Source organism: Nyctibius grandis, chromosome 3, assembly GCF_013368605.1.
Source record: "Nyctibius grandis isolate bNycGra1 chromosome 3, bNycGra1.pri, whole genome shotgun sequence".
NCBI lineage: Eukaryota > Metazoa > Chordata > Aves > Nyctibiiformes > Nyctibiidae > Nyctibius > Nyctibius grandis.
In genome coordinates this window covers 77,424,584-78,001,299 of record NC_090660.1, presented here as the reverse complement: position 1 = coordinate 78,001,299, position 576,716 = coordinate 77,424,584, and the positions used below count along the sequence as shown (strand labels likewise).

At 40.4% G+C, this 576,716-nt stretch overlaps 9 protein-coding genes and 1 long non-coding RNA gene across 24 annotated transcripts; 5 read left to right on the top strand and 5 right to left on the bottom strand.

Annotated features, from left to right (window-relative positions):
• Nucleotides 1-19,627: 19,627 nt before the first annotated feature.
• On the bottom strand, nt 19,628-29,639 carry GDAP1 (ganglioside induced differentiation associated protein 1). The gene is made up of 6 exons (XM_068396792.1): nt 29,566-29,639; nt 29,126-29,318; nt 26,897-27,070; nt 23,247-23,341; nt 22,669-22,783; nt 19,628-20,346 (listed from the first exon to the last, which is right to left on the bottom strand). The coding sequence occupies exons 1-6, from the start codon at nt 29,614-29,616 to the stop codon at nt 19,964-19,966; spliced, it is 1,011 nt and encodes a 336-aa protein (XP_068252893.1). The 5' UTR covers nt 29,617-29,639; the 3' UTR covers nt 19,628-19,963.
• Nucleotides 29,640-37,710: 8,071 nt separating this feature from the next.
• On the bottom strand, nt 37,711-49,243 carry LOC137660890 (uncharacterized). Of its 4 annotated transcripts, none has more exons than XR_011047799.1 (4): nt 48,584-49,243; nt 42,103-47,879; nt 40,793-40,901; nt 37,711-38,793 (listed from the first exon to the last, which is right to left on the bottom strand). It is a non-coding gene; the product is annotated as an uncharacterized lncRNA (long non-coding RNA). The 4 variants fall into 4 exon arrangements; XR_011047800.1 differs by having other exon boundaries at nt 37,711-38,788; XR_011047798.1 differs by having other exon boundaries at nt 37,711-38,608.
• Nucleotides 49,244-49,365: 122 nt separating this feature from the next.
• On the top strand, nt 49,366-143,355 carry JPH1 (junctophilin 1). Of its 5 annotated transcripts, none has more exons than XM_068397054.1 (6): nt 49,367-49,871; nt 56,376-57,132; nt 107,290-107,408; nt 127,430-128,091; nt 136,106-136,201; nt 138,087-138,763. In XM_068397054.1, the coding sequence occupies exons 1-5, from the start codon at nt 49,493-49,495 to the stop codon at nt 136,184-136,186; spliced, it is 1,998 nt and encodes a 665-aa protein (XP_068253155.1). In that variant the 5' UTR covers nt 49,367-49,492; the 3' UTR covers nt 136,187-136,201; nt 138,087-138,763. The 5 variants fall into 5 exon arrangements, with proteins under 5 accessions (XP_068253157.1, XP_068253155.1, XP_068253156.1 ...); XM_068397055.1 differs by having other exon boundaries at nt 136,453-138,763; XM_068397052.1 differs by having other exon boundaries at nt 136,369-138,763.
• Nucleotides 143,356-212,398: 69,043 nt separating this feature from the next.
• On the bottom strand, nt 212,399-219,026 carry LY96 (lymphocyte antigen 96). Its single transcript, XM_068397235.1, is given in 7 exon segments — nt 212,399-212,572; nt 214,785-214,837; nt 215,801-215,929; nt 216,875-216,964; nt 218,855-218,956; nt 218,959-219,010; nt 219,012-219,026. Coding segments are annotated over 7 exon segments (543 nt in total). The 3' UTR covers nt 212,399-212,470.
• Nucleotides 219,027-227,484: 8,458 nt separating this feature from the next.
• On the bottom strand, nt 227,485-231,420 carry TMEM70 (transmembrane protein 70). Its single transcript, XM_068397102.1, has 3 exons — nt 231,271-231,420; nt 230,682-230,793; nt 227,485-229,573 (listed from the first exon to the last, which is right to left on the bottom strand). Exons 1-3 carry the CDS (start codon nt 231,418-231,420, stop codon nt 229,125-229,127), a joined length of 711 nt encoding a protein of 236 aa, XP_068253203.1. The 3' UTR covers nt 227,485-229,124.
• Nucleotides 231,421-232,013: 593 nt separating this feature from the next.
• Nucleotides 232,014-245,707, top strand: ELOC (elongin C). 2 transcript variants are annotated; one of them, XM_068396358.1, is made up of 5 exons: nt 232,015-232,089; nt 232,530-232,599; nt 240,410-240,471; nt 242,433-242,576; nt 245,275-245,707. In XM_068396358.1, the coding sequence occupies exons 3-5, from the start codon at nt 240,468-240,470 to the stop codon at nt 245,463-245,465; spliced, it is 339 nt and encodes a 112-aa protein (XP_068252459.1). In that variant the 5' UTR covers nt 232,015-232,089; nt 232,530-232,599; nt 240,410-240,467; the 3' UTR covers nt 245,466-245,707. The 2 variants fall into 2 exon arrangements, with proteins under 2 accessions (XP_068252458.1, XP_068252459.1); XM_068396357.1 differs by lacking the exon at nt 232,530-232,599 and having other exon boundaries at nt 232,014-232,089.
• A 10,671-nt stretch (nt 245,708-256,378) lies between these two features.
• Nucleotides 256,379-300,872, top strand: UBE2W (ubiquitin conjugating enzyme E2 W). 3 transcript variants are annotated; one of them, XM_068397062.1, is made up of 6 exons: nt 256,379-256,459; nt 274,827-274,918; nt 277,086-277,188; nt 279,634-279,789; nt 280,890-280,965; nt 298,762-300,872. In XM_068397062.1, the coding sequence occupies exons 1-6, from the start codon at nt 256,445-256,447 to the stop codon at nt 299,145-299,147; spliced, it is 828 nt and encodes a 275-aa protein (XP_068253163.1). In that variant the 5' UTR covers nt 256,379-256,444; the 3' UTR covers nt 299,148-300,872. The 3 variants fall into 3 exon arrangements, with proteins under 3 accessions (XP_068253163.1, XP_068253165.1, XP_068253164.1); XM_068397064.1 differs by lacking the exon at nt 298,762-300,872 and adding an exon at nt 298,322-298,360; XM_068397063.1 differs by lacking the exon at nt 298,762-300,872 and adding an exon at nt 285,276-286,869.
• A 2,550-nt stretch (nt 300,873-303,422) lies between these two features.
• On the top strand, nt 303,423-494,596 carry STAU2 (staufen double-stranded RNA binding protein 2). Of its 5 annotated transcripts, none has more exons than XM_068395676.1 (15): nt 303,423-303,516; nt 325,753-325,960; nt 327,590-327,720; nt 333,126-333,285; nt 334,233-334,368; nt 362,809-362,968; nt 370,924-371,031; nt 376,938-377,150; nt 380,659-380,796; nt 384,051-384,182; nt 388,192-388,252; nt 406,512-406,819; nt 426,218-426,331; nt 492,554-492,642; nt 493,491-494,596. In XM_068395676.1, exons 2-15 carry the CDS (start codon nt 325,762-325,764, stop codon nt 493,582-493,584), a joined length of 2,043 nt encoding a protein of 680 aa, XP_068251777.1. In that variant the 5' UTR covers nt 303,423-303,516; nt 325,753-325,761; the 3' UTR covers nt 493,585-494,596. The 5 variants fall into 5 exon arrangements, with proteins under 5 accessions (XP_068251777.1, XP_068251780.1, XP_068251779.1 ...); XM_068395678.1 differs by lacking the exon at nt 303,423-303,516 and adding an exon at nt 304,908-304,930; XM_068395679.1 differs by lacking the exon at nt 426,218-426,331.
• A 39,794-nt stretch (nt 494,597-534,390) lies between these two features.
• Nucleotides 534,391-561,893, bottom strand: RDH10 (retinol dehydrogenase 10). The gene is made up of 6 exons (XM_068396359.1): nt 561,126-561,893; nt 560,400-560,635; nt 539,670-539,768; nt 538,127-538,272; nt 537,648-537,779; nt 534,391-535,736 (listed from the first exon to the last, which is right to left on the bottom strand). Exons 1-6 carry the CDS (start codon nt 561,412-561,414, stop codon nt 535,613-535,615), a joined length of 1,026 nt encoding a protein of 341 aa, XP_068252460.1. The 5' UTR covers nt 561,415-561,893; the 3' UTR covers nt 534,391-535,612.
• Nucleotides 561,894-564,722: 2,829 nt separating this feature from the next.
• Nucleotides 564,723-572,485, top strand: RPL7 (ribosomal protein L7). The gene is made up of 7 exons (XM_068396360.1): nt 564,723-564,797; nt 565,728-565,830; nt 566,330-566,496; nt 567,153-567,290; nt 567,655-567,764; nt 568,915-569,125; nt 572,423-572,485. The coding sequence occupies exons 1-6, from the start codon at nt 564,784-564,786 to the stop codon at nt 569,121-569,123; spliced, it is 741 nt and encodes a 246-aa protein (XP_068252461.1). The 5' UTR covers nt 564,723-564,783; the 3' UTR covers nt 569,124-569,125; nt 572,423-572,485.
• The last annotated feature ends 4,231 nt before the right edge of the window (nt 572,486-576,716 follow it).

Sequence of the window (576,716 nt, the reverse complement as noted above, 5' to 3'; positions counted from 1 at the left end):
TGTCTAATTTGCTATTCATCCATACACTTCACAGTGGTTAACAGTTTTCTGACCACCAGCTCCTTTCCAGCCATCTCTCTTCCTGTGTGTCTAACCTATATTTTTTAACCCACTGCAATAAATTCAGTCCTGACCAAAGCTTGCAGGCACATACATCGACGTGTTATGGTTTGATTTGTTTGCTCGAAAAGCAGCATTTCTGATCCGTTGGCCTAAACAGTGTTCTCTATCGAAGTGAGCAACTCAACCTCTTGCGCCAGGGCTACTTCTCCTGTCAGCACACACAACACTGGGCCAGTGGAGACTAGGATGAGGCGATCCTCAACTGGTGCGTCACCAGAGCTGCAGTACTGCCAGCTGCGGGGCACACACACACCACATTCACCGGGCACAGAGTCTGCAGGGCTGTGGAAACAGAAAGGCCCCTCGCCAGAGAGAAACGCAGCCATGGCTGCCTCTTGTAGAGCTCTGTTGTGCTGACGGCAATCTCTCAGGGTGTCCCTGCCCTGGCATAAGTCACTCACAGCCGCAGTCCCTCAGGGGTGTCCCTGCCCTGGTGCTGGTCACCCTTAGCCACAGTCCCTCAGAGGTGTAGGTATGTCCCCCTCAGCAGCACCAACCCTGTTTCCTAAATACATCTGCTGAGGGAGCCCATGGGCTCCTCCAACTGCCCAAAGTTCTGGTGCACACTGGGGTGCTCATGCTGGTGTCAGACCTGTTGGGAACCAGTTGTGGCTGGGACAGAGCAGCCCATGGCCTCCTCCTGCACCCATCACCCCCACAGCTTCCTCCTGCCCACACCCAGCTACTCATGGCCAGCACAACCCCATCAAATGGCCAAACTGAAGAGCAAAAGAAAAATCACACTTTTCTCAAGGGAGGGACGAAGCAAAGGGACACGAGTTGCGGAGGACTCGCAAGCCAGCGCTCCTGGCTCTCCCACGGTCGCCCAGCTCCTGCTGTGTTTTTGGGGGGGACTCTCCATAGCCTGTGCTTCAAGTCCCCTGAGCAGCTCAGGCTTATTCAGTGGTCCCAGCTGATGCCTCATGGCCTCAGGAGAGGTTGCTATGAAGACTTGTTAATGTTTTTGATAATCTGGAAACCTAGAAATTAATTACATATTATTAGTATTTATTCTTAAACTCAGATGGAAACTATTTTGTCATGGCTGATGTGCCATACTCCAAAGCTGCCAGTGTCACATATGATGTCAACTTCTTGGCAAGAGGGAAGCGTTTTGAAATAGACTCTGAAATGACAATTTTTATTTTAATAATTCATCACAGTTTTTTTCATGGTCAAGAATCCTTTTTTTGAATGATCACATTGTTGGGATAATTAAAACAACATAAAATAAGTGGGATAAATAAATGTGTTTTTCTAACAAAAATAGGCATTGAACAAGGAGTATTCATTTGTGATCGGGTTTCTGCATACAGCAAGGATGTTTATAGCAGTACAGATGGCTTGTGATTTCACCTTAATTTAAGTTTCTGGCTGAACTGTACTCTGTATCAACGGGAATTATAATTTTAATACCAGTTCTGTATTTAATTCCAAAACTGTTGGAGTTGTGTATTTGTTTACATATTTTGCTCCAAGATAAAATCTCAATGACAGTAAATAAACAGAGTCATGAAATCACTATTTATTTATCAGTACTAACAGAATTCACTTGGACTGAACTGGTTTTCAAAAAGGGTTTTTAAGGGTTTTGTGGGTTGGTTTTATTTTGGTTTTTGTTGCGTTTTTTTTACAAGCATTTTAACTTTATTACCACGTTGCTGAAAATGCTGGCTTTGCACTGAATACTGCTCTTACTCGTTGTGTCCTTCTGTGTAATAGACTTTTAGTTAGCAAATACACTTTGAAAGTAAGGGTTCCAAATACTGATATTTGTTTATAATCTTACCTTTTGGGGAAATATCTATGAGGTAGGGCATCCTGTGGAAATTTTCTTTTCTCCTTCTGTAAAATACACCAGTTTAATAGTTTTACACTACTATTTTGTTCTGCTATTTTTATAGACTGATTATTGTGCATAGATACATTATGGGGATATCTACCAGGAAGAAAGAAAAACTGCTTAAGCTGTGACAACATTACTGGTACAAGGACAACTGGGTATGACTGAGATATGAAAGCTGGAAATAAGCTTAGGTTAGAAATTTTAACCATCAGAGAAGGTTAAAGGTTCTGCTCTAACTTTGCAATAGATGATGGGGGGGCAAAAAGCCAAACTTATTTGAAGACACAAACTGACAGAAAAGTTTGACAAAAACAGAAGAGGTGCCTTGGAGGAGGCAGAGGCATGATTTTATGTGATGAATGAAATGGGGGTTTTCCATGCTAGTAGTTTACAATTTAAAGCACAACATGCTGTGAAAAGGGCCAGGACTGTTTTGGGTATGAACTAGGAGGTTCTATCTTCAAGCCCTATGATCTTTGATCTCTGCACCCAAATGAGGACTTGGGAGATGACCTTGAAACAAACATTTTAAAAGCATTGGTTCAAAGACTTGTGAAAAGGAGGAGGAAATAGAGAAGTTTCAGGGCAGACATGAAATGTAAGTTAAAAAAATGAAAAAGCAGCAAAAAGTAATTTATAAAATGGTGCCTTGTTAGTGATAAACCTGGTGTTAATTGTGTCCACTTTGCACTTTACCTTAGGTGAGGAAGGGAAATAGACTTGTTGAAATTCTTGTAGTAATGATAAGCAGGGGAAACAGTGCTCTGAAATCGACGGTCTCTTTATAGATCTCCAAAGCCAGAATACCAAAAAGACTAGGCTTTTTGCAAATCAGCTGTTGCACAAAGCTTAGAGGAAGCTTCTCAGATACCTCTGAAAGCAGGACAAATTTAGGCAAGTTCTTAGGATGTATTTTTTATTCCAGAAAGTGAAGTACGCAACTAATAGGATGCTCTCATACACTTGGTTATAACCAACCATTAAATGGTGAGCATGAATTAGCAACTTCAGTAAGACTAAACAATAACAATGAAGGTTCAAGTTTCTTAGGAAAAGAGGAAAGGAAAAGACAAAGATGGGAATTTAAGGAAGCACATTTCAGTACCTTCATCATGTATGTTATATTTTCCCTGGAAATTAATGTAGGAAGGGGTTCAAAAGAGCTGACAATTTCTTAAACACTCTATGCTAGGGATATCAACTATTGCAATGAGGAAGAAGAAAGAAAATGTTTCAAGATATCTCTAGGCAGATTAAAAGCTCTCTAGTATCCTCAAAATACAAGGAAGCATCTGAATAAGCCCAGATTAGTACCAGTACTAATTAATAGCTGAAGGATATAGGCCCAATTCACAGAATAAAATGTCTCTTGCTCTTGTTAGTTATGTCAAAGGTTATCAGAAGATATTGTTAGCTGAAATATGAAGCAGAGACTATCCATTCATCATTCTGTTGCGCTGCTTCTGTTATAGGTCTGGAGAAGTGTTTTTCAGAAATCATACCTCCTCATCCTCCTTACACACACTGTATCAGTTGGACTCCAGAGACCAAATGAAAAATAATTTATCACGTATAAAAACTCCCTGTTTTAAACACGGCCATCAAGGTTCATATTCAAACAGAGGTACTACCGTTTGGAAAACTACCTACTGTTTTCTTAAAGCTGCTTGAGGAGACAGTGTGGAATCATTGCCACTTGAGAAAATTATGCAAATGTCTTACCCAAACACTGCTGACCATAAACCATGTACTTGTAACGAGCTCCTTTTGATGAAGCACAGTGACCACACTCCATCAGCAAAACTTCAAGTGTAGGTGTGTAAACCCCGTAAGCATTTGGCAAGGCTGGGCTAGAAAGGAAAATTCCACCATTTGCACTCATCTGAAATTTAGCTCTCTCCCTTGTAGTACAAAGAAGAGCAAGACGGCAGCTTAAATAATACATGTAGGTACTTACTGGCCTTTTCTCCAGCTTGAGGAATCAGTCAATTCATGTTCCCAAACAGCTAACTAGCTCTTTCTTCTTTTTTTTTTTTTTAAATCTATCCTGTGTTCAATATGTCTTTGCAAACACAGAAGTGAAAAGTATTAATGTACAAACTACAGAAATAAGCATTTGCACTTCAGTTGAGCATTCCACCTGGTGATGTTCTGGAACAGCAGCAGTCTGATTGAAAAACTAACTATTTTAAAATACTTCTTCAGAAGTCTCATTGAACCTAATCAGACCACTTCCATGAGGCTCAATGAATAAGAGATTTACAATCATCGGTACCCAGTGAATTACCCGGCAAAGGTTCAATCTCATTTTTAGATTGTCTGATTATGAGTCTCAAAAGATAAAACACAGAAAATGTTAGTGCAACTATAAAAGAAAGAAAAGTTTCCACAAATTTTTGTGAAGTGAAACTTCTGCTTTTGGATAAATTGCCAATCCACCAGACCGATCACTGTCACACCGTGCTCTCTCAGATATGCCCATTATATGCAATCGGTTTAAGGAATTTTACATGTGAAAATGACCTCTTTCTCAATCCTACCCGTGTACGTTTCTCCCACATGAACTGCATTATATGTAACAACATGGACATCAACTGTGGGCCTGATTTAGAGGTTCTAACTGCCCACAGTCTTACTGAGTTAGGTAGGAGCTACAAGTTGTCAGTAGCCTTGAGAATTAGACTGATATAGTCTCACAGGCAGTCACGAAAAGACCATTGTGTTACAGATGAAGTATGCATTATATTAAATGTATTTCTGTCATTTAAGGTCTGGAGAATTGGCATTCTCTTTTGCAGATTACTGCACGGAACTTTCAGTTATATTTATAAGTGATGGAATTGGAGCACAAAGTGTTGAAGATGATAGGTAAAGTTAGAAATATGCATGTGTTTTCCTCATGGAAAGCTAGGAAATACCAAAAGTATCTGTCATATCAATTACAGCTAATGCCAAGCAGCTATTGTTACTAAGAACCATGCTTCAGAGCATATAAAGCCTGATAAATTCCTTGCTTTCTTAAGCTCAGCAAGCAATTCCTTTAAATTAAACCATTTGGCAGGCAGAGTCAGTATCTGCAACTCCAAACATCCTCGCACAAAGCACTATAAATATAATTTGTGGCAGCGCTAATAAAGTAAGCAACATTAAAATAGATAATTATTTCATGAAAAAAATAGAAGTCTGCCTAAGGTTTTGCCCCTTATTCTTTTCTTAAAGGGACACCAACCCCTTCCCAGTGTCCCTATTCCCATAGTCAAAGCTGGGACTCTACCAGCTCTGGTAAAATTGTTAAAATAAGAAAGCATTCTGGGTATGTTTTTCCCATTTGTGACACTAGTTATTAACGCAATGCTATTGTAATATTACAGTACTACTGTGTTAGTGAATATATTTCATTTACTTTTGTTAAGCACCTTCAGACTGCCAAATACCCAGCACTATAGAAGTACAACATATAATCATGACACAGTAACATTAGACAATGTCAGCCTCCTGCTCCAAAATCCAGTTCTGTGGTTGAATGTCAACAAGATGCAACATTACACAAAGTGCCCACAGCCAGCAGGAGCCTGGGGAACTGCAGGTTATAGGGCAAACAGCCCAGATTAGAACCCGTCCTGTACAAACAAACACAAGATGAAGGACTGCAGTGTAGCAGAACAAAACGACTTTTGAGGCAAGGTCCTGTGGTGAGATTAATTGTAATACATGCCAAAACATAGAATTTGTTAATACCTAATAAATCATTAATGGAGGTAAGCAGGGAAATTACTTTCTTCTATCTTAAATTAGTGTTTTAAACTGTGGCTGAAATAGAGTATCTCATTAAACAGAATAATTACTGAATGAGTCAATGAACCATGTAACAATAATGCTTGTTTTCTTGCATGTTGAACCCCCAACAAAGAGGTGTTCAGATAAGCCCTCATACACAGTAAGCAAAGTCTCTACCATTCATCAACAGACTACGTCCTGTGATTGCGTCTCCCTCATGACAGTATTGCAGACATTACAGTGTAGCACTCTATCAGGTGTGGATCTATTCTTCATTACAAAATAAAAAAAAAAAAACAAAACCCAAAACCAAACAAAGCATAAACCTTAGGGTTATCAGCCCGCTAATGTAACTTACCATTTCAGGTCCTCTTTCTGAGTCTCCATTACTATCTTCCCCATCCCTTTTCTCTCCTATAACATAATGGTGCTGAAGCGTGTCAGTGTGAAGTGTTAAGCTAAAGCCTGCATTTCAGAACGAATTCTTGCTAATGTAAGAGTTTTGCCTCTCATTTACTGCCCGTTCTCCAGAGAAAGATCTCTTGGTGTTTCTTTTATGCAACGTAATCTTCTGTAAGAACCAAAAGACCTTGTATAGTTTGGAAGACCAAGGGAGGGTCTCCAGTCTTTCTTCCAGGCCATTAGTCTGAGGAGAAGAGAGATCTCCAGTCTTTAAATAATAATACCTCCCTCTTTACTTAAAGATGCATGAAAGAAACTTCATGGTGGATCTGACCAGCATCTTGTCTCTATTGCCCTGGCTCTGCAGAGGCTGTCTTTGGGCTGCCTTGAGAATTTCAAACGTAAACTTACAACACTGGCTCTAAAATTGTGCGCATCCTTTTTTTTTCCTGTCTCTTTAAAAGCAAGATATCAATATTCTTTTCTTCATAAATACATCTTCAAGCCATTCTCTATACATATATAAGCTCAAGATAGAAAATTTTTCCTGATTCCAGGTCTCCATATGTAGGCCTTCACCAAAGCTTCCCTGGACTGACAACTGATACAGCCATTGGCAATACAGCCTGTGTAAACACCCAGGTATCCTCTCATTCCAAAGTACATAGAGATGTAGGGACTCGTTGGGCATCTAGCGGTACAACCAGCTTGAGGGATTTCTGACTTTAAGTACTGCCACTTCTTGTGTTGGTTTTGAAGCTTGGTTTGCTTCTCCTCCCATGTCATACAAGGCTGGTGGATTGCAATGAACTTCTTTCCAGCTGCCGCTGGACTTCCACCTCCGTGTGCTGCTACAGATGTGGAACCCCAGTCTCAGCACATGATGCTGGTGTTGCTGTTCTGCTAGCCATTTTGGGAATATTTGCACCCTTCCCTTTGCACAAAAAGATCCTGATAATTCCTTATAAAACGCAAGAATGGGCAGAACTCTTATCCAGTATGATATTCCTAAGAAAAAACCTAAGCATGGTTGTATTTACTTTTTTTTTTAATGTATATACACATAAAAGAGAAATCTGTTATCTTTATATTTGCTGAAGCTTCCTTGTGTCGCGGTCACAATTTGCTGTTAACAACAGAAAAATGAAGTCAGCTATAGCTTTTTGGTTCTCTTTCAAATCCAAAGAATAAAAAATTTACGACACTGTTCTGGAATCAGCCCTAAACATACATTCTTGGACTTGTTTTAAAAGAATTCTTTATTCCAAAAATAACTCCATATTCCAAAATTTTTGATTCAGTACGTGCTGCTCATATTAAAAGCTTAAACAGCTTTTAAAAGCTTAAGCTCTGCATATATCCTTTGTTTCAGAAAGGTATTGTGCTGCTTTCATTGTCTCTGTAACAAATAGGCTGATTAAAACAAAACTTTCCAAGGCAAAGTCTTATATGATTCATGGCATAATGACTTTAAAATCAAATTCAGATCCGATGTAAGTAGATGCACCACTAAGTTTTTTGTAACAATGACTCATACCAGATCTGAATCTGGCTCTTTTTGTTAGAAACTGAAATCTTGATACCGCCATTACTGCAACATCAGCCAATTTTGTTTCCTCTGTAACTTTTAGTGGCTTCTGCCTCTGTGTTTTAGAACTGTCTAAAATTCAGCACAATGGACGGGGTGCACAACTTCTTAAGGCACCAGATACAGACAAAGAGCACCTGGCCTCATCTGGTACAGACTTCCTGTGATACCGTTGTCTCTGGAGCTATTTCTATTAAAAGATCTGAAAATCTAAGCAATAGGTCCTTCTACTTTTACTGCCTTTGGCTCTGGAGCGCAATCCAGGCCTCTGGAGTCTAGGCTTGTGACAAGGTGTCTGGGGAGAGTTACACTGTTCAAAGCATATGCTTTAACAGTGCCTTTCTGAACAGCAGTCCAACTTAAACAGCTGGCTGTTTAATGGCTTCACCATTGTCACGGTTTAAAGCTGGGCCGGCTATTAAACCTGCGGCAGATGCTCTTTGTTATCCCCCCCCTCCCCCCAGAGGGAAAGGGAAAGGGAAAAGGGAGAGAGACTTACGGGTTGGAAAATTAAAACAGTTTTAATAAACTATAATAATGAAAAAGAGTATAATAACAATAATAGAAATAATAAAATATATACAAATATATATACAAAACCAAGATTGAGCTCCCCTGAAGTCAGCCACGTCACCACCGGCACTGCAGGGCAGGCTCCGGGAAGGCCCAGGCTGGGCCTAGCAACGGTCAAGAGCTGGATTCAGGAATGCACGGATCGGGATCGGGGGCAGCAGGAAAACAGACGGAGTCCTCCTTGGACACCGGCCATAGCAGAAAGAGAGCGAGACCCTCGTGATCCCCCCGCTTTATACTGAGAATGACATGTATGGGATGGAATACCCTCGTTGGTCAATTTTGGGTCACCTGCCCTGTCCACTCTCCCCTGCAGCTGTGACCCCCCTTCGGCTCTTCACTCATAAGCAGTGAGGAATTCAGCAGTGACCTTGGTTTCTCTCAAGAACAAGTACAGCAAGAGCCTTTCTGCATAACATCCCTACCGGTGCCTCAGCGATAACTACAAACTTCGAGCGTTATCAGTCCTGGAAGCAGACACTGTCCGCAAAAACATGCAGTTAGTTTCAGAAAGTGCAGTTACTTAGAGGAGACTTAGCTGAAAGTAAAAATCACTGAAAGGAAAATCGGCCTGGTTTAGGCCAAACCAGGACATTCCACCCCTTATTCCATACCATTCACGTCATACTCAGATCACCACTGACTTTTCATTTTAAAATATATACAGATAACATTAGTTTATGATTCATCTCTATATAGAAAAAAAAAGTTCATCAAGTTCATTTAGTTCAGGATTGTGGGTTTCCATCTGGCTAGGAGTCTCCCAGAGTAGGAGAGATGGTATGAGCTTTGTCACAGTTTGTGTCCACGGGTTGCAGGTTAAAGATGTCAGTCTCGAGGAGGTTACTGGACGCCACTTGCAGCTAGCTCCGGTCTCATCACCACTGCTTCAACCTGAAAGACACTTATGAACCCTGTTAGTATTATGCAGCAATTAACATCATGCAGTTCAGAATTAAGTATTCTCACCCAAGATCAAATCACCTTCAGGGACACATCGGACTCCACCATCCTGCAGCATCACCCACCAAGTACATCCAGGTCCTTGAGCAAAAGCAATCCCATGAATGGGTTTACCTTTGCCTGTAGCAGGAAGAACCCAAACAGTTTTTCCCAACAGATTCCTTTCATGCACCACAGGGACTTTATCCCCTTCTACTGTATGTAAAAGGTCTGACTGAGCAGGGCCAGCTCGGCTGATAGATCCTCTGGTGTTAACTAGACAGGTAGCTTGTGCCAAATGCTTATCCCAGTTTTTAAAGGTTCCACCCCCCATTGCCTTTAGGGTAGTTTTTAACAGCCCATTATACCGTTCAACTTTCCCAGATGCTGGTGCATGATAGGGGATGTGATATAGCCATTCAATGCCATGCTCTTTGGCCCAGTTATCTATGAGACTGTTTTTGAAATGAGTCCCATTGTCCAACTCAATTCTCTCTGGCGTGCCATGTCGCCACAATATTTGCTTTTCGAGGGCCAGGATAGTGTTCCGGGCAGTGGCATGGGGCACAGAGTATGTTTCCAACCATCCAGTGGTCGCCTCCACCATGGTAAGCACATAGCATTTACCCTGGCGGGTTTGAGGGAGTGTGATGTAGTCAATTTGCCAGGCCTCCCCATATTTATATTTCAACCACTGTCCCCCATACCACAAAGGTTTTAACCGTTTGGCTTGCTTAATTGCGGCGCATGTTTCACAATCATGGATAACCTGTGCAATAGAGTCCATAGTTAAGTCCACCCCTCAGTCACGAGCCCATCTGTATGTTGCATCTCTCCCTCAATGACCTGAAGTGTCATGAGCCCACCGAGCTAAAAATAGTTCACCTTTATGTTTCCAGTCCAAATCTATTTGGAACACTTTAGCAGCCTGATCTGCTTGTTGGTTGTTTCGATGTTCCTCAGTTGCCCGTCTTTTAGGTACGTAAGCATCTACATGACGTACCTTCACGACTAGTTTCTCTAGCCGAGCAGCAATATCTTGCCACAGTTCAGCAGCCCAAATAGGTTTACCTTTACGCTGCCAGTTGCTTCGCTTCCACTGCTTTAACCACCCCCACAAGGCATTTGCCACCATCCATGAGTCAGTATAAAGATACAGCCTTGGCCACTTTTCTCGTTCAGCAATGTCTAAAGCCAGCTGGATGGCTTTTACCTCTGCAAATTGACTTGATTCACCTTGTCCTTCTGTGGCTTCCGTGACTCGTCGTATGGGACTCCATACAGCAGCTTTCCACTTCCGATGCTTTCCTACAAGACAGCAGGATCCATCGGTGAACAGGACATATTGCTTTTCATCCTCTGGTAGTTCATTATACGGTGGGGCTTCTTCAGCACGTGTCACCTCCTTTTCTGGTGGCATTCCGAAATCTTTGCCTTCTGGCCAGTCCATGATCACTTCTAAGATTCCTGGGCGATTAGGGTTTCCTATTCGAGCCCTCTGTGTAATTAATGCAATCCATTTACTCCATGTAGCATCAGTTGCATGATGGGTAGTGGGAACCTTACCCTTGAACATCCAGCCTAGTACTGGTAATCGGGGTGCCAGGAGAAGCTGTGCTGCAGTACCAATTACCTCTGAGGCAGCTCTAACTCCTTCATATGCTGCCAGTATCTCTTTTTCAGTTGGGGTGTAATTGGCCTCAGAGCCCTTGTATCCTCGACTCCAAAATCCTAGGGGTCGACCTCGAGTCTCCCCTGGCACTTTCTGCCAGAGGCTCCAGGTAGGACCATTGTCCCCAGCTGCGGTGTAGAGCACATTTTTAACATCGTGTCCCATACGGACTGGTCCAAGGGCTACTGCATGCACAATCTCTTGTTTAATCTGTTCAAAAGCCTGTTGTTGTTCAGGGCCCCACTGAAAATCATTCTTCTTTCTGGTCACTTGATAAAGAGGGCGTACAATCTGGCTGTAATCTGGAATATGCATTCTCCAGAAACCCACAACGCCTAAGAAGGCCTGTGTTTCCTTTTGTTAGTTGGTGCGGACATAGCTGTTATTTTGTTGATCACCTCTATCGGGATCTGGCGACGCCCATCTTGCCATTTAATCCCTAAAAACTGGATCTCCCGGGCAGGACCCTTGACCTTGCCTCTTTTTATGGCAAAACCAGCTTGCAGAAGAATTTGGATTATTTTCTTCCCTTTGTCAAAAACTTCTGCTGCTGTATCACCCCATACAATGATGTCATCAATATATTGCAAATGTTCTGGAGCTCCACCCTCTTCTAGTGCAGTCTGGATCAGTCCGTGGCAAATAGTAGGACTGTGTTTCCACCTCTGGGGCAGTCGATTCCAGGTGTACTGGATACCTCTCCAGGTAAAAGCAAACTGTGGCCTGCACTTTGGTGCCAAGGGAATAGAGAAAAATGCATTAGCAATGTCTATAGTGGCGTACCACTTGGCTGCCTTTGACTCCAGTTCGTATTGAAGTTCTAGCATGTCTGGCACAGCAGCACTCAGCGGTGGCGTAACTTCATTTAGGCCACGATAGTCCACAGTTAATCTCCATTCTCCATCAGACTTTTGCACTGGCCATATAGGACTATTAAAGGGTGAGCGAGTCTTGCCAATCACTCCTTGATTTTCTAATTGTCTAATCAGTTTATGAATGGGGATCAGGCAGTCTCGATTGGTGCGATATTGTCGTCGGTGCACCGTGGCAGTAGCAATTGGCACCTGTTGTTCTTCAACCTTCAGCAACCCCACAACAGAAGGATCCTCTGAGAGGCCAGGCAAGGTAGACAGCTCTTTAATGTCTTCAGTCTCTACAGCTGCTACACCAAAGGCCTATCTATACCCTTTTGGGTCCTTAAAATACCCTTTCTTAAGGTAGTCTATGCCAAGGATGCATGGAGCATCTGGACCAGTCACAATGGGGTGCTTTTTCCATTCATTTTTAGTTAGGCTCACTTCGGCCTCCAATACAGATAATTCTTGAGATCCCCCTGTTATTCCCGAAATACTGACAGATTCTGTCCCTTTATGATTCGATGGCATGAGGGTGCACTGTGCACCAGTGTCTACCAGGGCTCGATACTTTTGTGGTTCTAATGTGCCAGGCCATCGAATCCACACAGACCAATAAATCCAGTTATCCCTCTCCTCCTCCTGGCTGGAGGCAGGGCCCCTCTAATTAAAGATTGGATTCGTGCAGCTCACGGGGATTGGACCTTCATTTCCCCTATTCACTCTTGGAAAAAAGGGATTTGAGGCCCATCTACCCTGACTGGGGTCCTGCTCATTGGTAACTGGAGCAGCCATCCTCCTAGGAAAATTCTCTCTGGTATTTCTGTTAGCTTGCAACTCACGTACTCGTGCCTGTAGGGTACTGGTAGATTGTCCATGCCATCTGTTCATGTCCTCCCCATAACCACGCAGGGCAAACCACAGGATACCTCGTGACGTGTTCCCTTTCCTTTGAGCCGGTCCAGTAGGAGGGCGTTTCCTCCTAAAGGCTGCAACGTGGGCCTGTGTAGGTAGAGATTCAAGTTTATTCTCGATCCTGGACAGTTTGTCTGACAGTTGTTTAAATGAGTCCTTGTTCTCCTTAGTCAGTTTTTCCACAGCCGAGACACGGGCCTGCAGTGGGGAAGAAATACTATCTTCATACTGTCGCATATAGTTAGCCATTTCGCCCACACTAGGTCGTGCCATAGCATCTTCTCCCCAGACTAATATTGACAATGTATGGGTATGTGTTGGTGGGGCACTCTTCACAACCTTCCGGAACATGGATCGGTTGCATTCCGCTTCATCAGGATTTACAGGATCTACAATGTCCTGAGGGTGTCTATAAATGATCTCTTGCACAGCTAGTTCTCTAAGGTAGTTAATACCTTTTTATATAGTGGTCCATTTGCTTAGGTGGCTCATAACATCATCTTTATAGGGATACCTGCTCTTTACAGCTGACAAGAGTCGCCTCCAGAGACTGATAGTGTTCGACCTTCTTGGAAGCATCTTATCAATACCACCATCTCTGGACAGGGATCCCAACTGTCTGGCTTCTCTACCATCCAGTTCTATGCTATCTGCCCCATTATCCCAGCATCGGAGCAACCAGGTAATAATTGGCTCACCGTCATAACGACTAAAATCTTTTCTTATATTTCGCAGTTTTTTCAGGGATAAGGAGTGGTAGGTTATCTCTACTTCCGAGTCCGAGTCCTCCTGTGATTGTTCTGCTTTAGAAGGACCTTTCTTATCCTTCTTGTGTAATGGGCCTTCTTTAAAAAGACGATCAAGGAAACCCCCCTCTGTGTCAGGCCCTGACTCTGACTGAGAAGGGCCCTCACCTGGGTCCTGTGCTGGCTCTGCCTTAGAAGCCTCTGAATCATCATCCTTCACTTTACTATCTGATTTCTTTCGGTGTTTTCTCCTGGTTACAGGGGCAGCATGATACCTCCCGCTGTTGCTGCACTGACATCTAATCACATACCACACCAGAAACACATTCAGGACACACGAAAATAACGACATGCCCTGTTCGAATTTTGCAGGAATCAGCTTGGCAAAAAAGGAGCAGATACTATCAAAATCAGTTAAAAGACGCCCGGTGTGCGCAGCTACGGATTCGCGATTAAAGCTGCCCATCATTGTATCATAGAGATAAGAGATCGGAATAATAACTGCCCAGTTTATCACGACATAAATCAGTATCACAACCCATACCGAAACAACACATTTCGACCAGCACGCCCTGTTAAACCACATGAAAACACTAACACACAGCGCATATGGCAAGTAAGGTATTATTACACTTAACTCTAAAACAAGCTTTATAAAGAGAAGAGGTAACACAAGGCTCACAAATAACATTACCATCTTAGCTATCTGTTTTAATTTCCAACCCCTCGTAAATCTCAAAGGAAGAAATCTGATACTCTCTTGGCTGAGCTCTCCGGATCTCCTCCCACTGGAGCTGGGATTCGACTTATCAGAGCAACCTGTCGGAGCTTCTCAGAAGCCCCACGTTGGGCGCCAATAAATCTGTCACGGTTTAAACCTGCGGCAGATGCTCTCTGTTATCCCCTCCTCCTCCCCCCAGAGGGAAAGGGAAAGGGAAAAGGGAGAGAGACTTACGGGTTGGAAAATTAAAACAGTTTTAATAAACTATAATAATGAAAAAGAGTATAATAACAATAATAGAAATAATAAAATATATACAAATATATATACAAAACCAAGATTGAGCTCCCCTGAAGTCAGCCACGTCACCACCGGCACTGCAGGGCAGGCTCCGGGAAGGCCCAGGCTGGGCCTAGCGACGGTCGAGAGCTGGATTCAGGAATGCACGGATTGGGATCGGGGGCAGCAGGAAAACAGATGGAGTCCTCCTTGGACACCGGCCATAGCAGAAAGAGAGCGAGACCCTCGTGATCCCCCCGCTTTATACTGAGAATGACATGTATGGGATGGAATACCCTCGTTGGTCAATTTTGGGTCACCTGCCCTGTCCACTCTCCCCTGCAGCTGCGACCCCCCTTCGGCTCTTCACTCGTAAGCAGTGAGGAATTCAGCAGTGACCTTGGTTTCTCTCAAGAACAAGTACAGCAAGAGCCTTTCTGCATAACATCCCTACCGGTGCCTCAGCGATAACTACAAACTTCGAGCGTTATCAGTCCTGGAAGCAGACACTGTCCGCAAAAACATGCAGTTAGTTTCAGAAAGTGCAGTTACTTAGAGGAGACTTAGCTGAAAGTAAAAATCACTGAAAGGAAAATCGGCCTGGTTTAGGCCAAACGAGGACACTAGGAGATATGTCTGAGCAAAGATTCAGGGGAATCTTTTGAACCATAAAGGATGAGTCTCATTGTGTTAATTTCAAATAAATCAACTAAATTTTCATCATTTTAGCTTTACAGCTGGATTTTATAAATATAAATAATATAGTAATATACATAATTGTCAATTAGCCATTTTTAGCAGAAGAAACATGGAAGGGATAAATAGGGATATTTTATAGACTGTATATAAAGGAGATTAATATATATTAATATATATAAAGTAGATTAATATTGATCTATGCTATTATGTATTAGTTTACAGAATACGCTTTTATACAACTATTTATGAGTATTTTAAACTGTAGTAAAAATAAATGCTGATGTAAAGCTAAGACAGAAATAGCTAGAACTTCAACTCTGCAAATTCCAACAGATTTTTCCCACAACACTAAGCTCATCCACAGCTTAACTGTTTTATGGTGCAACATTTTTAACTTCACATTAAATAAATCACCATGATTGTAATTTAGAAAGAAAAACAGAAATAAAAATGCTACTGAAGTACTGTATGAGTGAGTTAATGGTATTGTAAGAACTCTGGCTTCTGGAATTTCCTGAGTTTTGAGTGCCTGACTTTTTGACTTGGTACTGCACCAAAACTAAAAATTTCTTTCTAAAGAAAGGAAGGAAAAAAAACATCTTTTGTTTGGGATTTTTCTACATGCTTTTGACTTCCTTAGCACATCTTACAAATTGCCTAAGCACAACCTTACATCTCCTTGTCTAAGATCAGCTAAACAGAGAGATAAACTTAATAAGGAGGCCTCCGTAAAGAAGAATCTGTCAAATGCCTTATTGCAGAGCAGTGTGCTCCAGTTAGCTAGATCTACTGCTTGTCACCTACTTTCTGCCTACTGCTATCTCTAATCCTCATGAATTAGGCCATGCCAATCTGCTCTCTAAACCTTAGTAGCTCCTTGCTCTTGTAAAATTAAGACTTAATTTAAAAATGCCTTTAAAAATGTGATATACAAAAGTGGACGTATGGGTATGGGAATCTGGACAAGGTATTTATACTTGCTGTACTTACCTTCCCATTCACTCTTGCTCCTCTTGTCTGTTTAGACACAAGTTTTTCACAGCAAGATCTCTGTGTATGCTTGATTAATGCTAACAACAAGGCCACCTCAAAGTTGGTCCACAGACCATAGGCATCATGATCTCCTGAAACTCAAGCCCTACCAGCTGTCTATCTGATCCTAGCAGCTCTGCTGACTTTAGAAATACTGAAACACATGCAAGCCTCAAGCAGTGTTGCCTCTTCCTCTGCTTAAAAGAAGGTTCAATGCAGACTGTTACAATGCAAGACGAAAAAAAAAAAAAAAAAAGCTTATGGCCAGACACACTGTTTGGTCTCATTAATGACAGTATCAGTGCGGACACAGCTTACGTGCTTGTCATCCACCTTACAGAAAGGAGTCACAGCTTCTGCAGCTCAACAATGTAAACGAAGAAACAGGGTCACACTCAGAAGGGAAAGGTTTTTTTTGGTATGGCTTAATTGAAAACACAAAACCTGCTTCCCCTCTTTTTTTAAATGGGTTTTTAACATTATTAAATGGCTTCTGTAGCCTCATACACATACAGCTCACAGATAACCAAAGAAAACTATCATTGTAACTGTTGTTTCCATATAGATGGAAGACAATCTGTTGAACACCTTCTAAACCGAAATACCAGAGGCTTCTCTCCTTGAACAGCATCAGACTCCTTATAGCAATACTGTGATCCTCAAATGTGCTTTGTTCTACTGACACAGAAGACATAAACCAGTCTAGAAAGTGGTCTTCGAATCAATGTTTATTGTGCAGGTCCCACATACAAAGATATGATATGAAATATATCCAATGCATGATATGAGAGCAAATAGTAAACGAAAACCAGAAGATTGCTTGTGTTTCCAATCTAAATAGTGTTCAGAAGTACCAGAGCAAAGAAAGTAAGCCAGGTTGAAAAGAAACTTTACAAGCACCACACAAAAGCTATCCTGCAGAAAGAGCCATATACAGCATATGTGCTTCTAAATCTCATCCTATTTTGAGGAATTTAATCATGGATAAGCCTTTTGCTGCCACCTGTACAGAAATCTATGCTGCACAAAGTACTTCAGGGCAGTTAAAATAAACAGGCTACCAAATAGTTGAACTAAAACAGACATGAATTAAACTAGGGATCAAAACTTTTCCACAGTAAAGGTTTTATCCATGTTCATTCCTGCAGATGACAAGTTTAACTGCTGTTCAGTGACATTCATTTTAATGTCAAATATTATTTCACCTTTGCCCTCTTATTTATTCAGTGTAGAAACTACACACAAGCATAAATGATAGGTACCAGAGAACCAACCTGTAGCAGACCAAAGCACTTGTTTCAAGTGCTCTTGAGAGACTGCTAGTCTGATGAGGATGCTCACATCCATCTTACGCTGAGGTCACAAACATTTTGCTTGTGAAAAGGAGTGTTTTCCTGCACACCCCAAGGCACACCGAAGTGTAGCCCTGGAGGACCACTGACATCTGGTGGTCACTTCAGTCCTTCCCCACAGCACCTGCAGCTCCTGGCAGGCAATGTGCTCGCTGAAGTGCAGAGATCGCTGAGGTTTGGGGGAAGTAAAGCTGCTTCATCAATAATTACCCTGTATCACAGCCCACGGGGCTGCCAATGTGAACTAAACCTCTGGGAATAGAAGTGTTCTTATCTAGAACTAACACATTAAAAAAAAAAAAGAGGAAGGAAAAAGTAAAACATAAATTAATTCTAAAGAAAGCTAAGTCACATATATTGCATTTTACCGTGACTTGATCAGATTATATTTTACACATGGCCTGACAGAAATACATGCCAGGGAAGCATTAAGGTACAGGCCTTATTCTGTGTTTATGAACTTAGTGGAATTTGTTGGTTACAAGTAAATGCAGATGAACTGCAATATACAAACAACAAACTCAGTTAAAACTGCCAGCACATTAATAGTACTGTTGGATTAAACTTACTCTAGGGAGAATATTGCTTTTCTGAACAAAGTACCTTTAATTCAACCAGTTCTTGAGAACAACTGGGTCATGAAATTGAATTATATAAAACTGTCTTTCTGACAAATAAAAAAAGCATTGTTTCCTAGGTAAGATGTTTATTATTACTGAAAAGGAGCAATGAGATTTAGGTCTTCTTTTGCTAGACAACTAACACAATATTAAATGATAAGCAGGATTATTCAACAATTTTATCCATTTTGGTATCTGCTAGATGGTTAGATGGCCCAGATAGAAACTGCCTCAGCTCTCTCCAGCAAACCTGAGTGCGGATCTTCCTCGTGCTCAAAAGCAACTGTGGGAAGAGACCACAGCCACCAGCACTGGATCTAAAAATGTACCTAGGCGTGTTAGTGCTGGTTGTTGATAGGCAAACGTTTAAAGCTACGTTTTGCTTGTTGCAGTTACCTACAGCTTGTAAACAAAACTCTGAGGCTTTCAGACTTTCATCAAGAATAAAAAAGTCTTACTAAACTGTCATGAGAATTTTCAGCCCTTTCCAATTGCTTTCTTGCTGCAACGTGATTCAAAGTCTGCTTTCAGGTAAATGTGCATTTCTCATTGAAACAGGAGCTCAGTTCAAACATAATAAAGTTCTCAGCATCTGCTGGGTAGTGAGAAATAATCAGTGGTTTTCTACACCTTTCCTACATGCTACAAGACTCAAGCTTTGCAAAAAATCTGCAGTACAAATCATGTCTCCAAACTGACCTATATTTTTCACTTACCACTAATATGACACCTCTCCATAAATAAACAGATTGCTAAATTACAGTTTCACCTCCAATCTAGGCTACCTAACCAGACTGAAAGACAGTGAACTATTTTAAATTAGTTTTACAAAATGCATTGTTGTGCATACGTTTTCTAGTTGGCTGTGGCACGTTGTGGGCAAACATTTCATAGAGGCACGTGCAATTGCTAACATCACCAAGTAGTGTGCTAAAAATAGCCAGTGCTCAGAGTGGAAACAAGAAAGGGTACAGGGGACACTAATATGGAGACAACTGTATCAAGCCACCCCAATGAAACCAGGAAACGTGCACCAAGATAGTTTGGTTTGACTCAGACAGGGCTTGTGGCTGAGCTGGGTACTTGGCTGGGACAAAAGCTACGCAAAAGGCTTTCAAAAGACAAGTGTCAGGTTTTTCACTCTCATTTGTATTTCAGCAGAAGTCTAGCATCTGTTGACTGCTGATGCCTCCAGAATATTTCACTCGTGTGGCCCACAAATCACTGATGTTCCTATGTGTTTCAGGTCTCTTCCTATACTATCGCATGAACATATAGTGACAAAAGTGGCTCCACAAGGCTACTTTTTAACACATTCTCAAAGGTCTAACTGCAAATCAATAGACATTAATCATTACTGAGACATTCGCTACCGTACACGACAAGTAGAGAGCCTATGTCCCACTTAAATCCTACTCTGAGCATTTGAAGTGCTACTTTCAGTATTTCAACGATACTGGTTTCTGCACAGTGAAAAGCTGTCATGTTGCTGCATATCTATTAAATAAAAGCATTATAATTAGGTCAGCTACCGGGTAAAGGAGACAATAACCACTTTAACAAAGCACTGTCACAGCCTTTGTAGGTCCCCATCTGAAAAGAAAGTCTCTTCTTTCCTTTGTTGTCCCGCCAACATATATTTTTCCACAAATATCTCAGCATTGCCAACTCAATTATACAACAGCAGGATAATAACAGCAAGATTACTGCGTGACAACGTTCTAACTCACAGACATAATCTTTCTTCTACATTTATATTTTATTGGGGATATTTTCCTGGTGGGTAGAGATGCCCTCCACTCACCACCAGGGACAGACGGGTCTAAAAGAAATTTTGCCTGGTTCTAATTGATAACATCATGTTGGGAAACCTCTTCCGAAGACCCATGAAAGCAAGATAACCCATTCCTGCCAGCATGCTGACCAGCAGCGTGGTGCCAAGAACCCTGGGTGCCCTCTTCTTGGCCACACGGAATGCCGTTGGCAGAACAGCAGAGATTAATATATTGTTGACGTGTCCTAGAACTTTATAAAATGCTTTTCTCTTCAGGACACGCTCATAATAGGCTTCCAAGTTGGGCCGCTTTCCATTTCCCCAGTTTCTTCTTGCTAATCCCAGAAACTTCAGGCGATGTAATGTGACAGCAAGTGATATATCTGCCAGACTGAAGAAATCACCACAGAGCCAAGGCTGATTTTCATCTTCTAAGCAGAGATAAAATATAAAGAATTAGGAGCTAATGGAATACAAGTACATGTAGAAGCCTTCATGGGGCAATGCTTAGTTTAGTGTTATTTCAAAATGCTGTCTAATAAATACCACCAACACTTCAGCTAAAATATGACTTTAATCAATGAACATTTTACTAATCCCTGTCCATTCTTCACACAATATTGTAAAGTCTTAGGCTCAGCAGCCTGGCCTACATTTGTTAAGGAAAAAAGAGCCACATTTCAGGTTCATAAATTAAAATCCACAGTAAACACTTATTTTCCTCAACTACATTTCTCAAATCTGGATTAAATTAAGCAGGAGTGGAAAGGAGGACAGCAGTTTAGCTTTTACTGAAAAGCTATCACTTGCCTGAAGAATTTACCGTTTTGCCTGTGTCACTCAGCTCTATGGCATTCACTCAAGAACTGCTGATTTGCTGGAGACATTCAAGTCAGAAAGAAACAGATCAGATGACTGACCTGCACCAAGCACACCAGCTCAGCGAGAAGACAGTTTGTCTACTTGTCCCTCCTTTGTGCCTCCTAGATCCCAGACCATGGGGTTTTTACACTGAGAAGTTTGAGAAGCAATGGATATTCACACTGCCCACCACTAGTCAGGAGCACAGATGGCAACCCCAGGCTTTCTCTCCAGTCAAAGGAAAGAGATGAATCTTCCTAGAACGGCTCAGAGCAGGCACTGCCAGGCAGCATCACTCCTCGAACTTCAGTGATCTGAATGACCACCACCTGAAAGGGCTTACCTGTATTGACTACATCGAGAGCTTTTGAAACCCAAGATATGAAATTTGGTAGTTAGCATAGCTGCCAGCATGAGTCCTCTGCTCTAGCCTAGATCTCAAACAAGACTATGCCGTTTCCTCCTCATTTGCAACCCTTTGCAGTACTTTCCACACAACAGGCACACAAAATCACTGGCATGAATGTTCAGCACCGCCTCTGTGGAAACAGAGAGATCCTGCAATGTCCCTTTCAACTCATTTGCCACCAGAGGAAAGCAACAGTTTGTCACACTGCTGCTATCAGTCCATTTCAACCAGTTATGCAGGTCTGGAAGAAAGGCCTCTGCAGAGAACGAGCGTATCCTAAGTTGCTGAAAGAATACCTAAGGATCCATCCAGTGCACTAAGTACGATGATGGAGAGGAAGACCAAAGAAGCTAACCTGTGTGAAAGAAAGATGCCTGCAGGGGCAGCAGCAGTAAGTAAATGAGGGATTTGAGCAGTAACAAGAGAAGCAGAAGCTCAGAGGCTGACCAGGACCTGGCAGAAGCATTGTTCACAAACCCAAAAAATGTGAATAGCTCGAACAAAATTCCAAGAGGCATGTAATAGTCCTATGATTTACTAAATCCTGTGATCCTGTTGGCTTTCATAAGCTTATCAATATTGTATCAGTTGACTCCTTGGAAAGCCTCTTCAGCAGAGAAAGCAAAGGGGCTGCTGGAAATGGTGACAGACTTAGTTTGCTGATCGAAATCCTACCATCCTTTGTGAGCTAAAACATTTTCTGCAACTCTTTCGCTGTTGAGTCAGTAGAAAATTTAACTGAGGTTTTCAATTCCTGGTTCAAATCTACTGTCTTGACAGTAACAGATAATTATTACAACAGCTATTTATAGAGCCAAATGCAAAGAGTTATGGATCTGAGCAGATGCAGTTGACGTTGACTGATGCTTCATGCAGCTCCCATTGCAGCTTCTATTAGCACCACTGGGAGTTGGACCAGACTCTGAATAAGCAGAAGATTAATCCCATTTAAACAAAACTGAACTTTCATTTGGGTGGACAGCCTGTAAATACTACTGCTTTTCAAGAGGGTGGGGGAGGGAGGTTGCTTAATGATTAGAGCACTTATCCAGATTGCTAATTCCGCACATACCACAAATATCAGCACAGTATTTAAACAAAATCTTAGTAAACCTGTGTTAAACATTAAGGTCACGATCACTATAGTGAACTGAAGCCTACAACTACAACATCAAGAATAACATTCTGTAGTTAAGGTTTTTCTTATTTTGTTTATAAAATACTGCAAAATTGTGAGCTAATTATGCTCACTACGCTGAAAATGTGATCAAGCACTCTCATAAGACTTCTACTCACTGAGAGCAGCAGTAACTTAAACTAGTATTTAAAACAGTATTGATTCCTTCTGTAAAGTTTAGTCAGTATATGCTAGAAGATTCAAATTGGATACATTAAAACCAGTCCTGCAATGGTGCTACCGATCAGTTTACTCAGTCTCCCCAAATATAAGCATCAACAGGATTTGGCAAGAGTAATTCCTTACCTGGCGTTTCCTCATTTCGCCGCTGCAATTCAGTCTCAACTTGATCCAAAACTTTTTCCAGTTCATCCAGTATTTTCTTTAGATATTTTATATTATCATGATCCAGCAGTTTAGACTAAATATAGATACATGGTAGTGTTTTAATCATTGTACGCAGTTTATACTTTTATCAGAGAAACTTTTACTTAGATACTATAGTGCTTATTCATAAAATGGGATTATTTTCTCCACATAGTCAGCTGGATACCATTTGGATACTAGTGACAATTCAGATAACAGAAGAAAAACATTAGAGATGCTAGATATCGAGGTTTACCTCACCCTGCAGGGTGCTCAACAGCCCAACACCAGCACTGATGTGTACTTACCTTTGAAGTCAGTGGGACCAGTCCAATACTTCAGCACACACTTGAAGTGTGTAGCTGATCTGGGGGACAGACTGCTTCATGCCTTGTCGGGTTAAACCACTGCATTACATTACTGGTAATGACAGGTGAGACAAATGTTTACATCATGACAGAAAAAATCTGACACTAACAAGTTCATAATAAAGGGGGGAATACAAAGAGTTTTCTTACTTTAAGGCGCTTCTGTTTTGCTATATAGGCATCTTGAAGGTCTGGATTTTCTTCCGCAAGTTTCTTCAACTCTGATTCTGTGTTACTTATTTGGCCTGATACAAAAAAAACCCAAAGGAATGACATCAGATATCCAAATGTACCCATAATGCAATCCACAGGAACTGATCCATAGCTCTGTACAAATATCACATCAAAGAAATGGGAAGTGGTACTTCAATGAAACATCACCACCAAACACTGGAAAACTTAACTATGGCCTAAATTGACCCCACCACACCTTCTGCTCATCATTTTGGAATGAATTCAGTAAAGGGGTGATCTGCCAGGCAAGAATGAGGAACTCTTGTTAATATTTTTCTCTTATTCAAATAAAACCATTTTGCTGCCAAAAACTGTGCTAAATCCATGAAATTCTACTACAAATAACTTAGGTGTCTGATGTTTTTGTACCTCAGTTCCTGGGTTCCCAATATGCTTTTCATGCTGTGAAAGTGCAGATAGGCCCACACTGAGATTTTCTGTAGGTCACATGCATAATTCCACAGTAAAAGCCTAAATACCACTGAATATGGAACCGAGGTGTTCTCAGTTAGCTAAACTGTGACACCAAAATCTGTGATCCCTTTTGGAAACGTTCATTACAGAGTATATGGATGTTCTAGAAAACCATACATTCCATGACTTACAGAAGGAACGTTGTGAAAAATTTAAGATAACTTTACTGATTTCTACTACATGTGTATAGCCTTTTCTCTCCTTTGGGAGCTTTGCTGGAAAATGCCGTACTTACAGAGCTAGAATACCAAAAGATAGTGAATAATAAGTTCTCTTCTAAAACCAAATATTTCTAGTAATAAACTCAGAACAAAAGAATAATTATAGGGCATGAATCACCTCTCACTTGTACTTGATAATTATGATTAGCTCCAATTAAGTCTTATAAATTAAACTGATAAAAAATTCTTGCTAGAGAATAATGAACTTACTGTTTTATATATTCATTGTTTCAACCTGACATGACTGCGACAGCCATCTTTCAACATAGTATATGAAGAAATGGAAGGATGTAATCACACAACTAAAATCTTACATATGCAATTAATTACTTAATTGGATTTGGTATGCATAAACATAATATATAACTGGCTGGTGGCTTATTATATCTAGCACTCTGAAAAAGATCAGCTTTTCAAAGCTGAAAAGTAAACCATTCAAGAGAAGTCTGAACAAGCAAAGGAATTGTTCAGGAACATCCATGAGCTATTAAAAAAATGCCTCAAATGAAGAAAGCAGGCTCTGCTTTAAGTATAAAAAGATAAGAAAACATCCCCATTTGCAGAAGTAGTAATTTTAGCTCTACCAATATGAACATGTCTGTGTAAACCAATAACAGTTTATACCAACCAGAAGTTAGAGGGGAAGAATACATGCAGTCAGCAGAACACAAGACAATGTTGTAAAGTGAACCGTAATAAAAGCACTGACCATTACCATGTGAAAACAGAAAAACTATCAATGATGCCTACAAATAAAGTACAATTGTTCAATAAACAGCCAGCATCCACATTTGGGCGAAAAAAAAACAGTACACTGATATAAGAGAACAATTCATATTACTTCAAGTAAAAAAAAAATGCTAATTACCTTGCTGAAATTACGCATTCTAAATCTCTCCAGATTCTTTTTATAAAGAATTTATTTTTAAATAACCATCCATCATTGGACCAGCAACACTGACTTCTAAATACTTTGCAATGCTCAAGAAGTTTCCAGCAGACAGAAAGAAAACTAATTCTGCGCTAATGTTTTATAAAGGACAACTCATGCAACTATAAGTAAAACTACCTGCCTGACTTCACTTCTGACAACGTAACAGCGTGGCTAACAAGTGAACTGACTTGCCAAAAATTTTGAGGGGGGTAACACAGTTTGTTGGAAATAGAACTTCTCAAACTAACACAGTATCATCTTTTACGATATTATGAATTTGGCAATAGTATAGCTGTATTACATTTCAAAGTCTCTCCAGTACTGGACTTTGTTCTACGGAGCATTCTAAAATACCATACAAAAAAATCAACAAGATATAAAGCACTGACATTGAGAGAAGAAATCAGAGATCTCAAGACATAACTGTACAGAGAGAATCGTCATCCAGCCGTGTTCTTGGGATTTGATCCTTGTCCTATAACTATTTAGTTCTTTCGTAATACTTAGAAGGAAACATAAAAGCATTAGTTAAAAGTTTGTCATGGTACAAAGACTAGAAGGGACATAAATCAAGAAAAAGCATGGCACTGATACCCAGTGGTCTAGACTGGTTGATAAACTGGGCCTAAGCAACCAATCAATGTTTCAGCACAGTCCAATGTAAAATATGAATTGAAGCAAAAGATACAGGTCATGTTTCTTGGTGAGAGGGCTGTAAGTTTGCAAGCAGTTCTGAAAAGCTAGACTGAGGTTATGATCCACAACCAGCTGAACAAGGATTTCCAGTGCAGTTCTGTGGCTGAAAGTAATGCTGGAGTCCTTGTACATACGTAAGTGAAAAAAAACAACAATAAAGAATTAAATATTTATCTCCCTATCTGATACCAAAGTGAGCAGAATCTGCTGTCCAGTTCTGGTGTTCAAACCTGGGGCGGGGGCAGGGTGGGCGGAAGAGCTATGAGAACTGAAAGATTATTTGCTAAGGATTTTTTCTGAATATCACTGAACGTTTTTTAAACTAAGTATTTCTGCAAACTACTGGATTTGAAACAGGAGATCGCTTCAGGAGGTCCTCTGCTATAAAGGGGTCTGGGCAACACAATCTACAGTTATTTCCTCTGCCCTTAACATATTTTTTCATGGAAAACTGGTATGTATATAAAAGTCCATCAGGTAAAATACCAGTCCCAAGGAAGTCAAAGGACATTTTACCATTGGTTCTACCAGACCACCAGTTCATCCTTTATCCTGATTCTATATTGCTGCATTATTTGCACCCAGGACTTTGTTTTAAATTGTGCTTTAACAATTTCTATTGGTCTGATGAACCCAAGCTACTTAGTTCTTCACACTTTTTTTTTTCTCCCTACCCCCAGCACCAAGTTGACACTAGCACATTCCTTGGACAAAAAGGGTCTGATGATTCTCTTATAATACATTAGGTAAACAGATTTCATTTCATTTAGGCTAATCTGTATTTGCACCACTTTGAGAGGAAAGCAATAGCTTTAATTTAATAGGTAAACTTATTAGAAGTTTACAATCACAAAAAAATGGGTTTCCTTCAGTCTAGTGGTTTGATGTCAGCAGTAATACAGCTGTTCCCTAGAAATTGCTTTGTAAGCATAAACAGCAAGATCAGAAAATAAAATACGCACAGCTGTCACAGCTGCCAGTTTCTGTTATGCACAAGAACATTTTCAATCATTAGGAAAATTAATTCCACAGACACCTCAGAAATGACACTTCTTTCCCATTTTCAAATCATAACAGACTACAAAATCAATAAAAACTATATGCACAAATTATCAAGGATTGCAACTAAACTTGGAAATCTGTGCTCAGCATATTCTGCTTAAGGTGCACTGAAGACACAAGATGAATGTAATGCAACATCCTATTAACTGACAGGCATTCAGAGCTATACCAGTACATACTACGAATTCTGCTGGTAGCATAGGCTGGAATCATGGAGTCCACTGTTAACTCGGGGTGCAGGATGCAGCCATGCGTGTAGGCATCCATAGGCAAGGAGTCTAAAAGTTCTCTATAGTGTTGCACCCTTGGATAATACATACTCCCTTCTTCTGGCATTAATCTTGGTACTTCCTCTGCAACACAAAGTTAAAAATAAAGTTAAGAAAAGAAGAACCATATAATTGACCAAAGCAGTATTTCTAAAGTTACTTCGATTACATCCAGCTGGCACAGGTGACACAGCCAGAGTTAAGAAAGCTTCACTTGTTCCCCACCATAACTCAACAGTATTATCACAGCTCAGAGAAATGTATATACACATCCTTCATTTCAAAACATTTGAATAATTCCAATGCCTATGCAGCAACCTCCATAAACATGTCCTTAAGAGGCCGTCAAATCAGAAAACTGGATTCAGCATCTACTTCATTGTTCTAGGAATGGGCAACCATGGCACACAACCCTTTAGCCCTCTCACAGTAGGGCACAACTCAGGTTCTAGTAAGTTGTTACAGCTGAAACATTACAACAGCTGCAATGCTGTAAAAATTACAGTACAGGAATCCTACTCCAAGCATGATTAGAAGAATTCCTGCGTACTACTGAGTTTTACCTTGCCCTCGATCTACCTGGGCCCTTACTCCTCATTTGATGAAAACGTCAGCATTAAATACATATTATGTTCACCCAACAACGAAGTGTTCTTAGAAATTGCAGCGCTAAACCCCTGAAACACAAAATGCTGTCCCTTCAGTCCTAAAAAAATACAGCTCTGCAGTTCCTTCAAAAATTGAGGCAGTCCATTTTCTGGCAATACAGACACAAAGAATTACAAAAGCCTGCATGTGATCACTTCCAAGTTTTTTCTTACTACTTTTTTACCTGTTCACTCCATTTTGGCTCCAAAAATAACTTACTCATTCTACTTCCTTTTTTCTGCCTGTCCTGGTTTGGCCCAAACCAGGCCAATTAGTCTTAAAGAAACCAAGGTCACTGCTACATTCCTCACTGCTTACGAGTGAAGAGCCGAAGGGGGCTCGCACCTGCAGGGAGGAGCAGACAGGGCAGGTGGCCCAGAATTGACCAACGAGGTATTCCATCCCATACATGTCATTCTCACTTTCCTATTTATCACTAACCCACTGCCTCCTGGAGGTGGGGCCCAGGAGGGAGGGGCCCTCCTGTCTCCCACTGATTGGTACCAGCTTTGCCAATTCTCCAGTTAAAAGCATGCAGGTGTGATGGCAGGGGGAGCTACTGCATTTTCCCCTCTGCTTGTGCTGGGGGGAGCAACTCTGCCTGAGGAGGACTTCCAAGCTCTCAGTCTTGGTTTTGTATATATTTGTATATATTTGATTATTTCTATTATTATTGTTATTATACTCTTTTTCATTATTATAGTTTATTAAAACTGTTTTAACTTTCCAACCCATAAGTCTCTCTCCCTTTTCCCTTTCCCTTGGCGGGGGGAGAGGGTTAACAGAGAGCATCTGCCACCTGGTTAATAGCCAGCCCAGCTTTAAACCGTGACACTGCCCAAGATCTGTTCTGGAATTATCTTCTTTTTTCTGGCAGAGAAGCAGGACCTGCCCAACAACAGCAGTTGCGCAGCTCTCTGTTCAACACGTTATTTTTTGCGACAGCCTCACCACAGGGTTAGCACAGCGCAGTGCTGCCATTACCGACTCCTCCGTCCTGACAGGGTAAGGAAGACAGCTGTGGGTTTTTACTTACAGCTGCTTGTAAAGGTGTGGGAAGGCCTTCAGTTCATTTTAAAGGAATGTGTTTTTACCCCACACCACCGACTATTAGGAAAGCCCGTTTACTTAGAATCATAGAATGGGTTGGGTTGGAAGAGACCTTAAAGATCATCTAGTTCCAACACTCCTGCCACAGGCAGGGACACCTTCCTCTAGACCAGGTTGCTCAAAGCCTCATCCAACCTGGCCTTAAACACTGCCAGGGAGGGGGCATCCACAGCTTCTCTGGGCAACCTGTTCCAGTGTCTCACCGCCCTCACAGGAAAGAATTTCTTCCTAATAAACTTGTGAGACTAACACTTGTGAGGCTATAAGCTCATTTCTGGTCCTGAACAAACCAACGTGTAGCGATACGGAGCTGACCTCAACACCGCTGCACGCTATGGTTACGTGGGGAAGGATTTCACACCGAAACACCTATGGGATTACCATCTACAAACGTTGCTTCAAGGTAATCGATAATCTGCGTTGCCTCACAAATGATGTTCTCCCCATGGATCAGGACAGGTACTTCTCCAAAGGAATTTAAGCGCATGAACCACGGTTCGTTGTGCTCGCTCAGTGGCAGGTTCACATCGTGCTCTTCGCACTTCAGGGCTTTTTCGGCTATGGCCAAGCGCACCTGCAACCGCACATCGGGGTCACCCCAGGAAAAGCACTCCCCGGACAGCCCTCCCCGGTCTGTGCAGCCGGCACGGCCCGGCCCAGCCCCGGCGCCCCGGCCGGCCCAGCCGCGGTGGAGGCCGCCCTCCCTCCTGCCCGGCAACCGCCGCGGGCGGGCAGGGGCCGCCGGCACTGCCCGGTACCCGCCGCCACCCCGAGAGGAGGCAACCCGGGGCCTGCAGGCCGCCGCCCCGCGCCCCCCTCACCTTCTGCGAGGAGAAGGACTGCGTCCAGTGATACAGCACCAGCGGCGCCATGCCCAGTACCGGCGGAGCACGGCACGGCACCGGCGCGGCCCGGTACGGCGCTGCGGCGGGCGGGGCAGGCAGCCTGCGCGGGCGCGGAGAGGAGGACGTGCCCCCCCCGCCTCGGCCTGCTCTTGTAAATGAAAAGAAAGGGATGCCCGGAGGGGGGTGAGGGGGACGCCCCCTTCTTCCCTCCCTCCCTCGCCCTCAGCTTGCCCCCGCCCTGCTCAGAGAACGGCCCTTCCTAAGGGGAAACCGCCTGCAAAACCGTGCACAGCATCCCCTGGGGAAGCGCAGGGAGATGGATGCGCAGGTAAAAAGGTCACATGGCAGGATTTCCCCTATTTTTTTTTAAATCTTTTTTTTTTTTTTCTTGAACAAGGACTTCCACTATGAATTTCAGGAACATTGGCATCACGCTCTTGGGGAAAAAACGACAAATATTACCAGAAGACATCCTGAATTGGAACCTGATCGGTATAAACACTCTATTGCAAAATGCACTTAAGTTATAGCAAGAAAAAATAACGCTCTAGAATAATATACACTTCTTTTGCTTCCAGATGTGTTCTTTCAATCTCAAGAGACAACGCTTCTCCATTATTATTTTTTTTCTAGACAAAATTAGAAAAAATGAACAGTTTTGCAGGGTTTTTTTTCCTGTGTGAAACAGGGTACTGAAACTCATCTAATAACAAACACTAGCTTCCATCATCAGAAAATGCTTCCTTTGTCTCTCACGCTGGAGACAATAGTTTAGAAGATGAAATCACTGATGGTACGTCCATGAGACACTATCTGCTGCATGAGGGAGATGAGCAAGCTAAAAACCATGGTGACATTACAGAGTCCAGAATATTGTTCTCTTCATCCTGACTGCTCGATCCACAATAAAGGCGACTACTTCAGGTGATCCTGATAACCCACTCCCACATGCAATTTGTATATCCCAGATGAATCCTGCCATTAGTATCCTGAAGACCTGAACCTAGTATGTCAAAAGCTACATCCCAATAACAAGTACATTTGATTTTAAGGGAAATTTTGACGAATGTTAAGCAAGGGAATGGATTTAAGTCACTGAAAGAGGCAAGGTAATGGACAAATCTTATAAATCAAAAGGAAGAAACAAAAGAGCCAGCTTCCAGGCCTGCACTGTTCACGTGAGTGGTCTCAAGGGCAGCCCTGTGCCTTCCCCAGAGAATACTCCCAGCCAGTTACAGACCGAAATCATCTCTTCTAGAAGGGCAGACATGATGAAAGGCTTCTCACAAATCCCAGCTGATAGTTGTCAGTGTGTTACTGATGGTAAATCCTACATTTTGGGGGAATTTAATTTAATTGTAATTCTTTGAAAAGTTGGAGAACGTGCTTAGAATTGATAATAAGAATGCAGTCAAAGGAATGAAAGAAATGCATTAGGACTGGATTTATTTCTCTCCAAGACAGGTGTCTAAGGTAAGAGTGCTGGGATAGCCTCTTGTGTACTAGGGCTTTAACCTATGACTCGCTGACACACAGGTATTCTCACAAGTCTCTACCTGGGTTGCTGTACTGTTCCTCACAGCTAGATCTTACAGTATCTCAAGGCAAAGAACTGAGTATTGGCTACCTCAGACATTATTGTTTTGAAATTTACATGCACTAGACACTCTTTCAGGTTTTTTTTTTCCTTAATTTTGCCTTTGAATCAAAATGTTGTCGTTTTGTCAGTTGCCAGACAGACCACTGCTCCATTTCAATTCTCTTGTTCAACTAGTTAGTTTAATATCAAACACGGACTTCTGAGTTCGAGTTATGTTTTGTTACCTGTTTTAGATGCCTAGAAAGGCAAGGAAAGATATCAATCTTCTAACACAACAAGGGAAAAAGGACCAGTGAGAACAGTATTTCCTACTTCTGACCTACTCAATAACAGAGCAGCTGCAATCATACTCGGGTGTTTCTTCATCCTTTAGCCTAGTCATGGGTATTGCGATGAAATACCACCGGGATGGCCACGTTTACCGTCCTGGCTTGCCCGAACAGCAGCTCCGGCGAGGGCGGGCGCGCAGGCACCCTGCGGGGGGAGCGCTGGCGGCTGGGCTCCCCGGCTCCATCCCGGCAGCTGTTCTGAGACTGACCACACGAGGCCTCCCTTTCCCAAAAATACGATGCAAAGTGCCTTCTTCCTTCGGAGATGCTGGAGAAGAAACAGGGCTGATGCTTTTTTCTTCAGGACGAGCACCTACCCATCCTGATGGGCCGAGGCCAGCTGTATGTGGCTCAACAAGGCCAAGTGTCGGGTCCTGCACTTGGGGCGCAACAACCCCATGCAACACTACAGGCTTGGGGAAGAGTGGCTGGAAAGCTGCCTGGTGGAAAAGGACCTGGGGGTGTTGATCGATGGCCGGCTGAATGAGCCGGCAGTGTGCCCAGGTGGCCAAGAAGGCCAACAGCATCCTGGCTTGTATCAGAAATAGTGTGGCCAGCAGGACTAGGGAAGTGATCGTCCCCCTGTACTCAGCACTGGTGAGGCCGCACCTCAAATACTGTGTTCAGGTTTGGGCCCCTCACTACAAGAAAGACATTGAGGTGCTAGAGAGAGTCCAAAGAAGGGCAACGAAGCTGGTGAAGGGTCTAGAGCACAAGTCTTATGAGGAGCGGCTGAGGGAACTGGGTTTTTTTAGCCTGGAGAAAAGGAAGCTATGGGGAGACCTTATCGCTTTCTACAAGTACCTGAAAGGAGGTTGTAGCGAGGAGGGTGTTAAGTCTCTTCTCCCAAAAGTAACAAGCTATAGGACGAGAGGAAACAGCCTCAAGCTGCGCCAAGGGAGGTTTAGATTGGATATCAGGAAAAATTTCTTCACGGAAAGGGTTATTAAGCAGTGGAACAGGCTGCCCAGGGAAGTGGTAGAGTCACCATCCCTGGAGGTATTTAAAAGACGAGTAGATGTGGCACTTAGGGATATTGTTTAGGGATATTCTCTAGTGGTTGACTTGGTAGCGTTAGGTTAATGGTTGGACTCAATGACCTTAAAGGTCCTTTCCAACCAAGACAATTCTGTGATTCTGTGATCCACCTATGTCTGCTCCCAAGCCCCGCCACCTTCCCGTACAGGAAGAAAAGCAAGCAAAAGGGCCAGGTTATGAAGAAGCTCACAGCATCCTGGAAAACCTTGTTCCACACGCATTTACACAAAGCTTTAGACAACTGAAATGAAAAGTTAAGTCTCTGTAAAGGTGCTTTTTAATGTGTAAATGTCACGGATACAAAAGCAGTGCAAGGCACAAAGCCATGCAACTGCACATCTGACCTGCATCTTGGCGCGTTGCTTTTGCAAGCAGACCACTAGCGCTGTGTGATAGATCACTTTTCTTACCATACTGATATTATTGCTCTGTTTCTCCATGTGGCCTCTCTTGGGCATTTTTTAGCACCCTGTACATGCTTACAAAATATATATATATACCCCCCTCTACAAGGTTTTTTTATGCACATGTTTACATCATGGAAAGAAAATAACATCTACAGGTATTAATAACAGATAAGCTGTACCAAAATCAACTCAATAAGCTGATGTATAAATTCGGTCAAAGAGCTGGAAATCAGTATTCTGGTTGTTTTCTTCCTTACTTCACCACTCACACCATGATACTGTCAGGAAACATCTAGGCCAGATATGTCATAGAAGTTATTGCTGTCAGTAAAAAATGACAATTTATTTCTTATCAGATTTTTTTCTGTGCATATTGAAAACCAAATTTGATTAGATTACAGGGGGAAAAAAAATCTCTTGCTTTTTTCTGTGCAGCCAGAGCCATTATAGCTGAAAATTAGCTGGATTGTATGTATGCATCATTAACAGATGCATCGGTTCAGTTCCAAGTGCAGGACTGGCCTAACTGACAGTGGTGCAGGAGTTAATACTGGTTGGGAAAGTAAGATGGGTTCTATTCTGGACTTTCTGTCATCAATAGTTATTGGCTAAATTCCAGTTGCAGACGCTGCATTACTGGCGATGACATGAGTTAAAAAAACCACAGTATTGAATTCACATACACAGGTGAGGTTTAATATTGACACAAGAACTGTCTTTAATACAACTGATGAATTAGATATGTAACCCTTTAGAAACAACGAAAGCAAAGTTACATCTTGACAGTCACAGTTGAGACTATCTATGCCCTAATTTAACTGCGTCTAAAACCATGGAAGGATGCCAACCTAAGTAATCCTAGATAGCTGATGCGTATTTTCAAGAAATAGAATTACTGAGTTACCATTTTACATCCAAAAAAATCCACCTATTAATAGAACTTATTTAGTCACTTTCAAAGTTACTTAACATATCATACTACGTTTTCTTCAGGAATTTCACCACAAAATTCTGCCTAAGTTTTCCCTAAATACTGTAGTCCAACCTGTTCCATGCAGAAGTTTCATATGTCAGTACTTCGGAAATACTGCTTAATAATTAATTTTTTTATGTAAAATTATTCTTAGTAGTTTTATAGTAAGCCTATTTCAAAATAGTTAGTAGTGATTGCGTACATTTCTAGTTCTTGAGATATAACAAAAATATTAACTGTTCTAATGCTATAAAAACTTAAACAGTTTTGATGATTGGAATATCAGGCTTTTTAATCAATCAGAGAAATACATTTAATATATTTACATAAGGAACAAAAAGGGCAATTTCTTAGCTATAAACCTTAAAATCTAGGTATTATCATTACAGCTTTATCCAGTCTATCACTCCTCAAGCTTTTATACAAACAGCATCTTCGAATTATAAAATCTAACATATCAGCCAAATTAAAAAGATCTAAAACATTTTTTTATGTACTTGCCCATGTTTGTTGTCTCTGCATATGTGTAATATGCTGGCTAGGGAACTTGATCATTACTGAGCTATTAGGAACAATTCTGTATCATCACTTCACATGCTCATCTTCCCTCACATTAACTTAGATGTGTAACTCACATGAGTAAAAATTATAGTAAAAAATGCTCCTGTGCTCTGTACCTCTGTGCACAATATCCAGGTGTTGATTTTTATACTGGTTTTAATCTAACAGTGATGACATTTTGTTGAGCAAAGACTGCCATCACGTTACATGTTTGCACACCACTGTCTAGCACAATGAGTTTTGGCTGCCCATTAAAAAAATTCACATATTACCACAGCACAAACAATGAATGTGAAAAATAGTATCTTCCAGCTATTGCCTGTAGCCAAAAACAGAGCATGCAACTTTGAGCTAGTAAAATAGATTATTTAGATGCTGAAACAAAGTCCACCAAAGATAGTGTGGTGATTTGTACTGACTTCAATGGGTCATATATCAGGTCTTAGGCCTGTTCAAATTCTACTACAATGACACTGCAAAATACAAAGATCCAGTAACTGGGATCACAACCAAGCACAGAAAGCCTTAAGGCAATCTAAGGGGTTAAATCCAATTTTGTAAAATGTCCTTTGAACTCTCATGCAGTATTTTCTTTGACTGGAAAATAATTATTTTAAAAGATCTTTCCTGAAAACTTACAGAAATCAGATTATTTCCATCCCTGAAACAAGCCCTAAGTTTAACCATTTTCAAAAATTTCTAAAAATCTTCGTTACACTTTCTATTGAAAATGTTGTGAAAACTTTATAAGTTAATAATAGTTAAACTAAACATTTGATCTTTTTCAGCCAACTCCTCACAAAAATAGTTTTAAAATACTTCAAAGGATTATCATGTACTTCCAAACATTTTCACTGACAAGTAAAAAAATAGCTGCCACTGAGGAAGAACCATTAGTTTCAACAACATTAATCATTAAGACAACACAAAAATTCTTATTTCTTCAGCGTTAATTCTTGCTGTTTGCTCATTACCTTTGTGCAAGCCTGGACTAAAAACCAAACAGTAACAGGCAAAATATTTCAATTAGCCTCCTTGAAATCTCACTTCATGCAATAGTCAGACATCCGTGTTAGATGGAAGTACAAAAAAGCTTAGGTCACCCTCTGTTCCAGAGCATCCTGTGCCAGCACAGCAACAAGGATGGAGGCTGTTCTGCCCTGCGCCATCCGTGGGCTTCACACCACCCCAGGAAAGTCATCAGGGCCGACTGGGTAACCTGGCTCATGATTGCTCACACAGGGGTGAGGGCCATAAGCATGGGCAGAATACTTTCTCTTACTGAGAAACATTTTTTTCCCTCCAATCTAATGCACATAAATCACGTACCAGTATTGAAGTGTCTTTTCAAATTATAGTATGGCAGAAACAAAAAGGAAACTGTAGTGGTCAGTTATGATATATCAATTTACTGTATTTACTGAATTTTGAAAGCTGGAAAAATTTTCATTAAGTTCCACTTCTCACTACATTTGTATTAGTCAACTGGAATTTTTATTCCTGCTATGTCCCAGTGGAGGGCCCTCCATGTGCATGACTTCCAGTACCAGCTCTCATTTCTGCGCTTGACGAAGGGTGTCTCGGAGTTCCCACTACACATCTCCCACTCTCTCCGGACAGACATCAGGATGCTATTTTGTTAGGCCTCCAAAAATATTTTAATTTCTTCTCCTGTTTTTCTTTAACAAAACTGCTGCTCTATATTTGATTGATGATTGCTCTTTGAGTTTTTCAGCCCCTTGGCAAGTGTTGATGAAAAAGCACAAAAGAATTGGACTGTTAGTTGATACCAGTTAGTAAACCCTGAATTTGAGTCCTGATCCAAACTGATTCCACTTTAAATTATTCTTTTAGTCTGTAGATGAGTCTTATTTCTGAAACATCATTTAAGTGTTTAACAGTTTAGTAATCTTAAACATAGTTTAAGTGTTTAAGAGTTTAGTAATCAATATTTGTGGTTTAGGTGTACTGAATAGCAAGAAACGGTCAACTCTCTTGCTCTGTAGACAAAGGTATTTTTTTGGTACCCAAGTATTTCCAGTGAAGTTAACTCCAACCCGAGTAACGATAATTTAAGAAACTGGGATTCTTTGACTTGATAGTTACAAACTATCTATACCACTTAAAACTTTAGATTTTCAATGCTTGAAATAAAAGAACAGCAGAATGTAAAACAGCTGGACAAATTCATTAGCAAATAGCACACGAACACAGCATTCACCTAACTCCTCTTGTAAGCAAGACCCTCGTTTGTGAAAGTATAAATAGGACAAGATACAGTTTTGGGCAGCAATAGATCTGGGCACTGAATTGCTGTCTATGTTCTTTTGGCACTGACTGAAACACGCTGGCATGATTTTTTCTCAACTGCATAACGTCACTCACAAATAGAGAACAAATACCAGAGCTACTGCTCTGAAAACACACTTGCCTCGTCACACTTTGTTCAATAAGGTTTTCTTAAAAAAAATAGATGTAGTATATTAGTGCCAGCTGAAGGCAGTAATACTTACTATTTAGCATTTACGGAGTTACCTGACAAAAAAAAAAAAAAAAGTCTAAACAGAGAAAGGGATGAATTTAAATCCTGTGTGTGTAACTGATACAAATAAAAGTATGAAGCTGTCTCCGTGCCCTGTGCAAGCGCAGGGGAGAAGCGAGTGCAGCAGGCGATGGTATGTGTCTGAAATAACAAACCCTTTCCACTAACACCCTAGCTAATGCAGCGGGTGGGGAGGCAAAGCCAGAGGAGAGAAGCTGCAGAAGCTGAAGCGAGCTTTTCAAATTTTAGAGAGACGCATAAACTGGCAGGGGGGTAGAGGAAGACGCAATGCCTCTGTTTAATTCCTGTAGTGTCCTATCAAGTCCAGCGGCCAAAACACAAAGGCAGAATTTGACTTGTGTTACAGTCCTCAGAGCAAAATACAAACATTAAAAAAAATATAGAAGCTGTATTAATAGAAGAGTCAATATGAACAGAGCTTAGGGACAAGGAAGTGAGAATATCTTTTTGGCCCAGAGGGGATAATCTAACTTTTCAAGATGAAGAAATTAACACCTTTTCTTCTTGACCTTGAGTAATTAAAATTTTCCGTCTAACATGCTAGATAGGCCACTGCCGCAGACCTTCAGGGCTATCTTACTTTATTTCAATGTATTGCACAAAGTAAGAAATAACTGGAACTGGGAAAAACTTTAATCTCAGCCTCTAACTTCACTTTATAAGACATTTTAATTCCAGTTTTGACATTGTGTATAACATGAGACAGTTGAACAAAGAGCCATTTTTCAGTCTACTTTTCCTCCTCTACAAAAGCTTCCCACTTTAGTGGTTCAAAGTCACTGGAAAACATAATCAAGTTAACATGAAAAAGGAGTCTAACAAGAACACGGTTCATAACTTGGAGCAGTGTTTCAATACTGTGATTAAATTTGTATTCCCCCTAAATTGCATTTTGTTTGAACTCCCTGGCTTGTGATCGCGTTTCCTCCCCTTTTCTTGATGTCAGCTTCTTCACTGCCGGCAGAAGATCCCTCCGAACTGCAGCTGCATTTGTAAATGTTTCATCAAAGGCCCTGAATGTCTGGTAGCCAGCAGACCCGGTGGGTGCTATGAATGTGATCTGGGTCTATCTCGGGGAAGAACAGCATGACCATATTTATTGCCGATGCTATTCTGGGGGCTGTATGACGTGCTTCTCCCCTCTGGCTGAGCAACGCTTGCCCGTTCGTCTTTCAACACTCACTCCAAGCATGACAGGATGAAATAAAACAAAATTTACTGGTAGCAAGCTTACTTGCATATTGAAGATTTACATTTTAATAACTTCATCATACACACACACACATATGCTTATTTCAATAATCATGTTAAACATTTTGTAGTCTACATAGATTAGACAATTAGGTTACATTTTAAAAAAAAAAAATCAAACCGTAAGAAGATAAAGAAAATATAAAATAAAAGATATATAAAATAATTCAAATTAGTATGGAGGCACAAGCCTATCTGTCCCCATAAATTCAATCTTAACTCAGGTTGGCGGCAACACAGTAGCTCTAGCTCTGCACAACACCTCCAAACGTGGACAGCAGTTGTGTCTCCCAAAACCTGTGAAAACAGGGAAGAAAAAATACTACATTTCTGGAAGCAATCATGCACATAGGATCACCTCTTCCAAACTGAGGCAAGTAGCTTCTAGGTATACAAACCAAAGCTCACTCAGCAGACAGCAGAATGAGCCAGGCACTTCCAGTGATTGATGACACCCAACCTAGCAGAAGATCTGTGCTACGCTTTGTAAAAGAGAAGGGAAAAAAAAAAAAACAACAAGATTTCAGATTAAAATGACATGCACATTTTTGATACTTCAAATGTTATCATTTTGCTGATATTAAAAAAAACCAAACCTAGAAACATGACACTGACCATACGGCACAGAAAAGGTCACAATTTCTTTTTTCTCTTAAGCCTATTCAAAAAAATTTTCAGCACTAAAACTGGAGAATCACAAAGTTGCATAGTGCCCAATTCATTCACTTTCTGGATACTGACATTTTGGGTAGGAAAACCCTGATATAATGAATTTTCAAAAATGACTGACATTTTTTAAGTGTTTCATTAGGCTCAATTTTCCAAATATGCTGAGCACTCAGCTGTTAAAAATCAAATCTCATTAAAAGTTTCATTAGTTAGACAAAAACCACAGTCTCAAAATCACATAAAACCAAAACCATATCCCTTTATACATGAAAACAAAACTGCAACCCCCCTCTCTAACTTTAGCATGCCGTATCACAGAACCACAGTCCTCCAGCTCTATTACATTTTTTGTTTTCATGACAGAACCTCATCTAAGCAAAAATACCACATGGCTAAATGTGGGTGAATTAACAAAAATTTTGCAATGTTATCATATGAAACAAGTGAATTTCAAAATTAGTTTTAGTTCTCAAATAAACTGAAATAAACTTTGTATCTACCATACCCAAATATCATGCAGGTTAATGACATTGCCAAATTTTAAAATTAATAAACTAAAACATGAACTAAGGTGATCACTACCATGGACTTCATAGCACAGCTTGTTTTAGGCATACCTACAAGTGAAAGACTTAATGATATATACATGCCTAACTGAATACACTTGATTATTCTATAAGTCAATTACATTTATTATGTATTCAGACATAACAGAACATCATATAATTGTTTTTCAAACACACTGTATATTATTAGGATGATACACACTCCGTGATTAGAGCAGACATTGTCAGAGAAGGGGTATTTTTATATTCTACATGAAACTTAGATTAAATTTCACTGTTGCATGCTGAATACACAGCATTGGGTTACAAAAACTCAAAATAATGGCTACTTTTTCATAAAGGACCTACTGCAGCAAGATCATAAACTTTTACATAGAAGGATTTTGTTTACTATGACAACAGCAGTTACTAAAGGATGATGCTTTGATAAAGAATATTAGTAAGACTGTTTTAAACTCCACACCTAGCATGAGGTGTTTTCTATTAAAAAAAAGTAGGGCTCAAAACCTCCCAATCAATTTGTCCTTAGAAAAAAAATAATGCAAATACTGATTTGTCTAATGTCCATCTCATACTTGCAAGAAGCAGGGATAGACATAACGTATTCACATGTAGAGCTGCAAACACAAATTCATGGACTTCACCAAAAGAGCATAAAAACTGTACTGCACCTGCAGAATAGAGAGAAAGTCATCCAAAATTCTGCTTTGGTGGTTATGTCTTCCAAAGAGCAGAATCTAATCTTTAAGCTGAAATTTCAGTGCACAAATAGAAAACTATTTTGCAGCAATACAATATTACTTTAAGTGTATTTGCTAAGAAGGCCAGTTTTCAAGACGCAAAAGGGGCTAATAGTGTAATACACATGGTGAATAGGTTTCTGCATCATACAAAAACATCATGACATCATGTTTCCAGCATTTTAAAAAGCCAAAAGAATAGAGGCAAACCAAGAGTAAAAGAAATCTTATACCAGCTAGGAGTTTTAATTCATTGGTTAGGCTGATTATGATGCACTAACCCTTGCTGTATTTTTTCCTGTAAAATTAAACATCAAAATATGTTTAGGTGATTAACTTGCATGTTAGCTGTGGTGAGAACAATTTTTTCCCCCAGGACAAATATTCCTGGATAAGCACAAGAAACTTATCAATAGGATGCATTTATCAACTCAGGCATAACAAGCATCTGTTTGTCTTTTACTGTTTTATCAAAAATCAGTTAGAGCAAGCCGTATTATCCTCACCAAATTTTAAGCAGATTGAGGGAGTAGCTTTCTGTTAAAGGTCTTTGCAGCGCAGCCTGCTTAGCCTCATGGTAGTGTCCTATAAAGCTCAATTCCTTTATTGAGGACTCTGTTAATAGAAACAAATCTTGAAAGAGACTACACTGGGCAAAAAAAATATCCATATTATTTCATCATCAAAGAGCAAAGAGCTCAGCTTTTGAATGTCTGGTAGCATTTGCCTTGTTTTTTCCATCATCATCTAGAAAAACCCCAAACAAAACCCACCAAGGTTGTACCTGTAAGTTATGTTCAGAATGACAATGATTTTCAATTCATTTCACATATGCATTCATTCAGAAGAAAATAACAGATTCTTACGTGAAGTTAATCAACTATCCAAGGTATAATAAGCACCAACACCAGTTCATTGGTGAAATGCAACAGCTGTTCTGTTCTGCTCCAGCACGGCATAACCAAGAGTGTGTGCTAATAGCTGTGGCCATCAACACGGTTTTTAAAATTTGAAATATCGTGTCTAATTGCTATTTTAACATTAACTTATCACTTTTAAAGGAAAAAAAAAAGGCATTTCAATTTTTATAAGAAGAAAAAAACAATGAAATTCACAAGACAGACCCCATATTAAGACAGAATTAGATATGAATGCAGACAGACACAGGGCCTCATCCCTATGTCTGATAAAATCTGCCAGATAAAATCAAGGCAGATCATAAGGAACTGCAAGGTACAGGAAGCAGCTGAAGAACTGCAGCCCCCACAAAAGTTGGGATGGGTGCCTTCTCGAGGTGACCTCACCCTTGCAGAAGTGGCCTGGCATGACCCACAGAGCTCTGGTCTCCTCCACCAGCGTCATGCTGCAGAGACGGAAACTGCAGAGCTGGGACCATCTGTCTGCTGAAGAAATTCTCTTTACCACAACCTCTGTGAAGGTCTGTAATCACTGGTGATGAAATTGCTAACTAATGAAGGAGGATTTTCAATGCATAGGTGGCCTAAAGCATGGCAAAAGGCCTAGATCTCTGGGAAGATATAAGTGGCTCTCAATAGAGGTATTCAGAAAAATGGCAGTGTGGTGAGCAGTGAGGAAGGCTGCTGAACTTTATTTCCTCTGGTATTAAAGCAACATGTATGAAAATTATTTAACTCATTAGCTAATTTATGTAAAAATTACCAGAAGAATTAAGATCACAAAGGTATGACATTCCTACAATTTAGAACAAAGCAAAGCCGCAAAAATACACATCCAAGCAGGAGAGAGAGATGTTTTGCACACCACTAAGAAAATGTGAAACAATCCCAATTCTTACCTGACATGAGAGCTAATACAAATGCTCCAAACAACAGGAAAAGCTTCAATCAGACCATGGACCTCCTCAGGCATCTGGAATCTCTGTAGGACACAATGGTGCAGGACTCGAGAGCTTTGGGTGCTGCTGCTAGTTCTTCATAGCACAGACCAGGGTGAAGACGGAGGACTGCAACAACCGAGGGACCTGCTGGGAAGGTGCTACAGGGCAATTACAGTACCATGTTACAGGCAAAACTTTTTTTACTCAGCAGATGAGTGACTACGTCAAGTCTGGAATATCTTTTCCTTTTAACCAACAGGAGTAAACTGACTGAGAATGCAAGACTGAGGCAACTTGGGTGAAAGATTATGGGAAAATATTATTTATAATTCCTAGGAAAAGAGAATGGAATTAAAAACAAAAGAGGTGAACTGTAAAGCTGCCAGCTTTTCTGGATGCTTACAATTGCATTAGGGCAATTGTTTGTATAGACACGCTGCATACAGAGCAAATGATTCAGCTGTAAAAGGAAAATAAAAATAAATCTTTTTGCTGGATTATTTTTAAGCTGGATTGGTTCCCTGATCCAAATCACAGCTCACTGAAGGAACAGTTGTGCTGGCAGCATGGAGGGCTGGGGGCATGAGAATATCTCAAGCCAGTGTCGGCCAAGACTGTCTTGTAAAAACCACAAACTTAGATTCGCTCTCTACTAGGTTTTATTTTATTATAAATGCCAAAAACAGCAATCTGTTCTCTTAAAGAAATAATGTGAAGGGCATAAATACAATGTGAAGAGAAAATAAGATGAGTATCACGAGACAAACTTAAGGAAATTGAGAGCTCTTCAGCGATCCTGAAACACCATAAGGAAGTATATGCAAGTAGAAAGTAGGTCAAATTACTAAAGGAAGAATATTAGGGAAGAGTGCATGTATGTAGGGGCAAAATCAGAAAGGCCAAATCACAGAATGAGACCTGGTTAGGAAGGAACAGAAAAGGCAACAAGACAGCCCCATAGCAGGAGGAAGGCAAAGGGAAGGGCTGTGTCACTGCTCAGCACAGAGGGAAAGCTTTCAGATGCACCACTGAGATAAACTGAAATGTTAAATGCTTTTTTGTTTCAGCCTTCACTAAAAGAGATATTATGTATTTTGACTTCAGCAAAGCTGCTGACATTCATTAAAGGTGATCTAGGCAAAGCTATGGTAAGAGAGTATACTTTGTTTACAGTTACTAAGTAATGGTTATTAATTCTTAAGTCCCATGGCTGAAGGATGTATCAAATGCTAAATCTGTATCAAATCCTTTCACATTCAATACGTCCATTAATAACTTTGATCTTGGAAGAGTCCAGTTATTGCATGTGCAAATGTGCACACTTGGAAACCAGGGAGGAACTGCAATATGGTATTAAAATTCATAAAATTCTTAATCTGGGGAAGTAATCTTAAGCAGAAAAAAAAGCATGCAAGTGAATACCTGCTGAATGAAACAGCTTCACTAATACAATGTGGGAAGCAACTGGTTAAGCAATATTCTGTGGGAAAGGATTAGGACAACAGCAAATCACACACTGAAAACAAGTCAACATATCATTTTGTTGTTGGCAGGGGAAGGAATCATCATACCGCTGATTCTTGGCACCAGTGTAAAAGAATAGTGTCATTTGGGAGTCATACGGAATTATGCTACTTCTGTGTGGCACAATATTAGCCAAATAATGTGTTTTGTTTTCAAAATCAGACTTTAACAAATATGCAACATAACTGGAGAAAGTGCAGACAAAAGCAACAGTGTAAGTCAGAGGTCTAGGAGGAAATAATGAAAGATATAGCCTGCTTACTCTAAAGAAAAGGGCTAAAGCAAGACATGACAATCTGTCTTCAAACATTTATGAATTTGCTGCAAAGAGGAAAACAATAAACCGTTTCTATCGTCCCTGAGGAAGCAAGACTTGAGCTGCAGCAGGTACAGGATTCAGATCACCATTTAGGAAAAACTTGCTAGGGATAAATCTGATTTTGTAGATCTTTCCACCTGTAACTTGGGTGGTAATTTAGGGTAATCATTATGATGTTACACTTTTCTTCAAATCAAGCATTGTAAAATTGAACATATTTGGAGTTGGTTTTGTTTTTTATAAGTGGATTAAGGTATAGTAATGCACTTATTTTTGTTCTGCAGACATATAAAAAAAAAAAAAAACCACAACAAAATTACTAAATGTCGACAAGACCCAGAAACAACATTTCACATTTTTTCCATAATTTCGTAGGTACTCATAATCATAAAATTATTGCATACCATCATTACAAGATAACCTAATATCTTTATACATTTAAAAAAAAATCACTCCAATACACTGTATCTTACTTGTATGGAGAGTTCCGTCACTGTTAAAATCACTTCAGGAACAAAGAAGGTGAACATAAATACTGCATTTCTTTAAAAAGTTAAACCACATTTTTATTTAAAATCTAATTCAGTTGCTTAGAACAGCGCTGAAAATAGAAGTCCAGATACAGAACATATCTTGTTTTCAAGTTAGAAAAGGATCTGTATTTTTGTTTTTATAAGCTTTATCAGCACTTTTGCAAAAAAAAATAACTGTATTCACTGAGTAAGCATAATATCTCTGTAATTAAATATACTATCTTACTGGCTAGTTCCCAGCTTCAAGTGCAAGGTGGAACTGACACTTACCAATGCAGCTAGGAGAGTAGTTTCATAACACAACCTTTCCCAAGTATTATATGATTTTTTTTCAAAAAATCCTGTAGTATTACTGTTTCAGTATTCACAGTAACTTACGTGAATATACAGTATAGTAAGAAAAAGTGGTACGTTCCTGTCCTAGGAGTCAGACAACAACATATTTGTTTATAAATGTTAATTTAGACTCCAGACATAAAAATTGGCATAAAAGTTGTGGCTGTTCACGTGGAGCCAAGAAAGACCTACTTGCCTTTAAAATTTCTACACTGTGGCTTTCGTACTACCTTTACTTCTCTATTTCTGCCTCCCACACAGCAGTCCCATGTGTGAACTCATCCAATACAATGTGCGCAGTTCATGGAGCTCATCAGTTAAGCATCCTGCCTCTGTTCAGCAAAGTACTTGAGAACATTCTTTGGAGCTTTGCTTTATTTGAGCACAGAGATCTTGCAGATGTTTACTTTAAAGCTCATGTGTAGTCCCACTGAAGTAAATGGGATTACTAAATACTTAAAGTAATTCCCTGCTGAATCAGGCTTTTAAGCGTAAGAATAAATATGCCTAATTTTTTATTCATGCATCAGATATCTATAGACTAACAGTTTAAAGTCAGCAGCTTTGTATCTAGTTAATATTAAATCTCTGCATAATACCTTCATCTACTGCATCTACCATCCCTGCACCAAGGACTTTTTAAATATAACCCTGCAGCACTGTTTTTACATACATACAGTGTCATCAGACCTAGTGCTGTGATGACTTACACAGCAACAGAACTACTCAAGGCAAACTTTCTCTATTTGGCCAATACACAACAAAAATGGCACTTTTGTAAATGATAAATGAACTGCACCTGGACCTTGTATTTTCTGAACATTACATGTATCAAAGACTTCAGAAAAGAACTCTTGTAAGGCAGATTTAAAAAATAGTGATAGCAATTACATTTATTTTGGAAAAAACAGGTAAACTCATTCATCTACCTATAACTGCTTACTTCCTCCATCTTTGGAGCTTTAGAAAAAATTTTAACTTGATACTAGGTGGAAGTGTCCAAGGAAACAAAATCTATGGATCTAAGGTATTTAACACATACATGCTACACATCGCATAGGATCATCACCTACACCCTGGCCAGAAGCAAACACAAAGTGGCACGAACTAAAGTTGAGGCTCATCAATGAAAAATCTGTCAGCAAAAAAAAAAATATCTACAACCTCATCAGCAATGAGACACTTGTGACTTCTTACATCATCAAGACCTCGCTGAGTGATGCTAAAAGTTCTCTGCAAAGCACTTCTATCCTCACATCTGTCAAAATTTATTCCCTGCTGAAAATATAGTAAGAGAAGGCTGGCAGTGATGAATTCATCTTGTCATCAAGCATCAACTTCATTTAAATTGATTACTTCATTTAAATGAATACACCTGGAATATGAACCACATGCAAAATTACCATTAATTTTAGCATCATTTGCAAGTCACTAAAAAAAAGACACACTTGTGGTAACAGAAGAAAATTTATATGATTCCTTCCTAAAATTTTCATTGTTCACCTCTGTCCCATCCAATCTTGTTGGTTCATCTGATCTAATATTAAACCTGTAAAATCTAAATGAAGAGGGTAAAACAAAGGACTAACAGGCAGATACTTCTTTCATTAATGCAATGGTCCAATACCCTCCAGTGTACAGATGTAAGAACTTAAGGCAGCACCAGAAAGTTATAGGTTTGGGATACGATAACAGACATCAGACCAACAGCTTTAGGGATAAACAATTTATCTCTACATAACAGTACAGTAACTCATATACATCAGTAGTGCAATTACTCAAGCCATTACAACGGCAGATCCAGTTATTCAGTAGTACAACCATTCAGGTGGAAATGACAGCAAATCCAGTAATTCACCAATACTAAGCCAAACGTAATACCCGGGCACGCAAGGACTTGCACAACCTTGGTTATTAGCCAGGTCAGCAGGAAGCTGGTCATGGCTGCTTCTTCAGAAGAGCAGCTCGGACCCATGGAGGGGCTGGGGGAATCCCACAGTCCCTCATTGGACCCACCTCTTCCCTTGCTGAGTCATGGAAGCGCTGCCTGGACTTGCTAACCAGTCATCCCATCTCACCTCTGCTCCCCTCCATGCCGGTCCTGTTCCTGGTGTGCATGGGGTGCAGAAGTATTGTGTGAGGCAATACCAGCCTTACAGCTCCATTGTGTGCACAGCACCCGGAAACACCGGGTAAGGCAATACTAGCCCCACAACAGATAAAAACCAATGCTCAGCAGCTCCACTTCAACCACAACAACATGTGTGCTACATAAAAATCTGCTCAGAGAGTAACACGCAATTATAAACAGGGGACCTCAATTACTAGTTTAATTGTATACCAATTTCAGCTATAGGCATTCTGACTTCTAACAGGTAGTTCCCCATGCCTATATAAACCATTTCACTCTTCTGAAATTGTTAAAACATGACAGGGCTTTATCTTGTGTCAGAGGAAAGGAAACAGAAAAGAGATTGACAGAGTGAAAATAGTAAACTCCTCAAAGCACTCACGCCATCACCACTATTCTTTCCAATCTTTTTCTTGACTAAGAAATGCAAGATGTGGTGGCTGTAAAACCTGATGAGCTCAAGAAATACTCAGAGGATACCAAACCAAATATTCTTCATCAATCCCACCTACTGCAACCTTTTCAGACTTCTCCAGTCTTCTACACAAGCTCACATCACAATGAAGGTCTCGGTCCTTAACTTCAGCACAACATAGAGCCTTGTCCAAAGACACATGAAAGACTGCATAATGTCTGCGCAACAGAAATGACGTTCTTGTCTGGTTTTCCACATTCTAAAACTATGGAACAAAGTTCCCAGGGCACAAAGGGGCATCGAAAGCTTCCCCATCTTCTCTTGGACAAGGCACATGTCTTTGATCTTGTCTTTTTCTCTTTGCATGCGTGTCTGCAAACGCGTGTGCAGTCTTTTACCTATGCACTTTCAAGCAGAACAAGAAATCCCAAAGCCCCTTGTTGGAACAGAAGCAAGGCTTTATAGCACACACTTCCTCTGATGGGAGAAGAGACAAAAGATGCATCTATCAGTTATGGTGCTCAACTCACTCCCGGAAAGAGCAGAGATACTTCAGCACTGAGCTGTGCGAGTCTGGCATAAAAACATACACAGAACAGTGTCCTGCGAAGCACAAAGCTTGAAAATTTACCCAAGTTAAATGGGCATGTTTAATATGTGTAATATTTTAATTTAATTTAGGCTTAAGTCAAAACTGCTTATAACTGAAATGAATTTGGCGTAAATTTCTGAAGCTTAACTGTTTCAATTTCTGATGGTTTGTATTCAAATCTTTCATTTTCAATTAAGTTTCTGCTCTTACTCACTGCTACTAACATAACCATTGCTAATTCCCCACTTCTCCAAATCACTTGTCCAGATAGTACCATGCCCCACAATTTGTAAGTATGATTCATGCTTTTAACAAAATCCCCATTGAAGAGGAACATTTTCTTTCAGATTTTCTCCCAGTCCTGATCTATAACTGCGAAAGAACAAAAAGCGAAGATGTCCTATGACAACAGATTTCCATCCCCTCTCCACTATTTTCTCTGCTATTTCTACGCTTCTGCGTTTCTTCTGTCATCTGCCCTTACATTTTTATCTGATTATCAAGTATCTGGCAAAGGAGCACTTGGCAGGATTTAGAGCGATTCAGCCACCCAACGGCCACGGGGCTGAAAGCACGAGAGCTTCCTCACCAAGTTCCCAGCAGCGCTGTCCTTGAAAGGCCTCGGTACCACTCACGTCCCCGTGCTCCGTGTTTCCCGACCCGCGGTACTGCTGGTTTGCCCCTTGGGGAAGGTGGGCTCCGTGTGTGATTTGGAAAAGGGAAAAAGCACAACTTGGCTGCGGTCTTGCAGCAACAACTTCGGTTTAAAACTACTCTTAAAGCTCAAAGAAAGTAAAAATAAAATTAAAAGTCACAGGTACCACTTGGAAACGCTCTCCTTCTGCCTGCTTGTTGCAGGCGCTGGCAGGTGCGGCAGCAACCTGTCCGGGAGCCCAAGGGGCGAGCAGCGCGGGGGCAGGGCAAGGTGACGCAGCCCGAGCACAGAGCCACCAGGCCCGCCGGGCCGGTCCGGGCCCCACCACCCCCGGGCACCGGACGTCGCGGGGGCCCCGGCGCGGCTTGCGCGCACCCCGGCCTTCCCCCGCCCCGAGACACGCGCGTCCCCGAGCACGGGGGGGGCAGCTTTCCCCGGGAGGGGCGGGCACACGGACACCCTCCCCCAGTGGGTACCGCCTGCTCCCCGTCGCTCCCGGTCACCAAGCCCACCCACGGGCGGGAGCAGGGGCAGCCAGCCCTACCCCAGCCAGCCCTCGGGCCGCGCACCTGCCCCGCGGCGCCAGCGGCGGCCCCGGGCGGGGGCGGTCCCCGGCGGGGGGCGGAGGGGCGGGCAGGGAGGAGCGGGGGGCGGGCGCCGCTTGCCGCCGAGGGGCTGCGGCTGGGCTGGGCGCGGGCGGGCGGCCGGCGGAGCACTTGCAGTCGCGGGGAGCGCCGGGGCTGTCGGTCGGTCGGTCGGTCGGTCGGCGGGCGGGAAGGGAAGGCAGGGAAGGGAAGGCGGGCGGGAGGCGGTGGCGGCGCCGCGCTCGCCCCGCTGCCCTGGATGACGGGCGGCCGGTTCGACTTCGACGATGGCGGCACCTACTGCGGCGGCTGGGAGGACGGGAAAGCCCACGGGCACGGCATCTGCACCGGGCCCAAGGGGCAGGGCGAGTACGCGGGCTCCTGGTCCCACGGCTTCGAGGTGGCGGGCGGCTACACCTGGCCCAGCGGCAACACCTACCTGGGCTACTGGGCGCAGGGCAAGCGCCACGGGCTGGGCGTGGAGACGAAGGGCAGGTGGATGTACCGCGGCGAGTGGTCCCACGGCTTCAAGGGGCGCTACGGGGTGCGGCAGAGCCTCAGCACGCCGGCCCGCTACGAGGGCACCTGGAGCAACGGGCTGCAGGACGGATACGGCGTCGAGACCTATGGGGACGGAGGTGGGCGCCGGCGGGGGGCGCCCCGCGCGCGGCGGCGGCGGGGGGGCGGGGGGGGCGCGCCTGCGTGGGCGCGCGCGCCGCGGGCGGGGCCCCTCCCCCCACCCCCGTGTCCAGCCGCCGCCCCGGTCCCGGCGGCCGTTTGCCCGGCTGCCCGTCAGCGCGGCGGGGTCTCCCCTCCTTCCACTGCCCGGCTTCGTGCGCTGTCCCGGCGGGGAGCGCGCTGCTCAGCGCTCGGCCCCGCCGCCCCGGAGGCCCCGCTGGCGGCCGGGGAGCGCCACAGGTGCCCGGCGCCCGCCCCGCCCCGCTCCGTGAGGAGCCGCCCAGCCCTGGCCGAGCGGCACCGGACGCGCCGGGAGGCGGGCTGGGCTGCCGGGCTCGCCGCTTTCTCCCGGCCAGCTGGTAGAAATCCGCATTACGGCTGCCTGCAGACACCTTTCCTTTTGCTCTGCTGAGGCGGCTGCCGCGCTCCCCGCCCGCGATAACGATAACCGGGGCCGGCAGCGCCTGTCTCGGAGACAGAGCAGGCAGGCGAGCTCGGCGCCTCGCTCACTGGGCGCTGTTTTCGTGGTGAAACAGCAAGAACTGAATAAGCGAGCCCTTGTGCCTTGTTAACTTTGCTAGCAGGAATAGCTCTGTTCGCTCAATACGCTCGGCTTGTAAACAGGACGGTAAAGGTAATGAAGCGGGTACGCAGCTTGGGTCTACCCTCATGTCATAACTCGTATTTTAAAATACGGTATAGTTTTAAACACACTGCTCTAAGTACAAGCTGTGTTGTGAAATTGCACAGGCCTGCCTCACACCCTTCACCACGAAAAAGCAAATGTTTGTAGGACTGAGCTCCCTGTAAGTGTGCTGAGAGGACTGGGCACCCTGCCCTCCTGTTTAAGGTACGAGCGGTCAAGAAGTTAAGCTTCACTAAGGTCGCGGAGGACTGGAGCTTGTTTGAATGGTCAGTTACAGTTCCTGTACCTCTGTCGTTTCATGCGCTGCACAAGAAAAATACACCCAATATTTTTTTATTCATCTTTTGCTGCTGTAGTGTCATTGGCATCAGCGGAAGTGCCACCTGCAGCTTCTGCGGAGTTGCTCTTCAACTTGGTTTGTTCCATTGTAACGGGAAAAACTGCTCTCAGCTTTAGGTCTAGAGAGCTGTTGGGTTTTTTTTACAGAAATGCTGCCTGCTTCAGCTTTGAGCAACATGCTTAGGTAACGTGCAAGAAATAGAATTTACTAAAATCAGAGGTAGTGTTCACGTGATGTGACTGAAGACCTGATACCCAAGTATCAGATCCCTTGACTGATGCTGTTACTGTTTTCTTCAAGGAATTTTGCTAAGAGGTTTGTGGTCAAACTTTCGGAATCGTGTCAGAGAACAGCAGAAATATACATATACAGTTGGCGTCCTTTTTTTTTTTCCTTTCCAAAATACAAAATGTAGTGAGTTGTGTAAGATTCATTTCCTTCAGAAAATGAAATATACTGTGTTTTTTTGTACATTGAACTCTTTAGTCCCCTTATTCACACATATATGTAGCTGTCTGAAAAGTGTTTCCTGGTGTAGAAAGTTCTGATGCTCAAAGTCAGTCGAGATGTGTGTCTGGGAATTTAAAAAAAAACACAACATACTATGAAAGAGATCAGGATTTTAGTTTCACTTTCACAACACAATAAACTTTTCAGGTTTTATTGTATTTTGACTAGTAAATTAGAAGCTGACGAATAGCTGAATTTGCAGTGGCCATCTTTTTTTTTTTTTTTTTCTTTTCGGGAAAGTAAATTGCCATTCCAGTAAATTTTCTAGGAGTGATTGTCTCAAGCTGAAGTTCCTTTTATCTTTTTCTTCAGGCTTATTGTGGAATTTTAAAAATCTCAATATAGTATTTATAATTGGAGGTAAATTCTCTAAATTTTAGACTTAGACTCCCCAGAAATCCTTTGTCTGAAACAGCATATGGATGTGCATGTGCAGTTTACACTGTAAGATTTTTAGTCCTATTAACTGAAATCTGTTACCATGGCCCCAGTCTCTGACGTGTTTCAATTCATATGAACAGAGGGTGTGAAGTCCCATTGATTTTAATGAAAGTACTCATGAATGAAGTGCAAAGCAGTACTGTCATAGATGTTTGCAGATGTGTTTTTGTTTTCGTGCTCTGGAACAATAGCCGTATTTGTACACCAGAAGAATGTCTGAAATGTTTTTACAAGGAAACCAGATTTATATATGTGTCTCTAACTTACTGTGAAATATTTGCAGGAAAGCTCTTTCTTTATTATGACCTGAGAGTGCTGGCACAGGGAAATAACTATTTAGTCTATGCCAATTGCCAGTTTGTTTTCAAACTCACTAAAATCCAGGCCTTTCTGCTGCTATTCCCCCCCACTCCCCATGTTGTTTTAAACTGCATTGGTGGTATTAGGAGATGTAGTTGAGGGAGGGAAAAGGAACATAAGCATTGACAGTGTTCCTCAGTGTTTATGCACACAACACTTTTCACTACATGAGTAATACATGTCATGCTGTGTTTAAATGCTTAAAGTTGTCACTCAGTCAAATCTCCGAGGAAAATCACTGTGAATTATAAACCATGATCCTCCATTCATTGCATGTGCTTATGCTGGGCCTTCAAGTGGCCCGTCAGGTTGTTCCCTACAGCGATCTGTACTTCCGTGCCTCCTTTAAACTCCCTAGATTTTGTTGAAGCTGTGTGAATCTGCAAGCCTACCTGAGCATTTTTTATGGAGGGATTAAGGCTTAATTAGAAACCTCAGTATGTGTAAATTAGTTAGCAGTTTATGGTCCTGTCAACAATAGCAATAACGGGCATCTTGCCGTAAGGTTGTGCATTGTCATTCCACAGAGGTCAGTCAGTGGCAAATGCATCCTTAAGCAAAGGTTATCGATAGCACATATGTTCATTGATTTCTAAATATCTAAGTAGTCTTCTTTCTAGGTGTATGCTTATCTTTTGAGTCAGAAAAGCATGCAAAAATCTTGATGTAACAAGGAATTTGTTAAGCCACGGAAGATGTAAGTAAAGGATGAGAGCGAGTGGAGTAGTTACTAGGTCCTTGGCCTCTCAGCTTTTTCACACAGCATAGTTTTACATTTTTAGCCGCAAGTAGGCAATGACATTTACAGCTGTAAGATCTACTGAGAGTTTTTTGGCAAGGATGGCACAACGTAACTTTAAGGAAACAGGTTATGAAAGTTTACCTTACAGCAACTTGCCAAGAAAAACAAAAGAAAAAAAAATATACTTTCTAATAGTTCTCAGGCTCAAAATACGAACACCTTTTCAGGGAAACCAATTAAACACCATATGGATGGCCAGTAGAAGTCGTGGCTGAATGTTTCTTCAGTTACAGAGGATATCAAGCCTAGCTTTTGGAAAATTAATGCTGAACAATGTAGTTGTTTTATGGTCGAGTATGATTTTAAATTAGCTTGGTGATTATAGTGTGCATTAAAATTTTATCAGTTGACCCTTACTGGAACTGCTTTAAACAGTCACTTATAGTATAAAATGAAATGGGAAAAGGTGTGCTTGTTGATATTATTCATATCTATAGAGGTAGGTGGATAGTGCATATGTTTTTATCTTCATATATGGGAAAAGCTTTTTTATCATGTCTTATATGCTGTAGCGTTTAATTATATTGCGGTATTAGCATACTTTATCTTGCTCATTTCAAGTTTTCTAAAATTTCTTCGATAATACAGTCAGAGTCTGATATTGTCAACAAATTACTGTACAAGTATCTTATATCTGCATTTTGGACACTGGCCTCCATATGCCATTAAAATATTTTTCCTTTAAAATGTAAGTTGAAAAAATGAAGGAAAATGAGTCAGGTTTCTAGCACTAGTATCAGAAGCCTTTCCTTTGATGGATTTGTAATGATACAAGAGATGGTTGTTACCTGCAAGACTGCACAAAATTCCAACTAAGTATCTTTGGTACTTTCTAAGGACCAATTAAGTATGAATCTTCCATTTCCTCATTGACTGTTTTCTCATTAGAAGAAGCTGGGATTGATTTTATTTCCCTGGTAGAAATTAAAATCAGACAAGTAAATAGCAGCACATCAGTTGTTCTTGTTTTAATGCCCTTATGGGCAACAGCGACCACTTCCACTTCTTTCTACAGAGATGTGAAAAATACGGGTCCTGAATGAATTAAGTATTTTTGAGCTTTCCATGTTTATTGATTAAAACAAAATATTGGTAAGAAAAAAGGCAGACCTTTTGTACTTTTACAAAATTCCATGCTGAAATAAGTTGATTCTGCTTCGAGTGTGACACTCAAATAGCAACATGGAAAGCCATAATTATGAGGAGCTGCTCTAATGTGATACTGTGGTATAATCAAAATCAGAATTAGATTTATTATTTTTAAATGAAATTAACGGGTTTTATGTAGCAGTAAGTATACATAGCCAGATTCTCAGCTCCAGCATATCATTATGTTACTAGGGGGATCCCAGATTTAATTATGGACAAAATGTAGTCATTTATGCTTATAAAATATTAATATGTTTCTGGGAAATGTCTGTTTAATAAAGAAAAAAATTACAATGTGGCTGTATTTTTGCAGTATTTACAGAATACGTCACACCAGTGCTTTGTGCTCATGTTTCTATTTGTTCTTCTCCATATGCTGAGTTTTTTTTAAAATAATCATGTTTCTGGATTCAGCGCCCTTAAAACCAGTGCAGCAGTAGGTATCCAGGATACAGAGAATGAGAAAGAAACTAAGTTGTTTGTTTGTGTCAGCAGCCATCTGTTAAAACAAAAACCTTCCACTTGGTAGAATTTTCTACCAACACAAAATAGTTATGTTGTGGAACCTATCTAGTATTATATAATAAAGTGAGCACACTTGGCAAATATATTTCAATGTCAACATGCAATTAAAACTTAGCAGAAGAGGTAATACAGTAAAGCAGTAACGATAGATAGTTGACATGTACACGACCAAAGTAGTATGATTATACAAAGGAGATCGAATCTCAAAGCAGATGAAGCTTTGAGCTACATCTAATACTGCAGGTATTTCACAAATATTTTCACAAAAATTTAGTCAGTCACTGAATCTGACATTTGATATTTAGTTCTCTGACAAACAGTTTTAAATAGATGCTCCAATTACAGCAGATCAAAATCAAAGAAAGGTATTTTAAAGATTGCTTATTCATCCCTCTGTAAGAATATTCAGACTCAAAATAGCTTTTTTTAAAAAAAAAGTGCTAGGTGGGCAACTTCATTTTGAGGAGCTTATAGCAGTTTAATGGGAATTAGAGTGAAATGACCTTAGAAAGCAAATTATTTTGTATTTGCCAGTTGTGGGGTTTCTGGCACCTTCCTTTGGAACATCTGGTACAAATGGCTTTCAGAGACCAGATGCTGGAGTATGTATCTCATCAAAATGAAAATGCCTTTCGAGAATACAAGAAAAAAATTGTCTGCAGTAGTAATCTGATAATGCTGGGGTTTGGCTCAGATGCAGCTCTTTTTGCATGGATATCCATGACTTCTCATATGAAATACCATGTTGCTCTTCCTTATATTGCTGTTTAAAAAAAATTACAAAAATAGTTATGATTGCAACAATGAAATCTCTTTATGATAGAATGGTGTGCAATATTCTGTTTATTACTGCCTTGTCTTTCTTACATACTGCAAAACAAATGAAAAGCAAAAAAAGTGCTAAAGGATTCATGTTTCTGATCTTTCTGCCACAAGATAATGCACAATGCAGTGCCATGTTTACGATACTGGGGATACTAAAAAGTGTTGATACCAAGAGTTCATAAAGAGTGAGATACACCGAGGTTTTGTTCTTCCATTCAAGTACATGCAAAAACTTTAAAATATTTAATTTTACAGTAGAGGTTTATAACAGTGGATCCAAAGGCCCGTCTGAACAAGGCAATTTAGTGGATTGTCAAACACAAGAAAAGGAGAGGTCTGTAGTCACCTTAAACCCAGGATAACAGAACATTTACTACTCCCACTTGCTCAGTCTGTGAGCAGCTGGAGTCAAGAGACATGAGTGTCCTGCTCCCTCCCTTCCCTCCATCTCTGTCTCCCTCCCCAGTGGACCACATATAATGTGCATCTGCTTCTGCTGACCACCTCCACATCTGACCACCTTAAAAAAATGTTGAGGGAGTCCTGCTTTAGAAATTTCTGTTGACGTTTTTTCCCTGGACAGATCCATTCAAAAAATGCTTGTGATTAGAGATACTGTGTCTTAGTTGCCAAAATAAATTACTTCAGCTGGGAAAGTGAAAGATTAGTTAAGCAGAAGAATAATTTATAAGAAAAAGCAAGCAACAAAAGTAGTTTATCTACTGTGTGACATGCTGTGATTTTTTTCTGCATTTCTTCTTACCAAAACAGAGCTGACAACAAAGTATTGCCTGTAGCATACTGGATGTAGAGTGCTAGGTCTTCTGCATCTTCCTAAATTTTATTTCTCCTTATTACTTTAAAAGGTACATACCAGGGGCAATGGACAGGAGGGATGCGACATGGATATGGTGTACGTCAGAGTGTACCCTATGGCATGGCAACTGTGATCCGTTCACCTCTCCGAACATCTCTAGCCTCACTTCGAAGTGAGCAGAGCAACGGCACTGTTCTGCACGATGTCACTTCAGACAGTCCGGCTGGAACAAGAGGAGGTTTTGTGCTCAATTTTCACAGTGATCCAGAAGCCATGGGCATTAAGAAAAAAGGAGGCTTATTCAGAAGAGGATCCCTTCTTGGCAGTATAAAACTTAGAAAATCTGAATCTAGGTCATCAATATCTAGCAAACGGAGCTCTGTCAGGAGTGATGCTGCTATGAGCAGAATTAGTTCTAGCGATGCCAACTCTACAATTAGTTTTGGAGACGGTGACTGTGATTATTGCCCTATGGAAGACCATGTTGATGCCACCACTACAGAAACCTATATGGGTGAATGGAAGAATGACAAGCGCAGTGGTTTTGGTATTAGTGAGCGTTCAAATGGTATGAAGTACGAAGGGGAATGGCTAAATAACAGGAGGCATGGGTATGGATGTACCATGTTTCCAGATGGCACCAAAGAAGAGGGAAAATATAAAAATAACGTTTTGGTCCGTGGAATAAGAAAGCAACTTATACCAATACGAAACACAAAAACTAGAGAAAAGGTGGATAGAGCAATAGAGGGTGCACAGCGAGCAGCTGCTATGGCAAGAACCAAAGTGGAAATTGCAACTTCAAGGTACGTTATCACAAAATGTATTTGTTCATCACTGAATTTTCAGAAACAAAAATGTGTCACAATATGTGAGCTCTTATTGTTGATAAAAGACTCAAAAATGCAAGGGTGTAAATGTCTTTAGTTAGTGCTTGCTCACCTTTCAGTTTCACATGTGTAACTCCATTGACTTCAGTGGCATTCCACATATTAAACTTAGAACTTCAACTCAATTAAGTAAAGATGTTCCTATATGTTCCATAATATGCTGTGAAAGTAAATTTCCATTCTTACGTGTTTCTGCTTTCACTCAGGAGCTGCTGCATTATGCCTTTAAACCTCCTTGGAAAATAAAACTAGTGAGGAAACATAGAGAATGATTTGGGGGATGTGAGGTGAAGATTGAATATCTTCCTGTAAGCATGCTCCAGTTATGCTTATTGTGTTGATGATTTTTTGGGTAGCATCTGAGACTCACTGAAGTTACCCATTTGACATTGAGTATCTTAAGATGCATGTGTTTATCTGAGAGACTTTGGTATGAACAGTGGAAGAATAATGGTCGAGGCTCTTGTGCTTAGAGGCTGTTGATTCAGTTGCCAGGGCAGTATCTGCCAAAACAGTTTTGTATGAGGACTCTTTCATTTTGGAGTGTGCTTCACCTGCAGTCTGAATTCATCTGGATCTTATGACCACCACTCAAACAGTGGTGGTCATCTTCTCCTCACCCCCCTGCCAAGTTTTTGAGATAGGAGAAGTGTACGGGTATTAGTAGTGGGGAAAAAATGTCATTTTCACTTTGAACTCCTAACCAACAAATGAGCAAAGTTGTCTGAAATGGAATTGTTACAAATTAGATCAGTATAGACAATTTTAATAGGTTTTACTATAAAGTCTGAGAGCTCTTTAAAAAGCTCTTTAATTTTTAATACCTTCCAATAAGTTTCTGTGACAGCTTCTCTGTTGTTGGTTTTAGTTTGTTTCCTCAGGCAGGCTTTTCTTGAAATATGCTGTGGACCAAAAAAAGAGCCCAGAAATGTGCATGAATGAAAATCTTCATGCTATTTTAGAAAGAGGATGTCACATTACACTTAGAGCTGAACAACTGATTCCTGATTTAGTGTGGTCAGTAGTGTGTGCTCAGTGACTGTCCTTTTTCTGACAGTCATGAAGAATACAGAAAAGATGGAAAACTGCATAAGTGGGAAAGCTTGAATACACGGATGGCTCATAGCGAAAAGTAGTTGAGACACAAACATGAAGAATTTAGCAAACTGTTAAAGAACCTTTCTGAGCACTGGTCACCTAGGTAACTACAGGGTAGCTGTAGTTTATTACTTCTATAAATATATGTAAGGCATTATATGACAGCATACCATATTAGCAAAGCAGATCAGTAATAGCTAACTTTAAGAAATTACTGGATGCCATTCATGTTCTGTCAGTACATAATAAGCCCTAGTTCTGAAATAATTGAGGTGATGGAATGTGTGGATAGGGGGAGTCACCACTTTGAGTCCATATAAAGCTATTAAAAAGCTGTAGTCTGAGACCATTAGGTGACAAGGCACAGTGTATGCTCTTCCTCTTTAAGAAGGGATATGTCTCTGAAGTGTTTTGTTTGCTGTTCCTTCCCTTCAATTTTAGGTGAAGGACAGAGTTCAAATTGCTTCTTTTGGAACAGTCCATGAAAACAATGTTTATTTCTTGAAAAGATGTTTTTGAAAGTGCAACAACAGAAGGCATCTGTTGTACTGCAGCTGTGACCATGGGTTATTCCTTTGGTTTTTCAGCTGAGAATCTCTCTGAAACAGTCCCATGACTACCAGTATGGATAGCAAGATTGCAGACTCATGTTTTCTCTCTTTTAGTAGGCTTTGTAGCCAGACTGTACTGGCACTGAGTCAAAGGCAAAGAGACCTGACACCTACTCAGGCAACATCAGGCATACAGGTTACGTTAACTTCACTTGTGAGTGTGTATTGGACTCACCTAGTAAAGATGACATGACCCTTCCCATCTCTCACGTTTTGAAATTGCCTGTAGTATCAACCAGTGGGAGTAAGGCCATGGCGTTACGTGAACTAAGGGACTGTCATATGGGCAGAGTCAGCAGCGCCGACTAAGAGCCAGATCATCTATCTGGAAGAAATTCTGGAAGAGCATTGAGGAAGAAACTTCCACTTTGAACAGTTGCTAAATTCTAAGCTGACCAGATTGGTACGGTTTCAGGATGAAATAACTTGGTTCTGTCCCACTGAAACTTGAGGACCAGTGTTGGTTTGTGACTGCTTTTTTACTAAACTGATATATTAATAATACATTAATGCTTCAGACAGTAGCATTCCTGCAATGTCTTAGATGAATGTGAGGATGGTGGTCGTCTGTTTCCTAACGATCACTACTACACAAAAAGTCCAGGAGGAGTGCCTTTTTTCATTTCTCTAATGTGTAATGCAAAGGTGGTTCTGCCCATGTGGCATAACCTCACTGCACGCTGGCTTGTAAAACCTTCTGTGTTTCAGGTCTGGCAGATGTCACCAGCAATGCATGCTTGCTGTAGCTTTCCGTTCCATTAGAGGAAGATCTCTCTAGATAGACTTTTTCTCACCCCAAAAACTGATGGATGTCTAGGTTTCTGTGATTCTGTTTCCGTTCCAAAGAGCTAGAAACCCTGAGTCTCAGACAGATACCCTCCTTTTCAATGCAGCTTTGAGTTTTACGCTGTTCTTCCTGTGTTGTTTATTCCCAAAATGTTTGCTCAGCCAAATGAAACCAGACCATACTCCTCTTCATAGCACCCTGCTGGTCATGACAGGTTTGGCTGCTAGTTTGACCTGTGACAGATGTCCACACAGTCGTCAACAAGACCAACCACTGTTTTGGTTTATATTCCTGATGTCTTTTTATGTCTAAAAGTACTCCTTAATAATCTGTGTAGTCTTCCTTTATCTAAAATGACAGTTTGGTGTACAGAGAAAAATCTAAAAGTTGGGGTGAATGGTGCTTCTCCAAACCTGACTTTATATTGGCTCTCCTGACTCAGCCTTTGGGTTTTTGAGGCATTTGTACTGAGGTGTTTTAGATATAATAGCAGCATTTCTGAAAAGATATCAGATAACAAAATTGTGTGATGTATAGAAAGATGCTGTATCAGGGAAATAGTTACAAGCCTCTGCTACACAGATCTGTATCCAAAACAGATTATAAATTAGCAATGAATAAAAATGATTTTGAAATTATAGTGCAGCTTAAGAGTCTTGATTGTGTATTATAAGTTTACTAGTACATTTAAGACAAAGTATTAAGGCATAAATGTAAAAATCCCGAAGTTTGAGGAATTTCAGAAGTATGTGCAATATTTTTCCCTTTTAAAATATTAAAAGGCTTTTTTTTAATCATTATTATAGGCAGTAATTAGGTCAGACTCATCTTTAACCCATTTGTGCTAAAAGCAGTCAGGTTTACTCTATATGCCTTTTTTGGGGTCTTGGTGTCTGAAAGGAAAAGCTGCCTTCCAGAAATTTTTAATACTTTATTTTCTATGTTATTTCAAGCACATGTGAAATGCTTCAAATGCTGGAAGATGTGCATTTGTAAGAGCCCTTTGGAAGATGTTAAAAAGCCCCAAATGTCCATTCAACCAAGAGTCAAATAGAAACTTAATTTTGAGGATATCAAGTAATTCTCACTGTAGGGATTTTGAACTTCTTTTTCATCGCTGTCATGTGTCTTATTCAAAGGAGATATCCCTCTGCAGTTCAATATGAACTGGAATTATATTAGAACACTTCTTGCCTAGTATGAAAATTACTTAAGTTCTCATTAGAGGAGCTATTCAGTGTATCATATTAACTTTGCCTTCATTAATAGTTATGATGGTATAAGCCGTAACATTTTTGGAATTAATTTTCAGAGTTTGAACATAAACTTACTTTTCAAATACTTAGGATCACTGGGTGTTTTTCAATGTATCAGTCCTGTAAGTAAATACCTAGCACTGGAAGCAGAAGGAATGATGTTTGTTTACATACAACCCTTCATATACCAGATTCTTTCTAGGAAAGTCAGTATTATGGGTTTAGAATTGAGCTCTCGGAGCCAGGCCTTTTCCTGTTCTCCCTTCAGATTTTTTCTAGCTAATGCTCAACTAGAAATTCTCCTTTAGGTGTTGACTCTCCGAGGAAAAAAAACTTTGCAGGGACACAGAGGGACAAGATAAAAGTACAGTAAGAGTAAGAAATATGCATCAGAAGATAGTGTGTGGAGGAAAAGGGAGAAAGAAATCAAAAGAAAAAATGTTTCCATGTTGATATTTTCCTTATACTCCATTGGTCTTTCAGGTCATAAAACAAGCAGGTTAAAGAATTGTATCTTCTTTTTTATTCTCTTTTCCATAGAAGCTAAATACTTTTAATTACTCCGAAGCTGTGAGTGAGTTTTAAGTAAGGTGTACTGTCATAATATGCTGTGAGAACTTCTGACCACCTTAAAAGCAATATTGTAATGGATTTTCATTACACGAGCACCTGAGGTTTGCTGAAGGATAATGGTGCCTTTGTGTTAGGCACTGCACAAACAGATTACCCTGTCTAGACACCTGGCACTCTGGGAAAATGGCAGTGCCCAACAAATGGAAAGAAACTGGCAAAAGACTGTGAAAGGACCTGAGATCAAGATAACAGTAAAATTAATATCTTGCAAGTAATAACATAGAGCAGTTCCTCCTTGTTAATTAGCTGCCTGTGCTCAGCTAGCAGTGACTGGCAAGCCTCTAGTCAGGAAGACCTTTTAAGGGGAGCACTGAAGATGGATTAACTGGTGTCTTTTCTGCAGTGATTTCTTTTTCAGAGTAGCTTTTTTTAGACAGCTCAATTTTAGTTTTAGCATGGTTGTGTCCAAGTCCACAGATGCTGTGGCTTAGTTTCAGTCTTTATTTTTTAATAGAAAATACCGAAACCCTGGTTGTGATCCTGTGTTGTGAGCATCCTGCTTTGTTCTGCGCAGCTGCGAAGGAGCCTCGAGTTGGAGCCTCCCCCTCTACTCTGCCCTGGTGAGGCCGCATCTGGAATATTGTGTCCAGTTCTGGGCCCCTCAGTTCAAGAAGGACAGGGAACTGCTAGAGAGAGTCCAGCGCAGAGCCACGAAGATGATTAAGGGGATGGAACATCTCCCTTATGAGGAGAGGCTGAGGGAGCTGGGTCTCTTTAGCTTAGAGAAGAAGAGACTGAGGGGTGACCTCATTAATGTTTATAAATATGTAAAGGGCAAGTGTCATGAGGATGGAGCCAGGCTCTTCTCAGTGACATCCCTTGACAGGACAAGGGGCAATGGGTGCAAGTTGGAACACAGGAGGTTCCACATAAATATGAGGAAAAACTTCTTTATGGTGAGGGTGACTGAACACTGGAACGGGCTGCCCAGAGAGGTTGTGGAGTGTCCTTCTCTGGAGACATTCAAAATCCGCCTGGACGCGTTCCTGTGTGATATGGTCTAGGCAATCCTGCTCCGGCAGGGGGATTGGACTAGATGATCTTTCGAGGTCCCTTCCAATCCCTAACATTCTGTGATTCTGTGGTGGAGGGGCCGCAGGACGAGGGTGCAGGAGGGTTGACTTGGTAGCAGAGTTCCAGTATAATGATATTGATTTTGTTTGAGAGTGAGCCAGCTGCCACAGCCTGGACTCTCCTGGGTCCCTGCTCTCCCTCACTGCCATAGTGGCCCCCTGGAGCCAGTAGCTGGCTTGTGTCATGTTTGACGCTGAGGATGACTTAGAGAGCTCAGATTTACCGTGAGGCCTGGCATGGGCCTGGGCGCTCAGCGTTGGCTTCAGGCACTGGGCAGCACCTGCTTCTGGACGGTGTGGCTCAGTTATCTGCCCCAGAGCACTGATGTTCACAGTACAGCCATTACATAAGAAACCAGTGCTTATATTTTTCATGACCTTAATTCAGAGTAAGTTGCAGTATGCCCTGCTGCATGTGGTGGGTTTCTGTGAAGTGTGTGGAACCGTCAGGAAGGAGTACCGAATGGTTCAGTACCCAGTTCCTTTGTTGCGTTCATTGCCTTGTGTGGCCAGTGCTCTCGGCTTGACCCGAACAAACTGTGAGTTCTAGGGAGAGCTGGAATTATATGCATGTGGGAGTATAGTTGGTGTCCACACTAGATGGCAGCTGCCAATAATTCCAAATGGCACTGAATTATATGCACCACACACAGCTTTCCATGATGGATTTAGCTGACTCTGCCAGTCTCACCTTACTCAAGAAACTAAGCTGGACACTCGCAAGACTAGTGCCTCACACATCTTTGAGATGCTTTACTTATTATAGCTGAAATATGAACATTGTGTTTAGAAATAGGATCCAACAAATACCAAAGGTATTTATATAAGACTGCTTGCTTTAGTACAAAGAGCTGCCTTAGGTTCAAAACAAAATCAGTTTTAATCATTTTGCTACATAGTCTGTTTGAAGATAACAAATAAAATTCTGTGGTAAAACTTAAAATCAGTCTTCAGCTACTACGGATAGTAATTTTAATGTTAATTCTGCATTCTTTAGAGGAAACCATATGTTCCTTGCATCTTGTGGGAGTTATTCCACTGACTTCAGTGGGGCACATTTTCACTCAGATTTCACAAACAACTCATTGGTAAAAGAATATAGTCTTGGACTGTGCCTCTGTTATTTGCTGGGGAATGAATAATACATCTGTTTGAAATATACAAATTCTATAAACATTGCTACACAGATTTGATTTCTTTTCTTAGTATTTAATGCGGTAAGATTACATGGCTGAAAATACGCAAAATTACTCCTGTACTATCCCTTAGCTGGAAATTTAAGAAAGTCTCAAGTATTTAACTTTTTGATCAAATTACGTGTATCCAAATACACCTACCTACAGCCCTATGTCTGAATAGGGATATATTTAAAAGAAAAAAATAAAAAGGCAGTTCTGGAGTATAGCCAATCTTACTTTGTGTTTGCATTAGACATATAATTGTTACCCCAGAATTGCTTTTCTAACTTCCTTAAAATCAGGAGATTGCTAATATGAGATTGAAAATATTCTCTGCTTTTAAAACATAAATGAACCAACACTGTGCACCATTGCTTTTAAAATAACCGTCTAAGAAAGCCTTATTTTAATATACAAACGTTTTTGAAATGTTCCTTTGCTCACATGGGTAAGGCTTTTTTGCTCAGTTTCTGGAATACTTAATTTAGGAGGTGAAAGAATTTTTACAGTGGCAGCCCAGCAGATGTATGTGAAAACACTGATGGTTTTTTTGATGATACTCAGATACACTAGCAAAAGACTAATATTTTTTTTGTAGCCAAAGAAGATGAGCCGTTACGCAGATTCTTGCCTTAGTTTTTACACAGTATCTCAGTTTTGATCTATGTTACAACAATTGTTCCACAGCTAAGCCACAAACAGTATCTGTCTCTACTGACTTTCAGGAGAGTTTCTGTGATGGAAATCAGTCTCCATTTAAACAACAAAATCTAGATAATTTTTACTGGTTAGTCACAGGCTAGAAGGCTGGGCGGAGAGGAGCCTCATGAAGTTTAACAAAGGCAAGTGTAGAGTCCTGCACCTAGGGAGGAATAATCCCATGCACCAGTACAGGCTGGGGGCTGACCTGCTGGACAGCAGCTCTGTGGAGAAAGACCTGGGAGTTCTGGTGGACAAGTAGTTCACCATGAGCCAACAATGTGCCCTTGGAGCCAGGAAGGCCAATGGTACCCTTGGGTGCATCAGGAAGAGTGTGGCCAGCAGGTCAAGGGAGGTTATCCTCCCCTTCTACACTGCCCTAGTGAGGCCACACCTGGAGTACTGTGTGCAGTTCTGGGCCCCCAGTTCAAGAAAGACAAGGAACTACTGGAGAGAGTCCAGTGGAGGGCTACAAAGATGATCAGAGGACTGGAGCATCTCTCTTACGAGGAGAGGCTGAGGAAGCTGTGTCTGTTGAGTCTGGAGAAGAGAAGACTGAGGGGGATCTTATCAACACTTACAAATACCTTAGGGGCGGGTGTCAAGGGGATGGGGCCAGACTCTTCTCAGTGGTACCCAGTGACAGGACAAGGGGCAATGGGCACAAACTGAAACATGGGAAATTCCATCTGAATATGAGGAAAAACTTCTTTACTTTGAGGGTGACAGGGCACTGGAACAGGCTGCGCAGGGAGTTTGTGGAGTCTCCTTCTCTGGAGATATTCAAAACCCGCCTGGACATGACCCTGTGCAACTTGCTCTAGGTGAACCTGCTTTGGCAGGGGGTTGGACTAGGTGATCCCCAGAGGTGCCTTCCAACCCCACCCATTCTGTGATTCTGTGATATGAACCATAGTGTAAAGCCATTAGACTTACGTTATTGATTACTATAAAAATATTCTCAAAAAACAAAAAGATATTTTATATTTCTACTGTATGTAGTACAACTACACGCGTATGGCTAGTAGTACTAGTCAGAGCTTGAGTAATTTATTTGATGTTTTGCTCAAAGACTAAATTAATTAATACACAACCTTTCCAACTTCTTTCGTCAAAGAAATAACAAACGTGCTGTCATCTAACTCTGACGCTGTTGATCAGTATTCTACAGAGTAGGATGTTTTACCGTGAACAACTACAACAGAAAAATATTCATGTAAATGATTTAGCTAATGCCCCCTATGTTAATCTAATTGTATAGTTCGCAAATAAAAATTGATTAATTTTCTGAAAACTGGTGCAGTTCAATGAGTAATGCTCTTTGTTTGCATACTAGTTGATCAGTGATACATATTATGACTTCTGTTCTTTTTTTCTGGTGATTAATACATTTTTCTGGTTTATATATCTAATAGACATTGGTACATATTTTCATACACTGACTTGCTTTCTTTTGCCTACCTCACTATTATTTTCCTCTTTTATTACTGCTGTATTTGTACATTGTTATGTTTTCTGCTTCTTCATTCTTCTACAGTTCTCTGCTCTCATTGTCTGGGGAGGCAGAGGCACAGTCTCTTTGTAGCTACTGTCCAGGAGTAGATTTCTCCTTAGGAGCTTGTCTCCCCTCAAATCCATGTAAACATTTAACATCTGCAGCAACCTATTGATTATTATTGTTGTCCTCTTTAGATGTTTTCCCAGTTTTGCTGTATAGTTGTAGTCTCCCAAGAGCTCATTCCTCAAGTCACCTCAAAGCCTCTTACTTTATGTATGACGTTAGGGTTGTTCTGCCTTCCACATCACTCTTACACTTAAATTGAACTTCATTTGCTATTTAAGAGTGATCAGTGAGTTTTGTGCAGCCCTTCTTTGCAGTTGTCCATCAGACTTCTCTTCTGTAACACTGACATTCATAAAGTCTGCCATTTAGCTGTGCACACCTTTTCCCCAACACTTACGAACGTCATGGGTTCTCAGCCCTGAGCCTTGTGGATATCCAGTAGTGAACCTTCTTGGTTGGGAAACAATCATTTAATCCATCCCATTATATTCTGTTTCTGAACTAATTTTTTTATTCACGTAAGCATTTCTTCTCTTTTTTTTAATCTTAAGTTCCTTAACTTAGTTTCCAAAGAGTTTCTGGTGAAGAATGCTGCACTGTGGTCCTACTACATTAAAAGCAGGGATTGGTGGGAAAAGATGGTGTTACTGTTTTGTACTTGAAAGTGAGGAATTTCCTTATTAGCATCTGGCTACTATGAAATCAGTTAAATGTGAGTTCTCAGCTCTTTTGTTCTAGGCATTTAAGAAGAAAGTAATTATGCACATTACGGAATGTTCGTAAATGTATTACCTTTCATAGCATTGTTTTGTGCTTCAGAGAACAGCATGTTTCTGGAAATTACAGATTAGCAACAAGGATGGGAATGGCTTTTATCAGTTCTATAAATATCAACAGAGTAGATAAACTGGTGACCTTTTCTGATACTCAGAAATGTTTGATTTGTACAGATCTGTTGAAGTAATAGTTGATAGTTTCTGGTGAAGACGCTTTCCCTTTCTTCTCATGGTGGCTAGATTCCTTGTGCAAAAATAATTCACATTGGGAGGTCTAAAGTTGCCAGACATTCAGAGTTTCTTAACGGTGCAATGTACAAGTAGGAATATTGATTGTTTTATATTCTCAACTGAAAGAATTATCAGTCAAAACTCATGTTGGATGTTTTATAATCCCAAGCAATGTTTGTTAGGGTATGCCACATCAATGAAGAGTCTGGTTTTTTTCCCTAATGCAGAGTTTATACCTGTTCCAGAAACAGGTTTTGTTTAAAGACTGAAATGGGACAAATAAAAATTAGTGTATATTTTGTATGCTCAAAATTTAGATCACCTGCAAAAAATCTAGTCATATTACTTGCTCATAATTAAACTTTATAAAAAATATAATTTGATATATTATTACTTGTTATGAAGAAAAGACACTGAGCATTTTCACATCAAAGTCTGTATCTGTGCTATGCACAGATGTGATGCATTTCTCATGGAAAAAACTGCTTAGTGGAGCTCTTGGGATGAACCTTTGTTAGCAGAAGGATTAGAAAAGTGAATAGCATTTAGCTTTTAGCCCTGCTGGGTCTCTGGACAATGAATGCAGAGAGCAATTAGTCAAAATGATGGTTCTGAGTAAGTTCACCAAGGAGTTTGTCCTAAATTTGATTTGATGTTTCCTCAAATTTTAGTTCTTCAGAATATGCTCTAAATGTCTTTTAACAGTTCATTCATAAGTTCCAACTTTTAGATGTAGTGGATATTTGATTTGAATTCATCTGCTCCTTGCACTTGTAATGATTAAAAAGCTATAAAGGTGGTCCCGAGGTCTGTATAATAGATAAGGTGTCAGTTAACTGCTGACAGATATAGTGCCTGAATAACATGATGAACTTTGGCCATGGACCTTACTGGTGAGTGGACAGTATGAAAGAGCTGATGTATCTTTCAAGAAGCTCAGAATACGGTACAGATAGGTAAGCTATCAGAAACCTCTGACACTTTGTTGTACACCTAGATTTTTGCTGTTTCCATCAAGGATAAAGCCAGACTGGAATCCTTTTGATATAGAACACTTAAATTTTGGACAAGTATAAAAAAATTCCTCAGAAATGTTGAATTGTGCCCTGGTGTTTAAGTAGGGGTCGTACAAGCATTGGTCTGGCGAAACCTGTGAGCTGGCTTCCTCACAGCAAAAGTCCTTCTGTTTATTTGCTGTTTCACAATATATTTAATCAGGTGTTTGTAATAATGCAGGCATTTTTGGTTGACAGTTCAAAGAACATCCTGACTGACTCTTCGTAGGCCAGTCTGAGAAAAGTCAGCTTAAACTCTCTTCAGAAACCTTGCTTGCTTGTTCCGGGCCCCTGACAATTTAAGAAATTCTGTTCTGCTTTCAGTACATCTAATCTGATACTTAAAAAGATACTTTTCTCTAAAAAAGAGAATTAATTTGCCTTGACTTTGCCAGTACAGGAAAATGCATATTTGAGTGGATGTATAACCTAGCATTGCTTAATCCATTCAAGAAAATAGTTCTGGTTTTGCATAGAAATTCACCTTGCAGAATTATGGTGACAGTTTCCTCTTGGATTATCTGCTTTTGTACACTCACTGTTAAACTTAAAACCGTTTAATATCATCTGGCTGTCCCTGAAACCGTTTATTGTCTTTTCCTTAGTAAAACAAACTCACATGTTCGAGATGTTTTGATCTTTTCCTCTATTCTTTGACATTGAATTGTCGCATCTTGCAAGTAAATGTTTCAAGGGAGACAGAAATTGAACTTGCTTAGGTGCAAGTCAGCTGAGGAAACAAGGATTTTGTATGCAACTCTGACATTTCCATCTATTAATAAATGAAACTTTGGAGTAGATCAAAGAAAACTGTTTAATAGTTAAGTCTACTCTATTTTGTTTCGGGTTACAGTAAGGAGTGTTTTAACTCAGTTTTTTTTTTCCAAGAGTATTTACTGTTTAGAAGAATCTTGTTGGTGTTCTTTGCCCTTCCTATTCCCATGCTTTCAGTTTAAATATGTTTTGTTCCTTCCAAGATGAAGTAGAATATAAGAAGAAATGAATAACAAGATTCTGTTAATATCTCCAATAGTAAGCATTGTAAGCCCACCTTTTCTTAGTTTTCATAGTCATATTTTTCTGTGAAAGATTTTAAATATGATATCAAGAATTTATTACTTAATAAGATAAACATTTAATTAATGCAGTAACAGTGTATTAAAAAGGAGCCGAGAGGAAAAAATGGAAGTCTTGAATTTTAGAGCTATTATAAAATTATATTAGTATCTCTTTATGGTTGCTTTACTGTCTGTTCTCTAAAAAGTACTTTTTTTTCAGAAAAAGTAAAAGTTGCTTCAGGATTCCCACGTAGCATAAACTTCCTATGCCACTCAGAAATTGTCTACACAATTTTCTATTTGCTTGATTATCTTGAAGTGTCATCAGCTTGTTTTGCTTTATGAGATTGCTGTTTGAAGTGTTTTTGTGAAAGTTTTCCGTCTTTGTTTTAGCTCTTCTGTTCAATTATTTATGTCTTTAAGTGTCACCCATTCCCAGTCATCGATAAGCCTTGCTTAGGAATGGTTACTGTTAAGACTGATTTCAGATGCTTTTTTCTTTTCTAGAAAATGTAAATTCCTTGTCAAAATCCCCATGTTTTGACCGTGTTATTACTATCAGTGTAATGCATTTTCTTCTGTTGGAAAGAAATGCATTAGATGGATTAGCAAAGCACTAAAAATATCTTTGCTTAACCACCAGATTATATAACCATCTGATTTCTGTTGGCCGCTGGTCTCACATGCTGTGGTGCATTTTAGAAATGTGCATTTTACAGCACATTGAGTGAAAAAAGTTTTTGGTTTATATCAGATCTTCTTTCAGAGTTTCAAATATATCTTTTTTACATGTATATCATTTTTCATTCAACAGGTTAAAAGCAGGATTTACTGAAAGCTTCTGATAACTATTGTCACTTCAAAATTTGGGTGACTGAACACTGGAACAGGCTGCCCAGAGAGGTTGTGGAGTCTCCTTCTCTGGAGACATTCAAAACCCGCCTGGACGCGTTCCTGTGTGATATGGTCTAGGCAATCCTGCCCCGGCAGGGGGATTGGACTAGATGATCTTTCGAGGTCCCTTCCAATCCCTAACATTCTGTGATTCTGTGATTCTGTGAAAATTTTAAAATACTTCTGCTTTTATACGATATATTCTTCCTTTTTTTTGGTCACTCTGGGGTAGTATGTCTGATATTTTCTTTGAGTTTGTGGTTTGTTTTGGCAGGGGGTTATTTTTTAATGAATAGTAATTTAGAACAGATCCACTGGTGAGGGCCATGGTAGACTGAAATAATGTGAGTCATTTTTCTAGAAAGCTTTTTATATATGCAAGAGAAGATTGTCACAATGTCCAGCTGTAGAGCTAAGTGTCGTCTTTTTTTTCTGCACTTTCTCTATCATTTGAAATAAAGGATTGTCTCCAGTTAATCTATTCCGGAGACCTCTGTAAGGAGAGAACAAGAGGAAAATTGTTAATCTTTCTTAGATTAGTTAAATCTTTGTCATTTCAAGATTTGTCTCTAAATTTATCTTAAAGATCTAGAATTATTTCTCTCTCAGTACACTACTCTAGTACTTGACTGTATAAATAGGACTATTAGTAAGGTGGTGCTATAACTCTAATTCTTTTTGCATTGGTGAATGAAGAAGAAAGAGGCTCAATTTAAACATGTAGATAATCGACTGAAATGCTCACCAAAAATGTTAGTGATGAGGTAACTTCGTAGACTTCTGGCTTTTTTTTACTTCTTTATGGCAAAAAGCTCATGTTGTATTGCAATGGAACTGTTGCCTGTGTCTGGGTTCCCTGCGATAGGACTGCAAGGTTTTGTTCTTTGTGAATGTGACAAGACAAGTGCGCTTGTATCCTAAGGTCAACCAAGTGTCACCTTAAGTCTCTAGTTACATCCCTTCCTGCTGTTTGTTTTTCTATTGTGTAGCTGTAATGAAAAAGAAAAAAAACTGAATACATGAAAAAAGGAAATGATGCCATCAGAGCAATCCCTTTGCATGCAAGGGAAAAGACTCTATGTATAATCAGCTGGCTAAAGGGCATGAGAACATCCTGAAAGGTAATTGGGCACCTTCTGTTGAAGTACTCTGATATAGCCCATTAACTTGTTCAGTGTTGCTCAGAAACAATGCCCGTAGACAGAGGCACAATACTAGGCCTTTTTCCCTTTATTCAGTGCCAAAAAATGTGGTTATCACAGTATACAGTATCATCTTAAAGCTAGTATTGTTTATGTACTGTTTCTGGAGGAGTATGTGCACAAAGGGTTCAAACTTTCCTCGGCAAGCTTTTTTGTGCTTTCACCCATGATGTTCTTTACAAGCGAGTGGGAGAAGCCTATGTCTTTTTCAGACCCTTCTCAGAGTTCATCCTGCAGTCGTGTCTTGTAGAGTACAAGTAGAGAGATGAAGTTGCTACTATTTGTTTCTGATTGAACAACTTACTATTGCTCTTCTATTTGCTCTCACTCCATTCTGTCTGGAATATTTGTCTCCACATGTTCCATCTCATCTTTTAAGTTGTATGGACTTTGGGGCCTGTTCACCATATATGTTTTAAATGACTGAAATGGCGGAACCTAGCCTACTTGTCGTCGTGCACGTGTTAGCAAAATATATATAACAGGAACAATGAGAAGATGGTTTCCTGTGGGGGTTTTTTAGAAGTCTGTTGTTTTGTTTAAATCCCAGAATATCGTCTTCAAAAGCACTGTGCTGGTAAGAATAAACAGAGGGGTTTTTTTTTCTTCTCTCTTTTCCCTATGACTTACCAGGAAAGACATCACAGACTTCTAGTCTTCAAGTCTCTAGTTTCTTCTCAAAAGGAAATAACTAGTTTCTGCCCATGGATGTTGGGGTGTATGCAATCGTTGCTAGACACTAGAGAGAATGGTACAAAGGCATTATGACTGTCTCTTCTGCCTTTCTACTGCTGAAATATGGCTTAATATATGTGCCAAAGAAAACAGTCACAGAATTTTATAATCTAAAAATAAAAAACCAAACTTAGATAAGAGGATTATGTTGAACCTAGTGAATAAAGCAGCGAGTTCAAGCACAAGCATTATAAAGTGGAAGACCTGTGTTCTTCAATAGCAAGAAGAAGGAAATATTGGCATGATTCAGATTCTGGTATTTCTAAGTGAAAGCAGGAGTGTTTCAGTAGGGGGGATCCTTGTCATGCATAGGAGTGTATTAATGTTATTAATATGAGAAAATTCTTTTCTTACTAAATTGATCTAAAAATTACAGTCAGAATGGAAAGAATTTTGTGGAATTTTAATATGGAAAGACTCAAATGCTTCCGTATTATCATTTGAAATAACCTGCCCTTTCATGGCCCTGAGGGACACCTTAAAGTGTACTTTATTGATCCTAGAAGTCAATTATGCAAAAAATTATAATGAGACTATGGTAGTAATGTAAGGTGTTGTTTTGCTGCTTTTTATTGTACCTTTCATTCTGAAGGAATGAGCTGACTTTACATGCTCTGATCAACAACTCATCATTGCTATTACTCGGCTAATTCTGAGGTGAAGAGAAGCTGGAAAGGAGCATACAGCTAGCTGCTCAGCAGATGAAGAGGAAAAAAAATTGGTCAAGAGTTTTTAAAAAATTCATCTTAAAATACTTCCTGTGATGTTACTCTCTTTAGGAGCAGACAAAACACTTTGATTAAACTAAGGTTTTAATCAAAGAACAATTAAATGGCTTTTAGTCCATTTACCCTGTAGCTTTGGAGGATAAAAGTGTGAGCTGAACCTGACAGGTTTTTAATTTATTCTTCACATAATCCATTGGTGAAATATTGAATGTTGGCCCTGCTTACATCAACAGTAAAACTCCCACTAGTTCCAGTGATAGCAGGATATCACTGATGGAACAGTGTTCTTTGTGAGTCGCATGTTTTGTGAGAGTTACAGGCAGTTAAAAGGCCAAAGACAATATACTAGAAGTTCCCAGCCAGCCCATAAGGGATAACCAAGTATAGAGACAGTCCAGTCACCACTGAAGAAAACCTTTAGGTTCTCAGTATGCTGTCTTAGGTGTCAACTCTTCATAATTTCCAGACAAAATAAAATTCTGGGTTTATTTGATGAATTGCAAAGGAACTAATAGAACTGAGATTTAGTCCTTTCCCTTTGCAAACAATGAAGCTTCTGTAATGAATCCATATGTCACATTCTGTCTGCTGTTACACATGCTGAACGCTTTGCCATTCTACACCCTTTCCCAAAACACTCTGAGATTTGAGTATGGTACAGCTCAACATGAGTAAGGGTGACAGAATTTATTCTAGAGAGATAGGTTAGCTCAGTTGCTGAGGATATCTGTATTTCTGGAAATTGAGGTGGCGGGTTGCTTTGAAAATCTTAACTGAGGATACAGTTTTGTGTTTCATTGATCTACTGGAGAATCTGGTTTCTGGATTTACATATATGTGAGAAAAATTATTAACAGATTACATGGGTTTGCAATGGAAACAGCTGATTATACAGCTTGCTGCTTCTTCTTTTTGCAGTGCAGCTGCTTTTGTATTGCAAAGATCCTCAGTGTACTAGTTAACTAGATAAAAGCATCTTATCAAGCATGATTTGTTTTCCTCAGCTTTGCTTGTTTGGCACATGTTTCTGGAAGGTCATCTAGATCACGGTGCCAAACTTGCCTGGCTAGGTGCATGTACCACTTTTACCTAGTGGCAGGGAATGCTGGGTGGCTTATTGCGTGTGCAATACAACAGAGGCTTCCAAGGAAAAGAGGATGCTGGAGCCACTCAGACAGCTGCCTCCCAGCTGTGCTTTTTCCCAAAGGATCTTTAGGAGTGGGCATGGCGTGTGCTGTGAAGTTCAGGTAGTGGCAGCCAGACAGCCTTGCGATAAAGGCAGCAGCTCTGGGAAAGATGATGATCAGGAGTGGGCTACTATTACTTCCAGAATAATTCAGTCAGCAATCTGCCTGTGTACTGCCCTTCCCCAGGTATTCATCCAGCCAAGAGCCAGCCCTGCATTTGGTGAATTGGCCTAGTGAGTTGTGTGAGCTCTCAGGCTACAAGCTGGACATTAGTCCAATGGATCTGGTGCTCAGCAGAAGTTGGTTATGTGAGTTTACTTTCCAAGCATGTCACAAACTTCAGTGTCACCTTTCAGCAAATTAGTTATGGTGAGGCACCATGTTAGAGACGTGTGACCTGGCTACAAGTACTCTGTTAGGTTTGTATGAAAGAGAGCAGGGGTGTGCAGTGAGTGTACAAGCTCAAGTTCTGTCCAAGGCTGTGACCTTGTCGCACTTTCACTATATTGTGGAAAACCAGCCTTACTTCTCATGGCTCTTACCAGCTGAGCTAACTAGCTCAGGCCCAGGACTGTGCTGATACAACTACACAGCTTCCAGCTCTGGAGCAGACTTTTTCAGTGTTTCATAGAATCATAGAATGGTTTGGGTTGGAAGGGACCTTAAAGATCATCTAGTTCCCCCTGCCATGGGGCGGGGAGGATGTATTGTATGTTGTATATATTCTTCAGTCAAGCTTGTGCGCAGGCTCTCCACGTGTACAAAGGAAAGTACTGCCTAATCTAGCTGGTGTGCTCTAAGGACAAAATCTGATGAATACTGGTGTACATCTGCAGCAGTGAAGGCCATATATCATAGGATCATAGAACGTTAGGGGTTAGAAGGGACCTCTGGAGATCATCAAGTCCAACCTACCTGCCAGAGCAGGACCAATCTAGGGCAGGTTACACAGGAATACATCTAGACAGGTCTTGAAAGTCTCCAGAGAAGGAGACTCCACAACCTCTCTGGGGAGCTTGTTCCAGTGCTCTGTAACCCTTACGGTAAAGAAGTTCTTCCTCATGTTGATGTTGAACTTCCTGTGCTCTAGCTTGCATCCATTGCCCCTTGTCCTATCGCAGGGCACAAGTGAAAAGAGGTTGCACTTTTCCTCTTGACACCCAGCCCTCATCTATTTATACACATTAATCAGATCCCCTCTCAGTCTTCTCTTCTCCAGACTAAAAAGCCCCAGGTCTCTCAACCTTTCCTCATAAGGCAGGTGTTCCCGTCCCTTAATCATCCTCGTAGCCCTCCGTTGGACTCTCTCCAGTAGATCTCTGTCTCTCTTGAACTGGGGAGCCCAGAACTGAACACAATACTCCAGGTGAGGTCTCACCAGGGTAGAGTAGAGGGGGAGGAGGACCTCCCTCGATCTGCTGGACACAGTCTTCTTAATGCACCCCAGGATACCATTGGCCTTCTTGGCCACAAGGGCACATTGCTGTCCCATGGATAACTTGTTGTCCACCAGGACTCCAAGGTCCTTCTCCATGGAGCTGCTCTCTAGCAGATCGCCTCCTAACCTGTACTGGTGCATTTTATTAGTCCTTCCCACGTGCAGGACTCTGCACTTATTCTTGTTGAACCTCATTAGGTTCCTCTTTGCCCAGCTCTCCAGTCTGCCCAAATCACGCTGAATGGCCGCACAGCCTTCAAGTGTATCAGCCAAACCTCCCAGCTTCGTATCATCAGCAAACTTGCTCTGAAGACACTCTGTCCCTTCATCAAGGTCGTTGATGAAGCTGTTGAACAGGACTGGACCCAGCACTGATCCTTGGGGGACTCCACTAGTTACAGGTCTCCAGCTGGACTTGGCACCATTGATTACCACTCTTTGGGCTCTATTGTGTAGCCAGTTCTTAATCCATCTCATTGTCTGTTCTTCTACCTACACTTCCTGAGCTTGCTCACGAGGATGTCATGGGAAACTGTGTCAAACACCTTGCTAAGGACAAGGTAGACTACATCCACTGGTCTCCCTGCATCTACCCATTCAGTCACGGCATCATAGAATGTTATCAGGTTAGTCAAGCATGATTTCCCCTTGGTAAATCCATGCTGACTACTCCTGATAACCTTCTTCTCTTCCATGTGCTTAGGGATGACCTCCAGAATGAGCCGCTCCATCATTTTTCCAGGGATGGAGGTGAGGCTGACTGGTCTGTAGTTTGCTGGATCTTCCTTCTTGCCTTTTTTGAAGACTGGAGTGACATTGGCTTTCCTCCAGTCCTCAGGCACCTCTCCTGTTTGCCACGATCTTGCGAAAATGATGGAGAGCGGTAAAGCAACAACATCAGCCAGTTCTCTCAACACTATAGCCTCTACTAAAAAAAAGTAGGATACTAACTGAGTGCTTTAGCTAGCATGATTAATGGCATTGTGCAATACAGAGTGAGTTTTAATAGAATATATTATCATAGTTCCAAAGGAAGCTAAATATGTGACATTCAGTGGATCTCCTGTATTCAAGAGCTGACCTTTTTGCAGTAGCTGTGAAATAATATACAGCAGAACCTTGTTAATTCACACTAATGACTTAAGAGCCCCATCACGGATTACTTGATTTTACAACTTAGCGAGTAAGGGAAGCATTAATGACAGAACTTAAGAGATGCACACTTTAACAGTATATTCTCTGCTAGTTTATCTTGATAGTAGCAGTTTAGTTTTAAATATATTTGCAATATACGAGTTAATGGACAGTACTATCCTTAATGAAAGCGACGATGTTTTCCTGAAATGACACTTCAGTACAGCAGCCTATTATTAAATATCCTCAAAGAAACAGGACAAATGTACTAGTTATGAGAGTGTGAGACCAGTGAAGTGGTTCTGAAGGTAATAGATGTTGCTTTTTAGCAGTAGTAAAAGTGTTCTCTTCTCATATGTGTCATATCATAGAATAAATGTAGCTAAAGGTACTTGGGAAAAGTTATCCTGACTAGCATAGTAGTACGCAGGTATATATGTAGGTAAAAAGTGCATGAAAAGTTTTATCTTTAAGTTGAATTACTTCTAGAGAGCTAAACTGCTAACTTATCCTCATTCTTAAAATAGTAATTTGCAAACTACAGGCTCATTGAACATCTTCTTACATGTTCCAGTAAATTCTTTAGTCTTCAAAATAGAGAGTAAACATCTCCATTATGAAAAAATCTGCAATTTTTTAATGACCATTTTTTTTTTGGTCTACATTGTGTTTCCACGTTAAGTGCTGTTAAGAAGTCAGTTTCATTATCGGCAGTGTGTTCTTAAATGAGCAAATAAGACTTTTTCAGTAAGCCTTAGAAAATGACACTGAGCCATTTAGTATTTGTTATGCTTTTAGTAAAAGAAGGAGCTGAAGCCTCCCTGTATTGGAAATGTTATATGCACTTGTTACTGTGCATTGGTGTGTCAGCAGAGAAGTCTGACTAAATAAGGCAATGCATGAGTAGAGCTTATCAACGTTTGACAGGAATACAGTCCACTAGCAGCTGATACAGTAGCCCATCTTTTCTGTGCTATCGTTGGCTCTCTGTGCTGCACAGAGATGTACGTTTATTGTCTGCTCGGCTGCTGATTGTGCTGAAAACTTAGCCCTCCACCTTTTCTTTTCAGTTAATTTATGCTAGAAGTCATACAAATGAGCTGAAACCCTTAAAAAGCCAAATGTATTTATATTTGTATTTATGTAAAAATGTATGTGGAGTCATCAGCTTTCAAAGTTTAGGGAAGAAGTGTAGCATCCCTTCTGTTTCTCTCCCACCAAATAGTCTAGAATGAGTGAGTATTGTTTGATAATATAAATAAAAACCAGGAAGCTTCGTGTATATGGGTGTCCTTCTAGTACTGCTGTGCACTAAAAAAATGCTTGTAAGAAGTATCCGTAACATTATGAAAGCAAGTCCTGACTGATTTCACCTTCCTCGCTCTGAGGGACTGATACTGCTCAAATGGGTGGCTAAGCTCCCAGTGACCTTTCTGGGAATAGTATTACACCTTGCATGTTTGTAGGTGCTTTTAAAAAATTCCAGAGTAAAATACCCTTAGCATTGTTTCAGTATCAGTTTTCCTGTTAAACTGAGTTTTGTTGTCAGATTTTGTCCCTGTGTTGTGCAAGAGTTTGGGATTTGAAGATTTTATGAATAAAGTTATTAGGCCAATAAATAATCTTTAAGATCTGATGGTACCTGGCCTGATACAGAATGTCCCAGAACAGTCAAACTGGTGACCTGCAAATACTTTTTGATACTGGGAATGAATGTAAATGTTTGTTCATGTATGGCCTTTTTCAAGGGATTTCTGAAAAATATCAGACATTAAATTTCTATCATTCCTTCTTATGAAGACAAATCAATGATTTGGGAATCCCTCCTTTTCTTGCAAGTTCAAGTCATTAAACTGCAAGGCCAAGGATGTTGAATTATTGGCAGAAGTTTCTGTTACCCAAAGTGATAAATACCTTTTACACCGAGTGGGAATTTAAGACCGTAGCAAAAAATGCCCTTCACTTCCCTATAGCACACTTTGAATTTCTTGTTCCTCCTAATTGTCTTTTGCTACTATCTTCTTAAGTCAGGGAGGGAGGGAGGAAGGGATAGACAGACTGATGGATGAATGAATGAAGAATGGATGATGTACCTTTTTTCTTTTTTTATTTGTTGCACTGACTTTAGTCTTTTCATATTAATCCTTTTACATTTATCTTGAGCTCAGATGTGAACCCCAAATTGTTTTTTACACATGCAGCTAAAAGTAGTCTTGATAAATTTACAGTTATTCTGATTTTACTGTAAATGCAAAGCAGACATTATAAACAACTCCGTATAAAATCAGATCCAGTGTACTTCTGCCTTTCCATCATACATTGTATGTACTTTCTGCCACCCAATACTCGACTTCGGCAAGTCAGTATCTTGCTTATTTATTCTTCCATATCCCATCATTACTGTCTCCCTATTCTCACAACAGCATCATCAGTGTTCACCCCTGCTTGTCCTCTTCTGTATAGGAAGCTAGCTGAGAAATAGAGAGTGCTTGGCATCCCTCTGAGAGCGAAAGCATTCAGAATCTTCAAAGATTGTTATATGGGAACTGCACACTTTGTATGTTGTTCATTGTACTGTATGCAAAATGATACAGAGAAAGACTAAAACTCCTATAGCAGTTTAGAGAAGAGTCTTCTGACAACTTTGGATCAGTCATAGTCCTAGGAAAGCAGACCAGATAAATTTGAAAAAAAAACCACAAGAAAGCTTTTTGCTTTGGTTTGTTTTGTTTTTTTGTGGTTTTTTTTTTTTCTTTTTCTTCCTGTTATCTCTTCCCTAAGCTTGGAATGAAGAGTCAGGTTTCTTTCCTTGAAAAATGACTTTGCTGTCAGGACCAAGAAGGGACTTGCATCTCTGTCATGGGGAGGATGCTTACCTGTGTACACTCTAACTTGGTATTTGCTGGAGGTGTTAGTTTCTTGTGCACCACTTAGTGTCACAAAAGAATAAAATACACCAATTCCTGATAGGGAGTGATGCATGTAATCCTATTGGCTCTGCAAGCGCTATTTGCTTTTTCCAAAGTTGGTGGTTTTCAAAGTGCCTTTTCATCATATCCACTTTTAAGCAGTGCTTAAAAAAAACAAACCCTGCAATTTTAGTTAAGAGATCAATCTTCTTCAATTCAGAAGCCTGGCTTAAATGTCCTAATGTGAATTCTCAATTCAGTAGCACTGCTCTGTGCAATATATTTAACAGAGATGTCCTTCTGTCTTCTGAATCCATCTCTGATAATGGTACTGAAAGAATAAGCAGTTGATAGGGATGCTTGCCATTAGAGCACGTGTGAGGGGTTTGCAGTAGATGCAGGGTGTAATGGACTGTTAGCCACGTGTGTAATAGCTCTTGCACGTGGCTTTATATCTAACTCCCCTCCAAGATAAGAGCGCTTTTACAGAGCGAACAAGGACACTTTCAGGCTGCCTTTTTGACACTTTTCTGCTGTGCCCAAAATACTCTGTTAGTTTTCTAGAATGTGTCTGCAAACCCTCAGTATTGAGCTAGATGCACTATCCCAGATCTGCATGGAAAGCAATATGGTATGTCCATAGAGATACAGAAGCTGTGTAACCCTGAATTTAAGAATTTAAGTGCAGTGACTGCAGAAAAGCATGGTAAAGCCATTAAAATTCTTTAGTCATTCAAAGATGCTTTATCTTGAGAATTTTATTAATGAATTTTATCTTTTTAATTTCTGAAGATAGTTTTGAAAATATTTTAGTTGTTGTAACCATATTAATTATGCAGGCTTATAATTTCACATTTTCTGGTTACTTTAAAGATATTGTAGTCTTTATAAATATTTTCTCATGTTGTTTTCACGCTGCACAAATTTACTGGCTCTGTAATGAAGGCTGTCTCACTTTAAAAAAAAAAAAAAAAAGCAAGCTTGAAGCAGTTCAGGGCTCTGCAAAACATGCCTTGTAGCACCTGAATATCTGTTCATATATAATAGCAGGAGTTTGGCAAGCTATATTATTATGTTATACATTATTAATTATATATTATAATGGGAACTAAACCTTAATCAATAGTGCTTGAACTTTAAAGAATAACCCATTCAATAGCTGTCTTTTTAATTGCCAAATAAGACAACATGATTAGCTTTTGTAGAAGCTTGGTTAATAATGTCTACACTGAAGTTTAAGAAAAGCATTATCTTGGGTTAAGGGCTGTACTTAGTTACAAATTTTTATCCTGTGTCAACTCTCAATGCATTTTGTGGCAGGTGTGTTTGGCATACGTCAAGGACTGATAAAGAAACAGCTTAACTTCAGTACGTTTGAGGGATGTATCCACTCTAGTTTTGTATTGAACAGTAACTAAAAAATAAATGCTTCTGAGAAGGAAGTTTAGTCATCTGAGATGATCTACCTGACCCCACCCATGCTGTCATATTTTCTTTTTAATAATCCAGAATTAAATATAAATGTTTTGACTAAAAAGCCAAACAAGTATATTTGAAAATATCCAAGAATGATTTCACCTTTAAAAAAAACCCTCCAACTTTCAGTCCTTCTGCTGGGAAGATTAAAATTTGAATTATTGGCAGAGTATGATGCCCATAATAATAATAAATGACAAGTGTTAATCGTGGGAAGACTTTTTCCTGCTGTGATGAAACACTTAACTATGCTATGATGAGGCTATATTTTCAGCATCTCATTAAAGTTTATTCTATACTTTTATACAGTTCATGCTTCTAATGACTTCTAAATTCCAACTTTTCTTAGGTGATTTTAACATTACTGTTCATTAACTATGATTTATCTTTTGGATCATTTTATATGTTAACAAAGTGAAGTCCTGCATGTGTGATAGCTCATCCATTCAGAATTTGCTTCATTGGGTTCCAATGTTTACTGCTCATCCTGTAACTCCAGGAGAGAGTCTGTGATGTGCAGATGTGATTTCATCTTCTTAAAATGAGCAAATTTGAAATCTTTCATACTGAAATCTATTTTTAAAATAGATTTTTACTTCCAAAACTGTAGTTCACATTTCTTTATCCTTTTGTGTAGAACAAATAAAAAAAAAATTGACAGAAGAAAATCTCTTTCAATACATTTTACCACCTGCTCAGGTACATTATTGTCTCTGATGAAACTTTTAAGCTTTTGGTGGATGCAGTTTTCAGGTTGTAAACATAAATTGTGCTTTATGTAAACATAAATTGTGTTTAAAACAAAAAGGCACCAAAGCATTTCTTGTATGTGCCCAAGTGCTACTTTGTGTAACTAGGCCTGAGACCTGAAGTGGAATATGCTGCTGCATATACTGCAAACTACATCTCATAGTAAATGAGAGGGACAGGTCCTAAGTGCATAGGCTGTGTAATAAAAAGGCCATAGTCTGTTTTCTCTGAGTAAATCTGTACTTTTCTGAAGATGAAATTACTCCAGATTTATGGTGACTTGTCCTTATTTTCATATATAAACTGGCTTAATTTGAAATATTTCCTATGTTTCTGGTAATGCTGAACTTACCAGAAGAAATCCGATTGCTTTTGTGATAAAAAGCATAAACTTGTACAGATAATTGGCTTCCTTGCAGTAGTTTATGTTGTGAGGTGAACCTCCTGGTATTTTCCATAAGGGTTGTTAACAAACTTGGGTAGTTCTTTTAAATGTATACGGGAGAGGTGTTCTCTGTGAAGAACCTATTCCTCCTAAGAGAAAAAGCAATATTCTCTCCTGTGCTATGAAAAGTATGTGAGGTTTGTAAGGGTTGTCTCTAATGTGCTAATACGGAGGGATACTTTCTCTCTTCTATGCTCAAGTTACAATATACTAAGCAAATATTTATTAACAGACCCTTCGGAGGCAGTGCAGTGTCAGCAACTGCACCCAACACATCCTGGGTAACTAGGAAGCCTAGTTGCTTCCTGCTTCTCTCACAAATACCGCCTTAGTTGCCTCGTTGTATATGAACACCGTATATTCCCTCTTTGCTTCTATGCCCAACGAATAAGCCAAAATTAAAGATACTGATGGTTTTTTAGCACTTAAAGAGCTTCAGCACTATCTAGTAATTATGCTTGTAGCTGTGATTCTGTGTTACTTGCTACTGGGCTTTACTAAGTGTATGACAAATTATTGTAGGGGGTTTTGCTGCTCTGTCCTGGTATTTCACACAAACGCAACAGTTTCTAATTATTTATTCTCCGTGTTTAATCCAGTGCCTTTCTGTAAGATAACAGTTCCCAGGGTGACATTTCCTTTATGGAGCCCTATTTCCTCACCCGTCCGTTGTAGTCCCTTCCAGCCTTGGTGGGTGGTGGCTGGCGGCTGGCCATTTTGCAAGTTCTTTCCATTGTGGAGGTTTTAAATAACCAAGGCAACTGGGGAGACGCTTGCTTACGCTCTCCTGAATTTGTTCATTTTGAAAGATTGGTTGCATTGTCATTCTATGTTTCTGTCCCTATTTGTGTTAGCTTATTTGTAGACCCTGGTAAGATTGGTACTGCGATGTGCACCTGTTCCTCTAAATCTTTCTCCTCTTTTGCGTCTTGTCCTTTCATGAAAATGCAGGGTGAAAAGGGGTGAGGGAAAGAAGATCTGCCGCAGGAATTTCTCTTTCGGGGTTGTATTTCACTTTCAAGTTTTTACCTTTGTCGCTGTAAGATCATGTGCCAAAGTCTTGGCGATGCAAAAGCTAGAAGTTGTTAAGAATATACTCGGGAGTAGGGGTGACCATTCAGCCCATCTGCAGCTGGCTCCTCAGTGTCCTTGAACAAGAGGGCTTGGGAGCAGGCTGGATGGATTGTCTTACTGACAGCAGCCCACTCCTGACTCTCAAGTGTTCTCAAACACAGCTGAGAGTGGGAAGGGATTTACTGGATGGAAATAACGCAGACGGGAAACATCAGACTGGATGAGCATATGTGTCGTACACCGACTACCTCTGAGTAGTGGTAGTAGTGGAGTAGGGGAGTGAGGGGCCACTACTGCCAGGTGCCTTGGTGACACAGTCCTTGCCCTGCCATGGCAGGGCATTTAGACACCGTTACTCTATGGCAGAGACGGTCACTTAGCAGTAGGAGAGCAGGAAAAGCATTTTTCTCTGCCTTTCCGTTCTCCGTCTTCCCAAGTGCCGAGTGATGGGCAGCAGGTTGTTGCCAGGCAGGAAGGAAATATGTCTGCGTACATAGCTGAGGCCCCGCCATGTCCTTCGGCCAGGTGCAGAGCCGTGCTTCTGCGCCTGCACTGATCTGCCTGAAAAGAAAAACAGGCTTCAAGCATAGCTAATTTGGCTGTGTTTATTCTGGAAGATCTTAACTGCTATGCTGCAGCCGTATCTATATCTATAGTGTTCTGGATATCTGAGTGCCACGACAGATAATTACTTATTTGCATGCAGTTTTCATGTGACAGCGTGAGCACTGTTGATCCCTTTCCCCCTGGGGTGCTTTCATGCAGCCATGCTACTGACACTCGTGAGTGCTTTATGTTGTCTCTTTTCTGTAGTGTTTTTTGTAGTGTTTTGTTTAGTTTTTGAAGGTGATTAAACCCTTTGTACATGAAAATCCTCTTTATGTTTCTGTCATAGTACTGCTAGCTGGGTCTTTTAATTTCTTCTTTTTTTCTTAAGGCACTTTGATCAGCAGGACTAGTCTGGCACCTCCTTCTTGTGGGGAGATTACTTTAAGAACTCCCTTTACCATTTTTGCTATACTTCGATGCATCATTCCTGACTCTCTTGAGCTGTCTCCAGAGTAATTAACCAGCTCTGCACAGATTTGCATTCTCTTGTAACTGAATTTCGAGTTGTACTCCCTGTGTATCATAGGTAATGTTATAAGACTTTTTTGCTGGTTTTGGATCACTTTTAGGTATAACTATCATGGCTAACCTTCTGTCAAAAGCTCTACTGTTCTGCACACTTCCTCTGAAATTTCTGCTGGCGATTTACCTAAAGCCATTCATTCTATTGCGGCACCATATTTTAAGCACAGTGTTGGGAATGTTTCTTTCACTGCTCTTAGTTTAGTCATATGTCCTAGATGTAGTATGTGGTGCAGTAAAAATTTGCTGGGAAAATAAAGCTTAAGTGATCCTATATAGTTGTTAGGGCCCCACAGTGTTGCTTTGTGTAGATCCTGCATATTTCTGTTGCAGCATTGACTTTTTTTTTTTTTTACCTTTGTTTGTTTGTTTGCTTTTCCCCCAAATTACATATATTAATATAAACTCAAGTCACATTTCCCTCTTTCTTCCTTTCTTTTTGGACCAACTATTTCTGTAATCCTGGCAGCAGAGTGGCCCACCTTCAACCAAAAAGGCAGTATCTGATCTCCACAAAAGGAACTCTTCAGTTTGGCAGCTTAAGTTGTTCTCCTGGTATGTAGGTAGTACAGATTCAAAGTAGGAGCAGGCACCCACAATTCAGGTTTCACACTTCCCAATTCAGTGTCCTAATTACCAACAGAGACACAAAGGATGTGTGGTACTGCAAATTTTGCCTTTGGCAATGTTTTCTGAATACTGACCATAAACCACTCATCCGTATTTAAATGCATGAATTTAGAGCTTGAAAATTTTTATGACCTGAAACTCATTATCACAGAGTCACTTAAGTCCAGATGAGAGAATGTATTTTGAATATGTCTCTGAGCATTTCCTTTAGGCAAGTTTAAGCTTCCTAGTGTTTAACGTGCTGCTCAGTACCTAATCTGTGCATCAGATTCTCTCACATTCACTATGAGAGGATCTAAGCATTAGGATTTTTACTGCTCATATCTAAACACAGTATTGCTGAGCTTCATAATGCTTTGCTCCTGATTCCCATGTAGTGTAAAATGTGAGCAGTTTAAATTTCCCTATATTACCAAGGCACTTTGAGGATATAGTGTACATGCTGCAAAGATGGGGTGAAGGAACCCAGGTAAAATAATGGGTGGGCGGATGAACTTAGTGCCTGCCTCAAAGGCTGAGTACCCAAAACAGCTAATGAAGACTCCAGTGTCATTGAATTTACTTCAGTGGCTGCTGAACAGTTAGTTCCTCGCTGTGGTCTTTTCATCTTAATGTATGTGAACAGTATGGACAAGTTACACATGTTGTGGTGTTCTTGTGTGCGTGGGGAGGAGCGGACACAGGAAAAACAGTTAAAGTATTGTAATTATACACATCTTTTCTATGACACATGACAAATAACTCCAAAGAAGATTAGGAGAGCACACTTAAATCATATTTTTAAATTAGTCAGAGCAGTAATAAATAATGTTGTGTTGATATATATGTAATCTTTATTTCTTTTAACCAAAAGATTTATTTTAAAATAAGTTGATAGTATCATTTAGGTTTTCTTTTAATACATTAATTACATTGCTGAAAACAAGCAATTTATATTTTTGATTCATTACCACTTCACTGCAATATTTTATTCCTCAGCGAGATGAGCTTTTCCATGATAGCTTATGCTACTGAGGAGGATTTTTAATGAAAATCATCATTATTTTCTTTTACTGGTACTGAATTTCTTGTCATTGCCAATAGGACTAACATATGATGCTGAATGTAATGCTGTAGTACTAATACAATTTTTTCACTGCATATCTTGCAGAAAGAACAAAATACATAGCTGAACTTGAGAATTTTGAAGTAATACTGTTTACATGTGCAAGTAGGAAAGGATGATGCACCCTTCCCCCTTCATTGTTAAGTGGTAAATTGTTGCTATGGTGATCGTTCTTTCCATCTCATCAGCTATAACCTGGTTTTCCACATCAACTGAATAGCTGCAAGCAAAGCATGATCTTTATTAATTTTTTTATATCGGTTAATATTGTTTTGCTACATAGTTATTGTCTTGGGACTTAACATCAGCATCAAGATGCAGTGAATGTAAGCAAGATAGTTCTAATTTTGTAGTACGTAAATCTGTGCACTCATTAAAACAGTCCTCATGTAGCTGCCAAGAGCTTTAAGTGGATTTCTTAAAGGAAGCTTATTTTTGGTGTGTACAGTTGATTATTTTTTTTCATTATTTGAAAGACTTTAAGCTCTTGTAGTAAATATGTGAAAAACTTGGTAAATCTCTGAATAAGGTCTCAGTTAAGGAATTTGTTGTTTGTTAGCTAAGGTGATGAAAACAGGATAGTTGTAGTAAAATTTCACAGGACAGCTTTATTTTCTTGCAGTGTAAATTGGTATGCATGGTTCAAATGCAGAGAGACGCCTGCACTGTGGTGAGAGTAGGCTGGGTCACTGAAGGGCAAAAGAGATGAATGTGGTCTGGATGTGGTCCTATGCATATATGTAACAGATTTGTGTCAAGAAAAAGGGCAGAATGAGAGTGGGGGCCCTCAAAATATTGCCCTGAAGCCAGAGATACCCTCTCTCAGCACCACCAAGAGGTTTTTCAGGAAATGGGCCAGGTGTTATGACAAGCCTCAGAGCCATAGGTAGGACACTGTGGTATAGCATGATAAACATGATTTTTTTAAATACCCTCTTTGCTTTTAAAAGACAGTATTTGTCTAAACTCACCTATGTATTGTTCATTACAATCAGTCTTTCCTTTTCATGTAAGATTTGAAGCATTTAAAAATGTAACCATGTTGTGTCCTGCATTGCTAGACAGCATATGAGCAACTCTGTGTTTCTGATTTTACTCATGTGCTAGTATATTTAAAACATTTTTTTTTTTTTCTTGGTGGGGAACTTTTTCCCCTACATTTCTGTGTGTCATGATCAATAAAGGAGCAAGATCATAACTGTCTCAAATGAAGTTCTCTATTGATTACATATTTTATGGTCCACAAGAGGACCTACACAAGAGATGTGTTATCAGACTCTCCTCAAGTCTATCATTTCATGTAAAAGTATCCTAATTACCATATATGAGAATGTAAATAAGAATCTTGGTTTCTTTTTTAGTAGTCTTTTTGGGTTCTTTATATGAAACAGTATTTTTCATGTCTCAAAATATTGTGCCGACATAGGCAAATTTCCCATTATATGTTCCTGACCTATATTTGCAGTGAGGGATGTTTTGCTAAATAATGCCAAAGATCATCTCTCAGTAGAGCAGTCTCGTAAACGATGTGGTGAGGGTTATAGTACAAACGTAAGTGTGTTACCTATGGAGGCAAACTAGGAATTAGATTGATATTTCAAGTAAGAAGGATATCATGGCACAATTGAAGTCTAGAGGAAGGTATCTTGGATTACTGAATTGCTTAGGTCTTTTGGAAGTACTTACTGCATGACTCCCACAGGTTTAATCCTTTTGCCCAAAACACAGTTCAGTAAGCAGCCTGACAGAAAGTACTCCATGAAAGTAAGGAATGCCATATTTCCTTCCAGCTGCAGAGGATGAGAAGTAAGTTACTGAGGAAGCATGTTGTAAAGTTATCTGAGCCAAAACAGACGTTACAGTGTTCTTGTAGTATCTGTTTGCTTTCCTGACTTTATCAGGTATGGTATTTTAGTTTGTGAATCTGCTCATCGTAGTTTTATGAGCTATCACATTGCTTAATTTCCCATCACCAAATCTGTGTGATAGTACAAACTTGCAAAAGAACGTACCAAACTGTAGGAGGCATGAAGTCCTTGCTCGTATTTCAAAATCATGCAAATAGACCACAGAAAGACTTTGTTATCATGATCCCTTTTTGTTGGGGCAGGGATAGAAACAATCCCAGCATTTGGAGCAAAAACTGTTTGTGAAAGAGAAGCAGCTGCTCCATGTTTTGTTGTTGCGTTTTCCTGAGTCTAGCATTTCCTACATGACCAGAAATAATTCGTCACCGAACAGGAGCAGAGTGACCCAAGGCTCAGTAGCTTCCAGTGCCAAAAGAATAGTCTTTATACCAAGCTCTTTACTTACTCAACCTTCTCACTTCCTTATTCCTTTCCAGAAGCCTGTAGTTTCAAGTATGTTTTAGCCTGCAGTACCAGTACCAGTGAACCAGTACCAGGGATTGTCTGGGAACATGAGACAAGGACTGATCCAAGTACAGGGATGACTGGCTCAGAGTGGGGGAAGAGAAGATGGTTCCTTTCAGCTGTGCTCTTCCTCAGATTTAAACGTACGTGAAACTATAGCCTTGCTTTGCCTGGATTTTTTGTCCTACACAGTCACTTAAAGGGGACTAGTGTGTTCCTTTGTTGTATGAGTGTAATGGGGAATTTGATGACCTGGAAAAAATGTATTCAGGCAAGATGCCAGCCAGAGAAGAGAATCCTCTGAACAGTAGGACCATGCACATGGGATCTAGTACTTCTTTCTGTATTATTTCTCTTTATAATAATTGGGGGTTTTTTTAATGCTTCAATTGGTATTGTTTCTGAAACCATGAAATGCATTTATAGAGTACAAAAATCATTCAATAGAAGACAAACATAAAATCAAAACAAAACCACATTTGCTACATAAAAGGCCATGAGATAACTGTTCTTATTCCCCTTGAATGTGTGAAAGTGTGCACAGGTTGCCCTGTTTAACCCTGCTAAATTTTACTTGTTTTCTGTAGCAAGTATTCTGTTTATTTTACCAGCCATCATTTCAAACAGCTGGTTCTAAATTCTCTTGCATGTAGTGGTAAATAGACTTTGTGGCTATGACATGTAAACAATAATATTTCTAAACTATTTCTTAGTGGTTTGGAATGGATTAGAAAATACAGCTACAATGATAAACAAGTTCCATATTTGAATTTATTATTTGTACAAAAAAGTACAAATTCAAAAATAAAATTACAGTTTTGATTATCTTAAGTACAAATGTGCTGGCAAGGAGACAGTGGTCTCTCATTGCCACTCATATAAGGAAAGACAGACAAAGAAGCTGTTGGGGCCTGCCAGAGAATATCTGTTGCTATAGATTGAAACGTATGGTGTCAAAAACAGTTTAAGCTAGAAATGATAAATAGTGCTTTAAAAAAAAAAACAAAAAAACAAGAACAAAAAAACCCAAAAAGCCTCTTTCCCTCTGGATTCCTCTGGACCTGGTTGAGAATTGCAATTCTGTGTTCTACCCTAAGTGTCAAGGATACAGCGTTTTGTCTGAGTGAATGTACTTCTACCCCTGAATTCAGGGACTATCCTTAATGCTTTTCTTGCCTTCATAATTCACAAGGAAAAGACAAAAATAGCTCATATCAAAGATCATACAAGTACCAAGGAATTTTCTAAGCTGTATTGTTTGTTTTTTAGATTTATTGGTAAAATTTGTCTGAAGATACTTCTTCCTATTTGTAATTTTTATTTTCTTCATCTTGACTCAGTCCTCTACATATACTCTCAAATACTTGCATTTCTTCTGTCTTTCCAGTGTGTAGCAACTAGCTGCTTTCACAGCTTAATTGCTGCTGAGCATATTTTATTTCCTCACTAACCTGTTTGGCTTCTTGCCTTTTAACATTTCTGTTCTCTGACATAAGCCTGCCACTGTTAAGAGGCAACACCATTGTTCAGGGAACTTGCTTAAACAACATGTGCTTTGTTCCTCTTAAGCGCTCTGAAAAAATGTCATCTGAAGGATGACAGAGAAAAAAACTGTCACACCTTTCATAAATATTTTCATCTGAGGTTAGTGACACTGCTTCCGTGTCCCACAGCCTTTCATCCCCGCAAATGATGAGAGAAACATGATTTGCTCCATCCAAAAAGCATTATAATAAGGGAAGGAGAAGTAAGTGTTTTAATTTAAAAAAAACTTGATGCGTAGTAAGTAAATCAACAGACAACACCAACATAGCAATTGTTCTCCTTAGCTAAATTATGTTTTAGCTGTGTAACATTTTCTTTATATTAAATATTCTGTCTTAACTGTTCAAAATTCTCTCATGCACTTTCAGGATAACAGTGTATTTTCCTAGTGTGCTTTGAAAGTGGATTGAATTTTGCAAAATTCGGGAAGGTACTTGATGCAGAAGGCAAGTTGGCCTCATGGATTTACTCCAAACTAATTGTTATATTTTACATGTAAAACAAATCTTGTTCTGGAATCGTTTTCATGTGTAGGAAAAGAGATCACTGAAGACCATGGCACTTGGTCTAGTTGACTCAGTGGTGTTAGGTCAAAGGTTGGACTCGATGATCCCAGAGGTCTCTTCCAACTTAGCTGATTCTGTGAAGAGAATAGATGGATAGTAGTTACCACGAAGTGCATTGGACTGTAGAAGGGTTTAGAGATAATATGGTGAATACTTTAAAGGACATTAAGAGAAAGTAGGGATAACCTGCGAAGAATTCTGTTGAGTAATTTTAGTTGTGACGTTGCCAGTACTAACAGAAAAATAGTGAAGTTTGCATTGGTTATTAAACATCATACCATATTAATTGACTTTTTTCTTCAAGTTTACCTCAAGGGCAGATGGATACCAAACATCTTTCTTAAAAAAAATTTTAAAAAATTAAGGTTATTTTAAGTTTCTGAATTTCAAGCTTCACATTGTCAAAGTTTTTAAAGCTTGTGTTAGATGTAATTCATACGCTTTAATGCAGAGCTATTGTAGGAGGAAAAGTAATTAGCTGGAGGTGGGCTCTTTGCTTAATTATCCCATCTCCAACAGGGCTAAATTCAGCTCTGACATACACTGGCAAAAATCTCATTCACACAGAAGCAACATTCAACTGCAGCACATCATGCTCCAGTCTCACCAGATGGCATTTCTTCTTCAGGTGTGTGTCATGCTAGGTGTGTATGTGCTTCAGGCAGGTTAGACTAGGGGGCTGTTTTGTTTGTTTGTAATACCAGCATACTTTCTGGACTTAGACCTAGCTTAGCCTTTTCATGCTTCTGTATAGTGTCATAAGGATAGAATAGAAGGGGCTTCCTTATTTGCCTCACACTGTCAGTGAGAGAATGTGGTGTGTATTGAAAATACTTGTCCTCAGCTCAGACATTTCTGAAACCTTCCAGAATATCCAGAATTCTGTCTCTGTCCTGACCTAGTATTCTCTGGTTCAGATGCCCCTGCCCAGAGATTCCTAAACTGAGCAGATAAGAATCTGTATGCTTTACATTTAGTCCACCTTGCAACTAACACACTCTTTCCTGCACAAGATTAAAAAGTCAATTATTCTTTTGCTAGGGAAGCTGCATGTTCAGTTATTTCATATGCCTGCCCTTACCTGCTGGAATGCACAATATGTGAGATTCATGACTGAAACTCTATCTTCTGCAGCAGCTCATGGCCTCATCAAACCCTGAAGTAAGCTCCAGCATTTCTATTGTAAGCAATTAGTGTCCATTAAGTGCACCACTGAGCGGACTAATGCCCAACTGCCATAGCAAATGTCACAGAATAATAAAGAGTTAGCAACATACTGATGCTCTTGCACACCGCTGAGATAAAAATTTCAGAATGACAGCACCACTGGTGCTCCCAACATGGACGTCAGTAGCCATAGTTATTCCAGTACAGGTCTCAATATTGATCCCATTTACAGATAATGAGGTAGAGCCACTTAATCTGATCCGCCACTGGTTTTGAGATAGCAGTTAGCCTAAATACAAGTTGTAGTATCAAGTGCACTTTATATCTCTACAACATTTGTGTAAGAGATTTGGTTCACTGGTCTCTGCTCTCCTCCCTGAACAGGGGGCTGTTCCCTTGTGCTCAGTGTTCTACCCAGCACCAGCCTATTTGGCATCTTATGGGAGTGTCTTGTGATACTCAGGATTGACTGAGAGCTGGCAATTCAACTGTCCTTCAATCAACTGCTGTCTCACTTTTTTCAGGCACTGTCTTAGATACTGATCTGCACCAACGAGAGTCTTCCTGTCATGATCTGAGGGTTTACCATTGAGGAGTGTGTATATGGAAGAACTGGGTGGCATGGCACATTGTTAATGTATCTGGAGACTCAAAAGACTGAGGCACATGTGGCTGGTTAACATCTGGGAAGTCATGTCATGTCAACTTCTTATTTATGCAGGGTCATGTTCCACATTAATGAGTGACTGCTAAATTCAATGAAAACACTGTAATGGACACCAGCAAATGAAAGATGTGAGTAATTTATAGAGAGTGGCAAGGAAAAGAGCTTCAATATTTTTACAGTGACTCCAACTGAGCCTCCTAAGTGGCATTAGTTGTACAGAGGGATTCTGTCAAGCAGAAGCATACCTAAGGACCAAATGGTTTGACTTTACTGGGAGGAAACTATACCTCAGCTTTGCTACAGCTGTTTGGCTGACTGCCAGGCCTTGCTGGCAAGGAATCATCTTTTCATGTAGGGGGTTGACACCTTGTTCTTATGAAAACAGAGGAGAGCTCAATTTTAGTGAAACAGAAGGGTCCACTGTTAGCCAAGTAGCTTTGCAGGAAGAAATGAACACATTGGATATCCTGACCATTTAGGCCCTGGCATGTGTAGCTGTGTAGCTTCAGGTGCTCTGGAGGAAGTGGGACCTTTTTAGAGCTCATGGTTCTTTAGCATGTAGATTTGGTGCCATATACTCGCCAAAAGAACTGGGACCTCTTATTCTGGGCAGTGGGGGACTGACACATCTGCTCTCTAACGCAGACTGTACAATTGCGAAAAGAATTGTCCCAGCATCGCAAACAGTCTTATGCCAAACGCTTCTGAGATGCTGCCGTGGGAGTCAGCCTTCCTTTTTCTTTGACAATATTCTTGCTTCTGAGACAACCCAATAGATTTAAGAAGAAAGCAGAGATCTCTTTACTCACACTAGAAAATGTGAGCCTTCAGACTCTTATCTTGCCCTGTTCCCTCAAAAATAATTGTTAGTACCTAAGCTGGCTGGGTCCCTAAATATCATTTTTCCTGACCAGCCCATTCAGTTTCAATCTTTCATGCCAGAGACAGCTTTTATTTCCTTTCCTTCTCCAAAGATTTTTCCTCTATGGAGCCTTTTTCAAACAAAATTTACCTTCTTGCTTCATGTAAGTTCTATAGATGAGGTTCCTGCTTTGTTCACACTGGAAACTCCATGTATTATCTCAAGGTAGACAAGAAAGGTTGTTTCTTTCCTGTCCTAAAAAAAATCGGAAGTTGTGCCCATGCTATCTCACTTGTAGGCTGGTAATACTTCATTTTATCATGTCATGTTTAAAGTATAAGACTGATTAATTGTTTCTGGCATTTCTACTGAGATAAAGCATGATGTACCTGAAATTATCAATAAAGGATGCTGCATCTTGAACTTCTCCATGATGCTGTCACTCTTTATAAAAAATGTGTGATATGTTTAAGATCCACTTCTGTTTTTACGTACACAGCTAGGTGAAGAGACAGAACTATAGTGCAGTGATTCGTGTTGTGACCTGTGCTTTCTGTCCAGATATTATGGAATTGAACAGCCCTGCAGTTCCAATTGCTGTTCAAACCCATTAAACATGAGAAAAGGGTATCATTCTTCTCGCCAGTGATGGATCTTTTAACAAACTTACAGAGAGGTTGAATTTCTGCACATATGAACTCTGACTAAAGTACATGAAAATCCTAGATGTAAGAACTCCTAAAAGCTTTCTTTGTATTTCTGCCTCTTCTGTGGAATTCCACCTTGGTTATCTGGTAGAAATCTAGTTTCTATGTTGACCCTTCAAAAAGAGGTCATTTTGTATCCTATTTTCTCAGCAACAATTTGAATACTCAAAACAGTAGTTTACTACTAGACAGGTTAGCCATTCAAGAAAAAGAGTAAATTGTAAGACTTTATAGCTGGACTCACTTGCACAGGAGTTAGAAAAAGAAACTGCCAAAAGCACATTTCAAGTTACATTGAAGCAGCTCCACAGAATTCCTTGCAAACTAACCCAGTACAGTACTTCAGCAAGTCTTTTCAGCGCTGTGTTTTGTAGCAAAAGTGTTCTTTATCTCAGCAGGCCTTTCGCTGCACATCTGTCTCACAGAGAGTGAAAATGTTATTTATTTAATAGGATTGCAGAGTAAGTCTTTACTTGTTATCAAGGGACTTCTCATTTCAAATGAGAAATCATATTCTGTCTACATCCACTTGCTGCCAGAGCATGCTCATGCCAGAGCAGCAAGACTGCTGTATGGAATAGGACCTCACATTTTATTAAATATTGTCAGCTAAGTGTAATGTGAGGTCAAATTCCGTGTTCAGTAGACATACACTTCACGGATAGATATAGCTGAAATTCTGACAGTTGTTTGAGGGGGGAGAGATTTTTATTGTTGTTATTTTGCTAATTACGTAAAATGGGATAATCTTTGAATTACCTTGCACTGTTCATCTTGAATTATCAAATTCTTCAAGGAACCATGTGTTTACTTTCCCTGCTCTTCCAGTGGTTCTTCAAGAATGTCCTCCATTCCTCCTTTAAGCCCCCAACAATGTAGGCTTCAGCAGAACAACTCAGGCAAGACTGAGTCCTTCCCTGTTGCTGACCTCCTTGTTTCCCCATGGAATTCATAACATAAGGTACATATTCAGGTGAAGGTGGATCTGTACGGACTGTAGGAAGGATCACCTTGATATACAACCTGACAAGATAAGTTGTTCTTGGGGTTGTTTGGCCCAGAGAAGAGAAGGCTCTGGGGAGACTTATAGCAGCCTTCCGGTACCTGAAGGGGGCCCACAGGAAGGATGAGGAGGGACTCTTTATCAGGGACTGTTGTGGTAGGATGAGGGGTAACAGTTTTAAACAGAGAGAGAGTAGATTTAGATGAGATACTAAGCATAAATTCTTTACTGTGAGGATGGTGAGACACTGGAACAGGTTGCCCAGAGAAGTTGTGGATGCCCCCTCCCTGGCAGTGTTTAAGGCCAGGTTGGATGAGGCTCTGAGCAACCTGGTCTAGTGAAAAGTGTCCCTGCCCATGGTAGGGGGGTTGGAACTAGATGATCTTTAAGGTCCCTTCCAACACAAACCATTCTGTGATTCTATGATTCTAAGATAATTCATCCAGCCCACAGGCTTTTTCCAGGACACTGCCTTTCCCAGGATTTTCAACCCTTTCCCTGCTATGACGCATGCCCTTGACATGGTGAGGCTCCTTTAATGTCCTCAAGAAAAATAGCAGGCAAAAATATTTTCCTGTCACTCGCTGGTGTTCAGACCCATGCAGTTACCACTGGCTGCCAAATACATGAATTGCTGTCATAGCAGCAGTTACTCCTGTAGTGTTACACATTGAAGACATGAAGAGTGCAGAACTTAGGTATGTATGTAGTAGTGCCCAGCACTTCTGGAAGGCACTTTTGTGTGTGTGCAGCACCATCATTCAGCACAGGCAGAGCAGATGCAGTGCTTCTGGCAAGCTGTGGTAATCCTGCTTTGCGAAAGTGAGAGGATTCAGCCTGTGGCCCTTCTCTGATAATCGTAAAAGCTCAGAGATCTGCAATTTAGGAAGGTAACTTACTTAAGATACTTTACTGGGAGATAAAGTTTTGTGGGAGAGGGAGGGCACAGTATTGCCTAATGGAAGATTCTTGTTCTTTTGCTCCAGTGTAACGGTCATAAGGGTCAGTAAAACCCATCAACCTTTAGATAGATCTGGAAAGTCTGATAAATCTGTGTTTGTGTGAAGAGAGGACAATGAGACATTAGGATTGATTACTTTGGGACTGACTTCCTCCTTCATGGCATGCAGTAGTATTTACACTAAAATTCTGCTATTAGTGACTCAGAAAAGAGAATACTTGCTTTCTAGAAGAGGCTGGGGGAGAAGGTCAGAGCTCCAGACAAGGACTGTAGTAAGGAAAAGAAAGGAGCAAACAGACCATGACTAGCTCTGTTCAGAGGGTCTCAAAACAGTAGACTTCATGAGTCTGGAATAAGTTTTTACTCTCACGAGTGGTTACTGCTAAATATGCAAGAATATGACAATGAACCATCAACCTTACCATGCAGGTCTGCATGACTTCAGGTGAACAAAGCAGTCAAGGACCGCTCTAAGCAGGAATAAATAGGCTGGTGTGAACTCTCTTTCAACAGCCTCTGGATGCCACAAAAGCCTTTTGGGCATCTAGGCAAGATCATCAGCCCTATGGGAACCAGCAGAGAGCAACATTCCTGGTTTTTCGAATTTTCTGGTAGCTGACAGGACATGCTGGTTGTTTATTCAAATTGTGTGTTATTGGCAGCATTGTAGGTATCTGCAGAGGGTAAATATATACATATATGTTTATTTGGGGGGTACTATGTATATGAGAGATTATTTTGAAGCTGCTAACCGTGTTCGTCATAAACCCAGGTTTTGAATTTCCTTTGTGCTGCAGATAACAAAAACCTGTGAAATAGCTGTCACCTGCTCTATGTATGAAATGATCTGACATTATTTTCAATCTGCAGTGCTATTCAGTTAAGAGGAATTACATGTTTACAGACAGAAGGATCATCAAAGTCATCCCTTTGCTTGTTTGTACTTTTCAATCTCTTGATGTTTAATGTATGATACGAGCAGCTTGATTCATATCTGCCAGCCTGGAGAAAAGTCAAATCACATACAACCATCCCTGCACTTGAGCAGCTGTCTTTCATGGAGAGCTTAAGCCTTTTGCTAATTAAGCTGTTCAGACGTAACATATCAGTGTTTTCTGTTATTCAAGTATTTCTGTGACTTTTTTTAACAGTTATCTTCAAACATGTCAGAGAATTTGTAACAACTGAAAATGGAAGAACTAATCCCAGAATGGTTTGCTAGGCATTTTTCTGCCAATACTATTTTTCTAGACATCTGGCACCTGATCAGGGAATAGAAGTGAACCATGTAAAGAAAGATAAGCCCAATTCAGTTTTGGCTGTCAGAATGCTAAGGGCACAAAGATTTAAATTTAACACGTACAGTTAATGCCTTTAAAAGGATGAAAATACTGCAGTTTTTTTTCCCCACTAGATTTTAATACACAAAGATATTAAAAGGACTGTTAAAAAAAACTAACATTGCCACAGATTATTTGAATTCATGTCAATATGTTTGTTATTTTAAAAGCTTAATTATGCCACATTCTTTTTTAAGTTATAAATGCACAAATTGCACTATTATATCTTACAAAGAATTATTTTGTTTGCCATTATGTTCTAGGTATTTTTTCAAGCCTCCCCAAAACTATTTTAGATTAAAACTTTATTCCATGGTCAATGTATCCTTTCTGTTCTCATTTGTTATGAAGATTTCAATTCCATACTTTTATTATTATTATGAGAAAACGGCAGAAATAAATGTGTGTGCTACAGCTTTTGGAAAAGAGAAAGACAAATACGCACCAAGCTACTAAGCCTGTAGTTGTGACTTTTTTCTTAGTATGTTTTCCTTCATCAAGCACAGTAATGAAGTCTTTGGATTCAGATACTGGAACTATAATCTAATAAGTTACAGACTGCCAAAGGCACTTAGGAAATGTATGAAGTGTACTCCTAGAAGTACTTTATGATTGGGGAGTTTATCGTATATTTTTTGAAGCCAGCAAAACCCACAAAATTTTAAATAAATTTTCACATTTTTCCTGTAATTTTCCTGTAATGTAATTTTCATGCAACCAGTGTATTGCAATTATGATGTGAAGAGAGATCAGATACTGTTTTCATATTATGTATTTTGCTCTACAAATAGTTTGGTATTCTTTGCTAAAATATCTATATCACTGTAGGCTTTTTTTGCCCTAAAATTTTTTTTAAAATCTTATCCTTAAAAAAGCACATCAACTCTGTATAGAGGATAGATTAACAAATACAGACATTGTCAAGGATGATGTTTGACATAGTTTTTCTGAATAAGTTTACTGATTAATAGAGCTTTCAAAAGTTTCCTGACTTGAATTATTCTAACAAAAAATCATTTTAAATGTATTGTTTTCTAAAAATTGACATTTGATATAATATTTTCTGTTTTTTTTTTTTATTTTTTACAAGTAATTGTAAGTGGTAAAAATCAGTAGAACACTGAAAAATATAATGTTTAAAATTGAAAAAAACAGTTCATCTTGATGCAAAAATAATTCCTAGTCTCTTCCTGTAAGCTGTTCTTATTTTTCATCTAGCTGTATCCTTGGGATGATGATTTGTTGTTGCTTTCTTACACACAGAGTCTAGAATAGCTGCCAGATATTGGTGTTGATGATGATAGCAGTTGTCATACCTACTGTTTTATTTCATTTGTCCCAGGTAGAGAACAGTTAAAAAAACATGTGTGGCGGGGGGAAGTGCAATGCCCCTTAAGCAAATGATCACAATGGTCCATGTGTTCCCATTTCCTTGAGCAGACTTGCCTTCTCTGCGCAGAATCCTTATTACATCGGGTTCTTTTTCCTTGAAGCTCGTATTTTATGATGAAGGGAAGAGAAACATATTTATCTCCTTTTTTTTTTTTCTTCAGTTAACTGTGTCATCAAGAGCAGCTGAAGCTCAAGTGTGCATCTTTTTTTTATGCTTCCAGCTAGATTCAGAAGCTCTCTTCAGTCAACCAACGTAATTGGTTTTGGTGATTGGAAACAACAAATGGTTTGCAGATATTCCTTTACCCCTTTCCAAAAAACCTCCTGTCTGCAGGAATTAACATTTTGGGGCCAGGGAACTGGAAGAAAATAATGCTCACTGAGGAGACTTAGTGATAAAATAGGATAGGATGTAGTCTATCCTATAAAGCAGGATAGGATATAGTCTGTCCTGTAAAGTAGGATAGACCAATGCACATCAAGATTTATACTTTTCTCTAGATGTACTTGGCACTTAGTGACATGAAAAGATACTGGCAGTAAATCACCATTGGCAAAAATGGGGAAAAAACCCTATGAGCATAGTATGCAGAAGTGTATTTTGCCCAAAGTATAAGTTTCCCCACAGGAAAACTTGTTTTCTGCTTGAAATGGTGCGGCTCATCTTGCTGAAATTGAAGACTGCCATCTTCAAGATTTCTATGTCAGTGCTAGGGTGAAATCTGAAAGCAAAACTTCATTCGTTAAAGCTCTTGACAGAATGATGGATAAAATTGAATACGTCACATAAAGAGCCGGCTCCATTGTTCAGGGGCAGATTATCTGGTGTGCACATAAATAATGCCAGACTAGTGGGACACCTAAGGTTAGGGAGAGCACCATGTAAATGCACCTTCTCTAGTGATGTTTAACAGGAATTTAAAACCACTTTTTAAATTCAGACATCTTCATGTGAGTCTTTTTCCAAACAGGTGAGCAAGAGTGAGGGCCTGAAAAACAGACTAGGGAAATTGAACTAATTTATCTCAATTGTGAAAAGTGAATTTTCAGAAATACCTTCTCTTTTGGGATGCTATCCTGCATTCACCTAAAATATTTCTGAACTGCTGAGTAGATATGTGACTAGTATAAGTTACAGAAAGGTGTACCTTGGCACCCCTGATTTGCTGAGTGATTCTGGTTTTACTGATGTGGACCGTAGAGGTCTAAAGGAGAACGCAAACAGGTTCTGAATCTTGGCATAAGAAGGCGGCTGATTCCTCAACAAACACATAGACTGGTGTTTGCTGTAAGACTATTCGTAAGCACAGCAGAGCATGTTCATGGTGACTGCTGCAGGAGTTTAATGTCCACACAGTTCAGAGGACCAAGCTGTGAATAGTTCAAGTTTCTTATTTTTAATGAAGTAAGAGGGGTGCCTCCAATGAGATGATCAGAGCACTTATGTCAGATGTCTGAAATACCTAATGTAAACAGTCCCTAAATCATCTAATCTCACTTCCTGTAAACAAAAGGCCATGTCATTTTTTTCTCAGAAAATGGATTAGAGAGGACTTTTAGTACACTGCCTAGTATCATTTTAGACTTGGAAAGATCCATCTTTTTCCCTGTAAAATATACCCCAAACTATTCAAGGTTGACTATGCCCAAATTCAGTTTCTAATCGTTGGACTGGTTATGTCTTTATCTGAAACACGTCTTCCTCATTTTTTCTTCCCCATTTTCCTCTGTCAGATATCCGTGTGTACACCATGATAAGTGGCTTCTCAGTGTTTCTTAATAATGAGTAGATATGAGGCTCAAGAAGTTTAAGTTAAAAAGCTTGTCTTTTTAAAACTTAAAGTATTCTGTGGTCCTGACATTTCTTTTTCCTTCTTGAGACATAGATGAGCTGGACATTGTTCCATTAGTGGTTTTGTGGATTCTGGATTATGTAGTACAGCAAGAACAAATCCCTGTTTATACTTGATTTCATTTCTACGTGTATTAAGACCATATTAACCCTTCCTTTTGCTGCAGTGTGTGGGGTTAGACATCGTGTTCTCATACTCCTGTGCTGCTTTCCATGGCAGTTGCCCATACTGTCTAGATTTTTTGATTTCCCGGTGTTCTATCTCAGTACAGTTACATGCAATGGGTTTTGGAGGTGTTATCATTGAACTTCAGGTTATAGTGAAGTGTCCTCTTGGGGTTTTTTGGAATCCAGAAGTTGTGTGATCTGCCAACTCCACCATAGTATATTTTAGCTTGTATTGAGACATTATAAAAGTAAAATATTAAACAACTCTGGAGCAAAAACCAATTTCTAAGGTAAAATGCACGTATCAACCCTTTTCTTTGATGTCTTCTGCATTAAGCTTTGAGATATGTCAGAGAGTTAGCTTTTAATCCATTTTGATGTGCCTTATTAATTCCATGTAATTTATGCTGCTGTTTAATTATGTTGCCATAGGGTGCAAAATCAGAAACCTTGAAAACAATCCAAGTATGTTAAATCAAGGCAATCTTGATAAGGTATAGGACCCAGTATCTTTACATATGTATGAAGTGTTTGGCAAAATCGACTCTTTGTTAAAGCATGATGTCTGGCACAGTATACTATTAGCCTGTAAATCTTTACGGTTGTAGACCCAGTTTATTTATGCTGTTATTTATGCCCCAGACTGACAGCTGGCTAACCAGTCATTACCCCCAGGTTATTTTTTCAAGTACTGAAATCAGGTTGGCCATTTGCCATTTGTAAGGAATTTCCTCGTTTTTTTCAGGAGTTGTTAACTAAATGCTAGTATTTTTTAGTTCTTCTAATATGAGTTAGAACTGAAAAAAACTGAGAAATGGATTTAGGCTGGGAAGGAGGAGTTTTCAGAAAAAAAATCCAGTGGGGAAGATGATATACATCAATGTCCCAGCGGTGTGTACATAATAGATCTGCTTATGCTTCACTAAATGAGACTTTACTGGTAGTACTGAGGTAGTCCAGCTTCTGAGTGAAGTCAGTTCATAAAGAAGGAGCAGCTGGTTGAAACTAAAATCTAGCAAAGCACAAAAGAGATTGATCAAGTAAAGTACTTTGAAGAGTTTTTAAGTTCAGACTTCTGATTGAGAACATATATCTCATTTGGTCGATTCAGTCTAGTTTAGAAGCACTTCAATTTTCTCACTGACACGAAGCTCTCGTATTGCAGTATCTGTAAGTCAGTCTTTTTCCTCTCTCTGTTTCTCTCTGAGACTCATTTCTTGCTGGTATTCAGTGACCTACCCTCACTTCCGAGGTATATTATAGCAATGAGTTGCTGAGAGTGATGAAGCCGAGAGTTCTTAGGTAGCTCTATGTAGTTGTGCGCGTATGTATTTTTAATCCTATCATAGCAGAATATTGTTTTTCACCCAGTATTATCACTGAAAGAAGCTGAGGAAGATGACTAGTACACTTGATAAATGCCAGTCTCTCACTTGCAGTGTTGAAAAATGCATAGATGCTAGATAATTATCTGGCATTCATTACTGATATATAGTATTAGAAGAATATGGAAAGAAAATGGGGACAAGGAGAAAATGAAACTACCGAAGAATCATTCCTTAAAGTTTTCCTCTTCCTCTCCAGCTCCTCTTTTCCTGAAAATGCTATTATCTCTGTAGCAATTTTATCAGAGCTTGGTTTTACAGAATTGAGCCTCCAATAGATAGAAATAAATATAAAAATGCTGGAAAGTATCATACCTGGAAAAAAAAAAAACAACAGAATATTCTTTGCTTTCTAGAAAAATCACTGAATTTAAGAATTTAGCAAGATCGGATTGTTTTTTGGAGAATTCCAGTTTCAAAAAGGATGGTATGGGTAGTAACCCAAAATATGTAATGTTACTCAGACAAACCTGATAGCTGTCAGTAGTTAAATATGTTTCTGAGAACTTCATGTAGGTTTAGCCTTTATGGATTTTTTTTTGACAGTATGGAAATCTGTTAATAATTGTTGAGATTATTAATTTTTGATAATTTGATAGAAACATAATTGTATTTCATATATTTGGCAAATAGAAAACAGAAAAAATGAGTTGTATCATCTTCAGAAATAGAAAGCAAGCTCCTGGAAAGCTTTATGCTGGGATCACTGTGTTTAATAAAAGCTGAAAAATGAAACAAAGTAAACATAGATTGCTTACATTTTTAGCTGACTCTGAATGAGGCAGCATTACAAGTGCGTTGAAGGATACCGTGGAAATACAAAATAATCTGAAGGGTAATGGACAGTTCTAAATGGGGTTTAAATTTAGATAAACATTACATAATGCATTCCAGACACATGGCATTATATGTAAGCATTATTGCTGCAGAATGCTAGATAATGTTGTTTAAGCTCTTCAGCCCTCAATACTCCTCCTACAAGTCACTTTTCAGACATAAGTAGATAGAAATCTGATTGTATTGCTGGAAGGGGAGACTACTTGTAAGAAGCCCCTGACCCTGTGCTTATAATCTCAAGTGTAGCTAAGATGATGTTTATGTTTACCTACCCAACCAAACACAGAAAAGGTAGGTATCAGTAGTGGTATCAGCTGTTGCACAGTTTAGAAAGCTTAGGCTTCTTTCAAAATCAGACCCTAATATGAGTCCAAATAAACTTTCTAACAACAGCAAAGTTATTCAGTTAGCAATTGGTCCTCCACCCCTCGCTCACTGACAACAGAGACTGGTAGATACGGGGACTCCGCATGCTGTACTCTGTGTGAGCGATAGCTGTGGGTTGCTTTTTAATGTAAGTACAGTTTGATTCCTGCCACAGATACAACTCAATTTTGTCCCTGTCTTAATCACGTTTACCACCACTGTGGACTCATTAGCTAAATGGTAGATTGTCCATCTAAATATGATGGGTTTGTTTTAAATACTTTAATTTTATATTGGTTTGAAACCTTTCAAGCATATGTTTGAGACATCACGTGGAACATTAATGGTAGGATGATACTTTCAAGTAGATACACACGTAAAAACACATGGCAGTTCAAAAGTTAGTAATGTGTATTATGTGTTACAGTTGCCGAGAATGAATTTTTACAAAGGACTGCCTGTTCACCTAAAAGAAAAATCATTAAAGGTCCTCTGCTGTGGATTAGAACCTGAATGCAGCATTGCAAAGCAGGTCACTCGTTTTTTTCCCATACTGTTTTGCACTCTGTGAGTTGTTGCCTAACTTCCCTGCATAGTTTCTATTTTGCTGCTGAAACTTGAGATTGACCCTTCCTGGAGAGTGTATGGAGCAGCATGCAAAGCCTACTGCAGTCTTTTTCTTGGCTGGGGAAAGGAAAGAGAACACTTTTTTGAGTTTTCTTTTTCAAAAGTTCTCATAAAGATTTCTTGTCGCAGCAAAAGATGCTGCAACCCAAAATGTGGGTCATTTTGACTTTATATATCACAGGCTTAAATTTCCGTGGCTAATTATTGATAATAAATGAAACTTCAAGACTTTACAGTAACAAAATTACTCCAGGAGAAAAAGGTAAAGAAGGCTTTCATGAACTGTGTCAATGGAGCAAATGGATTCTGTTTCAGTGGGGTTACCCAGCTCTGATAGCTTGCCCTTATAAACGTCATTAAAAACCCAACATATTTCTCCATAGTCTCCAGTAATAACACTCTAATAGTGTGGGGGTCAGTGCAAGGCAGAATAAAACAAGTGCAAACAAAATGTAGCGCCAAGCAGCAGTAACTGTAAGCAGGTAATTTGGAAAACATACAGACAAATCAAGTGTGGAAGTGAGAATTAAAAAAAATGGAAATTAAATAGCAACAGAAAAATTATTTGAGTCTGACACTTGTAAGTAAGTGCGCAGGAAGTGAAAGAAATGTCTGAATATACAGTTGCAAACTGAGATAATAAAGTACACATTGCTGAAGTTAGCCAGTAAAGCATCCAAATGCCACGGTGATAAATAGCAAATAATGCAAATAATGAAGAGCCTGTGTTCACAGGTGAAGCGTGGTGTTTCCATTCTGTACAGAAGCACCGGCTCTGCCAGTTTCTCATGTTCTTTTCACATTTGCCACGTTGTCGATGATGCTTGCTGAAGAGACCGTCAGGGAAGCGTCTCAGCATGGCCACACGTACACACTTCTGTTCGGCTGGTCGAAGGCTGCTCAGGAGCATAAAAAATGTTCTTGTGCCTTACCCTCCTGTGCCTATTTAGTTCCTCTTGCTGCGTCGTCTCTCGGTGACAGTACAGCGCTGAGGCTCTGCTGAAGTGTGTCACTGAGACGTGCTTTGGCAGCGCTCCTGTCTGAGCATTCGCTCCTGTTCTGGTCTGCTGGAGCTCCTGACTGCGAGTACAAAAGGGGCAGAATAGCAGGAAGTGCGAGTTGGAAAAAAAAGGTGTGAGGTAAGGCAGCCAGGGAAAGCTGTGCCCGTTTACCTTCTGTTCCATTGGCTTCTTCCCACTGTGACTTGCTTTGCCCAGCTGTATGTGGCAAAGTTTCAGTAGCTTATTCCTCATGTTACCATTTAATTCCTTAACTAATTGATACTGTATGTTTGAACAGGATGTGTGATTTCCTTCTTGGATATAATAATACAGAAAATTCACAGGCATCAATAAATAAGTGTATTATCCTGGCAGTATGTTTTCCTGATGCTAGTAATTTAGTATATTAGCTTTTAAAATGTCTATTGTAGTGGTGGCAATAGCATTAGACTATTTTTATATGGGAATCATCTGGTTGTTTTATCATCACAAAAGGATGATCAGTGTCTAGTTTATCTATGTGCAGACTACATTATTGTCTCACAAAACAATGTCCCAGTGCTAGGATTGCTTCTTTAAGTTTATGCTACATAGACATAATTATGCAGGAGCTAAGAATAGCTCATCTAATTGAAAATAATGATTATAGAGAAAGAACGGGTTTGATTACTGTTACTAAGGAAGCACATACCGTACAACCATTCATGAACTGCACGGAACACATATGGGATTATATGGTGTATTTGTTTTGATTAACAGTTTCTTTCCCCCATCCTGAGCACAAGTTGAAGGTGTTACTGCTTGTTTGCTCGTTATCTTTTTTTCTCAGAGACCTAGAGGGACCTGCGAGAAGGCAGCATGAGCTGATATTTATCCAGTAAATTATGACAAGCTAAGCTTTGAAATAACATTCAACATTTATCTCCACACTTTTTAGGGAGGATGTAACTTAAATAAATCTTCTCCGGGCACCACAGATGAAACTGTCTATGTGGGTTTTTAATGTCTGTGTTTGTACTAGTACCCTACGGGATTAAACATCCTTTTAGAAATGCAAAGTCTGCCATACTGTTAATCTCTTGGTGCTCATTCTGGTTAATGCTAACATTTAATTCTTTCTTCGTCTAAAACACATAGAACTCTTCTTTATTCCTTGAAAATAAAACTGAATTTTTACAGCGAAGTTGTTGAAAGTTTTCATTTATTTCATTGCTGTTGGTTAGTATCACAAGGCACATGGGATAAAAGTTGCTGCTGCTGTTATCCTCTTAACTAAGTTTTTTCTTACTTAAGTGTCAGTTTTGTACTAGAATATTATAAGAAAATTCCTGAGAAATTCATGAAATTTAATGTATCTGGCTTAGAAATGTTATTAATATCTCTAGAGGCTCAAAAAACTGCCTGTTTGCCATGTTTAGCTTCCCCTCCATTCTAATGAACCATTTCATAGCTCTAGGCTATGTGCTAATGCTGTAGAGGCACAGAGAGATCACTGCCGTCAGGAGTTTTTAAACAGATGACTGCTTAAAAAATGAAGTGGGGAGGGAAGATGAGACAAACAGTGATGCAATCTTGCAGTAATATGAGTATCAATTTACGCAGTCTGGAATCAGAGGCACTTGCACAAGCTGTCCTTGAGGCTTTTTAAGAAATAGCAGAAGGAAAAAAGTGGAAGCAGAGGGCAGATTACTTTAGGAAAGTATTCCAAACTATTGTCTTGACTTCAGAAGAGTTACCTTGTTTTGGATTTGAAATCCAGTGAGTTACAAGAATTTAAAACTGTTAAGTCTCCGTTTATACAAATGCCTATTGAAGCACCAAACACATTTTCTGTCCCATCCCTTTCCAACATGGTCTGATTGTGGAAGATATTTCTCCATTTTTTGGGCCAACATACCTCAGTTTTGCCCTTCAGAAAATTTTACGTGGCACCCAGCTCTGAGCATTAACTCTGACATTTTTTAAAGGCAATAGCATTCCACAGTCCCCTTGAACACCACGTATCCTGATCTCACAGACCTCTGTTTTGGAGTCAGTGTGGTGGCCCAGTCTGACCTTCTGTACACATTCTGGTAACGTGTATTAAAATCATAATCTCAGATTTCGATCAGATACTATTTTTTTCTATTCTGAAATTTTGATTATAAGCTTAGGCTGTAAATTGTGTACCTACAAGTAAATGTGATACAAGGATGAGCAGGACTGAAGAACTGAGAAGAATAATGCGTTGATTCTTAAATACTTTGACTGATCTGCAGTTATTTACAGCAAGCGGGCATAAGCGCACACTATACGGTATAGTGTATGGTAGCTGAGGACAGTAGTCCTTTGCTCTCACATTACTGATGCAACTCATAAAAGACTTGATTTCATATAAACTGTTTTCTACTCTATACAGAACTGCACATGCAAGAGCTAAAGCTGATGCTGCGGATCAGGCTGCTCAGGCTGCTCGCCAGGAATGTGATATTGCAAGAGCAGTTGCCAGAGAACTTTCACCAAATTTCTACCAACCAGGTAATTATACATTGGGTTTTTTGTGGCTAGTTTTTTTTTCTTCCAGTGAAAGGAAAGGATTCTGTGTTAAAAAGATTATTTCGTTTTGAATGTTGTCATTTATACAGAAACAATAGTAATGTGTAGGTAATGAAGAGTGAACATTGCTCAAGGAGATTTTGTTTTCATTTTTTAATCATTTGGTGACTATTGCTTTGTACAAAAACAGTTGCGTATCAAAAAGTCAGTATCAAGCATACAACTTTGCCTCAAATTAATAGCTTCTTGAGGATGGTGTCAAAGACAAACTTCAGAGAACTTAGATCAACAGAAATTTGGGTTATTTCTATAGCGTGTTTATTAGGGGAAAGTTCCTTAGCTTTTTTACTGACCAAGGGAGTTCTTGACGGGTTGGTTAGCTAAGGCCTGAGTTCTGGAGAATGCTTTTCTATTACACATACATAACCTGTGAGGGAATCTTCCTCTGTTATGCCTGTGGTGCTCAGTGGAACATTAGTCCCATACTCAAGACATCATAGAATTAAGCCTGTGTCACCTATATCAACATTGCAACCCATTTTCACCTGTCACGTGATTTGGAAAGTTGCTATAAAAAGAAGCAAAGTGGTTATTGCTTTGTTTTTTTAATGTCTTTCCATGAGGTTAATATTTTTGTGTACTGCTCTTTAGCTTAAGATTGAATAGATAAAATGGAGCTCCACTTGCCAATTTAATGTATTTTCATAAGTCTGCCCTTTCTTTCACCTGTCAAATGAGTTGAGTCATATCTTGTTATTACTTTTCAAGGACTTGCCTGCACTCGTATGCTAATATAGATTATAGCTCTGAGATTCATTCATTACTGTCAGTTAGCTTAAAGAATGTGTTCTCTTCTTTATTCCAAAGTATTTGGTTGTAGGGAGCAATCTGTGTATTTTGGGGTTGGAAGGGTTGGGGTGCTCTTTTTTATTTGTTTAGTGCATAAGTCAAGGGCTTGTCAGCTCGTGCAGGGCAGAATCTCCATTCCCCTTAGCAGTCTTCCAACCTTTCTTTGTACCCATCCTGATTTAAATTCATCTTTCTTGAGCATGGCTGTCCAGAACTGTAGGTAAAGCTCAACAGAACTATTTCCAGTAGTAAGACTTTCCTAGCTTTAAAATGGTGTCAATATGTACCTTTCACTGTTGAGAATGACCTCAATACAACCTCTCCTGTGGACTTAAATTAGTGGCCCATACTTACTCCCACAATACCCAATTTTTTTTTCTTTTTTCATTATTTCATTCTTCCATCAACTGATGAACTCCCAATTTATAGCAGCAGTTAATCTTATCAGTCATAAGTTGAGAAGTCCTAAGCTTAGCCATGCAAAGAACTAATAACAAGGACTCTGTCAAAGGAAAGCTTGACAGAAAATAGAAGTAAGAGGGAATTAAAGCATTTGGAATTAAAGTGTTTAAGAGCTGCCAAACCCTTGAAATAAAGAAATGGCTAGAGTACTCGAGAGAAAATGGAAACATCTGATAGTGTGAAATTTGACACCAAGAAATCCTGCAGATCAAGAATTTCTTAGGTGTTTTTTTTTATTTGCTGCCACAGGATATGAAGATACGAAGCATTGCCGACAAATTGGCTGAGATATGGGGAGAGGAGGTGGAGGATTCTTGGTTTCCTTTCATTTAGAACTTTTATTCCAATTACAGAAGGGAAGAGTTTGTATCCCTTTCCCAAATCCAGTTGTATATGTGTACACTGATGTAACAAAACATTGCTCACAGTCTTCTTACTCTATTCTTCATGTGGAAATGTCTATCAGTTAGCTAGCTACCTATCAAAAGATAAATACCTCTTTTGGGGATTAATTTTTAATTCCCTCATTATTTTCAAGATGGCCAAATATAGCATATTTGTACACATTTGAAAAAAATTGCTGTTCCCATTGCTTAAGTAACTTTAAGAGCCCAAGATGTTAACTAAATTTCAATTAGCCCAAATAAGCTGCAGAAAAACACCAGATTCATCATTGTGATCCTTTCAAATACTGTCATGTCAGAGGTACTTTTCATCCTCAGTGTTCACGATGCCTTTTTCAAGTACATTCTTTCTGGTGCCAGTTAACCCTGAGACTCACCTGTACACATACTTGCTTATTTAAATATTTCCTAAGTGTCATACTATGAGTTACTGGATAACGTTAGCATTAGTTTTTGTTATTTATGATAATAAAATAGATAAATATTTTTAAATATTTACATTCACTCACACAAACAGCAGTAAATACCTGCTTTTCAAATAGCATTTTTTGTATGTTTGAATGAAAACAAGGTAATCATTATTGCTTCCTAATAGCAGCTTCTCAGTTTTCTTCTGTTGCTTGAGCTCTTTATTTTTATAGTACCTTTATATGTTTCTGTTAGTGCTTTTAAAAGGTAATGATAAGTATTGTATCTCAGTCTCTGAAACTATAGTTGAGAGAAAGCTTTCCATTGTACTAAATTGTCTTGAAAGTAAGTTATTGTGGGAAAGTGTAATTTTTCTCTCATTGCTTGAACTGCTTTGTACGGTAGGCAAGCATGCTGTCAGCAACGAATAAATGTGTGGAGTATATCAACAAGTCTCTTGAAAGAAAGAGAGAGGGGAAAAAAGGAAAATACAAATATCTCTCCATGAAGAAGTTAAGCAATTTTTTTCTGTCTTAATGAGTGATCTCTGCATTACCTGTGGCCTAAGTCCATTTAAATATTTGAAAATCTTTTGATAAAGCTCTTAGATTCTTAAAAAGCAACCTTCTGGGCCACATATCCTAGTATTAAGTATTACACACAGTGTATAATTACAGTGAATATTCATCACTCATTGTACCATAACAGTTTTTACTTCCCAATTAGTTTCTCTCATGTTTAAATTTTATGTTCATGAAGACATTCATCAGAAGCTGCCAAGAGGTTCTAGCTTTGTAATGTAGTTTAAAAGGAGATTGAAAGGAGAACAGAGCAGTAGCAAACAAAGTAGCATTCAGAGGGTAAGAATAGTAATGTCAATCTGAATCATCAGTATTGAAGTACCATAGAAATCTTGAGATTTGGCTTTCCCAGTAATTGATTACTTTAATACTTGCATATAGGGAAAGCAAGTATGATTGAAAAGGTCCGCACCATGGTGTAAGGACTTAAAAGGTTACAGGGACCTTTTTTCTCTACGCTTGTTCACACTCGTCTCAGACAAGACCCTGCATCTACTTTTGCTGTAGCAGAGATTTGGCTGGTGATTAATACCTATGAGGATGGTGTATCTTTGCAGAGCCCTACCCACAAGGCTATACATTTTGTAGTTTTAACAAATGTTGCAGCCTTTATAGAGGCCAGACTTTACAGGCCTTCTTATCACTAAATAAAATGCATTTTGAGAAATCCCAGCTCTGACCTGTCTGTTTCCTCCAGGCATCACTAAACTTGTAGGTGTGTCAAAAGAGAGCATACCAGGACACGAAACAAATGAAACCTGAGTCATATCCTCATTCAAGGGGGTCAGCCAGGGACAGTTTGAAATTGTCTTTGCTTAGAGAAAAACAATAAACACTGTTTTGTGTCTCTTGTTAAAACCTAGAGAAAGGCAAATGACTAATGGGAGTGCTGTATCAAAGGTGTAACAGAAAAGAAAAGCCTTTGACACTCAGTAAAAGGGAGGAATGTTGTTCTAGTCTTGCACAAGGTTAATGGATGCTTTGACTTACCTATTCATTCTAAATTCCACAGGCCATCTCTAGGATATAGTCTTGTAAACACACTATCAGGAGGTAAGCTAAAGTATGAACTTGCACAGACTGGACACCTAAGCCGTAATTGTATGCATATCTATCCTGCAGCAAATGGATAATGCTCTTTCATTCAGTTTGAATGAATAACATTTGATTAAATGAAAGAGGGGTAAAACTACTTTGCTGCAGGGTAAGAGCAGTCTGAGCACTTTACCATGGAGCAATTAAGGTCTGGAAATTCAGATCTGAATTGTTTTATGGCAGATTATTTGTCAGGCCAACCAGCCGCCAGGCGAACATACATGGCTCACCAGAACAATTCATGCAGCCTTTGACCTCCTAAACAAGGCATGGGAGAAATCAAGGAGCAGTTTATCAATTAATACTCTCTAAAGAGATGGACAGAATTTCTTTAGGTGAAATATATGAGCAGAGAACAAAGATTTTCCAATGAAAAGAATAAGAATTTGTCAGGTTTTACCAGTATTTTTTCCTGTAATGTTGGTTACCGTTACAGCATCAGTATTAACATGCTGAACATCACTAGTTTCAGAAATAAGCATTTTAAGCTTGTGATAAGGCAATTTCTAATGGCCTCTAATGCCTTAAAGAGCAACTGTGGTTTACATTCTCTTTCAACCAGTGGTAGATGTCTGTAGCCTCAGGAGAAAACACATCCTTCCCATCTTCCTCCTTTCTGCCATCTCCACGTCCTCCAGTTCACAAAATGCAAACTCCATATGGACAGGAAAGAGAGATTTCTGCCTGATGCTAATTAACTGGAATGTACTGGCTAAATGCATGTGAACCAGGACAGATATTTTTATTTAAAAAGCCAATTACAATGAGCATTTTGCCTGATTAGAGTTACCAGCCATGCCATCAGTTTGTGCCTTAAAGCATGCAGAAGCTCAGTAGTTATTCTTAGTCATACAAGAGCCTGTTCATTTTCTGAAATTATTCGACATACGGCTTCATCATCCTCACACAACTGTTGGGATTCTTGCTGTGGCATCTTTTCTCTACAATTTATTGCTTCCGTCCTCTTTCTACACAACTATGGAGAAGCCAGAGCCTATAGAAGTATCCTAAGGCACTTCTGTTGTATATAGTAATCAAAGAAAGAAGGTGCATTAAAAGAAAAAGTATCAGTTTCAAGCTTTATTCTTGTTCTCCCCTTTCTTTTTATAACTCTTGTCACACCAGTCTTCACAACTTGACTTCCAAGTTTATCACCACTCTCACCAAGCCCTAGGTACAGATGCCCCCACCCTTCCACGTCTTTCCTTTTGCCCAGCATGAGGCCCATCCAGCTTGCTGGCGGTCTGCACCCATCCTGCCCCACTGCCATACATGCATGCTGGCTCAACCCACTCCCCGGCGTTCCTGAATGCATCTGGGACAAGGGAGCATGCTTGGGAGAAGGCAAAGGGATGAGAGGTTGCAAAGGAGTAGCCTTAATTCTTCAGGATGCGTCCTTAATCTCTCCAAGATACTTTTGAGTCACATAATCAAATTATTTGCTTAGAAAAAAATGCGTATAATTATTTTTGAGCAAATTTACTTTTAAAACTAATAACAGAGAACCAGTTCCCTGTGGAGAGATAAAGCTGTTATAATCACTGTAATTTTCACAGGCTTCTATTAAGTACTGAGCTAGTTAATTTGCATCTAGATACAACTTGTGGTTGCCTAGTAAAGGCTACAGGATCTGACTACAAAGCTATCTAGACAGTCAGGCAACTAGCCTGGACCAGCTTCAGTGCTGTCTCGGCTATGCTGATATCTTGAAGTAGCTTCTTGAATACTAGCCTAGGTATACCTATCTGAGCTGCCACCATGGGATTGTTAATTACAGGTATAATCTGAGAGAAAGAGGTCAGTGCTACCTTCGAGTTTTAATTGCCTCCTTTCTCCTCTTCAAAATTATTCATTTGCTCCCAAAAAGAACAGTTCCTTCCAGGACACAGAACCTGCATACTGTTGGCCTGCTCCAGTAAATTTCTATGTTGGTCTGTCGCAGTGTCTGTCAGCCAAGGACAAGATGAATTAGGGTCTATCACATGGGAATATTATCACAGTGTCAACATTTCCATTTTAAATCATATTTATAGCTGCGTCATAAGTATTTGTTCCATGTTGAAATTCAGCTAACAAGGCCTGTACTGTGAGAACTTCCCTTACAGTGCTAATTTTCACTAGAGTATGGTGATTTACTTTGAGAGGATTTTATTATACTAGTGAAGGCTCAAAGTTTGTTGAAAAAGGTTAGGTTTCTCATGTTATTTTTTAACATGTAATATGGGTTACGTTAGTCCATCCCTACAGCTGTGCTGGTTAGAGTGCCTTGCACTACTTGACCATAAGCAGTTAACGCTTGCTGTGGGCTTTTTTGCTGTTGTTTTTATACGAAATTGGGAACAAGACATGTATTTCAGAGGGAAAGGTAGAACATTAGAGAAAAATAAGCAGCTTCTTTCTACGTTTGTCAAGGCCAGAGAAATAGATGGCTAATACACACAGCATTTTATTCAAAGAAAGTCTGCAAGACTTAAGACTTACTTAGAAGTAGAGAGAGTGTAGAGAGAGATCTGAAAAAGAAAGATGTTATCCAGATTATAGACCTGAGTAATGTAGAGGAGTATAGTGTTGTTCAGTATGATGCAGAAGATCATGCTGAGTATTTTGAGGAGATGAAGATTTCTACCTGTTAGTCTTGTAAGTTATTCACTCAGATCATAATCTGAACAGGAATCAAATCTGGAACTGAAACACAGCCAGCATGGGATTGGTAGTTGAAAATTTTTTATGGTGGGATTAAATATGATGATTCTAAAAAGAGAAGGTAGAGGGACCAAGAATAGAGTAATCTGAGATTATCTTCTTTGAAAGAGTAGTTAAAAAGTGAAAGAAAAAAATGAAGGGGAAATAAAAGGATGAATCACACAAGTTAACAAAGGAGAAGTGTTCCAGAAGAGGAGAATGGCCAGCTGTGTCAGAGGAGGGTGAGAATAGAGTACTGATGCTGAGATATGACTAAGAAATCAGCAGAGGCTCCTCAAAAAGCATCAGGTGAAGAGCAGAAGGTATTTTATCAGGGGCAATTGCCAAACTATGAAGAGTATGGGATAGATTTGGAGAAGGGGAGCAGTAAATGGATATTGCAAACTTAGAAATGAAAACTTAGAGCACAGAGGTGAAGAGGGAGGAATGACACTGTGTGAGGTCAGAATGGTTAGTGGCATGATGAGAGGTTTCTCTTAAAATACAAAAGATCAAGAATATCTTGAGAAAGGAGCTAGAATAGGATAGAAGACTAAGCAGATCACATGCCCTAGTTTTACTAGAATTAAATTGATTGTTGCATTTCTATAGTTCTGGCATTCCCAGTGGAGCAGTCATTTCTGTTAGCCCACGTCAGAGTCTTAAGCTTCTTAATTGATTCTATTGCTAGATATAAGAAATTAATTTTGCTAGAAGTGTGATGCAGCTTAATGAATACTGCCATGTTTTCATGGAATACTGTTTCTGAATATTGAAAAATACTGGATTAACCCTCTACCCTCTAAGAAAATTCATAAACCCGTATATTTTAAAAGCAGTAAATTTGGGGTTTCTTTATTTTACTCCTGCTTTTGCATCTTTCAAGTTCATTATTTCAAGTGGTTTTTCTATAAACACAGGGGGATAAACGCGTTCCTGTGTGATATGGTCTAGGCAATCCTGCTCCGGCAGGGGGATTGGACTAGATGATCTTTCGAGGTCCCTTCCAATCCCTAACATTGTGATTCTGTGTGATTCTGTGATAAAGGAAACTTCTAAAAAAAATGAAGTCTAATGTTATGATGTAATGATGAATCCCTTTGAAATATCTGGAGTTTAATAAAGCAGTAATGCATCTATAAATCTGTGACTAGAATCAGTAGAGTCTAAAACTGTCTGCTTATTTCCATGTTACTTTGCCCATCTAAATCGTTCAAATGTAATTTCAGTTGTTTGGTGACATACATATGTTTCATGTCTTCCCAGTATTGAGCCTTATTGGCACATATTCCACAGGCATAAGAAGTGCTGCTGTGTAGAACCCAAGCCCTGGGTGCATATCACAGGGTCTGCTTTTTTTTTTAGTGAAAGAGTGGAAAGATATTCAGAGAAAAACAGTGCAGACACTGTTTCTTTGACAAATAAGGATTTTAAAAGAGCCAAAAGTTAGAGGTCTTTGGCAAAAATTTCACTCGGTTATTAAATTTACTGAAGAGCAAGGCCATTGTACTGAAAAGTATCATGGTTTAAAGCTGGGCCAGCTATTAAACTGATGGCAGACGCTCTCTATTAACCCTTTCGCCCCTGCCAGAAGGGAAAGGAAAAGATAAAAGGGAGAGAGACTTACGGGTTGGAAAGTTAAAACAGTTTTAATAAACAATAATAATGAAAGAGAGTATAATAATAATAGTGGAAATAATTAAATATATACAAATATATACAAAATCAAGATGGAGTTCCCCGGATTGCCATCACGTCACTATCGGCAGGCTTTGGGAAGTTGTGGACTGGACTTGGTGACAGACGGGAACTGGATTCAGGAATGCAGGTATTGGGATTGAGAGCAGGAGAAAAACAGCAGAGTCTTCTTCGGACGCCGGCCATAGCAGAAGGGGAAGGGAAGGGGCGAGACCCTCGTGATCCCCCTGCTTTATACTGAGAATGACGTGTATGGGATGGAATACCTCGTTGGTCAATTTTGGGTCACCTGCCCTGTCCGCTCCCCCCTGCAGCTGCGACCCCCCTTCGGCTCTTCACTCTTAAGCAGTGAGGAATTTAGCAGTGACCTTGGTTTCTCTACGAATAAGTACAGCAGGAGCCTTTCTGCATAACATCCCTACCTGTGCCTCAGTGATAACTACAAACTTCGAGCGTTATCAGTCCTAGAAGCAGACACTGTCTGCAAAACATGCAGTTAGTTTCAGAAAGTGCAGTTACTTAGAAGAGACTTAGCTGAAAGGAAAAATCACGGAAAAGTAAATTGGTTCTGTTTTAGTCCAAACCAGGACAAAAGCGTCTGACAGCTATGAATGATATTTTTCTCCTCCTAAAATCTCTAAATCATGTCATTTTGTGGTTGGACTAGGGCCACAAGGGCATATTGCTGGCTCGTGGTGAACTTGTCCACCAGGACTCCCAGGTCCTTCTGTGCAGAGCTGCTTTCCAGCAGGTCAACCCCCAACCTGTACTGGTGCATATTACTTAAATCAGCATTGCAAACACAAGCCAGAACAGAGAAAAACAAAGTTCTCGGTAACATTCCACATATAGCTGAAAGTGAGTGTTACCATTTACAGCAGCGATCGCTCACCAAATGCAAGCTAGTTCGCAGAATTATCAGGCGTAGTATTTAAACTGAAGACAGAGGCTTGCTCCTCAGAAGTGCTATGAGAAGTCTTTAAGGGCTGATAGACTCAACCAGTTGGAGATGAGATGTGAACCTGCTCCTATTGAGGTCAGTTGCCAAGCTCCCATGGAGCAGGACGATAGCCATGCACTTGAAATGTGGTACAGTGGGAGAAGCAGCTAATACTCTTCCAGGCTGTATATACAGAAGAAGCACGTCATGGAGAAGAAGGGTAATAGTCTCTTCTCTGCATGATCCCAGTGACACTGAATCTGAAGTCTTGTGTATAGCTTTGGGCATCGTCATATCAGAAAGATGTGCACATGCTGGGAGAAATGTAAAGAAGTGTGGACTCTACTGGGTAAAGGCAGCTATTATGCCACATTAACAGTCTCTTTATATAGATACAATTCATCTTTTCAGAGAATATGCAGTTGTGATGAGAACAGAATTACAGCCTTTTGCTTCTGCCTATCCTTTATGATAGATACAAAGGAGCTTAAAGAACACTACTGCTGCAGTTAACATTTGCTGAATTCTCCAGTGGATTTTTTTCTAGTTTTCAGAAAAATGTTCCCATGATTAGAGGTTCATGTACTGTTCTTAATAATAGCAGTAAAACATACACTGACTCTAGGCTTCAGTCTCCCTCATGTCCCAGTGCAGCTCGGCTGAAGTAAAGTAGGCTCTAGATTTTCTGTGAAAAAGCTAAAAACTTACCTTCTCAGTTACCTCATATTAAGCAGCCTGCAGGCTCAGAAGCATTCAAGTAGATTATAGTACGTGTGTTACTTAGCCAGGAGCATTCACATTAAATACAATGCGTGTATATTATCTGACCTGGAAAAATGTAGCCTGTCCTATATACAGGAGCCATATGCAACACTGTATAATCTTGTCAAATATTTTTTAAAGTTCTCTCAGTATTCATCAACAGAAAGTTGGAGTAGGTAAAGCAAGCCATAATTGAGATTGCTGGTCATGAGCAATTTCTGTGTCCATAGGCTGATGTCCCAGTGAGGTGTTAGAGAGAGCTGCACAGCGTTCGTAGTGCTGTCTGTCACGCAGGATAAATCAGTTACATTTTTCTGATGGTAATGAATCCAAAGGTGTAAGGGCCTACACACTGTAATCTACTATGCAGATAAAATTATGAATTTTGTACCCTGTTTCGCAAATGTCATGGCTACTTTAGTCACCTACTAAAGCAGTCACAGAAATGGAGCAGAAATTGGATTTACAGTCAGAATAAATAACATTCTTCTTAGTGCTGCTTTCAGACCTGTCAATGTATGTATGTCTACTCTATAATGATGCATTTAGAAACCTTTTGAGGAAGAAAAATGTTACTTTCAGGGATTCTTTTATCCTTAATTATTTTTTAATTATTTACTGGAAAATACAAAAAATGGAAAAAACAAAAATAATGTTTTTCTATTATATTCAGGTATGTTAATGGTAGGGTGACTCTAATTAATTTCAGATTTGGAGGAACTGAGAAGAAGCAGTCTGGTTTTCGTACAGATAGGAATTGCATTGACATCCTTGTTTTGTCATCTTACGCTAGACTCACAAGTTTGTGATGTTGCATATGATTTGGATTGTTTGGTGGAAGTCCATTTCCTTTTCTGTCGTCATTGCTGTTGCTAGCGTCTCAAGTTCATGTGCTTGAGTAGACATTTTAATATTTTCAAGAGGTTTCTTGCAGCGCTGTGAGATAACATAATGCCATATACTTTTCAACAAATATCTGTGTGAAATGCAGAGAGACTAGCAGTAAAGTAGTCAGTTCACAGGCCACACCAATAGATCTCTTGTGCTGTGTAAACATCAGAGCAGAGTAAACACAGAGGCATAAGAACTAGCCTTGGGTTTGACCAAAGTATATGCGTGTCTCTATGTGTGGCTAGTAAATAAGTAACTCAGCACTCTTGATGTTTGTCTAGGCCATGACAGGAAGTGTTTCATCTGGGTTTTGAGAAGGCCCCGTCATTTTCATTGATGTCAAAACCAGGAAAGTAAAGTACTGGCAGTTATTTTAAAGATGGTAGATAGGTATTCTAGCAAAACTACTTGGAAGTTGTTTATGATCCTGCACAAAACTGCTTCCTGAGCAGAGATAAAGAAAGTAATTGTGAGGGCAGCCTTGAAACACAAGAATTTGTATGTTTGAGATTCTTCTGCACAAGGCACTTAATAAGCAATTTCTACCAGTGATTACCTATTGTGGGTGCTTATCTTTACTTAGCAAGAAGGGAAGTTTGCATTTAAGGCTGCATTAAAACCTGCTTATATTCAGTGATGCTATCTTTTAAAGTTAGTCCTAGGTGGAAGATGTGTGTATTCTAACTTTTATATCGCTGAATGAGATGTGGCTTTTCAGACTGTGGCAATAGTATAATATCACATTATGTGCTATCTTTGTGTTATATTTTTAGGTCATGTCAGTAGTACATGGTTTGGAGGACAGCAGGCTGCCAGATCAAATTACAATAGTTCCATAAAATAAATACACATAGGCATCATTCTCCATGACGTTCATGGATCTAGTGAGTGAGTAACTGTTGGCACATGCTAGTTTCAGTGTTGCCTCCAGTGCAGTAGGAGAAGAAAGGCTACCAGGAGTAGTGCTTAAGGATGCAGCAATGCTAACAACAGCTTGAGAACCCCTAGAAGTCTAAGCTGGAGAAAATTTCAGCGAAGGAAAGGAATTTTCAAAGGGGTATGAGGAGGAAATGAGGAGTTGGGAGTAAGAGTGAATTAAGAAAGTGTCCCAAAGGGTAAACGTTATATTTTAGAGTATTTTTGGATTATGCAAAACATGCAGTCTTCTCCCTCTTGTTTACCTTGTAGTTTGCTTTCCTAGGCAGCCATGGTATTTCCATGCTAGTGGTAGTAAGTCCAGAAAAAAAAAGAAAGTGTTGTAAGGCAGCCAAATGGAATTTAAAAATTAATCCAGGCAAGATTTTTGATTTGCCCCTTGCTAGGGAAGCTGCTTACTAGTGTTTAAAATGTTGATCATACCTCACCAAAATGCAGTTGCCATCAGAGACTAAAAGTTAAAGCAGGCGTCCAGACTTGGGTTTCTTTTAAATCTCACCAGCGAGTGTCAACAATCCCTTCCATTTCAATTCTTCTTTCTCTTTTGTGACATGCTTTATTTTTAAACTTTAAAAAATGTGTGATTTTTTTCTATAAAGCATTCTCAAGTACAGTTAAGGAGAGCCCTTATTCCAGCTGGCATAACCAACTTTAGATGCAGCCAAAACAGGCCAACAGGGCCTACATATGTAATTTTGAATTAAGGAATTATTAAATAACATATATATGCATCACTAGGAGTAGGGCAGTTCTTTCTAGGGAAATAACACCTCCAATTTGGCAATCAAGTTGGGTGCCCTCTTACTGTCTGGGGGCCAGAAATCTTACATACCTTGCTGCACATTGACCCAAACATGAAGCATCTGCACCATTCCACGTCCTCTTTCTGGGGCTCTGTATCCATCAGAAGGATACTGCAGACATCTGGGGTGATAACCTCTTAAACTACTATATCTAAGTGAGGCAGAAATAATCACTCAGAGCCCTATGCGTCTTTAAGCACCTTGCCTTATATCCATCAATTTCTCTATGGCTATAATCCTCACCCCTTCATTTCCAGCCCCATTCAGTCACAGTTCAGACTGCCAAGATGGCAGACAGGGCTGCCAAACATTAATAAAATCGTAACCATATCTCTGCTCCGCTGAGTTCATCAACACATTTTACACATGACATTGCACAGCCCTCCATTCATTTGGGGTGAATTCAAGCCAGCAGCCTAGCAGTTAAAAGCTTTTTTTTTCCTGTTACCAGTATAACCTTCAGAAAAATAAGAATAAAACAGAGGAAGTACTAATGACATTAATTATAGTTCTTCCCCCCACTACACATCTCCACAATGAAGCAATAATAAAAACCCCTGTCTTTCCAAAATTTACTTAATATAGTTATTTGCAGTTTCGTAATGACTTACTGAATCACTTCTTTTAGCAGACTGATAAATGATTATTTTTATTTCCTTCACCTACAGTTACCATCCTGAATCCTGATGAATTGTTATAACATAGTTGTCCTATCCTGAAAAATACTAACATAAGAGCATTTTGGATGCTTGCAGGAAACAAGATCCTGTATTAATTGATCCTCTAATGGGTCACCAGGCTTTCCAAGTTTTATTAATGTTCATCAGAGTAGCAAATAAATCTTATTATCAGAGCATAGATATTGTTGCCAACAGTGATGCTTTAGAAAACCATTGATCACATCAGAAGATAACAAACCAGATGGTTTTCACCAGCTTATTTCTTGAACAGTATATAACAACCTCTAATACCAACACCAAACTATATATTTTCCTTTTTTAATACAGTGCATTTAAACACAAAAGACTTCAGCTTTTGCTTCAACAATCTTGTGCCCTGGATTTGTCCTAGGATAATATAATGTGCAGTAAGAAACTTACTCATCATTTACTATTTCCTTCTCCCAGTCTTTGAATTCTATTCAGTAGACAGTTCTCAGCTTCTCCAGGAAGATGACATTTTTGAAGATACGTGACAAACCTATGGCCAAAGTGCTGTGTTGGCTTTTGATTACTCAGAAGACTTGCACTCCATTCCTAGTTTTGACAAAGTCTTCCTCTGCAACTTTAGGCTGTCACTTTACCAAAGATTTAGCAGAGCTTTGAGCATGACAGTGCTTTATTGAAAACCGACCGCTGAATCCAGGGAGATTATTCAGGTGAAGCATATGCTTTGGGTTATGATTTCCCTTTGTTTAACTCCCTCATCTGTAAAATGGCTATTGGTATAACCTTTTTGCTATATTTTGTATTGTACTTATAGATTGTGAACTTTTCAGTGCAGGAGTTCTCTCATTTTTATAGAAATGTTCAGGAGTTTAGTAAAAAGGGACCTCTAATCTTGGCAGGTTTGCGTATAGACTTCAGTGGCCGGCTTGAGCAAATAGCTTTGATGTCATCAACATCACCCTACAGACAACTAAACCTTGCAGTGAAGATTGAGAGTCTTTCTGCTAACAATGCATAGACGTGAACAAAATTAGGGAGTGAAGTATCTGCTTCGTGGGTGGAATTTATCTATAAGTGCAACATGAATTTTCTTGTAATCATGAAATTATAATGTCATTTGTTACCTGGATTACTCTTTATATAGCACTATACATTTGTTACCTCTTTATGTAGCACTAAAGATAGTTAGGTTACATCACATAATGTGTACTCTAGTTTAACAGACAGAAATAAGTGCATGCTCACCTAATAAATACTTACATATTATATTCCATAAATATTATATTCTAGAGGCTGCATTAGTGGCATTGCAATCTTTTTTTTTGCTTTCAAAACACTGGTAAAATTGTAATATGAAATGCTTGTTTTTCATTAATTATAAGAATGGTAAGGCTGTGGGGACAAAAGAGTGGAGGAAGTATCATGAGGAAATAAGATGTTTATAAAGTTATTGTTGAAGTTGGGGGGTTTTTCTTAAGGAGAAGCTGTCTCTTTTTTTTCTTTTTTACTGTAAAATTGCACAGTGTAAGAGCCTAAATGCTATTTCCATATATTAGGAAGGTGGTTTTGCCATGTTTTCATTTTCCTCTGAAAAAAAGAGAGGACATGTCTGAAGAACAAAATCAGTCTCTACAGTAAACACATTAACCTCTAGGTTTTAAATATAGCTTTGCAAGTTATGATGACCTAATTAAGCATAGTCTTATTGGTAATGCCAAGTAATTCCCAATTAGCATTTTTGCACAGAGTATAATTACAGCACCTTCCATCCAAATCACTTCTAACTGATTTAAAGGTTGTGGCTGGGCCTTCACAAATTGGAAGGGGAGAAGGGGAAGGAGGATCCTCACCTCTTGTGCAGCAGCCAACTAATTTACAACTGGGAGTACCAGTTCACCCCAGAGACCAGAGACACCCAGGTGACAAGGCTGCTAGAGTCCTATGGCCTGTGCTTACCTATAGGGTCTTACAAGAACCTGCTTCAGTCATATAGAGTCTAGGGCTGCAGGACAAGGCATCCTCTGTCTTTGTATGGTGAGAGGCTGTCATCTGTATTACGTAGTTTCTCAGGCTTAGCTCAGAGGAACCTACTCTCCCCAAATTTTTTGCTGCTCCCAGAGTGAGAGCTCTTGTCCTCGTGGAGTTTCTCACAACATTCCCTCTAAGACAGAATGCATCTGGCACTGTAAAAATGTTTCCTGTGGAAATTGTTTGCTGATATCAACAGAATTCCCTGTCTTAAATAATTTGGGTTCAGAGAAAAGCTTTTAAACCCAAGTGTCCACTGCATACTTCCTTTTTACATGTGGACTAAGTAAGATGTTATAACGTGCCCAAGGTCATACAGGAGTACATGGAAAGTTGCAAAAGAGTAAGATGCAGTGGATTAACTCTTAAAGAAAATAGTGCTATACAGAACTAAAATATACTAGAACATAGTATATTTTAGTTTTCATAGTACTATTTTTAATTCAGTATTCAGTTATATTTTATTTCTATAAATTGCTAACTATTCTGTTACTTTATAAGATAAGAACATCTCTTGAAAATGCATTGTCCTGCAGTTCTGCCACAAAACATCAGAATTTTTAATTTGGTTGATGTGTTACTACTGAAGTCCTTTTTGACATTAAAAGAAGTATTAACTTGATAATTTTGAGAATATAGAAATCATTATACTAAAATGAGGCAAAAGCTCATTAAATTGTGAAAATGAGATTATGGCAGGTTACTCAGTTATGCATATTGACTGGAATTCAGAATTGCTCCTTGAAGGATCACCCGACCTACTGTAAAGAATCCTAGTGCCTCTGGCAATTCCTGAGCTCATCCTTGTTCAGTCCCATCCTTTTTCCATATCCTCATCTTTTCACTTTCACAAAGAGGCCAAAATACATGAAACTGGCTGGATTGAATAGGCAGGAGTACAACCTGAAGCTCGTATATACAAATATATATGTGCGCCTTTTTCCTCGCTATCCTAGGTGCATTCTACAATCCCCCTCAAGCTTCAGATTTCATCTTGAGCTGATAAGACACAAGGTCTCTTCATAACCTTCTTGGGAAACACTGGCTACATTTACAGTGTCCTGCAAGATGACATTTTCAGACACTGCTTGAGCCACAACCCTGAAACAGCCCCATGCTGCCAATATGTATACCTCACTAGGCCATGGGGGAAAGCATGTGGCTGTCACCTCTCTAAAAATGCTGTGGCAGAACCAGCGTGCTCTTCTCTTCTCATTTAGAGGGCTGGCCACACTGTCACATCACTTACTGGAGCCCTTCCAGGAGGAAGGATGTGTTACACAAGAACTCCACAAGGAATTCTAGATTTAGAACAACTATAAGTGTGTCTGCAACCAAACCAAAGCTTTCCTCACCCCACAGCCATTAATGAAATGCTGTTCAAGCAGACCAGAAGACAGTATGAGACTCTGTGTGCGTACGTTGCACGCATCCACACAGTCCTTTGGCTTTCAGAGGCTGTTCCCCTCAGATGCTGACTAACTCACACTTTAATGGTGCCATCCAGCTGCTGGCATCACAACATCTGTGTGAGCCAAAACTACCCCGTGGCTGACCTTCAGCCAGCAAAGGTGCATCAATTTTGAACCGACAGTAGCAGGGCCAGCATGTCGCCATAAGAAAACACACAGGTTCATCCACAAAGAAAGCTTATCTTTACTTGGTTAGAAAACATTTATTGGTTCTGCTTCTCAGACCAGGTTCTCCTTAAGCACTCGTATATCATGTCTAGGACTGTATCTACTGGTTGCTTGAACTGCAAACTGAAGAACAGAACTCTGTGTTTATTTCCTAGACAGATAATCACACCTTACCTTCTTCCCACCCTCAAATCCTATTCTCGTTAAGATCAGGCAGATGAGAAATTTTGTAGGATCAGACATTAGTGATTGCCTTTCCAAATTCCCTTGGCCCTGTTTCCTTTAAACTTGTGCTGTAGAGGGCTTTTATGCTGAAGAAAAAGGATTCTGTTGCCCATGTCTGTAGTGTCAGATAATGCCTTTAACGAAGAGGACAAGGTAAGTCCTGACAAGTATTCATAGGCCTCAGAAGGGAGCGGGAACTGTGTTCTTGCTGCTTGGAGTCAGTGGTTCAGACAGGTGCATAATCTGATTGTACTGAATACAGTGAACAGATGTAAAAAAAGTCTTTGGGCAATCTCCAAAGCTAACTTCAGCATGGAGCCAAGAATTTGAGTGTTGGAAAGACCTGCTTGGCAAGATTGAAGGCAAGGGATGTATCTCTAATAGCCATATGTGATGTACTGAGGGGTGGGAGGGAGGGCTGCTGTGTTATGTTAAGGCAGTTGCTGAATGTCTGGTCAGACACCCTCAGACGTTACTTGGATGCAGATGGCTGCAGCTTTCTCTGGTGGGGATCAGTGTCACTTAGCATCAAATATTGCCACATACCCAATAAAACTATGCCATTGTTAGCCTGTTGACACTTAACTTCTTTGGGAAGCTCCAGTTAAAGGTGATATGGTTTGGTTTAAGTTTTTTGTTTTTCACTCTACCAGTCTCCTGTGGAGACATGGGCAGCTGAGACCTGGCTCCCTTCTTGTTTCAGAAATTCCATCACAGTTTGGAGGTCTCGGGAAGAGAGAGAGTCCCTCTGGCCAGCCTTGGGAGGCTTTTAATTAATCATAGGAAAGAGTGGAGAGGGGTAATATTTCCGAGGCCCAGATGTGTTCCTTATGAAAGTGCCTTCAGTCCATCAAGTGCTGTCAGATATTAGTAAAAGTCATATCTTTACATATGCTGGGCAGCAGAGAGCTGTCACAGGATGTGAATTTTCTAGATAGGTGAGGAACAGATCAGGTGTCATTTGAGCAGCATTGTAAGGCTGAAGAGATGGTATTGCAATTGGGATGCTTTCACCACAGCAGTCATAAGGAGCAAGCTAATGTGAATGTTGATGTGTCCATAATAAATAATTACTGCAATTTGACAGTTTCATAGCTTGTGCTTAAAGGTTAGGCAGAGCTTTTTTAGCTATCCTCTTCTTTTTACACCCCTAATTATATCCCATGTGAAAAGAGAAGAAAACCAAAGTTTATGCATGTTAAAACCCTCAGCATTACCTTATACATCTCAGCAAAGATGGAAGGAAATCCCCTACAAGATGGAGAATTTTGTGAATGGTGATCATAACTGTAACTTTATATATGGCAACTTTTAATTTGTGTTGTGCTGCCTTTGCCTTTTACCAGGAAGATTATAAAAAGCCATAAGAACAAAGCCTCTAGTCCTCTCCCTCTGTGCAGGCTTAACTCCTCAAAGCTTCCTCCTTAAATGTCATTTGAGAACAAATCCTGGCTTGTCTACGTCCAGCCTTCTTTCTCAACAGCTCCCTATTTCCACCCCTGGTTTTCAGAGATGCCAAAAACATTGTGATTTTCCTGCTCAAAAGGCATTGCATGACGAGTAATTCTTTTTCTCAGCAATGCTTACTTACCAGATGACTCAGTAACTTCCAAAAACTTCATGCTGCTCTTCCTTCCTCTCATCTTAACGCTGTGTAGTGATGCATATGCTTCTGGCATCTGTAAAAACACTGTATCTGCCTAACACAGCTAGAGCCTCCTTTAAACTCAAAAGCAGAAAAATGCATGCAGACGTTCTTCTCTGGGCACAGAATTTCTCTATGACATAAAACACAGATAAGCCTCACTTACAGAAGATAAAAAAATCAAAGGAAAGTAGTGGTGCTAGAAAAGATAGAAGTGGAGAAACAGTTGCAATGTATTTGGCAGAGACCATTGTTGAACATACAGAAAGATTGTTGCAGTTCTTTGTTCACTGAACTCCCCAGCTTCTGACTTCTTAGGGGATCTGGGATGTGGCCTCAGGGAAAAAAAGTAGAAAAAGCTGCCCACAATACAGACAGATTTACAGCAATTTTGTTTCTTCAACAGAGTGTTTGCTCAAGTCCTAGCATTGAACTGTTAAATCAGACAACCAAAACCTGGAGCAAAGCATCTCAGCCAGCTTGTCTTTATGTAAACAGCTGCACAGAAATGCACCTTGATAAGCAAGTCCTAGTGGTGAATGTGCTCACAGGTGTTTAGCTAGGATTTGGGAGGAGGGTATTCTTCATACTGGCTGCTCTGTAAGTATTCCCCTAGTTAATGTGAGAATATTTGTCTTCCTACCTTCTAAGCAGAATTGTGTTACTGACTAGAGTGGTTAGCCTGGGTCTTCATATGGTAAGTGGTTGAATTAGGAAGACAAAGCCAGTGTGTGAGGGTTCAAGGCACATATATATGTATATAAGGCAAGCTAACATGCACGCAAAGGGAAAAAAAGTGAGTCAAGCCCTATTTCCTGTAATTATAAGGGCAGAAGAGACGTTTCATTCTGATAGTTAACTACTTCCATGTCAAAGAGATACTATGATCATGAGGGTAGAAATTAAATAGATTAGAGTAATTAAGCAAAACATACCTCAAAACATGCCTCTCAGAAAAAGAAAGAATGATAGATATGTAAGGTAGATCAGTCTTCAGTCCCTCAGACTTCACTCAGAAACAACGTCCTATGACCCTTTGCAAAGGTGAAAACATAAAGTGACTGGACCAAATTAGTAAGTAGTCCCAACAATTACCAAAAAGTACGGTAAATTCAACTACTGCATGATTCAGAGTAAATCACTACACGTTTCAGTGAGTTTTTGGTAACACCTGCCCCTGCCAGCATTTTAGCAAGGCAGTTCAGTCTGACATCCCAATGCAATGGTTTTACTGTGAAGTCTTATTTTTGTTTTAATCATGATATTTCTATTACACTATTTTTCAGGCCCTGATTATATCAAACAAAAATTTCAAGAAGGAATGGAGGTGAAAGAAAGGTCTGAAGAAAAAGTTCAGGAAAAACCGCCTACCCCGAAAGAGTCACCTCACTTTTATCGAAAAGGTACTACACCCCCTCGAACACCAGAAGCAAGTCCAAGGCATAGTCCTCCACTTTCTTCTGAGTCTTCTCCCTCAAAACAACTGAAAAGGCAAAGCTCCACTTCTGGGGCAAGACTCAGTCAAGAAAAAAAGCTTTTAGCCACTGAGAATATAACACCCACAATTAACAAGCCTTTATATTCAAAAGCACCAATGGAGGAGGAAGTAGCTGTGAAACACCAGCCAAAGTTTTCAGCCCATCACAATCCCATCAGCACAGAGAATGGGGAGCTGCATGGTCACTACCATGGTTATTATGTAAAAGTGAATCCAACAGTGCTTCCACAGGAGCTCAGGGAAGAAGATGAATATGTCAACCCATCACCGTCAACGCTTGCACGGATACCCCACTCACAGAAGCCAAGTCCTGCTAGATCTTGGGGTAAGCCAGATGCCAAAGAAAACAAACCTGACACAAAAATTAAGAAACCAGAATTTGCTGCACCAAAGAACCCAGCTAATAATGAGTCACATTCATCAGTGGGAAAACAAGTAGAAAACAGCTCGGTGAGTACTGCAAGAAACCCTTTCACTTTCACTGCGCTTTTGCCTCCTAGGGCTGAGCTTTGCAACCTAAAGACAGGCAAAGTTCACTTCTGTCAAATCTTCATCTGGATACAGTCTGCTAGCTAGAACCCTCTACACCAAACTAGAGTGAGGAACAAATATTCCAGTCCTTATCCTTTTGGAAAACTGGCATAGTTGATAGCCAGATACTGACAGACTTTTTAAACATGAATCCCTATTGCATCCATAAATACAAAACTGTGTCAGTGTGCGTATTAGTGTGTGTGTGTGTCTGTGTGTATATATATATATGTGCATTTATGTGTGTGTGGATATATATTTGCAGATATAGAGATATATATTCTCTCTTCAAAACAATGTTCATTGTACGTCAGTGGGTAATTGGGCAGTACTGGGCGTTACACTCATGCTCCTCCCCAAAGGTCTAGTTTTGAGTACTGTTGGAGACAAGGAATGTCTACTTTTGAGCACTGTTGGAGACAAGGATGCTGGCATGTCATCTGACCCAGTCCAGACAATCTCCTATTTTCATTTTCTTCTCTGTGTTGATTGTAGGCTCTAAAAACAGGCAGTTTGCATCAAAATACAAACTGTTTTAAAATGCATACATCTAGCATTGCTTGCGTTTTACAGTGACATGAAAAATTTGACTTTCTTTTTCGTAGGAAATGGAGAAGGAGTTTTAAAACTATACATTCAGATCAGTGTGAATCTGAATCTCGTTATTATTTAGAAATAATAGAACTATCAATAGTTATGCAGAAAAGGAAAGATGACTAACAGCACTTCTATTCCATGTTAGAAGAAAAAGCCAGGTTATCAAATTCAGAATCTCTGATGATGATAAAATTATTTCTGGACCAAGAGAAACTCAGGAAAATGTTAGTTGTAGATCCTGAAGTTAACCTTTAGCAAATGAAGAGGTCTAGATAATTGTCATAATGTTTCTTTTCTATAAGCATTGTTTCTTTGAATCGTTTTTGGTACTCCAGACGAAAAAAAACAGTGTGTCATTATTGATGGGATAAACAGAATGACCCACTTAATGAGATCCAGATAGCCTAGCACTGATCTCAGGCAAAACAGTTGAATAATTGACACCAGACTTCATTAATAAAGAGGTGTAAGAATTTCCAGCCCACATGCATTGTAAAATGTCTTGTCAAACAATTTTGATATCTTCAAGTGTGACAGAGTAATCATATCCTCAGTCTAGAAGGTCACTTGATTTGCTTTTACACAGTTATGTATTCTGACAAGAAAGCCAGAGTAACGCAAAGGCTAAATGTCACATTAATTTTTTTTTTTTAAAAACTGACTGATGGTTCTCAAAAAGTAGTTGGAAAAACATCAGTAATTTGGTGTTAGTCTGGTGAAGTCATTCTTGGATTAATTCTGCTGCTCTATTTTATTAACATTCTTATTAATGACATGGAAGAGGACATAAAAGTGTTACCCATGAAGTTTACAGAAAACAGAGAGACCAGGTAACTCATAAATAATGAAGGCAATGGATCACCAATACAAGCTGATCCAAATCACCTGCTAAGAAAGATGCAAGTGTAATTATCCATATGCAGCACAGCAAAATATAAGATTGTATATTGAAAGACAGTTAATAGAGCCTGGCCGTGCAGGATCAGAACTGGAAAAGATTGGTGAATCAGGAGCAAGAGAGGTAACTGAGCATGACCTCCCAGTCTGCTGCTGTTGTTCAGAGATGTTAATATAATCCTTAGATTTATCAACAGGAAAGATTAAGCAAGAGTACATGGGGAGTCCATTTTATCTGGTTTTGGCACTGGTGCAACCACTTCTGGAATAAAATACAGTGTCCATAAATCAGGGATTTAAAATGAAAAAAACCTTAAGGGAAAGTCCCACGAAGAGCTGCAAGAATGATTAAAACTTATCTTACAATGAAAGATTCGAGGCAAAAAAAAAATCTGACACATTAAATCACTTTCTGTAAATACACTTTATAAAATAGTTTCCCAAGCTAACTGGCAAATGTGTAAGAAGATCCAACAGCTGGACAGATTTAGAGAAAAGTCTTGTTGCTTTTAATGATATTAATTAAATGTAGTTTTCAGATGCCGAGTTTTTGGAGCTGTCACTGAATAGTTCAATAATGAGCATTTTGCCAAGATGATATCCTCTAGTTCAGCAGGAAGCTTATATTCTGTTTTGTGCAGATCAAAGTAGATGTTCACAGTGGTTTTGTAATCTGCAAATCTGTATTACAGCTGGTGTCAGTCCTTTAACCTTTCAAATCTCACAGATATGACTCCTATATAGGGTAGCACAAAGTTGTCAGACTTGCAAATGTTGAGTGAGCATGCACAGAGTTTTAGCCTGAATTTAAATCTTTTGTTCAGCTCTGCTGAAAATAAGTGGCTAGAAATAGTCCTTATTTTTCCTACATTCCATCCAAATCAAATAATGGTTTGGAGCTGAGGGATTCTTCACCTTAAGAAACTAAGTAGGGCACCTAAACAGCAGTTTATTGACCTTCTGGAATGATCAGGATAAGGACCATGAACCTATAGCCTGTTATCAGGAAAGGTGGAAGAGTGGTGAGATATTGTACATTAGCAACTGTTTGTTTACTAATGCTACAGATCATCTGGGAACTGTCCCTCTGCTTCGTTTGGAGCACACTAATTGCATTATTCTTATTATCAGCATTTCAGTAAGGAAGGAAGGTAGAATTTAGGAACTCATTTTTAATATAACGGCGTTTTAAGATATATGTAGATGTAGGTGGTTTTTTCAAAGATGTCTTCCCTATGTGTCTATAAATTTGCCCTCGTAGAATAAATTTCCTACATGCTTACTTCTTTAAAATGCTGAAATGAGTAAAAATCCTAAAACAATTAAAGCAGAAATTGGCCTAGCGAACTGAGGGAGAGATGTAGTACAGACTGACTGTTAACACTGCCTGGAGACTTTTCTTTTTAATTTTCTGTATCACCTTTCAGCCTCAGAAAAACAGTAGGCTGTTCTGCAGCACTCCTGGACTGAGCTCAATAGCGTGCTGGAGTTACGCAGTGGCTAACCTAAGAGTGCGCAGTTACTGGGGAGAAGTTAGATCAGTGTACTTCTCTTTATCCCAAGCACTTGTGAATATTGAGAGACTTCAGAATTCTAGGGCTGCATTGGGGAATTTTTTTTTTTTTAATCAGTAATTTGCAATTGCAGTAGTCATCCTGACAAATTATATTGTTGTGGTTTTAAAGTAAGTCTGCCTTAGATCCTCCGTAAAAGTTTAAAAATGTATTTGTTAAGAAACTCTCAGTCTCATGAAAAGAGAACAAGAAAACTTGGATTTGGGATACAAAATGAGTCTATAACATTTATTGAGCACTTTCATTGGTTTATCCGAAAGTCCTGTATAAAATTGTGCTGTGCTTTTTCCAGGTTTTCAGTGAGAAAGCATTAAGAAGATAGATATAGGATGTATGATTTTCAGTTCTTCCTTTCATATATCTAAATCAAAGCCATTTCTTACATCTGAATGAAACATAAACTTTAATTTGGATTAAGAACTTTAAACAACTTCATTTACAGAGAAGTCTCCAGTAGCTGTTTTAGTAATAAAATTCACGTTTCATATTTTCTGTGAATCTGTTTCATCCTTAAGAATGTCACTGAATATCATCTGCGCGATAAGTTGGTTTCAGGAACAGTATTGATTCTCTAGATATCCCTGTTTCTGGCATTATACTTGAAAAATATCAGCACATAAAGTATATAAATGTGTTTGTATACTTATTTTCTGATGTTCAAAAACCAAAGTTTAGAATCATTTCAGAGCTCATGAGAAAGAGCCATAAGACTCTGTCATAGTTTTATCAAGGTGAAAATATGCATGAAACACTACGACAAAGTTACTGTCCATCAGCTGCTCCAGAATAGTTGCCTGTTTGCAGGCATTTACTGTAGTGAGAGGTAAACCATGCTTTTTTCACTGAGCATTAGGCACCTTCAAATTATCTTGTATTTACCACAGTGTGAAGTGTGCATAGAGACACTTGACCACAAACCAGTACTAACTGTTGTTTCTAATTGCTTGTTAGCAGCCTCTAGCCCCAGTATCCTCTTGAATGCTCCTGTCCCACCTTGAATGTGAGCTAATTTGAGATTGTCTTGGATTTGGGTAAAAAAGTGGGATTGAATTGCAAAAAAATAGCATTGCAGTGTAGTTCTTGAATTCACGTTTGATTTTCCTGACATGTGTTGCCCTAGCCCAGGTACAAGCCCAGGCACAAGTGTTCTACTATAATGTCATTTTTTGGTTTTCCTGGTAAGGATTTTTAAGCTACACAGAGTGTTTAGCCTGGTTTTTACCTGTATCTAATATCATGACATTTTGCTGAATGTTACCCAGTGTGCTTCTACTCTCATCTCTTTGTTCACTTAACATCCAGTTAGTAAGGGATATAACTACCATGATGTTAGAAAAAATAGATCAGTATTTGCCTGATCCTAAAAAAACTTCTGAGCAAGAACTTTATGCTAAATTTAATGGACATTCCTAATGCAATGGGATTACAAGACTAGTCTTAATACTTCCTGGCACTATGTTTTAGGAAAATAACTTTCTTCCCTCTCCAAATGAAAACTAATCGTATGGTTATATTTGTAACTACATAAGTGTCTGACTTACTAGAAGCTGAAAGGGCAGTTTTTAAGCAGGACTGGAGTTTTTCTACTACAGCTTCTTTAGTGCACCTGTTCTAGTCACTCTTGGACTGTTCAGACTAATTTTGGCTTTTGCTATTTTAAGCCCTTGCAGGACACTGCAGTCTTATTTATGGTATTTGTCTTAAAGCATTAAATGTGCATTTCATAGGTGTGTACAAAACAGGTAGTAGTTTATTGCATAATAACCATGTGCTCCATAAAAATTGTTTGATCATTTTTTTTGTGTATCAGGAAATTCTGCTTTGGGGTGAAAGTTGCGGTTATCAAAAGAGGAAACAAAATGCACGTAGCAGGCCAGAGGAGACGGGATTTACTTCTTTGTATAAAGCGTAGACTCATTATCATAAACAACACATTTTTCTTTGATCTTCATATAAAATCTGCAACCCAGTTCTTAAGGTGTCAGTTTCTTCTGTCTTTGTAGATGAGATCTCTTGATTCAGACTGTAGCCCCTAGGTTTTTTAGCCTAATTTATCTAATGTTATTGTGATGAGATTGTTACACCTAACCTGACTGACAGATGCATCAATAGAGAATCCCCTCCCCTCCACCAAGCTTAATTCTGTAAGACTATGCACTAATGATACAGAGTTGCTGTTTGACCTGCAACTTGCCATTCAGCCAAAAGCTGTCTTGCAGCTATCAGGATGCTGTTTCAGGATATATTTCAGGTAATGAATGAGTTCCTGGCTCCTGTGAAGTCCTCATAGGTCCAGATTTTTCTTCAATAGTAGTAAATCAACTTGATTTCCATGGATGTTATTTTCAAATATGCAAAGCATTAGACGGCCAAATCACAGTGAATTTTAACGGTATTAGGCAACCATCTCCTTCACAGTTCCTTGCAATTCCTGGTGCAGTATAACTGTAAAATCTTTAGGTGGGATCCCAAATGGGCAAGGACATCTGTCACTAGACCAGGTTACTCAAAGCCTTGTCCAACCTGACTTTGAACACTTCCAGTGATGGGGCATCCACAGCCCTGGAGAGAAAGATGCTGAATCCAAATCTTAGTGGAATTTAATAGTGTAATCACACTTGCTGTTGATAGATACGTAGCATTAGCGTGTATGTATTATTCTTGTTTGTTGTGAGATCCTGGGATTTTTTTTTGCAAAAGAAGAAGTCATTAAATGGAAGGTTCACTCTAAGGGTCTTGACACTGACATTCCGAGACAGGAAAACTGAGAGATTCTCAAAGTAGCTGTTGTTTCAAGTAAACATGTTTTATTGCCCAAAGTCTTCCAATATGGCTTTCATGCATAAATCTCACAATTGCCAAATGCATTTGGTGGAATCCTGGTGGGAACTTGGATTTCCTTCACAGTAGAAAAGCATAGAAGTACCCAAGCTAGCACAATTGCGACCGTACCAGAAAAAGAAGAAATTAACCTTGAGTTACACACTACTACAGTAAGGCTGCTTACAGTGCTGTGGTCAGAAACATAACCATACATGGAGTCATGCTTTCCTTTTATGCCTGTTCTCTGTCACCAAGTGTCTCATATTCTTTGGCACGTAGTGGCTCACTTCCAGTAAGAAGGAAGGAACATGGTTCCACTTCTGTTCTGTGACCCAATGGTTAAAACATACCACTGGTAAGTGGGAACTTGGTATTCAAAATCCTTTTGACTAAGATGACCTTAAACCTAGCATATTTTAGACATTCTGCCATTAAGCAAAATATGAATGTTGCTGCCAATACCATTACCCCTATGGCAGCATTTAACTAGCATCCTGATAGTCTCAATCATTGTTTGAACTTCAACACCTAGTTCCTCAGCATGTGAACAGATGCCTCTGAATAGGTCCAAAGGGAACTTTATGGCCTTTATGGACAGAGGTGCTGATTGGCTTTAGACTCCCTGGAGGTTTAAGGAGTACTTGACATATATATTTTGTGACTTACTCAAAAACTTAGCAGTCCACATCTGGCCTGCCATCTTAACTACTGTGTAAAGGTGTGTTCTGGTAGAAAGTGTTTAATGAGACTGTTTCAGCATGAGAAATATGTGAGCTTAATATGTAAGCATATACAAATCTCTGTGAAAATACATTGTAGTAAACCAAATATGACCTCATTAATGTTTATAAATATGGAAAGGGCAAGTGTCATGAGGATGGAGCCAGGCTCTTCTCAGTGACATCCCTTGACAGGACAAGGGGCAATGGGTGCAAGCTGGAACACAGGAGGTTCCACATAAATACGAGGAAAAACTTCTTTACGGTGAGGGTGACCGAACACTGGAACAGGCTGCCCAGAGAGGTTGTGGAGTCTCCTTCTCTGGAGACATTCAAAACCCGCCTGGACGCATTCCTGTGTGATATGGTCTAGGCAATCCTGCCCCGGCAGGGGGATTGGACTAGATGATCTTTCGAGGTCCCTTCCAATCGCTAACATTCTGTGATTCTGTGATTCTGTGAAGAGGAGAATGGAAGAATTGAGAATTTCCTTTCAGGACATTATTTCAAGTTGCTCAGCAAAAAGCATCCATGTTTGAAAATTTTTTTTTCCAAAACTGCTGAAAAGAATTAAAACTTTGTTCTCTGGCTTCACAAAAAGACTAAAATTACATAATGATTAAGTTTTCTAACCAAGTTTACCTCTAGTGAGGAAGGGAAGGAGTATTTTGACTTTTCATTTCTTCACTAAATAGGTCTATAAAATAAGGATTTATGACCACTAAGTGTCAGAGTAAATCAAAGCAAGTTTGTAATTTTGCTGGTGTAAAATTGTTTTTAATCTGTAATTGAAACGTTGCTAGGTATGCTAGGTAAGTAACATTTTTTTCTCTTTGGTTATCAAAAAAAGGGTATTCTTTTCATACAACACATTGTCATGCAAAACCCTTTTTCTGTTTTGAAACGGGTTGGAATAGGGGAAGAATCCTGCTGTAAGGCTGAGGAACAGTGCTCCAGCTTTCCTAAAGTAGTTAAAGTTCTTTGTTTTGCTTTATTTTAAGCTGATACTATTTTTATGTTGATAGGGTGTTTTTCATTTGTTTGTGAAGTCATATTTGGCAGATGGTTTAATCTCAGTGGGATTAAGAACAGTGTAGCAATATACTCTCACCTGTATTTATCCAGCTCATTTTCACACAGATGATATTTAGCTCACCTGAATACCAAGGGTAATGGCTACGTTTCGGGAGCAGAGTCTTTAATAGTTAGGTAATCTTTCAGAGCAAGGTCAAAACAGGTAGAAATTATAAAGTCGGGTCGTGTTCATTGCTGTGCACTGTGTGGAAAGCTGCATTAATTCTGATATCTTAATTTTATTTTCAGGGCCCTAACTCAGTCATGATCGCCCTGGTAATGCTGTTGAATATTGGTTTAGCCATTCTTTTTGTCCATTTTCTAACTTGATTGGAATTAGGAAAGGTAAGAAAAGTCTTGTTTTCATATAAAAATCACCATATCCACCCCACCTCAAACGATAAAATATTTAATTTCTTTGCGTACTTTTAATGTTTCCTACTTTAATTTTAGCTATGCCTGAATGTGATTCAACATAGTTATTTAATAATGTAACTGTTTTGACCCTTCAGTGAAGTCATGACAACTAGTGGTGTTAGCCCACAGTTCTCTGCAGTTGTGTCATCAGCCTTTTAAATGGCACCTGTCATACTCAGACACAGGGAAGGAGGCTTGGAATTAGGATGGGACGCAAGAGAGATGAAACTTGGAAAATTCAGCCAGGGACACAGATCAGTTTCTCTGCTGATGGCTCGTGGCTTTGGGGTCCTCTGAAAGCTGAAGCAAGCAGCCATGTTGGAAAGCAAACAAAATAATCTGCTGAAGCAGCCCCGCCAGTGAAGTGCGTTGGCTTCTCCATCTGTTCCAGCAGAGTGTGACTAAACTGGAAATGCACGGAGCTGCACTTTTTGTTGATAGAAGCTAACAGCTGCCTTACTATTTTACCGTCTGATGTTTTTAGTGGGGAGATGGGAAAACGACTGCCAGAGGAATGTGGTCAGAGGATTCTGTTGCTGTGGAAGTGATTCCAGCGTTCACTCCTATCTCATTAGAAGAAATAGTTAGCAGCATCAGTCACCAGTCTTATTCCATTACCTGCTGCTTTTAACATCTCCTGCAGTGTTCTGGGAGATCGAATTTCATTTGCCTGTGCATGATTCTGTTCATTCGTTGTTTATGAAATTTGATATATAGCCATAACATAGTGTCTAGTCCAACCTGGAGAAAGGTACCAGTTCTGCCTAGCAGCAGAAGCAGAATATGAAATCTCTTTTTCTAATCCGAAGATAAAATTCTTAAATTCCTTTTCCTAAACCTGAAGAGCTGTTTTGCTTTAAGGTTTAGTAATATACCATGATTGCAAAATTTAAAACTGTTGACATCTTCCTAAAAGTGCTCAAATTCTTATGCCAAGAGAATGCAAAATTTTACATAATAAAAGAATAAGAATCTTGAGTTGATATCAGCACATTCTAAACAGGAGGTGGAATATCACAATAAGCCAAGAAAGACGAGATACTGGGTTTGCATGTTGACTTTTTTTTTCCTTTTTCTTTTTCTTTTTTTTTTTTTTTTTTTTTTAATTCTGGTGCTGTGGTAATTGGTGATTTGAGTTATTATGTTTCAACACTGAGGTATTTTGCCAGCGGTTAAAATAAAGTCTTGTCTGAGTGCACATTAATGCCAATGACAGTTAAGCTAGCTAATGCTCATAATAAATTATCATAATTTTAAAATACTAGATTTGTGTTGAATACATTCAGGTAGAGCGTTTAGAAATGTTAAGTGATTGTTTATCGATTTGATGCCTTCAGTGTCTTTAAAGTCTATTTATAATTTTACCTCAGCATTAAAAAAAACTCAAAATTTTTCATTTGGAAAGTTTGTCTTAAGTAGTTTCACAGCCCTTTGTTCAAATGATGTGATAATGTTTCTTTTTATGTGCCATTATACTGTAATTATTGTAGCCTATATTAATCAAAAGCATGCTTATTTACTGAAAATATGTGGTGTGATCATTTGGCAAGTAAACATTTTAATTTAAAGCTACAAAAAGCAAAGGGCTTGTATTATGGTTTATTTTCTCTCTATTAGAAAATCTTTCATACAATATAGTTTTTCAACCTGTTTGTAAACTTTCTAAGTGTTTGCATGGTTTAATGGGCGACATTCTTACAAAGTACATTAGCTATCTTTCGATGCAGCATATTAAAGTAACATAGGTGTGGACTGAATGTTGTGCAACGAAGCAGCTCCAAGCAGGACAGTAACACCGTGGTGTTTTTTACAGAAGTATGTTGAGAATCCTGTGTTTTGACCAGTGTGGATAAAGAAGAAAGCAGAAAGAGAGCAAATGAAAATAAAACGTGTATATTTATTTTTTAAAAAAGTTTAAATTGTGTTTTAAATTTAGGAAAGTAATTTTTAAATAAGAACAAAATTTTAAAAGTTACTGTGTAAGCCTTGACGTAATGGACGAAATGTTCCACCCAACAGTGAATCACCCCCTGTCTCCTTACATGGAGAGGTAATTTTGTAACTGACATATTTAATTCTTATTAAATGTTTATTTAAAATACTTTATGCTCTGGAAATAATGGGTAACAAAGCTTATGAAAATGTTTATAAATTTAAGTAAGCATGTTAGTACCATTTATAAATATGTATGATTTATAAGCTTTTTTAAAACAAAGCTCAAACAAATTGTTAGTATTTTTCTAAAATGTGCACAGCTGTATTTTACATGAAAGGCTATTTATAATTGGTTGTTATATTGTACACTACATTTTGGACAGCACAATGAAGCCTGCCAATGTACTTAATAATGTCATTTTGTCTATTTAAAGTTTCTTGCTGTCAAAGAATGAACTCTTTATCAGTTTCTCTATTTATAATTCTTGACCCAAAATGTACAATGTACAGTTTTCACAACTGTATTTGCTCTAATAAAAATAAGTTGGTTATTAATAGAGTTTCAGACTAGTTTTTCCTGTGTATGAATTACTTTGTTCACTCTCTGGAAAAAAAATTTTAATAAATTCAAGAAATGAGGAGCTAAGCAGGAGAACGGGTGAAGTTCTGGCCCCTTTGAAATCATTGTGACCTATTGTTCTCAACAAAATGATTCTGGGACACAATTTAAAGTGAAAAAGAAAAATGCCAAGTTTCCTTATGTGTCTTATTTTACCTTCTGATACAGGATTTTTGTATCTTTATAAGTTTACTATCTTAAATTATAGTCCCTCTACAGGGATGGATCAATCAATCTTGTTTTAGTCAGTGAGTGACTGGTTCATTAACAGCTGTTCTTGTAAGTGAATCAACAACTTTTTTTGGACTTCACTCCTTCTCAGGGTCTTCATAGGTTCAAAATTAACATGAAGTTTGTGAGCCAATATTCTGCATAGAGAAAATTCACCGTTACAACTGGCTTAAAGCCACTGCATTTACAGAACTAGTAAATCAGCTGAGAATTTTATTTTCTGTGATTCCAGTTCACATTACTAGCCAACTGTACCAAAATCCTAATGTTTAGTTGAAAAGGAGAGCAAGTGTTCTTAGTAGCTCCTGTTAAATGGAAACATATTTTTAGAAATTGTTACTGTCTCATTCTGTAAAATAATTCTACCAGCATGAAGCTTAACTTTTAAGAATTTGTGTTTTCTATGCAATAACCCACTCCCTAAAGAAAATTTTTGCCTTTTCAAGTAGAGAAGAATACATTCTCGAGAAAAACAAACAGAAATAATTATAATGCCAGAAAATTTTAAAGTCAAGTTCACTGAGACAGCTTTTCTCTGGGATTTTGTGATCCACGTTGTATAACATGTTCAATAATGAAAGTAAAGTTGACATGAAATATTCTTAAGTTCTATGAATGCGGTAATATACTCAGGCATATATAAATCTTAACAGCAACAAGCAAAGGATTTGCTGAGAAATAGAAGAAAAAAAAGTTTTCTTAATCAACTGAGAAATATGCCAGCTTTCCCTGCCCATCAGTGTTCATAATTCTCAAAAATCAACATGTACATAGAAATGCAACAATTTTTCTATGGTGCCTGAAAGCAGATGGACATTTCTCCTCTGAGATGTTTTTACTAATGGTTTATATCAGCTGTAAACTTACAAGTGGGTTTACATGGGAATGCATCTGCTATGTCTAAAGGAAAAAAAAAAGCATAGACACACAATGCAGAATCACAGAATCATAGAATCGTCTTTCTTGGTTGGAAAGGACCTCTAAGATCATCAAGTCCAACCACCAACCCAACACTACCAAGTCAAGCACTTCCCTGGGCAGCCTCTTCCAATGCTTGATAACCCTTTCCGTGAAGAAATTTTTCCTGATATCCAATCTAAACCTCCCCTGGCACAATTTGAGGCTGTTTCCTCTCGTTCTATCGCTTGTTACCTGGGAGAAGAGACTAACACCCTCCTCGCTATAACCTCCTTTCAGATACTTATATACAGCAATAAGGTCTCTCCTCAGTCTCCTTTTCTCCAGACTAAACAACCCCAGTTCCCTCAGCCGTTCCTCATAAGACTTGTTCCCCAGACCCTTCATCAGCTTCATTGCCCTTCTTTGGACTTGCTCCAGCACCTCAATGTCTTTCTTGCAGTGAGGGGCCCAAACCTGAACACAGTATTCGAGGTGCGGCCTCACCAGTGCCAAGTACAGGGGGACGATCACTTCCCTTGCCCTGCTGGCCACACTATTTCTGATACAAGCCAGGATGCTGTTGGCCGCCTTGGCCACCTGGGCACACTGCTGGCTCATATTCAGCTGGCCATCAATCAACACCCCCAGGTCCTTTTCCACCAGGCATCTTTCCAGCCACTCTTTCCCAAGCCTGTAGTGTTGCATGGGGTTGTTGTGACCCAAGTGTAGGACCCGACACTTGGCCTTGTTCAACGTCATACGGTTGGCCTCAGCCCATTGATCCAACCTGTTGAGATCCTTCTGCAGACCCTTCCTACCCTCCAGGAGATCAACACTCCTGCCCAACTTAATGTCATCTGCAAACTTACTGAGGGTGCACTCGATCCCCTTGTCCAGATCATCGATAAAGATATTAAAGAGAACTGGCCCCAACACTGAGCCCTGGGGAACACCACTTGTGACCGGCCGCCAACTGGATTTAACTCCATTCACCACAACTCTTTGGACCCGGCCATCCAGCCAGTTTTTTAACCAGTGAAGTGTACACCCATCCAAGCCATGAGCAGCCTGTTTCTCCAGGAGAATTCTGTGGGAGACTGTGTCAAAGGCTTTACTAAGTCCAGGTACACAACATCCACAGCCTTTCCCCCATCCAGTAAGCAGGTCATCTTGTCATAGAAGGAGATCAGGTTAGTCAAGCAGGACTTGCCTTTCATAAACCCATGTTGACTGGGCCTGATGGCCTGGTTGTCCTGTACGTACCCCATGATAGCACTCAAGATGATCTGCTCCATAATCTTACCTGGCACTGACGTCAGACTGACATGCAACTCAATGCTCCAAGATTTGCTCTAGCATGGAAAATTTTACTCCACTTCGGTGCAGGGAATTCTTTTCCCAGGCAAAGTAGTTTCTTCTGGCACAGTTGTGTGTTTGCCCACAGATGCCAGTAGGCAGTGAGCTCTCACCTTTGAATCTGAGGTCTGGTTTCTTGGGTAACTCCATTATCTAATTAAATAATATATGTAGTGTACACAGAAAAACAGCAAATGAGTGATGTTGAGGTGCCAAAGGCTGAAGAAAAAATCATCTGTTGTCATTGTTTTTTAGTGTGTCTAGTCCTAGTTTTTTAGTGTGTATATATATATAGTCCTTACTTTACCTTCCGGTCAGAAAACCAGTAAGGAATGCAAAGAGTGTGGAATCTTTTCCGTTTGCATTCCAAAAGGAGGGATTCAGTTTGAAAGCAGAAGTTTCATTACGTATGACTACAACTTGCCTTTCAGATACAGACGTATGTTAAAAAAATCATTAATACAACTGAGTGCTGACTTTAAAAGGAGTAAACGCCTCTTTACGAGCATTTGATTACAAGTCTTGAAATAGTTATTTACATAACTTTTGATGACACATTACATATCTATTAAAAGCTCTGTTAAGATAGAGTTACACAATATTAAAAGATTTTGAGAATAACATGAATGCAATGATAAAAGCCTGCAGAAATTCACTACATATTGAGCTACAGTAACATCCTTAGTTGGTTGTTATTAATAAAACATGGTTGTGAATTACATCTAAATGGTTTTACTCATAGCTCATTTGAACTGTTTAGTCAGGGGAGATAGTTCTACCTACCCTTCTCCTATGGAAATGTAATTCAGTAAACAGAGCAAATGAAGAGAAGGGAAATTAAATAAGCCTTTCAAATGAAGTAGTCTTCTCATTCTCTCATTTAATATTCACAGAAACAGGAAAAATAATAGAAATTATGTTAAGTCTGAGCAAGGAGCAGTGTATGGTGACATGCTGTAGCTGAGCCATCTGTGTCTCTTTTTTTTTTTTTCCTACTGGATGTAGCAACTGCAAAATAAGAGACATTACAGCTCCTACCATTGTAGGAGATAAATATAATTTCCATACACATCATCTTTAAGAAAAACTGTGTATAATGTCAATGGCTTTTAGACTAGGAGGAAAAAATAAAAACTTCATCTATCTAAACAGTTTATTTTATGACCAACACTGTAACAGCTGAACAAATCTCTCACCCCCATAAAACCGATAGCAAAAATGAAACTGGTAACAGAATTTGTTAAAAATCTCTCATGTTTCTTCCCTCTGTTTGCTAGAAAGGAAATAAAAAAGAATCAGGGAACAGGCAGCTTTTTTTTAATCTGATAATCTAAATTTCATCATGTGAATACGTGTTGGTTTCAGCTAATGTTTTTCACAGTCACTTGAGACTGGTTATCTAGGAGATTTTAGGTGCAAACTGGCAGTGTATTGAGTGCCATTTCTCCAAGAGGAAGGCTTTGAATTTTTTTTCAGTGATGGAAAAGAACAGGATTTTCCTTATCACCCTTGAAATGTTTTGGGTTGTGTTTTTTCTGTGCCTTCCACTATTTTTTTAATTGTCTTTTATCCTCCACTACCCACCAACCCTCCCAACTCTAGCAAATTGAACTTACTCTCCTTTTCCCCGTGCACAGCCATTTGCTCCCACACTTCAGCCGCTTACTCCAGTAACTCATGCTTTTTCCATTGGGCACACTTGTTTAAGCAGCGACTTTCGCTCAGTATGGCTACGGACGCCAGCTCTCTTGCAGTTTGTCCTACACTGACTTGCATGTGACGTGTCGCAATTTTCATTTGGTCCAGTTTTCTGCTTACTATTGCAGCTGGTTTATGCGACTGTATTCTAATTTCAAAATCTGTACTCACTATCCCCAGTATCAGGACAGTCATTTAAACACCGTATGTGGGAATTGAAGAGAAAAGAAAATGACTGAAAATGCAATACACAGTGATTTCTAATGGCTCTTCATAATTCATAGAAACCAATGTAATGTTGTCATCATTGAGGAAAAAAATCTGGTATCAGCTGGGTTATGAACTTTCCTAGAAATGCCCACAGTAAGATTGTGAAAAAGACTGTCCGTACAGCTGAATCTGATTCTCAACTCAGAAGACCAAGAAGTCCTTTTGAGGGTTGTGATTTACAGTGACGGTGTGGTATGGTGATTTCTGGACTTGATATACAAACATGTGGATTGTTAGATGGAATAAAATACACCCTGTGTTGGAAATTTGGTTTTGCTCACTTGCCTGAGCTTTCATATGTCTTCTTCCATGTCTCACACTGATTAATCAGACAGCTCTATGGAAATTGGGGCACATACATTTAGACAAGGACTAGGTTTTACTTTCATAAGTGACTTCAATGTTAATCAAGTAAAGAGCAATAAATGACAGAGAGGTGAATTACAGCCTTTAAGCCATAGGTTTTGAACCCTGCTTTTTTTATACTGATTATCAAAATTGGAAGAAAATACAGAATATAGTCCGAGAGTAGAATTCCAGGTGTTATCTTTCACAATAATAATATATGTTAATCCATGACAATACTTGAATTCCTGTGAGATCAATACATGAATTTGAGAGAGGAGATGTGTCTTTTTCAGATTTCCTAATTGAGGTTCACTGAATAGCAACTTGGCGGAACCACTGTATTAGACCACAAAAGACAGATCTTGACCAAGGTTTTTGAGAATGGCTGCCTGTATTTAAAGTTCTTATTCTGCACTTTATGACCTAAGTTTAAAAATTTTCGAGCTCCTCAACACCTCACAGTTACTATTCAAAGACATCCGTGGGGAGGGGAAGGGGGGAAGCAGGAGGAAATCAGGTATTATGCCGAAAACTGCAACCTATGGAAATGTTGAATCTGGCCTACAAACATGACAAAGGTTGAAAGCATTTAGATCTGGATTTTGGATCAGCCATTGGAGCTACAGGCTCTAATTTGGGGATTTTGTCAGAATCCAAATCCGGGTCTGATTCCAAGGGCACACAGCTGAAATGCTTGAACTGGGAGTGCTTTTAAGGAAGGAGGGGGGGAAAAGTTAGTTAAAATCAGGCTGCAGTAACTCTGGGTTAATTAAACCATTGCGTTCTGTACTTCTGGAACAGTGTCATTAACTGTATTTAACATTGCAATTTTACTATATTCAGAACACGTTCCACAGAATACCTCTGAAAGTATCATAATTTAAGATAATGGTACTTAATTACTTATCCAATTTTAGCTGCAATGTACTTTTATCATGTAATACCACCCAGTCTTCAAAAATATTGTAAACTGCCTTCCATTTTAATTATGACAGTTCTAGATTTTGTTTAGGCCACTGATGAGAAAGTCACAAAAGGATGGGATCTGCTACCATGGAAACGATGAAGATAGAAGAGCAGCAGCAGCATTTCACAGGGGCTAGGACTAAAAAAGACATTCTGCAAAGAGAAGGTAATTGAAAGGCATTTACATCACAGCGGATGGCTTCCGCGCATTCCTGCCATACCAAGGCAACACATTCCTGGCATAGATTGCAACAAGCCTCCACATGCACCCATGATACACAGCAGAACAGGCGTTGTCAGAAGGATTGGAAACGAGTATTTAGGAACAAGGAGGTACAGACATGTTGAAATCAAAAACAGAAGAGAGGAGGAAGTACGGGGAAAGGGAAGAAAGTAAGGGGAAAGAAGCTGTGGAGGAACTAAATGTATTAAAGAGAGGGAAAAGGACTGTTCATGAAGAGAAAGAAATGGATGATATCGGACACAGTAGAAACTGAAGTTTGTTAGATAGGAACATGAAGAGGGCAGAAGCCTGAGAAGTAACCATCCTCAGTACACAAACAGCTGCTCTAGGGAGCTGCTTTCCGTGCCCATGGGGATTAAGACTAAAACAGATGGACTTAAATTGCATGAAAATTGAGATCCAAGTTAGGCATAAAGAAAAATTTTCTAATTGTAAGACTAATGTCTTTGAATTAGATTGCTACAGGAACAGTAGGATTTCATATTTTTACTCTGGACAAGATTACAGATTGAAAGATTGCAGTGTCCCTTATGGCCCATTTTCTGATTCTAGGCTAATTATTATGGAATCTGGGCATTAGGCAGAGGTGTGAGGGGAAGGAACTGGGGAACTGGAGAATGAGCCCTTCTTTACAGGAACACATAAATTACACAGGGAAGAGAAACTTAAAGGAGGTCGTACTGCAAAAGTAAGGTAGGAGGATGTTAGGACAAGACAGATGGCAGGAAGAAGAAAACGTGAGCAGTAGGGAGTCGAGAAGAATGTGAAGATTTTGACTGAATGCACACATGAGCAGAGGGGATAATTGGCGAAAACCCACAAATGCTGAACTGAAGAGAGTGTGTGGTGCAGGAAGGAGTATAAGCAAGAAGTGAGCTGGGAAGCTACAGGGAGTCCTGCAAGAATACCACACTGAAGCACAGCAAAGACAGCTTAGGAGCCCAAAGAAGACCCAAGAAGCAACACCAAGGAAGCATCAGGTCTTCAATGACAGCACAGGTGTCCATCTCCTCCATTGAAGATATTCAATGGACTTTCATAAAATTTTTAAATTGTGGGAATAATTCAAGTTATCAGGAGGCCTCCTTTTATTAAATGTTCAGGAAGTCATCTGTGTCCAAAACCTGCAGAAAACAACAGCTTGCTGTTACAGCAGGCTGGCTTGAGTTCCACTGAAAGAAGTCAATAATGCACACATGGCAGCAGTACATTTTATTGACTTTGTGGAAACCTACTCGAGGAAGAATACTTTATACAATGGGATTTTCCTGCTATTAATAAAGATGTGATAAACCAAGGAAAAAATTAAACCACTAAACCATTAAATCATACCAGCTCCCCATTTGAAAGAACGTTAATGCAAATTTGCAGCTTTACTTCTCTGTGAGCATCTCCTAAGACTACAAAAAAGTTGTTGGTATTTACATGGATTCGCTGCTGTATCAAATGTTGCATATGCTCTATAGGCTGTGTTGTTGTGAGTCACGCAAGAAATTACGTAACATTTGGAAATACATTCAGTCATCTGCTTGCTACAGGAATATTGCTTACAGATTCTTCACTCCCTTTTAACTCTACAGTCTTTATCAACCTTGTTAAGTGTTATTTTCATGCAACTTCCTCAGGGGGAGATGACTCAGCTGGAAAGTAAACTATAATGCTCCATTGGCACCAATGGCCATGTGTGCTGGTAATCAGGTACTGCCATCCCCTGGTCCTTGACAAAGCTATCATCTATTGCATGGATTTTTAATTGCATGCAGAGTACTACTCCGTACTACATACTAGTGCAAATGTTAACATGAACAGAGTGAAAAAAAACCTATGACCAGTAAAAGGCACGATAATAAATACAGCCCTTCTTCCAAACAAATGTCAGTTCTTCAAAGCATCAGCATTGCCTCTCTTACCATGCACCTTTCAGCCTGTCTCCTGCCTGACCACGCTGGGAGGAAAGATGAGCTTTTCCCTAAAGGTGAACAAATGAAGGTTCAAGCACAACTTTTAGCCAAGGACTCCTTCCAGTAAACCAGACTTCACTCAATCTCCTCTGATTTACCTGAGTGCTAATCAGTTTATGACAGGTCCCTAAAATGCTATGTGGCCACCTGCACACCGCTGAGGATTTAGGGCTTCATCCAAGCCCCACTTCATGGCAGGAGCCGGTGGGAGGGTTGGGGTTTGGGTTTTTTACACAAACACACACACACACACACACACACATGCACGCGCTGTTGTCCAGTGTCGTTTCTTCTCAGACAGAAAGAAACAGCAATCTCACTATTTCCTGCCAGTAACTGTGCCCGTTTCTCTCTATCAAGCAGCCTGAATGCAGCAAAGACATTCCAGAGACTCAGCTTGGACATATGAGCTTCATCCTTTACCTGGGAGACTGAGCACTTCTATAGTCCATTGCTGCCAGATAGGTAAAAATACTGGATGCAGAGGGCATATAGCAAGATGTAAAGTCTATCGTTAATGATTCTGGCCACTTTTACAAACATTTTTTAATCTTTTTTTTATTTTAAGCATCAGAGTGTTTTTAATAGTTGTTTAAATTGCAAATCTGTAATGACACAAAAAATAGGATGGCTTCAGCTGCCAGAGATATGGGCTGCTAAGTGTTGAGATATGTGAGATGCCCTCTCATGAAGAAAAAAAAAAAGAAGAAAAAACCATTTTCAATTTGCCCTATGACTACTAGCTAATTGTCTGACATTTCAAAACCCTGCGTTCACCCATCTCATTCTTCTCACTAAAATGAGACATATTGAAAACACTGAAGAAAATGTATTTCCAGGCATAGGAAGAAGCATTATTTGAGTTTATTTTGGATGGAAATGACAAGAGCTTTTAGATTGCATTTATGAGTCAGAGAACCTCGAAGACCATTTGTACACAGTTGTATTATGTCCACTGAAGGCAAGCCTGTGTCTCAAAGGCTGGCTAGACAGGCTGTACACAAATACCCTACTGAGGACACCCTCTGTGTGGTGACAACGCTTCTTTCAGTTCGCTATTCGGACGACACTACAGCTGCCAGCCAACGGTAGGTACGAGCTTTAGGGTGGAGGAGTTGCGATGTGACCTGGGCTCAGGTGGGCAGAGGCCTCCTGACACCTGTGCTCTCCCCACCAGCGCTGGGTCCGGAGCACCGTGTCCTGGAGAGGGCAGTGATGAATAATGGCGCACAGCTGACAGCGTGCCAGGAATATTTGGCATATTACAGCAGAAACCAGCTGTTGCGCCTAGGCACCTATGGAGTATTTTCAGTATTCCAAATATGCACCTATCAAAGCCCCGTTGAAATACCGGGAAATACTGGTGGTGGAGCAAAATAAACAGGAAGGATAGCAGAAAAAATTGCCACTTGCAAGACAAAAGCAGACACAAGAGGCGCTTCCGTCCTTACAGTCTGGGCACGTGACTCGGGAGCAAGGCTGGGGGCCAAGAGCCGCCTGATTGCACCTATCGAGTGTCCCTGTGTTGGGAGGGAATGTCCTGAGGAGCTGGCTGGCCACTGACATTTGGAAAATGAATGAATTGTGCTTGCCAGGTGCTTGAGAACAACATTTGGCATGAAAGAGCTGGCATGACACGAGCTTGCAGGCTGTGTTATTATTTCCTATTCTTCTAGACCTTCTCATTGTATCAGGGGACTAAACACAAGTCTGTTTCAGAGCACATCAGATATTCCAAGGGGGATAGATATAGACGTATTTACAGTATATTAATTTTATTAACATATTTAACTAGAGTAGAATTACATATGGGGTATTATCCCAAATGATAACAGCAGTGGAGACCTGAAATGCATCTGGAGTACATGCTGTGGAGACACTGGGGAAAACTGAGAAAAACTAAGGTAAGAAAATGTGAAAAGTGGCGTTCTGTTGTCCATAGTGGCTGTATGATTGCATCCTCCCACATTTCTGTTACTGCCCACAGGCTAACAAATAAAATGCCTTAGTTACTTTTCATAACAGGAATCCTTGAAGCTGTTTGATATAACTCTGTTATTTCCAGAATTTATGAAACAGATGAATGAATTTTGCAGACCTGAGCTACCACTGTTGTTTAGAGAACTGCTTTAACTAGGAACAGGATAAGCCCTGCTCTCCTCCACCCTTAACAGTTCCTTTTAGTTTTTTTAAAATACCACTCCAATATTTCTAACCTTAATACTCACCATAGCAGAAGTAATAGAAGTCAAGCATAAGATCAGATCTAATACGTCAGTCTGGCACATATTGCTCCAGAACAACCTTTAAATACTTATCAATCTGTGTCTCTTAAAGAAGGCACTGGGTCTTTCCTGAACAAGAGGCTTTGCTCCTGGAAGCCACAGGTGCTGCTCGTGGCACTTCCACATCAAAGAGCCCATTTTAACCTACCTTCGTTGCATTACTCAAATCGCATAAGATATAAAGTTAATATTCTAATGCAGTGGCAATGGTGATTAACCAATACCTTTTATAAATTGTAGAAAATGCAACTGCAGTCAAACAGAATGGCTTTATAGCTGGATAGGAGCTCTTACAAGCTGATTTGCTTTCTACAAGGAAAAATTACTTGATTTTGAAATAATGTTGGCTAGCAACTTTGGATGAATGACGCAAGTAGAAAAGGCAGACCAGAAACACAAGCTACCTATTTCCTCCTGACATGTTAAGGTCTACCTGTCTCACCTGAGTTTCCTGAGTTTTTCCATATTCTTCAGAGATTCACACAATTTGGCCTTTTAGTCTTTAAAATAAAGGTGAATCAGAAATGTAACATTTTATTACTGAATATGCAAGAGGTTCCACTCTACGCTGATTTTCCTTTTTGACTACTGAGAGACAAACTTCACTTAGGATATGGGTGCAAAATGTGCTGCACTGGCACAGCTCCAAAGAGAAGCAGCAGAAGGGGTCAATAGTAAACATTCACACCATTCAGCCTGGGAGACTCCAAAAGGCTAAATTTTCGTCCTGCTCGTAAGTGTATTGAAAGTTACAAATGGTAGTCTTAACCTTAGACTTTCCTTCATCTCCCTCTGGCTCACCAATAAATCTCTGATATTTACTGAAATGTACAGCTTGTTTAAGGACACCGAGATGCTAGACGTTGTTTCTCCTTGACTTCACAGAAACTATTCTTGTCAGGATCATGACTTCAAAATGAATACCCATCCACTTGAAAAGTTCATGTAAACCAAAACATCAGGTGACTTACCTTCTCCCACTGACAAATTTTCAGGTTTCACCAGAAGGAATAGGAAATTTAAGCTTTTATACCATGTAAACAAAACCAGAGTATGATAAGGGCGTAAATAATTACTTGGAATCTAATAAAAATATAGATGATCATTTATTACATTAATGCAATTGCATTAAGGATGTAATTAACAGCTGCTTAATCATAGCGTTACCACAACAAGTGAATAAACAAACATTCATCCAAATGCAGGAACGCTCTCTTTTGGGGAGGAAGGGACACATACAGGACGTTTCCAGCTTGTTTGCTTAAAGATTAGATCTCAATCAAGATTAAACAATGAAATCAAATTAATTCTCTCAAGTTTTAGTATTTCGCTACCTTTGGAAAATAAATCCTTAATAAATCTGCTCCTAAACATTCAGCAGAATTCAAGTAGGGCTTTGCAGAATCCGCAACTCTGGGCAGATGCCATGGTAAACATTGGGATGCTCATCCTTGAGGTAGAAACTGAAGCCTTTTGGCTAAAAAATTTGCAAGAGCATTTGCAAAAGGACCTATATTTCACTGAAAGGAGAGGGACAAGAGCTTTAACATGTTTCTGTCATTTAAAAATATGTGATACTGACAATATTTCAATTCTTGAGTAGGCACTTTTGCAGATTTTCATAGTAACAGGATCTGTGCCATCGTCAGTGTAGTCAAACATGAAACTTCAAAGTAATATCCTGATTTTCTAACACTATGCTGGCTGCTGCTTCTGCTTGGGAACCTTCATCAAGCCCAATGGTATCCTGGAGTGCATTATGAAGACTGTGGCCAGCAGGTCGAGAGAGGCTATCCTCCCCTCTACACTGCCCCTAGTGAGGCCACACCTGGAGTACTGTGTGCAGTTCTGGGCCCCCAACTCAAGAAAGACAAGGAACTACTGGAGAGAGTCCAGCGGAGGGCTACAAAGATGATCAGAGGAATGGAGCATCTCTCTTACGAGGAGAGGCTGAGGGAGCTGGGTCTGTTTAGTCTGGAGAAGAGAAGACTGAGGGGGAATCTTATCAATACTTACAAATACCTTAGGGGCGGGTGTCAAGAGGATGGGGCCAGACTCTTCCCAGTGTTGCCCAGCAACAGGACAAGGGGCAACAGGCACAAACTGAAACATGGGAAGTTCCATCTGAATGTGAGGAAAAACTTTATTTTGAGGGTGACAGAGCACTGGAACAGGCTGCGCAGGGAGTTTGTGGAGACTCCTTCTTTGGAGGTATTCAAAACCTGCCTGGAGGGTGGAGGTGCCTAACATCTCTGATAACTTATTTTATGTGTCAGAGATTTCCCTGATTCATCAGCAGAGTACAAAGTCAATAGACCTGTGACTTCAAATTACTGTCTTGCAGTGGCTGCATCCCCTTCTCTTTTTTTACTTAGCATGATCACTGCTGACCAGGTTGTATTAAACACCAGTATGTTCAAGACTATTCTCTATCCCTTTCCTGTTGTGATACAGCATTCTCCTTCGTGACTTGTGTTACACTTCCCAGGGATCTGATTTATTCTAATGTCACCCTCCAGCACTTAGCTTTCATTTCTCAGCAGAAACATGCCCTTCAAACGTGCTGCTCACTACACAGCCTGCTTAGCTCCCTGTGCCCCCGAAGCCTCCTCCAGTTACATCAATGCTGAGTTAGCTGCATCTTCTCACTCCTGTCTTTCCCCTTTTTAGCTGTTAATTGGCAGCATTTGGGGTCAATTAAACCATTGTGGGTCAAATAAATAATTCTGAACTGCAGGGCTCCACCTTCAAACCTCTGTGGGACCAGAGTCCAGCTACATGTCCTGGTGTTGGTCTTTGGCTGGTCTTGCAAGAATAGGGATCACAGGAAATGTTCATCAAAAGTCTGTGGAAAAAAACCAAGTAAAATAATGCGCTCTCTCACTTATCTTTACATCTGCATGTATACAGCACTAACATATATGAATAATTACCAACCCGAAGAAGGTAATACGCAATGTAGCTTACAAAATTGCCCATTTTTTAGTGAGGGAAAGGATGACAGGTTGATCCCCTGTTGCAAACCTTCAGCTATGCGCTGCTCAGGAACTGGTTTATTCAAGTCAAGCCTTGGATATGCCTAGTCCCCATCTTCTGTCAGAAACAACAATAGGTTTATGGTGGCAGCTGGAGAGTGAGGCAGCACGTAGTGTCATTACTCATTCGCATGAGATGAAAGAGCAACCAGGGGGGTTTCTTGTGAGATGCAGGAAATGGTGCTCGTCCTCAGGGCTCCAGAAAGTGTGTACTCACATGCTTGTGTTTCTGAAGTGCGAGCCACACAAGTCAGGAGGCACATCGGCATGGGCTTGTCAGACCTACGCAGGGCCTCCAGTAATTTGCGGTCAAGGCACGATACTACTACAACACCCCAAAGCACTGGAGTTTGCACAGCATCCCCCCCACGCTCAGGAGCACTCAGGAGCACTCTCTGCTTGCAGCTTTAATACTTGGCACTTAAAATCACTTTGTGAGTCCTGCCACCTCCCATGCAGCTGATCTAAGAGGCTGCTGCTTCCAGCACACAGAGCACATTGACAGAAGACCGTCAATGCAATGAAAGCAGTCAAAGGGGTTCATAACCTTCGCTGAGGGAAGGGGGCACGATGGGCAACTTTGGCCAGTAACCTCACAGGCCAGCTAAGATCAGCAGGGGTAAGAGCAACCAAAACTGTACAACACCCCTGCCTAGAAGGTCCCACGCTACCCCAACTACTCATCTCTATCTCCGTCCTACAAGGGGTTGTCTGTACCATCCATGTTAGTGGGGGAGAGACTCCGGCCCCCACACACTGTGCTTCAGCCTTTACATGGAGACTTCATGCTGAGACTCCCTCCAGCTGAGACAAGCTAAAGCTATTAAAAACAAACTTCAGACACTTCACTTTAGTCAGACATAGGATATACTGACCAATGCCCCCCACCGGCGTGACAGGAGGGTGCTGGGCAGGTCTGCTCAGTGGTTACTTTCACGGATAGCTGTGCTCTTCACTTGCTCATGTTTCTGAGACCTACAAGTTTATTTCACGTAGCAAGCACTCATCTATTTTCCATAGTATTTTGAAACTGCCTGGCATCAAAATTCTTACTATTTATAGTTTTACGTGCAACTTAATATTTATTTCAACCTCCAATAGGGATGCTTATTGTAAATGTCAGCGGATTATTTACTATGGCAAATTAATTAGCTACGTAATGATTCTCTTTTTAGGGAGGAGAGACTGTTAATACTTGTTGGATTACTTGAGCATTACGATCCTTTGAAGTTCTTCAACATTTTTGGATATTTAGTTCAGGACTGTGCAACTTTAAAGCAACCAGTGCAAATAATATCCCAGAGCTCAGGCATAAAGAGAATTATTATGTTTAACTCGGGTATTAGCAGTACTTTGCCTCAAATGAACATGTCAGTTGTGCTAAATTACAATGGAATTCCAGTTAGAGCATATAAGATGGGAACATTTCATGAATTTATTTTTATGAATGTAATTACGATGACTATCTGCTGTATTAGTAATTATAGGACAATTAAAATAAAGTATCACCAGCTGTTATTAAGCAGCTAAACAACAGTAAATTTTTCCCATTGTGCCCTAAAATAAATTTTAAAAAGAGAAGGATGAATTCTGAAAGACAGAAATTCACATAGTTTTGTACTTTAGCTCCCTTTGATGTTTTTGGAGTGTAACCACTTACATTTTATTTGCACAAGATGAATGCATATGCAAACTAATGATTGCATAGAAAATGCATAACTTGATATAAAAGAGTGCAGTTCCCTGTGAAATATGACATATGACAATTATCATGTTTGACTACATTGACAATTTAAAAAAAATAATTAAAAAACAGCAGCAAAACCCAGCTGCTTGCTAAGCTGGCAAAGTGCGCGCACAACGCAGATTTTCAGGTGCAAAGTGCTGGGGTTTTTATATAAGACAATGAGGAGACCATACTGACAAATTTATCATTATTGGAGGCCCTGCTAAGCAGCCAGATAAGCAGAACAGTAGTAGAGGTAAGTTCTCTGGGATGGGACTAGATGGGACTGACTTAATACTTTTATTTTGTACAGCATATACTTCACTTGTAGATCTTACAAATAATTTTTACTTCTTTGTTGTCATTATTTAGACTCTATTTGGAGATGCAATTTTTTCTTTCCAGTATAATTTTACTTTATTCCTTTCCAGATGAGAAACAAAGGATTCATGGTTTTGTTAACAGAGTTTGTCAGTCCACCCTACTTTTAGAAACCCCTCAAGAGCAAGGATGGGAAACTGTCAGGAAACAACTCCAAGACCTGCACTACTGCAAAGCAAAGCCAAGCTAGAGGAAACAGGTCTGAAGGAGCTCTCACGGTGGGGTTGGTTGGGGCAGTTCTAAGGATCAGCCCAGAAGAGCACGCAAGCAGGAAATTGGGGAAACAGATGGAGCCTTGAGACAGTGAAAGGGGAGAGCATAAAGCTGGTGAGCTAAGCAAATGGGCACCATTGTTTCCAAATCCAAGAAGCTCTTCTGCCAGAAAGATTACAGATTGCAATTAGCATCTGAGCTCTTTGGTGTCCTGAAATCTCTGCACTCAGGGGTCTCATTGAGGGATCTGGCAGCACAGCTTCTCATCTTTGAAATAATGGAGTCGGTAGGAGATTTCTGCCATAAGATTTATCTCTCTGAAAAAAATGTACTTAACGTAACCAAAACACCCTGTAGGAGCTCCCACCTGGGAGCAGACACCTGTCCCTTGCAGCTCCCCTGTTCACAGGTTCCCTGATGCACCCGTGAGGATGCTGGGCAGTGAGCATCCAGCTCAGAAACAGACTCTGGTCCCCTTTGAGGACCGGTTTGAATTGAGAACAATTCTAGTGCAGACATGGTGGGAACATGAAAAGTATCTTCCACCGAGTTTCTACAGGATATGCATACCAGAGTTGCATGTTCACTCTTTGTATGTTCTGACTGTTGTTTCTGCTTTTTCAGTTATCACTGCTTGGAGTTACCTTAGCATCAACACAGCTATGGTAGGAAGGGAAAAAATAATTGGCACTGTATAATTACATTCTGGTTCACATATATTCAGCAAAATAGTTATCTAGTGCTGGGAACAATTAGTGAATTTAAATCACTATTACAATTATCATTACTTTATTGACACTGCTTGTTAACTTCAAGCCATCCTGAGGGTCTGGCATAGCGTAGCACTGTTCAGGAAAACAAACAAACCATAGGCAGCTCTGTTAAGCCATTTTTTCATCTCAAGGCTATTAAGGACTTTAGAGAAGTTGCATCCCCATTACTGAGATGAGAAATTGGATCATCAGCTGATCTGGTTGATGTGATTGGACATGGTCTCTTCTTTTCATAGCAAGTCTCCATCTTGCTGTGGAAGAAGAGTGCATGTGAACTTGCATGTACAATGAACAGGAGTTTCTTGTCAAAAGGACACGTGTATTACCTCTTCTGTACCTTGTGACAGAACCTTGATAGAGACATTTGGAAAAATGTTGATCCAGATTTATTCTGGGCTTGTGCTTTGAGAAATTTACTTTCCCCTAAGGAGTTCAACTTCTTAACAATTTCTTTCTATATTCCTAGAGTTATCCTGTATAATCTAAAAAGCATTATAATAAACTATTTGAGATCTTCATGTCTTATTTTAAAAGAAAGTACTGTGTAGGAAGGGGAACAGATGCTGAAAATACAAAGTCGCAATCACTCCTAGCTGAAGTCTGACGGTTGTCATCAATACAGATCTCATGATGCTGCTTTCAAAATGGAGGATAAATGTGTTAGCCGAAATTTCTCTGTACGTAACATTAGTGATATTCTTGCAGTGGTTTCAACTTGATATAATATTCATTACTTTCTGACAGAGACTGTTACATAAGATGCTGCGAGCTTTCAATCTGTTGATGCATTTCCTTCTGGAAGTGGGTGTATTTAAGTGATAAGCGTAAGGGATAGACAAATAAAGACAGAAATCTGAATAAATCTGCCTCATAACTTGGCAGTGCTGCATGCCCAGTGTGAAGTCTTTTTGTACACCTAAATCACAGGCACGCGCTTCCCAAAAAGTGTGGCACGTTGTCACTCTCTTTACAACTGACCTGGATGAAAATGTGTGGTCCTTGTTCTGCAGGACACCTGGGGGCACAAGAAGTTGATCACCGAACCAAGAGGAATCAAAATCCCGATATTGCCAGGCTGGTGCTTTCGTGCTCAAAGTAGCACCAGAGAAATGAAGTCAACACCAGCGTGGCTAACGGGCATCAGCAAATTAGCCTCCTTGGCAGACTTGTGTTGAGCATTTATATTGAACCTTGGCCTGTCTTTGGTAGTACGATTTTTTTAGTAAGATGCAGTGCATCCTCAAAATAAAGCAGTTCCTCAAAGCTATATATTTTTAGTCTCCTTTGCAAATGCTATGTTTTAAAATAGAAATTTACCTCTATGTCTAGAATAGAAACCTCTACCAAAGTCACATCTACTGGCAGGCATCCTAGAGAAAACGCAGATGCACCCCAGGCATGTGAGTGTGCACACAACCATTAAACAACCCATTTTACCACAGCCCTTTCCATAGTCAATTTGAAAGCTGCATTGCTGAATTAAATTAACAATCTGAGTGGGACAGCATATAAGTATGCCCCCACTTACGAGCACTGTGATCAGACCTGCAGGTCACTTCAATGCTCTGGGACGTGATTGTTTGCTGATATGTGGGGTCTGGCAGGAAGATACAATGGGATTTTCATAACTCTCTTGAAATAACCCAAAAATAATGCCCACCAAGCAAAAAAGAATAGAGAGTGTATGTTGTTTGGCAACGTAAATCAATGTCAGATTGATTTATAGGTGCACACTGCCAGCTTTCTACAAAAGTCTTTACATTACTGGCTTTCTGGAAACTTAATAGGAACAATTCAACAGAAACGGGAGCTTTTTCTCAAGCTAATTCTAAGAGGAAGAATCTCCCAGTGACATCAAAATGTGTTCATCTTTGAATCCCAAATCTAGAGAATAGCAGGACCAGCTTTAGTTTAGGCTCGAGGAAAAGGAGGAGAATTTATGGGGACAAGCAGTTCCTCCCCTCTCCAGCCTCAGCAAGGTCCAGTCAGCTGTCCACGGCACCACAGCCCGAGCAATCGTGGCCAAGCAAGATCACAGAATCACAGAATCACAGAATGTTAGGGATTGGAAGGGACCTCGAAAGATCATCTAGTCCAATCCCCCTGCCGGGGCAGGATTGCCTAGACCATATCACACAGGAACGCGTCCAGGCGGGTTTTGAATGTCTCCAGAGAAGGAGACTCCACAACCTCTCTGGGCAGCCCGTTCCAGTGTTCGGTCACCCTCACCGTAAAGAAGTTTTTCCTCATATTTATGTGGAACCTCCTGTGTTCCAGCTTGCACCCATTGCCCCTTGTCCTGTCAAGGGATGTCACTGAGAAGAGCCTGGCTCCATCCTCATGACACTTGCCCTTTCCATATTTATAAACATTAATGAGGTCACCCCTCAGTCTCTTCTTCTCTAAGCTAAAGAGACCCAGCTCCCTCAGCCTCTCCTCATAAGGGAGATGTTCCACTCCCTTAATCATCTTCGTGGCTCTGCGCTGGACTCTCTCTAGCAGTTCCCTGTCCTTCTTGAACTGAGGGGCCCAGAACTGGACACAATATTCCAGATGCGGCCTCACCAGGGCAGAGTAGAGGGGGAGGAGAACCTCTCTTGACCTGCTAACCACACCCCTTCTAATACACCCCAGGATGCCATTGGCCTTCTTGGCCACAAGGGCACACTGCTGGCTCATGCTCATCCTGCTGTCCACTAGGACCCCCAGGTCCCTTTCCCCTACGCTGGTCTCCAACAGGTCTGCCCCCAACTTGTACTGGTACATGGGGTTGTTCTTGCCCAGATGCAGGACTCTACACTTGCCCTTGTTATATTTCATTAAATTTCTCCCCGCCCAACTCTCCAGCCTGTCCAGGTCCCTCTGAATGGCTGAGCAGCCTTCCGGCGCATCAGCCACTCCTCCCAGTTTTGTGTCATCAGCGAACTTGCTGACAGCGCACTCTAATCCCTCATCCAAGTCATTAATGAATATATTGAATAGAACTGGTCCCAGTACCGACCCTTGAGGGACTCCGCTAGACACAGACCTCCAACTGGACTCAGTCCCATTGACCACCACTCTCTGGCTTCTTCCCTTCAGCCAGTTCACAATCCACCTCACTACCCGATCATCCAGACCACACTTCCTCAGTTTAGCTGCGAGGATGCTGTGGGAGACCGTGTCAAACGCTTTACTGAAATCGAGATAGACCACATCCACAGCTTTACCATCATCTATCCACCGGGTTACATCCTCATAAAAGGCTATCAAGTTGGTTGAGCAAGACTTCCCCTTGGTGAAGCCATGCTGAGTGCCCCTAATGATCCCCCTATCCTTGATGTGCCTAGAGACAGCACCAAGAACAAGTTGTTCCATCACCTTTCTGGGGATGGAGGTGAGGCTGACCGGTCTATAGTTACCCGGGTCCTCCTTCTTGCCCTTTTGGAAGACTGGAGTGACATTCGCTTTCCTCCAGTCCTCAGGCACCTCTCCCATTCCCCACGACTTAGCAAAGATGATGGACAGTGGCCTAGCAATGACTTCCGCCAGCTCCCTCAGCACCCGCGGGTGCATCCCATCAGGGCCCATGGATTTATGGACATCCAGGTTGCTTAATTGGTCCCTGACCCAGCCCTCATCTACCAAGACAGATTCCTCCTCTATCCTGACTTCTTCTGAGGCCTCAGGGGTCCGGGGCTCCTCAGGACAGCCTCCAACAGTATAGACAGAGGCAAAGAAGGCATTCAGTAACTCCGCCTTCTTTTTATCCTCTGTCTCCAGGACCCCCACCTCATTCATCAGTGGGCCTACATTGCCTCTAGTGTTGGCTTTACCTGCAAGGTATTTGAAGAAGCCCTTTCTGTTGTCCTTGACCTCTCTTGCAAGGTTTAATTCCAAGGAGGCCTTAGCTTTCCTAGTTGCCTCCCTACATCCTCTGACAACAGACTTATATTCCTCCCAAGTGGCCAGCCCCTCCTTCCACGATCTGTACACTCTCTTCTTCCACTTGAGTTTGCCCAGCAGTTCCCTGTTTAACCATGCAGGTCTCCTGGTACCCTTCCTTGACTTCCTACCTGTTGGGATGCTCTGATCTTGAGCTCGGAAGAAGCAGTCCTTGAATGCTAACCAACTATCTTGGGCCCCCTTACCTTCTAGTACCCTGTCCCATGGGATTTCCCCTAGCAATTGCTTGAAAAGGCCAAAGTTGGCCCTCCTGAAGTCCAGGGTTGCGATTCTGCTAGCTATTCTGTTCCTGCCACATGAGGTCCTGAACTCTACCATCTCATGGTCACTACAACCAAGGCTGCCCTCAACCTTCATCTCTTCAAACAGACCCTCCTTGTTAGTGAGGATAAGATCCAGCAGCACTCCTCTCCTAGTTGGCTCATCCACCATTTGCATCAGAAAGTTATCATCAATGCACTGGAGGAACCTCCTGGACTGAGGATGGCTGACTGAGTAGGCCTCCCAGCAAATATCAGGGTAGTTGAAATCCCCCATGTCAACCAGGCCCTGTAATTGCGAGACTGCTCTCAGCTGCCTGTAGAAGGCCTCATCACCCTCCTCATCCTGATCCGGTGGCCTGTAATAGACACCCACAACAGTATCACCCCTGCCAGCCTGCCCCTTAATTCGCACCCACAAACTCTCAACTCGCTCCTGATCCGCCCCTGGACAGAACTCAATACATTCTAGTTGCTCACTCACATAAAGAGCAACTCCACCACCTCTCCTTAGCGGCCTGTCTTTCCTGAACAGGACATAGCCATCCATGACCACATTCCAGTCATGCGAGACATCCCACCAAGTCTCTGTAATTGCCACTAGATCATAGCCCCCTGACCGAACACGGATTTCTAACTCCTCCTGTTTATTCCCCATGCTGCGTGCATTGGTGTACAGGCATTTCAGGGAGCGAGCTGAGCACACCGATTTCACCCTAGGGGGATGGGGGGCCTCCTGGTCTACCTCAACACTAGAGCGTTGCCCCAGTGGTGCAAGCCCAGCTACTACCCCATCCCCCTTCGAATCTAGTTCAAAGCTCTCCGAATGAGCCCTGCTAATTCCTGTCCCAGAACCCTTTTGCCCCTACGAAATAAACCTTTCCCATGTATTACCGTCATGCCTGTTGTCTTATAAAACCAGCCATTATCAAAGAACCCAAAGCCCTGCCTGTAGCACCAGTCTCGTAGCCAGGCGTTAATAGAGAGAATCCTACTATTCCATCCCACGTCATCACCTGAAAATGGAAGGAGGGAGGAGAAAACAACTTGTGCCCCAGACTCTTTCACCAACCGTCCTAGGGCCTTGTAGTCTTTCTTCATCCCCCTCAGACTACGGGATGCAGCTTCTTCCCCACCTGTCTGGAAGATCAGCAGAGGGTAGTAGTCTGTGGCCTTCACCAGGCTGGGGAGTTGCCTGGTGATATCCCTGATTCGGGCTCCAGGCAGGCTGCAGACCTCCCTGTGATGGGGGTCAGCTCTGCATATTGGGCCCTCAGATCCCTTTAGGAAGGAGTCTCCAACCACTAAAACTCTTCTCTTCTTCCTTGTGGAGGAGGTAGCTATATGCCTGTCAGGTTTTTCTGACTGTTGTGGGACCTCTGATATAGGTTGCCTCTCCACCACATCCCCATTGGACCGGCTGTATTCCACTAGGGCTTCATATCTATTGCTCAGAGGCACCTGTGGAGGCAAGGTAGGCAAGGAGGGCACTCGCCTTTTGCCACGGCCATAGACTTGCCTCCACTCACTCCTCTCCTCTAGGTTATTGTTTTCCACCTGAGAGGGGCAGAGTACAGGGGTCCCTCGATCCTGGGAGCTCTCCGGCAGGTGCTCCCATTTTTGTTGCAGGGAGGGCAGAGCCTGGCTCCACCAGTCTATCTCCATTTCAGCCTCCCGAATGCTCCTAAGCCTTTCTACTTCGGCTTGAAGCCTTTCAACCTGGCTTTGCAGCTGTGCCGCTCGGCCGAGCAGATCATCTACCTGCTCACAGCGCACACAGCCCCCTGACACCACAGAGACGGTGTAGCATTCCCTGCAGCCTGCGACCTGCACCATCGCCTCCTTCCGTGGGAGCTCTGTCTGGGTTCCCACATCCATTTTGGTCTTCTTCCACCGGGTAGATACCATTGTTCATTCACTGAACTGGGAAATACCTGTTGGTGCCACCCCTGGTTCACAGCTCCTTGGCGCCTTCCTCGCCTTGTGCACTGGGAGGGAGTCAGCGCCCTCCCCAACGAGCTGCAAACGGCTGCGGCCTCTCCCGCCCTGGGACACACCCAGTCACAGCTAAGTCTCTCTCTCCCTTCCGGGCAGGGACTAGTCCCTGTCCTCCAGGAGACTTTTTATCACCCGATCACAGGGGGTGGTGCGTTTAAATCGCTTAAATCGCCCGCGGTGCCTCCGCGGTGCCTCCGGCTACGCCCCCTCCTCTCCTGATTCGTTGCCGGGAACCTCCGGGTCCGGGTCCGGGGTCGGGGGGAAGCAACTTGGGGCTGATGCTCGCGGGGCTGATGCTCGCAGCTCGGGGCTGATGCTCGCGGGAGGCTCAGGGGGGGCCCAGAGTACGAAAAACCGCCCGGTTAAGCCCGATGTCGCCCTCGCCCCCACACTAACCTCAAGTCGCTGCCGCCGCTTTCGCTGCTGCCGCCGCTGTCCAGACACAAAGGAGAAGAGAGAGGACTCTTCATCAGGCAACTCATTCTAAGAATTCAAACCACCTTTCTCACAATGGGGTGAAACACTCTCTGGATGCGTCTCTCCCATAAGTTTGCACTTAAACGCAGTTAATCTCTCTGGAAGTGTCCATCCACAGTGAAATGTAAACCATGGGTTTCTCCTGACCGCAAAGGCTGAAAAAAACCCAACATTCAGGATACAAATCCTCATCCTTGATTACTATTGTAGGCACAATTTTCTGGAGTTAAACACGAACTTTTAGGAGAAGCTTATAGGAGAATGGCCAGGCAGTGTACTGGGGTCATGGCCACCAATGGAGCAATCAGCACTGTGTCTTTGGGAGCTTGGCACCCTGAGCCTTGCCTGGAGATGGCTGGAGAAGTCCAGCCATCAAAACCCACACCAACCTCCCAGGCACAGCCCTGAGAGTAAAGCTTTGGACTCCAGCTTTCTTTTTACACTACCTATATACAAACCATCCAGCTGTCAGCTCTCATTTTCCTATTGCAAGTCTTGGGATATTTCATATTCACAGATATTTCATTCGTAACTGCAAGGACTAGACACTAGACAGTGAGACTTCAACTCCTAAAGCCGCTCAATTGCATTAAAAAATAAAAAAGTTGTTTGTCTCTTGTGGTTACAAATAAAAGACAGAAAACGTGGCATTTTCAAGCTCAAGAATATCCAGGAAGCAAAAAAAAACCCCAGGATTTTAGTGTATTTCAAAATGTCATGATTTTAATGTTCTGATTCATGCATTTTGAATGTTTAGGGATGGCAAGTCTATAGCGTAAATACAGACTTTTAGCTCACAGGCTGTACATCTGACAGGAAACCAATTTAATGAGCTAAAAAGAACCCTTAATATGTTTCTTAAAAAATATGGAAACAGTGTCTCAGTTCATGTTTTGCTGTCAGAGCAGTGCAACTCTGACATAAATAACGGGGAGTACATCCTGAATTCAGCTTTCACTTCTTAATGCATTATGTCCACGTCTTATAACTACCTACCAATAATAATGCCAAATACTGTATTTATTTCTTAATCCCACTGGTTTATTGTTTTTAAGGCTGAAGTAGAACTCCCACAGATGTCAGTAAGTCCAGTGAAAAACAAAGTGGTTTCACAACTGGGCTCAAGTGTTTAAATCTCCCCTTTTCCTTTTTTTTTTTTTTAAAGAGGACTGCAGTCTTCCTTGGGAAAGATTGTGATTCACTTCAAATACCAAAAGTCCTTACCTCTTTATTCCAAAAAAAGACTTTTTTTTTCTGTATTACAATTTCCCAAAACATTGACATAAATTGGTATTTAATCCAGAGATTTCAGAGTCAATATGTTAACAAAATCAGATTTCTAATAACTTTTCAAAGGACAAAGACAATACTGCTTTACTTTGGTCTTCTCATTTCAGAGCTCCTGAGCTCAGAATACACAAATGTCCTGCACTTTATTTGCATCCCCAGCATTACGAAACAGAGTCCTGCAACTTAATAATAATAATGGAAATGAGCCTGTCTCTCAATAGTGCTTCCAAGATTCCTGCTAATCTGTGTATCTATCTTTTGCAACACCACTGAGCCCTGAGCTGACATTTTGCAAGATCACAGCAGCTCCCCAAAAATCTCTTTCTAGTAGGCTGTGCAAGTTTGATGCATGGATATAGCTGAATTTCCTTTTCCCCGTGTGAATGTTTTGCCCTTGTCAGCACTGAATTTCATTTGCTTTTTTTGACTTGTTACTGTGAGATCTAGCTGCAACTCTTCATAATAAATTTTTTAGAATATTCTGGATAATTTTGTATCTTTTGCAACCATTACCATTGCTATTCTCTCAATTTTCTCATAAATTCAAGAATATTTTGAGGTCCTAGTGATGTCCCACCAGTGAGCTGCCTTCACTGTATAAACTGGTTGTATACATAGACTCTGCATCCCAAATTTAAAATGTTGGGGTTTTTTTACCAAAGATAGGATCAGAAGTTACTTGCTAGTAAACCAGAAGTTACTTGCTAGTAAACTGATAAAGTTGTTGTGCTCTTTTTGGTCCATTTGTGTATTCCCCAAATCCATGATAACGGGTGAAGTTTTGAAACCAAGAAGAATATAAGACCAGGAAGCAGATGGGGGGGTTGCTGTAAATTTCAAGATTTTTCCTGTTCACAAAAAAATGCTTTACTGCTATGTCTCATTTATGTTCACAAACTTGCAAATGCTTCAGTTTAGATATTATCACCAGAATATAGAGTACGCAGAGAGACGAGAAACAGCTCTCCCTGTATTTATGGCAAGATTTAAAGAGAAAAATGTTGGAATTTCCTTTACCATGGGGCTCATTGCATTAACAAGCCCAAGAGCTCACTGAACATAATTGTTTTTTTTAACTTGCTGTCTACTGACACCTGGGAACTCAAAGACTGCTGCCAAGGGGTCTGAAGGGATTATTTTCAGTAGAGTTTACTCTATGGAGTCTGACGCAACACTGGGAAATTTCAAGGGGATATAAATCTAAATACAATCTAAATATAATAGACCTATTTGGGGGCTGCTGTACAGCATAAATCAGAAGACAGTCAGACTAATGTGCTAGGATTTCTATTCACCCTTAGAAACAGCTAGTGGTAGCACTGAGTAGATAGAGAGTAGGTAAGTTTCGGTAGATAAGGAGAAACCTGTGGATTTGAAGAAAAGGTCTCATTCTGCTTAAGACTCAACTCTGGGGTTATGCTGCTTCAACTGTCAGAAGAAGCTCTAGGGACAAGTAAACAGAGGAGGGACAGAGCTTTGCCATCACTTGCAGAAGCTCAGAGGGTCGCTGGCAGAGGTGAGAGCAGATGTCACGCTTCCAGTCTCCCCCTCAGTACCTTCACAGTCCTTCATTTCATAGGTTTTCCTGCAAAGTCTGGGAGTCTTGTTTTTCAAGGCAGCACACAGGAAACCCAGGAGGCATCATTCTTGTAACAACCTGTTGCTGGGCTTCAGCTGCTGCCTGCTAGCTCTGCTGGAGACTTACCTGGGCTGTTCACCAGCAACCTTCCTATCAGCCACAGAGAAAACCAAGCAAAGAAGAAAAATAACTATAAGGAGGAAGGGGAGGGCGTGATGGAGGGGAGGACTAAGACATTTTTTCTGTCTGGTGTAAGACAGCTATTCTTTTGAAACTATTCTTTATAACCTATGAAAAATATAAAGTGACATGTAAGATGCAAATGATTTCTAAAGCTACATTATGAGAAGGTACAATTACTTTATGCTGTGTCAATTGGAATCAGAGTCTATAGTCCTTCTCTTGAGCTGCAAAAGCAAGACAACCCAACCCCTAATTACTACATGCTGTTTCTGCTGCAAGAAATGCTGTGTATTTTTTTAAAAATAATTGATAGTTTTGTCATTCATGTAACTTAAGATTTCATCCAGTCGATGAACTAATTGGTCAATTAAGTTGTCTCTTGACTTCCCAAGCTTGTCAGTTGAGCAAAAACATGCTTGGCTTCTTCCCCATTCACAACGGGGGCTTACACTTCTTTTTGTTTCAGTATCAGTGCATTTCTAATGCCTGGAGATATGTGTTGTAGGAAGAAGGCTATGCTTTGCAGTTCACTTACTCCAGTGGAATTTGCTGCCATCACATGAATCAAGAGAACTGGAAATCACTGATGAACTGAGTGTATTAAATTAGCATTCTAACAAGCATATTTCTGTGGGAAAAAATAAGCCAGTGTTCTCTACTTAGGCTTAAAATATAGGAAAAATTATCTTCCTGAGAATTTAACACTGTAAGTTAGAGAAAAGCAAACTAGATTGAACCAAAGAGCTGCACTGAGTATTTAGAACAGACAAAATGGCTTTTCAGTCACTCTTGATCATTACCACTATTTTCCAAAGTAAACACTGTAATTTAGCAGTTATTATATTATGTGGCTCATGCACCAGTGATCACAGCAGTCCACCCATAAGCCTGACCTGTGTGACACACATGACAAGGGCACGGTGGGGCAGAAAAGCTGAGACCTGCTAGTGAGGGGCCGGAGCTGGTTTTGGGCAGTTGTGTGCATCAGTCCTACCCCTGCCCTCCAACCCTGGCAGGACCAATGCCCGGCATACGTGTCCACCAGGACATTGGCTTGACTTTCTCACAAGAGCCAGGTGACAAGTGGGGATCCCCACGACACCAGTCCCCAAAGTTTGATGCCCCTTGTTCACACGGACTGACATCAGGATGAGCAGATGTGCAGATGACACCTCAGGGGTCAGAAGCCCTCTCTCCTTCACCCCAAGCACAACCTCTACCAATTGTCTCTTGGCAGAAGTGAGAAGGAACCAATCATTTTTATTTATGGTAGGATATTTCCATAAGAAGAGCTAATTGCTGAGGACAAGAAGAGCTCAGCTGATGTCTGTGTGCTGACTAATACCAGATCTGTCTCGGAGCATCTTGTCTAACATTTTCTATCAGTCAGGAAAGAAGGAGATTTTTGTACTCATCGCTTCATGGCACCAAGAGTAGAGACATTATTTAAACCAGTGCTGGTGTGCTGCTAGGTGCTGGAGGTGCCAATAAGAGGAGGTAAAGAGCACGCCTCAAATGGTACAGCTCAGAGAAAGTCCTGCTCGTGCTGCTGCCAGGTTGACAGAGATTCGTGATTATTTTGTGGAATTTCTTTTCTGTCCTGTGTTGAATAAGCAGTAGGCAGTCTGCAGATAGGACCATGACCTGGAGCTAAAATACAATCTCTATCACATCTGAAGGCAACCGTGTTGACATTTTGCAAATTAAATTTGAGGGACATATTAAACAATTTCACAAGGATAGAACAGAATTGAGTGCCTTATATAGCACAAACAAAGGCATTGCCCAGTTTCTGTCCTCCCTCTGCATGCACGGACCATACTCCATGCAAATTAGGAATAAAGGGAAAACAAAGAATTCATTCAAATTCAGGTTTTGTACATCAAAGTGACTCTCTTCTAAGTTTTTCCCAAATACCAAAAGATGCCCATATGGCACAAAAACAGCCTAAAAATGGTACAGGAAAATGAGAATCATATTCACTGCAGTAAAATAATGGTAACAGTTCAGAAACTAACAGATGTCTATGGCTCAGTATTTTAAAATTTGTTATTCTGTCACAGTGACATTTACAGTATGGTAACAATAATTCTACCATTCGATCAACTTGAATTACTTCCATTTTTAGCATTTGTAACATATACAGTCTTTCCAAAACACTTTGGATAAATAACTGGCAAGTACTTCTTCACTAAAATACCAAATTATATATATAAAAAATCAGTATATGTGATTCAAAACTAAGTGGCAAAACTTTTCTTGAAAGAAAATATAGGAAAACAGTGATCCATCACAAAGATGATGGGTCTGCCATGATAGTAGTATCATGGCAGTGTTGCCAGATCTTCTTTTTATCTGAAGATCTAAATTTTAGGTTCTCTCTCTTTTTTTTCTTTTTTTGGCCTAAGAAGCTAACTTTTCCACTGACGATTTCAGATACATCTTTCTGAAAAGCACTGATTTTCTCTGCAGTCATTTACCAAAGAAAGATTTTAAAGAGACTTACATAACATAGCTATCGCTATTCCTGTGGTTTAAACACTGAACTAATCAGTTTCATACCTTTCTCTAGCTCAAATCCTTTAACCTACAATCTTTTTTCCAGTCAGTTATAACATCCTGCTTTCAAACAATGTGGTCACTAATTTTGTAAATTAATTTAAAACAAAGCCAAGGTTTAGCTAGCCCTGCCCAGTAATTGTAATTGATGAATTCTTTTTCTAAGATCTCTAAAGAACGTGTCTTTTTAAATATGCAGATCATTCTAACTTAGGTTATTCCATCTGTACATTTATCTTCTAGACTAATTATCCCCTAATCACATATTATTATCCTATTATTCTATGATTTCAGGCTTTCCAAATCATCAACTCAACTTCTCTCACAGAGACGAAGGCCCGTGAGGCTTGGGGTTGCTCACTTCAAGCACAACAATGGAGACTTCTGAACAGCAAAGGTAGTCAGGAGGACAACAAAGGATGTAAAGCGTCAATAGTCACTGCACTTCTTTTTTTTTTATAGTTCTATAAATCTATTTCCAAAAGCACTGTGTACCTCTCTCTTCCACTGATTTTACCAAAACTCATGAGAAAACTTTTCAGAGCAGCATGGGCAACAAACAGGAGTTGGAAGCCACCATGCTGCTAGAAAGCTATGACCTAGTTACCACTACTGAAGCTTGGTGGGACGAATCCCATGACTGGAGTGCAGCTATCGATGGCTACAGGCTGTTCAGAAGGGACAGGTGAGGAAGGAGGGGCAGAGGTGTTGCCTTCTACATCAAGAAACGGATAGAGTGTGTCTCTGAAGAATAGTCACGAGCAGGCTGAAAGCTCATGGGTAAGAATTCAAGACTAAGACAACAAAGGAAACCTTGTGGTTAGTGTCTACTACAGGTTGCCCAGTCAAGGGGAGCCTATTGACGAAGCCTTCTTACTCCAAACACAGGAGGCATCGCACTCACAGGCTCTTGTCCTCCTGGGAGACTTCAACCACCCCGACATCTGCTGGAAAAGTAGCACAGCAAGCTGTAGGCAATCCAGGAGAATCCTGGAGTGCATTGAGGATAACTTCTTAAGCCAGGTAATAGACATCCCTACCAGAAGGGATGCAATACTGGACCTGGTGGTTACCAACGCAAGTGAGCTAATCAGTGACATCAAGATTGGAGGCAGCCTGGGCTGCGGTGATGATGCTCTGGTGGCGTTCGCAGTCCTGAGGGATGTAGGTCAGGCAAGGAGTAAAGTCAGGACCCTGCATTTTAGGAAAGAATATTTCCAGCTGTCCAAGGAGTCACTCAGTAGGACCTCCCGGGAAACTTCTCTCAGGGACAAGGGAGCAGAACAGAGCTGGTAGATCTTTAAGGACCCTTTCCATAGAGAACAAGGGCTCTCAATCCCCAGGTGTAAGAAATTAGGAAAGGAAGCCAAGATACCGGCATGGCTGAGTCGAGACCTGCTGGTCAAACTAAAGGGCAAGAAGGAAAAGCACAGGCAGTGGAAGCAGGGACAGGTGTCCTGGGAAGAGTATTGGGACATTGCCTGGTTTTGCAGGGATGGGGTCAGGAAGGCCAAGGCATGGCTGGAGTTGAATTTGGTAAGGAATGCAAAGGATAATAAGGGCTTCTATAGGTATGTCAGCCAGAAAATGAGGGCCAAAGAAAGCATACCCCCCTGATGAACATGACTGACAAACTCATAACAACAGACGAGGAGAAGGCTGAGGTATTCAGCTCAACATTTTTTTTGCCTCAGTCTTCACTGGCAGTCTCTCTTCCCACACCTCTTAAGCGGATGGACTGAAAGGCAGGGACAGGGGGACTAAAGTCCCTTCCACTGTAAGAGAAGATCAGGTTCGTGACCACCTGAGGAACCTGAACATACATAAGTCTATGGGACCTGATGAGATGCATCCCAGAGTCCTGAGGGAATTGGCTGATGTAGTTGCCAAGCCACTCTCCATGATATTTGAAAAGTCATGGCAGTCAGGTGAAGTCCCTGGTGACTGGAAACAGGGAAACATTGCACCTATTTTTAAAAAGGGTAGAAAAGAGGACCCTGGGAACTACTGACCCATCAGCCTCACCTCTGTACCTGGGAAGATCATGGAACAGATCCTTCTAGAAGTTATGCTAAGGCATATTTGAAGCACATTCGAGACAGCCAGCATGGCTTCAGCAAGGGCAACTCTTGCCTGACCAATGTAATGGCCTTCTATGATGGAGTGACTACATCAGTGGACAAGGGAAGAGCTACAGATGTCTATCTGGACTTCTGTAAGGCCTTTCACATGGTACCCCACAACATCCTTCTCTCTAAATTGGAGAGATATGGATTTGATGGGTAGACTGTTCAGCGGATGAGGAATTGTCTGGATGATCACATCCAGAGGGTAGTCGTCAATGGTTCAATGTCCAAATGGAGGTCAGTGACCAGCGGCGTTCCTCAGGGGACAAGTACTGTTTAATATCTTCCTCAATGACATAGACAGTAGGATCGAGTGCACCCTCAGCAAGTTTGCAGAGAATACCAAGCTGAGTGGTACAGTCAACACACCTCAGGGATGGGATGCCATCCAGAAGGACTTGGACAAGCTTGAGAAGTGGGCCCATGTGAACTTCATGAGGTGCATGGTCCTTCAGCGGGGTTGGGGCAACCCCTGGTATCAGTGCAGGCTGGGTGATGAGTGGATTAAGAGCAGCCCTGCGGAGAAGGACTTGGGCGTACTGGTGGATGAAAAACTGAATATGAGCCAGCAATGTGCACTCACAGCCCAGAAAGCCAAATGCATCCTGGGCTGCATCAAAAGAAGCATGGTCAGCAGGTCAAGGGAGGTGATTCTCCCCCTCTACTCTGCTCTGGTGAGACCCCACCTGGAGTACTGCATCCAGCTCTGGAGCCCTCAGCACAGGAAAGACATGGACCTATTGGAGCGAGTCCAGAGGAGGGCCACAAAAATGACCAGAGGGCTGGACCACCTCTCCTATAAGGAAAGGCTGAGAGAGTTGGAGTGGTTCAGTCTGGAGAAGAGAAGGCTCCAGGGAGACCTTATTGCGGCCTTCTAATATTTAAAGGGGGCTTATAAGAAAGATGGGGACAAACTTCTTAATAGGGCCTGTAGTGATAGACAAGGGGTAATGGTTTTAAAGTAAAAGACAGTAGATTTAGACGAGATATAAGGAAGAAATTTTTTACGATGAGGGTGGTGAGACACTGGAACAGGTTGCCCACAGAAGTGGCAGATGCCCCATCCCTGGAAACATTCAAGGTCAGGTTGGATGGGGCTCTGAGCAACCTGATCTCGTTGAAGATGACCCTGCTCACTGCAGCGGGTATTGGACTAGATGACCTTTAAACGTCCCTTCCAACCCAAACTATTCTATGATTTTATGATTCTATGAAAAGTAGACTATACTTTGAAGGAATCGAGGATATGAAAACATGCTTGTTTGATTTATTAGAGAGTTAATTTGTTGGTTTTACATAGTATTTTCCAAACAGCCACCATTTTGGCTGCAGATTTAGTTTGTATTTTCTTCTTATTTACATTTTTAAAAAAGCATTTGGATGACTAAATTCCAAAGCCTCCATTCAAGAGCCTGTTCAGCCATTTCAGCCATTTCAGCATGGCCATTTCATCACAGCCTGAATTTCCAGACCACTTTGTTCACAGGTACTTGTGTACTTGAACAGAAATAGCACTAACAAGTGCAAAGCAGCAGTGACACAAGTCCCTTTGAAGAACGGTGGTGGGAGGACACAGGCTCCTGTGTCTCCCACTTCTCCGGTGCTTCTTTTCACAGGCTGGTCCTAATTGTCACCAAGCAACGGGCAGTGCCAGCTGCCCCATCTGCTGCAAAGACACCGCATTTTCTGTCTGTCCATGGGGTCTGACCTGGCAATAACCAGCTGTACCCACTTACCTTTCCTCATCCAGCTGCTTTGCTGTACGATGGGAAAGCGTTTGAACCCCACAATTCTCCTTTTTGCACAAGGACTTGCTGTCCATCATGCTGAGGTTTTAATTGGAGATGAGTTTCCTGTTATGACTCCACAAAGGTTTTCTCTCAGTAACTGCAGGTTTATTACCACTTTGTTATAGAAACACAGCAGAAATATTTCAGTGCCCTATAGTTTCCCCACTCTGCTGAAAACCCGCGCTGTGTATCATGTTTTTATCAACCGTTCTTATTCATAATAATTCCTGCAAAGCCTCATTAAAAGGAGCCTAAAACGTTCTCTGCAGCTTCCTCCCCTCCCTCCTCAACCTCACACATCCACCTTTTCTCTAAATTGCGCTGGCAGGCTAATGAAGACTCGGCTTTGCATCGCCATCAAAGCACCTCTCCGCAGAAGGGCACCTGAGGTCACCCCGGCCCTCGAGGAGCGCTGCCGATTTCCTGGCGACAGGAACGGCATCACCCATGGTGACATCTTATTGTTCTTATTATTATCATCCTCTTATCATCATCATTTGCAGTTTAAACTGTGAGCCTGGCCAGAGCTCTGGGCATGTGAAACCAGGCGGATTATCTCTCGTGCCCAAGCCCGGCCAATCCTGCTTCCCACCACCCCCACGCAACTGCCAACTACGTGGTTTCTGGTGGTGCCAGAGCAAGGATCTCTCTCCTTAGGACAGCATAATCACATCTGACATTTGACAACAGGGGGAGGAGCAGGCTGAGGAGGAAGCAAAGGAAAAGCTCCATCTTCTCTTCCCAGCTGGGAATCTCAGAACGGGGTTCAAAACAAAGCAGGACAAAGGGCCCGAAAACTGTGGGCAGCATCTGATGAAAAGGTTGCTAATTCAGAAGAAGACAATATGTTTGGTAATGGTTTATTTGTGGCATTATACGTTATTTTTGAGAAACAATTTAAAGAGAGAAAAAAAATGTGTTAAAAGGGATATTAAGGGCCAGTCACAGGAAAAGCTAGGGAAATGAGGGAAGTGGTGATAAATAAATAGCTATTTTACAAAATAAGACACATGCACCAAAAGGGAAGTTTCCCTTATTTTAGCCCCTCCTAGCAAGCAGTGTCACCAAAAAACCCTAATGCAAAAACACTTATGTCTGCTTGTTTGTAATTTAGCTGCCTTAAATTCAAAAAGAAAAGAGAAAAAAAAAAGAAAAGATTGCTTTCAACCCTCATCTACACAGGGACACTCTCACAGAATTTTTCCACGCTTATTAACACCAGCACACGTTTGCTCTTCCACAGAGGGAATATCCACAGCTCCTCCTGACCCCAGCTGCTTTCCACAGACTCCCTTGAAACAAGGGGAGGCAAAGGGCCCCCAGACGCTGCCATCCCCTTGCAAGGACTATCAGTTTGCGTTAGTCACAACAAACCTCCTCCCATTGCCCAGCTTTTGCAGGGTCCTTTGCTTGGGAACAGTAGCTGGGCTGAGGCTGCTTCGCTCTTATCTCCTTAGGTTACCAACAAAAGAACTTATAGGTGACTGACAGGCAGGACTACACTCTGTAGAGGGTTTTTTTTTTGTTGTAAAAGAGACTTTGTTTGTCCTCTGGAACTGCAGCCATCAAGCTTTAGCCCGCAAATCCCAGACACATGCAGGGTGAGTTTCTAAATCTGAAAGGCAGGCATAAAAACTTGATTATGAGAAGTGGAGATTTTTTTATTAATGTCATGATTTTGAAAGGTATTTCTTAGGAGACTATAGGCAGTACAGTTTAAAACTTCATGCCTGATACTTTAAAATTGACATTTTGAAAAGTTGTGGTTTTTCTTTCTTTTTTTTTGGTCAAAAAAAGAGAAGGGGAGAGAATAGTGAGGACAAGATCTGTGCGTATTTTCTAAGAGGTGCCTTTCCCAAAAGTAAATTTTTCAGCTTTTATGTTTAAAAGCGCTCAGCTGGACCACTTTCAGAGCTTCCCAGAGCACAGAGCTTTTAAAGCCAGTTCCTGAGCTCATTGCTTTCCCCACCTTGCTCAGGCCTGTGCTTCTCATTTAGTACTCATTTCAAAGCCTGTTATTTCCAAGAGCACAATGTTTTCACTGGGGTGGATGTGGTCACACTGAGAAAGCTGGTCATGCTTTATGTTGTCTGTCTCCAGACAAGAAGGGTAGGATGGGCAGCTGAGACATCCATTAAGAAGTAGCAAAACCACATTAATTCACACATAATGATGCTAAATCACTCATCACTACCATGCAAATGCTTAGGCCATATTTCCTGCATTGATTTTAGTAGAAGAAGGTGGCAATTCCTCTAGCACTAACATTTCTAGACCACTGTGATTTTACCCAGTAATCATATATACACCTAAAACTCCTTGTCCAAACAAAGGGACTGCCGGGACAAGAATGTGCCTGTTGGCCATCTCCAGGCCACAGCCCCTCATACAGTTAATGAACCATTACTGTCTATCTGATGCAAAGCACAGAAGGATCACATGGGCTGAGATTAATATGATCTATTTTGCCTTATTTGCTACTTCTGTCATGTTATGTTGCGCTTGCTGTATTACCTTTATTCACATTTTAATGACGATAAATTAAATGAATTGGAGAACTACACTGACACCTCCTGTGGAAATAAAGGCTGTTTTTATGTGAGTGGATGGTTAAGCTGCTGGCTTAAATGTCATCCAAACCCTCAATTTTTCAATCACCAGATAGGGAGAGTAAGAGCATGATGTAAGGAAAATCACTGATACGCTCAGACCATGGCGTGTGAAGCTGTCCACCACTGACTCCAAGCTTCCTCGTCCTCCTCCACCTGCTTGAAGCTGCCCTCCCGTCGGTGTGCAGCTCCTCGCACAGCCCAGTCCTGCCCCAGAGCTGCATGCAGCTTCTGGTCGATAACAGAAACGTTTGCCCCCACAGCATGTCAGGAAGTACGGTCCTATTTACTTTGTATAAAAGTAACTTCTTTTTAATACCTGTAAGCAAACAAAACAGCTGCCTGCAGAGTGAGAGCCAGAAAGCCTTGACACACTCATCTGGCACCTCTCTCTTGCACGCAGGAGCCCTGGCACTCTCAGGACACTTGGCGATACCCAGCTTAGCTGTTGAAACTCCTCTCCCAAACCTCCATGTGCTTTGGGGAGTTGTAGTATCATAATTCTGACAGCATGAAAAACTGTGAGCTTGCAATTTGAAAGCTCATCTTACCGATACTTTATACCCTCTGTAAAGCTAAGGGGGATGAATTTGCAGCACTCCTCATGAATGCTGTCTTCCACCATCTCCTCCAGCTGCAGAGTCATTACCAGCAGCTCTGTTCCAAGAAAGCTGGACAAATAACCAAAAGCAGAATTTCTTTCCTTGCCTTGCTCAAGTCTATGAGCGTAGAAGTCTACGACCTCACTAAATCATATTATTCAGGCCTTCTACACAAAACTTTCTCTACCCATAGCTCAGTAGCAATGCTGAAAATGATCTGCTGCTGGTCTTACAAGTAAGTATTAAAAAAATTGGCTTCCTTCCCTGAAAAGCCATTTCTTTAACTAAGGTCCAGGTCTTTCAGGTGGTTATCAGGTCCATTTTTAACTCCTAAAAAAGGACACATTAAGATGACAGGTACCTAAACAGCTTATTTACCAAGAGTGGCAAATTTTCACTCAGCTAAGCAGGACAAAATCACAAGACGTACTGCAACAAAGAGGAATTTGGAGGAGAGTCTCTTGAGCGCTTTTACCAGCATTCCCTTCGGTGGGGGTGCCTGACTCCGAGACCCCCTGCAACAGAGCCCGCGCACCAGGCACCCATCTCCCTGTTGCAAAGACAGCCTGCAGGTCACCACAAAGCCCGGGGAGTTGCCGGGGCATGGGGAATCCTCTGTGCTGGCTCCTCCGCACATCCTCAGAAAGGGGCTCTGGCAGTCTGCTAGCAGTCACTCCTGCGCTGCGCTTCTGTTTCGTTCACAAAGAACCACTCATTGGAGTTTGGCTTGTCCCAGCTGGGTGGTAATGGTCATGGCAACAACTGGATTTAAAAAAAATCTATGTGCAAAATACTGAAAGATTGCAAAGGCTGTTTTCCACTGATTCTGCCCTCAACAGTCCAGATCAAATTTACCTTAAAGAGAAGGAGACTCAAATAATCCAGGTCTCTTACACAATGACCACTTCTGTATAGCTTCTCACATAAATCACATGTGACTCCCTGTGAGCCAGGTGACTCTGTGGATGTGTCCGTGTGGAAGGTGTGGACAGGAAGAGATGTCGGTGCTGGAGCAACGGATGGCTTGCTCAGCTGGAGAGGCCATCTTGGTAAGACCATCATTTATTTCAGAAAGTGAATGTTTCAGATAACTGAAGGATTACAGGGGATAACACCACAGAGAGTAATATCAAGTAGCAAAAAACTCATTTAAGTATGCCGACCTCTCTATCTCAGCCCATTTTGTCAGGGCTGGACAGTGTAATTTGCTATCCCATTGCGGTTCCCACACGACAAACCCTGCCCTTGAGATATCCTATCCCTGAATCAATAACCACTGGCACCGGCCCACTCTGGCTTCTCCAAAGCTGCTTTGCAGGAATCCATGCCTGATGCAGTAGCACATACTGCTGCCTTCATTACTTTCTTCCACCACATAAATCTGTGTTACTTTCATTACCCTCATCTGTGACCTGATATTAAGAGATGCACGGGGGGCCACCAAATTCCCTGGGTGAAGCAGCAGCAGAGGGAGCAGGACTTTCAGCCTCTCAAGGTATCAAGCTTTTCACACGTCTGACAAAGTTACAGAGAAAAATGGAAGAGTGCTTGCTTTCCAGGCAGGCTTTTAAAAGCTCTCCTTTCTCTGTTATGCATCATAATGTCTTTTTTCTTTTCTACTTTCTCTTTTCCCATCAAAGACAAACATCCCGTCTCCCTTGAGTCACTTTTTGTTACTGCACTGTTTGCCCACTTCTAGCTTATACTATTGATATTCTTCAGACAAATGGCATGCCAAGGCTTTCCTAATTCACTTGTCACTGAATTTAAGCCCTTTCTGTTCTATACATTTTGGAAACATTTTTCAAGCAAAAATTTATCACTAAGTACCTTAATTCTATGATGCAGCAGTTGGATAAATTTAATTTTTAAACAGTTTTATTTTTCCCCAGGATCAAGACAATAATTTATGAGGTTATTTTTAGCCTTTATTAAGTTAAATCTTTATTTCTTTGGATGTTTCCCTGCATGTTTAGACTACTATAGTTTTTATCCTTATTGAAATACCTTTTTCACTTTCAGATTTTTTCTAGTGTGTGAAGTCTATATTAATATATTTATACAAATATATTCATGCATTCTTTTTATACTCAGCTTAATATTTTTCATATATGTTTAAATTCTTTGTTAACTTGAGATCAAAAAGGAGGAGCTTTCTATGCCTTGTCTGGATTATGAAGACTAAGAACAATCTGTTCCTAAATTGTTGTATTATTCCACATCTTTCCAGGAATTTTGAGATACTTCAAAGATTTTGTTATCTGATTATCATTTTTTTTATGTATTTAAAAACTCTTAACACTATTTGGAATTTTAGAAATTACAAGACTAACTCTGAAATAGTGAAAAACATTGATAATTTAACTGCCAACTTAAATTACTTCCAATATATATCATCAAATGTAACATCTATTAATTAAAAATGCCCTTTTCAAAGTTAAAAGATATAGTGGTAATACCTTTTCTTGCTCCTGCAAATACATTGTTTTTTTCATACAACTAGAGGTCATCTATAAACCTATTGCTGGCAAAATATTAATATTGCCTCTGGTTTTTCTATTGGATTTACTGCAGTTCATCTACTGCAAGATGAATTTCGTGTGCCCAGACAGTATTGTTTTGAGTTATATGCAGACCAATTACTTTGTGCACTTAAATTCTCAGAGTCTTAGGTCAAATTCTGCTTTACCATTGGGTTTATTTCCCTGGTTGTACGTAAGAAAACCTGGAAATTTATCACAAGCCTTAACAGTTTCTCAGGTTTAATAATCCTATCAACAAAGGATTAAAGATCTGAAGTTTAAAGACACTAGGTGTGTTTAAAAACAGAAAAAAACCCAGACAAAACCGCAAGAAGTAAGAAAAAGAAAATAATTTCAAGGACCAAAAAACCTGATTTATTTCTCTAGAATTGGAGGCAATCACTGACTCCATATGGTATCAGAAGTTCTGAGACTTTTCAATACTGTCTAAAAATACACCATGCAAATGCTCTTTTGTACAATACTGATGCTAGGACAGATGGAAATTGCAGTCCTGGTGCTACCTCTCCTTCCATGGGTCTAGGAAAGTCTTATGTTTCACTCCTGAGGCTTCCTTGGATGTCAGCCAAAGGGTAAGGTGTGGTATGAAGATGAGGAAAATAGTTCTGTTCCAAAAAACCTATATCAGGAAAATCCCCCCTAGTCTGGGGGAGGGCGGTAGGCACGGAGGCCCCTGTGCTCGCCTGTTCTGCCCTCGGTCAGCCTTTTGGGGCTCTGCTGAAGCCTGAGCATCTTACACATGCTACCCACCTGTGCAGCCTCTCCCACTGCCCCCATGAAAAGCCCTCAGCTGAGGCACAGGGGGAAGGTCTGTGACTGCAGAACTGATTATTTTTGTCTACAGGCCCAAACAAAGAGACCCTCTGAGCTTTGCTCACCTGGATACCAAGAGGTTCCTCAAGCCAAACAAGTGCCCTCGTGTTTTGTTCACTTCTACAGGGGCAATTCCCCATTGACCTGACTGAGCTCTCATGCTTTGGTTGTGTTGTGTTATATGAAACTGTGACTTCTTGGACTGATGTTTCAAAATCTATCAATCACCACATCTTCCTGCATAAAATAAACTCCTGGCGGATGTGTCTAGATACAATGGTTAACTGCAACTAAAGATATTTTTCCTTTTCGTGTTTGCTAAGCATAAGGCTAGAAGGGATGTCTTCAGTCCCAGGATATCACAAGGAGCTACATCACATAATCGCTTTCATCAGCTGAAGAAACTCCATGCTAACATTCATATTTCTGTCCCCAAACTCTGATTGGAAGACTGTTCCAGAACCCCACTTATCCTACATATAGAAGTCATCTAGTTTCAAGTCTACAGTTTTAGCACACAGATTTTTTTTTTTTTAATTTATTAAAAAAAATAAGGAAGTTATCTTTAAATAATTCCAAAACAAAATAAGAGAATAACATTGTACCAGTAGCTGATGCAACGGCATCCACTAGATCCAGCCCCTGAGTTAATAAACAAGCCTGAATATTTAAGTCTGGTACCATGGGAACTGTTTGTGGGTAGGAAGTCAGACCTGTCATTAAGGAACTTTGCTGACCTGTATCACTTTGTTACAAAGGTGTTTGTCATTCATGAGTTAAGGATGACAAAAGAATGCTAGAGATATTTTGGCCTATATAATGCTGCATTATTGGCAGGTAGGGAAGTTTGGTCACTTACTCACATGACAAATTTTCATGGCTGTGAAGTTTCCCAGTTGGTTACTTTATAACAGCAAATGTGGAGATACCAAAGAACTGGAAAAGTCCAATATACATCAAATGTTTTGTACATGGGTTGTTGGAGATCCATAATGCTTCAGTACTAAGCACTGTTCACTGTGGAGGGCAATGACACACAGAAACATCGGTCAGTCTGATGCCAATGAAATGTTTTTCCTTCAGTACTCAGCATAACTGAGGTGGAAGCCATTGTCCCCTGTATCCCAGAGAAGAAGAAAATCCAGATAACCTGGGAAATGAGGAAGGGCTGATCACGGTGGAGCCAACCGGTGAGTCGGTCTTACTGGATGGATTATGAACTTCCACCAGAGAGGTGGAACAGAGGAGCAGAGATGACGCCTGAGAGATGCACTCAGAGATGACCAAAAGGGCTACAAAATGTAGTTCTCCCTGTAAAAGCAAGAATCTCTCTTACTTCCGACGGTGTGAATCAGTGTGTGCAGTCCAGATGGTGTGATGTGGAGGGCTGCAATGCCTGAGAACTAATGAGAAAGAGAAGGAGATATTTATCAGAAAGGAGGAAACCACAGCCTAGCAGATCCGAGGCTTGTTCTCAATAAAAGAGCCATTCAACTCACTGGCTAATGAGAACAGTCTTCCCCACATCCTGGGAAGGTGCAGTTATTTTTGATTCTTAGCAGAACAAAGTAAAACCACACAGCCGCAAAACATTGCAAACAGAAAAATCTCATCTGCGTCAGGGCTTACTGATTTTTTACATTCTCACTAACTTAGTAATTTATCAATCAAAAAAAATAGATGGGGTCAAAGCAAAGAAAATTCTTTCTTCCTTTCCCAATATAGGATCTTTGGCTGATGATGTAATAGCTCATCCGCAAGCGCTATTACTGCTAACAGCAAAATAGATGAGCAGATATGATGTACCAGGGACAAGCTGCGACAGCAGGATTCTTACTAAATGCAAGAATGTTCATTCTTCTTTACTCTGGTACTGAGAAACACGGATGATCCCTGGCAGAAAAAAAAAAATGGCAGAAAAGGAATGGGAAGAAAAGTGTTATTAAGGTTTTTTTTGGTTCTGCTCATTTTTTCAAGCTTGCCTGAAGTGAAAAGCATTTTTTTCAAAGTTTCATAAGACAAAAATACCACAAAGTGTGCCTGCTTTGCACTCTGTCGGCACGGCATGGTCCTAGCCTCTAGCAGACTAATACCCTCACAGCGTGCTATGGTGAACCAGTGCCTCAGCCACTCACCATTTAATGTACTGGTGTTTGAAAGACACATTATACTCAGGTTATCACAGAGCACATTTTACCATAGAGCTTTACCATCACTTGAAGGTCCTAGGAAAGAATAAAATAATAACATAAACCAGCTGTCCTGTTTCCGGGTAGCACATTCCTTGCTCCACCTTCACCTGAACATCCTGTGCCCCTTCTAGAAGTTCCTTAATTAACCCTTACTTTATCTTACAACTATCAAATGTAAATTAATAGTCATGTGGGGTCATCTTTCCAAGGTTACGCTGCATGGCATCCACCTGCTCCTGCCCATCAGAATTAAATCTGGAGAGTGCTGAGTTGCACCATAATCTACGTCATTTGAAGATACAGCTTTTCACCTATACAGCAAAGTTCAGTCTTAATTTGGGTTTGATGATGTGAGCAACAAAGTCCCAGGAAGGAAAAACCCTCTTTACAAAATGTTTTTTCCCTCTAGGGTGGAAAAAGAGGATGAATATCCATTCTGAGATTTTATAGCCTCGCTTAACTCTTTTTTACGCATGGTGGGTTTATTTTAAAACAGCTTTCATTAATAAGGAAGTGAATTCCCTTAGCTGACCTTAGGCATACGCAACCTCCCAGATGGGAAGGAAGGGTACTTTAGGCTAAATAAGCCAGTGATGTACAGGGTATAAAACGAGGAGAATTCTTCTCCTGTTCTCAGGCAGCACAGCTGCGAGCGGCAGCATATAGCGAGTGACCAGCACGCAGCACCGCAGCTCTGTGAAAGACGTTTTATTCCCCCTGAGTCACAGCAAATGGCAAACACAGCCATTCAGATGTAAAACATTTTCAAATAAGTTAGTATTAGGCTGTTGATTCCCTTAGAATAGATACGCCTTCTGTTTGCTTGGAAAAACTCTGAGGGCTAAATTTGCTATTTGAAAACAGTAAAATTTGAGGCAGCTGAATGTTTTTATTAGTGACTTCTTAGCGAGGAACTGTGAAACAGATCAAATGTTATTACACAGTGGTAGATGGAGTAACCTGTATTTACACAGTCATCCCTGCAGTAATCATGAGTTAACAACTAAGGCAAATAAATGCTTTAGAGCTAATAATGTTAGTAAATATGACATTTACCAGCACAAATTTTTACCCTTTGGTCCTACAAAAAAGTGTAATAATTGAAATGAAATTGCTATATATCTTCTCTTTCACCCTATTCAAATTTTTAAAATTCTTTTTTTACTATAAAATATAAAATAATGTACAAGGAAAAGACAACAAAAACCAATGAACAAGCCTTAAAAGAAATCCTGTATTTTCAAATAACTTATAATTGGATGTATTATTTTGCTTTTCACTTCCAGATCAACGTCTCTGCAAAAACAAAAAAACCACTCAATACCTTGTAAACATTGTCTTGCAGTATTTCCAGAAGACATATCTCCCTAAATATAACATTTTATAAGCTGAAACACTACTACAGAGTTCCTAAAAGACTTCAAGAATCATCCAGTAAATCTGTGCCAATGGACTACATAAATGAATCTTCCCCAAAGCCTTTGATCTAGTAATTAGTAATGTCATCTATCTTGTACAAGTTCATTTTAATATCTAAATTAATCAGAGTAATAATTATTCATCCTAAACTGTTAAATTATCTATGTACCTCTAAGTTCATCTAAGTTCAGAATAATATCCAAAATTAAAAGTATTTTCATTATTTCTCCCAGGCAGCATTCTTCATGAAGGTAAAGTTGCTTACACTTTTTCTATCAAAATAAAAATGTAGGAAAAATATATTGAGGAGACCGCTTGTAAGAAGTACCTCAATTCATAATTCATGCCAGTCAAACCTCAAAACACTCCAAAACAGAGCAATTTCTGCACCATAATAACTTCCCTTTTCCTTCCAACACACAACCACACAGCGTGCATGTACGCCTTCAGTCGCATTGGTAACCCTACGTCTGACCTCATGAAATCTGATCAATACTGAAACAGGTGTTTGTTTCTGCTGTTCCCTAACAGCAACTAGTTAGAAGTGAAGGCTATGTCTTTAGTGGGTACATCAATACACTTGTTGGTCAGAAAAGGGGATTTCAGTGAATCCATTGAGCCAAAAGACAACTGAGTGTATGGCCTTTCTACCTTTCCATCATTTTCTCAAGCTGCTTATTTAGCTGAATTCAGATACTGATATATCATTTATCTAATTAATTACTAGTAAATACTTTGTAAATTAGAAAAATTGTTGAAAAGGTGGGTATGCACACACACACACATTCACACTCTGGTGCGTACACAAAAATAAAAGATAATACACGTTTGTGCTTTGGGTTGTACCAGCACCATGTGTAACAGGATCTGGAGAAGATAAACTTCCTTAATCAGGGTACAACAGGAGTTATTTTAGGAAAGGCAGGATGTCTGGAGTGGTCTGGCCTTGGGCATGACAGAGAGATCCTTTCTGCTTGTTTTCTTAGTGAAGAGGAAACAAATTGACTAGATTAAAAAAACTATATTCTGTTGAAAACTTGAAGATGGCTAATAATTCATGCCTCAGTTTCCAACGAGATGCTACTGATAACACTTCCGTGAGGCCAGGTGTGCTCTGTATCTCCACCATTGCCCTTTACTGGGCAGAATCACATCCAGTATGCTCTGTGTGCTGGGCCTCGCACTACTAACAGCTAACAGAAATTCCCAGTTGGTTTAAGTGGGTGTAGCTCCACCAACTCAATGGAGATGTGTCCGGTTAAATCACTTTTTGATGTAATTGGGCACTGCATTCAGGTTTTTGGCACATGAACCTCACTCCTGTCCCCATTCTTGCCAAGGAACTCCAGTGGATTGTAGTGTTGGGAACAGCACCCTTCTTGGACCTCTCTGAGACATCCCGTCCGGGCAGTCTTTCAGTGGCAAAACCTGCTATGAGCCAGCAGGACAGCTATTGCAATAGAACCATAATGAAATTGTGTTTGATATTTCATGACTAAATATTTTTTCTGTGCAGCTTAGTCTACTTTATAATCATTGCAGTTTTTTGCCCATCTCTGTCAAACATGGCTATTGAGGAGGAAGGGGTAGGATTTTTGGCCCTACTATTCCGACTAGAAGATCTGAATCCTTATTCTTCTGCTAGGAACTTCTTTCTATTCTATATATGCATTTATTACAATGCCAGCATTGCTCTTTAGTTCCTTCTCTCCCTGGTCTTTGTACCCTTGAGGTATTCCTGGAAAGCAATTCATTTTGCTGGGCAAAGTAACGTGTTTTTAGTATGTTCTGAAACATTGATTTCATGGTAATATTGTTTTCTGCAAGTATTATAATGTGAGTTAATACTTCTTGATTATACTTGACCAGGACAACACCGAGTCTGCAGGAGAGGTCTCACCTTGTAGAGGGGTGTACATAGTGGAATTTATCCTTGTGGATATAGTGAAATTCATCCTTGTGGAGCTAATCCCTATGGAAACCTCAGCTGGAAGTGAAACATTTGATGTATTTCAGTATCCTAAGTGATTTTTTTCTCCATTACTACTATAGATGCTTCTGACTTTTTTTTTTCTCTGTAATTTTCAACAGATGAACTTGTGTCATATTGGAAGAAACTGCTGTTATTCTTCCCTAAACACACGAGCTTGCACTTTGTAGTGTTAAATCTAATCCTGTTTCTATTACCCCATTTTTTATCACAGTCATCCCCTTTTTTCTTATAGGGATCCTCTCTGTCCTAAAACCATGTTGTCAGCAAATTCCATTAGCAGACAAGCACTCTCTGTTACAAGGTCATTAATGAACACGTAAATCAGCATTGGAGCCAGAGCTACAATCATGACCTCTTCCCAATCCGACAGGGACCTTTCCAACACAACCTGCAGTTGTCTCCCTGTAGCTGGTCTTTCAGCCCTTTTCTCCAACTCAAATGACTTCTCCTGTGTTCTTGTACTAAAGGTATCAGTGCAGGCAATACGGGCAAGGTATTGCCTTATCTAGCAAAGGTTATCAAAGGCAGATATCTAGCCAGCTTTGTCCATGTCTCCCACACTGAATTTCATCCCTTTAGAATTTGCTTTCATCCTTTTGTTTAAATTCTTACTTCAAAATATCTTTTAAATCCCTGCAAACACTGAAGTCAGAGTAGCATACTCATAGTAATCTAGGTGAGATAAGGGTGAGGTTTAGGAAAGAAGAAGAGTAGATGTCCCACTGGAGTTGGGCTGTAGCCTCTTTGCAGCCCCATTTCTAACAGACCTCCAGTATCTTGTAAAAGGGCTTCAGCTGTTTTCCAGTGACTTGGTGGAAAAACTGCCTGGGCAGATTCATCAAACCAGCCTCATGGCTGCAACTACCATTTCTGCCACACTGTGCCTGGAAAAGTCATTTCTGCCTGCACCGAGGGCAGGGAGCTCATCAGGACTCCTTGTGACCTTTCTCCCTACCTTTCAGAAGGGTAAGCATGACACGGATCCTTGCAAAGATTTTATCGAGACAGTTGTTGATGTAATGAAATTCCAAGTCTCCTCCATTCTGAAGACTTTGAGTTCCTTTGCCCAGTGGATATCAAGGTTTGTTGGTTCAGCAAAAAGATCTTCTCTGTTGTGTCCTCACTGCTAACCAAAAGCAAACACAGGAATTGCATTCCCTTTTGTCAGATCAAAGTTATATTGGTGACTCTGTTATTCAGTAATAACTAAGGTGTATCATTTCTAGTAACATGTTCTCCAGTTCATACCTCCACAGTTTAAACTTTTAATCATAATTCCCAGAAAACTGTATCTGCCATCACATTACACAGCTCCTTGTATACTGTAAGGTCAGAGCAGCAGCTCTGGAGTTACCTATATACTTTTTCTGTGTGCCTCAACTGCTCCCAGGACTATAACTACTTCTCCTCTCCTTTCTCTAATCCTTCATCCCCCCTCACATGCAAACTGTCATTCCCAAAATCAAATCACCAAGTTTTACCAAATTGTGATTCATGTATATATAATGGTTGCCAGAGTACATCAAGCTGCTCTGCTATAGCATAAAGTAAAACTCTGGAGTTGTTGCTGTTGTCACCATTACTACTTCCAACAGCAGTAGTTAACCAAAGTAAGTTTAAGAGCAAACGATCTGCACAGTGTTGCTTGTGCTTGCCTGCATGCACAGTTTTCATCTTGTAACTCCTATCAGTAAGATAGCTTTCTTCAATGTGCCTTTGGTTGCTAGTTAGCAATGGCTTTGTCCTTTTTCATTCTGGTTTTATACCCCTTTTTATAATGGGCTCATATGTACTGTGGTTTTATTTTTATTTCCTACCTTAAAACCCACTTGTCTTTGAAGGGATACTTCAGTGAAACTACCTCATTGCTATCTTCTGTGTGAAAGGTTTTCACAAATGCTATCATAAACTGATTGAGGATAAAAGGTGGGTTTTTTTTTTAGAAAAGGCACATGAGCACACATTTCCGACCATGTCTTGCACGAGTATTATTGTTAGATACATCACTAAAATTTGCAATAACATCAGACCCGGACCAGGATCCAGCTGGTGCTATATAAATGCAAAAAATGATCCTTGAAACAAGGATTTTTAAAGATAAGAAACATCAAATATGTATAGAAAGATGGAGAATGCAAGGTGCTGTAAACTGCCTGCATTAACAGCATCTTAGATTAACGGTAATGGAACCTTTTTAAAAGCTAAGCTAGTTTTCACCATTTGTGTCATTTGCTTCCTTTTTATGTTTTGCTCAACTTGAATGGTGACAGTTGCATCTGTACTTCAGTCAGTTCTGTTGTCAGGCAGCAAATCTATGTTGCAGTTCTGTGTTGTAGATATTTAGAGGGAACATTTCGAAATAAATTATTTAAACAGAATTTGAAAGAAATCTTGAAAACCCCTTATCTTGAGGATTTTACAGGCTAAATATCTAAACTTTGGCTCAAAACTGACATGATGTAACTTCCCTTGGGTATTTAACAGATCTATAATGCATGGACACCATTCTGCCTTTGCACAAAATACAAACATGTGACTAAATTGACTCTTATTTTTGATTCATATTCCACCCTACACACAACTGAAGAGTATAAAAGTAAAAACTGGGAAAGGTTATTTATCTGGAGAACACCTAGATTTGATTTTCTTCTCAAATCTGGAAGACTGAATGCACAGAGAGTAGCACAAGCTGTTAACCCCCACATTTTTTGCTGTGCTGCTGCTCCACATTGAATACAACAGCCAGAAAATAAGCCTCATTGTTTTACAAAGTTCAGTGTAATCACAAGTTGACTTCAGTGATAAATTTGATTTTTCTGCTGCTCCAAGTATTAAGATCCCAAAAACCATCTTTGAAGAGAGCAAGCATTCCTACCAAATTTCCTGTTCTATACACTGAAACACACATGCAAATAGAAGTTTAGCTTATCACTGTAAGTCTTCTTATTCATGGTCCAAAACATAACATGGAGATGAACTCTCTCTGGACTATTGAAGTAACAACTTCTTGAAATACCTCAGGATTCAGAAATTTAGCTATAATAATCTCGAATTTCTGCTCTTGAAAAAAAAAAGAACTAGATATAATTTAACCCTAAGAGAGTAGCTCAGAAAAGACATAAGAAGCCTTACTGCCTCTGCAGCAGCATTAGTGTCTGCCCTGGAATTTGGAAAGAAAATAATGTTGGTGCAGCAAATATTTACCTCAGGATGTGAACGGACATCAGGACAGAGAGGAAAGGAGAAGTCTGACACACAGCTCTGCTCCTGGCCCACTGAAAGAGCAGAGCTGGTAGATTGTTTTCGGGAGATTGGGAAAGGGGGGAAATATTCTGGTCTCCAGAAAACCCACTCAAACTATTTCTTCTAGTTCAATAGAAAAGCCATATGAGAGTTTTTGCCTCTGCTAAATATCTCAGGTTTTTTTCTTGTATAAAGTTAGGAGAAGTAAAGACAAGGAAGCAGTCAGAGCTCCTGTAGCCTTTGCTCAGGAAAAGTGTACAGCTGCCGGGGAGCTGGTTCAGGACATCTCAACAAATAACATTACCAAAAGGCTGCCTACCAGGGAAGGGCACTCAGAATAGTTGCTTCTCAGTCACTTCTTCTTACATCCCCTGCACTGAGATTATGGAAAAGGTAATACAAGAGCCTGCTACACTGGCATTGTGCTCCCTGGGAATTAATCATGGTGTTAATTATGTAGAACAGAAATGGGTGCAAAGTATACAATTCAGATTCAAAATCTAAGTCTCTCACCATTTGGAGAAGTTTAAATTAATGAATCTGAACTTCTCCATCTATGTAGAATTACAGAAATAATTTCTGCGTAATGTCACCAAGGAAGTTAAAAAATATATTAGTATTGGATCAAAATATACATAGCTTAACTTTAATATAAATCTTTTTGCCATGCCATATAATTAGACTGTACAAACTGTGATAGAGCACATTTTCCCCTGAATCTGTCCCTACCTTCAGCCAAGTTTTAGTACAACTTCTTTCCAAAGGTGTAGCTTCAGAGAGAAGATATCTGGAGCAGCATGATTTGTATGGCTCAATACCAAGTTTCTGGTGCAAGTTCTTGTGATTATCAAATCCAGTCTCCCTACTGTAGGGTAGTCAACAAAATGAGTTTGAACTTTTTTCTGACAATTCAAAACTGCCTGATTAGGTGAATATTTCTGCTTTCAAATGTAAAGAATACAGATGAATATTACAACAATATTCAAAATGAGGGAGCACAAAAGGGAACCCAAACTGGACAATAGAAATACTTTTAAAAATTCCAACAAATCTTTGTGAATATTACTGATACTGCTCCCTTTAAACTTCATTTAAATTCCAGTTAAAAGAATGACAAAAAATCGTCGCAGTAATAAAACTGACTTCATCCTTGCAACAAAACCAGGAAGTTTTTTCCAAGGTTGGCTGTGATCTACCCTAAAGAGAGATTTTCACCATCAGCCTCAGAACAGACATTTGATTCCTGTGAAAAGCTGGGGAAGTATAATCACAGTAACTTTGCTAGGCATAAGTGCAGGATGCCACACATCAACTGTTTATGCTGTTAATCTGCAGCGCGAAACTAGAAAGAGGAGGAGGAAGAGAGAGGAGCCGTGACACCGTATTGTCAGCTCTCGTCTTTGCAATCTCTTCCCTCTTATGTTCCCTCAGAGCTTCAGGCCATGTCCACATGCAGAAGTCACATCAGCTTTACTGAAACTTGAGCCAACAACTTGCAAGTGTGCAAGCATGTTTCAAGTTAATTACTGACACAACCTGAAGTGATATAAATCAGACTTAAAACCCACAAAAAACTTCTAATTTGAATTGGCACCAGATTACAGCATTATTTAAACAACAAAAATATTGCAAGACCTCAGTCTTGCTATCTCTGAGACACAGGGCAGGTAAGTTTTGCTCTGGTCAGGCAGTGCAAATCCAAAGGCAAAAAGCATAGGTAGGCGGGTTCAGAGAATTTGCATGAACTTAGCCAGCAGACTGGTACAGCAGACGTTTATTTATAGCACAGTAGTAGTGCACACACATTCCCTGAAATACAAATTGAGATTGCATGAAGCAGGCGTATTTCCAAAGGTGTTTGGAAGGAAGACAGGACAAGAAACACAGTCACGCTACAGTTGGAGTTTAGCTGCTGATCATCTGTTTTTTCTTTTTACTTAACATATATCCTAGCTTTGTATTCATTTTTCTTAATAACTAGTTTCCTAGTTATCTGAGCTTGGAGAAGGAAAGGGCCTGGGGAAACAAGGGTTTTCCTGGGTGACTAAAAGTTGGTGCAGAAAAACACAACCATGGTCCTTAGCTGCTGAAAATCACTGTACAGCGTGAACTCTCATGGAGATACTAGCAAGGAAGCTGCTTTTGTTATTTAAGCATGCAGCAATGTAGATAAAATCTAGGTTGGGGTGGGGTGCCTTCAGACAGGCCAGCTCTGGGGTTACTGGCGGCAGCTGCTGTCCCCGGGCTGGGATCAGCCTGTGTATTGCCGGTGGCAGGAGGCTGCAGCCCCTGCTGCACCCCTAGCTGCTTTGCTATTTATCGTCTATTTATCTATCTTCTTCACAGGCCCTTTGTCTATGTGTTCAGACGTTTCTATACTTAATGGCACTGACTGTGTTAGAGATCAGACCGTGAGAAACAGTGTGAATGCTTTGCAAAACTGCAGGGTGTGTGCCAGCCAAGAGAGAGGATGAGGAGGGTACAAATTCCTGATGATTAGCTGTGTCGCTTGGCCACACAGAGAACTGGCTGCTAGTCCCACAGACAAAAGTTCATGTCCTAGTTTGCCACCTGCCTTTTGTCCTTCATCCGCACTATTTATGCACTCGGGGCAGCGGATGCTGTTACCCTGCGCTCCCAGCTCTCCCACACCATCCTGCAAACAAAGCTCGCAGAAAGACGTACGTGATCTTGCCAAAAGCCTTTAAGCAGACAACGGTGTAGGTCAACCCTGGAGATTTATACAGATCAGCGGGTGCCTAAAGAGAGCACAGCACTCGCTGCAATCAATAGTGATGAGGGTAGCATGTATTTCCCTGCCAATGGCTCCTGCCAACCACAGACAAGGGGGTCACAAGTAACTCACTTAAAATCTGTGCAACATCTCCTTCCCTCACCTTTTAGGAAGCAGATGGTGGTCTCACAGGACACTGTCTAACTAAATAATTTGCCAGTTACTTCTTAGACACCCTTCAGATGCAAAATAATGCATGTAAAAGATCAATGGGTGAATTATTGATCCTGTCAAATCTCTTTATAGCTAATTATAGCACTGAATGCTAACTGAAGTGGCAATTGGCTACCTAGCACTCATAATAAGGTCACTAGCATGTTTACAAAAAAAAACAGGTCTAAAACCTGCACTGTTACAGTATTTCAGCTCATCTATTCCAAAGGCAATGCACAGCACTTAGATTGTTTGAGGTGAGGCAGTGTTTTAAATACTAACTCAGTTATCCTCGTCATCTAAAGTTGGGCCCATTTCTAGCAATAGGAAACATCATCAGCATTTGTGTGCACCCTCCAGCTAAGTAGGAACTCGCTGCAAGGTTAAGTGTGTGTTTGTTAGATACAGTTCGTGTCCCCGCCTTGGAAAATAGAAAAGCTTTGAAATTGTTTCGGACTATCTATCATCTCCTTTACTTTTCCAGTATCATTTCTGTTTCATTCATGAAGGCTTTCAGAGAAATAATTGAGCAACCTCGGTTTGCCACAGCAAGGAACGTAACAGCACAAACTGTATTTAACCTAGAACTGAATCTCTCTGGATGCCATCATAATTTTTTATTAAAACAACTGGACTTTTTAAAGGTGATTGGTTCATATAAGTCAAAGTTAAAACTCCACTGCTCATTTCTCTTGTATTAATGAGTGTGAGGCGCTTTTAAATGTTAGCCTCTTTCCTGAGGTCTCAGGAACAGTTTTCTCTTTTACATTTTTAGAGGAAACATTTCTTCTCGTTTCAGATCTGAATGATCCTGACACCTCCCAGAGTATTATGCAAAAGTAAGACATTTCTCTTCCCTTTTCCACACTCACTAGAGTAGCTGATAGTGGATACTTCATGTGTGGGAGAGAGTAGTTCAACCTCCAAATCTAACTAGAGTACTCCCAGGACATGAACCGAGGTTATTCCTAGTAGTCAATAAAGCCCACTCTGTCTCTCAGAGGATCACAAAGCAAAAAGCTCCACTGGGAAAATTTGTTTGGAACCGGTTCTGTGAACTGTCATTTTCTAACAACAAATATTCGTCCAAAAATCCCAACCAGCTGCACTACCATCCCAATTTATCAACACCCAACACACTGAGACTTCACAGCAGAGCTCGCCTCGTGGTACGTAGGGCACCCATAGTTTAGGAGGCTGCTGTACTGCTGGGTACTATCAAGGGGTATTGTGCTGTCTGCAGCCTGTAGGTGGTGTGAGAGAAAGGTTTGAGAAAAGATGATGGTGCTTTAATGAGGAGGGACTTGAGTGAAAAACTGAAAATCTGCCACAATGTGAAGAGAAAAGCTGAGAAGGCAAGATTTGGGTGCCTTGTGGCCATCCAGACAACCTGAGCTAACCTTTTTAAAACGATGCATACTTTCATGTGGGGATTCATTTCCCCTAACTTTACAGTGGATATCTAAAGATGTCTCTACTGTCAGGGGAAAGAAGTAGGCACTCCTCAGGCACAAATCACCTTATATTACATTGACATCCAAAACACTTTAGAAGTAGCAGTCCCACGTAGCTACCTAATTTTCTCCATTGGTTGTTATAGGATGGGTTGATAGATTGCTCAGATGGAGACATTGCAGACATCTGCAGTTTGACAAGAGGAATCACATTCTGCTTCTGGAAGAATTCATGTATCCATGAATGAGTCTTTGTAATACAGGACAATCCAGAAATCTCTATTTCAGAGATACTTCATGGATGAGTATGATTTTTGCTTCCTACGCTATTTCTCCACTGAATCGGTCAGCAGTCTGAAAGAGGACAAAAAAGTACTTCTTCTGAAGAATCAGACCCTTGGTATGAAGAGAGAACATTCTGGCAGGACACAAAGTGCCTAATATTCATCAACTACTTTTTTTTCCTTTTTATTTAAATAGAGATTTCCTTGTAACTTGCTCAGATTGCATACTCAGTGCCTCAGGCAAGCCTATGCAGCTGGCTCTACAGCTTGCAAAGGACTTGGCTACATTACAAGTGTCATATTTTCTCACAGATAAATTGTTCTTGAATAACATTGCCTAAGTAATAGGGTTTCCATCAGTATCAGCTCTGCATACCTCCTTCCCCTTTTTCACCCCGCCTTTTATTGTACAGACGCATTAACTGTGACCACGGCAAAGAACCTTTATTTATGCTGTAGTTCCCCCGACTCCCTCTTGCCATCTCCAAGGGAATGGATGGCATACAGGATCATGTTCCATATTCCACCCTCATGTCTTTTTTTAGCACCTGCTTTAAAAAATCCACGGTCATGGTGAGATGGACAAGGTTTAGTGAGTGTCCACAGCAGTTGTTGTACAGTAGGCTAGTGGCTGAAAGGAGCTATCCTCACCCAGCATGCCCACTTCCAGGGTCCATTCTTGCAAGTCCCAGGACTTGTGAGGACTCACTGGAGGTAGGGGGGTGGGTTTTGTGCCTGCATGAGTGAAAGAGATGTGGGTTTGCAAATTCCCAGTAAGGAGTTGGCTTTGATGTACCTACAGAAATACATCTGGTTTTGTTTAGCTAAATAATCTCTCTTCACATTAAATGTTCAATCCACATCCCCTCCTTTGCAATGCTGAGAAGGGACAGTGTGACACTAATATATAGCCATTTTTATCCTGAAGGAATTCTGTCCTCCTAATTACAATCTCTTCCTCTGTCCAAATGATTCCCCTGATGACACAATTACACACGGCGTGAATGGCAGGACATCAGACTGTGTAATCTCCTGAAGACCATGAGAACAGCACAGAGCAGAAATGCGAGGTTATTATTACACTTTCAGACAGTGCACCCAAGTCCCTGTCCCTAAACCTGGCTGAACAAAATATTTCAAACTCGTGTTATGAAAATAAGACTTAAAATCAACTGCATCCTTGGCTGCAGGTAGGCAGCCCCTCTCTGTTCTCTGTAGCTGTTCCTCACCCCACGTGCCCCCCAGTCTGATCTGCCCCGCTCAGAGCTGTGCCAGCAAAAGTTGCAGCTACTATTGAAATGGTAATATGGCCGTCTTCCTCACCAGGTCCTGAAGCCCAACACTGAAAACCCCGAGGAATCCAGACACTGTGTTTGTTCTTTTTTTTAAGATAAATTTTGAATAAATGGCAGTCGTCTGCTACTGGATGGGAGTAGAAGGGTTTGTTGTCCTATCCACACTTTCAATAAAAATGAACCCAAGCTTTACCAGGAGAACTAGTAGGGAGAGTAACATGAGCACAGGCTGATATTTACAATATTTGCAGCACCATGTTAGCCAGCTGAAGACAGCAAGATGACACAGTGGATAAAATGGCAACAGCTTCTGCATATTTTTCTGTGTTACTGCTCCCAACACTGTTACCACTGATGGGGGCTAAAGTGAGGACAACAACCAGGGGAAATTTTAGCCAATGTTCCGAGACGTGGCTGCAGCCCAAGTTGCCATCCAGAATGTAATTCCACTCCTCTGAAGGCTCAGCTGGGTTCGTTGCAGCAGAAAAACAAGTTGCTCTGTTACCCTGAGGAGTGACAAATACCACTGCAAAGCTGCCTGGATGGAGAAGAAGGGATTGAGCGCAAGATCCAAGTCCACATTCCCACCTGGGAAGGCTGAAGAAAAAAAAAAATCTCAGCTTTCTACTAGGTGCTGTATTTTCACAAGCAGAGCACATATCCCATTTCTGACCCAGGGGCACCAAGGCAGGACTTGAAACTGAATGCAATGTCACCGCTGACATCTTTCTCTCTTCTTGCCTAGGCAGAAAATGTTGAGGGTGCAAGCAGGGCGATTTGGGTTCCCTCCACTGCAGTGCCATGGACATTAGACAAATCACTTTGGATATGTCTGTATTAAGAGGGTAAAGACACACAAACCCTCTCCACTTACTCTAGGGACCCTCTAGGCCTGGAAGGAGAAGCAACAGAGAAGCAAAGCAAATACTAGCTGCCCCGCGAGAGTCCAGAAGCAGATCTCCTTTTGACATAACAGCTCTGCACAGCTCTGCATCAGCACTTTTGTATTTTTCCAGCTCCAGCCTGTCATATCCCTCTAACACCATTCAAATTTGCCTGTTTGGAAAAAAAAAAAAAAACACACCACAAAACAAAAAACCCAAACCAAACCAACCAAACAAACAAACTTTTTCAGGTGCTTAGGTAGGAAGCACTATAAAAGCCCCAGAGAAATATCTTGTATGATGTGATAACCAGTGAACTCTGCCTGAGCCTGTGACATATACCTTCCATTAACGTTCTTGGAAAATCAATGAAACTTGTACTTCTAAGCAACTTAAGTACTTTTTTTTCCACAAAGTGGAGGGACAGAACGCCTCAAAATATCAACAGCATCCGAGCACAGAAGAAATGTTATTTGCCAGACAACAACATTGTGAAATATTTCACAGCTGAAACTGTATTGACTTGACAGAAACTGGAGCCAGTTAACATCTCTTATTAGAATTTTACTCAAGAATAATGCTCAGGCAAGGTGTCCTTAGCCCAAAAACGCCACGTTTAACATTTCCTGAACCACAATAAATTTTACTATTTGCCTGCTCTCCTTATGGTCCCTGCCTCTTGAGAAAATCAAAACTACAAGTGAATATTTAAGCCTCTCTCTGACTATCAGTTACACCGTGTACAAAAACACAATACACATGGACTACCTGCAGTCATACACTCAGTAGTTAATGCTTCTCTTGGACTATTTATAATTCCATCTCTTGAGAAGAGAAAACAACATAGACATTAATGCAGGGTCAGATTCTGCCACAGAAATTCATCGTTATGCCCTTAGTTTGTTCCTAAATTAAGGTCCTGTGTGACTGGGATTGAATAACAAATGACGTACAGAAAGTTGCACGTTACTTGTAAAAGGCTCATGAGCTGAAGAAGCAGCTAAATTCACAACAAATCTCTAGCACTGTGAATTATTCATTCAGTTTAGTTACTCTGTGTGGCAGTTACCAGAAGAGTTTTATTGGCAGTTAAATGTTCTCCTCAAACAGTTACTTGCTGAAAAATCAACACTGTATACTCAGTCAAGACGTAGGTGATACGTGTTCAGGGACTCCTGTCCGACTCAATCCTATGCAGACTTCGGTCGGCTAACTGGCCTCGGTGAGTGCTATGCAGAGGAGCTATTAAGCTCTAGTATTTACATCATCACTACCTGCACTTGATTGATTAACTCTTGCTTTTTGCTACATTTTTACTTAGATGAGAAGCCAAAAAATCAGAACTTTGCAGCTTGCTTAGTTCAGATTGAGGATGGTGTCTTCTGTTCCATTGGTGCAGTCTGCTTTTTCTCCAAGACACTACGAGGTCCTTTTTCTTGAACACAGCAGAAATCAAATGAGAGAGTGTCCAACTCCACTTCACACCCAGTCCCAAACTCATTGTCTCCTTACCCAGACCATCACATCTTCCCATGTGTCCAGAAGCCTGCTTCTGTGTGTGTGACCCCCAGAAGCACCAGACATACAGCTGCTATGTAGCATGTGCACAGTGAGTCCATCACATGTGAGATGAACAGGACCTGCTGCCCCACGGCTGCACAATCAGTCAGACACATCCGTGGTGCTATAGACATGAGGTGGGTATCTAGGATTTCTGTGCGTAAAGCAGCCTAGGTGGAGTTACTCTTGCAGGAGCTCTGGGCAGAACAAAGGCATTGAATCTGCTCCTCCTGAGCCCTGGGAAGGTGCCTCACACATTAGCCTATATTTGCTGAGGATAATGAATTGCACTTTTGTACTTTCCACTTGCTCACTGACAACCATTATGTAAATGATTCATGACACTAGCAACAGGACAGAAAACAAAACCTAAAAGAACTGTCGCTTAAAGCTGTGACAAACCACAGCCATGGCTCTGAATACCCTCAGGTCACCTCAGCTGGCAGGGAAGGATGTGCAGGGAGGGCTCACAGCAACACGAACCAGATGTCAGAGCAGATCCTCCCCACACTTTTTGTTACTGCTCACTGGAACCACAAAGACTACTTCCCCATTTCTTTTTTGAAAGCAGCTGAGAACTGTTGCCTCCACACATCACTTTTCCCTTGCCAGGCTGCTAACTGCAATTTAAAGACCTTCATTAGCCACTTCCCAAGTATCCACATGGTGGACAGAAAAGCAAGGGCATTGACAGATGAAACCTGGCAAGACTCGCTGAGCAGTCCCAGGATTTCTGACCTCAGAGGCTTGCTCTATCAGAGATAACCATCCCATGGCAGAATCAGCAAAAGAGATGTGCCCCAGCCTCAGCTTCTGCAGTCGGTGCCAACGCGGTGTTGCAGGTCTCAGGGGGCTGTCAGGCCTTGAACGGACAGACCTTAAAGGCCTCCACAAAGCAAGCTTTGCTCTTCCTTTCCCACCTCCCTGCAGAATTGATTTTACTTCATTGTCTACTTGTTTGCTATTAAAATTGCCATTTTGTCACCGGACTACACATTGCTGCTTCTTATATATGCTGTTTACTCATGTGCAGAGAAACTGAATATAGAGACCAACCTTCCAGTATACACTTTCTGTTCTTGCTACCAGGCTTTCTGCCAAATAATTACTGAATTTCTAAAGGAACAAGCAGTAAAACGCAAGAGGGAAACGCAGGTGAATTCCACATTCACTTACCCTCAATAGTGATGCTATTATGAGCGATACATCAGTGTCAGACATAAAAGAAGTGCTGGGCTCAACATGCCTTTAAATTAAACCTCCAGCCTTGTGTAACAAGGCTACTAATCCCTTTTGCAATTTAAGTTCCCTGAGTCTCCCCTCACACCCACACTTTACCCCGTTGCCGGTGTAGTCCTGTTACAAATACAGGAGCAAGAGTGGAACATGAGTTTCTGTACATCCCGATATATCAAAGCAAACCACTCTTAATCTCAGAGGGTGGCAACTCGCCTCACACAAAGAAGCCAAGAGGCTTAAACAGCAAGATGTAATGTTTTGGTAATTGCGAGTTTTCTCAGCCACATCAGGTGAAGGAAACATTTGTCGCTTGCCTTGAGAAATCCCCAGCAATCAAAGCCACTGACTGACAGTACTTGAGAGGCTGCAGTGGAGTCAGTGCTAGCAAATGACTCCTACTAATGAGCAAACGCTTGCTGTTAGAGAGCTGGGGAGCAGCTTTTCCAGAATGCTTTCAGTCAGCCTGCTTTCTTGCCAAACACCAAAGGTTTGTAAAGCTTCTTTTTTTAATGGAAAGAAAGTTTTCCACTGAACTCCACTGAGTGTATTTGGAATTAGCTTATTAGACTCAGTAACTAGCTAGTGGTGTAGTCTTTTCCTTTGAAAACCTTGCCCCTTCCATCTTCTTTTTTATTCATATGAAGGAAGCAAAGTCAGACGAGGCAGCCAGGACCTGTGTTGTGATTCGTAATTGTAGGACTGAGAATCTATTTTCATTGACTGGACAACAGACAGAAATGGTGACTCTGCAGCTGACTCCCAGGACAGTATGTAAGATATGCGTGGCATGCTGTAAGCTTTGTAGTCTCCTTTGGCAGAGAAAAATTCCCTAGATAAAGACAACGGTAGCGAAGGGAAGGAGGAATCGACTGAAAAATCTTACAGCAGCATTGTTCCTCAGAGAAAGCTAAGAGATTTGGATTAGGAACTTCTCTTTTATGGGTAAGAATAATTCTCTTAAACTATAACAAGAGAAAGAGTGAAAGTTTAAACATCTGAACGTGAATAATTGTGCCTAAAGTAAACTCTCACAAGCACAAATGCAAACAACCTTACTTATCCCTGTCTTTCTGGATCAAGGCATGTCTCGAGGCAAATCTTCTAACACCTACAGAAACAGTGACAGACAAAGAAAAGGGAGAAACTTTAACTGTTATCTGAAAGGCTTAGATGATTTGGCAAAGATTTTTCTCATCCTGAAAGGCCAGAACAGAGCTCACTCTCTTTTAAAAAAATAAATAGTATTATTGCTTAAGAAATGTCTAAATCCACAATGATTTACAGGTATCTTACGCTATGCATGGTGTATTCATCTCATGTCTAAACTGAATAAACTTTAGTAACCAGAGAGACACATCAATTGAAGGAAGGAATTTGCCAGTTTTCACGTTCTCTGCTAGTTTTTTACCTCCGCCACATGTCAAAATGTTGCTGTTCATTTGGATCTCTAAAATTTACAGGACAACATACTCAGAAAATTAAACTTTAATTCAGAAGTTCATTAAGTTAAAAAAAAATAAAATGTGTGCTCAATGCCCTTTGTGCAGACTAGTGTAACACATGAATTCTCTAATTCATCACTTCATTAATTCACAAATTCTCTAACTCATAAACTTTCTAACTCACACACCTACAGGCAAAGCAGCTACCTGCCGATGATGAGCATGCTCGCCCTTCCTCCTCCCTCATGGTGCAGGCATCCCTGTGCCACACCGGGGAGTGCAGGAGCCTCAGCAGTCCGGCTGCTGATGGAGCCGCCCCAGGGGCTTTTTGGGTGAGCTGGTGTATATCTACCTCCCAGCTTGGGAGGCTGGCCTATACATTTCCATAGGCTAGTGGATTCTGAAGAAACCGACAGACGGTTCATCTGCGGGAGACGGGAGCTGCAGGGGACAGCAGGCAGCAGGTGACAATGGCTGCAGAGTGGCCCTTATCTCTTCTTCCCACTGTGTCCTGCCTGCGCATTGCTCTTGCTGTGCCCCAATGTCTGCTCCAGCACACATCAGGCCGTGGCATGAGCTGTGTGTGGGGCCAAAACCAGAGCTGAGCGAACAGTCACACTCACCCCTCGGTATAGACCAAACACCCAGCAAACCCACTGCCACAGTGAGTGGAGGTACTGTTACTCCTCTTGCCTCACTGGGGGGGAGGGCAGGGGGAAGATCTGGGAACTCACTTAAGCCCAAATCAGGTAACAACTGGTGATGCATGCTTTTTTCAACACAGCGAGATACGTGATAAACATGGATATAAAAACATATTAATAGCAAAACTAATAAAATACAGCACAATAATACAATGATCATAGGATGTAACACAAGACGCGATATGCCATTTGCAGATGGCACATATCTCATAAAAACGACATACCAATGATGTCCAGCAGTTTGTTCTATTTCTGTCGCAAGTCTGACAGTCTGGCCAGTATCATGTTTGATAGCAATGGTCACCTGTTTTCAACAAACAATAGCCTTTTCATATTTGGTGATTAAAGCTTCCAGTTCCTCAATTTGAGAAAACAGTGCCCATACTGGTCCTAAGGGACTAGCTGGGTCCAGGTTGTGGGCCGATATTCCACCAGCATTGACATGAGGTTAGCTTCATGGTCTCTGTATAGTTGTCCACAGGTCTCTAGTGACATTACATTGCACCAACACTCTCGGGCAGGAGTGATGGTTTTATTCCAGTCATTCTGTAACAAAGTTCAGAACAGGCTGCACGTACTCTCTAGATGGACACTTTCTGTAGTATGCAGGTTGAATGATGGCTTTTGCTTATTCATCCAGGAGGTCAGCAGTTCCTAGGGAAGGAGAAAGAAGACTTGGGCCTTGGATCACATCCAACCCAAAGCAATGATTAATTTCACTCCCACAGTATCTACAGTTTCCCATATTCCTTTTCCTCAAAAGTGCTGTAAAGTACCCAGTGTCTTCCAAGTGATGAGTATTGAATTCTCACCTGATCTCCTGAATATCACACCGAGGTGTTCAAAGCATCCTGCTACTGTTGGTTCGGCACACGGGATTCTTCAAAATCTTCATATGGTGGACTATCAGTAGGAGCCTGCTGAGACTTCAGCACTTGCACATCCTGCCATAAGTTTCTTCCACATCAGTCAGCATCACTGTTTCTCCGTTTGAGTTGCTATTTAAGCAACACATTCCATTTTTCCACCATACCATTACTCTGAGGTCAATAGAATAAGTAGAAAGTCCGCTTAACTCCATGCTTGAGACACCATTCCTGTACTATTTTATTTTTTAAATGTCACCTATTATCTGATTGTATCTCTTGTGGCATTGGCTGCATAGAAAACTATTGGGTTTAATCCTGTCACAGGATTAAATCCAATATGGATGTGGTGTGTGTAGGGTAAATATCACCCAAAGTGCTCACTATTTCAACACCAATCATAATGAATTTCCACCCTTCAGAGGTATGTCATGGGTCTGATATAGTCTACTTGCCAAATACCCCAAAGGACTTTTCCTTTCCTAAGGTTTGCTTGCTGTTGATTTGGACAATTTAATCCTTTAGTTCGTTACAAAATCCACAGGTGATCACTAGCTGAACTGCTTCATGACAAGTAAAGTGCTTAGGAGTACCAATGACCCTTCCTACAGAAGTAGCTTAGTGTCTCCAGAGTGAACTGCAAAGCTACTCAAGCAGGTAATGTCTGGGCAGGGAAATCTGCACTCGAGTCCACCCTAAGGCTGTAGCTTTCACTACATTCTCCTTTTTCCTTAAGCTTTCATCAGTCATCAAAAACTCCACTCAAGTCAAAATGCTTTCCTTCTTTCATGTGTGTATAAACCTACATGAATCTTTCTATCCATAAGTGATGGCAGAATATTATTGTGTGGAACCTCTTTCTTCAGATTAAGCTTAAATTCACATTCCACAAAGTGGCCAGAAAAAGGCAAAACACATTAGTAAGATACGAAATCAAGAGTCTCATCACTGCTGGCTATTAAATAGATAGGGCAGTGTTCTGTAAATTAAGTGCTTCTCTCTTCATTATGTTTTGCTAGCATCAACACCTTCATCCTTAAACACTTTTTGTCACTAACACTGCTGCACAGTATTTTCTGAACCCAGTGAAAAGACTGCTTTGCATTTTGTAGAGTAAGGATTTCCTGTTTGCTGAAGAGTCTCCAAATTTGAAGCCACATGCAACCCACAGGCCTGTAATTCTTCGTTTCTTGGCACACAAGTCAGAAAAAATATTGCATTCAGTTTTAACACTGACCTGTGAAGATGTAAAACCTCAGTTATAAGCAAGCTGTTTGGGAATTCCTTTAGAAAAGGAATACATACAGAAGTCCAGGAGGATGACAAGGCACTGAAGTCTGTATAGTTAAATAAATATCCAGTCCTGTTGGGCTACCTGTCAGCCTGTTGTTATGAGGAGACTCCACCACATATGCTCTTGTCCATCTAGTCAGGGGCAGAGTTTAGTTTCTGTGCCTGGTCCAGTGTGGTCAGAGTGCTCTCCCAGGCACAGCTTTCTGGTCTGCCAAACATGCTGGAGATCAGTGACTCCCCAGTTCAGCCACCCGGGAAATGAAATTGGGATCTCCATTCTCCACAGCTCTCTTTGCACGGCCTTCATGTGTAGCCGGATTTCCAGTGAAATCCCTTTCAGGACAACATACTGGAGGCCTAGCAGAAGAATTTCTCATATATGGACACTTCAGCTCCAGCAAGACTGTTGCCCCTCCGTTCTCCTGCCATGTCCTGAAGGAAGTTTATGCTCGGCAGCCAAATTCCCACAGTAGCACAGGGTGCCTTTATCAGCAAATCTGAAGGCCCACTCTCAGTCACAACTGACAGCAGTGGCAGCAGAAAGTCATCATCCCAAGACTAAAGACATCAACTTCAGAAAAATGGCTGGTTGAGTTTTATGGATCTTCTTTTACTAGATTCTTTGAATAAACATTTAGCTCTTCTCAACACTTCAGTTAAAAATATAGGGATGTTTCCTTCTCTTTATATAAGACATACAGACACTTTACAGCTCTAACAGGAATATCTTAGAGGTCCCATACCTGCTCATTAGCAATGACATAGCCTATTAGCAAGCAGGTGACTGTCTTTTTTCAAAGCTAGGAAATTAAAAGTCCTATTGCTGTAGGACTGCTATTGGAATATTTTCTGCAGAAGCATAAGTTTAGATTAATTTTTAATACTTAAAAAAACCAAACTGTCCAAACTGTACTGTGTCAAATGGCCTCACCAGAACTGTTGGAAAGACTGTCTGGCTCTAAATGAAGTTAATGGGTTTATATCAACTCTAACTACGTGGAATTTGTCCAATAGTTGTAAAACAACAGAAGAAGGTGTGCTTTCTTCAGTTTTGAACAGAACATGACAAATAAAACCAGACTCAGGAAACAATTCTGAGAACCTCTAAATGCGCATGTTCAAACAAACTGGCTTCGTATGATCACCAGATTTTTCAGCACTCTGAATGTTGTCATACTCTAAGCTGTGGCTGCTTAACACTTCTTAACACAAGGTAGAGCCTGCAAGGAGAGATAACTTGTGCCAATTTTCCCCCGGTCAGAGGCATTTGGGATTTTTTTGTGTGTCTGCATTTTATAAAATTTAGACAATATTCAGGTGACCTTTTATCTTTATGGATGAGATCCATGTTTGTACATAAGGGAAATGTAAAGATCTAATGAGGGTCTTTTGTGCAGAAATGTCTTCCACCCTAATAAACTCAACACATTCATGCTGTAAGGGTAGTTGCAGCCCTGACCCGAATAGGGGAAGTGAAGGGAACACATGCAGCAAGGTGACTACATCAGGCTGCGTAGGAGCTTGAACTGTATCAGCTAGTGCTAAAAAGAAGCTCCAGCCCCTTTGCTATGCCTGCTGCTAAAGCTTTTATATATACATATATATACACTCATACACACACACATATTATTCCTTTAATCAGCTATTATCTTTATTTCTGTTTTTCATTATGACTAAACATTTCTAGCATCTGCTGTTTAAAAGAACAGTCATTTTTAGACATACATATCATATGCAAAAGCTGTATGCAGAACAAATTTAGTTTAGCAGTTTTAAATAAAATAAAATTTAAAGAAGAAGGCATTTAAATAGAATAGCTGGGGCTTGTCTTGAAAAGAAAAATTGAAAGAATGTGTAAGGGCATGTGGCTGTTATGAGGGTGGTAACTGAAGATAGCAGCAGAAATAAGAAAAAATGTTTAAAATTAATACTAAGCCTGTAAAAAAGAATGGCAAAGCTGCATCTAAAAATAATATTCTTGGACATGTCATTGCAGGATATATTCACGGTTGTGTTCCAGGCAGTAACAACAAAAAACCACAACACAAAAAATTAAAGAAAAAGTTCTTCCTGTTAAATTAAATTATTAATTTAAAATTAAAGAAGGTATGATTTCTGCTTTCACCAGAACAGTAGTTTTATGCCAAATGCCAACACAGGAGTCACTTTGCACTATAGAATACCTCTGTTGCAGCAGTCACTGTACAACTTAATGAACTTGTTCACTTTTGCAAGACAGGCTTTGGATAGTTTTCTATTATCTCTTGCTTTCTCACAGCATAAGCACACTAGGCTGGTACAAAATGTTAATCACTTTTTAATTTGAATCTCTATTAGTTTCTTTATTATTCAAAACAGTCCTGCTAGAGAGAAAAACAATAGCTCCAAGGCAACAGAAGCTGTTCTCTTCCCTTTCACTGAATAATAATACTTCCCAGCCTTACTTTCAGGCTGATGCTGAATTATGGGCAGAGGTGCTCACAGTTGTTGCTAGATCCAGATTACTCTCCATTTCCGTACCAACGGATGAGACAGCCTCCTCTTCCTCCTTCAGCACAAACAGGGAGCAGGGGAGAAGGAGAGAGGCGTTAATGAGCCCAGACCCAAGATGGTGCCTGCAGAAGCAGCTCAGGTGCACCTCCAGCGTGCCGGTGGGGCATGTGACACAGGAGATCAGTGGCAGGACACTCACCATTGCAGCCAAAGGCCACAGCATCAAGCCGTGGAGGTGCTTGAGCAATCACATGCAGTTTTTGCCACAATCAGCATACAGACCAAGTACCCTTCTGTGGACAAGGGAGCCTTGGCCGCACTCTGCTGCCTGCTTCCTCAGAGGCTCAGCATCACTGCTACTGCTTTTTCTTACAACTCTGCTTCTGTGATGTCAATCACTCTCCGAGTTAATTAGTCTGGCTTCATTTAGTAGGATAACACCTCACTTTAAGCAAGAAAATAATTATCTTAATTTCAGTACTGTATGACTAAATATCCAGCCCAACAAAAGGTCCCGAATAACTTGACCTGATAGTGAATCCATTGTAAGTGCTGACCAGGAATTAGCATCACAACAAATTGTAATGTTAGAGAGACTTTCCAGCTCTGTCTATTGCAAGTTTCACAGGATTTTTCAGGGCTCTCAACCCATCTTTTCCTCAAAGTGTACCTGTGGCATTACAGAGAGTTTCACTGTACCACCACGCAGAGAAAAACTCTGCCTGCAGCAGAAGAAACACACATGTGGGAATTACCATCTTCGTTTAGGTTTCTTCTCATAGGGACTGTAGAAAGGTGCTGTTTCAGCCAGTGAGCAATCCTGCAACAAAACCTTCTTCAAAACTTTAGCTTGTGCATGGAGTTGAGTGACCCTGAGTCACCTGACTAACAAAAACCCCTCCGTGTTGTGGGAGATTTTTACACAGTAGGTCTTGTAGTAAGGGGAAGTGGGGAAATTTGCTAATACGTGGAGAGATCTGCAGGAAAAAGGAGACCTTCAAAGGGGGAGTTTCCTGGAAAAATTAAGGTGACAGAACTTGTCTTTAGGAGAGGTTCTTGTTCAGGTGTTCATATTCTTGTTCATATTTTCCTATGAAAAGGCTAAAGGAGCGTTTAGGTCTCTTGCATTTCATTTGATGACAGAAAATGATATCCCAGGAGGCAAAAATCATTTAATCTATAACTAGAAATCACTAATATTCCTTATTATATAAGAGTCTGATTTATACATAGTTTAAACAGGTATTTCTCCTTTCAGCTTTGATATTTTAACTCAATCGATTTTCAAGAAAGAAATTTTCAGTACAACTAAACTGTGATCATGAGTGACTGTGATGTGCAGTGTCACTCAAATGTGCGCTTATTTTTGTGTTCCTTCACTTAGACGGTGATAAGCTTATGGAGTGCTCAGAAACTGAATAAAGATTTCTGTTCATCAAAGCAAAGATTTCTGCAGATTTGAGGAAAATGCCTGTGCCGCACTGCTCAAAATGTGATATGTGATTGGGTTATTAAAGACTGAATGGTAAAGCTGTAGCAGAAAGGGGCACATTAAAAATGAGTGACAACCCTTCCTGATTTGAGTATATAACTGTACATGCAGCATTAATATTCTCCTAGCACTGCTTGGAATTTTTGCATGAAATTTCTTGCAGCAGGGACTTTTGGTTGCTTGACAGATTCAAACTGACATTCTACAGGTGAAAGGCTTTCTGCCATGTTACTTGTCTTTTGAGTCATTCAGGAGCATAGTGACAAGTGCATATTATGTGTAGGCACTTATCAAGGGCCAAGCCGTAAAAATCCTTCTAAAAAATGGCTTCATTGACTTAAGCAAGTTTGTGTCACGCTTAAGGATGTGTAGAATTTGGTTCGAAGTACAGAGCTTCCTTTCATGTTTGATTGCTCATTTTTTATTCAGCAAGATAATAGCTTGTCAATCGTCAGTGAGGATAAGCTCTCCTAGCACTGTAATTCAGAGAGCAGTTGTTGATTTTACAAAGTGAGGCACTAACTTACAGCCAACCTCCTCCTATTTTGGTCTTGATAACAACTTTGGAAGAGTTATTAAGAATTTAAAGTCTAAACAGAGCATATTCCATTTCTTTCTTGAACACTTTAGTGTTTATCTTACCTGTTTAAATAGTCAAATATTACTTTTTTTTTCCCCCAACAAAAATGAATAGAGTAAAAACAATATAAAGCATGCAGGCAACATTGTGCAGTTTGCTTTCATGCACATCAAGATCTCCCGAAGGGAATAATGCTCTCTTGACGACTAAAAAAATGTACCCTGTAGGATATGATAAGTTTCATTATTTAGCACATATGCATTTATAAAGTAGCAATTCCTGGCTTTGTGTGAAAAACCCTGCTGTTCTGCAGTAACTAAAATGCACCCCCAGTAACAGGGCAAGCCCCTCACCCAATGGGGAAGCCTTCACTTCAACTCCAAGTGTGCAAATTGCTTCACAGTTTTAAAGGAAGGAGGGAAATGGGAATAGTCACAACTTCATGTAGGGGATTTAAGATCAAGAACTTGGAAAATGTGGTAGCCTCGCAAGAGGAGAGTCAGCTTGGGTTTTTAACCTTTTGATCTTTATTTCTTCTTCATAGAAAAACTTAGCATGTGTAGAAAGTTGAGACGACCATGCAACTGCTAGATTCTCTCTCTCTTACTATGCACATGACGAGACACTTACCATGGTGAGTGTAGGGATATCAGATTAATTTATAAGACTAGACTACTTCAAACCCATACTGTGGTGAAGGCTCATAACCCTGCAGAGAAGAAGGTGCTGGGTGTTGGTTGGCAGTAGCCACCCCAGTCCACTGAGGAGTGACACTGCTGTTCCTCAGGTCCACAAGCCTACAGTGGTTCCTGCGACTGACCTCCGGAAAACTGGAAAACCATCCAGTCCCACCAAGAGACAGCAGACTAAAAGATTTCCACCTAATTATAGTGAACATTAGGGCAATGAGCCTTAAAAATATATTGCTTTACTCTTAGATTAGCCTCTTAACCTCCAGATTGAGGCTAAAAATAAAGAAAACAGTCACTGCATGGGTCAGTGATTTGGTCTAGAGATTGCATCAATGTTCTTCTCGTGTTAGGATCTTTTTAATAACACAGCCACATACTATATTGTGGTGCAAAAAGGGTAGTTCAGTTTGCCTACCATCTTCTATTTCACAGAACTGTGGTCAATGTGAAATCCCTTGGAAAAGTGTCAGACCATTGCAAAAAACGGCTGAATTTGATGTCAAATCTATGTAACACCAATTTAAACATCCAAACAATGCATATGGTCAAGACCCATCACAGTTAGGCATCTGGCTCTATTTTCAGCTTGGTATTCCAGCAAAATCTCCGAATTGGGTATATATCTCACTGTGTCATGCTATATGCTTTTCAGGCTGTTAATGCTTTGAAATGTGAATTACAGTGCAAATTGTGGTGGAAAAATAAGAATTAATTCCATTTTTCTGCCATCCTCAGCAGAAAGCTATCTTGCATTGCACCAAACCAGTCCCCTCATTGTGTGGGATTTCCAGGTCGCTCTTTGAAGATGTCAAAGTCTCACTGCAGAATTGAGGGATTCTGGGTCACTCTCTTCGGGCTGATGCTTAGTAGGTGCTTTGGATCTGGCCATGATTCATATTTCAAAGAACCCTTAAAGTATTATTTTACTAATTTCATAAATATTTATACAGCAACAGCAGGGAAGCAACAGTCCTGATTATAAGCTACTTACAGAAGGCACCACTGCAATCCAAGTATTAAAAAAACAGATTGTTATAATTGTACTTGCTGAATACCTTGAGCTTATGGTGAATTTTAGTTCTTCTCACAGAATTATGGTGTCTTAGTCATCCTTGTTGTATTGACAGAGTGTTTGGAGAAAGTCTCATCTTTCAAATAAACCTAATATTAGTGCCTGACTCACTGATATTGCAATGTTTTGACTATAAATATTTCAAACATCTTGCGTTTGATTGTTTGATTTTATGTAACTGTTTACCCCACCTATACTTTCTTCCTTATTTTCTTCCACATTTTCAAAACTGAAGTGATATTAATCATTTTAATCCATATTTTCTCCTCCAGACCACTGTGATTTTTGGGTGAAGAAGTGGACTATCACAAGGGTTGGCTGTGCCTATCGATGGAGCAGCAGCGAAACAGGGAGCAGCCATTACCACTCCCATCATGGCAGTGACAATGACTGAGGACATTGCAGAGTGCTGCCCCTCCAGCAAGGCCAGAAGAAGTCATTCCCTTCTGTTGCTTTCCTGGCCCACTCATGGAAGTCCACGTTCAGCATTGTGAACCAAGTAACTTTTGTATAAAACATTTTCAGAAGAACCAATACTAGCCTGGAAGGAAATACCATCTCTTTATTTTATCACAGACTTCTCATCTATACTTAAATAAAATAATTTGCATTTTGAGTGTGCTAAGATTGACATATATGAAAATATATAATTCTGAGTCTGTCCAGTTCTCAGCTTCAGTAAGATTTGGCGATGCTCAACACCTGTTCAGCTGATATTCAGATGTGAAATAAAGTCAAGTCGTTCTAAAACAAGGTCAAATTAATTTAGGATAAAAGTGAACAACAACTCACTCTTGCATGCATTATGGTTTGTTTTATTATTTCCTCCTTTATGCATCTCATAAATGGAGGGCAGATTTTTCAACTCTATTGCTTTCAGAGGACTAACACTAAAATTTTGCTTTTCTGTATTACTTACTGCAGGGTTCTGATTTTTTTTTTAATTTGCATTACCTGAAATTGTTAAACAACACTACTATGTTAAAAATACTAAAAATATAGGTAATATAGTGAAATGTCTAAATCAAATCTGGCTGAACAGAATGTACATAAGAATTAATCCAACTTCATAATCGGTATGGAGGTACTTCTTCAGGAGAAATGCCAAATCTCTTGGAGAACAAAAACCACAACGAATGCCAGTTAGCAGAAGTTACATTTAAAAAAAAAAAAAAAATCATCCACTCCATAGTACTTGAAGGTTTTTTGCTGGGCAGGAAAACGGGCAGACAGGGACCTTAATACTCAAAATGAGTGACCATTCCCTCCTGTGAGAAAAGAGCCAGGTTTGCCATTAAAGCTTTTGCTTTCTTAGTTATGTCAGTAAGAAATTATGTTAGTAAGAAATTTGTATTTAAAAACACAACATGTGTAGCTAAGGCAGCTGTTTAGGGTAAAGCCCAAGAAAAAAAAAGGGTCTTTTTTTTTTTCAGACAGAAGCTTTGGGTAACTGTTATGAATTATCTGGCTAAATACATATATGTATATATATGTGTATATATATAAAAATATATATTTTATATACATACATATAAGGTCTCTCTTTGCCAGTAGCAAAATATATCTTGAAGAAAGGCTATGGACATATCCATCTACAGCAGCCACGCGCCATCCCCTGTGCCTGGGATCCACAAGACTCAGCGCACGTGCACAGAGACTATTTTCTGAGATTTCCAAAGTCCAGTCTTTTCTAAAGCCAGCAAGGAGAGTTTCCAAATTTCCTTTCTCCTGTCCTCTCTCCCCTGAGCTCCGCAGGCATGAGATGCTCTCCCTTCCCTCCCTCCCCATTAGAAATGTCACTATCCCCATCTGCTGCCCCTGAACTCCCTGTGCTGGCAGGAACACACGGGCAGAACGAAGCAGCTGAAGTCATTCAGCATAATGTGCTACATCGACACTTCAAAGGCAATTACTAGCATTTTCTGCCAAGAAAGGAAAATGTGCAGAAGGGATTAATGCTGCTATGATTCTCTTTTGATGCCTGTAACACAGATCAGGACGCATCTCCTGCATCATCAAGTCCAACTCCTTGCTGCAGGCACCATGTAGTTTATTTGTTCAGTATGAGTATGTGTGCTTTTACCAGCTAACCGGTGGCTGAGGGATTGCTTATGCCTTCCAGTACATCCCTGGAAACAAGATATGCTATCGTAATATCTGAATTACATGGAATTTGCTTTGTGTGTCTATCTATCTCTAATGATTTTACAATTTCAGCCAGCAAATGTGTATGTTATTGCGGTCAGCAGGACTTCTCTCATTTGAAATTATGCATGCTTTACTGTTTTTATCAAATGAAACTGTAATAACACAGCTCAAAAAGTGTGCGTTCTTATTGGAAAACACATTTTACAGGAACTGCATCTTCTGATAATTACATTTTTGGCAACAGAGGGTGAGGGGGTGAAGAAAAGCTATTTTGCCATCTGCAGCAAATCCTGACAGCTGCCTAAAAACACCAGTAATGAGGGAGAGAAAAAGAGATATTTGTGAGGGCTTCATATACTAGATTCAGATAAGTATGCCACAAGTGAGGCCTTCCTTGGTTTATTTCAGTTTGCAGGGGAGGGGGCTTTGCCCAGCTCACTGGAACTTCTGGCAAAATACAGGTATCTCAGGACATGTAGGTCTCACTGAATATTTTAAGCAAGAAGTACTTAGTGAATGGTTTACTTCACAGCATTCACACCATTCAAACTCTGGACAGAGCCAGGAAATGAAGAAGGAAAAAATGGATCAAAGTTTACTGACCCAATAAATTGAAGAAAAGGGAGACATTCAGATCAGCTTTTAACAAGTCCAAGTGATTCATCTCATCCTAACTAGACTCTTCTTTGCTGTAGAGCCCTGAGTATGGGCTCAGGAAAGTTTGGAAAGGAAAAAAGTTAAATGGTAACTGCTGTCAACTCTGGACAACAGCAGAAGAAAGGAAAGCCTTATAACAGCTCTGTCCCTTGTAACAGCTCTGTCCCAGGAACAAGACATGCAGAGCAAAGCTCTGCCTTCTGCTGTGCCCTTCACCGTATGGTACCGCAGCAATTTCGGGGTAAGCTGTTTGCGTGATCTCACACCTTACAAAAACCTGTCTCCTCTTGTCCATGGGGGGACATGGAAATATAAGTGGAAACCTTCAGTCATGCACAGAAGAGAACGTGAAGCCTTTGAAAGGTCTTTGCTTTATAAAGTTGTGGCTCCTGCGTTCTGCCTTGCAATCCTATCTGCTGGCATGTGTAATCATAACCCTCCAACCCTACACTATAAAAGTCTGCAATTCAAGCTACTGAATACATGTTTACCTGTAAATGTCCCTATTTAGATACAGAAATCCTATTTCTACTTATACCTGTACTGCAAATTTTCTGTAACATCTATAACGCATTAAAATGTGTGCTTATGAAAAACAGAGCACGTGAATGTCCTTGATTTCCAGGAGCTGTTAGTCTCTCTTACCTGTGGTACTTGCTGCTTAATAAACAAAACATTTCTTCTAACAGCCCGAATAATTCAGGGCAGCAAAAATCTCAGAACACTTTATCACTAAAATCTGTTCCGAGGCTTCACCTGGTGTGTGCTGAACACTGTGAAATGGGTACACAGGGACATCATAGAGTAAGACTGGTCCCTAAACCAGTAATACTATTTGAAATGAGCAAAACAGAAGAAGAAAAGTAGGTATTGGTTATCAGGCTCTCTGACTGCTTTTGATTGATATTTTAGATTAAGAGGAAATTGATCGCAACTCTAGTAACTTGGTTCAAACGCTGCTGTGATACTCCATGATGGATTGCTCCTGGAATGGTCTGTGGGCTGAATGCAAGCACAGATGCTTTGCTGTTGCCAATTGGATGTAATCGTGGCTTCTTGTCTCCAGCCATGAAGCGGTTCTACTTCCTATATTTTTATTGACTCTTGATGATTTTCTTTAGATGGCCAAACTAACTATACTGAAACCAAGTTTTAAATGGACTATCTACATACTTGGGTGTGGGTTTTTTTGTTAAGTTTTCTGATACCCAATTTGAAAAACATCTTTACACGTAAAGTGAGATTAAAAGCTTCACTTCTGCTAATTTTCATGCTTGGTATTTAGCAGCCTGAAAGAGAGTTGGTTTGTTTTGGTTTTTCTTTCTTTCAGGCATTTGGAAGCAATCTGCTAGACCCAGCATGACCTAGCAACCAGCGCAACGTGCAACTCCTACACCAGCCCGTGCATTAGGGAAAAGTGTCTGAACTCACTAAGCAACCGCTGGCTGGGGGCTGAGGATGAAAAGAGGACATGGCATCCTAACATCATAAGGAGGGTACCTGTCTGAAGGCAAGAAGCATTTGTACAGTGTACTGGTCAGCTGTCTTTCCCCAGACAGTGGCACCAAAGTACCATGAAGCCTGAAAGGATGCCAGCTCTCTTACTAAGGACCAAATCTTATACTCCATCAAAATCTTACCGAAGGTCTCAGGTGTGGAGGCGCAACAGAGAGTGAAGGTGGGTACTGAACCTGGGGCTGCGCAAGAGGCAGAAGCCACAGTAAAAGCTTTAGAGATGCTTTTGATAACCGAGAAGTAGATCAACCTGTTGGGCAACGAACATCCTCCTGCTTCTGAAGGAGGCAGCTTGTGTAGCTTCTGCCCCTCGGACTCCGAGCAAGAGCTAAAAACACGCTATGGGGTTGCAGTTACAGCTCTGAATGGCTAAATTCAGCCGTACTGTATCAGTGTAACTGTAAACATGTTCCACTTTGGATGTTACTCACATCAGCTAGCACCACATAACAAATTGTTACTCCTCTGGTTCAGCTCGGTGCAAACAGAGCAGGACATTAGGAAATGTGTAAAGATAATCAGAACACAACAGGAGAATAAAAAATGCTTCTCAAATTGACTGTACAAACAAGTTTTATTGTTAAAAGAAAAAAAAAACACAACAGGGTTCCCAGATTCAATTGCCGGTTTATTTTAAATTGAGTACTGGAGAACTTCTGATTCTTGCACTTTAAAACTTCAAAACTTCTTGTATTAGTTTAGCACAGTCTGAAGGACTCAGCTTTTTCGTAACTGAAGGCACAGTACCAAAATGTAGTCCTCAGCCTGACATCCAGTCAGGATTATTCTGTGGATTAATCAGGATGCCTGATTCCCAGAGATTTTGTGCATGTTGGCTGAGCATCTGATTACAGCAGTGTTATAAATGGATAAGACTATCCATCATGTAGCTTTCCAGACAGTACATGATGTATTCTACCTCAGGAAATTTAGTGTGCTTATTATTTCGCAGCTCAGATTCCAGTTGCTTGCAGAAGCGACCTCTGTGTTCTGGAATTATTTGAAACGTTTGTTGCATTCAGAAAGCATCTTGTTTTACTATCATGGTGAAATTCAAGCACATGACCATATTATTCTCAGAATTATCAGAGAATCCTTCTATAATAACTTTATAATTGCCCTAAAACAAGAAAGAAAAAAAAAATTAGTGCAGATTGCTGCCTGTTCTTGTCTAAGTAGATGAAATGGTTCTGGTGATTTCTGTTAGGTCTGAAAAAGAAAGATGCCCATCAGGGACTGTTATCATGAGTATATTCAGATATATGTGTACATAAAAAAATAGTGCTCAACTTTCTTCTCACGATCAGGGTACTAAGGAACAGCAGTAGGCTGTGGTCCAGCTTGTACTTGTCAGGGTCCTCTCTCAAACTGGAGTCCTGTGCTCCCAAAGGCACCTGCTCCCCCTTTCAGAGCCATTCTCTTGAGTAACATTTCTGACTCCACAAACAGGAGTTAACTGAGTGGATACACCAGGCTGCTTTCTGCCGCACTGGGCCTTTTTGTCCTTGCTGTGAGGCAGTAACCTTATTAGCCCGTATAGCTTACATCCAGCAAAGATTCAGTCCTGTCGACACTTCCATTTTCTGCTGACTTTCTGCCACCTTCTTGCCCCAAGAAGCAGACCGTAGATAGTTGCAATAACAGCCTTTCTATCTTACAGGCAGTTTTAGGGAAATCCTTCAGGCTACATACCATGCAGCTTCTGACCAGTCTTGTAATAGTTTGTTCTACTGGACAGTCCATCTTTTTGTTTTCAGCTATAATCACGTACTGGATATTTAACTGCTATTCAGCCTCAGTGGTGTTTACCGAAATCATCAACTTATCATGAATGTATGACATGAATACCTCAAACGTCTGCTTCATGAAAGCTAAAGCAATCTCATACTATTATTAGTGGCAAAAAGTTTGTCCTGAGTTTGGACATGATGTCAAGGTTAGGATGAAGTACACTAGAGAGAGGAGAGTGGGAGGAAGGACCCATGGGAGAAGAGTGCTGTAGTTATTCTTCAGTCCCTGATCAAAGTATAGCCAGCACTTCTCCTAGTGTGGGGTCCCAAGCTGCCTACTTAAATCATGCTGTCAGGGCCCAGCTCACCTCCCTGCATGGAGCATCTGCTCCCTGACTAGCAGGATGCTGCTTGCCTGAACCTTAGCCATAAGCCTAGCTCTAAGTCAGCCACGCTTTCTTGCAGTGCACACTGCTGTAAGCAAGACCAGTCCTTGTGTCAGCTCAGCATTCCTCCCAAACTCACCGCTTTGCTCATCCACATCCAGCAGTCTGATCCACAAAGCAGCATCACCCCAGGTTCAGCTGGGGTGCCATACCCATCTTCACACCCTCGCACAGACAGACTTTTGTAGCCACCACAGAAGATAGCTTGGTGGCCCCTGCTGAACCCAGGTCTTACCCCACCTTCTTTGACACCTTTCACCTTCCTCTTCAGGTATGGCAAACTGGGGCTGAGCATTTAGGAGCTGAAGGGCTCTTAGGACTAATATAAAGACTAGGAGGCTTGCAAGAGTTTCTAGTTTACAGCAAAGGCTATGATTAGGGTTAGTTCCTGGTCTAGCAGGGTCCCATCAGGAAGTGTCAGGTCTGCCATAAGCAACTCATCTATAGGAGGACTGCTTATGGCAGAGGACATTCCTCTCTACTACTGGCTCTGGGGCTAGAAGAGATGCTGGGCTGTATGGAGTTCAACACTGTCAGAGGCCCATGAGCTTTGAGTTAAGGGAAGGCTGGAGATTCTGTATCAGTGGGAACTCCTTAGTGACATTTGTGGGGATTAATAGGGACAGTAAGATCTTGGGAAGGCTCAGGCAGCTGATGAGTCAGGTGTTGGATGAGAGTGGGCTAACCTGAGGGCTGGTGCTGCTCCTGGTTTAATGCTGGAGCATTGCATTAACTTTTGGATATTGTTATCCCTCTTCAAATCTTTGAAAAGGATTTGAGGGAGGAACAGACCTGCATGTGAAGAGAAAGTAAAATAAAGAATGAAATGGGCAGAAAGAATATGGATAGATTTACTCAAACAGGTAAAGTGAAATACAATAATTTGCCAAACAAAATGGAATGATTAAGGTGACTAATTGATAACTTTGGTCTTTTTTTTTATAAAATAAAGGAGGAATAATAAAGGAATAATAACCTGAGGACATTCAGCATTTCAGAGGTGCTACCATTCTTCACTTCAAGCATGAGGAAGTTTTCTGACATTTCCTTTTTCTGTTTCCTACAGTTTGTCTGAACATGTCTCTTAAGAAAACCTATACATGTAAGTATGTGATTTTACTATTGTTATTTCTTTATATAAAATGCTGAAAAGTACCTTTGGAAACTTTGTTCTTGCACCTTTAATGTCAAATGTTGTTGCAATTGTTTCTGTAAAAGAGAGATAATTATAATATAAATGGTTACTTAATCATAAGGCCATCAGTCAAAATTCCTAAATAACTTCAAAGCAATATGGCATATCTCTCAGCAGCAGTGCCAATGCCGTTTACTCTTCCAGTGATAAGGCCCTTACCTGTTTCTTCTCCCAGAGCTCTGCCTATTTGTCTAAACCACGTTAGAAAATAGAAATTAACCACAATGCTCCTGCAACATCTCCTACTGGCCCATCCTACTGTGACAACTCCGATAATCTAACTTGTAATAATATTTCAGCCGAATGATAACTGAAGAGAGCTGATATTCATTTTTAAAGAAAGGAAAACACAGATTTCATATTTTGACCTCCTTACAGGTTTTTTTTTTGCCTTCAGTCTGACATTCTGGCATATTCTCTGGATCTGAGACTGTGTCATGTTAGTGTTGGTTAGCCCCTACAACAGGATTGACTCTTCTCTAATAAAAAAGCATTATACATGGGTGTAGAGAATCTCTTTTAAAACCCATCTACACACTTATCTAAATAACCTGTGTTCTAGATATTAGTAGTGCCCCTAGATACTCCCAAGTTTTCTGTACAGTCCAGTCAAACGTAGCTTTTCCATGTCATTTTAGAGATTTTAACAACATAAGTGTCACAATGAGATGAAGGATATTATTAATCCTAATTTATAGAGATGGAAAATGCAGTATAAGCATGTTAAAGCATAGAATTTGGAAATTCTCTGTTTTAGTGGGGTTCTGGCACTGGAGAACTGCCTGCTCTGAAGTCTGCTGCCTGCCAAGCGAGGTGAATCGGTCTAGATTGCAAAGAGGAACATCTGTCTGCATGGGTGGATCAATTAGTCTTTTAAGAAATCTGCTTAGTGGTGAAAAGGGGCTGGCAGGATATGGCCCTGCTGTGGAGGGAACCTGCCAGGCAAGGGAAATGCACCTTATATTTTCCACACTGACCTCCTTTCAGTGTTCCGCACACTGAGTATTTGTCGTCGGCTCCGCTGCAAATGAGTACTTTCCAGTGTAACGCTTTGGCACCGTCGTACCAGACTTTGAAGACGACCTTCAAAAACGTGATGTCACTTCCTAGTTAAGACATTGCAAGTAAGAAAATGGTAGCTGGTGGGGAGGAAAAGCATATATGCAGACACACTATTTAGGTAAAAACTAGTTTTCTCTGAAATACAATATTTTTTAAAGACTCCCCCCAAAACTAACAAAAATCCATGTCTTGAAAACTGTTACTTCCAGAAAAACAAAAAGCTAGTGTTCAACAAAAAACATCAACTTTAAAAAATATTTGAGTGAACAATTTCAAAACCTGTTTTAATTTCTCCAGCGAAGATAACAGAGTTCACTCAGCTCCACAGCTAACCCAAACAAATACTTGGATGAGGACTCTGTACTTTTAAGCAGGTGTTGCAAACAAACTGTCCTGAATGCTGGTAGCCATCATAAAGACATCTTTCTAGGGAAGCAAAGTCCAGCTCCAGAGTTTTTACTCATAAGGTGAAGTTTATGATACAGCCATTTCATAAATAATTCAGCTTGCCAGCTTAAAGCTGGGTTTAAGGATTAAAGTTGGGTTTGCACACACAATCCAGTACCATTTCCAGCTTTTGGAACATGCATATTTTTAGTAGAAGTCCTGCCATACTTGGATGGCCTAATCATATTCCCTGCCCTTAAAAAGACTCGGATCTTCCTCAGGCCAGAAGAGCTTGTGTGCTGCAAATCTTGTCTGCTTCTTCCAGACAAATGCACGTGCACCTCAACCTCTCAGATTTTCATGGACAGTGCCATTATTGTGCAGAGCTCTGGGAACTGCTCCAACAAGTAAAACTCAAACACACTTATTTCCACAAATCATCATTTCTGTCCATCACTATAGTTTATCATCTATTCCATTTTTAATCACAGAAACTGATCTCCTAAATCATTCATCGTTTAGGATGAAGTGTCAGCTTTTTGCTTGTATTCGTTTTTTTTTTGCATTTGCAGAATGTAATTGTCTAATCAAGAGGCACTCACTTGGAATCCAGGTAAGAGCTGCCTTCCAGACAGATTTGTTCATGATGCTGCAAGGTGTCAGATTAAACATGAAAGCATGAGCTGTAGAATCTACAGGGAAAAATTATTTCATATTGTTAGTGTGACTAGGCTTCTCCAGGAAAATAATAAAAATATACATATATACACACTCACAATAAACACATACGCATTTTAAAATGTATTTAATATAAAGTATGTACTATAAAATGGTCTAATATAAATACCTATAGTAAATATTAAATATGCATTTTAAATTATATTTTTAATTATTTATATGCTTAGAGGGCAAAAATAATATCATATTTCTTTAAGTAGCAAGAAAAGTCAATTATTTGGTTGATGATATTTTGCACACAGAACTCAGAGGCAAAAGTACTTTTACTTCTCTTTTGAAGTTACACAAACTTTTTATTAGCCTTAAGCCAGCATGGTCCTCTGCTGAAAATATCCCTACTTATGCTAACCATAGAATCCATATAAACTTGCTGACAACAGCTAAAAATATTTTTGATGTACCAGCATATTCTCTAGGATAATGTAAATGAGCCTTTGAGTAGCTTTGCTTTGTGAGTGACCCACCTAGCATTGTACAATGCACAGTGTCAGATGCAGTGTGATAAAGCGTCATACAACCTGTATCTAATCAAATTTAGGCCCATTAGCTGATATTATAATTTAAAAAAATGATTCAGTGACAGCCTTCGGAAGGATTTCCAGTCAGTATTTTTATATTTTTATTTTTATTTTAGGAAAGAAGTCTGTTCAATTCAGCTTGCTTCTGCGCTCCCTGGGGTGAAGAAGTGCCCTGCTTGCTGGGAGCCTGGAGGCAGGGTGAGGAAAGGGTACTCCCCGTGCTAACCCAGCCTGCAAGCAGGATGATTTACAGTGAAGGGTTCTTTCTGTTTTGTGTTTCGGAGATTGAATCAAGGGGTGTGCAAAGGGAAACTGTCTGGCTGTTGGTAACCATCTGTCAGCTTCTCATCTCAGATACAACTACGCACGGGAAATTACGACAGGAAAAAGGGCAAACAGAATTCACCGTGGTCTCAAGGGCTTGTTTTGCAAGCTTAGGTACTGCCACTTTTACCCTTGTTAAATTTTTAACATGAGTATTAATGTAAAGCAAAGTACCCAAATATACATCCCCCCTTGTGCCTCAGTTTATACAGCTGTTTTACAGGTGATATACACCAGTAATGCACCCAGATTTTCAAAAGATATGGGCCTTGCCTTGCGAAATATCTCCTCAAAAGCCCACCTTCTGGCTGCTGAGTCCGCACGGGCACACTGAGCCCGTTCAACATGGACATCAGGTGGGTGCCAAGTTATAGAATCATAGAATCATTTTGGTTGGAAAGGACCTTTAAGATCATCGAGTCCAACCATTAACCTAGCACTGCCAAGTCCACCACTAAACCATGTCCCTAAGCACCACATCTACAAGTTGTTGCAGAATCGACCAAAAAGCTCAGTGAACTACATAGATCCAGCGGCCCATGACACAGACACAGCAAGAAGGGACACGCTAATTTGTCCCAGAGCCTGACTGATCCTCCAGCCTGGCAGAATATCACATTCCCCCTTTTCTTCCATATACTTAAAGCTTTTAATTGTAATATGTTGGTTAAATCAATGTAGATAATTTATACAATACAGTACTTGCAAAAAAAGTTTAAATCCCTTATCTTTTAATTTTTCCTGAATCGAAACATGCCTGCTTTACTTGGGAGTAAACTTCTCTCTTAGTTGCTGTAACCAGTCTTGCGGTAATATTTACAACTATGCAGTATAATTCTTATAATAGGGTAATTAATAGCAGAAACATACTCCACTCGAACAACTTTTCATTTTTCTGTATTCATCAAAGAAACACATTTGAAAGAAAGCTCACATTTCCTCAGACTACAGTAACTATTGTGCAAACACTAGTAAGAAAAGAATAAGCTATTTTTTACTTACCACAAAAAGTATATGACAGTTCTAGGTCTGATGACGTACAAAGAAATTCACTGACTCCAGGGGTGAATAAAATGAAAAAAAGAAGTCCAAACATAGTTACTTATTTTGCTCAGTATTTGATGGAATAAAACTTTGTTTGGGGGAAAGAGGAACAAAAATTCAGTACAGTCATCCTCAGTCACATGTCTTCGGGGAATATTCTGTTATTTTATGAAGTTCTCTGCAATCTTAATTAATCCTACTGCAGCACAATCATTATCATAATCATAAATTTTGTGAAGAAAAATAATTTCTGCTTTTGTTGTTACCTTTTCCCCAGACAACGCAGCTCAAGCTACGAGCGAAAAGTGAAAGAGAAAATTGTGTGAAACAGGGAAGTGAGGAGAAGTAAAATCATGATCACCAGAAGCACGTAAAGGGCAAGTGCCGTTGACTCATCAGATGTAACATTTGTTAAGGCGTAATTTCAAACACTCACAGAGTTTCCTGTACACAATAAAGAAAAGAAAAATCCACAAATGATGAAAACCATGTCCACTCTTTTATTGATATGGCAGTCAATAAGTCTACTCTTTTATTGATATGGTACTCAATAACTCTCACAAGTTTTCAGAACTAGTTTCTTACAAAGCTCACTGTGCTTTCAGAACATGCCGGCATTCTGGAGGTGTGTAATTAGATGATGCATTTCCAAATGGGGGTAAAGATGGGAGCTGAATGCAACCATCTAATATGTTATTGAGTAGAACCACTGATACCCTGCACAATCTCAGCTACCATCTTCAAAGCTGTTTCTATCACAGTTATAATTCTTAGCGAAAACAATCTTAAAAATCCATAAAATTACAACTGTTGTGTCCCATGTTCACCTCCCAGCCTCCCTCTGTGACCTTGTCCTGTGCTTTTTCCCGCAGTCTCTCCTGGAGAAGATGCACTGCACCATTTGCCCAAGAGCACGGAGCCCAGCCGCTGACTATTGTGCCGGTGCAGTGCACAGGCACAGGTCCGGGCAGACACCGACCATGGGGCAATTAATAACAAAAGCTGTCAAATTTTGAGTGAGGTATTTCTGTAGGAACACACAATCAACCTGTCACAACTGGAGATAGGTTAGGAGCCCAGTTTCAACCTGGGATGTTAAAAACAGTCTAGGTTGCAGATTTGGGTACTCAAGTTTGGAACACTAAACCAAAAACTCTTAAAGCACTTTTGGTATTGCATACCCCCCTTATTTCTGTCTGTTAGTGCAATACACAAAGAATAACATATTTTTCCTGTGTCTACTATATTGGTTCTATATTGACTAAACTGGGTCAGCTTTTACTGCACAAAGCCAGCAATATTGCTAGTCCCAGCTACAAAAACAGATTAAAAAAAGTCTAACACCTGATACAAGAGAGAACAGTCACCATCTAACTAACAGGATATGCAGTTACTTTTTTTTTAATATAACAAAATATGGAAACTTATTGAAGTTATGGAATAATGACTTACACGATATAATTATTTTCTCATGAGTTACCTTCTTGATTTGTATGTATGTCTGCAGGCTCTTAGATCAGAAATTGTATTTGTGATGAAAAAGAAGCAGTACATACAATACAAAGGTATTTGGTTTTGTGCTGAGCAGGAAACTTGATTAAAAACAACAAATACAACTTAATCAATTGTTCTGACTCCCCACTCCCCATCACAGTGTCTAAAGCTTTTATGCTCACAAATTCTGTGCTCACCAGGGCAATATTTTACATATTTTAAAGATCAAGTAGCAAAAGATTAAGAAATTGGCTTTCAGAAGTCCAAACATGTAACACAGAAGATAACTTAGGAACAGCAACATGCACAAAAACTTGACTGATTATGCCCAGAAGAAGGGGAGGGAGTGAGAATTCTATTAAAACTACCTAAAAGTACCAACTAATGAGTTAATGCATGTAATAATTCACAAAATAAGATAAAAATTTGAAAATTTAATATGGCTAGAGAATTCTCTTCCGTAAGATTTCCAAATCTTTCTACAGACCACAAGAGGAGTCCCACTGGCCTGACAGAGTTCAAGACTGAAAGAAACTTCTAAAATTTGGCTTTTAACTGGGAATTCAGAATTATACAACTTTCCTGACAGATCTCCAGAGCATGTACATCGCACACAGGTTTTTACTGTTGTTTCATAGGAGGCTATAAAACATACAAACCCTTTGTGACCATAGCAATAACACAGTTCTGTTTCAAAATGGCCAAATTTTGCTTAAAAACAGTGAAATATGTAGTGAAATTGAAATAAATCAGGAAGGTTGTAATAGCTGGAAAAACTAAAGGAGTAATGAGACAGCCACTAAAGAGTAAGGAACCAGCCCTTAAAGAAGAGCTACCTTGTACCTGTACCGTCACCGTGTCAAAAAAAGGTTCCTTCCAATCCCAAAGCCATGGCCACTGATGTGGAGTGAGTCTAATCAGTGAGAAGCCAAAACAGGCTCCCTGCTGAGCCTTCTGTCAGTCCAATAGATTTAGTAAAAGTCACAGGTCAGTTTGAAGTAGGCGTGAGATGGCACTGACTGTACCCTATTGATGTGTATAGTGGCCCGGTTGAAAGCGTGTCCCTCTGCGGCCAGACTTGTGTTTTGCTGCACAGTGAGTTGGGTGACTGATGTTCTCATGGGCAGACCGGAAAGAGCGGCACAGATTTACAAGATTTTGTATAAAAGCACTTTTAACATACATGAAGACAAGCTCTCTGCTGAACTCCGGGACTTTCTAGACCTGGTTCAAGAATAGGCAGGTTTTTTCAGCTATTTGCTGCAGTAAATGATATAGATGAGGAATGAGTCCCCCCTGGTGGCTTAGACTGACAGACACATGGGGAAACCTCTGTATCCTCTCCTGTTCCTTATTGCACTTTTATTGCACAAGTCAAGACTATTCCAACGCTTTAAAAAATCAGCGTAACTAGGCTCCACTTTAAAAGGATCTGCCTGACTAAAGGGAAAACAGGAACAGTAAGTGCTACTGGTATCAGGGCTAAAATATCAACTATAACCACAATTATAAAGTCTAGAACTGTGACCATTGTGTCTGGCCAAACTGCCCTCAAATCAAAACAACTTCAATAATTTTTAAATCTTTTCAGCAAATTCAGTTTTACATGCTTGTGGCTTTTGATGCCCGTATCGATGCCGTTCATACAACTGACCTCTCGTGACACTCACTGAAGCCCTAAACTAGTGCACTACGGGTGTGAGGAGTCCACTCTGTCCCTTTCTAGTCAGTATGAAGGACACTGGAGAAGAAGGATATAAACTTCTATATATTTTATTTTTACGAAATACTCTTTCTTTACCATAATCTTTTTCTCTACTCTGATCCAGAAAGAAGGAAAAAAGCAGAGAAAGAGAAGTGGAAAGAGCTACACGATAATGTTACTTCACTAGAGTTTTGTGGCAATATTTACTTCATTTATTTTTAAATCCTTTGCAACTACATTTAGTAGGGACCAACTCTCGTACCCAGTTAACAGTACATAAAACAAATCCAAGTCTAGAGAATTTAGGACTTCATACCTATGACTTTTCATTTTGTCTACATCTGAGATGCTGAGAGTAGAAGTTTAACTCCCAGCCTCCTCACAGATTTGAGGTTAAAATCCTTAAACTAATATACGATATTTTTATCTTCTTTCTCAATATATCTAAAAAGTGCTTAACTTACTTGTGATTGCTTTCCAAAATAATCACTTTGTATTTTGATTGTTGGCTGCAGATGAGTACTTTGACCAGATAAGCACTTATAAGTCACTGAAATCTCCCTTAGGAAAGATTTACAATATACATTATCATAATATCCAATCACAGAAAAATAAATAACAGTATACCCGTACAGCATAGGAAAGTACTCCATTCCAAAGTGTTAGTCCGACAAAATTTAAAATTATGTCCTAATTCTTGGCATGTACCAAAACCTCATGTTAATGGAAAACTCTTTTAAGATGTTAAAGACATTTATTCAAAAAAGAAAGAGGCAATAATACTTTTATTTTCCTTGCAGGACCATTTGAGACATTTTTTTAATAGATCTTTTTGCAACTGGAAGCAGACATGTTTATTACTTCTGATCTCAGGTTTAGGGTTGCTGCTGAAGATGCTCCAGTAAAAAGGGGCTAAATATAAGGCATAAGGCATGTATTCACCAAACAAAAACACACTTGGTATCAACATAAGAAGTAGAAAATTGTAGAAATTAATGGGTAAATCTTTCTTCTCAAATCCTCTCATCCTATCTTTGACAATGTAGTGGAAGTAAAAAGTCAAGCCCAGGGATACTAGAAAGAGGTAGAAGATTCAGCTCCTCCACATGCAGCTGATGAAGTACTTGAGGGTACCAGGGGAGTCCAACCCAAGAGCAGTGCACCAGCACATATCCAGTGGTCAGTTGGTAGCATTTCAGTAAGAAAGCAAATAGCTGTAGAAAGAAAGAAAAATGGATGTGCATTTATTCTGAATATATTTTTTTAAATGCTGTATCCACTTTGGCTTAGTGGTTTGATTTGAATATAACACATTAAACCATTGGAGGCTATTAAAGTGAAGCAAATACACACCAGGTGGTATCCTGTGGGAACAATTATGTTGGAAATAACTCTCTGTCTGTTGCCAGTAGGCTTATGGTTTATTCTTTCCACGCCAAGTTTAGTATTAAAGCCTATAGTTATACTCTAAAGTATATATTAAACCATTAAAGTTGTCAAGAACGAGACAAAGCAGAGGGTGAAGGGAGAAGCAAAGGTTATGTCCTACCTGAGGCTGACAGAAAGCACACCACAGCAACACTGTCCACCCTGGTATTCCAGAAATGAAGACAGCTGGACATGTTTTGTGGCCGTTTGCTTGTTCTCTGCTCTTCCCTGCTTAAAATAGCTGCTCACTGAGGTCTATATAGCTGTGGGATAATCTTCTTATAGTGGATCCCACGCCTAGCCAGCCCACTTGTCCCATTTCTCAGGGGGGCTGCAGCAGGTTATGCTATACATTGGGGCATGAAGAAATTCATGGTATGACCACCGAACTCCAGGGCAAACAAATTAGAGCAGCTTACCAAGTTTCTACCTATTAAGTTATACTGAGCAATTGTAATAATTCACATGCGTGTTCTTAATTTTTACAGCACAAACAGAATTTCATGACATTTCCATCACCCAAATTAGGCTCTCACAGCACTGTGCAAAAATCGACACAGCTTTTCTTCACAGAATTGTAGAATAGAATCATAAAATCGTTTTGGTTGAAAAGGACCTTTAAGATCCTCGAGTCCAACCATTAACCTAAAATACCAAGTCCACTAAACCATGTCCCTAAGCACTGCATCGACTCGTCTTTTAAATACCTCCAGGAATGGTGACTCCACCACTTCCATGGGCAGCCTATTCCAATGCTTCATAACCCTTTCAGTGAAGAAATTTTTCCTGATATCCAATCTAAACCTCCCCTGGCACAACTTGAGGCCGTTTCCTCTCGTCCTATCACTTGTTACCTGGGAGAAGAGACTAACACCCCTCCGCTACAACCTCCTTTCAGGTACTTGTAGAAAGCGATAAGGTCTCCCCTCAGCCTCCTTTTCTCCAGACTGAACAACCCCAGTTCCCTCAGCCGCTCCTCATAAGACTTGTGCTCTAGACCCTTCACCAGCTTTGTTGCCCTTCTTTGGACTCGCTCCAGCACCTCAATGTCTTTCTTGCAGTGAGGGGCCCAAACCTGAACACAGTATTCGAGGTGTGGCCTCACCAGTGCCGAGTACAAGAGGACAATCACTTCCCTAGTTGTGCTGGCCACACTATTTCTGATACAAGCCAGGATGCTGTTGGCCTTCTTGGCCACCTGGGCACACTGCTGGCTCATATTCAGCTAGCCATCGACCAACACCCCCAGGTCCTTTTCCACCAGGCAGCTTTCCAGCCACTCTTTCCCAAGCCTGTAGTGGTGCATGGGGTTGTTGTGACCCAAGTACAGGACCTGACACTTGGCCTTGTTGAACCTCATTCAGTTGGCTTTGTCCCATCGATCCAACCTGTCGAGATCCCTCTGCAGATCCTTCCTACCCTGAAGCAGATCAACACTTCCTCCCAACTTGGTGTCGTCTGTGAACTTACTGAGGGTGCACTGGATCCCCTTGTCCAGATCATTGATAAAGATATTAAAGAGAACTTGCCCAAATACTGAGCCCTGGGGAACACCACTTGTGACCGGCTGCCAGCTGGATTTAATTCCATTCACCACAACTCTTTGAGCCCGGCCATCCAGCCAGTTTTTTACCCAGCAAAGAGTACGCCCATCGAAGCCATGAGCAGTCAGTTTCTCCAGGAGAATGCTGTGGGAGACTGTGTCAAAGGCTTTACGGAAGTTCAGGTACACAACATCCACAGCCTTTCCCTCATCCAGTAAGCGGGTCATCTTGTCATAGAAGGAGATCAGGTTAGTCAAGCAGGACCCGCCTTTCATAAACCCTTGCTGACTGGGCCTGATCGCCTCGTTGTCCTGTACGTGCCCAATGATGGCACTCAAGATGATCTGCTCCATAACCTTCCCTGGCACTGAGGGAGAGTCATCTTTGCCAAAGCGATGACTTTGGTTTGTAATAAAGCAAGCTCCAGTGAAACTAGTCACGTTTTGATTCAAGAAAGTGTGGTTAAGAGCATGAAGTACCTTAGAGCTTCGAAGATTTATCTTTAAAGTATCAAAAGGGGATAATTTTCTCATAAGAATTTTTTACATTTGCAAGAAAAGGCTGAGGGTTGTGGGATAATTTATTTTAAAAAATAAAATTAAACAATGACAAGAATCATTGTACTTTAAGAACAGATAGAGACTAATGAATAATATCGTGGACAAAGCCAAAAACTTGAGAAAAAGGGAGAGGGACACCAGCAAGAGAACATGTAGTCAAAGACTGGAAAGAAAAATCTGCGTGCCTCCTGTCTGTTTTGCTAGGAAAAACATCTGTGACCTTCTGTGGAAGCTCTTAAGGCTGGAAAGGGATAGGAAGCAAACATCTAGGAAAGAGGCTTGAGTTGTTTCATACGTTCCTGCTCTTCACACCAGATTGAGTGAAACTGGTACCAGAGTAAGATGCGAGACCCAGCTGCTAGGGACGAGTGATCGCTTGGTAATGGAAAGGCTGCAGGAGCAGCCAGCCTTCATAGCAGGTGAAGCCTTGCAAATAAGAAAGCTTGTAGATCATGTATTTTAGAAGAGTGGACTTCTACATCAGTATTGCCTTCAGAATCTCCACCCATGTGTATGAGCACATTCTCTAGGTCTTTTAAATTAATTGTTTCTTCCATGTCATACACAAATTACCTACATCTGAAGAAACATCAGCAACTACGGATGAAAATGTTAGCAGGTAGCAATACTTCTGCAATTAGAGCTGTTTTTCACCAAGTGTATAAAACTTAAGAAAAAATAAATGAGAGGAAAATAGCAGCTCACAAAATTGTGAGGATGCAGAGCTGATTTTTGAAAATCAAGCATAATCAAGCATTGGGAATGACTTCATAACAATCTTGGTTTACTGAAACACTCCCGCTACAGTCAAATCTCTCACAGGACTTGTTAGTAGCAAGAGGGCCTGTTTTGGCTTACGCACATTTCCTAGCGTAGAACACCAAGTATTTCAGTCTCCCATGTGGAAATGCACTCACTACACTATGAAATATCTGTATTAAAACAGACTGTTCAGAACCCAAAGTAAACCAGGAACACATCTAGAAGCCTTTTTGAATTACATTTCCATTCCTTTATTTTGTTTCTAATGTGAAGAACAAACTATAGTTGTTTGAATACTAGTCGTCACTGCTCTCAACAAGCTCCAGGGATCTAAACCAGTCACATATGCGCAAGGACACACTGTAAGTAAAGTCTGAGAATCCTGGGATTATACACAAGGACAGGCAGGTGCAAACACTAACAGGGATGGGGCCGAAGGCAGACTTCTTTGGCAACCATAACAAGTATTATGATTTTAAGATTTACAATTTGGTTGTTTCCCAAACTGAGTCTGCCAAGTTAGCAGCAAACAAGGTAGAAATAGGTAGAATATTGTGCATCTCTAGTAAATTTGGTCTTCCCTTTCTTTAATGTGAAAGCAAGCTATGGATTATCATTATTTTCAAGTTGCACATTGGAAGTATACTTTTCTGAGACTACATCACGGCCAGAATCTTCATTATCTTCTGGTAGAAATATGGATTTTTAAATTTTTTTTTAAAATCATCTGTGTGTCAGAAAGCCACCTACTAGCTTAACTTGCATTTCACTGCCAGAAGACAAACAGACAGAAGAAAAAATGTTTAACTTCCATATTTCTTCTAAGAAACTTAGCCACAGGGATGGAAATCTCTTACTATTGCTGCTTAAATCTGAATTGGCCCAATTTCAAATTTAACATTCAAAATTTTCTGCAGTCAGAAAAAAAAAGGCTGAGGATTTCGATATTGCTCAAGGGGTATGTAAATATAGCTTTAGGGCTTTTCATTTACCTTCTCTTGCAATCTCTATTTCGTGTTCTCCCTGTATTTGGCATTTAAAGATTGTTACCTTTATCCGCAAGCACAAGAAGAGAGTGAATGCATCAGACACGGAAAGAATGGAAAGATTTTTAATTAGGTGTAAAACATCACTTCAATAAGGACAAGTAGTACAACCAGGTGATCAGAATTGCTTGTTACTGGCCTCACACTTTCAACATAACTTATGGATTTTTTTTTTTATGTTATTGACTACCTGTGTAGTGAGGCTGGCTTAATGAAGCTAGATCTGGCTTTTAAAATTATAGCTGTGCCAACACAAAAGAATTGCCTCAGAAATATCTGGATGGGACTATTTGCTTTTTAATTACTCAGCAAGTACATAAAACCACTGATGTTTTAGTATGATCTACAGTGTCACCCTACAACAGGAAAATGAAATAATAGTCTTGAAAGACACTTAAAGAGTTTTAAATACATTTTTTCCTAGGCTAGGACTTAGGAAACATCTGTAAAGGTAGCTATAATTATTTTTTTTCTTTATTTGCAATATCAGGACGACTTAACTAGTAGCAAGCATCAGATTTCTTATTACAAAGCACTAATACAAAAGCATTAATTCGAATTTTGCTTTTTTTTTTTTTAAATTCCATTATTTTTAAGCCTCAAAATATTTAGGCCCTTCGTTATTTGCAAACAAGTATCTGTCAGTTTACGTGACAAACCTCTCCTTGGGCTAAAAACATTTAAATCCAATTTCCACCTACTCAGAGTGCAGAACTAACCAGCCTAGTCACACAAAAAGACCTAATCCTTTTTACTCAAGCTAACGGTGGCTTTCTTTGCAGTGCTAAAAATCCAGAAGTATTTTAAAGGCATAAGATCTAAACAGTACTCTACAGGAGATTCCCTTTTGCTTTCCCACCTTACATAAATGCTGACAGAGTCCATTTTAACCACTAGCTGCTAGTATTTTCTTTAAGTCAGCTCAAATACAGCACGTGTTTTCAACAGGATACTCTTATGCTAAGGTGCTTCCCCCTTCCCAGCAAGAGGCTTCTTGTTCTCCACCTCTGGGGACAGGGTTGCTCCGAGTGGGACTCCAGCTTAAGAAACCATTTAATAGCTGTGAGTAGCTAGAGATTATTGCAACGCAGCCACTCTCTCCATCTTCTCCAGAGGTCTGCAGGCCTCTAGAAGGCTGTAGCAGGAACTAGCAACAATACCCGTCTGCTTCCTGAAGACGGCTCCTGGGTACTGATGCTCTCACAAAGGGAAATCAAAGCCACCTCAACTCCCTTTATATCACCAGCAGCACTGACAAAAAAAACCCGATTTCTGATTACGTACAATTAATCTTTAAGGCTGAAAAGGTTAACTATGTACTTGACAGGTAATGAGTACTGATGTTTTTCTTCATATGAATGGTTCCTTTTGAAATAGAGATGGTGAGATTGCCGCACAGACCATGTAATTTACAGTTCTCCTGGATAATTAACAATAAAAATGAAGCCAAGAACAAACAAGCACAAGACAGATCTAAGCATGTATTTTTTTTACTATGTTTCGTGTCATTAACTCCGAAGAAACCCACACATAGTCTACAAGTTTTAAAAAATGGTGTTTTTTATACATTCTAAAATGCATTTGGGGAACTCTGGTTATCTGATACTTAAGAAAGCATAATAGAACTTTACATTCTTTCACATATATAGCACTGCACTACAAACGACAGTGACGTTCATTATCTTCAAATTATTTCCTTTCACCAGCTTCCTCTTCCTCCTCTAAGTTAAAATAAAAGGATTTGTCATAGCCCATGAGATGGTTATAATCCTGAGGATTCGGGAAAAGCGTTGGATTAACAAGCATTGATTTCGTTTTAGCGTAAAATGTTGTGAACATCTTGGTGATGTCTGGAATCTTTACATCTTTCTGATGGAAAACAGTTGCTTTTTCTGCCAAGATCGCATTGTACGTAATGGCTGTATATGTGTCCTTTTCATCTTTATAATAGAGACGAATCACATAGCCTTTTGTAAGGATATGCAAAGTAACCGGTGTCACAAATGTAAAAAACCCGATCAACCCATAAAAGGCAGCTTGTATAAGCAGACTTTCAAATCCAATACCTGTTTTGAGCATGATGTAGGGCACCATGAACAGGTTGAATATGCTGGTGGAATAAGAGAAAAACCTCACACCTACACAAAACAAAACAAAAAGAAAACAAAGGTTAATACTTATGAGTAAAATTTTCTCTATAATTATGTATGTTCTGCTACAATATATCAATGGCATTACTTGAGCAGCTGAAGTTACTGAAAATCCACTTCCCTTTTTTTAAGCTCACAAAGAAACCATTGAAAGTTCAACCCCATCTTCATGCCACTGTTCTGGTTTGTTTATATGTTCATGTTGGGTTTATCAAAGCTGGAAGCTGGCTCTGTTTCTGTGATGAAGTCAGCTACTAGCCGTTATGCACACCTGTGAAGTTTTCACTTTACAGATACAAAACTGATTTCAAAAGAAACTCAACTCCAGTCATAGGCACACGTAATCACCACAGATATGGCTAGGAATTTCTCTCTTCATCAACAACTAATATTGATATTCAGTGTGCATTACAAAGAAGCTTGCTTGGTCCCCCACCACACATAATCTGAAAAACATAGGTTATTCAATAGTAACAAGTACTCCACAGCCATCTTGCATGCAGCCTGAAAGACAATAGCAAGTTTTGTGGATCACTCACAGTCCTTAAGCCACTACGAGAACCAGTAGTCTAAGATGCTGTGATAATTAAGTATGTTAAGGCATACTTCCTCCTGCTTTAAAGACACATTTCAAAAACACGCGTCAGAAAACATCCAAGGGATTACTTTTCACTAGGTCTTTGTAACATTAACTGGTCAAAGAAAGATCTACAAAGTCTCATTACAGAGAGAGCATTTCATCCTAGCATCTGTACTTCAGAAACATTTCAGTAACATTTGAAAGTATACAGAAGGTACACAGCAGTTACAGCTAGTCTTTGTTTGCTACTGGGTTGGGTAATGCACTTCCAAAGGCTGTAAGAGAAACAGAAGGAGGCTGAGGGGTTACAGAGACGCACAGGACCCACAGAACTCCCAACAGACCTAAGTGCAGAAGCAGAAACCATGCGCCATCACCACATTTTTTTGCCATACAGAGGATCCAGGTTTTAGCAGCACTGGAAAGGAGAACATTCACTTTTATAATGTTGCGTTTTAAAGTTATTAATCACTGTTAAATTTTAAAAAGTAATACAAATCACTTCAAGTCACATACCTAACACTGCCTTTGCCAAATTTCCTTTATAAACTAATCTTCCGTGTTCTGGGTGTTCATGAGGGGAGGATTTGCAGAGGCTGCGAACAGCCACTCCTTGAAAAAATGTAACCTGAAAGATGAAAGCAGTACATGGCCAAGCAGCATCAGTACCAACATACACAGTTTTTATATACTTATATACACACACACGAAGTTTCTCCTTGCCCTGAACCTATTCCCAGCATCTTAAATTAGGGATATACTTAAGTTATACTACAAAGCACAACACAAAAAAACTTCAACTAACATACTGCTTGATTAATAGTCTTCTATTTAGATATCCCAAATTAGCATTAAATATTTGCAAACCCATTGACAAATATTAAGCTTGCCATCCTTTTCACACACGGCTTTGCAGGGAGACGTTCACAGCCCCCGCACTCGATCTCAGGTGTGCCCTGAGGAGAACCTCTGCGCCCTCCTTAGATCGGCATTGTTCGCAGAGGAAAAAGCCGCGCACCCGAGGACCGCCGCTCCCCCCGCCTCCCCCGGTCAGCTCCTCCCGGGGAGCAGGGCCGCCTCCCCTCACCGCTACCCTCCCCACAACCTGCTGGGCCCCCGCGGCGGCGGGCAGGGCCGCCCGGCGGCGGCAGGCGGCCGGGAGCCCGCGGTGCACGGCGCCCCGCAGCCAGGCGGTGGCGGCGGCGGAGGCCGGGGCGGCGGCGCTGCGGCAACCGGCAACCCGCAGCAGCAGCATGTCGGTCCGCGTCCCGCAGCGGCCGGCCAGGGTACAGCGCGGGCCAGTGCACCACCAGCAGCCCTCGCCCCCGCCCACAGCCCGGCGCTTTGGTTCCGCCGGCAGGAAGGGTCCGCCCGCCTCCACCGCGACCCCGCCTGGCTGCCGCCGGCGGCCTCCGCCCGGTGACACAGCACCCCGGTCCCGCGGGCGATGCGAGTTTCTTAGTCGGATCCCCAAGGACGCCACTGGCATCGCACACGCGGGCACAGCCGGGCGGGGGCAGACCCAACGCATACGCCCGTACAATTAGGACCTGCCGCCAGCAAGTTTCGGACCCAGCCCGCCCCGGGCGCCGCCCGGCAAGGCACGCCCTCGGGCATCTCGGCCCCCGCCAGCCCCGAGGCAGGAACCGCCGCCCGGGCAACCCCGTCCCAACATCTCCCCCGCGCCGCTACCAACATGGCGGACAGGCACCTGCCCCCCCGGAACTACGCGCCCCAGCATGCACCGCTCTCACCGCACAGCATGCCGGGAGCCGGGCGCCACACGCCTTCCAAGGGCAGGGCGCAGGGGAGGCGCTGGTTCTGGACCGGAAGTGACCTGTGACCTTGCCGGAAGTTCTTGGGAGGCAGCTGGCCCGACGCGGCAGGGGCCCTGCGAGCGGGGCGGAGGGAGCGGCGCTGACGGGTGAGTGGCCGCGGGGGCGGCGGGGCTGGCTCCGCTGGGGGCGGGAAGGCCCCGCCGCCGTCCAGGCGGGCAGAAAATGGGGAAGGGGGAGCCCCTGGGGCCTGCCCCTCAGAGGGGAGCGGGCCTCGTCCTCTGCGACGCGCTCGCCTCGGTCCCAGAGGCGAGGGGGGCTGGACGGGAGCCGGGCCGCGGAACGGAGAGGCATGGAGCGGCCCGGGGAGGGCGGGGAGTCGTCGGGGGGTGTGCGGAGGGTTGCGGTGCCAGGTCGGGGTTCCCCGCCGGGACGGTGGCGAAGGGCGCGTTCCTGTCCTCTGCGTGCGGGAGCGAAGCGGTCTCCTTGGAATCCCAGCGGAAAGGGGCTTCCCGGAACGATGCTTTAATTACATATCGCTCTTAAACTTTTTCCGCCACAAACGACGTCCACCCTCTTCCCACGCCAGGTCCTAGAAAGAAGGGAAAAACTAAGGCCGAAAGAATATAGGATGCAGCCCCAGGGGTTGTTGTCCCAAGGTGAGAAGTGCTGGTTGAAGTGCTTTAGCTGTAATGGTCGACGAATATAAGCAAAGCAAGTTTGGCAGAAGAGAGTGATACACTTACATGTAGTAAGGAAAATAAGTTTTTGCGTACCTTGTGCTCCTCAGAGGGAGATTATGTTTTAATACAAGGGAACCTGAGTATCGATGAGTTATTGATGGCTTCATATATGTGTGTAAAAGGAAAAGGGATATTAAGAAGTTAACTTCAAGGGCCAGTTTAAACTTACAACGTGTAGTACTATGTGCAGGAACTTTATTGAAGATGTTTAATGTTGTAGATTGTGAGTTAAGCCTTGTACTATAGGGAGACTTAGTCTTAGGCCATTTGTTTACTTGGGTTTGCTGACAATCACTTGCAAAAGTTCAATTTGGAAGCAAGCCAGAAAAACATAGATAAATAAGAGAAGTAAGAGACCTTTTGGCTAAGAACCACTTTGTGCCCTTTTTTATTAATGATCCCTTCTGTGCTCCAATTTCCTCCTTTTGCTATACAAAGGACAAAAAATATTGTTAGGAGAGAAATGTTTATTAACCGAAGAGTTACCTATCAAGGCAATATGTGTTAATTAGTTTTTCTGCAATACATTGGCTGCCATCTTTGCACATATAGCGCACACTTACACCTTGAGATCAGCCTTTTAATGTGCTTAAGTTACGTTAATAAAATTTTTGCTAACATTTCCCATTAACATTGGGTGGGAGTTTTAAGATAATCTTTAAAAACTTCCAGCACTTCAGCATTTAATTTTTTTCTTGCTGTGTCAGAGAAAAGTCATTTGAGATTTCTTTTGTTTTATACTAGAATGGGTGATAAACAGATTTAGGTAGTTTCATGTAGTCTTAATGTGAAGACTTAATATTGGTACAGTGGGGAGATTCAGTTGATTCTTTGAGGTACCTTCTTGTATCTCCCAACCTCATACTTCTTTTTTTTGATACATTTGTGTTGAGGCTTCTGTCCCTTGTGCTTTCTGTGGGGACAAATGAATATCTTTCAAAAGTATACTTAACTTCAGGTGTTTTACAGTGTTTTTACAATTCTTAGCGTATATTACAAGAAGCCCTAAAGTTTTGTTATGAAAGTATGGGTTTTGTCAGATGAAAATAAAAGAATTTTAATGTGTTTTGACAAGTTCTCTTGCACCTAGAAAGGTTCAGAATTTAATTATCTTCATTATGGGGTAGTTTGCATAACAGTAGTTTTTGATGAATGTTTATAGCAAGAGGGCAGAAATCCATGCCCTATAAGTTTGGAATATGCTAGCAGCTTTTTTTCCCCTAATGGCAAGAGGTCTACAGTACAGGGCTTTTATTGTATGTTAGGAAGAAAACAATAACACACATTTTTTTTTCTTTTTTGTTTTTTGTTTTTTTTTTAAACTTTCTTGAGAATTACTGAAAATGAAAGTTTTGCTAGGTAGAAAAAGAACATTGTATGTGAAGTCTTTGATACTCCATGCACGGTATCCTACCTTATCTCCTGTTTATCTTAACTAGCATTCACCTGTAGTATCCCTTCCTGTCACACTTCAGTTTGCCACCGAATGTTTGAATTTTAGTACCTGTGAGTATGGAATAGTGATTTAGCTGATTTGGAAATCCTGCTATACCAGTTTTGCCTCATGTTTTTTCTCAATATGCTTCAATCCTTTTGAAGGATTTTTACATTACATCAAATTTACATTAATTAGTTTTTGATGTGTACTGAACAATGAATGCTAAACTGAAGAGTGGTATTTTTAAACAAGATAATGTATCAGGTTAAGAATAGGACTAGAGTTTAGGATTAAACAGTAGGAGGCTAGTAACACACAACAGCCTTTGTTTACTGACAAACTCTTACTAGCATCCAAATGACACACAGAAAATATCACAGTTGGCTTCTAAACTAACCTAGGAATTGTGAAGGCATTTGTGTTATTTGCCCCACATTTTCCAAAAATTGATATTGTAGAATACAGAAACATTACCAGCCGAAGCATACAAAAGCCGTGTGTGTGTTGCGCAGCTAATAAGCTGGAAGCCATTTGAGTTTCCCTAGATCAGAATCTGAGTTTTTTAAAGGTTTTCTGTGGGATCAAAGAATCTGAATGCTTGGAATGTTTGCATAGATTTAATTTTCTTGTACTAACCAGAATAAAGCAATGGGGTTCTGGAACCTGTACAGTGGTTGCGTGTGTTCAGTTAAATTAGTGTATGTCCTTCAAATCTGTTCTGGTCTCATCGACATATAGGGTATGCAAGGAAATTATCTTCTGGAAACTCTGGGAAACTTGGGAGATGAGCCCGCAGCTTTGGGAGTGAGGTGAGAGGGTCATGGACATGCTTCAGTGTTTTTCTTGCACTTGATGCTCAAGAGAAGCAGGAGAGAGGTCAAACTAAACTCATTATACCATAGTATTTCTTCTTAGGGTTCTAAGGAGGAGAGTAAGATGTTTAAGTATGCTAAGAAGAACACTTGCCTTGTGTGAGTTAATTAACATGTTTTATGATATTTTGTTATATTCTACTTTGTAGGTGTAAATAGTCTAGCAACTTGTGAAATTCTTCAGTTCTCTAATATCTAACGAGAATTTTATCTTTTCTGCAGCAAGAGCTTCCTTTTGAGACTGGTTGGAAAGTTTCTGTGCCAAATATGCTGGTTTTAGTTGCGTTGTGTTCTCCCTCATTGATTAAAATGTGGCATATCCTTTTTATGTAATCTTTCTCTTAATGAATGCAGTTTTTGCTCATCTTTAATTTTAAGGAGGCAAGGCAGAAGAACAATAATACCTAATATAGGTGCTTTTTTGAGATTAAAGGCAGGGAGCTGAGCTACCTAATTGGTAATGTCACATAAGCTTCTTGAAGGGGAAATGAAATTGTGAATGTACTTCAACAAAAACTAGCGATTCTTTGCAGGAGTCTGAAATAGTTAGGTCAGAAATATACAATAAAAAAGGCAAATGTTTGAGTGTTCAGAAAACTTGGATTGTTCTCTTCCCTACTGTTGCATTGGTGTGGTCTTGGTGAAGTCAGACAGGGGCAGCTATAAAATGTGGAAAAGTAATTAAAATACAGGTAGTTACCAGGCATCTTCAGAAATCTCAGAGTCTCTCTCTTCATGTTGTCTTGGCGAATGTTGTCATTTATATCGTATTCATTATACAGAAGGAAAATACAGTGACATGTTTTGCAATAAATAGTGTATTGGAAAATACACTGTAAGAGAAGAATTTCTGGTAAGAGATCATACCATGTCACTTGACTTTCCTGTTTCTAACCTATTATTTAAGAGCATGCAATTATCAATTAAAAAAATTAGATCTATTTTTGTGCAGAAAATTTCCCTTTGCACTCCTTTTACTATATGCACAAGTGATAACTTGTGTGTGGCAGGGATTTCTACATCCTTCATCTGTCTAATTTCTTTTCTATGTGCATTTTTTTCCTGTTTTTGGGGGATGTTAAAATACAAATAACGATTTATATCAAAAATAAATAAATCAAATAGTGCATGTTTTCTGTGCCAATTTTTCAGTGTATTTCTTCTGCTGTTCCCACTTACTTTTCTGTCAACTTATGAACCAGTAAGATAGTTGACTGAAAAAACAGGCTTTGGCTTGTGCAAGTTCATGTTAATACCATCTCAGACAATTTGAGTGTAGTTGTTGGGAATAAGATGCTTTTCACAAAATAATAATTTTGAACTACAGTATGTTCTAATCCTCATAAAGTGTCATGACATATTGACCACTTCTTGATCCAGAAGAGGAACCAACAGATGCTAACAGGTTATTATTGCTTTTTTAGCTTTTTTTAGGTTTCCCAGCTTTCTTGTTTTCCTTTCCTTTTCTCCTCTTTTGTCACATTGACTCTGTGGTTTTTCTGTGCTCTCTGCTGTCCATATTTTGTCAGGAGTAAATCTGTACTCCTAATAGTATTCACGATTATCTTTTTAGATTTTTTTTTCAGAAATTACACGTTATATCAGAATAGAAACTGAGTGAAACCAAACTGTATCCCTTGCTTACATGTTGAATGCATCATATAATGGAATGTATGATGTCTTTTTCTTAAAAGCAGGTAGGCTTTCTGCATCTTTTGGCAATAGAATGATAGTTTTGTTCTACATTCAGAACCAAACTTGGATTTTGGAATATCAGTATAAATTTTATTCTTTTTTTAGTTTATATTCATTTGTTGGACTTGAACTGAGGAATAATGTTGGCATGCTTCTCCCTCTTTCATGTTTATCCTTTTAATGAATTGTTATATTTATCTTCGTTCCAGTTTTATTTTGGTAAGCTGAGTGAGCAAGACTAATTTTTCTTTTATACAACAACCTCTTTGGTCATATCAGTAGCTGCCTTCTGCAGTTCTTGTAATTAGCACTTTTTTCTTGGAAACAGGAATTCAGAATTGTGTATGGTATTCCAGACAAGTTGTTGCTCATGTGCAGCAATGTTCATATTTCCCTATCTCTTTTGCAAAGAAATCCTTGATGTGCATTTGCCTCTTCCCTTCCCCCTCCCCCTTTTTTTTCTTTTTTGCCCCTACAGAGCTGCGTCATTTCATAGTTGACCACAGAATGACTGTACTCCCAAATAACAAGCCCTGACTACATGAAAGAAGCTTGTATCAGTCCCTACGTGCAGGAATCGTGCATTTCATATGGTTGCATTTCATGTGGCTTCTAGTATGCCATTTTTCAAGACCAGTCACATGTGTGTGGTACTCTGTTCCCCTTTTGTTGCAGTGCTTTTCACTTCTGTCTCATCTAAATCTACCTATTCTTTTCTGGCAGCGTTGTTTAAAAAAAAAACAAAGCCCGATATAATTTTTGGAGGAACTAGTAGTTTTTTTCTCATCCAGTTGTTCCATGTTTGCAACATCATACTGTATTCTTGTAGAAAGTTTCTTTCTCATTTTAAGATTACCCTCTTACCACATTTATTTAACCTCAGATGATTTACTGAGTCCAGATTGCATCTTGGTTGAGTTTCCTTTTTTCAAGGAAATGACTGATTCATTTTTTAGGTATTGGATTAGTCCAGCACGTCCTACATCTGCTAACACTTACTGCATTTTCATCCTGTTTTCCTTTTTAATACAATTGAATTCAGACCACTGAGCTTGATAATATTTTTCTTCTTTAAGTGTTAACTACTGTATTTTTTTTTCCTCTCTAATCATATGATAGCACATGTCATTTGATTTTCTTAAAATGCTCATTGTAATTTTTTGGGACAGCTCTAATATTTTGGTGTAGACATTTTTTCAGTTCACCAGCTTCAATATATTAGCCTCCTAAAGTTATGCTTTTACCTTGGAAGGTGTTAATATTTTTGCATTCCCACTAACTAGCCTGCCTTTATTCCTGTATTTAGTGGCATTATTTGTGTTGGGTACCAAGGCACATTTTATTGTTGCCAGCACCTCCGCAAAACGGTATCACTTCTGTGTTTTTTTAAATTATTATTATTTATAAATCATAAGCGGTTTCACTACTGTTTTGGAATGTAGGGAAGGAATGTAGGAAGGAATGCAAAGTAGAAGTAATAATGGAAGGTATCCCTTCAACTCCTGAGCAACAGGTACTCTCCAACAAGATGCTTGATTTCCATTTACGAAAACTGTTGAAATAGGGTGAGAGATCCCATCAGTTTTGTGCCGCAACTGCTCCAGCACCCAAATGCAATTTCCTTGAATGAGTTCCTGGAATTATTGAAAATGGCGAAGGCATTTAACACTCAATATTAAGGTATCTCTATGACAGGGTGCACAACTTAACTCTGAAAGGGCATTCTTGAATGTGCCTTATATTCAGGAACTTTTCACCTGCAAGAGTACAGGTAAAGATCTTCCTTATACCAGTGGGAAGGAAAATATTTCTGTAAATTCAGGATAATTTTCAAAGATAATAACAATGTAAGTGGAGGATGCTTTTTGCTCAGTTCTCCACAGACAACTAAAAACTATTGGTTATGTATGTGTAGTTTGATTAGGTGTACATAACAGTGCCTTCTTGTGAAAGCTTGAGGAAACATTCAGACTATTTCATATTTGTAGTTATGAAAAAAGGGAGATGGAACAAATGAGCACCAAAGTGCTGTGGAGAAGTGAAGCTATCAGCAGTAGCCAAGAGCTGCATCTTCCAAAGAGATGCAGAGATCTCTGTAAAACTTCCTCCAAATCTTGCAGCTTCCTCCTTAACTTGCTTGCATTTTTTGCTAAGCTTTTACCAGAAACATAGGAGGGAGGGGAAGGGGAGAGTGGTCTCTCTTCTGTTTTTTCACACCTCCTGCTCTGGGGTCCTTTTCTAGTGAGTAACTGCTGTTCATGCCCCTGCTGTTGCTCATTGCTTTTCGAAGCAACAACATGGATTGTCAGAATTCTTAACAGTCTCTTTGCTGCCCCCAACCCTGGATATCGTCTGGGAAACCACCCAGAATCACTGGTGCTGTTTTCCTGAACCTGTGGCCACACAACAGTAGTTCATTGATTTATACTGGGTTAATGTTTGGAGAGTAGCTGTTGACGTGAAAGGATAGCAGGTGGGTGGGTGGAATTTCTCTTCCAAAGTTTTCTTTTCCACAGCAGAGATGCAGTGCAACGTAAAGAAATATATGTTGTATCTGAACATACCAGATTTGTTTTGCAAATAAGTGCTTCCATTTCTCCAACTCTTTGGATTCATTTACATGGTGAAATATGTATTCAACAAGCTGGATGTCAATTTATAAGCTATGGAAGCTCCTGGTTAACTTACCATGTGAATACCTACATTCAATGTCTGAAGTAGATTATCGAGGTGACGTTGGTAGCTCTATCAGGAACTGTCAATCTTCTGGGAAGGACAGGTTGGAGGCCAGGTATTTAGTGCACACTGATTAGACTGATCCCTGAGCCTTCTCCAGCCTAAACAACCCCAGTTCTGTCAGCCTCTCCTTGTATGACAGATGCTCCAATCCCTCAGTCACCTTTGTGGCCTTTTGCAGGACTCAGTTCAGTCTGGCATGTACTGGGGAGCCCACAGATAGACCCATCACTTCACATGTGTCCCAGCAGTGCTGAGTGGAGGGGCAGGATCACCTGCCTCAACCTGCTGGCAACACTCCTCCTAACACAGCCCAGGGTGCTGTTGGCCGCCTTTGCTGCAAGGGAGCGTTGCTGGCTTATGTTCAGCTTGGTGTCCACCAGCACCCCCAGGTCTTTTTGTGCAAAGCTGCTTTCCAGCTGGTTGGCCTCCAGCCGGTACTGGTGCCTGGGGTGATTCTTCGCAAGGTGCAGGAGTTTGCATTTCCCTTTGATGAAGTTTATAGGTTTCCTGTTGGCCCCCTTCTCCAGCTTGTCAACGTCCCTCTGAATGGACAACCACTCCTCTATTCACAGCATACTGAACTGTTCTTTTGACTTTTTTTTTCCTATAGACAAGCCATTCAGTCTCTTAAGTGCCTTTTGCAGTGTGGCAAAACTTGCTTTCTTTACCTCCCCAATACCATTGCATGGATGCTTTCTCTAGTGGTAAAAGTTGTAAGGCTCTTGAAATAACTCTGGCTTTATAGTCAAGGGTCTTTGAAAAGCTTAGGGGAATAACTTCGTTACAAAGTAAGCTAAAATTCAGAGGTTCTTGAATGTGGTAGGGATCTCTGGACACCAAAGATAATTTTCAAAATGTAATGCTCATCAACATTGCATGCTGTGTATCATCATATTCTTTTCTGAAGAGTGTTTATGATAACATAAAGGCTAATAAGAAATAGTACTACTGACTGAAAATATTGCCACTTCTGTTTTTTCAGACGCTCCTATTGCAAAAGCTGCTGTTGAAAAGAAACAATTTTTTTTTATAAGAAGAGAATGGGTAAGTTCATAATCTTAAAGGGTTTTTTTGTTTCCTATAATGTGAAGCATTTTCTTGTTGATCTTGTCACTGTTTTTCTTGTAGCCTCAAAAGTTAATGGAACTTCCTACAAATTTTTTAGGAGGATTTTCTCAAGTGACCATTTATCAAAAGACTTGTTCAGAGTGCATCTATCTAACAATAAATTTCACTTGCTTAATATGCGTAGTGCTGAAAATGTACATGCTGAAATAGGATGCCTTTAGGCTTTTATAGCACTGAACTTTTAGATAGCGGACAAGAAAATTTCCCTATGTACTGTTTTAAATATTTGTTTGTTAACTAAGGTCAGCCTGTTGAATTCTGGCTAGGAGATCATAATAAGGACTAATTTCTGATAGATTACACTGTGTGAGTGTGTCTGACTAAATGCCTGAAACTATCGTGTCTGCATCTACAAATGACTGGTTAATGAAACATGATTGGACAGATTCTGGTTTTATCTATACTTTTTATGAATGTATTTTTGCATGTTTGGCACTGGGCAGTACTATATTAAAATTGGCAATAACTACATGGTAATTCAATTTTAACTTCAAATTCACAAAGCAACTTACTTGATTGGGGGAATGTTATATTTGCTATAACATTAGATACAATGCAAGGTACTTATTCTAATATAATTAGTATAATTTCTATTCTTTGTTTTATCAGGAGAAACAACACTAACAATCAAATGTCAAGTTTGCAGTCTATATCTGTTTTATCTTCCATACTTCTGCATATGATCATGAAATACTGGCAGTATATTACTTTTCTAGAAGCATACAGATCTCTTCTGTTTTACTTTTCCAAGCTTGAAGAACTTCCAGGAATTTTTAACTTTCTGTCAAGATTAATACTGTTCTGAAAATCAAATTTTATGTGCAGTGTCAAATTCAAGTATTTTTTAATGGAATTCTAGCAATACTTGCTATATTAGTATGTTAGAAAATACAGTATTTGAAAGGTGTTAACTTTCCAGTTTGAATTTTATAGGAATTGTATATTTAGTGGGGTGGGGTTTTTTTTTTACACTAATTTTTTCAAAAATATTTTAATATTACTGCAGTCTTTACTACTTAAGACTTTACAGGAACATATAAAGACCAACTACAGAGACAGTGTCCTTAGTGTGATGGTGTCCTATAATGCTGAGCACTATACAGGCACAAAGTAGGCAGTGGTTCCTACTGCAGAGAGCGTGCTGCCTAAATAGAAAAGGCAGGTGCAAGATGGGGAAACTTAAGACTGCACAGAGTGAACAGTGGTGGCAACAGTAATATTGTTATTTCAGCTTTTAAAGATAGCACTGTCAGGAGAGAAAAAATGAATGAACAAAAAGGGAAGGGCGATAAGGGCTTGTAGAGAAACAAAGTAGAGAGCGGATATATAGTGAGACAGAAGGGAGAAGAGAAACAGAAAAAGCACACTCAAAAACTGATGGGGGGGTGGAATTTCCAAATTTCCTTGGTTTTAGTGCTTTTGCACTTTCCCTGTTTTCCACCAAAGGTCACAACATGGGTGTGCACTAACACTGTATGGTTCCAGGTCTGGCTGGGCAGTGGGGGCGGATGAATCTTATTTCACATCATTTCTTCAGTACAAGAATACTGACTGCTTTTATTCTTACCTTTGCTTCAAAAAGCGCTTTTTTCCCTGCAGTCTGTATTTTTAAATATTAGATATGTATTTAGGTAACTTTTATTAAGTACTACTATGAAAAACGTGGCAGTAGCATTTTGCAAAAATTCTTACTTTAAAATAGATTGAGTGCTTCAGAGAAGTTGTCTTCAAATATGCAAAATGCTTCTGTCTTATTTCTGGTTGTATTGAGTTCTTCAGTCTGCAAACATAGTCATATAAAAGACTGCAGCTTGCATTCTTAAGTGATACGAATCAGTCATTGTGTTCTGAAACTGTTAATCTGTTTTTCATTATAGATGGAGAAGAGAAAACATACGGTGGGTGTGAGGGCCCAGATGCTATGTATGTGAAGTTAATATCCTCCGATGGCCATGAGTTCATTGTAAAAAGAGAGCATGCATTAACATCAGGAACAATAAAAGCTATGTTGAGTGGACCGGGTAGGTACAAAAAATTTCATACCTTCACCTCCTTTGTTTTGACTTTTGGACAGTTTGAATTTATATCATGCAATGAGTGAAAGTTGGAATAAGTTATAACTTTTTCAGATCCTGTCTAGTTCCTGTTTCCAGTGGAACAGTCCACCTCTGTGGGATATTGCACTACCAGACATATAATTGGACTCTGTCTGCTTTTGGACAGTTAGTGATCTTACGGTGTCATTGCTACTAGTTTCCCATAGTATGAGAACTTGAGGGTATTACATGAAACGTGTAGCTGTCAATTCAAAACAAACAAGAGTTGGTAGTTCTTCATTGCCACCTCCATGGTGGAACTTTTAGTATTCTGTACTGGGTCTGGCTGGTATAGAGTTAATTTTCTTCATAGAAGGTCATATGGTTCTGCGTTTTTCATTTGTGACCAAAACAATGCCGATAACACACCAGTGTTTTAGCTGTTGCTGAACAGTATTTGCACAGTGTCTAGGCCTTCTCTGTTCTCACTCCTCCCCTGTGCCCCGCCCAATGAATAGACAGGGGGGTGTGCAAGAGGTTGGGAGGGAATGCAACCAGGCAGATAACCCAAACTAACCAAAGAGATACTGCATGCCTTATAATATCATGCTGAGAAGTAAAAAGGGAGAGGAGAGGGTTAGGGAGGTTAGCAATCTTTTGCTTGGGAACTGGCTGGGCATCAGTCTACCCATGGGAGGTGGTGAGTGATTACCTTTGCATCAGTTTTTTTGTTTCCTTTGTCTTCTGCTTGTCTTTCACTTATTAAACAATTTTTTTTCTCAACCCATGATTTTTATTGCTTTTACTCTTCCTTTCCTCTTCCCTTGTCCGCTGCAGGGGGAAGTGAGCAAGTGGCTGTGTGGTGCTTAGCTGCCTACGGGGGTTTAGGCCACAACATGTACACAAGATCCTGTGGCAAGGAGCTCCTGAGCTTAATGACAAAAGTTAGATTAAGTTTGAGAGGAGGGTAGATAAACTTACAGAAGGGAAGGGACCTCATGTGTTACTGAATATATGAGGCTACCTCTGGTTTAAGAAGTGTCTGAACTAATTCTCGAAGACCGAAAGGGTAGAAGAGAGAACAAGGAGAAGTTAACACGTGTGCTTTCCCTCTTCTGTACCCTCATCCTGTATGTTTACCTTTGGCCCCTTGAGTGATGGGCAGTAGGCTATGTGGAGCTCTGGTCGGAATACGGTCATTCTTATGTTCTCTTTTGGTTTCTGTCGAGGGGGATTACTGAAGAGATTTATTTGCTTAAATTTATTTTTTAAATTACTTAGTTGGGCAAGCTGAGCAATTAAAATTCTCAGCTTAACGTTCTGCTTAATGTCATTGTAATGGTTGCATTTGAAAATATGTAGCAGACCTGTTGTGTCTGATCTGCTCCATGTCAGCCTCCCAGACATGTAAGAGGAAGAGTAGTTACACAAGACCTGCTCTGAATTCATTTCCACAAATGATGTGAAGAAATAAAAGGTGAAGTAGCCTGCTTACAGGGCTAGAAAATGTGACTGTATAAAGGAATCAGCATTCAAGAATAGTTTGTATAAAAACTAGCAAGATAAATGGGTTCAAAAGGAAAAGTACTCTTGCTGTGTACTTCAGTAGGTCATAATTTCACTGATGTGTGCTCTATTTCAGTACTGTGACATTGCCAATATGCTAACATTTCTTCTGTTGCTTCCTACTGTTCCTGTGCTAGAATTCAAGCTGGAATGGCTTCAGTGCATGCAGATATTTCTACACAAATGTGTGTAGACATTAGTAAATAGCTCTGCTTTGCAGTTAGAAGGTGATTCCTGTAGGAATAGTGGGAACCAAACATTGCTAGGTCTCCCATAAATATGGAGTACGTTAGTGGTTTTTGTATTGTCTTTCAGCTTCATGAGTTGAAAGTCCAGAGAGATGAGGAAAAGAGGAAGGAAAAGAGGAACAAAGATAACAGTAAAGGCTGTGGGACAACCACAGGATGGCTTCATATCATCCAAGTTTCATGCTTGTAGGCACTAAAGAAAGCTAATTTCAAATGTACTTGTGTTTTGAAATGTGAGCTTTGGATAAACTCTTCAATATCTGATAGGGATAAACTCGTACTGTATGTAACCTTCTGTCCAGTATAACTAGGGTTTCCCTGTCCCTCCTGCCTGCCTGTTTTCACAGCTTATCAAGTTAATGCATCTTTGAGGTTTCACCCTCTGTCAAATCTGCCTGAAACTGACTGAGAAATTCAAAGCTAGTGGGATCGCAGAAGGGACTACTGAGAAGTGTGCATATGCAGATACGGAACATCTATAAACCATTTTTTTTTCTTGGATAAGGCAGCTAGAAATTTGGATTGATACTTTTTTGTTTGTTTGTTTTAATGTTGTTACTGTGGCCTTTAGAGCTGAGCACACTACAGTTTTAGAGAACCTATCAAGCAAGCATCAGAATTAAACCTAAAATTCTGGTATAGTTGTTCAGAATGTTGTTAATAGGCTGCAGCCCAAATAAACAGTTTGCAATGCAGGGGTTCTTAATATTCTTCAGGGTTGTGAATGTGGCACATCCCGCTTTACACTGAAGAATCTAATACCTGGGAATATGGGACTGTTGTGTTGTATTAGTATGGTAAAGCGTTTCATTTTGCAGTGAACTGAGATTCTGATTTTTCATTTGGTGTTTTGTTTTGTTTTTCCACAGGACAGTTTGCAGAAAATGAAACAAATGAGGTGAATTTTAGAGAGATCCCATCCCATGTCCTATCCAAAGTATGCATGTATTTCACCTACAAGGTCCGCTATACTAACAGCTCTACGGAGATTCCTGAATTCCCAATTGCACCTGAAATTGCACTGGAACTTCTGATGGCTGCAAACTTCTTAGATTGTTAAATAAAATAAATTATGATAAAAAATGTAAAACTTTTTTCAGTATTTAATACATGTAGTTCAGTTAGTAACTTTTTTCAGATAGCATGTTGCGTGTGTGCTGTTGAGAACTGTAAAGTTCACTGCAGAGGCAATTGCCTTCAGTCCTTTTGCATATAGCAATCATTCAGTTGAAGTTTGTTTTGCTGCTTACACAAATAAGGACCTTTTCACAAACTGAGACAAATAAACAAATATGCCAATTAGTAGATGGCTATGCCTTATCCTTTAGGTGTGGTAGAGCTTTCTTTTAATACGATGACCATAGAAAATACTGGAGTTTAGTCTAATGCTCTCTAAAAGGTAATTATAGTTAAATAAGAGTAGCTGTTTAGGGTTTATAACTTTCTCTTATTGTTAAAGTTTCTAAACATCTGAACTTAATCTCCTTTGTAAGATAGCTGTCCTTTTAGCATAGGTATACTAACTAGATCAGAAGTGCCCTCCCTAAGGTTTGTATACTGACAGCAGTATTCCATTTAGGTTGAAAGTGGAGTATGTAGGAGAATGCTTAAGGCTTTTAATTTAAATCATAGTATAGACATGCGTAAAGGTGTACTTGATACATTTTTCTTTTATAACCTAAGTTTTTCCCATTAGTAATTACAAATACTTAAGTCACTTGTCTGTACAGTAAGACTGTGATCCTACTGACAGTGGCTTTTAAGGGGGAAAAAACCTCTTATGATCTGTGTATATTATCTTCTGTATAACATATAAGGTTATTCTTAATGAACTGTCGCTTGACCTGATATGGATTTTATATGCTTTCAGTTATGGTTTATTTCCATTGTTGTGATTGGTTTTGTAAAGTCTGTATTTAATCTTTAGAGCAGTAGACATTTAAATTTTGTAACATAGCTACTGAAAAGATAGCAGTTATCCTATCTTTTACCTCTTCCTCGACCTCTCCCTTGTATCCACAGAAAAAGACCCTGAAATGTGGAGGTCTTTTATATTTGAAGGAAAGGGCATTAAGCAGATGTTTAAGGAGCTGTTTTATAAATTTCATAGGTATTTCCAATGTTTTTACAAATATTTTAGGGGAAAAGGATTGGCAAGCCACTGACATAATACTGAAGTGGAACACTTTGTCTCTTGCTAGTTCCTGCTGGTAGTTGCCTATGCTATCAGTTCTTTGTTCCAAACAAGTTTCCATACAAAAAAAAAAAAACCCAAACAAACAAAAAAAAACCAAACAAAATTAAACTTGAGACAAGAAGTTGCTTTTTGTTCAGCTGCAGCCTGAAGAACCCTTCTGCCAAAATCATCTGTAAATGAGAATAAATCTCATGCATCATAAAGAATGATGCAAGAACAATGTAGTTAGTATTTCCATCAGCTGCCACTGCTTCAGCTTTGTATTGGTCAAGAAGTGGTTATGGTCTTTCATGGAAAAATCCCACCGACAGATGGTGGGACCTCTTTATTGATGTATTAACTCATGGTGGATTTAGAGGGCTGAAACTCTCCTCTAAACCTGTTTGCCAACGTAAATACAACTCTGAAGAGATTTTTGTGGATGAAAACTAGTAACTTATATAGACTATGCAGTCTGCCCATGGAGGAGTTCAGTTCTGACAAATGAAATTTTACTCTGGGCTTGAACAACGCTTGATAGACAAGCTGACATTTGTCAATGTGTTGATAGATTAGTTTCATTTATTCACATCACATACTTTGGCACAATTTATTGTGTTTAATGTGAGGATGTTTATGACTAGATTGGTTTTGCACGATAAAGCTGAAGTGCATTGCAAAGCAATTGTCTGAAATCCTATGTTTAAGCACTCTGGTCAGTGCTGTTAGTAACTCATTTTCAAGAGCACTAAAAAGATAAAACAAACCAGAGATACCCTGTTATGCTGCTTGTGTTAGAGCCACTAGGAATACCCTAAAAGGTCAAGGAATACCTACATGGATATTTTAGTCCCAACTACATTTCCTTCTGAGCGGGTCTTCAGTTCTTCGGCCATTTTTAATAGTCTTGAGGTTAATGACATGAAGTTAAAAATTATTTAGTTTAAAATTGAAGTAAAAAGGATGTAATTTTTTAAAAAGGTGTTTTTTCCTTTTTTCCCCCCTTTTTAAGCATTCCAAAACAATCTCCTGTTAAAATACATTGCATTTTATGATTCTGTACTGCAGCAGTAAGGTAAAATAGCTGGTGTAGTTCTGAATAATAATTTTGTTGTTTTTCCTTCAGCTTAATGTATCATACAGTAGCTTTGAACACTCAGGAAATGCGGTAGTGTCCTGGAGCGCACTATTTGCAAAACCACCGGCTGTTAAAATGAACCTGCAGATTTCTAAGGGGGAGGGGGGCAGAGGGAATTAGTGCAATTTCCGTAATAGTGACATGGGTGTGCTATTATCAGACAATTGGAAACTTACCACGCTTAACCCCTGAGTTCTAAATAAATTTGAAAATTGAAAATTTTTAAACCTGTGTTTCTGTTGATTTATGACTTCTCAGAGCAAGTATGCATATGTAGCATCATAATTTTCATGGCTATGTGGTGAGAAAATTGCTAATACAATTAGTATTTGAGTATTAGGTTGTGAAAGAGCGTGGATGAAATTAAAGGGTTTTTTTCATAGTTCTGAACTTTCATAGACTTAAAGTGTTTAGATATCTTTGTGCTCCTCTGAATTACACATATGCACAATTTTCAGAAACAACCAAGTATGGAAAAAAGATGGTGTTCCTGAACAGCCTTGAAGAGGATATTTTGAAGACTTCAGGTGTCCCATAATAGCCCTTTTTACTTAGTAAGCTAGTCCTGTATCTTAAACTGAACCACTGTTTTAGCCATAAAAACTTCCAGATTCTTTACTAACTGTAAGGAATGAGAAAAGTCCTGCTGGGTTATGGTTTTCCATCATTTGAGTATGTATAAGCTGCTGAAGAAGTCTTTGATGGTCTCCAACATGAAACAGTCTGCGCATCTGGAACAATCAGAACTCTCTTCCACAAGACATGAAATTCCTTTTTCGTTTTGAGGTTGAAGAAAGGAGGATTCACCATCAAGATTCACCACGCCATTCTATTCAACAGCTGTGTTGAACGTGATGTCTAAAAAGGCATTTCTTAATTAATGACAGTAAGTGTGGAAAACTGGTTGCTTCTGTCTGTTTTATCGCTGGGTATCGTATTCCACAGGCATAAGTTGCAGCAGTGGCTTTGTTTATTTCACCCTTTCTTGTTTTTATTCTTCCCGTGGAATGGAGTTTCCCAACACCTGCCTAAATCTGTTGGTTTATGTGATAAAGTGGACAAGGAAATTAATGGGTCAGGAAAGTTAACTTTTAGTCCATGTTTCGTGTCCCTAGTTTTATTTATTTTGTGAAGTCTCAAATGTTGCAGTATAATTTAAGAGAGTAACAACTACTGCAGAGTCAACAAAAGCACAATGTTAATATGTAGGTACTAATGAGAAATAGCAGGTTTTTCTAGCTGAAAACTAAGGGTGGAGACTGTGGTGTAAACTTAATTTCAACAACTGAATAAAAGAAAAATAGCAGGAATTCATTATTTTAAGATTGAGTGGATTTGGAAATTAAGCTATTATGCAGGTTTTTAAAAAGAGACCAAAGCTTTGCAATTAGCAAAAAAAGGTAGGTAGTTTTTCCCATGAAAAAAGGTCAACCTTGAAGGATTTTTTGACAAATAATAAACTGAATTGGTGTTGGATTTCTTTTTAAATTTAACTTATTAGGTGGCAATTTTATGGGAAGATACCAATGTTGTGAACTCGATGTGTTGCCCAATGATTGGAAGAGCTAGAAAAGAGCATGTGGTAGATTCTGTGATTATTATCAGTCACCTATGAAGCTTATTTGAGTGTCATCACTAGGGCAGCACAGAGAAAAGAACAGTGAGTTTTTATCAGTCCAAGTTTTAACAAGTGCTACATGTCAGGAAATAAAGCTTTGAGTATGTTACATCTAAAACATAGGTTGTAGTGCAATCTCTTTTATGGGAGAAAGGTCACTGAGATTTAAAAAAAGGAAAAAAAAGATATTTTTCTCTGTCATTGCCATGTTACTGTGTTCTGTTTACAGAACACAGCATTTTCCTCCCACGCTATGCAGAAGGAGAATCAGAGATGCAAGGTCGTGATTGTTCTTTGACAAATGGAGTACTTCAATATTTTATCCTATTGAACTCACGTACTCAGACAGCTATCAAGATGTTAATCATGTAATGTTCTGTAGCCTCACTTGTTGAGGGTAGAATTGGAAAATTAAGTTAAAATTGCCCCTGAGATACCTACTGTGTTTTAGATTGGTGAAAGTAACAACTTCAGAGTTTTTAGATAATTAAAATCTTACTGTACAGTGCTGAAGTTACTGTTTTTCAGGATGGTTTTGTGAGATGAGTTTTTTGGGAATACAGGCATGGATTAATGCTACTCGTTATTTATTTGTTGCCAATTTATTTCCTCAACCAGAAGTTACTTTGCAGTTAAAAACAAATACTGTTAATTCATTTAATGTTAATTCAAATTTAAAACTGCCTTTTCAGGTTAGAATTCACAGCTAAGGCTTTTCTCTCTATGAAGAAAATACTGCTGGTATCCTATTTGCACTTAATAGTAGAAAACCTTTATCTCCAAAATCACCACTACACAAAACCATAAGTAATACATAGTTCATGTCTTATCATGTCTAGGTTGCTATAAATTCTTTTTACTCTGTCTCGTAAAACAATGGGATACTTGTTACGCAGGTTAATTCACTCTCACATAAATAGTTCTCAGTTTTGGTTGTTATCACCAAGCCTGAAAAATATCTAGAATCTAAATGCATTTAATTTCTCTTTTTATACTGGGAAAAACTTCCCGCATTACGATACTAAATTGTCATATGATGTTTTCCAGCAGTGACACTCCATTTGAGTCAGAATTATTTATAGCAAACTCTTTGAAAAGTGTAAATGATATATCAATATTGCATTAACATCTAAGCTGCTTTCAGATTTGTCATAGAGCACTTAAATAATGAAAAATACTTGACTTGTAACAAAGAACTATGACTTAACAGGAGAACTGTCTGAAAATACTTAGCTGAAATAGGCAACTAACTGCTCGTCCATTGTGTTTTCATAACATAGCTCCATTTCATGGTAGTCATATCCCATATGAAGTCTCTTCTTTCCCGAGGGACATTAAATAAGCAAACGCAAACCAACAGGCTGGACCGGTGTCATCTTGGTGTACAGGCCTGCACTGACATTCTGCAAGCTCTGTAAGTAGTATTCAGGGTCCGGTGATGGCAGTACGCAGTCTGATGTGTACATTTGGAGGATTTGCTTCTCATCCCTCAGGAACTGCTATCGCTTATAGCACAGCTGTATATTACCTGAAAAGCCTCTTCTCCAGCAATTTTATCTTGCTTCTAGACTAGCAAGGCCAAACAGCTACTTAATTTCGAAAATTCCTTATCAGTATCTTCTTCATTGGTTCTGAAGTCCGAGCCACTTCTGTGTGTTCCTAATAACAAAATCAACAAGGTATTCACAGAATCACAGAATCAATCAGGTTGGAAGAGACCTCTGGGATCATCGAGTCCAACCATTGCTCTGACACTACCATGTCAACTAGACCACAGCACTAAGTGCCATGTCCAGTCTTTTCTTAAACACATCCAGAGATGGTGACTCCACCATCTCCCTGGGCAGCCCATTCCAATGTCTAATGACCCTTTCTGAGAAGAAATGCTTCCTAATGTCTAACCTGAACCTCCCCTTCATATACCTCCTGGGCTTACCTGAGAAGCCTTCAGTTCACAGGTTTAAAAAAAATACTAAATTATGGTTATATTTCAATATTAAAGGTGTTTTGTTATCACTGAGCAGAGTCTGAACCCTTGTATTTGACCGACACAGTAATCCTCCTGGAAACGGATGCTTTTGATGTGAAAGAACTTTTAATAATTACATAACCTTGCACTTTTTAGTGTATTAATCTGTTTCATTGAGTATAGGTCCTACACAATCCCCATTATTTTAATTTTTTATAGCTTTTATCTTTATAGGTATTTATCTTTACAGCATTTATAAGAGTTAGAGGATTACTGGTGACAAAAAAACATGTCTTGACAATTATTACAAATTGGTAATTACAGCATATTACTAAAACAGGCAATTCCACCCCTTCCGCTGGCCACATGTCCTTCCCCTGCAGTAGTTAGAACTGTGTGTCCACAGAATAGGAGAGAGTCTTTTTCTGATCTGATGGAAAATTATTTTGGTAGTTCAATCTTGCTGTGGATAAGCTGAAAGCCACAGATCACACAGGGACTGTAAAACTGTCAAATCCTATACAAGAGAAGAAATGGAAGCATGTGACAGCCAAGAAAAGGATGACCCTCTTCTGCAGATGCTGCACTTGCAGCAGATCAGGAATAAGGTGAAACCTTTCCCTTTGCCTCCATTCATCCCTTTGAAAGTCCTGGGATGGAAGTGATAATGGGCCTGTTACTATCCAGAACTAAGTAAGATAAAAATGGAACAAGCCATTGATGAAACAGCTACATTATCACTATGGAATAAAACAACAGTAAAATCTCAATAGGTCAAAGACACCTTCCAAATTTAGGGTATTTTTCATTTTTAGCTATGTATGCATGTTCTTTTGTATTCTTGATATAATCTTGTCTTGGTTTGATTATACGTCTTTTACTTGCATGATGCAGACAGCATTTCCTGCAGGTGCATCAAGCTTTTGTTTATCAGATCTCTGTTGCACAGACTTTTTAAACTCAGTGCCCTTCCTGAAACTGGCAGGCAGGACTGGAAGGAGAAGTTGGCACAATTCCTCCGAGAGGTATGTCGTCCTCCACGCGTGTGAGATGTGGCCTCCTGGCACTGCAGATTATGGTTACTATGCCACTGGAGTAACAAGGGGAGGTTAACATGATGTACAGTTGATTTATGTGTGAGAAGGAGATAAGATGGACAGCTAAAAAAGTACAGTGGACACACACAAAAGAAATCAAGCTCCCGTGTTATTATAGTGGCAGAAATTGTAAAGAAGCAGGCAGTGATAGTTCAGTATGTAGAAGAATGCTATAGGGGAAAAAAAAAAAAAAGAGAGCAGAGGAAAAAAAATGTATGGTAATGTTTGAAAACATTATGGATAACAGAGGGAATGGAATATAAAATTATAGGGACCCTAATCAAGAAACATGTTTGACCTTTGTGAAACTGGCTAGATACATCAGAAAATTATCAAATAAATGCAGTTTGAACATTAGTTGCATTTTTCCTGTAAACAATGTAACGCAAACTTTGAAGAAAAGCAGACTTTTAGATCAAATTCATGAATATTTACAGAAAAAAATTTAATAGGAGGTACAATTGTTATTTGCTCTATATATTTTTGATATGTGAGTCATAATCATGTATTTGGTCAGATCAGTGCAAGATACCTTGGGAAATAATGAAGATAACAGATGAAATTCCTCTTACCCCTAAAGCTTTGAATATTTGGGACCTAGGACTCCAATTCTTGAAGTCTCTGGCAAAACTTAGGTTGACTGGTGCAGGACCAGGCTGCATTAGCCAAATACTAAAGCTTTCTTTTTTAAAAACCGAACAACTATTGCGTTGGCTCTCTTTACATGACTCATTAGGAAGGGTTAACTGCAAAAGTGTTTTCTTCTACATTTTGCATAGGTAAAGGTCAACACTGAAATGAAGAGCAAATTACAATATAACCAACTCCTTGTGAAATCTACCCACTCTGGGACTTTGGGCCTTTCATTGCTGAGATTACTGAGTAACTTAGAACAAAGAATACTATGAGCCATCACAAAATCAAGAATGGAACTGTATCTAAGGAAGAAAATACTGATATTCATAGAAATTCTTTCTGGGAGTCTGCTAATAGTGTTTGTTTTCTCATTATGCTTAAGGGATTGAATCCCTATAGCATTATGCACTGTACAAAAACACGTATTTAAAAGCACTCTCTGCAAGCCAGGTTACTGAGACATGGGGAAAAGAAAAAAAAACAATAAAACAGAGGATAATTCTCCAGCTGCCCCTATTCCCATGATGACAAGGAGCTAAAAATGTTGCACATATATATTAGGCAATTGCCTGGCACTTTATAAAACAAAGATGTGACAACAGTGATAAAGATACCTTTGGTAGTCCTGTAAGAATGAACTCTACTCAAGGTGAATTTAGGGATGGGGGGATTCTGGTCACGAGTTTCAGCTGCAGAGTAATGCTTTAGTTTCTTACATATCCATTTAAGTTAGGGTGGGTAGTAAGTCGTTTGTGCTTCATTGTTTATGTGAAGGTCAAACTGCCCCTTGCTTTTCATGCCTGGTATCCTCAGGAATGGGATTTGCAGCATAGATGAAGTTGTCTCAGTAAACAATATTATAGTCCAAAATGTGATAGGTGCTTTATTTTTAACATTGCAAACTGTGTGATAGCAAAAAAGACTTCTCGAACATAAGGATAGTTAAAAGCTATGATTTTTTGCTAAGGTGGCTTTTTGTCCAGAGATATTTTTTCTTTATTACAGAGTAGAAGTGCTATTTGTACTGATTACAGTTAGCTTAAGACTACAAAGCCGATCTTTCCATGCAGAACCAGCTTGCAGTCTATGAAGTGTGCTGGCATTCAGAAGCTTATGCCTTTTTGTATCTTCTGACCTTGAACAGGGTTTTCTGGAACAGGGTTAAGAAACTGAATACAATGGATTGAAATCAGTTCTATCTCACTGTGATTACATCAACACGGATGTCAATATGCCCATGTTTATAGACGAACACATGTCCATTGCTTAAACTTGATGTTCTTGCTGTCTTTGTGGCATATGGCATTAAGAAATGTATTTTAGGATAAACATATGTTTGGATCATGCAAAACAACAACATCTAGTAAAACAGAAATAGCGACGTTCCACTTAATGCTCTAACAGCCTAAATTTGTTCTGAAGAACTGCAGGAAAAAGAAACCTCTACCAGGTCTGAATGTCTACTTAATGCAATAAACCCTCTGCAACCTAAACAGTGTTGTGAAATCATATAGTACATAAATACTTCCAGAGAAAACGTACACAGCAAGACTCTTCTGACTTAAGTGTTATTTAAATGAAGTCAGCAGAGCAATGCCAACTTGCACAGCAACAGGAGCCCATAGTTTGTGACTGAGAACTGAGGTTCAATTTAGAGGACAAAAAGCATAGGATTTGGTTTACATCACAATACTTTTTCTATCCTTACTTTTGGTAGGTTAGTCTCCTTTCCTACTCAAAAACTGACACATACTCAATTTTATTATAAGCAAATTCCCACAAAGCCAAGACGCTTGTTCCCTTCTGCAGCTACCTCACAGGGCAACGATACTCCTGCTGCCTTCTGTTCTTCCCTTTAAGCAAACCCCAGAAGATTGTATGCTCACTTTATTATTGGCAACACTGCTGGTGCTGGATACAGGTTGGAAGATGATTCTGTGTTGTGCTGGGTTTTCATTTTCCTCCAGTTAGCTGTTTTCAAAGTTGAGCATGCATAAAAACATACTGGAAGGTAAAGCTTGTAGGTAGAAGTAGTATCTTGCATCACACTAAATAATATGGTTAAATAAAGTAGGCAGGCTTTCAGACGCACAACCCTTCTTTAGGTCTAAAATTGAAGAAGCAGATTTCAAAGGTAAATACAAACGGAGAACAGTTGTTCAATAAAATCAGGTGCTACTGATGGAGCAGAAGTGACCCAAGGGGATTCTTTAGCATCATCGGAAAGTGTGGGTGTGAAGGGACAGACGAATGTACTCCAATGTTTTTGGAATGTACAGCGAGATCAGCAGGGAGATAAGAGATTATAGTGAGCTGTAAAATCAGGATCTCTATTAAATCCTTGGTTTTACATATCCACTAGGATTATGAGTTTTATAGGTTTGTTTTTGGAAAAACATTTCGTAGGCTTATCATGAGGACCCGTTAGGTCTGAAATATAGCTAGAAAAACTGCTTTATGAAAAGTGTTTCTGTAATTGCTTAATTTATTGATTGCATGCACGTTGCTTCTAGTGAGTGGTGCTTGTTTATTTTCACCTACACAGTTATAACAAAATCATTCAGTGCAAAGGACAGAGGATGTTCCAGTCCAGGAAAGGAAAATGTAGAATCCAAAAATGCTCCCATTTAAAATATACTCATGCTAATTTGGACATGGATGCCACCACTGCAGAAGAATCATCATCTGAAGACCTTTGGCAGAGTACCGTGGGAACCACAGACAAACGTCTCCCCTCGCCAGGAGAACCGTTCATCGCCCCAGGTCCGAGGCAGGCCTTCTCCCAGAGTAAACTAGCCACTGCCCCACGGTCCTGAGCCCAGGGAGCAGAGCAGGGCCAGGCCGGGCCGGGCCTGCTGCCGATCCCTAATCCGACCTTCCTGCTGGAACACACCAGACGTGAGGGGAGCCCGCAGAAACCCGTAAAAGCACACAGCCGACATCAACTAAATCCCTTAAAGACTCTGGACGCGCAGATCTAAAAGCCTTTACAAACACAGAGGCCAGGCGGGGGGTCAGCCCACTCCCGCCCCGCACAGCGGCGGTCACGTCCGGCCCTGCGGCCCGCTCCCACCGTGGGAGACAACGGGGCTCCCTCCCCGGCCGCAGGGCAGCCCGGCGCAGACCCCTCCCCGCCGCCGTCGGGCGAGCAGGGGCAGAGCAGCATCGGGGCAGCCCCCCCGACGGTCGCAGGGAGCCGTCGAGGCACCTCCCCCGCGGCCGGCAGGGGCGGTACCGGCGGCAGCGAGAGCTCAATGCCACCGCCGCCCGCCCGCACCGCCCTCTCAGCGCGCATGCGCGGCCGCCCAGGCACGTGACCCGGGAGGGCGGGGAGGGGACGGGCGCGCGGCGCTGCGTCTCTGTGGGCCCGGGCCGGCGGCGCAGAGGGGAGGGGGAGGATCCGTCATGGCGTCTATGCAGGTGAGGAGCCAGCGGCGGAGCCGGGGCAGCACCGGGACGCGGGGGCGGGGGCCGAGCGGCGGTGGTGGCTGAGCGGCAGCCTGGAGCCGGGAGGAGCCGTTCCCCCGGGCGTGTGTGTGGTGGTGCGCTCCGGAGAGCGGTGCGGGCGGAGCGGCCGCTGGGGCAACGGCTGAGGGGGTCGGTTGCGGGGCGGCTCCGGCGCAGTCGCGGGGCTAGAGGGGCCGGTGGCCGCTCGGCGGAGCCGGGCAGGGCAGGGGGAGGCAGGGTAGGGCTGGCCCGGCATGGAGCTGAGACCCACGGGGACAGGCTGTGAGGGGTGAGGCCGGGCCCGGCTGCGGCGGAGGTGCGGGGGAGCCGCAAGTGAGGGCGGGCGGGGCAGGATGGCGGGCGGGGGAGGAGGCGGGAGGCGCCGGGCGCCGTGGGGAGGAGGGGGGCGTGTTGCCTCGGGGAGAGGTTTGGCAGTGATGCCCCCTCTCCTCGGGGAGGTGAGAGGAGGGCTAAGGGACCCCTCGGCAGGGCTTGGGGGGCGCAGGCCTTCGCTGTCCACCGTGGGAGGGGGCGGGCTCGTCCCCCTCCCCCGGCGGTGTGGCCGCAGTGTAGCGGGGGTACAGGGAGACCCCCCCGGTGACACCGTGAGGACGGCGTCGAAGGATGTGACCAACAACTCCATCTTCCCGGGTGTTTCTGGGGTTACGGCACTGTAATTCTCGGGCACAGCGGGGCTGGGACAGAGAAGTTTTGTCCCAGGCCGTGTGCCCGTGGGGTCCTCTTTCTGTAAAATGAGACTGCAGTGTGGTGTTAGTCCTGTGGACAGATAACGTCTGGTTTTACTTGGTTGGATGGGGTTGCTGTAGGTACAGTAGCACGAAACATCCTGTGGCTTGACAGGTATTCCCAGCTGAATTATTTATTCATATCTTCTCCGAAGCAGTTCTTAAATAGTAGCTGCAGAAATTGCTCTGGAAGAATGGATCACTTTCACTCTGTGCTGCTCCGGGTGGGTGGTGATTTATTGTGACTGGGGGAAGGAGAAAAGATCGCTGGGGTTTGTGTTAGTGGCCCCTGTCTTTCCTTACTTCACCTGTAACTGCTCTGCTTTTTCTTGAATTTTTACAGTGTTCCATATTGGTTTTAGATCTGGATGATCTAGCACCTCTGTTTTCTTTCTCAAACTGCTGCTTTCTCTTTCTTGTTTTCATTTTGGTCCAGTATAACTTACATTTTTTTGTAACTAGTAATGGAACAGCCCAGTAAGAGTGTACAAACTGAATGAAATTAGTTTAATTGTCCTGATAGCTTGGATTTAGCATAGCTAAAAAGAACTAAAATGTCAAAGCATTAAACTTTACAGGGTAAAAATTCTGATCATGAAGTTTAGAAGCGTAAAAAAAACATGGTGTGTCTTTCTGAGTTATTGAAACGAAGTGGGACCAAGAACTTGAACGTACTGTACAGAATGTTCTTCATTTAGCAGTACTTTAGACAGATAGTCTGATCTGCCTTCGTATTATCAGCTCTGTCTGGCAAATGCGTTTTTGTAATGCTCTTCTTTGAATGTTCAGAATGCTACAAGCATCACTGCAAAATAGAGGCAATAGTCTATTAAGTAGTATATTTTATAAAATTGTGTGAAAACTATAGGGAAACAACAGTTGTGAAACTTGAAGGAGACCCTCTGTGGGGCTTTGTAAACCTGTGCTGTGTTGCTGTCTCTGGCCTAGTAAGTGACCTTCTACAGCTTGCCTCTCTCTCATTCCTGTTGCTTCCCCTGTAAAGGGGAGATAATGATTACAAATTAAATGATGTTTTATAGGATACATGAATGACCAATGTTGCCTAAAAGTAAATTAAGTTCTGTGTGGAGGTAGTACTCACTTTCTGAAGATATGGCTGTGGTAAGTTTAATGTTGTAATTGCTTTCACTTTAAAAATACCAGCTGTAAGATTAGGTGTTTTTTTTTTTTAAAATGGTGTTCTCTTGTCTTTTGATGAGAGATTCAAGGAAGTTTACGGAGTTTTTTGTCTATATGTTGCTAGTTGTATAATGATCTGATGACTTTTTCCTGAGTTTAGTAAATTACTGAATTAGTAATATAGTTTAGCAAATTGGAAAAGGAATTGTCTGGGATTTTTTTTTAAATAGTCAGGAAGTATAAATGAAAAATCAGTAAGTGAATGGTGAACTGTAAAATTAGTAAGTTTCTCAATAGTAGACACCTTCCCAGGTGAGCAAGATTTCAAGGCTCTGAATTCTTCTATTAATTAACATCCAAATCTTCAGTTCAAAAAACATTTTACAAAGGAAGCTATTGTATATAATTTTAGGTGTTTTTTGGTTCAGGATAATTTAATTTATTATTATTATTAGTGCTAAAATTTAATATGTAAGTTGCCTAAATAAAAAGGAGACATCCTTTTTCTGGTTATGTACAGTGTTTTTAAATACCTGATGTTTAACTGAAATGTTTGTGCAACTCATTTCAGTCTCTATACCAGTAGTCTATCACCATACCATTATGGCAGAATTATTTATATTTCTGATAAGACTGATATATTGGTACGTTAAATAAGTTTTAGCTGCTTGTTAAACTACTGTAATTTTATACAGCAGTGTATGATGCCCTAGGTTAATTGCTGCTTATTTTTACAGATCCACTGAAATGTCTCTGATTAACTTAAAGCTAGAGTTATCTGATCAGCCTGTTCTAAGTTAGCCTACAAGGAAAGTTTTGAAACTGTAACAAATCACCTGTTTTTGCCAATGGCAATGAACATCAACCTGAAGAGCTGACGCATAGTCAGTTCAGTTGACGCAGAGTAGCTTGTAAAACTTGGGAGTTTGAGCCTTTACCTGTATAATTTAAATTTATAGTGATCTTCATCAGTGTGGACATTCTTTAATGGTAGCTATCTGTAATGGTTTTCTTCTAGAATAATAGAAGCCAATGTTGACGAGATCCTGTGTTTTGTTTTCTAACCAGTGTTGTCCAAAGTGGTGGCTAATTTGCCACTGCTGGAGTGGTTTAAACGTGGTTTGTGTAACTTTAGGCAAACGGTTATTTTTTTCTTAAAAAATCGAGCAAACAAAACCCCCAAACAAACCTTGAAGGAAAAGCATTTTTTTTTTCCACGATTTTTCCCAGAAAAAGCCTAAGTTTGTGCAACTTTTCCTGAAAAAAAAACCCCAGAAGTATTCTGAAAAGTTGTAAGTAGTGTAGAACAAGTGAATGGAATGGATTTGCTTTAGAAATTAGGTATAGCATCACTAGTAATCCGAAGTCTTAAAGCTACAGATTTAAGATACAGAACATAAAAATGTGGTAAATACTGAAGAAATAATAAGCAATAAACAGTTGTTCTCAGAACAGCTGGAAACACAGAACTTGCACTAAGAATAGAAGAGCAGGTGAAAAATAGAATCAAGGAAGTTCAGTTGAAAATGTATGGAAAATATATCATTGCTGTACAAAGTGTTAGATAATTAAGGCCTTTCCCTCAACTCACAGATAACAACTATTTGCATTTTAAACTCGAAAGCTTGGCTTTATCCATAATGCTGGCATTTTAATTACTGCCGTTTTACCTTTCCCCTCCTTTCGTTTTTAATACCAGGTTACTTCAAACCCTGAACTATGACTGGACATATTTAAACAGCTTTCACAAACACATCTATGGAAACAGTTTTAGGTTTACATTTTATCACCAAAATAACCTCTGGTCTTTCCTTTAAAGTTAGACACATGAGTTTTGTACATGTAGATATTTAAATCTGATTAAATACAGAGCTGATGTAATTAATGACACAGCTTTAGTAAAGAGTGTAGAATGTTAGCCTTCACCATGCGTTTGTGTTATCAGGATTTTTTTTTTTTTTTGCCCTTGAAAACTGCCTGTTGGTGGGCTGACGTCAAAATACAGGCACACATCAAAATAAAAAGTGCTGCTTGAAAAGTCTTGTTACAGCAATAGATTGTTTTCAAAATGTATGTCTAAACAGACATTTAATAAAATAATTGTGCTAGATGACAATGCAGAATTCCTGTTAGCTTGAGATCACCAGGAACTTTTTATCACAAAACACAAGCCAGTAGCAATACAAAAGCTTCCCACAAGTTTCACCACAGTGTTTTCAGCCAGTGGGGCAGGGGGTGGGAAAATGTATACAAGCCACTGAAATCTCAAGAAAAAATACATCGTAATTACATTATAAGAAAATAATATGCTCTGGATATGCCCACTTTTGGTTAAACTTTCTTGGTTCTATTCTTTACCTGCTCTTTAGTCTCAGTGGAAGTTCTGTGTTTCCAGCTTTTCTCAGAACGATTGCTTATTGCTTAATCTTTCTTCAGTATTGGCAGCATTTTTATTTAACAATTTGGAAAGAACTTTCTCTTTACTTATTTGACAGGAAAAAGTTTTAAACTATTTTTAATATATTTTCCAAAAAAACCCCGACAAACCCAACTTTAAGTGAGGAGAGCTTTCAGTTGACTGGAACTTCAATGATGATGCACATGTATTTTGTACTGTTAAGTGTCGCAGTAGAGGATGCTATTTGTGTTATTTCAAATAAAATATTAAAAAAAAAAAAAGAAAATATGTTTACTGTAATTATATAACCAATTCTGGGATATAAACACAATGGAATTATTGGTAGGTAGTAACAACTGGAAGTATTTAGTGATGCCATTGATGAAATACTGTTGAAGATAAAAACTTCAATCATTTTTTAAACTGAAAAAGGCAAATACCATAATTGAGACCAGAATGAGTGGAGAGTAAAGTATTTCTCCTGTCCACTAAGAGGTTGTTAGTCCTTTATGTAACCTTCAGTTATCAGTATGTACTGATATGTGGTATATTAGCTTTGGCATACAGCCATGCTACAGTAAAATAAGATAAATGCAAAATTTATAGTTATTTTACCAAGATGAGTTAGTTTAATATTGGGTTTTTTAATAAACTTTTAAGAGAGTTGAATATCAAGTGAAGTTTAAAATTTATAGTCTTTAAGTCAGTAAAGATAAATAAAATAAAAGTCATAGCTTTAGGCCCTAAGGAGTCTCACTTGCTTGTTTTTGTATCTTCCTGCATAAATAGAATTTTGGGAAACACTTTGCTCTGCAGCAACTGCACAATTTTTGAGCTAGAATGGAAGAATTCACTTCCAAAAAAGAAAGCAGTAGTAGATTAAGTTCACTGAAACTAGTGTCCCTGAGTGTTACCAGCAAATCTTTCTTCCAAATAGACCAGCTATATAGCTAAAATATAGAAAACCATAAATTCTTTCCACGAGTCACATTGAACGTTGATATCTCGTGAATATGTGTATCATTTAAATCGGGAAAATAAGAGCAGACATATATTTATTGTAAAGAATAATTATTACAGTTGATTGTAAATATTTTTCATAATAATGTCTTGTACTTGCTTGTAGGCCTAGCTATTCCAGCTCTGAGAAGGGAAAAAGAGAAAACAATAGATTTGCAAAAGCCAGGGAATGTTGTCTTGTTAAGCTGCTCCCTTGGAAAGCTCTCCGAGTTTGTAATTAATAAGCTAAAGCAGCTTAGGTCAAACAATGTACGAAACTCAGTGATCAAGCACTTTCTTTAATTGTTTGCTCAAATTCTACCAAGCTAAGACTTTCAGACTAAAGGATCTTCACTATGTAATATACAGGTGTAGCCTGTACTGGTGAATACTCCCGGAGATTGTGATTGAATTACCCCTGTTAATATGAGAGAGAGAACGCACAAATTCCACTGAACTTACACATAGTTATGGCTGCATTCAACAAATACAAATGTGTTTGATACAATGATCGTGTCTCTTACGTCCAGATGTAAACCAACATCTCCCTTGATTTACAAACGAGAGATGAGCTTTCAAAGAGTTTACAGGCTAAAGTTTCCACTGGGAAAGAGGACGGTGAAGGTCTTTTACTTGGTACTTGGAGCCAAAGATTTTGTGCATCTTGCATGGTTTTGAAGTAGGGAAGGACCATGACAGAACTGTCCACTGGGGGTTGGGTTTTTTGCCTTTTGATGGGAGGAAGAGACAATATTACATGCCCATTTAAGCCTGTTATAACATCATCAATTAAAAACAAATGAAAATAAAGTAAATGGGTTAAATGTTTTAAAATAAGAGGAGCCAGTAAGCAACCTTTAGTGATAGAATGAAGGTCAGGTAGCCTGTCTTCTGCCTGCTTTTGGTAGTTGAGGGCTTTCAAAAGGTATTCTGGAATCTGTGCCAGCCTTTGCAGGTTTTTTTTCTTTGTTTGTTTTTCCTATGAGGTGAACTTAATCACTGGAATGAAAAATGGGTATCAATCTGGGGTGGCAGGGGAAGAAGGGAGGGAACCCCATCATTTGCCTCCCTGGGAGCTGTATTAATGTGTTAGAAAATCAGGGACAGAAGTTAATGGTGGTAGAGCAGGAATTGCGAGACACCTTATTTTTGATAATTAATGATCTGATTGAGAATATTAGCAATTCATCCTTTCATACACAGTATTAAAAAATTCTGTTTCTCCTTGGGTGATACAAAGTTGTTGTCATCTTTTTTTATTCAACTTAAAAATACTGCTTGATCAGTCTCAAGAAAAAAAAATCCTGTAGACATGTCAATAAATGTTGACAATAGTTTACTAGAGTATATCAAGTATTGTCTCTAAAAGTTTACTGAAATAAAATGCTTCATAGAATTTCATGCTACTTGTTCACATAGATTTATTTATTTCTTCTTGATTAGACATTCGTGGGCAATAATGACAAAGAAACTGAATGGATTGAGGTTTTCTAAGTTAGAAATTCTCTCCCCGTCATATTTAGGGATATGGATTTGATGAGTATTTAAATCTTGTTACATGTTGCATTTTGCCCCTTTTCTTTCCAAAAGGCTTGTTGTCAGAATACAGCATTTTGCCTTGGTTATCAGCCTTCGGAATGGATGAGAAATTCCCTGGTAGACATATGGTTACCCTCATTGTGCCAGCCCTTGCTATTATTTTAAATTTATTTCTTTAACTGAAGCAGTTCAAATAATGCCAGACTCTTGTCATTAAAAGATAAAATAATTTGTGTTTGACTTCTTAGTACTGTGTGAGGCTTATGCTGAGCGTTGGTACGTTTGAAGACTCCATTTATAAAGCAGATGACTAGCTGTCAGTTTCATTTTATTCTTCATTAGTGGATTTCACTTAATTTGCTTTAAAATGACAGGTTCATTGTAAAAAAAATTATCTGGCAAAAAGCTTTTCAAACTGTGGAGTACAGAGTGTTTTGTGTGTGTGTAGTTATTGGTTTATTTTTAATTATACTGTAGTTCTGATTTCAGGTTGATCTCGTCTCGTAGTGAGTTTAAGTCAAGTATATTATTTCCTTTAGAAGAGTCTTGTGTTGCTTTGACCTTCCAGTCAAATATTTTAGAATATCTTGGAGCATGTGAAGATAATATTCTGTTATCAAACTGAGAAATCAACAGTCCTTCCTCCCACCCCCTGATCCATAACCTAATGAATTTTTTAAATGCTCAGAAGAACAAAAGATTAGTGGTGGAAACTTATTTGAAAGTAGCTCGTTAAAAGATTCATGCGTTGCCTTTTGGTTCCTTTAAAAAGAGAGAAATGTACAAAATGCCTCACATTTATGACTTGAAGTATGGATTGGTCTGGGAAAACAACATTAGAACTGGGTTGCCAGATGTTAACATGTTTTATTAGAAATGAGAAGGAGGAGACTAATCTGCTTCTGCATTCTCAATACAGATTGAAAACCTGATATTCAGCCAAAAATAGAACTGAAAAACAATTCTTGAAACTCAAATCCTGGCGTTACTCTTTATGGACAGAGTATTTTGTGAAGCTGTTTTGTTGTGTGTCCTGCTGAAGCTTTAATTGGGCACATCCAGTGAATTATCTTTCTTTCCCCCTCTGGTTCTTGATTAAATCTTACCATAAGAACTTTGATTAGGAAAAATTCACCCAGGATTGTGATAATCAAGTGTCTGGATGCCTTGTGAGTTTGGGAGTCTGGGCCAAATGATTTTACCTGAATAATGAGTTATACTCTGCAGGGGCTTTCTTGAATGACCTGATTGATTAGGAAACAAAGGATTTCTTTTACTTTGTAGGAATGGTCTCTTTCATCTTTTCTTTAGATTTCTTAAGTAGCAAGATGGGCTGTAGCAAGTAATTTTTTCTTGAATGTCACCATTTTTAATCTTTACGTTGTTTCTCCTCTGTTTGAGAGCTTTTTGGTATTTAAAGTTAGGTTCCTAATTAGAGAATAACATGCAATCAGTTCTAGCAATACTTACCCTGTTAAAAATGTTTTTTTTCTGTAGAGTTTTGTTTGAAAAGCAGGACTATCTACCCAGTGTTTAGAACTTCATATTCTGGATTTGAGATTCTTTTCAGTAAGAAGTGTGTGAATGGAAGAATCAAAATGCTGAAAATAGAGTTGTTGCTGGTCTTACTCTCTCAGGCTAGTAGGTTGTACTAGCAGACTAGTAACAGCTTTGCTTATGAAACAACATGGTGGTATGGTAGCAACACTGTTGTTTGCAGCCTGTTAACAACTCCTGATCTGGTATGAGGTTTCTGTTTGCCTCAGTTCAGTGAGGGAGTGCTTGATAAAAATCTGTCTCCTGCATGCAAAAACGTCTTCAAAACAGAAAGGGTATTTTTTTTGTGAAACATTTTGTAACTGGAGTGAGGGAGGAGGTGACTACCTGTAGCTCATAAGTGAAATGTAAATTCTTTGCCAGGACTTCATCATAGGACTGACAGTACTTTTGTGCTAACAGTGTTTGCTGGGTACATTTCATTTCAGTCTTTGGGTGCGTAAGAGAATCATTAGTAGTTACTGAAGAAATATTATTAGGTCTCCCTAGGGTGCAGCAGCTTTACCAGCATAAAATAGAAGAGTGGAACCCCTGTGGGATTAATTTTTAATTTAACTGTTTATGAGTTAATTTTTCTTCCTCTTTGATCTCCAAGCCAGATTAAGATTTGAGTTTACAGTGTCTAGGAAGGCTTGGCCTTGGAAGGCTACTTCTTTCTTACATCATCACAACCAAGAAAAGGGAATTTGAGTGTATGGAAATAGAATGTTTCTAACAAAATTCAGGTGCAGCTGTTTTGGACACCTGTGCTTCCTAGTCTGTGAAGTTACTGTTCCATCTTTTGGTTTCTTCTTATCCTCATGATACTGTCTAACTGAGCATGGCTAGTTGAGTCTCTGCCACTCCAGGTGAAAAGGCCACCACATTCCAGCTTAATCGCACATCACAGTTTGTGTTAGTGGTGAAAGAAGGTGTGGTGATGGAACACTTCCTCTAGCAGAAACAAAAAGAAGCTGTTTGCCCATTTTCCACTTTTTGCTCTACTGGTAGGCAAAAACTGCTTTTCCTCCAGCTGTCTTCTACCAAACTCTTACCACTGCCCTTAATATATCCTGTCTTGTACTGAATCTGCTTTTGGTTTAATCAGCTCAGCTTTTCTCTCTCTTCCTTTCCTTCTCAAAAAAAGTCTCTAAAATAGACTTTCAAATCTATATTGACGGTTGTTCATAGGTAAAGTATTTGACTAAGCTCATAATTTAGTTTACCCATTTAAGATATTACCCATTTAAGACATTGTACATCTCATGCAGCATTTCTTGAAACACCAAAAAGTGGAATATTCAAGAATAGCAAAAATAAGGCAGTTGAATATATGCATTTATCTATCTTCAATTTTACTTTCTTTGTATCATTTACCTTTATAAAGTTTGTATTTTCAGCTCTGAGGAGATAGATAATAAGCCAGGAGTATGGGCACACAATCAAACTTGATTGGATTATGGTGTTAGTATTTTACTGCTTATTGACAGAGCCAATGTAACAGTGTATGTATGCTTTGCCCACTCCAATTATGAAGTATTAATATGTTAACTGAAACAATATTCATTGGCTATCTTGGTTGCTCTCAGCTATATGTACATAATTCGTACTTGGTAGTGACCCCTATAACTAAGAGTGACTTACTTTTTCACTGTACACATGTTTTTGTTTGCATATAGCTTCGTTAAAGTTTAACTCTCTGGGCTCTGGTTTTCCCAGGGAGGGGCAAAGCTGTGCTAAGAGTTCTGACAGTTAGCTTAGAACTGGAAATAGACACCTGGTATTGTGATACTTCTTTTTAAAGACATTGAGAAAGGTAATTTTCACATACCTACAAGAGCTAGATAAGTTTTCATGGCAGGGAAGGACCTTTGACTGTGCTGTTGCTTTGTGGGGGATTGTGGTTAAGTCTGTCTACCTGTTGTCTGTCGATGGGTATGATCCTTGTTTGTGGTAGAATCAGAAAAAAGATCCCTGGTTTTGGGGAATGTGATGGTGATATTCTCATATATGCTTTAGGAATATAGGTTGTTGCCTTTTGAGGTAGCTGACAGGGACACAGAGACCAGTGAAATAAATTTGTATCTGTTAATAAAGATTTATGTGATATATGACATCTAGCTCAACGGTGCACAGTAACCAAACTGTCTCATTCTAGGAGATGCATTCTGAAATATTTATGTTGCCAACCTCCAAATCTCTTCCTGCCCTAAATTGCTACCCTCTCCTCCTTTTCACATATTGCATCTTTTTATATGCCTCTGCCTTGCCTTCTGCTTCTTTATATGGTTCACCAGGAATCAGTACAAGTGAGAATTCAGCTGTGGCATTTGACATGTGACCACACCAGTTCTAGAGGTGGCCAAGTAAGATGTGTGCCAGTTTGGAGAAAGAGGAGTGTGTATTTTTGCTTAGCAAGGTGCTAGAAGCTATTGGCTTTGGAGATATATTGAACTTGAACCATGGCAGACAGTGAGTGCTATCTGTAAGGACTGAATATATACAGGTGGTTGTGAGCTGTCTGGGGAGGTAGCAGGAATTTTACTCCACAGACACCCAGTTAATTTCGTGTTCTTTGCTCCGTGTGCTTTGAGAAAGTCTTATGAGCTTGACACTTAAGAAAATCTGTGGAGGATAACTGAAGGGGTTGCACAAATCCTATTTGACAGAATTAGCAACAGAATACAAGCCATTGGTATGTCAGTGTCTCAACTACCTGAATAAACTTTCTTTTGGAACTGATGTTTGGATCAGTGTTAAGCTGTGTTTGATTTCATCCTTGAATCATCCTTTCCTGTAGAAGCAGGTGAATTAAGTGATCTTGGTTTCAAAGACTTCCACCTTTTTGAAGATACTTGTGTAAACTACTGGTTATGTCACTACTCTTTGCCTTTTGCAGCTGGTTCTTCCTTTCCTTGAAGGACTGTGATGTTATGCAGTCTTGGGTTTCTGATCTTCCTACTCTGCTATTTTGTTTCCCTCTATATGGTGAATGTTTTTACCAATTTGATACTTTTTAGTTTTGGTTTACTTGGAAGTTGTATTAAAAGAATGTTTAAGCATAAAATCCTCTCTCAAAAATAAGGAAAAGATCAAATTAAGATTGCCTGTGCATCCTTCATTTATTCCCTCATTACGTAAATAACTCCATGATCGCAGCCTGTGGTTTTTTTTTGCAGTCTCTTTAAATAGAAAGTGGACAAGCAGGAAGGGAGCTTCTATATGAAATCTTATGTTGGGTTAGCAGAAACATTAGAAAGATGGTCTTGTGATATGAAAAGAACGATACAGCAAGTACAGCTCCCAAGAGCATACAACATATAGAAAATGTCTGTTTGTGGGTTATTGTGGGAGTGAGTAGCTGCACTAGCTTGTACTTTGATGTAAAAGAGCTGGTTGAGAGGCTGAAAGCAACTTGAGTATGTGATGAAAAAAATGGTATCCTTGATTCATGGTAAGAAAAGAAAAAAAAAGCAAAGGTAATAATGGTATTGACTTTTAGATATGCATGTGTTAAACATAGCTGGAGCTCTGTAAATAAAGGACTCCTGATAATTAAGGGTGTTGAAGGGCTGCAAGTTTCTAGAAGAAAATACTAATTTACAATGGTGAACTCTGTCAATATGGAAAAAATATAGGAAAAGTCAGTATGGCTACACGAGAAGCTATTTAGTGACTTGAAGACTGAAGAGGCTTTGTACAAAACAGAAAAGTGAAAATAAGTATTTACTGCTGAAGGTCAATATGTAAGAAGGGGACAAGCATGTAAGAGTGAAATCTACCCATGGTGCATTGTTTTAAATTAGCAGATTTGAAAAGCATTAAGAAAGGTTTTTCTAAATCAGTAGAAAGATGAAGAAAGGGATGAGCCTGTGAATAGAAAAGGATAGCAAAGAATAGATGACACAGATACTTAAATTCACAACAATGAGGCAGTAAATCACGCCAAAAAAAAAGGACAGATTCAATATCTTTTAGGCATTGGATGTTACATCAGTCACTAGGATTCAACTGTGTGGGTTGGTTTTGGGTTTTTTTGTTTAAAGTGTTTAAGCAACTGAATCAGAGTTCTTTGACAATTACTTTGAGTTTCCAGATGATAAATACTATTGTTATTCTTCTACTGTCATGTGAAAGGGTGGCTTCTGGAAATCACTGGACCAAATAGTCTCTGATACCTATAGGATATAATAGACAATTAACTTGTGAGTAACTAGATAAAAAGTAGCCAAATGGATTTTGGAAGAAGAATCACATTGAACTAACGTGATTTCCTCCTCTGTGCGGTAACTATTGTGAAAGAGGAGCAGTAGCTGTATTCTGACTGTACAAAAAATTCTGACTTGCTTTAGTGTGACATTTGACTAAGCCCACAAGAAAAACATGGTATAAATCAGTGGCTTTTTTTTTTTCTTATTAACTGCAAAGACCGATTCTCAAGGCATCACAGTTGTAGTCTGTTGCAATAAAATCACTCTTGTTTCAGCTGGGCGTCTGATTGAGAGAGAGTGTTTGGTTCTGTCAAGTGGAGTGGCCCTACCAAAGGGTGTTCTGAGGGAAGTCTGCATTGGCTTTCACGCTTTCTGAAAGCGGCTTGGATGATTGGGATATAAATCTTATTACAAAATATGTATGTGACAAGTGGACAAGGTTTAAAATTAAAAACATGCAATTCAGTAGAGAAAGCTACGAAGCATTTAATAGAGGGAGGAGAGGGGGGAAAGTTTACAAACATGAATGAATAGCAGGCTGACCAGTGCTAGTGTGGAAGAGACTCTGGGTTATGAGTGTGGACTGAATGTAAGTCAAAAGTATTGTGCTGCTACAAATTAAAAACAAATCTTTGGGATCTATTCACATAAGTGTCAAGATGAAACAGTCTTCTTTTTTTGTATATATAAATAAATATATATGTATATAGATGCATATATAAAAAAATACAAATTTAAGGAGCTAGCTGGAGACCAGTAAAAAGTAAATGGTTAGAAAATGAGACTTGGAGAGGGGGGAGTTGAAAGAATTATATGTTTTATTTGGAGAGAAGTAAGTTGAAATAAGTAAAAGAATTCCCTTCTCTATCCATGAAGAGTAAGAGACGTAATTTGACATGATTTATTGAACTCACCTAGATCTCTTACTGTGAAGAAAATACATCCAGTTATAAAAGCAAGAGATGGGGTGATGCAGAAAATGTTAAAGGCTTTTAACTACAAGGATATTTTAAGAATCTTTGATCCATCCTTATGTTAGGAAGATGGAGAGGTGACTTCCCTGAGGTATCTTTAAGTCCTAAGTTTATAAGATTCCACAAATGAGATAGTTAAAATTGTCTGAAAGTGCTAATCCATTATACTTTGTCTTGCTATGTATGTTGCTGCTTATTCTTAAGAATTTTGTGCCAGAAAAGTGTTTTCTGTATTCATGGCTGTCAAATACAAGGAAGGTTTTTCTCCCTCTGAAACTGTTCCTTTTGAAATGCTTAATTTCAGAAACTTACAGTTGCAGCATGCCTTATGTATGTAACGTGTGTGGGCTTGGTATATCAGAGTCATGTTTTTTTAAAAGTACATAAGTGAATTATCTTGAAGGTAAGAGTGTGTGTTTCTGGATTTGTGTGTGATACTGCAGTAGTCATTAGACTTGGTGTTACTCTGAGAAAATTAATGTTCCTTGTAACCTCTTTGGTCAGCTAGTACAAATACTGTTAAACACCAAAGAGGAATTAATTTCAAGTTGTTGCTTTAAACTTTAGATTTTTTTCTGAATTACTATGGTAACCAGGGGCTCAATTTCCTATTAAACTGTGTGAATCTGGCCTTCAAGGGTTTAATTTAAGAGATTTTTTTTTTTTTTTAAACTAGATCTGGTTCCTGATAATCCAGTTTTGTGTATTAATGAGTCCCATCATAATACAGATTATTTTAAGTGGTGGTAAGGGAGAGAGGAAGAAAAAAATAGTCCTTCGTAATATCTTTGGAGAGTATCTTCCAAATTTTCTGAATACCCTGAGCTGCACGTTGGACTGTGTGTGCAAGCTTGTAGCCAACAGCTCAAGGAAAGTAATTCTTCCTCTCTCTCTGGCACTTGAGACCACATCTGGAGGACTGTCTTTAGGGAGCTCCAGTACAACAAAGACATTGATGTCCTGGAGTGAGTCCAACACATGGCCACAGAAATGGTTAGGGGCTGAACTACATGACGTGCAAGGAGAGGCAGACTGGATTTCTTCAGCCTTAAAAAGAGAAGGCAAAGGGAAGATCTTGCTGATATCTGCAACAACCCAATGGGAGGGTAATAGGGAAAACGGAGCCACAGTGGGGAGACAAGGGGCAACAGACACAAATTGGATATGAGATATTCCAATACGATGTAAAAGAAGAATTTTCTACCATGAGGGTAGTCAAACACTGGAATGCATTGACCAGAGATGTTGATTAAAAGACAATTTTCTAAATATTAGTTAGCCCCTCTCTTAAAACAATTTTTCAGTATTTGAATGAGTTCTGGTTGGTAGGCCATGATGCCCTCTACAATTTTGTTACAATTGCCATAGAGTACTCTTGAGTGTCTTCTGGAAAGGTCTATAGGCAGCCATTCATCAGTTTGTACAGAAACAATTGAGTTGATGCTTGACAGACATTTTCAAAATTTGGTTTGTTCTGGTGAAAACCTATTAAAGATGCCCAGCTATGTTCGTCAGGTAAGGTATGATTAACTTGTATGGCACGGTTAATGGAATAGTAGGGAGTTGTAAAATAGATAGTATATTTTATTATTCCAGTTGGGAAAAAAAAAAAAAACAAATAAGGGCTTGTATTCCCAGAAGTATCACATCTTAAGTGTGTATCAGTTGGTTCAATAAAAGTAATTCTCTTTGTGTAAGGATTTTGCCTTGCTTCTGTGTTTAGACTGTAGTGGCTAGGGTAATACTTATGTAATCTTTAAAAGCATTTTTTCCCTTTAGCTGTCTAACACTTTCAGAGTTCCTGTCATTATGGGGACTGGAGAAATTTAGGAATTTATTATAAAATGGTATTTTTGTTCTTTAATTACAAGGGAAGTTATCCAAGATAATATAGCTGGAGAGAATAGAAATGAAAAGGATTCTATGCCATCTCTAATAGCAGTTGTTGGTCTTCTGTACTGATTGCCTGCAATTGTGGGGTGAGATCCTCTTCATTTGTGGGGGTTTTTTGGTTGTTTTGTTGGTGGTGGTGGTGGTGGCGTTTTGTGTGTTTTTTTTTTTTCCTTGGACTTAACCTGGAGGGGAGCAATGTTGAGATACATGAAATCTGTCAGGGCATAGTGTAATGGAGAACACAGCTGATACTTCAGATAGGCATAGGGTTAGAGTGGTTACAGTAAGGCTGAAGGGAATAACACCTTTAGCTGATACTTGGTTCTGTTTGGGATGTTGCTCTGAATGAAGAACAAGTCCCGAAGAGCTGCGGCTTTATTGACCTCTGCATCCCCTCCCTACCTTTCCAGTGTGGAGCTGTGCCTAGGAACTTATGGTTAATCAGAATTGCACTGGAGTTTCCTATGCATAACAGGTAACCATAGTCAGGTTTTCTTTGTGGAATCCCGTATTTCAAAGTGACAAATTGCTTTGTTAAAGCTTATTTTCATTTCATTACAACACTAGCAATGTTACAGGCTTGCTTTTCTGGGGGACTTATATTATTGAGTTTCTTTAGCTTAATAGTCAGATAACGTACCCATTTTCTACTGAATGTGCCCTTTTCAGATTTATATGGGAATGACATGGATGTATTTTTTTAACTTTCTCACTGAGAGCTGCAAATACAGGTCAGACTGAACTTATGTTGATACTTGTTTGAACTGGCTAACTTGGAAATGACGATTTTGTTTTCGTCTTTAAAAATAGGATTTTGTTTACTGTGATACTTTTGACCCAAAGTGTAAATCATATCTTCTGTTACTTCTGTGGGATGCATTTTTGGATCTTAGTATATTTTATATTGCAACTGATGAGAATCAATGTGTTGTCTGTATTTATTATTTGCGCTTAATGGACAGACCCCCATGACAGCAAACTTTGGAGGAACAGAGCACTTCAGTGGTACTCTGCTGATCAAGTATGCAATTTTTTTTCCCCCTCTTGTGTTACTGTTTTTTTAGAAAGAACCACAAATATTATACGTGAGAACTGAAAAGCTGTGAAGCAGTCAGAGAGAATATTTTTGCACTGGTGAGATGGATAAAAGGATGACTGAAACTGTATTAGGCTGAAAAGGTGGTTGCTGGAGAAAAGAGCCAAAGGTCCAGACTTCAAATGAGATGATATTTTAAGTGTTGATAATGTGGAATTTTTGGTAGGATACAGAACAAACAAAATTTCATCTTTTCAAATTGCTGTGTTTGATCAGATACTGATACCTTAATGTGACTTTTTAATTTAATTTTAAAATGGATTTTAGGCTTCTTTTTATAGAGACAGAGTTGTATGGTTGATCTACATGTATAAGTAAATGGATCTACTGAATTATTTGCTGTTCATATATACATTTGTTCTTTTCTATTTTTTACCTAATGTTTCCAAATCATCTCTTTAAGGGAAAGAGGTGAGTTTTCCCTTATCATATAAAAAAATCTCTAAGATAAGGTTCTCACCTCTGGGCTTTTAAAATATTTCTCTATGTGATGATCTATATGACAAGATGTACACAGGTTGACTACCATTGAGGTTTATTTGATGATGGTCTTGGAAAGTGTCAGAAAGAGAATTGACTTCAGAACATCTCTGCCACTCAAATTAAGGATTTGTGAAATGTTTCAAAGGTATTAATGTAAGGTATTAATGAGATACTGAATCACTTCTGTGTTGACAAATGAACACTTTATTTTCCCCTGTGGATTTTTTTAAGTTCTACTAAACATCAGAAAAGTTGTTTGGAAAATTAGTAAGAAACAGCTACAAATATATGATAAACTTACATTTTAAAAAAATTGTATGTTGAATCAAAATTAGATACTAAACCCGCAACCATTTGTATTTATTCCTCTTGAATGCTAGGTCAGGCTTACGTCTTATGTAAGGTCATTTTGACTAGTAGGATGATGGAAGTGGACTGGTAGGCGGTAAGCATTAAAATTGTTGCCAGGAAAAAGAAGAGTAAGAAATGAGAAAGCCTTGAACTTTCTGTTATCTAGATGGCTTGGAAATGACAAAACATATTGCATAACTGTTTATATAGAGAAAATACACTCTGAAAGCAGTGCTGATGATAGAACTTCAGAGGTTGCATTTCCCTTGCCTCATAGATGGTAAGAAACAGTTCTGGTAGTTGTTATAGAAGCGACTGGTTGCAGTTACCAATTTATCCCTGTCAAAATAGGTAAGAATTACATGAACTACTGGTGTAACACTTTTCTAAATATTACGACTGTAGGTTATAACATGCAGTTACTGTAATGTTATAAAATAGTTTGTGTTCTGCAAGTCATGTAGTCTTGTTTTAGTTTTGTGTTCTGTCCTCTGGGATGACTTAGAACAGGGCAAAGGCTTGCACAGATGCCAGATAGAAATGTCTTAAAATACTTAGAGGAGGAAGAATTGGGCTGTTGAAATCTTGGAGAAATAGTTGTAAATCTGATGCTATCAGGGGAATGTGAAATGTTCACTGCTAGGTGTAGAGCTCTGATTGACAGCTTTGTAATATGATAAAATCCTGGATGCCTCTATGTGTTTCGTAACGCAATGATTCTTCACTTAGCAGTGTTGCAAATATAAGTGCTGTTGTACTTTACCAAAAAAAGTAGGTTTAAGGCCTGTGACTTTTCAGTTTAATTTCTAGGAGAGGAGTTTTCCCTCTTCCTCACATTTCAGTTTCACTTTGTATTTAAATTTTCAAATAAAACTCCTTTTACCTTTCAATAATTGATGAAATGTACTTTGGTATGCATGTTTGTTGTTGAACTTTATTTAATATGTCAAATATTCTGTACAATTTCTTTATAGAAACGACTACAAAAAGAACTATTGGCATTGCAAAATGATCCACCTCCAGGAATGACTCTAAATGAAAAGAGTGTACAAAATTCAATTACACAGTAAGTATATATACTGTTTTATTTTTGCTATCAAGCTGAAAAATGTAAGTAATGAAAAGTCCTCTGCATGCCACTTCCACCACTTACTTCAAGTAACATTCTGAATTTTTGTTTTTAGTCTAGAGAGTGAAACATTGTTCTACTTAACTGTTTTTTCTTTTTTTTTTGTTTGTGGATTTCCATTTTTCTTAGGATGTCTCTGTTCCCAGAGTACAACCTCATTATTTTTTTCTGCTATGAACAATTTTTATGCCTTTCAGTACCTTCCAGATAAAAACTTCCTGTTTACTGTCATGCTAGATTTTAGAATTGTCACTGTTTAAGAAGCTTTTTTGTCACAAGTAGCATCTTATTTTTTTCTCTTTGAGGGTTTTTGATGCAAAATAGCATGTTCTGAGTTAATTAAGCAAGAGTTTGAACTGGTGCAGTAAAGATTTTTGTAGCGGTACTAGCTTGTTTTTGAAAGATGTTGAATAAAATAATTGGATCCTGTGATGTAACTTAAGCAATTATCTATTTTAAATACCCAAGGATTAGAAATTTGAGATGGCTAAACTGTAAAGCGCACAGGAAAGGTGGCTCCTAGTGATTCCTTTACCATAAAAGGAGAAACGTCCAGGCAGAGTTATCTTCTACTTAGTAAATGAAACTATTTTAAAAACTTGAAAGTGAAGGTTCTGGATCACAAGGACCAACAAAGCTGAAGAGTATTGGTGCAGCATGCGTATAAATGTAGAAGCAGGAGGCGTAAGAAGAGATAAGTGGTCTGGAGCACAGATAGATTAAATTGAAGGAGTCTTCACAAAACTAAAATATGGAACACTAGTACAGCCATCATCATGCTATTGTTGAAGATGCATTCCTCCTGAAGAGTGTGACAGCTAGCAGTTCAGTAGAGAAGCAATTTTCCTCAAAATAAATAAATAAAAAAAAAAAACAAAACCAAAAAAAACCCGAAAAGATAATAGAGGTGAAGATAAAAAATGTGCACAACTTAAATACATGGGGAGAGTGTATATGACAGGAGAATGGAGAGGTTGGGAATAGGATCATCAGACTGCCAGCTGGAGGAGATGTCAACTTTTCTGTACACATTGCTGTTCTGAAAAAACTCAGCTGCCTCACCTGAGTCTAATGTAAATCTTGTCTGAGCATTTTTGTAGTCTCTTGCTGAATCTTTACCTTAGCGTATTGCTCAAATGTGTAAAACTCAATCAAGGGTGAAAGACAAAAATGGGGAAGTGGTGCTGCAAAGAATGGTATTAAGTGATCAACAACAGAACTCCAGACCGACAGAAGTTAGATAGCAGAGTGTTGCTGTATGTGTTGAACAATATGCAAAGCATCTATTTTTGACTGGATTAAAAAACACCTCAACAACACAACCCCAAGCTACCACCACCAAAACACCTCCACCCCCTCCAGCTCCACCACCACCACCAAAACACCTCCACCCCCGCCAGCTCCACCTGTCAGTTACTTCCATGCTATTATGATGGAAGGAGCAAAAGCAGAGGAAAAAGAATTCTGTGATATGTTGAGATGTTATCTTTATTACAGTTGCAAAGCATCCTGTTTTTTTTGTTTTTAATTTTCTGTGACCTTTTCCTTTTTATACTATTAACTTTTCCAGTTTTGGTTTTATTACCTGCCTGCTTATATACCATTTAATTTCTGAGTTTTTCACAGGTGTAAGTGCAAGAGGAGCATTGCCCTTCCCCCTTGGATACAGATTTTATTTTAATGAACTGTATTGATGATTTCCTTGACAGAAAAGTAAAACAACATGAAAGAGAATGTGTACTAGTTTGCTTCCTTCCAAGCCTATTTTTGTGTAGGAATAAAATTCGGAACAGGTCTTTTGTTTCAGCTTTGTTGTCTCATATTAACAGCCATTTTATTGGGAACGGATGGGTCTGTGTTGAGTTCAAGTCATGATTGCTTGTGTAATTTGCAGCACTATATCAATACTGTATGTAAAATACCAAGCTTGTTTGTTTCAAATGTAGACTTGATGTGTTGTTCACTTTTGTGATAGTTATGACACTAATGGAGAGTTTAGAAGGTTTGGCTGTGATCGGTAATTGATTTGATCAGTCCTGTGCTTCAGGAGTAAAATTATAATTTGTCAGTCCACAATACTAACAATTTTTTCCCTATTCCTTAGGTGGATTGTAGACATGGAAGGTGCTCCAGGAACACTATATGAAGGGGAGAAATTTCAGCTTCTATTTAAGTTCAGTAGTCGGTATCCTTTTGATTCGCCTCAGGTAACTCTTCTTGCTTTGCGCTACATTTAGGTTACAGCTGCATGACACGTGCTGAATATTAGTGTTACCCACATATCCTAATGTGAGGTTTATTTACTTCGATTTGTATTGAAAGCATTGTGCAGATGCCTTTTCTTTTAAAAATGACTCTGCAGTGAGGTATAGTGCTGTAACAATCTTCTTGGCTTCATAGGAGATGAAAGAGCAGTGTAAACTGGAGGCTTCTTTGAGGTTGATATTCATATAATATGAAAGAACAACACAGGGTGAAGTAGGAAGGTCCCCTTCACTGCAGAGTAGGAGTAGAATAAACAAGAAACTGCTTCTTTATCCCCTTTGTTTTTGCTTCCAACTTTTTTTTTCCTAGTTTAAGCCTCTTGCATCTTCTCTGCTGCCATTGTTAATACAGCTGGGGAAATAGTGTGCTTGCGTACATTCTCATAGATACATGACATCTTTATGAGAGGCCTGCAAATCTAGTGGTTATAATTGAGCTATGAGATACTGTGTTGGTTTTATGGCAATGTAAAGAACTGAAGGGGCAGCAGTACTACTAGGCTGCAGAATGTATATGCATCCCTCCATTACCTGAGAGGAACGTTATAAAACGTGGCTGGTAAGCGTAGTGTTCAGCTATCACCCCTGCTCTTCTGAAAAAGGAAGAAAAGCAAGAGTGCCTTAGTTCTTGTCCTGTCTGTTTCAGTTCAGAGTTCTGAGAGTGATCTCTGACACTTCTCATTGGTGTTGAAACTGAAGCATGGAGCTGTGAGAGACCCTTAAACCATAAACATTACATATTTTTAGGTACCATGATAAAAACTAGAATGCTGAGTTTTCAGTCTTAGATTTTAAGGAACAAACTGGCCATCTGTACTTCTGCACTCCCTCAGGTTTGCAGTGAACTACTCACCGGTGACCCACAGGAGAGTAGCTACTTTCATTCACCAAATTTAGATCCGTACATGCACGCTGATACTTAGCACAGAAAATGATTAAGAATTTAAGTACTGGATACTTGATTGTTGCAGATGGCTAGGATTTCCATTATAAAAGTGCTGCTGGGCAGTAATTCATTCTACATTACAAACCTCTGGGTCATACTTGTCTCCCCTGCAAATTTACTTACTGTGAATTGACAGTTTATGCTTCTGCTTAATCACTTGGTTGTCTTCTGCCTTTAAATGTATGTTGTCTGTCATAGTGTGCATGCTTTTACTTACCTGGTATGCCTAGTTCTGGTTTTCCTGTAAGAGGAAGACATTAGTTAGAAGTGAAATACATTACTGGATTACGAAGGTAAGCTCTTCAATGCTTAAGAAATATCACTTTAAAGACCTATGAAAGATCATTCTGCATCCAGTTTTTCTGCTGCCTTAGAAACCTGTCTGCCATTTAAGCTCTCTGATTTCAGTTTCCTATATGATGGTGTTGCTTCTTTCTTGTAGTCAGTGATGAGGTGTGTGTTTTGTGTACATGTATACGTATTTGTACACATACATATATCTAGATAACTTAGGAAACACTTAAGAGGCTTCTGGGTATTATGGTTATGAGGGGTAGAGATTTATTATGTCATTGCATAAAAGATGACAGTGGTTATGTTGGATAAGGAGCTCAGGAGGATAATGCTGCTACGAAGGTTTTGCTTTTACTCCATTTCTGTTGGTCCTGAGCCAACTATGTGTTTGACAAAAACTTGATTTAAGAGCAATAGTTGTCAAAATTACTTTTCTAACCTTTTTTTGACTGTGATATTATATTTTAGTAGAGAGGAGTTAAGGTTCTAAATGCTGTTCTTCCGTATTCATCCATGTCAGATAAAAACATATTCCATTTGAAATTATGACCTAAAAATATTTCCTATATGGTAACATACTTCAGTTGTACAAGTTCTCTATTTTATGGTTAGTAGGATATGATGCATTTTACTCTTTATGCTGCAACCTTGATGAGTTGTCCAGAACTTAATTTCTGTTTTGTCCACAGTTACAGAAATACTCATTTGTGAATCTTACTGTGTTTCCTGATGTATAATGTTGTGGCTTATGAAATCATTAAAATCCAGAGTTTTGGCTAGGCAACTGTATTCCTTAGGATGTGAAAGACTGAGGCTGCAAGATATAAAAAGTTTATGTTGATGTCTTTACACGTTTACCTTTTGCATTTTTCTATGCTGCGTAAATATTCATAGGAAAATACCCTACATTTAACCATTTACTTAACTTCATCTTCACTAGCTATTTAGGCTTCCATTGTTTTAATCTACATTTCATTTAATAGCTTCCAAAAATGAATGAACCTGACATGGTAAACTGTATTATTCAGTGGAAGTGAAAATGGTAGATCCACTTCTTAAGCAAGATATGATTGTTTTTCCAAAAGCAATAGTCTTATTTAAAATATGGATGATAAATTACAGTTATGTTTGTTCTTTTTTTTCTTTAGGTCATGTTTACTGGAGACAATATTCCTGTTCATCCTCATGTTTATAGCAATGGTCATATCTGTTTATCCATTCTAACAGAAGACTGGTCTCCAGCTCTGTCAGTGCAATCTGTTTGTCTTAGCATTATTAGCATGCTTTCCAGCTGCAAAGAAAAGGTACGGGCATTTTTAGCACTGTTAATAGTTTTCTATTTTGTAAAGTGAGATTTTAATTTCTCAAACTCTAAAATATGCAAAACTGCGATATCTGCGTTTCTACCACTGAAAAAATACTAAGCTAGAACTGCAAAATAAACGGTGCACTAAGTACTTTGTCACTGTTTTCATGGTAACCTGCTCTTACATCATTATTGGAAAAGAGGAGTACTAATTGTGAAGTTCAATCATGTTTTAGGACAATTCTTTGTAAATGGATTCTGTTTTTCAAGGCAGTGAAAAATGACTATTGAAATGTCTTTAGTGCAGATGTTTGTAAGGCTTTGCAGCTGTACTGGTTCAGTGGTCTTGATCATTTTCATTTCAGGAAAGTATATGGTGCTAAGCTGCTTTTTTGGTCATAGATGAGTAGCACTGATATCTTAGACCTTTTTTGTAGAGAGACTACCCTTTTACTCTTGACCATTTCTTTCACAGTGGAATATCTGTGGAAGTTAGGTGTGGTCAGAGCTTGTATATCAGTGCTGTCCAAACATGCCGATTTATATTACATCCCAATCAGTCCTAGCCATGTGTATTTTGTAGAATAACACCCCCAAAACAGCTTTGTATTGTATCCTATGACTTTGGTTTTGCATACTGATAACACTTATGAAGAAAGCTGAAGAATGTGAATATGATCAGATACAGGTGTTTGTTTAAGTTCATTTTTTCATCCACTCCAAGCTGAGATTTATGGATGTGAATTTGATCTAATATATCAGAATTAGATTCCAAACTGGAAAGTAATTTCATTTGTTTTTTTTTTGAACAACAGTTGTTCCTTTCTTGTGGGTTGTTTTCTTTCTTTTTGTTTATTTCTCCCCCTATCTAACTCCAAACTGTTTGGTATTTTTCATTAATTTTTTGCTTGGAGTATCTCCAGTAAGAATTGTTACCTGGATCCTTAAGATATTTTTCTTGACAAAGGTCTGCTAGCCCTGCCTGTTACCTCATTTTCACTGCATTCACGTGGTAGCCTTTCATAAGCTTATTAAATAGCTCATGTATTACAATATGAGGATTGTTTGATTATTTGTAGGTCTTTTCTTCTGTTGCAGAGGCGACCTCCAGATAACTCATTTTATGTAAGAACGTGTAACAAGAATCCAAAGAAAACAAAATGGTGGTATCATGGTAAGTATTTAACTAGGACCAGGAATTTTGAAGGCTTTTTTCAGGCTGAAGGCAATTAGAATGTAGGAAAGTAGGATAAATGCATTCAAAGCCTTAAACTCTTTTTTTTTTTTTAATTTCAAAAAGTTATTAAAATCCTGTTTCTGAGGTACTCTGCTGTGATTTTTTTATATCACATTTTACTAATTCCTGATGGAAATTTAAACAGCACAGATTTAAATGTTTTAAATTGTAGGGTTGAATTTGAATGAAAGTTCTTGTAAACTGTATTAGGCCATGACAAGTCTGAAGTTTGGCATTGGGGAAGGTCCATAATGAAACTAGGTTTAGCTCTAAACCCAGGGGTTTTTGTTGTTGGTAACGCTTTAAGAGCTTTTATGGCAATTAAAAGATGCCTGTATGTTTGTAAACAGCTATATGTTTTAATACATTTCCACTCTTAATCAGAATTTCCAATGTGGGACAGTTGGCTGAGTTAAAGGCTCTTAAGAACTAATAGTCAATAATATAGTAATAAGATTCTACATGTACGTGATAAAAAATACTAAAATTACTACGTATAGTACTACGGTGTCTGCAGTGCTAGTGTTATGTTGGGGTGGGTTGGTTTGTTTGTTTTTTTTTTTTTTTTTCTTTCCATGTCCTCTCTATTTGACTTTATACTGTGTGGTTTCTTTCTTCTGCCTTAACATTTGTTATCCTCTTCCCAGAGCTGGGGTTAGCTGTATGTGTTTGTCTTATCCACTCCATTGGTGAGGAAAGAAAGAAGGAGGGGGTAGAAATGGGCTCTGCTTTTCTTCTTTCCTCTCTTGTTGGCCAATACTTTCTTTGCTTTCCTTAGGAAAATACCGTACAAATGGTGGTTATCGCAAGCCCATGTATTTTGGGAAGGGGTGTGTTAGAGCAGGTAATACTGTATGCTAGGGTGGTGCAGGGGGAGTTGATCCCATCACTACGTTTCACTGAAGGCTCCATCATAGGACATCCTCTGTTCTTTTTACTGTCTCTCCACCCCAGGACATGTTTGTCCCCTATGTGAAATGAGACCAGGTATTTTGAGACAGTGGGAGTTAATGACTGGAGAGGCAAATGCCAAAGCCTTCATCCTTAGATTCTTAAAAGCCCATGGATGCCTTAACAGTAAAAACTTGAGAGTTTCATAATACTTGCTGAGACGCATGGGTTTTTGATATATGGTAATGTCATCGAATGAAACTCTGTTTCTCATAATACTCTAATAGTATCTCTAAAACAACATGAGTTCAGTTACAGTAAGAGGAGTGCTGTATGTCATGGGATTAAGATGTATTTAAGAAACTCAGGACTGTTTATCATGTGGTTGTACATTATGTTGTTTTTAAAATTGACTCCAAGAATAATAATCCTGTTGCCTGCAGGGCTGGGGTTTTAATCTTCACCAGATTATTCAGTAGTCACTTTCTCTTCTCTTTCTGTTTTTGCACTCTTGTAATGTGTTTGGTGCTTCTCCATTTCTAGTTTTGCTTTCTCCTTATTAGCAATTTTTGGATAGTTTTTATTAACTATTTTTATTTTCACTTGCTAGTTATTTTTAAAGAGAAAGAGGTAAAGTTTCATTTATTGGCTTTATCTTGTGATTAAAATATTTTCTGTCTGCCATGAATTTGTACTAGAGTCTTGTTTTGATTCAGGATTGAAGTCTTATGAAGGAGAACAGTCGGCAGATACTACTTGGATTTCTGATTCATAAAATTCAATTTGAGTTAAACAAGCAAAACACTAAATGAGTATGGGAAGAAGTGTGGGTTATGTAACTGTGAAAGTTGCTATATAATTGTGGCTCAAAACCATCAAGCTACTTGTAGTCCACCGAACAAGTCATTTAATTACTTCAAAGTAACCACGCAATGGCTGTTTTCTGAAAGTCAGAAAACCCTACCCCTCTCCAAATTCAGAGCAACCTAAAAGCCCATCTGAGGCAAGAGAAAGCAAATCAGTTCATTTAAAAAACTCATACTGTTTTGCTTTATTATATTTTAATTTGTTTTTCTAACTTCCTTTTTAAGTACTAATCACAAAGGAGGTCACGATTAAAAGTTCATTGGGCTTTTTCCCTCAACCTTTAAATTCTTACATTAAAGAAAAACCATGCCTGATGTTCACTGGACAAAAATTTTCTTAAATGCTAGAGGGTTTTTCCTTCAAGTTCTGTGTGTCACTTGCTCCTTCCCTCAGTTACAAGTAATTTTGTTTCTCTTCTGTGGACATATAACAAGACTGCTAAGGCATGATCTTTCAATTTTCAATGTTTTTGTAATGGATTTGAAGAAATGGTAGGTTACACTAAAATGAGAAGTGTAGCTTGCCTGCTAATTTTAACCACCTCTCTGGAAAAGAACTGTCTTCAACCTTATGTACACCTGAAAAGATTTACAAGTCCTTGGAAAAGATGATTCTGTCATCTTCATTTTCTGCTCCTGCTTCAACTAAAGCGTCACATATCTGATCTTGTGGTTGAACGACTTTGGGCTGGGTAAATTAGGGGAGAAAAAACAATTCCAACCAAGAAAGAAAACCAGCCGTCCAAGGGTAATCACTGGGTGAAATAAATGCCAGTGCTAATGTAAGAACTGTCATCACTTTAAACATATGCCTTTGAAGGAAACCTTTTTTCCAGTGGGTGCCTGGAATTTGTTTAGCTGGGAGCAAATAGTGCACGATTGTGAGCTGATGTAAAGCAAACAGATACGAACACAGAGGGACAGTGGCACTTTGGGATATATTCTGACATGTACATGTGTGTGTCTGTGCATTTAGTTTATTACAGAGTTTTTAATCTCTCATTTTATCCCTGCACCAACAAAACAACTTACTCCGTATGCAGAGTTATGGAGCCTTGTTTGCTACAAACTGATGACCCCACAAGCCCAGTTTCAAAACTCCTGATCTTTGATAACTAAAAATGTTTCTAGATTGTCTGCCCTACCCAACGTCTGCTTCAGCTGTACCATTGTATTTCATGCTGAATTTCAGTCTGAAATTTCACAGGTCTTGCTGTGTTACAGGCAGGACAATCTTCCAGATATAGTTTTCTTGGGCATCCAGGCTGAAATTGGTTTCATAAAGCTGTTGCCTGTTTTTGGTGTTGTCAGGAGGTAGATTTTTGTGAAAAAAAGAGAGCAATGGTGTTTGTTTTCAACCAGCAACTCCTTACTGCTTTTGGTTTTTGGATTTTTTAATTAGAAAGTGTTTTCTCTGGTATTGGGCTGAAACTTTTAGTACACAGTTTAAATACCTCTTCTATCTCTCTGGCATCCTTGTCCAGTCTTTTTTACATATACAGTTTTTTGTTCTTTACTCCCCTATCAAAATGAAGAGGTTTTTTCAAGTGTAATAGTATTGATGACATAAGGTTTTCCAATGAAAATGTAGAATTGTTCGCTGCTACTTCATACATACCAAATCTGTAAACAGTGAAAATACTGTTTATGAGGCTGTGTTTTCTAGGTGTGCAAGGTTACAAGTAAGTGCATTAAAAATAACCAGACAGTAAGTTTGCTTTTTGTTAACAAGCTTTATATTTACTGTTACCAGATGAAAATATACTGCAGGTCGATGTGTGGAAGAGAGGGTTTAAAAGGGAGAGCTTTCACAGGCAAATGTTTACTTTAATATTGAGCATAATGCAGTAAAGGTTGGCATAGAATACTCTTCTTTTTGTAGTGTGTTCTGTCCAATCACAGTATCTAAAATTTAGTGAAAGTAACTTGTTTTCACATTTAAGATTTTAGGATTACAGTAGTAACCTATTGCTTTTGCATAATTCTTTCAAGCTATAGTTTGTGTTGATTCTTGAGAAATAAATGAATACGCGTACATGTGTATGTATAAAGGGTTGAGGATGCATCAGGAAAAGCCCATTCTGGTGGCTCTTATTGCTATATATTCCTTATAAAAGGAGATCTCAATTTGATAACTGATGGGAACCTGCTGTATTTCAAGGGGGCAAAATGTTAAGCGTATTTGGTCTTTCATTTTCCTAATGACTGGCTTTCTAAATGTCTGATGTGGAAATTACTATCCTTTTAATGGAATATTTGCTAGTACTAATATGCTTGGGGGTGTATGTGTAGTTTGGAAGTTTTGTGTTTGATATTCTGTTCTTTTTTTACTCGAGTCATTATTGAACAAAACCGCAGAACTACTCAGTTGATGTATTTCCACTGCGTGTTACTGTCTATACTAGGAATTGTTTCTGCGTACAGCACCTTGCTAATTTGGGCTTAGAATGTTTATATGTTTTCCATAAATGCTCTTCTTTTATTTTAAAGATGACACATGTTGATGCCACCATTTTGTGATCCTCGTAGCAGAAGATAGTCCTACTGAGAAAATGAGCACTTTGATCATTCAGTCTTTGAACTTTAACCTTTGACTGGAAGTGACCTATAGGCAATGAAGACTACTTCCTTTGACTGCATTTTTACTAGTGTGCATTCTGGGCGCATGTTGATCGCTGGTTCAGTCCATGCAACTGACATGCTTTTATTAGTCATACAGTATTAATGCAGGTGTCCAGAAATGTCAGAATAATTCCATTATTTTTATTTTAAGCTTTTGGAAGAATTCCAGGTCTTCATCTATTGTGCAATAACACTGAGCTCCTTGGCGGTTTTGGTGCATCCATTGCCGGCAATGGACATTGTACCAGGGAAAGTTTTTGCTCCTGCCACAAAAAAGATGGATGCATGACAGAGCTTATGAAAGTTTTGGATATAGTTGGATTATAAGCAAGGGATCGACCATTAACTTAAAAGCCACCCCATTCTTTTATATTTGGATTCTATGCACTGTGATCACAAAACTAGTAGCATGAGTTAACATGCTTAGCTGAAGGACTGTAATAAGATCGTTGCATATTTATTAAATTCTTTATCTGCTGTCAAATTGTTTTGACATGGAAAGTTTTTCAAGTGATGTTGGCAGAGAGGTACAATGTTATCCCTATGGTGAAATAAAACTACTTTTTGTATATAGTTATTCATATCTCTGAAGCAAAGGTATGAGTAATTTAGGGTATGAGTGATTTAATCAAGAATTTATTTTGGAGATAGGAGAGGATGGCAGTGATATAACTGAACTTGCTGCAGTCCATAAGTGGGCTTGTAATTTGTACGTTAGAGCTTTTTCCAAATAGATTGCACACTGTTATTTCCTGCTAGCCATCAGCATGAGCCCTACTGCCTACACCAATACTTCATTTATTTATGTGTTTGAAAGCAATCCATATAACATTTTCTGTTTGCATTCACTGTTTCTTTTGTTGTTGTATGTCATGTTTGAATGTTACAAAACAATATTTTGATTGAAAAGCTTTGTCAGAAGATATTTTCATGTAAATTATTTCTTTATCTTGTAAGCATCATCTTGTCTTTTAATCCTGTACTATAAAAAGAAAAAAATACATTTTTGACAGAGGCTTAATGTTTTGACAAAAAAGTGTGGACCTTCTTATTTAAGTTTAGACTAAAGTATATTTTCTTAACTTGCTTGTCCCACACAGCCATATGAATTTTTTTCCAGGCTTTTACTTCACCAAAAAAGGGGAAAAAGCCTAAAATCAGATTGACATTTTTCTATGGAGCAACATTTATTAGAAATAATAGATAGTTGTTCTCACCACTCTGTAATATTTTGATACTGCAATTAGGTTGTCTTTTTAGGAAGCACTTTTATAAACTTAATACCTTTACACATATGCAAAATTTATAACTTTTTTTTACTGTTGCCTTATTGTTGCACTCAAAAAAAAAAAATTTCAAGTGATTAATGCATGAATGTCTAAATCAAGTAACTACTTGATTTAAAAGCAAACAAACAAAAGCCAAAAACCACCACCCAAATGAGAATGAATAATTACAGTAACAAACAGAAAATTGGCTGAAAATACTGATTTTTTTTTTTTCTTACTGCTGTATGATAACTGATATTTTATAGTCTTGTACATACTTCTCTGTTACCTAATGTGTAAAACATTTTTAAAAAGTATAGATGCTTAACTCAGGGTGGATAGAGTTCAGATGGATTTGCTTCAGAGAAGTATTTTGTACAGCAACTGAATTATGGATATTGCCAGTGAAGTGAGGCTACAATATACTTCAGGAGCTGCTATTTTTTCTACTGTATCGAAAATATCTCTTGGCCTTTAAAACTCAGAGGTAAAATCTAGCTTTGGATATAAATTTGATGTGTGTATATACTTTCACAATGAGCCTTTAAAACATAGATTTCAATTTCTTGTAAGAGCCAAAAATAATCATTTTAAGCAAATGAAATAGTTCTGCTCCTAACTTTTTGTTTAGCAAAATATTATTGTTGTGAGTTAATCAAACTGGTTATTTTTGGAAATGGTTCATATGAAAGAGCAGTAATCTGATACTTAATCTGTATGTTTGTGTTAACTGCTCTATCGATTGATAGGATTGACTCATCTTTGAGAAATTAATGTATGAATGGTTCACATAATGGATCCTATCAAATAGTCCACAGGAAAGAGACCTTATTGTGACACAAGGTAATGTCTCTGAAGAAACGGTTCAAGTACATCTTCTCAGATTCATGTATCTTTTCATATGGTGGCTTGCCATATTGCAATACATGGTTTCAGAGAAGCTTTATGACATACTGTATGTCATCATTTTTTTTGAAGATATGCACTTTAGTGCAAAGCATTATACGTTTTATTGACCTATGCTATCACATGGACTACAGTGAAGTTAAATAACCAAATTTATGCTGCTCTTTAATAACCCCTCCTATAATATACTTAGATCAAAAAAATACAAGGTAGCTCAGAAGAGAATGTACCTCAGGTCTTTTAGTTTACAGTAGAAATGCCTCCATGGGTTCTCTTGTAGATCTGTGGGTAAGTTCACCTAGATACAGAGGGCCAAGACAAAGCCTGCATACCATTCAAGCCCTCAAAATAATGCAACTATTCTGACAATGCTATGATGTCCTGAAATAGGGCTTGAATTAGATGAAGGTGATGCCATCCTTGCTGTAGGGTGACCCTGTGTATGTAACTTTCTTTCACTTGGAATATCTCACATGGAATGGTTACTGAATTGGCTTGAAATGATCTTGCTTTTATTTTGTGTCAATGTTCATGTTGTTAAACACTTTGTTTTGTGTTTAGTGTCTTTATACTATAACACAATAAATTCTTGTTTTAAAATAGATTTCTACCCTTGAATGGAAATACGTGTGGACCTTTTCGTGGTGGAGTGCAGAAGCACTGTTCCTTACATTCAGCTACTCTTGCGACAAAGCTGTCAGTAATTCCAAAATGCTGTGATGGATATCAAGGGAGGAATTTGGATAGTAGTGAGGTGTTTCCTCTTTTCTCCAGAGGGTATTTGTTGTAACAGCTGAAGGAAATAGTTTCTTTAAAAAAAAAAAATCACTGACATGTAGTGCTTTCATTTCTCGTAGGTGATCAGGTAGTTCCTTATCATGGTTCTTTGCTGTTTGACGAACGTTTCAAATATTGAATGAGGAGTTTCAGATCCAGGATTTTTGTTTGCTTGCAGCTGTGGGAAGAGAGTTTCTATTACTTTGTTAGCACATCAGGACTGTTAAATGAAACTTTTGCTGCCTCATATCAGTAATTGCTTTTGGTCTTGTACAATTTCTTATCCAAGAGATCATGGCTTCTGTTTTGGAAAAAGTAAGGTACTTTCTTGATACCTAAAAAAAAACTATTTTTGTGAAAAATTAAGTTTTTTTTTAACTCATGTATCATATCTTATGAATACTTTTATGGATGTTTGATTTTTAATTATTACTTTATTTGAAAGTCTGACAAAATATAGATCACATCTAAGGTTTTAAAGGTACAGTCTAAGGAAGCCATAGAATTCCCATGTCAGTAATTAAATTTTAAAGAAAAGATTAAACAAATGTCTTGTCAGGAAAGGTTTAAATATAATTGATAATAAGACTTTCCAGTCCTGTTCTCAGTGATTTTTTTTCTCGTATATGTGAATATTTATTAAAGTGAACGATGTTTTAAAAACAGAGGGGAAAAAAAAAGCACCTGTGGCACTCGTGTTTCTTGGAAGATGTCCTATTGATATGAAAAGTTTTGTGATAGTGCAGCTATATACTTTCTAGCTTTGTTGGGGGGAAGCTAGTACAGTTTTTGCCTCTGGTAAAGCAATTTGGCATTATGATGTGCTTGCACGCTCACAAATCCTCATCATTCAAAAAAAAAAATAGGTCTGAACAAACTTTCTTTTAAAACCAGTTACTTTTAATCAACGTCACTGAATCTAGTTTGGACTTGCTCTCATAAGCAGTGGTACCTGAACAGTTCAGTGTTGAACTGGATAAGGGGAATTAAGCTGCATTAGAGATATTAGTGGCTGGAAAGCTGCATGGCGGAAAAGGACCTGGGGGGGTGTTGATTGATGGCCAGCTGAATATGAGCCAGCAGTGTGCCCAGGTGGCCAAGAAGGCCAACAGCATCCTGGCTTGTATCAGAAATAGTGTGGCCAGCAGGACTAGGGAAGCAATCGTCCCCCTCGGCACTGGTGAGGCTGCACCTTGAATACTGTGTTCAGTTTTGGGCCCCTCACTGCAAGAAAGACATTGAGGTGCTGGAGAGAGTCCCAAGAAGGGCAACAAAGCTGGTGAAGGGTCTGGAGAATAAGTCTTATGAGGAGCGGCTGAGGGAATTGGGGTTGTTCAGCCTGGAGAAAAGGAGGCTGAGGGGAGACCTTATCGCTTTCTACAAGTACCTGAAAGGAGGTTGTAGCGGGGGGGTGTTGGTCTCTTCTCCCAGGTAACAAGTGATAGGTCGAGAGGAAGTGGCCTCAAGTTGTGCCAGGGGAGGTTTAGATTGGATATCAGGAAAAATTTCTTCACTGAAAGGGTTATGAAGCATTGGAATAGGCTGCCCAGGGAAGTGGTGGAGTCACCATCCCTGGAGGTATTTGAAAGATGAGTAGATGTGGTGCTTAGGGACATGGTTTAGTGGTGGCACTGCCAAGTCCAAGTTGATGGTTGGACTCGATGATCTTAAAGGTCCTTTCCAACCAAGACAATTCTACGATTCTATATTCCATCTTCAGCTACAGCTACACAGCAGGGTGGGAAGAGAGTCTTGGAATTTGGTTTGTGTGCAGGTACTTGTTTTCCTGTTATTTCCAGGACTTCTAAGAACTTTACAAACCATCAGGCTTTAAAATGCCTTAATAAAATTGGAAGAGTAGAAATATAATGAGCCTTCTCTTAACTATATTAAAATATAATTCAGAAATACTTCTATTTCATTTTACTGATAATAGCAATGCAGGATATTCTGTTCACTTGCCATATTTTTTTTTCCTGCAGATTTTAAGTACCTTTTAAAGTAGTGTTTGAGGGGTTTTGAGCAGTTGAATCAACCTAAGAAATTATCTCTGGAGCTACTTAAAGTAAAGGTTTTTAAAATTACAAAGCAAAAGCATTTTCAGTAACTTTGTAGTTCCAAAGTAATTGCTGTCATGAAGTGGCTTACTTAGAAACCTGTGTGGGTTTCATTCAGATAATTATTTTGTGTTTAAAAAACAAAAACTAAATGCAAGATCAGTTGATCATTCAGTGTATGGTATCAGTGTAGAGATCAGATTTATAAGCCTCTGTCTAGAGTCTTTTTAGTGTAATACTACATAGGAGCTCTAAAGGTGTGTGTCTATGATAGTAGGTTAGATTGTATTTAACCTCTTTCAGTTTAGGTATATGCTGTCTGCAAGTGTAACTTTGTCTTTGGAAGTGTCATTTTTCTCTTGACTTTGGCTGGTGAAAGAGCTGCTTACAAGAGACTCTACTTTTCTGGAATAAGAATTCAGTGAAAAAAATGAAAACCATAATGATAGCCTCAAAGAAAGATGTTACAATCTGAAATCCTGTAACACTGACCACAGTTGCTTCCCTTACGCTGATCTGTCTTTTGGTATTTAAAATCTCTGTGATAAGACCTTAAAAATTCTGTCTTGTCTTCAGCAAGTGGGAACCTATTCTCTGGAAGCCCTTGGGAGTGCTTTCTGCCAAGTAGGTCATGGTTAAGTCTGTTCAGATGAACATTCTTGGCCCTTTCTCATTCCAGGACTACATTATTATCTGGATGGTGATAATGCAGTTCTCCAGGGCATTTTATCCTTAAAGATAAAATCAGGCAGGGTTCCCGCTATTCAGTGTCTTCTCTTAGTTTACTGCCACTGAAAAGGAGGAATTTGTACTCTTCCTCCTTCCTTTCCAGCCTCATGATTCACATTCTTGCCTTGCATCTAGCTTTATTGTCCAAGCCTGCACCGAGATGATTTAGCATGTCAAATCAGTTGGAAACTGACTTAGGAAAAAGTGAAAATCTTTCTTCTCAATTAGCAAATTGAGTCAGCTTGCTGCATAATCGAGAGTTGCAGAGCTAGTGCAAGAAATGAGAAGGATTGTGCAGCTGGGGTTTGGGAGGTGATGGCTGAAACCTGATCCGTATCTTTAGACTTTTCTGCATAAAGTACTACAAACCTTGTTTTATGCAGGAGCTGAGTTATTTGCGATGAGAAGCTTGAGAGCAGGACATCTGGACTGCCTATGACAATCTATCGCAGGCAATTCTCCTATCTGTTGTAGCTGTTTTCTAGTAAAAATTCTGAAGTTGTTCCAAAGTCTTTGAGTGATCTATTACCTCTCCATTTAGATGCCTTGAGTTTCTGTGCCCAGGAGTTTTTTGGTTCGCTTTCTGGGTTTTGGTTTTTCCAAAATAGCAAGGCTGCTAGCATTGCTCTGTGTGGGTATTTTTGGTTAAGTTTTTGTCAGACCAGCATTGTCAAACCTTAATCAAATATAGAGTTACAGATTCAGTGAAGCTGCTCAGAAAATGCCCAGTTATTTTCCAAAAGGAGGGCGATCATGTTACAAATAGCATGTTCTTGAGATTAGATAGAAAGCCAAATGTGGTACAGTCATCTAATACAGAAAACACCTGAGACAGAAGTCTTGAATACGGATCTCATTTGTCTATTGTATGCTTAAAGAACAGGACTCTTGCACTGTGGTAGGAGGTTTTCAAGACAAAACCACACTGTTCCTCATCTCACCCCTTCCGCTGGAGGTCTCGTTGAAAAGATGACTGAAATCTGATGGTTTTGATCTCAATTTGTTATTTGTACTGGGTCAGTAGTGTGTGACAGCTGTCGTTCTGACCAGTGAAAAAGGGTGAATAGCTCTTGACTATCTCTCTCTTATTCTCTAAACTGTCCATATGTCTACAGAAAGCACTGACAGATATATTTCACGTGCACAAAATAAAGCACACCTTTATTGGGTGTAGACAATTTATTGTACAATTTAATATACTAATTTATTAGTACTCTGAAAATAGCAGTATAGGAAATATACATCACTAAGTAAACAAGTCCCAAAGACTGATAAAACACCCAGTCTCCAGATGATTTCGAGTACATTGAGCCTGAAGTCCTGATTAGCCTGAGGATTTGAGTTTATGGGGAAAAAAAAAGAAATTGAGGGCTTCACCTGGCACCAATGTGTTTTGTATCACACTGAGTTTTGGACTGTAACTTTTTTAATTTCTTATGTATTTGTGCATTCATATGCCCCAAGCAGTAATTTCTGTATTCAGCATCATGCTGGAGTAACAGCTGACTTCAGCTTCCTTAAACAAGTAATAGTCCAGACAATCCTTTGTTGGGAATGATCTTCCAAATGCTCCTGCAAATTATGTTGACTAACACAATCAGGGTGCCATATGGACATAAGCTATGCTCACAAAGTGGAGGGGAAGGGAGAAATGAGAGGGGGAAGGACGAGTTCTTGAAGGTTAAGTTCGATAGACTTCTGAAGATCTTCAGAGAATTGGTGGCTGATGGCACAGTGGTTTAAGAGGACAAAGCTGTAATTCTTACTTACAAAGCTCTTTAGAAGTGGAAGAGGGCAAATGCAGTGCAACCATGGTCACGATGCAACTGAAGGATCAAGGTCCTGTATGAAAACCAATATCAGAGTTTGTTGGGATGTGCTATAGTAAGAAAAACGACTGGCCCACTCAAACTTTACAACTCGGAGGATGGATAGCCCTCTCCATGAACTGAGGTAATAAGTTTCTTTTTGCCTTTGCAATAATTTTTCACAGAATCACAGAATGGTTGGAGTTGGAAGGGACCTCTGGAGATTGTCTAGTCCAACCCCCTGCCAAAGCAGGTTCCCCTAGTGCACGTTGCATGGGGACATGTCCGGGCGGGTTTTGAATATCTCCAGAGAAGGAGACTCCACAACCTCCCTGGGCAGCATGTTCCAGTGCTCTGTCACCCTCAAAGTAAAGAAGTTTTTCCTCATATTGAGATGGAACTTCCCATGTTTCAGTTTGTGCCCATTGCCCCTTGTCCTGTCACTGGGTACCACTGAGAAGAGTCTGGACCCATCCTCTTGACACCCACCCCTAAGGTATTTGAAAGTATTGATAAGATCCCCCCTCAGTCTTCTCCGGGCTAAACAGACCCAGCTCCCTCAGCCTCTCCTTGTAAGAGAGATGCTCCAGTCCTCTGATCATCTTTGTAGCTCTCCACTGGACTCTCTCCAGTAGTTCCTTGTCTTTCTTGAACTGGGGGCCCAGAACTGCACACAGTACTCCAGGTGTGGCCTCACCAGGGCAGTGTAGAAGGGGAGGATAACTTCCCTCGATCTGCTGGCCACAGTCTTCCTAATGCACCCCAGGATACCATTGGCCGCCTTCGTCACAAGGGCAATTGTTGGCTCATGGTGAGCTTGTTGTCCACCAGAACTCCCAGGTCTTTCTTCTCTGCAGAGCTGCTGTCCAGCAGGTCAGCCCCCAGACTGTACTGGTGCATGGGGTTATTGCTCCCTAGGTGCAGGACTCTACATTTGTCTTTGTTGAACTTCATGAGGTTCCTCTCCGCCCAGCTTTCCAGCCTGCCAGGTCTCTCTGAATGGCAGCACAGCCTTCTGATGTATCAGCCACTCCTCCCAGTTTTGTGTCATCAGCAAACTTGCCGAGTGTACACTCAGTCCCTTCGTCTAGGTCATTGATGAATAAGTTAAACAGGACTGCACCCAGTACTGACCCCTGGGGAACACCACTAGCTACAGGCCTCCAGATAGACTCGGCACCACTGATCACAACCCTCTGAGCTCTGCCATTCAGCCAGTTCTCAATCCACCTCACTGTGCACTCATCCAACCCACACTTCCTGAGCTTTCCTATGAGGATGTTGTTGGAGACAGTGTCAAAAGCCTTGCTGAAGTCAAGGTAGACAACATCCACTGCTCTCCCCTCATCTACCCAGCCAGTCATGTTATCACAGAAGGCCCTCAGATTGGTCAAGCATGATTTCCCCTTGGTGAATCCATGTTGACTAGTGCTGATAACTTCCTTTTCCTCCACATGCTTAGAGATGGCATCCAGAATGAGCTGTTCCATCACCTTTCCAGGGGTTGAGGTGAGGCTGACTGGCCTGTAGTTACCTGGGTCCTCCTTCTTGCCCTTTTTGAAGACTGGGGTGACATTGGCTTTCCTCCAGTCCTCAGGCACCTCTCCTGTTCTCCATGATGTTTCAAAGATGGTGGAGAGTGGCTTGGCAATAACATATGCCAGCTCCCCCAGCAGTCGTGGATGCATCCCATCGGGGCCCATAGATTTGTGGGTATCCAGTTTGTCTAAATGATCTCTAACTTGATCCTCCTTGACCAAGGGAAAGTCTTCTTGTCTCCAGACTTTCTCTCTTACCTCCAGGGTCTGGGATTCCTGAGGGCCAGCCTTAGCAGTAAAGACAGGCAAAGGCGGCATTCAGTAACTCTGCCTTCTCTGTATCGTCTGTCACCAGGGCACCCTCCTCATTCAGCGGCAGGCCCACATTTTCCCTGGTCTTCCTTTTGCTGCTCGTGTACTTGAAGAAGCCCATCTTGTTGTCCTTGATGTCCCTTGCCAGATTTAATTCCACTTGGGCCTTAACCTTACTCATCGCATCCCTGCATCCTCTTGACAATCTTCCTATATTCCTCCCAAGTGGCCTGTCCCTTTTTCCACATTCTGTAGACAAATCCTAGTGAACTCTGAGCCAAGTAGACTTCATACTGTGCCTGACAAGAAATTCTTAAGTCTTGCAGGTGAAAAATAGACCTGGTATGGCACTTTGCTATGTGTTTTTGTAATTTTGAAAGTTCCTTCTATCAGCTTCCTTCCTTCATTCTGTAGGAATAGACTAAATCATACCTGGACATTACTCATGTCTTTATGGTATCTCAGGTACTACTAAGGAATGCTATATAGAAAAGTTTGTGATTCTTTTCCATAAAAACTTCTCTGAATAGTTCTCATGCTCATCTAAATATGTAATCTACTTCTATGCTTTCCCCATCAGCTACTTTGTAATGTTGGTTTTTTTTAAAACTAATTTCTGTGCAATGCTTTTTGAAAGGGAACATTAGAAAGGCCTACCATTTGGATGTTGATATGAATTTTCATTTCATCCAGAAGGCAAGTTCCCTTATATCAGTGACTGTAGCATGCAATATAGTAAGGCTTAGGTCTTCCTGAATGATTTCTGAAATGTTAAATCCATCTAAACTTTTTATCCAGTAATCGATGTACCTGGATAAGTATGACAAGAGTTGTCTTGTGCCAGCCAGCCCAATCTGCACCATACCTCCCTGCACCTTCACATTTAATGTCTCAGGGTTCTCTTTGGAGTAGACCAAAGATATAATTGTAAAATTTGTGGTGAACTTTACATAAACCGATTCCGTACTGTTTTGTGGCGAGATGGCTGTCTGTGCATTTCAAGGCAGCTATTATGCACCTTGCTTGATTTTTGAGTAAGGGATCCTGTCACTGTTATGAGTTTGTCACAAGATAAAGCATTTACTTAATTCATTCTTTCTTATATTTGCAAAGTATTATTGCAGGATTTGGCCTCTGGAAAGGTGTCCTGCTGCATGGTCTGCACTGAACGCTGATACTTTCTGTCGCAGAGCTTTGTTTCTTGGTTGTGGTCTTCACAGTAGTTTTATGTGTAGGTACGTACTAAAGATGGTTCATAAATCTTGCTTAGGCCATGCATTAACCTGGGTTGATTTTAGTGTATATCCATCTTGATGTGTATGTTATAGTTTACCTTCCTTGATAAAGTATCTAGGACCTTGTTATTTATAGCTTTTCATTGAAAAGTGCAGGTTTCCATCAACTTCTATATTTTCATTCTGTTTTCTTAAAAGTAAAGATAATGCATTAAAATAATTGGAGAAAAGAAAGTGAGAATTTGCTAGCTTGTGTCTTGAAGTAGAAACTTGCAGGCTGCCTCCCTCCAAATTTGGATTTTATTATCTAAGGTGTTTTTTTCTGTTTATTTTTTTTTTCTTTTATCAAATGCGTATATAAAACAATAATATACTGAGTTCCATAGTGAACTGTGGTTGTAGTTTGAAAATCTTGGGATGGTTTTCATTTGTCTCTAAATATGGCTTTGAAGGATCAAAACATTTTCAGACGCGGCGATGTTTCACTAACTTCCGTGAAGGCATGTGGGCACTGCACTTGTTTGAACTTTCAGAGAAATTGAAAAATGTACATATCTGTCAGATGTTCCCTTTTTAAGCATTTTTAATTGCTGTTCAAGTGGTAGATTGGTGCCATTCTCTTGTTCAATGAACACTGAACTTCTCAAATTATGTGGGGGTTTACTCTAGCTTAAATTGTCGAGTTCAGCAACGTTCAATCATCACAAAACTAACGCTTTTAGTAAGTTACTGGATGGGTGGGAAGGGTCTAGCTCAATTAAGTGCTATACAGCAGCATTTAAGCAGAAACATCCAGTTAATGCATTTGTGTCAATTCTCAAAATATTCTAGAACTCCTGTAACCCCCAAACTCCCATTGCCCTGGCACAGCTAGCACATAATCACAAACTGATGATTTGGTGACAATGCAGAATAAGATTATTTTTTAAAAATTATTATTAATAGGAGAATGTTGCACTGACTACTCATTTAAAAAAAAAAGTTAGTTTGAACTCCTGCAAAATTTACTGTCAATTGTATTTCTCCTTTATATAGCAACAGAATTTAGTCCAGCTATTTTTGTTGGGTTCCATACATGACAATTTGTGCTTCATTACTGCCAGTAATTTATAATCTTATTAGCAGTCCCCTAGAAACTTTTACTGAGGGTTGGAGACTTAATTTTAACAGGATTGTCAAATGCTCCGAAGCCAAACAGCTTTAATCAACTTAATATAACATAAATATGATTCATGTATCTTTCAAAATACATCGTTATGCTTTTAATTCACTGTTGGCCTGTGGAAAAGTTACAATGCTAGTGGCTATAACATACATAATGTACAGCAAACTTCTTGTATTGTAAGCTCAGCTAGAAATGGCTAGTTTTTAGGTGAAACTGAGTAAATTGCATTTGATGTAGGTGTAGATGCATAGATTCTGTATTTTCAACAGATGTAATACCTACTGTTTAGTCAGTTACACTTTACATGTTTTGAAGCTGTATGTTGCTGCCATCCCCCAAAGTAGCACGCATCTAGTTCTGAGAGCTGTCACGTAAAAAATTGGGCAGAGTGAGACTGAAGCTAGTGTATGCTGGCAGAAAATAGTATTAATGGAAAACTGAAAGCATCAGTAATCCTCTAAAAACAAACATCATTTGAGTGACAATGCTGCCAGTTGTCCTCGCTTCTAGTGTTTCCATTCATGAGATTCTATACTTAGGAGCACGTGTAGGCAATGCTTTCGTGTTGTTCCCATTGACTATGATACACCCTTTATGTCATTACCGATTCATGTTTACAATACTAGTAACTTCTGAAGCTTGCTTTTTTCCTGGGTGGGGAGGAAAAGCCTTTTCCTGTATGAAGAGTCTGCATAATACTGTGTACAGAGAATTTCTCTCTCTTTTCTGCTTACTGTTTGACTCCATGTATGACTAAGTCCTTGTTCCAAGAGAATAATCATTTAAAAACTTACTGATTTAATATAGGTTTAATTTACTGTATAATTTTATAATCTTGCCCAATTGCCTTAAGTAATTTTTTTTACTTCTACAAAATAGTAGAAATCCAAGTCCTCTTCAACTTGTTGCAATCTTTTTCCACTGTCCTGCAATAAAAGGAGTATTTTATGAGGGTTAGGCTTTATTTGCCTTAATTATCCGGGTGTGGTATGGAATATAAGATTGTTAGTGAGGCATGCGAAATATTTTGTAACAGTATAACTTCCATAGCTGGGTGGAAAAGCAAATGAACTACGCAGAATGGAAAGCACCTTTAATTACTGGTTTAATTCTCTCCAGGCTAGTTGTGTCCTTTTACATCTGCTTAACTATAGCAGGTAAGTTTAATGGCAGTACAAGAATGTGTTTGGCGATGAGTGAAATATTTAATTTTCATAGAATGGCTTGGGTTGGAAGGGACCTTAAAGATCATCTAGTTCCACCCCCCTCCAGGGACCTTAAAGATCATCTAGTTCCACCCCCCCTGCCGCAGGCAGGGACACCTTTCCACTACACCAGGTAGCTCAAAGCCCCATCCAATCTGGCCTTAAACACTGCCAGGGAGGGGGCATCCACAACTTCTCTGGGCAACCTGTTCTAGTGTCTCACCACCCTCAGAGTAAAGAATTTCTTCCTAATAGCTAATCTAATCTAATCTACCCTCTTTCAGTTTAAAACCATTCCCCCTCATCCTATCACTACATGCCCTTGTAAAAAGCCCCTCTCCCACTTTCCTGTAGGCCCCCTTCAGATACTGGAAGGCTGCTATGAGGTCTCCCCAGAGCCTTCTCTTCTCCAGGCTGAAGAGCCCCAACTCTCTCAGCCTGTCTTCATAGGAGAGGTGCTCCAGCCCTTTGATCATCATCGTGGCCCTCCTCTGGACTCGTTCCAACAGCTCCACGTCCTTCTTATGTTGGGGGCCCCAGAGATGAATGCAGTACTCCAGGTGGGGTCTCACGAGAGCAGAGTAAAGGGGCAGAATCACCTCCCTCGACGTGCTGGCCGCGCTTCTTTTGATGCAGCCCAGGATATGGTTGGCTTTCTGGGCTGCGAACGCACATTGCCGGCTCATGTTGAGCTTCTCATCCTGTTGAGCTTTTCATGTCCAACGCTGGCTTTAACTTAACTTCAGGATTTAAAAGGTCTGATTCCTGCTTTCTCTGTGACCTTGTCTGTTACAGTCTGCTGCTTGTAAAGTTGTCAATAGGTATGATGAGCTACAATCTCTTACCAGCATGACTGTGCCAATAAAGGTACCTGGTATTGACACCGATGTACAGACAGACGTATGCTGTTACTGTTGTAGCTTCAGTTGTGTTTGAAGTGTGCTGCTGTAACCTGTGCCTGTAGTGAGAGGCACTAATAAGATTCCAAAGCACTTCAAGATGGGCGTGATGCTCTCGTACAACACTCTCAATGAAAATAGCATCATGTCTGGACTTGTTTGAATACCTTTTTATGTAATCAGAATGCTATCAGTAAAGCAAAACCGAAACAAACAAAAAACCCAGGCTTGTAAACAGGACTTTAATTTTACAGAATCTATTGCTTCTTTGGCCTGTAATTACACTTTGTCTTTCCCATACTTCTCTCCTGAGGAAAGCCAGTGTATTCTCATGAAGTAGCAAAGCCCAGTGATGCAGAGGTGGGCCATTCTTAAATGTCTGATGGTGTGCTTTGTAATGGAAAACTGATATGCAGTGATCTTCAGGTTGGTAGTTGTGGTATTATTCTTGCTAATTCATCGAAACTGTAGTTACATTTGTCTTTGTTGCCTGTAGTCATGAGATCTGAAGCCCTGATTGACCTGAATTGTCTGGGTTTTCTTCTAAAATTCTGTGATCTGTGTTTACTGGAGTAATACCAACCTAGGTTTTTCTAAATTTGGAAAACACACAGGAAATAGAAGTTCCCTGCATTCAACATAGATGATGAACTTGCATGTATTAACTAACTGTGCATATACGCACACACATACATTTATACAGTTACTATGCATACTAACTAGATAGGCATAAATATGCATAATCACATTTTTCTGTAGTTGTAAGGAAACAGATGACTGTACAGAAAGTTCTTACAGTTCCTTGTCGTGAACATAAATGTAAAATGATGGAAATAGCTGACACAAAACCAGTCATGTTGTTATAACCCAAAACAGATTAAATGTGCAAATTAAAACTAGAGACTTAGGGCTAGCTTTCGTGCAGTTTTGAATACATGAACTAGGATAATAAATAATGTCAAATTTTCTGAATGTGTAATACAACTCCTGCTGTATACTATAACATAATTTACCAGTATAATTTTTAAATTTCACTAGCATTATTAAAAGGGTAAAGCTTTTGTTTAGGCAAGGCTTTACTATTTCCAGCACTGCTATACAAGAGCCATGGGAGCAAATAATTACAGGGAAATACAATTCTACCTGCAAAGCGAACTGAATTTGTGTCAGTGGGACAGCTAATGAAGAACTGGCTTTGATACCTTGATGAGAAGAGACCTAGATGTAAGCTTGTAGTTGGAAAACCAGCACATTGGTTTGGTTGGATTCACTTTGATGTGTTCTAAAAAAATGATACTTGCTAAAGGAGATGAGGACCTAGACGTTCCCCAATGTCCTTGTACTAACAGTAATTCGAAGTGATGGAAAAAGTTGAATATATGCTGACAAGCGCAAGTTCTCGTTCACTGCATTTAGATTTTTGAAGTGATTGTGTCATCTGATTTAGGGAAGTCTCATTTTAGTCGTGAATCATGGAAGATAATGTGTTATGTGAGTTGTTAAATTCGGTGGTTGTGAGTCTTCACTGGAGCATAAAGAATAAATGGTTTCCATTACCTGAGAAAACTCTGTGTAGTATTTACTCATAAGTTTGTTGTATCTTGGTGTGTTCATGTCTCTCATTCTATGTACTACATAAGGTGATAAACTTAGTCACTTGTATGACAGGCACTGTAGTCAAAAATCTACTTTCATAGTCACAGTTCTGTACCTGTAATTGGGGAGAGCAGTGGTCTGTCTGATTAGACTTAGGTTTATTGATAATACTGGGTTTTAATCAAAGATAATCCCAAACTCGGGACTTTTGCTTTTCTAATAGTTTTTAGTTATTGGAAGAATATTATTAAAAAAATTAAGTGACACATTCTTCTGGTATTAAGCTATTGGAGGCTTTCATTCAGTTGAATGACTATGACTAATATAAATAATGCATTATCCACTTTCTGTTGGTGTATTATGAGCTCTCTGTATTAATGTAGTTACTCTTCCAGCTTTAGTAATAAAATATCATCTAAGTTCTTTAATATACATTTTAAAAGGACAGCTAAAAAGAAACTTTATCAAACCTGGAAGAGATTGCTGGAAGAGGTTGTAAAATCTCCATCCTTGGAGATTTTCAGAACTAAACTGAGCAACATGCTAACTCCAAAGTCAGACCCAGCTTTAAAGTTGGCCCTGCTTTGAGGGGCCAGGGAGGGGGGTGGAGCAGATGACATTCAGAGGTCCTTTCCAACAAATTTTTCTGTTTCTAATGTATTGGTTAAAAGCAGGCTCCTGCTGATGTGGTTCTGTCAATCTATTCAATGTTAAATACATCACTATGCATTTTCTTTGGGGATATTTTTGTTTGTTTTTTTTTTCTTGCACCAGTGTGTATTGAGGGGAGGAAACTCATTTCTTGATGACTTTTTTTTTTAATTACAATTCTAATAATAAAACTTATCAGTAAAAAATAAAGTACTTTGATTTTTGCAAGTCCACTTGAAAGTGCCATTTTTTTTTTTTTTTGAAACTGAGGTTAAAAATGACAAGTCCAAGTGTCTTCAAGTGTCCTGCACTTGTGTGTACAGACCAAATGGAATTACTTGGTACCCTTTTGCCCAGTTAGGCATTTGTGCAGGCGTTTAGGCATTAGTGTGGCTTTTTTTTTTTTTCTTCCTCTTGTTTTCCAACTGCATATTGAATTAATCATTCCTATTAACAACTTACTTAAAGAAACTAGTGTTGGGCAAGTCATGACACTCCCATTGTGTACTAATGGAGTAGAGTGGATGGGTATAATCAAACTATGCATCTCCTGTTTTCAAAAATTGAGAAGTTTTTAGGTTCTATTAAGCTGCTCTTATTGAAGGTACTTACTAGCCTTTATCCCATATCTCAACAGTAGGAGGAAAAAAACCCCAGCACATAAAGGTACAGTAAGTACAGAGTGGCTAGTGATGCAACTTAGTTGTTCATGTATGTAAAGCTCCAATTACACAGGAAACTTATTAAAAAGCAAAACACTATCATGGACTTAAAATGATTATAAAATATTTGATCGTTTATTTTATATCTCGACAAAATTCGATCCAGAAGTCACCAGTGTATTTAAAATACATACATGTGGTAAGTTTTCAGATAAAATCTGCTCTTTTGTATTCAGTTTTCTTTCAGCTATGAGTCCTTTGCGGCATAGAATGTGTAAGATGAGACTCTTCTCAGTTGATACATTTCAAGATACATTTTTAAACTTTTAGCTGTCTAGTAATAGCAGTCTTACAAAACCGTTGGCTATGGGAATAACAGCACAAACCAGAGATTTTAGAGGCTTGTTGGAATTGTATCTATCTGTTGCAGAAAGTTCAGAAAACTTCCCTTGGAACCTGGTGCTGACATTCATTTAGTGTTTTTTTTCTGCTGGGTATGCAGATACTAAGTGTATGCTATACTAGGGTTGTTCTTCAAACTACTGCCAGTAAGTAAAGTTAAAGTAAATAAATAAATAGAAAAAAAAAAAAAAAAAGGCATTATAGACGACATCCTCATTCAGCGTCTGAAATGAGCTTTACTTGCGCAAAAACTTGTAGTAGCCTTAGGAAAACTACTTCCATTATCGTATCAGAAGAAAATACGTCAGGAACGTGTCTCACAGAACTGTCTGTGCTCGGTTCTGAAATGAAATAAGGGGTGAGGAATCTCGGAACGAGAAAACTGAGCAACGGAGGAGTAAGAAGGGGGGAGGATGACAAGCTACCACGTCTGAATACAGGGTACGTATGAAGCTGGGCTCACCCACCCGCGATGCCCCGGTCCCACCGAGGAAGGGGAGCCCGGAGAGCCGCGGGCCCCGCCGCGCTGAGGGAGGGCGGAGCGGAGGGGGAGCAGGCCCCCGTGCCGCCCCTAGGGGCGCTAAGGCGCCGCTTCGCCGGGCCGGGAACGGGAGGCGGACGGGGCCATTCGTACCGCTGGAGTGGGGGGGGAGCGAGGCCGTGGCGCGACGCTGGGAGCCCTCCGCAGGCAGCGGGGAGCGGCGAGGGCGGGGGCAGAGAGGCGGAGGGAGGCCGGCGGCAGGGTGGCGGGCGGGGCGGTGGCGGCGGGAGGGCGAGGGAGGGAAGGGGGGGGGGGCGTGGAGTGGTTGGGGCCGGCGGCGGCCGCCGCGGCGGCGGGGTCAGTTCTCTTTAGTGTTTGCCGATGTTGGAGGCGTCTCCAAAGTGTCCCCGGGAAGCAGGTAACTGGGCCCGCGGGGGCGGCCCCGCGCCCCGCCGCCGGGCAGGGAGGCCGCGGGACGGGGGGAAGGCGCGCGGGGCCAGACCGGAGGGGAGGGGGTTGCTTCAGCCATGATGTCCGAGTCCTCGTCCCGTCTTCCCCCTTCTCCCGCCGCGGCGAGGGCTCCGCCGGCCCCCTCGGCGCTCCCCACCTCCTCGGGGCCGGGCAGGCGCTTCTGCGCCACGGCGCTGCCAGCCGGCTCCGCTCCGGCGAGGGGCGGCGGTGGAGGAGTCGCCAAGCCCGCCATCCGCCCCGGGGCTCCCGCTGACGGGCGGAGGAGGCAGGCGGGGGCACAGGTGGGCCCCTCCAGCGCCGCCGCCTTCGGGCGTCGAGGAGGAGCCCCCCGCCGCGGCTCCCCCCCCACCCGAGTTCGGCTGCTGGCGGCAGCCCTTGCGCCAAGGCCGGGCCGCGGCTGGCGGGGCCGGGCCGTACAGTGAGGCTGGTCTCGGCGGGGACCGCCCTGCTTCAGACCTCGGGAAGTAGTTGGGTACGACCTGAACTTGCCCCTCGTCCTTCGGCCCGCCCCGGCCCGGCGTGGCCTCTCGGTCCCGGCGGCGCCGGGTTGAGGTGCGCGGCCTCGGGAGCGCTGGGTGGCAGCTCGCCGCCGGCGGGGCGAGGGGCGTCGGGCATTCCTGGCCCGGTCAGCGGCGCGGACCTCGCAGCTCGGCCGCCGTGTTTTTCTACGCCGCGTTGGTCACCCTCGCTCTGTACATCTCATACAGCCCCAAACTTAGGACACGGCCCGAAACTTTGCCAGCAGGACCGGGCTCTCCCACTCCCAAAATGGATGTTGGCGTCTCTTCCACAAGCGATGGGCAGTGGAGCGGTTTGCTGGCCTTCGCCTGGCACGAGGGCTTTGGGGCTGGCGTTGAGGCGGGGGTGGGAACCAGGGAGCCACTGCTGTTGAACGGCCTAGCTCAGGCGGTGGGAGGCATTTTCCCAGTGTTCAGGTCTCTCTGGTGGGAGAAAGTTTGTCTCTATTGCAGCCAGGCCTGGAAGTCACTGCCGTGCCCTCCTGGGAAAGCATGGTCTGCTCGGGGCACGCTGGGAGGGTGAATCCCTCAGCGGAGCTGTTTGCCTTGTAGTGCCCCGGGTCCCACCCGCCAAGCCACTGATACCCAAGCAAAAAATTTCTCCACAGTGTATCTGCCTGGTATTGCCTTACAACCAGCAGGCTGTTTCTGTGGATACCAAGACGTAAGCTTCTCGGGCCGTGCTTGGAATGCTCCCCGTGCGACTACCATGGTACTAAAAAAAGTTTATGTTACATGAAAGAGTAGATGAAGTGTTGCTGTTGTAGCCCGTCTTTGCATGAAATACTGTCTTGAACAGGACTGAGGAACATGCATGAATAACCAAGGCGTTGCAAGGCACAAGTAAGACTTTTTGCTCTGGTGTAACTGGGTGTAGTTGCATTGCGCTTCTGTAAGTGAGTATACATTGCTGTATCTGGGTTACTGTTACTAGTGGCATCAAGCTGCACAGGAGTAAGGTTTTCCTGAGCTGTGTGCTAATTCCAGGTTAGCAGTCTACACCTGTGTGGTAATATTAATGTATTTAAGCCATTTACTAAATACAGGGAGGTTCTGTATAGGCTTTGTTGTGATATTGCTGCCTATATAAACAGTGCCAGGCTGACAGATTTCTGAATGGAATCTTTTTTCTGGAAAGCTAGCAACAGTGTGTAAGATTTCTAGTACTGGTTTCCAGCTGCTGAACCTTAGCTTTGCCCTAGAAAAACTCCTGGAGAGAGAGATTTGTGCTCTTGCCTGTCTTTGCTAAGATTCCTATTGCTAACAACAAGAAACAGGATTGACACTGTCTGCTTGTTCATAGTTTTTGAGGGGAAGGGGCAAATCAGATTTTCTTTGCTTTGCAGAGAACTTTTCAGCAACGTTGCTCAGTTTTAGCAGAAGTCATCCAGCTTGGGTTCAGTTCAGGCTGTAGTCTGGAGGCGAAAGTCTTTATATATCTTGTTTCCAGCTTAACCTACCTCGTCCCCCAAGAATTATGTAAAAATAATAATAAATTTGAATAATCTTACATCCTGAATTATGAAAATAGATTGTAAAGGAACTTCCTAATTTTACTTGCAGTAAAACCTGATCAGAGGTGTTTTAATGACTTGACCAAGTTTAAATAAGCACTTAATTTGATCAGCCCCTTCCTTGGGGGCAAATATCAGGCTTGGTTTTCCTACACTGGTTTATAAACATAACTCCACTGTAATCCTCATTTACATTGGTGTGAATGTGGGAAGTGAATCAAATACTGTGTGTTTTCTTTGTAAAATGTTGCAAAAAGTGACCTTGGGAAGGTTAGGCAACGGGCTGTAGTGAAGCAGATCCTCCAATTCCAAGACTGCTCCTCCAGCCCTTAGGAAAGCTGCAGCTGTCATGCTCTATCTAGACAGTTTGTTTTGACCTGCCCGAAATATGTGGCTATTGATTTGTCAGTCTTTGAAAAGACTGAAAAAACTCTCATCAATTATGTCCAGTCCTTCAGCACAAAATAACATCTTACCATATCCTGCCATTGGAGAGTGGGCCTTATAAAGCGTGCAGGTTTTAGTGCCATTTTTTTTGGTGTATACTTCATAAATACATGTACACAGGTGCACAGATTTTCTCCCATTGGAGAGTCAAGTGTCTGCTTTCTCACATGGGTCACACTGATGTGGTGGGGAAGGACCTAACTCTGCATCTGTTCAGGATAACTGTAGCAACGTAACTTCTGTTAATAAGCCACCAAAGCTTCACTTTTCTTCCCCTGCTTACATTGATTTCCTATCAGCAACAGCAAGATGTGTAAGATAAGAGGCCTGTCTTTTGCCAGAACTGATTATTTTGCATTTCTGATCTTTGGGTTGCACATAGCCTGTATTTTTCACAATGTTGCTTGGATTTTCTCTCTTTTCCAAAAAGAGGAAGAGAAACAAAGGCAGGGAATTGCTCTCTTAAAGATGCTGTGGGTACTGATATCAAAATCCACATGGGAAACCGTGAATCCCTTCTACCCCCTTCTGCCTTCACGCTTCTCCTCTGTTCCTGTTGCTGGTTTCACTGAGTTAACACTTGTGAATATACCCATGTAAGGGTCGAGCTGCTGGAGGCCCTGCCTGGGGCTCTCACCCCACCACCCCTCTTTCATCTGCTTGTTCTTCGCTGACGGGTATTATATATGCGGTCTCTGAAACCAGCAGGTCAGAAGGATAAGGCAGGGGTTCCATTTGGTTGAGGGGTATGTAAAGCATGAGGCTGGGGTCCTGCGGAGGCAAGTCAGGGAAGGGGGCTGGCAGTTTGCTCAGGGAGAAGATATATGGTGCAAGGGGGAAATAGGGTTGGTGGGAGCACGTGACAAATTCTGGGAAGAGAGGAAGTGGAACCCAAGTATGACAGTTTATATACATATATAAGAAGTCAAGGGCTCTGCGTTTAAGGGGTCTGCTCATTATCAGCAACCAGTCATGATCAGCGTTATCCAAAGTATGTTTGCATTAAAAGATCAGGAGTTCAGTAAAAATGTGAGAGATGTCTTGTCAGGCATTGTTCTGGAAACTATTTAGAATAAAAAACTTGCTTGTCACAACTCCTAATCTAAAAATGAATTTTGAAAAACCATCTGTGGTAGTGTAATACTAAAGTCATATGCATGTCTATAGCTGCTAAAGTTTGTTCATACTTCACCTCAACAGCAACTGTTTTGTGTTGGTTTTTTTTTTAAGCTGGTAGTATTTGGAAAGTTTCCCAGTAGTGAAATCTGTACTCCCGGGTCACAGTGTGCTTACCTGTGGTGTATTGCATCTTTTCTTTTGCTTTAGTCAAGTACGCTTCTGTATGGTACGTCACTAGTATGTTACACATTTATTGATACTTAACCGAATAAAATCAAACTATGAAATTTAAAATTTTTTCCTACTAAATAACACTTTTTTTTTGCATATTAAATTATCTAGTTTTGTGACTTCAACATATTTCTGTATCCCCATAACCTTCTAATTTAGTCGCCATTAAAATGATGAGGGGGCTCTTTTTAGACTAATTAGAAATCAGTGTTTGAGCACAGATTTCCATTGGTGTTTGGGGAGGTCCCCAGTGATAGCCAGTGGCTAAGCGTTATGGTGAGTGTGGGTTAACCTGCTATCCTTAGTTTCTGGGAAAGGACAGCTTGCTAAGATGTTCACCGTAGTACCACATGCTTGAAGGGTATGTTGACAGTCTTATCTTCTGAAAACTTCCAAAGGCTCATACCATCAGTGGTCACACTTTCAGTTTTGCTGTTTGCCTCCAGGCTGAAGGAAATGTTGAGCATGGGAGAAGAGATTTTCTGGGGAAGTTTCTTGCAATGGAAATGGTCACCTGTTGGAACAAGAAGAGTTATTTAAGAGACGAGTAACCTAATTTTTATTGCTATTCTTAGTTTCTTATTTTTGGCAGCTGTTATGTATTTGTAGTTTCCAGTTTCTTATACAACAAACCCAGTTAAAAAGAAGTAGTGTTATACAAATATAAGGAAATTTCAATGTACAAAACGTGCAGATTGGTATCAGTAACTGAAGTTGTCCAGATAAGTAACTGGCTGTAAGTGACAAAGAACTTCTTCCATGTCACCCAGACAACACATCCATACACCTGATGCCTTTTGAAGGAAAAAAAAAATCAAGATAAACTGTTCCCAAGGTGAAAGTGCAGAGCTGATACAGAGCAGTGTTGGGTCAATTTGTAGCATATCCAGTTGTACTGATACAAATAAAGAAATGAAATAAAGTCTGTAGGAGCTTTGGCCTTGTTAGTCAAGAACAAGAAAAAAATCTAAAATTTATTGTTAAAAAGTCATGTGTTCCTTTTTTGTTTTATTTTAATTTCCCACCCACCCCCACCCCACCCCCACATCTGATCCTCCTTCAGTCCTGGATACTAGGTTGCAGGGCTTTTTCCTTTACAGACTGTGGAAAACGTTTTCTCTGCTTTTTGTTCCAGTCTTGTATATCTGATAGTACTTAAACCTGCTTGCTTCAAACTGTGTTCCATCTGTGGTGGCAATGCCCCTTGAGTGGACATCGCCAGTGGGTATTTTGCTTAAGTTGTATACACCCAAGAGACATTCCTTTGGTACCTGTTTAAGGCCTGGGAATCTTAATGAATGACTGCAGAAGGACTTTTCTTGAAAACCCTTCTGACCCTCTTATAATTCAGTGCAACACTCTTATTGGTCTTGTATGAAGTAGGTATCCTCTCAGCTTCTACACGGCAGCTATGGCTGTCTGCCCTTCATGAATGGGGATGAGAAGCTTGTCCTGGATCAGAAGGCAGGTAAAGCTCACTCTGGTTTCTCAGAGACATCTCTCAACATTGTCTCTTAGGTGAAACCACAGGGTTAGATATGGGGCTTGACCTCTTCAGAAGGGAGAATGATCTGCATCATCTTTTCTTCACCCCTCTTCAACTGGCCAGTCTTCTTCACTTAAAGCCTTAAGCAAGTGAAAAGTCACTGAAGATGCCAAGACTGGATCCCATTTCCATGGATCTGACGGAGTTGTCATTCATGAGGACATTCTGGATGTGGACTTGAAAGCAACCATAGGTATTTTACAGATCCCAGGAGAAGAATTAATATAGTACTTCTCTTCAGCTGTTATATTACAGGGCTTTTCTGAAATGGACCATTCCACAAATTACTGTCAGTGGCAAACCAGAGGAGGTGGTTTTGGAGGCCCTTTTTCATGTCACCATTAAATATATGTAAAACTTTGACTCTCTTTTTCTGGTTCTCTTCAAATCCTACTGCAGTCAGGGCCCTTTGGTACTTTGTAGCATTCACTTTCATTACAGGTAGGCATGAGAGCAAACTGCTGCTGTAGCTGGTGAAACGGATCTTTAAGACCATAGCTTTAAGACGATACTTAAAGTATTTTGAGAGATGCAAGCAGCAACTTACCCATTCTGGATTTGAAATTTTTTGGGTTTTTTTTTGTCACGGTAGTGCTTGGAACCTCTTCAAGGCTTTTGAGCCAGCTCTGTGTTCACTAGGAGTTTTGACATCTAGCACCAAAAAAAGAAGCCGTTTTATTTGCTATCGTTGCAAATACTGCCTGGTACTGTTTACCTTTGCTCAGGCACCTCATAGCTGACAGGAGCAAGGGAGACATAGTTACTGTAAACTAACATGCCTATTATATCCCCAAGACAGGGCAGGACAGAGCACTGCAGGTGAACAGGGTTAGCTGAGGCAGTTTTAGTTCCAGGGCTGACTCTTTTTTTTCAAATGTGTGTGTCTTTGCTGTTGCGCTGGATTGCAGACCTCTGCTCCACAGCTCTGGGGTCTGCACTTCTACCTAAACTCACACTGCTTGTCATTGCAACCTAGGTGTTGAATGGCCTTCGGGCTAAGAGCACTCCTTCCCTTTGTTAACGAGGAGCATCCTTTTTTGCAGGAGGTGAGACTTATTAGGCATATATATGTAGCCAAACAGTGCGTGTTCAGTTGGATATCCTAGAAAATGGGGTCCTTCTTCTCTTTTGAAGTGCCTTCTTTTTATTTGATTTTGGTTTTGAAGGTAAGGAATGGGAGTCTTAGCTCAGTAGTGAACAGAAGTGGTAGCCCCCTGCAAGTTCAAAAGCAAGTTTGTTCTTTCAGTCTGGTTTAGTGTAGTAGCAGAGTCACAAAAGCTAACTTTACCTTCCTGAAGTTGGTGGCCCTGGAGCCACTTACCCTGAAAGTACACTAAGTGGTGAGAAAGACATTCCTTTAAAGGGCAGCTCAGAGCATCATCTGTCCATCCATCTGTCTCCAGGTAGTCGTGAGCCTGTGCTGTTGCGAACAGTGTTGTCATTCCTCATATATGCAAACTTCTTTTTCACTTTCAGTCATTTCTAGGTGCTATTTCCTTTTATTTTGAATCATTTCATGTTACCACTGAATCAGGTTGCACTTTTAGCCAGAGTTGTCCTTTTATTTATGACTCTTTGTCTGTGTAAAAATAATTGAAAGAATTCCAAATTTTAATTCACAGTTTGTTTACATTTTTTCCTCTAGTAGTTATGCTTATAACTTCCTTTGGCCTGGGGAAACAAGTTATTCTGGATCATCAACTATATGGATGGAGATCTCTTATTTGCGATCTTATGATATATCCTACCTTGTACTCCTCACCACTAGTACATAAGGAGTTGGAGGAAAAAGTCTGGTTTTGTCGTGCTGGTTCTGTGCACTCACAGTGTGCTCGGTTTGAACCAAATCTCTTTTTACAAGCACTCTTCCTTTCTGTTGTTGGTTGTTGGTTCAGTATCCTCCTTGCTGATTCAACTCCAGAGATTAACCTTTTGCCATCCTGCCAGATGCGTGTAGTCTCTGTGCTGTGTGCTCAGTGTGCGGCAAATTTATAATGTTTAGCTAATGTTTAGCACTGATCATACATCCAGCAGTTTTTCTTCAGTGTTTTCTGCCTTTGCTAACCCTGGAAGGATCTGTTAGTATGCCACTAGGGTTTTTTCCTCTTCTTGAATTGTCAAAATCCTCTATAATCTGTAGTTTCTTCCAAATAGAAATAATTTATTTGACAATGTTTCATTGCACAACCTCATAATTTCTGTCCAAAGCATGGGTTTGCTACAAGGAATCAATTGCTGTCTCTGTGTACTTTGCTGAGTTGTCCATGATTCTTTTCATTCTCAGGATGCTTGAGGAGTGTGCACTGATAGCTGCTTGCTTCATGTTTCTGAATTGGTTGGCTCTGTTCCCTTTGGCTTTCTCTTAAACTCTGCCAGGCACATGTCTCTTCCCATCTTGTTTGTTGGAGTCCAGTGTTAGGGGCCCCAAGTCACCACTGGCTACTTATGATCTGTCTGCTTCCTTAATTTTTGGACTCTATATTTTCATTCTTGTTGAGCTGGGCTTGTGTCATCAATTTTGAAACCGTTCATGACCTTGCCTCCAAACACAGCATCTCTAAACCATTAGCTTTCTCCAGTTGAAAACTTAGATTTTGTGCTTTTCTTCAGTCAGAGAACTCGGTACACCCAATCCACTACTCAGTAATTATTTTACCTTTATTCATTTACTGAGGAGACCTGCACTTAAAATAGGGAGGAGGCTCTTTGACCTTGTTGGAGAACTCCTGATCTGACAAGGTACTCTACGCCTGTGAGCCAAGGGCCCATTCTGTCCCCCTGTGAGCAGGGAGCTCGTCTCATGACCTGTATGTCAATATTATCTTATATCCAAGCATCGCAAAACGTGTCAATGGGAGAGCTGAGCGAAGGGGGAACTCCAGGAGTGATTCATGAACAGGAGATGGTCATTTGACCCCAGCTGTGTCTAGGAGCTGCAACTTCTTGGAAGCTGTATGAGACTTCAAGGTGGACATTCGTCACTCTAGCTGTGAAATACTGTTTTTGTTTAAATACACTCATGAAGAACAAAAGAAAGGCACACAAAACAGGATTTTATCTACTTCTAACAATAGAGCACAACACTGTCTGCTTTGTCCACTGAAACCTCCTTCTCTGAGGATCTTGTAGCTGTTAATGATAGGGGAATGATTACGGTGTGAGGAGGGCTGGTAGCAAGAGCTGTAACTTTTTGCAAAGAAAAAGGCGTGTTTCTGCTGCTCCACCAAACTTTGTTACTTGTAACGATCTGAGAAGTAGTTTGTCACAGGCAGTCAAGGAAAACCGAGATAACTTTCTAAATTCCATTAGTAATATGCAATATCTAGTTAGGGAATAAACTTTTAGTCAAGAAGTAATTTTTGCCTGCTTCAGAACAAAATAACAGTTGGAGGGATGTTTTACTTAGAATAAGAGTATTTTGTAATTTAAAATCAGTCAAAGCTTATTTGAGATCTTAGGAATAAAACCACTATTTGCTATCACAAATTGAAGAAATACAGCTTTTAGAAATATATATGAGAGAAATTTAAACATACTAATTAAATAAGAAACTGGACTCTTGGAAGAAGCTCTGATTAGACTCTACTATCACAAATAAGGAACCAATTACAGCTTTGATGCGAACGAGTCTGTAGCGGCCGTGTGTCAAGTCTGAGTCATGTTTTTTGCATTTACTTACTTAATTCCCTTTTGCACTTTTAGGCTGATGATTGATTGTTAAACTAGTGGCTTAGGCTTCCCTTTTTTTTCAGCTATTTTTCTTCATGAAGAAGCATAGTAACTCATATTTGTTTAACTTAAGGCGAATGTGGTTTACCTTCCCATTATCTTCAGTAAGATGGTATGATGACCTCTGTATATGATGGCAACCAATAACGATTTATGTATAACCCTTTGAGTCTCAGTGGAATACTTAAATGGTTGCACTTGAATGACTTATCCCAGAAGGTTAAAAAAAAAAAAAAAAAGATTTCCAAGAATTCGATCCACATTTTTCTAACCTCAGAGCTTCTGTGTTCACAATTTCTGGAGTCACTAAATTCATTAGGTATCTCCTTGAACCTTTCTGTTGTGTTTTGTGTGGGTATGTTTTGAGGTAGCCCTGGAAATTCAGCTTAATTTGTGTCAGTGTTGCCTAGAGTCTCTCTTGATTGTCCTACTCTCCCTTCTCCAAGGATTGTGGGACCAGGTAAGGTCATCTTTTCAAAAACGTTACAGATATGAATGTGTTTCGCAGAGTGTTGGGGAGATACAAGTTTTCAGTTTTGAAGAAGTCAGAGGTACTTTACCGTCATGGAGTACCTGATTCAAGGAGTTACAATACTGGACAGCCAGCTTTTGTCCTTTGGATTAGTGGTAGCTCCCAGTTGCAGTAGACGAATACAAAGAAGGATGTTACCCTCTGTTGTTGGGGAGTGTGTGTGATGTCCTGCCTCTGATGTAAGACTGTATAGGCATCTATAAGCTAGTTTTTTGGATATACCTCAAAGCATGATGGGTTTTGGATGTAGAAGGCATTCCACAAAGAAGTTTCTGATGATCAAGTGCACACTCAGTAAGTTCGCAGACAACACCAAGTTGGGTGGGAGTGTTGATCTGCTGGAGGGTAGGAAGGCTCTGCAGAGGCATCTGGACAGGTTGGATCGATGGGCTGAGGCCAACTGAATGAGGCTCAACAAGGCCAAGTGTCAGGTCCTGCACTTGGGTCACCCCATGCACCGCTACAGGCTTGGGGAAGAGTGGCTGGAAAGCTGCCTGGGGGAAAAGGACCTGGGGGTGTTGGTCGATGGCCAGCTGAACATGAGCCAGCAGTGTGCCAAGGCGGCCAACAGCATCCTGGCTTGTATCAGGAATAGTGTGGCCAGCAGGGCAAGGGAAGTGATCATCCCCTGTACTCAGCGCTGGTGAGGCTGCACCTTGAATACTGTGTTCAGTTTTGGACCCCTCACTGCAAGAAAGACATTGAGGAGCTGGAGAAAGTCCCAAGAGGGGCAACGAAGCTGGTGAAGGGTCTGGAGAACAAGTCTTATGAGGAGCAGCTGAGGGAATTGGGGTTGTTTAGTCTGGAGAAAAGGAGGCGGAGGGGAGACCTTATTGCTGTCTACAAGTACCTGAAAGGAGGTTGTAGCGGAGGGGTGTCAGTCTCTTCTCCCAAGTAACAAGCAATAGGACGAGAGAAACGGCCTCAAGTTGCACTAGAGGAGGTTTAGATTGGATATTAGGAAAAATTTCTTCACTGAAAGGGTTATGAAGCATTGGAATAGGCTGCCCAGGGAAGTGGTGGAGTCACCATCCCTGGAGTTATTTAAAAGATGAGTCAATGTGGTGCTTAGGGACATGGTTTAGTGATGGACTTGGCAGTGCCAAGTTGATGGTTGGACTTGAGGATCTTAAAGGTCCTTTCCACCCAAGACGATTCTATGATTCTGTGATCACCTTGCTTTTTCATGGAGGAGTTTCACATTTTCTTCTCTGTAATAATCCGGGGTGTCCTGGCTGGGTCAAACTGATGGCTGTGTCTGAAGCAATATTCTGACTGTCTGGTTCAGTGTCTTTTCTGGGCATAAACTTTGTGGCAGCATGAGTACTGAGGTAGCTCATGTTTGCTCTTGAAAATTTCCACGACTTTTGCATTATCTTCTCAGTTTTCTGGACAGCAACAATAAATTGAGACAAATAAACTTTCTGATGAGTTTATCTTTGTAAAATAATGGACATTTATATGAAACAGCCTAATCTTTCCCCCTTGGGCTTTGGGTTATAAACAGGTTGAAAAACATTGAGCTGCCTACCTGGCTCAGTTTCTGATGCAACAGATTGACTTTCCTTTTCTTTTAGTTTTCTTCTGGCATTGAAATCTTTGAGTTGACAATCTGATTGATCTCCCTGGTAATTTCAAACAGGAGTTTTGGAATTAAGATTCCCAAATTTCTCTGATGCCAAGCATCTGTCCCCACAAAGTGTTTGCTCTGGTTGCAGACTATCTTCTCTAAGGGATTTCTGGATGTGTGGGGTTTTTGTTTTGTTTCAGCCTTTGCTGCTTTGGTATCGGTGAGGTTGTTCTATGAGAATAGCAATCCTTTTTTCCATCATGGTTCAAGATCAATATTAAGAAAATTTCTCTACTTAGGATCTCTGTTTCACGTCTGCCTGTGAAGTCTCCACTTGAGAATTCCAAGTGGCTGTCCAGTATACACAGGACCTAACTATAATTTCTCTGTTAGAAGAGAAAATTAGCTGTGTGTACAGGCTTTTACTGTACGCAGTAAGATACACTATGGCCTGAGTTGCTCCTTTCTCAGCTTTTTCATGTCAGCCTCGCTGTTGCCAGGGAAGCAAGGGAAGAGTTGCATTCTTGCCGGTCAATGTGCTCCATTTTCTGTTTCAGTTTCCCTTGTTACATTTTTTTAGGCTTTTGCACGTGCAAATGTGCACAATTACAGTCAGTGCTCTAACCCCTGCGTTTTCCATCATTCCTGACAAAAAGACCCGTTTCAGGCAAATATATTACGTGGTGAACCTCTCTGCAAGGGAGTTCATTTTGCTTCTGTAATTGTGTCTTTTAGTTTTAATAAGGGTCATGATTGCTTATTTGTCAAAGACAGGTTTGACAGTAGATTTTGGATAGGCTTCAGTTGCCTGTATTTTGGCATCTAGTGCAGTTTGAGACACTAAGTTATCCTGGCTGGTCTTCAGCTGCCGCTCAGCTGCGTGGTTTAGCTAATCCTAAATTAGAAGCCTACTTCAGTCTTTGATTCCATAATTAGTTACCTTATTAGTCTGGTTTGATTTTGTTTGGAAATTTTCCTTTCTTTTCAAAATTACACAAAGCTATTGTAAAGAGAGTTGTTAGGGAAGGACTGAATTGGTGTCAGATGTAAATAATATGTATTCCCAAGTAAGGGTAATCTGGTCATTGATTTAGAGACTCATATGCTTCATGTAGCATCTCGGATCAACGTAGCTCTGGAAATTAGGGAACCGATATAGTTGCATGATGAAAGAAGTCTGTGAGATGAAGCAGTTTCTAGCTCTGTCTTCTGAATCTTAAGTTCTTTTTTTGTTGTTGTTGTTTTATGTGCTTGCCCCGTGTAGCAATTCAAAAGGGAAGTTGAGCTGACTGCTGTTTGAAGAAGTGGCTGAAAAGTATTATGAGTGCAGATTTTTAATCTGTTCTATTTCCTACTTGATTTTTTTTTCAAAAATACTTTCCTGCCTCTCCTCAGAAAGCTTCTTACAGATCGTATATAGGAGTTTGCAAAGGATGTTCCTCTGTGGATGATAATGTCCTTACAAAAACAACTACTGTTTTTTCTGAAAGTGCTCTGGGATTTAATGTTCTGACCTGGAGTTCGCTGCAGCCGCCTGGCCCTGCCTTGCCTTCCCCAGGGGGTTTATCTGCGAAGCTCTTCTGCTCCAGTCCAAAAGCAGAGGAAGCTGCGTGTAAGGAACTGTAGTATTTAGTCAGTCCTCAGGGGCTGGGTTTAGCACTGAGCAAGTAGGAGGCCCTTTTTATAAGCCTTGCAGCTCCTTGGATTTTGAGTATTAGTCCCTAATATTCTGTATTAGTTCACCTTCCTTTTTGTGTGTCTTTTTGTCTTTAGTTGTAAATTATTTTATCAAAATAACCGAAATAAAGAGTTAGTGATTTCCCCCCCCACTCTTATCCTTCAGGAAAGTAAAATGCTTATAAGGCCTAACTTCACTTGCTGTCATGTATTACTAAATTGTTAATTAGCTGGTAGCTATGTCCAGATTTCCACTGAAATTAAGATTCTCTGGTGTAAGGCACTGTCAGTAAAAAAAAATACAGGCCACAGGTTTCTGAAGACGAAGTCATCAGGGATGAGATTGTGAGTTTTGTGTGGAACAGCGTGAAGGAGCTTAACTTCGGTATGTGGTTTGACAGCGAAGCTAAGCTGATTAGCAGGAGCTGAAAGGACTAATGCCTTGCACACACTCCAGGTCAGGAGTTTATGGCCCTCCCTGTACAGACAGGGACGCTCCTCTGATCTTCCTCCTCACGCGTGCGTGAGCTGGTTCAGTGAGGTAAACAAACAGAAAAGTATTAGCTTTTTGCTGTAGGGAAGAGAGGACGTGGGATTGTCCCCTGCTATGGCGGCAAGTCATGAGATCAGTTTGGCTGTTGGTAAATCACCCTTAGTAAGGCAAAAAGCAACAAACTGATGGAGAAGCAAATGGAGAGGACAAACAGTGGGGACCAGCAGTAATATATAATACAGACCCTGAGCTATTTCGTGCGTAGTTTGTAATTTTTGCCTATTTAAAATGTATAAATAAGATGAATTTTGTTAGTAATTCTAGATAACCATCTGCTGACTGTTGCTTTAAGTCATGCTCTTGCTAAACCTCTACTGTGTGGCTATCTTGTTATTTGACTTTATAGAACAGAAAAGATTGCAGTAACAGCTGCTCTGAAGGTAATGCAGAGCTGTGTATTTTCTGTCATCCCCAAATAAGCTGCTAGATATAACACAGTAAAAAGAAATTACATAAAGCTTCGGCCTTCTGTAGTACTTTTTATATTGATGTACATATATGTATAAATATTTCACAGAATCACAGAACGTTAGGGATTAGAAGGGACCTCGAAAGATCATCTAGTCCAATCCCCCTGCCGGAGCAGGATTACCTAGATCATATCATACAGGAACGCGTCCAGGTGGGTTTTGAATGTCTCCAGAGAAGGAGACTCCACAACCTGTCTGGGCAGCCTGTTCCAGTGTTCAGTTACCCTCACCGTAAAGAAGTTTTCCCTCATATTTATGTGGAACCTCCTGTGTTCCAGCTTGCACCCATTGCCCCTTGTCCTGTCAAGGGATGTCACTGAGAAGAGCCTGGCTCCATCCTCATGACACTTGCCCTTTACATATTTATAAACATTAATGAGGTCACCCCTCGGTCTCCTCCAAGCTAAAGAGACCCAGCTCCCTCAGCCTCTCCTCATAAGGGAGATGTTCCACCCCCTTAATCATCTTTGTGGCTCTGCGCTGGACTCTCTCTAGCAGTTCCCTGTCCTTCTTGAACTGAGGGGCCCAGAACTGGACACAATATTCCAGATGCGGCCTCACCAGGGCAGAGTAGAGGGGGAGGAGAACCTCTCTTGACCTGCTAACCACACCCCTTCTAATACACCCCAGGATGCCATTGGCCTTCTTGGCCACAAGGGCACACTGCTGGCTCATGGTCATCCTGGTGTCCACTAGGACCCCCAGGTCCCTTTCCCCTGTGCTGCTCTCCAACAGGTCTGTCCCCAACTTGTACTGGTACATGGGGTTGTTCTTGCCCAGATGCAGGACTCTACACTTGCCCTTGTTATATTTCATTAAATTTCTCCCCGCCCAACTCTCCAGCCTGTCCAGGTCTCTCTGAATGGCTGCGCAGCCTTCGGGTACGTCAGCCACTCCTCCCAGTTTGGTGTCATCAGCGAACTTGCTGACAGTGCACTCTATTCCCTCATCCGAGTCATTAATGAATATATTGAATAGAACTGGTCCCAGAACCGACCCTTGAGGGACTCCGCTAGACACAGGCCTCCAACTGGACTCTGTCCCATTGACCACCACTCTCTGGCTTCTTTCCTTCAGCCAGTTCACAATCCACCTCACTACCCGATCATCCAGACCAAACTTCCTCAGTTTAGCTGCGAGGATGCTGTGGGAGACGGTGTCAAACGCTTTACTGAAATCGAGATAGACCACATCCACAGCTTTACCATCATCTATCCACCGGGTTATGTCCTCATAAAAGGCTATCAAGTTGGTTAAGCATGACTTCCCCTTGGTGAATCCATGCTGAGTGCCCCTAATGATCCCCCTATCCTTGACGTGCCTAGAGACAGCACCAGGGACAAGTTGTTCCATTACCTTTCTGGGGATGGAGGTGAGGCTGACCGGTCTATAGTTACCCGGGTCCTCCTTCTTGCCCTTATGGAAGACTGGAGTGACATTCGCTTTCCTCCAGTCCTCAGGCACCTCTCCCGTTGCCCACGACTTAGCAAAGATGATGGAGAGTGGCCTAGCAATGACTTCCGCCAGCTCCCTCAGCACCCGCACGTGCATCCCATCAGGGCCCATGGATTTATGGACGTCCACGTTGCTTAATTGGTCCCTGACCCAGCCCTCATCTACCAAGACAGATTCCTCCTCTATCCTGACTTCTTCTGGGGCCTCAGGGGTCCGGGGCTCCTCAGGACAGCCTCCAGCAGTATAGACAGAGGCAAAGAAGGCATTCAGTAACTCCGCCTTCTTTTTATCCTCTGTCTCCAGGACCCCCACCTCATTCATCAGTGGGCCTACATTGCCTCTAGTGTTGGCTTTACCTGCAATGTATTTGAAGAAGCCCTTTCTGTTGTCCTTGACCTCTCTTGCAAGGTTTAATTCCAAGGAGGCCTTAGCTTTCCTAGTTGCCTCCCTACATCCTCTGACAACAGACTTATATTCCTCCCAAGTGGCCAGCCCCTCCTTTATATTATATAAATATATAATATATTATATATTAATATTTACCGTAAAAGTAAGAAATGGCATACAAGATACACATTTTACCTTTTGGCAGTTTTGTATGCTTTTGTGTAACTGAGTGAGTGAAGTAGTATCAGGAGAATAGAAGGAGAATGGAGAGTTTAATGGAATTTTAAGGCTAAAACTAAAATGAAGCCCTCCTTAGTTAGGTCTATTAGGGTGCTACGACTTGGGACTTTTACAGAAGAATCGCATTAATAAGCTGCTAGCCAAAGCAGGCGTTGGTCTGGGAAAAAACCATTGACATGCTGCCTGCTTACTCTATTGTAATGCGGTTCCTGTATCTTTCAATATTTTCATTGACGACATGGATGAAACAGTACACTTATTATATTTGTAGATGCTATAAAGCAGGCTTGGAGGAGACTGCAAACATTGTAGAACTAGAATTAGAATTCAATGTGATCTTGAAAAATTTGAAATTATTGTTTTTTCTTTTTGTTTCTTTTTTTTAATAAGGGAATTCAAGGAAGATGATACAAAGTCTCATTAACTGCAGAACAGTCGGATTCACAAACAGAGCACAGGATAGAACTTGCTGGGTAGCAATTCTGCAGAAAAGGACCTGGCATCATTAATGTGATACTGTTGTGAAAAATAGGCACCAGTTAGAAAGTATAAGCAGAAGTAGTGGGTATATGAGATACAAGATATGTCAAGTAATTTTTCTTACTCAGCAGTGGCTGGCCCTCAGTTGTTACCTTTGTAAAGCACTTCACAAACAGGTAGGACGTGTCCTGCGTTACATACTTGTACACAGGTTAGAGTTGGTATGTTGGGTGGTATGACAGAGTAGTGTGAAAGTGTGGTAGGACCCTGCTGCATGTGTACATTTTCGCTTTCTGCGCCGGTGAAGTCCAGTCTTCTGTTTTGGCTGTTCAGGTCATTAATTTTCCGATTTGTTTTTTTTTTCATACAACAACTTCTCAAGTCAAGTATTGCATTTTTGAATTTTCCACATTGTGGGAAGTGCATTTAACCTGAAAACTCATTGTTCATCTTTTCCACCTTCTGTGCTGTCTTATCTACTTTGTCTGTCTTTATTTATTCCATTAGTGTGACATATTCTAAGAATCATTTCACCTGAGCATTTAATTCATATCTTATGTCATAAGATCTAAGGATATAAAGTGATTCATGTTCCAGAAAAGTACAAGAAAAGATAATAATCAGAAAAAATAGAAGTAATTCTTTGTTGTGTGATGCTTTTTAGCATGACATTAGTGTATTCACAGTTGTTAAAAATATTCTGCATCTGTGAATATAACTAAATTAATGTTGTGTTTCTTAACTCACAAGAAAAATGAATGGAATATTTGACAGCGATATTTTCACTTTAAAATGTGAGGGGGTTTTGTTGCTTTAATGTGAGTTTGTTTTTGTTTTTTTTAGTGAGAGGAAAATTCATGGCTTATACGTAGTTTGACAAGAAAGTTAATACCACCTGTTTATTGAAACCTGTGTAATTGCCGATGTACAAAGTGCTTTCAGAAGCAGAAATGTCATAAATTGCCATTATAGTATATTTACGTCCCTTTAAATGTCTGCTGTCGCATTTTGAATACAGCCGTGCAGGTTAGAGTGAGAGAGGAAAAAACATTGCATCACTTCAGAAGTCACCATAAGCTCTGGAATATAACTTTACAAAAGTGGCAGCATGGTGACTTGCAGACTTCCACTGGGTAGACACGTGTGTGATTAAGACTGGAAGAAATATTGCTGTGGCATCTCGGCGTGGCAGCTGGTGGCTCGGTAAAGACACAAGACTGGCAGCCACAGCTGCGCAGTCTGGCTTTCTCAGGGACACCCAGGCATCTGTAACCACTGCCTAGCACTGAGGGAAACTCCTCTGGAGACACTTGGATGTAGTGGTTTCTGAGACGTGAGTTGGGTTAGCCACCTGAAACGAGGTCGGGGCAATCCAAAGCACAAATAAGGGCTGGGTGGAGAATGGATTGAGAGGAGCCCTGAGGAGAAGGACTTGGGGGTGATGGTTGATGAGAAGCTCAACATGAGCTGGCAGTGTGTGCTTGCAGCCCAGAAGGCCAACCGTATCCTGGGCTGCATCAAAAGAAGTGTGGCCAGTAGGTTGAGGGAGGTGATTCTGCTCCTCTACTCCACTCTTGTGAGACTCCACCTGGAGCACTGCATCCAGCTCTGGGGCCCCCAACATAAGAAGGACATGGAGCTGTTGGAACAAGTCCAGAGGAGGGCCATGAAGATGATCAGAGGGCTGGAGCACCTCTCCTATGAAGACAGGCTGAGGGAGTTGGGGCTGTTCAGCCTGGAGAAGGCTCCAGGGAGACCTTACAGCAGTTTTCCAGTATCTGAAGGGGGCCTACAGGAAAGTGGGAGAGGGGCTTTTAACAAGGGCATGTAGTGATAGGATGAGGGAGAATGGTTTTAAACAGAAAGAGGGTAGATTTAGATTAGCTATTAGGAAGAAATTCTTTCCTGTGAGGGTGGTGAGACACTGGAACAGGTTGCCCAGAGAAGCTGTGGCTGCCCCCTCCCTGGCAGTGTTCAAGACCAGGTTGGATGGGGCTTTGAGCAACCTGGTGTAGTGGAAGGTGTCCCTGCCTGTGGCAGGGGGGTTGGAACTAGATGATCTTTAAGGTCCCTTCCAACCCAAACCGTTCTATGATTCTATGAGGTGTGGAGGCTTTTCTAATTGTATTCTTAACATCCTAAATACAAACATCCTTTTGCGTATGCCAAATTATTCAAAAATATTCACATAGAAGCTTTAAAAATATTTTGATTATGTAACTGCATTTCATCTCTGACCATCTTAGTGAAATCTCTCTCCTTCAAGTCCTACATTTTGTTGTGTAGTAGCAAACTGGTCTGTGCTCGTGACTGGAAGGCCCCAAAATGTTGTTGCTTTACTATTTATAAAATAATACAACACTGGTATATATATAAAAAATGTAAAGAAAAGATGGAGCATATAGGTTTTGTCCGCTTTTTTGTGATGACATAAAATATTATTTGGTTGGTAGTGTGAAAATGACATGACAGCACTATACCCACTATATTCTCTCTGTTGACTCTCTCTACTAGTGGATTTTTAGAACCAATTACAAATTTATTATCTTCGTATCTCATGTACTTAAGAGTTAGTCCCTACAATTATATTTACCTCCTGTGCATCTTTGTTTATACAGATTAGTTTACAAAATAGTTATAGTTTCTTGCAGGAGTTCCCCGGCTTTAGATATATAAGAAAACCCCAGCACCTAATATGTTGTGATTTTATTCTGATTTCACAATTTAATTTCCTACATACTTTGCTGTAGGACAAAGAGTGTCTTTTTTCTCCTAAAGTTTATCTTGTTCATTTTTACAGTTCCTTGATACTATTATCAAACTGATTTTTTTATCCTTAATAGACAAGGATCAATCCTACAATTTATCCCTTTAGAACAGCATTACTATAGAACACATTATTTTATTTGGTTATTAGTAAGTTCTGCTTTCTTGAAAAGAAGAATAAACTTTCAAAATACTGGAAGCTGAAAGGATAATTCACAGCTGGCAGGGCCCAAGAATAGCTGTTCAGTAGTATCTCATACTACTACATGAGTGGTGGCTTTCTCATATTCATGTTTGTCACGGTTTAAAGCTGGGCTAGCTATTAACCAGGTGGCAGATGCTCTTTGTTAACCCTCTCCCCCCCACTAAGGGAAAGGGAAAGGGAAAAGGGAGAGAGACTTATGGGTTGGAAAGTTAAAACAGTTTTAATAAACTATAATAATGAAAAAGAGTATAATAACAATAATAAAAGAAATAACCAAATATATACAAATATGTACAAAACCAAGATCAAGAGCTTGGAAATCCTCCTCAGGCAGAGTTGCTCCCCCCAGCACAGGCAGAGGGGAAAATGCAGTAGCTCCACCCAGCACGGGCAGAGGGCAAAATGCAATAGCTCTCCTGCCATCACACCTGCAGGCTTTTAACTGGAGATTTGGTAAAGCTGGTACCAATCAGTGGGAGACAGGAGGGCCCCTCCCTCCTGGGCCCCACCTCCAGGAGGCAGTGGGTTAGTGATAAACAGGAAAGTGAGAATGACATGTATGGGATGGAATACCTTGCTGGTCAATCCTGGGTCACCTGCCCCGTCCACTCCTCCCTGCAGGTACAACCCCCTTCGGCTCTTTACTCGTAAGCAGTGACCTTGGGTTCTCTAAGGCTATTTGGCCTGGTTTGAGCCAAACCAGGACAATGTTTAAAAGCTAAAATGCTGTAAACGCTCCAAGGAGTTTCTTAAAATTTAATTATTGTGATGATATTTCATATTATGTTGGTTTCATTTTAAAAGTGTTTAAGAAATATGGCCTGACTCTGCCATCATTGCCTTTGATGTTTACCATTTAGAAACGTTTTGAGTCCATGCTGATCTATACTAATATATTTAAAATCAGAATTAAACACGTAGTATACCCAAGAATTCTAATTATACATATTCTCAGTCTTTTAAGTTAGGCCCTTCTAACAATACTGCTGTATTGTATGGCATTTGCTGTTAAAAGTAGGATTTTTACAGTCTGAATTTAATCCATATTTTTGAACACATGAAGTATTTGAATATATCTCAGCTGACTGCATATGTATTTTTTTAATTCTGTCACTATTAGCATTTAACTTATGATATTCATGAAAAGGGCAGGTGATTGCATCTCAGCTTCATTTTTATTTTTTTTTACTTTTGCAGACATTTAAAGCAGTCGTTTGTCTTTCCTCAGTAATAACAATGGCATTCCAGTCTGAACCTCTTCTTCAAAGCACAGTAATAGGATTTATTACTTTCATTATACTAGTGCAACTGTGCTAAAGTGGTTGCACTCTGTGGTGTATCGAGTGATTTGGGATCTTAATCCAACAATACTATCTTTTTATAGAGATCTCCCTGTAGAGATACTTGGATATTTTTAATGGATTTGGAGGGAGGCAAAAATACTGATATAATCAGAATTTTTTATATGGTTGTACTCATTTCAATAAGACCTTAGAAAGTTTTTCAGGCATTGGATGGGATTTTTGCTTAGGAAGAGAGAATTACCTCAACAGAAGTAGCAAACAGCTTAGTGGTAAGGGTGCTGCCCACGACAGAGGAGAGCTGGACTCCTGTCCTCCTCTGCTTTAGCCAGAGGCAGTGCTGGGAGAGGTCCCAGGTCCCCAGGCTGTTTGTTGGCTGTTATGGGTTTCGTCTCTCTATCCACTCTGTACAGATCATATCATGTGTATGAACCCTAGAAAATACAGTCTATGTCCATGCTACTGAATAAAATCCATCATCCTGTTTGCTCCCGATGCCAAAAGGAGAAGCCCAAGACTTTTCCCCGGAGGACTGAGAATGACTACCTCCTCGCTTATTTGAGTGGGTACCTTCTGGCCTCTGTACTGCTCCTGTGTGGTTTTGCAAGCTTTTTTTGTCAGTAGCCAAATTTTTGCCAAGGAGCATACTCTCAGTGAGTAGTATGAAGGAGCCGTGCCCTGACCCTGGTTTGTTTATGAGTGTAGACTTAGCCAGGTAATGGGTATCTGTAATAAAAGACACTCATTTGGGCAGATGGAGAGAGATAATTAGTACCTGGCATATACCAGGTAAATGCTTTAGGCACTGGATTAAAGGCTAGTTTAGAAAATCCTGGTACCTGTGCTAGTAATTTAGACAAGGATTGAAGTGCTCCACCTGTTGACTGCATAAGCAGTGATTTTTCAGAACTTGCTGCTTTGGTGGTTTTTTTGGTTTATTGGTTGGTTGTTTTCTTATTTTTTTTCTCTTTTTCTAGTTTGGTAACAGGCAGAAAAAATAGAGATTTTCTTTTGTGGCCTTATTTGGTATTTTGTGTGCACTTTACTGGAAAAACTATGGCAAAAGATTGCTATGGCAGTTTGTTGCAAAGACATCCTCTCTTGAAGAAGTTGGCAGGTGCTAATCTCATCCACAGAAGAGTTATATGGAATTTTATTCTAGAATAATCATTCTTCCTGCTGTCTTTCAGGCACGATCACCCCATAATTGAGCAACAGAACCCCGAGTCAGGGTGTGTAGGTTCTGCTCCGGTGATTTTCTTTGTCTGTGAGCTCTGTTTCTCTGTGCATCAATTTGGAAGTAATGTGCGCAGAGGCATGACTTTTGTGGATAGTTTTGCGACCCAGATCCAGGAGCAAAAAAAGAAGTGCTGTTAATATCACTGCCATCGTTTAACATTCAAAATGCAAAGTGCCCTGCTCATAGTAATTTGTTTATTGCAGTGATAGGCAATGGCACAAGTTAAGATGCAGACTACAGCAAACCTGTCCGGACCTACCATGTCCCCTATGGTGCTACCCCTACCAGTTACAACTACTAATACACTGGGTCTGCCATCCTCGATGAACGGATCCATTTCGGAATCGGCTGCCAGCTGTAGCAGTCCTACTGCGGGCCTTGTGGATCCTCCGCCTTCTAGCAACTCACCAGGTAAGTTGGTCCGGGTATATTTTCTTTGGAGTTCAAATGAATCTTTTTGCTGACTTGTTAATTTAGCAAAAAAAAGTTAAGTGTTAAAGAGGATTAAAATAAAGAAAAAGAATCTCATAGAAAAATATTTTGGCTAAATAGACTGTTTATGAAGTTAAGTTTCTTTAACTGATCTCAGACTTACAGTGAAGTGTTGATCAGTGCTATAAAAGCTCAGAAAAGAACATGTCTATTTTGTCAAATTCTGAGCGTATCTTTTATAGAGAAGTTTTAGTGGTGCAGGAAGGTCTCCAAGTGTATTTCTCTTCTCTAGAACAGAATGTCTTCAGACTGCTTGGCAGTATTCGGTGTTTCCTTTGTAGCCTAATAAATGCTGTAGTTCCTATGCTGAACTGGGTATAAAATACAGAAATGTTATCCTAAAAAATGAAGCAAGAAATGACAGTGTGCGTTAGGGATAAATGAAACAAGGTGAAAAAGAAATAGCAGAAAGTTAAAAAATAGTAAGGCAGTTATACCTGAAGTAAGTAGTCTAAGAAAAGCAGAACAAAATCCTTAAAGGGGGAGGAAAGGTGTTCTTTGGGAGTGCTCTGAGAGTGACTTCATTATTGTGAGAAAAGTCTAAAACACTGGGAAGAAGCAGGGAGAAGCAAGTGGGGGCCACAGAGTTTCGTCTGCTATATTTATCTTGCAACTCTTACACTATCCGCTTCTGCTTCAAAGTGTCCAGAAACCATTCTGAAAGAGTAGTCAATTCCTGGAACCAGTATACTCCTGACAGTGAACTTTGGTGATGTAGAAAATGTAGCATATAGAATCATAGAATGGTTTGAGTTGGTAAGGACCTTAAAGATCATCTAGTTCCAACTCCCCTGCCACAGGCAGGGACACCTTTCCACCAGACCAGGTTGCTCAAAGCCTCATCCAACCTGGCCTTAAACACTGCCAGGGAGAGGACAGCCACAGCTTCTCTGGGCAACCTGTTCCAGTGTCTCACCACCCTCCCAGTCAAGAATTTCTTCCTAATATCTAATCTAAATCTCCCCTCTCTCAGTTTAAAACCATTCCCCCTTGTCCTGTCACTACATGCCCTTGTAAAAAGCCCCTCTCCCACTTCCCTGTAGGCCCCCTTCAGGCACTGGAAAGCTGCTATGGGGTCTCCCTGGAGCCTTCTCTTCTCCAGGCTGAACAACCCCAATCCTTCATGATCCTACTGTTTTCCTATTTTAAGTGAAATTGGTTTTTGTGTGACCTTAAGAAAGAAAAGAATACAAGACCAAGACAGAGAAAATCAAGAACAATATGAAAACATACAAACTGTTTAGTGAGGTATCCAAAGACTTTTAATTGAAGTATGGACATGTATATGTCCTCTTTTGTAGAGACATTTTGGAAAGAAATAATTGTATTTTTTTAAATTGCATGTAATTGAAATGGTTATTGCAAAATGCATATTCTCATATGATTCATATGTAAATGGTATTTAAATGTTGTATTTAGCATATGTGCAAAAATTAGTTTTTAGCCAAAGTATTTTCTTTTCTAAGCATGCTGCTGCTTTTGCAAAGCGTTGTGAAGTTGTGAAGAATACATTTCTCCACAAAAACTTTACAGACTCTTTATTTACAGCTCCTCTCCAAGATAACATGGCAAACCCCAAAGAGAAAACTCCAATGTGTCTGGTAAATGAGTTAGCCCGTTTCAATAGAATTCAACCTCAGTATAAGCTTCTGAATGAAAGAGGGCCTGCTCATGCCAAGGTAAGGTCACAGTTCCAGGTGATGAGCCATACCTTATATGCTGAACAGATAATGTCATGGTCTGGACGAGTGCACTTGTCAAACACAGCCACATTTCTAGTGTAAGGGATTTCTTACTATTCTTTATTTTGCTTTCTTGTTTTTTTTTTTTTTTTTTTCCGCTTTCAGGAAGTATGTCTGTATTTCTGTTGAAGCCATGTAGATCATTTTGTACCTTACTTTGACTTCTGCCCTTGAGTTTGTATTTGTTGGTCTCTATATAAAGTCCTTATGAAGCTCTTTCCAGGGTGTCACCACCCTTTCTTAATCATTATGGAGCATTTGCTTTTTCAGCTGCATGAATCCTTCTTCCCAGTCAATGTGCCTCTGACTGCCTCTGCATTTGTTTCATGGTAGTGCGGATGATGACAAAGCTAGTTTGTGTCATTTTTTAAAGTGCTTATTGATACGGTTTTGTGTCCATAAAGTTGATTGCATTGATACCGTATGTTTGGATCTTGCATTAGAGGGCACAAACTTTATTACCATTCTTTCCTTTAAATTTTGTGCAACTTTAAGATGTACAGTGATATTAAGACTCCTAATATGATTATAACGTTAAAGTTTCTAGTGAACTGACAGTTAATTCTGGTCAGTTCTCATATCAGTTTGGATCACAGAATCACAGAATGTTAGGGATTGGAAGGGACCTCAAAAGATCATCTAGTCCAATCCCCCTGCCGGGGCAGGATTGCCTAGACCATATCACACAGGAACGCATCCAGGCGGGTTTTGAATGTCTCCAGAGAAGGAGACTCCACAACCTGTCTGGGCAGCCTGTTCCAGTGTTCAGTCACCCTCACCGTAAAGAAGTTTTTCCTCAAATTTAAGTGGAACCTCCTGTGTTCCAGCTTGCACCCATTGCCCCTTGTCCTGTCAAGGGATGTCACTGAGAAGAGCCTGGCTCCATCCTCATGACACTTGCCCTTTACATATTTATAAACATTGATGAGGTCACCCCTCAGTCTCCTCTTCTCCAAGCTAAAGAGACCCAGCTCCCTCAGCCTCTCCTCATAAGGGAGATGTTCCACTCCCTTAATCATCTTTGTGGCTCTGCGCTGGACTCTCTCTAGCAGTTCCCTGTCCTTCTTGAACTGAGGGGCCCAGAACTGGACACAATATTCCAGATGCGGCCTCACCAGGGCAGAGTAGAGGGGGAGGAGAACCTCTCTTGACCTACTAACCACACCCCTTCTAATACACCCCAGGATGCCATTGGCCTTCTTGGCCACAAGGGCACACTGCTGGCTCATGGTCATCCTGTTGTCCACTAGGACCCCCAGGTCCCTTTCCCCTCCGCTGCTCTCCAACAGGTCTGTCCCCAACTTGTACTGGTACATGGGGTTGTTCTTGCCCAGATGCAGGACTCTACACTTGCCCTTGTTATATTTCATTAAATTTCTCCCCGCCCAACTCTCCAGCCTGTCCAGGTCTCTCTGAATGGCTGCGCAGCCTTCCGTTGTGTCAGCCACTCCTCCCAGTTTTGTGTCATCAGCGAACTTGCTGACAGTGCACTCTATTCCCTCATCCAAGTCATTAATGAATATATTGAATAGAACTGGTCCCAGAACCGACCCTTGCGGGACTCCGCTAGACACAGTCCAACTTCATTTCATAAGTACAAATTAGGATGCTTTCGGATGATGGGGAACACAGAGGAATATTCTTGTGCTAGTAATTTTTAGACGTAATTTTGAATTTTCTCCCTAGTTAGAAGCAATCTGGGAGAGGAGAAAAAAGCCTGAAAAACTCTGAGAGAGAAAATGGCGTAATTAATAGCTGCTTTGTACTCCGTATTTCTAGAGTGGCAAAACTGTGTAAGACAGTGGGATCACACTGCAGATTACTAACAGTTTCAGCTAGTCGTGGGCTGTCTCTCTGTTGTTGCCCCTTGTTTCTCAGTTGCATGTAATGTTGTCAGCCAGCACAGAGTTGATGCAAATCTCTGACCTTCTGGTTTGGCTGGTGTTCGTGCATCCTTTATGCTGGTGGAAATGATGTCAGCAGCTGCAGGGCTGCTGAGAATCGGCAAGCTTTTAGGATCCCTCACTGCGAATGGAAGTTGAGGTACTCTTCCCCTTCCTGGAGGCTTTTGGCACCACAGGAGACACTGGTTAGTTGGTTTTAGGTTGCGGCACGTTAAGATCTGTTGCACTTTCTGTAAGTTTTCACTGTTGTGTTGTATATTTATTTTGTTACATTTTTTCCATTATTGTGTAACAAGAAGTGCTTTGGTTGTACCAAAAGGTGTGGTTTTGGCTGTTAGTAATCCTCAGTAGTAAAGAGATTCGAGTTACATTATATTCATACTATACTTTAAATTTTAGCAGGATAAGAAATAGTTCGCATGTATTTGTTATATCATTGAAATGACTTGAGCCTGCATTTGCTGCACTTTTTAAAGTGGGATTTTAAATGGATTTCTTAATTTTTCAGTTTTTCAATTTACCTCTTCTTTTTAATTACACACATAGTGGTCAAAAAAAAAGATGTGCTCTGTAGACTCTGAAGAATATTAAGTCTGATTTTGACCTGTGCAGCAAATGAGAAAAACAAAGGAGGAAAGGGGATGAAGAACAAGGGTGATATTAATAAGATTATGCAGATTTCTATACCTTTGACCTACGAAAAGCAGAGACATAGAAATTATTATGACTGTGTTAGCAGTTTAGTATAATGTCTTGCTGGTAACACGACAGGTATATACCTGATAGAATATGTGAAACAGAGCTGAGTTTGTCCTAGAAAGCATGACCTGAAGAATGTAATGCTTCTGCTGCTGTTTGCCATTTAAGGAGCGTTTCACATTGCTTTCCTCCTACACATACTCTGTTCGTGTCCACTAGCGGTTTTGATGCTTTTCAGAGACAAGGTCTACAAGACAGCTGTCTGTGTCGTGACCACAAATGCTAGTAAATTTTTATATCCTTTTTTCTAGCTGTCTCTGGAAAGTAAGTTTTGAGAATTGGGGTGAAATGGGAAACTAGAAACAGTGGAGCTGGGAGACAAGTGGTGCTTCCTGACACTGCAGTTGGGCTTTCTAGGAGTCTGCCCCCCACGTGGATTCTTCATCATAAGAAAAATCGGAAAGTCTTTGTTAACATAAATGACATTTTCGAGTACATTAGTCTGATTGACCATTTCTTCTGTGCTTCTATGTCAATGGCATCTCCGGAGCAAAATCTAAAAGAAACAGTGGCAAAAGAAAGTGGATGGTGGTACAGAGAAGAGGGAGAGGGGTAAGGGATGTAGCACTTCAGAAGTGAGGAGAGGGAGTTCTACATGCAGAAAAAGTGAAGAGGAAAGACTTGTTAGAGCTAAGGGAGTCTGACCTTGAGAACACAGCGGAGTGAAAACAAGCACAAAGCACTGTGGCCTTTGCATTTCTGCGCTCTACCCATCAGGTAAATTAGGTTGAACTTAAGTAATACAAATTTCCTCAGAAAATTGTTGAGAAATGCCTCTCAATCCGTAGCAAAACGGTCAGCTCTGGTCTTGCAGGACTTGAGCACTTCATTGGCTGCTCCAGATATTGGTTTTAGGCAGTTTTATTCCTTTAATTAAATTCCTACCTACTGCTCTGTGTGTTTTTTTGCAGGAGCTGTTTTGTCAGATGGACTAAGTGAGGACATTAGAGCTCTGGCTATAGAAATTTACTGAGCAAGCCCTTTAGTATCTTGAATTCCTGTTTATTACTCTAAGCACTAAGAGGTAGATAAGTAGACATTATTCATAATTTTTTGATTGAAATTCGAGATTATTCCCTTCCTATAAAAATACTACACTGATACTTTTTTGCAAAATATAAAATAGATAAACTCCAGATATCAAATTTCAGTTCTTTTAGTAGTAAGGATGTATGTTTATAGATAATTTATATAATTATGGGTATTTAGCTCTAATACCCAGCTTAGTTTTCAGGTGGGGGTAGGGTTTGACAGAATGCAAAATTAAGAGACTGTTTCTCTCTTACCCCTTGTTGTGAGGAAAAGGTCATGACTGCTGTGGAAAAAATGACATGGTGATAGGAACTGTGATATGATGACTTGCACTGTGCTTCTGGAAATTACTGTAGGCCAAAACTCAAGCCTGTAATTAAGACACAAGTATGTATTTATAGCATTCAGTTCTTATGTACTGTGTGCATGTGTATAGGACTGAGTTGGGAGGCACATACATACTTGGATTCAAATGCTTGTCTGCAAGTAGATGCTAAATGAAAATATATTTAAAGGCAAATTTAAAGGTTGCCCATCATTCCCATCTCTAGATACCTGGTCCTGGATCTAGCAAATTCAAATAATTTGAAAAATTATAGAGCAAATAACTATCAAAATGAAAATTTTACTTTATATATTGCTCACACTAATATGTAGATTCTTTATGTTGCCTCAAATAAGTTAGTCTGTTTTATGAGGTAGTTATATCTTAGTTTACTGTGTGTATGTGACTACTAAACCCTGCCTTATATGTATGGGATTGATATGGAGAAGACATTGAGTTCTCACCCTTTCCCCTCTCAATTCTTAGATGCTCAAATTTAAACAGAACATGTACATATCACACCGAAGATAGGCTCTATCTAATACCTTAAATATGCATTGAGTTTTATCTTCACAACTTGCACAGCATAGATACTGCTTGAAATAATCCTTTATTGCAGATTTTGAAATATATATGGTTTTTATCAGTAATCTGTTTCTGAACTCTGAATTTTTATAGTTCCTGTCTTCACTATAGAGTCCACATTAAAGAACTGCAATTTCATTCAAAAAGATAATACTTCTTTTCTTTCTTACTTGATATTTTTGAGCATATTTGAGTTGTGACTCTGCCCTAACAATACACATTATTTTAAGCAATCAGGTTGTGTGAGAAATTCTTTTACTGGGTAAAACTATTTGGGCCAAATTCTCTGCTGCCTTGAAGAGTGTGCAGTCATTTATATCCATTCAGAATTATTACAAAATTACTTTTTTTTTTTAATAGCATTCTTCACCTGTTTTCCGCAGGTAAAGTGACTAAATGCATTCAAAAGTGTGAAGAAAATGTGATCTTAACTGACCTGTATGTGGTCTTCTAAGAGCAGAGGATCAGTTTGCAGTTATTATTACTTGGTTTAAATATTATTCTGTTCTTTGATAGTTGACATTAACATTACGCTATTTTACTTAGTCATTTGAAAGGCGAAACGTTGCCCACTGATAAAGATTCACTGATCTCTGCAAGAATCGGATGTGTTATCTGGGAGTTGAATGTAATGAAAAGAGAGAACAGTTTCTCTTCAACCCTGGAAGTTTTTATACAGATTGGTCTAATCCACGGTGATAATCTTGCCAGCGTTTACCTGTTCTTTGTCTTTGAAGATGTTCACAGTGCAGCTGACGCTTGGAGAACAGACATGGGAAGCTGAAGGAAGCAGTATTAAAAAGGCCCAACATGCTGCTGCTAGCAAAGCATTGAATGAAACTACCCTTCCCAAACCAACGCCTAGACCACCCAAAAATAATGTTAACAATAATCCAGGTATGACATTTTCCTCTGTGTGTTGGAATATTATACCACTAATAAATAAATTTAACAAGAAATAAGTTAAGTTGGAGGATGAGAATCAACATAGCTGTCTTATAAGTACGATAGTATAATGAAGAACCTCTAGTGAGTTTGCACAGGAGACTTTTTAATGCACGTACCTAAAATGGTTGAACTGTAAGTGAATATATTATTTAGATAAGGCTCAGATGTATACAAAGTGATTGTATGTGATCAACAGTAGACAGACAGGACAAAACCAGATTGAACTAACCATTATTACTATAGTAAAACATTTTTCCCATGTTTTAGTGCTGGCTGCTTTCTATTTTTGTATTCTGTCACCAGTAGATGGCTGTAGTGACACTGATTTCCAGTAGTTGTATTTTCAGTTTGTTAGATCATTCCTGTTAGATGATTAGTTTTTAGTCATAGTCTTTAAGTTTTAAAGTCTTGCAAGTAAAACATTTTTTCTAACATGTAAGATTACCAAATGGCTTCACTAATGCCTGTTACTGCTTGCTTGTTTCGATGCCTCTTTAGTCTATTTGTCGTTTTATTTAATGGTATTCAGCGGGAAGAGACATTATTCTTTTATCTTTATAGTTTCAGAAAGTGTCATAAGGTATTACAAGCACTTTGGAAAGATGAATAACCAGCTTGATTATAGCACTGAGTTTCTCATTCATATGTGAAGATCAATCTACTGAAACTGCATAGAGAATGCACTAGATAAATGTTTAAATGTTCTTTTTCATTGCTTGTGATTAAGTTGGCAATTCCCGTCTTTTAGAGAAACTGACATGTCACTGTAGTTGCTTCTTTTTTAAGAGCAAAAAATTATCATGCAGCTCTCTTTTTGCTGCTCATCTCAGTCCTGCTTGTGTGTTTTGCAGTATTTGTGGTTTAAGTGCCTTACATGTATTCTTTGTTTTGTGCAGGCAGTATAACTCCAACAGTAGAGCTGAATGGTCTGGCTATGAAAAGAGGAGAGCCTGCCATCTACAGGCCATTAGATCCAAAGCCAATTCCCAATTATAGAGCAAATTATAATTTCCGGGGCATGTACAATCAGAGGTTTGTACTTTTTCTATTATTTGATGGTTTTATCCTTTGCTTATCAATGTGTTCTAAATCTTTATGAACTTCCTAAGTTATTTCAGAATAAAATAAAATGAAGATTTTTACTAAGGAGAGTCTCTGCAGCCTTGTTTAGAAACACACATAATCTCCTTGTAAAAGAAGACAGGTGCCCTAAGCATGTCACCAGGAATAAAGGACATGTAAACCAACTGTTTCTATTTTTTTAATGTGCATACTGGAGTTACAGTCTACAGCCATGGAAGTGAGGAGGCAGAGCATTAACTTCAGAGAAAGGTTTTGCTTTTCTTTTCTATTGTGTCATGTGATTAGAACCTGTATCGTAAAAATGAAACAGTCTTTTCTTAGAAATTGGATATAAAATTAGGAGGGCTACATTTTCAAAACTGGCTTGAAACCATTCTCAGGTTTCCATTTTTTTTAACCATTCTGCCTGGTCATCTATTGCAGTTCCTTAATCCTCAGTGTTTGGTTGGAAAAATCCTTTATTTCACAGTTTAGAAACCTATATTCAGAGCCCTCCAACAGTACTGTCATTACTGTAGCAAGTTGGAGTAATTGTTGAGAAGAAGATATTCAAAATTTCATTTTTAAACTATCAAATTCTTAAAGATTACAAAATTTGAAAATTTAAGTGGGTGGAGCAGTTTTCTTAACTGACCATCCAAATATTTCATTCTTCAATATGTTCTAAAGTTTTGAAACATCTTTGTCTTTGGTATTTGTACAATTTTAGTACAGATAGAAAAACTGTTCTAGCTCATCTTGAATTAAATGTATTTTGTATCTAATGCAACAGTCTTGAGAGAAACTTAAGGTAATATATGTATTAATTTGCAATCCCAATAACTTCTTTCTTGGAGATAGGTTTTTTTCACATTTTTCTTTATTTTTTCCACAGAGGATCTGTGTTAGATCAGGTCTTTTGGAGCTTCAAAAGTGATACCAAGTGTAATCTGTAAAAAAAGACAAAAAACAAACCAAAACTGGTCAGGAATTTCTAATGGCATGTTCTATCAGTGAAAAATGTTGCCTTTCTTAAAGGTCTTAATAGGAAATCTTAATGGATTTCCCATTAATTTTTATGCATCTCATAAAAAAGAATGAGGTTATGAACTCTGAAGAAGTGTTTTGGTTCAAAATTATTCTTTTATTAGAAATTGAATTTACTGAAATGTTTAAAAAGTAAGGAGTTTGAAATGAAAATGCAGCATTTCAGATATGTCTAAGGAAAATATTTCAGTTGACTTAATCTTATTTTACTTTTCCCCAGATTTTTAAATCATGATAACTTTAGGGTTTTATTATTTCATTCTGATTTTTTTTTTAATGGCAACAATACCTAGAACTCTAACAGACAAACAAAAATAACCTGGAAGAAAACTCTTTCGTTACTTTACAGAACAGCGCCTGATTATTGTATTACTTGTGTTATATTTCTAGTCACTGCTGACCTGAGTCTCCGCTTACATAGGTCATGGTTTAAAAAGCTGACTATGATGCTGAAATGAGTTTTGTTAGTATTTAGAAATCCTACATTTATTTGAATTGCTTTTATAATGAGATTAGTTTGACTAGCAGGTAAAAAAGCTAGGCTGGAAAAAATTCAAGCTAGGTAATTCTGGAATCTGAACGTAGTTACTGAAACATACTTGTGGAAGCAGAACCCCAAAACACTTAGCAGTTGCTAACTTTTAAGGTTTTATTTCTTTTCATAGAAAATGATTAGTACGTCTAGTGCAATCTTTAAGTTTGTTTCTTTGGGAACTTCCTTTCATGGGAACCATGTTCCCATGTTAGGGTAGAATGGTACATGAACTTTATTTCTCTGGGTGCATCAGGTAGCCAAGGGCATTTGATTTTTCTGATCACAAAACAGGCAGGGTGGGACAGAAGACCAGAATCTCTGCTTGCCTGCTTCACTGTGCCTATTTGAGTGCAGTTGCCCACGCGGGATGGATAATAATACTGTGGCTAGTCAATTCATAAAACTAAGTAGTAAATAACTAGGTGTGCCTGTCTGTCTGCATAAACACATACCCCCTGTGCATATACCAGCTCACACATAAATACCAGAGTAAAGAGGAAACAGAAGAATGATGCCATATAGTACTGTTTTGGGACTACTCCTGTGTTGGAAATAATTGTTCATCACCTTCTTTTGCATTGGGAGACGCTGGTCTGTTATGATCCCAGTAAGAAAGGCGCTTAGACTCTGTAAGGTATCATTTAAAATGCTGTTTATTAGAGCTGATGGTATAAGACGAGAATAGTGCAGATAATCTTCCACCCCTTCAGATGCTGGGAGCCCTAAGCGGTGTAGCATTGAACAGGACTGCGACCATGCGCAGCGTGCCACGCAGACCTCGGCTGCAGCAGAGATTCTCCCCTTCTTGGTCTTTCACACTCTTACAGATTTTCTTAAAGGAGACAGCTCTGTCATTGCTATAGTCAAAACAGGAATGATGTTCACATGAGAACTTCTTGCTGTGCTGTTAGATAAAGGCAAGGCCATGCAGGCGATACTGAGGAGGAGTTGCCCACGGGCCTCTCTCTTGCAGCCAGTCTATCCTGCGGCCAAGGGGTTTGTGCAGCACAGCCCCGTCCTGCGAGTCACGCTGGGCATGGGCCCTGCAGCACTGCGCATCCCACGCTGGCTCAGGCTGTTTGCAACGTGGGTCGCTGGCTCCTCGATGTGCAGGATCCTGCTCCTCTGCCTGTCAGGATCGCTGTGCACCTCCTACCCACCCTCACCGGAGCGAAGTCCAGAGACAGATTCTGGATCTGTTATAATAGTGAGCAAAGTCCTAAATATGAAGCATATACTGTAGCACTGTATTGTGTTCCCATGGTATGATATGTTACATTTATTATCTTCTACTTCCATGTTGTATTTATCATAGAATCATAGAATGGTTTGGGTTGGAAGGGACCTTAAAGATCATCTAGTTCCAACCCCCCTGCCACAGGCAGAGCACCTTCCACTACACCAGGTTGCTCAAAGCCTCATCCAATCTGGCCTTAAACACTGCCAGGGAGGGGGCATCCACAACTTCTCTGGACAACCTGTTCCAGTGTCTCACCACTCTCACAGTAAAGAATTTCTTCCTAATAGCTAATCTAAATCTACCCTCTTTCTGTTTAAAACCATTCCCCCTCGTCCTGTCACTACTTGCCCTTGTAAAAAGCCCCTCTCCCGCTTTCCTGTAGGCCCCCTTCAGGTACTGGAAGGCTGCTATGAGGTCTCCCCAGAGCCTTCTCTTCTCCAGGCTGAAAAGCCCCAACTCTCTCAGCCTCTCTTCATAGGAGAGGTGCTCCAGCCTTCTGATCATCATCGTGGCCCTCCTCTGGACTCGTTCCAACAGCTCCATGTCCTTCTTATGTTGGGGGCACCAGAGCTGGACGCAGTACTCCAGGTGGGGTGTCATGAGAGCGGAGTAAAGGGGCAGAATTCATTAGCTGATTTTTAGCAGTTGGATAGTAGAATAGAAATGTTGTTGCAGTTCCCAAGTAAATGCTGACCATATAGGCTGTTTAAAAATAAGATTTGAAAAATAATGTAGGTAATATGCTGTAATCAGTATTTTCCATTTTCTTCAGTTTCTGACTGTAGATTATATGTTACTAAAACAGATACAAAATATGTTAAGTAAGTTGGACGCCTTTTTTGTCTTTTATTCTGTGACTAAACTGAAAGTCTTTTAGTGTGCTACATTAGGAAGCACAGGGCAAGTCTGCTCCCCTCTTAGGGGTAGTTAAGTAGATGCAGTACAATCCAGTTTGGGAGTGGCTGATGTATGGATATATTAACCTGGCTCTTCAGTCAAGCTAGTGAATGCAATACTCGCTAGATTGTTAACAGCATTGGGCCATTGCCATTACACTGCGTCTCGACGTGAGCTGATAAAGTCTGTGTGATACTGAGCTGAATCATGTGAAGATAATCAGCTTAGGTCTCTGGTAGGTTGGGTGTCTGTATACTGCAGTTCATTTCACAATAAAGTTCGCATAAGAACTTTAAACTTTTTTCATCTAATTCTGGTGAGACAGCTTGGGAGTCCTCTCTGGATTTTCTTTATTCACATAACATCTGTGCAAGTTTAGTACTAGGAAGCTTGATGGCCTCTGATAAGGCAGAGCTTTTAAAACAGCAGTCAACCCTGAATCCAGCCACGTTAGACAACTTTTTGGCACCCAGAATTTACCAGTTGTGTACTACCTTTTTAAAGCCTCACAAGTTGGAGTTTTGACCAATTTTGCAACAAAGGCATGCAAGGACCTTTCAGTTTGAACATACATTACAGAAAAGCTGAAAATGGTGAACATTGTATTTTATATGGCTTCTTTTATCTAAGAGCTTTACAAACTGACTCGGGAAGGAGGTGCTGATGGTTTCAAGACTGTTTACTAACTGATTTAGGTTGCGCGTTTGTCAGCACACCATTTGGCACGATTCAGTAGAACTGGCACGCTACTCAGAAGAGGCCAAGCCTCGAAACAGTGGGTCAGGTTTGAGAAATATTGGCAGAGCTGAGGGTGAAACATGTGCATACTAGTCATATCTGTAGCCAATGCTGGAACCTGTATTCCCTCGCATCCCTGAGTATGCAGTTGACTTAAACCGTATTAAAAAAAATTAAAAACATGGCTGTTCAAATTAGAGCAATTAAACAATAAAATAAGATATCAGTTCTGACTACAGGGTCATCTGGCTTGCCTTGTTGCCACTGAATGCTGGTTTCTTTCCTTATAAGTTATTTTTTCTTCAATTAGAGTTGAAGAGTGTCATTCCCGAAGTTTAATTGTCCTGCAGTATTTTCAATTATAGAATGTCTGTAAGTGACAAAACAGAAATGATGTCTTACAGACTTACCCAAACTGAGTGTTTTCAACCAAGAAATAAGACCACTAGAAACTGAATAGCAGCTTTTGATGTTTTGGTAGGGAAAGTAGTGTTAAAGAGATCACAAAACTCAACCCTTGTTTTTTGGGAGAATTCAGAAGTTATTTGCTTATTATATAAAATTCCTTAAAATGTGTCCCACCACAATCTAGACAGCTTGAAAAACCTTTATTAAAAAAAAAGCTTTCAAAATTGAAAACAGTCGTGAAGTATAGGAACAAAGAAAATACAAAACAATGACAAGAGTAGAAATAAAGTAATTAAAGCAGTTTCTTGCTTGGTTTTGAGGAATTTGGATGGTGTGGTAGTTCTGTAAGCATGTCACACAAAGTGGTACAGTGCCTGGGATAAACTACAGCTTCTGTGCACTTTGGCAGTTTCTGCTGCACTGAACCTTCATGTTAATTTTGTTTATGGTTGCTTCTTCCTGCGTATATATTGTATACTATGGACTAAGAACAAGACTATCACCTTTCTCCTTATTAATGCGTGGGGGAGAATGCACAGACCGTTCCTCCTTTTCTTTTTCTTCACAGCCCTGTCATTCTAAGCACATATTTCTTTTATGTTAGTGAATGCTTCTTTACAGTGCTGTTAGCAAGACCAAACTCAGAGAAACAGAGAAGCAGCATATTCTTGCCTCTTCTGGAGCCAGCCAAGCTGCCTGGCCCCAGAGCACAGGGCATCGCCCTACATGAGCATGTCGTTCCTACCTACTGGGTAGGTAGCTCCCCTGCTGGATACTGAGTTGCTGCATGGGACTATTTGCTTAGACTTAGCTGCTCCTGAAATGATGTATATCAGCCCTGTGGACCATTGCTCTAAATACTGAATCAGCACTTTAAAAATGAGGTATAGTAAAAGGAAGTTTGAGGAGTGGTCGTTGGCCAACTACATCTGCAACTGCTAGCTTCATAGTGGACTAACGTGTTCTCCAATCTAATGATCAAAAAGAGAACAGGCTGTGCAATTATTGGATATATTACTACAATTGTCAGATTAGATGAATAAAAGATTGTATGGTGAGAGAATGGAATAAAATGAAAAGTTTGTTTCTTCTATGAATGCTGAGTTAAAGATTAAATATGTGCACCAAAGGGAACAGATTTGAGGCTAGTGTTACTTGACATGAGTGCTTAGCGATGCAATCTAAATCCTCACCCAACTCCATTTGTTTCACAGAAGTTACATAGTCCTGTGGGGGAAAAAAAGGAAAATCTAGCCAGAAGAACAGCTGTAGAAGCCAAATTTTGAAGTGAGTGGGTTGTACTGCAGGAGACAATGTAAAATCTGTTGAGACTATCTGCAGAAGTACACCTACAGCTATATAACCCAGTTACCTAATTTACAGAAAGAGAATGAAGTCTCAAATTCTCCTGGTCTTTAAAAGTCCTTCTGCACTGCCTGGGCACCTTATTTACCTTCCAGCAGGAGACCTGCATGGAGAGCCTCATCCATTTGATGCACAAATAGTCCAGTGCATAATGTAAAGGGTTGTTGGATCTGAAAGACTTCGATCTAGTATTGATTAGATCAGCCAGTAGCCTGGAAAAGGTAAAGTTCAGATTACTCTGTTGAGTCTTTTCATGACTCTAGGCACATGATTAGCCTATTATCTGTTTCTGAATTCCAGTTATTGAGGCTTTCTGCAACAGAGGAGGATTTTATGCACAGCTGTGTACAAAGCAGATATTTTTTTCCCAAGCATATGTACTGTGGCAGATGTGAGGACACTAAGTTGCCTAAACATAGGCCTCTAGTGCCACTTGAGACATTGTAGGGTCTTCGAGACATCCACATGGGACTGGGGGATTTGGCAGAAGACCTAGAGAAGACCTTTACTAGAGTGGCAGCTGAAGGCCAGGCAAGATACCCTAGAGCATTTCAAATGGCCTTGCATAACTAAGTTTAGGTAATTGAAGGAATCCTAAAAGGCAGAGTTCAGTCATCATGCCATTTCATATAATCCACCAGGACTCCAGCTATTCATGGGAAACTTGTGCTTTTCATGGATCAGTTCTGTGTCACATCATGTGGATGTCTTAGGTACAGGACTGCATCTCAAATGGTACTTTGTGCTTGTGTTTAGCAGCTAGATGCTGTTCTTTACAGTGTTGGTGAGATTCAGATCCAAGCTCAGATGCCTCTCAAACAGTCTCTGCCGGTGCACTAGAAACCCAGTCTCCCATTATAACCAGTGGAGGGTCTAGTCAGAGCAGTCACTAGCCTAGAATGCTGTTTGTCATGCCATAAACCGGGATGTCTGTATTTCGTATGGATCTCTCTAGAGCTTCACTGTAATAGCAATTTAGTTTCCACACATCAACTAAATACCTACATTTAGGCATCTGGATCTAGAGCTTAATCCTATGCTGAGAAATAATCCGAATAATGTTGATTTGTAATAATTTTATGAGTGCTATAGTGGGAGTCATCTGACTGTCGCAGTAGGAGGACTGGAAAAAGATAAAATCTCTCCCCAGAGAGAAAAGGGGAAGTATCAGAAGAACAAACTCTTTAGGGACATAGCTGGGTAATAACAGTTCCAAGGAGAGGCAGGCATGCAAGTACTGAAATGCTTTTGGTTGAACGAAGTAGTATTTTGCTGCAAAAAGCTGTTAGGCTGTGGACACCAGTAACCTCGCTCCCCAGGAGAAGGGGACTCTTGATTCTGAAGCCTGTTGTGTTAAGCTGAGTTAGTCACAGGAGAATAAACCCCTTGGTGAGAATCAGTGTGGGGTGGCACTGGGATTTTTACCTTGTTACAGTTGTTGGCTTCAGACTTCAACCATATGGTACAACATCCCTCCCCTAAAAAGGCCAGAAAGAATTGGACGTGCTTTGCCTGCATTTCCAGTCAGTGTTGCTGTTCCAAAGTTTTGTCCTTAAAATTTGCATTTTATGGATTAAGAGGTGTCATGAGAAAGATGCTTACCGACTGACTTTGTGAAAACTGCTTTTTGCATTCCTTGCCCTCCTCCCAACCTTTTGGACAAATGGGCAAAAACCCTTTTGGAAGAAATATTAAAAACTAGTTGGAAATAGAAATTAAGAGTTTGGTTAGAATAGGTTATATCTCCTTAAATACACTGTAATTTCATTCTGAACAACAGATGTGGATTTCAGAGAGTTAAAATTTAGGGAAAGAAAGAATAGTCCTAAGAGTAATACACGTGGTTGTTCAAGTTAGCAGTTTAATCGTTCAGCTGGAAACAGCTGATTTACACCATTAGGTGGCAGCAGGAATTTGGGTTTTGGTGCAAGAATTTCACAGCAGAGGCACTCTTTCAAAAGTTGCCTTTCTCTGTTATGAAGCTTTTCATGACTTTAAAATGTCGTAATTCCAGCATAAATCGATTAAAACCAGGTTTGCTGCAATGTTTTATCTTATTGTTTTCTTCAAGTTTTCTTCTCCTATAATGATTGAGCCTGTAATACAATAATTTCAATGGCGTTTTCCCTTTTTTATGTAAATCTAGTGTGAGTAAAGGGTGTCAGTTTGTCAGCAGTGAAAACTGAAGTGTTTGGTTTATCCACACAAAGACAGCAAGAATTCTGCATTTCACCATATTATTTCATTTCTCAGGCTTGACCTAAAGACATTTCCTTAAAGATAAGGCTGCAACTCAACCACCAAACCTGCAGTCAGTTCATACTGATGAAACTTTCTGATGATTTGAACGTCTATTCACTTGGAAGGGATTGAGGTTGCCAGCTGGTAGTTGATTTTAGTTTTGTACATTACCAGTTGAGATAGGATTCAGATTGTATCTTAAAGGAAAGTCTTGTACATCACACTGTTATTACCCTGCTAGTGTATCAACATTACTGTGTAATAATTCACTCACAGACTTTTAAATGAATTCTTTGTGTTCATCTTCTACATGCTACATTTCACTTCCCCTGGCCTGTTTGTTCCCACTCATTGCCTGCCTCCCACACAGGCATATTGTTATAAGGAAAGTGTTGAGTACAGCTGTGCTAGGATTTTTCTTTGCTAGTATTTGTTTCTAGGAAAGGAAAAGGGAGAAAGTCAGTCCATTTCCTGTTGGTTTAAAACAGCAGAAACATCTGTTTGTCTTAAGATAGTTTTCCCAAAAGAACAGTGGCAAGGGAGCTTGCAGGTGATGAGCTTTGCCATTGCCAGTAGCTATCAGTTTAGACAATGGTGATTACTATGTTTTGCTTAAAAAAAATATAAAAATTCCTAAAACGACAGAGGATATTTATTCCTGCAATAAAATTTTTGACAGCTAATGTTTAATTTCTACAGTGTTTTAAATCGTAAAAATACATAGAGTATCTGGGATCAGAAAACCCAGATCCTGCTGTGGAATCTACAGACTCCATTAAATTCTGTTTGAAAGCAATTTTTCTGCAGTCCCCTCAACCTGTTACAATGAAGTTTCACAGTGCTCACAGAATGGTGCTAAGTGACGCGTCCTGGCACAGCATGCATGTAATCCTTCTGATAAACGCATCCTATCGCTATCATCCAATGTGTAAATGGGTGCATTTAACCTATTGGGGATCAATAAAATATTTACAATATTACATTGACAGCTGTTAAAATAGTGTTATGTAGACTAAAAATCAAGCTGGCAGAATATAGAGCAAGCTTTGTGGGTAGTATTCCCAGTACAGTCTCTTTGTTTACCAGATCACTGGACATACCTGGTATCATTAAAATCTTTTTAGCGTTAGCTGTAGAGCATCTAGATGCTTCATTACTCTTCATGCCTAAAATGTGGTACGTAAGACATGACATCTTGCACCATTGCGTTCTTCTAAACTATCTTCACTCAAGATTTAAGTAGTATTGTCAATGACCTCTTGGCACTATTCACAGAGGAGCTCCTGAGTCACAATACTTCATTCTTCTCTTAATATTTTTTCTTCATTTTCTTTCAGGATACAGTGAGCTCCTTGAGCCACTTGCTTTCTTACTCTGTCTGGTAAGAGGACTGCCCTGTCCTTTTGTGGTCCTTGGCTCACATTTTGGTATTTCTCCTGAAGCTTCCATCTATGGGACAGAGTTTTGGTAGATTCTTTTCTTTGGGTTTTCAACTTCCTCACATCTTTCTCTGCTCTGGAGAAGGTACGTCTGGCCCCAGATGTGCATCTCCCAAGTTTCAGCCATGACTTCCCTTGTTCTCACCTAGGCTGAAAAGCATAAAGAGGTGAAGAGGTGAAATATGGATCCTCCTCATCTTTGGTAGCCTAATGTCTGTCTATCAATACCACTTTTCCACTTGGGAGAGTTCCTGTAAACCTTCTGATTCAAAGATCTTCAGAGTCGACAGCCTGCCCCAGCACCTTGTGGATCTCTTCAATCTGTTGGCTTTGCAACTCACTGGGTGTCCCCGATTCCTTTCTCTAGACCTGGTTGTTTTAAGGCAGCTTTACTTTTAGGATACAGACAGGAGACTAACGTTGATGGTGGGTATAAAAATAAGCACAGATTCAGAATGCTTTTCCAGGAGCAGGAACGTTTTGGGTGTGTTTCTTTTTTCCACAGTTAGCTTTTTATTTACCCTTATCTTTTTCCTGTACTTCTGCTAACTGTGGATATTTCAGTCAAGAGACCTGTGAGATGCTAGGTTCAATGGAACCAAGACTAGTTGGTCTGCCTTCTCGTTATGGCCTTTCTGCTGTGTCCAGAACCTGAACATTGGTTACCAGTAAATACATTCTCTGCTTGCTTTTTTGGTAATGACACAGGTGAACTGCTGTTACATTTCAAACATTAGTTTGAGAGGCTGTCATAATTTTCCTGAGGGTAGCAAGCAGAAAGAAGGTTAGTGGCCAATTTTTAACAGGTTATAACTCAGTAAGATCTGACTGGAATTGTACTCTCTCCTAGTCCAAGGTCTTTTTTGAACTGAAAGTTCTGCTACAGATTGAGGAAGTATTAAATTTTCTCAAGAAAGGTTTTCAAGATTCTTTTATGACAGAATACATGGAGTCTGAATGCAGAACTTCTCACCAGCAACCACTGTGTTACAGTTTGTCTTCAGGTCTTGTTTACAGTAGTGATTTTGGTGGCTGCTTGTGTTCTGTGAAAGAAAGTACAGTTAACATCTCTTCCAAAATGCTAATTCCCAGGATCTTCTGAAGATCTGCTTGTCTTTTTAGGATATTTTGAAGAGGAATGCCAGTTTAAGTTGGTTATTGTCACAGAAAGGATAGATGCACTCGAAGCCTCAGGTACTTTGACAGCATGGTTTGTTTGGATGATTTGTTTAACTGAAATGGGGCTGAATCCTCCAGTGTTGTGATCAAAAGGGAAATGATCTCTGGAAAAAAAACAAGCCAAAACTCTCTTAGCTTTGAGGCTCTTTTCTATGACAAAGGAGGAGAAAGTGAAGTCTCGTCACCTTACTGATTTAGATTCCAGTCTGACATTAGTGTCAGTGAAACAAAAATGGGAATTCTTAAGAAGATGGAGATCAGCAGCTGAGCCTTTGTTCCATTCAGTAAGAGTAGTCTCTATACTGACCTAGTTTACTAAGTCAAAGGTCATAATAACCATTTCAGATACACGTATGATCAACAGAAGGAGATTAAACTCTTCAGAAGGGATAGACAAGGAAGGAGTGGTGGTGGGCTGGCCCTGTATGTTAGGGAGTGTTTTGACTGTCTAGAGTTTAGTGATGGTGATGATAGGGTTGACTGTTTTTGGGTAAGAATCAGGGCGAAGGCCAACAAGGCAGATATCATGGTGAGAGTCTGCTGTAGACCACCCAACCAGGACTAAGAAGCAAACTAAACACTCTATAAGCAGCTGGGAGAAGTCTCACAACCACTAGCCCTTGTTCTCGTGAGGGACTTCAGCTTACCAGATGTCTGCTGGAAATATAGTACAGCAGAGAGGAAACAGTCTCAGAGGTTCCTGGAGTGGGTGGAAGGTAACTTCCTGACACAGCTGGTGAGTGAGCCAACTCGGGAAGGTGCCCCACTGGACCTCTTGTTTGTGAACAGGGAAGGACTTGTGGGTGATGTGATGGTTGGAGGCTGTCTTGGGCATAGCGATCACGAAATGATAGAGTTTTAGATTCTTGGAGCAGTAAGGAGGGGTGTCAGCAGAACTGCCAGCTTGGACTTCCAGAGGGCAGACTTTGGCCTGTTTAGGAGCCTGGTTGACAGAATCCCTTGGGAGGCAGCCCTGAAGGGCAAAGGGGTCCAGGAAGGCTGGACATTCTTCAAGAAGGAAATCTGAAAGGCACAGGAACATGTCATCCCCATGTACCGAAAGACAAGCCGGTGAGGAAGAAGACCAGCCTGGCTGAACAGAGAGCTTTGGCTGGAACTCAGGAAAAAAAAGAGTTTATGACCTTTGGAAGAAGGGGCAGGTGACTCAGGAGGACCACAAAGATGTCATGAGGCTGTGCAGGGAGAAAATGAGAAGGGCCAAATCCCAAATAGAACTTAATCTGGCTACTGCCATAAAAGACTAAAAAAATTTCTATAAATACATCAACAACAAATGGAGGGCCAAGGAGAATCTCCATCCTTTATTGGATGTGGGGGGAAACATAGTGACAAAGGCTGAGGAAAAAGCTGAGGTGCTTAATGCCTTCTTTGCCTCAGTCTTTAGTAGTAAGACCAGTTGTTCTCTGGGTACCCAGCTCCCTGAGCTGGAAGACAGGGACAGGGAGCAGAATGAAGCCCCCATAATCCAGGAGGAAATGGTTACTGACCTGCTATGCCACTTAGACACACACAAGTCTATGGGGCCAGATGGGATCCACCCAAGGTGTCAAGGTTTAAAGCTGGGTTGGGTAGTAAACAAATGACATGTGCTCTCTATTAACCCTTCCCCCTCCCCCAACCCCCTCCTGAAGGAAGAAGGAAAAGAAAAAAGGGAGAAAGACTTACGGGTTGGAAAGTTAAAACAGTTTTAGTAAACAATAACAATGAAAAAGAGTATAATAATAATAATAATGGAAATAATTAAATAAATAATAATAAAAAATAATAATAAATATATACAAATCTGTACAAAACCAAGATCGAGCTCCCCTGATGATGATCACATCACCATTGGCACTGCAGGGCAGGCTCCGGGAAGTCCCAGACTGGACTCAGCAGTAGACGGGAACTGCATTCAGGGATGCACGGATTGGGATTGAAGGTAGGAGAATGGACAGAGTCCTTTTTGGATGCCAGCCATAGAAGAGAAGGCGACTCTCATGATCCTTTAGCTTTAAACTGAGTATGACGTGTATGGCACGGAATACTTCATTGGTCAATTTTGGGTCACCTCTCCTGTCCGCTTCTCCCCACAAGTGCAACCGTTTTATACCGTTTCACTTGTGGACTGTAAGAAGTTTAGCAGGTACTTAGGTTTCTATGGGAATAAGTATAAGCAAGAGCCTTTCTGCATACTATTTCTGCCGTTACCTTAGTAATAACCAAAAACTTCAAGCGTTACCAATTCTAGAAGCGGACACTGTCTGAAAAATATGTAGTCAGCTTCAGAAAGTGCAGTTACTTAGAAGAAATAACTGAAAGGAAAAATCACTGAAAGGAAAATTTGTTCTGTTTGAGTCCAAATCGGGACACAAGGGTACTGAGGGAGCTGGCAAAGTGCTCAACAAGCCACTTTCCGTCATTTATCAGCAGTCCTGGTTAAACAGGGAGGTCCCAGTTGACTGGAGGTTAGCAAATGTGATGCCCATCTACAAGAAGGGCTGGAAGGAGGATCTGGAGAGCTACAGGCCTGTCAGTCTGACCTCGGTGCTGGAGAAGGTTATGGAGCAGATCATCTTGAGTGCTGCCACATGGCGGTGAGGCCTAGTCAGCATGGGTTTATGAAAGGCAGGTCCTGCTTGACTAACCAAGTCTCCTTTTATGACAAGGTGACCTGCTTACTGGATGAGGGAAAGGCTGTGGATGTTGTCTACCTGGACTTTAGTGTAAAGCCTTTGACCCCGTTTCCCACAGCATTCTCCTGGAGAAACTGACTGCTCATGGCTTGGATAGGTGTACTCTTCTCGGGTTAAAAAACTGTCATCCAGACAGCCCCACAGAGTTGTGGTGAATGGAGTTAAATCCAGCTGGCGGCCAGTCACAAGTGGTGTTCCCCAGGGCTCAGTGTTGGGGCCAGTTCTCTTTAATATCTTTATCAATGATCTCGATGAGGGGATCCAGTGCACCCTCAGTAAGTTCACAGATGACACCAAGTTGGGCGGGAGTGTTGATCTGCTGGAGGGTAGGAAGGCTCTGCAGAGGGATCTGGACAGTCTGGATCGATGGGCTGGGGCCAGTTGTATGAGGTTCAACAAGGTCAAGTGTCAGGTCCTGCACTTGGGGCACAACAACCCCATGCAGCACTACAGGCTTGGGCAAGAGTGGCTGGAAAGCTGCCTGGGGGAAAAGGACCTGGGGGTGTTGGTCGATGGCCAGCTGAATATGAGCCAGCAGTGTGCCCAGGTGGCCAAGAAGGCCAACAGCATCCTGGCTTGTATCAGGAATAGCGTGGCCAGCAGGACTAGGGAAGTGATCATCTCCCTGTACTGGGCACTGGTGAGGCCACACCTCGAATACTGTGTTCAGGTTTGGGCCCCTCACTGCAAGAAAGACATTGAGGTGCTGGAGAGAGTCCCAAGAAGGGCAACAAAGCTGGTGAAGGGTCTGGAGAACAAGTCTTATGAGGAGCAGCTGAGGGAACTGGGGTTGTTTAGTGTGGAGAAAAGGAGGCTGAGGGGAGACCTTATCGCTTTCTACAAAGGAGATTGTAGGATCTCCTGATCTACCTGATCTACCTGAAAGGAGGTTGTAGCGGGGGGGTGTTGGTCTCTTTTCCCAGGTAACAAGTGATAGGACAAGAGGAAACAGCCTCAAATTGTGCCAGGGGAGGTTTAGATTGGATATTAGGAAAAATTTCTTCGCTGAAAGGGTTATCAAGCATTGGAACAGGCTGCCCAGGGAAGTGGTGGAGTCACCATCCCTGGAGGTATTTAAAAGATGAGTCGATGGGGTGCTTAGGGACATGGTTTAGTGGTGGACTTGGTAGTGTTAGGTTAATGGTTGGACTCGAGGATCTTAAAGGTCCTTTCCAACCAAAACGATTCTATGATTCTATTCTAAGGATCCTTGGTATCTCTATCCTCCAAATCTTTTTTGGAGTCTCAGCTTTGTAGAATACAATTCCACACCATCTTATAAACATTTCCTATATTTCCTACCTTTTAGCAAGTCTGCAACCTTATATTTTGGTATACTGATCTAACATGATCTAATTTTTTCTTTTCTGTATTAGTATTCAGTACTAAACTGTATTCAGTGGACCAACTGAGGCAAGTCACTGCATTGGTGACTGCTACTACTACAACCTCATTGCATCACTTACACATTTTTATTAGCAATGAATTTATATTTTTTGTCACTCATTGGCATAAATCCATTACACCCATTAACATTTGAAAATTGAAAGTGTTATGTCTGCTTTTCATGAATAAGCTTCCCTAGGAAATCTGCTCTTTTTATGCTTTTAAGTAGAAAGGAATCAAAGCACTGAAAGACTTCACCACGCATCTCTTTGCTTTCCGACCTTTTTGCCCCTTCCAAAGTTCACTATGATTGATTAACAGACCCCTTCCCTTCTCTTCCCCTCCCCTCCCAGGTGTCGATAAAGCTTCCTTCATAAGGCCATCCACGTTTTTTTCAGCATCCTGATAGGATCAGTGCAGGGCAACACAAAGTGCCCTCCCTTTCCAGTTGGCCAGGCTTTCTCTATCTCACATTTCATTTCTTTGCAAGTCTGATGGCACACATGGGAAGCTTTCTGGACAGAAGCTGTAGCTGGCCATGATAATACATTTTCAGAGGATGCAGAGATGATAACTGGTGAAGTAGGAGAGTGTGCATCCTCAGTTAACTGCAGTCAGCTCCTCAGAGGTGGCTTGTTAAGCCAGAATTAAGAGTGGTTTGTTCTTATTTTCAATCCTTTAATTGCCAGGTTTAAAATGATAGGTTAAATTTTTTACTCAGGATCATGCAATTTAATGTCTGTATATTTTCATTCCTCCAAGTGGGAACAATGTAGCACACTATACATTAGTTATTTCAATTTAAGTTAGTTTGGATGGTGAGAATCACTCTGTGAGCTTTCTTGGGTCTTCTTCCTCTATGGACTTTTAGGTTAATTAATTCCCATGAAGTCCCAGGCCTGAGATGGTTTTGTTAGTAACATTTTTATTAGAATTATATTGCCAGTATAAATATATGATAAAATTAAATGAGTGAGGTACTTCATTGTCTCATTTGCTTAGTCTCTAGGCTGGCAAGTGACATGATTTTTTTGACATTGGTTTCATATGTAGAAAGAAAATGATGTTGTAGTGAGATATGCAGCATTGTTTATGTTCTTTTACTGTAATGGGTATTTGGACGGCATTCTCAGTAACCACTCTGCATGCTTGTGAAGATTAGTGAGTAATACAGTTCATGGGAAATTTTATGAGCTGAAGTAGATAAGAGTTTGAGATGTTTGTCTTCTGGATGTCTGCTTTAACCTCTTAAGTATACAGTGTACATCACAGCTTCATTATGTTTTCCCTTTTATTCTTATTGTACTTATTTTTATATCATAGAAAAGAACATTTTCTTTTTCCTTGTGTTTACCTTTTTCAGCATTGTCCACTTGACATTTTCCAATGCCTTAAACTCTGACGGCAGTATTCTTGTTATGTTCTATTATTTATGCTATTTTTGCAGTCAAGAATAAGTTGGAGTTATGTTGACCATTTTCATTACTTAGTTATTCAGTTGATAGATGAAAACACTTCTTCAGATGCGTGTAATGTTTTGTTCTGTGCTCTCTTCTTGATTTTGATTGTTGTTTTTCATTTGTTTTTTCTACTGTAGTCTCCAATGTACAGTACTTGGAAGGTTCATCTAATGATCCTTTTTTCCCTACGTTTTTTCCTTTTACTTCTTCTTAGTCTTCTTTTCCTCTCATATGTCTTGCACTAGTTTTTATTTGATTTAAAAATAAAGGTATTTGGGCTGGTTTTGAGACCCTTCTGGCACTTTGAAAAGTGCTTCTTCTAGACTTTTAGGCTTTAGACTGAAGGAGAGCAAGCAGTAGAAGTGGAAGCAGAGATCTGAACTTACTGTGAATGGAAGCATCTCTCTATAACTAGTGCTATATACCTGGCTCAATGTGTTTGCTGTATTACTTGTTAGCTTAATCTGACTGTTAAAAGTGTTTAACTTATAATGCCTGTAGCTTTCTGTTGGTTTTGTCTAATTACTTTTGATGAGCAAACTGTTTTTTACTTGTCAATGTACATATTTACTGCAAATGGTAAGCAAAGCAGTGGTATGTGCAGAGAGTAAATACTGAAATATTTATTTCAGTCAAATGTCTGTATTGATACAGTGATGTGGCAATATTATCGTCTTGTCATCACAAATTCTTCTGGGAAGATTCCACATTAGATAATGTTATGATAAGCTGAATCCCCCTCCCTTTTGTTTTTTACTCAGGAGTATTTTGAGATTGTGATTGTGAAAACATGGGTCAATTTTTTTGATTCCCTTAGTCATAGTGCTTGAAGTCTCTAGCATAGTCTCTAGCCCAGGAAAAGAGGGGCGGGGGGGGAAAGAAAAGGGAATCATTATTAACTTCATAAAAAATTCACAAACTTAGCACAAGGTTGAAAAGAAAGTATAAATAAAGACTTGGAAGTAAAAAACTCAACACGAAGTTACCTTATACTAAAGGTAGATTTTGCCTGACTAATGTGTTAACCTTGCATGTTCTGTGTTAACTAATTTTTTAGGTAAAGAGAGTAACGTAAATCTTATATTGTGGGATTTAGTTAAGCATTTTATAGCATTAGATAAAGGATACTGTTTTCATTAAACTGAAGGAGATGGGGATTTGTATTAGAAGTGCAAGGTGGGAAAGGAGAAGAAAAATAATCAGCAGTGTTAAAAGTAAACTTCAAGGAAGATTATTAAGTACAGTTCTGCCAGTTTTAGAATCAACCTTTTTAATTATTTTTGTTAAAGGTGTTTGCACAAAAGGTAGGAAAATGTTCATGGGATGTAGAAGGCGTCATCACTACACAGGAAGATCAAGATATGCGGAAAGAGTTGGATGATCATGAGGACTGACACATTAGAAATGGGATGAGACTAGGCTTTCCAGTGTAAATGTAAGATTAAGACCATAGGCACTAGTAGTACTAACTCTGTTGTCACCTGAGGGTTATTCAGTTGGAAATCACAGAACAGGAGTGTTATCTAATATATTAATTATTTGCAGGATAAACTAAGAACAACAGATGTGAATGGACCAGAGGAGAAGCAAATGTGATTTTTAAGATGTGTTGAGCAAGATATTTCTGGTAAAGATATATGAATATTGCTGTTATACAGAACACTGTTAGCCTTTCATATGGTATATTGTCTACCATTCTTGACTCTTATAAGAACAGGAAGAAGTGTAGAGAAGGACTGTGAAGGATTATCAGGATAGTGGGTAGGCTTTTATACAGAAGACTTCTAAAATATCTTGACTTGTTCCCTTGCAAAGCAAAGGCTGAGAGGGAATGGGAAAGCTCACCTTGGACAGTAAATATAACAAAAAAGTAAATGAGCTATATAAGTTAAAGGATAGTATTGACACAAAACAAAATGTGAAAGTATAGCCAAGCTGAACATTAGGAGATTCCAAAGTATGAACTGAGCTTCTAGATCATCCTCCCAGCAGAAGCACTGGAAGCAAGTAATTGAATTTATTTTCTAATAGACCTTAACAGATAAAGAGGACTACTTTATGCAGTTGCCTGCAACTCATGGATCTTGACTGTTTAATGCAGGATTTGCTTACATTCTTACATTTGAAATAGAGAAGGTTTGGGGTTTCTATGTCTTAAAATGGGAAGTATCTTTGTTATGTTTTCTCATTATTTAAAAAAAAAATTAACAGATGCTTTTGAGTATCTTTCTGTTAATATCTTTCCATCACATGATTATTCATTACAGTTCTTACATAGTCAATTAAACATTCTGTTGCTTAGGGGTTTTCTACAACTAGGTCAAAACTGGTTTCATAAACTGATCATAGCAAGAATTATATAGAGAAAAAATATTGAATTATTCAAAATTAATTAAATTAATTTTAAAGTTTTAAAGGTTCAGGTTATAGTTTAAAACCATCTTTCGAATGAATAATCTGGGACAAGTATACATTATTTTTCTTTTTTTAAAATCTTTTCTGTGTAGCTTAGGGGAGGTCAACATTAGGAAGGTGAAAACAGTAATAGGCTATATAAATAAATCAGCTGAATAGAAATTTCAGAAGATTATTGTTCCATCTAATAAATTATGTCTGTGGCTAAAAGCGATACATAGTGCCTTGTCTTACTCGCTTTACATTAAGAATGTTTTTGGAGGATGTGGAGGTAATGTAGAAGAGAACAGCGAGACATATTCTGGGATAATGGACTGTAGTTCTCAAAAGGAGTGCTTGGAAAAGAGAGCCTCTTTGTTCCCAAGTGTTGTTGTGGACCTGCTGGATGACCAGACAGTGGACTGTATGAAGACAAAAGTGGCTATATTGGATGTTTCCTTCTTCAAAACATAGAACTCAGATCTGTAAGAAATGCACGTGGCTAATGGACTGCTTAGGAAAATAGGGCATGGCCAGGGAACAGCTGCACTAAGAAACTTGCTCCCCTAGAGAAATTTCAAGTGTTATGGAGAAAAAGTCAGTCACAGCGAATGCTGCTTCCTCTTCCCCTGCATGGTCTGTGGCTCTCTATCCCTCCGCTCGCAAAATGCACAGCATTTTCCTGGTTAAGCAGCATCAGCAGGGCTGCCAGCTTGATTGAGTTGGTGTGGAAAAGGAGCCAGAGGGAAAAAGTGCAGAGAATGACCCTTTCAGCACGGAGCTGGCATCTGAAGAATGACTTTCCCGTACCATGTTGTATCTTGTATTTTAGTGGCCCTTATCTTGGCCAAAATGATCCCTGTTCCTTTTCACTTTGCACGATGAAATGGCAATAGGGTAATACTTCCTATTAACACTTGTGTGGTAGAGGAGTGATTGCATTTGTTTGTTCTTTTTTACTTAGGTGAAGAATACATTGGCCATTAGAATTTAGACAAAACCTCAGTGAAGTTTTTAACAGTGAAAAGGAGGCTAAATCTAAATAAACTTCCTGGTTTCCTTGAGCTGCAGCTTGCACTTGTTTTTTTTTCCCCCTCCTAAGAATAAAGTAACAACATTTATCAGAAACGCTTATGCCATTGAGGAATCCAGAGAAATGCAGGAAATGCAGTATGAACACATAACGTATGTACTAATACTTTATTTGTATTTCTGTGTGTGTGGATTTGATGGCCAAAAAGGAAGAGGCCCCAAGGGCTCCTTAGTATGCAATTAATATTTTGGCTAGAAAAGCAGCAGATTGTTTCAGTATGCTTACATGTTATGACATCATATTCCAGTAAAATTATAATGAACAAAATTTTTGTTTGTCTCTGTGGCAAACCAAAATGAGTTTTCTAATTGTCAACAGACCTTGGTGATTTATTTAATTATAGTGGCGCCCGCTCACACCAAGTTAGTTAGGGTCTGTCAGCATTCCTGTTATGAACCCCTATTTTTAGGGGTTTATAACTAGTTGTAAATATTTGCTCATTGCTGAAACTTGGCATTCAAGGTCACAGTCATAGAGCAAATATCCTTTTTCAGGTTGACTGTTCTAAGGTGATACCCATGGCATTAGCTAAAAAGTAGGTTTCTGATGCTATAAAACTTAGAGGGAATAAAGAGAACCTGCTTTCCAGACCTGTTATTTGAGGGATCTTCTTAATCTCAAATGTCCAGAAGAGCCAGATGAAAATTAACTACTTTTAGTAGGTTATATGTGACTGGTTGTTAAAGTATTATCCTTTGTCACATTTTTTTTTCTTCCAGTTGAATGTATCATTTCACATGTCCTTTTGTTGTCTTCTAGTCTTGTTATCTTTTGTCATTTGGCTGTGTCTGTCGGCTTATGTTCTAAGGAGTGTGCCAGTATCACCTGGGAATCTTTGTGTATGTAAGAATTTTCTCCAAAGGAAAATCCTAGCCTTTGTAGCTGCCATGTAGAATGCAGGGAGATGCATATTCTTTCAATGTAGGTAGTTTTAAAACTTATAGAAACCTAATGAATCCATACATGAAACGTTGCTGTTGGAAATCCTCTTTTGGTTCTGTGGCTGAGCAGAGCAACAGAGGGCTAAGGAGTGTAGGACTGACGTGTAGGTCAGTTTATGATGGAAAATATTGACATATGCTGATATGTTATTGCATAATAATCAGCAGATTCTATATAAATATTCCCAGGATTGTTAATGTTTTCAGTCCTTTTTAGTAACTCAAATGTAATAGATTGGGAAGGTTTGTTAACGATCAGTGGCAGATACGATATCTTAACTTTGCGTGGGGTTGTTCCTTACATGAGTGTGCATCTTCAGGATGCGGAATCATTCTGTATTAAAACTCAGTTTAATCGTTGCACTGTACTTTCAGACAGTAATATTATGATTACTTTTAAGGCTTTTGTTAATACAGTCTCTGTCTTCACCACTGAAAAGAGGAGGATATTTTGTTTCTATTTGACACGCTCCATGTTGTAGAGAAGCCAGTATCCTCACAGATTTAGTCCATTTTCTGAGGATTTCAGGTGCTCCTTTGCACCTTCCTGGCGATGTTCATATTATCAGTGCTCTGTTAACTCCGCTTGAGGCCAAGCAGAGCAAGAAAAGTTTAATCAAAACCATGTAAAAGCTTAATCATTCTGCCAATGCCAAAGAGCTGCATGAGGCTCTGGAGCCACAGGCTGAATATCATTTTTCCATATTATCACATAAATAGCTCCCTAAACACTCTTTAAAAGTAAAGGTGGGGAGCGGGGAGGGGAAAAAGGGAGGGCCTGTTGTGGGATCTGAGTTTATAAAGTGGATTAAGGTTCATGTGCTTTCCTCTTTTGCATGTAATGGAGAGAAAGGTAGGTCTAGTAACTCAACAAGAAACAGGAACTTCTGATGGATGTTGTATTTTCCCTAAATCTAGGTAGTGGCTAACAGCACTACCACATTTCTTTGAATAAAAAGAGGATTGTGAAGTAATGAGGTGGGATGTGCTATCAAGGTGCCTACTGCTTTTGTGTGACAGAGCTTGTCCTCTGCTAAGCTGTGGCTGACAGAGGCAGCCAACAGATGCAGCAATTCTCAGGCTCTAGTTCTAGATCTTCTGAGAACTTCTGGGATGATGGGAGGATTCCTGGGAACTCATTGAGGAACTTGAGGGTGCCTGTTGCTGCAGGGAAAGGGTAGCTACAGGAGGCTGTGGCTTCTAGCAAGCTCTAACAGCTGCCAAAAAGCTCTCTCAGCTACTCCTGATCAAAAGCTGCACTGAGCTTTCTTCCAGCTGTCTCCTGATTAAAGCATTAAACACCCTTTGAGCAGGTACTAGGGAGAAGCATGTATAAGCACAGGCCCTAGAGCACCGCTCCCAGAGACAGCCAGCAGCTGCAGCGGTTTGCACAGCAATTCACAAAGAAGGGAGCCAGAAACTCTGCTGGGGACAGCGTGTGTGTGCTCAGCAATGGTGGTGATGTGCCACGTGGCACAGTTCCTAGCACTATCTGGAGCAGCTATCCCTGGTACATCAGAGAGACCTTGAGTCAGATCTAGCTCCAGAGCTCTAGTTGGGTCACGGAGACAGTGGTCTTGTCTGCAGGAGGTGTGCACTGTCAGAGTATCTGTATTACCAAGTAAAGGAGATGCACAAAGATGTCTGCAAACTGTACTGACATCACTAGAGCTGATGAGTAAGAGATCAACTGGATCTTCTCCAAGACGCTGCAGATACAAGAGCCTGAATCTCCAACCATACCAAAGGAGGAGCAGGGAGAGTCAGTGCTTATTGGGCTGGGAAATAGGGAGTCCTGTGATGGCAAAGGCTGGAAGCTTGTAATTTTTGGCACCAGGAGGAAGGCTTCTGCTCCACCTGCACATCTGTCACTACAATTTCAGTGCCACGGCATCAGATGAGGGCCTAGGAGCTCTCAAAGCATCCAATCCAGCCAAGTCTGAGCCCTGCAGTAGCACCACAAGGAAGCAACAAGTGGTAATAGTGGGCAACTTCCTACTGCAGGGGATGGAGACCACCATCTGTGAACCTGACCTGCCGTGCAGGGAGGTTTGCTTCTCGCTGAGGGCTTGGACTGGGGCATTGTGGATAGACTGCCAAGGGTTGTCTGTTTCTCAGGCTATTACCTGCTGCTGCTCTTCATTGTGAGCACCAATGATACTGTAAGGGGACACATGGAGCATAACAAGCATGACTACAGAGATTTGATTTTTACAACTGTGTCACCCTCTTTGAGGATAAATGCTTGGAAGAGACAGGATCCATCTGACCAAGTGGAGCAAGCTTCTTTATCAACAGATTGGTCAATCTGGTCAAGAGAGCTTTGAAGTGACAGGAAGTGGAGTTGACCTATAACCAGTGGGAATGCATGGAGCTCTGCCTGGGGATGAGTAACGAGCCAGCTTATAGTTTTTGGGTTGGGACTGAAGGGCATACCAATGCAGGCAATATTGTGGTGGGTGTCTCCTACAGTCTGAATGATCAATAAGTAGATGAGGTCTTTTTCAGGTAACTGGAAGAAGGTTCATGTCCATGGCCCTGGTCCTCATGGGGGACTTGAACCACCCCAATATGTGTTGGAGGGACATCACAGCAGGACACGAGCAATCCATGAGGTTTCTGGAGTGCATCAATGACAACTTACTGACATAGGCGATTGAAGAATCAGCGAGGATGGGCACTCCTGCCAGAGCTCACACTTTCAAACAAGGAACTTGTCAGAGGTGTGAAAGTTGGAGGCAGTGCAGTAACCATGAGATAGCGGCAGGATCTTGAGAGGAGAGAACAAGGCAAATATCACAGATCACAAACTGGACTTCAGGATAGCAGACTTGGGTCTCTTCAGAGACCTGCCTGGAAGAATCCTAGGGGATACAGTCCTGAATAGAGGAGGAGTCTGGGAGAGCTTGTCAAGGTTCACCTCCTCCAACCTCAGGAACAGTTTAACCATCCATCCTGATATGCAGGTAGTCAAGCAAAGACAGCAGAAAGCCTGCATGGATGAACAAGGAACTTCCAACTAAACTCAAACAGGGTTTGTGACCCAGGTGAAGTGCCCCAGGATGAATATAGGGACACTGTACAAGTGTGCAGGTATGGAGTTAGGAAAACTGAAGTCCATCTGGAGTTGGATCTGGAAAGGGATATGAAGGACAACAAGATGGGCTTCTACAGCAGCAAAAGGAAGACTAGGGACCCACTGTTGAGTGGGGCAGGGGACCTGAAGGTCATGGAAAAGATGCAGGTACTCAAAATGCTTTCATCTCAGTCTTTATACTGGCCTTCAACAGTCTCAGGTCGCTGAGATCAGTGGAAAAGTCTGGAGCAGGTAGGACTTACCCTTGATGGAGGAGGATCAGGTTGGGGAACATTTAAACACAGAGGACAGGTCCATGAGGCCTGATGGGATGCATCCAAGAGTGCTGAGGGAGCTGAATGATGTCACAGTGATGCCACTCTTGATTATCTTTGAAAGATTGCTTTGATTGGGGAGGTTTCTGAGGACTGTAAGAAAGCGAATTTCATTCCTATTTGCATGAAGGGCAAGAAGAAGGATCTGGGAAAATAATAAGTCAGTCAGCCTCACTTCAGTGCCTGAGAAGATGATGGGGGAAATCACCCTGAAAATAGTTTCTGATCATATTAAGAATGACAGATGACTGTAAGTAGTCAGCATGGATTTAAGAAGGTAAGTTTGTGCCTGACCAGTCTGACAGACTTATATAGTAAGATGACTAGCTCAGTGGGTGAGAGGAGAGGAGCGGATGTGGTTTATCTTGGCTTTATCAAGGCTTCTGACACTGCCTCTTATAACATCCTCATTGACAAACTCATGAAATATGGCCTGCATAAATGGACAGTGAAGCAGTTTGAAAACTGGCTGAACTGTCAGGCTCAAAGGATTGTGATCAGTGGCACAAAGTGTAGCTGGAGGCCAGTCACTAATGGGGTACAGCAGTGGTCAATACTGGGGCCAGTACTGTTTAATATCTTCATTGATGATCTGGATGATGTGACAAGAGTGTACGCTCAGCAAGTTTGCAGATGATACAAACCTGGGAGCAGCGGCTGATGCACCTGAGTGTTCCATCCAGAGGGACCTTGACAGTCAGGAGAAGTGGGTGGACAGTAACTTCATGAAGTGCAACAAAGGCAAATGCAAATCCCTGGACCTGGGCAGGAATAATCCCATACATCACTTCACAGTGGAGGCCAACTGGCTGAAAAGCAGCTTTGCAGAAAATGACCTGGGGGTCCTGGTGAACACCAAGTTAAACACGAGCTAGTAATGTGCCCTTGCAACAAAGGCGGCCAACAGCATCCTGGACTGCATTTAGAAGAGTGTTGTCAACAGGTTGAGGGAGGTCATCCTTCCCCTCTACTCAGCTCTGGTGAGGGGCTACATCTGGAGTGCTGGGCCCAGTTTCGGGCTCCCCAGTACAACAGAGACGTGGACATACCAGTACAAATTCAGTGAAGGGCCACAAAGGTGATTAAGGGACCGGAGTGTCTCTCATCTGAGGAGAGAGTGGGAGAGCTGGGACTGGTTAGACAGGAGAAGGGAAGGCTCAGGGGGATCTTATCAATGTGTTCAAAATATGTGAAGGGGATGAGTAAAGAAGGTAGAGCCAGGCTCTTTTTAGTGGTATCCAGTGAAAAAGAGACACCATCTGAAATACAAGAAATTCCATTTAATCATAAGAAAAGACAAGACATTTTTACTGTGAGGGCAGTCAAAGACCAGCACAGATTGCCAGGCAGGTTGTTGAATCAACCACCCTTGGAGATACTCAGAACCCAACGGGAAGTGACCCTGAGCGGTCTGCTCTAACTGACCTGCTTTGAGCAGGGCAGTTGGACTAGGGGATCTCCAGAGGTCACTTCCCACCTCAACTATTCTGTGTTTCTGTGGTGAGCTAAGGAAAGACTTTAAGAGGAATCACATTAGCGGTGTAGAGGAGCCAGGGACAGACAGGTCTAAGCCAGCTGTGGAAGAAGTGGAGTTGATGATGACTATACTGATGAAGCTTTTCATTATTTTTCCTTTGAGTTTAAATCAGTGTAATATTTTTCACTTTGGAAATACAGTTTGACCTAGGTTTGGTGTCAAAGGCCTGTTCCTGGTTCTTGGATTTAAATTCTTTCAAGGTATTATTTACATCTATTACCTGTATCTTCCCTAAATTTATTTTTAATTTTCCCTGAAACAATATTGCAAACCAAATAAAACTAATAAAACAAAGGAAAATGTTGATACATGAGGCATTTTATGTAAACTCATTAAGTGAAGGTAAAGGGTGAAAATCTGCCTTTAGCTTGAAAAACTGCCATTCTTTTTGAGGTAAATCTCAGTCTGAAGCCACTATACTTTTGTAATGTTCTTCCAGAAAGAGTGGTCAAACACTGAACGGTTTGCCCAGAGATGTTGTGGAATCTTCATCCTTGGAGATACCCACAATACCCTGGACAATACCTGAACAAGACAGTGTAACTTCAGAGCTTGACCCTGCTTTGGGTGCTGCATTGGACCAGATAACCTCCAGGAGCCTTTCCAACCTGAGTTATTCTATAATTTTATGAAAATGTTACATAAGCAAATGCATTTCCAGGCCTTAATAGTTCCCTATAACTGTGTTAAGCTGTAAACAGGAAAACAAAGTAAATACCCACTTTTTCTATGTCGTAAAGGCAACTTAGCTCACCCCTCCAAGGCCCTGTAGCCAGAGGCTTGTTGGAGCCAGTGTTATGGTTTTGCTCTTTCCATATAAACGTATTTTTAGAATTAGGCACAAAGTTCAGGGACGCTGAGACTGGAGTGCTTATTCACACTTGTTTGGTTTGAAGTGTGCTGCTATCTGAAAAACTTTTTATTTCATTTTATAGTTGAAACAAATCGCTCACAATTATTAATGAAAAGTCAGAAAGTCTTCATACAAAAAACTCACCATCCATGTCAACAGATGAAAATGGAGAGAGCATGCTTTAATAAGGATCCTTTAAGAGGAAGAAGGAAAATGTAGTACTTTGTTGTGGTTTTGAGTGATTATGGTTTTGTTGCAATGGACCTAGCTTTTGGCCACGTTTTTGGAATCCTGGGCTTTTTTACATTGCTGTAAAATATGTACAAGTTATTTGTCATAAATGAGACACTATTTCTGATTGATATATATTTTTTCAAGGACTGTATCTCCAGTGTGTTAGAAAAGCCTTTGTTTGAGGAAGAAGCGCAGAGCAAAGAGTGTGAAGCAAATTCCCTCACCTATATAGAATATAATTAGAGGACTTTTTGGAAATGTTCTCTAGAACTAATTATCTGTGCTGAATTGCTTTTTCTGAGTCGGGGCAGGGGCGGGCAAGGGGGCATAGTTCTTTTATGTAGAAATTGCTTATGTGGACAAGCTCTTACGTTTAGTTGTCAGAGTGCTGCGACAGGACCTCCCAAACCCAAGAATGGCATTACATCTCTTTCTTCGTTCACTGCTAGTGAGAGACAGGTTTCAGGGTAGGGAATATGGGTTGGATTAGCTACAAAAATAGACATGTGGAGTTGATGATATGAATAAAGATACTGCTTTCTTTGAGGAATAATAGCTGTGCTGGTTCATAGGAAAATATTCAATTTTTTGATTTATCTTTCTTTCAGTGTGTTTCAGACATATTCAGAAAAACAAACCCTGCTATTATATTTGGAAATTTTTCTGTAGGAAGGAAGAAAAAGGAAAACAGTGTAGTGGCGATTGCTGCTTTTCTTTCAGTGTCCAGAAAATGTTTGGCTATTGCAGTGTTGGAGAAGAGCTTCTCCCTACCCTCTGTTACGCTTTGGAAGAGAACTCCTTCTTATCCTCTACAACAATTTCAATACATGAGCTTTAAAAAGAGGCTAGAAGGCTAAGTCCCTCGCTCTCTGCTGTTTGACTTTTTGTTGTCCCCAAGAGCTGAGCTATGCCCGCAGGTTTCAGATGAGAGTCCTCACAATCCTTCTTCCTCCATGCCGCTTTCCTGTGGGACAGGAGTTGTCTCCCAGGCATGGCTTCCACTGGAGCTTTCTGTTCTCCTTAGGTTTAATCTTCTCGGGACTCAAACCAAGAAGAGAGCAGAGCTGAACTGTTGTGCTGAAGTGTAGTAGCACTCGTTGCAGAGCCCTGCAAATGTGGATGAAGATCTGGTTTGCACGTAGGAACTGCTGTCAGAGTTACTGACAGCCTTGCTGAGGAACAGTCCATGTATTTGAGTGTTAGGTCTTACTCTGTGAGAAAAGATAATGTTTTATCCCTAACTACTGCTCTATATTACATGAAATTGATGGTTAAAATTCATAACTTGCTGTTTTCTTTCCATGACTTCTTTCCAGGTATCACTGCCCAGTGCCTAAAATTTTCTATGTCCAGTTAACTGTTGGCAACAGTGAGTTTTTTGGTGAAGGAAAGACCCGTCAAGCTGCTAGACATAATGCTGCAATGAAGGCCCTTCAAGCTCTCCAGAATGAGCCTATTCCTGAAAAATTACCTCAGGTTTGTGTTTCAGAAAACTGTTTCTAATCTTCACGTTAAGATACCAAATCAAACAATTTTATTGCCAGTTTTCAATGTTTAATTTTTAATGGCTTTTTTCATATTAGCCTCAGTAATTAGAGAAGTAATGCTAATAAATTGTTAGCGTTATTTCTTTATAACAGCACACCTAACATGGAACTGGACTTAAATATCAAAAATCAGTAAACATTTTAAAGATGGGATTGTCAACAGTGATTAAGTAAAAAATAAAATATTTGAGATTGTACCAAAAGTGGAGAAAATTTCCGTTTAATCAATGGCTTCATGGAGAATGAATTATTAATCTTAAATGCGTGTTGTGCCATGCACGTGATCTTTACAGTTGAAATGACTTGTCCCCAATGTACTTAAGAACTTGATGGAGCTCCCTGACAGCTACCTGTCTGATGGTTTTAGGCTTTTAGCCACTTAGTACCTTTTTAAATAGGTAGCTTTCTCACTGCTGTGTTTGTAAGTGGTGTATATTGCTTTTTAAAAATGAAAATGTTATGTCATATTTCAAAAAATATTTAACAGAAAAATTATTCTGAGAATAATCTTTGCAAATTGAAAGGACAAATGTAATAAAATTGCCCAGTCAAATAAGCCAAAATAAATGTATGAGGAGACAATCTTTTTTTATTTTGTGCACTCTTTCTGATGGTGCCTGTTTAACTACTCCGCACAGTACAAAACACTACTAATAGTACCTTCAGTGTCTTGTGTGGTAGTTTTGAGCTACTTTTTAAGAATGGAACGAATTTTCTGTATTAAAAAAAAAAAAAATCTTTGTTCTTTCTACATCACCCTGTGTCTGCATCCTCCTTTTGATCCAAAGAGAGTTTGACTCACCTTTCTGTTTTGCTATATGATTTTTCTAGATCAGGAAGTTATCTTCAAAATCACTTACTATAATTAATATTGATTTTTTTTTAGCAGAAAAACTATTAAGAAAGCATATGTGAAGTCTTAGGCGGAATCCTTGTTTCCTTTCTCATTGTTAATTCCCTTCCTTTCTCTTTTGGTTTCCAGTCAAATGTATTGGTTGATAATGAATCCTTACCACAAACCTGAGTGGGAATCTCATATTATTGAAACATATTTTTAGCTCAGCATAATTCTTAGTTTTTGAAAATTATATGTTTAATATTATAGTTTATCAAAAGGGTCTTTGAATTCAAGATATCCATTAATCAGAATGGAAATTAAACCACTAAGTGCATAGGATAATAAGTAGTAGACAGAAGTAAATAATATATATAAGTAACATTGATAGGTACCTGGTTTATATACCGAGTTTTCATAGCCCATATATATATGTAATTTACCTAGCAAAAGTAATAAAATCCTTAACATTCTTGCCTAATTGGGTCTATTTAGTGTCTGTTTACATCAGTGTCTGTTAGGACGTGCAGGCTTTTAGAACATGTAGTCATGGCAAATTGAGTTTCCTAAATTCTTGTAGCATACTGTAGTGTTGCCTCTGTCATGAGCTAATGAAGGAACTTCAGTCTTCTCTTCACCACCATAAGTTATATGTGTAAACTGAATCAAAACCACAGTTACCTATGAGAAAAATAGGAAAGACTTGTCAGGAGACAATATTGTAGATTAGCTGAGACATTCACACAGTACTTGCAAGAGCTGTGGGAGCACTGCAAGTCTCTGGTGCAGCAGCTGAAGACCACTTGGGATACTGTAGGATCTCAATAGCAGGTGTCTGTGGGTAGGAGACTAAATTGAGTCCTTAGTCAGGAAAACCTCTGTGGCTTGATCATGCTGAGAGTAAAGGGAGCTGGTTGCAGGCTAGTCATGAAGAAAAATATCTCTGTCACATCGGGGGTTAGAGTTGTAGGTGACTGGATAAGGCTGGAGGTAACACTACACCTAGGTCATGATGGGGTACAAAGAGCTGCATCATGTGGAGCTGAGTGTAGCCCTCCAGAGAACTGGAGGCTGGTTGAGGTAGAGTTTAAGGGCTTCATGGAGCCACGTTTCAGGCTCCTCCCTGCTGCTGATCATGTGAAGGGCACGCAGGGCTGCTACGCAGTGGTGGGATGTGCCCTCACCATGGGATGTGGTCCGGCTCAGTGAAACTCCACTTCCTTCAGCAGAACTGACCTGCTTGGGTCAGCCATGGAAGATGATTGATTCACCATTCCTCAAACATCATGCATGGATCAGAGCCAGTACACATTAGAGTCTGGCTGGCCTCAATTACATGATGAGACTGAGCTTCTTCCTTCCCTAATCACTGTCACTGTGCTTCCAAGGAGAGCAGAGAGTTGAGCAATGACAGACCTGCTGGTACTGATCTAGCCCTGCAACCCATCAGTAACTCAGTGAATTTCACTGGAATGAGATCCATGGAACATAGCACAGTAAATATGTGGGTTTATGTTTTGGCCTTCATAACTGTGTTTGCTTAATGCAGGCTTCTGTATATTCTGCTTTCATTTTGAGAGACTCTTTTTTTTCCTTTTTTTTAAAACTTAGTTAAGGATAAAATCTTTTATCCATATTAAACCACTGAGGAGGAGTATTGCCATCTTAATACTTAATTGCGCAAACATGTAGCAGAGCATAAGGTGAGCAGAAACAAGCAATCAGCAAACAGGCCAGGGTTACAGGTGAATGTGAACCTGCTTTCATAAAAGAGCTATTGTGTGTCTGCCAGAGCACCTCTGCTGTCTCATAGATGTGAGGCTGAGAAAGGCTTTACAATTACAGTGCCAGTTGTGGAATGAGGATCAAATTTAAATCCAAAGTACTTGAGACGCTCCTGAACATATTTTATCTTCCTTAGGGAAGTCATATGACTAAGGCTTGAAACTTTATTGCTCAGTACTGAGGTCTAAGCCTTAAAGTCTATGATCCTCCCTATTCTCCACTCACAGTTAGGCTCTCTACTGTGTTTGGTGGAAGAATATGCAAGGAGTTAAATTGTAAGGGCAGAAGGGACAATTGGAGAGTTTCTGGACCGATGCATTTGTATTAATCATGAAATTTTAAAGAGTAATTTCTACATGAGACTACATATCTGGTTAAGCTACGGTATAGCTAGAAAACATAGACATTCTTGACTGAAAGGCTTGGTGACAGTCCAGTGGGCTTTATATTATTTTATGTAAATTATCTGCCAGTGATTGATTATTCCCCATTTCAAAGATAATTTGCAAGGTATTTCTTCTAAATTCACTTAGCTTCATTTTCTGTCTACTTGATACTTTCTTATCTTTGCTAAATGTAACAAACAGATATGAAAAATCTCTCCCCATATATATTTCACAGAATGTTAGGGATTGGAAGGGACCTCGAAAGATCATCTAGTCCAATCCCCCTGCCGGGGCAGGATTGCCTAGACCATATCACACAGGAACGCGTCCAGGCGGGTTTTGAATGTCTCCAGAGAAGGAGACTCCACAACCTCTCTGGGCAGCCTGTTCCAGTGTTCAGTCACCCTTACAGTAAAGAAGTTTTTCCTCAAATTTAAGTGGAACCTCCTGTGCTCCAGCTTGCACCCATTGCCCCTTGTCCTATCAAGGGATGTCACTGAGAAGAGCCTGGCTCCATCCTCTTGACACTTGCCCTTTACATATTTATAAACATTAATGAGGTCACCCCTCAGTCTCCTCTTCTCTAAGCTAAAGAGACCCAGCTCCCTCAGCCTCTCCTCATAAGGGAGATGTTCCACCCCCTTAATCATCTTCGTGGCTCTGCGCTGGACTCTCTCTAGCAGTTCCCTGTCCTTCTTGAACTGAGGGGCCCAGAACTGGACACAATACTCCAGATGCGGCCTCACCAGGGCAGAGTAGAGGGGGAGGAGAACCTCTCTTGACCTGCTAACCACACCCCTTCTAATACACCCCAGGATGCCATTGGCCTTCTTGGCCACAAGGGCACACTGCTGGCTCATGGTCATCCTGTTATCCACTAGGACCCCCAGGTCCCTTTCCCCTACACTGGTCTCCAACAGCTCTGTCCCCAACTTGTACTGGTACATGGGGTTGTTCTTGCCCAGATGCAGGACTCTACACTTGCCCTTGTTATATTTCATTAAATTTCTCCCCGCCCAACTCTCCAGCCTGTCCAGGTCTCTCTGAATGGCTGCGCAGCCTTCCGGCATCTCAGCCACTCCTCCCAGTTTTGTGTCATCAGCGAACTTGCTGACAGCGCACTCTAATCCCTCATCCAAGTCATTAATGAATATATTGAATAGAACTGGTCCCAGAACCGACCCTTGAGGGACTCCGCTAGACACAGACCTCCAACTGGACTCTGTCCCGCTGACCACTACTCTCTGGCTTCTTTCCTTCAGCCAGTTCACAATCCACCTCACTACCCGATCATCCAGACCACACTTCCTCAGTTTAGCTGCGAGGATGCTGTGGGAGACCGTGTCAAACGCTTTACTGAAATCGAGATAGACCACATCCACAGCTTTACCATCATCTATCCACCGGGTAACATCCTCATAAAAGGCTATCAAGTTGGTTGAGCAAGACTTCCCCTTGGTGAAGCCATGTTGACTGCCCCTAATGATCCCCCTATCCTTGATGTGCCTAGAGACAGCACCAAGAACAAGTTGCTCCATCACCTTTCCGGGGATGGAGGTGAGGCTGACCGGTCTATAGTTACCCGGGTCCTCCTTCCTGCCCTTTTTGAAGACTGGAGTGACATTCGCTTTCCTCCAGTCCTCAGGCACCTCTCCTGTTGCCCATGACTTAGCAAAGATGATGGAGAGTGGCCTAGCAATGACTTCCGCCAGCTCCCTCAGCACCCGCGGGTGCATCCCATCAGGGCCCATGGATTTATGGACATCCAGGTTGCTTAATTGGTCCCTGACCCAGCCCTCATCAACCAAGACAGATTCCTCCTCTATCCTGACTTCTTCTGAGGCCTCAGGGGTCCAGGGATCCTCAGGACAGCCTCCAACAGTATAGACAGAGGCAAAGAAGGCATTCAGTAACTCCGCCTTCTTTTTATCCTCTGTCTCCAGGACCCCCACCTCATTCATCAGTGGGCCTACATTGCCTCTAGTGTTGGCTTTACCTGCAATGTATTTGAAGAAGCCCTTTCTGTTGTCCTTGACCTCTCTTGCAAGGTTTAATTCCAAGGAGGCCTTAGCTTTCCTAGTTGCCTCCCTACATCCTCTGACAACAGACTTATATTCCTCCCAAGTGGCCAGCCCCTCCTTCCACGATCTGTACACCTTCTTCTTCCACTTGAGTTTGCCCAGCAGTTCCCTGTTCAACCATGCAGGTCTCCTGGTACCCTTCCTTGACTTCCTACCTGTTGGGATGCTCTGATCTTGAGCTCGGAAGAAGCAGTCCTTGAACGCTAACCAACTATCTTGGGCCCCCTTACCTTCTAGTACCCTGTCCCATGGGATTTCCCCTAGCAATTGCCTGAAAAGGCCAAAGTTGGCCCTCCTGAAGTTCAGGGTTGTGATTCTGCTAGCTATTCTGTTCCTGCCACATGAGATCCTGAACTCTACCATCTCATGGTCGCTACAACCAAGGCTGCCCTCAACCTTCACCTCTTCCACCAGACCCTCCTTGTTAGTGAGGATCAGATCCAGCAGCGCTCCTCTCCTAGTTGGCTCATCCACCATTCGCATCAGAAAGTTATCATCAATGCACTGGAGGAACCTCCTGGACTGAGGATGGCTGGCTGAGTAGGCCTCCCAGCAAATATCAGGGTAGTTGAAATCCCCCACAACCACCAGGCCCTGTAATTGAGAGACTGCTCTCAGCTGCCTGTAGAAGGCCTCATCACCGTCCTCATCCTGATCCGGTGGCCTGTAATAGACACCCACAACAGTATCACCCCTGCCAGCCTGCCCCTTAATTCGCACCCACAAACTCTCAACTCGCTCCTGATCTGCCTCTGGACAGAACTCAATACATTCTAGCTGCTCACTCACATAAAGAGCAACTCCACCACCTCTCCTTAGCGGCCTGTCTTTCCTGAACAGGACATAGCCATCCATGACCACATTCCAGTCATGTGAGGTGTCCCACCAAGTCTCTGTAATTGCCACTAGATCATAGCCCCCCGACCGAACACGGATTTCTAACTCCTCCTGCTTATTCCCCATGCTGCGTGCATTGGTGTACAGGCATTTCAGGGAGCGAGCTGGGCACACCGATTTCATCCCAGATGAAATTTACAGATTATGCTTAAGTAATTTTGAATCTTTTTATAGCACTGCTTGTTTCCATAGTGTCTCAGTGTAAAGGTGTTTTTTCTAATCAGTTGTTCATCGTTGTGGCTTGTTTCGTCAGCTTTTCAGATTATCAGTGTCCTTTATAAAACACAAGCTTAACTGAAGCAGTACTGAGTAAGATTCTCACTAAGGTTTTTTACAGAATAGTAGTACCCCAGTCTTTATGTTTGATACTCTTTATATCCCCAAAATATATTTTTACTTTTAAATATTGTCCTTTTAACTCTGTTCAGCTAATCTTTCTCAGTGAACCTAATCAATGCTTTGCCTGTCCTATAAATAGTGGCCTACATTCTTGATTTCAGTAGTACTTTACATTTCATTATATGAAATGAGCTAGAGGTCCTACATAATTTCATTCTAACTACGCTTGTTACTGCTTTGCACTGCACCCTTTTTTTTCAGCAGGTCCTATACATTTCATAAATTTTTGTTTTGTGTTTAGCTCCAGATCAATGTCAGGGATGTAAATTGCTTTTTGAGACTCAAAATTTTGCAACCATTTAATGAGACAAAAAGTGCTCCAAGTCTGCATGTTGTAGCTGACTGCTGGATTTTTGGTCTGCATTATCTTAAAGATTAATATATTAAGAGTTAATGGTAGATAAAAGATGGAGACATTTCATTGTTAATGTGAAGAACCTAATGCTTTTTTAATGTTATTTTATAACTTCAGTATCTGCATTTTGTAGCTGTGCTACTGGCTGAAGATTTAGATCAGACTTTGTTATGTAAGATGGGAACTCTGCAGGAATCCACCTAATTCAGCCCAAGTTTCTTTGATGTTTACCTCCACTAATAAAAAATTAGGAGCCTGGCCAAGGTTACATGGTTGTTGACAGATCCCAGTTTGAAACATTCAGAGCTTTGCAGTTTGAAAGTAGCTGAAAGTGAAACCTCTGAGAACTAAGGAAAGTGTGGCCTGGGGGACTAACACCAAAAGGTAGTGGTTGCAGAAGGCAGTAACTCTGTGACTGATCTCCATGCTGGTGGTTGTCTGAGAAAAATAAGACTTAGCTAAAGTGTAAAGCAAAGCTGAATTGTAGGCAGGATAATGTTTGCGTGTGCCTTTTGTTGTTTTATCTCTTAGCCTCTCTGTTATGTTCCTATGGATAAATAAATAATGTTCTGTGTTGAGCAAGCTGTTCTCTCTCACTACCTTTTCACACTGGTCATAACTCCCAGAGGGAAGTCGCTGGAGGGGCCATTAACCAGCTGGACCTGCTGAGGACACCTGTAACCTGGTGACCCAGTCAAAGTGTGGGGGTGATTCACTTAATTTCTTCTGAGAGAAGTACAGTCTTCTGTACTTTCCAAGAAGTACAGAAGACTTCTTCCTTGCTTGGAAGGGGTGCCCACAGAGAGGCCAAAGATGTTTGATCCTCATGTTCAACACAAGAAGTGTGTGTTCAGATGATTATTATCCATGTCATTAATAAGACTAAAATCCATAGGCGTTATTTTGCCATCTATCATTAATTATAAATTAATGTGTATGTGTTCCTTTATTAAGACGCGTAAGTGCATTATATATGGCTTCACAGTCAGCGAGTGTCTGATAATGGGGTGCTGAGGTGGATGGACAAACACTGATTTACAGCGTGACAGGAGAACCCAAAAGTCTTTGAGAAATTGGGGGGAGAAGCATATTATATCTTTTTATCATGTAAAAATTGTAATATGATTATGTATTCTTCATTTTCAGAATGGAGAAACAGGAAAAGTATCAGAAGAAGATAAAGATGCAAACAAGTCTGAGATCAGTGTAGTATTTGAAATTGCTTTGAAGCGCAATATACCTGTCAGTTTTGAGGTATGTGTTACATATTTATCTGTTTGCTAAGAAAGTATTGAAAAAAGGTGACACTGAAACTCAACACAGTTAAAAATATTAGTACGTTATGAATATGACATTTAAATTCATGCAAATCATAAATAAAAAAAAGTGGTATTGTATCAGAGTCTAAGACACTCAGTTTTTAGTATTAAATTAGATGCTCTTTCAGAAGTATTAGAGACATAAGATTTGGTTGCAAACAAGTGGATGGCAGAAAGACAGTTCAAGCATCTTCTGTATGGTGCTGTGGGATTAGAATGCGTAGCCACACTCAGTCTGATTTGAAATAATCTTCAAGACAGTCGGCCAAAGTCTTTGCTTCAACTGTAGGCATTTGTACACTACAAAAGTTCCCACTGAGACACTTTGCATCTGATGTGCTGTTTTCAGAAAGTCATGGGTATCTTTTTATCTTCCACGCTGTTTGACTCCTTATTTATCTCTGCTTAAGGCTTTATGATTTTTTTTTTTCGATATGATTTTATCTATGAACCTGCTTCTGACACCTTTGTTTACCTTAAGTAATAAAGAATATTTGGAATAGCTCCAATGCTATCAATGAACAAACTATGGGAGAATGAGTGATAGTAACAGGAAAATTTTTCCGATGAGAAAGTTCTTACACAAACTGGTTATAAAAATCTGACGTTATTGTTTCCCCACACACACTTTTTTTTTTTAATGCAGAAAATGCTAATATAAGTGGTTCTTCAAAGTTTTATTTTTCTGCTTTTTGTTTTACATTTAAACTGAGTACATGTGAAGGACGTGGGTAGTGCCTATACTGGTGATGATTATTTTCTCCAGTGCTTTTTCCTTTTGAAGTATAGGCACATATTTGCATGCCAAAATAATAAATTATGCTGTGGCATCCCTTACAGTGTGCTGTATGCAGTTTACTGATGTGTTTGGCCTATATCCTTGAATTGGCCAGTTTCAAATGAGCTATTTGGACCTTCTTAGAAATCTGAGAAATCTCTCAGAAGGTAGGTAAGAGAGCCAAAGACAAAGAATATTGGTTTTGACTAAGGAATTCCTCAGTATATCAAATGGGTATGTGCTTCATGTATATGATGCATATAATATGGACTAATTAGAAAGTTAAGAGAAAGTAAGATCTCGGGGATAAAACTGAGGTGTCTGGAGGTGTTGGTGTATCAATTTACAGCTACCTGGAAAGAACCTAACTCTCATAAGATCAGACATAATGGAAATGCGTGCCTGTGTTTCAGAAAGGAAGCTCATAGTTAACGTTTAAGTTTTCACACATCATTTTCTACCTTAAGTATTTAGACGTATTTGGAATAGTTCCATGCAAATCAATACACTAAAATACAAGGAGATGAATGGTCACGGGTCACAGAATAGCTTGGAGGTTGGAAAGAAAAGAGGGATAGTGCTTTGAATGTCTTCTTAACTGCATTCTTGTGTTTCAGCTTATTTAAGGGAGAGCATTTGTTAAGGAGAGAATGAAGGCAGAGATACTTAGTATGGGAAAAGTCTAATGTGTCACTTGCCAAAGAATGTTAACAACATTGAAAAAAGTCAGTTTCTTGCTCTCCTGACAGGTTTTGTGTTATTTCCTTCCTTTCAATATAAGTTTAGGTGACATTCTTAAATAGAGTTTTGATTGAACTTGGTACTGATTTATATTTCAATAAAACTGCTAAACAATTATGGGTAATCCCCAGGATCTGATGTTTCTAATAGGATTTTATTTACAAATGGTTTTGTGTTATTCCAGGCAGGCATCAAAGCTTTCTCTAGCTTTTTTTTTTTGTAGGATAGCTATAAAATGATCTGCCTTTTCTTCATCTGACAAAGCTTTAGCCAATGTTCCAACAGTGCTGTGTTATGCAACCAAGTAGTGGTAATAAAGATATGTAAAGTTCTATGTAAACATGTCCTCAGAATTGCACAAGGGGTGGAAAATAGGGAGAGCATGCACAACCCCGTGATTTCCTTCTGTCTTTCCTGTTCTGTGTAATATAGCTAGTTTTAATTGCCTAGGAACTTTAGGATGAGTTTTAAGGAATTTCTGTCTATGAAATTGTTAACTAAAAGAAAAGCATTCAATTCTAACAAAGAACAAGCTTTACTCCATACTTCTCACTGATGCATCCTTAGCTAACCTTTATTCATCAACTTTTAAGTCAAAATGCAACTCCTCTAAGGCATTTGTGAGACTCTCAATGCACAGTTTTTAAGGAGGGATACAAAACTGATTGCTGTAGGAGTTGTTAGAATAGCTGTGAAATGGTCATTTTGCTTCTTATTCCCTTTTTGACAGTAGGCTAAAATCTTACTTTGTTTTGGTTCTCTTCCAACATACATGTTTTTTATTCCCGATTTGTCAGTAAGGAGTTGAGTGAGCTTAGAAGATATAACTAAGATCAGCAGCTTCAGGTATTGGAACATGTTGGGATGTTTCAGACTGTCATTTTATTTTCAGTTTTCTTCCTTTAGAATAGCAAATATAATAATATCTTTTTCTCATTCTCAGTATCAGGAATGAGAGGATAGGGTGCCTGAACAAGAAAATTTTCTGCCCCTTTATCCTCTTCCAGTGTTCTGCTGGGAAAAAGAGTTGCAGTATCTTGTGTCCCAGTCTTATCACAGTGAGGCAGAGATTCGATATTTGAACCAGGAACATACTAAATTACTGACTCTGGGAGACTGAGCAAGTTCTCAGCAGAATGTTTCACACCCATCAGGCTCCTGATCTTCTGGGAATTAAGACTTTCAGATTGGATGATTGACATACGGAGTAGCTCTCATTCAAGTTTCACATGACGGTCACCCTTCCTCACTCCAGTTTTAATAAAACATCCAGACTTTTTTTAAAATTTTTTTTTTAAACTGGGAAAATCTGGTATGTCTGCCCGCACAAGCACATGGGAATATATGGGTGTTTTAAAACTTCTAAATAGTCATGGATGTAGGTGACATGTTTTTGTTGACATGGTTTTTGTCTCCTCTATTATTTTTTTTTTGATATCCATTTAATCTTGTTCTAATCTTTTGAATTTTCTACCTGGAGTCTCGTTAATAATTGAAGCAGTGTTGCTCTTTCGTTGCAATTATACTGCTGTTTTTCATTTGTCAGCATGATTCATTAAATTGAGCCAAATTCAGTCTTGATGTAACTTGACCTTAGATGTGTTTTGGCCCCATGTGTTTTCTTTTGCTGGAGTTATTCTTTAAATCAGTGGAACAGAAAAAGAAAAGTGTATTGAACTGTCACCCTTAATCAAATTCTCAGCTTTAAATTAGCCATGATTTGGTCCACGGGTCCTGTCTTTCAACTAAGGAAATAGTTTAACGTACTAATGTATATAGTGTTCTTGGTTAGCAGAGGCTGAATTTCTTTATAGTGTTTTCTGTTCCTAGGCTTACAGCACCACTGTTTGAAATCATGTGGAGTAAAAAGATCTAAAATCTGGGGTTAACCAAAAATGTTGTTAGGTAAATATTTTTTTTGCTACATTACCAAATTTGGATGTTTAGCTTGATCCGGATCCCATCTAACTCCTATGGGGTTCATTCCATTGACAACACAGCCTTTTTTCCATTTACACACTAACAAAGAAACAGTTTTGACTGTTTTCCAGGCAATGATTTACCTTGTGTCACATACTTAAAAGTTTAAAAGATGAAAAACACACCGGAATACATTAGTTTTATATTAAGAAATATGTTTACAGTCATATGAAAATATAATCTGGTTTTGTATTAACATTCTTTTTCATATATATATATTTGTTTGCATTTATATATATATGAGAAAACTTATATAAAACTAATATTTTAGGAACTCAGCAATTATATTTCTTAAGCAAGTTATTTTGTCCTTTTTCATCTGGTCAGTATAGGCATTCTTGTATATTTTATTAATACATCATATTGCATGTAAGTAGAAACACCTATATAATGGTATTAGTAAGACCACATAAAGATTAAGGACCTTAGTAAGGTTAATTTAGTCATGTTTTACAGCCAACGTGTTGTAATGAGTGGATAGCAACGTACAGGGATGGATTAAGATATACCTGCAAAACCGAATGGGAAACACCGCAGTGCGAAGAAGGTGTTCAGCACTGACACGAAGCCTGACTGTGCCTGAGAGCGGGAGATCCTGGCGTGGGCTCGTCCCAGCTCTGGTGCAGGCAGCGCAGCTTCCCCTGGCTCAGCGTGGATCAGTGACTCGAAAGCACCACTGCCTTCTCGCGCGGTGAAGCACTAGTGGGCAACTTTCAAGTGAGGTGATCTTGAGAACGCTTCTGAAGTTATTACCTGGAATCTTAGAGTAGAAACGCTCCTGGACTACAACAAAAAAATCTCATGCTGGCACACACGTCGTCTTATTCTGGGAAAATGCGGGCAAAGTTGTCTGTTAATTTTAATTTTGTGTCTTTTTATTGATATATGCTGCGATAATTGTATTTACTGGGTGAAGTTGCCACAAAAGAGAGCTTAAAAAAGAAATACAAGCCTAAGGAGGCCTCATTACAGTGTAGCAGCAAAACTAAATAATGCAAGGGACATGACCTTGATAAAAAGAACTTTAATACAAAACATGTTGTAATAATATTAAGGTTGAAGGTTTCAGCCCATTAAAAATATAGTTATTCCGCCAAGAAGGCCCTAGCACTTTTACCTCAGGTCCCTTGCACTCAGGCATTACACTTCTTCAACAAATGGTTTGATGTAATTGCACCTACTGAAAAAATGTGTATTTGTATTGATTTTGAAGATAATACAAAGCGGTGCCAGTCAAATGCTTTAATGTCTCCTTATACACATTACATGTAACAAAGATTAAATTAGGTATCTGCTTCCGCCCATCAAACAAAATAACTGAACCTTTTCCCAAATGAGGTCTCTAATTCCTGATAGACATTGTCCAGACCGGTAAACTGTGCATACGTGAAGAGATGGCTATCTTAGCACTTGCAGTGCTGTGATTTGTTGCTGAATGCATCCTAACAAACAGTATAGCCTCCTAAAAGGAAACGTGTGTGTGTGGAAAAATGAAGACAGAAAAAGAGCTGAAGGAAGGTACATGGTTCAGAACTTCATTTTTTTCCATATTACCATAACTTTTAATAGTGGAGAAGTACTTCAAATGGGTTTTCTCACTGTCATCCTGAATAGGTTTGGAAGGGAATGAATAAATGAAACTTTTCAGAACTGATTGGCTTTTGTGTGAGTTATGGTGGCTCTTTTGATAATTCCTTTCAGTACTGTTGGGAGGGACAGCTGTGAGTTGTGAAGGCAAGACTGTGGCAGCCTTTCAAATGTACTGGATATCGCTCTGAGTTGTGTACTGTGGCAGGGTAAGGATTGAAAGCTAGGACAGCATGAAAAGAGAGATCTCTAAGACTGAAGTTTGGGACCATGCATGAACATCCTACATTTTAATGATAATAGAAAAAAGTTATGAACGGGTTGAAGTGATGCCATATAAATATAATTTTGAATATATTTTGTGTAAAGAACTAGTCAAAGCCTGGTGGACCTTCATGAATTGAATTTCTTTAGTATGTGAAGCACCTTGCAAGGAAAAAAACAGCAGCTGTGGTTTGAATATGCATTATTGTTGTGTGTTCTGTTATTGTATAAATCTTTTTGAAAATGTAGGTCTGCTGTATTTTCTGTGAAACACTGAATGTGATGGTTAGATTTACTTTATCTAATTAGCCTTAATTTTCTGTCCTCAAACCTGGTACTGTCGTTAATACTTGTCCAGAATTTATGAAAGGCTGTCTAAGTGCCTTCAGTTAGCAGGAGAACTACATTAGTAGTAAGTATGTTGCAGAAATACAAACATTAAGTTATATTCTTATAGGGTTATTTGACTCAATGTTATTTTTGCTTAAAAGGTGATTAAGGAAAGTGGACCTCCTCACATGAAGAGCTTTGTTACACGAGTTACAGTAGGAGAATTCACTGCAGAAGGAGAAGGCAACAGTAAGAAACTCTCAAAGAAACGTGCTGCAATGGCTGTCCTACAAGAACTTAAGAAACTTCCTCCTCTTCCTGTGATTGAAAAGCCAAAACTTTACTTTAAAAAACGTCCAAAAACAATATTGAAGGTATGTGCCTGTCTTTGACAGAATTAAGCGTGTTTGCTCAGAAAGTAACAGTGTTACTCAGATGTTAAATCAGTCAAGGGTTATTTGTCATTTTCTGTTGATACTGTTACTTGTTTGCCTGTGCTAATATGCCTGCACTTTTTTGAATTCTGAGAACACTGTGCAATTCTCAAACATAATGGCTTGTAAGGTTCTCGGCTTAAGAACTGAGCTTGCATCACTGAAGTCTTCAGGGGTTTGGTTCAAGTCCAGTGGAGGATCAAACCCTCCAAGCAGCTCTGTACAGCCATGTGAATTTTTAGTATCGTCTGGGAGGCCCTACTAGCATATATGGTGGTTCTCTCCCTGGTCTTTCCCCGCTCCCCAGTTTGAAATGGGAGAGAGATATATGAAATAGTAGATATGTGGAGAAATGGTGCACAGTCCAGCTTCCTCCCCTCATGGAGCTAGATTCAGGAGTTTTGTGGCTTCAGCTTCAATTTGTTTTGATTTTTGAAAGATTTGAAAGAAGGCCAAGAGCATGTTGACATCTGAGCCTAGTGTGTCATTTGTTAAGCACCTAAGGCCAATACTTTTTTTGTTTCGTGTGCCTGTGTTTGATAATGCTCTTTAGCTTTCAAATACAGATAGAAAATTGACTGGAGGACTTGCGGACTTTGAACCATCCCTCCATCAAAACACGGCCTATCTCAGAGAATATTGATATGTTTCTTGCCACACTGGTGAGGCTTCCTTTAGAGGCTCTGGATTCTTGTGAGCTCAAGCTTCTTAAATGATGCTTTTATTCTTGCTGGCAGTAGATTTATTGCTACTTCTACAATTCAGTCAGTCTATGGTGACTAGCCCTGGTTTGTCTACTCATCCTAAATTCATACAAAACCAAAGGATCATTTAAAGTAATTAGTTTTCCAGATGCAGCCACATGGTGTCCATATATTTATGAAGCATCACTACCTAGTCTCAGCACTGAACAACTAATCAGATTTACTTGTCATCTGTTCAGTGCAGAAGATGAGGCTTTGGAAGTGGCCAAAATCTGCTACATTTCATTTTATTTTAGGAAGTATTATTTTGTGAGGAAGTAGTTAAACTCTTTGTACATGATTTTCTGTTGTCTGGCATAGTCATTTAGGTATATGTAAGGGCACATTAATAGCCTTTCATACTCATTTTAATCAGTGTAAATAACGGTGGAGAGTCGCTCACTTTCACTGTGGTGTTACAAAGTCACTTTTGCCCTATACTATGCAGATCAGGACCCTTGAGACTAGAATTGCAGGAAAAAACAGGAAACCTTCATGTCCAAAACCTGTGCTTCAGAATATAGTTTTAGGACCTAAATGTCATCTCATTCTCTGTAGTTGCCTCTTGTTAGTTTAAAAAAAAAAATCTTCAGTTTTTCTGAATTATGGTGTTATGTCCACAGCTTGCATTATGTTAGACTGGACAGCATTAGACCAGTATGGCTTGAACTCAGTCCTCATTGATTGTTACATTGATAGATTGTAAAAATAAGTAAATCAGTACTTACTTTAAAAGTATGACCATTAGAAATCTGTATACTCAGTACTCCGAGTGCAGGGTTCTGTAGGAGCAGCCAACAGAAAAGCCATCTAAAATAAGCAAATACTTCAGAGAGTGCAGAACCAGGTGTGGAAAATGTACAAAGGACTTACTTCGTCATCTTCCTCTTTTCATTTGCCTTCAAAACAGAATGAGTGATTTTAAAAAAAAAACTAGGTTGATTAGATACCCAGCTCCTACTGAAATTCTGGGGATCCAATTCTCAAAAACTTCTAGGAAAAAATGAGCATAAAAAATTATTTCATGGAAAACCATCAGCATTAATGCAGCTTTAAAGCTGCAAGATCTGGAAAGGCTATTTGGTCTGGCTATCTCTTTTTGGAAAGTTTTTCTCAAGATGCTAAGGGTATAATAATGTAAAAATCTCTTATATTACCATATACCATACAATCTTATATTGAATTATCCAAAGTTGGCCATGTTAGAAAGAGATGTTAATAGTCAAAATAACGTGGATATGTAGAAGGTTTTTATTTTTTTGAATATCCAAACTTCTGAAATGCTTTCAGTGTGCCCATTTCTTTTAATTTAACCTGCACATGTTTTGAGCATCAAAAAAAGTGACAACAATAACTTCTTTTTATTAGTATATATATTTATGGGGCTGTATCTTATGGCCTGCACTTTATTTAGCCTGCTCTGCATTTTGTCTCTGCCTGGCTTCTTGCCCACACAGCTGCCCTTGTGCGTGACATTGTCTTAATTCTTTCACCTACATCTTCTCTAACAACTTCAGCAGTTTCACTATGTAGGATTTACTGCACAGCTTTCTTAATATAATTATCCCTCACTGGTCTTTGCCTTCAGTTGCTGATCATCTCTTTAGGTTCTGGACCACTTGTTTGTTCTTATTTGAGAAGCTCAAACAAGCATGACTGCTGATCTCTTATCCTGGAAATGGCTCAATAACATAAAACCAATTCTACATTCAAATGCCATTTACATTTGCGAGTTCATTCTTTGTGCTATGGTATATAAATTAGTTAAATATGACTTCAGATAAATTTTTGGGGGTCTTAAATTTCTTTTCCTTAGGATCTGCAAACATACATTTTCATAGCTATTTGCTTTGAGAGAGCATTTGCCATGTGAATAATAACATATTAAAAGGATTTCAGAACTAGTTTGTAAGGACTATAGTTTTTCACCTGTCTCTGTAATCTTGGACAGACCAGTCTCTCGGTCCTTTTGTTTTCCCCCCATCAGATCCATTCCCCCACCAACCATACATTTTGACATGTTATTGTGAGGATTATTATCTGTTAAGCATTTGAAATACTTTGTGGGTGGCTCACAATATGCAACATTTCTAGCCATTGGAGATACTCCTCTCTAGCTTCACTACATGGAAATATTTTGAGGGTGAATTCCTATGACACACAAACAGAGTAAACCTTTTACATCTTTAGTTGCATTGTAGGGTGGAAGGCAGGAGTGCTTAGAAGGCAGGAAGGCTGAGAGAGGCAGCTTCCTTGTTATATAGCAAATCTTTTTTGTCCACATGTAAATCCCACCTCTCCTTAGTATACTGCATGTTCCAGCATTGCAACAACCTGTTTTAAGGGAATAGGGGGAAGGGTCATAGAAAAAGGGCAGTGAAATATAATTGACTGATGAATCTGCTAATTTTCATCCATCCCCATAGGACCTCCATAGATAGATGAGGGTATTAGTAGCTTATAGCTGCTAGGTATGCACACTACCTGCAGCAGTGGCAGACAATGGGTGCATATTTGTTGCCACAGTTTTGAGCTTGAGGATTTGTATCTTCTGTCTCATGATCAGAAGATGTGAAGAAATTTGCTACTTATTCTCTTGAAGGGGGTATTAAAGAGGTAACCCTAGTAAATGATTTATTGAAGCAGAATAATAGTTGTATGGATATATGCTGAAATAATATTTCTTTCTTTTAAACCTGTTTTAGACTGGACCAGAATATGGTCAAGGAATGAATCCCATCAGTCGTCTGGCTCAGATCCAACAGGCCAAAAAGGAGAAGGAGCCAGAGTATGTTCTTCTTTCAGAGAGAGGAATGCCTCGCCGTCGAGAATTTGTTATGCAGGTATCATCTGCTGTCACATTAGAGATAATGCCCTTGCTATGTTATGTTCAAACTCAAGAAAAATGTTGGCATAATATGAAGCTGTTCCCTCTGTGTTTAGCTCTTTGCTTTATGGTCAGTTATATAAGAAGAGTATGAAATACAGTATCAGAAAGCCTGTCTGAACTTTCTTCTTTCTCTTGGTGAAATAAGGGGCAATTAGGTTATGTGCCTTCTAGATGCTTTTCTTGTAGTGATTTTGCATTTTTTATACTCTTCTTGGTTTTATTTCACCTGGTGGTTTCTGTCTTTATCCCTAATGGTTCATGATTTATTTACTTTTAATTGTCTTTTTGAAAAAAATTTTTTTTCTATTGTTGATCAGAGGATTGCAATACAAACAAGTATTCTGAAATATGGATATGAATAGCTCCACATTACCAAGCATTTTGGTTTAAAAAAAGAATGCTGTAAATCTTTTCAGATTTTCAGTTTCTTTGTGGCTTTGTTCATATCTGAAATGCCACAAAAAAAAGAGCCTTCCATCAAGTGTTTTAGCCTGTCCAGTTAAAGGCTCTGGACCTAATACAGAAACAGTAGATCATTAATGTTTCTTTAATTTTTAAATTAAGAATATTCACAAAGATTTGATATAACTCTGATATTTTGTTAGATAGCACAACAGCAGGTTAAGAAAGATTAGGAACAAGAAAGAAATTCTTCTCTCTTGTGTTTTCACTCGGGTAATTTTGTGCTGGAACAATTCAGAACAGCATACCTAAACATGTTTTGACTTGTTGTCTACAAACCACCCCAAAATGTCACTTCTGATCACAAACAGAATTTATGACGTCCCAGCACCTCCTTCTCCAGAAAATTAGTTAATGTTTTCACTTAAGTCTTTAAGTCCCTCCTTCACGTCAATCAAGATAGGCTAGCAATCTTCATTTCCTTGGACCTTAGTGGTCTTTCTTGATGATTTATTATTTTTCCCTCTGAAGCACAAGAAGATACTGGGTTCGTTTTGTTGCAGAATGTGATTTATGAATATAAACTTGGATTTCCAGCTTTTTATGCTTTGTGAAAGTATTTGAAAAAGAGTGATCCTATCACAAGAGCATCCCTTTTCCTTTGCTCAGACACTCGTGGGAGTGTCCACAGTTAGAGATGGTTGTGTGAGGCGTCAGAAGAGGACTGTGTAATGTGGTCCAGTGTTAGAGAGATGGGCTGAGAATTTGCTTTTCCGTTGGAGGAGTCTCAATGATGGCAAAATCTTTGGTTTGAATAAAAAAAAAATCTCAAAAGCAGTAAATACATAGAAGATTCCCTTGTCTAGGAAGACTTGTGAAAGAAAGAGTCAAGGAAATTCCATAGGTCAGTTGCTTTATTATGTATACTTTTAAACATTGTAGCCCCGTTTTTACCCTTTTGTGATATTTTCACACTAAAATCATACTGCTGTTTCTCCAGCCTTCAGGAAGTCTTTGTGGGTTCATTATGAAATACAAAAAACCTTATCAGAATAAAAAGCCTTTGTATAAACTATTTAAACAATGTTTTCATTTAATTTAATTGAATGTGGAAGTAAAATATCCAGAGATAATATGTTCATTTTTATCTGTCACACAAAGAGCAAGTTTAGATGTGATGAAATGGATCCAATTACTTGTCCTGACCACTAGATAAACAGAAGAAAACCTCTGATGACATTAGTTGGTGTTCTGTTACCAAAGTTAATTTCAGAAAGCTCTTTCTCTTTGTAGTCAAGACCTTTAGTCCTTGATAGAGGTTATAATAATAGGTAAACCAGTTTTACAGGTCTGAGAAATAGCAGCACATTGATTTATTGTGAGCTATGTTATAAATTATCATTTTGTCTTGTCCCATTAAAGTGTCTCAATTTTATTGCGTATTAAACTTGTAGCAGATTGTCTATTTTCTAATTGTGATTGTGGAACTGCGTAGAAGATAAGGTTTTTATTTCAAGATTATTAATATTTCTGTCTTAGGTAGACGAATCTTTTTGTTTCATTATATATGTACCTTGAAGGGATATTCGTGATAATCATTATTTATTTACAACCTCTTCTTTCTTTAAGAAAAATTAAAACTTATATGAAAAAATATATATATATGATAATTTGAGGAAAGTGTATAATTATTGAATAACATAAATTACTAAATAACATTTAGTATTTATTTAACAATTGTCTGCCTGTTTTTACAATTTTTTTAAAGCTCCTTCCAGACTGTTTCAGGTCTTTGACCTCTAAGGTTTCTTTTATTCAGATCACCTTGGCTATTTTATTATTTTTATTTTATTTTGGTTTCCTTTTTTACCACACTTTTGAAACCATACGGTATTTTAAGAGAAAATTTGGCAAATAAAGTTGCTTAATGGACAGAATGAAATATAGCTATCAAAGAGCTATGAATATTGCATAAGTGAGTAGCAATGACAATGCTAATATCACAAACCAGACACATACAGCTTCAGGAGTTCAAGAATGGTATCAAACCCAAGGAATAAATTCAAGCCTCGTTCTTTGTGGATATCCATTGTCTATAATTTTTCTTTATTGTGAGGTTTTAATTTCTCCTAGTTTTATGAAAGACATCTTGTTTGTCAGGAACCCTTTGTGCAGTACAGACCACAGGTCCAACAAGGAGCCTTCTTTCCAAAGACTTATTTTGATAAAAGCTTGTCAGGTGTAAGTGCGGTAAAGAAAGCAGCCCCAGCCCCTGTGTTCCTTGCAGTGGATCAAAGGAGGAGGAATGCGAACATGGTTTTCACCTTTTTTTAGAAACCACTCTCATTTAAATCTCCAGGTCATTGTTTGTGTCTCTGTTGTTCTGGATACTGTCCTGATGATGCTGGGGAGCTGCTGCAGGCAACACTCCTGCAAGGACGAGAAAGTCCAGATCCTGTAGTGCTTCCTGAGTTAAGAAAGAGGGGGGAGCAAGAGTGGGGAAGATGTTCAGCAGGGAGAGTGGGGTTGGCACAGAGGCTAGTGGAAGAGAGACACAACTGTGTGTGCACTGAGATACAGAAAAATGTAGCTCGTTGGTGTGAATTTGGGGACCTTCTGAAAAATCTGAACAAGCTCCTCTGTGTGAAGCGGTATTGTAGTCCCCTTCTGCTCTATTCTTACTTTTCCAAGATTGCATCTTCATCAAAAGAGCTGACAGTTGTTGATAGGTCAGCAAGATTATTACATGGTGATATTGAGGAGTCTTGCATTTATCCTGATTAGGATCAATGTTTTCTTTTTAAGGTAAAAGTAGGCAATGAGATTACTACTGGAACAGGCCCAAACAAGAAAATAGCTAAAAGAAATGCAGCAGAAGCAATGTTGCTACAGTTGGGTTACAAAGCCTCTACTCCTCTTCAGGACCAGCCGGAAAAGGTGAGAACCAATTATTATGATGCCCACATTTTACCCTTGTCTAGATTTCTTAGCTATATCAGCTAATCACTTAGTAAGAACAGAAGCTTAAACTCATGCACCCCCTGTTTTAGGAGGTTGCTTGTCAGAGATCAGCCTTCATTTAGCTACAGCTCTATAGCTACAGTTAATAGTAAGTGCAGCCTCTCCTCCCGTAAGAGTAATTAAGAACAGAAGTGTAGTTCCAGAGGATAGTGTGTGTGCAGAAGTGTACATGTGATGTGTGCGCATATTTCTACTTACAAATCAGGATGAATGTGCCTCTTGCTTTTATACAATTTTGGGCATCCATGAGGGGACTGAGAGGAATGATGTTACTTTCATACATGAAGTAGTCATAGTAGTCAGTGATTGTCTTCCCATTGCATATGCACTAAAAGCATTCCAGTAAAATAATAGCCTTTTCAGGTTTGATGACTGAGAAAGAAAATGTGTGTCATGTTTTTCTGTGGAGAAGGAATTACATTTTAAATTTGTATGTGTTGTAGGTATGTATTTCCGTTAGTGACATGCAACTTAGCACTTCTCTCCTGGCTTAAGTTTATTAATGGAAGGTTTTGTAACCAAAATTGAGTGTTAATGTTTTGCCTTTTGTATCCTGAAAAGATATTTGGTAAGGTTTTTGCCTAAGCTGTGGACTCTGAGCAGCTCCTGTCTTATGCAGAGTCACTGCATGTATATATTTTGATCACGGCTTAAATGTTTTCTGTGGCTGCACCAGCTAGGTCAGGTCAACAGAATGTTCTGCTGGGCTTTTCTGGGGACCACATGATGAATCTGAATATAGTATAAATCTGTCTTATATCTTCTGAAGCACCCTTTCTTTTTTTTTCTTCTTCTTCAAAAAAAATATGTATAGAAAGATACTCTTTCTATACGTTCTATACTCCTAGCCAGGAAAAGATAAATGCCATACTGGTTACTTGGCTCCACCTCCTTCTGTTTCTCTCTCCTTTGAGAGGAGCAGCTCCATGTATGCTTTTCACACTCACCTTCACTACATTCTTCACTATATATCTTAGTCATATACAAGTGTGCAATACTATAAACAGAGTACTTGGAGGCTAGATGGTGTGCCTAGCGAGAGCACACTGTGCAGTCATAGCCATTTTAACAAAGGCTTATGACAGAGTGAAATGATAGTTCATTTTCACCACAATGGTGAGACTCTTCTTCTGTAGAAGGTACTTTCTACCAGTTTCAACTTTTTTTTCACTGCCAATTTGGCTAAAGGGCTTTTTGAAAGACAAAGCAAAACAGAAAAGTCAGCTTTTTTTTCTAATAGGAAAACACAGGTTTTCATTCTTGGATTTCAAATTGGCTGAACTATTTTTACTCCGTAATTTTCAGAGACAAAGCTTGAAAAAATTCAGCCCACAACATAGTTGCTTTGGAGAGCTCTACACAGTGGAAACTTGTGGTTGCATTGAAATCCTCAAAAAAAAAGAGGAGTGGCTAAAAAGGGGTGCTGCTGCTTTGTTTCCCTACGTTTATTAAACTGCTGCTTACAAGTGCGTTGTCTTTAAAAAAACAGGTTTAATTACATACGTGCAGACATAGATATCTTAGAATTGATAGAATAGCATGCAACGGCCTAATATTATTCTGAAGAGAATGAGCAAACATGATACTGTATCCAAAAAATGTGAACTACTCAAATTTTATGTAGTGGGAGTATTCAAGATCATAGAACAAATTTTTATAGCTTTGTTGGGGTTAAGGACATAAAATATCTAGAACATCTGGCTTTATCTTCTGTATATAACAGACTGGGCATATTTAGAGCAGATACACAAGTTAGTTTGTGTAGATGAAAGCATTTTAATTCTCAAACTAAACTGTGCTGGAGAAAAGGAAAAATAGCCCTTAGATCTCTACCGATTTGAGCATTGCAAAATTCCTTCCATATAAATTGCACAATAAAGATGTACTGTTAGAAGATTCTTGTTTCTCTCTTTGAATCCAAAATGGGGCCCAGTGTAAATTAACTGACGTATCACATTGGCATCTAAATGGACAATTTTCACTTCTCTTTTCCCTGCCCCCTCATTCCCAGAGTCTTTTCATCCCCTTCCTCCTCCCTTCAAAAAAAAAGCAAAACCAAATTCAGTGTTTTTTCCTTAACCCCAGTGCATAAAATATTACTGTATTCATTGTTTTAATGAAGACCTAAGAGTGTTACAAGAGCCATGCATGGTGCTGATGGCAGCACAGGTAAACAGGTAATTGGGGTAATGTGAAAAAGTAAGGGCTCTGCTCTTTTCTGAGGTAATCCAGTTCCTGGAAGAAATCAGTAATGGTTGTGCAGAGCCCTGAGGAGAGCAATTTGAAAGTGGCCTGGGAGACTTTTTGCAGCTGTCAGAATTTTAGATCTATGGATCAGAATGGAGAGTTGTAATGTCTTCATTTTTTCATGCTTCCATCTTTTCATTTCTTCTTACTACTTTTATTCTCTTAGAGAGGAGAAAACCAGAGTAGATTGCATTCATGTGAGACAGCAGCACTAAGGATAACTTACTGATAGATGAATTCTTGTTAAATTCCCCATCATGATCAAGTTAATAAACAGTAAAAAGAGAGGAATGAGGGGAGCTGGAAATGTTCTCATATTGTACACCGTGCACGTGCTCATTTTCAGATCATGTTACAGATGCACAGTATGGATTCATGACAAAACCATGCTGTTGTAACAGACAGCAATAAATATAAACATATTTATAGATTTCATATTGCTTATTCATTTGAAGAACTGTTGTCTTCCACGTTTTCCAATATATGTATTACCTGCTTCATAATATGAATAGAAGAAGTTATGTGAAATTAAAATGCCTGGAGGTGAGTGACCAACTCTAATACCTATCCTCCCTTTCCACTAAATATCTCCCATTTTTACTGCACATTGCCTAGGCTGAAAGCACGTTGGGATGTACATGATGAGGAAACAACCATTGGAATAGCTGTTTTGCATAGTGTGCTCTTCCCTTCTCTTTCCCAAGGAAAGCATATCATCTAGTAGTCTGCATTACAACATGATAGTAATCTAAACAGTTTTAACGCAACCTCTGAGATGCAGAGGCAGATTTCAGCTGGCTGATCCTCCTTCGCATCTCTTCCGCTGTCCAATCAACCCTGTCTTCCAGAGCAAATGATTACAACTTCCTCATGGCATGTAGACTGCTTTGCTGCGAGGTTTTCTGTTTGCATATAAAATCCCAGTGAAATCTGAAAAGGATCATTTGTTAAACATTCATTGAGCTGGTTGTCAATAGCTCCTAGTTCATGAGGAAGCTTGGGCTTGTGTATCTACGCCTACACGTAAATCTAGAACACTGCCATCTTATTTACTGTGTAGACTTCAGGAATGGCCTCATTTTGGACTTCTGTGTTAATCGCTCCCCTTTTCTGTGTCAGAGTAATACCCAGTGTTAAACATAATAAAATTAATTCGAAGACAATTATCTTCCTCAAAAAAGTCTATATATTAAAATAATGGAAAATTGCAATCTTTTTTTGCTTCCACTTCAGTAACTGGATTCCTAGCAAGTAAATATTTTAAAATAACACCTAAAGTACTTTGTAGTGTTTATGCATTCTTTCATAGGCAGATATTAGGGTCTTCTTGTTTTAGAATGTAATTTCTCTGTTGTCTGTGTATGTTTTCAGTTGAGAGCTGCTTAGAACATTTGATTTTAAGTCTGATTTGGTAACATATTGAGTTGAGCCTAATCCTTGGGGAAACATTTATATTTCAGTGTTAGGCAAGAGTTGTTCATGTTTATTCATGGAGGGTACATTCCTCAAATAACCTACTTTAGACAAAAATTAAGATGTGTTAGCAAAGATTTGTGAGCAGATGTGGCAATCCCAAGTCATCCTTTTTTAGAATCTTTCAACTAAATTTATAAGCATCAATGTTCTGTTTAAGGAGTAGTTTGCTCTTTACTTATTTGTCTTTTTCTACCTGTTTTAGCTTGGAGAAAACAAGAGTTGGAACAGCCAGAATGTGGGGTTTCCTGAGCCAACAAGTAACAGTAAGTATTGCTCTTTAAATTTATATTTATACTTACTTCTCTTTGTTTCTGTAGGATTTGGATTATTCAAGACAATTGAGATGCTTTCTGTAAATATTTTAGGGTTTTTATTGCAATTAGAAGAATTAACTCATGAGTGTCCTCTGTGTGAGTGTAGACATGAATGAGTGCAGGAAGAAGATGATTTTTATTTACTTATTAAATCATTTAATCCTTCAGGTTGTAAGGGATTTTAGAAGGTCAGCTAAACTGCCTGCTCAAAGCAGGGTTGGTACAGAGTTTGGACAAGTTTGCTTATGTCTTTTTCCAGTTCTCCAAGGATGGAAATTCCGTGGCTTCTCTGGGCAGCCCGTTCCAATGCTTAATTATCTTCACATTGTTTTTTTTTTCCTTTTATTCCAGTCAGAACATCTCCTGTTTGTTTATGACTGTCATGTCGTGTTCTTCTGCTACATGCCTCAGTAATGTGCCTGGCTCCATCTTTTTGGCAGCCTCTTCTTAGGTATTGGAAGGCTGCTATCAGGTTCTCCAAAGTCTACCACTGTCCTCTAAGCCTGATCATCCAAACAGATTTTCATCATCTAGTAATTCATCTACCTAGACTCTAACATCCCAGCTTGGATACTAGGGTGCTGTAGGAGACGTGATGTCAAAAGCCTTGCTAAAGCTGATGATATCCACTGCTCTGCATTCATAAATCCAGTCATTTTATCATAAAAGGCAATCAGGTTTTTGAGGCTTTTTTTTTATCCTTGGTAAATTCATGCTGATTGTTCCCAATGGCTTTTTCTCCTTTGTGTGCCCATAAATGGTTTTAAGAGGACTTGCTGCATGATTTTCCCAGAGGCTAAAGTGAGGCTGACCAACAGGTCTTTTTTGATGATGATGATGCCTTTCTCCAGGCATTGGAGACCTCTCCTGATCTCCATGACTTTTTGAAGATAATAGAGAGTGGCCTCCCAATGACATAAGCTGGTTGACTCGGCATGCTGAGATATATCCCATATGGGCTGAAAGTTTCTCAAGAGATCCCTGACTGATCGGTTTCTGCTAGCAGTAATTTCTGTCTTTCTTGAGTCCTGTCTATAGACACGAAGGTCTGGGAGACCTTGTTGGTGAAGACTGACTTTAATTTCACTGTAACAGGTAATGAATAGGACAGGTCTTTTTGACTTCATAACTAGATCTTTGCTGGCTTTTGAATTACTGTTTAGAGTAATCCACAACTAAGGATTGTACTAGAGACAGACATACTTGAGTTTCAGAAACACACATACTGTGTTTCCCTGAGAAGAAGGATGCTACTGGATCTTGGACTTCTTATCAATTGCTTCCTTCCAGCCCTATCATGAATCCCCATCAGTATTTCTAGATGATTTCTGTTTGCATTGTCAAAATCTCTGAGGACATGGCCCGTGAAACATGTGCAAATGTTAACATATTCAAATGTTAACATATTGGAGTTTGGGATGCTCTCTTGTAGCAAAGATATTGATAGATGACATCATGACCATCTACTACATCAACAAGAAAAAACAATGCGTTTCACAGACTTCATCTGGCAAGAAAATTTTGGCAGTTGTACATGTAAATCCAAATCTAGAAGGAGAACACAAAGGCAAAATCACTCAATAGGAGACTAGATCAACAGAAATAATATTTTATACTGTGTATTTTTGTACTGTGCATTCTGAAAATACAGCATTTATTTGTAATGTGTAGGAAGGAACCACAGATTCCTAGGTAGAAAATAGGGGAACATTTTTTGTAGGTTACTTAGCCAACCAGTAAGTTCAGTTGATACCTTCCTACTGAACGGCTCTGTGAAGGGGCCTGTTTTTCTGACCGTGACTGAGGTCAGGGGATTGTAGCATTTGGAGGTGATCTATGCAGTATCACTTGACATTTGTCACCAGTTTTCCATAGGCATGATTGCTTCTTGGAATGCTGTGCTAATGTTTGGTAGGGGGATGATCTGCCAGTACATGTTTAGCTATGAGCACTTTCGCTGCTCTTCCTCTGGTAGAATATTATCTGCTGGTTTCCCACACAGGGAATGCATAAAAAACCCTGAAGAAGCACTAGTATTATTAAGAGTTTTCTCTGTGCACACCCATTGATCTTCCCCTTGGCCTCAGAGTCCAAGATAACCTCAGAGCTTTGTAGTCAAGGAGAACTGAGGAAGTTTGAAGTGTCTTCTCCTTTTGAATGAAAGAAGAGATCACTTGCATGCATGATCTCTCGTGTACCTGTGAGGTGCACATTTTTTAATGTCAGCTCCAAACAAGTTCCAATGTTTGAGATCAAAAATGTCACATCCTTTCAGGCAGGAATATGTTAGTTTATATTTAAGAACAACAGTTATCTACTCGTGTAGAGTCAGCATTATTATGGGAAGTTTTAAGGAGGGCAAATGGAGCGGCTTCCTCCCTTGTATATCCTTGCTTATAAGAGAAATGTACTGTTTGCATTTGTTGTGATCCTAAAACTTAACTTTCAGTGGTCTTGAAAATCTAAGGTAGGTCCTGAGATTGCTGTGTCTACCGTTTGGAAGCTCTTATGCAGATTTCCAGTAATTTTATTCCAGGAAAACAATTGTGTCCTGTTAGGACAATGTACTGTGAATCAGTTTGCTTTTCAAGGCAGATACTCTTTCTTTGTGTGCATAATGCACTATGTCTTCATCTGAAACTGTGTGGAATAAAACTGGAATAGTAAAGCGAAGTTGTATACTTCAGTACAACAAAAACAGAAATTGTAGCAGTTATATATTTTAGTACAGCTGGAGAACAGATTTCATTGTACCCTTATTATGTAGTTCGTTTTTACTGGGAAATACCCTTCGGTCTGTATCCTCCTACGTACTCGATCAATGCATTTTTAGTAGTCCCTATTAAATCCCCCTGAAAATTAACTTCTGTTCCCCTCTATCATGTTACTTTTGCAGCTATCCTTGCAACAAACTTCACTTCCGTTCCTCCTACTCACCGGCAAAGCTTCTTCCCACAGGTTTACTTCTTTACCTTTCCTCTTAATTTCACAATCTTAAAGATGAAACAAGAGGCTATTTGTTTCTTGCTTTGGGATATCTTAGACATTTTTCACAGGTGAAATAACAAGACCGTTGAGTCAGTTTTTACCCTGATGCTTCTGGAAGAGACATTGAGACACTCCGGGCAGACCACAAGCATTTGCAGCCCATACAGGAGATGTTTACAGTCAAGAGAATGCTCGTTTATCTCTCTGGATTTGACTTAAGCAATTACCTACGAAAACAAAACATGAAACAAATAAACAATCCTAATGCAAAGTGCATTTTCTTGGGAACATATTTTGGTTTTATATTTCTGGATGGGGTAATCACAAACATAATACAGTGTGTGTTCTAGGAGAAGCTGCAGATGAGCTATGAATAACAAAAATATATAAAAATAAAAGAAAAAAATAACAGTCTTTTTATATATTATAGTTCTAACAAGGAAAAAATGACCCTAACTCTTTTTATATGTTCCCCACCCTCAATTTTCCATAGTATAGTTTTCCTTTATCTATTTCCAGCAATTTTGAGAGTCACAAAGTAAGTACTGAAAAACTAATAATAAAAAAAAAATTACGTTCAGAGCAATCCTACCTCTCTGTAAAGGACAGGCTCTTTGTTGTTCTTGCCTAACATTTTATTACTAGGGATTCGTGCATGACTTTAGTCTTTGTTCTTCAGAGTACATCTGCTCCTGCTGTTTGTTCACCACCTGAAATCATAATCATTTGTTTATGGCATCACAATTACTTACTGTGAAGATGATTAGATTGTCACCAACAGATGATTATGATTTCAGATGGTAAATGAGCGGCAGGAGCAGATGATCTCCTAAGGAACAAACATACTTGATCTCATGCAATTGTTCTCAGTAAAAAAAAAGTCAATGAGAAAAAAGCAAATAGATATTCAGAAGAGTTTCTTAAATCTGTAATGAGGAAATCTGAGCATTTTTCCATAAATAATAGGTATTTTAGTAGTTTTTAAAATCTATTTAAATAATAAGAGGTTAAGAATATAAGAAATATAAAAAATATGAAAATATATGGTGTTACTGTAAGCCCTAACTATGGTTACATTCAAATTCTTATTTAGATGTTTCTTCACCAGTGTTTTTGGGAGAAAATAAATGCAAAATAAATCATGTATTTGTGAAATTTTGCATACTAATACATCTTCACTTTGGAGGAAACAAAATTTATGTGAACTTCATAGTTCTGGCCCTCACTAGTTTTATAAGGACTTTTTTTTATAGTCCTCTACATGTTTATTTTTCAACTGGGGATTTTGGTGAAGACTTCCAGTAGATAATTTAATACCCCTGTATTTCCATGAACAGTAACTGAAGTCTGCAGTTTGGGAATAAAGTTTTTGATTTGTATTTCAGACATTTTTAATTGGAATTTTTGAGTGTTATATTTTGCTGAAATATTTAATTCTTTTGGGTGTATTTCAAAGGTGATTTGCAGTGGATTGTATGCACTTTTGCTAAGTATTGCTGTTTCATTGGACTTCACTTTTGAATCGCTTCTAAACTTCATCAATTATAATACACTCTTGCTAGGAGTTAGATGGATACATCACTAAACATTTGTTGAATTATTTGTCATTCTGAACAGAAACCACAGTAAGAGGGGTTGACAACACCAATTATTTGATGAAGCACAGGCCACAGAACAGTAGTTTTCCATCTGTTTGGTTTGGGGTGGGTTTTTTTTGTTGTTTTGTGTTTTTTTTAACAAACATACTGTCAGGTGAACATTATACTATCACTGTGTGTTTCAGGGAGCAGTTCCATCAGCTGAGCCACTTGTCTACACTCTATGTATCACAACCTTGGCTAGAGTCTCTTAGAGTAGTTGGTTATGTTTAAATAACACCTTGCCTCTGTAGCTGCTGAGTTGATGTGCTAATTTAAAAAAAAAAAAATTCATCCTATATTCTAGCAAGGGTCTGAGAAAACTAGATTTTTTTTCTAAGATCTTTCTTAAGATCTTAGATCTTTCTAAGATCTTTTTTCTAAAATCTTTCTAGATTTTTTTTCTGAAGACATAGGAAAATTAAATTTAGAAGCAGAGGAATTTTGTCCAATTTTGTTTCTTCCCTGAGTTATTTAAGCTAGGAAATCTATGCTGTATTTGTCATTATTAGTAATTAATGTGTTATTTTTCAGTTTTGTCTAGCAATGAGAATGAGATGATTTATCCAGAATAATACCAATTAAATACAACTTGCATATATTTTTGAAATAGTTGAAAAAACTTCTAAAACCCATAATATTAACAAAACAAGGAAGGGAATGTGGTTGTTTTTTCCTTGCTGTTTTTAGAACTAGTGGAAAAATTCAAATTAGCATTTTTGTGTGTAAGTGGGATTTGGGTACAACTCAGGTGTGTAAGACCACACAAATGATCCTCCTTCTTTCCCCACTTTTCCCCTTTTGAGATGCTCAGTTAGGTGCATAAAGTACTGTAAGTTTCGTATCTTCAGTTGTGATGCTTTCTTTGCTGAGTTTAGAATCATAGAATCATTTTGGTTGGAAAGGACCTTTAAGATCCTCGAGTCCCACCGTTAACCTACCACTGCCAAGTCCACCACTAAACCATGTCCCTAAGCACCACATCTACACGTCTTTTAAATACCTCCAGGGATGGTGACTCCACCACTTCACTGGGCAGCCTGTTCCAATGCTTGACAAACCTTCTGGTGAAGAAATTTTTCCTGATATCCGATCTAAACCTCCCCTGGCACAACTTGAGGCTGTTTCCTCTTGTCCTATCACTTGTTACTTGGGAGAAGAGACCGACACCCACCTCACTACAACCTTCTTTCCAATATTTGTAAAGAGTGATAAGGTCTCCCCTGAGCCTCCTTTTCTCCAAACCAAACAACCACAGTTCCCTCAGCCGCTCCTCATAAGACTGGTGCTCTAGAGCCTTCACCAGCTTCGTTGCCCTTCTTTGGACTCACTCCAACACCTCAATGTCTGTCTTGTAGTGAGGGGCCCAAAACTAAACACAGCGTTTGAGATGCGGCCTCACCAGTGCCAGGTACACTATTTCTGATACAAGCCAGGATGCTGTGGGCCTTCTTGGCCACCTGGGCACACTGCTGGCTCATATCCAGACAGCTATAAATAACACCCCCAGGTCCTTTTCCCCCAGGCAGCTTTCCAGCCACTCTTGCCCAAGCCTGTAGTGTTGCATGGGGTTGTTGTGACCCAAGTGCAGGACCTGACACTTGACCTTGAATCTCATACACTTGGCCTCAGCCCATCGATCCAACCTATCCAGATCCCTCTGCAGAGCCTTCCTACCCTCCAGCAGATCAACACTCCCGCCCAACTTGGTGTCATCTGTGAACTTACTGAGGGTGCACTGGATCCCCTCATTGAGATCATTGATAAAGATATTAAAGAGAACTGGCCCCAGTACTGAGCCCTGGGGAACACCACTTGTGACTGGCCGCCAACTGAATTTAACTCCATTCACCACAACTCTTTGGGCCCAGCCATCCAGCCAGTTTTTTAACCAGAGAAGAGTACACCCTTCCAAGCCACGAGCAGTCAGTTTCTCCAGGAGAATACTGTGGGAAACGGTGTCAAAGGCTTTACTACAGTCTAGGTAGACAACATCCACAGCTTTTCCCTCATCCAGTAAGTGGGTCATCTTGTCATAGAAGGAGATCAGGTTAGTCAGGCAGGACCTGCCTTTCATAAACCCATGCTGAGCGAGCCTGATCACCTGGTTGTCCTGTACGTGCCCCATGATGGCACTCAAGATGATCTGCTCCATAACCTTCCCCAGCACCAAGGTCTGAATGACAGGCCTGTAGCTTCCCAGATCCTCCTTCCGGCCCTTCTTGTAGATGGGCATCACATTTGCTAACCTCCAGTCAACAGGGACCTCTCCGGTTAGCCAGGACTGCTGATAAATGATGGAAAGTAGCTTGGTGAGGACTTCCACCAGCTCACTCAGTACCCTTGGGTGGATCCCATCTGGCCCCATAGACTTGTGTGTGTCTAAGTGGCATAGCAGGTCAGTAACCATTTGCCCTTGGATTATGGGGGCTTCATTCTGCTCCCTGTCCCTGTCTTCCAGCTCAGGGAGCTGGGTACCCAGAGAACAACTGGTCTTACTACTAAAGACTGAGGCAAAGAAGGCATTAAGCACCTCAGCCTTTTCCTCAGCCTTTGTCACTATGTTTCCCCCCACATCCAATAAAGGATGGAGATTCTCCTTAGCCCTCCATTTGTTGCTGATGTATTTATAGAAACATTTTTTATTGTCTTTTACAGCAGTAGCCAGATTAAGTTCTATTTGGGATTTGGCCCTTCTCATTTTCTCCCTGCACAGCGTCACGACATCTTTGTGGTCCTCCTGAGTCACCTGCCCCTTCTTCCAAAGGTCATAAACTCTTTTTTTTTTTTCCTGAGTTCCAGCCAAAGCTCTCTGTTCAGCCAGGCTGGTCTTCTTCCTCACCGGCTTGTCTTTCGGTACATGGGGATGACATGTTCCTGTGCCTTTCAGATTTCCTTCTTGAAGAATGTCCAGCCTTCCTGGACCCCTTTGCCCTTCAGGGCTGCCTCCCAAGGGATTCTGTCAACCAGGCTCCTAAACAGGCCAAAGTCTGCCCTCTGGAAGTCCAAGCTGGCAGTTCTGCTGACACCCCTCCTTACTGCTCCAAGAATCTAAAACTCTATCATTTCGTGATCGCTATGCCCAAGACAGCCTCCAACCATCACATCACCCACAAGTTCTTCCCTGTTCACAAACAAGGGGTCCAGCGGGGTGCCTTCCCTAGTTGGCTCACTCACCAGCTGTGTCAGGATGTTACCTTCCACCCACTCCAGGAACCTCTGAGACTGTTTCCTCTCTGCTGTATTGTATTTCCAGCAGACATCTGGTAAGCTGAAGCCCCTCACGAGAACAAGGGCTAGTGGTTGTGAGACTTCTCCCGGCTGCTTATAGAATATTTCGTCTGCCTGTTCATCCTGGTTGGGTGGTCTGTAAGAGGCTCTCACCACAATATCTGCCTTGCTGGCCTTCGCCCTGATTCTTACCCATAAACACTCAACCCTGTCATCACCATCCTCAAGCTCTAGACAGTCAAAACACTCCCTAACATATAGGGCCACCCCACCGTCTTTCCTACCTTGCCTTGTGAAGGGTTTATAGCCATCCGTTGCAGCACTCCAGTTGTGCGAGTTATACCACCATGTTTCCATGATGGCTGCTATATCGTATTTTTCCTGCTGCACAATGATTTCCAGCTCCTCCTGTTTGTTAGCCATGCTGCGTGCATTGGTGTATATGCACTTCAGTTGGGCTATTGATCCCACCACCTTTTTGAGGGGAGAAGACCTGATTCCTAGGTGACCATTCTCAGGCACTTCCGTGGTTTCTAACCCATCAATAACCCTCATGTCTTTGCTGTCACATGGTTCTCCATCCCCTACCTCCACTGAAGCAGCAGACCAAAGGACCTCAGTAGCACACCGTCCCACAAATATTGGTGTGCTGCCCCCAGCCTTATCTCTAGCGAGCCTGGTTTCATCTCTTTCCCCCTTCAAATCTAGTTTAAAGCCCTTTCGATGAGCCCTGCCAACTGCCTTTGAGACAGGTGTACCCCATCTGTGGCCAGCAAGCCTGGTGTTATGTAGACCGACTTGTGATCATAAGAACCAAAACTGTGCCAGTGACAGGCTCGGAGCCAAGTATTGATCTCCTGGCTCTTCCTGTTTCTTCCCTCAACATTCCCTGAGACTAGAGGGATAGAGGAGAACACTGCTTGTGCTCCTGATCCCTTAACCAGTTGTCGCAAGGCCCTAAAATCTCCCTTGATTGCCCTTGGACATCTTGTCGCAACTTTGTCGCTGCCAACCTGAAAAATCAATAACGGATAATATCTGAGGGCCGTACCAGGGTAGGAAGCTTCCTCTTCACATCTTTAACCCGGGCCCCAGGGAGGCAGCAGACTTCCCTAAGAAGTGGGTCTGGTCTGCATACTGTGCCTTCTGTTCCCTTGAGAAGGGAGTCTCCTATGACAATGATCCATCTTTTTTTCTTTATGGATGCTGTTTTGACGCAGGGCTTAGGCCGACTTAACCCTTGGTGACACCTCTGAGGTGGACAAACCATCGTCCTCATCATTGTTCGGTTCCACTTGCAGAGCCTCATACCCATTATGCAAGGGCACCTGGGAAGGTGGGGTAGTCACAGAGGAGACGTGTCTGCTGCGCTGGGCAGGAACTTGTCACCATTGCCCCCTATCCCTTAAGTAACTGCGTTCAGCCATGCGGAGAGAGGACAGGGAATCCCCCTTGTCATGTGCCCTGCCTGCCTGTCGGGCCTGTCCCAGGGACGGTTGGGTGTGATTCCAGTAGTCTCTCTCTCTCGTGCACTCCGTGATACTCCTTATCCTACTCACCTCCTCTCCTAGCTCTGTCACCAAGCAGAGGGGTTCCTCTACCTGGGCACACCTCCCACAGCTGTGCTCACTGCTACCATCCAGTACTGGTATAAGAGCAGGGCAGACCCTGCAGCCAGACACCTGGGTAGCAGTGTGTTCCTGCTGGAGCTCTGCCTGGGAAGGTGCATCAGTTGTGACAGGTGCAGAACCTACAGAGGCCGTGGCTTTCTGCTGGGTGGAAACCACTGCTCCCTGGTCGAGCTGGCAAAGCTTCAGCACCCTTCCTGCACGCCCTGCCACGCAAACTGCCATGCCACTCCCTGGCTGACGCGCCATGCCCTGTTTGCCCGCCCTGTTGGCAACACTCCTGGTCACTGGTGCTCCCTAAGGGCTTCTTTTATACGTGCGGGGGGCTTGGCCGCTGTTACTCCTGGCCCTGCCCAGGTCTCATCAGCCTCTGTGGCGCAAGCTGCAGGCTCATGGCAGCTCTCTTGGCTCCGTCTGAGGTTCCCCTGGTTCGGGAACCCCCCTGTGCACCATGCTGGAGCACTGTGCTGCAGATTCTGCCGGCACTGGAGCTGCTCACCCACTCTGCTTAGAGTACAGTGTGTATTTCTGAAGTACTTGGTGTTTTAAACACATGCCCAGAAAGCTGAGAGACTTAGATGTAGTTTCCTTCTTCACCAGAAGGAGAGTACTCATGGGGTGCAGAGTAATCTGGATAATGGCAGCCACCTTTTGGAGATGTGTATCTAATATCATTATGATTTGCAGACAGAATATAAAAAATCAGATGCTTTCAAAATGCAAGAAATCAACAGAGCAGGAGTGTTCTAAAGGAATCACGACTTTGTAGCCTGTCTATTGATTAAAGCACTTGTGAGTGAAGGTGCAAATATGTATTCTGGTGTTGGCTGGCTGCTTTTCACATATTATAATCCGCATATTTTAGATACAGGTTAAAAAAAAAAAGTGTTGCAAGCAACCTGCTGCCTGGTTCTTGAGTAGTATGGATTGCACATATGTAAGAAACGTGCACTTGGGCTGTGAGGGTTGTGGTTTGAATGCCCTCAGGCTGAGAAGGAACCCAAGTCTTAGCTTTCTAGGAGACTGCTTAACCATTAAGCTCTTGATGTATGAAATGTATAAAGAGAGAACAGCCACCATGACAGTAGATGATAGGCAGCTCTGTGTGTAGAGATAATTTCAGAGAAATTCTCCTTTTGCTTTTTCCAGTCCCATAAAATTCCTCTATGAATTTTCCAGAGAAGTTGTGGATGCCCCTTCCCTGGCAGTGTTTAAGGCCAGGTTGGATGGGGCTTTGAGCAACCTGGTCTAGTGGAAAGGTGTCCCTGCCTGTGGCAGGGGGGTTGGAACTAGATGACCTTTAAGGTCCCTTCCAACCCAAACCATTCTGTGATTCTATATGAATTACATTTGTTCAAGGCTGCTAGTCTATTGCTTTGGAAAAAACTAGTGAAAATGTGAAATAGAACGCAGAACTCTTTTTTTATGTTAACTCTCAAATTCAGATTTAATAATGTAATTCTGGAAATTATCTGCATTTGGATTTCTGTCTTCAGCCAAGCAAACAGAGCAGTATCACACAATTAACCTCAATACTGTGTTTCCCTAAATACTTTCACTTTTCTGAAGTCTTTTATCCTTTTCCTACTCCCTTCCCCCAGCCTGGAACCCACAATGTACCTCACCCTTAGTTTAGGATAATAATGTCCTTGAAGAATTGAATCACTTGAACTAAGGCTTCCTTGCTGCTAGCACCAAGACCTAATTCTACATTCCCTCTTCCATCCCCTTTCCTTTACATCAAACAGCTTATCCCTATGACTTCCACTCCCTCACTACTTTCTGCTCCTCTGATTTCATCTTCATTCATACCTATGTTGTGATTGTTGATGTCCCCGTTGACCTTCTTAGCTTCAGCAACCTCTCTATCCTTGTCTAGTAGACTTGCTCGTTCTTTCATCTCTTCTATGTGTGGGTCATGCCTTTTGTTTTCATCATCACAATTCTCATTCCCCTCTTAATCTGTTAATGAATAGTCTTGCCTGCACAGGTCACCTACAGTTGCACTTAGGCACTCTCCTAATTACTTTACCTCCTCAAAAATAATTTTCTTTCAGCTTTTACAAGCACCTTGATCTGTCAGCTCACTAGCTTGATTTGCTCTTGCTCCAAATTTGCTGATCCTCTTTACTGATAAGAATACTGTCCTTTCTTCTGCATATAGATTGGTTCTTTTCAGAACCTGCTTCATCTTAATCTTAGGTTATCTGGTACACTGATATATTGTTGGAAACTTATGATGCAGAAATTATCATGTAGAAATAATTGTGTAGGTGTTTCATCTGTCTATTGGAATGTTTCATAGAATATCCTGTAGAAATTCCACACTGCAAAAATCTTTACCAAAATGTTATATTCCCAAGCAGGAGTAAAGCTGTGGGGGATCTCAAAGGACTTTGTTCACATGATTTAAACACCAAATGTTACAGAAATGTGTACAATTTAAGTCTCCTGCGATACTGCAGTTTCCTTTTTGGCTGTACAGAAAATGTTCCAGTGAAATTAAGGATATCAAGAGCTGGCTTCATGAAGAACTAAATAGTATTTACTTCAGTGTCATGGTTATTTTAAGGTTAAATAAACTAGTATTTTAATGAGTGACATTATATAACATCAGTTTGTTTAAGGTCATGTAGACGAGATCTTTTGATTGAAGGACATTGTGTAATGACAAAACATTTTTTCATGTCTGAATATTGCAGTAGCTGGTGACTTAGAAATGCCAGAGATAGCTGTGTTAAGTAGGTAATGATTGCATCTTCGTATTTCAAGCCAAGATCGCGTGTAGACTGTTACTGAGAACATAATGGCCATGCTATTTGCCTATTAAATGGTTTGACTGACATTTCTGAATTCCTACTGAGGTAATAAAACAAAATTTGAAAATATTCTAGTATATAAATAAGCTTTTACAGTGAGTGGGGTATAAAATTATAATTTCTTTTAATGATAATATTTACATTTTTCAGTCTTGTTGAAATAGTTATTTGGTTTTGTAAATTCTCTTTCTTGCTCTCAGTGGATTTATAATGGGGCATAATGTCGGGCACGTTGAGAACCTGCCTGTTCTATGGAGGAATTGTTGCATGTGAAAGTCCTCCATGCATCTTAAGGTTTTGTCCATTTTAACTTACATAGTAGTGAAGTCAGGGTTGGATCTGGGTCTGACTTTTCCTGCTTAATGTCTTACTACAAGATTTTGCCATGCATTTTATGCAGCACAGTATAAGAAGCCTTTATTCAATGTGAATACAGGTAGCATAATCTGAAAGAAAACTTTTTGATTATTATCTACCAATGATTTTATTTGGTTCTGAAAATCACAGAATCTTTATGAACAGTCTTTTCTTCATCCAGTGAAGGGTTATTTATTTCAAATATCAGGGTGTTAATTTATGAGCATGTCATATAGAGAATTATATAATGGTTTACCTTGCATCATTACACAAGACATGGCAGTACTCCTTCATGCTGGTGCCCCATATCACTGGTTGTAGTGCAGGGAAGAGCACGTGCTCTTTAGGGGTGTCAGGGGAAGTCATACACTAGCTGACACTGCTTCTGATGCACCAACAAGTGTAGCTTTCCTGTAGGACGTGTGAGAGCCTAGGGAGAAAATTGTAGTTTTCCAAGAAAGAATAAAGTTGTGGTTTAGACCAAGTATACTGAGTGCCCTTGAAACACGAAAAGTCGATGAGTGACGTTGAACCAGGAGAAGTCATCAAGTGAAGGCAGAGGAAGAATACCCCTACAGTGCTGATCAAGTAGAAAAGACAGAAAATTAACACTGATATATATACATGTATATGCGGATTTACAAGCCTGATTCTGTCAGTCATCTTTTGGAGTTGAATGATACAATCAAAATTTCAGCTTTTCATGTTTTCTGATCTTCCTGACAGAAATAGAAAATTGAAAATGGGACACCAGTGGTACCAGTGTAGACACTAATACATGTGAGTCTGCAGGCAACACTGTCATAACTCTGAACTTTTCTTAACTTAGTAGCCCACTGCTGTGGGGTAACTTGTCACTATCCCTGTATCAGCAAATTCCATTTTTGCAGAGTCTTATTACATTGAGGCTCATTTGGTGATATTGTCAGTCGTTCTCCTTCCTCACCCCATTCGCCATACAGAAAGTCGCTCCAATTGTTGGTTTTGTTTTCTGTGAACTCCAGAAGAAGTGAAAGTCCAGACAGTGGGCGATCCATTTGTAGAAAGATCCCCCTGTCTTCCCAGCCAAGGGCACCCTGTCTTCCCAGCCAAGGGGACACTATAGGGAAAGTGTTAGGGATAAAAATAACACCACTCCAACAGGTTTTTGGTGACTGCCTCTACTACTGCTGCTATGAAAGAAGTGGAACCAAAACACTGAGATTGCATTTCAAGGGGAAGGCTTGTGAAGGACAGTTGGGCCATTTTGTTTCTTAATCGTACGTTTGCCTTGGAGTCTAAACTGTTTTGCAGTTTTCTAGTTTGTGACAGCAAAAGTAGACAATGGAAGATCAAGGAATTTATTCTTAGGTAAGAGACGTCTTTGGTGTAGGGTTTTCGGAGACTTCAGAAGATTGTGAGAGACTGCTAACAATTACCGCCAAGGATGAATAAGACATGTTTTTCAAATGTTAGTGATTACATTGCATAGCTAGCCTGCATATTTTCATAGCACATTTGCCCACAGGTTTAGATAATATAAATAGAAATTATTTTAACATGTTTCATGAATGTACCTGTAAGTTAATATACAGCAGAAGGTGCAATGTTGTTGGTCTAAATGGTAGTATTATAGAACCTGTGATTCCTAATAATTACAGTGCTACCTTTGGAGTATGATGAAGTTAGTATGGGATAAATACTTAGTGGACACAAAAATCTAGATTTTTTTTTAGCTGAAAGACTTAACAAAAATGTGAAAATATTCACCTAGAGATGTTCTCCTGCAATGCATAAAGGTGTTAGAGGACAGTATTTTTTTCTCTCATGTTTTTAATTAACGTTCTTGTTTGAAGACTAATTAAGATAATTTTTGAAGAGTTCTTTTGTTCTTACACTTACTCCACTGTTGTTGTCATACTCCTTGTCTTGTGATAACATCTTTCCTACTGTAACTAAACTGTTATATATATAAACACTCTTCTACAATTCAACGGAGTTGAAGTAAGCAGACAACAGTGAGGAATGTTATTTTTAAAATCATCAATAATATTAAAAATAGACAATGAATTACAATTAATATATGCTTTATAGAAGTTTTCAGAGACCAAGTTTTTATTGGCTTTTTAAAACAAATTTGTAAGAAGCTTCATGAAACATAGGCCCTGAATATAAAAAGTTAATAGCTTGCAACTATATTAATGTAATGTCTGGAATATTACATTACTTTGTTTTCAGAGATAATCAATGATGGTAATATAATATCTGCCTCTCAGAGCCAATGTATGATTTAAATTAGTTATTGCTTATGAAGCACTTTGAAGTCTTTAGCAGAAAGGTGTTGCATAAGTGTAAAAGTACTATTATTAATTTAACATCACCATTAGAGTAAAGTCAGTACTTTAGGAGCATGTGCTGAATATCTTTTTATTCATCATATGCTGCATATTAGTTATTTTAACATTTAGAAAGCTTAGTAATCTGGAAGTATTCCAAACCATTGTTCCAGACAGCAGTTAGATATTTGGGTGGATCATGTAAAAACAGTGAAATGGCTGAGAAAGCATGTAAAATGTTTGTTTTAAGTAATATTACATCAATGGAACAGACATCTGCAGCACTGGACTTGGTTTTAAACTTCTTTAAACTTTTTTTAAGTTAACGTTGTACTATGTTTCTCTAAAATTGCTTAGGAGGGTCTAATATTTCTAAGCAAGTATATTGTTTTACCTTTTGTTCAGTTTTCATTTCTATTTCTCAAGCATTTGTAGGAAATCAGATTTACAGTGGGCAGGTCTTAGGAGGTGGTGAACACCTGCCACTCACTATTATTGTTGCTGTTTGGTTTTGTAACCTAACGTCAACTATCAATATCTGTATTATCTATTTTAATTTTCATTCATGTTATTTCTTGTATAAGACTATTTAAATATACAAGCAGTGATAGGCATTGGAGGTTATAGCCTCAGAAAAAGGGTATAGAATCACCCTATCTTATAGTGATTACGCGCTATAAAATAACGCTGCATGTTTACATGGTTGTTATTACCTATAAGGTTATATTCTAAATTGTCCCAAATGGAGAAAAATAAATTTTAGGGACCCTGTCCTCTGTCTTTCACAGTAGCATTGTCTTGAATTTGAGCTTAGCTCTAGAGTTCAGAGCAGGGTCCACTGGCTTTGGAGCCAGATGTTAAGACTGAGTAAAACACCTCTGGCATTAGAGTTCAGGGTCCAACCAGGCGCCATATCCCCACGAAGTTAGTGGGGAGAGCAATCAGGTGAATAACAGATATGTCTTTGTAAGTGGTATAAGATGAAATTCTAACTCTCTGAAAGCAATATTAATTTAAAAGCCAAATGTGTGAGTAAATCGATTAAAAGATTCACCTGCAAGCAGTTTGCTGAGTCAGCAGTGAGGAAGTTCGATTTTCACTGTGTAGTTGAAAATGAGGATATTAATTACTGGTAATATTTTTTGAGTCTTCTCCCTGTGGTAGACATTTTATTTAAAAATACTACTTGTACTACTAGGATTAGAGAAATCCTTTCTTGGAAACTGGAAATTAATGTTATTCTACTCTTTGAATTTATTCTACATTCTGTGATGAATTTAATATGTACTGCAAATGAATTAAGCATTGAACCCTTTGATTTCTCTTGGGATTACTAAATCAGTTAAAAAACAGGTTTATCATCCCTAAAATGAAACACCATATGGCTCAAGTTCACCAACATTATTTTCAGATACATGCTAGAAGATTAAAGTATACTATTAATATGAAATTACACATTTCAAGCTCATTTTTCAATTTATTAATAATAAGAAAGAGGTTTTCCCCTTATATCAGCAAACTGGGTACTCATGTTTCCAATAAATGCTTTACTGTGTATGAAAACTAGCAAACTTCAGCATTAATTCTGCACATTTCCATGCACAGCAGTATCAGCAAAACTGATCAAATATGTACTCCTGTTTTCAAGCAGGTTTAAGGTAGAGATATTTTCTAAAAATATATTAAAAATTTTGAAATGTAGACAAATTATCCCTAATTTACATGTCACTAGAAATATTTAAAAGTAATTCACATTAATAAGTTCAGATCTTTTTAATGTTTACCCTAACTTCTGTTGATACTAATTGTCACGGTTTAAAGCTGGGCCAGCTATTAAGCCAGTGGCAGATGCTCTCTGTTAACCCTCTTCCCCCCCCCACCCTAAGGGAAAGGGAAAAGGGAGAGAGACTTATGGGTTGGAAAGTTAAAACAGTTTTAATAAACTATAGTAATGAAAAATAGTATAATAGTAATAATAGAAATAATCAAATATATACAAATATACACAAAACCAAGATCAAGAACTTGGAAATCCTCCTCAGGCAGAGTTGCTCCCCCCAGCACAGGCAGAGGGGAAAATGCAGTAGCTCCCCCTGCCATCACACCTGCAGGCTTTTAACTGGAGAATTGGCAAAGCTGGTACCAATCAGTGGGAGACAGGAGGGCCCCTCCCTCCTGGGCCCCACCTCCAGGAGGCAGTGGGTTAGTGATAAATAGGAAAGTGAGAATGACATGTATGGGATGGAATACCTCGTTGGTCAATTCTGGGCCACCTGCCCTGTCTGCTCCTCCCTGCAGGTGCGAGCCCCCTTCGGCTCTTCACTCGTAAGCAGTGAGTAATTTAGCAGTGACCTTGGTTTCTCTAAGACTAATTGGCCTGGTTTGGGCCAAACCAGGACACTAATGATGACACATACATGCCTTCCTTGTTCAGTATGAATGTTGTCCAAGGCAAGTAGCTATATGCTACTATGAGATGCCATATATGCAGCTAAATAAAAGAAAAAATAAATCCCTCTTCACTGAAGAGCCGTCAGTCACTAAGAGTCATTAGCACAGTAATGATGTGGCTGCACATCATTGTTTAAGCACAGGCTGCCGTTGTAGTTCAGCAAAGATTTTAAGCCAGCACTAGAGGCAGTGTGGCTACCGTAAGAAGCTGTCCTGCCCTTCTTTTGCCTCCAACTGCTCGTTCTCATGAGCATCACTGCGTGGTCCTACAGGTGCTGGTGCTGGCACAAGCAATAGAGCAGCTGGAGAGTACAAACAGCAGCTGTAGGTGGGAGAGAAAAGAAGTACTTCTGGTGGCGCCAGTGCTGACATAGGCTAGTTTAAATTATTTGTGAAATAACAGCCTTAAATGATTGTATCAGGTAGGAGACAGAAGATTGTAGTGAAATAATAGTCATTCCACTGCTTTGAAGTAGCAGCTGTTCCTTGTGGTTTGCAGATCTCCAGACCTTATTTGTTCATATTATGCATTCTGTGCTAGCCACAGTTTTAGAGTTCAGGTTTGTACCTTCTTAAAAAGACTGGGGGAAGAAGAAGATGGGCACTTCAGATCTGCTTTGTTTCTAAATAACTTATGCAGTTTCATTTACAGTTACTGTCGGGGAAACAAGGTATTTTTTAAAAGCTTACTTAGTTTTCCACTGCAAAATATGTTAATGAAAATTGTCTACACGTCAAACTCATTCTAGAGTAATGAGAATGATCTTTGTTTTTATTTTCAGCACCAAAGGGAATACTCCATCTCTCTCCTGATGTTTATCAAGAGATGGAAGCAAGCCGCAACAAGTCAGCCCCTGGTACCACTGTAAGCTATTTGTCACCCAAAGAAATGAGCCAGACTGCTAGCTCTTTCTTCAGCATATCTCCTACAACAAATAGCACAGCTACGATTGCCAGGGAACTTCTCATGAACGGAACGTCCCCAACTGCTGAAGCCATAGGTCTAAAAGGAATATCTCCTGCTTCCCCCTGTCCTGCAGTGCAGCCTTCAAAACAGCTGGAGTATTTGGCAAGGATTCAAGGCTTTCAGGTATGGGAGGGGGAAAATGAAGCTCTTCAGCCAGAATCATAGCATTACCATCAAGGTTTCACTCTTGCCCTCTTGAATGTGGGCATGCATGTAACTTATCTTGTGAAATTAGGTGGTGTCCAAGGCAGTTTCTGGTTCCAGGAGATACAACCCTGCACCAATATACATGTCCCTCCTTCTTTTTTTAGTTCCTTCCTTCCATTCACCTTACTGCAGGCCATCTTTCTCTCCTTTCTTTATTATCCTGAAATAATTCCAGGCTTAAATTATGCTTTTTGCTTGCACTTCTTTGAGATTCTTCACCTCTTGGCATTAGAAGCTTTACATGCTGCTCTGGTGTTGGTTTCTCTTGTCGACTCTGATCCGGAAGGTACTGACGCACCACCTTAAATTTGCATTTGTCTTCTGGGCCAGGTTGTTAAAGCCATTCCTCTGCTTCCCACCCTGCACCTCTTAGTTGTAACCTGTAGAACGACGTTTTGATCAGAAGGTGCAGTCTAGGAGCAGACCTGGTGTCAGAGCAATGTAGAATGTTTTTGACATCACAGTCAATACCAGAGAATGTAAGATGTACTGGGCTGGGTCAGCGCACGAGCCGTTCAGTGCTGATGACCTGTATCCAGCAATGGCAAATACCCTACATTTCATAGGACAGTGGCAGCCTCTGTACTACATCCAGTCATTTCTGCATGTGGAAAATGGGGAAAGAAAGCCTCTTCCCAATCACCATTACGTGCAAAATTGCCTGCGTATATGGATAGGAGTTCATTTTACCGTGTTGCACCATCAGAGGATAGGACCAGCTACGTAGAAATATTCTTTTTCCTGTTGTAGGTTTTTGTTTTGTCATTTTTTTTCCCCTTTTCAGGGCTGTGAACTTTTTTCATTTGAAAAGTTGGTCTCATATGTTCTAGCATATGTAATTTGATCATGTAACCAAATTCTGGAAATGGGAGGTTTCTGTTAGAATTTTTGCATGCCTGATAACGATTTTTTTCATCAAAGCCCATGTAATTTACAAAGTATGCAGTGGTTGGAAGTGATTTAAAAGAGGCTGCTAGAATTTGAGAAACAGTGTCAGATGTTCTGTTGGCCTAAGCAGCATAGTTAAATAACATTTGCGTACATCAGATATCACTGGTTGTGGATTTGACCTAACACTGTTTCTGTCTAAAATGTACATTCAGCTTTCTTTTGGTCTTAATTTTTAAAATGTCATTTTTGATTCATTAGTTGGAATGTCTGTTAATGCAAGAAACGGTAAAAGTCTAAGCCTCACTGTAGTGCAGTTAAGCTGCTAATAGGAATTCAGTTTTCCCAGGTTCCATTTTTCACCTGCCTGCAGTAGAAACAGATGAATTCCAATGAAAAGAAATTCAATCCCTGAAGTTTTCACTGCTCACTTTCACATCTTGTCAGATTGCTTGTGTCTACTAGTTACACTTTATTTTCATAGAACCGATGCACAATTCATGTTACTGTTTTGTTTCCTACTTGCCTACAGTATGTGGTTACTGTAAAATTATTAGTTGTGTTTGTCCTGGGTTTTTTTCATGTTTTTATTCTAGATGCTTATGTAGAAGTTGTTTTTAAAGGGTCTTACCTTGAGCCAAAAAAAATATAATCCGTTTCATCTGTAAACTAGACTACTACTTTTTACTTGGCTCTGATACAAATCAAGAAGTTTGGTAGAGAATTTCAATTATGAATATCTATCCACTGTGTATGTAACTGATGGTTTTACATCATCTTAGCGTGCTTTTTAACACCTCGCTTGAATAAGCCTGGTATCGATGTGAAACTGCCACTGCTGAGTGGCTGAGCCAAGGTGGAGCAGTGAACAGAATCTCTGTGGGAAATGGCTCAGTGGCCTGTCAGGTGCATATCACAGGTCTCTTCACCATTTCAGCCTAGAAAGCTCTTTGTGTTTAAGAGTTTAGAAGCCGATTTCTTTACAGGTTAACTTTCTCAGGCATATTTACTAAGCAGAAAACTACTGCATTTGCAAACAGCTAGCTTGTTTCATGTTTCCTGAATGACCCAAAATGATTTTTAAATTGTTAGCATGTATTTGTATTCTGGTCCGGATGATAACCGTAGTTTTGTCTTTCATTGAAGAACGTATACATTCTGTTCTGTTACAATGTATTTTTGAATTTTTAAAAAAAATCAATAAATACTCATATGTTGTTTCATTTGTAAATGCAAAAAAAATGTTATTTGCTTATTTGAGTGGGTTTTTTGAACTTCTTTAGCTGTAGGGGACACGGCTTTAAAATGTGGTTATTTAATTTAAATTCTTCTGAACTATTTGTGTATGATCTCAGCCATGTTCTGTTGTAAGCCCTTAAGAGTTATTGGGACCAATGTATGGAAAAGTACTAAAAAATTACATTTTTATGTTTTATGGCTTATTATTCTAAAGATATTTGTAATTGATAAGCAGCAGCTCAACGTCACTGAAAAACAAGTGTTTAGCTCGGATACTTCCAAGGCTCAGGCTTCAAATTACTGGTGATAATTAAACACAAATACTTCAAGCAAGCCTTTACAAACTCTGAATAAAGCATTTTTAGTGCTTGCTTTATATTTATGAATACGATCTACCAGTTAATTGTTTTGCAGACTTTGCCCAGAGATTGTTTAAAGGAAAATTCAGCTTTGGTAAAATTGTTGTTTTTAAGTGACTGTGGTATTTTGGCCATTGTTTTGTAACTAGATTAGGAAAGTTACAGTTATTTTTGCTGACCGTTTAAGTGCAGTAAATTATTCAGAGTTTGTTTAAATGGAAGCATTTAGAGAAGCGGTTCACACATGAATAATTTGAGCCTCCAGTTTTTACTAAGTTAGAACACGACTTGCAGGTAGTCCAGTAGGAAATTCCCCTGGGAGTTTCCGTGAACCAAAGCTCATAAAATTTAAAAAGCCATGATTGAGTGCCCACAGTCAGTCCCAGTGTGCAGCTGCAGCCGTACTTGGCTTACTGCACTGGCAGGACGTAGAGATCTTAACTTTTTCTCCATAGTGGCTACATAATAAAACCTCCCACAAGGTATAGTTTCTGTGTGATGTATTTATTTGATTGCAATGGTTGTGCAATTTATATCTCTTTTTTTTTTTTCCCTACACGTTTGTTTAATGATTTAACTGTTCCATTTTATACATTGGTGGATTTAAATGTTGTATTGTTGGGGATTTCTAAATGTTTCTCATTTCCCCAACCAGTAGCATAAGCATCCATTTCTGAGTGACTGCACATACAGGAGAAGTCCTGCTGGACACTCTAGAGTCAGGTTTACTTGCAGCACGTACGTGTCAACTTGTGGTTTTGAATTGTTGGCAGAGGTGGGCCTAAACTAAATTTCCGCACTTTGTACAAGGGTTGACATTGAGCTCAAACCTTTCCCTAGAGTGGGTTTTAACAAAAAACCCACTTGTTTTGCTTTGTTGGAGGTTGGATTTGGAAATCAGTCTAGGAGTACTTGAATCTCACTACTGAGATACACACGTGAGGAAAATTTCAGGGAAATTCAACCTTTATTGAATTTCAAGGAAAGAGCTATAGTTTTGGTCTGATCTGTACATAACTGCAAATTTCTTGGAGGAGGTAAAATTTTAAAAAGCACCTAAATACCATCTTCAAAATTGTCACAGGCACTGTAAATGCTAATATCAAGTCATTTAGAGGTGTAAAATAATCTAAAAAGGTAGACGCTTCTTGGGATTTTTGTAAACACCTGTGCAGATTTGGTACCTGACTTCCAGTTCACTTGTAAGCCTGGGCACCCGACGTAGTGTTTTGCAGATTTGGGCTGTTGCCCCGTGCTGTGAACTCTTTGCCTGAAGTCAGTCGTACCTTTGAGACTTCTGCCCTGTGCTGTGTTGTCTGATGCAGACATGTGTGCACCACACAAGATTTCTTCACGTGCTGTGGGTTGTCATTGTGGCGTGATTGATAATGTTACTTCCCTTGGTGTCTACTCGCCGTTTTTGCTGAAGGATGTAGTCACTGACAGGAAGACCAAAAAGGGGCAAGTCTGGCTTCTTCAGACTTGGCTTAGTATTTGAAACAGCCGTCGGCTGTAGCTTAGGCCATGCTGTGACTGTTTCCTCATCTCTCTCAGATTTAGCTGTGGCTGCTAACGAGTGCAGCACCACAGAACTGATGCCCGGCTTCCCAAGTAAAGGGTGGTGGGTGATCTTTGCATCCACCCCGCCTGAATTTGTGAAGGTTTGTGAATCCTAGCCCTGTTTTTACCCAAGATCTCTTTCTCTTTGACCAGTATTAAATTCACTGTCAGAACTTGTTGACAGTGTTCATGTTGAAGAGTTCCTGGTCTTTTTAATAATGAGGAGTTTGGGCCTGAAACTCTTTCTCCAGCAAATCTCCTTGACACGGTCATGAAAATCGGATTTGAGTTCAGTGGGAATTTTTAATACAAAAGAAATGAATGAGGGATTCAGGGTTAAACCTGAAGAAAAGAATTCAGATATGAATTATTATAATCACAACTTTTGCATAATGAAATTTAATGCAATTGCCTTTATCTTCGTTCATTAACATTTTGTGTCCAAGTATGCCAACTCATTGATGATGGCTGAAATAACAATTTCAATTCAAAGTTCTTTTCCAAAGCAGGTCACAATTAAGAAATGTTGCTTACTTAATTGAATTAAAATTCATTGGACTTCACTGGATGGAAGCAGCTCTCCTTTCGTTAGTTCTTGTTCATTACATGACCCAGTGAAATATTCATACTTAATTTGCAAGAGCTCCCTGGGAGTCTTGACATTAGCTATTTCCCTTCTTCTTTCTTACCTCGGAATCTTGTTTTTAGCTCAGTAAAAGCAACATCTTATCCTTTTCAGTCTGTCTTTTTCTCTTCCCACAGCAAGCAGGATTTTTTTCAATTGAAGTTTCATTGGTCTTTGCCAGCACACCAGGGTATTTCTTTTTTGATGATCTTCAGTATAACTTAGGACTGGAAAACTAAGGCCAGATCATTTACTTGTATAAATTGTTGTATCTCTGAAGGCAACAGAGTGACACAACAGTTATGGATTTGGGCAACGGGACTGCACTTAGAAATTTTCCATAAACTTGTCACATTCACAAAAAAAGCCATGATAAATAATAAGATGGCTGCAGCAAGACATTTACCAGTCTTTTGAGCTCTGGAAGAACACAGATCTTTGAATTAGCTTTGAAAATTGCAGGAATTCATTGGTATGGATTGCAAGGTCAGGGAGAAAAACAAGCAGGGAAAAACCCCCAGGCATTCCCCATTGACTCCAGATCCAAATAGCTACAGTAAAGGGAATTATGAGACTTTTAAAATTGTTCTGGTGAGTAGAAGAAAGGTGAAAGCATTCTGAGAAATGCTCATTATTGCATCTCATTCTCAGCAGAATCTCCCTGCTAAGGAGGCTGATGGGAAGAAATAAAAACAGACTAACGAGAATGCTGTGATGGAGGTGAAAGCTTCAATAGAGGGCTTTGAAGCAGCACATTAAAATTAAGTTTCTGTGGTTTCCCAGAAAATCAGTGGGCATTTCCTGTCTCTGGGTCTCTGATGGACTATAGACTACCTTCCCATCCCAAATGTCCTGTCTCAGTTTTTACAACGGATGATCTTCATTTTTCTGTTGTTGTTTTCATTCAACTTCTCTTTGCTTCTTTCAGCCTTTCTTGTGGCTCACTGCTTTGAGTAAAGTTGCCCCCCACTATGTCATTCACCTCCACTCTTCCTCAGTAGTTATCTACTGAGCCTACACTACAAAAGTTGTAGTTAGAAGTTTAATAGTTTTGTGGTGATTGTGTTCAAGTGATCATTTATTTAGGAGTGAAATGGAACTGAGCTGTGGTAAACTGGACAAAAACCAAACCATCTCTTATGAGTCATGAATGGCTGATGTGATTTTCCTCAGATTCTCCCAAATCACTTTTGAGAAAAAAAAAGTAAAATTTTCGTATGTTTTGAGGGGAAGGGTTCTATGTACTGAATCTTTATAATGAATACAGTTGTAATTATAGTATGTGTTGTCAGAGAGAGTGTATTTTCAAAGTTCCCTGCAGATGAATGAATCAAAAAGTATGTTTTAGCAAGTCTCCAGCTAAAGCCAATGAGAAGTGTAGCAATTGCTAAAACCTAGAATGTAAACTCAGATGATACTGCTCTGTCCTTGAACATGTCGGCCGCAGAAAGGTTTGTGGCCACTGTCAGCTTGGGACTGGAATCCCAGCAAATGGGCTAGTTCTGGGGAGTTCAAAAGTCTCATCACTCATTCAAATTAGAAAAAACAAACAATATTTAAAGGAAGCGTTTGAAATTATAACATCAGGCTTCCTGGCATCATCAATGTAAACCAGATTTGAAGGCTATGTCAGCGAACTGTTTTTGTATAAATGCTTCTTTAAAGAAGATCTTATCTCCAAAAATCAGGAAAAATTAGAATATTAAAAAATTAAAATGTTTGTAGAATGATGTTGGAGAATATTTTTGAAATAAGGCTGTTAAAGCAAATATTGCTTCATTCACATCTGGGATAACCCCCCCCTATAATTCTATGTATATAACTGTGCATCTAGCCCCCACCTCAAGGCATTGGAGACTTCTTTCCCAGCAGCAATGACCAGACTGCAAATATTAGTGAAATTGTTCTAAAATAGTAGTGTACAGTCAGGCCCAGAGGGAACTGTGATCAGCTGTTTCACCTTAAAGTTAACACGTAAAAGGCAGTGGGAATTAATGACATTTATATTTAAAAATAAGTATCATGAACCCCCTTGAAATAGCTCGAGAGTGACTGTGTTGCCATGTACTATCAATACCTGCTTCTGCAAAACAAGCTGTGGAATCAGGCTTTTGTTTGCTGTTCTGGTGCCTTGGGTCTTAGTCAAGTTTGCTCACACTGTACCTGCTCATTGGTCAGATTGGTTTCTCTAAAATGATGTGTGGAATGATGTTGTGCTCTGTCATCACTGAAAGTATTGAAATCTGGCCTTTTGCAGAAGGGTATTTTCTTCCTGAGTGTTTGTACTATGCCATGCTCAATGGCCAGTACAATAATCTCAACAGCAATGTTTGCCTCTTACCCACAGAAAGTATAAACACCTTTAGAAATGGTTGACAAAGTCCTCATTATTTCAGTTTCTCTCTCTTCTGGCTACTTTTTCTTCTAAGGTGAAGTTTGCACTTTCACCAATTATCAAACCATTGCCTGATGTTCAAATTACTGTAGACTTTTTTTGTGGGTTAACCCCGGTGGGCAGCTTAAGCTCCACACAGCTGCTTGCTCACTCCCCCCAGTGGGATGAGAGAAAGAATCAGAAGGGCATGAGTGAGAAAACTCATGAGTTGAGATAGAGACAAAAGCTGTGCGTGCAAGCAAAGCAAAATAATGGATTCATCCACTGCTTCCGATGGGCAGGCAGGTGTTCAACTGTCTCCAGGAAAGCAGGGCTCCATCACATGTAACGGTTACGTGGGAACACAGATGCCATAGTGCTGAATGTCCCCCCTTCCTCCTCCTTTCCTTAGCTTTTATTGCCAAGCAGGATGTCATAGGTGTGGCATATTCCTTTGGTCAGTTGGGGTCAGCTGTCCCAGCTGTGTCCCCTCCCAACTTCTTGCCCATCCCCAGCCTGCTTGCTGGTGGGGCAGTGTGAGGAGCAGAAAAGGCCTTGACACTGTGCAAGCACTGTTCAGCACTAACTAAAACATCAGTGTGTTATCAATGCTGTTTTGGTCACAGATCCAAAACTTAGCACTATACAAGCTTCTGTGAAGAAAATTAGCTCCATCCCAGCCAAAACCAGTAAAATCTCCACGCCTTACTCCATACCATTTATGTCATGCTTAGGTCTCACACTATCCAATAGATCCTCATTAACCACCACCCCGCTTCCCATCTTTTGATGTATACATAGATATGACTCCCTTAGCCTATGGGCCATCCCTTTAAAAAGTCGTCCATTGAGTCCATTTAGTCCATGTTTACTCCATCTGTTATGGTAGGTATTCAGGACAGGAGAAGTGGTGTGTTGTATGGTGTTATTGGACACCAAAGTCAGCTCAGGTTGGGTCACTGCCGCACTTTCACATCTTCTTGTAAGGCTTGTCCTCTGTTGGTTCATATGGTACCTGCTATAGTATTTCCTATAACATGCAACTCAGATCCTGGGTTACAACAATTTGAAAGTATATCCATTACAATCTTCGCCTCTTGTCTCTTTGGACTAGGCTATAGGATTTAATATTGCAACAAACTCCTCCCCTTACCCCTTCTCCAGCATGGGTTTATCCACAGGCTCACAGTCCCTTCGAGGCATATATGCTTCAGTGTGGGCTTGTCCACAGGCCACCATCCCTTAGGGATGTGCCTGCTCCAGCATGACCTTACCCATAGGCCACAGTCCTTTCAGGGGAGTACCTGCTCTGGCATGCACTACTCCACGGCCACATATGCGTCTGGATGTGCCTGCTCCAGCATGCACTTATCCACAGTCACAGTCCCCTGAACTTGAGTTCCAGCCTGCCCATTACAGCAGCACAGTTACAGCAGCGATGCCCTGGCCATCTGCGAACCCATTGCTATTATCAATATGTTCCAAGGCAGAGCAGAATAGGATGATAAGGAGAACAGGAACCAGCAGAAGCAAAAACCAGCCATTAACAAGCAGTAGACTTGACTTTACAGTGAAGCAGGCAAGCCCATGGCAAGCACAGGAGCCTGCCAGTTAGTAGCTGAACACCTATAAATTTGGTCTAGCATACTCTGATCAAATGTGTTGTTATCTCAAACCCCTCGTGCCCCACATTGGGTGCCAGATGGGAATGTTATGGGTTAATATGGATTAACCCCGGGGGGCAACTCAGCCCCACCCAGCCGCTCACTCCAGTGGGATGGGGGAGACAACCAGAAGGGTAAAAGTGAGAAAACTCGAGGGTTGAGATAAAGACAGTTTAATAGGCAAAGCAAAAGTAGCGCGTGCAAGCAAAGCAAAACAAGGAATTCATTCACTACTTCCTATCAGCAGGCAGGTGTTCAGCCATCCCCAGGAAAGCAGGGCTCCATCACGCGTAACGGTTACTTGGGAAGGCAAACACTGTAACTCCAAACCTCCCCTTTCCTCCTTCTTGCCCCAGGTTTATATGCTGAGCATGACGCCATATGGTATGGAACATCCCTTTGGTCAGTTGGGGTCAGCTGTCCTGTCTGTGTCCCCTCCCAGCTTCTTGTGCACCCCCAGCCTACTCGCTGGTGGGGTGGTGTGAGAAGCAGAAAAGGCCTTGACTCTGTGTAAGCACTGCTCAGCAACAGCTAAAACATTAGTGTGTAATCCACACTGTTTTGGTCACAAAGACAAAACATAGGACAATACAAGCTGTGAAAAAAATTATCTTCAGCCCAGTCAAAACCAGTACAGCTTTTTACACTTCACTGGCACCTTTACAGTTGTGTGCCGCTGGGCAGAAGTCAAGAAATAGAAGAGCTCCTTTTATCCATGTGAGCTCACAGTTGTGCTCTGAAGAAAACTTACACCCTTTTATCAGGTTATTTGCTACAAAACTTCCCCATTTATTCAAGACAACTACTATTTTTGTTGTATTAACAGAGAAAGAAGTTTCCTTCAAGGAAAGGCAGCAGGTCAGTCAGGATTTTATTGATAATTTTAGCAGCATCTCTGATTTGCATACCACCAGGCTACCTGTTAACTGAGAGTCCTTACCTGTCTCTCAGAAACTTGCAGGCATCCTGCTACACTGAAAATCAACTTGACATTGAATGGCTATGTTATGTAGGTAAGGGCTTCAAGGTCTCCAAACCCTAATTTATACCTGACTAGCCAGAAGTAAGAAAGCATGTTGGGATTGTGAAATTGAGGGAGAGATAAAACAGAACAAGCTGATGCAGAATATTTCTTGGGAGAGCGAGAGCTTCATGTAAAAATCAAAGCACCTGGACTTCATTGCATTCTGGTTTATAGGGTTTTTTTAATCAACTAACTTCAGAGGGAAGGTAGACAGTACCATAGTTGATGGCAGTGACCCAGGGTGAATCTACAAGAAATGGTTTTATTAGTTTCCATTTATTTCAGAAATGTTTGTGTGGACTGTGGACCATCTAGTCCATATTATCCTATTTTTGACCTCAAAGGAAGTCAGAATAGTGGTAGTCATTCTGCAGAAAAATAACCATAAGAATCATTCTCGTATCAGTTTCCATAAGGAAAGGTATGCAAGTTTGAAAACCTAGCATAGTCATTCACAGAGCATACCGCAGGAGGTAATACTTGCTGCAAGAAGAATGTTTCTGAATTAATTTAAAAGTATGCAGAATTAGGAAAATACATGCAAATCTAGCTACAAGGGGCAGTAAATTTTCTAACACGAGGTCTCCAACTACCTGGCTTCTGGCCAGAAATCTGTCTAAACTAGCTTTCTTCTATTCTGGCCATTGTTACCTCTCTCCCTCGTGCAAGGAAGAAGGCCCTATATTCAAGTGCTGCTGAAGTTTTGCTCTTCTTGCCTCCAGAAACAGAACCACAGAATCAACTAGGTTGGAAGAGACCTCTGGGATCATCGAGTCCAACCTTTGACCTAACACCACTGTGTCAACTAGACCATGGCACTAAGTGCCACAACCAGTCTTTTCTTAAACACCTCCAGGGATGGTGACTCCACCAGCTCCCTGGGCAGCCCATTCCAATGCCTAATAACCCTTTCTGTGAAGACATTTTTCCGAATGTCCAACCTGAACCTCCCCTGGAGCAGCTTGAAGCTGTGTCCTCTAGGCCTGTTGCTAGTTGCCTGGGAGAAGAGGCCGACCCCCACCCCCACTACAACCTCCTTTCAGGTAGTTGTAGAGAGCGATAAGGTCTCCCCTCAGCCTCCTTTTCTCCAGACTAAACCATCCCAGTTCCCTCAGCCGCTCCTCATAAGACTTGTGCTCTAGGCCCTTCACCAGCTTCGTTGCCCTTCTTTGGACTTTCTCCAGCACCTCAATGTCTTTCTTGTAGTGAGGGGCCCAAAACTGAACACAGTATTCGAGGTGTGGCCTCACCAGTGCCCAGTACAGGGGGACGACACTTCCCTGGTCCTGCTGGCCACACTATTCCTGATACAACAGCCAGGTGCTTCTTTTTTGTTTCTGTTTCTAAAAGGAAAGAAAGTAAATGGAGAATAACTGGCTAATGGTGTAGCGTGGGTCCCCGGGTGTGGTGTGGATGTCACCTTGGTAACATTTTAGCTTTTCTCCTCGGTGTCTTGCAAATAACAATTTGAAATTCTCCCACATATCCCTGTGCATAACTTGGTCCATGGAAAAAATATGAATTTTATTTTCATAACCAATTTTAGAATTTAGGGAGTTTATATATGAGAAAGTTTAAAAGCTATCAGGATCTCTCAAAATACTGCAGCCAGCGCTGAACGCACCGGGCTGCATTCCCTGCCAAAATCTTTCTAACTAAATTCTAACTTGACTTGATAACTTAGCTACGGACCTTGGCTTGGAATACAGGCAAAACTTTGAAAGACTGGAAGTTTCAGCTGGCAAAAAAGTGAATGTGTGGTGGTGAATTCATAGCAGACTGGGTTTAGTTTTAATTATAATACGGGAACTCAGCTCTCAAGCAAAAAACCTTAAAAAAAGAAGCAACAAGAAAAGCTGAAGAAGGGGAAAAGAGACGAGTTACAGTTTATTCCCCTCTCTGTGACTGCAGCCGAGGCTTTCAGAGGTTTGTTAGCTGTTGTCTCCTTCAGTCTCATTCATACTTGGGAGTAGAATGAAGCAGGTTAATTTTCAGAAGTGAGATAATTGTTTCTTGTTTTAATTAAAGAAGGGTGGTTCTTTCCACACACTGCCCTATATCTAGGTCAGTGCACAAAACCAGTCTCTGTACCAGCATCAGACTTCTCAGCAAACTCAGGCAGCTGGTTTTGTGCTCACATTTCATGCTGATCCTATTCCCTCTTCATTAGTGCTGCATTTGGGGCTTTCATATGCAGTTTGTAAACAGAGAATACTTAATGCTTGTTTCACTCTTCACTTCAGTGACAACCTTCATAATGAAAAAGAGTGTACATGAAAACATATTTCCATTCATGCTGTTGCTAGAAAGTTATTTTAAACCTGAACTATTTTCTCTCTCCAAACTAACCAAGTTACTCTCTCCCTTTAGTCAGTTGTTCAGGATGATACCTGAGACACAGGCTCCTTCACGAATGCTCCATACCGTGCTCGTCCTCTGTGTACTTTATTAGCAGAATAAACAAACTCGTTCACCTTCCTCGTTTTTTTAGGCCATGTGATGAAAATAGGAGACCCCAGGTTGCCAATTTTTCCTATTTCCTTTGACTGCAAATTAATTTCAACGCCTCTCCATGAAAATACAGTATTTACCTGAATAATTATGGGTGAATGGATCAGAGGCAAAGAAGTTGCTTGTGCAAAAACCATGTCAGGTATAACTTACATTATTTTGTAGTGCTTTGCAGTGTTTTAGTTTCTGAATAATTAATTTTTTTATTATGTTTTTCTTACTCATTTTTTGGGGGGAAGATTGTATTCAGTGTTTTAGATCACTGTAGTTAAGCTACTCTCTAGTTTACTACTATATAGAAAGCCATGTCCCACGTCCTGATTTCAGCTTCCCGACCAGACAAACAGGTCTCTTTGCACCCTTGAGTGCCAGCCTTTGAAAATATAGTTGCTCGCTTTGCATGTGCTCCACAGGAACACTGTCTTTATAAATACATATCTGGGTTAAGGTTTAGTAGATGGAAGGTAAAACAGTAAACACCTTACTGTACTGATTGTCCTGTACGCTGCTGCAATGGCAGCGCTGTTAGCTAATTTTCTTGTAATTAGAAGCAAACATCACATCCAGAGGTAGGACGGAGCTGGGTATCCCTTGCTTGGCAGAGCATAATGTACAACCAAACTTTCCAGATCTCCTGCATCACTGAAACAGGAGCTCTGAATTCAGAGGATGTCTAAATGACATGAAAAAAAGGACGTACAAGTTTCTGTGGCTCGGATGATAAACTTGTTTTGCATTTAGCAGATATTTTATATATTCTCTTTGGGAGCTGTATCAAGTAAGTTTTTTCACTCTTATTTGTACTTCACACGTTTTTATAGATGTCAAGTGTCTGCCTTACTATGGTCAGAAATGTAAAATGCTACCGCAGTGACCTGTGACAATGCCTGTAGTCTGCTGCTTGTTACCTGTGGTACAGTAATGGCTTAATTCTTAGTCTAAACCCTAGGACTGTGTTTTAATGAAGATTTAAGACTACGATACAGCTGCTATTCAAACTCTGTAAGAGAGGAGCATGTTGGAATAGCTCAAGATTTACTGCTGAACTGTCAGTCTTGAGGCTACCGAGTGTCTTTACCCTTCTGTGCAGTAGCTGCGGTGGAAACTTTGCCCACTGCTGTGAAGCAGACACAGCGATTGATGAACCTGAGGCGCTCTAATCAAACATATGTTTTCTTGACACAATGATTGTGTTATATATCACATCCGAATGTACAGGCCTTTATCTTTCCTTAATGATCTAGCAAGGGGGCTTTTTAAAATGTGGGTGTTTTTCATGCGCTCCTAAGATTTGTTCCACAGGGGGTGACCATTAAAAACATCTGACAGGCATGCAGTTAGCCAGCTCCCTGCTGAGATTAGTAAAATACTATATTTAGTAATCGCACTACATCAAGGAACTCCAGCATTGCAGGAAACAGTTTGATTCAATGCCTTTTTTTCTGATTTTTTGAAAATTGTTTTATTGTATGTCTTATTTTTTCATCTGAGACAATTTTTTTTTCATCTGGGTCTTGTTTTTTGTATCTGTGCTTCAACTTTTTGTAAAAGACTGTTCATACAATGGGATTCTCCCCCAATTTTATTTCTTTGGTTTTACTGTGCTTCTGTTCTACTCTCACAAATAAAATAAATATATGAAATTGTAAAGCAGGTAGTAAGAATGCAAAGCGATATTCAGAATCTCTTTCATGCTGCTCCATGTCTGAAGAGACTAATCTATTATTTGTTAGGAAAGCTCTATGGATCATACAAGAATTCATGCTTTTAAGTACTAGAATACTATACTGTGAAAGCTCCTAAAATTGGCTTTGAGAAAAAGGTTGAAATGAGCAAGTATATTTAATTTATTTTCGCACCAGGAGTATTTCTTCACCAATAAATATGCATGAAATGGAGTTTGAGCTCAAACAAACAGGATTGTTTCATTTTTTTTAGTAGATGACGTGACTAACAGTAGATGAGCAACATAAAGAGGAAGATAAAAGACCAATATGGAAAAGACAAGCATTTCACCGGGAAGCTAAAGGAAGAAAAATGTTTCATGAGACTCCTGTCCAAGTGAAAATTACTATTTTAACATCTGATCTTTGAGCCCATTCTGGTTTGCTTGTCACTGTAAATCCAGAGCAACCTATGTAAAATCATGGAAATAGTTCTGTAAATTCAGGACTAAATTGGGTGCTTTCCCTTTAAAGGGCAGATTTAAAGGAATACCATCCTTTGTTCTAACAAAATAGTCCAGGCTTGTCAATCCAGAAGATTTGTGCATTGCTGAACATAATGGCATTTTATTACCTAGTTTATTTCTGTCTAGCATTCTAAGACTCCTGCTGATGCTTTGACTCAGAATAGTTTTTGGTTTGGAAACATGAACTCTAATGTCACAGATGACTTCTTTCTTTTGGTAATTCATATTATTTTTTAAAGTTAATAAATGTTCAAGAAAGAAAGTGTTTGGCCAGACAGAAGTTGTATGTCAAACTGTGAACATCTAAGCAGCAGTGTGTGAAAATAGTAGCCTTTATTTTGCTCCCCTCAGCCTCTTGTTCATGCACAGTCAGCTTGTTTCTAACAGTAGTTTAGTGTATTATAGTTAAACTTAACTACTATGTAGTAATATAACAGGTCTCTCACCTTCCTCAGTTGTGAATCAGTAAACCATAACCCTTGTTCATCCGAAAGGAGAGATGTTCAAATTCAGAAGTGCCCACAGAAGCCCAGCAGACTACCCCGTACTTGAGGTTAGGACATTGTATTTACAGAATAATTTATGCAGATTAACTATAGCCATTATCTGAAATTGCGTATTGATCCAGTGTGTTAAAGTAGCTTATTGCAAGACAAATCCTGCAGTATTTTTACAGTTTCTATCAGAACACGTGCACATAGGGTAAGGTATTATAGTAAAGCTAGATTCAAGAGACATCTTTATATAAATATTAAAAAATGGGAAATTTCCTGCTTTTGGAGCAGCATTATGATAGAAGTAACCTTAACTGTAATTTCTTACGCATTTTTATACAGTGTAATTTAGTTTTTCCTTTGTAAAATAACATAGAAGGTTGGGAATTTTGGCTATGCCATTCCACATTCAGTTGTAACATTGTAAACATTCATCTTATATCTTCCTTTATGTGAAGCTATAAATGTCCATCAAAATATTTGCATCACTTCAGTAATTTAAAGTATTAAAAACAAGGGCCAAATTTCAACATAGTTGTCAAATGGTTTTAGACCTTCACATACATTTCTATATACATATGCCAGTTAGTAGCACCCCTCCACACATACTCATTCCACGCAGCTTGTTCCTGACCAAAGCGATCTGTGAAAAGGATATATAGTTGCATCTCCTGAGAATATCGAACATGAAAGCATACATGTATGAGTAAATCCATGGCATGTGCTTGTGGAAAAAATTACTTCTAGAATTTATTTCATTATTTTGATGCCTGGGATGCACTTCGCGTTTTACACACAGAGGTTTCGTGCCCTGCCCACACAGAGCAACGTAGTGCTGTGTTTGGGATTCCTGAGCTGGTTATACATTATTTATCTCAGGTACTCCACGTGTGTAGTTACCCAGGAGGAAAGCTAGCAGTGCTGTATGCTTTTTCCAATAAATGAGCAGGCTCATTTAGAGTAATTGCCAGGATCTTGTTGTTGTGGCACTGCTTTGTATAAACATACCTTGGAGGAGAATTAGTGTAAGTCGCTCACAACAGTCTGAGGTTGGAGTCCTGCATTTTACTCAGAAACTTGCACAACCCTTACTACAGATATCTGTATGCTGGCCATTATTTTCTAACCAAATCCTAATGCTGTTCTATAAAATCTCTGCTTATATGTTATCCAAATAAAACACTCTGAATTTTAATGAGTGAAATTTCATTGCTGTTTAATCCTTAAAATGCACTGAGCTAATTTGTGAGTGCCCCTTAATTACAAATAATTGAAGCCTGAAAAATAGGTCCTGGACATAGATAGTAATCTTTTTCATAACTCTTTTATTTTTACCTCTGTAATATATGGAAAGGGAAAATGACCAATTGTGATTAGGCCAGAGGCCTTAATGATGGGTTATAGTCCCAGCACTGCCATTCACTCCAGCCAGTGCCAAGTGAATTTGGGTGAGTCATTTAATGTCTGTCCACAACGTGTCCTTACCTGCCTAACAGAGTTATCACGGAGGTGAGCTGTAGTTAAGCACTCTTGACTCTTAAGGCACTGAGGAACTTCGAAAAGTTTTATTGTCATCGTGGACCTCAATAATGGCCATGTAATTGCTTTTGGAGCACTGGGCTAGCCTTCAGTTGCCACTCCTTGATCACAGATACCAAATCAAGTATTTGCCGTGCCTTCATGTTCCCCTGCCTTAGATGATAATGATATTCTTAAACAAGTTCTATAGATGTTCAGGTTCCTCCAATGCTTAATCATAATAGTATGGACAAACTGAAATATTTGCAACATACTGCTGGCCAAAAACCTAGAAACATCTGCTGCTATTCAGACTATTTGATAGCTATTCAACTACTAGCATTTCTTTCTGAGTTCCTATTTTGGACATTCTACTTGAATAGGAAAATACCCAGCACTCTTTGTTGACAAAAGAACCCAAACTTTGGATCATAGATAGATTTGAAGAAGAAAGGAATAAAATAGAGAATTTGAGAATGCAGCAGCTGGCCTGATTAATATGAAAACAGGATTACTGAGAAATTGCACAATGAATGCCAAATGTAGAAAAAATCTGAATATTTCTGTTGACTGCACAAATCTATAGACTAGAGAGATTGATGAAAGGACAAAGTTTTATTCTGTCCCCCATTCAAAGTCCAGTCTTTTGGTTTTTATATCGCTATTCATATCATTATCATTAAAAGTGTTTATTTTAGTTCAACTGAAGAGCTTCAACAGGGCAAGAGATAACTAGAGGACTGTTGTCTAAGAAATTACAAACTAATGGCTTTGATACATTCAGATGAGGCCAAAAGTGCATCATGAAATTCCTTCGGGAAAGTTGAGCCTAGAAAGATACCAACATTCTGAATTTATTGCAGTTTCAATATGGAGCTCTAAAGTGGGTGTGGATCAAATCTGCTCTTGCAGATAATAGTGTCATGTAATACTAATAACTTTTCCTGTGGGTATCTCCTGTTCTTTCAGCTTGTTAACCTTGCTTTATTCCAGTGCACATTAGTGAAGTGTAAACTTATTCACATTATTCTCATTAAAAATAAGCCTACAAACATGCCATGCAGTTCAGAAAGTGCCCTTTTTCCATTTCTCCATATGTGCTCTAAGACGTGTAATTTTCTCAGTCACCAGATTTTGCCCCGTTTGCGATGTCATATTTGCAGTACAGAATCATCCTCTTGAGCTTTTCTGCCTCATTTCTCCACATCGCATTCCCACAACACGTACTCAGCAGAATACCTAGCTTGCAGCCAGATACCACAGTTGTGGAAGCTTGATAAGTCCTTGTCATAACAGTAGTCCCTGACATTTAAAGAGCTTCAGTTTATATTTGCAAGCCAAATTTCATACTTTCGCACCTCTTTCGATTAATCAAAGTTAAACCATTGTATATGTGAAGGGGCCTCTTGTGGTTTCTAAGTAAGTAGTATGGCTTTTCTGGCAGAGAGCCACAAGCAATTTAGTAGGCACATATTGTGGGGGTTGAGGGGAAGAGACAGAGAAAATCCAGAAAGCTTTAAGAAGGGCTGAGTGAATTCAATATTTCTATACACAGTACAAGAATTTTGTGTTCTATGTCTTGCTTTTAGCCACAGCAAATGAAAATACAGCACCGGCTTGGTTTTTCTCTAGCTTAGCCAGTTTTGTACTGGTTTTGCTTCAGCTGAAGTATTCCCAGTTTGCACCTGTGGCAAAGAAGAGTTAGGCACAGGGGATTTAATACGCATAGTGTCCAATTAAGTATCATATACATCACTAAATAATTTCCACAGGAATAACTCTAATATGGTTCCTAGTTGTTTTCAGAAATAATAAAGTTTAATTTTGTAGCCTAAATGTCAAGATGAGGCTTTATCATTTAACTTTTGCTTGAGAGCTATACAGCTGTAAATAGATACTAACATAAAAGGTCTGTCTCCAGCAGAGCTGATCTCTCTTTCCATTTCTGACAGGGGTCACATAGCCAATGTAAATTACCACCATAAACTAGATTCCACCTCTCCTGTAGAACAAAGTGCTTGATCTGCCTGTCTAGAAGTCAGGAGCTACACAGAGAACTGTAATATTTCAACAGTTCAGCATGAATGGCAACCTGTTCTTAATAATGAAACACTGGCAACATTTAATTTCATTTTGTCTCAACATATTAAAATCCATCCTTTCTTTAGAGGATTTAAGCACTATCTGGAGGGAACCTGAGGACAAGAAAAATAATTCAAGTAGAAGCAGTATCTTCCTCTGTATTTCATGCAAGACTCAGGTTCAACATGCACATCTTGACATAAGTAGAGAATGAGTTATTCTTAGAAAAGGGTAGCCTAGACATCTCAAGAAGAATGTGAATTCTTCTCCATTTTATCTGTCATTTTGATTTAGTTACAAAATCAAATTCAAATACGCGACATTAGCCATGTCAAAAGAGTTAGTGGATTTTTAGTAGAAATGGAATTACAATTGAAAAAATTAAACTATTATTGTCAAGTTTTTGGAGGTATAATGATTTACATGGGTGTTTTATAACTAAGCTATAAAATGCTATTAAAAATGACATCTAGGCTAGAAACTATAACTTGAAACGAGATTGTTATAATTGTATAGATACATCTTGAATTCAGTCTCAATGGTCTCAGAAACTGAAGAACATGGCACTTTAAAAACTATCCAACAGACACATGAAAAAATTTGGCCCCAGTTCAGCATGTGACTACCTAGAATATTTTACACACTCCTTATTTTATAGTAAAGATGAATTCAATGTAAATGTTTGGAATTCTTCTTGCAAACTTGTTGAAAAGGGACAGTATTTTAGCATGACTCCCTTGTACAAACCTGGTGTTTAGCAGATTACGTATGTTATTCTGTTATAGGTACACTACAGTGATAGACAAAATGGCAAAGAGTGTATGACCTGTTTGACACTGTCTCCTGTGCAGATGACTTTCCAAGGTATCGGAAGCTCCATTGAAGCCAGCCATGACCAGGTATAATACCTTCACCCCGCACTCTTGTAATTTTATTAATATCTAGTAAGGCCAGAATGTCAGCATTAGTAAATTTTAAATTCTGACACATCTTGTGCTTTTCATACAGCATGTTCTTGTCACTGGGATTTGCCTATCTTGCCGTAATGAAATCCTGATTAGATCTAAAGAGTGACCAAAAAAGGAGACAAAACTATGTTGCCTTTTACCTATTTTTAAGACATATTAGGAAAGCCTGAAGGGCTTGCTTTGGTTTTAAAGTCAGATGTTTTGTTTAATTTTTTGCGTGTATCAGATCTTGTCTATCCTATTTTTACCAGAAGATTATGGGTAGCTGGAAAAGCAGAGATGAAGCCATCATCTCTAGCCATCATCTGTCACAAGAAACTGGCATTTGAGAGGGGAAAGGGATTTTTAATCAGACTCTGTAAAACTCTCATTTTGTTTGGCTGTTCTTAAAACATTTAATTCAAGCTTCTGGCGAAAAGCCAGGAGAAAAAAATCTCAGTCACTCATCACCCTGCTGCTTCAGATGGGAACTGAGGGGGACTCCTATTCTAGTTTTCTTGTCCTCCAACACTCTTACATATAAAAGCAAGACAAGACTTTGATACTCCAAAAGTTTTAAAAGCAAAAAGGAAGCAAGTAGAAAAAAACTTTAAACCAAACCTTGCACCTTTCAGATCTTCAGTAGATTGGAAAAAGTAGCATTTTTATTTGCCTTCGCAGACAATCTTTAAATAGTACTGTGTTCACATTTACTGTACATTTTATCAGACTCTATGTAAGATTCTCTAAGGAAAAAGGAAAAGTCAGCTTAAGAATTATCAGAATTAGTTACTTTTGGGGAAAAGGTTCAGACACTCTTAGCCATATTCTGGGTTGGTTGGGTTTTTTTCTTAGAAGTTTCTAAGTTAGTTGTTAACATAAACTAAGCCCATTAGTTATTTAGATGGTAACATAAGGATACTTCCTGTCTGTAAGTGTTTGGTGTTTTACAGTAATGGAGAGCTGTGGTAAGTCAGACCATACTTTGACAGACGTAATCTGTTCAGTTCTTATTTCATCCAGCAACTTGTTTATGCTGTTCTAAAGTTGCTCCGTTTTTCTTTCAGTAAAGATCGCCTTTTAAAATTTAGTTGTAGCTCAAATACAATATTTAGACAATTCAATGCATTTAAGGTGGTCCCTGTCAATTTGGTAACAACTACATTCTGGGCTACCAGCCAGCTTGGCCTTTGTCTTGGCATTTATTTAGGCTAGAGTATGATATGTAAACAGAAAAAAGACTTTGTAAGCAAAAAGCACATTTAAGCCATCTGAATAATTATATATTTAAGACATCTAAATGAAAAAGTGTTATTGAGCTTGCAAAGTCAAGCACCTAGAAATTAGGAAATTCCAGAATATGTGCAGCGTTAGTTTGATCCCAAGTGTACCCATTCAGTGCTCCAAACAGGACATTCTTCAGGGAGGAAAAAAAAGATGCATGAAATCACATAGATAAAGATTATATCATACCATGTACACAATGGGTAGAATTAAGTTTGCTTGGGCCGTTATGAAGCTAAAGTTTCCTAATCTTCCTTCAATTTGAAGTTTGAAAAATATTCATCATCTAGTTTAGTTATGTAATTTTCCACTAGGTTCTTAAAAAGGAAAGAAAAATGTTTTGTCATTGCATTATGGCGTGATTGTTGTGTTACTGAACCCACATCACTTGTGCAAAGATTTCATCTGAGCTGAAAGCAAAAGAAAATAATAATCTGAAAGCCAAGTGCCAACCAGCGGGTCACAAAATAGATCCACATACTGGTCAGGAGTCACAAAGTTCTGCTCGTCCCCTTCCTAAATATTAAAGGAATTCCACTTTCTGGGGAAGACAGATGCTACTGACTGCTTCTGTTTGGTAAGAGGGGTGGCAGGACTGGATTGAAGCATTATTTGCCATCACCTAAATAAATAGAGAAAAATGAATCATTAGCAAACAAACAGAAAGTGCATCAAGTATTTGTTAGACTGGAATTAATTAATGACAAAATTAGAGCTCTTAATGGACCAACTTAAAAAAACCCACAACTTTTCTTTCTTGTTCCTGTGTGATTGGTATGTTTTTGCTTCTTTTTCTACAATTTCCCTCACAGCAGGTTTATTGGATACTCTTATTCTTCCTATAAAAATAGGAGACAGAAATGCTGTGCCTATGTTAAGCTGAATTATTCACATTTTAAAGTTTCAAATGAAATAAGTGCAAGATAGCTATATGCTATAAAACTTAAATTCTAGAAACTCTTCTTAAACTTATGTCATCTGTTGCTTTTAAATCATCTCTTTTGTATTGTATGATAATTAGGATGGGCTAGTCACCTGAAGGCCTGGGATTTTGATGGAGGCATGTTGATTTGGGTCAGCTATGAGGCCTGACATAGTTTGACTTCAGGATCTATCCACTTCTGTGCTTATGAAGATAATTTTTCTCATGTTCATTCTAAAATATAGATTCTATAATTTCTAGCTTTAATGGAACACTGTCTGAATTAGACTCTGGAATAGTTTGTGGGAAAGTAGTGGAATCTGGTGTCTGGGAATATCTAATTAAAAAGCTGTATACCAGATTTGTCACTATATTGTGGTGGAAGAACCACAGCTGACCACACACCTTGATCAAAAAAAAAGAAACAGAAATGAAAAAACAAAGAAAAATGGGTTCCCAATGGCATCTCCAGCACTATAGACTACCTACTTGAGTCTACCTCAAGTCTACCTACCTTGGACTTGTCTTTTGTCATATATCTCTCTACTCACATCCAGTGGGAGATTTATTACCCAGCAGATAGCAGTGTGGTTACAATCCTACATAAGTGTATTATCTTGCTTTTTCAAATATGCCAAGACTTGACGCAGCAGTTTTTCATGTCACTTGCTCTTTTCCTATACTCTGTAGGGAGTTTTCATTCTTTAGATTGGTTTAGCTTGTGATTTTAATGAATTTAAATTTTTTCCCCATGGACTTCATTTGAGCGATTTCAGATTAAAATAAACATTTCATATTGGTACACTAATTAGCATGTATTTCAAATGTCTGATTGACAAGGCATATCTCGTTTGGTCGTGAATCAGTATTGTAGAAGCAATTTCTGGTCTTTCATTTTTCTTTTGGCAAACAGTAAAAAAAGGAAACATTCCTGAAGTACCACTGCAGCCTAGCCTGCCACATGTGTTGTTGGGTTTTGCATTCAGGTATACCAACCTCTTTAGTAGAAATTTAGTGATTTTTAGAATATTTTTTGCCTGAATGATTTCTATTTTCTGTTTCCCAGTATCTGTCTATAACTATAAATTTATCTTTCCTTAATGGCCACTATTCTGTTTTTTTTTTTCAGTAGAATTTAGCTACGTGCAGCTTTTAGTTAAAGTGATCACCACTTTCTGGTGGCTTTCTCAAGCAAACTGAGTTTGTCCTTAATTGTAATGGATCCTGGTATTTTTTACCTTGCTGTGGGACTGGAGACAACCTATTCTCAGGGCTTATGATGGACTTTAGGCATACAGTGTGAAGCTGAGGAATGAACTGAATGTGGGTGATATAAAGCAACAGAAAGGAAAACCAAGTAGTTGTTCTATTTGTGTCACTAAGAAAATTCAAGGTATGAGGAGTGGGAGACAGAAAAGGGAAAAATTCAAAGATAGGCAGCTATATAAGCAAAAACAGGTGGAATGGAGCAGAAAACTAAGTGCAGGGAAATGGGGCAGTGAATGTCTAAAGGCCACGGAAGTGGGATAAAGAGAGGAAGTTAGCTCTAAGTGGAAGAGGGTGCTCAAAAACCCCACCAAAATTGATAAAGTCATCTTCTCTACTGCTTAGTCTGAAAGTCTTAGAGAGTTCTGCCTGCTTAGCTTCTCAAAGTATTGAACAGTGAATTGCTTGTTACTGATACCAATAAATATCTTTCAGCTTTAGCGCACTGGCTTGTATGAAGAGCTTTGAATTCCTGAGCACAGACATACCAAGAACTTTTAGTTAAAAGATGTAATGCTATCACAGCGAATTATTGAAGGAAATAAATAGAGATTTCTGTTTCCCCTAAAGAATTCTAGTCAATACCATGAAGTTGTTAGAGATGTGCTTCTCTCAACACAAATTATTGGACTCTCTATAATCGTAGCTAGGTTAAATTTGATGGCCGGTGTCATACGAGATAGACTGTGACATAGGTTCAATCTAAGAAGTGTCACTTCTACTTCTTCTACGCCTTGAACAAGCCAGTGTCAAACTCAGCTTACATGTTTGCATGTATATTTTGGAAACTTGCAATGTTACCATCTTTAGTGGCTTTGTAATAATTGCTGTTTTTCTGAATGCTTTAGCTCTAAGTGACTGTAGAACTCTGCTTCAGGGCTATCATACCCCTGTGGTTGTCATAGCTGTGAAGAAAACCCTGGAAAAAATACCTTGGGTGCATTCTTAAGGCTTGCTGAACAGCAGGCAAATTGAAAGTATGAACATTAATTTTTTAGTAAAATTATTTTAAAGTCAGTCCTGGTGATGAGGAAGAACAGATTGGGCTCATTTTGAGATGTTTGAATGCTTGCCATGGAGTACTCTGCCTGTACAACTGAATATTTAAGCCCCAGTAACTTGATGTTCATTGAGGGGTGACCAGTTCTCTACTTAAATTTCAGGAGACAGATCAAAGACCAGTGCATTTTCTTAAAGTCTCATTACTTTAATACTTTTTGATGATTTTGGAGGTTTTAACATATACGTGTTTTTTGGAGCTGGCAATACTGCGCATTTGTTTATTACTGACTTCTGCTGTTTACCTCACCCAATAGTCCCAATGAGATGTGCTGTTAAAGTGATGACAATGAATCTTTTATGCTTATATTTTTAGTCCATGCTTTCTTAATCCCATCCATTATATTAGTGTTGTATATTAGACCAGGTTTTTAGAACTCTTCTATACTTCACCATGCATAAAATAGAATGCTTTTATTTTCTAGGACAGATAACAATTGTGTAATGTTATATATATATATCTACCACTATTATCACTTTTGTTTTCAAGTATAAAAGTAGCTGGAAAGAGAATAAGCAGGGGCAGAAGTTGTGGAAGTGGAAGAGCTATTGATGAGATAGACTTGATAAGAGAGTCCAGCAGGGAGGGGCTGTACTGAAAAGGAAGATGCCACACTCAGCAGTTTCAGAAGTCGCTGATGGAAAGCTTGACAGACAGCAGTGACCAGCAAACTGAAATGTGGTATGTAGCAAACCATCACTGTCAGCCTGTAAACAGGTGTTTCTGGGCAGGGTTAACGGATTGTGCTGACGCCCAGAGGTGAGCAGCTCCTGCTGTCACTTGAATACAGCAAAGGTGGAAGTAGTTCTTTAGGTACAGAAGACCTCAGAGATGGGTGACAGGCTTGAGGGAAGGTGCTTGGAGCATTGAAACTTGCAGTTTAAGGAGAACTTTACCTTGTAACAGCAAATACATATGAAGGTCCACATCTCCGTATTTGTTATGGTCTGAGAATTGTTTGTAGAGCATGCTCGGGAGGCACCATCTAGGGAGTTTATGCCAGCCAGGGTCACTGACTGACTTACCTGTAAGAAAAACAAAAGCCCAGAAAACTAATGGTGTAGTCAGTGAATATGCAGAGGATGAGAATTTGTCCAATGCCGTAACCAAAAAAGATGAATGGGATTGGGTTTTTTGTTAAGATACCTTTCCACATCAGAAAAACAAGATTATTTACTGGACACTACATTAATTCCTGCTTAAAATTACGTTTGTTCTAAGGCAAAATTAGTATTTTCTAGATGTTCAGGTTTACTTCACAGCAGGTGTTTGTGTCCTAGACATAGCCAAAAAATGAGAAAATGTTAGGATTTTCTTTAAAAAATACATGTATTCCTTTTTTTTTGGCTGGTGTTACTTGCTTCACTTGTCAGCTCATTTCTACTTGATTTACTGTAAATGCAGTTCCCGTTTTTTGGAGTGGCTTCTTCAATAAAATGAAAAAACTGTAGTTTATCTCAATAAAAATCTTCTAGCAGTTTTCTCAAAGGTTGGCCGTTTCATCACAGCCCCTTCAGCATCAGGATTTCTACCTGATCTTGTAAAAACATCTCATGCAACAAGGTCTCCTTCTCCCGCTGGTGTGATCTGACTGGCTGCTACCTTCTCTTTGACAACTCCGTAAACTTCAGGGTGGGTCAGGCATGGCCATATCTGAGTGCCTCGTGCTCCAAAAGAGACAGTTCACGTGGGACAGAAATATAAACCTCTTTTGATATGTAGAACCACACTTCACTCTTCTCTTATTGTGTCAGGAATGTTGCACTTCTTAGGTTGATGTTGCAGTCAGGAGTCATCCTATCAGGTTTTCGTTAGGCTCACTAGGTTGTTGTCTGCTATTTGATACTTTTTCCTCGTCTGCTGTGCTCCCCACGACTGTGTGTGGAAGCATTGATACATTCTCTCCGTATTCTTCATCTTCTTTTTCACATTATCTCAGTCTGGATGTACGTGACAGAACATTTGCTGTTCCCTGGCAGCTGCTGAAGTTTTCCTTGATGAGCCCAAGATCAAACGTTTGTATTTGTTCAGGATGTATAATCTTTCATTTTCAAAAAGTGAGTTACTAATTAACTGCCGAATGGGAACAGAATGTAAACCAAGGCATGGCTATCTCCCTGCCAGGCCCTTTCAGTGCTCTCATTCAGGGCTTCCTGAGTAGCTTCCCAGTGTGGCTGCCTCATGCTGAAGATGCAGAATAGGATTTTTCAGTGCTCTGTGTATGCATGTTTGTTTACACAGTAACATCAGCAGGGTATGAAACGCTACTGTTGCAGTCTCTGGGTATCTTACATGCCTGGCATGTAAATGATGACAAACAAAGACCATGTATGTTTTGGGGACTGTTTCCTCCTCTGTTGGAAAAAAAAAAAGGTGAAATATCCTGGTGACAACTATCGGTGAGGTTTCACAGGAGTGATGAGGTTCACAGAATCACAGAATGGTTGAGGTGAGAAGGGACCTCTGGAGGTCATCTGGTCCAACCTCCCTGCACAAGCAGGGCCACCTAGAACAGGCTGCCCAAGCCTGTGTCCAGGCAGCTTTTGAATATCTTCAAAGGTGGGAGACTCTACCTTGGTTGTTCCTTCCCATTGACTTCCTCTCCAATCCTGGCTGCTTCCTAAACCACTGAGCTGGCAGAAACTAACCCAAGTTTTTAGCCAGCTAAGTGAGTTGAACAGACCCACTGGGGCTTAGATGAGCACCAGAGCTGAAACAAGAGAGACATCAGGACTGCCCAGCCAAGAGAAGAGGAGGGGGAGCCATCCCCTTCCACAGCATCAAGCTATTAGATCAGCTTACCCACCTTGTAAAATGTCACTTGAAGAGGATGAGGCAAAAATTAATTGTACAGAAAAGTGATTTTCTTGTAGAAGTGTGTGTCTTGTTTAGTACTCTTAAACCTGTTCACTGTGCAGTAGCATGATCTGGCATAAAGAAGAGAACAGGAATGCACACAGAAGGAGGGAGGAAGAGCAGGATCATAGCAGCCCTGACCTAGAGAAGTTTAGCTGTCTTGGAACTGCACCCTTGGTAGTTGCTTGCATTAAAATACCTTAGCAGGCTTGCAGGGCAGTGTAGCATGTGGAAGTGGAAAGAAAGGCTTTAACAACATGCAATGAGCCAACCTTCCATGGGCCACAGGCCAGCTGTTCGCTATCCTTAGTTTGCAATCTGTTTCTGGTTTGGGTTGTTTTGCTGTTACTTTAGCCTCAGTTAGCCAATGGTGAAATGTAAAAATCTTGAACTTTCTTGCTGCTGGGGCTCTTAGGGAAGGGAAGAAGCTTGAAAAGGAAAGGTATTGGAGAAGTTTGGCAAAGCTAAAAGCATCAGTTAGTTTTCTGCCTTGTCACACTGCAGCAGGAGATTCAGCCCACTTGCAGTATCAAGAAATCTAACAGCTTTTTCCCTGGCAGGGAAAAACAGAGGGAAGACAACAGAGATAGGTTCTTCTCCTACTCAACAGTTAAAAATGGAGAGATATACACCTACTAGACAAAAGTTGGTGACAGAGATGGAGCCAAAAATGAAGTGGAAGGAGACCCCCCTAGTAGTGTGTCTTGCAGTTGGGATTGACAAGGGTCTGGATTTTTCATCTTGACCCTTGACAGGAGAGCATTTTCATTTTAATAGCTATGTTCATTTTAACTTCTAGGACTGGTAAAGCTTTTCAAGCCTTATGAAGTAAAACTAATACCCAGTTAAAACCCAGTTGCCTATTTTGTAGGCACCTCCATTTTAAACAAAGAAAGGTATTAAAAAAATGTACACTCAACTTTGTTGCCCACCCTGTACTTGCCAGAGTTAATTTTGTGGCATTTTCCAGACACTGATCAAAGAAATGCTATGTCTGTTTGTTGATACGTGTTTAATCACTTGTCATTCAATGAAGTTGCTTAACACACTAATTCTATAATTGCCATTTCAAAATACATTTCCTTAACTGTTCTACAAGACAAAATAATGATTTGCACATGTTGCATCTGAAGAACTGTGCTTTTGCCAGAATTGTGTTTGCCACCTAATTTTTCCACTTTTCTTGAAATAATACCACATGGCTGGCATTATGCATTCACCTAGTACAAATGAAGTTTTGTAGTTTTTTGTTTGCATAATCACCATGCAACCCCTGGATCTACACAGTGCAAGTAGAAACTAAATTTGACATCCTACACCCCTTCATTTCAAAGAAGCCAGGATCTCATAATAAATGTTCTGACAATAGACTCAAAGGGAAATGAAGAAGGTTGGGTTTTATAAATAATTACAGGGGAATAGCGAAGCTTATGTACTGTGAAATAAGGTGTGATAACAAAACTGAGCACTCCTCTCTGTCACCACTTTAGTTTCATCACATTGGTACAATTTTCCTCTGACTATCTGCTCAGAGTTTAATTTAAACAACTTTTCCTTCTTCTTTTTGAGATAGGTCTACACTACGTATCCAGCCCTGGTGGTGAGCTGGTCTAAGCACTTCTGTAAACTTGGATTGTCTTCCAGCACCACATTCCCATAGCAACCCCTGTCATCTGTTGTGTCTACATAACTTACATACTTATCTGTATGTAGTATGGCCTGTGTTTTTAGTGCTGAAGCACTTTTCTTAGTCTGTTGTAGACAAACTCATGCCTATTCTGGGCAGGGGTAGGATTACTGGAGGAACAAAAGTAACGGAAAGAGTATAAAAGTAGTCATACATGCATGCTCAGTGCATGTGCATGTTGTGGCTAGTTTCTGTCCAATGTAAAGTTCAGTTCTAAAGTTACTCTCTTAGCTATGCTACCTGTAACATGGACCGGTACATTAAAGGTCTGGATCTCTGCTGAGCATGAGGAAGTGGTGCAGCTATGTTTAGGAGCACTAAGATTAAACTCAGTTCCTAGACATCCATGGTGCAACAACATTCTGCTTTCTTCCTTGGACAGTTTTTTAAATACCCTATCAAGAAAGAGCTGAAGACTTACCCTAGCTTGATCACTAATGGTTTACCTGAGAAAATTATTTCACTTTCCTTTTTTACATGATTGCCATTGATACCCTGATGGAAAGTGTCAGACATCTCCAGGGAAAAAGGTGTTTATATTCTTTCCTATAACTCATTTATCATAGCATCCGAGTTCCTCTCTTGTCTCCCAAACTCATTTCACATACAGATTTTCATAGTCCCACTGGTTTTCTCAGGTCATCGAGTCAGAACATCCCACTGTTTGAGACAGGAAGAAGTCACCAACCAACCTTCTCTTCAGGGTATCAAATGTGCAATATCCTCACTTGATACAGGAGTTCCTACATCCCCAGAAGCTCTGTATATACTTCTGTCCTCCATTTCATAGCCCTTACAGACTGTCGGTGTTCCAATACTAATGCTTCATTCCAGCAAGATCCTTCACATATGCTAAATGTAAGACTGCTTCCAAGTAATTCACTCTCTGAAGGATCCAGGACTTGAGATAATAAACACTAAAATGGAGATATCAAGCAAAACCAAAACAGTGAACTCTTAAGTTAAACTTTAAATTTTATACGTATTTTCTTCATATTCATTCTTTTTCTTTCCCATCATTAGAGAGACTGTGAGACCTAGTTTTCCACAGATCCTTACTGCTGTACAAACAATTGATTTTACAGTCCAAAATCTCCTCTCTCATCCCTCATCCCCTCAAAAAAACAGTTCAAATTGGTCCAAAATAAAGAAAAAAATGCTTCTAGCCAAAAAAAATAATTTATTTTGTCCTTGGGCATTTGTAGTGAAACTAGGAAAATGACTGAGATTCACAAAACTGGTGGGAAATAAGATGAATTATTTTACCTATAAGCTCAGTGGTTCAGGCACTCACGCAAGATGCAGAAGATGTAAATTTTATTCTATGCCTGTCCCCGCAGGAGCATGAATCCTCTGTAGGAACCCTCCCCGTGCTACAGAGCAGCGTGGCTAGGTAGCCACAGGAACACAAAGTGATAACCAAAGAAGAGCAGTCATCTTCTTTACTCACTGTTTAAGCAGTGTGCTCAGTAGAGCTGCATGAGCAGAAGTGTTTGGGGGAATTCTTATTTTGTAATACCCCATAAGACGGCAGTTAGGGCGCTGTTCTGAAAGATGAAAAGAAAGATTTGGATCCTCCTGGGAGTTAAAGAGCCTTAAGCTATGATTTCCCACAGTCCAGTGTCGACCATCAAGTGAATCTTGCCCTTTGGTTTTTACTACAACTGGCTGAATCTAAGCAAACTATAACAGATCACTTCAAAGTTTCTGGAGTTATTTACAGTTGAAATTGCAGAATACCTATCCCAAGTCTGGGAGCAGACTTAGCCGACACAAAACTGCTTTTTCCAATGTATATGTATTTTTCAGGAAGAATGCACTGACCTTGCTCTACAGCCAACCCCATCCCTGCCTCCAGTTCATATCCAGCTGGTGGCGGCATTGTTCAAACCTCCCAGCCATGTGCTCCTCATGGTTGGAAGTTGCCACATGGACGCCAAGCCGGGCCTGCCAGGTCAGGTTACAAAGGCAATGTAAGGTAGTAAAGACATGTTCAGCTGGAGTCACTGTGTTCCCCAGCAGTACCTAGAAAGTCGTCTTCTTCCTCCCTTGTGTAACTCTTCTAAGCATAACCTGCAGACAAAACAAGATCTTCCCTTCCTCAGCATTCAGCTGTCTATAAAAAAGCTTTACACTTGCTTCAGGATTTTTAAAACTTGGTTACATGGCATGGATTCATAAAATACATCTTGGCATACATTTATACTTCTGCTGTTGCTGAATCTCTTATATTGGCAGCTTGGTAAAGTAAGATAAGTGCCAAAGGCTCAATTGTCTGTATGCGGATAGCAGTGGGGCTCTGAGCAGTCCCTGTACCTGTCATGCCTCAGCTATTTACATAAAAAGCACACCTTTTGCTGATACTGGCTACAAGGCTCGTCCCAGTAATGTAAATATTTTAGCTGGCTTGTAAGATCATTGAAAGCCCATTTAGCCATTAGTTCAAAATGGCGGGCTGCTCAGCAAGCCAGGCCTATTTCAAACTACTGCCTAAACATTTCCTACTTTAACATTGTTTTGAATAATTGGGGTCATTTTTTCTAGCACAGCATGCTGTATGAAATTATGAATTGAGGAGATTTCTATGTTGTCGTATTTGATTCAATACCCCATTGTCATTTATGTGAAGTGGTGCAACAATACACTGCCAGTCATTTATGGGACAGCTGGACGTACATGAAGCTTTGTTCATGCGAGTGGGGCTTCCCAGGGTGCCTCAGTTCCTCAGTGCAGATGATTCTGCAGGACCTGGGGCTTGATTTTGGAGTGTGACAGAGTTCATTCTTTCAAATTAAATGAAAAATAAACAGGGATCAGTGTGTAGAACTTTTTTTGTCATCATGTATCTGACCATGCTTGTGAGAAAAATAATAGCAAAGAAAAAAATTGGAAAGGAGTGTTCGTTGTAATTTTCTGATCTGCAAAATAGTTAAGCAAGAAGATATGTGTTTGAGAAGGAGTTAAGAAAATGAAAAGGAGGCGCCAAACATTGGCTTGACCTGAAAATTCTTAACATTTGCCCTTACAGAACTAAAATATCAGCACAGAAGTCTGACGTGCTGGCAAAAACACAATTTAGACATGTCAAGCTACTTTGAGAAAATTTGCAAAAATTTGAAAGTTTTTGGCCCTCATTTAAATAAACTGGATCTTGTGAAGTTTTTTGGAACTCTCCTGCTAAGTAACACTTAAAGCCTTTTGATCAAATACCCTTTCTCGGGCAATTGCACGTTCTTAATTTAGAAGCCAGTTCAAATGATTGCTTGTTACCTTCATTGAGCAAAGGTTCAACTGCTGCAGTTTTCTGATCCTTTTGAAAAAGGCAAACAGGGAGAGTTTACACAATAAAGTTCTTTTTTTATTCTCAAATTAATTATTTTGAAATATCTCACAGATTACATCAGTTTCGTACTTGCATTCATGTTGCAAGATGGCGACTATTGTATATTGCTAGTGATGCATTAAATTAGTTGTTTATATTATAAAATATAAACATATTAGAATCTTTTGTGTTTCTCTTCAAAGATTCCTATTCTAATAAAGCTTTCTGAAACAAGTAAGGTTGTCTTTTTTGTTTAGTTAATGCATCAGTGGAGAACCTAAAGATTTTTAGCCTCTAGCCATCCCTGTCTGTGTTTAGTAGAGTGTAAGGAAATTGTGTTTGGGACAATATGTATTTTTGTTTAAAAGGGAAAGTTACACTTTCAAATTAATCATTTTGCATTTAGAAAAGGTAACACCTGAGCCAAATGTAGATGGAAAGAGTCAAAATTAATCCTCTTTTCTCAAAGACTCTGTTTTGCTGTGACTTTTAATCGGAGTAAAAGCAGTATATATCGTGTACTGAAAAATAAAAATTTTGGCTGCATCCTTTCTATTTCTGATGGCTGTGTGTCTCTCTTCAGATCAAAGTGGTTTTGAGGATTAAGTGATACAAGACCAACATTCAGTAAAGAACAGTATTTGGGATTTTAAAGAAACCCTGCAATTTGAACTCTCCCTTTTGCTCTTTAACAAATGTTTTAACAGAGATGTAATGAAATGTGAAAAATAAAAGCAAAAGCTGACAGCTTTAATATGTCTGGAGCTGCTCTGTGAAAGTAACTTTCACTGTTGAGGGAAGTTCATGAATACATTTTTAGCAGCAAAGGGTTTTCTTGAAATCAGCCGAGCAGCATGGCAGTGAGTGTCCACACTTTCCCCTCAACACACTCCTTTTTAAGTGCAATATATCTTAGTTCTTCAGCTAGAGAAATGATTGCTTTAATATACTTTTTAGGTCATATTGCATCTGCCTTATGAACCTGTTTTAATTTGTTTAGACATCTTCCAATCTTAACAGTGTTGACAAGTCATGAGAAAACAGCAGGATTTTATTTACCTTTCAAAAACCAAAATAACTTGCATTAAGCCAATGACTAAAATTGTCAAAGTTATACTTTATATCAATGACTGTCACTGAAAGGAAGAGTAGCAAGCTAAGTGTTAACTTCAGAAGCAGATTATTTTCTGTGTACAAGATATGCCTTTTAGGATAACAAGCCAAGAGCGCTTCATCTCTAAATAGCCTCTAGAACATACAGAGATATAACAAGCACTGAGTTATAGTAAGACTTGGGAAATGTGACAAAATAAGCAGTGGAATGAAGAGAACAGTACTGAAACCAGTTGGAAAAACAGGAAGTATAGAATTAGATGAAATTATGGAATATCTTAAGGAACATCTTGTTTCTAATCACGACTAAACAGTGAGAAAAGTGATAAGGAGTAAACTGGCTATTTTCAATAAACCTGCAACTTTAGACAAAAAAACTAAGTGATTAAAAGGTACTGATGACTGTTTTGAGTAAATAAAAAAGTGTAGCATTTTAAAGTGAAGTGTAAGATTTAAAAAAAGGAATATATTCTTATTTACTTGAAAGACTTCTTTTAATGAAAGAAAGCATGAGAAGGTATGAAACAGTTTAATGTAACAGCCCACCAGAAGTTGTTTCAAAGGTTATCACTTGCTGAGATATTTAGGCAATATGTATTCCATCAGCAGCCTAAGGACAGTGCCATGTGTAACAGGATAGTAGCACTCATGATATCTGAACAGTTTTAGTAAAGTTAAAGGTTAATCATGAAGCTTCAAAAATAATATGGACTATGATCCAAAGTCTAAAGTACAAATTAAAGCCTTGAGAGAAAAATTAAAGGCTACGTTTCAAATATACCCTCTAATTCTGGACTTCTCATTTGAGATACCTTAAACTATGGTATTCAGAAACAAAGAGCACCCACAGCTTTTAAACGGATGCATGCTTTATCTTTTGCAGGAGCTTTACCTATTCGGTTTATAATGATACCAGACGAGTGTCCACATCACTAGGTCATTATGAAATTCTGACCAAATGTCCTGATCCTGTAAACATTTTCATACTTATGTAGATCTGCATATGAGTAGTCCCAGTAGATTAACTGATGATCGGTCTGTACAAATGTACAGTCAGTCAGAAATGCAAGTTCAACTGATGTGAATGGAGTTTGATCTGAGGTGAAATACCAAACGTAGCTACATTGCCTGGATTTAGTATCTCATCTTTGTTTTGGCTGGGATCTTGTCTAAGTGCATGAAAGTAAAACACAGCATCTCTGAACACAGACTAAGAACTGATGTTCCTACAGTTAGTTTTTAATGTCAAAACTGCCTGAAAGCTGCCGTTTCCAGCCATATCATAATTTTTATAGTGGAATGAATAATTTGCATTTTGAACTCCCTTTTGCTCTTTCTGTTTTCTTTTACAAGTCATTGTAGCTGGTACTTGCATGCCCATTGCCTCCTGCTGGCCAAAAGTGACTGAAGGGGAAAATTTTGTTCATGGTTTTAGAAAAAGAGGTGGAAGGAAGTACAGAAAAGTAAAGGCTTGTTGTTGGAATCACAGGAATTCACAGCCCTTGTCCTGAGAACAGTTACGTGTGCTGAGTTGTATCTTGAAGAACCATAGTGTCTCATAGGTGTCCTTTTGGGTAATGCCTCTTACTTCTTTCCTAGACCTCCCTTCTAAAACCTTGTTCCAGGTCACAAATCATTTCGCAGTTGAGAGAGCAGCAGCCCAGAATATCGAAGACTGGTATTTGCTGGTTTGAGCAGGAGTGCAGTTTTGAAGTGGATGGTCTTCATCAGATGCAACAAGACTAGGGCGTATGTTATGTACTTCTGCGTTCCTGATCACATGCTCCATTTCAAGTAGAAATGAGAAGGTAAGCAAGCCAAGTTGCCAGCTAAGAGTGGTATAACCAGGTGACATGCTTTGGTTTCTATTATATGAAGAATTCAGAAAAGTCCTTTTAGGTCTTGAAACGGACAGTGTGAGTATGCCAGTGTAGTGCATTGGCACTGGAAACTGGCTAAAGACAATGTTTCAGAGTTTGCAGCTGAAGTTTCCATTACATTCCTTGTCTGGCAGAAGAAAGAAAAGGCTCAATATCACTCTTACCTTACTGTAGTCTGAGAGAAGTTGTGCGCCTTTCTTTGTGTCTGATCTTCCTCTACCTTTTACACGATCTTGTTTTTGTCTTTGTCTGTTACTTTTGAGATGTCTCCCTGCAAATCTGTCTCATGGTAGGTACTGCAGGTCCCACTGTTAGGTCACCCAAACCTTCTCTCATGAGCAGAATAACTTAAGCTTCTTTAGTCATGAAATACAGGGAAGATTTTACATACATTACTCTTCTCCTTTTCAGAACCATATAATCTGTCAATATACATTTTAAACTTTGGAGCTTAGAGCTAAGCATAGTCAAGGTCTAGAATATCAATGCTATCTCTACTGGTAATAACACTTTCCTGTTTCTTGATATCATTCTGACTATGTGTCTAAGGGTTTGCTATTGTAGCCTTTGGATTACTTTTGCTAGTTTGTTCCATTTATTAGTTTTGTCCTTTTTTCTGGAATAAATGAGCTGCATCTGAATGAGATGGAACTTGCATCATTGCAGATTACCTGTTGAAAGTTCCTTTTTTACAATGATTACATGTCAACATTAGGGGTTTGCTCCAAAATAGCTGCTTTGTTGTCAATTCTTGCTCTTTGCTGGGGGCAGGGGGGAAGCAGAGAATGCAGCAAGAATGCATTATCTGTGTTGAAAGTAGGTCTTCACATATAGAAAACAAGATTCAATTTCCCCTAAATTTTATTATTTCATGAGTTGCATTCCTTGGGTACTGGGAGTAAAGTTCAAAATGTTAATATGCTGGTATGATTAGGATGCTTTTGATGAATGTGGTCTGTGTGGGGCTGGGCTCCCGTTCAGAATCAATCAATCAGTGCCTGGTGAGTTTCGTTAAGTAAATGTCATTAAAGGTTGCATTTGCTGAGGATGTATTTGTGTTCTCTAAAGAATCATCTGCCTAATAGCCTTACATAGTGTCAAAAATTACAGAGAAAATAGATATTAAAAAATGCAAGTCATCTGTCTACAAATGCAGGTTGGCAGCGTACATCTGAGCAGTCCTGTTGAAACAAATTGATTAATCCAGTCAGGTCAAAATATTTAACAACATTGAATAAAGTAAAATTAAGGCTATGAGTAGAAACAAAATTCTTACAAATTACCTCAGAGCAAAAAAAATATACTGACATGCTGTCTGTACAACATAGGAAGTAATGTATATATTTTACATTCATTCTTACAGAACTTAAAAAAACTTATATGTCAAATTACAAAGCACTTAACACGAGTAGTTAAAATTAATTCACAGGGATTACTTGTATGTAAAGTCACTCAGTTTCATAGCATTTTCAAGATGAGGCCAAGACTATATGCATCTATCACTATACTTAAAACAATTTGTCACTGTGGTGTATCCTGTATAAATTAATAATCTGTGTATACATCAGATACACAATCAAATTATATTTCACATTTGAAATATATTATATTTGAAATATTTTCTTTTGATATAAATTTCTTCAGTACAATGTTTTTTCTGATGAAATCTGAGATGATCTCTTTAATTGTGTAGTGTTGTGTTTCAGTAATTCAAGTCACGGTGCAGGTGGTACATGCAGTTTACTGATGTTAGAGATAGATAGTATTTAAACAACTCCATGCTCAGAGGTAGTATATCAAAAGTTTTTAAATTGAGGGTGACAGGAACCGGTGCTGCACTTTCATGTTATCCAACAATGTGGAAGAATTTTGACATACAGCTGGAATGATCAAACTGCACCAGTTTTACAGTCTAACTTCATTTGACATGAATTTCAAAGGTATTTGGAAATTATTAAACTGTGTGCTACATTTGGAGAGTTTACCTTTCTTAGGGAACTTTTTTATAAAGTCTCATACGAGGGGGGCTTATGATCTCAAAACATTCCATAAAGCTGATAGATTTTTTGTTAAATCTCCTTCTATGTTTAATTTGCGACTCATGCTGAAGCTGTAGTTTCTACAGGAGCTGTTACTATGAAAGTGAAGTGCGCTGCTACTAACCTGCCCACATGATTTTACAAACATACTTCTTCTACTGATACAGGAAGAGACTGGGCTGAAAATACAAAAGATTACTTCATAGCATCAGTATTTTGTGTACATATAATAGGTAAAATTGGAAAACAAAGGTCACAACAGGAAGCCCGGAGTAGTTTGGTGATACAAAGTTGGTTCTAATTCACATCATAAATGATATGATTTGTGCAAGCTTAGTAAGCGTTGTAGAATATTTACTGGCTTGTTGCTTTTTGACAGAAAAGCCAGGGGAAATGTCTCTCAATCTTTTTGTTGTGTTGCTTACTACTGGTGTGGCTCAAAAGAGCGTAGCTGTAAGCATAGAGATAAATGCTTTTTAATAGGGTGAAAACAGTATATAATTTAAAATTTTCTGTGAATACTTGTATTTCTTCAGCATTCTGACAGCTATGAGCCATAGGACTTAATTTACTTTTGTAGTTACACGTATGTATGAGTCATATGAAACAAATGAGGATTTCAGAACTTAACAAAATTAGTTTAATTACAAAAAAAAGCTGTAAAAACTCATGACTGAAAGTTAGTTGTAAAAAAATAATCTTTTTGAAAATGGCTTCCTGGGTTTTTAATGTAAACTTTTTATTTTTTCTTTTGTTAATACAAAACATTTCCTTACATTTTTATTTACAGTAAGATCTTTTATGTCAGGGATGCCTTTTTCTGTCCCAGTATCAAGTGATGACTTCATAGTGATTCACAAAGGGTACCTCAATATAATAGCATTTCATAATTATCTGACAAAACATCAGATGATTGTTTAGTGTTTGCTGTGCTTATCCGCAGCAATAACAAAGGATTAAATGCTTCCTTGCTCCTGTGTTACTGTTCTCATACTTTCCCTGCTAGCTCACAGAGGCAAGAGAGACGTGTTTATACCAAGTATAAAATTCAGTAAGGACTGTAGGAGGGAGTTGGTTATTGAGAAATCGGTATATGTCTCATACAAGCAAAACCAGTGTCCTGTGCGATAGTGATTTCTGTTATACAGAAGCCTATGGGGGGAAGGATTATGGTGTGTGATTGAGACACCTGTTGAGAAAACAGGCAACTATTGACAAGTCTGATTCATGACTGAGTGACTGCTCTGCTAGTCTTCACATGATCCCCACCGAGAGCGAGCCTTGACCGCCTCTAAACAAGGGCTGTTTGAAGTTTCTTTTTAACATTTCCAAGACGTTAATTCAGCAGGACATCTCCACTGGGGTTCTCGATGTCACCAAATCAGCAGCTGTTGAAATCCATTCACTTCAGCATGAAATGTTTGCATAAGTTTTTTTCTTTTTTTTCTTTTATTTGTGACAACAGCAAAGTAAATAAAACCCTAAAAATCCTGCACTACTCAACTCATATATGTGTGAGAACAGCTTCTGGATGCAATTGTAACTGCTAAAGGCAAAATGTTTATTTGTAGAGAACAATGACAATCGGAATAGTTTATTATGATACACAAAAAATAGTGATTTTAATAGACATTTCTGTGACATTTTTCCAGTGTAAATATTCAGTTAATTTTTTTGCCAGCTGTAGAACTTGTGTGAAAAGCATTTTGAAATGGAATTGTCTTTGTTTTTCAATTCCAAAAAAATCTTTAAGGTATAAAAGCAAATGTTTCCTATTTTTTTCCAGTTAGTAAATGGAACGCTGTTTCTTGGGGAGGAAAACATTTCTATCTGACTCACATTTCCCTGAGAAAACAGCTTGTATCATAGAATTAGTTTAGTTTGAAGGGGAAACAGAACAAGGCAAGACATATAAACATATTACAAAGCTTACTTTGATATTTAAATGCTTTTTTTTTCTTTTCCTGGCCATCTGAAAAAAGGTGTGGTGAATGTAGTCAATTGTAAATAGAAACTGTATTTTCAGTCAACTTCATTGTTAAACCCGAGAACTGCTGACCACATATGAAGACTCCCAGTTTGAGCCGTCCCTCCTCTGTTTATTAAATCTGTTAAGACTTAAGTGTATTTTTACAAGTTCATTAATGTATTCCATTCTCTCTGATGTATTTTTTCCCACTATTATCAGATTTCATTATATGGGAGGAATTATTAGATCAACCCATTATAAAGCCGAGCAGCGTTAAGTCTGATCGGAATTTAGGCTTCCCTCCGTTTACAGGGGGAATATTGTGTAAACCAGACACTCGGGTTTCAGTGGGAGGCACAGGGCTGCACAGCATCCATTTGTCAAGTTGATTGCACCTTAGCGAGGCTGCATTAGCTTGTCTTTGAACAGAAGTGAAATCCTATGCGAAGCTCCCCTTTCTGTCATTTACACTAACATCCATCCTCTTAAACCAAGGCCTCAGAGAAAAAACAAAGTGATGGCACAATATAATCAGTCACTTGGGTTGTCTGTCATCTGTTTTCTTAAGGAAATGACTTTTAAGTTAGTGGAGCAGAAAATTGAAGAAAATTAGCAGAAGGTTGTTGTAGAAGCAGGAGGAATTTTTAAAAATTACAGATGTACGTAGAGAAGTTCAATTGCATACAGCGAGTAGAAATGCAGTTGACTCTGTTTTTTTGTTTAGTGCTAATATAATGCCAGCATACCCAATATGTAATAATTCAACTTTTAATGAAGCTTTATTAATAAACTTCAATTGGGCTGTAAATGCACAATAAAAATCTGGTATGCACGTTTTCAGCTTTTATATCAGTGACTCTGTTTTATGATGCTGAATACTCAAGTAATTTGCACTCTTTTCCATGTGTCAGGAAAGCTGCCTACGTATCTCAGAAATGTTAAGCTGGAAAGGCCATTGTAAACAGCCCTGTGAGGAGGCTTGTAAGTTTTTTGAAAAATCAGAGAACTGAATTTTTATTCTCATGCAAACAGCAGCAGTCAGTAACATTACTTATTTTAAACCGATGTACAATTAAACTGATACAGTACCGCTGCAACAGTTGCTACAGGGTTAATGGTGTAAATGAAGAGAGGATAAAGATGTACATTTTGCACAAGGTAAAAAGCACCACATTTTAATATACTTCTTTTTCTCCCATCTTCCTAAACTCTTCTTTTATCCACTCTGGAAGTAAGTTTTTAATTAGAGATACTTTGGTTTAATTTCAATCAGTAAGAGAATCAGTTTTGTCTTGTGTCTCTTACAGGAACATTTTTCAGTGTGGTATTTTTTTAAAGGGGGGTTGTACATGGCTATTTTAAGTTAGAGCAAAATAGCACATTCCTAGTTTAAAATAAAAACTGTGAAGTCTTGCAACAAACTGGTGTGGATTTTGAATTTATTTAGTTATTTTGGAATAGATATGCCTTCTAAGGTCTTTCCAGACATGCAGTAAGTGATGTGAATAGCATCTGTCAAATGTGCTTCTTTCTTTCTCTTTCTCTTTCTTTTCTTTTCTTTTCTTTTCTTTTCTTTTCTTTTCTTTTCTTTTCTTTTCTTTTCTTTTCTTTTCTTTTCTTTTCTTTTCTTTTCTTTTCTTTTCTTTTCTTTTCTTTTCTTTTCTTTTCTTTTCTTTCTTTTCTCCTTTCTTCATTCTGCCCAAGGGAAAATTGCATGTGGTCTTTATTTATTTATATGATGCAGGTGTAGTAGTCTAAATCTTACAGCTCAGTAATCGAAGTATTACTGATCTTTGGAGGAAAACATGTTTTCTTATATTCCTTTTTCCTTATATTCCTTTTTCCCCATTTTTTTTCTGCTAGAAATAGCAGCACAAAGCCTCACAAAACAAGTGAGGTTATTAAATTGCTGCATCTTAACATGCCTTGGAAACTTTGGATGGAATATGATATGACAATACAAAATTCTGATATTCATTTATACCAATGTACTAGCACATTGTCACTTGGAAAGAGAAGGGAAATGTAGAAAAAAAGGTTACTATTTTAAATACTATGCAAAGCATATTTTTATATTTTTCATGCACAACTGTAGCTTGCAACTAGTTTAATTTTTAAGTCATTAAGTATTAGATTTTTCATGTGTCCCTTGAAGAAAAAGTAATTGGCTTCACAATCTTGAAAACATTTAAATTTGAATAGCTTTACTCAATAGAGATGTTATATACACTAAAGTCAGTCAGGTACGTAAGGGCCTGCAGGATCACAGCATAAGTAGATACACGTTTCTCCTCAAAAATAAATCTTAAAAGATTTCAGAAGGAAAGTATTTTTACAAACAGCATGTAAATTTATATAAAAAGTTACAGATTATAGAAATATCAAGTACACTGCCGATGCAACTCACGTTTCATTAATATACATGTTACTTGACGTTGTGATATGAAGATGATAATGTCTACATTTTACACTTCTTTTCCCTTTTATAACCTAATGTTAACGTTTAGGAATTTGGGAACTTGAGAGCCCTAGTAGATCAATCTTGATTAGTTTATTTTTCTTTGTAAAGATTTTGATAGCCTGGTAATGCTTTTGTTTGAAAGAGTATTCTTTACTTCCTCTTGTGGGGGATGAAATATTGTTACACCCAGCTCTTCCTCTGAAATAGTGAAAAACAATTTAGGTAACTGAATCTTTGATGAGGAGACCTTAGATTGAGAAGTCTGGCATTTAATTGCCCTTTTACTCATAATTCTTCTACGTTTAACCTCAAAGGTGATTTTAAAAGTTACATCTTAATTGCATAGCCTCATTCAATCATTAGTACTTTACCTTGCACCAATTTATTACAACTTTATTTCCCTGAACCATCAATGAAGATGATGCTGAATTTTATATTAGCCAAATGTCCTTTTGAGATTAATGTGGTAATATAGATTTTATGCATACTTTTTCTGCTTTAATATTTGTGTTACAGATTGGGTTTATAGGTGTATCACAACTGTTTAAGTAGTTTAGAGAATACTGTGTGTATTGCCTCAAGAACTGATGTCAGAGATTTATCTGAAAATGTGTATCTGCAAGAGGAAATAATAGCAGGGCATTCTCTGGTGTGCTTCTCTCTAGCTGTTTTTACAGCTTACTCACACAGGGTTTTCCCCTTTGAAAGTAATAGTTGGACTGCCGTTGTGAGGAAAGCACTGTGATCAGATGGACTAGGAGATGGGGATGTGGGCACAAGGGTGCTTTGCCACAAATGCCACTCTTAACATTGGGCAAGTCACTCTTCAAATTGTACTCCTTTTTCATAGCCTTTTGGAGATTCCTACATTCTTAAAATTTTTAAGCGATACAGCTACTAAGGCTATGAAATACTAAAACCCCTTTGTGTTGGTGCAGGATCAAGGTAGAGTTCATCATGAGCATGTTTCTTGTTATGTCCTCTAACTCATTTGCATAGATATTTAAATAAGTCAGGTCGAAAGCATTGAGACCCTTTACACTCATAATTTCATAATTTAAAAATTCACCGCTTTTCTATATAGTGATATAGAATTTGGATAGTTTCTATCCAAATTCTCAGATTAGAACTGGCAGCTACTGGCATCTACTTTACAAGCATTTCTGCTTGCACAAGACTGAGGGAGATTTAAATGGATGAGGATAGTTCGATGAATGCTTCAAGCCAGGTGTGCTGACACTGATGCCAAAAGCACCGTCCTGCCTTCCGCCTACTCTTGGCTTCTCATTCCTGACCCTTTGCCATGCTTTCCTTTGAGCTATTGCAGCTGTTTATCCTGCAAGCAGTGAGGGAGATGAGGCTGGGGGAGGACAGGACTGCTTCCTTCGCTCAAACCACTGGCACAACCAGCAGAAGTGTTGGTTTGGCTGCAGGCTCTGGAGCCAGTTGAGTGAGGTACGTAGGCAAACCAGAAAGGTCTCCACAGCATTCCAAAAATGAGAACTTCTGGCATGCATCTTTAGGTGGAATACCGTGGAACTTGGTGCATGTTACGTCCTTCCTTTAAGGAACAGGTAAGATCATGCTAGCAGCAGTTCAAACAATAGCAGCCTTCACCCTAATCTCAGGCACATTTCACCTCACGAAACAAAAGCATATGTGGGGACACTCAGGCATTTGAACTAGGTGGAAGAAGGGTATGGCTGGATATTAAATTAAACTCCATGGAAATTGGGTATATCTGAAAGAGAAGGACAAAAGGAAAAGAAAGAAAAACAGATAAAGCAGAAGGAAAAGCACAGCAAAAGACTCAAAGGAGGAAAAAAAAGGGGAAAAAAGAAGTAGATAAGCACTATGATGGTCCCACAGAGGTCTGAGTGCTGGCTGAAAAGGCTTCAAGAAGGGGTGGCAGAAATTTTTTGTTGTTGTGTATCTCCTGCATTCAAGGAAACAAGAGTGAAGTTTGGGGTGGGTGACTTCAGAGGTGTTTTTTTAACTAGATATGCCTAAAAGATGCTTGACTTCATAATTTTCTCCTCCTAATAGAAACAGCCCTCAGGGCCTCAAACTTTGGCTAATCGTTTAGGTCAAAAGGGTGATAATAATGTAGAAGACCATGAATTAGAAGTGTACCCTGGGGAAAGCTTGACCCAATGCAGAAGTAGAAAATAACCATACAAAACTCTGTAATGGGATCCTCTGAAGCTGAATGGGAAAATGAGGGCTCATACAAATATGCTTACCATCTAATATGAAACATAACTCCAGAAGTATGTCTTTTTATTCCCTGTTACAAGAGTGAAACCACAGTGGAATTACTGTAACACTGAGGCTGAACTAATCCCATCACAGGATCAGATCTTGGTAATAAATAGTTCCAGGTGTGATCCAAGGACTAGGAATGTTTAGATTTGTTTAAACTGAAAGGTGTGGAGTTTTTTCAGTCTTTTCACTGAAACAGGAAGGTTGTATGCAGTGTGTAGCTCCTGTCTCAAAAGAAAGGCCTGCTATTGCATAGTACTTTTCACTGGTGTATCTCAAATACTTTACCAAGAAAGCTGATACCATTCTGCTTATGTTACAGATAGGGAAAGGAGGCACAAGGATGCTCAGCATCTTGTGAGGCTTGAGAACTGGGCCTGTGCGAGCCACATGAAGTTCAACAAGGCCAAGTGCAAGGTTCTGCATGTGGGTCGGGGCAATCCCAAGCACAAATACAGGCTGGGCGGAGATTGAGAGCATCCCTGAGGAGAAGGACTTGGGGGTGATGGTTGTCGAGAAGCTCAACATGAGCCGGCAGTGTGCACTTGCAGCCCAGAAGGCCAACCGTATCCTGGGTGGCATCAAAAGAAGCGAGGCCAGCAGGTCAAGGGAGGTGATTCTGCCCTTTTACTCAGCTCTTGTGAGACTCCACCTGGAGTACTGCGTTCAGCTCTGGGGCCCCCAACATAAGAAGGAAATGGAGCTGTTGGAATGAGTCCAGAGGAGGGCCATGAAGATGATCAGAGGGCTGGAGCACCTCTCCTATGAAGACAGGCTGAGAGAGTTGGGGCTCTTCAGCCTGGAGAAGAGAAAGCTCAGGGGAGACCTCATAGCACCCTTACAGTACCTGAAGGGGGCCTGCAGGAAAGCTGGAGAGGGGCTTTTTACAAGGGCATGTAGTGATAGGATGAGGGGGAACGGTTTTAAACTGAAAGAGGTTAGATTTAGATTAGATATTAGGAAGAAATTCTTTACTGTGAGGGTGGTGAGACACTGAAACAGGCTGGCCAGAGAAGTTGTGGCTGCCCCCTCCCTGGCAGTGTTTAAGGCCAGATTGGATGAGGCTTTGAGCAACCTGGTCTAGAGGAAGGTATCCCTGCCTGTGGCAGGGGGGTTGGAACTAGATGATCTTTAAGGTCCCTTCCAACCCAAACCTTTCTATGATTCTATGATTCTATGATCTTGCTAGAAGTCAGCCACCATGCCAGTGGCAAACCTGAAAGTATAAACCCTGCTCCAGTGCTCTACTTAGTGGGCTCCACTGCTTTCAAGAGCATGCTTACAATTTGTCACTTTCTTTATCGTGAAACTTGGGGTTTGTGATGGGAGAAGTTTGGAAAAGAGCATCTCTTTCGAATATGCCCATCTTGTGAGTGGCATTAGACGGGAATGGAATGAGCGTTTATTTAAAGATTGTGACATACTGCATGTACGTAAAGGACAATACTAAGGTTACGTAGGCGATCTCATAGCCAGTGCCTCTGTTTTTCAGTATTTGGTTTTACAGTTTTATGGATTTTGTCTAATCAAGCGCTTGAAGCTCTATGAAATAGGCTATAATTCTATATTAGGTTGCTAGCCTCAGTTCTCAGTTCCTTTCCACAGGCTGTGGCTGTCTCGGCAGCAGATAGACGGCATGGAAGCAGATAGAGTTAGTTAGCGCAGTCACATAATTTGGGTAAGTTTTTATGCTGAAAAGGGAGCTGCCCAGAGCTGGCTCTGAGGACACACTAAGCATTTATATCTGTTTCTGTACCATAGCCCCTGTTCAGAATTTATTCAATGGTATCAGAACAACAGGTAGATGGTCACTTCCACTCATAACCCAGAATTTTCCATGTGTGCGTCCCACTTACAGGCAGGAACAAAGCAGTTTATGGCCTGGGGTGTTTGCCTTTTCTGCCTAATCCATGTGTCCAGAGACATTAGAATGGAAAGAGAATGCATGGCGATAGGGGCGGATGCCAAGATGATGGGGCCAGACTCTTCTCAGTGGTACCCAGTGACAGGACAAGGGGCAATGGGCACAAACTGAAACATGGGAAGTTCCATCTCAATATGAGGTAAAACTTCCTTACTTTGAGGGTGGCAGAGCACTGGAACAGGCTGCCCAGGGAGGTTGTGGAGTCTCCTTCTCTGGAGATATTCAAAACCCGCCTGGACGCGACTCTGTGCAATGTGTTCTAGGGGAACCTGCTTTGGCAGGGTGTTGGACTAGATGGTCTCCAGAGGTCCCTTCCAACCCCAACCATTCTGTGATTCTGTGATAGAGAAGGAGTGTGGAGAAGACTACTCCTCTGCACTTACACTGGTACTGACGGAAAGAAAGCGAGTGGGTGCTGGGGATCTGTGCAAAGAAAATAATCCCCAGTAGGCACCAACTATAGGGCCTCAGAATATGCTTTCCTTCAGTCTGTGTTGCTGAGCTGAGGCTCTGAGCCAGGGACAAAGTGTTCTGGGACACATCCTTTGTAATACTTCTAGATTTTTTGAATAATTCACAAAGCTTTTGGACCTCTTTTCCCCAAACACACACAAAGTCAGTTGTGCTGTAGAAGAGAGTTTGAGAAACTCTGTAAGGAAAGCCACTTACTTCTTCAGCCTTTATATAGGCATTTTAAAGCAGTTTTTATTATTCTGTATTTTCAGGGGATGATGAAGCTGGCCACTTCATTTTTGCAGAGTTCATACACTGTAGTGATTTACTTTTTATAACTTTATTATGGTTTTACTGCCTTATTTACATTGTAATAGCAATAGTGATGTTTTGCATATAGTCATCTTGCCTTTGATTGGGAACAATACCAAGAAAACTGAGTGCTTCATGATTTAATTATTTGCGTTCTTTGCAAGAATAATTAAAGGATCATGCCAAAATCTTATCAGAGCATGAAAATTAAGCATGGAAAGAGTAAAGCTGTTTAAGTGGCGTACCAATGATTTATTTGCTGACAAGATTCACTTTTAGAAACTCTGTCTTTGCTGTTTCACTATTGGTAGTTAAAAGTGTAAAAAGTATAGTTATCAAAAGGCATTAGTAGGAAGAGAGAACAGATTTTCAAGTGACCTGTGATTGCAGATGCTTCGGTTTTAAAAAAAAGTCATCAGAGAAACTGATCTTTCAGAACCAAGCAAATATTTTCTGAAAAGTCAAGCCATGGGCAGGTATTTGAAAGTCAACCAGCACTGACACAACTACTCTTGCTAATCCTTTCTACATCTTCACCATAAAGTTTTTGGACTCTAGTTACTCATCTGGAACACCACTTTAATCTGTAAGTATTAGTTTGTTTCAGAAGTGTTGCAGCTGAATAGGAAAAACTAGTGATTAAGTTGTTCTGAATAATTAAATCTCAGACATTGTAAAATGGCTGTAGTCCATACATGCCTTATGAAGTAGATCCTTTATTTACCATTAGATCTTCTTAAACCACAAACATCTACCTGGTTATTTTTTCATAAGTATCTTCTCTATAAAATTAATTAATCTGTTCCCAAACAATAGATTTAACTGTCTCCAGTAAAACGTAGTTTTGCATGGCACATATACCTTGACCTACAAAGTTAATCCACAGCTTTTCCTGAAGAATTTTTGTATACTCACAAACACTGGTCTGTTGCAGGAGGGACTTAAAAGGATTTATCTGTACATGCTTGAAGGAACAATCATTTAATAAAGTAGTATTCATATCTGCAGATCATGTTTAACATTTGAAATACATCAGTAGCACTAAGTCAGTTTGGGTGTCTCAGCAACTAACTGGTCCCAGAAAGAATATCGGCGGTATCCCGCAAAGTGCTGATCTTCAGCATTTTTAGTGCTTTGCAGAATTGATTTCTCAGTCCCAAGGCAATTGCCCATATCATGCAAGTGCTGCATACTATTATAGTCAGAAGCCTCTGTTTGAGAGTAATCCAAGAAAGAATACCAGTATTTTGTTTCCAAGTTCTTTTTTTATGAAATATTTGGCTCCAATGCATAGCTAATTTTCATAAAGCTCTTTGAAAGTCTCTCTTTAGAAAAAGATGTATTTTGACATAGTTCATTTTTAAACCAAATCTAGCTAAAAATTGCCACATAAGCTGTTTTTTCAACAGAGAGCCAATAGCCATATTTTTGTCTCCTCACAGAAGGAATATATTTATGTTTTTAAGATATATGTATTTGGGTAGTCATAAATAAGCAACATAAAGGTACCATAATGAAGTCATTAAGATTTCTCTCTCATATGTAATCCCAAGTATCTAGATCCTTATAATTTTATTGGCAAAGGAAACAAGTACATGGCTTGACCTATCAGCTGGGCTATGAATATCTAAATGTTAACATGCTTCCAAGCTCATATTTTGGTTTGGTTTTCTGACTTCAGTACAGGTTCAGTCCCCACTGAATATGCCATCTCCAGACCATCTTTAGCAGGCAGATTTTGCCTGTCCCTTTATCACCCCTCCAAAACGAGGAGATGGAGTGTCCTTTGGTCCCTGGTCCCCTTGGCCGTGCTATGCTTGGCTTTCTTGCTGCTCTTTGTTTGCTAGAGCATAACCGCGGGCAAGTGGGACAGAAGATTTGCTGAGCTATGAACCTGCTGGGCCCTAGAGAGCCATGATTCCCATGGCTATTGCTGTCCCAGTGAACAAAGGGCTCAAAGAAAACGAAAGGTAAAAGACAGGTCACTGATTCAGTCATCTTTTTTGATTTAAATAATTATTAGGAAACAAAATGTAACTTTCACCTCATAACCAGAAATTAGTACCATTTTTATTTTGACATAGTGACATCTTATGTTGTTAAAGAGAGCCCTCGATGGCTACTAGAGATTAGTAGGGGAAAATATTTCGCTTGCAGGTCACCTGCACGCATCTGGCCCGAGGCACGGGTGATTGACAGCTGTTCAAATGTGATGTCTGAGGCCCCTGTGAAGGAAGCTGCAAGTTTCGGTCCGGGTAGGGAGGTGTCAGCACTACAGACCCACTCTGCTGTAATTAGTAATCTCTGCCGGCAGTGCCGTGCTGGCTGCCAGAGCAGGTCTCACGTGGACACCCAGCCGCAGGGTGGCAGGGGAGGACATCGGTGGGACATGGGGGCTTTTTGCTGCCGGTGCTGTGCTCGCATGGGGAAGCAGCCTGAAATCCACACCCCATGCAAGCTTTCTCCCAGGGTAAGGTCATGCAAGTGAAGCAGGAGCCTGTCCCAGAATCACAGAATCACAGAATGTTAGGGATTGGAAGGGACCTCGAAAGATCATCTAGTCCAATCCCCCTGACGGAGCAGGATTGCCTAGACCATATCACACAGGAATGTATCCAGGCGGATTTTGAATGTCTCCAGAGAAGGAGACTCCACAACCTCTCTGGGCAGCCTGTTCCAGTGTTCGGTCACCCTCACTGTAAAGAAGTTTTTCCTCATGTTTATGTGGAACCTCCTGTGTTCCAGCCTGCACCCATTGCCCCTTGTCCTATCAAGGGATGTCACTGAGAAGAGCCTGGCTCCATCCTCATGACACTTGCCCTTTACATATTTATAAACATTAATGAGGTCACCCCTCAGTCTCCTCTTCTCTAAGCTAAAGAGACCCAGCTCCCTCAGCCTCTCCTCATAAGGGAGATGTTCCACTCCCTTAATCATCTTCGTGGCTCTGCGCTGGACTCTCTCTAGCAGTTCCCTGTCCTTCTTGAACTGAGGGGCCCAGAACTGGACACAATATTCCAGATGCGGCCTCACCAGGGCAGAGTAGAGGGGGAGGAGAACCTCTCTTGACCTGCTAACCACACCCCTTCTAATACACCCCAGGATGCCATTGGTCTTCTTGGCCACAAGGGCACACTGCTGGCTCATGGTCATCCTGTTGTCCACTAGGACCCCCAGGTCCCTTTCCCCTCCGCTGCTCTCCAACAGGTCTGTCCCCAACTTGTACTGGTACATGGGGTTGTTCTTGCCCAGGTGCAGGACTCTACACTTGCCCTTGTTATATTTCATTAAATTTCTCCCCGCCCAACTCTCCAGCCTGTCCAGGTCCCTCTGAATGGCTGCGCAGCCTTCCGTTGTGTCAGCCACTCCTCCCAGTTTTGTGTCATCAGCGAACTTGCTGACAGTGCACTCTATTCCCTCATCCAAGTCATTAATGAATATATTGAATAGTACTGGTCCCAGTACCGACCCTTGAGGGACTCCGCTAGACACAGGCCTCCAACTGGACTCTGTCCCATTGACCACCACTCTCTGGCTTCTTTCCTTCAGCCAGTTCACAATCCACCTCACTACCCGATCATCCAGACCACACTTCCTCAGTTTAGCTGCGAGGATGCTGTGGGAGACCGTGTCAAACACTTTACTGAAATCAAGATAGACCACATCCACAGCTTTACCATCATCTATCCACCGGGTTACGTCCTCATAAAAGGCTATCAAGTTGGTTAAGCATGACTTCCCCTTGGTGAAGCCATGCTGAGTGCCCCTAATGATCCCCCTATCCTTGATGTGCCTAGAGACAGCACCAAGAACAAGTTGTTCCATCACCTTTCTGGGGATGGAGGTGAGGCTGACCGGTCTATAGTTACCCGGGTCCTCCTTCTTGCCCTTTTTGAAGACTGGAGTGACATTCGCTTTCCTCCAGTCCTCAGGCACCTCTCCCGTTGCCCACGACTTAGCAAAGATGATGGAGAATGGCCTAGCAATGACTTCCGCCAGCTCCCTCAGCACCCGCGGGTGCATCCCATCAGGGCCCATGGATTTATGGACATCCAGATTGCTTAATTGGTCCCTGACCCAGCCCTCATCTACCAAGACAGATAAACAGTCCCGAACCACTTTGTGCAAGTTGTTCTCTTTAAGCATGAGTGTTACTGTGTGGTATAGTCCTGGGGAAAGCAAATGCCAAAGGAAAGGACTTAATGCCCTTCATTATTTCTGTCCCAGATTCCTGCCTGCAAACCTGCATTTCACCAGCCCTATCTCTTACTGCTTCAGCTCCTTGCTACACTTTCCCATGGAAGCTTTTTTCCTCTTGTAAATGATGTGAAGCAAATACCTAATGTTATCTTTGGTGCTGACGCAAGAAAATTAAAGGAGGTATATTACAGTTCTGTTCAGTATTCTTTCCAGAGAAAACTGCTGGTTAGGTCAATTTACTTGGCACTGTACACCGCTTTAATCTTAACTTGAGGCCTGCTGTAGATATACAGCAGCTGGGTCTAATGTCTTCATGCATGGTTGCAAGCAAGCCAGTTAATTTCTGTTTGTTGAGAGGCAGGAATCAAGCAAATTTTTCTCTGTTGAATGAAAACATTGTGGGTCTGTTAACAGGTGAATAAGCAATACTGGATAAGAAAACAACCTGGAATTACTGCTTAAACTTTGAAGGGCTGGATTCCACAACAGAGAAGTCACAGTTTCAACCCCGTTTATAATGGCAGTAGTTTAGCCCCACATCTTCAATTAGAAGAATTAAAAAGAAAAACGGGCTTGACAGACCTTGTTTGGGAGAGAACATGACACCAGTGAAGAAGCACTTGGCTTCGAGTCCACTTGCAGTGCTGTAAGCTGCTAAGTGGTGTGGTCAGTATATTGCTTAACCTATATGCAGGCTACAAAAGCTAAACGAATTCCTCCTCCTATCACACTGAGATCTGCTGGGGCTCTTGATGACCTCTCAGGTTATATCCATCAAGCTTGTTGCTGTACGTCCACAGAGGTAGCACGGGCTATGCAGAGTGTTAGCCATGGATGGCCCAAGTTCCTGCCGCATTCTGTGGTGTCCTCAAAGATTGGGACTAAATTCATTGTATCTTTTGATTTTAAACACATCTTTAGAGTTATAGCCGGTCAAAGAGTTAACTACTTAAAAAGAGGTGCTAATAAAACCTCCAATGTTCTGATTAAATGTAAGATGCAAGAGCTCTGGGTCTGTACCTTACCCTATAAACAATTAGGCTCCTATCACATTAATGGTAGCTTAATTCCAAATACACCTTACTGTTTTACCTTAAAATTACCTAAACCTGTTCATATATTTAGACAATAAAACTTTAGATAAAACGGACAACAAATCTTAATAGTAGAAAATGAAATCCAGGTCTTTATTCTCCCAGATGACCACCCATAGAGTCAGGCAGCTGTCTTCTCTCTTGCTGGGAACCTTAAGCTGTTGCCCTCACGGTGCCGCAGCTTCAGTGGGAGGAGCAGAGCACACCCCCAGCTGAGGCTGTGATGTGGGCAAGGTGAGAGAGAGACAGAAACAGAATCACAGAATCACAGAATCAATCAGGTTGGAAGAGACCTCTGGGATCATCGAGTCCAACCATTGCCCTGACACCACCCTGTCAACTAGACCATGGCACTAAGTGCCCTGTCCAGTCTTTTCTTAAACACATCCAGAGATGGTGACTCCACCACCTCCCTGGGCAGCCCATTCCAATGTCTAATGACCCTTTCTGAGAAGAAATTCTTCCTAATGTCCAACCTGAACCTCCCCTGGTGAAGCTTGAGGCTATGTCCTCTTGTCCTATCGCTAGTTGCTTGGGAGAAGAGGCCGACTCCCACTCCGCTACAACCTCCCTTCAGGTAGTTGTAGACTGCAATAAGGTCGCCTCTGAGCCTCCTCTTCTCCAGGCTAAACAACCCCAGCTCCCTCAGCCGTTCCTCATAGGTCAGACCCTCCAGACCCTTCACCAGCTTGGTCGCCCTCCTCTGGACTCGCTCCAACACCTCAACATCTTTCTTGAAGTGCGGGGCCCAGAACTGGACACAGTATTCAAGGTGCGGCCTCACCAGTGCCGAGTACAGAGGGACGATCACTTCCCTAGACCGGCTGGCTATGCTATTCTTAATAGTGGCCAGGATGCCATTGGCCTTCTTGGCTACCTGGGCACACTGCTGGCTCATGTTTAGCCAGCTGTCACAGAATCACAGGATCAACCAGGTTGGAAGAGACCTCAGGGATCATCGAGTCCAACCGCTGCCCCTACACCACCCTGTCAACTAGACCATGGCACTAAGTGCCCTGTCCAGTCTTTTCTTAAACACATCCAGAGATGGTGACTCCACCACCTCCCTGGGCAGCCCATTCCAATGTCTAATAACCCTTTCTGAAAAGAATTTCTTCCTAATGTCCAACCTGAACCTCCCCTGGCGAAGCTTGAGGCTGTGCCCTCTTGTCCTATCGCTAGTTGCCCGGGAGAAGATGCCAACTCCCACTTCACTACAACCTCCCTTCAGGTAGGTGTAGACTGCAATAAGGTCGCCTCTGAGCCTCCTCTTCTCCAGGCTAAACAACCCCAGCTCCCTCAGCCGTTCCTCGTAGGTCAGACCCTCCAGACCCTTCACCAGCTTGGTCGCCCTCCTCTGGACTCGCTCCAACACCTCAACATCTTTCTTGAAGTGCGGGGCCCAGAACTGAACACAGTATTCAAGATGCGGCCTCACCAGTGCTGAGTACAGAGGGACGATCACTTCCCTAGACTGGCTGGCTACACTATTCCTAATAGAGGCCAGGATGCCATTGGCCTTCTTGGCTACCTGGGCACACTGCTGGCTCATGTTTAGCCGGCTGTCGATCAGCACCCCCAGGTCTCTTTCCCCCGGGCCGCTTTCTAACCACTCTTCCCCCAGCCTGTAGAGCTGCATGGGGTTGTTGTGGCCGAAGTGTAAGACCCGGCACTTGTTTTTGTTGAACCTCATGCCGTTGGTCTCGGCCCACCTATCTAACCTGTCCAGATCCCTCTGTAGGGCCTTCCTACCCTCCAGCAGATCGACACTCCCACCCAGCTTGGTGTCATCTGCAAATTTACTGAGGGTGCACTCAATCCCTACGTCTAGATCATCTATAAAGATATTAAACAGCACCGGCCCCAGAACTGAGCCCTGGGGAACACCGCTAGTGACCGGCCACCAGTTGGACTTTGCCTCATTCACCACCACTCTCTGGGCTCGGCCATCCAGCCAGTTTTTAACCCATCGAAGAGTCCTCCCATCCAAGCCCCGGGCAGCCAGTTTGTCTAGGAGGATGCTGTGGGAGACAGTGTCGAATGCCTTACTGAAGTCTAGATAGACTACATCCACAGCTCTGCCCTCATCTACTAAGTGTGTCACTTGGTCATAGAAGGAGACCAGGTTGGTCAAGCAGGACCTGCCTTTCATGAATCCATTTTGGCTGGCCCCAATGCTCCGATTGTCCTGCATGTGCCATCTAATGGCACTCAGGATGATCTGTTCCATCACCTTGCCTGGCACCGAGGTCAGGCTGACAGGCCAATAGTTACCTGGATCATCCTTCCGACCCGTCTTGTAGATGGGCCTTACATTTGCTAATTTCCAGTCAGCTGGAGCTTCTCCAGTTAACCAGGACTGCCGGTAGATAATTGAGAGTGGTTTGGCAAGTTCATTTGCCAGTTCCTTCATTACTCTGGGGTGAATCCCATCCAGGCCCATAACCTTGTGGTTGTCCAATTGGCACAGCAGGTCACTAACCGTCTCCTCCTGGTTTACGGGGGGTTCACACAGCCCCCCATCCCTAACTTCAGGCTCTGGGGGCCGATTCTCCTGAGGACAACCGGTCCTGACATTAAAGACCGAGGCAAAGAAGGCATTGAGCACCTCTGCCTTTTCCTCATCCCCTGACACTACACTACCCTCCTTATTCAGCAAGTGGTGGAGGCTCTCCTTGACCCTCCTTTTGCTGTTGATGTATTTGTAGGAACTTTTTTTGTTATCTTTGACTGTAGCAGCCAAATCAAGCTCTAATTAAGCTTTGGCCCTTCTAATCTTCTCCCTACATGACTTGGCAACATCCCTATAGACCTCCCAAGTTACCGACCCTTCTTCCAGAGCAAGTAGGCTCTCTTTTTTTCCTTAAGTTCTAGCCTAAGTTCTCTGTTTAACCAGGCTGGTCTTTTTCCCCGACGGCTTGTCTTCCTACACACCAGGACAGCCTGTTCCTGAATATTTAGCAATTCCTGAGGGGAAATAGTCAACAATCTGAGGGGATAAAGTCTTTTTTTCTCCCCTCAATTTATTCTAATTCTCTTCTGTTGTTGTCCCTGTGTCTGTATTAATAGAATCATAGAATCGTTGTAGAATCATTGAATGGTTTGGGTTGGAAGGGACCTTAAAGATCATCTAGTTCCAACCCCCCTGCCATGGGCAGGAACACCTTGCACTAGATCTAGGTATTCAGAGTAGAAGAACATGCTTCCAAGCACCGTAATATTTTATTACAAGACTTTCTTCATCTGTACAGCCTAGCTTCTCTCACTTGGTGCATAGGCACTTGTAAGTGGGAAATCTCAGGCTAAGAGAGATTCTGAATCAGCCCTTCTTACTCTATAGTTGGTATTACTGCCAAAGTCTCTATGGTCAAACCACCGAGAGAAGTTGCATTTCAGAAACATTTTACCAAAGAATAGGTAAAAGGCTATAAAAAATGACAACCTGCAGAGGATAGAAACTAAACAGAATGAATCCTATATGTGTAATTTCCATAGAATGTATCCCCACTGTTGGTTAAAAGGCACCTAAGATGCAAACTTTAGTCTGATTGTTCCTCTCAAACATGACTGCTTAAAGCACTTTCCTGCAAAATTCTGTGTTTACCTAAGCCCCTATGTGAAGAGCCACCTTCCCCTCCCCTACACGTAATGGAGCTAATGAGCCATGCCTCTTATCCTCCCAAAACTCTTGGCTCAGCAGAAATTCTTTGCCCAGTTCTAACACATGCCACCAGGTTAAGGCAGGAGAATGAACCTTCCTACGCTTTTATGCTCACTGGAGGATTGACTGACATACAGGTAGTATTTCTTTGTGTTTCATTAGTCATGATGTAGTTTGACACTAAAGCTAAACCAGCTTGATTGCTAGCTGCTACCAAAAGAGGCAGTCTCATCCCTTTCCTGCCGTCTCGCTCCCAACTGCATGGCTGTCCTGGCTTCTTTGCACGGGCATCTGCCCCCATGGGACTCGGTTCAGAGGTCTAGACCTAAAAAAAATGAACCCTGTGAAAATATGTGCATAGATTTATGGCTTCATTTGGGGATCCATCAGGTGCCCATGGTGGTGCAAGACCAGGGGCAGGAGCATGTTCCTGGGGTGGGAGGGGAGAGACTGGGCAGCTAATTTTAGCAGTCACATGGTGTTAGTGACATGGTCACCTTTGCCATCTTGCTAAACTAGCCTTGGTATTCTGTAGAGAGTAGCGTAATTGCACTATTCCACAATAAACCTGTGGTTCCTGTTGTGAGTCAGCCTGTATAACTGAATTAACTTCCCGATGAATCATGTTTCTGATGTAGTTCATCAGGCATGGTTGCACAGGCCATCTGTTAGCGGTGACACTAACGTATATGCCTGGTACGCAACCCCTTGTCTTGGTGCACCTCTTCAGGCCTGTAGGATGAATGAAATGAGAAAACTGACCAACATTAAATAGAACTTCTTTTTTCCTGGCAAATTAATTGTAGGCAGGTCACTGATATGTCCTGATAAACAGTTGTAGCACCATAATTAATGGAGCAACACAAGGGCTGGAATGATGATGGGGGAGTGGAGAGAAAAGAAGCAGAGAAGAATGCTTAAACAGATATTGACACCAAAAGAAATATCTGTATAACCATTGCTGTAGTAAGGGTTTAGCAAAGGCCTTCCTTTATCTAAAGTGTAAGGGACATTCACTTTTGGAGCAGAAGGTCTGAGTTTAACCGTACTGCCAACAAGCCACACTGTGATTGTTGTGACAATCTCAAAGATGAATGGAGTAATGCAATTCGCTTCTTATTGACAGTCAAAGTGGGTGCGACCCTGAGCCCTGAGTATAGGGGAAAATAAAGCAGCTGTCTGACCAAAACTGGCAGTAAGTTAGTCCTAGAAGGAGCTCGTAGGATTAGATAGCGTATTCAGGGCTGGTTGTTCACGCAGGATGAATGGGGGCTGGAGACAAGAGGGGAATTTCGCAGATGTCACATCACCTGCTCGGGAGTGTGCTCACCTTACTGAAACTGCTAAGCTGGAGCAGACATACGGGGTACATGACAGGACAAATCTGAACCTGCAGAATATTGTAATTGTGCACATATACCTTTGTTAGCATCTGAAGGAGTTACATCAACATCTTCTAACTACAGATCAGTGTTTTCTCTGGTGGTATTTTTCAATAAATACCATCGCATGAAGAGCTGCGGGACCAATGCACTCTCAGATTCTCAGCAGGGATTTACTGAAGTGGAAGGAGAATGACAGCAGGATCAGTCCCACAACATGATAGTGATATTTTACAAACAACTTTGAAGCATTTGGATTTGTAATATTTTGCAGTTGCATGTAAAGTTCTCTGATGTCTTTCGGAGCAATTAAAAATCTTGCCATATGCTCCGACCTTCTTTTTGTGTGGCCGTGGGTTATGTGCAAATCTTTGGGATGACTGCTAGAACTGTTGTGAGCATATTGGATGCTTGCATGATTCGAGGCGCAACTTGAAATGTGCTCGGCATCCCACGCTGACTGCAGCCCATTCAACTGGAGTGCTCTCAACACCTCGCCACGGCAGACTGTTAACAAGTGGACTGCATTACATTAGCTTCCTCGGAAGGAAATAAAGTACTGCTGTCTTAAAATCATTCATGCCTTTCTTGCTGCCCAGATTTGCAGGGGTTGACAAACTTTCTCGTGAGGAATTCCTTAGTGCTACTTTGCTCCGCGGTGTGTGAAGGAGGAAGGCTGTCACACAGAGCAGCCTGTGAGTCAGACCTGTAGGGCATGTCACTGGCACGTCAGGTTCTTACGCGGAGGCTAAAAACAGTTTGTGTCAGTGCTCCCCATTAGCCGCCCTAATTTTCAGATGGAAACTTGACTGTCACTTCGACTTAACCGCATCGTTTCCTAACAATGATGTGCAGGTTTTGTTTTCCTAACTGTACAGTGTGTAAAGGCTTTATAACAAGACCTAAAATGTTGGTTGGTTTGTAAATGAAAGCTGGTATTTCACATTCATCCTTTCTTACGACTTTTTGAACAGAAGCAGAGCTACCTATATACAATTTTGTTGTTCTCCCTAGTAAAAAAAACCGTTCATTTCATGCTAATTGTGAGTAACCTTTTAGTCAGAACAGGATCATTTGAAGTACTTTTAAAGTACATCTACAGAGTATAGCTGCATACTGCGTAACATGTTAAAAAGTTTGAATATTTCACATATGTAAATGTGCTTTATTACTAAAAGTTTACTTTATGTACTGTGAGCCCTGATCTTTATTTTAGGACTTTGTTTTTCTTCTAGCTGTCTTTAATACTAAATTTGAGGTATACAGGTCCAATTCGCAGCTCAGTCACCTTCTATCTAAAAAAATGTTTCACTTTTTTCCCCTGAAAAATTCTGAATTTCTAATTACGAAAGGGAGCTGTTTATCATTGTTTGAGGTGTCTGTTTGACAAGCAGTCATGCAGAAATAGTGCAATGTGTAGGCTCCCAGTATAAATAGAAGCAATCATGATCCAAACTGTGGATAAGTAATTAGAATAATAAGTAGAAATAAAGAAGCTTTGTCAGTTTGCATTCCTTTTTCTGAAGCAGCTAAGAGCAAGTGTAGAAACTGATCCTTATATTTGGTTTTCCCCCCAAAATAAGGATAAAATTGGATTTAAGAATAAGAGCTTACCATATGAATTTAGGTTTATGGAGGATGTACTCTAGACTGTCAAAATAGTATGCCTAAGGCAGATTTGCTTCTAAAGAGAAGAATGCAATAAAGCTTAGGGTTATACTGAAACTGAACTGCAATATATTATGAAATAGTTTGGTTCTTTAATTCCTGGATTGTTACATGTGGATTTTCAGCCACTATGGTTCTTTGTCGATTAAAAAATATACTCTCATAAATGCCGAGGACTAGTGAAGTTAAGGGGCCAACTCTTCTTTTCTTTCTGTCTGAACCTTTCAAACCAAGAAGGAGATAATAATTTACACTTATCAAAAGCTCAGTAGTGACCTGAAGCTATTAAATGTATTTCAAAGAAAGAGATGACTGAGAACAGTGGCAATGAAGCTAGCCTCAGCGAAAGCTGACCATCACATCTGTGTAATAGACCATATCTGACTAAGAAGGCTCTGAAAAGTTGGTCTCCTTTCAGATGATTTTCACCCTCTGAACTAGGATCTAGAGGATGAGGTCAAAGAAGACTGCACATCATGTATGGTCTGTACAGTCTCTAGCATGACCTAATCAGCTTCAGCGCTGCTCTAACTTGTAGCAGAACGAACTAGTCGTCTGATTCTTGGTTGTATAATCTACTGAACATGACAGTCTTTTTGGATTATTCTTTGCTACAGGTTTGTAAATGTTCTGGAACTAAAATATAAGCAGACGCAACCCATTTTTTCTGGTACTGACAGTTCTTGTTTGTGGACTAGTTGTATAAATAACTCCAAGACATCTGACATCTTATTCATATAAAATGTGTTGGCAAAATTTGGCATGAATTGGTTCCATTTCATCAACTTTCTTTTTGGCTCTTTGTTTTTTCTTTTCTGTAGGAGTATTTCTATTTTTCTAACCATTTTGGAATTTGGAAGTTTATTCATATCTCCTTAAGCATATAATAGTTCAAGGAACACATAATCCCTTTTAGGCAGTAGCTTTTACAACATGTGATGGGTGCCTCTGAATCAGCATCAAATGTTGGCATCTCCATTTCCTCCTTCACAAGGAGTAGTGAAGTTTCATCAGAACTAGTGAGAAAAAAATATTCCAAGAGAATGTAAAGAAGTGGTGCTTCTTTCCTTAGGGAGAAAAAAAAGAAAACCAGATTTAATATTAAATGGAAGAATAAAAAAAACACTTTTCAAAACCATCCTGTGTACTTCCTTCAAACTTAACAAGGAATTAAAAATTTCTCATTGAGTATGGACACTGTTGATAAATAATAATGAGAATTGAATATGACTTGTCATAAGACAGAGATCCTTTGCCTGAATATTTGTAATGTGATTTGATGTTTTTTCATGTGTGGAAAGCTTGCATGCAGGATATCCTGTTCCTGGCAGGTCTAGAAAAGAGTAAAATTCAGAATAATGTCATTTTCAATCTGTACGGTTAGATTAATAAGATGCCCTACCACCCACTTTCTCCAACTTTCTGATACATTTGATATAAGTACTGGGAAAAATATTTGAGCTCACTATTTAGAAAAATATTTTTGAGAAGTGCTTTTGAGCTCCTGAGACTAGGAGACGCTCTGGCTATCTCCCAGCCTTACAAAGGGACAAGAAGCGGGTGCCTTCTCCTGCCTTCTCTCCACCCTGACATTCCCCAGACATAATCCAAGTGCATGGGTCAGGGGAGGCATTGCAATGAAGCCCCTGGAGCAGGCAGCAGGTACCTGCTCCTGCAGCGTTCGACGATGCACCCCAGGAACTGCTCCAATGCAGGCCCTGGGAGTAGGCACCAAGGTAAATGAAATATGCCGGGTCTGGCCGTGAAGAGTGCTGAAAGTCTGTGGACCACGGCTGTTCTCCTGCCTGTTGTTCACTCTCAAATCATTCCATTGTATCCAAGTCTTCCTCCTCCAAACTTCAAGTTCCACTGTTCAACACGCTGAACTCTGCAAGAAATGATTCTGTGAAATGCTTCAGGCGATGGAATATAAAACTTAGAAAGGTCCAAAGGTTTCTGCTCATAGTGGGATCCCAGCATCACTGAAATTCATAGATTACTTGATGCTTTTTTCTTCTTAAATTAGATAAATCCACAGTGTTTCAGCTTTCAGGAGCTTAGTGGGAAGAGCCTATTATACTATAGGCAGGTATAACCCTTATCTCTCTTGCCAGCCTCCCTGGTTGGAGTAACAGCCTGAGAACGGGTCACTTTATATAAAATAATAACTTTGGGGGATTCATGGCTTTGCTCTTCCCAGATTATGAGCCCAGACACAAAAGTCTGACCAAAGCAATGGAGCCTTTAGAAAACCTTTCCAGAGGAAGGGCTGGATATCTAAGCTGTTTTCCTATCCCAACTCAGAGAATGATTTTTCTGGGATCATATATCAACAAATAAACTTTTAGCTAAGCTATGGGAACAAAACCAAGTGGTTTTGGCCAGTAATAACATCACAGTTGAGTGAGGATGATGCAGAAACCTGAATTTTCAGAACTTAATTTTGTCTCGTATTTCTAATACTTTATTTGAAATTAATAGATAACATTCTATCTTATTTTTATTTTAACTTTATTTCACAATTAAATTTTTCATCAAAGCCACAACATTTCTCAATGTTGAAATCAATATTCTCTGATAACTTAATTCCATTTCTGGATGCAACAGACCTAGATTCCTTTCTACACTAAATGGAAACAGAGTGCAGGGTATTTAATATCCTGTCATTGAGACAGTACAGGCTGCTACACTACAGTGAGTAGTATGTAAGTACGTGAGTTCTGAGAATTAAAATGAGCTGGTAAGCTAACAAAAGAGTAAGATGTAAGGACAGTCATTGTTTTTATGTCTAAGTAAGGCCACCCTAAATAATTTAAAGCAGTTTGAATATTTTGAACACTCTTTTTTAGGATAATCTCTGCAACTCACTCTTCATAACATTAATACTTTGAAATAATTGATTTTCAAATACTGAAGCAAGCAGAGCATGAAGTTTAAGACTGCAAGGCAATAAAGACAAATGGCTTTCATAGAAAAAACAAATTTTAAAAAGAGCAGCACAAGTGTAGTGAAGCACAACTCATGTTTTAAGAAAATCTTTGTCTTGTGTGGAAAGAGTTCTATCATTTATTATACAGATATCTTTTATTTTCTTGAAAGAAACACTATTGTTTAGAGGAGGTGGGTATTCGTAGCTCTGTTGGTTATAACAATCTACAGTCTCAGACTGTTGTATTGAGGATATACAGCTGTTTATGACTTTATATACTCTATAGCCAAACAAGGTAAATACCCACTTGGTTTACAGCAGAGCTGTTAGCAATCTGACCACTTGCTTTCATAATCGTGAATTCAGTACCTGTTATCGCCCCATTGTTGCCCAGTAGTATCCTGGGTCCGGCTGGGATGGAGCTAATTTTCTTCATAGCAGCCTGTGTGATGCTACAGTTTAGATTTGTGATAAAAACAGTGTAGATAACACACCACTGTTTTAACTGTTGCTGAGCAGTGCTTGCACAGTGTCGATGTGTCTCACTCTGCCCCAATGCAAGCAGGCTGGGGTGGGCAAGAGGTTAGGAGGGGACACAGCTGGGACAGCTGTCCCCAACTGGCCAAGGAGATATTCCATGACGTATAACATCATGTTCAGCAATAAAGCAGCAGTGGGGGGGAGTTTTTCCAAGGTAACCGTCACTTGGAGAGTGGCTGAGCATTGGTCTGCTGGTGGGAGGTGGTGAGTGATTGTCTTTGCATCGCTTCGTTTTATCTCCTTTTCCTTCACTTATTAAACTATCTTTATCAGCTCACGTTGTCTCACTTTTACTGTTCCAATTCTCTCCCCCATCCTACTCGGGAAGGGGGGGGAGTGAGCAAGCAGCTGGGTGGGGGCTTAGCCGCCAGCCAGAGTCAACCTGCCACAAGTAGGCAAGATCTCTTTGGGCACTTTCAAACATTTAATTTCAGCAGACTATGGCATTCTGCATTAACAAGGTGTATAGTACTGAAAGCTCCCAGCTTCAAGTTTGATAGTTTACATTGATGGCAATATTCAACTTTATTCTCACATTATAACAAAGATGTGGGCTAGGTATCCCTTTTTTTTTCTTTTCTCCTTTGTTAGCTCTGTTGAGAATGCAGCAGACTAATATACAGAGGTCAAGACTTTGATGTCATATGTATTCCTTAAGCCTAATCTGCCGAAGAAGCATGAGAAGGCCATGGATTTTGAGCATGCCATGTACTAGGCTCAAAAACGAGGGTCCATGTACCTATCTGCACAGAAATCAGATAGTTTGACCTGCATTGTCTTCTTGGCACATATAAATATCTCCATTTCAATCCTATCATTAGTTTACACAAAACTGGAGACTAGGCCAGAAAATGTGACCTGACCTTTTATTTTTATTATATATACAACATTTCCTGAGTTATCCTGAGAAATCTCTTCCAGTACACAATAGACACCATTGCTTTTTCTCGACACTATACAGAAATAAACACTTCAAGGTGCAGTTTTCGTTTTCAGTCTTGGCTTATATGCAATATGTTCATCAGTGGTCTGGAAGTGAGCATAAAATCACCTCTCAATGTTTGCTGATAGCACAGAGACCAGCAGAGTGTTAAATGGAGGTAAGTTGTAAAATACAATGCAGTAAGCCTAGCTGATTCAGCAAAGCCCATCCTGACACAGCTAAATGCACAATTATTCATCAAGGAACAAGGGATCAAAGCCATACTGACAGAATGGAGAATTTTAGCTTGAAAGTAAGTAACTGATCACAGGTCATATAAGATGGACAACTGAATAAGAGTTCCCATTACAGAGCTTGACCACAAATGTCATGGATAATAGTAAGTATGAGTTACAAGGTATATCCTTGTATATGGCATTGGTCGTTGGTCAAGCTGATGCTGGAAGAATTCATCTAGTCCTGATTTCAGCATTTTTACAGGGATATGGAAACACTGAGGTAAGTTCAGAAAACAGCCACAAAAAAGTATTTGCTGGAGGAAGTGGGGGGAAATGCTTTTTGGTGAGAGACTTCAAAGCTTGTTTGGTTTAATATCTAAAGGAAAAAACTGGGAGCTGACTTGACTCTGTCAAAGCACTTACAAAGAAAAAATTGTTGGTTCCTAAGAGACCCTTTGATCTAGCTGAGAAGGACATAGTGAGAACCAATAGCAAAAATCTGAAGGTGTGCAAATTCAAATGACAATGAGTTCTGAGCAGCAAAATGCTTATCCATGGAAAGAAGCTGCTAAATGTCTCTAAAATTCTGTAGAGCAGGATATGATTTCTCTGATCAACCCACAAGCACAGCACTGTCACAGTAGGACATTCAGGAGGTCAGACTAGACCAACCCAGATGGCTTTATGAATTGGCTTTATGAATTGGTGCGTGTATGTGGTTTATAACTATGAAACAGAAATCTCACTAACCTTTAACTTTCATCACTGGTCCAAGTAGCACAGAACAGGAAAACCAATACACATTTTCAGCGAGAGAGAGGAGCTAAATTGAAGGAACTGTACTGGGATGTGGTGCCAACTTGCTTTCATAATGAGGTCTCAGATGAGATCTGAGGAATGAATTCCGCTACCTGAGGGTGCCTCTTTTTGAAACTGGTGAGTTGGTCAGGTCTCTTCTTCATTTATTTTTGGGGTTTTGAGTGATGAATTCATTGGTTTTGCATTATGTTTTAGGCCTGTCTCTTCATCTCCTGTAGGTGCAGTTTCTAGCTATGATGAATTTCTCAAACTAGGAAAGGAAGCCTGGGATCCAGCTCTGGTTAAAATACAGGCACAACTCAGAACTGCAGTTTTGCAAACAGTTTAAATCAACACAACCAGGCTCGTTATTTGGCTTGTTTGCAGTTGTTTTCTGAGGGGAAGGCAGGAAGGGTTGCTTTTTAAATTCTTATGTGTAACTTAGTCTCTGTTCTTACCTCTCTTGTTCAATGCTGTGATTGGAGAATGGACCTCTGAGTGCCAAACACTGTGGGTCACTCTGGAGTTTTTTAACCATCTAACAAGTTACTTTTACACTGCTATGACTTTTTCAGCATTGGGTATTTTTTTTCTTTTTTTCAGTAAAAAATGATTAATACTTTTCTGTGGATACTGTGCCTTACCACAACTTATGTTTTCTTCCACAGTTTTTTTCTGTTTGCAGAGTGAGCCTGTTTTTGCCCATGTTTTATGTCTTTATGAAAGCTTGAAAACAGCAAAGTTAAATAAAAGCTCTCAAAAGTATTTAGTGACTTAAATTGGGTTCTGAAGCTGTGGGTTCAAAGCCCATCTTGGATCTTGAGCTGGCAGACGGTAACACTCAGTTTGAATATTCCCTGTTTGATGCATCATTCAAATGAAAACACAGACACTTCTGTTTTTTTATCTGCTGGAGGAGTTCTTTTTTTGTAAAGATCTCCTTATTCTCTACAAAAAGATTATTTTATACTGCAATCTTCAAGAGGTGGATTTAGGGTAGGGGGTTTCCCTGCATTGTGGGGGAATTTCTCCTTAAGCCACAGAGTTGCGCAGTGCTTTTCAGTGGCCTCAGCGCAGGCATTTCGTTTCTTCCCCACTTAATGATCAGAACCCATTAGCAAGGCTTAGCATACCCAGATCGATCTTGCTCAAGTCATTATCTCTGTCTAGTTCCTAGTGTGAAACAGGGGACACCCCACTCTCCTCTGGTGCAATCGTCCCCCAGATTCTGCTTTTTTGTTCCATGTGCCCTAAAGAACCCCACTAGCTGATTTTAAGACATCTCAGACCGCTCTGCAGAAATGGGCAGAAATTTCCACAACATGGACAGATAATATTGTTCCATGACTTATAACTACTGTGCTGGAGTTTTAATACCCAAAGCCTCCTCATAAACTATATAGCCACTAAAACATCTTGTATACTTTTCAGACAACTACAATGCTTCTAGGTTGGGCTAGTTTTATGGGTTTCTCTGTAGTGAAAGTACGGAGAGAAGTATTTCCAGAGGTTGATTCCTCCTGCCTATCTGTTTAGGATAGGATAAATCGCGCTCCAGAGATACCCATCTCCTTCCACTCACAATAGACAATGAACTTTGACTACATCCTTGATGAGTTCAGGGTTAAGTGAGAATGTATCCATCCATGAATTACTAGCCTGCCATTTCTTCTCCAATCAACAATTTATTGGGGGTTTTATTAGAAGATACTACTCTTTATGAAAAAATTAGCCTTATAAATAGGGATAGTTCAAAGTTTTGCAAGGGCATCACCTGTAGTAATGCATTCTGGCATTTGCAGACATTTTGCAAAAATGTTTGTAGGAGAAAACATAAACACCTTTGCAGATCAGATACATCTAGACCCAATTAAGTGGTACATGGTATTAGGATCTTGCAGGATCGATTTTAGGAGTGGATTTCTTGTTCTGAGTAGTCTAGTTCCCAGTAGTTATTCCTCTCCAAAGAAAGTCAGAGTTTTGTTAGCTTGAATCTGGGCACAGAAATCTAGCCATATTTAGCTCTAAGGGAGTATGTATTTCACTGGTAGAGGAGACAGTTATGAGAGGATGGCTTTAAACAGGAGGAAAAATGTTTCAAAGTGGAGGGACAATTTAAATTCTTTAACCTCCACTTGTATTAGCTACTTCTTGGCTTCTAGTGTATGAAAGCTTCTTGGCATGTGCCCTGCTTGGGGTCGAGTAGGACGTGGGAGAGATTGTGCTTGGATGTCTGGAGTACTACCACTTGGGGGGGAAAATGTGTAGCATTCCAACAGATATAATTAATGACAAGTGTTGTTGTCTTTCTCCTGTGCCATCCACCCACTGGCTGCCTGGTGCTGACCCCTTGCTGTCCTGCTGACCTCTCCAAAGTTTATTTTAAAAAGGCGTCCTTGCTTTCCCAAACTTTTCAGCTAGGCTTCCCTTGGGCTTCTTGTTCAGTGCATACCCAAGACTATGCCTGTGTCCACTGCTCAGCGATCAGACACAAGTGTTTCCATTAGAGGGATGATTAATGGAACCTTCCTTGGGAATGGGAAAGGGAGAAGTGGGTAATACAAGTCAAGAAACGTGTTAAAATTGAACAAAGGAACTTTGTTTCTTTGTTTAAAAAATAACTTATTTTTCAAGTGTGCCGCAAATTGCCCTTACCCGCTTGAATCCTGCCCGCATCAGTAAAATGCTACCGTTGTTTCCGCAGTGGTGGGCTTGAGAGAAGTTTGTGCTTTCAATCCACTTTGTAGTTAGTGACCACATCAAATAAATCCACCAGCTGAATTGGCTTCTGTGTTGGCAAATTTAGTAGATATAGGGTTTAATGCTGTGTAGTGCAGGTGCATGGAGTTTTCTCCATCTAAATGCAAAGTAATAAAACAATGTATGGGACTGAAGAGTATACAGGAATCCAAACTGACTATTGTGAGAGCGCAGCTCTCAAGTTACTCCTGCCTGGTAGCATTCTCCAAAGAGAAATTTGCATGATGAGGATCACAGATCAGTTTCTGTCTGATCTCAAGCCTCACCTCACCCTCTGCTTACCCTTTTCTTGTTATGGGACGTTAGAGGCAAAAACCTGTTTCTTCCATTTCCATTAGACCCCGTGCTTAGCTCTTTGGATGCCCAGGGATAGCATCCACCCTGTCAACCAAGGCAACCTGCAGACTGAAACCATGCATGTGTAAAATGGGCACGACGACTGATTTTTCACTGCTGAGGGGAACTGATGGAAAACATGAATGAAGCACGGAGAGAGTAATAATCTTGGGAGGAGGAGAGGAGCTCTGCACTGCCGCTTCTCTGGGAAAGCAGAGGGCTGGTGTTTCTAGTACTACCAGGTAGGACCTTCCACAATGCTTTACAAGGAAAAAGCATTGCTGTTTTCTAGGAGAAATCAGTGCTCTTGTTGCTTGCTCTTTTTAGTCTAACAGTGTATTAAGAGCTTTGTAGAGACAACAATAGAAAATGTTATCCTCCCACAAGCCAAACAGCGCGGGCAGCTCCTCTGCCTGCCAAACTGCTGTTCATCAGCAACAATCAACTCTGACTACTTGGTAAATTATTACTCTGCATATGCACATCGTATTCTTTATGGAGTCAATTTTTCAGGGCTAGTGCTCGATCCTGTTGCCAAATCAGAAAAACTGGGCAGTTGCAGCAACAGGGAGACTGAGGCATGGGGCTGGAGCTGCTGTTTTCTACTCAGAAAACCAGATCTGAAACTTCTTTGCCATCTGTGCAGCAACAAATAAATTCATTCCATGTTTTATTCATTAAACCAGTTCTTCACATGCTTCTGCCCTCTCCCATGGCCAAACCCCACTGGGCATGATGTGCTTGCGAGAGGCTGGTGCTGGCTGGACCTCCACGTGCCTGCACAAAGGGAAGGCCTGCCCCTCCCCTGCATAGCAAAGGCATTCTGCTTTTATGGCATCTGGGCCACTGCAGCTGTTATAAGGAGGGGTTTGCTCTTTTTAGAAATTATTAGCGAAGTAAGCATGTTGTTCATTAAAATATATAGTGTGCATTGTGAACTTGTAACTACAATACAAAAAATGTCAGCATGTGATTCTGACAGTTTATTGAAAACTCTTTCCTGCCCCTACCCCACTGAAGGGTGGGAATTACATTTTGATTGGACATGCAACTTAAAAAATACATTTTTTTTTTTACTTTTTGGTTTTGTTTTTAGAATTCAAAATAATTTATATTCAATTATAAACATTATAAGTTAAAATTGCATATTGAAAATCATATCAAAATATTGGGGAAAATTATTTGACTTTAGCTCTGCATATATGACCAGCTTTGATGAAATCACTGCAATAGATTAAACACAGGAGAGCTAGTGATCACGAAGAACATCTAGAAACTTTTTTCTTAGGTTTTCTGAAAAGCACTGTTCACGTACAAGTGTGTTGTTAGCTCAACATACAACTGCTGGTAACACTGATGCCAGTAGCACAGCTTTTAGCCAGGCACGATATTGTAAATAAGACCTAGAAAAGATCAAATGTTAGCAATATAGCAATATGAGAAGCATATATGACTCTATGAGGGAACAACCTTTGTGTATATACTGCAGAAGATGCTTTCTTAAGAATGACAATTTATTCTTTTTAGTACAAATTTTTTTTTGCCATCTTTTTAATAAAGTGTTCTTTCACAGTCTGTTAAGTGGTGTATTAATGATTAGATTTTTTTTTCTCCAAGATTGTTGAGTTTTTGTCAGCTACCATTCTTCATTTATTTATATAGAGAGATTGTTTTACTGCATTTCACTGTATTGTTAATTGTTGCACCCTTACTGGAGAAGACTAACAAGCTTTGTCAGTTCATTACTGCTTCTTTTGTTTTCTTTTGTATGATTAATACCCATTGTTGATACCAAGTTACAGTTTAGTCAATTGTGGCTTAAAGACAAGAATGAGATTAATGTTAGGGAAATATAAATTATTAACCAATTTGCAGGGCTGGTTAATTTTAATGAATTGAGTTTCTTTACTAAATACATGTTTGAATTATCAAATTCCTCCATGGCATAGCTAGAAAGAAAGCAATGCCACTGCTTTTCACAGTATGTGCAAAAGGGAATGTGCTTATATCGTATAATCAACTTCTTATTTGAGTAAAACATTTTTCAGCCTTATAGGATCTTAAATTGAGTAGAAACAGGCCAAAAAATGGATAGATCATAGACTCCACCTTCAGGGCCACTGGGTTAGTCCAGTGCTTTAACATCCTTAACATTGTGTGTCTTGCATCTTGTGAAGCCTCACCTAAGAAGTACACAGTGGTTTATACTTTCAAGGCAATATCTATAGACAGAGAACTGGCCATACTCTTTCACATCTCTTCTAGACAGGCACATGTTTTTTCAGATCTAGAATAATTTGCTTCTGGCTGCCAGGCAAGGAGAAAAACTACAGCTGCAGAACTGTGGTCTACAGAAACACTGTATTTTCCTGAAAGAACTGAAAGATTTTCAGCATTTGATCTTCTCTTTTTGTGTGTAGTCCATAGGAGAAAGAGATACGCTGTTTGGTATATAAGTTTCTAAAAATGAGGGTGAATATTCCCATGTAACAAATAATGAGGACAAAATGTGTTCCATAGAGGAGCAGTTTGAAATGCAGTAGACACTGGGGTGCATTAGGAAGCCTTCTCTTTTACTGTTGGTCCCAGAGTCATTTTTGTTTAGCTGGATGTGTGTTGCAGTTTAGTAAAGAAACACAAGAGAGCTATTATCCTCAGTATAGGGATTAAGTTGTCCTCTTTCTCTAAGTTTTAAAAAGAAATTCCTCACTTATGGGGAAAATGGTTAGATAAACATGAAAGTATTCCTTACTGATGGCTGTTCCAGGGACCTGCTTTATTTTTTGTTAGAACCATTGTAGTACTATCATTTGCAGACTGACATTGGTTTACATGGCAGTTTGGATGATCTTCTCCAGTTGCATAATCACAGGCCAGCCTGCGGAGTCTGTGGGTGGTTTTAAGAGATTTTCTAGGCTTCTTTGTTTCAGGAGTTTGGTGTCCAAACATCATATGATTTGTTTATACTGATTTCATTGTGAACGAAAGAATAAGTCTGATCTCCTCTTCTCTTTATTGTAACTTGATAGCGTGGCAGTTATCTCAGGCATGGTTTCAGTTAGGTCGTATTTGTGCTTGAAGAATATTACTGTATAATATGCATGGTTATGAGTGTATTTTTTCTGCTTTTGGTGGCAGCCCTAAAAAGCCGGTGCTTCCTTCATGCTATGATTGTATTGTTTCTGTGACAGCTAAAAGTATTAAATTGTTAGAGCTAACTGAGACTGGGCATAATGTTTTAGTCTCTACGGCCATTTAAGTTACATTAGTATTTCTGCTTTTGTTATGAGTGTGTTGATTTTAAGTAACTTAATTTTACTCTATCATGGCAGAGTAAAACTGCTTGTAGCCTGATCCTGGAAACCCTCTTACAGGGTTTGCATACATGAGCAGGCTTATTGGTTTCATTTGCATAAAGAGAGCTTGAGTAGTGAAGGATTATTATTATTTATCTTAATAAAATCTTTTATTAAGATGGAGCTGTGTATTAATTAACATGCCTCATGTGGAAAAATATTAAATGAAACAGCATCTTGAAGGCTTTTCTTCTTAGCTGTGGTTGGAGCAGTTGCTAGTGGTTTCCATGCTTTACATAGTAGCGTAGACTTGCTCAGGAAATGTGAACTCGGACTCTGTTCCTTCCACAGCCTTAAAGTATTCATAATGACATCACAGGAGACTGTCTAAATGCAAGTACAGCTATTTATCTGCCTTCCCAGATAATCAGAGCCACTGTATAACGAAAACTTAAAATACTCGGGATTGCACAGAGAAAGCACGAGAAGGAATACTGCATCCTACCAGTTAAAGAAGCCACTGAAAAGAAGAAGTACTGGATTGCAGTTCCTACTTTAATCACTTCTGAACTTAGTGTTAAAGTATCAATTAGGTAAAGAACAGAAATTATCCAGGGAGCGTGGGGTGATCCTCAGGATAGCTCAGTAACTGCTGTGATCATTAGCCTATGGAGTCAGGCTCTTCCTTGCACTGTCTTTTCTTTGACCCATGAATGTTGAGTTATTTTGTTCTGCAACAGCTGAGTCTTCCCTGTCACTGATCCTGGAGGTTAGATGTGTGGTTTGTTGCCTTAAAGCTAAGAAATCTAAAATCTGCGTCTCTTGTACTCTGGACAAGTGTTCTCACATCTGTGCCATTGACAAAAAGAAGAGTCTCACCTCCACCTGTTTCTCCAGTGGTCATCTTCTCAGTGAAAACAGTGAGCTCTGCTCAGGCCTGTTGGAAGAGCTGGAGGAGCCAGCTGTCTTGAGGAGAGGATTGTGCATCTGTAGATACTAGCTGACCAGGCTGCCAGGTCCTCTGCGTGTGGTCCTGGCTTTGTAGCTGAACTCCAGAGATGAGCAGGAGTTCACCTCTGGGCTTGGAGTACCTCATTGCCTGCAGGTAGCTCCACACTCAGCCTGTAGCTTTCTCAGGTCATTCTTCAGCGAAACCTGGCTCTCTTCTTACACTGAATAAAGAAACTGAGTACTTAACTTTAGACCTTTGATTTTATTCCAGGGATGTGCTATTTAAAACTTCACTCTTACAGTGCCTAATTTGTAAGCACCTGAATCCTTTATTGAATCTAACCCTGATAGGTTATTTTGTTAACTAGCAAGATTTTGAATAAGCTCTTTTTGACAGCTGTGGTTATTGGATTTTAATAATAGGTCTAGGATGAAATGATAAAATAGCCGTTAGCAGATCCTCCAGACTAAAAGCCAGCTGTTCAGTAAATTGTTGGACATACTTCTGTATTTTTGACTGTAACTGTGAATGGAGGAAAAGCAGGTCCATAGTTGCAGAGCTCAGTTAATCAGAGTCAAGGAGTGTCTAGCCTGCATTGCTGAGCTGACAGTTGGAGAGGTTCCTGAATTTAAGAAGTCAGAGTTCTTGAGGAAATCTGGTTCCTGCTTGTTAACATCTCTCTTTAAGCACTTTTAGAGCTACACAGTACCCAAGGTATACCCTTCTTACCAGAGAAGCATGTAGGACAGCATTCACGGTGCCTGATCCATCCCACATTGTTAGTACGCTTTTTATCTTTCTACCTGTATTGCAGCAACAGCCAAAAGTAGGAGTTAATGGCTGTAGAGCAAATAGAGGTGCACACAGCCAATTCCTACTTAAATCAACATACAAACAGTAGTAGAAGCTGAATCTGAGGGTAGATTTAGCCTTTCCATTAAAAAGGGGAGCTGCAAGGAGTAGAAAATGTAAAATAATCCAATAAAAAGTACACCTGCCACTTCATAAAATGAATAGGAAAGTAGCAGGTACTGATTTTAAGTGAAGACTAATCCTTCACCTGAAGATGCATTTGCTAAAGAAATGGTTGTATTTGTGTGTAAAACAGCAGCACTGGACTAGGCGGGGGAAGAAAATAAGTATTACGAGAATTTTCTGCAATGCTGTCATTTAACTTGATCACTGGAGTGATGAGTCACTGAAGACAGATTAGTTTTTCATTTCACCTTTAGGAAATACTCGAATACCCTCACAGGGTTTTGAGGTAAAAGGAGAAACAATGAAGTCATAATACTGCTCCTGTATTGCAAAAAGACAGGTTAAGATATTTCACTTAAAAAAAAATATTAAAAATATGAATATAAGCTTGAAAAGAGATGGGGGGGACAGAAATAGTCTAGTTTTCTTTTGTTGATAAAACCAGGGTTTTTTTCTTTCCTCCTTGCTGTAAAATAAAGGCAAACTTTGGGGCACTTGAAAGGTATTCTCATACCTGAAATAGAAAGCTGAGTCCAAGCATAAGGCTTAACCTCTCCTCTCCTGTACTAAAGGGCTAGATGAAGCAGAGCTTGCATTTTATCCAACAGATTCAGCAGCATCTTCCAGGTTTTCCGGATATTGTCAGAAACCTCAGATCCAGATGGTAAGTTGGAATTTATACATCTAATCTAAAATTTAAAAATATCTGTGGAAGAAGTCCTCTTCTTAAAAATTAACCTTTTCAGCTGCTGCCTTCTGTCACAATATGCAGCACTCACCATACACTAGCTCTCCCCAGAAAGTGATTTTATTTTGCGGTTCACCTCTAATTCCAAGCACTGAGAGCTGGGATTGCTGGACACTATGGGCTAGTAAGGAATGTGTAGGAGCTTAACAGCAGGAGCAACAGACCCAGGTTAAAAATTCAGTGACCAGGAACAAATGTGCCCTTTATTTCATCTCCCAGCTAAAATCCTAGATAGTTTATTGGCTTTAAACTTTTCACATTTAGTAGAAAAATCTAAGCTTAGTGTTTCTTCTTAATCACAGCCACTTTAAATGGGACATATATGGCTCTATAAATTAAGCCAGCACATAAGTATTCTTTGTTTAAAAGACTTGGAGATTGTTTGACAGTTAACTATTAAATGGCATCTAAAATACCTGGAATTTCCTCTGAAGAAGTGTATGCCTTTACTGAAAATGACAAAAATCAAATTTACACCAAAAGTGGTAGAAGTGTACTACTTGATGATCCCAAAGTCAGGAGCTAAGTATATGTCTGAAAAATACTGAGCTAAAGTGGTTCTCTAAGTTCACACAGCAGGTTAGTGGCAGACTCATTGTCTTTTGAACGAAACAGATTTTTTATACCACAAAACACCTCAAGAGTTCAAGTATTTTCATTCACTTTGAAATGAACTAGAAACCTGTTGAATTTTTTTCACCCAGGACAAAGAAGTATATGAATGTGCCACCCCAAGCATAGCCATTATCCCAGTGGTTATGTATCGTGCTTGTCTGTGTTATTTTGACTGGGGAGTCTATGCTGGACCTAGAAAACCTTTTCTCAAAACACATATTTTCGTAAAAAGGTTTGTTTTGTGATCTAGTATTTTTCTGAGAAAGAATTTTGACCAGCTCTCCTCCTGACTTCTAGTTCAGTGCCCTATCCAGCTGGTCACATGTCTCCCCCAGCACATATGTATGAGTCCCTCTTTGAGGAGTAGCAAGATCTGCAGCAACTTTGTAATAATTCTGATGCACTTTTCTTCTCAAAATTTGGGTCTTGACATAAAAAGGCTGGAATGAAGGATATGGCGGTGTGCATACCCAAGTGAAGGCAGGGAGCCAACAAAATGCTGTTGTAATTACAAGTGAACATTCTTGTATCATAAAACTGCAAAGAAAAAGCTATAAATCAGAGCTGGCCTGGTGGTCCCTGGCAGCAAAGCACAGGAGATTTAAGCTCATTCCCTGAGCTCGCCAAGAGTGGGATCCTCATGGAGACAGCAGCTCATTCCAAGGGAAGGGCATTCCTCGTGTCTCCTGAGTGATGGTCGTAAGGCACTGATTTTGGTGGGAGTCAGATCAGCCTTCAGCCCTAGAGGAGTGACAGTCTGAAAAGTGCTGGCCATTGTGGAAAATAAAGCAAGTTGAGAACCGGAGGAATTTTATCTTCAAGAGCGCTTGTGCATGTATTTAAGAGCCTACTGCTTTCAGTGTTAGGCCTGCCCTATTGTCCAAGTTCCATATTTAATCACTTATTGTTGTACTTGAGTATGTAAGATTGTCCTTTAATTCAGGTATCTAGTTTCATGTTTCCATACACTCAGTCATGACACCAAACTGTGCTAAAACCTTTTTATGGGCATTAGAAAAATGAAATTAAGTAACACTACCCAAAATGTCTCTACTGAAGTTCCTGCCACTAATGAACATGGATTCAAACTTAATCTTCAGTTAGAAATGGGTTTTTCTTCTATCCTGGAACATTTTTCCTTTTTTCTTTCTGGTGTCTCATGAGGATGTACCTCTTTAAAAATCATTGCTCTGTCTGGGTAATTTACCAATTCCAAAAATAAATAAGTAAGTAGCAGAGGTGTGGGAAAGTATTAAAGCTGTTAGTGTTGGGCAGTTTTCTAGAGACTTTCTTTAATGCAAGCTGTGTGTGGGGGGGCTGTTTCCTGTGTCTCTGAGAGATGTGGCTTGAGCTGAGCCCACATTTACAAACAGTTTGGGAGGGGCAAAATAAGATGATCTACTGTTGTTAAAATAAAAAATAAAAAAATCCTGAGAGTGTACCAGTGATTACAGCAAAACAAACCCCAAACTGACAGCTGCACAAACAGCACTTGCCCAGCAGTGGTAGTCAGCTACTAGGAATGCCCAGTTTCCCATCAGATTGGTAAGAATTTATAATTAATAGCACATTTGGGGACTCTTCTGTAATGAAACCACAATTTAATCTCCTAACCTGATTATGGAGGAGGTAAAGGAGAGAAGACAGAAATTCAGAGTCTCACTTTGCCGAGTACATTATCTCCCTGTTGCTAGCAGTACGAGACCAAGACAGACATCATTTTCCAGAATCAGCCCCTACACTGGTTTAAGAGCTGCAGTCCTGAAAGGTGAAGCGCTCTTTCCCGAACAGATGTGACCCCCTTCAACTCTGATAAACTTTCCAAAAAGATGAGGGAAATCTGTACTGCACAGGATGTGCTCAGCACATTGAGGGACTGAGTTAGTAATGTCCCTGCTAATTGTGGATACCTCATTGTAGGAGTCAGTTTTTATTTAAATTTTTTTAATAGGAGTATACACATCTGTCTTTATACCCAGCAGCTTTTCTGGCCCACAAGAAGTCCTCTGTGAGTTTCCCCAACTGAGCTCAGTGGGATCTCTGTCAGCTGCAAGATTTATGTAATCTTTTTCAGTCCTGAGAACTGTTCCTTAAGCTTTTCACATCTGGATTTAATTGGAAAGACATTAAAAGACATTAAGTGTGCTGGAAAAGCATATTTTAGAGAAGATCTTTATAGACACTTCCATTAAAGGAGCTGATGGTTGTAGGTTAAAATGGGATGAGGACAAGCCATCAACAGTTAGCAAGGACAAAATTACATTACGAACTACTTCAGATGAGAAGTTCAGCCTTGTGGCTCTTGGGCCTGACTCTGATCTCACTGGAATCAACTTCAATTAGGAGAAAAACACCAGTTAATGTGGTGTAAAAATACTCTGAGATCAGAATAAAAACTTGCCTTTTGGAAACACTCAAATTTCTAATTACATGCCATATATGCTAAATATAACGCTTTTAGCTGTCAATCTGGATTTGGTACTTTGTTGGACATATATGCATGCTTGTAAAATGAGACTTGGAGAATAAAGAGGGGGATTGGTCATTCGGGCCCTGGGGGTGGAAGTATCCTTCTCCAAATGCCGATATGTGGGCCACAGGAGTAGAGTTACACAGAAGCAGTGATACGATACAATTTAGTACATGGTCTTCACTACAGATGTTGTAATGCAAGAATCTACAGCCCTAAACTCCCCCATTGTTCCTGTTATAATGTGCTGCTTGAAGAGCCAATGGGCAGGCCTTTGCATTAAATGTAATCTATTGCTTTTGTCTTCAAACTGAAGTTTCTCATCATGTTTAGACTGACAAGCACTTAAAATCTAAGGTAATGGTCTTGGTATGAGAGAACAAACATTCTTTCATTATAAAATTGCTAAAACCGAGGAATCTGATATTTAGGAAATTATTCCTCTGTCTAAAGCAAAGTATATGGTCTTTAGAAATAGAGACGTGTCAAACTTGAAAGAAAAAAAATGTATTTTCGTAAAACATTGGGGGGAAAAAAGTACTCTCTCGAATATTTCAGCAAAACAGGTTTGTTAAAGGCTTTCACCTGCCCTCTTATGTTAAAAGGGAGTCTTTTTCTCTGCTATGTCATGGCAAGTGTTTAACGTTAATGGGATGATTATAGCTTGCTGGGTAATAGTGACATGAGTGAGGCATTTGAATTAAAATTGCGGCTGCAGTGAAGACTGTTCTTTTATTTTCTATCATTAAATACTGTTTTTTAGCATCCCCTCTGTCTATCTTGAGCTATGATAAAATGCATGTAAACTAGTAAAACTGATTTTTACTTCTATTACATGACCTTGGGCCAGCCCTTTTATGTGCTTATGCACTCTCTCTTCACTTCAGTTTCCTTCTCTTTAAAAACAGGAATAATAAAACTACCTCTGGTCCTTAGTGCCATTTTGTTTCATGAAGAAAAGTATATTTCCAAGTAGAGGTGAAAAGTATTTAAACACTAGTGAGTGTGTTTTACAGGTTCAGTTTACTTTACATGGAAGAGTAACCATGTTGAAGTAAGCCTTGAGTAATTCTTGATAGTTTGAACTTTATTGTGTACTAATGTTGGGTGGATCTTTGAGAATTCATAAAAATCTAATACCCATTTTTTTGACCACTCTGCACAAGCAGTTGCCTAAGAAAACCACTTAAATAACAGAATAAATGCTTATCTCTTGTTTAAGCTGTAGCTTACTTTAGAGCTTGTTCATTTTGTTAAAACAGTTCTGGCTATGTCTGCACTACTAATAATATGAACCAGGGCCCGTTCCCTGGTAGGGAGTGTCATGGTCTTTGCCTCATTTATGTACTGCTAGCTATGTAGTGAAGGCTGTGGTAGTGATGTTAAAAACAGGATGGAACTGTGGAAGGCAGACACATGAAAAGGATTGTCTATTGCAGCGTATTTTAGAAGTCACCGTGAACTCTTACACAGCCGAGAACCTCATTCCCCATATTTAAAATCAAGCAGTCAAAATCTCCTGCAATAGGTAGGGTTAATGAGAGTGGACTTGCAAATCTATGGCAGTGATGTGGAGAAATGCCTATAAATAAATAATTAAATAAACCAAATTTTTCTGAGAACACAGCTGACAAGGGTATTTTCCAGCCATCAGTGATGAAAGAGACAGTGATTCATGGCTTTTCTTCCCTGCTGGTGCAGGATTTTGCCTGAGGATATACATTCTGCTGTTTTCAGTTTTAGGTTTAAAGCCATGTTTCTTGAAATCTGTAATTTTGTCTGCAGCTTTTCAGCCATGCTTGAGTGTTGTCTCGATTGCATGATTTAAACCTCTACCTACCCATACAATAATTGGCCAACTAAATGCTCTCATTTGGAAGTCTTTAATTATTGAAAGTACCTATATTGCTTAGATGTCTACCTGCTTCTGAAAGTTACGGTTTAAGTAGCTTTTGACTGAGGATACACAATTAGAAGAAAGATTAATTTGAAGATTAACTGGTATCCAGTGAAATTCTGTTGTGTATATATAGTGTAAACACGTGGAAATTTAATTTAAAAATAGTTTTCTCCATGTTGATAAGTAAGCTGTGATTATGCATTATTTGTTCTTTATATTCTAACAATTGAAGAAAAAATATGAAGTTTGAATTTAGAAATAAGTTTACTTTAAAAGAACTTCCAAGTTTCTAGACCAGAACCAGTAAAGACTGAAGAGTATACACTGAAAAGGTACCAAAATCATCTGACAAAAGAGGCCTGATTAGGACTTATTTTAACTGCTGATACTGGGACTGAACTTGTACACCTCATTTCACCATTAGAGGATGTAGACACACCTCAGTAGATACTGGCATTGAGCCTGAAAGCTCTTTCAAGATGTTCATGAAGAAGTGACAATTTACTGGTTTCCAGCATAGATTGCAACATACGCAAAAGTTAGCATTTTGGTAGCACTTCAAAATGTTTCTCCTCACGGTTGAGAATATGTGAAGAGGGAGGAGTCTGAGAAGATACAGATTTAAGAACATTTCTTCTCTGAGTCCTGTACAAATCTTTTAGCAATCCTTTCCTCTCTTATTCCTACCCACAAGTAAGAATGCAACCTAAACTTGGCAACCAGACTATCCTCTCCACACTGGATTAGTCTCTTACATTAGCGTTAAGTTTGTTAAGTTTGACATTTGGTATTATTTATCAAATACTCTTCATATGAATGCACACTTTTTAATTATTTTAAAAATTAGGTGCTTTTTAGCATGTTTTTCTCTCTTTGTGGCTAGAAACTCTTGTATCACCATTAAAGCAATAGAACTGTCTCACCTCAGGTGATCATGCAGCCCCTTCTTGGGCTTTGAGAGAATGCATTGCCGTTCGTTACTTCTGGAATTATTGCATAGTCCCAAGAATGGCGGTCAGATTTCTAGTGTGGTGGTTCACATGCTAAATGACTCTCTCTACTGTTAACTCAAGCAGTTCCTTTACTTAAGTAGGTTGTTGAAGATGATAACCTACAGAAATAAAATTCCATGTTGAATAGTGTCTTTCACTCCATCCACTTCTTGGAATATTGAGAGACATGGAGGAATGAGTACATGTATCTGATAAAACTAGGTGGAAGACGATGAAATACACGCTGTTGTTGATAGAAGTTCTGCTTAATATATTGGAAAAATTGTGCAAGAACAGTTAATCCTTACTTTAGGATAAATCCCAGAAAGCTGACAAGGTCAGGTTGTACTTGGATTGTGTGTCATTTAAATGCTGGCTGCGTGAGTTGCCTGGGGGTAGCATTAACTACTACGTGGGACTTGTTATGAGCTACATCTGTGAATCATCGTTCGTTAGTTGAAGATACTGGACTCCTCCTATCCTCTAAGCTCCTTGTCTTGACAGGTGCAATCAGTACCCTTCATTGTAGTGCCTGTCAGGTGACTATGCCTTTATTCAGAGATTAATCAGTTTGGAAAATGCTATTTCCATGTAAACTACATGAGTTAATCAGATTATAACCCTGTGTTTTTCATGCATATCATAAACTGTGTGAGGAAAGAGCTTAAAGTCATTTAATTAAGGTTTACATTGTGCAGTGTGAAAAGCCTTTCTGAATTTAATTTTTAAACAGATGTTAACATTGGTTCACATGAAATCTAATCAACTGGGGAGAACGGCACATTGTGAGGAAAGTGGCGAAAACTCCTAGAAGTTATTGCTTGTGATATAGTATATTCGTTTACAACAGACGCTGTGGGGAAAAGGGATTTGTTTGCAATACTCATCACCTAGTTTTTCGTTAGCTTATATGTGACCAACCTGGTAAATCCAAGAGAATTAAATGGATATGTTAGGGAGTCAAATTTTAGCTACTTTGTGTGCATGTATGTAAGTCTACACAAGCAAATATATCTTCCCTTTGTGCACTGGTGTATGCATGAAATTTTGGGTGTGGACAAGTTAAAGCCAGGTGGAAGCTTGGTCAAAAATTTCTTCATCAAGAGAAGGCAAAAACAATCACCAAGAACAACAATTATAATATATAATACATGATAATTATAATAATAATACATAATAATTATAATGTATAATACATACAAATTTAAATAGTTGCTTAGCTTTGGGACACTGAGTCCTCAAACTCACCTCTACAGCTGTGATATTATTGGGGTTTTTTCAATAGCCTTTAAATGTGAAATTTAAATCCACATGTTAAAAAGTCATGAAGTGCAGCTCATTACTGATACAAACAGCTTTGCTGCAATGTTATTGCACAGATGATATTGCCTTTTGAGGTCTTGGCTGTCAGGGAGAGGAGAAGAACCTCTCTGCTTTGAGGGGCATTTTTCCTCTTGGCTTAGAAAACAGATGAACATTAATTGTTTGTAAATACACTTGCCACCAGTTTTGTTCATGCATTAATTCTGCTGTTGTCTAGGCTTCTGACTTGCAAGTGAAACTGAGGACTAGAGTTAGACCTGTGTATCATTTTAACCTATCATGCAAGCATTTTCTCAAGCCTAAACTTGGGCACAGCCTGAGACTTGTTCACGTATATGGCATGTGGCTACAGGCAGTATGACCACGATGAGTCATTTGACTCTGAAAACTCAACCTTGAACTAAGACCCAGCTACTAAAGACAGTAAAGTCTTGTCCTTCATTAACTACTCTGGACCCCGACTTAATTCAGTTTTGCAGCGTAACTATTTCTGCCCATAATTTTATGTCTTCAGAAAACACTGATTAAGGCCATGTGGAATATTTTTTTTATGTACTTAGAACACTGATGTTAGGAGACATATCACCAGTAAACTAACAGTATCAAGCAGTGGGTTTATTAGGATTGTCTCAGACCTCCTTGGTAAAGTCAACTGGAAGGGCCACAGAGAACAACAAATTTTTACAATTTTCGGTTTCATGGAATAATCTGAAATGCAATATAGACTTAAGAGGAAAAACAGAAACACATACTGTGCTAAAAGAAACATGTGAAAATTTTATCGTGAGTGATGTGGTTCTTAAATGCACAGGGGCTAGCGTAGTGCCTGTCTGCTGTTCTTGCTAAAAGAATGATCTAATGTTACTAGATTGTCATTATAAGACGTTTAATCCCCAGAGTGAGAAACAGGAAGAATATTCACAAGTTTCAATGCTATTTACTAATTGCCAATTGACTTGAGGAAAGCTAAAAAATGACTGGAAGCATCCATCCCCATCCTCATACACACACATAGTAATAATGGAAATGGCAGCCAAGACAAACAGCTAGCAGTGCGGTGCATCCTGTTGGCATTGTATTTTTGGCACTGTTGTAGCTACACAGAAAACAAGTGATACAAGAAATGTGTAAGGACATCTGTTCTGTAACCTATGGGGCTTCACTCACAAAACAGTTGTAAAATCTTCTGGGGGAGAAGAAAATTTCTCTATATCTGTGCAGATGCTCTATTGTAAGAAAAATATCAATGGAAGGAAGTGTTGAGCCTTTAAAAGAGGAAATTGTTCACCAGATTCACTGTCAAATGTTCCATTCTTTTCTTTCCTTTTCATTTAACCTAAGCTATCTGCCATTCACGAGTTATATTTAAGCCAAGTGGTGTAAATCTGTTGGGACTAATAGAATTGAATCATGGATTAAATTAGCCCGGTGTCTGCTTGTAACTCTTCTTCGCTGTAGATTACTTGGGCTCTATGTCACCCTGCTGACTCTTCAGGTCACAACCTCTCAGCTACCAGCTTCCTTCCTAAATCCAGCATCTTCATGTCTGTCTAGGGGCATGACTGGGAAAGGAGAAATATTAAGGACATCTATTAAGTTCCAAAGTATTGTTTACCTACCAGCTTCTCTCAGCTTTGCTGATGCTTCCAAATGTAAGCAGGCTATGGGAGAAAGAAAAGGGGGAGTTTTTAAGACACTGCAAAGCTTCCTCTACCATTTGTCTGGTGTCCTTTAGCCACATCCCATGAATGGACATTTTAAAAATGAAAGAAACTTTCCCAAAATTCAAATGTTGTTGCAAAAGTCAGGATATAAGTAGTTAGACTTACCCTATAGGTATCTTATGGAGAGAGAGAGACATGGTTCCATGAAAAAGAAATCAGATCTCATATAAACCCAGAACACATTAGGAAACTGGAAGATAAAGAGGGCCTGTGAGGTGTAGGAGGTTGAGAGGACTTGGGGAAGGAAAGTTTAGCTTTGGGAGCTGGGAGCAACTGGGGCTCCTGGGTGGGAGAGCATTTAGGAGCAGAAAAAAGTAGGGGCCTGGGTAGGGGGAGATTTGTGAGGTAGAGGTGATTGCCTGTGCTGTAAAAGAAGTCAGAGCTCTGGGGTGAATAGCAAGGAGGGGAAGACCAGGGGCTCTGGAGTTGCTTGGGAAAGATGTGGGACTGAGGCAGAAGATGTGGGGTGTGGGGACTTGGTAGTGAGAAGCATGAGCTTTTGAAGACGTCATTGGCTTCCAGAGCATCAAAGGTGAGAAGCCCAGCAATGAAGGACAGTTTAGAGGGGTGGCTCTTCAACAGCACTCACACAAATGCCCTAACACGTCTACTTGGAAGATCAAGGATACAGGTACAGGACTGCTTTCCTGCCACTTCCTCCTTCTAATATTTGGTTTCAGAAATATAATAGATCTGAGATTTTATCTTTTGTATTACGTTTCAGTTTGGGATGGGCATGGCTTGAAGAAGGGTGAGATGGAGAAATGAGACTGCACCACGTTACAAGCATTAGGATTTGGATGTTGTGTTGGTATTAAACATGCTTATCGTTAAACACCTTCATTTTATGTGTTTCCTTTAGTTGTTCCGTATTTACTTCCTTGATTCCCATTTAGTAATGATCCAAGCTTATAGGCAAAGGGTTCATTATTTTATATTGTAGTACTTCTTCCCTTGCTGTTAGAAGAGTAGAGATGACCTCTTGATCTGTTTCTATTGAGATAGTGGCTAATATTCCTCCAGAAAGTTCCAAAGCAGTTTTTCTGGAAAGCAACCCTGAAAGCTGCTCTGTAATTTATGTGATATGGCTTGCAACAGCCAGTTCTATGAGTAAAACAGTAGTAAGTAACAGAGGTACTCATATTCAGAGCAATTCTAGAAAGGTATTAGGAAGTTTGGGTTGGTCTAATTAATTAATCTCTTAATGATTTGGGGATTTCAGTGACCACTGATCAAGATCAGACAGTTCTGCATATCATATGATCAACTTGTGATCTGATCTTGAATGAAACATTACTTGGCTCTACTTCTTGCCAACTATGATCAGGGCCTTGTCATCCAAGCTGCTGTACAAACAAATAACCTGAACAGACAGTTCTTCTACAACAAGTTTACAATTCACACATCAGACCCGGAAGCTAAGAATGGATATAAAAAAGTAAACAAGGTGAGTTCAAGAACAGATGATGTAGCAGTAAAACTGTGTAGGAGGGGCAGATGTCTCAGCTTCCTTCTCTCCTTGCAGTGCTACCTGGTAATGGTTTTTGGACTACCATACATAAGAAAAGAGGTCCTCATTGTTTTGCTAATGTGCATCAGGAAAAATGGATGTGAGAAGACAGAAGATTCTTGTGTGCCAGTCCTTAACCATTGAATTGTTTGGTTCTCATAGTTGCAATGACCGACCATGACCAACTAAAGTACAATACAGAAGCAGTCCTGTGCAAGGAAGCACAGGGGCCCAAATCGCTCCCGTTCCTCACATGATGAGTAGTGCTTGCGTTGTGATGAAAAGGACCCCAGGGAGAGGAGGAGAAGAGAGAAACTGGGATGAAGAAAGGTGTCAGGTTACTGGAACAAACAGAGAAGTTGAGAGGAGAGTAGATGAAAACTCTTATTGTCACTGGGAGAAATTATTTGGGTTGAACAAACAGTGATTTTGCTGTGCAGTCAAGATCCAGGATGGAAAGGCAGATGGTGATTAGAGCTTATAGGAGTTAAGAATGCATGTCTAAAACTACAAGGGACACTATGAGGTGGCAGAGAAAGAGCTGTCTAATAAAAAATGCGAACATATCAAAATGTCAAGAAAACCAGAAGAAATGAGGAAAAGGAGAATTCATTCACTGGAGAATTCAATGGGTGATAAAAGTGAAAGATCGTGTAATGGGAGAAGTTGTTACTGAGGTGAAGCTGAGGCTCAGCCCGTAGCCATAGCATGGAAAAGTGATAAAAAGAAAGATGCAGGCAGCAGACATTTTAAGATGAAGGGGAAAATTATGTCAATGGACAGGAAGAAGGAGCAAGTAGAGAGCAGGTTCGCTGTGAGATACAGGGGGCCCAGAACACATGGTAAAGGTAGAGTGGAAACAGTGATAATCTGAGGGTTACCAAGACACTTTAAGAAATGTTTGGTTTTTCATTTGTTTTCTAGGGCAAAAGCCATAAAACTTCACAGACTAGAAAGACTCCACCTTCATGCATTATGGGTGCAAGTACCTTGTACACCATTCTGAAGCTTTAGCAGGTAGTCATTACTATAGACAAATCTGGGATATGTGGTCTTTTACTTTAGGGCAGCCTGGCAATTTTTGTGCTGTTATTCATCTCACCAAAATACACATTGTCTAATAATATTTAAGTTGTATAAACATACCTTTCAAGGGAAGGAGCTGTTGAGAGAATCCAGGCAAAGAATTAGTATGAAAGCAAATCTAGTACTTCATTACAATGGTAGCTCTTGTTCCGGACAGAGTCCCTGCTCTCCGAGAGGAATGGGAAATGAAGATAGAGACATGGATTCTTTCTGTCCCAACAATTAAGAAGAGAGCAACTTCCAATTTTTCGAAACAGCAGTTGTTTCTTCACTGTGGAGAACAGTGCTGTAGGGCCTGCAGTCAGTTCCAGCGTTTGAGATGTTACCTTAGGTGACAGTGTCTGTGAAAAGTTACCTTTTTTGTGATTTTTTGTGATTAGTGCTGAATGCCTCTTAGATGGGAGTGATTAAAGAGAAAAAAATCTGTTTTTCAGTTCTGCTTTGCATTCACCTTCTAGACAGAACTGACCTCAACTGTTTCATTGTGCTGCGTGTCTTTTCAAAGTCGGCCACATGGTGTCTGAGAGTTTCATAGTCAACCTTTGTTAAATCAATTAGAAAAAAATCATTTGTCTTTTACCAAAGCAGTTAGAGGGGAGAGAAGAACAATTTTGAGTACTAAAGCAGGACTAATGAAGATGAGAGAGAAGTTGGTCAATAAAGAATGCACTTGCAGAGAAAAACATCAGCTGAAAATTGATCATTCTTCTATTGATGATGCTTCATAATCATCCCATATTAACTCACCCTGTTTATCACATCTCACTGACCTATGTATAAGATGTCAGTCTGCTGCATTGTTTGAGATCCAGCCTTGGAGTGTTGGTAGTGTCCTGCTGACTCTCTTCCCATTGCTCACACCTTCTGCAATCATCTACAAGAGTTGGTCCATAAGAGCTCCAGGAAGCATGAGCTGTAACAAAGCACATGGGGAAACTGGAGAGACTTTACAGGCCAGAGAGGCAAGAATCCTAAAAGCATATCATGTTCTTCGTGTAGGTGATGAAGCTTGCATTAACACAAGTGGAAGTCACTCATATACCCATCAAGAAGAATCTATCATCAAACCCGTGCACGAGCACATGGAGCTGTTATGTACCCTCTCTATTAGCTCTGTAGCCTAAATGCCTTCAATATACAGGAAATTATTTAAATCCAGAATACCAAAATATACACCTTCATTCATTTGGTGTTAATACTATTGTGTCAGTGGGTTTTTTGACAACTCATTTTTTCTTTAGGCAGCGTTAAGTGCCTTGAAACAGTTTTCAGAGCAAGGACTGGATCCGGTGGAAGGGGCTATGAAAGTTGAAAACGGATCACGTGAAAAGTAAGTGCCATTTAAATCCTCTGCATTTTAATGCCTGTGTGGCATGGTAGATAAGAAATGTTAATTAAGAGCTTAGCTGCCCTTTTAAACCTGTGCAAAAATGTTTCCTCTGGAATTTACGTACAGTTTTTGACGATTTGAGAGGATAAACAGGATTTCAGGTTTAGCATTACTGATAATATTTACCGATGAACTACAAGACAGACAGTCTTCCTATGGAAATCCTAAAGAAAAGGATTTTCTTTTTATTGTATGGATTCTGTGTAAGTAGCATAACATGATTTTTGTCAAATGTGTTTTAGCACATGTAAATATGGATAGTTATGTGCCAATAAGTCCTTATGTCCACAAGATGAAATTTACCCTAGAGAATTTAAAAGTAAGTTGAAATTTCTTTCAGGTCATAAAAATTTCTTATATGGAATATTAGCTTTAAAAGTAGTAGACAATAGAACCAGGTTTCACACTGGATTTTCAAGTATTTAGGAAAGTGAGATTTGTCTGTCCAGTATAGATTTTTTTTTTCCAGCTGCTAGTCTGTTTATGTAAGAAGGTAGTCTTGTGTTACTAAATAAATTAGGAAGTAATAGAATAAGAGAAAGAAGACCAAAAGTGGCATTTGGAATTTTCAATAGATATATCATGGCTATTTATAAACTAATTTAATCAGAAACATTTTTCCGTATGATCTCATCAGCATAGTATTTGAACATAAATATTGTTGTTTCACTTTAAAAAGTTACCTTCCACAGTGACCTTTGAATCTCATGTGCCATCTGCTAGTAAACATGTCTTAAAGATGTGCAACCCTGGACCTTACCGCTCTTGTTAATGTATTAATCTTTCAGACAAGTCAAGCATCTGGGAGAGAAAGCAGACAATAAACAGACTAACTCAGGCACCATTGCTCAGGACTGCAAGGATTCAAAGGCTGTCGTCTAGGAGCTTCCCAGCACCCACGGCTGCCACTGCATCCTTATAAACCTGTCAACACGCAATAGGGTGTATGTGTACAAGGAAATGAATGACTAATACCATTATTTGAGTCTTATGTGAAGACAACACTATTCCAACACAAGAGATAGTATACATGGTACTGTTTATTCAACTGTGGAAAAAAAATAAAATTGAACATTTCCCTTAGAACTCGAGATCAGAGCATAACTCAATTGCCCAGAGGCAGAAGAAGTCTGATCATGTTACTGAAGGTTAAAATAACAACTAATTAACAGAAGGTGTTGGGGAGACAAAAAGGGAAACTTTAAAATTGATTAATATTGAGGAAAACAAGTCAGCATTGGTTCAGTTATTTTTTCGCGGTGTAGTTTTAAGTTCAGCTTCCTTTTTTTTTAATAATGCTTGAATATTTAAAAATTAACCAATGACAGTGCTGTGAGAATTGTAGTTGTTGTCTTCATATATAGTCATACAGCTTACCTTTTTATGCAGACATTATGCATTCTTCATTCTATATGAATATGTATGACAAAGATGCACTACTCAGAGTTGTATGTAAACAGAAGTTTAAATCATGACAAGTATTTGCTTAACATGAACAGATGTTAGTTATGATCAGTCTCCATATACTCCAGGAAAAAAACAGATATGGTATTTGATTTTCCTTGCCATAATCAAAGAGGCGTCTTGCCTCCAGGCAACATTTTGCCCTTCAATTCTGCTCTCTGTTATGTGAAGCACATCTACACCCCATTCCGTGTGTTGTATCAACCCACCGTTTGCATCAACTGAGTGTTTTTAATCTCTGCATTTGGACCAAGAGCAAAAGGTAGGACTGCAAACTTATTGAGCCAAGAATGGAAAACTGTTGATGTAAAGATCGTTCTTTTGTGAAAGGAATGGCAGCAGAGATAAGACCCATGGCTGCTCTGTACCAGCATATTTCCTTTAAGTATGTGGCCAAATGCAGTAAAACCACATCAGTTCATGTGTACAATGACAGTGTCGTCTCTTTCTTTATCATTAAAGACAAGTAAGAGAATGAAGTGAAAAAAAAAACAATTACAAACTAACGAATGACTGTCTATCATGCCAAAGCCAGGGCTCAACCTACCTTTCCCGATTCCAACACCTTCTACAAACTTACTATGTTAGACCAGTCATCCTGGCATTTAAGTCATTTATTTATCCAAAATACAGATATTTTATTTTATGTAAATCTCATGCAATAAACACATAAAGCTTCTACCAACTGCACAACAGTCATGACAACCTTGCACAAGATTTTAGAAGCATGTAAACCAGGGATCACAACCCAAGTGACTCATGCAGGAAAGCAGACCAACAGCAACATAAGGAAATGGTGCAAGGTACAGTGGCATTGATTCAGCTCTGGGACAGGGTCAGCGTAGCATGCATCATGCTCTCACAGAATCAGTGGTCACTAAAAATTTGAAGTCCTTTTTTCTACTTCATGTTTCTCATGGGCATGATTCACCCTCCCCCAGCAGATGAGGAGTCTTTGTTCTAAAAGTTTGCTGTTTTCTAGGGTCTAACTCCATAAAAGAGTCATCAACAAGCTGAGTCTTTCAGTTCCCACAGAACTGGGAAATTTCCAGAGGCATTTGGCACCTGGCAGACTCAAGTTTTTCAGACAGCAGCATACAACAATACGTAGCTCTTGCACACCATCTTTCTCAGGGATATGTTACCTGCATAATTGGCAACGAGAGCAGAAATTCTACTGCTCCTTCACCTCAGCAGCCAGCTCAGAGAGCTCAGAAACAGGCTCAGTCTGTGCTTTAGCAGTACCTGCCAGTGTCCAGAGTACAAACGGCATTACTGTCCCCTCCCATGGAGAAAAAGAACAAAAGGAAGAGGCAAACCCATTCCTTGACAACTCTCTGTCCTGGGGGCAAGAAGCTGAGCTTGCTGGGGAGAATGTGACGAGGAGACTGGCACTATGGTCTCCCTGGCATTAACAGCACCTCTGTGGTGTGTTCCCTGTCCAGTCACTACAAAGAAACCCTTTGTATTGGTTTGCTCAGAAGTTCAAGATACAGCTTGATACTTGCTGCCGTTCCCTAGTCACAGCCACAAAAATGTGCCCAGTAAACTTCAGATTAGTTGCTCTGTTGCAGATGGCCTCTGCACTGAGCACCAGGCTTGCTCCAGTGCATGTGGAGAACAGCAAAGTGATGCTTGCCTCACTCTAAATGAGCAAATTGCAACCAAATACATGCAACCAGCTGTCTAGACCCAAGATGGCTCATTCAGCCCCTCCGATTGAGGCAACAGTGAAGAAAGATCATCTCTATGAAACTATCATCATCTCAGCTGCTCTTGCTCGTCAGAGGCATGCTTGATTCTCACTCTGACAAAAACCAAGGCAAGTAACTGAGCTGGGGAGCTTGTCCTTTTTCTCAAAACTATACAAACATGGAGCAGGTTTGGGGTGGGGGTCATAGAGTAGCAGGATTTCTAACTATTTTCCAAATGCAGGGTTGACTAGTAATTGCTGTATTCACAAGTCAGAAAGTTCTGTGCAGCCTGACGTAAAGTTGCACACAGATGGCGGTTTTAAAGCACCTCCCAAGCCACAGGTTAAAAGCCTCACTGAAGAGACTCCAATGAAGGCTAAGACAGAGCTTTTCCTGGCATAAATCTGAAGAAAGAATCCCTGCTCCCCATAGGTATGGATGGGAGCACAGAGACCTCAGTATGGAGCTCATCAAGATACTGCACCTGAACACCTTTAGTGTTACTGCGGCGCTTCAAGGCTCCTTGATGTCTCAATATGGAAGTTTCAGTCTGTCCACTTGCATATCACGCATGAGAAGTTTCTCAAAGAAAATCCTGCAGTATTCACATACACATATATAGAAATGTGCTTTAAATGTAGTTTGGCATTATCACTAGCAGCCTCCGAAGAGCCCAAGGAAAATTCTTGCACCAGAGATCTTGCAGCAGCCAGTGGACTTGCCTCTGATCTTCAGTCTTGTTGGTTCATAGCTGTTCCTCTTAGTTCCTGAGCTGGCAGCATCTGAAAGCTGCTGGGGAGGGCTTAAGTCCAGTGATCTAAAAACCACTTTATTTTCCTTCAGTGACCTGATTTTTTTTTTCTGATTTGGCTTCCTGAAATTAGATAAGAGTTGGTAAATAGGGGCGCATGGAACAGAGCAAACTATATTTAGTTTTGTTTAATAATTAGCTAATGATGGACTCTGGAAGAGTATCAATGTTCTGAATGTTATTATTAGTTCTAAAAGGGTTGAGTGTACTTTTTTGACAGCAGTTAGTAATTTTTTTTAGTTTTATTTTTTAGATTATACCTTCTTTCAGGTAGAGACTTTGTCAAACTTCTGTTTGCAAAGCACTGAGAATACTTTAGTTCCCTGTTTAGCACGCATCCCACACCTTTCATCCTGGATCTCAGAGCACTTTCAAAGATGAGCAAATGCCATATTTTACAGGTGTGGATCTGAGGTGCAAACTGGTGCTTAGGAATAAGGCAGAAATAAGGAAGAAGGCTTAGAATAGGCAGTCTGCCTATCTAGGACACTACTGAGGGCACTGTGGTGAACACTGTGTTCGGCCCATTAAGGACTCAGAACACGAATTGTCATCAGTTCTGGACCTATAACACCCATTAATTGTGAGGAATTATGCTAAAGAGAAAATAGGACCCTCACGTATCGTCTCAGAAAATCTTTTCAACACCTTCTGGGGGTCAGTGAACTAAGAATTTGCACAGGAAAAGCCTCATCACTGAGTGACCGGGGGTATTGGATATGACTCGAAGGACGAGAATTCACACGGTTAATTTTATATCTGAGTTATCATCTTCAATTGCACACTGGCCTGTCAACAACTCAACACACTCTGGAAGTTTCTGTTCTCGCGTTGACACATGTAGCACTGATTTCCAAAGGGACAGATGTGCTGCTTCCAATGAATGCAAAACACAGTAGCATCGGGGCTGTAGAGCTGGAGAAGAGGGTGCAGATTTCTGTCCTCACCTTCCATTTACAGTGGAGCTGAATTTACCCCTCAGCTAGAGTCCCCACTGAATTCAAGAGAGAATTATGCCAGCATATAATTTCCCCTGATCAAAGTCATAGTCATGGGATTTAAAAGATGCAGTGCTCATCGGCAGCATTTTTAAAGGATCTTTGGGTAATGAGTAGTGAGGAACCTCAGAAGCTCTTGTTCTCTCTGCCATCTTTCCCCTCTGAAGCATGAGGAAAGGGCTGAGCCACAACAGATTTTAAAAATCAGTAGGGGAGTAGTCAGGATGAATGACTGCAGGAATATGGAATCTCCTCCTCCTTGGCCTGAAATGACAATGAAATCGAATCCTTCCTAAAGTGTATGCAAAGCCCTTGATCGCTCTGACAGTACTTTACTACATGCATTTTATTGGCAGGTGGCTGCTCATTGTTGTTCTCGTCTCTCTGGCCTGCTCCAATTCCCCAAGAAATGGCAGAAAGTTTCCCATTTCCTACAGTGAGAGCTGAGCAAAAATTTTAAGCTGAATTTGTTTTTCAGTTAATAGGCAGAACATTATGTAAAAAAAAAAAAACGCTTGGTAAAAATCTCTTTATCCTCTTCCCCACTCTCAGTTGCACCCCATAAGCAGGTAAGATTGTCTTTGCTCAAGTAAGAATGGCCTTTGCAACCCCTGAGAAAAATCAGCAGAGGGTGGAAGGTTATTTGTAATGATGGTGAAGACAGGGAGTATGTCAGAGCCCTGAATACAACATTGCATGATGATTTTGTGTGCTTTGTGGGGACATCGTTCTGTGACGGGTGGGAACCGATAGTGACTGTCCTTCACTGGCCTTCCAGCTCAAAAATAGCAAATTTCCTGCACTGAGCAATAGTGTTTGGCACATATATTTGGGGTAGCTTCCTGAAGACATCTCCAGAAGAGCTGGAAGGAGAGAAGCATGTCCTGAGTAACAGTAGCTCTGCCTTTCCCTCTCCACAGCCGACGAACCTCGAGCTGAAGGGGTAATGGATGAGGCACGGGGAAACGTGGCTTCCCCTCTGGGTATTTACCTCTCATGCAGGTCCCTTTCTGTTTGTTACTGCATTCCTGAGGTATGATATGAGCTGAGCAAGTGTGTACGTCGGTAGATGAGACGTGTATGAAGTGTTTTGGTGGTATGATTTCTATTATTCCACATGAATGGCACTAGCTTTCGTTTTTGATCATACAGCTTGTTATTTGCTTTATGCAGTTAGTCATGGTTGGCTGTGCACTTTTGTGCTTGGTGTTTTAACTCCGTAGCACTTCAGTACAAAGGAAATTTAAAAAACAACAATGAAAATGTTTCTAATCTGTTCTTAATTAAATAGACCTCAATAATTGATTTATGAGAAGAGGGAAAGCAAAACAGAGTGGTTGCTAATCTGAAAATGTAACTTATTTAAGGGCCAAACTTTCCTTTATTTACGATAATCAGGATCTAGGGGAGCCTGAATGCCTGTGAAGTTTTATCTGACAGCGCACAATAAATGAGAGGAAAATTAACCTGGATAAAAGTTTATGCCTCTCGCTACAATATATTAAAAATATCTTTGTGCATTAAAACAGATTACCTTAGCCTGCTTATTTACTAATGTGATTATATGTGCAGCATAGATTTTCTTTTTTATAAGCCACTGTTACCTGTTAAAAATGTTCAAGGGCAATAATAATAAAGTCAATGTAGTCTAATTCCTTGTTTGACCATGGCCAGTTTCCACCCCCTGCCCTGCCCCCAAATTCACCATAGTTAAACTGGGCTGGAGATAGATTTGGGTTTTTAAAATTTATTTATGTTTAAAGATAGGAGATCTTCACATGTGGTTCAAAGCAAAGAAGACACATATTTAAATATGGTAGGCAAAAAGAAATCAAAATGTGACATCTATCTGTGGTACAAAAATTGAATTACCTATTGCCTAAAATATACCTGATTTTTTTGAAACTTAAAGACTGAGCTCTACTGAAGACAGCAGGCATTTGTCCATTGACTTCAACACAACCTGAAAGTTCAACCCCAATGGTAACTAGTTGAAATTGTTGGGAATTGTTGTTTACAGATGCACTAGAAATAGTGTAGGCAGGTATCTGGTAAGCAGAAACTGCAGTTCCCATGTACAATACATGGTAGGAGTAAACAATTAAATGAGCACAGAAAAGAAATAGTTCCTTACAAAAGAAAAGTCACAAGGCCTAAGGCTGTGTAGTCGATTTACGCAGCTCACTTCAAGAAAGCTACTCTTATTGTTGTGAAATATTTGTTGCATGTGATCAACACAGCCCTGAGAAAGATGTTGCTACAATTTCAATGTTTCTCCTAACTCATAGAAAAAATAACCCACAGCCAGAATGTTAATAGCACTCACCTAGTTAAAATACACCATAAAGGATGAGATTTTCTGACCTCTTCTGAAAAACTGATCCCAACTGGGCACAATTATCTTGAATATCACTTCTGGAGTAATTTTGAAACTACTTTCAAAATACCAGCAGATCTATCAGCCTGTTGTGAAGATCTAGACAAAAGTAAGTGGCTTGCTGAGGAGGAATGATGCTGTCAAGGCCTTGAGACCCTTATATATAAAATTCGTTGCTGATTTTACAAGTATCTGAAGGTAAGTGCAGGACATTTCTGTCCCTTCCCTCTGCATCCATTGTACTCCTAACTACTGGGTTTGCACAAGAGCTAACGCAAAAGTTTCCACACAGATTTCAAAAAGATTGTGAAAACATTTTAATGAAACAGAAGTTTTTGAAAAGTCAGAGACTTAATAACTTCCATGATTTTTTTTTTTGCTATTTTCTTTTAAATTTTCGTTTACCAAAAAAACCCAACAAAGCCTTCCCAAACAAGTCATGGTTTGCTTTCTTTCTACAAACGGAAGTCCTTCACATTTTGTTTCAGTTGAAGAGTAAACACAAAATAACAGTTTTGCATAATCTGGAAAAGGGGACAGTACTGGCTTTATTGAATGGAGTTAAACTTTTTCTATATAAAATATATTTTATATATTATATGATTAGATATACATATTGTGCTTAAATATTAGATATTTATTTTTGTGTTTCTCTGTGTGTGAATGGATTCAAACCATATATATGTTGTGTCTGTGTGCATTTAAATATATGTATACGAATGATCTATCTGCCAATTTGAAAACAGCAATTTTAAGAAGTATCTACATTCTAGATACACAAATGTTTAGGTGCCTTACATGAGGGCAAACTAGGTCTGGAAAAATCTCTGTGCACCCCAGATCTAACACAAAGCATCTTAAAGTTCACAGACAGCCAACTTCTCGAAGCAGAAGATTGCCTGTGTAAATCTCAATTTCTGGGCATTTTCAGAAGCACTCTGATCTTAGCCATGTGAGCTTACTCCAGACACTTTGGGATTCTGAAGCTGCATGCTTCCTTTCTCCCAAGGGGAGGATACCCTATCCTGTAGATGTTCAGGGATTCTTACCAGTTTGGGCAACATACAAAGTACTGGTGAAGGAGGAACTCCTGCTGACAAAAATCTGCTTTTTACCCAGCAGCTAAGACTGGAGTTTAAATTCTTCCTCTGCACCTTGCTTTGGAGAATGCCCTGAACCATCAGGCTGTAGTCTGCTGAAGCACGGTGTCATGCATCTCTCCAGCTGGTCCTCTTCACTTTGGACAAATCTATTCAGCATTCACTAAGCCAGTGAGAAAGGAAAAGTATTCCTATTACCTGGTGTTTAGGGTACTTGCAGAGTAGGATGGGAAGGAGCCTGGTGTCCCAAATTTTTTCCTTAAAATAGTGACATATCAATATCAGCTAATCAAGAGGCAGTTATTCATGTTACGTTTGTACTCCCTGAACCACTGAATATTAAATTATTCTGTACAACTTGGAATGGTTTCCATGGAAAGTAGCCTGGTGACTTCCATATTTTGGCGACTAAAGCATTCTTTAAAAACGGAAAGAACATTCTACCCCCTAATCAAAGACATTAGCAGCATGACAGAAATTCATAGTAATGTCACTCTGTGCATCTTACAGTTTGATCTGGTCTGCAAAAGCATATGGGAAGTTCAGCAGTTGAATACAACATACATATGCCACCCTCCCCATAAGGAAACAGAATTCTTCTGACTGAGAAGGAAACTACCTTCCTTCATGACTACTGCACTCGAGTGATGAACTTCCCTCTGAGGAACAGGTCATGTAAGCCCGAGAAATGTATGACCATGACATACTCAGTATCTTTAGAGAAAGGCTCATTCTCATGGATTCTTGGAATCAAAAACCACCTATTGCATATGAAGTCAAGAGGGAACTACGTTCTAACAAGAACCTTAGGTTTATGTGTCTTCTTAATCACATTAAAAAAAAGGGAGTCAACTGCTTTTTTCTTTAATCCAGAAGTTGTATTATAACATCACACAGAACTCCAAGCTTCTGTGGCCTCTAGCTCTGTTTTTGCTTGCACATTTGCTTTCCACGGGTTAATCATTTATTTTTATTTGATAACTTGGATCCATTCAGATTCATTCTGTCATATTTCAAAGAGAAAAGAGTATAACAAGATTCAAGAACAAAAAGGGTGAGTGCATTGGAAATAAAATTAGCGGTTTTACTTTATTGCTTAAGGCTTTCACCAAGGAACAATTTGTGCAACATTGCTGAAAGCCAAAGAAATCTTAACACAAAAAGAGTCAATAGTTTGATAAAACCCAGACCTCCTGCATTATGCAATTAAAGGTTACACAGGGTGATAAGAGCTTTAATTTACCTTTGGGAGATATTCATCAGATTTTGGATTAACTTAAAATATGCTTCCTGTGCGTTTCTTACTGGGTGAAGGTCCTTCAATGTTTCCTCTGGTGCAGAGAAAGAGAAAACACTTTCCCAAAGCAGGGTGAACTCCACAAACCCAGATATGCTATCAGGAGGTTTTCTCCAAACTCTGTAATTCTGTGATTTTTCTTCTAGCAGCCAGGAAAACCAGTGGTACAAATTCCCACATGTGCTAGTTTGATGTGAGTTCTGTTATTATTAATTATTTATACAGCACTGTGCGTGTGCATGATTCTTTATAGACAAAAGATAATATCCCCCAAGAGCTTGCAAACCCAATGGCCCAGTGGTACAAACACTTCTTTAGCTTTCCTAGGACGTACTACCTGGAATAACCCACCAATGTCAATGGGCTACCTACGTGCTGGTAAGTGCTCTGCTGGGTAGGAAGTGTTTGCAGGATTAGGCTGTAGTTAAACCATGATGTGATCATGGGTGATGAGGGAAGAGAGGGCAAGTGTTCCAGCAATAAGATCATGCTGTTACTTTGGTTATAACGAAGGTGTCAAGGGGTTAGGGCATTTTTAATGTTTTATGCTATTTGTGATCCTGTTACCAAGAAGGAAAAGCTCAGCTTTATGGGCCACACGGAAGAAGTGAGCTGCTGAGGAGGAAGACTTGCAGGGGGGAGAGGCACAGTTTGTTACGTGAGGAAGAGGACTCCAGAGGTAAGGAGGAATGTGCAAGAAGAGATGCTAACCATATGCTCGGAGAGTCTCCATCCTCTGCCTGCAGCTAGCACGTGTCCACTACATCCCTGAGAGCTTTTTTTTTTTTTTTTTTAAATGAGGGCATTTTCAGAAGTTTCCCAGTACATTTCCAGCTCTTGGCAAGACCCAGACACATCTGTGACATTTAGCTGATAGCCTCCTTAGTGAAGGGAAGGTTGCCAATGAATCCTTGTGCAACTGTTTATGCTACAAACCAAAGCATACAACTGCCAGTTTCACTCTTACAACACAGAGAGCATTTTTCCTCCTTAATTGAAAGTGTGGAACACAACAGAGCCTTTAAATACTGAGAAAACAACCAGCTGAAACAAGTAGTAAGAGAGACATCAAAGATGACAGGCAGTAGGCCCTCTGCCCAGTGAGACATGCAGTCAGGGCATGCTCTATTTTTAAAAGCAACCTACAGACTTCAGGAAGAATATTGGATTTGGGGAGCAGGGGGGAAGTTGTTCCAGGATTGCAAGGCACTTCAGAGAAATACATCCACAGGCAAGGGCGCGCTGCTTCCAGGTTGAAGGCACAGGCTAGGTACAGGGTTGGGATGAGGCCCCAGAGAAAGCCAGCGGTAGCAGAGAGGGCTGAGTTGCTCGCCTGGTCTCAGTGGAAGTCTGTCCTGGGATGCTTTCTCAGGAGCAGACTTCTGCATGGAATTGTGGGCCTGTCTCTCTGTGGGCACAAGCCTGCAGCAGAAACGGGGTGAGCAGCAGATCAGAGCATCAGCACCTCCACCCCAAGGGCTGTACGAATGGACTAAATGGCTGGAGGAAGCCCCTGCCTTTGTGGGGGCAGTGTAGGAGTCTGTAAACTCACTGCAGTTTTGCTTTTCTGACAGTTCCAAGAGTTAAAATCTGTGAGAAAATAATTTTAATTACGAAAGTAACAAAATGACAAAAATTAGCAGGGAAACTCAAACAGGAGATATAGCTTTCAGCCGCTGCAGCATGAATATTTTGAGTTTTCAGCATTTTGTGGGAATTGAATGGGTGCCACAATGGTTAAATGAACTGGGAGACACCTCGCCCCTACACTTGGAGGGTGATGATGGCACTTGCACAGAAACAGACATCACCAACCCTCACTTTTCTGAATACCCCCCAACTTAATCCCTCTTTGATTTGTGAGACTTCTCTCTTTCCCGAGCTAGTCTGTGATACGTGACCTAATTAGTTTTCTTACATTTTCTAAAGTTTTTAAATAATTCTGACAGATCACAAAGAGCACTTGAAGGAAACAGGTGTAGGCAGATGCATAGATTATGGAACTCGGATAGTCTAAATTTTCCTCTTCTCTTTTTGGTGTTTAACCTGTTCCAGACAGTATTACTGTTTTCTCTTAGAAGTTTCACATTTTTTTCACCTGATTTTTTATACTTTATTAGTAATATGCTTTGAATTCTACATAAAAAGAACTGGTGATGTAAACAGCTGGATCTCCCTGTCTGACAAATCTTTTACATATGAAAAATATAAAACTTAACCAAGAGATATTCTGGTTCTGAGCTTGTTTTCCTTACCGTACAGACAACTGTTGATGTAAGAACCTCGTATATATTTACTCAGTGCATCTGACACCTGAGATCAAGCTTTTATTGGTACAAGGTACACACCAGACAGTCAGTCACAGCAAAATGTGCCATTGTCCTCACAGATAATTAGCATGCCTCGCCTCTTGTAGAGGCATGTTTTCAAAGTTCCTTCTGACCTCCAGCATGAATGGCGTCACACATACTTTAGCTGTAATGCATGCAAAATAACATTAGATGCACCACCAAGAAGCATTCACGCTCTCTACCACTTACAGTCAAAGATAGGGCTGATGCTTCACACGTCTAAGTGATGGCTCCTAGTCCTCACTGACCCTCAACAGGCAACTCTCAATAGTATGTAGAAGCTTGACATGCTTGAGTCAATGCTGACCCAGCCTAGTATTTCAGCAATTGTGACCAGCTCTGCTGGAGTAGCGTGGAGGGTCCAGAAAGATTAAAAGATGCAGTAGCTCCGAGTGAGGAAGGGAACAGCCCTTCCAATGCAGCAGATGGCTGTGGTGCTCCTGCCAACAGCCCTGGGAGCATCACAGCCCCATGACACAGCCAGCAGCCAAGGGGAAAATTCACAGGGAACGACTGTCCTCACCTTCTTCCTTCTGACCCTTGAGAGTAAATGTGATGTGAGACATCACCTTAGATCAGGCAGATGCAGCCTCTACGTGTGTTTCAGCTTCTCCTAACATCACTGTCAGACTTCAGCTACAGAATTTTACATTAGCTTTTGTACTGAATTGCCAACATAAATCCCAAGAGATTAGGTCTCAAAAGCATACTTCAAGAGGGAATATTGTCTGGATGTAATTTAGCTGCCATTGCCCAGCAATTCCATAGATCCCTTTGACTTGTGACATTAAATATACGGAGCAAGCATATGAATGGATTAACATACACAGACCTATAATTAGCTATGTTATTAAATTTGCTAAGTAGTTGGGGGGAAAGGGGCTTGTTTGCCATCTGTTTAAAAAGTATCTCTCTTTCCACTGAAATCTGGATATAAAAAACCCCAGACATGTGGGCATGACGGCCTTACGTACATTACTGGGATTATTTCCCTTGAGTTAACCAAAGACAAGCATGATTCATATATCAGTAGAATGTTGTGAAAAAATGTGCACAGCATTTTTTCACATAATGTTCCTTTTCCTTCCCATTGTAAATTATGAATCATGTAAACATCATGAATTATCGAGTTTTGTTGGTCTGGGGTTTTTATTTTTTCATGGTGACCCTAAAAACTACATAATGGAAGAGTAATTATATCAGGCAGCATGGTAAATTCTTCCATGAAAATTATTTTTTAATCCTACTCTTGTCGCTATGTAACCACACAGTCATTTGCTTCAATTTCCCTGGAATCTTGCAATAACGGAATTATGATTTTAAAACCTAGATATACACACACACACATACACATGCCCACTGACTTTGAATAGAAAGCATGTTTGTATAGGAAGAAGGAAAAATTGGCACTGGTTAGAATAGTGATCCATATTAAATATTTAATCATTATCCTCAGTTAATGTGGAAATTGTCTTAAAGATGTGAAAACAATTCTAAAAAAGCTTAGAGTAAGACCCTAATTCACAAACTCTTTAGCAGAGCTCTGTCATTCACTTGAGTCCCTTGAAAGCTTGAGCTGTGAGAGCACAAGAAAAAGAGAGTGTGCAAGAAAAAAACCCACCCCAAACTGAAATACTCCAGAGCATGGGAAGCCCTCCAATACGGCAACTGAGCAGTACCATAAATTGATATTTCTACATAGAGCCTTACTTTTAATGCCACCTTTCTTTAGAGTGATGAGCAAGCATTTGTGATTTCCAACCAACCATTTGCAACAGTTTCTGCAACATGCAGACCAAGTGTGTTAATAGCTTTTTTCAAAAAGTATGTGTGATAGCAGTACAAAAGCATAGCTGAAAACAAGGGAACCTGGATCTGAGTGGTTTTTCCATTTGCCTCCGGCTACCTGAAAGGCTGTTCAGTTAAGTCAGAGGCAGACAGACCCACTCCAATATTATGAATTTGCGGTTCATTCTCACATCCACAAGGATTAAATTTAAAAGTCACAATAAAGCAGTGGAGAAGGCACAGAATAAACCAACAGAACATAAAGGGAAGGGAGCTGCTAGGTGCGTCGACACATACAGTCTAACTTCAGGCTCCCCATACAGTCATTGGAGAGGGTTAAACTTTCAGCATGGGTGCTCTGAGTCACTACTCGGAGGAGCTCAAAGGGTGATTATTTATACAGCACATTAACCACACAGGAGTATATAGGAGGTCTAAAGTTCAGAAGGTGAACATGAATACTCCCCAGAAGGCGTGGAGTTTGCATTGCTTTCTATTTGCCACTATCCCCATGGCCCTCATGAGCTCCTCCAAGCCACATCATAGAACACGAAGAAACTTTCTAATTTACAGCAGACAGAAACAGCTGCTATCAGTGATCCAGACTGAAGTTTCTCTGGCTATGTCCTCCTCTCTGGCAGTGGTAAAAAACGAGTTATATGTTGGCTGTTTGTCCCTGCACAGAACAAAGTGGCCAAGATAAACTAGCTGGGTATTCTTTGCTTGCAAAAGAAGAAAAGAAAATGAAAACTAAAAAAGAAACTCCCTACTAAGGACCCTCATCCATCTGTTTTTCTTTAGGGATGCTTTAACATTAGCTAAATATCACTTATTTACACCTGAAGAAGTTAAATGATGTTGTTCCCATGAACTCTCTAACAAATGCTGTCCTGGCCTGTGATTTATATAAAAGTAGCTGTTCCCTTAATTTTATTCACAATAGCTTCATTCTTACCGTATGAACCTGCTTTGTCAGTATTTGCTTTGATTTATGGAAGATTTCAAACTACCAAAATAACTATCCCTTTTCTTTTCATTAAAGCTAATCCCCACAAAGACACTTTCATCTGCTGATTAGTCATGCTTCAGCGATCCTTCCTAACCAGAGGCTAAGTTATTGATGTGTTAAAGATGTAATCGCAGAGATTCAAGACCACTGAAGAAAATCCAACGTGTTGTTTGACAGTGTCATAATTTAACAGTGTCTTGCCTTATTGAACCAGCCTGGGTAGCACACGCTCAGCAGCATGGTCAAATCGCTTCAGTTAGGCTATAGGCAAGAAACGCATTGTTAGAAAGTGTTTCAAGTCTACACAGACAAGCTGCATTACAGATCATGAAGAGGAGGGGTAGGGATTTCAAAAATACTTCAGGGAAGTGGGATCCCCACCTCATTCAGCAGGAAGGAAATCAAACTCCAGCATTTCTCTAAATTGCACCCAAGGTTTCTGAGCCAAAGGAGCAGCACATTTTCCATTATAACCTGTACACATAACTGAAAAATTCACCATCATGTCTTGTATTTCCCAGGACTTCTCTCATTTAAATGCTTGTTTAGAAACCATCTAAGCAAACCCTTCTTGCACCTTTTCATGCTTAGACAATTCTGACCACTGTGAAACAAAACTTTTTACCTGGCCATCCCTATCTCTAAGTGGTTTTACATTTAGACGATGACAAGCTGTGATGACAAGCTCATATACTAGCAGCAGTTTCCTATGAATTTACAAAGGTGATCATCCCAAATATTATACTTAATAGATGTGCTAAGGAGAATAAGCACTTGTGGAGCTCTGCACCCTGGCTTAGAGCTGATGGAAGTCTTCAAGTCTAGTCCACCACCCAGTGAAGCAGCTTGTATTATGCTTCAGAAAAGGGAATGTGACAAGCCCGAACCTCCACTTTCAGCAGTCAGCACCTCTTTGACACAGCTGTGATTAGTGGCTACAATGATGCATGTTTAAGTTCATCAGAATACATCCTTGTCACAACTTCCTCAGTTTTATACGTATTCATGGCTTATACTTCACTATCTTGACCCTAATAGCTTTGTGCTGTTCAGGAAATCAAACCTGAGTGAGACCTGCTCTAAATCCCAATTGGCTTTACAACTGGCATGTAGAGGTCTCCAAGTAATAATCACCTTAACTCTCGTGTAATCACTTTTTGGGGCATAAACATATATTCAGCTGCCATTATGCATAATTATCCAGCTGTAATAAGACCTGCTTTCACTCAGGTCTTCTCCATCATCAGTGGATGATTGTAGATGAGTGACAGCAGGAGGTCACTGTGGTTGCCACAGCCAGCCTGGCCTGAGAATGGGTTAGCCATTTTTGTGTAGTATGGAGCCTGAACAGACACATCCTGCTGAACCTGAGCTGGCTGCCTTCAGGACTAGGCCAGGTGTCACTGCATCGTGTCCCCAGACTGAAGGAGATGACACCATGGAGACCCCTACATAGAGGCTCGAGAGGGTCCCAACCCAGCTGTCACCATTGTACCAGGATGGGACCTGGGCTGGCTCTCTGCACCCAGCAAAGCATCTCTGCAGGAGTCCTTCTGAACCCACCTTGTGCTGCTCCTTCTCCCAGAGCCCTGTTACACAAATAGCCAGGCACTGACTGCACTAACTCAGATGCCCGCTTTGTCCCATTTCCGAAACTGCTGTGCAGATGAGCCCACTCCCTCATCACTCTCTCTGTTAGATGAGCTACAGGCTGCTCCAGGTTTGGACTCTCTGTTCCATAATCTTAACATTACTTATGTTTGACCTGGATCAGTATAGCCATATGCCTTTCCCATCTTCTGCCATTCAATCTCAAGTGCTATTCACTGATAGACTTGATCCTCATTTCCAGGCTGTACTCCTTCCTTTCATGTCCCGTGCTAGAAGACACTGATGGTGCTCATTCCACCTCGTGCAGCCTTGTACTCATAACACTCCCTTCTATCACTGATTTTTTTCCACACAGTTGACATTTCACCCATATTATGTCAGTGTCCCTTGCAGCGTAAACTCATCATCTGTCCTTGCTGTTTAGTAAATCTATGAGACAGATCAGAATCCCCCTTTCTTCATGGGTATTAGACACAGAGCAGTATGTACAGTGTTCATGGCGGTCAGCTTTCTGCCTCCTTTCTAGCAGCTGCTTCTTCATCGGGTGTATTTCTGGACAGACAGCATCCAGTTCCAGGGCAAATACTGCTCCTCTAGGAATGTTCTTGGAATCCTCTATCTGAGCTCGGTCTGCAAGCCCAAATCCACTGAGCACATATAAATTGGTCCATTGCTAATTTGTGCTGGAAAGCCTCACTGAGTATTGGAATATGGCAGGAACACAAATCTCTGAGATCCTCTTCAACTGAAATGGCTTCTTCTCACTCACTTTGTCTACCTTTCGGCTTTGTCCTGACCAACTAAGACTGATGAATGCTCCACACAGCATATCAAAGAGTTACTCCATCTAGCCACAAATCACACTTGGAGGGAAGAGTTGAACTCTGCACCACAATCGGAGCTGGTCCTGCAGATTGACTGCTGGATGATGCCCTCTGAGTTCTGTGTCAGCCCTTTGTTTGGTATTGTTATTATAGCAAAATAAAGCCAAATGAGCCTATCAAAGTTTTACCTCTCATATATAGAAGGGTTCTGTATTATCTATAGTTGGGACAGTCAGACCTTAGGCTGCATGGCAAATGAAAAAAAATTATTTCAATGCCCAAACTAGATCAAGTCTGCTCTGATTTGTGTCAGGTCCACCACTCGTATTTGTTCTGTGATTGCACATTTAAGGCAAGGGGTTTTTTTCCTATATTTTATGCAGCCTAAACAGAAGACTTAAGAATTGAACTTCCATTTTGAAATAGCTTTATTTCTTCACTTTTAGAAAATGATAAATTACTGTGAGCAATTGATCAGATTAAAATGTACAAAATCACTCATAACCTGTATATGTCAAATTCCAAGGCAGTTAGGCTATTACTAGTGAAGAAAGACAGCACAGAGGAAAAACATGTTTTCACTGTGACCTGGCAGCTCACTGACTCAGAGACAGCCTGTCTATCTGTACCAGATCTGTGAAGCAATCCAGAATATTTCAACCAGCTGGGATGGATAATGCCGACACACATGAGACAGAGCCAATAGTTGCATCTCACAGAGGCAGTAACAGAGCTCAGTGTAACTAACAGGTGTCATGTTGTTCCAGAGGCTTTGAATGATCCCACCCTAGTTTTAGTTTAATGAAAAAGTTTTGTTTGCATCCACATTGACTATCCATAGACCTCTGATTGTTGCAAGTAGGTAGGTACTGATTACTCAGGAAATGAGTTTGTACAGCTCTTTGAGTGACTCTTCATCCCCGTTGCAGTGCCTGGACAACCACGTGTGGATATGGTAAGGAGCATGCCTTGTACTTTAGCCCAGGCAGCGTTGTTCACTCCGCTACTGATGCAAGCACCCAGCTCCTTCACTGCTACTTTGCAGATCTCCTTGAGAAGGGACAATTGCTTCTTTCTCAAAGGATATCCCATTAATCAGTTTGTGAATGCTGATGTATATCCTTTGCTGATGGCTTATCAACCCTTTCTCTTCTTGTTACCCAAGACGATTTTACAGATGTCCTGATAAGATCCCATTTCTTGATGACAGTATGACCAGAAAGGTACCTATTACATGGCTTTCTGAGTCCTCCTCTCTTCTTCTCTCAGGTAGCTTCTCTTTATGGAGCGTTATCTTGGAGCAGCCCTATCCTGTGGCACAGGTGTCACTAGCAATAGTCAAAACTCTTCAAAGTGGTACACAAATACAGCCTGAAGAGCTGAATGCTTCTGCCTCCACGTGGCCTGGCACACAGCTAGTATCTTCTCCATGATGGCACCTGAGGAAGCATACCTGGGGACCCTCAGGCTCAGAGCAACCTTTGCCCATCTCATGCAGGCTACTTTGTTGAGTGCTTGGGCATGCTCTTTGTCCCCCTTCCTTGTTTTTTTCCCCAGAAGGTGTGGAGTTTGTCTCCAGTAGTTTTCTGGTATGTCTCCTGTAGTCTTCCAAAACACACTGGTTGTATGATTAATGAAGTGGGAGTGGAATTAGCAAAATCATTTCACTTTTTCTGTCACCAGTAGCTATATCTATAGCAGTAACTCAAACTCTGCCAACCCTGAGACCCAGAAGCATGTTCTAGGTGCATCCATACTCCTGAACTTTCCTGCCCACCAAAGCATGGGGATAGACACTTTCACTCTACCTAACGGATCTGGCCTGTGGCCTCTGCCATCTCCTGACACATGCTGGGAAGATTTTAGGAGAATGCATTAGCCAGAACTGTGCCAGGGAGCCCAACAACAATTTAACAACATAAACACATTTCAGTGTTTAATTTACAAACACAGGAATAGTCAATGTGTCCAGAATAGATCTCATTTAATTCTTTCCATTATATTACTCGAAGAAACTTCAGGACTTTTTATCCCCTTCCCAGTCTAAGGACTCCTAGATTCAAGATGTAATTACTCAAGGGTAATAATTCCTGTCTGGTAAAAAACACTTCTGGACAGCACTTCTGTGGGCATTTGTGTTAGTAACACCTGGTCTCGTGCACACACATGGAAAGTGACCATATGTGAGAAAGAATTTGCAGAGAATTTGAGTGACAGCACAGAGATTTTTGTTTGTTTTTCAGGGCACTTCCAGCACTTGGTGATGTGGCTGGAAGTTGTGACATTCTGCTCATGTTTGGAAGCCTATGGAACAGGAATTGCTGGTCTTGCCTCTTGTTCATATTCTTTGGCTATTCACGGCATAGAAATTGTGACTGGCTGTTGGCAGACTTATGGAGAAGGTAGGGTGAGTCATACTTGTAGCGTGAATGTGTCTTTTATTCCAGGATGTTCTTTCACTGGAGAAGATCATAGCAACAGGTTTGGTCTAGGGAGCCTGAATCTGATGTCATGATGCCTGTGTAATTTCTGCTGTAACCTATGAGTTCACTGGTGGATTTATCTCTTTCACATGCTTTGAAAAAGAAAAACAGCTTAACTGCTTTCAAGTGGACATGTTGAAGCCTTACTGGTGTGTAAGCACTACAGGGTAGTATAAGCCATCTCATTCTTTGGCAATGGCAGAAGATCCTCAATGCTAATATGAATCCATGAACGGCAGCAGAGGTTTTGCCTGGTGCATCTTCTTTATTAAAGTTAGTAGGGTATCTATAAGCTATGGTGTCTCTACCTCCCCCACTCCAATTATTGTTCAGCGTCAAGTGCCAGAATAATTAGTTCATTGCTGAAGAACTTCGTATTACTTTTCTTAGCAGATCTCATATCCCATACAAGGCACCAATTCACAGCCCTGAGTGCAAGTACAAGAGGGCATTCCAGCTGGGACTGGGAAAGAAAAACACATTAACATTAGATTACTTCAAATCAGTTCACGTAGAGCATTTCCTCCACTAGCGCTCCACCACCCACCACCCCAGCTGGCTTCGGATTCATCGGATCAACACCCAATTGAATGTACAGGACACGCAACACTCACAGTGTACCTAAATGTGATAAAATTCAGTTCTTATCTCCATGGCAAAGGGCCCCAGGCTGTGAATCACAAATGTAAATGAGCGCAGCTGAATGTTTTTCCATTTTTGCTTTTGTTTTTATCATGGGGTTTGAAGTGTCACATTCTGTAATATAACTTCCCTTTTCTAGTCACAAACAAATGACATCTGGCCACTTCCAATAATAAACTTGAAGAGAGGGGACATTTCCTTTTAGCTTGTTGGGCCCCCTTCTTAACCTTCAAATTCTTGTGAGAGCTGGGGAGAACGAAAACTTTAAAAAAAATAATCCCCTAATGATTAAACTCACTGACAAAAAAACTTTCTTTCGAGCCTCTGAGTACCATTTGCTTCACACAATCTCAAACATCCCGACACAGTTAATGTTTGAGGAGCTGCTTGCTGCTCCCACTCTCGTTCTTACATCATACAGGAAACCCTTGCAGGAAATGAGTGTTCAGTCAGCCTTCTTCTCCCTCAACACCTTGGGCTTACAAGCCTAAGACAGAAAGCATACCAGGAAGAATTAAGGTGGGGTAAGAGCACCGGAGAGGCAGGCCAGACACCGATAAATCATGCACCTTGATTTTCCTGCCTGGCACAACCTTCAGTTTTCTTTCCAGAGATGCTTCTCTCAAATAATCTGGGTTTCACTGAGCAGAAAGGTTTCACTACCTGTCCCACACAGGGGCTTGTCGTTCAGGGCTGTGTGGGCTGGGTCTGCTTTGTGTCTGTGGGATTTTTCAAAGGAATATGAAGAAATCAAATACCTCTCTTCCATTTCATGTGAAAGAATGGGCTCCCAGCCCTTGATGTATTCCCAGCCTGAATATTGTCATCACCATAATGATGTGATGTGGCTCTTTGTCTGGGTGGAAAGAGTGCGGTTTCGACCAGACTCGGCCAACCCTTTTTGACTCTGGAGCAGAGAGTGGCTGAGGTTATCGAGATGAATAAAAATTGGGGAAGGCATTGTGAGCAGTGGTAGTGAAAAGCTCTTTTCTTCTTTGGTTCTTAGTCACCAGAAATACCAGGCACCTCATTTTAAAGATTAGATTGTTCAGGCCAAACCACTGCCAATGGTGCAATGCGTAGTGAGTCCAGAAGGGGCAATTTAGTGACTGTGTAAGGAACCACATGTCTTCCTTCTGATGATCTACAAGAGCTTCCTTCAGAGCTGATTCAGGACAAGGGAAATATTTCCTATGGGCCAGAGAGTGGCACCATCCCTGCCACCACAGCTAATTAAAAGTTTTCTAGATAAATGTTTTTTTCTTTATGCTGAAAATACGAAAATACTGAAACTTATTTCTGTTGAAAATATTGAAATGTTAAATGGAAATGTACCAGTTCTGACTCCATTTCTGCCTGCCTCCCCAGCCATTTGCCTGCTCACTTACCTTCTAGCTCCCTTCGCAGGTGCAGGACTTCTGTCTTGCAAGACACTCGGAAAAGCACCTTTCAGTTTCACTAGGAAGTGCCACAGCAAGAGTCGTTTGTTTTTGTCAAAGCAAATGAGCAGCTATCGCCAAAGTAAAGCTAGTGGGGACTTGGGAGCCAGACAGAGGTTCAAACTTCTGAACTGTCATCATCACAATCTGAAACAAGAAAATCTATTTTAAAAAAAAAAAGATATTACACCTTCCCATGAACCCAGAGAACAGCAGAAGGTTCTCAAAGTTTCTGTGGAATAAGAGGCTGGTTTGTGGTTTTCCTACTAAAGGGCGCTGGCAGCCTGGGTGAGTCCACCGACACGCGTTTGCTTCCTCCTCAGGCTGTAATGGGCACAGTGGCTTTGCCGTTCCATTGTGGGATGCAGTGTCTTCCAGATCTCTTTAAAAGCAGCCCTCTCCTTTGGAGGTAAGTCATGTTCCCCCAGGACTTGCTGGGAGCACATTTCTCTTTGGGAAAATGTGAGTGAACCTCTTGTGGCACACGAAGGAAATTCTCTGCATTGATCCTGTCATGTCCCACAGAGGTGGTGAGCTTTTACCTGTTGCTAGCATGTGGCCCCTGGGGCACTACTGGGCTCAAAGGCCGTTACAGGCTCTCCTGTGATTAGCGGTGTGGCTATGCTGGTTTGAGAAGTCCTTAAACAATCTGAAACACCCATTGTAGAAGGCAGTGAGCTGGCAGATCTGCTGATGCTAACATCACCAGGTCACATTTCAGCCCACTTCCACACCCATCCTTATCTTGCAATGGTCCATTAAGAAGGGAAACTCACCCTTAAAAAAAAAAAGAGCAACAAAACCAAATAGCAAGAGTAACAGAGTCATGTGCTGCAGCAGCCAGGGTATTGAAGGAACACAACAGCTGTTGCATGAATCACAGCAATATTGCGGGGATTGTAGCACCGGTGACAAGTTTATACACAGCTTAGCATGCAACTCTCCAAAGCAACAGTGAATTGTCAGTGCCATTGTGCATTCTGCAAGATTTTGGAATATCACCTGGTAATAGGTGAGAGGATAAATCTAATGGGGGTTGTCGCTCTCTGGCTGCCCTTGCTCACAAGGTTTGTCTCTCAGCAGGTAACCGGCCACCCAACACTCTGTCAAAGAGCGGCCAGACTGCCTCAGCACCAGCCGCCCCAAATGCTATCACCATACTGTGGGGCATACACATGGCGAATGAGAAAATAAGCTGTTTGTAAATATCCATGTTCATCTACAGAAAGGACCAGTGCGGAAACGAGCAACAAAGCCAGCATGCCTACTGCTGTTGCAGAGCTCACAAAAGTACACTTCCACCCCCCGACACCCCGAGATTTAAACCATGATTATAATGGACTGGTCTCTTCCTCTTTTGCTTTCCAAGGCAGTGATCCTCCAAGGCTTGTGCTTCTCACAGCTTCTCTCTGCCACAAGGGCTTCTAGGAAAAATAGTATGGACGAGTCACCGCATGTGGCCACACTGACTTCTGTGGTGAGATGAAGGAAACCCCAGCAACGCTGGTTAGAGACAGTGAACTCTAGCCCCCTGCCACTGCCTGGGGACACGGGAGCTCAGGCCATGTCACTGAACTTGGGTCACTGACTTCAGAGCCTGCAGTTGCATACTGTTCCCATCTCCAGTTCAGAGGGGATGCTCTGGGAGTCAGCTTAGCTTTCTAGCCCATGAGAAGTTCCCCCATAGTTTACATTTTCCAATATTTTCATGGTGACTAATAGTGTTGTTGAACTCCAAGGAGGACAATCTTTCTGTCCCTGGGTGAACAGCTTGTTTTACAGGTCCCAGCCTCGTCTCTGGCTCTCCCCGCTTGCAGTCCAAACGCTGTCCTTGTCTCTGAAACCCTGTGGTCCAGTGCCCTTACAGCCTGTCCCACACCTCCCTGACCTGCTGCAAAATCTCTCTCCGAAAGAAATCATCCCTCAGTTTGTTCCTGATGAGAGCAGTTGATCAAAGCAAAAATGTGGCTTGTTGTACTTGCCAGTATCAGAGAATCCCACAGCGTATCGGATGTGAGCACCCACCTTCACAGCAGCTGAGCTAACCGGAATGGTGATTAGCTGCCTCCAAAAAAGGGGCTTGGCTGGGGCTAGCAAGTTAGCTCGAGTCCCTACAGTGGGGAAAGCCTGACCTGGTGTGGAGAGTGAACGAACGCAGAGCTGCCACCAGCACTTCCAAAGCCGCTGAGAAGAGCCCAGAGCAGAGAGGGCATGTGGGCACGCACACGGTGTTCTCTCCGATCCGGCAGCAGAAACATCGCCTGGCTTGGAAAGCCACGGTGCTAGTGCATTGTCTGGCCAGCACAGAAAACTTACTGTGTTTATGGTAAAGCGAACAAAAACAAGGCCTGAGAAGATTCTTTTATAATCAAGATCATTCTCTATCCTGCAAGCAGGAAAGCAGAAGGGCATTGCAAGAGAGGGAGATTTTGTTAAGTGGATTATCATATTAACTAAAAATAAAGATTGGGCATATTTGGAATTCTAGGATAATCTTGCTTTTCTGGTGACAATAGAAACCACTCAAGCCTCTCTCCTCTGCTTTCTGTAGCGCTCAAATTCATACTAGACAGTTAATTCATGAGTTTATCTGTATTGTACATAAAAAAGATATGTCTACGCCTAGAGCACATGCTGACATTTGGGTCCAGATGATCTAGTGATTGGCATGTTTTGATTCAGCAACTAAATACTGAATAGTTTACCAGAAGGTTTATTTTTAAACACAAAAGTGATCTTTTTTGACCTAATTACTTCTACATTTTGTCCCATACAGCATCTCCCTTTCATTTTGCCCATCCAAAACCACAAACCTGAACAGGGAGGAGATTTTTAAAAACCTCCTGTAGTCTTCACTTAGCCTGAAATATCAAACCTCTGTGCCCTCCCGACAGCAGTCCTGGTGCTGTGCCTGAGCTCAGCCAGAGCCCAAAGCAGTCTGAGCAGTGGAGACATCCCCGGGGATAATGGTGTCCACCCTGAGCTGTGCTGTCTCGGCTTGGCCAATTCCAGTCCCGGAGGTCACTCATTTCAGCTGGTTTGGGTACCTATCGGTGTGCTGTGACTTGTGTAGTGTTCACTGTACAATGTGCAGTTGTGCAAAGGCTTTTGCCTTTGCTCACAATCATGGCTCCTGCTCAGCTTTTTCTGCTGCAAATATGTGTTTGGCTAAGCAGGATGATACATGGACCTCTTTAGTGTGGTCTGCTCCTTCACATCGAAGAAGAACAGTCTCACAGGTGGCTGGACGATCACCCCAGGACCTTGGCCCAGGGAATTATCTATGGTGTCCTCTTAGGAGAGTGCCCAGAAAGCCAACAGCTCTGCAAGGGTACAGGGACTCGGTGCCTCCACTGCCTGCCTTATCTCCAAGTTGCATTAATGAAGGTAACTGACTGATTTGTTTTCCTGTCTGTCAGCTCCAAGGGAAGCCTCTTGGTGCACACACTCAGTGCGGACTTGGTGACCAGTTTTACCACTACAATTCAAAGTTGTGGGGGTTTCAGACCTCCCTCCCCTAATCCATTAGAAAGAACAGGAACCCCTGTGGGGGACTATTTTGGCTACCCACCAGTGGCACAGCCATGGGTGCAGTGTGTTTGCTAGCCAGCGAGCAGCCATTTACCTTCATATTGGGGCAGATCTATCCCATGACTTGTATCTACCCTACTCTCTTGCAACTTTAAATGATTTCCTCTTTCTGACCTGCAGAGACAGATGAAAAATCTCAAGAATTAATGAAAAATAAATGCCATAGCATTCTCCTGTAGGAACCTTCCAATGGGTTTGTATGCTTGTGTGTGTGTGTTAATGTATGTACATACACACACACACAGACTGCACCATTTCAGCAGGGGACTTCATATTTCACATTCTACTCAGGCTCACACTTGCACTTTAATACCAGATATCACTGCAAGACATAATGAGGGTCATTAAATGTATTTATTAGCTTATTAAACTGAACTGCCTTCGCTGTTGCAGCTGGCCTGTGTTTTATAGAAACCCCAGCAAATCCCCAAAGTCACACAACAGGAGCCCAACACACTTTAGCTGATGACAGTGTAAATATCAAATTTACTAGGGCTAGCAAGTGGCAAACACAGTTCTGGTATGTTATTTAAAAACCTGCCATGAGGCATAGTACGTAATTCTCACTCAACTCATAAGGGTAGAGTTGCTTTGGAAGGAAATATGAGAAGAATTTGATAGGATTTAGTGATATTTTTAGGGATACAGTTTAATTATAAGCAGTTAGGAAGCTCTTAATACTAGCTGCAGGTCTAATCCAATGACCATTGAAGTGAGAGGAAAGACTTAGCTAGTTATATGGGTTGGTCTAATGTGAGTTTCAATCATAATACATGAGATAGATACACTTCAAGTGCCCACATCTTATAAAAATCTATGTGGGAAATAAGTTTATATTTTTAGTTAAGTTTGGGCTGGAAGAGAGCGAGCCCAGTGTAGAGAGCTGGTTGTGTAAATGAGTGTATCTGTGTGTGTGCAGGTAAATGCACTTACGGTTTTTCAGTGGGTAACATGCCTTTCTCACAGGCTGTTGTCTGCAATGCAGCTTTTTCTCTGATTTTTGAGATGTGAATGTCTCTTCTTTTGCACCGGGGTTCCTTATCCCTCATTTCAAACATGTGGGGGACTGTGATAACGAGGTCTCCTCAGCACGGGTGGAGGCGAGCATGGTTCCGCTGCTCACCACCTCCTCCCAGGGGCTTGGCTGGGGGAAACACTGCTAAGGAGCCCAGCTGCAGCGAAACCCCCCAACTGTGGGGATGGGCAGATGGAGCAGGGAGTTCTGCCCCCAGCAAAACCCCTTGAGGTTGGGGGGGTTAGCATGGGGCACCCCAGGAGGGCTGGGCTCCCATCTACCAGTCCCATGGATGTCACAAGGGCTGAGATCCTGGAACTGCACCAGGGTCACGCCGTCCTTTAACCCTGACTTTCCGGTAGTCCCGCACATGCGAGGACGGTGGGAAAGGCTCCAGCCCTATCAGACATTTCTTGAGCTGTTCCTCCAGAGCAAAGACAAATGGGCAAGTCCCTGGAGTGATCGACAGATGCAGTATCAGCCACGCTTTCAGCCGGAGATGGCTCTGCATCACCAAAAAGAAATCAGAAAGGGATTAGTCACAAGGAAGTACACTTTGTTTTTGAAAGCTCCTCTCATCCAAACAGCCCTCTCAAACTTGATCAGGAGGAAAGTCTCCCAGGGCACTGGATGAGCAATGCAGCCAGGTGAAGACAGAAAAGCTGCTCAGCTGCCCTGAGATAGCTGTGACTAAGAATGATGACCTCGCAAAACCGCCGTCTGCCTTAACAGAAAAAAAATAAATCCTGTGTCCCTTTTCACTCCCATTACAAGGAACTCACAAATGGTTTTGCATCATTTTCCATAAAGCAGAAGGAAACCCCCTGCTGAGGTATTTTTTACTCTCACTCTATCTCACTGTCCTGCTCTAACACCCACAGTTCTCCTGAAGATACAGTCACTGCTTATTCAAAGTTCAAGTGTAGGGGGGACCTTGAGCTGTTCTGCCAAAAGCTTTCCCCTTCCCCCCCCACCCCCGCCTGAATCACTGGCAACGAACATAATGGCAAAGGGCGTCACATTCTTCTTACTGTAATTCTGTAAAGCAGGCTGGGATATTTTCCGAGATTCCTTGTAAAGCTGGATGCAAGCAACTGTGTATGTGTGTACATGTGCACATGCCCAATTGCCAGTAAATCACCTTAAACTCACATGTTTGGAAAGTTAATGACTGATTTGCCTGTTTTCTTATAGTTAAGAGTGTGTATTCAAATTATAATTGAAGATTTATTTCTTCAGGCTTTGTTCTTCCAAACCCTTTGTTAAATTTCATACATGAACAACATGAAAGTGTAACCCAGATAGCTGAAAGGCATGAATGATAAGTACCCACACCCCTATACACACGTTTTTATAATGGCTTAGACTGACATGAGCCAGGAAATACAGAGTTAGGAGTCACATGGCCTCAATTCATACCTTTGAACATGCTAACTCTTCTCTCTATAGGGCTATATTTTAAAAATAGCCAGTGGAACTTATCCCCAAATTTCTGTACAGTCCTGATTATATTGGCTCTTCCTTTTTCAGCTTTATCTTTTACAGCCTTTCTTGCTCATTTTTCAAAAGATAACACTTAGAAAGAAGGATTGAGAAAGGATTCGATTTCTATAAGACCAATGTTATTTTGGAAGCACTGGGGTATTTTTTGCATTTTAATATATCTTAAGTATGTGTATGTGTTATATGTTCTTATCAACACAGTGAAAAATATTGTAATTAAGTGATCCAAGGACTCAGCTGTTAAGAAATGCCAGAAAAAATTCCTTGCACAAGCCCACTCACTTCTCTTATGCTTCTGTACAGGGAGATGGCTTCCACTTAGGGTCAATCCCTGTTCACTCTGGCACTTGCCCTTATCAGCTCCCTCTGCCCTCCCTGTCCTCCCAGGTCCCTGTCACCTTGGCCAGCCAAGCCCAGTCCTTCAAAGCTCTCATCAGATCATGGCCTCTCACCCCTCTTACCATCTTTTTCCACCCTGCTCCTAAGCTCCTGGCCCACAAAAGCCAGAGCGATCTCCCAGCTCTCCTATCAAAGCGTGGTTCTCACTGAAGACTCTGGCACATCACGGTGGAGGGAAACTGTGTGTAGAACATGCAATTATTTTGCACATACGCAAATACACCTTCTATCAGCAGGTCTCCCACACGCTTCGTCTGCCATCTGTCCAGGTCAGCAGAGGATAAAAATAGCCCCAGTTTGCAGATGAAGGCAAAGGAAGGACATAGGAACTAAAGGCAAGAGATGACAGAGAGTTTAAAGCCAACCTGGCAGTATCAGATGTTTGCGTGAGCTGAGCAGTCTGGACACACGGGACACCCTATGCATGCACAGACCTGACTGCTCATGTGCAGAGAGTGGGGCTGATGTGCAGCAGCCGTTTGTTAGGGAGATGTGGACATCTTGCTGCCTGAGCTGCTCAGCATTTTGAAATTGGAAGATCTCTGGTTGCACAGAGGAAAAGGCTTACAGGTCTGGCTGGCCTGACAGACAAAAGCAAGAAATTGAAACTGCAAGCCGCTCTCCCCAGCCACTTTATCCCACAGGCATGAAAATGCACTTGTCCCTTCACGGCTTGCTTTGAATGTTCACTTGGTCCATAGGCCAAGAACAGAAATAAGAAAACTGGGTCTCTGGCAAAGGGTGAGTCTTTCTTCTAGGAAATGTGGGAGTTCTAGTGGACAACAATTTCAACATGAGCCAGCAATGTGCCCTCGTGGCCAAGAAGGCCAGTGGTATCCTGGGGTGCATTAGGAAGAGTGTGGCCAGCAGATCGAGGGAAGTTATCCTTCTCTACACAGCACTAGTGAGGCCACACCTGGAGTACTGTGTGCAGTTCTGGGCCCCCCAGCTCAAGAAAGACAAGGAACTACTGGAGAGAGTCCAGCAGAGGGCTACGAAGATGATCAGAGGAATGGAGCATCTCTCTTACGAGGAGAGGCTGAGAGACCTGGGTCTGTTTAGCCTGGAGAAGACTGAGGGGGGATCTTATCAATACTTTCAAATACTTTAGGGGTGGGTGTCAAGAGGATGGGGCCAGACTCTTCTCAGTGGTGCCCAGAGACAGGACAAGGGGCAACAGGCACAAACTGAAACATGGAAAATTGCATTTAAATATGAGAAAAACCTTCTTTACTTTAAGGGTGGCAGAGCACTGGAACAGGCTGCCCAGGGAGGTTGTGGAGTCTCCTACTCTGGAGATATTCAAAACCCGCCTGGACATGACCCTGTGCAACATGCTCTAGGGGAATCTTCTTTCACAGGGGGTTGGACTAGATGATGTCCAGAGGTCCCTTCCAACCCTAACCATTCTGTGATTCTGTGAAACAAACCTGAAATGCTTCAACTGCAGAAGGAAGCAGTAGCCAAAGCTATGCCACCCCTGCATGAGAAAGGGCCTTTCCCATCACGCAGCTTTCCTGAGCTTTCCTTGTCTGAAGCCGGGCCAGAAGTGAGCAAGGCTCTTGGGCCAGCAAGGCAGCACAGGTAGGACCCATGGCTCCACAGCTGAACGTTGTGGAACTTGTCTCGAAAGCAGCTGAATTCTGGTTCCTGCTTCTGTATTTTCTTTTTCAACACCATGACCAGCCAGTTTAAAAAATGCATTATCAAGGCTCCCCAAAAACGGGCTGCAATGTCATGCCCCTTCCTATGCTGCCTGGGTGATTCCTGCATTGCTAAATTTGTCCAGAAATGCGATCCTGAGAAAAGTCTGGGGAGAGGTAGTATCCGGAGCAGAGCGCTGGCTTACAGCGACGTGAAACAGGGAGCAAAAGGACTGTCACCTGCAGCTTGAGACCTCCAGGGAGAGCATAGTTTCTGAATTTTTTTGTAAGCAAACATGATTGCCTTAGAGAGGCAGCTGACTCCATCTTCAGTTTCCCGTGCAACACCTGCAGCTCTGCAAATTTGGCTAAAGTTTGGGTCACAAAAAGGGTAGCATTAATATAATCAGAAGTAATGTAATGAATTTAACTGAGTGAATGGTTTCTAAACAGCCCAAGGTCTTTTGGGCTGTGGACTGCTGGGATTCTGGACCTGAAAGCTTATCAGCCTTTTCCAGAAATGCCAGTGAGCGTTAGAAAGGATATTGGGTCTATCCTCACCAACAGCTTGATTGACCCTGTGTTCCCAGGATACCTCAAAAGGCTTCCACCCACATGGAGACTTTTCTAGTGCCCTCAGAAGTGCTTGAGGGCTTTGGCTCTGGTTCTCCCTTTCCCACCAGGGAGCATGGGAGCAGTGCTGAATACCACAGTCCTGGCATTGCCCATTGTACAGATGAACATAAAGAGCATGCAGGATTCACACCCTGAAAAGAAACATCTCTGAATCAAATCCTGAGTATTCCCTTAACTCTGTATCATCTTTCTTACTTTGTCTAGTTCCTTAAGATGCACTTGTATGCCCAGATTTGCTCAGAGTGTCTTCCAGAGCTCTACCGGTTCCTCTCCATTGATCTGGTCCTTAGTTTACATCTCTCATTAAGGATATTCTCCTTGGCTGAAAGGATGTCCTTTCGCCCCCCACCCCCACACCTCCTCATAAATCTTTAAAGAAACCCTGATGAGAAAGAGCTGCTTGTTGGTTATTCTTGCTGCGTTGGCAGGTAAACCAGCCTAGAGGAACAAGGAGCTTTCTGCCCTTGTGCCAATGGAGGCACAGCCTCCCCTCCACCGCTGCCAGTGGTCTCCAAGAGTACAGAATAACAAAACAAGGACCTCTAAAAAGCCTAGGAAAGGAGACACTCTGTGTAAATTCAGGTAAAAGATTTCTTTACACTAGTTGCTTTGTGTGGTTCAGGAACACCAATGGGGTAGAGAAGCTGTGGAAGCCATTTTCTTGCCTTTCGGCAGAGGCAGAATCAGTTGGCTGGGTTTAATATATTACCACTTATGACAAATATATGCAAAACTGCTGTGAGCAGTAGAAAATTGCTTGCCACATGGAGAGATTTTACATAGAATAAGCCATGTGGTTTGGATGCAGATTCGGGGCACTGAATGAGAGGAGGCGAGGCTGAGAGTTTCGTGGAGTGTGTGTGTGTGTCCATACGCAGTACCTCTCTCTACAAACCCCACACTATAAGCTGTATCATTTAAAACTGAAGAAACTCAAGAAAATATTGTCAGAAGCAACTAGTGTGTGGAGGAAATAACAGCTTTAAAACCTAAAATCTCTTTTTTATTCTTTACTTCTAGTCCACTCAAGTTTCAGTTGCTTCAAAGGACTTTCCTAAAAGAAAAAAAAAGAAAAAAAAAGCCTGAGCAGCAATTTGAGCTTATGCTTTGTGTAGAAGTCTCAAGCTTGAGCTTGTGAAAGTACTTTGCTTTATCTTTGATTCAAGACACAAGCTGCTCAGTTCACTAATACAGCTCAGAGCCTACAAGTTATCACATGGTTTGCTCCTGCAACCCAGGCAGTTAGCTGAAACATCCATCCCACGGACCTATTTTTATTATCCTGTTTTTTTTGTTTATTTCCCAGTAGAGGAGGTTTTTCAGACTCATTGATACACTTTTTGGGTATTAGCCATTGGGACGCTGAGTGCACAGGTGCTCTGAAAGACGTGCAGCATTAGGTTACAGAATAGCTCTGATGTGATCTTTTGACTTTTGGGTCTGATTGTTAAAAAAAAACAGAAAGAAGAAGAAAAAGCAGCAATTGACTACATTTCATTATAGCTTTCCGTCCAGCAACCAGGCCAGAAGAATTTCTTAATCCTATAGGTTTCATTTTGGGACCTTAGTGTAATATCAAACAGATTAAATGAATTGCATCAGTCCCTGATTCAGCATATGCAGACCCTTGCTGTTGAATTTTCCCAGTCAATCCATCCTCTCCCCCCCAGTCATAAATAAAGTCGGGAGTGGAAGATTCCCTTCAAGGAAATTTATCTCTTTGACAGTCAAACAGGTGGCGAAGTTAATGCTAAGTCTCAAGAGAACTTGGTTGGTAAGAATGGCCCTGCAATAACTAACCGCAGTGATTTACAAGGGACTAAATTGCCAGATTAGGCCTTGATAATTTTTCAACTCTTGACTTCATTATTACCTTGTGGATCTGGATCTTACATCACCTCTAGGAATGCCTGGGATCAAATTAAAGTGGAAACACCTGGTTGAAAGTCAGTTCAAAATACAGATTTAAGAACTAGGGGGCTATTTTTGTGTGCTGGATCTGCTTTTTGTGCGTGGTAGACAGCTATAAAATTCTGTTTCTCTGTGTTTGAGCTTTGTTTTCAAATGCCAGTCTGCCTTGAGTGTGCGCTTGCTAATAGCTACTGCTCTTTGCAAGTGCACTCACTGCTTAGACATCTACATATCTGATCTGTGAAGCAGATTTAGTAGTTAAATGAAGTGTCCAAGTGAGGTAAACTGCAAACTCAAAGACTTAGACCAGGATGAAAATTTGTGGTTTGATCTAACACAGTATGACTATCTAGGGAAGAAGGCAGAGGTACTCGTGCAGCAAGGATTTGCAAAGAAGTGACCTGATCCAGTAGTTAAGGTGACATGCAAACCACTTTTTTTAGTAATGTGTAAGAGCTGAATAACAATTTTTACCAGGAATTTGTAGCCTGAACAATACAGTGAAACGCTCAGACACTCAGCGGGCAGTGATTTAATGACTGGAGACACAGTACCACTACACAGTGCTGTTTAAGGAGGGTCTCCTGCAACCCTTTATGTTTTCCTCCCCTTGCATCTCAGTTGTCCTTCTCTAGCAGTTCTGCTCGGCTGGGGAGCTGCAGCTGCAGCTGCAGCCTGAACTCACGGCTGGGTTACCGCAAGCCAGGGACTTCAGCCCTGGCACAGGACAGGGGAAGCTGTGCAACAGAATGGCAGTAGGACCCTTTCATGGGACACCAGGCAGAAAGTCAACAGTTTGTCTAGTCCAGACTGCTGTGAGGCCATCTAATGGCTATTTTTAGACTAAAATAGAAATTCTTCAGGTTTGTTCTGCTGCTGCTGGCACATGAGCAGTGGCTGTTTCAACAGAGAAAGCCTCCACGTCCCAATGAGTCCCACTAATTTTAACGGGATCCTGTCTGGATGGCTTCAAGTGACAAATCTGGCCTAACAGCTTTGATCCTTGAAAAGCAAGCAGCTCAACCACAGTTGCCATGTGGAACAGCATAACTTGATCTGGAGCCATTCCTCGAGGGTATTGGTGCACGTGGCTGATAGCACGGGTGGGCACGACGTGCGGTTCAGAAACCAGGGTACTGGTGAGGCCGGGAAGGGCTTGTCTCCATGTTTCAGCAACCGATGCATTGCTTTGTCCTTTCTAAGGAGTGAGGTTATCCCATAGGTGGTGGCTTTCTGTTTGAAAAAGCTGCATGTGTAACTGGCTTCTGCCCGGGGAAAACTCAAAGGTGCTTGACAGAAAATGACTGCCCATGGGGGCACTGGAGCTACCTGCAGACACTGCTCTGTCGAGGGGTCAGAGATTCCTAACCATCTGTGTACACTCCTGTTCACTCACATTCTCACACTGTCTTTTTCTGCCAGTTGAAATGGCGGTTAGGATACGTGCTCTCTGCCTGTGGCCTTGTGTTTCATTTTTCTGGGGCTAGAGACACTTTCATAGGGCTGTAAGTGGACAATGTAGCACAATGGCTCACGAGGCAACTTGTCCAGCCTTGCAGCAACACCAGAAGGTTGGGCTAGATAAATCACCACCGTGCATGGGAGAGCCTGCAAGTGGTAACTCTCTCTCCTGTTTCATTGCAGGCACTTGGAACTTCCCGGTATAGGCTGGGAGAGAAGCAAAAGCACAAAGATTATAGTAAATAATTTCCCTTTTCCCCTTGTGAGAATGACACGACTGATGGGGAGCTCTCATATTGCCCGTGCAGTTTGGTTCCTGGCGCCCCCGGGGTCAGACTCATCACCCCCGTCAGGGAGAGGAGGCGAGGATGCAGCACCTCGACAGGTGAGAAACCTCTGAGTCCTGACCATGACACTGGAATTGTCTTCAGGGAGTGGGACATGAGGAAAAACTCCAGACAGTGACAGAACAGGAAGTTACAGCAGCTGTAGGAGCTGCGGTTAATGAATTTCCCAGTGGGGCTTTAGCTTTTGCTCTGCCTTGCTCCCTCTGGCCCAGAGTGCCGTATTAGTTTCTCCGCTTCCCAGCCATCCTGGTCCCACAAGCTGTTTCGTGTAAGAATTTTCAAGGCAGCAGATTGTGTTATGAGTCCCCAGTGAGAGAATAATTTTGGGTCTGATTCCAAATATTTAGTAACAAAGGCTCGGCTTCCCAAGGTGAATCCCAGGAACACTGACAGAATCTCCACATCTGATCATTCAAGCATCAGGAAGAAGGCAAAAATGAAAATATGCATTTTTTGAGAAAACAAGAAACTTGGGTCCCACAAGCTCAAGGGTCATGGAATTTCATGTGCAATTTTGCCCCTTCAATAAAAAGGGGTTGCCTTGGCTGACCTGACTGTTCTTATTAGATGCTTTAGGTCTTCAGAGGAGAACCTTCACAGGGAACTGCAAATATTTATAATGCCAAAAAGCCAGAGCAAGTTAAGAGCTGCTTGTTGGAGACTCTGGGAACACTTACCTCCAAGTCTATTGTACTTGTTAATTTCAGCTAAAATCTTGCATCTTTTCCAGGAATGGAGAACTTGGGCACAACTTTTCTTCCAGTCCCTGTCCCAGTCCCAGCCCCAACTGATCTGGACAGTGGCTTGGTGAAAGTTACTACTGTTCTCTTTTGATTAAGGAGAAATGAGTTATTTCCTTGAGAAAACACCATCTCACCAACAGCTGTGGCTCAGAAGTGCTCTGCCTATAAATAACGTTTCCATACTAAAATATAGTTCAAATTATTTTAAAAAACTTACTCCCAAAGCTTATAACCTCTTCATAGACCTGGCATTACTTCAGAGATATTAGTTTGTTCCCCCGTCTAGTAAGGACACTTACACATCTTCTAATTGCTCCATTTGTTCTAGTTTGCTACACAAAATAAAGGTGTGAAAGAGTGCTAGACCAGACTGAACTATAGCTTCAACAACCTGCATTTTCAGAACCATCCTAGTATTCCTCCGAAATTCCTAGTTTAGCCCTGGGACGAACAAAGTGCCTTATTTTGCACGTCCTAACGGATGATGTATTATGTGAGCCACACGTTATTTTTAAATGTCAAAATTGTTAGTTAAACAACCAGAGAAGTGGTCACTTCTGTAAGTTCAGAATTAAAATATAGAGAGCAATTGTTTAAATGATTTTTATTTTGAGTCACTGCAAGCAGAGAAAAGCTGGCATTTCTTATCAGGTTGTTTGGATTGTGGATACAAGTGAGAGATGAGAAAATCCATGTATCAGTGTTTTTGCTGGACTGTTCTAGTTTATGATCCCTCCACTGGAAGCCTTGGTCTCAACTGCCTCATGCTTATTTCCCACCACTGTGAGCACTTGCTGGACAAGAAGCTGGCAATCCTCAGCATTTCAAGCATTGCAGTTCACAGGCAAGGCCTGGGAAAGCAGAAGCCTTGAGGAAACACTGGTCCCTTGGAGCTGTATCTGCATTAGGGCTCCCACTGTTGCTACCAGAAGCGAGGTTGAACTAGCAGTAGTAACAAGACAAGAACTGGTGATGAAACCTCTGTGCAGACACCCATAAAATGATGAGCACTGACACTAGCTTCATTTTGGGACACTTGGGAGACCTTAATTCCACCCTCTCCTCCGATCTTGCTGTTGACATGAAACTCCTCACCTTACATGCCAGAGGTTTAACTAGGCAGGAGCTCCTTTCTAAAGCAGCTGGAAAGGTCAATATTCCTGGCTTGCAGCATGGCAGGAAAACCGAACATCCTGATCACCCTGGCATGTTTCCGCCTGCCCATTAACTACTGACATATGGAAAGACCTAACTTGTATTAAGATTTGTTCTAAGTAGTGGATCAAAATGTTCTTGCCTGTTAAGAAAATAGAACAAGTTTAAGCTAACTTTGCTTATTCGTAGCTTAAGTGGATGCATCCCAATGAAAGTTTGTAATTATCTTCTAAGGGCTTGTTTAGATGTGACAGTTGATGTAGATGAGAGTATGACAGGCATTCAAAACACACTGGCTAGTCCTGAGTAAGTCCCAGAGCACAGAACTTCTTACTCCAGCGCATTGCTCTTGTTTAAGTTAGGCTGTGGAACAGTTTATTCCTATTGCAGAACATAAGGGTACATACACACATGCACAAATGCACAGGCACACACTTAGGCATAGTTATTCCAGAATAACTTCTGAGCAGGGATGTGTGTAGATGAGGACTGGTAGATGAGCTCAGGACTACGGCTGCCTGCAACTGCGATGAGAAGTGGGGGCTGGATGTCAACACACGAGCGGGACACTGGGCATGCACACACTCTGCAACAGAAGCTGCTAGCACAGGGGATGGAGGGGAGATCCCTAGAGCCATCTTAGCACCCCATTCTTCCTCTCCTACTAAAAACCTGTCCCCAGATACAGCTACTAGCTTTCCTAGTGGCTCCACTCTTGCTGCTCCCTATGTCTCACTGCCACAACAGCTTTTATCGATAATTGGATCAGGAAAGAAAAGCTCCAGTTATCCCAGTGCCATAGACACTGGCCCAGGCACATTGCTGACATGTTTTCAGTCAGAACAGGATAACATTTTGAAGACAGTTTAGTCAGCCTGTATGGACAGGGATGTGTTTAAAGGTTTCAAAATACATTGCGGCTCCTTGGCTAAGAGCTACAATTGCCTTGCCTAGGAAGAGGGCAAAAAACTTCCTGCCAATTTAACTTATGCACAAACACACACAAACACTTGATCCTGACTTCTGCACATTCATCATTTGGCTCAAAAGCTTTTTTTTTGTGGAAGAAATTAATTGTTTGTGTATTGTCAGCATTAAGCAGATAGATAAGTATGTAAGCTGGAATGTTACTTCTAAAGTTATTTTAAATATTTGGGTTGTCCACTTAAACTTATGTTTAAATAAAGTTAGAATGAATTTCTTCATTTCTTTGATGGCACGATAAAGCCAAACTTTCTATCATTACATACATCAGCATTTAATGGTCAGGCTGAAACATGACAGGCTAATTGTGATACCAGGTTTCTGGGTTTTATGTAACTACATAAAACACCCACTTTGTTGGGGACTGTCCCTAGACTTCCCAGCTTTTTTTTGCAAGGGAGGGGAGCAGCTGTGTGACTAAACACTTGGAATTCAGGGTTAGGAGCTTCATGACAAAGTCAGCCTTAAATCAGGTGCCCTCATCAACCAGTTCTGCCTAACCCACTGTTTCGAGGGCTGTTAGAAGACCTTACCTCTGTGACAGTTTTATTTCCTGTTTGTGGGGTATGAACTTGGCAGCAATGGAAAACTGAGCAGAGCCCCAAAGTTTCTGTACTTGGAAAAACTTGGGTTTAAAGCATTAATGGACAGAAACAGACTCTGAGGCTAAATACTTACTGGATTACCATTTGTGCTGTGATCATCTGGTTTTGTTGAACAGACGCTTAGGACTTGTCTACTCAGAGACATGGACAAAAATTAGGAATCAAATTCAAAGGTTGTTAATGCTTTTATATGTGTTAAACTCTTGTGCAGATGCACGCTTCTAGAGCCATAGCGGTCCATAACTTAATCCTTTAACTTACGTGTGTTCGCTACACAGCTTTGATTCCTCTGAGTTTTCTCAAGGTGCTCCTGAAGACAAGGCTCGTCAGATTTTGTCTAGACACAAAAGTTATGACAGACAATGATGGCATTTGAATGTAAAGAATTATGATTGCTCCCAAATTATTTATTCAATATGAAGTAAAAGGGTATTGTTCCTGATTAGCTTACCTCACTTAAGTCAGTATGACGTAAGTACGCACTTAGTATGTGTTAACAACTCTACATACACCACCCGAACGGGCTTAAGGGGGTGTGGGGGAAAGAACAATTTATACTATAGTGGGCATCTAGCTTATGTGCTCCAAGCTGCAAATAAATTAATACATAAAATAACCAACAAGTACATGATATGGGAAACTACTAATACCAAAAGCAAAGATACTTGAAGGCCAAACTTGTCTTATCTCATTCCAATTATTTAATGGGTACACCCAGTTTAGAAACCTGGTGACCCCAGATTTCTTTTAAAAACTAAGGAATGGAACAGAAGGAAGACTCGCTTTGAGGACAGCTCAGGTTTTACACAGATAAGTTTGCTCCCCCAGACACCTTTGTCATATGGATAGAGGGAAAGTCTAGGTTTACAGTCTCCTATTTAGCTACATAAAGTTAACGAGATTAATCCAGGCTCCACTGCCTGTTGGGACTGTCCATATAGGAGGTAGGCATAGGAGATGTGAATTCAGATTGCTCTACATTTCCTTCCTACATGGTCAAGTTCATAAGAAACACTAATTCACGTTCATAGCATGTCTACTAACCAGAAATCAGGCTCCCTTTTTTTCTAGAAAAATTACAGGATGACTGAGGTGGGAAGGGACCTCTGGAGGTCATCTGGTCCAACCCTCTGGCTCAAGCAGGGCCACTCAGAGATGGTTGCCCAGGACCATGTCCAGATGACTTCTGAATATCTCCACAGAGACTCCACAACCTCTCTGGGCAACCTGTGCCAGTGTTTGGTCACCCTCACAGTGAAGAATTGTTTCCCGACTTTCAGAAGGAACCTCCTGTGTTTCAGTTTGTGCCCGTTGCCTCTGGTCCTGTCTCTTGGCACCACTGGAAAGAGCCTGGTGCTAAAGAACTATTTGTGTAGTCATTTACATGGGAACTACACAGACAAATTGTCAAAGCGTAAGCCCAGGAGCAAGCTACCACAAGGTAAGTCTGGTTGTGAACACACTTCTGACATACCAGTTATCTTGCAGCAACTGTCTATGCACATATACTTACCATGGGGCAAATGTGAGTAAGTTTATTCCTCAGAGAGGGAAAAGTTATCTCACACCTTCTGAGCTTTGGTTTAAACAGAACACATGTAAACCCTTAACGTGCCATTCCTCTGACCAAGCACAGATAACAAGGTCTGAACTAGTCATCCAGACATCTTCTGTAGCAAGAAAGCAGCCAGCTCCTGTGTTGTGAAAGTATCTAATAATCAGATAGGAACACAACTAAAACACGCCAAAAAACCTCAAGACCCTAAATCAGGTAGTGCCAATTTCTCTCTGCTGACTGTTAACCCTAGAGCACTACTATAGATGTGCCAAGGTGAGGGTGTGATTTGTCGTGCTTACTTGGAAGTACAGTGCTATAGAATGATCTTCAAACACCTCGTTTACATGACTATAAGCTTAGCATCATTAAGACAGGAACTTCCTGAGAAAAATTCCATCAGCTGGCTATCCCATCTAGTTGTTACAGCAAGTCAAAGACATGAAGATATCAAGAGGTGCATCCATATTGGCTCATCTGGGTGTAAGAGTAAACTTTTGCGGCATTGTCCTACAGAATGAAGGAAAACATTCCTACACCAAGTTACTAGTTTAAAGTATTAATTTAAAACTCTTACCTGAGCTATTTAAACTGCACTGGCTTTGTGCTGAAATAATGCAGTCTATCAGTTAATTGGGGTGTAGCCACAACCCTGAAGAGACAGTAATTCTCATAGTTTCTGATCATAGTGTTAAAGGAAACTCTCAGCATCACATGGTATTTGCAGCAGTTTAGGGTAATCTAAACAGGGGAAACCCCAGTTCCCACTCCATCTCAGTCACAAGTCTTCTCTTCCTGCTTTGTAGGAGTCACCTATGCAACTGGGAAGCCATCAAGTCAACAAAAAACCCTCTCGGACAGGTGACCAGCTTCTTTATGTGCTTTTTTTTTTTTAAGGTGTGACTAGAAGTGACAGAAGTTTCAGTATTGTTTCTAAAACAGCTCATCTGTATCAGGAAAAACTAACACTTTGAATTTGTTTCTCTGGAGGCTTGAACTGATTTTAAGCTCAGTCTCCCCTTCTGCAAGACAAGCACTATCCCTTTTGTTAAGTTTGGAGCCACAGCTGTCTCCAGGGATGTTGTGTGCAATAACTTTCATATTACTTGATGAACTAGAATAATATAAAATTAGCCTCAAAGATCCTCCCCACAAGCACTTAAGCAATTCTCATGAGATCTACAAGGTATCAGGTATCCCCATTCTCTATATGTATCTAACTGACTTTTGAATAGGAGATTAAAAGTTAAGGGTCTGAACAAGTTTTAGAAACATGCTCACAGAGCACAGCAGTCGAGCCACTCCTCAGTCACAACACTCAAGAACTGAGATACACCATGATATTTCTGGAATGGTAGTAAACTCAGAGAAACCAGAATGACAATGTATTCGATAATTAATGTAGAACACTACAAGCCCTGAAACTTACTTAAAAAGCAAGTCTGTACCATTGTAAATTGGCATGATGCTTTCTAGAAACTTGGTAAGGAAAAATAAGTTGACCAGTAATTTCTATCAGGCTAATAAGTGTCTTGATTATCAATATATCAAACTTTAAAAGCTGCTTCTTAATCCAAGACAGCAATGTAGATTAAGACATCTTAGAAAAATGTGCATTAAAATGATGCTATGTAATAGAATGAAATTTGCTGTACTTGCTCTTAGTGACTTTGCTGTAAGAACACAGGAGTTAATTTGGCCCTGGGGAAGTCATTAAGAGGCTTTTTCAAAAGAGCATGGAATTTGGAGTAAGGGTTAATGTAAACAGTTTCTTCTACTTTAGATTCATTTCTAAACAGGCTTAGTTAACAACACTATTCTCCACACAGATATCAATTTTTTTTTTGTATGTATGACATATACGTAGTAAAAACTGCAGCTGGACTGAAACTACATTTAATTTCAATTCATCAACACCATATCCACACCAGGTCATTTTTCTGTAGATCTAAATGAAGCTCCATAGAAAACCAAAATGAATATTCTTCAGAAGCTCTTTGACCAGTTACTTCACCAATGAGTTTAGCAACTAGAGAAAACTGTCAGCTCCTAAAGCCTAATTTCACAGTACTTACTGATAGACTTAAGAGATTACACTGTAAACCATGTAGCTGACAAAGTGGATACAGGAACTGAGCAATAAATATTTGAACTGTGTTGATACTAAAGAGCTATGGAACAGGCACAAGTAGTTTGCATTAGTTCAGTCTTTCAAGGAAGCATTACAATCACAGTTTTAAGGAAAAGGTGGCTCACTTTAATAACCACAGGCATTGGTCACTATTTAACAAGACATTCTAAAAAAGTAATCACAATTTGTCCAATAGTAGTTTACAAGTGGATGGTATAGATTAAGATATAGAGGTAGAAGTTCACTTTTACGATGCTTCACTAATACAGATTACCAAATTATTCAAGGCACAAAATTGTTCGCTTTACAAAAAATACTGTAAAAATGTCATCTGCTGTTCTACAATGTGAGTACAACTCAAAAAAAAAAATCTTTACACCCTTCCATATTCCACATGTAGAGTTGCATCAGGCATTATTCTATTTTCCTTTGCTAATAATTGGCATATGACCAGCACCTACATAAACAGTTTGTATCTCAGCTGAGTTGCTTTGTCTTTTAGGCACAAGTCCAGTTACAGAAATTTAATACAACAGCTTTGTCAAGGGGTGGGAGAACTCTGTCGGAAGAAAGAATGACGAGAAAGAAAAGAAACGTACAGAGCATATTTCAAATTAAGTGACTTGAAAAAAGTCAGTTTAAATCACTGACTGCATTCCTAGAAAACCAGATGCCCAGTACAAGTTTGCTCTGAGAGTATTTGAAACATTCACTTGCCTTTGAATCGGCAGAGATTTACAAATTTCTTTTTATCTTTGTTTAAATAGAACACACACAATTGCAACAAAAGAGAATTACACCACAATTTGGCCATGTGTCCTTTAGAGAGCTTGGGTGAACAAGTGAAGAGATGCATTCAGAAATTGTCCTTGAATTTGCTAAAAGGTCATGAGCAGTAGCTTAAATCTCAAGAGTTCCCTCTCTCCCCCTTCCCAAATAACATAGGGAAAGACAAACAATTGCTGAAACATTGCATCTTCTAGTTGGAGACAGCTCTTATAAACCTTGGCAGGCTGAGGAAGAGATATCACACAGTGCATCCCTACAAGAAGTAGTATGACTAGCTTACTGTACATACAGTGATATTCTGAAGGACAATGTTGGCAGCTACACTGTAAATTCACTTTGTTTACCTATCACATTTTCCAAGTACTCTAGTCAGTTTTATTTACAGTATATAAAAAAAACATTGATTTTTAGAGTTCAATACACAGGTTTAGGACCCAAGAGAATGCCACAGTAAGATGCTGACATTTGCATCTGTTAGATGCAAGTGCACTTCGCAATTCAGTCATGTAACGTTATTGTATTAACTTCTGAATGTTAGTCCATCCAAAACAGTGTTAAATTCCATTTTTTGCTTCATTGTTGTTTGTAGCCTGTTTCCTTTGAGCGATGAAAGGGTACATACACTTGTCTGCTCCCAAAAACCGGTACATGCATACAACTGCTTCAAAGGGCAGAATACTGTGAAAAAGAGGTTATAAAACTGTTAGAAGACAGAATACTCTGCTTACACTACGTACTTGGTCTCCTTAAAAGCAACATAATAGCTATTGGAGAGGCTTCCTAACAGATTTAAAGGATTTTTATTTCACAGGGATATTTACAGAGAAAATTGAAATTCTAGAGTCCCAACCACAGAGGCAAGCAGAAAGGAGGAAGAAACTACTTATTCACATGCCTCCAGCTTAGACCAGATTTCCTGCTGCTTCTTTAAAAGCAGTGTGATAGCTTGTTTTAAAGGGAAGGGGGCAAGGGCATCACAGAAGGCCTACTAAAAGCAAAGCATCTGCTCAAAGCCACATCAGCAGAGGTCATCAGACATTTAAGATACTCTTTAATGTGGGATTAGTGTTAGTTAACGCCATTCTTTGATCACCAGATGTCTAACAACCTTGACTTATATCCTAAACTCAATCATCCATCCTCGAAAAGAGAGGTCCAAAGTAAACAGAGCAATTCCTTTTTCCCCCTCCAGACAAAATTCCAAGAGGTGACTATGTGATGGATACCTGGCTACAGACCCTCCCCTCCTTCCCACATCCACAAAATATTACTTTTATTTCAAGTAGAGTACTCAGGGGCTCTAGTGAAGGGCTAAGATGGGATTTCCTCAGCCCCTGGAAATAGTGGCAGACATTCATTCAGTGGAAAGCAATGCACAGAATCTAGCCATGAGAAGTAATGCCCACTGAAGCACCGAGAAGTAGATTTCACTGGTACAGGTGTCCTTGCTGCCAGTAGTACTGCTTGTGCAGTAGCCAGTGGATGGCCTTTGATCTAAACGCTGCTTGCCTGGGGCATGGATTATGCAGCAGCTTTGATCTCCCTGTTGGAAGCTAAAGTGTTGAACTCAAGACAACCCAAAGGGCCTTTGATGTGACTGTTGCTGTATAAGGCACTGCTTGTGCAGAAAGCACTGAAGCACCCTCTGAGCTTCTGATTGAAGAAGGTAGTTCTTAAAGACACTGACAATGGCCTTGATTTGTTGGCAGAAAAGACACATACATACTCTCTACCAGGAAAGAGGTGACCGGTGAAGGCTCCTCTAGTCTTTGGTGAGCCTGTCCACCATGAGAGACTCGAGGCAGAGGAGAACCAATGCCTTGCAAGTGGAATAAAAATCATCAAGGTTCTCAGTTTCAACCATCCCTCGCAGAAGGAAAATAAGACAACACTATATTTTAAAGGTTCCTCCTGCACAATACAGGTTAAAAAAAAAAAAAAGAGACAGCTATGAAGCTGTTGTTTATAAACTAGAATGCAAGTGATGTTGGATCAGTGGAACTGAGCCAACTCCTGTATTATCCTGCATCATTGAAATGTCAGCCCGGTTACAGATTAAACAGAGTTCCCATCCAAAAACTGTAGTGTGTTAGACAGGACAAAGTGGGTAATTCCCTTAAATAGCCCTTCCTCCAAATTTAGACTCTGAAAATTGGTTCTGAATGTGCAGATTTTTTCAGTTTATCTACCATATCTGTGCAAATCCTAGAGAATCTGCAGGCAAGGCCTCCTACACACTGGTTCTAGAGACAAATAGCTAGAGGTTCCTTTCCTGGAAGCCACCTCGTGCCCCATTCCTAAGGAGGAACCCAAACAATGGAAATAAAAGTCTGTTGAAAAGAAAATAGGAATCTAAGGAGGATAGAAGATACCAGAAGAGTAAAACAAGGATACATGGAATCTCAGTTTTATGGAGCTTCCCAAGCAGGCAACCTATACTCATGCAAGCCAACAGAGAGACTTATGAATTCTAACAAAACAGCACCCATGGCCTGTGTGGGTGGGAGTGTGTTTATAGTGAACATGCTCATGTATTTTACCAGTATTCTGTAGATTGTATTGCCAATGAACTGGCATTTCAGCTCTTACCTTTTCATGAAGGTGACCATATACATGAGGCGAGGTGTGCAAATCATTGGCTGGTCTGTAAGGATAGCTCTCATAGCCTGTTTCACACAGTATTCTGGTTTCAAGGGTGGAAGGAAAGGCTCAATTTCTTTTCTGAAATATTTGATTAAGACAGATTAATAAGATAAAGGACTGCAGATCTCCGTGAAGAGTTCATTAATTCACTTTCTTTGGAATGCCTCAGCAAGGACAAAGACTTCAATTTTTTTATATTCACTGTTCAGTTACAAAGACTAAGTACAGTACTAAGCTCAAAATATGTGTTGCCTAAGTACAAAAGGACAGAAGATACTCAATGAATTCAGGAAGTCTCTTTTTTGTCTAACACTAATATAGTAAAGCAGAAATAACACTTATACTATTTTTATGGTAACAGTTTATTTACCTTCAAATACTTTTATGACACTACAAACATAGGGTAGAAGGAGAATTTTACTTACCTGATCCTACACCCTCTGAACATTCCTGTATCTACAAGATAAGGGCAGACTAAAGTTGTTTTGATTCCGTCCTTTTCAGCAGCCTTCAATTCATGGCTCAAAGACTCATGGAAACCTACAGCTCCAAATTTGCTGGCGCAATAATCCTGGGTTGGCAACGAACAAAACAAAAAAAAGGCAACTTAAAAAAGACAGATATGAATCGTGTTCAAAGCCAAAGAATATCGGAGGTGATTCTGCACAGATTTTCAAAGCCACAACAAAACACACCCACTGGATAAAGCATCACATCCACTCATTTATCACTTTACTTTTAAGGCAATTAGCACAGAATCATAAAAGCAGAAAAGCTGAATGTAGGAGGATATTACCTTGGATTCAAGTCTTTGAGTCAGGCAGGCTCACATGGCAAGTTACCGTGATTACCAGTTTGCTTAATATTAAATGTTACAAGAAAGGACTGAAATATCTAATACTACCTTGGGTCAGACTTGGAAAAGCTTGGAGAGTTGGCAGGGCATAGATATAAAAATCTTAAATGCTTTATTTTTAAGGTTAGTTTCAACAGAAGATATAATGGAGATTTGAGTGTATTATTAATTTTCAGAAGAGGACATAGCTTGTGTATCTCATAAAAATACTAAGTGCAGCAACTTTAAAAAAAATAATTGTATAGACAGCAGTAGCATTAGAGTTTTCCATTGGATGTGTCCACCTCTGCTGGTGGTCACACCCACAGTCTAGGAAATTCTTTGTAGTTTCCTCAAGACAGTAAATACTCTAAAAAGCCTTAAGTTACACCAGCTTCATTAATTTCTGTTAGGAAACACTGAAGTTTAAGGTCCTGGACTGAGCCTTACCTATATGCAAAGAAGCCTGTGCTTATGGGGTTGTATGACCATTATTCTGTTAGACACATTAATTCATTTTCGCTAACTGAATGCTTTTTGTTCACACTTGTGTTTGTGCTAATGATCCAAAAAGCAAGATAGTAGGCTCTAATCCTAACCTAGCTTTATGTACCAAACAAGTCTCACAAACTGCTGTTCCCAAATGGCTGCTAGCAACTAGACAACCTAATGCTTATAACTAGGAGCCTAGTAAAGCAGGTGAGATGTATATTCTGGAAGGAAGGCTGGCAGCCATTTCCTCACAGAAACAGGAAAGAGAAAAGATTACTTTTGAAAATCCCTGCCTTCAGCTTCAAGCTTAGCACTGAAGACCCTGACAGGAATAGGTAGGTGGGCACTTTTCATGTTCCTAAATTTATCAGGTAATTCAAAGATCATTTAGCATTCTGATATCCTTAGCTGCCCTAGGCTTTCACTCTAAGTGGGAAGTCCCCCTGCACAGCAGGTGAATGCAGTGGCTGCCTGAGTCCTGCAGATTCCACTCACAGGGAGCTGTGTGTTGATATAGTACTCAGCACCATAGCTTCCAAGTATGGTTGAAGATTTGACCTTATTTTCTCTAGCTGATAATACAAAAAAGCTTATCCTAAGCAAGAAGTGCCAAATTTATTGTTAATTATAGTCTAACAAACCTCTACTCCAGCAGTACTGAACAATCCCAAGGAACTTGCAACTGTCACAATGTGTCCATGATTCATTTCCAGCATCTTGGGAAGGAATGCTTTAGTGGTCTACAAAGTAAAAAAAAAAAAAAAAAAAATTAAAAAAAAACAAAATATAAAACCACACCATGAACATACTACACGTGTTCAAAGTGTTAAAAACCTCTATCTCAGTTTATTATCAAGAATTACAAGTAAGATCACTGTACAGGTTTTGAACTTCTGAGTTTGTCAAAAATGCCAACAGAAAATCTACAGCTTGTTTGTGAATTCAGACAGCAAGGATTATATCTCCAGAAATCCTAAGGTTAAAAGATCAATTGAGCTCAGACATGTTTATTTTTCTGCAAGAGCCTAGTTATCAGAAAGAGATAATTTGACCCTAAAATGGAAGTCACTTTTTTTTTAAAGACAGAAAAAGGAATGCGAAGTGTTTAATTATGCCATCTAGCACATCTGTGTTAAGACCAGTGCCGATTATCAGTTCTAATTATTGACAGCATGTTTTGGAAGTTAGATACTGTTAGTTTTATCCAACTAATTTATCATCTTGGGCATTTAACATTAAAAGAAATACTGGAGGCAGAACTTGTGCTGATGTTACTTTTTACATATAAACTACAGTAAGCATCTACTAGTCTAAATCACTTTCCATCTTTATTAGTATTCATAAGCATTGCTCTAACTAAAAAGATACACATTTCTATTATCAATTCCTTATTTTAAGAGTTTCAAAATAAAACAAAATAAATAAAACAAAAGCAAGTCTCCAGACGAAACTTTGATTTTAACCTCTAATTTTTATGCTCTGATTGAAACAAAGTTTGTTTGTTTAAAAATCCAAGTCAGAGTTAACACCTTTCAAAAATTAAGTTTTAAGCAATAAATTGAAGGCAGTTGCTAGAAGATCACCTCTCCTAGAATACTTATATTTGTCATATCTGTTTTCTGAAGCTGACTCAACATTTTCCTTTTTTAAGTCAGTATTAAGCAGAGCACCATATATGCTAAAAAAATCAATGAAGTTGTAAAATGGTATGTGTAGTTATGATTTACTTCAGCTTCTAGGCTGTCAGTGTACTATACGAGATCACTTTTAAATTGCCAAAGAACTTCAGGCAATGCTTTTTAATCACAAACATGCCTAGTTAATATATAAATCTATTCATGACAGAGCTATTATTCTATTCTAATTCACTCCGTACCACGAATGCTTAGTCCTCCCAGAAACCTGGTCTTCCCATGTAATTTGGATCCAAACTCAGAGCATGCAAATGCCCCTTAAGTATTTGCTACTTGCTTAATTGTTGGTCTGAGTCGTGTCAGCTGCATTCTTAAAAAGATGTGCAAGCTACAGATGAATCCATCTAATTCCATTCTTATGCTGTCTGCATTTTCCAATCACAGACGTCAGGACAGTTTTGCTCTAATGATTTTCACATGTTCTTGTACAACATTTTTGCCTGCAGGTGTTAAATGACTAATCCAGACCTCCTAACACCACACAAAAGAGTGTTTTCACTGGACAGCTGGCAGATGATAGAAGATTAACAGACCTCCTGACTCCTTGCCTTTTCTACTGTTGATTCATACAACTCCTAGATTCTGTCATAACTGCATAATGAAGCTAATTAATCTGAGAGCAAGCTGCCTTGCATTTGTTTCTTTCCTCATGGCAGGGATTTCTAAACCTCTTATATAGAGCCTAGGACAAGAACTTAGTTCACTGTTAAACTAATCTGTGCCAGGCACACAAAGTTTCAGCCTCTCTTCCCATGTTGCATGGCAACAAAGCCCAGTCATCACAGGGCAGCACCGACTGAAAAGGTAAGAGGCTTCGCTTGGACAACACTGAAGTTTTATAGTGTGTTATTTATCTGCAGCCTGCCTTACACACCCCAACACCAACAGTGTGTACACTAGCCCTGATCTTCCACACCATCGCTGTAAGAAATCCATCCTCCCAAATCAGTCCTGCTAACAATTTACTCCCCTCCGGAGCATTAGTCAGCTCCATCAGCAGTTTCCACTTAGGTCTCAGTTATCTGTCCACATCACATCGGAATGACTGACTGCCACCTCGCATTGCCAGAAAGCTTGATAATGCAGACTGAAGCTCTGGCTGAAAACCACAGCAGCTACAGAAATGAAGGGGCACTCGCCTTGGAGTTTGCCTTGGGGGAGAGAAAGAAGGGAAAAAAGTAGTAATAGATTTTTTTTTTTTTCCTACCACTTTCAAGGCATGAATCACTGTTTTCTTCCAAGAGATAAATAACAGGCAAGTGTATCAAGCTTTGTTGGACTGGCTTTTCTACTATCTTTATGATGACACTAGGGTTTTGGGGTTATTTTTGTTTGTTTTGAATATGAAGAACTATAATTAGGTGTCCACAAATGTCTATGTTTATCTAAGGCTGAAGAAGAGGAGAATTTTCACAGGCATGTATATAGGCATGGGAAATAACCAGAGCAACTGCAAAGCAGTAAACTTGAGAAAGTCCATTCAACCATGCTACACTCCTTCAAAGCACAAAGATTACAAAGACCGAGTTTTCAGAGCTTGTGGTTAAAGTAACCCATTTTCAAATAAGAGGAAATTGGTACATGACGAATAAACCCCATTGAAGACACTTTTGGGTGATATCTTCAGCAATTCAAGTGCAGATCGAACAACTCCCAGCACCAGAAATAGAGTCACTTCACATAAGTCATCTCAGAAGGCCCTTTACAGCCACACAGGAAAAAGCATAGCTACTCTGCTCTGAAGACAATTAGCAACTCATGCAAGTCTTTGTGTGAGATCTCAGTGTTCTGAAACAGCCTGTTCATAGCAGGCCCCTGTACTTTGTCATGGGACATTATCCCACAAATCCATTTAAAACCTGAAGCTGAGGCAGCCTACAAAGATAGCACAACTATCATATGTACAAAACTTAGCAGTCAACTATCAGCATCTCAGCTAAATGGATGACAGAGAAAGTCATCTTGGTTGCTGCCATCCTCCAGCCATCTGCTACAGCTGGGAGTTAGTACTTGAAAACAAGCACTGTCAGACACAGACACACCCTATGGGGGGATGCATTTCCAGCCTCATAGTAAAGGCTTGCCCACTGCTCCTCCCAACCTCCTCTTGCTGGGAAAAACAATCCCAAAGTGAAGTTATTCTCTTTCGTGGTATAAGCAATCCCCAAATAAATCAGTGTTCTTACTGAGCTTCTGGCACAGCCAACTTCCTTCATCAAAGCAGCTTCCTCCATACTCTGGTCCCCAGTTTTTCTGCCTGTTACATAAACCAGATCAACCTAGTTTCTTGTTTCCAGTTTCTTTTGACTTCAGCTACATCTGCCTACCAGACCTGAAGTCTTCTGTGTGCTTGTTGTGCTGCTGAGAAACTAGTTAAGGGTTCGACTGATTCAGGGGCAAGATGCCTCCTGGGTGGCCTTCCCATCTGGAATTTGTCTGAACAGGTAGCACAGCCCACATCAGTCTTCTGAGGTGAGGCATGGACATGCTAATCCTCCATTAAAAAAAAAAAAAGTATTAGAAGATACCAAGCAAGAAATGTGGTATTGTCCATGGCCTTAGAGGTCATGAACCAGGCCCCCAAAATAATTCAAATCAACTCAAGTGATTTAATCAAACTATCTGCCTTCTGGTTTGATCCTTTGGGTTTCAGTTTTACCTCCCACAGCTGCAGAGGAAGACATTTAACTAAAACATTTAAGTACTTAAAGTCAAAGCTGGGTCTTTTATCAATGACAAACATAACACACTTTTCAACACTGAGGAGAAATCAGTAAGTATAATATAGTGGATGAAAAGAATGGTGTTGTGATGCATCAGGGTGAGGAACCAGGGAAGTTAATGCAGTGTTCAACATCAAGAAATTTACGTTAAGCAACCTCTTCACTCAGAATTGCTTTTTCTTTTTTCTTCTTTTTTTTTTTTTTTTTTTTAGAAAAAATGAAAACTCCCAACTAGGTAGGATAGATAGAACATATGAAGCTGTTTGAAACAGGGAGTAGAGCTAGTTTTTCAGACTCAGTTTTTTGGAGCCTAGAGATCAATTCCTAATCTTCTAAGCATTTTCCTCTATGCTCCTTAATATACCAGTAAGAACAAACTATTCCCAGTAGCTGTAACCAAACATCTCTTTAATGTGCACACAGCTTTAATGACTTATTTCTCACAAGTGTGAAACTGAACAAGCATTTACATGTCACTTCATAACTTTCGTAATCTGTTCTCAACATTTTGGTTTACGGCAAATTAACTTCTAACAGTCTAGCACTTCTTCCCTCCCCTTCCCCAAATTCTTTAGTTCCATTCTTAATGAAACAAAACTCAAAAGATTGTGCAACACAAAGAACAGCACAGCTGCAATGTCAAGACAAATTAGTCTAAATACAGCAAATGAGAATATGAAGAAATACTGTGTTTGGGAAAGTGATTTTTTAAATTAAATTTTGGATTAATTATTCTTAAAGTAGAAAGCAAGCATCCACAGAAAACAATGTTAGCTGTATGCAGCTCAAGACAATGGATACTGAATGCAGAAAGCACACCAAAGTGGAAAAGTACATGCTACCTCCTATTTAGAGAGCTGACTTTATATCAAAGAAAGAAATAAAGCAGGTGCCAACACGTAAGGTCCTTTAAGTTTCTATTTTTAAATAGAGTACTTCTTTTTTTTTTTTCATACTTTCTGCCTTCCGTCAATGTTCAACAGCCCTTTTAAACTATTTTCATGGCATAAACAAGCTGCTTTACTGTAAGGCAGAAATGCCTTTATGCCAAAGGAATAGCTTATTTTCCATACAGCCCCTTCCGGTAAGGAGGACAGAGCATGGCGATTTTTCTGAGGCTGATCAAAACAGGTGAGTTTTTACATTGCTATAGTTATCCATAACAGTGCTGTACTGGTATAACAGATAAGACATTTCCTCCTAAGCCACAGCTACTCCTGACTGCGAGGACAGCTGTGTAACAGTGCAAACGAGTACAATATTTGGGTAAATGTATTGTTTCATCTTCATGTTAAACATTATCCAGCCATATCCAAGAAGCAAAATTGGTATGATTAGTCAAGGACTCATCCAGATGACTCTGGGAACTGGAGTACCAGAGATTGTAAAAGACTGCTGCCATGTGTTTTAGCTAATCCTATAACTCCTATCAAGAAGCAACGGAGCCAGTGACAAGAAGATGCTGTTCCAAGTTTTTGTCTAAAATACACGTTATATCCTCTCTCCCCCTCAGCATGGGCATTCAGCCTTCTTTTCTTCCCATTCTTCTTCACAGACCACAGCAGGACACACTGCATGTTCTCCTACTTCTCATGCAGGACAGCACGTGGCCACTCACTCCACCATGGAACGAAATCCAGAGATTTCCCCATGCCCCAATTTCTCTTTCCATTCCAGTAACTGAGAAGGAAGGCACAAAGGTCTGACAAAATAGCACCTCTAACTCTTCCACAGACAAGCTGTGGCAGTCTTGCCTTAGAGTAGGTGTGTCCAAACTGGGTAGTGTAGCACTAATGCACTACTGCATGTTAAAATGGAAAGAGAGGTGCCTAAAAGGCAGAAAATCCCCACGGCAAACTTATCAGTAAAAAGACTGAAGTTATTTTCAGCTACAGACATACAGCCCAGCTTATTTCAGAAGATAACCACTTTAAATACATTTTATAAACACAGGGTAAAACTTCACTTACAGGATTACAGTGAAAGCCATTGCCAAAAAGTTTTAGAAGAGTCCTTGATAGTATAACCCAGAACTGTGTAACTCTCGAAGGAGAATTTGTTCAAGTTAGAGGCTATAATATCCAAAATGCCTTCTCACGCATCAAAGCATGCAATTACAAGCCTGGATTTAACCATTTGTTTTCCTTCTAGCTTTTTTATTTGGTTTCAATGAGAACTGAGAGTAATTACTTGTCATTTGTACTATCATTTCAATTATTTTTCCCATATATCTCCACATCCTTCTTAAATTCCATTATACAAACACCTCTGAAATATTAGGTTAAGGTGAGACTAGTACCTATGCTAAGACTACATGAAAACACGAAGTCCTGAGTTGAACACTAGAGAGACCACACAGCACAAAGGACATGGCTCTGCCAGTAACAGGCTGAATAGAGAAGGCAGACAGAAGTCTACAACTACTGTTGACCTTGTTAACATAAGGGACCAAAGCTGTGATTTAAAGGACCTCAGATGTCTCTGCTGACTGTTTTCAAGAAGTGCTGGGCCCCTTCTGAATAATTAGCCACTGTCTAAGTAAATATTTGAATAGCTGTGGAAATGAGTGCTATTTTTGATCTTCAGTTTCTATTCTCAAGAAACGATAATGAAAAATATGCCAGAATTACCCAATCTTCCTAAAATAATGCATTAAAAAAGAAAGTCACAGATCTCTCTGGATTGTTGATGGGTCTACCCAGATCCTTTAGGAGCAAAAAGGATCAGGAGATACACATGACATCCTCAAGCCAAGCTTCCATAGACAGCTGTATTAAAAGAATGAAAGGAAACTATTCAAGGATTGCCCTCAAGTGTGCCTTGAGCAGGTCCTGCGTTCAAAACAAGAAAGCTAGACCTTGCAATATTTCATTTCGAAGGGAGTCCCTTAGTTATTTAGCTCCTGGCAGGAAACACAACCTTCAATTTCTCACTAAAGCTTTATTTGTCCTTCACATAAAAACCCACTGTTTTGGGGCCATGGGGATTCCTTTAATATTGAACTGCAACAGCAGTTAATGCTTAACATACATACACAGTAATAATGTTACAGTTGCCTTGCAACCAGAAGCTCATGAAAGAACAAGGTAGACTTAAAGAGGAGTCTATAATGATGATGAGTAACAAGAAAGCAAGGCCACACACACACCCCAATGCTTTGGATATCCGACATTTGCAGACAGAGTGAAACTATAGATAAGATCTACCCAGGTTAAGAGGTGAAGGTAACAAAATAAAGTAAATACTGTGAAGAATTAAGTCATAATGAAAAGCAACATAGGTTAATTTAAAACTGTATTTGATTTACAGAGAAATAAGCAACTTTTTTCCTCTCTCCAGCTCCACATGAAATAGTGCTTTGAAGTATGTGAAGTCTTAGCTTAGTAAAAACATAAGCTATTACTTGAATCACTTGGGTTTTAATTCATTATTAATTCATGTTGGTAATTAACATTCCTGTTTCCTCCACCCTCATGACCAATCCATACACATAAAATCCCATGCTTCTCAACAGACATATTTAATCAGCTGAGAAGCACTAAAGTTGTACAAAACTAGGTTAAATCTTATTTACTGAAGTTTGTAAGTGGGTTTGTTAGTAATAACAAATGTCTGTCCTGCCATTTGCTAAAGAATAAGTATGCTACAGTCCCTATTTACATTACTACCTTGTTTAGCCTTTGGAGTATTTAGGGTCCAGTTACAAAATTTCTGTAATTTTCAAAGCCAATAGTTATCACCGTTTCCTGTGAATGGATCAGTTATTGTAGTGGGTCCTCTTACATGAAGTCAACTCATGTTGAGCATATCAGAAGAAAACTGAAACTGAATTAAGTAGTTTCCTTAATCAGAACTTAGTGCCACAAAGCTGCTTACAATGGGTAGACAATAAAGATAAGATAAGTAATGCTAGTCCAAAAAAAAAGAAAAAAAAAATCACAGGAAACTAATACCGCTAGTTATCTCCCAAACATTAATCATTGATTTCCCCTCTTTACTACTAGAACTAATTATGCCATGCCTAGGGCGACTGAACATTGCCTGGCTAAATTGCCTTTGTATAGTTTGTTAACAAGGCTTAGTTGAAAAAGAGTTGTGTCTACAGAGAGTCAGATATGAAAAGTGCTTACGGAAGGACATTGCAACAGAAACTTTTGTTACTGTTGCCTTATCATGTGACTACATTGTCTCCCACTCCCCTTTCTTTTAAGGGCTTCATTTCCTGTGATCTTACCCCAAATTGGGTAACTACGACTAGAGCAGAAAACAGCTTTGTTCTCCCTCTCTTCTGAAGTGTAGGTTAAGTACTTAAGAACGCTACCTAAATAATACAATTCCTGCTTCAGAAACTTTCTTGAGAGTCAAGGTGGAAAATACATCATTACCTAAGGTTTACAGTGGTCTGCTGCTAATCAAACTCCCAGCTCTCTTACATAAAGCTTTTCTGCATCCCCCACCATTGCATCACTCTAGATTTTGAGTGCACCTTTACCTAGGGCAGGGGTTTAGGTGCATATAAAAGCCAAAGCTGCCCCTGATTTCTCCTTAAGAACATTTCACTTCTGTTTGGAGAGGCCACTACTTTATATGCTTTCTGGGCATGAAGAAGTTCAGGTATTCAAGCTGAACTACTCTTGCTATTTCTATACCAGCAAGTGGAAGTTAGAGCCTTTATGTTATTGGTATGCAGTCTCCAACTTTCTGCTCCTGAGAACATTTATATTCTTTCTTCCTAAGAGGAAACAGATTTCAGATTTACATGCTTTTTAAATTATTGCCACCCTCAGATATCAGGCCTGTCCTGTAAAGTGTCTGATCTTTCTAAGGACTGTATGCCACCAAACATTCCTGTGGAAGCATCTAGCTGCCATTAATGGACATGCTTGTATATATCCTACCATACATGCACACCAACTTGTTTCCTTTCATCTTACTTGCAGATACTGCTCTGTTGATGTATAACTGCTTCATATATATGCAGCAGTATATATAATTGTTTAAATCACTAATTGTATATTCATACTGCTTCCTTTCAGTTTTTGCAAATCTTTGATTTCATATGGCTGTAAAAAAATGAAGCATATTCTCACAGGTTGCCCAGATAGGCTGTGGAAATCTCCATCCTTGGAGATATTCAAAAGCCATTTGGACATGATCCTGTGCCACTAGCTGTAGGTGGCCCTGCTTGAGCAGTGGCGTTGGAGACGATGACCTCCAGAGGTCCCACCTCAACCATTCTGTGACAAGTATACCAACTCCCTGCTTAAAATTCCTCTTTCTCTCACAGAGGAAGAAGTTCATAAGCCAGCAGAGACCTTGCACTCTTTGTCCCTACATTAACTGCAAGTTTATCAACACAGAATCTTAACTGGAAAGGATGCCGATTCCTCTGCCACACCACTCTTGTATCTCTCTTACAGAAGCTCTTGTCTGTAATAAATTATCCTGCTCTGTCTGAAACAGTGCCTGTTCTACTTCCATTTCTCCTTCTTTTTGGTCTCAAGTTCTCTCAGCTGAAGAGAGGGTCCAATGAAGCAGTGCAGAGCACCTAGATGAATTTCTTGTGGAATTAACATATTTTCAGCCAAGTCCAGAACATACACATACCACACTGTTTTCAAAAACCCCCAGCTATTAGATGCCCTCCAGTAACTACACTCCCGTGCCTTCTTAAGGGTACTCTGAACTCTCACAGACAATTCTGCCTGCTTTGAATTTTAATGGCTTTTAAAGCTTGGGCCAGGCAATCATATTGGATTCTTGACAGCTAGCAATGAACAGGGAGAAAGACAGTATCTCTGCTTAAGCAGTGTAAAACTGCAGAACATAAGTTGCCCGTGATGTTTGTTGTGGATTTCAAATGCCAAACTAAACTAAAAGCTGAGAAGGATTAGTAGTAGGTAAGATGGCATGGTAAGAGGGCTGTTAGAGGCACAGCTACGTGTTCAGCCTTCCTTGCACTGCAAAACAAGGAAGATACAAGACTAGACTGAAGTCGAACTTGGGAACAAATGTATATGTGCAGACTTCTCCAGGCAGCACAAATATAAGGCATAACCAAGCATGAGAACTGAAGCTTTTGAAGTACTCATGCTCAAAGCTGACCTCTTCCCTCCCGCCCAAATGCATCTTATTAGACAAGTTGATATTTATTCTTCACAAATATTAATCTAATTATACTCTCAGACTATCACAGCTACCAAACCACAATTACTATTCAACTAAAGCAGGTATTACATGGTTGGCAGGAGCCAAGTAACATGCAGTTTAAAGAAAGTGAATCCTTCTGCTCGGATCTACCATGTCAGCATTTGAGTTTTCCCAAGATTAACACAGAGCTTCAACGTGGCTGTGACAGTCCAGTTACACTCTTGTAAAATCAGGAACTTAAGTTACAATCCCCGACAACCTCATGTCCTTCTGCAGGCAGATCTGTCAGTAAAGATGACCTAACTTGCATTTATTCAAATTTCAAATTTGAAATTACTTTAGTGTTTGCTGGTCAAGTGATCTAAGAAGTTAACACGTGGCTACTCCTTTCCACAAAAGCTGATTTAAGCTCTGTTGAAGTCAAGTGACTAGAAATTCTACTTTGTTTATATACTGACAAATGGCCATGTCAAAGGATTTGTAGTGTTTCAGAGCTGTGTTGACATTAGTGTAACACATTAGTCCCTCACCTTCATTAGCACAAGTCTGTAGCAAATGTCCAACCATTTGGAGAGCAGTTATTTATTGCCAGCTATTTGATAATCTTGACAAAAATGAAAACATGCCCCTATGAGTCAGTGAAAAATCCCCATAAAAAATTCATTTTACAACAACTATTAGATAAGAGCTCAAAATATTCTGCTCAGTGAACAAGAACACGATCCAACTTTCAAATACACATTTTTCTGCAGCTTACCATAAAGCTTAGTCATCCTCTGGAATATTTAGTAGAACTTGGTATTTTAGTCTGCATGTTTCCAAAAAATTACTAGAGAACAGTACTGTCAGAACTACTTATGGAAAATATGAAGTCATCATTCATGTTTTATGATTTATGTAACAGACTTTTCAAGAAGTGGCTAAACAGAAAAAGACAGTCTCACATTTTATAGATACCTTAAGGCCAGCACCTCCATAGAACTGCAATTGCTATAGTACTTGCATGCAGATGAAAGGTGAATTACTTTACCCATCCTCTCCAACTCAGTCACTAAGTCATTGTTTTGAATCAATTACTTTATAAAAAGGAAAGTGATTATGCCATAACTGTGTATCTCACAAAAGGAACAAGATTACAAGGAAAGCTTCCCTTTTCACATAACAGTCTTTCTTAGTGGAAACAGAAAAATAAAGAAGACATAGTTGAATGGAGATTTAGCTTCAAAGTTTGCTGAGGCAACAGTAAGAGTCTAGAAGGCTCCAACTTACTGCGAAGTAACTTCCTCAATGAGAAGTAACATTTTTCAAATGCATGAAGATTAGAGGTTTTCAAAAAACAGAAGGTGTTCCTGTTTCATACTTCTCCCCACCCTCCCAAAAAAGGGTCTGCAGAAAATAAACAGTCTTAGCAGGTAAACTTTCACTTCATAAGCCAACAAAGGCTAAAATGACAAAAAAACCTCCAGCCAATACGGTGACTAAAACAGTGGCTAATAAAATTTTCAAAGATTCTACTTGCACAGACATTTTAACCAAACACCAATAAACTACTTACTTTCTTGGAGGTGAGTTTTCAAAGACGGAGAGATACTTTCTTCTTTTGCCTGCCTGTGGAAACTATGCTTGTTTCCCCACAAGCTGAAACATGGCTCTGGCCTGTTTTTTCCACATTCAAACAGTGTTAGTACAACTCATTTCCAGAGAAGTCAAACAGTGCAGTAGGTACAGAGATCATTGCTCTCGACTGTACACAACAGCAATCACAGTATCCAGTGCAACGCAAATAAGCTAGAGTTGTTAACATTATTTGATGTGTTCAGAAAACCAACTTACCTTTATCTAAGGGGTTTTAATAGTGTGTAATTAAAATACTGCAATCTCTTTAGAAGCCGAGTTGTTACATTCAGACTGTTACACCACTGGCAGGATTTGCTATAGCTTGAAACCATTTATGACTATTTAACTATTTAGAGCCTGTAAATCCTATTTCAGAAAATCTCTCCAAGAAAGAGGTTTCATTAGACAGCCGCAGAGTTCCTGTTCACAGCTACATGGTTTTATCCTATTCCTCCTCACCCTTTCCCCAACACACAAACCGGCTAATGCAAGTCTGAAATGCTGATGAGGTGATTCTAGTCTCTAAATAGAAAAACTAATCAACTTGGCCAAGAAAATTAACAGCTTTCCTCCCTGTCCTCTGGACAGGTTAGTGAGCTGAACTGGCTCACCCAAGGATCAGATGAATACCAAAAACGAGTGCAAGGTAAGATGCAGATTCAAGAGGTGGTCCCATGTGACAGCTTGCTACCACTAAGCTGCCTTGTGGTTTCATCCTCAGTCAACAGAAATTTTGGACAAGTTACTTTTAAGCATATGCTCAAGCGCTTTTCCAAACCAACGCTGAAAGGTGAGCACTCAAGAAGCTGTCACACAAGTTCAAACAGATGGCAGAAGTGACCAGCACCAGGGCACATTTAGGTGCAGAATTCAACAACCAAACAAACTTGAATTTCAAAAGGCTCACACCAAGTGAGCCACCTCAGCTCCGCAGCTGTTCCAGCATTCCTTGGCCTACCGTGCCCTCCTGTCCCAGTTGTGATAACTCACTCGTGTCAAGTGTTAAGTTGACTGGCATATAAATCATTATACTAACATAATTATTTACAAGAACAAAGTGTTCATTCAGAAGTGTAAGCACAGATGTAAATCTCTCCCCCACTTGTGACACATCTTCTTCCAAACTAAACCCTCAGAAACTGAGATTCTACCAATCTTAAAGTCTATGCCTACTCACCTACATTGTAACTGCATTTTGAAAGACTTTCTTTTTTTTTTTAACAGACTGTCCTGGTTTGGCCTAAACCAGGCCGATTTTCCTTTCAGTGATTTTTACTTTCAGCTAAGTCTCCTCTAAGTAACTGCACTTTCTGAAACTAACTGCATGTTTTTGCGGACAGTGTCTGCTTCCAGGACTGATAACGCTTGAAGTTTGTAGTTATCACTGAGGCACCGGTAGGGATGTTGTGCAGAAAGGCTCTTGCTGTACTTGTTCTTGAGAGAAACCAAGGTCACTGCTGAATTCCTCACTGCTTACGAGTGAAGAGCCGAAGGGGGGTCGCAGCTGCAGGGGGGAGCGGACAGGGCAGGTGACCCAAAATTGACCAACGAGGGTATTCCATCCCATACACGTCATTCTCAGTATAAAGCGGGGGGATCACGAGGGTCTCGCTCTCTTTCTGCTATGGCCGGTGTCCAGGGAGGACTCCGTCTGTTTTCCTGCTGCCCCCGATCCCGATCCGTGCATCCCTGAATCCAGCTCTCGACCGTCGCTAGGCCCAGGCTGGGCCTTCCCGGAGCCTGCCCTGCAGTGCCGGTGGTGACGTGGCTGACTTCAGGGGAGCTCAATCTTGGTTTTGTATATATATTTGTATATATTTGATTATTTCTATTATTATTATTATACTTTTTTTTCATTATTATAGTTTATTAAAACTGTTTTAATTTTCCAACCCAGAAGTCTCTCTCCCTTTTCCCTTTCCCTCTGGGGGGAGGGGGGGGGATAACAGAGGGCATCTGCCGCAGGTTTAATAGCCAGCCCAGTTTTAAACCGTGACACAGACTAACAAGCCTAAAACCACAGTAAAACCATATAGCATTGCACATAAATCAGCTTCGGTTTGTATTTGCAGAAAGACCTCTACCATTTTTCACAAAAGACAGACAGGAATCAGTAACTCAGTTTTACCATCAGTGTGAGTAGCCAGAAAACCTCAAGGGAGCAAGGTTTATCAATAGAGTGATGCTCTGGCTTTTACATAGAGAGGACTGTGGAAAGGTTTAGTACACGAGATACATAACAAAAACCTTCCCTCCCCCCTCAAAAAAAACCCCAAAGTGAAATCAAAGCATGAGAAGCATTGGAAAAGAATAATACTTTGCATCTGATAAAGTAGAAAAGATTTTAAAAGTGCAGTGCTAAAATGGCTAGGATGGTGCCAGAAAACATAAGATACATCTTCCCTCAACCTGTCTAGTTAGAGTAATTGATGATACCGAGAGCTACAGAAAAGGATTGCTCACCCACACAGAGCAGTTAGGACAGGTCTTAAGCAGTGATGCAAACGCTGGGTTAGCAGGACACTTAGCCACATCACAATCAGGGTTGCTTTTCTCGACAGCTGAGCATATGAACATGCCTGTCTTCTAGAAGTCTGCTGTAGTTGCTTGGTTATTACAGAAAGTTAATAACATAATGAGATCTCATTAACTTAGCTGCTTTTCGTAAAAGTGAATGTTACTTGTAGGAAGAAGAATCCATAACTTTAAACTCCATTGCTCTCCTAACCTCCACAGGACAAGAAAGGCATAGACATAATCTTTTAGACCGAGTATTTCACTGAAACAGTGAAGAGCCACTCGCTCCACTTCCAGCAATGTTAGGCACCACGCTGGCAAAGACTATCAACCCACTCAAGGTTTTCCTGTCTCCCCAAATCCTTCACAAGTAACAACATAATATTAGACCAAAGTCAGTGCAGAAGTTTTTGCTTATTCAGCTGACCTACCTCATTCCATAAGCAGGAGGAATTTAATCATCACACTGATTGCTCATCCAGGACCATTTCTTCAGAGCAGATTAGCAATCCTGAAAGCATTCATACAGTTTGCTGAAAAGTCTCCAACCCTCAGAAAAAGTCACAGGAGACTGAAGAGTGAGATTATCCCAAGTGCCTTACCTCTGCAAGCTATACTGCAACTCCAGCTTTATTTCAGATGGCTGTAGAATTGCAAGCCACTAATAATTGATTAATACTTCCAATATATTTCAAATAATTTGAGAAGTCTTGGCATGGTCTTTTCAGGACAACTTGCCCTTTCCTTAATGAAACTTTCACATTGCTTTTCTGTGAAACATAATACTGTTTTCACCTAAACTCTTCAAGCTTCATATAGTTCAGTGCATGGAAGTAACTGGCTGATCACACCTTATGCTACCATCTTGGACACTGATCTACAGGTAGCAAACAATCCACGGGTCACAATCCAAGAATCTCTGTTTTCTGTCATTTGAGAGTTTAAGATCCATGCACCTTTCAAATGGCACAGCAAATTAATTTCCAAAGTATGCCTGAGAGAAGCTGATGCAAAAGCTTGGGTGTAACTGAAGCAGTTTAAGGAAAACATTCTGAATGGTCATTTCAGATTTAAGTGACTGGGATGAAAAGTCAAATACATTATATCATTAAAGAGAAGGAAAGAAAAATGCATGAATTCAGCTGCTGTTTGAACAAAAGAGGTCAGCATTCTCCACTACGCAAGCAAGATGCTCTAGCACAGAAAGTATATGTAGGAAGGATGGTGGTGTAACAGGTTCAAAGAATCTTCAATACGATTTTCCCACTGCCCTGACGGAAGTGTTGCTAATTAAACAAGTCGAGTACTATAACCTGTTTTGTTCAGACTCCTTGCTATGTAACTACTCATTTATCACAAAGATACAGCAGACAATGGAGAACCATGACTGAATAGCCTCAACAGACCTCAAGCACTAGTTGAGTAATTTGTGGAACAACTACAGTTCGGTGGGCAGCACTCTGGAATCCCAATTATAGGTGCTTTAATTCATATGATTCCTACACAACACAAATATGAAGGGGAATTTTGCGTAAGACTAAGACCCACCTACCACCCCATCCCAACATGCTTAATTATGCTTGTTGACTCTTCAGATGAGTATGCTGTCTAAAGAGTCATTTTTATCCTCACCTATGTCTACTCTGAAACCAATATAAGATCACTCCTACAACCAAAGCTTAGACATCCAGGTACCTACCAAAATGGCTTGGGTTGGTGCCCCCCCCGAAAAGGATCAGAAAACTGAAAAACTTCCAATGATTTTTTTGAATATGATCACTACAACTAAAACACGACTACAAGGCTAGATTACAGATACACACAGATTGCAAGATACAGGTTACAAAATTAAAGATTGCATGCTGGTGACAACTGTGCTTGATGCAATGCTAGACAAGCTCCTGGTAGACCATAAAATAAATCTGTGAGGAAAGCTCTGAGTCAGCAGTCTTGTGCCCACTCAACCTCCAGAAATATATATCCCCCAATTATTTTCTAAAACGTGTTAAGTACATTCCTTTATAAAATGGGAAAGTGGAGTTTCTTAGAGCATGCATCTGGAAGATAGTATTTTCTCAATTGATAGATTCCCTCTATTTTCTTGAGAAATGAACCCAAGAACATATGAACTGCAGAACCATACCAAAGCACTTATAAGTTTTAAGTACGACTAATATGACTGTTTCCATAGCTAAGAGTATGACTGCTTTTTTTGTTCATATTCACTACCCAGCATACTACCACAGTTTATAAAACATATGTGCTGTCCAGGGTAATTTACTGGTGGCATGTAGTTGGAATCATTTTGCAATGGAAGAGTTAGTTTTGATGACACTTTTGGGATCACATGCACATGTTTTGCTTGAACTCGAGCCAACTCATTTTTCAAAGAAAAAAAGTCAAGAACTTGTAGATTAAACTTTGTAAGTAAATTTATGCATCTTAGGATACATTACCATGAAATTAAAAAAAACAAAACAAATATCGATGAAAGCAGCTAATTCTACTCATCCAAAATGTTAAATATAGCTAGCTGGCCTGTCAGTGCAATATTGTGTCTATATTTGATCATAGATACTAGCATTCTAGCGATGAAGACAACAATTGAACTGCTGTGCCAACAGGCCCCACAACTCAGCGTGGTATATTTTCAAATAACATAAGCTGTCTTTTCTTCTGTAGAAGATGCAGTGTGCACTCTAAGTGCAATACTTCCATATTTAAACTAAACAAACCATAGCCATAAGTGAGCTTTATTTAACACCAGGGAGCTTGAAAAGACTAGAATAACAATACATAAGTATTGATACATTATAGATAACTGTAAGCCACTGTTCTTTTCCCAGGTTTTAGCAGCCCTGTCAGTCTAATTAGACTGACAACTACAGAAGCTGCATAAATAGGTATTTGATTTAGTAACTCTCTATTAACTTTCTTTCCAAGGTACATTTAAGTTTTAGAAGTTTTAGACTATTTACAAACGCCCTAAGTACTTGAGTAGTATTTCCCTCTACTCAGTATTCATCTCATCCTGTATAAATGTCAGGCCACCTAAAAGCTTTGTTCAATTCCTACAAATATACCTGCATAACTTCAAAAATCAAGTAGTTTGTAAGTGAATGAACATAACTACACCGGTTAAGACAGCAGTACACAAGTCTTCAAACTCTGGGCCCTAGTCTCTCACTATGTGGATTTTTTTCTTAATAAAAATGACACAGCTGGAGCTGAATGCTTTTGCTTCCCCCTTTTGGTAAATTGAAGAGAACGCCTCTAGGAGGAGAGCTTTAAGCTGAAAGTTTTGGAAGATCTACACGACAGGGAAATACAGATCACTGTTCTCTCAGAGCTGAATACTGAAGATCTGCTGTACAGAAGGACCTTCATGTCCCAGAACTTCAGAGACCCTGATCATCGCCTTGCCCCTGCCTCTCCATGAGTCCCATTCAACGACCAAATCCAGAAGGATTTCCCAGGTGCTATGCTGATGTACAATATTAATACCTACTTATCCAGCAATAGTATTATTCTTCCAGAAAAATGTTAGAGTAGGTATAAGAATCTCAAATTATCATGAAATAAGAGTTTGTACAGTAGTTTTATTAAATACAGTTCCATGATCTGAAGCATAGTATTTTGATACTTCACTTAAGCTTTATTGTAAAACCACAAAAAAGAAGAACTGTTATTCCTGTATTTGCAGAAAACTGATTAAGCAACAGCTTTATCTTATACTGCTATTTAACATTTTTCAAATCTCAATCCTGACACATCACAGGAAGAAAATTTCCTAGTCTGCAGAAGTTCAGTTCCAGTAATCGACAAGTGCAGCCAAGTAAGTTATTATTCTTGCAACAGACTGGCAGGAAAGGTAGTGTTACACTCCTGCTACAGTTTTATGCGTCTGCAAATTATAGTAAACCAGGGCTGGCTTGTTTCAAACCAGGAATGGATTTTGTCCCCATGTTTTCAATATCGGAAGCATTTACGTTATCACAGCATGAAATAACAGGTTTTTAATACTGCAGTGGATTTTATGCTGTGGAAATTGCTACATGATGCATTGGTGACATGTTTATATAGAACACTCATAGGAAGGATTATACAAATCATGAATGTCAGCAAAATGGAAAGCATCTGTTTAGGCTGTGGCTTGCTGCTAAGGCTCTCTTGACTGCCAGTTTGTGATATGGTACACAGCCCAGTTGGAGCCACAACAGCAAACCAGTGAGACTTTCATGTCACTGCCTACTGCAGAAGTTGGGCAGCCTTCAGATCGCAGCTGCTAACATAAAGCAAGCTCAGGTCACCTGCATTCTGCATGGAGAGCAGGTAATCAGTCTTATTTCAGATGTTTAAAGGGGACAGCATTAGAACCCCATTTTAGGTGTTTATGTAGAAGCACACTAAGACTTGATTAATGATCAAGGGATGAGGAATACTTTCCCATCACACATTAAAAAAAAAAAAGCAAAGCCCCAACAAAAACACAGAAAGTACAGACCCTTAACTACTGAAGCAGTATTACATGGAAGATCCATGTCCTTATAAAATCCATTTACAGCTTTTTGGATGAAACACCCTCCAAGAATAGTTAAAAGCCTACATAATGCTCCAGAGTATTAGCTTTGCTTTTGGACCACCAGTTTAGCTGACATGGAAAAGTCTAGCTGTATAAGACTTCACGCATCTAGACACATTGTTCTATTTAAGTCAGCATTGACTTGCATCAAAAAAGTTGGCTTCAAATCAGCTGATTCGGATGATATCTTATGAATTAAGTACTACTGCTTTTAATAGAAGTCCACCCACTGTTGGTCAAGCCAACCTTTTCTGGGATCAAGAAGGGGAAGGCAAGGAAAAAGACTTTGCCAACAGCAAAAAAAATAAAAGGAAAAGCAAAGCAGGACACAGGATCTGCAGGAAGCGTACATATGAACAGATCCTCAATTAAATAAAGGGTGTTTACTGCTCCTTAGAAGCTTAAGCCAAGATCAAGTCCCACAGTTCATATCTAACTATACCTTCTTGGAGTAATTTTTTTTATTATTATTTTTAAAGTCACTTTGCACTGTAGCGTTTAGAGATGAATGAAACTGTTATGGAAACCCAGTCATAGCAATACTAGACTCTAAGTTTAGTTTTCTATTACTGTAAGAGACTCGGAACACACAGAGGGTGCTTTAAAAAGGTCTCTGAAACAATGTTATAAATAAGTGTATGACATAGGCCTGAAGGAAGAACAGATGGAGAATTTAGGATCCTCCCATATTTTAATTCATGGTGATGTCATAATTTAGAGTTCTTGGAAACTTTGTCAATTTGACATTTAAACCACATCAATAACAGTCATTAAATCTATTGCACTTCTCTGCTTAAGCATCAATTTAACTTTAATGAAGGGGAAGATGCAGAGCTCTTAGTTGTAAGAAGTCATATGAATTTCTCAGAACTTTTCAAATTGCCTTAAAATACACTTTCAGTGTTTAAAAGAGTTTCTAAACACACTATCTTGTGTGCACTGAAGTTTAAGCACTCTCTCTGCAAGCTTTACAATACAGTGGAAAAAGTCTGCCCTGCCATTAAGTGTTTCACAGCACAGATTTGAAGGGGCTCCTTTAGGGTTATGAAACAGCATTTCACTTCCATGTTAAAAAAGTTAGGTTTGGGAGGTCCTTCTAAGCTTTGAAGATGAGGCATTTTACAAAATTTTATTATGAAAAGGTAAGACCAGCCAAAGAAGACTTAAGTTGAAGTATATTTCAGATTGCTTAATCTTTGAATGTTATGCAAGTGTATTTCATAACCTTATTTGAAGGACCAAAGAACAGTTTTAATACTAACAATGGGCTCAGTCTGACAGCTAATGCTAACCCGAGTGTGCATCATGCCCTCCTTCAACACTCCGATTTATGTAACTCCACGCTACCGTGGGTTTAAAAATAAACCACACAGGAAAACAAGGTTTAGATAGACAACAACAGTAAGATCACATAGCTCGTTCTCCTCGATTAGCATCTGCTAGTTATGGAGACAATATCACCCCAGAAACCATGTTAAAGATTGCCTTACTTCTATTGGCAGCCCCCAGAGAAAGCTATGAGGACAAATACGCAGGATTCCTGAAAAACTGTTCTTGGCTGGATTTCTTGAGAAATCTTTCGCCTTTCCTCCCAGCCTTCAAAAGGAACAATTTGCCTCCAAGGCAATTCAAACAACATTTCCAGCAGGGATTTTAAGTATTTTTTCCAGAAATGTTCAAGTTTGCTATTGTAACCATCATTAAAACAACATCTTAAGGCTGCTAACACGATGGCAGAAGACTATGGGAGGAAGGCTGAGAAGTCATTCATTAGCAGTAACAACCTTAAGCAGATTCATAAGTTATGCTTGCAAAGGATTTCATAGTCAGGGCTACAAAAAAGGTACAAGACTTAGAACTCTGGATTCTAGGAAGATATAGCCAGTTTAAAACTATTTCTTAATAACTTTAATACCCACCATTCCTGTTAAACAGAATAGTAAGTTAAAAAAAAGAAACCCACAAAGTGATGAGCTTCCAAATGAAAGGGAGCAAGTGCAAAACACAAGGAGACAGGAGTTAAGCAACAGCAGTTAATTTCCAAAAATTAAGTGACAAAAAGGGCAGCAGAAAGGAGTTTATAGTTACCCAGAAGTGTGCGTGACAGTTGACCATCATGGTTCTCTCAATAAGCTCATCAGGACACTCCAGAAGATGGTGCCCGGAGACCACACCAGCATTGTTAACCAGGACAGACACCTCGCCAACCTCCTTGCGGACCCTCTCAGCTGTCGAGTAGACATGTTCTCTTTTGCCCACATCACAGGTGTATGTGTAAACCTGCAAGTTGCAATGGGGCAGCGCATCTTTTTCTCCATCTCCAGCTATTAAGGAAAACAGACAAGAGAACGGAGGGAAGGGGGTGAAGAATAAACTTCTTACTTGTATTTTGACATTCAAACAAGTAGCTGAGTGGAAACAGCGAATGCATTTCCATTACGGTAAGACTTCTATTTACTTTGGTGTCACCACAGTACACAAAGACTCGTCGATTTACTATTGCTGCCAAAGTGTTTTAAAAAAAAAAAAAGTTGTAGGTTTTAAAGCCGCTGTCAGGCTCAAAGCTACACGAAGAGGGTCTCCGCTTACCGCTCCCCCACCGCGGAGCGCAGGCCCGGCTGGCAGAGGCAATGACCGGGCGTTTGGTGTCCCGACGCCCGGCGGGCTCCAGCCCAGGTGCCGCTCTCACCGTAGGTACCTCGGCTAACTCTTCCCTGCGCCGGGGCAGGGCCGGCGGCTGGGCAAGTGAGAGGCGAAGGGCAGCCCCCGGCCCGGGCCAGCCCGGGGAGCCCCCGCCGGCAGGCCACCGCTTACCTCTGGGGACGGCGGCGGTCGCCTCGGCCATCTCCCGGTAGATGTGGCGCACCATGCCCGCCGTCTCCTCGTTGCTTTGCGTGTTGATATCCCACAGCACCAGCAGCGCCCGGCGCCGGGCAAACTCCAGGGCGAAGAGGCGGCCCAGGCCGCTGCCCGCCCCAGTGATCAGGCACACCTGCCCCGCCACGCTCTTCTCCTTGGGCCGCACCAGCCACTTGGCCGCGGCCAGCACGAAAGCCCACAGCACTCGGAAAGTCACCACGAAGAGCTCCAGCAGGATGTTCATGCTGCCGGACCTCGACCGCGCGAGGGACGTGGGGGACCCGCACGGCCCGGCACGGCCGTCTGCGGAGCCGGAGGGGACGGACGCCGGCAGCGCGGAGCCTCCCCGCGGCGGAGGCGGCTCCTCCTCAGCGCCCAGCTCCCCCACCTGGGGCCGCCCCTGCCCGGGACCTTCCGCTACGGGCAGGGAGACAGACTCCGCTCCCGCTGCTGAGGGTCCCGCTGCTGCCCCGGTCCGGGGCCGGGCTCCCCCTCTCCGCACCACTCGCACTCGGAGCCGGGCGCCGCCGCGGCCCCGCGCCCTACCTCACTCACACGCGCCGACGAAGGAGCCCGGACACGGCGCTGCCCACCCGCCTCCCCAGCCCCGTACGCCCGCTGCCCCGCTACTGGCAGTAAGCATCTTGCTCGCTCGGCCCCCTATATAGGGCGGGCCGGGCCCCTCCTTCGGGCTCCCCAGCCCTCCCCCAGGCCGGCCCAGCCCGCCCCGCATGCCCGGGACCACCCGCCCCCGCGGCGGCCCCTCCTCGCCCCGCCCCGCCGCTGGGGGAGGGTCTCGCGGCCGCGCCAGGCCTCGCCCGACGGGAGCGGGCCGGGCCGGTGCTCAGCGCTGCTCAGGGGCGGGGGCCCCGGCGGCGCCCAGCGGCGCGGGCTCGGCAGGAACCCGCTTGCCGGGTGAGCCGGACTACATGTCCCACGGTGCGCAGCGCCCCGCGGCCCCCCGCCAGAGCGGCATCTTGAGGCAGCGACCCCGGCGGAGGGCGGCTCGGCGGGGGCCGGGCGCGGGCAGCGGCGGGCCGGAGGGAGAGGAGCGGCAATTAGGGCAGGCCTGCAGCGGCCCTGACGGTGCCGGGGCGTGGGTTAAAAAGGCACGAAGGAGCGTTAAAGGTTCGTGCTCACGGCTAGAGGCGCACGGAAGCGGCGAGCTGCCAGGAGCTGCCGGGATCCCCGCGGGTTCCCCGCGGGTTCCCCGCGGGTTCCCCGAGGCCCCTGTGTCCCGGGTTTCTCTGCTGAGCTGTGAGAAACTGCTGAACGGAACCCCGATGTTGGTTTTTTTTTTTGGTCTGTCAGCCAAATGTAGAGGCTATCAATATCTAACCCACCACCGACTGAAGTGGGACCTCAGAAGTACCAACATACGGGAAGTATTTTCTTCCATGAGAGAACTACTGCTTTCAGTAGCTGGGCACCCTGCAGCCACCCGACACCCCATGCTGGGAACTGCCCACTCCTGGTCATCTGCCAGCTCCTGAGGACGAGGAGCAGAGCGTGCCCTTGCGGTTTCCCACATAGCATCATAGAATCATCTTGGTTGGAAAGGGCCTTTAAGATCATCAAGTCCAACTGTTAACCTCACGCTACCAAGTCCACCACTAAACCATGTTCCTAAGCACATCTACATGTCTTTTAAATACCTCAAGGGATGGTGACTCCACCACTTCCCTGGGCAGTCTGTTCCAATGCTTGAGAACCCTTTCGGTGAAGAAATGTTTCCTGATATCCAATCTAAACCTCCCCTGGCGCAACTTGAGGCCATTTCCTCTCATCCTATATCATGCTGCTGCCTCTGCCCATGCCTGTCTGCACCCATGTGCCACAGAGCGCTACGCTGCACCTTCCCCATGCAGCCGCCTGTTTTCAGAAAAGTTGTTGAAACTTCATTTGTGAACACTGCCTCTTGGATTTAGCAGAAATTTGAGTTCAAAAGTTTGTGGAGAAACAAACCTCTTCCTTTGGCAAACAGCCTCTTCCTTCTGCAGATATTGTAGGTGTTTTATTGCACATTTGCATGCTGATCTTAATTCCTCCCTTTTACAATAGTTTTAATGAGATCGAGTGATACAAGCTTCTGCATTAGCACAAAGTAACGCTAGTTGACAAAAACCAACGTCGATACAGCTGCAACTCAAATCCAAAGCATTCTCACTAGCATCCTTCAGCCATACCTCACACCTCTGCGTGCTGCCAACAGACAGCAAATAAAGGCAGAATCACAGAATCAGCTAGGTTGGAAGAGATCTCTGGGATCATCGAGTCCAACCTTTGACCTAACACCACTGTGTCAACTAGACCATGGCACTAAGTGCCACAACCAGTCTTCTCAAACACCTCCAGGGATGGTGACTCCACCACCTCCATGGGCAGCCCATTCCAATGCCTAATAACCCTTTCTGTGAAGAAATTTTTCCTAATGTCTAACCTGAACCTCCCCTGGGGCAGCTTGAGGCTATGTCCTCTAGTCCTGTCGCAACTGCCAGAGAGAAGAGGTCGACCCCCACCGCCCTACAACCTCCTTTCAGGTAGCTGTAGAGAGTGATAAGGTTTCCCCTCAGCCTCCTTTTCTCCAGGCTAAACAATCCCAGTTCCCTCAGACACTCCTCACAGGACATACCCTATGCTTCTCGGCAGCAAACGCAGAGCTCGGCGTTTGTTATCCCCAGCCCAGCTTCCTGCTCTATTTTTTCACACTGAATAATTCTTTGCTGCTCCGAGTTCCGCTCATTTCCCTTCTTCCCGTGCGTATGTAACACCGTGTCAGGGCCGGTGCCTCCGTGGGTGATGTTAAGGGCACAGGGAGGCGTGGGCGGGATGAGGCCCAGCAGCCGCAGCCGGCAGCCCTGAGCAGCCTTCGCGATGAGAAGCCGCTGTGCTGCGGCGGGCAGCTCGGCTGGCAGCACGGCGTCCCGACCCTCCTCCCGTCCCCATCGATACCATCGTTATCTTTGTACGGTGACGCTGAAAATAAACCCACCCCAATAAAACCCTAGCCCGACAGAAACGGAACCCACGGTTCCCATTTCCCCACGCGTCCTGGCGAACGGTCCTGCCGGCGTGACGGGAAGGGACGAGCCGGGCCTGGCCGCAGGGGAGCGGGGCGCAGCGCGCCCAGCCGGGGCGGCTACCGAAAACCATGCTCCCCACCCACGGCTCCGTCCAGCTGCGGAGACGGTAACGGCTGAGGTGGAGGAGCGCGGTTACGAACTGCTAGCGGGGCTGGCGGCGTGGGGCAGGAGGGAGCGTCCCACCGGTTTCCATCCAAGGTTTAAGGCCGACACAGGGGAAATCCTGCGCTAGGCAAGATGCCGGGCAGCCCCACTGCCCCCCGGCGCTCCGCAGAGCGCGTTGTGTGACCGCGGAGCGGCCCCTGCCCGAGCCGCGGTACAGCCGGCCCCGGCCCCGCCGTGCGCAGGGCGGCTCCCGGGCGCTCTTACCTCAGGCACTCGCTGGCCAGCCCGGCGCCCGCACCGCGGTCAGGCACCGCCGCGGACGCTCGAACTCGGGGTCCTGCCTGCTCCCAGGGCCCTGCCTGCGCAGGCTGATGGGTTAAGTGGGCCCTGCGCATGCGGGTGCTCTCTCTCTTCCGGCGCTGATCATGGCGGAGAAAGAGTAAGTGGCCGTCCCGCCCCGGGATAATCCGCCGCCATCGGCAGCTGCAGCGGTGCCTGCTCCCTGCCCCCACCACCGGGACGCTGCCCGCCGTCTCCTGGCCGCCAGGCGTCCGCCGGTGGCGCGGGAGGGGGCACAGGAGGCCTGGGCCCGGGCGCGGCGGGAGGATAGGGCCCAGCGCGGCGGAGATGCAGCTGCCGCCGGTCCTGTCCCTTGCGCAGGTGGCGGTTGCAGCCTCGGCGCCCCTCGGTGAGGTGGGAAGGGAGAGCTGGGCCCCAAGCGCCTTTCGTGGGTGAGGGAGCCGAGGCGGCGGGGTCCCTCTCCCGGCTTGGCGGGCGGGCCGGCGGTCAGTGCTGTGCTGAGGTATGCGAAGCGGTGTGCGGCTTGAGTGGGGAGTTATAGCAGGGTATGCTTAGGGCGGGAGCTCGCCCAGGTAATTGCTGCTGTATAAACACTGGTTCTGCAAGTTTTGTCGCATGTAAGAGTTTAAAATTCTGAGTTAGTTTAAAATGCTGTGAAATACATCTCAGAATACTGCCAGACTAATTTTTCTCTTAAAGAACCTGTGGAAATGTCTACTAATCTGAAAGAGAGAAGCTTGAAAGTGACTTCCTTTTATTACAAATTGTATTGCAGCAAAGTAGGGTAAAAACTCTTTGTTATTCAAGTGGTCTCAGTCTTTACGGTTGTGTACGTAGGTCGTGTGCTGCTCAACAGCTAGTCGGTCAGACTTCCTTGTCTAGTGTAAGGTGATCTGGTCGAGGCCTGCTAACAGTGGGAACAAGGAAGATGCTTCAATGAACTGGCTTGAGGTAGTGAGACCTCCATACGCATTGTGTTAGGAGTTTGCATTGATGTTTGTCGTGTGTAACTTTAAAGACCAGTTCCTTCATAACAGCTAAAAGAGGTTTTTTTCCTCCTTTCATTTAGAGCAAAGAAGGTGCCATCTGTACCGGAAAGCCTGCTGAAAAAGCGGCAGGCTTATGCAGCTATAAAAGCCAAACGTCAAAAGAAGATGCTGGCTATAAAAAAGGTGAATATTTCACGACTCCTTAACTTGAATTGCTTATCTGTTGCAGTATCAGCTACTGCTGCTGATGTAATGCAATACAGAAATTTACAGTACTTATGATCTAGCATGTTGGTATTTTCTTAACGTTTTAGATTAAAATATGCTTTATATTTGTGTTTTTTTGTCAATAACAAACCAGTTCTGGGCAGAGTAAGGGCAAAGTGTACAGTTGTCTGTAAGATTAAGGTTAGCTTTCTACCAGGCAAGAGGTTATAGCCTTTGTGGGGTTAAGCTTTATACATGATAACATTGTTCAAGGTAAAGCAGCACTGCTGTGTAACAGTCTTCCAGATTCTCCAAAATATCACTGAGAGTGAGTCTAAACTCAATGATATGGGCAGATGTTCTTACCATCTGTGTTTATTTGTGGGAAGTTCTAGAATATGCTATGTTATTTGAAGGTGATTTTCATATGTTAAAAGGCATTGTATAATCTTTAGTAATTTTCAATTGGTTTCAGTTCCGCAAGGCACAAAGAAAACTCATCTATGCAAGAGCCCAAGCTTACCACAAGGAGTACAGGCACATGTATAGGCAGGAGATCCGTATGGCCAGGATGGCCCGAAAAGCTGGCAATTACTACGTTCCAGCGGAACCGAAACTGGCATTTGTGATCAGGATAAGGGGGTAAGATTGAACACAGATGTAAACAATTTTCTGTTTAATAGCACTGAAATTGGCTTTCCTGTTATCTGTTTGTTTTGAGGGCTTAAATACATAAATAAAATCAAGCCTTCCACTAGTGGTTTGGAAAGGTGTTGGCAGTATGTTGTACATGCACCAGAGTCTTATTTAATTAAGTGCAAAATCATTATGCTGGCTATGTTTACTGTCTTTAGAAATCCTTGATTTTTAAGAAGCTGTCAAGGCTACAAGTATGTGCAGAAAGTTGTTCTGTTTCACCTCAATCTTGATAAAATTATGTGTCAGTATTCCCTAACATTGTACTAAGCTTTGTTTGAAGTGTTTGTTTAACCCTCCTTTGGTAAAGTGTTACAGAAAACTAACAAAAGGTGTGATTGGAAGAATTATGTTCAGGAGAGCGCAAGGATAGTTCTAAGTTGGTTCAGTATAATGCTTATTTCAATTCTTTTCATGGAAATAGATCTATTTTAACTTAATACTGAAATGTATAGAGATAGTAATTTACTAAGATGGTTTGTGTAATTGGTAAAATAGCAATGCATTTCTTATGGGAACAGTACTGTTGTGGGGTTTTTTAACCTGATACTTAGTGTTTTCTGGGATGTAGATAATTGAGGCTTTTTTCCTGTGTTCTGTAGTACCAATGGTGTCAGCCCTAAGGTCCGCAAGGTGTTGCAGCTTCTTCGCCTGCGTCAGATTTTTAACGGCACGTTTGTAAAACTCAACAAAGCTTCTATCAACATGTTGCGGATTGTTGAACCCTATATTGCATGGGGGTGAGTGAAATGGCCAGTTTTATCAAATCAGGGTGTAAATGTTGAGTGCCTTTTGCATTCTGCTACACTAGGCTTGCAGGTGTCCATTGTGTTCAAAATCTTCTGTGTGCTTTCCCAGTTTGGAATTGAAAACATGATTAAGGCAGTACTTTCGAAGGTAATGCTTGCTAGATACGGTTACACTCTCATACTAATGTTCTTGGGAACTCTCTGAGTAAGATCTGCTTCTGTTGCTTTTGTATTTACATTTGGGACATGCTGAAATGATCTTTAATTGTTTGTTATGGAAATTTCATTTGGGGATATTAACTTGGAATGTGGCTTGCAAAGATTTAATTATTTTTTTTTTACTTGACTGTTTCAGTTATCCCAATCTGAAGTCTGTGCACGAACTGATCTACAAGCGTGGTTATGGCAAGATCAACAAGCAGCGCATTGCTCTTACTGATAATTCCCTGATTCAGAAACGCCTTGGTAAATACTGCTTCACTTAACAAAAGAAGACATGAGCTTGTTGCATTTGGATGATTAATGCGAAGATGGACAAGCTATCCTTATTGTCTCTGGATAATAGTAGTGATTGGTTAATAATCCCTATTTTCTGTCTAAATAAACTTAATACAAAACAAGCTGGAAGTAACTTTTGTTATGAAGTATTGAAAACCAGTGTAAAGAATCAAAGTTTAGCATTTTAAATTTGTGATTTTAAATGTAAACTCCTTGACCTTTAATAGGTCAGTAGATGTTTCAGTAATGAAAAGATGCTGCAGCAGGAAAGAAGCTTATCATACATAGCTTTGAAGTTTCAAACTTAATATTAGACATTGTTTGTGTCTTAGACCTCATGGTCTGGTAAACAGACTTTTAAACTTCCTGTCAGAAGAACTAGCTAGTAAGAGTGATCAGTGTATTTAGTAAAAAACAAAGCGTAGGTGTCAGTTGTCAGGAAATAAGACTGCTGTAGGAGGCTCCTTCTTTTCCAGTCATGCCAGGAATGAAAGCAAACACTGGTGGCTCTCCCATTTTTGGCTCTTGATTTGTGTGTTACTTCAAATTAGACTGTGTCATGTTTGTTGCTCTTCCAGTGCAATAGATAATCAGGTTCTAAAGGTGCAAGTGTTACACTATAAATCTCTTTCCTTTTTAGCATGTATTTTATGAGCAGTTAACTTGTAGCATGTCACTGAAGACTCTGGAAAGGCACTAAGGAAATATGCTATTGCATTATTCAACAGCATAAGTAGCTTAGTGAACTTCCCTGAGCTACGCCTAACTGCAGTTTAGGTGTATTTAATCTAGCTTTTCTTCAAAGAACACGGTCTGTTTTCCTAAGATTCACTAAGTGTGGTTTGTTTTTTGTTGTTCCTCATTGCTGGCTACAAATATTCAACAGTTCAAACTAATGCCTCTTGCTATGTGTAACAACTAAATAATGTTGAGTTGGCTGCAGCTAATCCGTTTTAATTGGAAAATTCAGTCATTGGGTGTCGTGACAGTGGGTGTTTTCTGACTTCCTGAAGTTTGTCAAAATAAGTAGGTATGACAATAATAACTTGATAATTTTTAGGTTGTCATTGACCAGTGGCTCTGTAGCCCTTCTGAAAACAGTGTTTCTGAATTTCAGGAAGGCTTGGCATCATCTGCATGGAAGATGTGATCCATGAAATTTACACTGTTGGCAAGAACTTCAAAGTTGTGAACAACTTCCTTTGGCCTTTCAAGTTATCCTCTCCTCGGGGTGGAATGAAGAAGAAAACAATCCACTTTGTGGAAGGTGGGGATGCTGGTAACAGAGAAGATCAGATCAATAGACTCATAAGGAGAATGAACTAATGGTGAGATATTACCAAAGGTTAATACTATCCACGGTTCTCTCTCTGCTGTGTGGACTGCTGCCATTATTGGCTAAACATTCAGGTTTAATATATATTTACTCATGCTTGGGTGATAACTACAGTATGAAGCTACTTGGACAATACAGTGTTCTGATTTTATTTTTAAAGTCTTACTAAAGCTTAAACATTTCTGAATACATTAAATCTTCATGATAGCTGATGTGTTTAGGAAGTATAACATTACCAATAACTTATTTTTCATTTACCAGTAACTTGTTTTAAAACCTTATTTGGGTTTTATGATAGGAAGCCTTGAGATCTTGGCTAAAATTTTCAGCCCCCATTAATGAATTCCTAATATGATCAAAGTCTTGTGATTGCAAGTACAGTGTTTTTTCAGATTGTCTGATTTCTGCTATAAAAGCCTGTTTAGCACTGGGAGAAATTAAATTATCAATTTCGACCATTTTAGTGGTCTAAATTTGCAGCTTATTCAAGCTACAAAGTGATTCAATTTAAGATTTCATGTTAACATAACCAAGGTGGCAATTTTGAAAGACTAATTTGCCCATTTGTGAATAGTCTATCCTACAGAAGTTGCAAAGTTTGACAACACTTGAAGCAGTTTGACAGTGACAGCTGAGTCCTGAAGTTCGTGTGTAATTCAGACAATCTGTCTTGCCATCTATTGTCATTCTGCTGTTTCTGCTTTAATGAGAAGTCTCTGCCATTCAAAGCCAAAACTCTTTTTTTCAGAATTCTCGTATTTCTCATTGCTTTTTCCACCTTTTTTTACGTGCTAAACTACTTTGGGGTTGCCCGTATCTTATTTTCAATCGAGGAGAAATGCCTTTTTGATATGACAGATATGCTGGAATCTAAGAAAACTTCATTGTGTTAGGACGCTTGGAAAGAATAACAGGCTAAGAGCCATTTTTCCCCAAACTGATTCTTGCAAAGGCAAGAAGGTTTTTTGGGTGTGTGGTTTGGGTTTTTTTTTGTGTTTTGTGTGGTGGGTTTTTTTTTTTTTGGTGGTGTTTTTTTTTTTTTTTTTTTTTTTTTTTTTTTTAGAAATCAGATGTGTACTTTACTTAGGAATTCCTAAGTTCCAGAGGGTTGGTTAATAAAAAAATAGTGGGTAGTGATGTGACTTTACAGATTAAAACAGGTGTGGTTGCTGTTTGGATGAGTTCTCAGAAATTAAATTTTCTGAATGGAGGGAAGTCTGTTGTTTGGTGTTTTTTTTTTTTTTTTTTTAAGCCTCTAAAAATGTTTTTATAGCCAACAAGGCATACCAATTTCAGCTCATCGAGGTCTGCTCTTTGTCCAAGGAGCTAAAGGAGACCTATGAAATAACTTTCCATTTGACTGATAGCTTTTTTTCCTGAAGCTTTTTTTGTAGGCTGTTCTTCCTCAGTTTCCACTCCCCCAAGCTTTTTGCATGTTGCTTGTTATCTCCATCTTGGAAGTGGCAGAGTTTTGAAGCACTGGTTACATGGCACATGGAAAGTTGTGCTTTAGGAAAATAGTTGCTTACTGGGGACAGTGTTCTTGTAAAGCTTTTTAGCTCAGCTATGGGAGGAAGTGGGTAACTTTGAGAAGCAGAATTGCAGTAATCACAGAATGTTAGGGATTGGAAGGGACCTCGAAAGATCATCTAGTCCAATCCCCCTGCCGGAGCAGGATTACCTAGACCATATCACACAGGAACGCGTCCAGGCGTTTGGTAATGTTTGGTTCCTGGGGCGATGTTACGTTACTCATACTAGCATTTTTGTAGAAATTTTGCTGCCGGTGGCACAAACTGTTACAAGTTCAGTACTGGCAGATGTTTCCCTTAAGTTAGTACATGAGGCTTCATAACCAAGATTAAGGGAAACTACTTTCACTTTATGCTCCTGTCTGGTTTCTGAGCATAAGATGGAAACTGCTATTTTTAATTGAAACCCTGCAACTTTTCTGTCAGTTTAGATCCTTTCTCCTCCGTCTTCACTGACAAACATAAAGGCCAGATTGGATGAGGCTTTGAGCAACCTGGTCTAGCGGAAGGTGTCCCTGCCCATCGCAGGGGTGTTGGAACTAGGTGAGCTTTAAGGTCCCTTCCAACCCAAACTATTCTGTGATTCTGTACTGGTGGTCTTGAGTTTTCAGGAGCCTTCCTACAGGAGGGGAAGCTTCTAGTTCACTATTGCAAGTGGCTACTAAATGCCTGAGTAGTAGTATATTGGCAGAGATACGAGGGATATTCAGCTGGGTTGCTTGTGTTTTTTCATTGGACTTCTAGCTCAGCATCCCATGTAAGTAGCAGATACCAGGGCTTTACTCCATCTTTCAATTTAAGAAGTGACCTTGCTGTTTCTTATTTCTGGCTTATAAGCAATTAGTTGTTCTCCTTAGACTGCAAACACACATACCTGTGGTGTAAAGCCAGAGGTATATATGATTATTCTTGTCTCCTGCACTTTCTGTTCCTTCTGTTTTCCTGCTGTTCTGAATAGGAGTGCATATTTAAAATGCATGTAACCTACATGTAGAAAATAAAAGAATGTTGTTATTTCTACTGAGGTGATGGGCAGCTAGAGCAGTAGGTTCAGATGAGATATTGGCAGTACTCTTAAGTACTGTCATTCTGAAGGACTGTGTACCCAAAGATGAGTATCTATTCCTCTTCCCTGTATGTAGATGGTTTCCTGCTATTTATTTCTTATCACTTAAGTGACAGTCTCAAATGCATTTAAAAAAGATTAAAGGCTTCCACTACAGATTCCTTCATAGAGACTGGGGAAAAAGTTAGAGCATAGTACTTGATACTGAATTTTGACACTTACACTATTGGTAAGATATTGAATTTCATTAGCTCTCAAGCAAACTTTACAGGAACTTGTCTCAAGTTTGCCTTTTGCTTTAAATTTTGTATGTAAACAGTCTCTGAAGTGTACTGAAAATAGGGTTACTGCAGCAAAAAGTTACAATGCGCACAATGCCTCAGTATGTCCTTTAAATATGAAGTTCCCCCCACTATGCTATATAGACAAATAGGAAAATAGATACCAATAATTCAAGGTAGAAATGTTTATCCTGTTAGTTCTGACACTTGAAATCTGTGTTTTGAGTGAAGAGATGTTAATATAGAAGTTAGTTACTGTGTGCAAGGCTATTGAAGTCTTAAATCCAGTGAAATAAAATCAGTATTTTCAGCTAAAATTATAAACTGTAGAAATGTATGAATTCTTTGGGTGGCCAAAGTAGTTTCAGACCTACATGTTTAATGCCTTTTTTTTTTTTTTTCCCTTTCAGATTCAGATGCCCAGCTGCAATCTTTGAAACTTTGGTCTGATAATAAAACCATCTTGCACAAAACTGTGTGTCATTTCAATTGGTCGCTTTTTGTAATCCTCTTCTCTAGTGGTGGTGGTGCTGTTAACTTTGGAGTAATCTGTTTCAAAGAGGTGTTTATAGTTTGAATTAACAGTATACAGATAACACACACCTTTTGGAGGGAGAAAATCTGGAAGATTTTACGCAGGCAAGGGGTTAGTTTTTGAGTGGCAACAAGTATTTACATCTGTTGTGATTGAAAGTACAGTAAATGACAAACTTGGCTCTCCAAGGTGCCTGCTGTCAAGTGGGCAGGATTCCTACTTAGTTGTAGTGCACCAGAAAGCTGTGTGAGAAGATCTTTCCATGTAAAGAAGAGACAAGGGTAGAATAATTCTTAACACGTTAAGATCCTGATCTTAACGTCGTAGTAATTTATTGCAGCTCTGAACAACTTTGGAATTTTATTTTTTTTTTTTTACCAAATGAAACATGAGATACTTTACAACACAGCAAATTATTTTACACATTCTAGCTAATTACTCAGCTTTATGTAATTTGTTTGCAGTGTATTATTTCAGGTACTACAGAAGTGGAGACCACAGGATTCATGAGGATATGAACAGTTGGTGCTAATGTGTAGGTCTAGCAGAGTGCAGATTAGAAATGGACTTCTTGTCTTGCGAGTGCTTTGAAGGAGCCTTTGCCTGCTGAGGCATTTGGTGCAACAGATCAACAAGTTGCATCTGCTCTGACTGAAATGCTTTTGGCTGTTACAGGCAAGCTGTGTTTACATACTTCACGAATGAAGGATGTCTATTTAAAAATCATTGGCATTGATTATTTTTTTCTAATTTCTGCAAAAGCTTATTTCTGCACTTTAAGTAAAACTTTTTAACAGCAAAGCTAGTGTATTACAGCTTGTCAAAAGCTAGTTTTGTTTTTAAATAACTCTGGAAATTATGATAGTGGCTTAACTGCCAATGTCCTAACACATTAACAAACAAAAGCACACAACTATTGAGTGTCAGATGGGTCAGTGTTTCCAGATACTTGAACAGCTGAGCTGTAAAACCTAAAGTTAAGTGACAATTCCCCTATTGTGACTTGAGCTCCAAAATTCAGTAAAACAGCTTTGTGTGTCTTAAGTATGAAAGTACCACCAGCTCTGTCCATTTAAGCTAATAGCTGCACTAAATCAGAAGAACTTGGCAGGTCCTTACAGCTGTTCAGTGCAAGTAATTATAGACATTACTGATATATGCTTGAAAATGGTTTGAGTGAATGAGGTGAAAACCTTAAATGTACTTCATTTATTGGGCATCTTTGAAAAGTGATAACCAGTATGTTTTACAAGGAAAAAGCGTTTTCGTAAAGTTGCTGGATGAAGGGGAAAATATCTTACTGTGAAAATTACAATAATAAACATTTGGCACTATTATGGGAAACCTCAGTTCTTGTCTTGATCTTGTAAGAGTACAGTCTGACTCAGCTTAAAACTGTGCCATTTGGCAGTGAAATTCAGATATCTGGGATGTACCCAAGAAAAAATTCTGTTGAGTTAAAAAAAAAGAGTATTCCTGTTTGTTTGTTTTAATTGGTAGTGTTCTTCCATTACTTTGCTACAATGTTTTCGGTTATTTCCCCTTGACTGACACACATGTTCTAGTATACTCTTAACAGAAAAGCATTTCATGGATATAATAAAGCCATACGAATGGCTAGCAAACTTTCTATGATGGGTACAGAGAATAAAAGATTAACTCATGAAGTTAATCAGTGCTGTAGGACCTTATTTGTCTAAGAATACGCTGAAGGTCCCAAATTTAAAAGAGTACATGCACTGAAGCATTAGTGAGGAGGAAGTTAATTTGGTTTTCATGGTACTCGAGCAACTCATTTTTCTTTCCTGCCTCTGAAATGCACTTTCAGGTAACAGCTGTGAGATGTTAATACATAGTGTGGAAACTAATATTAAAGTGGTAGCTGTGGTTTAAGCTGGTAAATCCTGTGTAGTTAGTCATCTCTTATAATAGCACAGCTTTCAGGATTTTAGTATTGCTCTTCAGGCTTTACAGAAACAGCTCATAATCCAACAGTTAAGGTCAGAATTTGCACTGGAAATGAGGCACGGTCCACTTATACAGTGCATGAATAGTATGTTTTGGAGCATTTATGAGGTAATTTGAGTTAAAAATGTAGCCAATGAAGACAATCACTTGGTCCCTAAACAATAATGCAGATCCTTTGTCAACATTCTATGATAAAGTTCAGGTTCTTGCAAACATGCTGTTATTTTCTCACTGTCCATAATTGCCAACCGGTGACACATTCTGGAATAATCTATGAACTCTTATCCTCTTACAGTATGACCAACATCTTCCTTATTTTCCTCGGAACTGAAGCCAGAAGCTTTACCTAATAGCTATTGGAGAAGCGACAGGAGACTGAAAGGCTAACAACTCACAAATTTTTCAGTCATGTTAAGGTTTATAGGCTTTACAGTTAATTGGTGTTCCTTTCTTTGCAGGTGTCCAGCTCACACAGCCTGTTTCGCTATCACCAAGTGTAAAGTCATACCTCTGGAAATGGAATGGGAGCCTGTCCCAAGAATCAGTGTTTTGAGAGAAAGTTAGGAGACGTGATGGATAGCGAGCTGAACGTAAGCTCCCATTTGGCCAAATGCAATTCTTGGATGCGTTAAAAAGGGAATATCAAATGGTATGGGGGAGGTAGTATTACTTTTGTTCCAGTAGTGCTTACACTAGTGCCAAATGCACTATCCAGTTCTTGTGCCAAAAATCAAGCACATGCCTTATAATACTCAGCGAGCTTAATTTATTCAGTTTAAAGGCAGACATGGTTATGAACTGAGTATCTACCTGTAATTACCTCCGTGGAGAAAAGTAGTTTGATAATAGTGAATTCTTTGATCTAACAAAGATATAATAGGATGAAATGTCTTGAAACTGAAGCCAGATAAATTTTGGCTTTAAGCAAACAATTTTAATGGAAGGTAATTAGACACTGGAACACTTAACCAGTGGTGTGCCAGATTCTTTGTCAGTGGTCATTTCGAAATTGAGGGTTTGGGGTTTTTTCTTCCTTAAAGCATATGCTATACTTTGAAGACATTTGTTGAGGGTGGTCCCAGAGCCTCCATTACTCAGCAGAAGTTACTACATGTAGGCTCTTCAGGTACTCGAAGGATACAAGTTAGAGCCTTGTTTTAAGATGTCTGGCTACTCGGTGAAATTCAGGACAGCAGTGATGGGTGTTAGGTGCTTCACAAGGGAACTTGGAGTAATGCAACACACAAAGTGGCCAGTCACCTAAATCTTGGCATAAATAGTGCTCAGGAGAGGAATGGTAGGACTTCACGTACTGTTTATGGGGTCTGCTGCTTCTGCCCATTTGGAATGCCAGCTCTCTCCTGAGGGCTGGGACCCATGTGTCTTTTAGAGAATGAAGCAGGGCTTACTGTCAGTTCTGAGCCTCCAGCAAGCAATGTGTCCCTGCTTCATTCAACTGGTTTGCTTACACCTAGGAAACTAGATGTGTGTGTTTTGTTCAAACCATTCCTTCCATCTCCCGGTTTCCAGAAGACTCTGTTTTCTACAGAACAGTAGGTGAGAAAATCTCTGCATGTTGCTCCTTATTGAAGCTGTGCCAAAGTCTAAGGCAGGGAGAAGATTGTGATTGTAGCTTAAGATCAGGAAACTGCAGAGCAGAGAGAGGAATCTGAAAACAGCTGAGGTTAGAAGGGAACAAAGTTTTAGTCTCCCAAATCCCAGGCGAAATGTCCTGCTCAACTGGTTTCATTAGGTTTAAGTCATAGTGGGAATTTCTTTGTCCTGAGGGATATTTAATGTGATTGTGCTGGTTCTCTTTGGTGAAGTTCCCATTCTTCTTTGCATACTTGGTTTTCCTTAAAGCTTTTGTACTGTACCAGACTACTCCAGGCATCCAGGATCCCCAAACTACCTGTGCCCTGCCTAAATACCAGTTTATATGTAAGTAGGCTCTTACATGGTGCAGTTTTTCATGACTGAAGGAGTCTGAAACTCAAGAACTGAAGCTCATGAATTGGCGAAGTGCTAAGAAAGAATGAGGATGTTCAGAAACAATTTTCCACACAAAACTTGCATCGTTTTTTAGTCTGTCTGTAGGTACAGATGGAAGTCTTCCATGGCACCAGCCATTTCTAGCTTTATCCGTGAAAAGAAGAAGTACTTGTGACCTTGGTCATACTGCAAATAAGAGCAAATTTTCA

Excerpts from the sequence above, each read along its gene's own strand:
- GDAP1 (XM_068396792.1), bottom strand. The coding sequence starts at position 29,616 with ATGGCGCCGCTGGTGCTGTATCACTGGACGCAGTCCTTCTCCTCGCAG. Across the intron at positions 22,784-23,246 it reads CAAAACAGAAGCGCCTTAAA|TCTAAACTGCTGGATCATGA; the intron begins GTAAGAAAACTC and ends ATCTATATTTAG. Across the intron at positions 20,347-22,668 it reads GCGAAATGAGGAAACGCCAG|AAGATGAAAATCAGCCTTGG; the intron begins GTAAGGAATTAC and ends ATCTCTGCTTAG.
- JPH1 (XM_068397054.1), top strand. The coding sequence starts at position 49,493 with ATGACGGGCGGCCGGTTCGACTTCGACGATGGCGGCACCTACTGCGGC. Across the intron at positions 57,133-107,289 it reads GTGGAAATTGCAACTTCAAG|AACTGCACATGCAAGAGCTA; the intron begins GTACGTTATCAC and ends TACTCTATACAG. Across the intron at positions 128,092-136,105 it reads AACAAGTAGAAAACAGCTCG|GGCCCTAACTCAGTCATGAT; the intron begins GTGAGTACTGCA and ends TTTTATTTTCAG.
- TMEM70 (XM_068397102.1), bottom strand. The coding sequence starts at position 231,420 with ATGCTGCTGCTGCGGGTTGCCGGTTGCCGCAGCGCCGCCGCCCCGGCC. Across the intron at positions 230,794-231,270 it reads CCGCCGCGGGGGCCCAGCAG|GTTACATTTTTTCAAGGAGT; the intron begins GTTGTGGGGAGG and ends TTCATCTTTCAG. Across the intron at positions 229,574-230,681 it reads TTTGGCAAAGGCAGTGTTAG|GTGTGAGGTTTTTCTCTTAT; the intron begins GTATGTGACTTG and ends TGTTTTGTGTAG.
- ELOC (XM_068396357.1), top strand. Across the intron at positions 242,577-245,274 it reads AGCTATGTTGAGTGGACCGG|GACAGTTTGCAGAAAATGAA; the intron begins GTAGGTACAAAA and ends GTTTTTCCACAG.
- UBE2W (XM_068397062.1), top strand. Across the intron at positions 274,919-277,085 it reads GTACAAAATTCAATTACACA|GTGGATTGTAGACATGGAAG; the intron begins GTAAGTATATAT and ends CCTATTCCTTAG. Across the intron at positions 280,966-298,761 it reads AACAAAATGGTGGTATCATG|GCCCCCTTCAGATACTGGAA; the intron begins GTAAGTATTTAA and ends ACTTTCCTGTAG.
- STAU2 (XM_068395676.1), top strand. The coding sequence starts at position 325,762 with ATGGCACAAGTTAAGATGCAGACTACAGCAAACCTGTCCGGACCTACC. Across the intron at positions 426,332-492,553 it reads TTGAAGCCAGCCATGACCAG|GCAGCGTTAAGTGCCTTGAA; the intron begins GTATAATACCTT and ends TTTTTTCTTTAG. Across the intron at positions 492,643-493,490 it reads GAAAACGGATCACGTGAAAA|ACAAGTCAAGCATCTGGGAG; the intron begins GTAAGTGCCATT and ends TTAATCTTTCAG.
- RDH10 (XM_068396359.1), bottom strand. The coding sequence starts at position 561,414 with ATGAACATCCTGCTGGAGCTCTTCGTGGTGACTTTCCGAGTGCTGTGG. Across the intron at positions 560,636-561,125 it reads GACCGCCGCCGTCCCCAGAG|CTGGAGATGGAGAAAAAGAT; the intron begins GTAAGCGGTGGC and ends TTTCCTTAATAG. Across the intron at positions 539,769-560,399 it reads ACTGTCACGCACACTTCTGG|ACCACTAAAGCATTCCTTCC; the intron begins GTAACTATAAAC and ends TTTACTTTGTAG.
- RPL7 (XM_068396360.1), top strand. Across the intron at positions 565,831-566,329 it reads AGATGCTGGCTATAAAAAAG|TTCCGCAAGGCACAAAGAAA; the intron begins GTGAATATTTCA and ends AATTGGTTTCAG. Across the intron at positions 567,291-567,654 it reads GAACCCTATATTGCATGGGG|TTATCCCAATCTGAAGTCTG; the intron begins GTGAGTGAAATG and ends TGACTGTTTCAG.